The sequence below is a fragment of the Pseudopipra pipra genome, chromosome 7 (assembly GCF_036250125.1).
Source record: "Pseudopipra pipra isolate bDixPip1 chromosome 7, bDixPip1.hap1, whole genome shotgun sequence".
Taxonomy (NCBI): Eukaryota; Metazoa; Chordata; class Aves; order Passeriformes; family Pipridae; genus Pseudopipra; species Pseudopipra pipra.
The window spans coordinates 37,466,216-37,954,850 of NC_087555.1; the positions used below are offsets into that span (position 1 = coordinate 37,466,216).

Genomic DNA, 488,635 nt, shown 5'->3' on the forward strand with positions numbered 1-488,635 from the left:
CCATAAAAAGACAGAGACAAGAGGAGCGGGATAATTGTGAGGGAAAAAGCTTGTGCTGCTCCATGCAAATTCCTCTAATCATCAACAGTCAGGGAGAAAGGGTGAAATACTGTTTATAGGGGTCTGTAAATCACTGCATTATCATAAAGATTGCCTGGATCTCTCTGCAGCTCTTAAACACGGACAGATCATGATGAAGTTCACCAAGAGGCATTTTTCTTCAGCAAGAAAACCTTCTTGTGCTATTTAAGTTTAGTTTGCCATAAAACTTCCTCTCTTCACTGGCTGAGTGTCTATGGGAAACAATAACCCTGAGTAATGATGGTGGCTGGGATGGCTGGCAGCAGATCCACTACAATTACCAGAAGTTAATTAGAATTATTAAAATAACAAACACGAGGCCACCGATATTATACATCTACATTTAATAACGGAACCCAACAGTGCATCTGATTCATGAACTACATTTATTATCTCAAAGCCTTTTCTTTCTCCCCAAATTAAATATTGATGGATTGTCCTCTCCAAATCAGTTGGTGGATTGAATTCTATTTATACGGGTCCTAAAAATTAAGCTGTAGAGCAGAACTATAAAGAGCCTCTTGTCTCCCTGAACGGTAAAATAACTTGCAGTTCATTTTTGCTTGTTGCTGCCCTACCCACAGTGTTCTGTTTGGAAAACAAGATCCCAGACTGAAAACCAATTTGCCAGACAATTTCATCCAACACAGTTTCACCTCCTGTTGCTTGATTTAATCCGAATTTATTTAGGGCCAGGCTTTAAAGAAATTTCAAGTTCAGGTTGTCAACATCTTTGCACCCACGTGCACCCTAATAATTTTAACATGCTCTGTATGCACGCAGCCTCTCACAGCTTTAATTTTTAAGGGCATTTCAACACCTCTCTGCTCTCCAAAATGCTTGTCTGTGCCCCTCCTGCCCCTTTCTCCCTTCACACCACGATTATTTTAATCAGACAACCCCGAACAGATTGAACACGTGTTTGCTTCGCTCCGGCGTGTGCGCGGCGTTGTAAAGAGCCTGCCTTTATTTTTAGACCCTGGAGTGAGTTATGCAGATCAGGAGAGAGTTTTTAAGCTTTTATATTGGCAGATTTGAGGAGGAATTGCTGACACACGTAACGCTGCTTTGCACAGACGGGCATTGTCAAGGCCACGCATCATCGTATTTTCTGTTCGCTTTTTTAGCTAAATCAACACAGTTTCGGGCCACTGTTCTCCTCAATATATCAGTTTAATTGCCATAATTGAAAATATCTGGAGCTCCCTGAGCTGTTCAGGTGGTTTTCTATTGAGGGACAAGGAAAAAATGCAATTTTTTTTTTCCCTAGCCATCTACCTCAATCTTTCCAATTCCTCTGTCCTTTATGTATAAAAGGAAAAGATAAAAATGGTCTTCTTATTTTAAATAAATATTTTCCTAAAGGAAATTAGTTATAAAAGCAAAAATACAAATGTTACCTCTTAGGATAACAAAAATTACAAGCCAAGCAATGGATTTGCATCTACTACCCCTTTGGTTACTGTGGGTTTAAATGATACCAAGTAATTAGGAAAGAAAGAATATAAGATTCAAGAGAACTACTAAAAATGCTGTGAGGTCTTCAGGCTGTAAATTGCTTTTCCAAACTTCACAGGAGTAAAAGTGCTGAAGAACCAGGAGAGGCAGCTCCACTATAATCACTTAAAAGTCAAGATTTACACTTCACATAGAAGTGCCTTCTCTCCAGATTATTTTCAGTCCCTTTACACTGTAAGTCCCTCCCAACCCAAACCAGCCCAGGCTTCCATTTAAAAATTAACAGAGGAAGGAAAAAGAAAGAGGGAAGAGTTACCCTGAAACTTTGAACCAAATTTTAGTGTCAAATGTGGTGGAACCAACACATCCAGAGGGGGCTGGTACAGAAAAACCCACTGACCAGCTGAGCACCCAAAAAAGCTTCTACACGCATTCTGAGGGGAAATTTGTGTGAGTCCAGGAAACAGCTTGGTGTGAGAACAAGTCAGAGATTCTCAGTCTTAAAATAAAAGTTCAACAAGAACTTGCCACAGTGTAGAAGCCCTAATAAAGATCAGCCTCTGAACAGCAGCACTCCAGAAGGATCCACACATCAGAAAGTGATAAAATGGGAAATAATGACCTTTGAGCATATGAATAATGTAGAAATAACATGAGATACCAGGGAAGGGACATGTCAGGAAGGGCTGATGCCCAGGTCCAGTACTGGACTGTCTGTAGGTGCCCTTACAGCCCCCTGTAGGTGCCAGTTCCCCACCAAACCCACACAACAGCTCTAACACGACTCCAACTCACCAGAGAACACAATTTACCCCTTTTCTCACTCTTTTAATGACAACATGGAGCCGTGGAGACTCCCCCCCTCATCTCCTTGACCACCTCGACATTGCCTCTCTTCCAATCTGCTCCTTTCTGTTTCCCGGAATATCTGGGGAATTTTCCCTAATTAAATAATTTCACACCATATTATCTGTGGTTAACACAAACCAAGCTTTACTAATTTCACCTCCACACGTCTGGCCCCCTTTTTTCATGCTCTATCACCAGCTCTGAGCAGAGATTGCAATTTGACCCCTTGGTCTCTGTTCTAAAGCTTTCACAGCACTCTCAGGTGTCCCGAGTCAAGAGTTGAACATAACCCAGTGAAACCAGTAGAGGGACTTAGAAAATATCCAGCTGAGTTGCAGATTGAGTAGATCACTGTTGTTTTTAGTAAATTTACATAAATTTCCAAGGAAGTTTGTCCTTCAAGTGGGGCACTGGGAAAGAAGCAATTTTGGGATTCATTTTCCCACCTTTTCCCCTCCCTCTCTCTCTTTCATCCTCACCATTCCTCTCCCCTTTGTTTCCAAACTTGGTGATTAGTTCCTTTGGGGTTTATTATTGTGAAAACACCTTTCCAATTGCCATGCCATTGGGAATTTTTCCCTTTTCCCAGCTGTGTGGGCAGTGCCCCCTTCCCCTGTACAGCACGAGGATGTGCACATCCCATGTGTGCTCCCTGAACAGTCCAGTGGTTGGGACAACCCAATTTCCCAATGGGGAACAACCCAATTTCTTCAGCTTTGGCCTTGAGGGGCCATGGGTTCCCTTCCTTTCGCTTTGGAAATCTCCCTTTAGCAAATTTTCAAGTGGGATGTCAAGTTTGGTACCTGGGAAGAGAGGAAATGGCCTCAAGTTGTTCCAGGGGAGGTTTAGGAACCTTTTATTAGGAACCATTTCTTCGTGGAAAGGGTGACCAAGCCCTGGCAGTGATGGAATCACCATCCCTGGAGGGATTTAAAAGCCATCTGGATGTGGCAGTTGGGGACATGGGTCAGTGATGGCTTTGGCAGTGTTGGGGGAATGGTTGGGCTCCAAGATCTTAAAAGATCTTTTCCAACCTGAATGATTCCATGATCATCATTCCCTGGGAATACTAAACTTAATTACATTGTTTTTACTTTTCCCTAATCAAAATACCCACTCTGCCTTTCCAAGAGAGCTGTTCTCTGTTGGAAAACAATTAAATGATACTTGAAACTTGTCCAAACTCTGGGGTGGCGTGGTTTGAACAGCTGAGAAGTTTTGCAAGTTGGATCCTCATTAAAACCTCCACAAAGAGTTTGCTCAGGACCTAAAATAACAACCTTAGGGTGAGGGTGTCGCTTTGAACATTGATTTCCACTGCTGGGGCTGAGTCAAAGGGAGCCTTGTCACTGACTCAGAAGCTTTCATGAAGCCAGGCCTTTGTGCACCAGCCACTGAATCAAAATTCCACCCAAGAGAAGTGTGAAAATATTTGCAGTGTATTTATTAGCACCTCCTCTCGCTCAGAAAACAGAACCACCAGATCAGAGGAGAGTGAAAGACAGAATATTAGTCCCCTGTGCTGCCAGTGCTCCCAAATTTCTGCCAATACTTGTCACTCCTGACCTGGCCAACCTCATGCGAGCTTATTTAATCAGCCCATTTCCAAATTCTTCTCAAAAAAAACAAACCAAAAAACAAATGAAGTTAAATAACAAACAGCATAAATATTTTAATAGGCCTTCACATCACCAACTGCCAGACCAGCTGTCTAAACTGCAAGAGTTTGGGTGGCTTTTTTTTAATATATTTGATTTTTTTTTTAATAAGAGCAGAAACACATACGTCTGTGCCACAAGAGGCATCCATCCTGGAGTGATCCCTGGCCTTGGGCACGTGGCACAGGTGCTCTGTGGGGACACTTGGAGGATGCTGGGGCCCCTCTCTTCATCCATCCCATCCTCTCTATGCTCCCATGTCAAGTGGGAAGAGGACAAAACAAGTCCTGATCTCAGCATTCTTCTCTTGGAATAATTTTCAGTGGAAAACAAGATGGAAAAAGTCATTTTAAGCTCTGCTGAAAAGCCTCTGTCCCCACAGACAGAGGAAAGGTTTTGGGAAGGAGGAGATAAAGCAGAGGGAGAAGGAGGAGGCAAAGGAGAGAAAGCGACTTTAAGTTGCACCAGGGGAGGTTTGGGTTGGATATTAGGAAAAACCTCTTCACTGGAAGGGTTATCAGACATTGGGATATCCAGCCAGGGCAGCAGTGGAGTCCCCATCCCTGGGGGGATTTAAAGCCATCTGGATGTGGCACTTGGGGACATGGGTCAGTGGTGGCCTTGGCAGTGCTGGGGAGTGGTTGGACTTGATGATCTTAGAGGTGTTTTCCAACCTTAACGAATGGGATTCTGTATTTACCTGCAAACCATCAGGCAGCCAAGAAAAAAAAAAAAACAAAACAGTTTTTCTTGTGGTTCCCAGCTTCTGGAAAGTCTGCTTTTCCACAGCCATGGTCCCAAAGAGCAGACTTGACTGCATCCAGCTAATATTTTGGGAGTGTGATGCCTCTTGTGACAGATGTCCCTGGGTAACCTGGGCTCGTGGAAGGTGTCCCTGCCCATGGCAGGGGGTTGGAACAAGATGAGCTTTAAGGTCCCTTCAAACCCAAACCATTCCATGATTTTTCAATATTTTCCAACATGTTGCTGGAAATTAAGAGGAAGAGGATGCTTGGAACACCAGACCCCAAAGGGATCAGATCAGGAGGAGTTAAGTATCTACAGCTGAGTATTTAATAGGATGTTCATAGAGAGAGAAAGAGACTTTGAATCTGTAGGTGAAGTATGTCTGATATTATATATGAATATAATAAAATAAATCTTAATTGAACACTCCCAGTTCAGTCTTTTTTATGGTAAATGTAAGCTTTAAATATTTGTGCAACTAGGAGAGTGGAAATAGATATTACCTCAAAGCAGGAAAGATCTACAAGAAAAAAATAGATACAAACTCTAACTATGAAATATGAAAAAGAAACACACTCCTCTTATCACACTGAAACCATGAGATGAGGAGATTCTTTATGTCTCACCCAGGGCAACCTGCAAGAAAATTCAGGTTTTAAAGACAAGGATAATGCCCACTGAGCTCACCAGATTAATTTTAAGGAAAATCATATTTTCAAACGGAAACTGGAATTCTCCCATGTGAGAGCAGCACTGGGCACTGAGTAAATCCAAATTTCACACCACAAGGGTGCACATGGAAAACCACAGCCAAAGTTTTCATTTTGAACTGATAATACATTAAATATAGATATTATACTTATATTTGCAGATAGATTTAAAGTATTACATAGAATATATATAAAATATATATATAAAATATATGTATTTATACATATACATAAACTGTTCATATACAGTTTATATATATACATACCATATATATACACTAGATATACACTATATACTGATGTAATTTAATTAATATTCACAAAGCAACAGTAGCTGATTGCAGAATTTTGTGCTATTCTGAGGACACTGATTTTCATTAGGAATACTGATTTTCCTACACCACCATACTAATAACGTGCCTTCTCTTTTCTGCAACTTAAAATCTTATTTGGAACCTCAGGAATAGTTGATACTGAGAAAAAAAAATTAATTCTTTAAACACTTACTCTTGAAGTTCTCTAGAATTCTGTATAACACTACAACTATGGTGATTTTGGGGGTTACAATCCCAGAATGGTTTGGATCAGAAGGGTTCTCAGAGATCATCCAGTTCCAACCCAAACTATGGATGTTCACCTTGTTCCCTGTGCTTAAATAAGGATTTTAGGGCAGGTGGCACCTCTTCCTCAAGTGAGGGGGTGGGTGACACCCCAGTCCTGAGCCCACAGAGGAACAGAAGAGCTCAGAGATGTTTTTTTCCCTTTTTTCAGCCTCTCGCAGTGGAAAAGGTCCCTGCACGGCTGTAAAATCTGCTATTGTTGGTGGGAAAAAAAAAAAAAAAAAGAGAATTTCAGTTTTTTTCTGGGAAGAGATGAGGGTTGTGCGGAGCCACCACGCGAGGGAGCCCTGTCCTCAAAAATCCACAGGTTTAGGGGCGTCGAAGCCAAAGCAGGCACAAATCGCCAAGAATCACAGCCCCTGGTCCAGGGCAAGCACCACAAACCCCAAATCATCCCAGCCAAGCCCTCAGGAAAGCTGGGGAGAGAAAAAATCCTCAACACGTGAGAAAAATAAATACATATTTTGTATTATTCTCGTTTATGAGTTAACACAGAGAAAGTTTATAGTTATAACAGTGAGGTGCACTATTTCTGCCCCCAAAGCAAGATGTTTGGTAATAATATCAATCAAATTCACAGGCAAGAGTAGGACAAGTCTGACCCGGGAAATATGAGATGAGAGATATAAAACATTTCTATTTTGCCCCATAAATTGTGTTGTGTCCCCCAGTGGGTATTTTGAAGGGTTCAGTCAAAAGGGCTTTAACCACAAGCCTGTATCTCTCCCTGTCCCAAAATAACTCATTACCAATCAGGTGCTGAAGCAGCCAAGAGGGTTTTTCACTCCAAATCATGCAAAGTTTGTGTGCTTATACAAACATTTAACATAGTTAAATCACAAGTTTAAATGAGTCTAACTGAGCTTGTTTTGACATCATAATCCTCCCCTCACTGCTGCTGTCGTGTGCACTGGATAAGACTGGGTTCCTGTGGAGAAGGTGGAATTACAGCCTAGATCCTACCAAGGGCAGCAAAGGGAGCTGGATGTTCTCCCAGCCTTGAATTCAGTCATTCCTGATGTCAAAAATTTTATTTACAACATTAAATAACGGTGTTTTCCTGCAATCCTGTTCCATTTCCACTGGAGAAGACCCCACAATTAGCTCGTGGATACTCATTACCTCAGATGGTTTAAGGTTTGGCCAAAAGTCATGGAAATGAAGTGTTATATCAGCAGCACTCAAGCCTCACAGTCCTGATGGACACAACGGGGTGCAGAGACACAGCACATTCCCAGAGCCCAAAGTCTGGGAAGTCAAGAACCAGAAGAATTCCTATATTGGAGGATACTGCCACAGAATCCCAGAATCATGGAATGGTTCAGGTTGGGAGGGTCCTTAAAGGAAACCTCATTCCAATTCCCCTGCCATGAGCAGGGACACCTTCCACTAGCCCTGTCCAACCTGGCCTTGGACACTTCCAGGGATCCAGGGGCAGCCACAGCTTCTCTGCCCAACCTGTGCCAGGGCCTCCCTACCCTCCCAGGGAAGAATTTCTTCCCAATATTCCATCTAACCCTGCCCTCTGGCAGCAGGAAGCCATTTCCCCTTTTCCCATCCCTTGCCCAAAGCCCCTCTCCAGTCTCTTGGATCCCCTTTAGGTACTGAACCATGGTCCATCCTGGTTCCCCTCTAAGGCATTAAAACAAGTTATGTAGAGAAAGCAGTTTGAAAGAGAAAATCATCAGGAATTATCAAGAGTCTTCCTGAAATACTAAAATACAAGGATATTTCTCCTCTTACATTCCTTCACAGCAGCTCCTATCACATGTTTTACAAACTTTTAAGTATAAAAATTAGCTTAAAGAAAGTGTTTTCACCCAGCAAGCCAAAATATTGGGGAACATTATTATATACCTGTCCTCAGTTTCTCACTTCTTAGATCCATAAGCTTAAAGATTAACTTTTGAGGCACAGCTTCCACCTACACCCCAGTCCTCTGCTCCCCTGTTGAAATCTGTGTGTACAAACGTGTAGAGTGGAACAGGAGGGTGCCAGGATGTGAAGCACCACATCTTCTACCTACTAATTACCACAAGATGGGAGAAGATTTGACAGTGCACTGTACCCTTCTAAGAGGTCTCATTTTCTCTCTTTGCTTTTATGAACTAACTTGGTCTATAATTAAAAGAGTTTGAATCCTTGTGATAAAGTGACTCAACTGCTTCCCTCCTCACCTCTTTATGTGCATTGTGCCATCCAGGATCACACCTTTGTTTTTCTAATTAATAAACAATATTGTATTTATTTAATGTATTTTTTTATGTGCAACAATCATAGAATCCCAGAATGGTTTGAGTTGGAAGGGACCTTAAAGCTCATTTCCTTCCACCTCCTGCCATGGGCAGGGACACCTTCTACTATCCCAGGTTACTCCAAGCCCTGTCTAACCTGGCCTTGGACACTTCCAGGGATGGGACAGCAACAACTTCTGGCCTTTTCCATCATGCACACGAGGAGCAGGTTTGGCAATGGGACCTCTGTTTATCTGGCAGAGCCCAGGCAAGTCAAGGATGCCTTCACAGGAGCAATTCTGTGGGTCTCCAGACATTTAGGTGTAAAGGAAGCACTGCCTGGAGTAATGGAAAACAAAGCTTTTCTGAAATCAGCCTTGCACCCTTCCTCCTCACACACATTAAATTATAGGGGTCAGATCAGGCTGTCAGTACTTTGTGCTCCTTTTCTCCCCATCCATGACACAGAAAAAGGTAAGACTCCACAAAGCAACATCCTCGTGGCTTTTTCCTCATGTATTTTCCTAAATTAGCCATTAAACACATCGTCCTCCTCAGATCAATCTCTCCATCTCCTGTTAGCCTCAGTCCCAAGGTGAGCTCTGCAGGAAGCTGTCACAGCACTGCCCCTCCCTGACCACACTGTTTGGGAAGGGATGCTGCTCACACCATCACCCTGAATTCCTGTGGTTTCACCCCAAGTAAGAGTTATTTCCTTGGATGCAAATCAGATCCAAGCAGACTTATATGTGCCTGTAGGTACATACCCATAAATCACAGGCTATATTTTCCTCTCCTTTCATCTTCATCTCATCCCATTAATCCAGCTCCCAGGATGGCACTACCAGTGGGAGGATGGGCAACACAAGCAACCTCACCTTTGTAGGCAACGCATCCTAAATCAAAATTCCCTAACCTGGTGACAAACTGCCACTGCTACCTGAGCCTGCCTTCCAGGAGCAGGCTGAACGAGCACAGCCTTCTCTAATTCATGCACTTACATCCTGTCAGAAGCGATGCACTTGATGCTTCCATTCATCTAAATTTGCCTGGCAATAAGTCAGGCTGCCCACAGAATCTTCTCTTCGCAATTCCACGCGCTCGGCTGCGCTCACGGCTCTGCCCACGCCGCTCACCTGGGGCTGGAGAGAGCCAAAAACCCCCTGGGTGTGCCCAGAAACACCCACTTGCAAGCTCAGCTTTGAATTTCACCTCTTTGTATCAAAATCAAATGAATCAACTGAACTCAAATGTGTTGGGTCATCTACTCATCCATCTCACGCGCTTTGGTAGCACTTTCTGCTTCAGGAAGAATAAAAGTAGGTCTAACATCTCATGGACAGGGACCTGGTCTTAATTTCATCCTTTCTTAATTCCACCACATCCCAGATAATTGATAAATACCAGTGAAATCTGTCTTTCATGACAGTTACTGTCCAAGGCCAGGTTGGACAGGGTTTGGAGCAACCTGGGATAGTGGAAGGTGTCCCTGCCCATGGCAGGGGGTGGAATGAGATGGTCTTTAATGTCTCATCCAACCATTCCATGATTTTGTGATTCTATGATTCTAATTCTCTCCCACACAGACTAGACAAGTATTTCTCCAAGTACTTACTCAGTACAAGGCCTAGGAATTCACATCTGACACCTAAGAATAGGAAATCAAGGCTGGAGACCTCTCAGATAATTAATAAATACCAGTGAAATCCATCTTGCACTACCAGCTCACTGATGTAGATACTGAACAACCAATTAAAAGCCTCCAAAAATTTCATTTACACATTTATCCAGAACTCATGTTGTCTGGGAGCTATAAATAAATAGGCTTGTTGACATCTGTAAATAATGACTGCTTGAGTAAACAGAATTTCAGATCTAAAAGGTCTCAGCTTTACAGAGGGTCCCAGTACAACCACCCACACAATTTACATGGATTTATCATTTATCAGAAATTAAAATTACATTAATAAAAAAAAACCTGAAAATTACATGTAAAAAAAATTGTAATTAAAAAATTGCATTTAGTAATCTAAGTAGAAAGGGGAAAAGAACGTAGCCCGTTCTAAAGGAAACATGTAGAAAAAGCATTTTAGTTCAATTTTTAGTAAACCACAAGGGTTGTGATTGCAGCAGGTTTTGCACTGTATTTGAAGAAGCATCATTTATCTTTAGGTCAGGTTGGCTTTTTACATCTCTGACGACAACAAGAGAAAAAAACCCAGGAGTGAAACATCACAATTCATGAGCACAAAGATGAATTCCTAGATGCCTAAAATGTTCTTTTATATCATTTACTCTCCACCTACTAATGTAGTTACCAAGTCTTCCATCTCTTTATGGAAGATTGACTTCTACATGAGCAATTATTTGGCCTTGTCTTCGTTCACTTCAAGAAGAAAACAAACTACCACTAACAAAAACATTTCCTGATCCAAAATTCGTACCTTTCTGCTGAAAAGAAAGTAAATATTTGTTTTGCACCTGAAGCCACAGCGAGGAGAAAACATGAGCAACCCCAGCAATGACTCAATTGTAGAATCCCAGAATTCCAGAACTGTTGGAAGGGACCTTAAAGAACATCTTGTTCCACCCCCTGCCATGGGCAGGGACACCTTCCACCAGCCCAGGTTGCCCCAAGCCCCATCCAACTTGGCCTTGGGCACTTCCAGGGATGGGACATCCAGAATCCAGCACAATCACTGCATTGTCACAGCTCTGATTAGAAGTTGTTCCTCTTAGTCTATCAATTCAACTCCTTCCAAAGATGACCTTTAAGGAGAATATAATTTTTTTAATTTTTTATCAATTGCTGTCTGAATCTCCTGCTTTGGATACAAAAGACAAACAGCTCTCCCCTCTCCCTGTAACAATTAGCAGGGATAAAAAAGCTCAACTTTCTAACTTAGTTAATTTAGCATGTCAAAAAGCAATCTTTCCCTGGTAATTTCAATACACTGAATGTCACAGAAAGGCCAAGTGACAGATTGCTGCCTTTCAGTCAGAACACTCATCCTACTAAAAATGTAATCACTGATGTTCAGATCACATTTGATATGTGCTGCACAATGTTTGCTTTGTGGGTAGCCTTTGGCATCTTCTTTGCCCCCCCCCCCATCCAATAAAAGAAAAAAAAAATGAATTCATGTTGCATTCTGAGTTCTAACGACAGTTTTGAGAATCACATGGGCAGGTAAACCCAAACCATGACACTTTAACTGAAGTCTGAGTCCAGGTTTGACACAATTTGTCTGGAATTCACGATTATTACTCAGTAATTCTGAGTTCAGATTCAATAATGTTGGTGAGAACTGGAACTGTGTTTCCAAGCCATACTCAGGAGACTGCAAAGTCCATCAAAACCAAATTAAAACCCTTTTCCAATCATTATCATGCTCTGTGTTTAATCACATTCCTACAACTGCCTGAACTCCATTATTGCAGCATGAAGAGGCTCCAGTTGTAAACTGTATTTCAGGGCTCTGTCATCTGCATTGTGCCCCTTAACTCAACAATCTTCCCATGAATTCATTTGTTACAAATTATTTTGATGCACAGGAAATTTCTGTGCCTCCTTTCCCAAGGATGGCTCCATAACCTCCCCGTGTTCCAAAGCTAAATAGCACATATGCTCCATGTTTAACAACCTCCATTTGGTGCTTCATATGTGTTCTTTTCCTTTTTATTCCAAGGATATGGCTGCAGAGCACTGAGGATCAGGCACCAGCGTGGGTGAACACTCTCTGAATAGTTTTGCTTTTCAATTGTCAGACGGCAATTGACTGAAATCAGGGGAAAAATGATTATTCTGGCAGCCTTTGAGAAGTCATTGGCTCAAAACCTCCTTCTGTTCAAAGCCTCCTGTGTCTCTCAGATATTCAGTCAGGCATGTGGCATCTTCTGGATGTGATGCCCATTATTGGTGTGCAGTGGCACTGGTGTTGGCCACTTGAATTTGCCCTTCAGGTGGGTGGGAAGTTTGATAAAGGGTCAATTTTTGCCCAGCCTGGAGCTGCTCCAGGTGAAGCCGCTGTTGACACACAGGTGCCAGAGGTGGAAAAAGGAGCTACACCAGAGGACTAAGAGTTACAACAGTGTGAACATAAGAAAAAAACCCTTTATGCAACACCTTGTTCAAAGTATTTTCAATATTTATATTAAATTATAGGTCAGCTGGAGTGATCAAGCCCTTGGTGAAGCACTAATTGAGCATCAATACAGTACAAGAGAAATCGGCACGATCAGAGTATCTCACTTCAGGCTCTGCTTTACCCATCTGCTCCTCCCCAGCTCCCTCATGTGACCTGGAATAGCTGTACCATCTCTCCAAAAAATTGCTTAAGCACTGGGATGAGTCCTGGATGCACAGGTGTGAGGCAGGACCACTTCCAGCCTCCAGACACTGACGTAAGGAACGGCGTCGGAAACACGCGTGTTCTCATCACAGCCTAAGGAAGAGCCTGCTGCAAAGCATCTACATAAGTAGTGGTGAGCATTTTAATTACCATTATCCCACTGTCAGCAAGAAATATTTTATGTCAATCCAATATATCAGGGCTGTTTCTTCCCAGGCAGTGTCAATAACAAGCTGAAGACCAAAAACTGTGGTCTCGATCCCAAAAATGGCCTCAAGTTCCCCAAGTATAAAGATGTATCTGCATCCAAATCTTGATACCTTCCCACCTGGTTTCTTAATCCAGATCTCCTCATTTTTAGTCATTTTTTATTCATTTGTTCACAACAAAGAGTTCAAATAGAAATACTAAGAAAAAAAAGGAGAGGAATTCCCATAACACACTAAGATGGATAGAGAAAGGTTCCTTAAATAGGTTATTTTCAAGAGATGGCAGCTATAAACTCACATTATGTTTTGTATCCTTTCTGGATGGGTAAAAAGAACTGCACCTCTAAGTAATAAGAAAAAACTTTAGTTCATTAAACAAACCTTAAGGGGAAGAGTAAATGAGAAGTGTTTTATATTCAGTGTCATCAATTCAGCTGAAAACATGTTTGTACCACTCCATGAAATGGATGCTTTTTATAGTGCTGTTCCTGCCAACGTTGCCTCATGAACATAATAAAATTAAACATGTAAAACCAACTCTGGAGACGGTAGTTAGCAAATAAATTCCAGAGAAACAGTAATACACATTTCTAAACAAACAGTTGATCAAATAAAAGGAGAACAAAAATAGGTAAACTGAGGAAAGCATCATGCAGAGGGTGAATTGAATTTATGTAAAGGTCACGGAGAAGGGAAAGAGACTCTGAAGTCTTTCCAGTGTATTTCTGAAGCCCTCAAAATACAGCATTGGCAGCACCACCATAGCCCACAAAAGTGATTAATCACAGGTGTTCCTGCACTAGATTCACTGACAGAAGTTACCATGGAAGGAGGATCGAATCCACCCCCCAAATGTGGCTTCACACCACTGCTGCAGAAGTGACCCTGATGGCCACTGAATCATGGAATCACATGGAAAAGACCTTTAAGGCCATCAAGTCCAACCATTCCCCCAGCACTGCCCAGGCCAGCACTGAGCCCTGTCCCCTGTCCCCCCCACATCTACAGGGCTTTGAAATCCTTCCAAGGCTGGGGACTCCACCTCTGCCCTGGGCAGCTGTGCCAGGGCTGGACAACCTTTTCCAAGAAGAAATTTTCCCAACATCCAATCTAAACCTCCCCTGGTGCAGCTTTAGGTGATTCCCTCTCCTCCTGTCCCTTGTTCCCTGGGAGCAGAGCCCAAACCCCCCCGGTTCCCCCCTCCTGTCAGGGGATTGCAGAGCAAGAAGGTCCCCCCTGAGCCTCCTTTTCTCCAGGCTGAGCCCCCCCAGCTCCCTCAGCCCCTCCTGCTGCTCCAGCTTCTTCCCCAGCTCTGTTCCCTTCCCTGGACAGTGCCCCTTGTCCCAAGGGACCACCAAAGCAGGATCCCACTGTGCAGACACAACCACAGCCAAAGAAAGGGATCAGCTCCTGCTGCTGTTGCCCATGGACATGAAGGTGAGGACCCTTCCTGAAGCTGAGCAGCCACCCTTGATGTCTCTCAGAAACTCAAATTCTCATCCTGCTGTTTTCTATTCCTCAACAAAACAAAACAGCAAAAAAAAAAATCCAGGTAAAAAGAAGGAAAGGGGGTAGTTCAGTTTTGGGGCTTCCCATGGGAGTTTTAGGTCGTAGAAAAAGCCCATCTTTCCTCCATCACAACAAACCTTCCAAAGGCAGCAAAGCTCAAAGGACTCTGTCCCAAACTGCCACCCAGTTATCTCAAAGCAGCTGAAAGGAGGAATAGAAAGCTCACAAAAGGTCTCCAAAGTTATGCCACAGTCATCAAATACCAGAGGAGTTTGGAAACCACTGTTGTGGCCCCGAGTAGGAGCAAACCTCTCCAAATAAGGAATCAATTCTCCTCCAACGTGCAGGAATTGGCAGCTCCCCTCCTGCAGTTTATGTAAGATTTCTCAAACAGATCAGCCAACTAACAAATGTCAAAGAGCCTCCTCTCTGGCTTTGCAGGGCAATCAGTGGCTTTCATCTGCAGGAAGGGATTCTGATAAGGTTTCCAGCTGGGAAACAAGTTTCCATAATGGAGGTAAAGGAAATCTCCAAATAAGCAACTAGTGATTAATTAGTGAGGAATCCCCACGCTGCCACCCCCAAATTGTCCCCTCTCACATCCCCATAAGGATAATTCACAGAAAAATGTGGGTTCAGGATCAAATTCCAACCATGTATTTCTAAATATCAATAAAATCAAAAGCAATAAATATGAGATCCTAATGGAAAAACAGTAATATGAAGCTATTCCAGAAGGCTCCCAGACATTCCCCTCACAGGGGTCAGATAATGCTGTATTTGTAATACTTAGCTGTATGTGTTTCTCTCAGAGAACTAAATAAATTCACCTTCACTTCCCAGTAAAAGGCTGCAGGACAGTTATTTCAAACTTCCTGGAGAGGAGATCTTAAATCCAGGCTATCCTGGCTGCTGGTGAACCAAGAGATGATCTGGCAAGCGCTTAGCAACAATCTTTCCCAATTTTTTTTAACCTCCACCAGCCTCCCACGGAGAATGACAAGGAGTTATTACCTCCTGACAATGAGCTCTTTCTTCTGCTTCTTGTCCCATTAGGCCCTGATCCCTGATGCTTCTGCACAGAAGGTGCTTTGAATATCTAAATACCTAAAAGACGTGATTGTGTGCACAAAGGGCTCCTCACAGCACTGGGGATTTGGGGCTACTGAATAAAAATAAAAAAACAAAAAATAAAAATCACAGAGACCTGTCTTGGTTTGCCTCTAAAGTGCTCAGCATTTCAGAGCAATGGCACTGAAAAATATGCTTTCAGTTATTTATTGAACTGTCTGTCACAATTAGAGATGTTCATATATGAACTCACTCACATATTTTCGCTTTCTGAACAGCAAATGAAAGTAAGCAACTGGTTTAGTCCAATAAAATAAGAAGAAATTTGAGGCAAAGCCCAGTTTTGTAGGATTTGAAACCTCAAGGCGTTATCTATTGCTTTTTCTTTCAATATACAAAACATTTTTCTTACAATATACAAGTAACAGAGTCCAGGCCAGCATCTGCTTCGCTGCCAAGTCTCAATCCCAACCAGATATTCACACACAGGCAGCAAATTAAAGAGGAACCAAAGATAATCAGGTGTTTGGGGGCACTGAATGAGCCAGGCTTTGATCCACGTTCACATCAAGGCAGGATGGTCCTTTACCAGGCCTTAAAGGGACTAAACTCAGAGAGGCAAAATAGGGAAGAGAAGTTTAATTCTGCTTTCATCACTTTAAAACTTCTCCCATAAAGCCAAACGGGGGAAGGCATGGGAAAATCCATCTGGGAAGGCTCAGGGAAAGTGTTTTTCCTCACACTGTTCTCTGCAAACTCCGCTCTGGTTTGATCATCCCTTCCACCCACATGATGCCAGGCCCCAGCTCTTTTGTGTGGGCAATTAATAACTCTTATCCACCCCTTGATTTATCTGTCTTTAGCATGTGTAGATCACATGGAGATGGACTGTGTGAGTTATTACCTTGTGGAGCCAAGCAAAAAAAATCCTTGTTTTTACTGCCTTGAAGTTCTTATTTCTTAACTAGAATAAGAAATCTCATGTTTATATATTTTAAGAGGGACACTTGGCCTAAACACGTGCTTTTCTCTTGATTTATTCTTTAGATTTATAAGTGTACTATCTTCAGTGTTTGAGTTACACATTTTTTTCTCTGCTGAAAAACAAGGATTATTTGACCACAACACCTTGATTTTAGGCTTAATTTTCCCGTGCACCATTTTCTTCCTTGGTTTTCTCCCTCCTGCCATTCCAGGGTTACATGACTAAGTCCTTCCTGCTGCCACAAAGGGATTTCTCAAGCACAAGATTCCTCTTGTTTGGCTCGTGCATAAAATGCCATAAAATCCAATCATAGTGTCTGCATTGACTAAACCTTTGTTTAAAACTGGCTCTGGAGGCTCAGCACTGCCTTTTCCCCCCAGCAGCACACTGGGGAGGCAAAAACCAGGATTCCCTCAGGGACATTTCTAAACTGGGCCCAGAAAGGGGGCACTGAGCAAACATGGTTCAGAATTAAGCTTTTGAGTTGTACTTTATTAAAAAAATAAGTTCTCATCTCCATGTAGCCCAATAAATCACTGCATTGCATGGAGGAGTTCACAGGTCAAAGGTGTATTTTCTGCACAACTGGCAAAGATAAATATGAGAAACAAACTATTACCTTTCCACTTTTTTATGACCCTAAATCTTCACCTTTGCCTTCAGGTCCAGAGACAGCTGAACACAGACACAAAGCCAAGGAGATCTGAACCATAACTCTCCTCACATGGCTGTGCTAAGAATTTTTGACTCTGGTTGAGTCATTAAAAGCCATTAATGAATGTGAACTGCAAAACCAGGAAGGTTTCTGCAGCTCTACCTCCAAAATGTGCATAGGCATCTTAAAATCAAACAAAAACGCAGGAGTAGAAGCTCTACATTAAATTTATCAATGTTATTCTCTATCCAAACTACAGCAGCTGGAGCCAGCAGTAGTTTCATGGAGATTTGGATCCACAGGGTATCAGTATTTCAGAGCCACTCTGGCATCTTGGGAAGTTTTGATTGTCAGGTAAAACTCTGACAAAACTGAGAATATCACGGTGGAAAGAGCGAGGGATTTCTGAAATTCAGTATTTTTTGAAGTGAAGGAGTGACAGCCCCTCCATGAGGGTCAGTTGTCAAGATCAGAATGAATCCAAACTTCCCAAACCTTCACAGATCCAAAGCCATCCTGACTAGAAGCTCTTCATCATCCCAGACCATGTCCTCTCTCAAGCTGAGCCAGGGGAGGTTTAGATTGGATAGCAGGAAAACTTCCATCACTGAAAGAGGGGTCAGGCTTTGGCACAAACCACCCAGGGAAGTGGTGGAATCACCATCCGTGGAAGAGTCCAAAAGACAAGTGGATGTGGCAGTTTGGGATGTGGTTTAGCCACGGTGGTGTTCAGCCAAAGATTGGACTTCATGATTTTGGAAGCCTTTTCCAACCTTAATGAGTCTCTAATTCTGGAAGGGTTTGCCCAGATTCCAGAAAAAGATACCAAATTAAACCTCAGCCTGAAGGAGCCTGTAGTTCTCAAAGGAAAATTAGTCAAGTTATTGATTATACTGAGCTCAACAACCCTATTTTTTTTACCAAAGTTGGTCTGTGAGAGGATAGAAGACAACAGCTTTTAAAATACTCTCCATGATGATGAAAAACTATTCCCTCTGGACATCTGTTTAATATAAAGTTATATTTTCATAGCAGGCAACATTTAGCCTTTTCCAAACTTATGTGCCATCTGCTCAAACTGACCCACAATGATTAATAAGCAGTAAAAAAAAAAATAAGTTTGAGAACAAAGAATAAAAGTGCACTCAAACTTAAGCCCACATGTAACATTAGAGAGGGTGCTTGGATCTGTAAACTTAGAAATTAATCTGAGCTTAAAGGAAAGCCCACGGTCAGTTTAATACTTCAATTACAATTTCACAGGAGCAGAAACATCCAATTGAAGATATTCCATGGTGCCTTTTCGTTATGGACACAGCTTCCAACGTGAACCTGATCCACAAATTGGGGAATTACAGCCTGTTCAGCAAACAGGGCTTTCTTTGTGATCATTTCTCTACCAAGAGATGTTTGAAGGAGAGGGTTTGATGTTTCCCACAGACTTTTTTTTTTTTTAAGGCAATGCTCAACATTATGACAATTAAGTATTAAAAAAAATTAAAAGCTACGCTTACCAAAGGTACATAACATGTAAAGCTCTTCTTCTGTGCTACAATAACCTTGTGGCTTTATGTGGATAAACAGAACAATCCTGATAAAGTGAAGGACTGGATAGAGATTAATTAAATCAGAAAAAAAAAAAAAAAGAGGCACTAAAAAAAAGATTTTTAGAAAGAATAAATCAAATCACAAATATGTAATTGTGAAAAGTGGGGTCAGCAATCATATTATTGGAAAGGATCTTGGTATTAGTCTCTCCCTGCTTATTATCCAGGTAATGATGTGGTTCACAGCACTGAAGGATCCCAGCAGCTCCCAATCCCAGGAGGCTGGTCCCTCCTAATGCCCTCCTCCAAGGGGAAAAGGAGAATTTCCTCTTTACGGGTGGAAAAGAATCAAATGAAGGGTTAAACCCCTTGTGCAAAGTTACACAGGATCCTGAAAGAATAGGAAATCCAGGAATTAAACAGCTCTCCTGCCTCCTATTTCAGGAAGGTACCTGCTGCTCTAAACAAGTCTTATAAAATTAGCTTTGCCAAATTGGCCTTTTTTTCCCCCCAAGGTCACGTCTCTCTCTGCTTCCCCGTGCTCAGGTTCTTGTCTTGCAGTGTCCTCCTCACACAACTTCAGGGGAGCAAGAAAAAACCAGCCTGAAAGCCTCACCCTCCACACACCAGTGACATCCTGACTACATTGTCCTGGTATTTTTTCTGGAATTCAGTTGTCATGTTTCCCTTTGTCACCTCCGTGACCAAAACCACTTCACTTTCTCAGGGTCAGAAAAATAATTTCTCCAGGATTAAAAGCACACAATACCCTATAAAAAGAGACCAGAATCCTTCCTGTGAAGAGATCTCTTGTCAAGACTTTGCTCAGCAAATTCATTCAGCTTGTTTTGTTGCCTCTGTTGTTTGCTCAGTATTTATTCCCAGGTTTTGTTTTCATGTCACCTCCATACCCACTCCACTGCCCTTGTTTATCACGTGGGTTTCTACACTCTCATAATCCTTTGAGTTTCCTTTCAAGCAGTTTGGGGAGGGAAAAAAAAAAATCACAGTATGAGTTCATGAAACAATGTATGAATAAGTCATTTCCTCCTTTAAATACACCTCTGAGTAAATGATCCAGAGACTTTTCAAGAACCATTTACATAACAGTCGCTGATACAGCCTTCAAATTTTCATGTCAATCTCAGAATGGCATTTTAAATCACCCCATTTTCCTAAGTGAGGGGAGAGAATTTTAAGAGCAGGTTTTGCCAACTTCTAGAGCCCTGCCCTCGGTTCCAAACCTTTGAGTGTTGAATTCCCCTCTTCTTTCTACACCACCCCTGATGAAGAAATGTCAGGATGTGGAACCTGTAATCCTGTGCTCCTTCAAATGGTACATTTGCTTTTACAACTACAAATGCCATGAATTTCAGCAACTGTCAATCCCACTTCACAGTCTGCAGCTTGAAAATAAAATTTGGAGGCTTTGCTAGATGTGAGTAACCATCTACTGCAGTGCTACTGGGAAGACACCTCTGAATCACAAGATGCTCAACTAGTTGCAAATAAATTTAGGTAATTTCCAGGCATAATTCATAGGCAAGTAAACAAGAGAGTGGAATTTGGCTTCTTTATGAAGTGTTGTAAGAACACCTGTGATTGCTTGGGTTCAGAATCCAAGAACAGGCTCAAAGGGGAATGTCTCCCTCATATCTTGTTGGAGTTGGAACAGCAGGAAGGAAGGTGGGGGTCGGTCTCTTCTCCTGGGTAAGAAGGGAGAAGACAAGAGGAAACTTGTCTGAAGTTGTGCCAGGGGAGGTCTAGGCTGGATATTGGGGAAAATTTCTTCACTGAAGGGATGATCAAGAATGGAAGGGGCTGCCCAGGGCAGTGGGGAAGTCACCATCCCTGGAGGTGTTCAAAAAACAAGTGGATGGGGCACTTGGGGGCACGGGTCAGCGGTGGAATAGGCAGTGCTGGGGGAACAGTTGGACTCTGATCCTGGAGGGCTTTTCCAGCTTTGATGATTCTGTTGTGAAGAGAAGACTCTGGCTGTGGTTCCTCAACAGCCTCAATGCTCCAAAGGCACCAAGGGCTGCTTGTTAACCCACAGACTGGATTACCAGGAGGTCACAAGCTCCACGTGCTGCTCCACACGAGCTGCTCCAGGGCAGCACCAAGAAGTTCTCCTTTGCCTCAGGGTGGCAAGGGCTGTGCTGAAGAGCTTCCCTCTCCCTTTGATTCCACACATGGAGTCAAGGACTTCTGCTGCAGGCCTGAGAACAGAAACCAGCCTTCAAACAAGCTCCTCTGCACTCAAAGGTCTTCTCAAAGGAAAGGGCAGAGGCAGAGATTGGGATCTCTGGGAATGCCTCTGCAGACCTGCCTTTACATCTGCAACAGGCCTGATGATTTCTTTTTTTGCTGAGCCAGGAGTTTAGGAGCTGGAGGAATAAAAGAGCACATCCATAGCAGTTGGCACTTTTGTCTGACTGACCTAAAAGAGCTCATGGTTTGGGAGACATAAATTCCCAAAGTTATGGCCACATTTCTTATTTTGGCTCCGATGGCTTTGATGTGCCCCAATCCCAGAGAGCAGAGGCAGCACTTGTCACCCTGAGAGACTCAAACCCACAGAATGGCCTGTTCTGCAAGTTCACTGGAAGGGTCACAGCCTTGTAGGTGCTGAACCCAAAAATACAACGTGATTTAAAGCAGAGTTAGAGGAGAAGACAAAGCAACTGGGGGAAGGGAAGTGGCCAGAAGGCTGAGGAAGGAACAGCACAAGGAGAAGGCAATGCAAGTTCACACTGATATTAAAAGGGAAGCTGTAAAGAGTCAGAGGGTGAGGACCTGTGACCCTGACTGAGGTCACCCAAGCTTTTGGAAGGACCCCAGAAGGATAGAAGCAATCCATCATTTTTATTGCCAGCTATTCCGTGGAAAGGGATGAGGAGAAGCTCCGAGTCACCCCCACACTGGGAGGATTTCTCAGACAACCTACATTCATGAGGCTCAGGGAAAGGACAGCACTGCCAGAGGAGAGGAAATTAAGAGAGATGATGTGAAAATTGGAGAAAAGGGGGAAAAACAGCAGAAATCAGAGGGAAAACTGCTCATTGTTTTTGTCACATCTCAGAAGTGCCTTTTTCTGGTAGAAATCATGATTATATCCAATTTCAACAGGTAGTGGTGCCAACTGTGTTGCACAATAAACACTGGAGAAGAGGGTTTAGGGAACAGATCCATCACAACACATGACATGTTAGTGCTGCATGTTTGAGAGTGAGAAAAAACAGTATAATTCCACTTCTAATCAAGTCAAACAACCCAAAAAGCAGGAGAGCAAAAGGAAACACTCTGCCTTTCCCTCTCTCTCTCTCTCTCCCCCCTCAAAAAACACATTAGCAAAATGGAGTGGTCATGATTAATTCACATTCCTTTCCCAGCCTCTCTCTTGCTAAAGCAGCATAAAATTGGACTCATAGTTTCTTCTCTCTGAAGATACATGAGATGCCATGATGTCATGTCTCCTGGAACAATCAGACCAGAGAGGGTTTGAGGTCTGCACAGCAGATATTGGGGTGTCTGCAGTGATTTTGTCTGTCTGGGGAGAACAAACTGCACAAGGGAAAGGGTTTAACAGCCCCTGCTCTGTGCTGATGGCCAGAGAATTCTGTTAAATCACATTATTTTAGGGCCTGAGGCACCTAAATTAGGCCAAAAAAATGCAGAGAGCAGAGACCTTTACAACAGGGATAGACTGGGATGGGCACCTTTGCTGGATAGAAAGATAATTAAAAGTTAGTGATAATTTTCACAAACAAACAAGGAGAGAAAGATCCTTTTTCTTTTATAAAGAAGAAAGCTAAAAAGCTTCAACTACACTACACTTCTTCACAAGCTTTTTGAAGCTATTTCAATTAAGCCCAGCAAACTCTTCAAAAAAATCTTTCAGATTGTTCCAGATCTCACCTGACTCTGTTCTACATTTTCAGGCAAGGGGAAAAAAAAAAAAAAAAGAAAAGAAAAAGAAAAAGTTATTTTACTTTGAAAATCTGCATAATTAAAACCAGCACTGTCTTCTGATTGATAAAGTTTCAAGTGACAGCTTTGCAGCAAGCTGCCTCCCACACAGAAGCAATTTGTAAAATCCTTTCAGAGTTTTATGTAACTGAAAAAATCCAAGTTGCTTTCATCCAGGTCTTTCTTTCCAGCCCCAGTTTAAATGTAACTGCAAAGAACTGCAACAAATAGATGTTTGAATATAAGATTAGATAAAATTAGGGGTGTCTAAATTAATCTAAATTAATCTAAATTAACCACGAGGCACCGACCGACAGAAAAAGCTTTTTTCTTATTGTTCTTTTCAATTTGGTAAATTTTGAAGCTGTTTTACTTTTAAAGCTCAGCTTAACCCTAATTTTTCAAGCACAACTGGTCACATTTGCTACCAGCTCAAACAGGCTTAAGTTCCCACCAGAGCAAACCCGAAAGGAACTAAAGCAAGAAGAAATAAAAGATTAAAGTAATTCTTTCCCAGGGTTGGGTGAAGACAAATCTGTATTTGTTGTCTCTTTTCAGCCATGGAGCACCTTAAACACTAGAGGGAGTGCAGAAGAAAGCTGAGTATTTTCTTCATCAAAAGTTAAGTTAAATTTGAACAGAAGTTTTAAAAGTTTCATCTGAATCCACGGGACTCGAATTCCCAGCGATTTTGAAAGCTGGGAGGGAGAGGACAACTAATGAAATGTAAATTTACCTGATGGTTTCTAAGAATTCCACCCCTTAGACAATAATCTAAACCCTAAACTACTAGGCTGGATGTAGGAATTTTCTTCCCAAGCACATCATTGGTTTTTAAGATAAAAGAATACAAATTATGCACTTTTCAAGAACAATATGAAAGCAGAGCTCCTGGACTAATAGAACTCAGAAAAACACATTTTTATTAAAAGCAAACATCACTAGTGGGTTTTTGTTTGCTTGTTTAACAAACTGACCTAGTTCTTATAACCAATAACTGTGATATTTACTGCCCAACCACTGCAATGTTACACAAATACAGGAGAAACTGAGCCAGAACATTGACTTGAGCCTGGATTGAAAGAGAAAAAAGGACTCAGAGACAAAATACTGAGAAAGTTTAGAGATATTTCTATTTTAGTGCTGTTAGATGTGGTTAGTAAATTATCTCAATGCTCTAAAATTATAGTCAGTTATTTCCTAAGGTTCACAATAAGTGCATTTCCAGTCAGCATGAACATGAGTTTTCACTTACTTTGTATTTTGATTCTTCAACAGAAACAGGCTAAAATCAGTAACAGAGAATTGATACTTTAGAGGGGACTATTAAGACTAAAAGGCAGATGTATTTTGCTTTATGTTTCGCCTCTCCTTTGTGATAAAGCACTGAAACCCAAAATCAGCCATTCCCAAAAAGTCACAGCCAGAAAACAACACAAGGGAAGGGTTAGAAAACCAGCTCTACAAATCACTGAATACTGAAGCAAATCCACAGCTCAAAGATTCTGAGCTCATAAAATAAACCTCCATTAATTCCCCATTTTGGTACAGAACCGAGAAATCAGACATTCATGGAATAACCTCATCTGAAAGACCTCTGGAAGTGTCTGGTCCAAACATCTGCTCCAAACTGAGCCAACTTCAAAGCCAGATCAAGTCCCTCAAGGGCTCAGCCCCTTCTCACTTCCCACACTGGTTCAATGGTTTAAATTCCATTATCCCAAGGGCACTGGAGCCAGGGCTGCCATGGATCTGCACATCCCTGGTTCCTTCCCATCCATCACCAGCAGATCCAGCAAAGCATCTCCCCTAAACAACCCATCTCGGGGGAAAACATCTCTCAATTGTCCCTAATGCTCTCCAGGCCTCTCCTACATCCTTCTCCTCAGAGAAGCACGAAATGGTTTGTGTCTCATCCCACCCCTTGCCATGGGCAGGGACACCTTCCACTAGCCCAGATTGCTCCAAGCCCCATCCAACCTGGCCTTGGACACTTCCAGGGGCAGCCACAGCTTCTCTGGGCAGCCTCAGAGCCTTACCACCCTCCCAGCCAAGAATTCCTTCTCAATATCCCATCCAACCCTGCCCTCTGGCACTGGGAAGCCATTCCCTGTGTCCTGTCCCTCCATGCCTTGTCCCCAGTCCCTCTCCAGCTCTCCTGGAGCCCCTTTAGGCCCTGGAAAGCTCTTCATCTACAGCTTCATTCCCAAACGCTCCAACAACACCATCAACACACAAATCCATGACCAGAATGAAGGAGACAGATTTGCTTGGCACTGATTCCCTTCTCCACGAGAAGACGACAGTCATGAGCTGTTCCCTCATGTTCTTCAGACAAAAGTCTGAAGACTTTTGTCTCAACCAGACAATGACAGGAGCCTGAATGATGGTTAAAAACCCTCAAGACAGCAAACCCTCAGCACCCTTTGCCAGGCACATTTGAATGATTTGCTTTCTCAGTCAGTAGACTCCTCTCTTTTGTTCCAGCTCTGTTGTGATCTTTCAACATCCAAGTGTTACTTAATTCAGGAGTTTGTCAGACAAAAGAGATTTTTTTTCTTTTTCAGAGGAGGTTTTCATGAGAGATTTGTTCTTGCTGGGGAGCATTCTTAACAGCAAATCTATACTAATTTCATTTTCTAAACCAGGTTACTAAATACTTATTAAATCATATTTTTTGCCAGTTACTTGCAAGTAGAACTTGCTTTTCTAACCACAGAAAGCAACCACTCACCCTCCTTATCTTTGGACTGTAGAGAATCCAAATATCTTTACATGAGAAGGGGGAATTTTGACTCTCACCCTGTGCAATTTTGCTGCAAACCTTGTAGTGTGTGATCCCTTCAAAGAGTGAACATGGAAAAAGGAAAATATTTGTATGGTAGTAATGGCCTCATCTATCTGCAGCACTTGACACCACAGCTGCCAGCTGGAGGGATAAATATCATGTTGCAGATAGATTGTGTCTGCAAAGCAGCCCAAATGGAATGTTAATTTGGGCTCAGCCGTGCTAAAACCAGGCAGGGCTCGGGCCACTCTTGGGCTAAACAAGGTCTCCACAAAAACCTGTGCCTTGCTCTGAACCAAGGGACTTTGTAAAGTCATTTAAATCATTAATTTCTCTAATTTCTTGAGTCTGGTAGCTGTTAAAGAGAGAAACACACACAGACTGATCCAGAAAAAAAAAAAAATCACTCTCTGAAAATGCTTTTCATCCTTTTTTCCTTTCCTTTTTCCTTTCCTTTCCCTGTTTCCTTTTGGCACCCCCTTTCTTGCTGGCTTGTCCTTTATAGTTTCCCAGAACATATTCCCTGTCCTCTTCCATTGCCTTTATCTCCTCAGAGGTGAAGAATTCTTGGGTCCTTCTGACCCAAGTGAAGATGTTTGCCTGTTACCCACCTGTGTGATTATGGGATAGACCAAAGATAGGCTCTCCCACATCCAAAAATTATAGCTCCATCTCTGCTCCCAAAGTGCCATATATCCACAACTGTTTTTCCTGGATTCATCCATGGAAGCAAATTTCTGGGTAAATTAACCAAGTAAGTCCTTGCAGAGGTTCTTGGCCAAAGAGAAGGTCAAGTACAGTAACTGATTAAACTACAATTAGGTATCTGAGCCCTCAAAAGTCACAAAAATTATTCCAAATTAAGCCAAAAATAATTGGGAAAGATATTTATTCAAGAGCTCCAAAAAGAAACCTGGTGTCCAAATGAACTCCTGATGTCATCCTGACACCCTCTAGAGAAAAAATAAAAGAAAAACCAAAAACTCCAAGAAATAGGAAAGGAAATCTATGATTTCATCAATATATATGAAACTGCCTCTGACCTTCAACAAGAATCTCCCAGATGCTTTTCAAAACCTTGTCTACAAAAAACCTGGAAAACTCACTGACTGCCTCCACCTGAGGACACACCCATGTGGAAAGGCAACTTATTCTGGACTAAACGAGCTAATTTAAATTTTTGGGGAGTTCTTTGAGTGTAGGGACTAAATTAGGCTACGGAAACCTCAGGAATTACTCATTTGCCTGCACAGAAATCAGGATAAAACCACTCTGAACTCACATTCTCCGTAAGCGCTCCGGGCTAAACGAGATGAGCCTGGTTAGTTGGGTCAAACCAGGCTGAGGATGTTCTGCAAGGAACGAGAGGATTCGTGGAATCCACAAAAATACATTTTTTTTAATTCACTCCTGTCAAGCCAAGTAACAAAAGAGACTTTGCTCTCAGGTTATAGACAGTGAAAAACCTTGTTGTCACTCAACTGTTACAGAACTTCAGCTAAGCAGTGTTAATTATCTAATATCTAGGCACTTCTCCTACTTCAAAGTAATTTTCCATCCTATTAGTTTTTATATCAGAAGTCATGCAGAACTGACTCTATTTATCTTTGGCTCACTGGTATAGTTAGAGTTTCTTAAAATGCAGACCTGAATAAAATCTTAATATCCCCGTTAATTTGTCACCGGTCTGAAAAACCCAACTTGAAGTAGTTTGCAGAATCTCTTGCACACAGGTCTTTTGTTTTAATTGAACTTCTCTTTTTCCCACAGGAAAGCTAATTTAGTATGACTTGCCAGTGCTAAAATTAAAATTCTTGGGCTAATTAATTTTTGTACCTGAAATTGAATATGGTTGACTTTTTCTTTTTTTTTTCCTCCCAGTTTTTAATACCTCCCTCTAAAAAAAAAAAATTCAGTCCTTGGCATAAGAAACCAAAGGAGAGTCGAGAAAGTTGACAGGATTTTTGGAAAAGTTTACAGGAATTATGAGGGATTACTTGACAGGGTGATAGAAGTTTTTCATCTCTAAAAAGTCAGGAGCTAAAATACAAAGTCTGGAGGCAGAATGGGCTTCCATTGTGGGAGAATGGTGTGGTGAGACAGGAATCCATGAACTTTTCAACCTCATTTCCATCAGCAGAAAGCAGGAGACGTTAAAACTAATTTTCATGGGCAGAGATGAGATACACTGGTTACATGATGAGATAAATCCAAAAGACCTATAAGAAATGATTTTTCCATACTTATATCTTAAAGGGGTGAAGTTCGCCCCCAGAGATGGACGTGACTTCAAAATTTGGGCTTTTATTAAACTGATTTTATTGCATCAGGTTCAACCTCAGATATTGTTCTCCTGTTTGCTTTAATCTAGAAATTTCTATTTAGATGCTACCATGCCTTTAAGGCTCCAAAATCACCCAACCTTTTACACTAATTCTTCCAGATCTTTCTGACTGTTCTACACCTTTTTAGCCCCTTCCTCCCTTCAGATGTTTCCCCAGCTCATAGAACAACATCTTACTGACTTATATTTGCCCACAGCAGAGTCAAGAACAACCCCAGCAACTGCAGCAAGACCAGTAATAAATTGAAGCCACTTACATTTTGCAGACAAACATTTCTGTGCAAGGCCAGAAGATGGAAATGTGACATTTCATGCTCAGGTGTGACTTCAGCAGCTCAAAGAACCAGGCCAGGAGATCGTTCTGCTCCACACAGGGCTCCCCAGCAGAATTTGCCTCCTCACCTTCACTTTGCTTTCCTAACAAACCAACCAAGACCCTCCCAGGGCCATTTAGGGATCCTATATAGCCCAAGGAAGAAGGTAATTGGAGTCTAATGAGGAGCAGCTGAGTGTGTTTAGCTTGGACAAAAGGAGGTTTAGGGGACTTTTCCACTCCCTACAACTCCTTCAAGAGAGGTTGGAGCCGGGTGGTTGTTGGTCTCTTCTCCCAGAAAACAAGCAGCAGGACAAGAGGAAACAGCCCTAAGTTGCCCCAGGGGAGGTTTATATTGGATATTAGGGAATATTTCTTCACTGAGAAGGTGGTCAAGCATTGAAAGGGGCTGCTCAGGGCAGTGGTGGAGTCCCCATCCCTTGAGGGATTCAAGAGCCCTGCGGATGTGGCACTTGGGGACAGGGGTCAGTGCTGGGGAATGGTTGGACTCAAAGATCTCAAGGTCTTTTCCAGCCTTAGTGATCCCAGGATTGCACGTGAGGCACACAAACTTTCACCACCTCTCCAGCTGTGCCCTGTCCCTCGGCGACAGACGTGCCCCATAAGCAGCTGAACAGTTGTTTTCTTTCTCATACACAGTCCTGGAAGCAGAAAACACACTATTTTTTTCTGCTCTCATTCCCTTTTCCCTTGTCCATCTTTCTACACCAGTGAAAGCTTTCAAAGAATTCATTTGAGACCCTGGAACGGACACAGAAGCACCTGCTGAAGGCGTGACGGCAACGCTGTGCTGGGTATCAGCTCCTGTCCCTGTTCCTTGTTCCTTAGGGCTCCCTGAACCACCAAACCTTCATCCTGGAGGTTTTGAGAGTCTCTGAAAACTCAGACACTGTGAAATGTGCACGTCTAACACTGCAAGGGTCAGACACCAAAGTCACTTGTGTCCAATATCACCCAGATTTACAGGGATAAAAGTTTCAGCTGCATATTTTATAAATCATCACCAGTCATTTGAACTTTTTGAACTGTCAGAAATGAGGGCCAGCCTTCAGGTGGGCCGTTTCACAGGGAGAGACACAGAAATTCCTCCTGTAGACACTTGTCACTCTGGAGCAGACCCTCCTCTCCAACTCAAGTGCAGCAGCCTGGAAGGTGATGGGAACAAGACATGACAGCAACAGCCTTCCCAGGCTTAGCTCTCTCAAAAAGCTAAATTAAAGAAAGAGCAGGTGTCTGGTAAGTCTGGGCTTGCAGTTCCTTCAGATCTGTGGGGAAGTGTCAGCGTTACACTTGCACTGCTCCGGGTTTGTCTGGGAACACACGTTGGGAAGGAGCGCGGGGTCCTCTGTACGTGTCCCAACATCCCCCCCAGCACAGCCCCCCCTTCATCCCACCCGCCTCTGAGGGCTCCTTTCCACTGTCACACAGCCCAAGGAGAGACCCCAAACCCCTCCAGCACTCCCACAAACCAAGGCTGATTCCCAACCGCTCCCTGAACCCACTTTTTAGACGCGTTTCCCGATTTGGGAGCTCCGCTCGCGCGTTCGAACCCGTACGTGGCAAAGACACGAACCACGATATTTATGCAGCTCAGGATGTCTGAGGCAGCAACAGATAAATGTGACTTCTTCAACTCTGGTCTTCGTGTTACAAAATGAGCTTTTCACACGTTCGTATTTTAGGGAAAGAAATGCCACATTTTACAAGTGCACCCTATAGAGGAACCTACACATGAAGCACCTCATCAGTTGTACATCACAACCAATAATTGGTTGTGCTTTCATTTGAACCATAAATTATCACCTTTCCCATTCGTTCTTTCTGCACTAGAAATCTGAATTTAAGTGGCATGGTAAATACCATACTGAGTGAAATAATTAAATTTACACCTCCTAAATCCATCTGAATTCACAATACATCAATGCCCAGGCCAACAGGCAACTTTCAAGACATGACAGAAAATGCAGATATTTCATAAAAATGGGAAGGAAGGTTTGGGAGTGATTTTTTTCTTTCTTTTAATTAATGACCTCTCCAGCACCAGGAGCACCTCACAGGATCTGTGAGCTCACTCTGGTGCAGATACATTACAAAAAGTGCAGCTCCTTTCCTGGATTCTGCTGTGGAAACACACTTTTGGCAAAACCTGAATATTTTGGAATTCTGCAAGGACATTCTTTGTTGCACTTGGCTTAAATCTTACAACAAGGTGTCTTTGTCTCAGTTTAGTTTTTAAGAGACATTCATCAAGCAGGGTGTCACCTGTCAAATATAAATCAATTAACCTCCGCTGAGTAATTTTCTTGAATTACTTCAAAAGCAAAGCCTTTAGAGGTACCCCTGGGACTTTTTTTGGCTTTTTTGAATAAGTCACTATTTTGCTATTTATGTTTTTATCTTGGTCAGGAGCCTGGTGGTTTGTAAGTGTGGTTTTGGACCTTCTAAATAATCAGTAATAAATAGACACCTCTAATTGAAGGGTAGCCCAGGATCCTGTCGCTGCCTGAGCCGTGTTTTAAAATGCAGCAGAGCTGCTTCTGTTCTTTTCCAACCTGCAAGGGGAAGAAGTGACACCTAAGGCTATGTCTACATTATTTATACCACTTTGATAGATTAAATCTTTACCACGAGGATGAGCTTTTCAAACATGCCTGAGAATGTTTAAAGATTCCACAGGTGCTCTTCCTGAGTGCAAACAAAGGCTCCTCTTTGTAGTGCGAAAACAGAATTAAAAAGGAACAAAATCCTGGGAGCTACAGTTGCTGCTTGAAACAAAATCCTTGACTGGACATGTTGGATTTATTTATTTTTAACTGGCATGTTTTTGGAGCTCACCAGAGTAATATCTATGTATTTAGGGAGGTGGGTGGCCATGTGTGTGTTCCCACCGTGTCCCCAAGGGACACATCCAGATGCCTCTTGAACATCTCCAGGGATGGTGAATCCTCAGCTTATTCCAACGCCTGACAACCCTTTCAGTGATTTCTTTTTTCTAATGTTTAATCTGAACCTCTCCTGGTGCAACTTAAAGCCATTTCCCCTCATCCTTTCTTTTGAGACACGACAGAAAAGACCACTCTCCCTCCTGTCAGGGAGTTGTGGAGATCAGTGAGGTCCCCTTGAGCCTCCTCTTCTCCAGAAAACCACCAACATTGATTGTTTTCTTAATCTTGGGCTAATTAATAATTTCCAAATTTGGAGGCAAGCAAGAATTAAAAGATTAAAAGCCTCTAAACCAGATCAGAATCTGCCATTGGAGCAAGAACAGCCTTAAACAAATTATCTGCTTGCTGGCTCCACGGATTACAATGGGATTAATGGAACAGAGGTTGGTCCCTGAATTTGCAGCTGAAGATACAGAGTTCTATTAAAATCAGCAAAAGCCCAAGTGGAAGGGAGATCAGAAAATATTCTTTATTCTGATCACTGCAACCTAAGAATGATCACGGGCTTCTCTTTCCCTGTTTCTCCATGACCAGAACAAAAGGCCAGAACTTTAGGCCCCATTTCAGCATAAAATTGCCTTAAAATGTGCTTTCTGCAATAAATATCTTCCTTCTAATTCCCAAGGAGTTCATAACTGTATTTTTAGAAAGGCAATTTGGAATTTAACAAATACAGATACTTGGAAATGCGTCTGCGCTTTCTTACTTTCACAAAAAGACATTAAGGTCATATATTTTTTCCAAAAGTGGAGATGGCTTTGGAGTGGATGTAACCATGGCTACCCAACCGGGAATCAAATCAAACTGCTGAAATTGGAACCCAGTGAGATGTATATAATGCACAGGACTGGATCCACAATAACTGGGACTCAGATTCATGGAAAATCTTCTCAGTTGCTACCGTGAGTATTCCCAAATAGGGAAAAGGAGAGACCCACACTGCCACAAATTCAGTCGTGGCTTTCGTAGCCCATTTTGTAAGTCCAATGTTACCAACATCCTCCACCCTAATTTTTGTAGATTTGAGGTTTCACTGATCTGTCCTACAGGAAATGGCCTCAAGCTGTGCCAGGGGACGCTCAGGTTGGACATCAGGAGGAATTTCTCCCTGGAAATGGTAGTCAGGCCTTGGCAGGGGCTGCCCAGGGAGGTTTGGAGTCCCCACTCCTGGAGGTGTCCAAGGAAGGCCTGGCTGTGGCACTCAGTGCTCTGGGCTGGGGGACAAGGGGGGCATCGGGCACAGGGGGGACCTGATGGGCTGGGAGGGTTTTTCCAATCCAAATGATCCCAGGATTCTGTGATTCACAGACCTGTCCTCCAGTCTAAGGTCTTTGTTTTGTTCTCCCCTCAGCAGAGAGACCATAAACTTCAGGAACCAGGAATCTGGTTCTCTCCATTCAAACTAAATAAGCAGGAATGAGAAAATCAGATAACACTCAATTTATTTAGGGAAAAAAAGGCACACTGTCCTTTCCCATGCTTTGTTCAACCAGCCTCCCTCTTACTTCAGAATGATTTTACTGTTACAGAACTCAGAGCTCTTCAAAATATGAGAAAGACTGAGAGGTGAAGGAATAATGGGGTGGGTTGACAGGTATATTCACTTTTGAAGAGTGTTGACTCTGCTTTAAATATTTAATGCACCGAAAAACATATGGAAAGAAAAATAATGTGAAGTTGGCTTTTGCACAATAACACCATATTTTCTGTATCTTTCTATGTTGCAGCCACATTATACAGAACTGTAAAAAAAAAAAAGGGGAAATGGCAGATTTCAAATCAGTTATCGTGGTGCCATCAGCTTTCAAAAAATTAATCTTTTTTTTCCCCCCTTTTTTTTTTTTTTTTCATTTTTCCAGTGCAATCAATAAACAGGCCACAACCATCAATCTCCATGCTAGGGAGCAATATTTTATTTTCAAGCTGATGGCTTCCCGTGATGAATTATAGCCATTAGAGAGCATGACAGCGTGTTACAGCGGCTTCAGCACACTTGTGAGTGCTGCTGACAGAATAAAGTGGGAGGGGTTGTTTATTTTTATTATTATCTTCATTTGAAATCACAGAATCTGTTTGAGTTGAAGGGACCTTAAAGATCATCTCATTCCATGGGCAGCGATGCCACCCATCCCTACCAAGTAAAGATGTAAATATTACCCTGAGAATGCACCACTCTGGACAGAGCAGAAGAGCCAAAGTTTGATTTTTTTTCCAAACATTTGAAATGACACTTCAAGGGTTTTTTTCCCCCTCAATAAATATCTTGTATTTGCAACAGCTGAATTTGCAATATTCGAATGCCTTTTTATGGCCAAATATTTGGATAGGTAACCATTCATGTGAGCAAAATGTGAAAAAAATAAGACAAAACAAAGCATTTACCTGCTATCCAGGTACATGAAAATGTCCACAAAGACAGGATCATGACTTCAAATAGAATTGTCACTTGGCATCTGTGACTAAGAGACACAAAGAATACTTTTGGTAAATTATTACGCGCGTCGCGTAATAAAAGTCATCGCGGCAACACGGAGCTTAACGAGCTGCCAGAAGTCTGAGCTGAACTAGTTGGAGTGACTCTCTGTGCCAGTGAAGCAGAACAGCTTTGAGACCTTTCTTCTCAATCTTTTTCTACGTAAAAGCCTTTTTTGCTCCTGCACTTGCAGAGCCAACATAAAAGCGAGGCGTCTTCAGATGGATCGCGGCACTCGGAATTAAAATAGGGCTCTCCAACGCCTTTAATGTCACTAAAAACCACCCTGACAGGAGGCACAGCCGAAGGACAGACAGTGGAAATGGGTTTTGTGGCTGGAGAGTTTGTTCTCCAGAGTGGGATCAGCAGGGGGGAGAGATGAGGTGGGAGGGGGAGCAGCCCTGACCTGCAGAGAAAGGGATTAAAGCCATGGGATAAAGCTCGGGGGGAAACTCAGTGAAGACACTGGAAGTGGTGGAAATGAAGGAAGGGAGAACAGCTTCCCATCTTCCCTTTTAATTCTGAGCCATCCAAAGTGAGATTAGAGCTGCATTAGAAGAAAAAGCTTCCACAGACAAACTTAATGGACTTCAGATCCAAGACGTAGCCAGACACCGTGTTGTATTCCTGGATCTGGGAATAAATAAAGGTCCAAAGCTGCTGGAGGTGAGAGCCACAAAATCAGAGCACACATTGCTTAGATAACACTTCTGTGAACCTCCAAAAATTCCAGAAACCTCTGAAAGCAGGAGAAGTTGAGTTTTATTTTGAAAAAGGGGGAAAAAAATCCCCACAAAATGGGAGAGAAATTAATTATAAATGATAAATTTGCACCCCAAAAAAATGAGGTTAATTATTGGAATTTGGAGGAATACTTTCTTGCAGGAAAATTCCAGGATTGTGATCAAAAGATGGATTTCAGGTGAGATAAACAAACAGAAGCAGCTCCTGACAAATTACCTGGACACTGAATTGTTTCTTTCATAAAACCTTGCAGCAAACATGAGCTTTGAAATTCTCCCCTCCATGTTTTGTTAAAGTTTGTTAAATCCAGAAGAGTTGGCTTTGGGGGGAAATTCCCACAACAAGGGGGACAAGCACCACACCCAAAGGAATGGAGAGCAAAAAATACCATCTCCAGGTAAATCTCTGTGGCACCACCAACCTTTCATCCAGCATTTATCTGAAGCATTAAGAGTGTCATAAAAGAGAATTAAGAGAGTTATGGCTCAACATCAGAACTGAGATAAGCCTGGAAGTGTCCAAGGCCAGGCTGGACAGAGTTGGGAGCAACCTGGGCTAGTGGAAGGTGTCCCTGCCCATGGCAGGGGTGGAATGGGATGAGCTTTAAGATCCCTGCCAATCCAACCCACTCCACCGCTGTGATTCACTAAGTGCTTTCTACATCTACAGAACTCACTTTGCCCCATGTGTGTCTAAAACCACTTAAACCCCCGATCCCATTTGCCTTCTCTGACACCAGAAAGCCCAGCCTAGGACAGGCTGCAGGCTCAGCACAGAGCTTTGCATTTTCCTCTCTAGTTCAATAGTTAGAAAGAGAGGAACAACACAGCAGCTGCCAGTCATTGCATTCACCTCCTCTCCTTGTTTCCTTTATACTTCCCAGCTGGATGCAATGCCCACCTGGTCACTCCCGACTCCAGAATTCTGCTCTGGGCACTTGTTTTAAATCTGCAACACCCAAAGGTGAAGATTCCCAGAACAAGCAGAGCAGAGTGAACTCAGCTCCAATCCAGGCCAATATTAAGATCACTCCTGTTCCAGAACCTTCCTGCTTTTGCACAGCAACGGCTCCAAGCCTATTGCACATTTTTCTCATTCCATGCAAGCTGCCATCTTGCAAGGAAGGAGGAATAAACATATGGATTCGAAATATGTTGGAATAATCACTTTCTGCACTGCTACTTGCCTGTCTGTGTAGACATCAGAGAACACATAATAGCGAGCTCGGTGCATGTTGTGTTATTTCACACCGCCCCCCATCCCACACGGAAAAGGCATTTGACTTTGGCTAATACAGGCTGGGTTTCTCATGGATTTACCACCAGGAATCCAACTCTCTAAAGGAGTCCCGTTCATCTCAGCAAAAACTACTGTAAATGTAAGCTAGGAAGTGTTAAAAGAACATCAACATCACGACGACCAGTGAAGATAAAGGTCACAGAACGTGCCTGGGTGCACAGTTCACTATTTTTTCAAGGAATAAGGGATGAAAAAAGAATCTGGCAGAAAAGCTGTTGACCACTTATGTGCTTAAAACTTACACTGTTCAGACTTAAAATTATATAAATTTAAAAACAGCACTGACATAACTTTATTTGAAGCCAGAATAACTAAGCCCAACATTTAAGGAACTCATTTTGCTTTTCTAAAGACACCATGGAGCCAATTGTACATGAAACAACAATGCAGGGATTTATATCCTCAGTTATCCAGATATTCAGGAAGGAAAGAATTTGAGGAGAGGGAGAGAAGTAAGTGAGGAGCAGAGACATTACTCTGTCTGTTCTCCTACATGATTAATAAGCAAATTACATATCCTCTCTTCTTCTCCAACATTTCAGAAGCATATCTGGTCTTTTTGGGAATCTATCTTAGTATGCCAAGTAGCTGCCAAGACTTCCACACTCTCCATGCAGATGATTAAACTGGTCAAAATATTGTTATGTGAAAAAATGAGTAAGAGGATAATGAATCTCTGGATTTTGAGGAGTCTGAAAAACCTTAGAAGGAATTTGGCAGCAGGGAACAGGCTCAGGATGAAACGGAGAAGAGAAGACAAGACACGAGGTCTCAAAAACGAGCCCTGAACTGTAGAGTGTTCAGGGGGTTGTACCACTTTGGAGTTGAATTTATTCAGTTGTATTCCTGGTTTTTGTGTGTGTCCATTGAACAAACATGGATGTGAAGGAACAGAACAGTTTTCCTATGAAAACCCACCCCTGCACCCGAGTGAGGTGACCAGTTCCACCACATCTTGCGACCACCCAGAGTTTGCATTTCTGGAAGGGGAACACCATGAATTTCCACAATCATCCTTCCCGTTTCACGTGGCACCAGCAGGGCACATCCACTTCACTGCTCACCTCACCTTTCCTCACATGAAAAATGGGAACGATCTGCTGGCATCACAGGGACCTTGCTTTAATTAATTACATCTTCCCCCAGCAATGCTCAGTTCACTGTGCTGTTATTAATATTATGGGAGTGCAGATCCTCCACGCTAATGAGTGTCCTGAAAAAAGGTGCAACTCCATGGCTGGATATGAAAAATATAAAAGTTTTGAGCTGTCCTTCCATTAAATAGAGCAAAGTATTTCAGTACTTGACATGGCCCTTCAGGAGAACTGGAGAGGGACTTTTAAAAAGTTTTGTAGTGACAGGACAAGGGGGAATGGCTTCAAATTGGCATAGGACAGGGTTCAATTAGAGATTAGGGAGAAATTCTTCCCTCTGAGGGTGGGGAGGCCCTGGCACAGGTTGCCCAGAGAAGCTGTGGCTGCCCCTGGATCCCTGGAAGTGTACAAGGCCAGGTTGGAAGGGGCTTGGAGCAACCTGGGCTAGTGGAAGGTGTCCCTGCTCAGGGTAAGGGGTGGAACTGGATGAACTTTAAGGTCCTTTCCAACCCAAGTCATTCTGGGATTTTATGATTGTGGAAGCCATGGAGCAGGGCAGGAGGAGCTCAGCTCCCAACTGGATACTCCTCATAGCACAGGGATGGCCAAAGCCAACATCTGCAGCTCCTCCCATCAAAGAGCAAAGTTCATAATCTCAGCATTCATGGGTAACACTTTTCAAGTATTTTAATTGTTTCAAGTCTCCTCCTTCTCAAACAAATTAACCCCCTTTCCAGGGGATCAAGTCAGGCTTTGTCATTTATAACCAGCCAAAAATTCACCTGTTTCCCTACCGTGTTTGGAAGAGCATAAGTCCTGTGAGGAGGGGCTGAGGGAGCTGCGGGGGCTCAGCCTGGAGAAAAGGAGGCTCAGGGGGGACCTTCTGGTTCTGCAACTCCCTGACAGGAGGGGAGGCCAAGGGGGGTCAGGCTCTGCTCCCAGGGAACAAGAGACAGGAGGAGAGGGAATGGCCTCCAGCTGTGCCAGGGGAGGTTTGGGTTGGATAAGGGGAACATTTCTTCATGGAAATGTTGGTCAGGCCTCGGAAGGAGCTGCCCAGGGCAGAGGTGCAGTCCTCTCACCTGGAGGGATTTAAAAGCCATGTGAAGGTGGCACTTGGGGACATGGATCAGTGGTGGCCTGGGCAGTGCTGGGGAATGGTTGGACTCGATGGTCTCAGAGGGCTTTTCCAACCCAAACCATCCTGTGACTCCAAGAGCGTTCCTTGAATTTATGGGGACTTAAACCCAAGAAAACCTCCAGCAAGCAGAGCTACCAGAAACACATTTTGATCTGTAAATACTCCCCTTAAAAACCCAAACCCTGCAACCCTCCATTTACAGGCTTATTTCCATGCTGACAGTTTCTCTACATTTGTTGAATTGTAAAGCATGTAAAGCTCAGCAATAAAACGTCTGCAATCTGTAGCAGTAATGGGAGCCCTGTCTCATAAACAAGATAAGTTGCTTCTTGCCAATATTGTTACACTTCATAAATACGAGCTCGAGTCTGTTTTGCCTCTCCTAGATCAGTAGCAGACTTTTATTTTAATTAAACACAACATATAAAATATTCATTTAAAAAAACAAACATCATTGTTTTAAAGGCATTGGGCTAAATTCAATTACAGTGCTTTTGCCATGAAAGTTCTTGCACCAAAGAAAGGTTTGGAGTTCGGGGTGGGTTGAGACAGCACAAGTGTCCATCAAGAACCCGCAGGAGGAAGATGGGAGCTGCCCTATGAATAAATAAGGTATTTATGTTTCCTGATAATGTAAGTGCTCATATGAACTCCTTCCAATTCCCAAAGACTCCTCATTCCAGCTGGGGCTGTAATTAAGAAACTTTATCACCTGGCAGCAAGGAAGATGCTGCCAGTCCCATTTTCTGCAGCAGAACTACTGAGTGAGTGTTTCACTCCACACTGACATAATTTATAGTCTCATTTCATTAGACTAATGCTGGATATCTTTGATAGAGCCATCTTTAACAGTCTCTATCCCAAAAGTACTTTAGTTTTGAGACTTACCCTTGTAGCTCCACCAGGATCCCGGAATCCTATCCCAGTAGAGCCTCATTCAATAAAAATGTTATTCCCAGTTTAGCAACTCAAATGCAGCTTCTGGATTTAGCAAGGAATCCAAATTCCTCTGACATGAGCCTCAGAGATGACATAAATTAGAGAAACCAAGTTTTTAAATTGTAAGCAAAGAAGAATTTTAGGGATTGAGGAGAAACTACCCAGAAACATCTGAATATTGATTTGTGCTATAGAACCACCAACCCCCAGCTGTCTACAAATGTTTCTTTCCTGGTCAACATGGCAAATTGTATTGCTCAATTGTAAATCTACCAAAACAGAGATTCACTGTGTCACAGGAATAGGCAGGAATTTGCTTCAGAAACTCCTCAGCTGATAAGCAATATCTTGGCCACATCACATCACCCTTCTGGGCCTTGAAATAAAGTTTAAAATAACTAAAACTGCCCAGTTATGGTTTTAAGGTCATTGTTTGAAACTAGACTGCAACACAGACAAGCAGCCAGAGCTTGTTCCAAAGCTTTGTGTTGTTTAATTCCATCCTTCTACTCCAGGAAGAAACTGGAAGGAAAAAGAAAAGGCAAGAAGCAGCTGCTAAAATTTCAGGCTTCTGTGGAATTTCAGCAGAGTATAAATGGAAAATATGAAATTATTGAAGTCTTGAGGTGTGCCTCTGTCTTGGGTCACTGAAAAACAAGTTGTGTCTCAAATATTTATTCTACTCATAATTTTCCAGCAAATAAGTCCTCAATCAGACCCAGATTCAGGAAGATGAAGAAAAGATGCAACAAAGTCTCTGTCCTGTCAGGTTTAACAACCTGGCACCTCGTGAAGTCCTGGAGTCCTCCAGGAGAATTATTTATTTTATTGATGGCAAAGCATAAGAGTGGATGGGCTGAATGTGGGGCACGTTCCCAACAGGGACCTTCACAGCCTTCCTTCCTCCGGGATCCCTCTCCAGGATTTGCCACATTTCAATCCTTAAACCTTTTTTTTTTTTTTTCACAAGAAGAAAATACGAAAAAAATAGGGGTTTAAGGCTTGAAACATGTAATTCTCACCAAAACCAAAGATGAATAAAACCCTTACCATCACCTTTACATTCATTTCTCACAGCAAAAAGAGCATAAAACACCCTTTTCTTTCCCTGCCCACTTACAGCTCATTTATTTTCAGTCTGCAATTTCTAAAGTTTCAGTAACAGTTTCTAATAAGCAAGGTTACAGTTTTTCAATTTTTTTAAAAAAACCCTCAAATTCCTCTCAAATTTCCTCCTGTTTCCTGCAAATGGATTGTTTTTATTAAAAGTAGTAATTGCTGTTTGGCAACAGGCTCGATGCTTTTAGCTCATAGAGACTTTCCCTAAATTCTTAATTTGGCAAGGCATAGACTTTCATTCCAAATTAGCACCTCTGTTGATTCATTACACACAGATCTGGTGCAAAAGTGAAGTCATTTTAGCAGGTTTTATAAATATTGTAGCATTTGTATATTAAATAGTTATAAAAAAACCACAAACCACATTGGGAATATTTCGATTCCTAATCAATTTATGTTAAAATAAAACATCACATAGATGAATTGCAGGAATAAACAAGTGTCACTAATCAGACCAAGTATTGTATGGGATGGGGAGAAGGGATTAATTGGCCTTCCAGCTTGGGAAGGGATCTGTAAGTTGAATTCCTGCCTGTTTTCTATATCTAAGTTTACCAAGATGCTTCAAACTCCTCGTGGGAGACCTGAATAAGTTGGGTAGGTATTAAGGGAATTAATTTGGTCACTGTTTCCTGTAAGCCTCAGTTATCAGACCCAATGCTTTAATCACACGGCCATTTATTTTTATAAAATGGAAAATTTAAATTTACTAAATTGCACTGGTACTCAATAAATCAACCAACTGGGCAGTAATTGCTCTTCATATGGATTCCTGGTCTGGGCTGTTTCCTGATCAGTGTTTTCCTCTAATGAAAAAACTTTGAATGTTTTCAGATTTTGAGACAACGGGGCTATAAAACCTGTCGATTGAGTCCCTTCCGTAGCCCATGAGCTGTAAAATCACCAGATGGATCCTCTTTGCTTCCCCTAAAACCTGATTTATTCCAAATAAACCAGCTCTGAGAGGATGGAGACACATCAATTCCTTTTGCTCCTCAGTGGGCTGTAACCAAAGCCATGTTTTTCTCTCTCCTCCTTTCCAGGACATCCAAAGCTGGTGACAGTGATGGGGAGCGACGACGGACTCCCACTGGCTGGTGGGCAGCTGGAATTCCAAGGGACTTCTCAAAGGACCACACATCCATCAGCAAGGCAATGTTAACCTCAGATTTGGCTGAGAGACACAGAATTCCAGGCTCAGTAGCTCCAAAGAGGGACTGACACGTCTCACTGCAGAGCGGCCTGTCCAGACACCCAATCCCTCTGCACAGATTTGTCACCTCAAAGAGCTTTAGAGAGTCACCACCTTCCCCAATAAAAGCCTGAACAAGAGCTGGGCTTCTCAAAGCAAGGATTTGGGCTGGCTTTGGAGGAGGTTTTGTATCATCAAAGCCTTTCTGTTCTCCCAAGCAGACACGGTCCCTCTCAGCCTTTTCCACGCTGACCAGGAAAGTCTGGTGCTTGACCGGAGATCATATTCCTTACAGGGCATAAAGATTTGCATCATGTGAAAGAAGGGAGATATTTCATTTCAGAGCAAACTGAGAGGGTTATTACTTATATTGCCAAATACATTCATAGGCAGGTCTTTGCCACCTCAATTCCCACCTTCAGCACGGCAAGACTTTGTCCAACTCAGATCCCTTCGTGCCCTCACTGAGGAGTTTCACAGACTCACTAAGGCTGGAAAATATCTCCAAGATCATCAAGTGCAACCACTGACCAGACAAAACCATGTCCCCAAGTGCCACATCTCCTGGGTTTTTGAACACTTCCAGGGATGGCGACTCCACCGCTTTCCTGAGCAGCCTGTGCCAGCAAAGAAATTTTCCCTTATATCCAACCTGAACCTCCCTGCTGGAACTTGAGCCTGTTTCCTGTTGTCCTGTCACTTGTTTCCTGGGAGCAGAAAGACAAGAAGTTCTTTTAGGGGTGGCTGTCCCTGCAGTAAGTGCTGATAGAACCCAGGGAGAAGTTGAAACCTTTGCTGCAGTGGAAGTGCTCCAGAGCCTGCAGTTTCCCCTGTGCAGTGCAGCAATCTTTTGCTTGTGCTGATATAATCAAATTGGAATAAATGACTCCTTTTTTTTTCCCTGATTGTTATTTATCTTGAGTGGCTGAGAACTGCGTTTTTGCTCGTCTGAATAAATTGCCATTCTAAATAACAACTAAATTAACTTTGGTATTTCCATTAGCACGGCGAGAGCCTTGAGCTGTTTATTTTATAATCATTCAAATAACGTTTTTACTCAACAGCTTTACGACATTTTCATAAGCTACAGCTTGCACAGCGTTCAGCAAACTGAGAATAGTCACCAACATCAATATTAGAACACATTCAGGAGCTAGAAATAAAATCATTAAGGTTGGAAAAGACCTCCAAGATCATCATGTCCAACCTTTGATAGGATACCTTCATGTCAAGTAAACCATACCACAGAGTTCCAGATCTACTTGTGGGGGTTTTTTTTTGAATATTAACTTGTTTTTTGACCACTAACTCACTTTCTTACCCTCATTTTTTGATTACTTATTTTTTGAACACTAACTCATTTTTCAACACTTATTTTTTAAACACTAACTCATTTTTGAACCATCGTTTTTTGAATACTCATTTTTTACACTCATTTTTGAACACTAACTCATTTTTGAACACTAACTGATTTTTGAACCATCATTTTTTGAATACTCATTTTTGAACACTAACTCATTTTTGAATCTTCATTTCTTGAACATTGACTCATTTTTTGAACACTAATTCGTGTTTTGAACACTAACTCATTTTTTTCACACTTAAACATTGCCCCATTTCACGGATGGAAATCCCAGCAGGACGCTGAAAAACTTCTGTCCAGCCACAGAGAAAGTTATCAGCAGAATGTACCAAACAATTATTGCTGTAAAAGTTGTGTTTAACAGGGAATATATGAAGCCTGTACACGAAATTAAGCATGTTCCTAATTACTGTGCTGACTCATGGAATGTTCCAGCAGGTGTGTGAGCAGAGTCACACCCACTGAGCAGGAATGGGAATATGAAATAGCCTTTTATTATCACACTTGTTAGAGGAATATATACTAAAAGTACACTGAAAAAACATCTACTAAAAGTTGCTGCCAAATTAAATACTTTCTCACACGTTAACTGTTATTAAAAAGGCTCAAGCAAACCCCCAGGTCTCCTTATTTTTCCCAGATGTGTGGGATATTCCTCAAACATCCTGAATGATCCTAATAAATGTAATGAGCATTACATACCTTCTGTTATAAATATATTAAAGGACTGGGCCTGCAGGAGGTACCTGGTGTAGGATCCTGTGTAGGGATTCAGGAAAGGAAGGGCTGCTTGGAGAGATAAAAAAACCTCTCTCAGGGTTTGTCTGGGCTCCCTGGAGCTCTTAATTCTCACCATCACGGAATTAAGAAGCCCCCCTGATAATTTTCAGCCGGACCAAAGTCCAGCACCATTTTCCCCAAGTTAAAACATTTACTTCCAGCAATTCTAAATATATGTGGAGCTAAATATAGCAAACCCCAAGTTGAAAAATCACGGCTAAAGCTCACATAGACTCAGTCTCAGTCTGTGCACCAGCTGTGGGGGAAAATGTGCTGAAAAGTAGAACATTTTGTCTCTTTTCATTTATCAAACACTCAGTTGCAAACACACAGTCATCTGTTTAAGGAGAGCTGAGAATCTGTTAAAATTATTCATTTGATGGTTTTGCGAATTCGAATCGCAATTTTCCTCCAGGATTTCAATTCTCAGGTAACTTTTTATGGGTAATGCTTTCAATCAAAGAAAAAAAAAATTGGTTACTGGGGGTCTTTTTTTTAAATGTACTCATAGATTTTAGCAACAATTTTCCATTTATTTGTTAATATAAGCAACACCATTTTGCTAGACAGTTGTAAAACACATCTTTACATCATGCCTATAGATTGATAAATCTTAAATTAATTCAGACATTAATTTATTTCTTTTTTTCCAGATGTTATCACAGGTAAAGTGGATTGTTATTTTGATGTCGGATTTGACATCTCCACCTCTCACCAGGAAGGATTTACATGTTTATACAGTTCACCAAGTCTCTAAATGGATCTGTGTGATGAGGAAAAAGGCAGCACAGGACCCAGGTGGGCTCCAGATGAAAGGTTTTAAGTAGGACTTTGTCCTTTATTTCCTTTTAAAACCAGTAAGAATCACAAAAGATTGTTCGAGGGCCCATGGAACTGGTGGCTCTTTGTGAGCCAAATTAAATTTTCACTCTCTAGAGCAGTTATCTGGAGTTGAACTAACTCTGTAAAGTCTCTCTAAAGCCAAGAGAAAGAATATTTTTGCTTGTTCTCCTCAAACACTCCTATTCCCTCTCTGGTTGTGTCCCCTTTGGGCCCCAGTCCTAATCCTCCTCATGATCCCCCTTTCCTTCTTTCTTCCTTGCACATTCCCTTAGCATTTTGTCTCCTCTTCTTCCCCCTCATAGTTGGCCTCTGCCATCTTAAAAATGTCTGATGAATCTTCTCCCATTGCCCTTTCTCCTTTTTTTCCTCCTTTTTTCTCCTTTTTTTCTCCTTTTGCCTCCATTTTTTCTCATTTTATCTCCTTTTCCCTCCCTTTTTTTCAGAGTTCTCTGGTGCTGCTTTCCCACCTCTCTCTGCCATCCCTTTCCCTTAACTCTCTTCCAGTTTTCCTCCCTCCTCTTCCCTCCCCTGGGACTCCTTCAACTCTTCCACAGAACCCCCTTCCGAGAACGGGATCTCGGCAAATCTCCTTTACTTCTTAAACTCAAAAACCAGCATGACTTCATATCTTTTTAACCAACCACCTAATCTCCTTGCCAGTTTTTTTTTTTTTTTTCCCTGACCTAAGTTTCCAAGGCTCCATCCCCTTTTTCCTCCTCTCTGCTCCCCTCTAGGAGGGACGTGCCTCCAAGACACCCCTACATCCCATTTTCCGTAAGCAGCTTTGACGTCTCTTTACATTTGAGGACACCATCCCACTCAACTACCTCCTCATCCTCTCTCAACTGCTTCCTAAAGCCTCCTGGAGTTCCTGGTGACAGGAAAGGAGTTCATCAAAGTGCTGGCACTGAGTTGCTCTGAGAGTGAACCTCCTACGCCCCGGGATAAAAATAAACAACAACAGGCAGAAATATTGCTCACAAACCATATGCTTCAGATTTTTGGCTATCACCAAACAAAAAAAAGAAAAAAAAAGAGGGAATCATTGGTGCCCTGGGTCCCTAAAGCATAAAGCCACACATAAAGCAAAAATAATCGTCATAAATGCCGCAGATAAGTTGGAAGTTCAGACAATCTGATGAAGCGCATTGGCTCAGATTTGTTCATTCTCAGCGAACTATTTGAGATTGTTAAATTGTCTGTTATGTTGTTTTGCCTCCCAGCTCAGAGTCCCAGACAGCTGGAGGTGTTTAAAGAGGGGGAAAAAAAAAAAAAAAAAGTAATGTGCATTTTTTCCACAATATGGAGAATTCCTATTCTTATATTAGTTTTTATTCTTAGAAGCTCGAGCTGAAATTTGAGTTCCACTGCAATGCTTCCACTAATTGCCTTGAATAATTCAAATTTTACCACTCTCAAGGGTACAACTGGAGCCAGACTGTTATAAGCCATATTGGTTACTCTGGAGCCAATGAAATAAGTATGTTTTTAGAGCAAGCTGAGCTTAAGTTACATTATTTTGTTTGTTTCGAATTTAGATGAGTGAAAAAAAAAGCAAACCAGCAAATTGGCTTTGTCAAAGGACCCCACCAATGAACACAGAACAAATTTGACTTTTAAAGCTGCAGGAATATGTCAAAAATCACAGTGTAACCCTGAAAATTGGACTTTGTCGACCAAAATTAGGAAAGGCCTGAACTGTGGGATCTCTCTATTTTTGGCTCAAGAGAGAAATTCTGAAGCTGCTGCTGATTTGAAATGGGTCCTGAAGAGAAGGAAGGAAGGAAATTAGATTTTTTTTTTTAACTTACAAAATTGTCTTGCCTGTGTAATAACACTGAGCATGACTGTCACTCTGAAGACATATTAGCTCATTTAGGTAATTAGTGTGAGCAGCATGTTTCCCTGCTTATTCCATTCAATTATAGGGTGCTCACTTTGTCATTACTGGAGTATCTTAATGTGACTTGTAATTAGTGTAATTACAATCCAATGTTAATTATATCTGCCACTTAGACATAATTTTATATAGTAATGGTCTTATTCTCAATAACCTTATTATGTTGTTTATTCAAACAGGAATTTAGCCTTCTTTCATGCTTCAAATATGGAGATTGCACAAAGTACTGCCTGTCATTTTTGTAGTTATGACTGGGGGAGCTTGGAGTTGCAAAATCATATTTGGGGCAATCAATGGCTGGAGCAAAGCAAATTATGGAGAATTATCAGAGACATGCTGAACTAACAGAAAGGATTTGCACAGGAGGCACGTTAAGTTATCCTGTGGGTCATGAGGGCCACACAGAGAGGTCAGGGTTCATAATTTAGCTGAAGAATAAGAGATGCAACATAAAAATCCATATATAAGTCTATATAAAGTCTACGTGGGTGGTGTGTGTAAGTCTAGCGATGGTCTTACCGGTCCTCTTATTAACAGGGAAATAAAACAGCAGGAAAACGTGCCAAAAAATATCCTGGGAAAAGATTCTAGGTGGTAATGGCACTTTTAGCACAGGGCTTATGCATCTGATAAGGGGGTTTAATTTTTCACAGGTTTCCTTTCTGTGATCAACAGCATTTTTGGGGGTGCAGCCACACTGGGGGTTTGGTTCTGACAAGGAGTGGGGTTTTGTAGAGTTTTCCCTGCTTTCTGAGCTTTGTTTCACCTCATGGGGATGGACTTCTGGTTCTTCTCCTAGAAGGAAAGGCTGGGAGAGCTGGGGGGGTTCACCTGGAGAAGAAAAAGCTCTGGGGAGATCTGAGAGCCCCTTGCAGTGCTAAAGGGGCTCCAGGAGAGCTGGAGAGGGACTGGGGACAAGGGACAGAGGGATAGGACACAGGGAATGGCTTCCCACTGTCAGAGGGCAGGGTTAGATGGGATATTGGGAAGGAATTCCTGGCTGGGAGGGTGTTGAGGCTGTGGCCCAGGTTGCCCAGAGAAGCTGTGGCTGCCCCTGGATCCCTGGAAGTGTCCAAGCCCACTTTGGAGCAACCTGGGCTAGTGGAAGCTGTCCCTGCCCATGGCAGGGGGTGGCACTGGATGGACTTTAAGGTCCCTTCCAACCTAAACTGTTCTGGGATCCTATGAAGGAAAACTGAAAGGCATCCCCAGAAAAACCCCGGTGCCTGGCAAAGGGTGCTCTCCCAAGGCCCCAGACCACAACGAGTCCAAATAAAAAGCCACCAAATTCAGGCAGAAAGGTCTCAGAACCATCTTGCTCTGCAGATCACACCCTGCTGGGCCCCCCCACGTGCTGCTACAGCCATAAGATCCTGTAAAAACAGAGCCCTTCTGTAAAATAAGTGTTTCTAGGAATTAACCCCGGACTGGAATAAACTCTGGAAGCAAAGTCCTCCAGGCCCAAATCACACTCCACCCCTCACATTCTTACCTTCTATCTCTAACACACACAGTTAAATATATTCAGATTAAAGTCCCTAAAGCAGCCAGACAAGACAATGCACATATCTCTACCTCCACAGAGGCCCAAGAGGACAAGGGACACATGACAAACATTAGTCATGTTATTTAATGCACCATGTTGAAGAGTAGCACAAGAACCAGAGGAGCAGAGAGGGGAATCTGGCAGCTCTCTGGGAGATGGAAACTGAGATTCCCCCTAATCCATGGCTTTTACTGAGAGTCTGAGAGGGCTTTCAAGCTTTGAGCTCGCTCTTGGGAGGCTCATGGATCATCCAGATTTCCATGGCTCAGGGTGATGTCCCAGGACAGCTGCCAGCTTTCCTTGAGCTTAAGGAAATCAAGAAATTTCAAAAGGAAAGCAAAGAGCCAGTGAAAATAAGAGTAAATTGGGGGTATGTACACCAAGGCATGGGGTTATCCCAGACCCAGCTGGAGAACCAGGAAACATTCTCCAGTTCTGAAGGGACACTTAGGGAGAAAAATCCCATGTTGGGAGTCGAGCCCTCTGATCTGCTCTCCCTTCTCCTGGGTCCTGGTGGTTCTCCACTCCACCAAGTTCTGCCTCTGATCAGACACACAATGAAAACACAAAGGTTTGTTCTTGTTCACCTTTCCAGCTCTGGCCTTCTGGAAAACGTGAGCTCAGGCACATTCCCACATGAGCTGCTGGAAGAAAATGCTGCTCCTGCCTAAGGCCCCTTTGAATGGCAACAAAGCTCTCATTTTTCTCAGGATCACACAAAGAGTGCTTCCTCTTTTAAGAACACAGGTTGGGAGAGCTGGGGGGGTCCCCTGGAGAAGAGAAGGCTCCAGGGAGACCTGAGAGCCCCTTCCAGTGCTAAAGGGGCTCCAGGAGAGCTGGAGAGGGACTGGGGACAAGGGATGGAGGGACAGGACACAGGGAATGGCTTCCCACTGCCAGAGGGCAGGGATAGATGGGATATTGGGAAGGAATTCTTGGCTGTGAGGGTGTTGAGGCTGTGGCCCAGGTTATCCAGAGAAGCTGTGGCTGCCCAAGTGTCCAAGGCCAGGTTGGACAGGGCTTGGAGCAACCTGGGCTAGTGGAAGGTGTCCCTGCCATGGCAGGGGTTGGAACAAGATGAGCTTTAAGGTCCCTTCCAATCCAAACCATCCTGTGATTCCATGATTCTATGAACTATTTGATCAGTCTCCCATGCAAGACTTCACCTTAACCCCTTTATATTTCTTTCACATAAAATAGAATTATTTTTACTAATGAATGTTTTGCTTTTAGTGCATGTGAAAACTGCTTAGATTTTTTTTAAAACTGTGTCATGCTAGAATCCCTCTATTGAAAAAAGAAATGCCATTTAAGACATTTATTGACATTTTTCAATGGCCCAAAGGAATTTGTTGTTGTTTGAGTGGTTGCACAGAGCACATCTGGATTAACACAATCCTAAAATCTGAGGGTTATCTTAACCTTATTTAATTCATTTAAGTTCCTATCAACTTAGGGAGTAGGAAGTTGATATGTGAACGTACCTCAAATACAACAAATAACTTAGTGCACAACATTGCTCAGGTAGATATCTTGGCATGAGGTGATCCAATATATCACTTGGCTACATAATAACTATAATTTATAGTCCATGCAATATAAATCTTACTGGAACTTCTGCATAAATAGTGATATTTCCCTGGCTGCCAAGTAAATCAAATTTCTGCCAGTAACAGTAAACTGACAGAACTACCTGTTTAACTGTGGGGGTTTTTTATTTTCATTTTTGACTCCAAGTCCATCTCCTGACAGCAGGCAGTGGCTTTACAGTCCCCCAGTCATTAAAGTCACTCATCCCCATGCACTGGCACCACACAAGGACTGCTGCAATCACCAGCTGGATTTAATTGCTGAAATCCAGTCAGCACTGGCAGCCCTGGAATGTGCTTCCAAACCAAGGGTTAACCATTATCCAGCAGTTTTCCTAACTAAGCTCTACCACTTTGGTACCTGGAAGGACAGAGCAGGAAGAACAGATCTGTGTGGAAATGTCTCTTCTCTCTCACCACCTGCTAAAACAGGGCACGGCTGCATGTGAGAAGAGGTTACTCCCCACATTTTAGGATTTTTTTGGAAACAAAGCACCATTACTGGTCACTCCAGCCTGGGGAAAACTGCTTGAAAATGAATTTGAGATGATGAATCAAGGCCAGGTTGGATGGGGCTTGGAGCAACCTGGTCTAGTGGAAAGTGTTCCTGCCCATGGAATGAGATGAGCTTTAAGGTCCCTTCCAACCCAAACCATTCTGGGATTCTCACATACTGTCCTGAGGCTTACACAGAAGAACTTTTCACAGTCTCCACAGGGAATTAATTCCAGTAATTAGCTACCTTAATATTAAAAGCAGTTGCCTCATTTTTAACCAACTCTTCCCTGCTCTGATTGTTCCATTTTTCCTTGTATTCTATCACAAGGGGCACAGAGAACAGATTGTTTCTTCTCTTTTCCCAGCCCTTCCCACTGTATTGCCATCATTGAGTATCCTGAATTAGAAGAGAAAACAGTGCAAGGACTAGACCTTGGAAATACATTTGGCCTCTTCATTCTTAGGCTCTTCCCATTCCTTCCTGCAGACTCCCCTCTCAGTCACCTTCTGCACCCTGTCGTCCCTGTTTTACAGAGTCACAGAATCAGCAAGCTCAGAAAAGACCTCTAAGATCATCAAGTCCAACTGTTCCCCAGCACTGCCAAGGCCACCACTAACCCATGTCCCCAGGAGCCACATCCACACGGCTTTTACATCCTTTTAATGCCACCACTGCCCTGGGAAATCTGTTCAAGTGTTTGATAACCCTTTCAGTGAAGAAATTTTTCCTAATATCCAGCCTAAGCCTCTCCTGAAATCATTTTCTCTCCTTTCTCTCCTCCATTTCCTCTGCTTTATCTCCTCCTTCCCAGTCCCCCACCTCTGATGGGAGGACAGAGAGTTTCAGCAGAGACTGCACTGTTTTGTCTCCCACTACCATCATATCTCCTGATCCACCCACATCCCTGATCCCACAGCAGAGGATGTAAGACCAGAGATGGAGCAGCACCAGCAGGACAGCCCTGAAGGCACCAGCAAACCCCTGGAGCTCCCAGGAGCCCAAGGAAACCGGTGCAGTTGCCTGGAGCACAACTGGGACGGGCTGTGACGAAGACAAACGACAGCTCTGCCCCATCAGTGGTCACACACCCTGTCAAACATGCCCACCACATTCCTGTCTTCTCCCACAGCCTCCCAGGGCCCACAGTGTCAGGGCTGAAAGCACTGATGGATTGTGCCAATTACTGTATCTCAGACGTACAAGTCACACTAATGCACAGCCAACCCAGCCCTCCTTTAATTACAGCCACAGACACGGACATTTGTTCTCCTCAGTAATTAAAATGTTCTATTGTGCTTAATACTGTTATCTGTATTCTTTGGTTAAGTGCAATTTAATTTGCTTCCTTAAGAAAGCTGGGTATAATTTAAAATGAAAAATTCGTCTCTTCTGCTAATTTTTTCCCTAATGCTATTGTTTGCCATGGCTGCAGATCTAGAACACAACGACTTCTGAGTTTGTTCACAACGTTTCTAGAAGGTAATGCTGTTCTTAAGACCAAGAAACCATTTGCTTGTGATTGGTTCTGGAAAAATTTCTGGTTGCTAAAGCTCTTAATGAAATAAAGGAGGTTCCTGAAGCATTTGCAAGGCAAAGGGGCTTTCACAGGTATTCCCTTGAGTGCCTTGTTCATAAATGATGAGCTGTCATGAGATTTATAGAATAGAATCACAGAATGGTTTGGGTTGGATGAGACCTCACAGATTCTCTCGTTCCACCCCTTGCCATGGGCAGGGACACCTTCCACTAGTCCAGGTTGCTCCAAGCTTCATCCAACCTGGCCTTGGACACTTCCAGGGATCCAGGGGCAGCCACAGCTTCTCTGGGCAACCTGTGCCAGGGCCTCACCACCCTCACAGTAAATAATTAATTATTATTAATTATTAATTAATTCAAGGACAGCTGACAGAGCTCCCCTTAAGCTCTCTAAGGTGAAAAGTCTCCCTATGACAGGGGAAACATTTTAGGATGTTTCACATTCAAGAAATAAAATATCACAGTGGTGATGGGAGCGGCTCAGTCCCACATCCACCTGAGATCTTCTTACTCATTGTTTCTTAAATAGAGCTCACACAGGTGGGAAGGTCTGCACGTATAAATTTGGACTGTCATTAATATCATTGTTATTATTTGACTTCCCCTGCAGGGAATTATTCTATTCCTTCTCTGCACACTGTTCCCTCTGAGGCCACAACCCACCCACAACCAGATCGCCCAGAATGACCACGGATGGAAAGAAAAAGGAAGGAACAGCATTTCAGGGCTGAAATACTGCAGCCTGTGGGACTGACTGCCATCCATCCCACACAGACCAGGGACAGACCCAGACCCAGAGCTCTAAACACACTTTGGCTGAGTCACATTTTGGGAGAAGGGAGGTTTTTTGTGAACAGCACGAGTACAGAGCTCTGGGGCTCTCCAAGAACATCCTCACTCTTGTTTGCTGCACTAACAAGTTGTTTCAAAACACTCTCTCCCCATCACTGTGCCAAAAGCTGACTTTCTCCATCTCACAGCGTCACAGGAACTGGGATGTTGTGAAATCACTCACAAGAGATGACCTGCTTTAATCTCTGCTGCCATTTCCAACACTGCTTTCGTCTCTCTAGGAAGGATGGAGCAATGTTTAAACATTATCCACTCCCTTCCTGTAAATTCTTATGCTGTTTTCACTCCTTATCTCAAGCTGGAGAATCTCACACTGGATCTGAGATCCTGTTCTCCCTGTTTTGACTCATTGGCAGAGCCCAGAAATCAGGATGTTAATATTCACCTCAAACAGGTCACAGTCTGGTCCAGAGTCCCAAATTTTGGGTCTTTAGTTCAAGATCTGGGATTTCCCCAGCCCACCTGCCACACACAGGTTTGATTTTGCCAGACTGCAGAAATACTCTTCCAAAGTGGATTTTTGCTTAATATAAACTCCAATCCTATTCAACCCCTAATATCAGTATTATCTCACACTGAGCAAACCAGGTTGCACAGAGAGGTGGTGGATGTCCCATCCCTTCAACCATTCAAGGTCAGGTTGGATGTTGGTATCTGCTGGTTTTTTTTACCAAATTCAAGCAAACCCAAACCTTGCAAAATAATAATAAACAGCACAAAGCCTCATGGTATAGAAATAGAAAGTTGAGGGAGGAAGGTGGTGCTGTTAATTCAGGATAAACCTTCCTCCCACAGAAGGTATCTCAAAAACCACAGCTAATGAATTAAATCTGCATTTGTAATGAGGATAAATAAATCAAGCAAGTTTGGGTCATGGAAAAGAAGTAAGATCCCTCCTGGTCTGCATCTACCTGAACCCCTCTCTCTGTCCTAAGAGGAAGGGATAATATAATTAATATGTATACAGTTATATATAATTAATAATACAGCAAAAGCTTTCTCCTCTGAAAAGCAACACTTAGATAAACAAGCCCTCTGTCAGGGCTTTGAAAAGCAATATGTACAATTCCAATTTTGCAGCAGAGACCAAAACAAATTAGCAGCTTGTATTCCTCTGTGCTTTGCTAATAATTTGTTTCCAGCCCTGTGTCGGTGCTCAGGGTTGGTGTAATGAGGGGCAGGAAATAATAACAGCCTAATTAAACTGGGGTGGATGGGAAGCAAACCATAAATCAGCTGGTTAAGCTGGAGCTCAGTGGGCTGTAGTCCCCCGTGAGCTGAGAAGAAATGAATTCTAAGAAAATGATAATAATAATAAATTAAAGGGCTAAGCAGGAAGAGAAAGAGAACTGCTTTGACCTGGATTGCATTCGCACAAAATCTTCTCCAAGGCTTCATGATGTTGCAGATTACATATTCAAACCTACAGTATATTCATCCCCAAACTTAAAGATCTGCTTTTATATGGGGGACAAGAGCAGAGAACGAAGATGAGGCACAAGTTGCACTCTCTCTTATGAAGTTAAGCCACTTTGAATTTACAATAACCCAGGTATATTTACAGATCAAGAAATCCCTGCCCTCAGCAGCAACAGCCCAGCAAAGAGCAGCAGCATCAGCAAAACTCTACTTTCCAGCAAGTTCACCTGCAGCTTTTATAGATAAATACATTTACTATGTAAATGATGCCTCACCTGCACAAGGAGGTCTCTGGGAGCTCCTACAGCTCCATGTGCAGAGGCCCCAGAGTGGGAGCAGCAGGTGCTTATGGAAGGAGTTTTTTCTGCTGGCTTTGGGAACACAAGGGAAGCAGACAGGAGGTTTTGCACAGTGATATCATCCAGAGGCATGAATTTTTCACTGCTGGAGCAGACACAGCTATGCCAGCAAAATGTTACAAGGAGGCTTCATTCTGCTCTTCTCCCAAGGGAAAACTGTGAATGTCTGTCAATGGGAGGAGAGAGGAGCAAGCCCAAAGTGCCAACAGCCTTCAGGAGGATCAATCCCTTATATTTTGGATTTCCAGCTGCCTGGCTGGAGAAAATCTTAATCCATGGGAAAGTTATCACACAACCCCTGGATCCAGAACTTTTCGAGTGTTTGTGCAGCACTTGTGGCAAACAGGGGCACCTTCTGGAGCAGGATTCAGCATTGCCACATTCAGGCTTTTCTCATATTTCATTCAGTCATTACACTTCTTGATCCATTTGGGTATCACAGAATCAAAATCATTTGGGTTGGAAAAGCCCTCCAAGGTCAGAGTCCCCCCTGTGCCCGATGCCCCCCTTGTCCCCCAGCCCAGAGCACTGAGTGCCACGGCCAGGCCTTCCTTGGACACCTCCAGGGCACTCCAAACCTCCCTGGGCAGCCCCTGCCAGTGCCTGACCACCCTTTCCATGAGAAATTCCTCCTGATGTCCAACCCTGGTGCTGCCATTTGCCTTTGTCCTGTCACTGGTTGCCTGGGAGAAGAGCCCTGTCCTCACCTCACCACAACCTCCTTTCAGGAAATTGGAGACAAAAACCTGATTAGGGTGGTTTACATCCAAAATTTTCGATAGTATCAGTAGGAATAAAAGCAAATATCAACAGGAAAATCATATATTTTCACACTCATCCAAGAAAAAAAAAAGAATGAATATGTTTAAAACTAGACTAAAACCAGTATCTCCTCCCACAGAAAGACTTCTGGGATTCTTCAGAACATTAAGGGTTTTTTCAGCTGGACTGAATAACCCCCATTTGACCCTGAGACCTAAACAAGGGTCACTGTGCCCATTTCACAGCCATAACTGGTTTTATTTAATCAAGGAACAAAAACAGGTAAAGCTTTTGAAACTACTCGAACATGAAAAGATATCTAAATACATTTAAGTAAACACAAGAAGAGCTGAAATATTCCAAAGTCCAGAATATCTCTGCAGTGAGATTCCAGAAGCCCAATGGGGATGATTTCCCAAAAAAAAACCCCTGCTGTGCTGAATTAACACTAAACCTCCAGCAGAGGTTTGCCCTGATTTATCCAGAAGGCTGAACTTGGCCTTCATGTATCATTTATCTGATATTAAGACCTGTTTACTTGAAAACTGAATCTGTAGCATCAAGTATTCCATGGTATTTCTTCCAAATAAATAGCATTTCTGGTGCTAATAAATCCCCTGGGCTGCAGTGTGTGGAGCTGGCACAGCAGGTCTAATATCTGCTGTAAATAATAGATACAAGATGTTCTCTTAAATCAAGTGTTAGACCATGATACTGAGACTCTGCCTGAGGGCTCTAAACCCCCATGTAATATTAATTATAATTACTTCATTAACCCTGCTGCTTTAGCACCTTTACATCAAAGCAATGTCACTGAGGGGATTTGAAGGAATCACCTCGTTCCACTGAAGTAAATGGTATGATCAGGACCTCTGCTTATGAAGTATCCCAGGAAATGTCCTTCAGAGCCAGTTAAAGACAGACATCAATCCCAAAGAGCCGAAAAAGTTGGATAAATCCATAATTCCAACAGCTCTCTTGGCTCAGCCAGATACGGGGTGTATTCCCTGCATCAGAGCCAGGAGTAAATAAAGCAGTTTATTACTTCAAATGGTATTGACAGTGATTATTGTTATTTATTTTTGCTGGTTTGTCCTCAAAATTTTTATTTTTAAGCAAATATTTCCTCACAAATATCTTGGATCTGTGGCGAAGCTGACACCATCTGCCAAAATATGGTACCACTTCTAAGGTGGTAAATCTGAAAAGATCAGATAATCCATTGCCTGCTGGGAAATTCCCCAAATATCTGTTGTCTGGCAGGTGGTGGGACTCCCAAAAGTGGAATTCTCTAACAGTAGAGGTCTGACCATGGGTGGTAACTCAGCTGTAACCCAGCAGGATGAGACCTGGACATCAACATTATGCAAGTTTTGTGTCAAATGCCTAAAAAAAACACCCCAAAAATGTTGTTTCATGAAAAGTCTTTGTTACATGGTTTCTTTTCACTTGTATGTCAGTTCAGTGCCATGGAAGATCCTGCAGGGCTGTGGGGAATGTCCTGAGGATCTGGCCAGGACTTTTTCACCCCCTCCTGCCAGATACCCACCAGTACACAGAAAATAAAACACAGCTCTCATCCTTCTTCTATTCCCAATATTAAACTAGAGAGGAAAAATGTGCTGGTCAGGAGAATCTGGAGTACTACCCAAATTCTTCCATCCACAAACCACCTGAGAGCACTGGTTGGCAGGAGGCGTTGTGAGCATTCCACACTAAACAGCAGTGATGGATTTGAGCAGTGTTCAGCCTTCAGCTAAAAGCAGAGAAGTTTAAGGTGTAAAGCAAACCTTTCCATGAGAAATCATCAGGAGTTACCTGCCTAATCTGCTTCAACTCTCCATAGGAGTCCTTGTTTCCAGACAGAATTAAGGGGTGTTTTAAAACAGAGCCCTTTTTCTGCCCTGGCCCTGGTCAGGATTGGCACTTTATTTATACATTTATACATCCAGATGGGAACATTTCCCTGTGGTTGTGCCCCAAAAAGCATGTTTGGGGTGATGACCACAGCAAAAAGACACAATATAATATGGGATCTTATTTAAATTATGTAAATTGGGGGGTTATGTTTCATGCTTTGCTTTTGTCTAACCTCTTTTTCAGAAAAGCACTGCCCTGGCACGGGAGGAGGTTAAAACAAGAACCATCCGTAGCCCCAGGGTCCAAACTAAGCCACAAAACAACTCCCTGAAAAGCCACAGAGATATTTGAGAAGCCACCAGGTAAAGCCTGAACAAAAAGCTCCTCAGAATCCCCACAAAGGGGTCAGATCTGGAGGGATCTGTTCGCACACGACGACGCAAACGTTCACAAAAATACACATTTTAATTCCCTTTCAACACCAAGCTCTTCTTCACAGCTCCCTTTTTAGGGTCTTCGTGGTGTTTCTTGAGTTCTCACACACCTGTCAGAGACACACCTCTTCAGGTCTGTCACATATTCCAGCACTGACCTCAAAAACTTTTCGTATGCACACGAAAACACGCGCAGGCACGATAACCTAAATAAATCCAATTGTAAATACTATTTTGAGAGGTGGACTTTTTGTCTTCTGAGCATCTTACTGAGGGATGTTTTGAGGAAAAAAAGTGAAATACTCAGCTCTGAAGCAAGCTGTGTCAGACTTAGTGCCAGCTCTAACAAAGGACTACTGTGAAACTGCTGCAGAATATACTATAATTGTGCTTTTTGAAAGCAGTGTCAAATCATTGACATCGACTTGGTATGAGAAATGCAGCAAAGTTACAATATATATAAGCTGTAAATTAGATCCTAATCCAAACTTATCACTTTGATAGTTGTCAGACACGTTATTTGGGTGCCTGTTTAGCTCTGTGGTTTTTCTGTTTTCTCTTTTTCAAGCTGTTGTCTTTCCAAAATCAGATTTGCCAATAACCTTTACAATAAATTTCAGTACAGTTATAACACAATAAAGCTAAAATCAAGCCAAGTCACAAATATAAACTCAGCAAAGACTCGTGAAGAGAAAAATCAGGGTCTGGCAGAAATTTTGAAGAGAAAAGTCAGGGTTATGGCAGCTGAAGTCCAGGTTGTAGTAATTTGGGGCAAATATTTATGAGTTGCCAAGCATAGCCCTGAAAAACAAAATTCACATCAACTCCAAAGTGAGCAGGTTATCCCTATTTTTTATATATATATATATATATATATATAATATATATTATAGTTGTCAGACAGATTATTTGGGTGCCTGTTTAGCTCTGTGATTTTTCTATTTTCTTTTGTATTTTTCAAGCTGTTGTGTTTTCCTCAGATTTTCAAAATGAGACTTGCCAATAACCTTTACAATAAACTACATCATAGTTGCAACACAAGAAAGTTAAACTCAAGCCAAATCACAAAACTTAACTCACCAAGGATTTGTGAGGAGAAAAATCAGGGTCTGGCAGAAATTATGAGGAGAAAAATCAGGGTTATGGCAGATGAAATCCAGTTAATTAGAAAGCTAGAGAAATCCAGGAAGGACTCAGGCTGAGCAGACATTGGCATGGAATGGATTTACATGCACAAATTCTTCCACCTGATGGAGCAAGACCTTAAAAGCACCTTGTTAATCATCATCAGGTGTTTAATGTGTTCATTATCACCTGCTTTGATGTGATTTCGTGTAGCTACTACCCGGGGAATTCCCAGGAAGATTGTCCCTTCCAGATGGAAAGGGAAACACAACAACAGTTATGTGCAAATAGAGGAGAAACAAAGAAAGAAAAGCATATTTTCCAGAGGAAAACAAGTTCTTGCTTTCTTGAGGATCCTCCCTCAACTGCCAAAACTGTGACAACAAAAGCCACTTTGGAGATTGATTTAAGGGAGGTTTTAAAAAGATGTTTTGGTGGCATTTTTCTTATTTTACTATTCCTAGTAAAGTCATGTAGTTTAATTAGCATGGGCCAAACACAAACAGGTGATGAACCCCACCTTTATTCCCTGATATCCTGGAACTTCTCACATTGAGGATATATTTACAGGGATGTTTCAGGCTTGCCCTGCAAAGTTACACACCAAATCTACTGCAAACTACCCAAAGTCTGTGGCACGTATTGAGAGTGACCAGGAAGCTGGAAGCTGAAGATGTCCTTCTTCAGATATTCCAGAAAAGTTGTGGCTGTCCCATCCTTGGAAGTGTCCAAGGCCAGGTTGGACAGGGCTTGGAGCAACCTGGGCTAGTGGAAAGTGTCCCTGCTCATGGCAGGGGGTAGGACTGGATGAGCTTTAAGGTCCCTTCCAACCCAAACCATTCCAGGGTTCCAAGATTCTTGCTAGAAAACTGTTATTCCATCCTACTCCCTGGATAAAGTTCCCTCAGCACTTTTTCACCTCACATGCACGTCGGGGCATGGTTTTAAATCAAGAAACTGAAACACTTTGAGACCTGGTTTGTATTTTAATCATTGAAGTTTTGAGATTGGTGAGTGGAACGTGAAGTTGCACCAAACTCCGAATCCAGAGGGAAACAGAACCAGGGACACGAGTAAAGGTGCCCAGCAAATCCTTTTGTCACAGATCTGCAAACTCTCACGTGAATCCCTCCATAAATGACCGTGGTGGTTGATCTCTCCACATCCTTACAAACCCTTTAACTGCTCCCTGTTCCTCCCTCCACCCACCTCTCCATCCCCACCTTCCCTCCTTCCAACATATTGAACAGCTGAAAAGCCGCCAATTTTCCGAAGCAACCCATTTCCAGAAATGTTTCTCTCTCTGCCTCAAGACATGCAATTCCTCCCCAAACACTGCTCTGGAGCCCAGCCCAGGCCTGGCAATCTGTTCCCCGGGATCAGGGAGAGGTTTAGGTTTCAATACCTGTGGCACCTGTCAGGATAATACCAGGCATTTTCCACCCACGGTGCAGGAGAGAATCCAAACTTCCTGTGGGATGTGCAAAACTCGCACTCGGCCCTGGGAGTCATCCAGGCATGGTTATCAGGAAGAGAAAAGCTATTTCTGCTGGCTTGCAGGAATTGATGCCACCATTTAATGTCTTGTCTTTATATGTATAACCCAGTTTTTCCACAGCTGCTGTGACGTAAATAAATTCAGTATTATCCCCTTTTTACACTGTAGGATGGAATATAAATAGTCCTGGGCATAATTCACTGTTTAAGACATTTACCCTTTTTGAGTACAAGGCACCCCTAGAGCTGCCTAACACAAAATATTTGACTTGCTCAAGGTATAGAAAGGACAGAAATATTATATATATGTATATATATATTCTGTAGACATATCTCCTTACTTCTGGAAAAATTGTCACTGGGTGAATCATTTTTTATCATCATCAAATGAGACTTCCAGGGCTTCTTCTGAGCAGCACATCCCTACTCTAGTGATCAAGAAATATTAGTATGTATGATACAGGAGGAATCCCTAAAATATCTACACTTGCTTCACAGAATTAGCTGCACTTGAATAGCACCTATGTATAAAATCCTGAATTTTTTTGCACATCCTATTACCTAATCAGACAAAATCATTTGCTCCAGCTGAATTTACTAGAGGAAAAAATGTCTCTCTTGGTACCTATAATTTTAATTCAGGCTTTCCCTCTTAAGGTGGCAGTTTTTCAGCTGCAGGCTGCAGTGAGACCCCAGCATTCCCAGAGAATTCCAATTCACCCTTAGAAATCCCTGATAGAGAAAAGTAGACACAAACTGATAGTTTTCTTTCCCATAAATGCAGCTCTGGGCAGCAAAACACCTTCTATTTTGTTTCAGCAATAAATCACTTCTCTGACTGGAGTTAGTAATGAGATTTTTAATCATGTGGATTGAACATATCCTCAAGTTAATAAAAAAGTATGGCTTCCCCTTTATCTTTAATAAAAGATTTGTACACTGCTCGAATGATTAGTATTACATTTTTAAAGAACCTGAGATTGATGCTTTTCAATTCTCCTCCCTATTTTTCCATGCTTTTATAATTCAAAGGTAATATAGGGAAGAGTTAATAATTCATGAGGTAATTTTAAGGCTTTTATTCAGAACCCTTTTGCCTATTGACTTAAGGATGTGCCATAAAATATCCAGGTATCACTATCCCAGCAATTTGCAGATGAAATCTCTGAATTTATGCAAGTCAGGATCCGTGTTTAAGAATCAGAGCACATCATTCCAGCCTTGGAAGGGGGAGGAAGGAGCTCTACAGCACTATTTAAACGAGGATATTTCATGTCTTCACACAGTTTTTCGCCCTTGTTTGCAGGTTTATTCTTGATGGAGTTATTTTTGCAGTTGCCAAGAGACAAAGGAGCTGGGGAATATTTTAAAAAAGGTAAATTGTGCTGCACGAGGCCTGTGCTCCCCACCTGCATGAGATCCAACCCCTCCGCTCCGGGGAAGCTCAGCTGGACAAAAACCAGGGTTTTTACAAAAACCAGGTTGTTACAGCAAAAAAAAAAATGGATTTGTTTGAGGTGAAAACATTCCAACTGGTTTGCAGTTAATACAACCCAGGAATATCCCGTTTCAGGAGGAGCAGATGCAAAGTTGAAGCCATGGAGTTGAGGTAGAGCCTTTGCTGCCTCCAGGAGGGACAGTCCTGGCATTCCTGGCATGGGAGCAGCCACCTCCAAAGGGTCATTCCATGGCCTGACTGAACAGTGTCCATCCAAAAACGTCTCAGAAAAGTCTCATTTTTGATTGTGCCTGTTAATAGTTTACCCTGAGGAACACAAGTCAAAAGAGGGTTTGGAGGTGTCAGCATTTGATTCCTGTAAACTAATTTATTTTCCTTAAAACAAAAAAACCTCACTTTAATTTGTAATTTAATCTTCTCTCAGAGTGGCTCATCAGACTGAGTTTTGCTGCCTCCACAAAATACTTGATTAATAGCAGCCAGGCTTCAATATATAATTTGATTTTAGGAAGAAATTCTTGGCTGGGAGGGTGGGGAGGCCCTGGCACAGGTTGCCCAGAGAAGCTGTGGCTGCCCCTGGATCCCTGGAAGTGTCCAAGGCCAGGTTGGACAGGGCTTGGAGCAACCTGGGCTAGTGGAAGGTGTCCCTGCCCATGGCAGGGGGTGGAATGGGATGGGCTTTAAGGTCCCTTCCAACCCAAACCAGTCTGGGATTCCATGATATTTGGGTAAAGCTTTTTTACCTTAAAGAAACAAAGCTTTTTTCCCAGTGGGTTTTTTACTTCCAGGTGCACAACAGCTCCTGCAAAGGACTCACCCATCTCTCACAAGCCTTCAGGTGCTGCTAAGTAACGACTGCTGAGAGTAATGAAAATTGATGCTAATTATTAATTCCACCTGTAACAAAGAAAACGAGTTGTGCACAGAGGGAAAGTTGAAAACATCACCCTTAGAGTACAACTACGAGATCCTGCTGCCCATTCCTCTAAGTTTGCCAAATGGGACACAGGTTTTACCAGTCTGTGGTAAAAGGTGTCTTTGTGAACCAACAGTTGCTTATATTTAAATTCAGGCCAGCTCTGGGCACATTCCCTGTGCTCCACCTAATTCCCATCTCTGCTGGTCTCACTCTGAACTGCTCTTCTTGGTTTGACCTCTGAGTCCCCAAAACTCCTGACTAAACTTTGCAGCCTCCGTTCTCCAGCTCCAAAAATGCAAATTGCTGTCAGGTTCTTCAGTTCCCTCTGCAAGACAGGCAGCATATGTCATGTGCATAATTCAGAGCTTTACAAGGCTGCTTTTCCAGAGGGGTTTAAAAAGGAACAGCAAACCTTGTATCAAACTCAAAGCCTTTGCCACAGTCATGATAATCAGGGAATGACACGAAGTCTAAAATTGGACTGGCATAGGGGTTTATGTCTAATGCAATGGGGGAGAAACACAATAAATTTAATACTTTTTACACAGGACTGAAGGCACACTTTGCACAGCTGAGGGTTTTGCAGATGAAACTCCGAGTCAGGAAATGGTTCAAGAGGAACAACGTGGAAAATACAGTTTGTGTGAACTTGGAAAATATGGTTTGTGTTACCTCAAGGAGCAGGAAAATGTGGCAGTGAAGAAAGATAAAAGGAGTTCTCTTAAATGCATGTTCCCTGTAATGAGTGGTCTTCAAAATCCTGAGAGCATCTCCAGGATCCCACAGTCCAGAGAGGAACAGGGGTCAAGGGAACAGCACAGTGGGCAGACAAATCCTGGGAGCTCCTGACACTGTTCCTCCTGGTCACACAGACACATCCCTGCTCTCCTTAAAGGATTATCCCAGGAGGTCCCAGACCTACAAAAACGCACCCAAAAGACCCCTCAGGGACCTTCCCTGAAGTTTCTGTCTCCTGCATTTCCACAACAAGGAGAATTCAATAAATTGCTCAGACACAATGAAAACCCAGGGATGATAATTCAGTGCACAACACCAAACAAGCTGTGGAAGTGGAAGTACTAATGTGATCCTTGTTTGTGTTCCCAAAGATTCTGCTTCTTTGCAAGTGCTGAGCGTTATTAGAAACAGCAAATCCCAAATCCTGCCCCAACAAATGTTTAAAAAAACCCAAAAAAAAGCAAACCCCAAACCTTTGAATGACTCCTAACACTCAGCCTGGCAGTGCCTGCCAGGGAAAAGGGAATTTGGGAGATGGCATACCATCAATTTTCTTCATTTGTGTCAGAAGTTGAGCAGCTGTCTCCTTCCCAGACTGAAGTGGAGCCAAAAACCTTGTCAGGCAGCCGAAGAAAAAGCACTTCAGAGGAGCTCATCTCCAAGACCCACAAGTGTAGCACATTTTGGAGCGGGCATGTGTTAATATTACTACTCCATTATCAGCTGGCAGGGTTTTGAAGGAGTGGTGGGAAAAAAGGACTGCTTTGTTTGTTTACACTGCTTGCTCAGGGAAAACAAGATGCCACACATACTTGAACTCCCGAGTTTATTTCTTTACTTGTGGCCAGCAAAGGGATTTCAGCTTTAGCTTCCCCTAAGCTGGTGAGGAAAGTGAAATCAGATTCACCTCCCTGGAAGAAAAGCAGATGCACCTGGACCTTCTGTGGCAAAAGGAGCTCTGTTATTTCCCACATCAGCACGGGATAAATAATCCCAGTGTTTGAATCAGCTCCCAGCTCCAGCAGGATTGTGGCAGAGTGGGAAAAGCCAATCCTAACTTTGTGTCTTCTTTAGCCTGTGCTCCCCTGGCTGTGCTGGGCTGAGGATCCCTCAGGACAATCCCAAGGGAAACTTTGTACTGCCCAGCACTGAGGATGGGACGGAGGAAGCAATGGAATTCCAACAGTTCCTGCACAAGGAGCTTTGCCAAGTGGCATCAATTCTTGTAAGTCACAGTTTGATCAGACTGAGAGAACTTATTGATCTTAATTCAGCCCAGAACACGAGCCAGGGAAGGTGGTGGAATCTTCCCCTTGTCCCCATCCAAAGAATTGGAATCCCAGACATCCACAGACCATTAACCAAAAAATCACATATTTCCCCTTTTTGTGTGAGAACTCCACTCCTGAGGTTGATCCCACTTGGCACAAGGTGGGGGAAGGCTGGATGTGGGAAGGAGAGAGGAACACCATGGGATGTGCTGCTCTCTCCATGTGGGATAGGGGCTTCTTCAGGCCACATTTCACAGCAGGAAGAGTTGGCACCTGCAGCCATAGCAGGGTGTTGTTTAATTAGATTTTGATAGAATGGTTTGGGTTGGAAGGGACTTTTAAGCTCATCCCATTCCACCCCCTGCCATGGGCAGGGACACCTTCCACTAGCCCAGGTTGCTCCAAGCCCCATCCAACCTGGCCTTGGACACTTCCAGGGCTTCTGTTGGATGAACCTGTCATTTAATTCTGAGCCATTAAAAGGCTCAGAATTCAAGAGAATAAATACAGGAATAACTAGGCATTCAGGATCCTCCTTGGCCATCTTCTTTCAGGCAGCTTTTCCCTGAAATGTTTATTTACTACCCAGCCAGGCTTTTGGCAGCATTCCCACTGCAAAACGTGCTGCCCAGACATTACAAAGCAAACTCCAAATGAAAAAAAAAGACTTTTTTTTGTTCTTAGATCTCCCCTTCTTCCACACAGATATCACTTTACTTCTGTGCTGTGCCTTTAAGGCACAGCTTTGCCCACAATTCCTAGAATATTCAGTTAAAGGGAGATGAGTTTACAAACCATTGGTAAAAGAGAGCTTTCCTACGTGGTCTTCAGCAAACAACTTTAAACAGATATTTTTGCTTTCTTCATTTACCAAAAAAAAAAAAAAAAAAAAGCTTCTTTGCTTTTCAAAGGCCTAGAAATGCAAAAAAACCCACTGATGCCCATTAAAAAAAATCACTGCTGTCGTATTTTCGGGTTTTTTAAATAATAATTACAAAATTCACTTGTAGAATAGCCCAAGATTTTGGCATTCAGGTATTGCCTGGTGGGAAATAAGGATTGTTTAGAGCTAGACACAAAAAAGTAAAGAATGAAAAAATAATGATGGTGTGAGTGGACAATATTCCTCTGTTTCAGTTTGGAATTATCATAGAATTCCAGAAGGGTTTGGGTTGTAAAGGACCTTAAAGTTCACCCACTTCCACCCCTGCCACGTGCAGGGACACCTTCCACTAGACCAGGTTTTCTGGCTTTTCTGACTCTGCTCAGTTCCCTCAACTCTGCTTATGTAGAGCTGACACGGCACAGTGTTTATTCTGCAGTAACTTTCCTTTTCCTTCAATATTTCTGAGCACAAAGTGCTTTATTCCATAGATGTGTCCTGGTTTTCTCCCTCAGTTCAGAAGAGCTTGGATTTCAGTTAGAGTGACCCCCTTCATCAATAGCTGAAATGATTGTGCCTCGATTCTGTGTATTTTCAGACCACTTAGAGAGAAGGAAGGATTCCTTACTGAGGGAAAAAGGCCTCTGCATGGCCTGTGGTGACGTTCAGTTACTGCACCAAGTGCCAGCCTGGTCTGATTCCACCCAAAGCCAGATGACATGGGAGGCTGGTCAAAAAAATCTCGGGAAAAGACACCCAGAATGGTTTGGGTGGGAAAAGCTCATCCAACCCCACCCCATGCCATGGGCAGGGACACCTTCCACTAGACAAAATTGCTCCAACTTGGTCTTGGACATTCCCAGGGATGGGGCAGCCACAGTTTCTCTGAAAAATTCATTCCAGCCCCTTCCCACCCTCCCAGCCAGCAATTCCTTCCCAATCCCCCACCTAACCCTGCCCTCTGGCAGTGGGAAGCCATTCCCTGTGTCCTGTCCCTCCATCCCTTGTCCCAAATCTCTTTCCAGCTCTCCTGAATCCTTCTTTTCTCCAGGTGAATCCCCCCAGCTCTCCCAGCCTGGCTCCAGAGCAGAGGGGCTCCAGCCCTCGGAGCATCTCCGTGGCCTCCTCTGGACTCTCCAGCAGCTCCACGTCCTCCTGCTGTTGGACCCCAGAGCTGGACATAATATTCAAATAAATTTTAGATTATTCTCTATAATTTTTGTCCCCTTTGAGCCCTTTGCCACCCTCCCTGAAATATTTGGCTGAGATCTGTGACCACACTGAAATAAGGCAGGAAATCAGGGGACCAAATGGCACAAACTGGTTCTTTGTGCCTCGAAGCCACACCGATACAACAACAAAATTCCTGAAGAGCAAGGAAGATGACATAACACAAAGCTGCATCAAACTTGCTTTAAAAAGCCAAATTTTAAGCCATTTTGCGAAAGTTTCTGCACACACAGTTCCACCACGGCACACAGAGCCCTTCCTGCCTGTGAACTCGAGCACTTAACAAAATCAGCTACAGGAATTTGGGTCAAAACCCAAACCAAAGAGCACAAACATACCTGTGTGTGTGCAATTTCCAAACAAGGTGAAAGAAAACTCAGCTTTATTCCTTATGGTGGTTTTTCTGATGCTGCTCCAAAAAAATCTGAGCTTCCAGACAAAGTTCTGCACCACAGTCACTATTATTTTTCCTTTAAATATCCATGCTCAGGAATTACTGTGCAAAAATCTCCAGCCTGTAGTGATGTAGATACCTGACTTGGATTTATTAAGCCAGGAAAATATATTATATTACATTATATCATATTATATTACATTACATTACATTATATTATATTATATTACATTATATTATATTATATTATATATTATGTTTTTTAAATATGTTTTATATTATGATTATATTATATTTTATTATATTTGATATTATATATTATGTTATATTTTATATAATGCATTTATTATATATTATGTTTTTAAATATGTTTTATATTATGATTATATTATATTTTATTATATTGTATATTATATTTATATTATATTTTATATTATATTTTATATAATGCATTTATTATATTATATCTTTGTGATATATTATATTTATTATATATTATATTGTGTTATGTTATATTGCACTATATCTATTTTTATAGGCATTTTAGCAAAGGTTGATTGTGACATTAACTGGTCTCCCTGTACAGACTTTTCATGTGAGAAATGTTTCCCACATTTAAAGCTCCCTTTATTCCTCAGACCTTGGGGCCACACTTCTTATTCACAACCCAGCAGCTTCCATCAGAAAAAAAATATGGATTTTTTTTTCCTGCAAAAAAACTCTGACCCCTTATACAAAGAATAAAATATTCTTTACTCCTTGAATTCTGTGAGCTTCTACATTTTTAACAGCTGGAATCATCCACCAAAATTTTTCATGGGAAGCCTTCAGGTTGTTGCTGATGGGGAGAAATGAAGGGAAATTCTCTGGACTTCCAAAATAACCCTCTTTCTCTTGATGTCTCTGGGTTTTGAGGGGGAAAGGAAATTTCTGTGGAGGATTTCAATGAATCACCCCAGCACATCCACACAGGGAGCAGGATCAGGGGTGAATTCCAAGAGAAGACAGGCAATTGGCTCCATGGAGCCTGTGCCACGACAAATCCATGGGGAAAAACCAGGAGGTGCTTCCCCCCTGCCCTGCTCTCTGGGCCAGGAGGAAGGACAGGCCAGAAACTGCATAAAAATTGAAAAAGTTAATAATTAATTAATGCACAAAAAAAAAAAAAATCACAGCGTCTTCCTCACTCTTATTCTGGATTTTGGTGCTCTTGACTGGGATGGGAAAACTTCTCCTTGCAAGTGGGTTGAAAATATACAGGATAAGGGTTTGTTGAGCAAGAGATGATGGGCAGAACCAGGGAACAGTTCATTCCAAGCCTATTTCCCAAGACAGCAAAAATTCACAGAACCATTACTTATCCCCCTCCTTTTGTTATTATCTTCTTTTTCTGGTTGCACAACGTGCTGTTCCCCGGGATTTCAGTGAGAAACACTCGCCCCTTTTCAGCCTTGTTTTGTTATTCCCCCCAAAAGCTTTAGCTCTGGACGTCACCAAATCCCACACAGAAATGGGCATTAAGTGTTTTGTTTACTCCCAGCTTGGCAGAGCCACAACAAAGAACAGAATGTAAAGAATGAACTCCCTTTGCAAAAGTCATTCATAGGGGGAAGAAACAAAAGCCTTCCCCAAAAACAGATTTATTTTTCCAAGCGGGCCTCAGGTATTTCTGAATGGCCCCAGCGTTTACAGGGAGCTCTCAGATAACTCAAGAAATGTTTGGAAGGCGGCCTGAAAACAGGAGGGATGAGAAAATGTGAGTTTTTTTTCATTAAAAGAGCATTAAGGAAATATGGGCTCTTCAACGGGGCAACGTGAGCGAGCAACCGCTTTCCACCCAACGTGTAGAAACCTGCTGGATCCAGGCTCCTTCCAACTTCCCCTCGGCTGTGGCAGCTGGATGGATGTGTTTCCACCTGCTTTTCCCGTGTGTCATTCCTGAGGCAGGTTTCAGAAAGCCAAATTAGCTCTAAACTCGCAGCTTGGCTGCAGCCAAAACTATTCATTTTTATGATTCGATCACATCCGTCCGAGGGGCTCCTGTTCCTTTAATTCCCAGCTCCTCACAGCTCTGCACCCAAAGAGAATACTTGATTTTTGGTGGGTTTTGTTTGTTTTTTTTTAATGAAAATGCTAGTTTTTAAAGCACCCAAATGAAAAGCACACGTGGTTGATCCTTTGAAAGTGCTCCTTCCCCACCGTTTGCTCCAGGAATTGCGAAGTTCTGTGGTCACCAGAGAAGGGACCATCCAAACGTGGCTGCACGTAACAAAATGCTTCTGAAAGACACGAAAATCTCACTAAAAATGTTAAAAACCTCTCCCCTCAAAAACCTTTTTGAAGGCTGGCTGCCTCCATCTCCTCAGCTGGTGGTAGAAATAAAGCTGCCAGATTGATCTTCTCCCATTCCTCCCGAATTTCAGGGGGATAGGAGAGAGTGGGTGTGGGGAGGGAAGGTAGCTGGAGTACAAGAAAGGATGATTATGAAGTCTAAAGAGAGCACATCACAAAATGAAGGAATCTAAGGCTATTTTTAAAGCAATTATTTTGTTTTCTAGATGAAAACGTGCTGCAGTGTTCCCCCTCTCCCTGCCATTCCAGGGGAGGTGTTGCACTCAGCTGGTGAAATTAATTCCCCTGAAGAAAAGCAAATTGAAGCAGTGGAAGCAAAATAGAAAAGCAGAAGATGAGAGTTTTGTTTCCTCTGTTTTGAGCAGGGAAGAAATGATGTTTTCAAGACTTGATCAACTCCAAGGCCCAGCTCTGCAACGAGAACCCCAGAGATTCCCTCAGACAGTTCAGCCTGAAGCTCCCCCTGGTACCTCAGAAATGTGTGAGTTCAGATGAATCTCCTCACCCCTCTATCTGCATAATTTATCTGCAGATATTTTGGAAGTTTAGAAACCTCCCCAATAAGTTTTTAAGATTTAGGGACTCTTGGGAAAAAAAGAAACAAAAACAAAACAAACAAAAAATACCAAGATGTGACCTGTTATGTAAACCTGTATTTTAGGAAGTGAACTAGAGACAGGAGGAAGGATCACAGGGGTTGGACACATAACCAGCTGTCCCAATTTGGCTGAGCTGTTTTAGCTGTCAGTGTGTGAATTCTTAACGTGTGATGATTATGAAGTAGAGAGAGAGCTTAGCTCTCATTTGAATTATTTTGCTTTTGCCTCAGAGTAGCAGCACAAACAGGGGCTGCTGCCCCAAAGCTCCTGCTGGTGATTTCTCCCTCTGAGACCCACGTGTCAAATCCCCTTCCAAACCTTAAACCTCGGAATATTGACTTATTAAGATCTAAAGTGATAAAATCGTGCTTATCCCAAGCTCAAATTTTCCTGACACCTTCACTAATTACACAAGGTAATGAAATCCCAGAAGCACTGAAATAATTGTTCCAGCAGGAACTAAGCCAGAGAAACACCTATGGAAGCTTCTTTCCATTCACTCATCACTGTGGGAAGAAATCTCACAGTCCTCTCCAAAAACCCCCTCAAACAGATGTCTTGCAGCACAGCAAGACGTTATCAAATTCAGGCTTGGAGTGAGCACGTTCCAAAATCCAAAAGCCCTCCAAGGGAATGTTTTGCCAGACACACCTTATCATCCCCAGGAGAGCGGGATCCAGGGTGGGCACCTTCAGTGGGATAGGATGGCACAGGGAAAAGCAGCTCCTTGGCCTCTCCAAGGCCAGGTGTGACCAAATAACACCTTAAATATAAAAAATACCATGATCTCTATCTGGAGATAGAATCACGGATCCATGGAATTGTTAAGTTTGGAAAAGCCCTCAGAGGGCATTGAGTCCAATCCTTCCCCAGCACTGCCCAGGCCACCACTGACCCCTGTCCCCAAGTGCCACATCCACAGGGCTTTGAAATCCCTCCAGGGATGAAGATTCCACCACTGCCCTGGGCAGTCTGAGCCAAGGCTGGACAACCCTTCTCATGAAGGAATTTTCCCAATATCCAGCCTGACCCTCCCCTGGCACAGCCTGAGGCCGTTCCCTCTCCTCCTGTCCCTTGTTCCCTGGCAGCAGAGCCCGACCCCCCCCACTTCCCCCTCCTATCAGGGGGTTGCAGAGCCAGAAGGTCCCCCCTGAGCCTCCTTTTCTCCAGGCTGAGCCCCCCCAGCCCCCTCAGCCCCTCCTGCTGCTCCAGCCCCTTCCCCAGCTCGGTTCCCACCCCTGGACATGCTCTGAGGTGTCAGACATGGCACAGCTCTGGGTGACTTCTGCCTGATCTCCAAGCTGAGGTCATGGTTGCTCCATGTCACTGCTCTCATTTGGAATCCTTAGGAAACTTCCCATGCTGGAGATACCCAGGACAGACGACCCAACCCTGGCACAGGTGTCTGGTGGGGGCACAGGGGCCACCAGCACCACCCTCCTCAGTCTGGGTGCCCAGATCCCTTCCCAGGCAAAATCCTGAGACAGATCCTCAGCTTTCCCAAGGAAATATTTTCGAGTGGGATTGATTTTTTTTTTTTTTTTGACTGTTTTAAAACTCACATTAGCGAATGTGATGGCGGTGCACAGATCTGTCAGAGCTGTTCTCAGCTGCAGCCCTCAAACATGTCATTACTGTGTGCTCTGTGAGCAAAGCTGGGCTTGCTGCCGTGGGACTCAGCTCCAAGTTGGTTTATGGATAAAGTCCCTTCCATCTTTCACTCCATCTCCTCTTAATGAGGGCTTAACCTCTTAAAAATAAGTTACTGCCAGAGAGAATAAATAGAGAGTATTAAAGTCGCCAAGAAATGTCCCTGCTCAGGTAGCTCTGACCTCCTGGAACACAACTCTTGCACTGGAATGATAATTTCCACTGCTATTATTTTAAACCTCACTTGTAATTATAAGGTAATAGTATTTTTTTAGAAGTATAGGAGGAAAATAACAGTGTGAAAAATGTGCTTTTCTTCTGGAAAGCTGGGACTGCAACCTCAGCGTTTTGGGTTTGGAAATCTTTTTTTAAAATGGGCTTAGAACATTTTAACAACGAAAATGTTACTTTATGCAAAGTATCAGAGAATATCCTGTGCTGGAAGGGACCCACAGGGATCATCAAAGTCCAACACCTGATTTTGGCATGGAATCATTGACTTAATCCAAGCTGTGATCCAGACCAATCCTCTCGCTATAAATCTCCAGAAATATCATCCTGTTTGGTCTGAAGTCCTCCAGGTACCTCCCAAAATGCATCTGAGCACATTTGGAGGCATTGGGATCTGGTACCTGCTGGGATCCCACTCACCCCATGTCCCAGTAAACACATTCCAGCAGCAGCCCCTCTCCAAACTGGAATTGGAGCAGCCTCCATTTCAAAAATCAGTCACAGTTGCCCATTAGAGAAAATAATTCTCTCATTTAATCCCCTCATATCCCTGGATAAAACTCCTACTTGAGAAGCCAAGGAGCATGTTATGGACCGGAGGGTTTGTTGGATTTGTGCCATTCCAGAAACAACTTTTACAACTTTTGAGCAGAAAGACAGAAAAGATGTGGAATTCTGGACTTCCTTAGTGAGGATGCTCCAAGGGCTGGAGCCCCTCTGCTCTGGAGCCAGGCTGGGAGAGCTGGGGGTGTTCACCTGGACAAGAGGAGGCTCCAGGGGGACCTGAGAGCCCCTTCCAGGGCCTAAAGGGGCTCCAGGAGAGCTGGAGAGGGACTGGGGACAAGGGATGGAGGGACAGGACACAGGGAATGGCTTCCCACTGCCAGAGGGCAGGGAGAGATGGGATAGTGGGAAGGAATTCCTGGCTGGGAGGGTGGGGAGGCCCTGGCCCAGGTTGGGCAGAGAAGCTGTGGCTGCCCCTGGATCCCTGGAAGTGTCCAAGGTCAGGTTGGACGGGGCTTGGAGCAACCTGGGCTAGTGGAAGGTATCCTTGCCCATGGCAGGGGGTGGCACTGGATGAGCTTTAAGGTCCCTTCCCACCTAAACCATTCTGGAATTCTTTGACACCAGAACTCTCACCCTGTGTGCATTTAATGTGATTGTGTCACTGGATTATAAAAAGACATAAAAGGATATTAGAATTTCCTTTTAAAATCCCTACTTTCTCCTACTTCACAGCGGGCCTATAATTCATGTTGGGAATGGCAAGAATGAGGGGATATCCAAGCTGTCCCCCACACCCTGTCTTCTCAGGAAACTCACTGTCATGTGGAATTAATTCCTTTTTTTTTTTAAAATACATATAATTTCAAGTTCATGGTCCAACATCTCTGATTCATAGTCATAAAAGTTGCACAACAGCAGAGCTGTATAGAACAAAGGTTAATTTGAGGGTAAAATACCCTTCTAATGAAAGCCAACTGGAAACATGCTGGATTCAGGGACAAATCCCTGCAGCATTGTTGATCTTTAATTTCTGATTGCCAAGTTTAGAGATTTGGTGCCTTTAGACACCAGCAAGAGGAGGCACAGAGAGAAATCAAACCCTGCAGCTTCTGGCCTGGGATTCTCTTGAGGTGTTCCAGGTTAATCCCTCTGTGTCACAGAACAGCTTTGGGACACTTTCTTCCCTTCAACATTTGAGTTCTCAGGCAACATCAAAACCCCAGAGATCACAGCACAGATCTCTGGGCCGCCCTCAGGTATTTAGAGATCACAGCACCTGAACTCCAAAACGTTTAAAAAAACACCTCTTGACTGCTGGTTTTTATAATTTCAGATTCTCTTCCACCCCAGTGAGGGCAGGACACATCCTTCCTCCTGCAGCTCCAAACTCTGCAGCTTTAGGAAGAATCCAACATATGACAAGACTCCCAACAGCACCAGGAGATCTGGAAGCCACGAGATCATGCTCAAAAATAACAAATGAAGCAAGAAAAAAAAGCAACAAAAGAGGAGAGGAAAAGATGGGAGAGTAAAGAAATGGAATTTTCTAAGCAGGAAGAATTATTGCTGAGGTCAAAACTGAAGCTGTTCCAGGAGTTTCTGATTAAATCCTCCTTTGTTCAGGAGTGCTGACGTGCTGAAATCCAAATGATTTGGGGAAGGGATCAATCTGATAGGACTTGTTCCTGTTGGGTCATTTGCCTACTTGTTTTACTCAAAACCTTGGCTCCCAGACAGCTGCTCTGATGGGCTATTGGGAAAGCCAGATTCCCAGGCTCCCCAGAAACTCAGGATTAAAAGAAATTAATTATTGATACAAGCCTGTGCTATGCATGTTTGCCTTATCAGGCGATCTGGAGCTGTGCCTGTGGCAGGGGAGAAGCTCATCTGATAGTGCTTTAATGAGGCAAAAAGCTCAGGCAAATGGCAGCTCCTGCTCTGGGCTCCCTCTCCCTAAAAAACAGGAGAATAAGGAGTGAAATAAGAAGTTTTAAAGAGTTAAATATCCCCTGTTTCTATTAGGGAAACCATTTGAGCCCAGCACGCTGCCTGCTGGCTTTGTAGGATAAATTCCATGGTGAAATCATAAAATCCCGGGCATTTTGGGCTGGTTTAGCCTCTCAAAACCAACGTGGGCTCCCTCCAGCTCTCAGAGTTTGGGATTGAGATTTGAGCTCTGAATTGGGCAGCTTTTCCCGCTCGGAGAGGGCGGCAGCCGTGGCCCAGGGATGCAGGGATGTGGGATGTTGGGATGCGGGAACGCTCTGCACTGTGCACCGGTGCCATTAGGTGGTGCTTGAAACAGAAGATTGCAAGGCAGAAAAGCAAGAGCCTGTGGGTGCTACCCAGGCAGCCTGCTCGGGGAATACTTTAGCCTGGCAATTTAAAATTGAAAAATTTAAATTTAAAAAAAAAAAAAAAAAAAAGAAAAGAAAAAGAAAAAAATCTCACTCTAGAATTCAGTTTCCACTTTAAAAATCTGATTTCTAGGCCTTGGAAGAGCTGAGTAATTAAATAAATAAGTGGTCAACTCTTCCTCCTTCCTGGAGCATCTCTGCTGACACAGACACCACACACTCCTTTAAATAAACCTCTGTGTCAGTGCTCAGCCAAACTTCTCATCATGCCCCAGATCTCTATCTCTCAGCTAAAGCTGATAACTGCATTTCCAGTTTTGAGTCAGAGACTGAAATGCTGTTTAATGCACCAGCTCTGACACAGGTTTCCAGGAAAAACTGTCCAAGGAAAATCTCAGTAGCAACTAGGAACAAGGTATATATTTATATATTTATATATTTATATATTTACGCTTTTTCACAGCTTCCCTTTGAAACTACATTCATGGAAAATGGCCTGTGACAAGCACTAAGAGGAGCTGATCAATTAAATAGTTGAATTGGTAGCACAAATAAATTTGTCAGTCCAGTTTTATCTAATCCTTTAAACTCCTGTTGCACTGAGATCCAGGAGTCAGACTCCACGGTTCTATCCCTTCCTACTCAGGATATTCCATGATCCTGTGAATAAAAAGTCCTTTTATTTCTTTTTTTCCATCCTTGTAATTTCAATGCTTGCATTATTGAGTTATCATGAAATAATGAATAATCATGTGTTATTCATGTTCTCTGTGCCACTCTCGATTTTACAGCAACTGTATTTTAACAACTCTCACAGCAAAGGACAAAATGGCTGAAGATTGAAAAAAATACAGAATCAAAGATCAGAAAAACACAGAATCAAAGATCATGGAAACACCAAAGTTGGAAAAGACCTCCAAGATCATCGAGCCCAACCATTCCCCAGGCACAGCCAAGGCCACCAGTGACCCATGTCCCCAAATCTTCACATTCCTGGAACATTTCCAGGGATAGGGACTCCAGCCTGTTCCAATGCTTGACCACCCCTTCCAGGAATAAATTTTCCTTAATATCCAATCTATCCCTCCCCTGGTCCAGCTTAAGGCCATTTCCTCTTGTCCTATCGGTAACTGTTTATTCATCTATTTATAAACCCACAATTTCCTTCTGTGCTGCACTGGGCAATTAAAATAGAAATACTGAGAGAGATTTGAAGTGAAACACTGTGCTTAGCAAGGGAAGAACTGCTTGTCATGTTTGTATGAGATCATAAATCCCTGGAAGTGGCCTAAGCAGCGTTCTCACCTCTCCATGAGTTATCTTAAACACCAGGAGGTGGGAGGTAGTTTGGACAAAAGATAAAAATCCGGGCAGCTGATCCATTTTAAAGCCTCTCTCCTTCCTTTTAGGTTTTAGGTTTCACATAAATATTTCTTTAAATGCACACATCTATGTACCAAAACTACCATTTGAGAAGCTTCCAAAACTTGGCTTTTAATTAAACCCATGAAAGTATAATGCTCACACTGAATAAGTCTCAAAAATAGAGGCAAAACTGAGAAAATATGCAGGCATTTTTCTTGGGTTTTGTCAGGCACTGCAAAGACAATTAAGTTTCTTTTCTTCACTGTACATATAATACTCAGAAGTGAAAGCTTAATTAACTTGTCAGAAACTCTGGCATCTCTTTTCTCGAGCTGCTGAACCCACCTTCCCCAAAAGACTTGAAGGGAAAATAAAAAAAAAAAATTGAAATACCTGATCATGCATGACATTCCTGCCCCGTGCCACGGTCTGTCTGTCATTACCAGAGGGTTTTTTTATCCATCTGGGTGAGCACACTCCTTTCCCACTTGTCTGGCAGCATCTCAGAACTGGAGTTTCTCTGAGCTGATGGCCCCGATGCCACATGCAGAAGGAGTGGGACATGGTGGCATTAATTACAAACATTTCTCAGGCAAATCCTGAAGCTTTCAGCAAAACCTCCTCCATCACGAGGCTTTTCATGCCAATTTAAGGCCCTGGGAGTGGCAGCTGGGAAAGCAGAACTTCTTTTACCCCCCCGACAACACAACACCCCGTCCCTGGGAGGATTCCAAGCCGTGGGGATGTGACCCTTGTGGGTTAGAGGTGGCCTTGGCAGTGCTGAGGTTGGACCCGATCTTAGGGGGCTTTTCCAACCTTAATGATTCCACGTGAGGTGACTGAGCAGGTTTAGGATGCAGGAAAAGGCAGAGCCCAAACATTGAGACCTATTTATGCAGCAGGGCCAGAGCAGCAGCCCTGGGACTGCTCCGTTCCCCGCTGGCTGGCCCTGCTTTCTGCAGATCTTTCACATTTCTTCTGGCTCAGTCCAGAGGCAGCTGTGGCAAATAAGTCCCTGTCAGCAAGCACTGCCTGGAATTGTGCTCTCAGCAGCTGGAGGAGCCACTCCTGACCCTGCTTCCAAGAACCAGGAGGGGTTTGGATCAGAGTTCTACAAGAAACTCCAGGAGCAGAGAGAAGGACCTTCCTTTACCAAAGGTTAAGTTAACAAACCTAATGCTACCACTTAAATTTGGCAAGTGCAATAAGTGGCTTCCACATTTTCAGGGTTGGTTGCTTTTTTTTCCTTTTTTTTTTTTTTTTAATGCAGCCTTTCAACCCGAGCTTGCTTAAGTCTGAAAGATATTGTGCTTTATCCTCCTGTAATCTCCTCTCAAGATCTGCATGTTTAACCAAAGAGCAAAGGTCCAGGTGCTTCACTGCATTAGTAATGACCCAATGTCTCCTCTTCAATAATGCAAAGCAGAGCAGAGCACGGCAGCTTTGTGCTTTCTTTTAAAAACTAATTCAAACTTCTCTCTGTGGGGCCAGGTGACAGCACGAGGGAGTAGAAATTGGTGGGTTTTCTTCAAGGGATAATTTTTCACCTCCCATATAAATCATTGTCTTTACTTCTCTGCTAACTTTGCTGCTGTTTCCAGCACTAAGCCAGGTTTTAGTGAGCTCTGGGATTTGGGGCAGGGCACTGTCTGTTCAACAGACCTGAAGCCTGTGTGAGTAATTCTGAGCCCAGCAATCCTACACAAAACATCATATTGGGAAACCTTCCCCTCTGCAGATAGATATTAAAAACACACACAATTCTTAACCCCTCCATACAAATCCATGTTTTAGGTCTTTCTTTTTTTTTTTTTTTTTAATAAAATAGAAGTAAATTAAGCTTCCACACTTTGCCTGTGACAGAGCACTCCAGAGGTTCACACAGACCCAACCTCTCTGTTTGCAGAACAATCTTCATTATTTCTCTTGATACAAAAGGGAGCTTTTCTGTAATGCATCATTATATGCCCAGACCTCTTTGGGCACTCCTGGTGACTTGGAGAATACTTTATAAGCCCCTGTCTCTGTTATTTCATCTCTACAATGAATTAGAGTTCTTTGGTTTGATGTGTAGCTGCTCTGGAGACACCTGGTCCAGGTCTCCATCCACCAGCAGATCAGGAGAGCAGCAGATGATGAACATTGGCCACACACCTGTATTTATCAGCCTAAACCAAAAGCAGTCAGTGGGATGAACTTATCACTGGGAGAACCAGTGGGAATAAAACACACAGGGCAGACCCCCAGCATGTTTAAAGGAAAAGGTCCTGCAGGAACAGGGCAGCTCCTTCAGCTCCCATTCATGGGCTCCTGGTGTAAAAACCTGCACCCACACCTTTACCACGTGCACAGGAGGCCACAGCTCTCTGAACTGTCATTCATCTGTTAACTGCAAAACCCAAACTGAAAAATGAGCTGTTATCTCAGATGAACATAAACACCAAGCCCTGGATGTTAGTTGGGAATTTTCCCCCCCACTCACACCAGCCGGAGTAGGGCAATAATCCTTCCCCCCATAACAGATTTAGATTAGCAATGCCAGCAGTATTAAAAGGGGCCTTTTGAGCAGGGAAACATGTGCTGGCAGTCTGGGAAGGGTGTTTACAACATGTGTTTTGCAGGTATTAGTGCTCATGAGGCCCCGTGGCTTGTGAAGGCAGAACAGGTCCTGCCATTTCCCCGGAGCCACCACTCTGCTCCTGCCTCCCTGTCCCTTCCCTCCCTCCAGAGGCACAACTGAATCCATAATTGTTTTGCTACAGGTACAGGCACAGCCATAAAACACACCAGTTGGGACACAATTAGTGCTCTAAAAGGCAGGAAAACCACATCTGGCAAACAAGGGAGAGAGCCCAGGGAGCGTTTTATTCCAAACTGAGCTCTCCAAGGGGGAATATGTTCTGAAGCTGAGCTTTCCAGCCATGTCTGGGGCTCTCCCCCTCCCTGCCAGGCTGCTCTCATTTTTCTGATAAACCAAACCAATCTCTCCCTACCAGGGTGTTCCATAAATCCTGGTCCCACCAAGGCTGGCTCTCATCCCACAAGGACAAATGCCAGCGCCACTGAGGTGGTTGTGGTCACCACCGAGGCTTTTCCAAACAAACCTGGAGGTGTTTGCTCATCAAAGCTGGAAGCCCCAGCCAGGCCCTGCTGTGGCACTGGAAACACAGGTTTCCTGACATTTAGCACACCCAAAACATGGAAACTTAACCAAAGGAAACTTGGAAGTGGAAAGGGAAAATGTTCACGGTTTGATACTGGAATGAACTGTCCTGAAGTTGCTGCTTCATATTTTATGAAGATGTAGATTATTCTGCCTGTTGTTGACACTGCAGTTATACCACTGGTGGCCATATATATATTTCATAAAACTGTCCTGTTGCTACCTGGACCTTCCAGAGTTTGTTTTAACCTCAAAGGATATATTTGGCCTAGAAAAGCCTGCGTGTTGAGAAAAGAAGGTGGAACCAAATGGCTGAATAACAAAATGGACTGACAGACTTGTATGACAGAGTCCCTACTCACCTTGCACTTCTTTGGGCATCAAACTCCAGAAATTCAGTCCCCAAACATTAAAAATCTGGATTCTGCACTTGTTATTTTTCATTTTAATAATAATAATAATAATAATATACACACACCTAAACAGCAGCTTATTTGGGTCCAGGGTTAGAAAGGCTACAAAGATATCTGTCAGTGGAAATAATTGATACCTGGGTGCCCAGGGAATGGGTTTTGGTTGATTTTCATGACTCAGAGGAGGAACAGGAAGTTATTTATAAGAATGATGCAAAACCCAATTTCACCAATTCACCTTTTGAGTTTCCGTGCTGTTAATTTTTAAGTTCATTGGTTGTATGGATGTACCACTTATAAGCAGAGTCATAGAATCATTTGGGTTGGAAAAGCCCTCTAAATGTCTATCAAAGGGCTGTATAAAACCTGAAATCTCCCTTTGAGCATCCCACTGGGGAAACACCACATTTATGTTGCTTTCCCACATTAAACTTTCCTTTCAGAGTATTAAAATCATACAACCTGCGGGACCCACACTGTACTGGGGGGAAAAAAACCTGACAACAAACCTTTAAACCTCACAATTATCTTAAAGAATGTGTTTTCATACACAAATAAATAATGTGAGATGAAATTACCCATTTTAATTTGTCTGAGCTCTGGTTGTTTATTGATGTGAGCAGCGTGTTGGTCTCATGGGGAAGGGAGCACACAAAAAGCTGGGAGGTGATTTACAGCTTTCACTGCTGGGATTGACCTCAACAGGAAAGCCCAAAGTCTAGAAACGCCTTTTGTCTTTTTTTCCCCCCCATTCTTTAGCAAATATGTCACTGAGATTCATCCCTATTGTTCAGAAAGCTACACTTTGGTTTTCTGTGGTTAATTAGAGCAGCAGAAATGTTGCAAAACACGCTGGCAAGTATCGAAAAAATCTTGGTGACTCACGAAGTTTGACCAGTTCCTTTCATTTTACTGATTCATTAAAAATAACAGCAAACAAAAAAAAAAAAAATTAGAAAAAAAGATGGACTGGAACAGTTTCAGGCAGCAAAAAAGATAGTTTGAGGATGACTTTGACGAAATTGTTAGAAGTGATGACTGCACCTAAGAGCTCTGAAATGCTGGTGATAAGATGTTTGACATTGCCTCCCACAGAACTTGTTACAAAACACGTACCAGCCACATAGACACCGAGCTGGTGCCAGGGGAGATTTAGGATAAACAATTAATCCACAGAGTTAAGGGTGTAAAAGGACTCTCTCCTCCTTCCTTTCACTGGGAACGTGCAAGGCATCAGTGCTCAGCAGTTCTATGCTTCTTATTACCTTTATATACCTTTGTGACCTTCATATACGTCTGATTTCATATCTATTTTACATTTATTTTATATATATAAATATATATAAATATATTTTATTTATATATAAATATATTTTTATTTATATATATATATCAGTCTTGCACAGTAGCTGTACAATATTAATAACAGTATCAATGTCTACAAATTTTTACGCCCCAATATTTTTACAGCCACAATATTTACACCCCAATTCTCTGCTATTTTTCCCTCTTGTAAATAAATATATTTGAATGGAATGGTGCAAGACAACAAACATAAACAATTATCTATTTTCTGCAATGGCTGTTGTTAAAATTGTTATTAAAATTCTCTGGTTTTCCAAGGGTTTTTTTCTGAGGCAAAGACCTTTTGGTCAAAGGTTGGACTTGATGATCTGGGAGTCTTTTCCAACCTTAATGATTCTAAGGTTTGATTCCTGCTTCTATCTCTAAGTTGTTGGTGGGAATGGATTTTTCCTGGATGAGCTGTGTGAGAGGGAACTGAAATAAACTCGCAGAAATATCTCCTAGTAAAGAAATGAATCGAGAAATACATAGTAAAGAAATGCAATCAGTACATTTTCTCCGAAATCAAACCCTTTTGACCGAGTTGGTAGAAATCAGAATTCCAAAACCAGCACATGCTACAGAGACAAATAAGGATATTGCTCCCATTTGTCTAGAAAACATGTTGCAAACCGCATTTCAAATGCAATTTGGGTGTTGAAGGAACACCAGCAGTTTATGTTTGTTATTTCAGAAAATCCTCAATGAAAGTGCCAGTTCCAAGAGGAGGCTGAAGAAATCGGCTCCAGGCTCCCAGGAATGACTGAAGCAAGAGTTTTTAATTGAATCTCCAATGACTGTAGCTGTGTTTCTCTCAGTGGTGAGCTCCCCTTTCCATGTAGATCCAGTTGGTTATAGGTAATAAGATTACTCTGGGTTAGTGCCTGTAGCCTCTAAAACACTGCCAAGAGCGAATATGCAACATGTTGTAGGGTTAAGGAAGCCTAACACGGTGCCAACATCACACTGTGACATTGCCTGCGGAGTGTGAAAGGATTATATCCTGTCTTAACATACCATTTCACCCATGCCAGAAAATGGAAAAGACTCTAATCACTCAGTAAGTATGCGAGTCACTAAATATAAATCCAAACCGGTTTCTGCCGCGAGAATATCAAGTTTCCCTTAAGAGCAGCTCTTCTCTGAACGGTGCCTCTGAAATTTTGGGGCTGGAGGTTCTCATATTTATGGCATCTTGGTAATTTCCAGACGAAATGAAACCAGAGCAGAAGGAAAGAAGCAGAGGGTTGGTGTTGGGTTTGTTGTTTTTTTTTTTTAATACGAGCCGTGCAAACTTACTCCGGGTCTGGATTCTTTCCAAGTCACGCATTACTAAACAACAAAGATTTGGCAGCCAGATTTTACAGCTAATTTTTTTTTTTTTTTTCATTCTGGCTGCTTGAGTCAGAACTGAATCCTAACTCCACTCTGGGTCTGCAGCAGGAAAAGTAGGTCAGGAGAGATAAAACCAAGGGAAACCAGGACAAAACTGTGGCTTTACCAAAGTTAATGGCAAAGCACAAACTTCATGGGGGCAAGGGTCACACTGGAGGCACAAAAACAGCTCAAGTGAGCTACAATGAGGACATTTTTATATATTTTGTATGTTTTAACATGGAATCATAGAGGTATTTAGGTTGGGAAACACCTCTAAGATCATCGAGTCCAACCAATAAACCATTGCTGCCAAGGCCACCAACAACCCACGTCCCCAAGTGCCACATCCACACGGATTTTAAATCCCTCCAGGGATGGGGAGACCATAACCAGGGCTGGATAACCTTTCCTGGGAAGAAATATTCCCTAATTTCCAATCTAAACTTCCCCTGGTAGAACCTTGTTTCCTCCCGTGCTGTCCCTCGTTCCCTGGGAGCTGAGCCCGAGCCCCACCCGGCTCCAGGCTCTCCTGAGGGAGCTGTGGAGAGCAAGAAGGTCCCCCCTGAGCCTCCTCAGTGTTGTCCTTACTATTAACATTTTCAATTTGGCATCCTGAGCCAGGCAGAGCTGCCTTTTCCCACCCCTGGGGGGGTGATTCCCGGCACAGAGACCTCCTGACAAACCGTGTCTAATTGTGCCAGGCTCCAGCAGACCCTGAGCCCTGTCCCAAGCAGCCTGGTGGCTGCCCAGCCCCAGGCTAAGGAGATAAGGCAGGATCACTCCAGACCTTCCCATGGAAGTGCAGGATATGGCACCACGGGTTCACCACACCAAAGGACAGAGAAGTGGAAGCATCACGTGGAAAAGCAGAACTGAGCAGAAGAAAACATCTCTTCATGCTGTTGAGTCTTTCCAACCTCTCATCATGACAAAAAAAAAAAAAAAAGCCTTTATTAAAATAAGAGACCAAAAAAAAAAAATCATTAATATAAGAGACAAAAAAAGGAGATTTTTTTTTTTAATGCCTTTTATACTGGGCAAAATATTTGGCCAGAGTACGTCATTCCCTGCATCTTGACTTACTTAAAGTGTAAATGTGGTGACCTTTAAAAACTGGAACAAAATGTGCCAGAGAGGTTTCATTGTTTTATTACAAAATGATCAAAAATACCACTGGGAAGGAGAAAAAAGGTGCCTTTTTTCCTAAGTAACCACTAATGCTCGTGCCCTTTAATTATAGTTATAATCTAAATCTAGTTATAATTAAAGTCTTTAATTTTCTCCTTAAACCCACCTAATCAATGTTACATTTTCTTCTCCATTTTTTGTTTTCAAGAATTAATCAAGTTAATGTTCCTCCTGAACGTGCACATTTGTACTCAGTTGTGCTGTAGCTGCTTTTGATAACAGCATTTCATTTTCATCTGACCTCTGATCAGGAAAACAACTTTAAACAACGCCAAGGAACATATATTATAGCACAAAAAAAAGCCCTGAAACTAAAAACAATCATAATTAGAAACTAAAGATTTAAGACCTCCAAAATTGCATCAGACATTTTCCCATTTGACAGTAAATCAAAACAGTGTTTCCAAATCTGGCTTTATAGTCAAGCTGAAATGTCTTCAATAATTTCACTTCTTCCCAGAAAGACTTTAGTCACCCACAAAAAAAAAAAGTCAAAAAATCAAGAGCTGAAGGAGAAATCAAGGCCTGAAAAAGGAACCAGAAGATTGTGTTTGAATGGAAGTGGAAAAGACAAATTAATGAATAGACAGAATGAACAGAATGAGGATTGTTGGGAATCTGAAAAGGCAAATATACAGATCAGATCTCTCTGATATCTTTGATATTCTGCTGATGAAGGTTGCTGTAAATAAAGATGCTGCTATATAAAGATGTCTCAGTAAAGGTGTTTTCAATCTTCTCAAGGTTTTTGAGGAGACTGCAGATATTTCTTCCAGGTTTTCCATGCACAACACTTGCAATCCAAATTCCCTTCTGATAATCAGAGTGAGGGACTTACACACACGAAGAAAAGGCTGCAGTTGTTAATTTGGTTCAGACTAAGCAAGATGGTGTCATATGGACCAGATCCAAGATGGATTTCGGTACCAATCTTTTGGTACTAACCCAAAAGGTTGCTGTTTCTTGCTTCAGAAAATGTTTTCTGGATGTCTGAGCTGATCTTTGAGCAAGTCCACCAGAAATGGACAGTCCTGGTCCCCTCCTCTTTCTCCCCTGCGTGTCCCACACCCCACTTTCCCCATGGCTCTAGAAGATGCTCAGACACAGCAGAACTGTAATTTATGGGGGATTTCACATTACATTTTCAGCAATAGGTGTTTTATCTCTGCATTGTAACAAATCTGCTTGATATCTGGCAATTTTTGGTTTCTGTTTACTTTCTTTAGCAGCCTAAAAATAGAGTTGTTGGACCAGCTCTTTCCACCCAAGTGAAACTTCCTCTCTGAAGCCAGCCCTGAAACAAAGCCCTTCTCTCTTCAGAGACAGAGGCAGCTATTCTTTGATCTGAGTGAAACCAATGACTCAGGCACTGAAATACAAGCCAAACATAAACAATAAATTCAGTAGTAATTAAAATATCAATAGTAATAAGAGCAACTTGCAGCAACATTTACCATTTTCACGCTCTTTTTGCATCTAAAGTTCCACAGTTCTTTGGAGTAACTCAAGACTCTGAAGAACAGCCAGATCCTTGTGCAAACTTTGGGAGCTCACAAACACACAGGATGCTTCAAAACTTCAAATCTAATTTCAGATATGAGCTGTGAGTGACTTTGGAAGGAGTTAAGAGACATGAGAAACGACAGGGCTTGGAACTCAACGAGTCGTGCCAACAAGAGCAATAAGAACTACACGTTGCTTAAGCTGCTTCCCTTTATGGCCACTATTGCCACTGGCAGGTAGTCCTTGGATCTGGATTTTCTTTCCAGGTGAGGGGAGAAAGAGCAAGGAAATGTGGCAGGAGTTATGGATCCAGGAAATAGCAGGTGTTTGATCGGGGACAGCTTTGAGGTGGAAAAGGCAGACAGGGGGGGTGAGGGGAAGGAGTCATTCCCAGGAGCAGGTGGTCCCTGGGGCCTGTCAAGTGACTGGAGGGATGTGGCCGTGATTGACAGCTTCTGTGCTGGCTGTCAGGGGGGTTGCTTCAGCTCCAGGGAGTTGCCAGGGACATATGGCAGGAAAGGGATAGCCAAATTTTAGGAGCATGTCGACAATGTAGGCTATAAAAATACCTTCTCCGGAACTTCTGGTGCCTGGAGGAGCCACAGGAGGGGAGTGGAGAGGGCAGAATTCCTGCCACCCCAGCACCCTGGATGTAGTGTGAGGCTCAGGTGAGCTCCCAGGAGAGGAAAAACAAGCTGTGGGTTCCCAGAGTCTCAGCAGTGACAACCTGATCTCAGGGCAGCGCACACACACCTACACTCCACCAGTGCTCCAGGTCTGAGAGAGCCTCATCTCCTCATCAAAAGCCATCTGAGATAAGCCTGTTGCTGCAGGAAGACAGACACAGCTGAGGGTTTCCTGCACTGGGGGAGCCTGGAGAAACCAGTGTCAGGGCTGGAAACCTCCATCCTAGAGGGAAGGTGACTCCGGGAGGGCCACAGAAAGTCTGGTGGGGCAGAGAACACGTGTAGGACACAGCTCCTGGGAAGGACACAGCACCTTTGTGGGTCACAGCACCTGTGGAGGCCACAGACCCACCATCCCTCTGACTCACATGGCCAAGCAGGAAGGCAGGACACACCACCCAGCCCTGAGCCGAGGCCGTGCTGTGCTTGGAAGCTGGTGTAGGGAAGCCAAAGGAGTCCTGGCCCGTGGCCAACCCCAGAGCAGCCCTGCAAACAGCCCAGCACCCCTTCACATCTGCCCCACACACACTGAAACCCCCACGCAAGGGCAGACCCACAGACCTTCCTATTTCTTTTAATGAATGGGATTTGCCCCCGGGCCTTTTGGAAACGTTCAGCCAGCCATTGTTGCTCCTGTTCCCACACTTTCCCTTCCTCAGCTGGTTCTCTGCTGTTGCAAAACTCAGAGGCAATGACACAAAACGCTGGAAGTTCAAAAAACCTTAAGGAATGTCATTGTTTGTCCCAGAAGCTGCTCAGGCCCTGCACGGGCGGCACCTCAAAGCTTGCAAAGGTCTCCACCCAACTGGCTGCTGGCACATTCAAATACCTGATATTTCAATTTATATTCTGCATGGGGTTTGAATGCTTTATCAATCACACAGGAGATAACATCCAAACAAACAAGGAACAGGTTTAATGATAATCCCTATCAGGAGTCATCATCTTTCAGCTGTTAAATGTCTCGATGTTTGGCCAAAGCAAACGCAGGCAGACCCAAGATGTCCATTTTGAAAAGAAGAGAAATCCTGAGAGCAGCCTGATTACAGTGATCTCAGTGGATGACTTGCTGGATATCCTGGGAATACAGAGATTATCTTGCAGGGATGGATTATATATTATTACAGCCCATTAGGTCCATCTTCTGAGTCTCACTGATTCAATGGCACATTTAACAACACGCAAATATTGGGGGAAAATACCAGTTTTCTCGCTCCTTTTTCAACATTGTGGACCCCCAGACTGAATTTATCCAAGATCAGTGTCAGAAAATTTATCTTTGAGCTAAATGAGACTCAACAATTCATTCCAGCAGTGCACAGAAAGCTGTCACGTGCCCCCACCAACCAAACCTCTCCACACACATAGCGGGATGTTTCACTACCAGAAGCTTATGGAGGAGCAGTGGCTCAGCCTGACGGATTTATTACAGTCCTGCTGTTGAGGAACTGAAGGGTCTTTTCACCCATAAATTCGTGAGTGATGGTTAAAATATTAACTGCAAATAAATGGGGGGGAGAGGCTCTGCAGAGCCGAGCACCACGACAGAGCTGCTGGCAGACAACGGGGAGCAAACCACCCCGACAGGGTGTTGGAAAAATATTTCCTCCAGCTTCTCTCCATGAGAAAGTTGGTTAAGTCCCCAAGTCTCTCCTGGTTTGCTGCCAAAGCCGTGTGAAAACACAATTGTTGCCTGATTTCAACATATAATATGACACAGACTTGATAAATACCAGGCTCAAGTTCACAGGCTTTACAAAGCTCTTTCATTGCATGTTTAAAGGGCTTGATCCTGGTCCAGCTGAAGTCAATGGACATTCTCTCATTTACCACAGGATGAGGTCCCGAAGCCTTGAAGGAATCCAGCCTTGCAGTTATAAAACACTGTCTCTCGTGGACAGAAATGTTGGAGGCTCTTGTAAAAACCAGACTGACAAAATGCAAATCAGTTATTTGGTGCAAAAGATCTAATTCCTTTTTGATCTGGTTTGGGTTTGTCTCTCCTCTTGGACTGAGCATTCCAACCATTTTCACGACATTGTTTTTTAGGATCTGCTGGAAAGGACTGTCCAACCCTTGCACACAAGCCTAAGGTGGGAAAAGCTGCTTCTGAACACAGGCTTAGGTACTGAGCAGAGCAACCTCAGTGGTTTGGATTTGGTTGCTGAAGGGACAGTTTTAATGTTTAAAAAACCAGCTGCAATCTTGAACTGAAGCCAGTTTGAGCTCATTAAAGGTTTTATCCTGTAATATAAACCCATTGCTTGAAAAAAAACAGTTTTAGGCTAATATTTGCTATGGAATTCCATGTGAAGGTTCCATGTAAATGAAATAAAACTTCTGTTGGGCCTGAATTTTTACGACATCGATGTCAAATTACTTCCAGTTCATCAAAGGTTACTGTGCTGTGTTCTTATAACCAAGAAATAGAAAAACTGGGGTTATTGCTGACACACAGTGAGTTCCTGAGTGATGCATTGCAAATGCAGTTCTTCAGGTGCCATGGAGGCAAGAGCAGCCTTTGCAAATGAAGGAGCAGGGGCAGAACTTTCTCCCATGGCTGCTGAAATAACAGACAGGAAATTCAGTCGACCTCGTTGATTAGAATATTTTGTCAATAATGGATCACACTAAAAATAAACATTTACATTCCAAACTCCGCCATCTCACTTCTACCTTCTGTTGGAAATGACCCCAGGGAAATGTAGAACTGCTTTTCCAGTAACAGAGGCATAGTCTGGTGCTCAAAGGGTAAAAGTGCAGCATCCAGATGTTGAAAGGTCAGCACATCGTCACTTGGAAGTTACTCAGCAGCTCTCCCAACCTCTGGCCTTCTTTAATCAGAAGTCCAACAAACCCCAAAATTCCAATAACAAACGTCATCACCTGGGATAAATCTCTTCCTCCTGCCACTGTACAATCCATAAATTTGACAGGAAATCAATCACCACCACTGCAAGAATATTTGAGAGAAAATCCCTTTTGAATTCTCGGAGGAGCTAAAGAGAACACCGAAAGAATCAAAAATCCCTCTCCTGAATTCCTTTGAAATGTGCTATCTCCCAATGGTTTCTCTCCAGAATCAGAAGCAGATTTGCTAATGAATCAAATATTTCTCACACTTAGCACTGCCTTCCCCCACTACCAACAAGGACATGCAGTGTTATGGGGATAAACTTTGCTTTTTTAAAACCCTGCAGATCCTCAGAGACCTGAAAGATGATGGCAGGGACACAACTTCTGCCCCCATCCTTTAGGGAAGTAGCAATAGGAAAAATCAACACTTTTAAAATAATAATCAGGTCATCAGATCCTCTGCATATGATGTAGATGTTGATGTCCTTCAAAGTCTTGTCCTTCTTGGCCTTCCAAAAAGGCTGAGAGAATTGGGATTGTTCAGCCTGGAGAAGACAAGGCTTTGGGGTGCCTTAATTGTGGCCTTCCAGGACCTGAAGGAGCTACAAGAAAGATGGAGAGAGACTGTTTGCAAGGGTCTGGAGTGACAGGGTAAAGGAGAATGGCTTCAAATTAAAAGAGAGAAGATTTAGATTGGATACTAGGAAGAAATTCTTGGCTGTGAGGGTGGGCAGGCCCTGGCACGGGTTGCCAAGAGAAGCTGTGGCTGCCCCTGGATCCCTGGAAGTGTCCAAGGTCAAGTTGGAGCAACCTGGGCTAGTGGAAGCTGTCCCTGCCCAAGGCAGAGGGTGGAACAAGATGATCCTTAATGTTCCTTCCAACCCAAACCGTTCTGGGGTTCTATGGCAGTCAGAGGGAGCTCAAAGCCCCCCTCACAATGGGGTGCCCAAATCCCTGTACCACCAACCCTGTGGTGAGAGGACTTTGCTTTTCCTTGCCCCTTGTGCTGCCACTCGACAAAACCAGAGGAGTCATGGGACTGAAAAGAGAAAGGTTCCAAGGAAAACTGACTCTTCAGCATCACATCTTATAGCAAGTCCTGGAGTCTGACCTTGCTGCCAAGACTTGATGCATTTAATAGCAAACACTGAATGTGGAAATCAGTCTGTCCCACACGTGGTGCAGATTAATCTCTGGTGAAATACATCCCCACCCAGTGGCAAAAATCCCAACCAAAGCTTTAGGGGCTGAAGCCACCCCACCTGATCTAGAACCCGCTGCTCTGACCTCTCCTCCTGGGAGGGGCGATGTGGTGGTGATGAAGATGAGAACGAGCTGCTTCTCGGCCAAATCCCTCTAAAATGCCGGATGTGGAGAAGGGGCCATCACAACCAGTTCCACCAGCAACATTTGGGAAAAAAAAGGGAGCGATGGGAAGCGAGTTCTGCATGTGGGAGGATTCACTCGCAGGATCTTCGTGCCGTTCCTCTTCCTTTCTGGCTCCCAGGGAGAGCCAGACATCTCCTGTCAGGCTGAGGCAGCTGGGCACACAGGGAAGCTGAAAACCAGCACAGGGGGGATGGCCAGGACATTTTCCTTCCTTCCCCAGCGGAGCTGAGGATATTTTGGTCGTGCAGTTTTGGATTTAGGCACTGGAGTCTGCCTCACTCACTGAATCCTTTTTTGGATTTGGCCTTAAAACCTTATGTTCAGCAGCATTTGTTTTATCTCCGAGACTTAGAACACAAGGAGAATTTGGCTTGGCTGTTTTCTTTCTTCATTCACACCAGGAATCCTGTGAATTCATGTGGATGGAAGTATGATAATAATCTCTCCTTTAAATTCATCCCCATAATAGGACACCGAGGCTGCACAGCCACGCAGAGCACAAAGGGAGTGATTTGCAGTTCAGGATGTCAAATGTATCTCCAGATTTCTTAAGTTTTCACTGTAATACTGAACTAGACTTTTGGTAGCAGACTGTGAGCTCTTTTAAAAATAGTTTAGACAAGACATTTGGGAGAAAATGTTAAAGCATATTAACTAGTGAATAAAAACTAACACAGAAAATCGTATTTTCCAAGCTGTGGAGCTGCTGAAGTCAAGGCTGTGAGACCTGTAACTCTGTCTCAAAAGACTTCAGAAAATTATACATAGTGGGCCGGCAAATTTTACATAATGGGGACATTTCTGTTCTATTTTATACTTTTTAATTCATTGCATAAATGTAGCAGAGCAGAAATCAATGTTATGTGCTTATTTTATTTAAGTGTCTATCAGAGAATAAGAAAAAACAGACAAAAAAATACATTTCTAGAAGTAATTTGATCGTCAATATTTACTGGCAGGGCTTTATTTAGTCTGCTGAAAAAAAAACAGACATGAAATTAAGACCACCTTGCTGATTAGAAGACTTTTGTTCCGAGCCTTGGAGTAAAATAAGTAATTCTAAATGTGCAAGTGTTTGCATTTAGTCACTGTATATAAAAACACACAGTTTGCTCCAGCAGGGAGCTGCAATCGGAGCAGGCATCCAATTGGGACTGTTATTCTGCAGGAATCTTTGCATTCTACAAGGATGGGCAGAATATACATTTTGAGTGAATTTAAATGATTCTTGCTTTTAGAAAAGCTGTCAGAGATTTCCACCGAAGCAGAGCGGGACAAAATAGGCACGGAGCGTTCAGCACTTCCACAAAATACAGCAATTCAGGGTCCTCCAGGCACGGAAAGAGGAGGGTAAAAAGGTAATTCAGAGATTAGTGGACAAATCCTGGAAGGGATGGGTAAAGATAAAACAAGTTTCTGAAGTGCCGTGGAAAGTCTCTTCAGGGAAGTGATGTCGTACGAGAAGAGAGGACCAGATGGCAAACTGGCAGAGTGTGCTCCTCTGCCAAAACCAGCGTGTCAGGAGAAGGAGAAAAGTGGAATTAGACGAACGGAAGGAGATAAGAAGTGATTTGATTTGGAAGCACAAGAGCTGTCAGAAGATGAGGAGGAGTTTGGCTGAACTTTGTGGAAGTGAGAAGCTTCCTGCAAAGCAGGGCAACGAGTTTATGCTCCCTCAGTGAAATCTAGTGCTCTGTGTGCTCCCAAGGTGGTGTGAATGCGCTCAGCTCCCGGAATTGTGTCTGTTATAGGGTGTGAGAGAGGGAGTTCTGCTTCCTAACGTGGAGAATTAACTCTGTGTGCTCTGAGGGAACGTGGCTTTAACTCAGCTCGTCACAGGTACTGCCACCCAAACCTTTCCTGTGCTGCCAAGCTGGGAAAGCCAGCGAGGAAATAAATGTTTCCCTGAATTCAGCAGGAGATGGGGATTTGTTTTAACAAAATGTCAGTGAGGTGAAGGTGACACAGGGGTGGACAGCTCTGGGAGAAGTGACCCTCCACTTCAGTTGTGAGGTGAGATCCTCACACCAATCAATTAAATATAACTTAATATAAATATGAACCAGACCTGTCAGTGTGAGGTGAGATCCTCACACCAATCAATTAAATATAACTTAATATAAATATGAACCAGACCTGTCAGTGTGAGGTGAGATTCTCACACCAATCAATTAAATATAACTTAATATAAATATGAACCAGACCTGTCATTGCCCTTGTGGCTGTTTTAAGTTTGTAGGTTAAATCTGGTACAGACAACAAAATCATGCAGTTCAATACCATTTTTTTTAGTGTTCTGCATCAACTCAACTCGACAAATGTGATGCCCCTAAGTCAGTTCTCCCCAAGAGTCACCACCAACACACCCTGTCATCCCCAATTCTCAGCATCAACGGCCTGTGATGGACATGGGTGTTCACCCAGCCACTTTATCTCACATAACAACCTCTTTCCAACATTAGATGGCATTTAATAGACATATTAATAGACATAAAGGATATTTATAGACACGAGAAGACGTCAATAGACATTCATGAACTATGTATACATACATGAAGTCAAACCACAGAAAGATCCTGATGAGCTTTACTTGGAGAAAGGACAGACTAAAGATGTCAAACATCAAAAAAATAATTAAATTACTGTCCTAAATTCCCAAACTGCTTCAAATAAGAAAAAATGCAAGGTTAGGAATCTATCTCCTGTTTATATTTAGAACCATAGAATCACAGAACTGTTTAGGTTGGAAAAGATCATCTAGTCCAAGCATTCCCCCAGCACTGCCAAGCCATTAATCATGTCCTTAAGTGCCACAGAATTCATGTTTTCTTGTAGTTCTAAATGTTGATTATTTATTCTAATGAAAAGGTAATTCAAAGTGCTTTTTTAAAGAAATAGAAAATTCCTTTTTGGAGAATGTGATGAGATGAGCAAACTGCCTTGTAATAGCAATTTGATGAAAAAGTCTGCTTAGAAAGGGAGTGAGAACAATGGTGAAATGTAATAAATAAGATTTAAAACAAATTTAATTAGATGTTAAGAGAAATTACGTTTGGAAGACAAAAAATTTCCTTCCTGTTGTATGTTTCTAGATATGCCTGATCTTACCAAAACTGTAACTTCTACCAAAAAATTCCACCTTTCTCTGATGACCCTGTTTATTTTGGCTTGGCTTACACTCTGTTCTCTCTCCAGCCAGTCTTCCCTGTGACATTCTGGCCTTTGCCAATGGCCTTTATTTTTGCAGCAGCCCCACTGGAGGAGCTCATCTCTCAAGCACCTCCTCAATGTTTAAGCAATTAGAAATGGTTTGGTACAGCAGCATCAAATCCTCACTTGAAACCATCCCATTTTCATGCTTAAAGAACTAACAAACTCTCTAGTATGTAAGCAATAAAAAATGCCTTATTTTTAGTTATTACAGGACTAAAGTATGTGCATGGCATAATAACTCCTGATTTACGAGCCAACAGCCCTTGGTTCCCTTAATATATGTTACCAATGTAATGTTCCAAATTTCTTTTCATGTGGAAAACAGCCCTGTGAGGCAACAAGGATCTTTGGGATAAATACCAGCATGTGCATCACTGTGGCTCCTGCTTCCCTGAGCCATTGAAGTCGCCAGGTTTGAAGGTGGATCTCAGCTCAGGGCAACTTTTAAAAGGTGAAAAATATACCTTCTCTCCCCTCAGAAAAACCCCAGGTCTTTTCCTCAGCTCTATTTTGGACCGTGCAAGTTCATACACAGAGTGTATCTGAAAGATCTAGAAGGGAAAACCTTTAATCAGGATTATTACAGATGACAGAGTAAAGATTTCTTTAATTAATGGTCCTTTCTGGCAACCGGTGCCACCGTAAAATTAGCTCCAAATTTGTTCTGCCATGTTTATGGGCTCCAGTTCAAAAATCCACGAAGTGTGGAGTGTTTTACAAGCTCCTACAGCAACACAGAAAAGCAGGTGGTTGGACACAGTATGAGAAGAAAATAAATGCAGCCATTTATCTAGAACAATTTGCAACCCACCGGGAGAGCTCAGATAGCAGAGCAGTGACAACTTCAGGATATCCATGGAGCAGCTCAGCTATGGAGTGATTGGATTTCCACCCAAAATCTGCACAACAATTCGGCTGCCAAGGAGAAAGAAACGTGCAGTGCACACCCTGTCCTGCATCCAGCACTCCCAGGGCTGCATCCACGTGGATTTACGCCTCTCACAACCTCAGTTTTCCTGCCAGGTTTTTATCAAGCTCTCTGCTTTCGCCATCATTAACCAAGTCTGTCAGGATCTCTGCGATAGTTAATTAACTAATTAATTGCTTTGCACGCCTGAGCGGCAAGGAAAGCACCTCCAAGGCTGACTTTGTTTATCACAGAAACCCAGGATGGTTTGGGTTGGAAGGGACCTTAAAGATCATCCAATTCCACCCCCTGTCATGGGCAGGGACACCTTCCACTGTCCCAAACCCCGTCCAACCTGGCCTTGAACACTTTCCAGGATGGGGCAGCCACAGCTTCTCTGGGCAACCTGTTTCTAGATCTCCACAGTTGTAGGGTGAAATGGGAATTATTCTCCTGTTCCCCAGCTCTTGGACTGACAACAGGTGCTGCCAGTCTTCCCATCACAGCCTGAATTTTTGTGGATTTAGGTTTTTCTGTTGTGAACAGCGCAGCTGCCTGGAGCTTGTTCTGCTCTTTTCCTCCAATATTACATTTCTCCCCGTGAAATAAAGCCATTTTTCCTGCTTAAAACAGTGCTTTGAAAAGCTAAATTTAAGCCACCCCCCAACACAGGTTCACACATCCCTGTGATTCCTCTGCCTGCCTATATGTATCCCAAGGATATTATTCACCGGGATGGGACCCCGGAGCAGCAGTTGGAGACTCATGACACCATTCTGCAGGAGTCACTGGGTAGAGATGCAGGTGCAGATGCAAAACCATCAGGCACAACTGAAAAGTCCTTCAAGGCTTATAAAACATGCAGTGCATCTGTTCCTACCTCAGCTCCGGGGCTTTGCCTCTGCATCTGTGTCAAACCACACAACAAGGAGGCACAGATCTGTTGGGTTTCTCCAGGCACAGATCTGTTGGGTTTCTCCAGGCACACATCTTCTTTTTTGTTGTTGGGTTGGAACCTTTTTCCTCCTTTCCTCTCTCTGTTTTTTTTGGTTTTTTTAGAAGTGCTTCTGAACTCAACATCGATTTACACTGATCTGCTGTTTGGTCTTCTAAGCACCTTGGCTTGACAATTTGATGCAATTTGTAAGTGCTCCAGGGCAGATTGTTCTCAGACTACTTAGAATTCAGTCCATGAGGAAGGGGGTCTACTCCACGATTTTTCCAGGGTGAAGCACCACATGGAAGTTGTGCTACTGGGCTTATATATTTTCTTCTAACACTGGAGCATTGCAGGTGAAATTGGGGCAGAATTATGAGGTATTTGCAGCCCCTTGGCAAGGCTGGCCACCCCTGCTTTGCTCTTCTTCTGTGTCTTATGAGGAAAGGCTGGGAGAATTGGGATTGTTGAGCCTGAAGAAGAGAAGGCTCTGGGGTGACCTAATTGTGGCCTTCCAGGACCTGAAGGAGCTACAAGAAAGATGGAGAGAGACCATTTGCAAGGGCCTGGAGTGACAGGACAAGGGGGAATGGATTCCCACTGCCAGAGGGCAGGGTTAGATGGGATATTGGGAAGGAATTCCTGACTGGGAGGGTGAGGAGACCCTGGCCAAGGTTGCCCAGAGAAGCTGTGGCTGCCCCTGAATCCCTGGAAGTGTCCAAGGCCAGGTTGGATGGGGCTTGGAGGAACCTGGGCTAGTGGAAGCTGTCCTTGCCTGTGAAAAGTGGGTGGAACTGGATAATTCCTAATGCTTCTTCCCACCCAAACCATTCTGGGATTCTTATTAGACTCCTAAGAGCTGTCACCTCTCTGTTGTGCTGGTTTTTGCTTTAATTCTGGGCACATTTCTTTGTTTCTGGGCACATAATGAAATCAGGGACTCACAACACCGGGTTTTGACCTCACCATTTACAAGATCCTCCTTGAACATGTCGTTTCACCTCCCTATTCCTCATTTAATGCATCCATAATAATACAAGGGACAACTCTCACACTGCTTTGCAAGCACAGCCAAAAGCAGCACGTGGGACATAAAGGTTATTTCTGTGAGTTTCTGCCCTGAGCAGAGAACAATATTTCTCTGTCACTCCAAAGCCCTCCCCACACTGGCTCTCAGCAGCAGGGACAGCAAATTTCTTGTGTTCTGGGACACGTTCCCTGAAGGATATCATGGAAAAGCTCAGCGAGCACAAACTCCAACAGGTTCATTAATATTTAGTCGGTTTAATGTCCTTAACATACTAAATGAACAAGTGGGTCATTGATCCAGCCTCGAGTGACTGACTTGGCATAAGCAAACAACATTCACTGCAGCACAATGCAATTTGGGGTGTGCTTCTAGGAACAAAGAACACAGCCCATATTTATAGGACGGGGGATTCCTTGGAAACAGGGACTCTGGGAACAGTCTGTGGGCGTAAAGCTGAATAGGAGCTCCCAGCTCAGTGCTCTCTCTGAAAAGACCATCCCTCCGTCTCTGAATGCATAAGAAGAGAACGTCCTTTGTGAGCCAGGACTCTTTCCCACCATCAGGTCTGACCTGGCCGTGTCTCCTGGAGAAATTATACACAATTGGCACAATAAAGGAGGCAAGAGCAAGACTTGTCTGTGTTTGAGGTTTTTTAAACCACCTTCTAGAGGCTATTCTTATCACAGCTTTAAAAAAAAAAAAGTGCTTTCCTAATATAAAACCAGCTTATAAAATGAGACCAGCAGACAAGAAATCGTGCAAAGCAAGTAATGATACAATTTATCTATAATTAGAAAGACTTAGGCTCACACTTTTTTTTTTATGTATCTGGAGGAATAACAGAGATTTTAATCAACAATCTGTTTAAATGAAGATGGCCTTGTGCTGTCTGCAATTTTTCCTACTCCGTGAGATGAACTTCACTTCTCCCTATTCAAAACTTGGAGGTAATTTCTTTACTTCAGCAAAATCAGTTCTTTTTTCACTCAGGATTCCCATTCAACTCTCATCTTTTCTTACTCCATATCAGAGGATGAAAAAGCATCCTGATCATACTCTGTGATTATTAATGTTTAGAAATCTGGATATACATCCTTTGAGTTGATGGACAAGGGGTTTTTTCTGCATTGGGAAACAGACCAAGACCTCAGTCATTAAAGCATAAGAAACCAAGGATTAAATATGTTCTCTATCCAGATCTATCTATCAAACCCATCTCCAAACATATGCACACACTGACAATAAAATTCAGACTCTTACTAGTGCAAACAAGTTTTGTAGCCAAGCCACATTCCATTTAAAAGAGTTAATTTTCTAGATCCCCACTCAGTGTCCCCTCTTAGGAATTTGGTTTCCAGTGAAATCCAAGTACTTTCAGCCTCCTCAGGTTTGGGGTTTTTTTTAAAAAACATCCTTTTTCAAAGAGTGCTGCCAGCCTTCTTTACATGGCTCACATGAAATGGCACACTGGGGACTCCTGGCCTGGTGCTCTAAAACAAAATACGCTGTTCTTTAAGGCCTTGGGTGGGGAAAGGAGGGACTGAGAGCCAGAGTTATGTACTGGGGGAATTTGGCAGGATACAGAGATGCAGGAAAAATGAAGGAGATGCAGAGGCTGCAGGATAACACTGGACACAGGGTCTGGTTTTTAAACTTGATGCTGTTTGCAAACCAAGTTTGCCATCAGCTTTAAGGGCCCAGGATGTGAGTCCTGGGCAGAGTCCTTTGGAGTCAACATGCCAGTGAAAAAGAAGGGGAAAGAGAAAAGCACAATATTCAGTGCTTAGAAAAGCTCCAGTTATTAATTATGTTCAGCACTTAAAGAGAAAAGGCACTTGGACCATTTCCTTGGTTCTGGTAATACTCCAGTTATTATATTCTTATGTATTTATGTTTCATTGCAGGAGGGAAAAAAGTTGTTATAATACTAAAGAGATCACTTCAAAGCCTTGCAACGATCTCTAACTTGGACTCACATGAGAGCACATCATTTTTTTCCAGTCCCCTATTAAAAAATATTTTTAATACGAACCAAAACTAAAATTAAAAAAAATAAAATAAAAAATTCCCTTAAGACAACTCATTGTTCAGAAAATGAACCAAATGAAAAATCTTTACTTGTGCTCTCTGTTCCTCAGAACAAACCAATCTAAAACACAGCAAATGTGGGGCAAAAATATCAAATAAACTCCCACTCATTTTCAACTTTTGGAGCTTTTCCGGCGGGTCCAAAGAAAAATACTCTGATTTTCTTGGAGGGAATTGCACGGGTGAAACGGCTCCCCTTTTTCCCCCTGGAAGTGCTCCCCCATCCCAGCTCTTCCAGAGCTCTGGAATGAAATCCCTGCCCCAGCTGCTGTGCAGACACAGAATGTGTGCCGTCTACCCCGGGGTGAAAACAAATCGCAGCCAGTTTGCTGGTCACACACGTTCCAACTGGGCTTGTGCCATCTGTCATTGTGTTTGTGGAGCTATTTAGATTTCCAGCCCATACCAAACAAATTCCACCAGGAGGACTTCAAAAGGGATCATGTGGACGAGGGAACGTGCCCGGGGGTCGAGGGACCTGCATCTGTTCACGGCCTCAAATATTGTGTGGCAGAACCATATTAAAGGGGTTGGATCGGCATTCCCAGATCCTACAGGGCCATAAAAGCCAAAAAAAAACCCCTCACTCCATAATTTCCTGCACCGTTAGCACCCAACTCACTGTTTGGGTGTGTTAAACTGTGCCAGACCACGGCTGGGGAAAAGTCTCATAAAACCAGAAATACCATTAGTTAAAAGTATTTTTAGTTAATTACGGCTGAATCTCCAAACATTTTTCAGGCATCTGAATTCTCTAAGGGTTTTAGGGAGAATGAGATTTAAAAAGTGGGTGTTTTCCTCTTTCCTGGGGCTCTCTCAACAGTATTTCCTTTTTCAGGTGCTGCCTGTGGACCTGGGCAGAGCAGAATTCAGCTTTTTTATTTTTTTATAAAAAGCAAACCAGGGGCTGATTTGACCATTTTTAATCTCACTGAAGGGAGAACTTCAGCCCTTGATTGTTCCTCCTCCTCCCCCAAAAGCAAAGCCTGTGCAGAGCTGCCAACTCTCATTCTTTGGGAATGAGACACTCTCATTTATTGTCTCAATTTCAATCTGCCCGAGGCCCAAAATAAAGGCAGCCACCATTGATTTCAGGAGGATATTTAGAAACATTCCAATTCTTTCTAAGTCAATTAGATGCCTGTAAATTGGCAACTCAATAAATTTCCTGCTGGGGATTCGGGTCTTGCACCAAAACCTCCTGCTCCCTTCACCCAAATTTTCAGGTATTTGACAAAATAATATGTAAAAGTGGGTGGCAGTGAGTGGCAAATAGGAAAAAAAAGCTCTCTGCCCTTCAGCCAAATCAAAAATGCCCCACTGTGTAATGGGAATGACCCAAAAAACATAAAATATTCCTAATTATGTTTTTGGACCTACTTTCCCTGCAAAGAGCTTGGCCTTGCAACTTGTTAGGAAGAAAAAAAAGCAGAACAAAACAATAAATTCAGATACACCAGAGACAGAACTTCTGACCATTTAAGCACTTTGATGTGTACACAAACAAGTGGGATGCAGATGCTTGGCTTTTCCACTCGCCAGCAACTCGGAGCAGATGGGCTTGAAGGAGCATTCCAAAACTGCTGCACATAAGGACAGAGCTCCCCAGAGGTGCTAATAATACTAATTTCCCTCCAGAAGATGCTGTTCTTCAGCCCCAACCACCTCTCCCGAGGCTGTTTGATCAATAACTTCACATCTGAGGAACATTCACGATGCAGGATGCAAAGCAGCTTCTGCTGCTGGCTCGTGTTTAAAATACACCACGAATAAATGCACTGGCACAACAGGACTGAGGAGATCTGTGCTGTCAAAGCAAACCTTGAGATACCAGCACTTGGGTAAACAAAGTCAAAAAAAGACAAGAAAATGAAGAGGGAAAAAAAAAAAAGGTGTTTTGAAAAACGGCACAAAACCACCAGATTTTTTCCATCTATTAAGAGTGCACAGGTTTGCAGGCACATTTCTCTTTATAAAGTGCTGCTGATTAGAGGGAAGGGCTGAAAATTAGCACCTTGGAAATCCAGAATGGTTTGGATTGGAAGGGACATTAAACCCATCCAGTGCCACCCCCTGCCATGGGCAGGGACACCTTCCACTAGCCCAGCTTGCTCCAAGCCCTGTCCAACCTGGCCTTGGACACTCCCAGGGATCCAGGGGCAACCTGTTCCAATTCATGGACTCACAGAATCCTTAAGGTCAGAAAAGACCTCTGAGACCATCCAGTCTGACCTGACAATGCCATGGTCACCTCCAAACCACGTCCCCAGGTGCCACGTTTAGATGTTTTTTGGACACTTCCAGGCAGTTTGCAAGGCAGTGTCTCCCCAGTCCCTCCCCAAAACCCAGGATGGGGAAGGGAATTAAAGGATGAGCAGGTTTCACAACCAGCCAATATCCCACTGCTCTCTGGGGCACTCAGGAACGTTAAGTTCCCCGAAGTGCTCCAGCTGTGCTCCCATTCCAGAGGACACAAATCATGTGGTCACTTCACACATCCCATGCAAAAGCAAGGAAATAAAAGAGCTATTTCAGATGTTGTTCAAGCCCCACCAGCACTTTCTCTGCTATTTTAATCATGTTTACTACAGCAGTGCCTAAACAGCCAACCACGGAGAGACTCTTGATTATATCAAGGCTTAGATAGTCCCTGCTTATTTCCTAAGCAGATGCTGCTCATGATTTCCCTGCTCGTATTTGATCATTTCTTCCAATAACAGCTCTAACTGAGAAAAGAATTGAGAAAACATTCTGTGACAGATTTTCGTGTTCTGGATTAACTGAAAAGCGTAATCTGATATTCGAGTTGAGCTGTCGAGGAGTGGTTTGACACATCACTTGCAGCTGAGTGGTTTATTTCCTGCCTGGATGGGTGAGCAAACATTTCTAAGTGGACATAACCACATATGAATGTGACCCACTGCTGGGCAAGGGCTAAATTGCATTTTGCTGCTCGTGGCACTGCTGGTTCTCACCCAAGGACGCGCTTAAAACGCAGCACAGCTAAAGAGGTGCAAGTTAATTTTCCACCAACACTTCTGGCTGCACGTTTTGAAAGGATCAGGGCACGTGGAAAGTGGTCAGGGAGGTGCTCAGAGCTCCAGAGAGCACCAAGTTATGCATCAGATCTTATTCCAACAAAGCTCTGCCGATGACAGTGGCAGAGAAGATGTGATTCCAACAGATGACAAACCCTATCCACCAAAACAAATAAGCACATTCCTCGAAATAAATAAATTAACTTTTTTTAAAGCCCCAAACCGAAAATTAGCCTAAGATTTATGTTCCATCTCCCTCTGAGCTTTCTCCCTCGGTGCATTAATCAAGCCAAAAGCAGGGCAGGGATGGTTGTTTGCATAAGCCCAGTCAAATATGTTCGAGCCGTTGCCGTTGAAAGCAAAAAGAATTATTTTGCAGGAGGCTAAAACATTATAATACATGCAAAATAAAAAAAAAAAACCAACAACCCAACCCCAATTAGATTCCTTTATCCTGAGCATATGGCACAGAGGTACATGCTATGCACTAATGTCTTTTCAGAGCTATTTTGGGATCGTATGAGGCTGCAATCCGAGCGGAGCGGTGACAGATCCACAGGCACAACTGGGTTACATTCATCATGTATGCGGCTCCAGAGCTCCTCACAGCCAGCAACTTCACAGGAAGGATCACAAACTGCCCTCCCCAGCCCTAATAACTCCATTCCCAATGTTTTCTGGAGAAATGTTCACTGGACAGAGAGTTTCACAGTGACCAGTCTGTTGTCACTTCACTGGGATGTGGCATCAGTGATAAAAAGTGTTGTGAGACGCCTCTTAATCTCTTTACAGACTTTTTCCTGCACTGCCTTTATGTATTCAGGTTTAAATATTCAACCTTTTTCATGCATTAATGTATCTGCTTTAGTCTAAACTTAGTTGAAACTTTAATCAGGAGAGAGAACACGTTGAACCCTCTTCCCATCAGTGCTGCTTCCAACTGCTCATATCTCACACCAGTCTGACAGTGCAGGAGTGTAAATATCTGAGCCATGGATGTTCCTTTTACACAAGAGTAAACAGGTTTCTTTGGAGAAGCAGCTTCAAAGCCTGCTAAAGAACTGCAAAAATATCCAAGTTCTTCTGAAAGCAACGGCAAAATTCCCAGTGATTTCTACAGGGACAGGATTTCGTTGTGGGGGTTGGAAACAGATGATCTTTGAGGTTCCTTCCAACCCAAACCATTCTGTGACTTTATGATTTTAGTTAATGAGCTCTGAGGCTGATAGATGTATTCTGTTGGCCAATAACCTGTTGGATAGACCTAATTTAGTCATGGCAAATTTACTTTGGATGGGGAGAAGGAAGGGTCAGGCTCCCAGGGATTGGAAGTAGTAACGGGATCGATGGTATCTCCTATGATGGACATCACAAAGAACCTTGTATATTGTTCTTTTTTATATTCTGCAGCACCTTTACAGAACCTTGTTCTATATTATTCCTTTTCCTGACCCTGGCAAAGCCAGAGCTTTTTCCTCCTCCCTCATGACCTTTTCCAGGAAGGGAAGTCCCACCCCATCAGAGGTGAGGAACACATTAGAAAGTAAAATAACTCTGTATTATTTCATCCTTAAATGTTTGGGTTCAAATATATTTAGACCTTAGAGCACTGGAATGTCATCCAGCTTCCAAGGGCATCCACCACCTGAGTGCAGCAAGGGATGGGGAACCAAATCCCAACCTTCCCAAGGTCTGGAAGCACGGATCGTTTATGGAACAGATTCTGTTCCCTCCCAGAGCAGCAGCTGCACTCAAACACATTCCAGTGGGATTGTACAGCCCATGGACAAGGTTATGGAAGGGAGAAGGAGGAAGGGCTGTCATGGCACCACCTGCTCCTGTTGGGTTCAGGATGAGATGGGAATGTCAGAGTGTTTAAAGGAGTAATAACATTCACGGATAAAACTGTGTAATAGGTCATAAACAACACGAACACAGAAATCCCATTTGCCTCTATTAAATAACTTGATAATTATCCCCTCTGATACCAGGCTGACAACACTATCCCTGGGGAACAGCCACCATCAGCCACGTGGCACCACGAGCCTTTTCCAGATTTGTAAGCAAATATTAAAAAATGTTAAAATGTGACTTGATAGTTTCTGTGTGAGCCCAGAGAAACAGAATTGCTCTTTTAATTGTAAACCCAACTTTATCTGTTATTGATACCAGCGAGTCGCTCTCCGCTCATCCATTCGGTAAAAACATCACAACTTTAATTGCAAAATAATCTTTTACAAGGCAGGGTTATTCTGAGTGCTCAGTTATCTCTCTCACTTCAGCTCCTCAGAGGGGACTTTCTGGAAGGATTTGCATGGCAGTCAAAGCATGCAAAAATTTATAAATACCAACACAGATGCCAACATGTCGGGAGAAATGTAGTTATAACATTTGAAAGCTGGGAAGAAATTAATGTTGATCCTGATTGGAACAGTCACTGTATTTGCACTGTCTAGTGATTTTTTTTTTTTAAAGAAAAACAACAACATAAATTCAGTTTGTAGAAAACACTCCATGTCCCAGACTCCATTTCTTGGCCCAAACGTGCCAGTGTTACACAAAGAGAAGGACAGTTTATTTAAAACAGGTCCAAGATTTAAGGCTGAGCTGACACAACTAATTTTTCCGTGCAAACATTGCCAGCTCCAAGATGGGCATCAGCTCCAAATGAGAGATCCTGGAAGCTGGGCCCTGTCTGAGAGCAGGCAGCACTTATGTTGGCTCTGGTGGGATTTTAGTCCTCTCCCCAGGACTAAGTGGTGTGGCTGCCTTGGTTGTTCCAGACTTTAAACAAGACCTGGAGCACCTGAGGCTACGGAAACTCCCGGGAGGATAAACAAAAGTCTGGCTGAGTGTGCAGGTGGAAGGAAAGGGAAGTTTTCTGTACAGCAATTCTCTCAAAAGATTTAAAATACTTCATATGTATTACTTAATTAATTTCCTAACAGAGCACTTAGTGGGTGGAAGAGAGATGAAGGGATGAAGGGATGAAGTTACAGGATTTACTCACAGAGCCCAAGGCAAACTTCTGTGAAGAGTCCCCTCCATGGTCCAGGGAAATCCAGCACCATGCCAAAACAAGCTTCTGCCCTAAAATAAGTGAAGACATTCCTATTCAGCACTTTAGATTGGATATTGGGAAGGAATTCTTGGCTCAAGGTGAGGCCCTGGCACAGGTTGCCCAGAGAAACTGTGGCTGCCCCATCCCTGGAAGTGTCCAAGGCCAGGTTGGAGCAACCTGGGATAGTGGGAGGTGTCCCTGCCCATGGCAGGAGAGTTGGACTAAATGACTTTTAAAGGTCCCTTCCAACCCAAACCATTCAAGGATTCTACAAACTTTTATTTCAGCATTTCTAAAATCTTCCACATGTCACGAGAGAACAGCTCACATTGTTGCTATGCTAAAAAAAATGTGTGTGTAGAGTAACAGAGTCACATATCTGGGAAAAGAAATGGGAATCTCAACCCCCAGTTCACACAAAGTGCTCCCCACTGGCAGTGGGAACATCCCTGTTAGTGCTGCAGCCCCAAAGACCCCTCACACACTGCTCTGCCAGGAACTCACCACCATATGGTGGGGACAGTCAGCCAGATCATCCCCCCTGAACATCAAAAGCACGATGGTTTGCCTTTTTTCATTAGTTCAGTCTCATTGTCTGCAAGAAGAGCCAAGGACAGCTGAGCCAGGGCAGTGTCAGGACACATTAGGACTCATCAGGACTGCTCAGACTAAAGCCTTCAGGACTTTGTTGAGCTGAGTTGGACGGCAAAGGTGAAAACTTAGTTTGGCTTCTAATTACTTCTTACCCATCCAGTAGAAGTCCTCTTGTTAAGTAGAAATGCCAAACACAAAAATGTAGAATTTTCTTTCCTTTATCCATTTCATCTTTTCTACCAACACAGCCCCTCTACAACCTCAACCCAGCTTTCAGAACACGTGCTAAGAGGTGACTCTGATTTATTGTATTGAAATAAAAAAGCATCACCACCTCTCTGCTTTGAGTAATAGTTTCATGGGTTTGGAAAAAAAAACCTGTGAGTTTAGGTGTAAATACTTTAAAACCATCCTGATGAGTAGATTTAGGTAACACATCCTTCTGCAGAGCAGGCTGACATAGTTTCTATTTTCTCTCTTGTGTCTGTGAGAACTGCTAAAAAGTTAAATTAAAAAAAAAAAACCATTAAATTAGAAGTCATTTAAATTAAAGTTAAATTAAAAACAAACAAACAAAAAAACAAAACTCTGACATCTTAAATAAAAAGCCATTTCTATAGTTATTCCCAGACTTCGGGCACAAGGGGCTCTGGGCAGTTTTAGTCCCTCATCCCAGAGTCAGGCCACCAAAGAGTTTGTTCAGCAGCTCAGTTTGTCCAAAAAACATGAAAACCTACAGACTCTTTCCTAAATCAAACAAGCAAATAAACCCTGAGGTTTCTGATAAATGAGTTCCAAGAGGCATTCATACAGATTATGACTTGCACGTTTTCATCAACACATAAATTGCTGTGCTTAAATGTAAAAAGCATGTGAATTAATGGACTCTATATCTTACTTTGAAGATGTGTCAAAACAGCAATGAACTTTGGGATGCAATAGCAAGGGTTTATATATTGATTTTGGAAGCCAGTCTGCACATACCTTTCTCCAAACATCACATATTTCACAAAGCAGCTGCTTAAAGCTATTTACGTTGCATTAGAGATGGACAAATGGGGCTGGACAACATGTGCCAAAGTTGAAACCATTTCAATTGATGAAAAAAATTCAGTTATTTTTCACCACACACGTTTCTTGCCTATCTCTGGTGCCAGGACTAACCCAGGGCAGTGAAATACCTGCGTGTCCCTCACGTTCGATGACCAGAAGGAAGAAGAAAGACAGAGCTCAGGCTCTGGTCCCGAGCCTGAGCTCCAGACAGTGTTTGGGTCTAGATCCATTTTTGGGTGACAGCTCTGTAAACATCTTGAGAAAACACATCTCAGGAAAAGCTCAGCCCCTCCTGGCCGCCCTGAGAAGTTTCAGTGACTTTGAAAAGGCAGCCAAACTTTCAGGATCTTGTCCATGTCACAGAAGTTCTCAACGATCCGCTGGATGAAGTCCATCCTTATGATCACACAGTGCTTCCCTTTAAAGAGCACCATCACACCCCGAAGCCACTGAACATTTTCTTGCTGCCAGATAGTCAAAGGCACAGGCTCAAACCCTAAAAAGGAATCAGAAAATCTCGCCACCCCCCCCTTTGCTTCAGTTTTCCAAATGGCTTTTTTTTTTTTTTGATAAAACTCTTTGAAGTTCAGCTTTTCCTTCAGAACTCCTCTGGTGCTCGGGGGGACGGAGGCCTGTCAGAACAGCACATCCACACATCTGACTGTCAGCTCTCGGCTCCGAGCTCAGAACAGGGTTTAACATGACCAGGAATTCCCTGCTACCCTCCACAGAAAGTTTTCATCTCCACAGTTCAAACCCATGGTGCCATATGCTCAACGACACGAATATCTTGCTCATCTTTATAATTAACTTCAACTCCCTTCCCTGCCTGGCTGTTTTTGGCTGCTCCTCTCCAGCCTGGTGGGATCTGAACTGAGCAAACCCATTTGGAAACTTCACCTTCACCAAGGTCGTTTATATGGAGGATTGAGCAGGAGAAAGGCCCACAGCACTGACCCCACTTGTTTCCCCTTGTCACTCCGAGTTTTCCCTTTCACTCACACCCCGGGTTTCATCTCCACAAGTCAGTTCATAATCCATGTCAATGGCTCTTCTCCTAAGCTATTTTTAAATCCCCAAAAGCCCCATCAGGCTGTTGTGTCCCGGGGTTTCTACTGCTGCTTTGAAACGAGGACTGAAACAAGGCAGCTCTTCCCTTCTTATCTAGGCAGTTGTTGGTATTTTTAAAGATGTTTGGGGGAGATTCATTAATTATTTATGCTCTTTTTATTTTCCCTTCCCTTTCACTCCACTGAAGCCCCACATAAATACCTCATTTATGATTTTTACTCTTTCAAAGAATCCTAAAATGGTTTGGGTTGGAAGGGATCTCAAAGCCCATCCAGTCCCAATCCCTGCCATGGGCAGGGACACCTTCCACTAGCCCAGGTTGCTCCAACCTGGCCTTGGACACTTCCAGAGATCCAGGGGCAGCCACAACTCATCTGGGAATTCCATCCCATCCCCTAACCACCCTCACAGCCAGGAATTTCTCCCCAATATCCAGCATAACCCTTCCCTCTTGTCTTCTTTTTCTCTCTCCCTCTGCTTTCCCTCAGGTCCTCTCATTCCCTGAACTTTCTCCTCTTCTCAACAGCAAAAAAAAAAAAAAAAAAAAGGAGAAGAACAGGTGAAGTAGCAGCAAAACCAAATGTTTGGAATATTTTCCCTTTAAATACCCAAATGTAAAGGCATTCTCCCCATTCAGCAAGAACAACAGGAGGAAAAGCAATTGGCAATATTCAAGAATTGTCACAATTTCCTCATTTTTAGCCATCCCTAGAAAATAAACGGGAGCTATTCAACCGTGAGCACATTTCACTGAAGTGACACTTAACAATCCAAAAATATGGCTTTTAGTTCTGCATTTCTGTCTGAGCAGGAGATGATTTTCTGGGTGGCTGCTGCAGCAGCTGCACTGGTCCACAAAAATTCATTGTTTGAGAGGAAAAAGAGGGTTAATTGTGCCGGATTGATATTTTTGGGGTGTTTTTTTTCTGTTCTGTTAAGGCAGACTTGCACATTTAAAAATGAATTTTCACAATATCAAGATCTGAATGCCACTTTCTTTCTACATCTGAGAGTGGAGATGGATTATATTGACACAGAACTGGAATGTGTTGCCTCCCAGGGCTGGGAAATGGCTCGGGAAGAGCTGGACACTGATAATTTCTGCTGACTCTGCATTCGGAGGTTCAGATCCAAATTTAATTAATCTGCTGAACACAAGCACTGGATCCAAGTTGAGCTGCTGTTCTGCCAAGGGATGAATCATTTCACCTGTTCCACATAAGGTTTCACATCATATTAAATCCTCTTTTGTTTCAGAGACTTTTGTGGGCAAAGAAGGGAAAGCCAGGGAGAATCTCAAAGCAGACACAGCATTTTGCTGGCACAGGGAAAGGTGGATTTGTGGGCTGAATCATAGAATTATTTGGATTGGAAAAGACCTTTTAGATCATTTAATTCAATTATCAGAAAAACATTCATCCATTTGAACCTTTAAAAGGGCCTGAATAACATGGTTATTCTCAAGGTCTTTTACAGATGAAAAAAAAATCTTTGTCTATAAGTTTAAAAAAAAAAAAAAACAAACACAAAAGCAAAAAACCCAAATATTTTCCTTATTTTTAAAGCTTAATTAATTGCATGTTGTAGAAACACCAATCTCAGTGCCACAAGAAGCAAGGTAGGACAGAATCTGTAGCCTGCAAGTTCCTTTTGTGCTAAAAAATATCCCCCTTTATCTCCTGAAAACATTATCTTTTAATAGCACAAGAAATCAGCCATAAAGTCGAGTTTTAACCTTGTCCCCTTACATATGATTTTTTGTTTAGTTAGATAATATTAAATATTTGATGTCATAAAATGTGTGCTTGACCTGACAGATCTTTAAATATCTCCCTTTTCTGACCAAGAGATGTATCCCAGTGTATTGGCCACATTCAAAGACAGTCTAAACAACTTCCTGGCTTCACTGTGCAATAAAACAGCTGCCAACCCACTTCTTTTTTGCTCTATTTCACAGCTCCAACTGCTTCAAAAGCATTAAATTTCCTCTTATATGTGGAATGTGGGATGTAAAGAGTAAAATATTCCGTAATATGGAGACATCTATGGGGGGGTTTTGTCCCTTATTGTTTATATACTTTGCTAAACAGAGCAATACATTGAATTTCCAGGAGGAGATGGTAGGAATGGGCATTATTTTGAGATGAGGGTATAGCTTTATGAGATATTTAAGCAAAGATGGCTGCATGGAGATTATTTCCTGGAAATATTCCACCAGGGAAATCTGGTGGTCTGACATACACGGGAGAGTCTGTGACTCCAGCTGCAGGTGATGCAGAAAATAGTCCATGTGGAGGCTGTTGGGGACAGAAATAAAAGTCTGGGAATATGGATTTTTAGATGCAATATGGAGTTCACAATTGTAATACATTCCAGGAGATAATACCAGGAATTAATGTCCTGCAAATTACTCACATTACTCCAAGAGAATCACAGAATCACTGAGGTTGGAAAAGCCTCAGTGCCCGATGCCCCCCTTGTCCCCCAGCCCAGAGCACTGAGTGCCACGGCCAGACCTTCCTGGGACACCTCCAGGGCTGGGGACTCCAAACCTCCCTGGGCAGCCCCTGCCAGTGCCTGACCACCCTTTCCAGGGAGAAATTCCTCCTGATGTCCAACCTGAGCCTCCCCTGGCACAACCTGAGGCCGTTCCCTCTCCTCCTGTCCCTTGTTCCCTGGGAACTCCTCCTGTCAGGGAGTTGCAGAGCCAGAAGGTCCCCCCTGAGCCTCCTTTTCTCCAGGCTGAGCCCCCCCAGCTCCCTCAGCCCCTCCTGCTGCTCCAGCCCCTTCCCCAGCTCCGTTCCCTTCCCTGCACACGCTCCAGCCCCTCCGTGTCCTGTCTGAGATCCCAGAACTGTCCCAGAGCTGGAGGTGCCCCAGCAGTGCCAGCACAGGGACACACCAGGGCTGGGGGTAGTTCTGGGGCCATTGACCTCTTGCCCCCCTGGGTACACCTGGGCTCATGTCCAACCTCTCTCATCAGCACCCCCAGGGCCTTTTCCAGCTTTCCAGCCCCTCTGCCCCGGGCTGGAGTTGCAGGGGGTTGTTGTGACCCGAGAGCAGGACCTTGTTGTCCCTCACACCACCGGCCTCATTCCACGGATCCAGCCTGTCCAGATCCCCCTGCAGAGCCTTCCTGCCCTCCAGCAGACCAACATTCCCACCCAACTCGGCGTCAGCCATGAATTTACTGAGGGTGCCAGTAAATCCACATCCTCAACAAGGTGGTGACTGGACACCACCCGGATGCAGCTCCATTCCCACCCCTCTGGGCCCGGCCATCAGCCAGTTCCCAATCCAGCCAAGGTGCCCCTGTCCTACGTGTGGGCTCCAGCTTTCCCGGGAGAATGCCATGGGAGATGGTGGGAAAGGCTTTGCTGAAGTCCAGGCAGACACATTCCCAGCATTTTCCTCCTCAGGACCACATGGGCCGTGGCTCAATCCGTTGTATTTCCACAAGATACCAGTAACATTTACCAATATTAATTCCATGAGACGAGAGCCTAAAATAGAGCAGTAGGTGTAAGCAAATGCCAGGTCATGGTGCTCTGTGCCACTTGCATCACACCTTGAAAGAGTGGCTGAGGCAGTGCCCGGGTCCCAGAGCCAGGAATTTCACGGAACAGCCCGAGGCCAACACTAAATTACACACTAATTTTTTTTTTCTTTTTGTTAATTACCAATGTTTCTGTATTGGGAAAGTGGGACACAGCACGTGTAATTAACTCGTTTGGGCAAGTTATAGACCTTAGCTACAAACTCCACCTCCTTTTATCTGATGTGTCCACACCCCTGAGTGCCTGCAACGCTCCGTGGGATGCGTGGGATTGCTCCCATGGCACATTCCCAACTTTACATAATGTAAACAAAACAGCTGCATTCAGCAACTCTTTGCCTCCCCTGTAAAATTGCTCGAAGACCCAGGAGTGCACCAAAAAAAAAAAAAATCAAGCTGTGGCCTATAAGGCAGAGAAAAAGAAATTAAATCCCTTTTAAAAGAAAAAACATCTCTGGGGTGAGGGCAACACCTAAGCAGAGAAAATTCCAAGAATTTTATGTTCAAAAAGAACACCAAAGTTCAACCAGCTGAACCCAAAGCTCCACAGTGCCATGGGCAGTGCTGGGAAGTCAGAACCCACAACTGGTTTACCACCAGTGGAAATAACATTAATCCCTGGCTCTCCAGCCAAGCAGGAAATTACACTTGGGATATCACTGGGGAATCTGAAAGTTTTTCAAACTGTAATTAGGTATTTGGAATCCCTGCTGCCAGCAAGGACCCTCCATGCACAGAAATGGAGATTTGCAAAGGCAGGAGTCCAGAAATCCCGGGCACAGAGCTCATTTAATATCTGCACTCGGCAGCTCCGAAGCCGGGACAGCAAAGGTAATAACGAAATTCCAGGGAGGATCCGTGATGCTGAAGGGCTGAAAATGAGGGCCTTTGCAGGGATACTCCCTGTGCAAAGCCAGGCTGGGTTTAATTAGGGAGGTGTGAAGGCACCTGAGTAGGAAACACAGTCACATCTCCTGGTTATTCCCGGAAGCACAACTGAGGGGCTTCCATTCCTTCCCTCCACTCCCAGACTAAGGAGGTAAAGTGGCTCCTTCCTCATTAAACCAGCCAGGAGCAGATGGCTTGGCACCTGGCTGGAGCTGGGTTTGGGGACCTTCTGAGTGACAGCAGGTTGATATATTTGAAGGGAAAGGCCTTTGGGGGGATGCAGGAGGACACAAAGGATTTCGTGCAGCAGTTGGAGATGGTTTGGTGGGACAGACACGTCGTCTCCTGCAAACAGGAGTTGACTTGCTCTGCTGAATCCCTCAAATCCAGTGTGTGCCCGCTCCTGCTGCTCCAATCTTCACAGAAACATTGCTAGGAACTATGAGGAATCTACAAACAACAAGAGGAAATGTCCACACTGCTCCCTTATCCCACAGAATGGATCCCCTGGTACAGCTTCCATGTTTTCATGTCACCCCTTTGGCACCCTTAACATTTGTCTTTGGCACCTCAGATATTTCTGACTGCTTTCTCAGCCTCTAGTGCTGGAAGAATCTTACCTAAAAAGTGGAGAGAAATTCATTTTTTCTTTCCTTTTTTAACTTCCCATAGTCTTGGCAGCAAACTGTGTCATGATGATGTTGGCAACAACATATTTGTGGCAGAAGGAAGAAAGAGAATCATAAAATATATGAAAGAAAAAGTTGACATTTTAATGAAATAGCTTGTAACTTCTTGGAAAAAAGGTTATTAAAATGCACTCAGTTTATGGCTGTTTGTACAAATAGGAGGAGGAGAAGAGTTGCTCCTCAAGCCTTTAATAAAAATCACTTGTTAACGAATAATAATAGCAGTTAGAAACGATTTTCTAAATCCATTGCTGGAGAGAATTTTAGATTTGGGACATTCTGGGCTTTTCTGAGAACTTGGAGACTGCTGGCACATGCCTGAGGTTCTGGGAGAGCAGCATGACTTGTTCCTCAGAATGATGGAGCATCCAGTGTTCCTTTCCAACGGTTACCAAAGCTGGCACTGACTTCTCACGCAGCTACAAATGAATTAGTTTGTCTTAAATGCTTCTCTGCCAGATTATGGAATGAGAGAATATCCCACACAGAGTCCAGCTCCAACAGTGGCCAACATTCCCAGGCCCTGCCTTTGAAGAAGAAGGATGGTTGCAGCTCTGCAGACCCTCAAGCCCAGGGACTCCTCCTGTTTTTCTTCCTGCCATTGCATTCAACCTCTGGAGTCACACATCTCATTTTAATATGTCAGAAATCCAAGGAAAAGCCTCTTCCTGCAAAGCACAGCAAAGCCAGTGGCCAGCAGCCACTCCTGGGTGTTCCCCACAGAACAAGGGAGAACACAAGAATAAGAGGGAGAACATTCCCAGCCAGCCACGGATTTTTCAGGGATGAAAAGAAAGAGTTTAGGACCATAGGAGCTTTTCTCCTGTCTTTTTCCCCCCAGACTGGGCTGCATATAAAAATAAAGGGGAAAGAATGATGGAATACATTGGACAGTCACTAATGATCAAAGCAGGACCTCAAGACTCTCCTGTTTGATAAAGTGATTTCCAGCCTCAAACAAACCTGCCTGGTTTGGTGCCCCCTGTCTCACCTTTTCAAAATGTAAATTCAAATTACAGGTAAATCTTAGGGAAATTACACTTCCCCTTGGTTTCAGCTGCAGCTGGAGCAAGGGCATTGCATTCCTGGAAGGATTCTGACATTTTGATTTAGTTCCAAAGCAAATGAAGTCCCCTCTGTGTTTAACCAGACTCCATGATGGAAAAAAGAACCTTCTTTTTAGGAAGAGCTGAGACATTTCTTACACAAATGGAAGAGTTATTTCATGAGACAACAGCAGGCACTAGTGTGAAAAAAATTGTAGAAATACAGTTAACCCCCAGGAAGAGGAATAGGATGGGAATCATGGTCGTTGCATTTTTGGAAGGATTATGGTCATTCCAAAATCTATCCTGAAAGATTTCTGGGATAGGGCTTCTCCTCCAATGACTGCAATGGAACATGACAGACATATATATCCAGTACACTAGAATAATGTGTGCTTTACCCCAGAGCTCCACAGTGGACCCCCAGCCCAGGAGCACTTACGGGATCCTGTGGATCGTGTTCCTGGTTGGAGTCATAAAAGCAGAGCAGAAATAGAGCGTTAAAAAGCACAAGACAGCTCTGATCAATTATTGGCCCTGCAGAACAGGGACTGCTTTGGCAGATCATCTGACACTCTCAGCCTGGAAAAAAGCCTTGGTAACCAAATAAATTTTCTTTTATTGGCAGCTACTGATAAAGATTCCCAACACTGGCCTGGATTGAAATGCATATGGACAATTAAAACTCGGGGTCACCACCACAGTGTGATGGTGCCAGTTTGGGAAGCCTTATGTTATTTTATTTTATTTATGTTCTGTTCAAGAACTTTGTTGTTAATTACCGTAAAAACTTCAGTTAATAATCAATCCCTGCCACAATTACAGTATCAGTTAGATTGTCTAATTAAGAAGTGGTGAGTGACTGGAATTCCAACACAGTGATCCAGGCCCAGGCTGCAATCCTAAACAAACAGGAGTGGGAAGCTGCTGAACAAAAGATTATCTAAGCTTTAATATCGACTGGCAAAACTCTTTCTCTCTGGATCATCAGCTTCCAGCCCTGTTATTACAATACAAATGCCCAATTTCTGCTAACTCCCAAGGCTAATTCCTTCCAATCATTATTTTGTATACATTGTGTTAAGGCTTTTCACTTGTTTAAATTTGCATAATTACAGCAATTGTCTTCTAAGCTTTGCTCTACTGAAATCACTCTAATTTGGGATTTAGCCCATTTTGAAAGAGCAGGAAACTTCTGGAGAGCAACATATCTGGAACTGGCATTGCCTGGATCTTCTGTAATTCATCCCAGGGAATCTGCCTGGCTTGCCTTTCACTTTTAAACGGAGATAGGGAATTTTTTCCCTCTAAAAAAAAAAAAACCCAACCCCAAACCAAACTTAATAACTCCTTTGTGTGTCACTTTGTATGTTCTTGTTGGTGGATCTTCACAAGAATGATTATGTTGTGCATATTTGTGTTGAGGAGTAAAAGAAGTTGTTGCCCTTAAAGCATCTAAACCACCTACAAACATATTCCCCTCTTAGCTGCTCCTTTAATTGCCTTTTAATTACCTTCCTCACTATTAGGCAGTTCCTCTGAAGGTGCATTGATTTTTTCAATGTATTTTTTTCCCCTCCCACAACGGTCCTCAGTGTTAGGACTATTCTGGACTGGCTTTTTCACACGCTGGTTGGATCAGATGAGGAACTGCAGTCCTCAGAAATAACTGAACAATTATTCTTCCTCCTGCCAACGAGTTTTATTGTCACCAAGTGTTTCTGGAAGGAGGGACCTGGCTGTGGCACCATCAACCAACTTGTTTTTCCTGGGATTTTTATTAATCCTGAGGTTGTTTTATCACCAGAGCCACGTATTCTCCCATTGCTGGGGAACTGATGTCCTGTATTTTGGCCATTTCTTTCTACTATTATTTTATTTCTATTATTCTACTATTATTGCTGTTATTGGACTTCCTGATCCTTGTGGGTCCCTTCCATCTCAGGATGCTCTGTGATTCATGGATTCTGTCCCCTGAGCTTTCAGACTTGTGCTATCCATGTAAAATCACTCCCAGGGGAGTGATCTCTCCTAAATCAGGGAGTGATCTCTCCCTGGGTTTGATCTCTTTGTCACACACATTTCACATCCTTAACGATTCCCACCCTGAGCTTCATCTGACTTTCCTCCAGAATAAGATTTCCGTGGCTTCATCCCTCCAGGATGGTTTCTGCTGAACCTTGTCCATATCTCCTGGCTTCCTTTCCCTCTCCCCTCTTATCTGCCTAATTATTAGTGCTGGGAGAGCAGAGCTCATCTCTGCTGTAGGTTATCTATGTTTCAAAAGCTTCTCATCCCAATACCTACAGCCCCTGTTCTCTGCCTTCTGCCTCTGTCTGCCCTTTGAAGCATCCCAGCTCCCTTTTATCTGCTGCCAGGACAACTTACCCCTTCCATACCTCTGCTCTGAAATATGCTCTGTACACACACACAGATGAGATAATCTGCTGCTTATTAAAAGCAGGGCTATCAAAAGGCAATCAGCAGCTCGGTAACACAAGGCAGAGTCCCTCAGGTTGGATGCAAAGGAGATATTAAGGAGTTGTTCCTCTGAGAAAAAGGATGAACTGGTGTTTGGGTTGGGATCTGTTCTTGTGTACGAGGCAAGTTAAAATAAAAACTCAAAACAGAGTCATCTATTAAGTATGAAAATCCATCTTGTTGCCTAAAAATTCAGAGCCATGTAAACAGCAAGTTCTTCATCATCACTACTAGAAATAAGCATCATCTTCCCTTCACAGGCTGTAACAAATTGGAGCATTAAATTGTGTTGTAATGGTGTCCTGACTGTTTTCTTTCCTGATTTATTCCTTTTCAAAACAAATAAATATTAAAAGCAAAGCCATCAAAAGACAATCAGCAGCTCAGTAACACAAGGCAGAGTCCCTCAAGTTTGATGCAAAGGAGATATTAATAAGTTCTTTCTCTGAGAAAAAGGTGTTTGGGTCGGGATCTGTTCTGTATACGAGGTAAATTTAAATAAAAACCCAAAACAGAGGCAATTTAAAATAAAAACCCAAACAGAGTCATAGATTAAGTATGAAAACCTATCTTGTTGCCTAAAAATTCACAACCATGTAAACAGCCATTTTCTTCATGATCACTACTAGAAATAAGTATCATTTTCCCTTCACATGCTGTAACAAATTGTTAAACTGTGTAGTGTTGGTGTCCTGACTGTGTTTTCTTTCCTAATTTCTTCTTTTTCAAAAGAAATGAAAAGTTATTATTGCCCATTTCATCACCTGTTTCTTACCAAAACATCTGCCAGATTTTTAGCTTCCCAGAAATAGGTTAAAAAAATAGTCTATATATGCACTCAAAGTTTATTTTATTTCAGGAGGAGAAGTAAAACAGGGGATTTAACTCTTTGCTGTCCATATCTACAGTGAATAAATCAAAATAGTGGCTTTTCACAGCACAGATAAACCCTCCCATGTTTGCTCCATGTTCTCTCCGTGTGTCACATCACCTTCTGAACCAACTTTACAATATCTAAGTGTAGCACCCCAGATGAGCATAATTTCAGTTATCTGGGACTCAGAGGCAAAGAAAAAAAAAAAAAAGGAAAGTGAACTCTTTTTTTGCATACAAAACAGTCCTCAATAATTTTTTTTTCCCAAACAAAACATCAAATAAGTCTGTTCCTTCAGGTGCTGCAGATGAATGGAGCCTGTCACACTGCCAGGGTGGGAGGATCTGCTCCCCAAGCCTTGCACAGGCAGAACAAGGGAATTCTCCCTCTGCAGCCACCTGAAAACAGCTCTGCTGTGTTTATGTTGTACCCAGTTGGCTGATCAGAGGATCTGTCCCCTTTCTTCTATCCCTGCAGGGCCACAGGATATCAGGCTTTCAAAGCCAGGATATTTGTCATTCATCCAGCATTTTTTTGCTCCTCTCCAGCTTCAGGCACTGGCAATTTGTGTAGGTGAGGGAGGAACAAAAAAAAAAACAAAAAACACCCTCTAATGGATTTCTGCAGTGGGTTAATTTTTTTAAATGAGTGTCTTCTGAAAGTAAAGTGGCTGGGGGAGATGATAAGGACAAGGAAGTGCTCCAAGGAACATGACAGGACATGTCCCAGGCAGCCCCAGAGTCTGAGATCGTTTCCATATGAAAAAAAAATAATGAGCCAAATAATTTGTTCTTTTTGATTTTTTTCCCACTTGAATTTGCAAAAGCAAAAGTCACTGGCCCAGGTTGCCCAGAGAAGCTGTGGCTGCCCCTGGATCCCTGGAAGTGTCCAAGGCCAGGTTGGATGGGGCTTGGAGCAACCTGGGCTGGTGGAAGGTGTCCCTGCCCATGGCAGGGGGTGGCACTAAATGACTTTTAAAGGTCTCTTCCAACCCAAACTATTCAAGGATTCTATAAACTGAGTTTTATTTCACCATTTCTAAACCCTTCCATGTCCCTGCCCAGGGCAGTGGTTGGAATGGGATGAGCTTTAAGGTCCCTTCCAACCCAAACCATGATTCTGTGAACATTTTCTACTAAATACTCTCTGTCAAAAAATGACAAAAATGAGATTAAATAAAATAAAAAAAAATTAATAACTTATTTTTTTTCTCTTTTAGTTTCCTCAGCTCTAAGGCTGAACCCTAGGAATCAGCTCCATGATTCCGCCAGAAGTCTATTCCTCAGGATCAGAAAATTATTTCTGAAAGATATGTAATGATGCAAATGATCCAATTTGCAAAAGGTCTGCTCTGATACAGAACATACATCAAATATACATGAGGTACCCTGAATAGTAACTGTGCAGTTAGCAGAGCAATAAGTGTAATTATCATCTTGGATTACTTAAAACACAAATTGGCATCAAATTCCAGTAGCCAATACAAGTGCAATGACAATTTGAGTTAGACACAATACTTTTTTTGCCTTTGAATGGAAGATAAATAATTGCAAAATGCAAACTATCCTGGTATGAAATAAATTCTAATGCAAATATTATATATGGGACTCCAGCTCTTTTTGCTTTTAGACTTAGGAGAACTGTTCACTGTCCTGTTGCTTTTGGGGAAGAAGAGGAAGGGAACTAAACTCAGAATTAATTTGTATTGATTTTTTTAGACCTCTGCTTTGACATTTATTTAGTATAAAACATCTTAAAACAGTTACAATCATTTCCAGGACGAGCAATTAAATAGAATCCCAGAATGGTTTGGGTTGGAAGGGATCTTAAAGCCCATCCAGTGCCACCCCCTGCCATGGGCAGGGACACCTTCCACTAGCCCAGGTTGCTCCAAGCCCCATCCAACCTGGCCTGGAACACTTCCAGGGATCCAGGGGCAGCCACAGCTTCTCTGGGCAACCTGGGCCAGGGCCTCCCCACCCTCATAGCCAGGAATTCCTTCCCAATTTTCCATCTAAATCCTTCAGGTCCTGCAAACCTGAAAGGACAGAGGAGGCACAGCCTGGAGGCACAACTCCCACACAGTCTGGACATTCCTATTCCCAGCTCCACTCTGTTGCCCCTTTTCCTTCCACCCCACACTGCAGTGACTGAAGAGGGATAACTGTGTCCCTCCACCTCCTGGCCATGGCCCTCTTCCCACAGCCAGGGATGCTGCTGGCTCCAGCAGCTCCACCCTTTCCCCAGGGCTGTTCCCAAACCAGCTCTACATCCCTAAGACCCACTCCTGGAGCAGCCAAACCCCACGTGCTGCCCGTGGCCACCCGAGCCCCGAGGGCTGAGCTGCCTCCAGGGGCTCCTGCCCTGCCTGGCGGTGCCACGTGGGGCCCTGGGACGGGCAAAAATGCTGATAATGATCCTCATCAAGCTCCTCACTCACTTCCCAGGGCAGTACAGGTTCAGCTGTTATTAAATGAAGTTGTGTTCCTCATTTATGGGTAGATTTGGGAGTTTTGCTGGTGTGGGATGACAAACACAAGCAGCGTAGACCGAGATGAGAAGGAGGAGCTGTGCTGGGACTGTGATTGAGGGAATGCTGAGGAGAGCAGTTGCTGACACCTTCAAAATTCCAGCCCCAGAAAGGAATGCTCTGGCTGCCATCAATAATTAACAGATAATGGAAGCATGTTCAAATGGCACAATAAAGCAGGATTTGCTCTGCAACAGCCGTGTTTTCAGATTCCAAATGCAAAAGCTGTACCCTGGGGATGGCTGTTAGTGGAGAGAAATATTATGATCTGTAATTATTATTTGTTGTACACCTCCACAGTTGTAACATCTGCATGGTTTGTGCTTCCATGTGATTGCTCTGAGCTGGGGAGGAAATATTGCTGTGACAATAATTACTTGCAAATTGCACCGAGAAAACACTTTACCTTCCAAACACAAATCAAATCTAATGCCAGTGCTGGCTGTCCCAGGAACAGGGGGAGATTTGTAACCAGAACCATGAGCAGGCTGTATGAAACAAAGCTGGAGAGTTTCTGTCAGCTCAAAAAAAAAAAAAAAAGAACATGAAGAATTTCTGATCCTGGAGGAATTTCTCCCGAGTTGCACTTTAAATGATGATCCTTTGTACTGCACACTGAGGCTGGAACAGTTGCACAGATTTGAAGCCATCAGGCTGATCTCAATTTAGGAAAGTTCTGCCCCTCCCACCTCAGAGTAAAATATGAGGAATGGCAGACTGTGAAAATGGGAAGGATTTGAAATGGGAACTGCAAGTCTTGAATTTCTGAAATGAAGCAGCACAAGATGGTATGAACTGAGGCTTTTTGAAGACATGGGGAAATCACCCCTCTTTACAGAGCTGCAACTTTAATATATTAACCTTTGGAATGATGGACACTTTGGGTTGTTGGCTTTAACCTGCTCACAGGTCACTCAGGAATCCCAGGTACAGCACACTGGGAATGTGCACAGAGATGTTCCAAAATCCCAGATACCTCAAACTAGACCCACTCAAGTAACTAAATGTCCCACCCACACAAAGTTTATGTTCAGGATCCACAGCAACTTCAACCAAGACATGATTTTAGGTTCAGGATCCACAGTAACTCCAACCAAGACATGACTTTAGGTTCAGGATCCACAGTAACTCCAACCAAGACAAGAGTTTTGAGAGGATTAAATCCCAGCGCCGGGCTGGGAGGTGCCAATCAGCTCAGCAGTGAACATTCCTCAAAGGGACATTTTTGTCCTAGAAAGCAAATCCCTTCTTGGCACCAAGGGCCTCAAGTTGTTTTAATTATCCCTGTTCAGTTTAGGTTTCTAACAGCAAAGCAGTAGTTCAGCCCTTACACACACAAACAGAACAATTCCGGGACGCAGGATGATTGTTTCTTTGGGATTTCTGCTGTTGTTCTTTCTCCCTGTTCCCATGTCTCAGCAGCGCTGAACCTCCGATGGGAAAAGGATGAAATTCATTAAATGCCTTGTATAAATCATGTATTGTTTTGCTCCCTGGCTGACTGTGCTAGAGAAGTTAAAAAATAAATGAGTGTACTTTGGCAGCGCCACACGTGGGTATCACCTACTTCTGAATAATATTTACATGGTCGAAGAATAGGCCATTCCTTGAACTGAAAATGGGAGTTTATTGTTGAAATAATTAATGCAGACATCCTGGAACAACGGGATGAGGGGCTAATCCTGCCATATTTGGAATTATAAAACACTAAATCACTTTGTGTAGCTGCCAAAGTAGTTTACTCAGGAGACTGAAAGAAATGCTGATTTTTTTTTCTGTCAGTTCTGTGCTTTTCATTTGAACATAGATCAGAGGTTTGAGTGCTTAATATGAGGTGATCAGCAAAGTGGTTGTTTTCTAAGGCAAAATTCAGGCAGTAGGAAAGGTTAGAAAACTTCATTGTCTCTTCTGACCTTCAAAACCTGAATAGAAAAGCACTAAATCACAGAATTTGGATTCCTTTTTTTTATGCTGCTCCTCTTCTCAACATTAACTCAAATATTATTTGGGTTCTTACTTTTTGCCAGGACTTCCCAGATGACTCTGGGAATATATGGAGAATATTCCCTGCTCTTCTGTCAGCAACTCCCAAGTTCCCACTGACCTCTGGGCCCCTGTGCAGCCCCTGTTGATGCTGACATTGCAAGTTCAGGCCTGGGGATGATTGTTGCACTTAGAAGAAATATTTTCTACCACCTATATGATGGTTTGGGTCATGATGCTCCATCCTGGAAGTGTCCAAGGCCAGATTGGATGGGGCTTGGAGCAACCTGGGACAGTGGAAGGTGTCCCTGCCCATGGCAGGGGGGGAAGGAGATGAGCTTTAAGATCCTTCCCAACCCAAACCATTCTGGGATTCTATGATTTTACAACGGGCCTGAATGGGAATAACCTATTAAATATATTTTTGGTTAAGAAAAAGAAGAAAAAAAATAGGAAATTGAAAGAAAATCTTTCATTTTGAAAGAAAATCTTTCATTTTGCAAGAAATGGAGATTTTTCTGTTTGGGCAGAAAACTCCAATTTCCAACTTGTTTTATCTTAGGGGAAAAAAACAAAACAGTTTCAGCCACCACAAAGAGACAATGTTTTGTTCTCAGTTAAGTTCTCTGCAGGCTGCTGCTCTCCCAAGTCACCCTGACACCCTCACACTTGCACTCTTCACCCAAATTCTTCCCCCTCCATCCTGTGAGGTGGGTCCCGGAATGACACGCCGGGCACAAAGCCAAAGCTCTGCAGAGGACAATGGATTGTTCTGGATGAAACATCGAACGCCACAACCGAGTGGGACCTTTTTTCATCCAGAAACATAAAATGCAAACTTCTTCTGTGTCTCTGTGTGTGTGTGTGTGTGTGTGTGTTGTGCCATCTGGCACCGGAGTCACGCACGGCACAGCTGGGGAACGCGGGGAGGGAGCCAGTTGTCACCACCTGAGCTGCCAACTGCCAGAGACACCCAGCCGCGCTCCTTCCAGCCAGCACAGGCATTTGTACACCACCAGGAAGGGAAAACCTAACGAGAAATCTCCGAGGAAAGCCTAAAACAGGAAATTAAGAGCCCCCTTTAACGACGCACGTGCGGCGAAAAGCGGGGAACGCGACACTCGGCGCATAAAACTCTTTACAAACGAACGTGTGCACGTGATGTAAAGAATAAATACGTGTCTGGTGTGGGTAATATAACGGGGACTATAAGCCAAAGTCTCACCACACAACAGTTCAGGTGTTGCAGCTGCAGTTTGCCTTAAAAAAAGTCAATTTTTTTTGGCAATTACTGTCTGGAGGGGTGCGAGGTTTCAGATTCCCCGGCGATACCTGAGCTGCTTTGTCAGGGCTCTGTCGCAACCACAGAGACGAGCACCTGTTGCCTGAGGAAACACAACCCATTTCTTCACACAAGGACATTCCACACTTATTGAAACGAGCAGCAAAGGAGAGAAAGGTAAATGAGAAATGAAAAACGAACGTGGGAGCTCGGGGCTGGTAAAAAAACTGGGAAACACCACATTATTTTTCGTGTGAATGAGGAAACTCAGACAAACACGGAAAACAATCCTTACTTCAACACCGTAAAACTCACCAAGAGGAAGAGGTAAGGAGATCTCTAAAAGATACATTTTTTTTAAGATGCTGTTTATGTTTCTGCCCATCTAAAACGATCCCCCTTGATTTATTGGCCCAGAATATATTGCTGCAGCAGCTGAAGGGATGATAATAGCCCTGGAAAAATGGGGATGCTGTTCTTTGGTGATGGATTGAAGCACCGCTGAACCAGCGGGGGGATTTATCAACGTGCCTCCGAACTTGGTAAACGAGGCTTCTGGAAGTCTGGAAACTAAACTGGAGGAGAACTGCCAGCACCTCCCACTGCTGGGAGTGTTGTTTTAATTAGGGGTGATTAATTACAGCGACAATCAGGGCTTTGCTAGGTGGAGGCAGATGGGGCTGGTCACCACAACCAGCCTGGCCCTAAACACCGTGGGATCCCAACACCACCATTCCAGTCCTTCATTTACCAATCAGTCACGGGATTTTTCTAGTTGTTTATTCTCCCAGTTTACTTGATCTCCTAAAAATATTTGGCACCTTTGCATCTCCCAATGAAAATTCCTCGATCTGCCTAGTTACTAATTTTTTGTGTCCTAAACGTTGCGTAAACAAGGAAAAGCTTCACAAAAATTAGTAAAAGAAGACTGTTATTAAAGAAAGACCATTGTCTTGCCAGTACCTGGAGTGGGAGCTGTGATTTTACCCAGAATCCCCAGAAATCTCAAACAATTATAAAGCCCTTTCCTAGAGGTCCAGAAATGACAAAACAAATGACAAAACATCATGTTTGCCAGGAGAAAAGTAAAAAACTGTGGCCATGTGACAATCCTTGAGGACTCAGAAGCCGAGGCACTTGTCAATCTGCATTTCTGGAATTTTTTTGCCCTTTCTTCTCAATTATGGAGCAAGGATTGAAACTCCAGAGCCCGTGTCTGTGCTGGTGGTGATCACTCCACTGAGCACCACGACAGAGGGAGGGACAACTCCCAGCTCCCACACTCCTGTCACAATGTGTGAATCTCAGCTTTTGTTTTTATTGACACTGGCAGACAAAAGGATAAAAATAATCATCAGAAGTGTCAGAACAAGACAACAAATAAAAGATTCCCAGAGATTTTATAATTGTGGGTCGAGCTGTCGGATGGATGTTTGAGCTGACAACAGATTAATGTTGTGTTTTGATACACAGAGACCCTTCTTGTGTTGTCAAACCTCCCAACAATGCACATTAAATTACATTAATGAAGCAACTGAGTTTCTAACTGCTCCTGTGTTAAACTTCTGTGTTCCAGGAAGACAAACTGGGGCTTTGGGGTATTTTCTGGGTGCCACCACTGAGCTGTGCAAATGACTCTGCATCAGAAGGCAGCAAAATGTTTGGACACAGGTCCCAGGTCCCAGGAGCAACAAGCAGCAATTGCACCTTCCTCAGCTGATGGGTCCTGCTGGGATGTAAGAGCAGAGCTGATCCAGCAGGTTTGGGATGCTGAAGCACAGATCTGCCCAGTCCTCCTCTTCCCTCCCTCCCCTGCAGCCTCCTGGACGTGTCCCATGAACCAGGTCAACCAGGAGAACTAAAAAGGGAAGAGTTCTCTGCCAGGTTAAAACCACAAGGGAAGGATCTGACAGGGCTGGAGCAGGGAAGGTGAAAAAGAGAGAGGAAGAGAAGGGGAAGGAAACAGGACCTTTTCTTCCTGCAGGGGCAAGCTGGAGGATTCACATTCCTTTAGCCCGGGCAGACCACGGGGCTGACCTGACCTGCTCTAACACAGCTCATCCAAGACTTGCCTGTTTCTTGCTGCTCAGGTGTCTCTGAATAGTGTTCAGTGCACAGCAAAGCACATCATCTGATGGGGAAAAATTCAAGTGACCCATCTTCACCCACGCCCTTGCCACGGGCAAGGACACCCCGGGTGTCCCTACCCACAGCAGGGGGTGGAACAAGATGATCTTTAAGGTCCCTTCTGACTCAAATCAGCCTGTTGTTCTGGGATTCTGGGATTCTGGGATTCTGGGATGTGTATCTCAGCTTAGGAGACAGACAAACACATTTCATCTCCTCAAAAGGAGCAATCTTTGCAGTACCAGTAGTTTTCTAAGCAATGACAAATGGATTAGCAGAATGAAGAGCAGAAAGCCCCAAGATGGGTTTTCTGGGATGGAAAGGAGAACAGGAGAATCAGCAGAAATCAAACCAAAATTTGATATTCAGATAACTGAAACAGAGCAACCGAGTGACGCCGTAAAAACTCGGGAAGGCAGCGCAGAGGAGCTCTGTCTGTCAGACCCAAGTGGGATGGCAAACAACCTGCTCCGCGATTTTTTTTTTTTGCTCCCCAAATGTTTGTTCTCCCATTAGCACAGGGAAAAAAAAAAAAAGCATTCCAGCTTGGCACAAAGTGTTCTGTCGGGTCACATCGTGCCGCTCGGGAACACGTCGGATGGGACGTGACAGGACAAGTGCCGGGACATAACACGACCCAACAACGCCGGCACTCCGGGGATCCGGCTCCGCTTCCCTGCCCACCCAGGATGTCACTCCGGGTAGGGAACAGCTCACCTGGAGCTCAAAGTGCTGTTGACTAGAAAGTGCTGGGAGCTTGGTCGGTGTCAGAACGCCCAGTTCACTTCCAGCACCTAAAGATCCCCAGGGAGAAGGGCAAACTCGGGCTGTTGACCCCAAAAAAATAAAAACCTATTTGCAGGCTTAAACTGCTCCAGAGCTACTCCAAGATTTTCCTAGGCACTGATAGCAATCTTTTGCTTCTATTTTAGAATGAAAATAAAGATGGATTAATTTGAAAGGAAAAGCAGGCACCATTTCCATATTACCTGATATTCAGGAAATGGCTGTTTTTACTGCAGGGAGCTGAGAGAGCCCGAGGACGAATAAACAAATAGGCACAAGGAAAGAGAGGAGATTAAACACTGTATAAACATACAAATTATTTAAAGGAGGCGCCATGGGAGAGCTCTGCCTGGGAGTTTGGGTGCACAATTAGCCCAGATGACTGGCACCCCAATCCCTGCACCGGGGTTACCCAGGGCGGGCACGAGGATCCTCCCTGCTCCCAATTTTCCAAATCCACCCCGCAGCATCTCAGAGGCATCTGCACTCCCCTTCTGTGCCAAAATGCCTTGGCATTCCCCTGCAAGTCAATGGCAAGAAAAGGCTGGAAGAGAGAGATGAGGGGGTGGGAGGAACCTGAGGTGAAGTGTAGGAGATGAAAGAAAAAATGGGATTGAAGCACGGCTCAGATAGGAAAAAGTCCAGGAAAGAAACAAAGGAGGCTTTCCAGGTGTCTTATGAGGCTTCTCCCACTGGCAGAAATCTCTCTGCTGGCTTCTCCCTGGAGGTTTTTTTGTTGGTTCATTTTAAGGTTCAGGATTTTTAAGATTTTTGTGTTCTTTTTGGCCAGAGCTCACGGGACAGAAGGCAGCAGGAAGGAAGACAGTGTTTTTTAAGCTGTCCACAAAGAAAAGGGGGATCTGTGGGCTCAGCTCCATGGGTGATGGGAATAGAGGTGGCCTAAGCCACTCCCTGTACCTGGCACTTATAGAATCATGGAATATCCTGACTGGAAAGGACCCACAGGGATCATCAAAGTCCAATTCCATCACTTTCCTCCTTTGCCCCTAACAAATCCCAGGCTTTTTATCTTCAAAACTAAGGCTGGCTCCCTGATGCTATTTAGGTTCCTTACAGGCCATGTTATCTGCAAAGTAACAAAAGTGTTTGGTTCTTTAAATGTGTTCTAGCACTGAAAAATGTTGCATTTCTGAATGCACTGAACTAACTTTTAGATTTCGTGCCTAGAAGTGAAAAGTCTTTGCCATCTGGAGGTCAAGTGTTAACAAACATGTTCATACTTTGCAACAGCCTTGCATGAGAATTAAGAAGTTAGGCCTTGATACACATGAGAGTAAAGCATCTAAGATTTTTTAAGGATATGCCCTAATTTCTTTGGAATGTGAATTTTCAGAGTCTACTCAGGCAGAACTTTAACTGTAGATTCATGGAATCACAGAATGATTTGGCTGAGAAGGCCCTTAAAGATCATCCAGTGCCACCCTCTGCCATGGGCAGGGACACCTTCCACCAGCCCAGGTTGCTCCAAGCCCCGTCCAACCTGGCCTGGGACACTTCCAGGGATCCAGGGGCAGCCACAGCTTCTCTGCCCAACCTGTACCAGGGCCTCCCCACCCTCACAGCCAGCAATTCCTTCCCAATATCCCATCTACACCTTCCCTCTGTCAATGGGAAGCCATTCCCCCTTGTCCTGCCACTCCAAGACCTCCATATGTCACAGAGAACAAAACATTACAGCAATTTCAGTGGAAAAACAGGAGCTATTTACTGCTGAATAAGGCAATTAATTGAAGTAAACGCATTAAGTGAATAGATTAAACTCAGTTCTCCAGATTTTTGTACAATTTCAGATTGAGAACGCTAAAAGCCTCGAGCAAACTCAAAATAATTGTGGGAAATCTCCCACACTTCCCCTTCCCTGACAACCCAGGAGCCGAGTTGAGAAGTGGTGCGATTTCGCCGAGCGACTTTTCCCAAGTGCCCAAGTTCCAGAGCATATGTTCCAAAGCTGGCACCTCCCAGGCACTCCAGGCTGTGCCTTTCCCCTGCTGCACTGCGGCAGAGCCCACGGAGGCTCCGTGCCCTCCGTGCCAGGGCTCCCAAGGGGTTAAAGCCACGCGGCTCCACTTGTCAGGATATTTTTGCCTCCTCGTCTGGCGAAGTTGTTTGTTGTGGCTCGTTGTCGGTGCTGCAGGGGATCAGTCACTCTGAAGGAGAGGATGGCCAAGCAGTCCCACAGTCAGACAGTGACTGGCACTGCCAGTAAATCATTTTGTCAAGGATTCGTTTCGCAGCGACGCAGAGGGAATTGTGTGCTTGTTTGGAATGAACTGGAGCGTTTGGTGTTGATCGGCTGCTGGGCCCACAATAAATGATCAATTAGGGCTTGTTAATACCATTCAATAGGGGTTTGGACATGACTTGCTTCACTCTGGGTAGTTCCTTAGTCCAGCAGATCCTCTCACAGTTTTATGTGGAGCACTGGTATCATTTCTGCCCTGTGTTATTTTTGGTGCAAAGCAGGGAAGTAAAATGGTTTTCCACGTACTGAGCCAGGCTGAGAGAATTGGGATTGTTCAGCCTGGAGAAGAGAAGGTTTCAGGGAGACCTGAGAGCCCCTTCCAGGGCCCAAAGGGGCTCCAGGAGAGCTGGAGAGGGACTTGGGACAAGGGATGGAGGGACAGGACACGGGGAATGGCTTCCCACTGCCAATGGGCAGGGTTAGATGGGATAGTGGGAAGGAATTGCTGACTGGGAGGGTGGGGAGGCCCTGGCACAGGTTGGGTAGAGAAGCTGTGGCTGCCCCTGGATCCCTGGAAGTGTCCAAGGCCGGGTTGGACGGGGCTTGGAGCAACCTGAGCTAGTGGAAGGTCTCCCTGTCTCCCTGGAATGAGATGATCCTTAAGGACCCTTCCAATGTAAACCATTCCATGACTCCACAACAACTGCCTTCCTTCAGGCCAAGCCTGAGTCTCCTGTCACTCAGTGCACCAGTGTGAGCCATTCATGAGAACAGCAGAGTGGAGTTGCACTGGTTGTGGTTCTGTGATCCTGGCCAGGTCTTGCCCAAAACACCCAGGGGTAACAGGATTTTAAAGCTGTTACAGACTGTTGGGAGCTTTGAATGCCAGTCTGTTAGAGAAGGTAATTTTTTGGTGCAAGAGAAAGCTGCTCAGAGGCTGCACTTTGAAACTGTCACAGACATCCCTGTCCAACCAAAGGTGTCAAAGCAGAAATACAAACCAGGTGAGTTTGCAGAGCAGTCAGTCCTTAATTATTATTTCTCTCTCAGTATTGGTAATTTTCTTTTTATATTGCCTATCCACTTCTAATTTATTGACTCTGGAACTGTGGGAGAAGTTGTGCTGCGTCCCACAAGCCTTGATCCCAGCTCTCCCCTCTGACAAGGATTGGTAAAACCAATGGAAGATACAGAGTGGGTGAACAGGGACAACAAAACAAGCCTTCTGCTAATTGGCTTTAGACAGCAGCAGGGAAACCTTTCTAGATCTCCCTCTAGGCAAAGAGGAAAAAGAGGAATATTAGATCAAAAACCAGCTTAACATGTAGAAGCTGGTGCTGTGGCTAATGCTGCAGGATGGCAGTCGTTCAAACTGCATTAGAAAGAGATTTCAACCCACGTTGAAATCTTTCAGTGAAAGCCTTTAGTTTTAGCCCATAAACACTCCAAATGACAACCCACAGACAAGCCAGAAGATTAGGAAAACAGAAGTAGGATAATTATTTCAGATAGACACCAAAGCTCTGCAAATTAACGATTAGTTCATGTTGATGTGGCCTCCTCCCCTTGCTCTGGTCTTCCCAAAACTTGGGCATGGAAAACACTCTCAGAAATAATTTTAACCAACAAATTGCTGCTGCAAACCAGGCACAGAAAAAGGAAAAGAAAAGAAAAACGTAGCAGGGGCCACAGAGGTGGATATGGGAGGAATAATTAGAAGCATTTCAATTAAATAGACATTGTGAAGCCAAGCAATACCTGTGGGCAATATATCTGTCAACACACACATGAAGGATGTAAACAGAAAGAATGGAAAGGGAAGATTTAGTGCAAGTCATTGGGCATAGCTGGGAGTGATGTGATTAAATTAAGAAAGATAATTCAGGTTGAATCTGAAGAACAACTTCCTGACGGTGAAATGCTTCAAACAATCTCCCAGGTAAGCAGTTAATCCCCACTCTTTAAAACATGACTGGGCAAGAGCCCCTGTGCCTGCACAATGGGAACAGGGCTGCTTCTCCCAAGGATGGATTGGAAAATGAAGCAAGCCTTTAATTTCTTTAATGTTTGGGAACCTACTGTCCCAGCAGGGATGAGAAAACTGAGAGAAAAAGGGAGAGATGGGAGGCAAACCCATCCTAAAGTCATGGTTAACCAGATTTCTTGGAGCAAATGGTTTAATATTAATATAGAAGAAATAAAAGTCGATGCCGGGGAAAAGGGGGGAAAGTCCTGGGTTGGAGCTCAGCACAACCCTGGCATTTTATTATCATAGAATCATGGAATTGTTTTGGTTGGAAAAGCTCTCTGAGATCATCAAGTCCAATCATTCCCTGGCACTGCCAAGGCCACCACTAACCCATGTCCCCAAGTGCCACATCCACGTGTTTTTTGAACAATTCCAGGGATGGTCACCCCACCCCTGGGCAGTGTGTGCCAATGCCTGAGCCCCCTTCAGCAAAGAAATGTTTCCCAATATCTAATCCAAACCTCCCATGGCACAACTTGAGGCCATTTCCTCTTGTCCTGAGAACCACAGAATCCCAGAATCTGCTGAGTTGGAAGGGACCCAGAAGGATCATCGAGTCCAACTCCTGGCCCTGCACAGGCCCATCCCCATCCCTGTGCCCCAGAGGATCATCCAAACCCTCCTGGAGCTCTGGCAGCCTTGGGGCTGTGCCCACTGCCCTGGGGAGCCTGGTCAGTGCCCAACCACCCTCTGGGGGAAGAACCTTTTCTAATATCCAACCTAAATGTCCCTGACACAACTTCAGGTTATTCCCTGGGGTCCTGTCCCTGGTCACAGAGAGCAGAGATGGAGCTGCCCCTGCACTTCCCCTCATGAGGATGTTGAAGACACAACAAGGTCTCCCCTCAGCCTCCCCTTCTCCAGCTGGACAAGTTCCCTCAGCTGCTCCTCATAAGGCCCCTCCAGACCCTTCTCCACCCCCATGGCCTCCTCTGGGTGCTCTCTAGTGGCTTAATCAAGGTTTCCAAAAAGCTGTGCCCATTCCATGGCAGCACATGGATCATGCTCTACTGGCTACCAGTGCTTCACAGATTTTTCTCTCCAAGCCACCCTCAAACACGAGGTCAAGCAGCATAACCTGGAGAAGACACAGTCTCCATAGTGCATCTCTCCAGAGTCAACACAGCAGCAAGGTGTGGAGCCCTTCTCCTGCCCTGCTCCCCTCCAGCACGGTCCCCTCTCCATCCTCCAGCCACCTTCTCCAAGTCCCCTCCACCCTCCCTCCACCACCATCCCAGCTAATCACAAGAAAAAAAGGAATGAGCCTATCTAAGTCTCATTATCCTGCTATACAAATTAAATCAACTAAGGAGAGGCAAACTTAAGAGCTTTGCCCAAGGTTACAATCATATTCAGAGGCAAAGCCAAGACTAGATCTGGAATCCTGCTTTCTCCTGTAATGTTTAGACTACAGCTCCTGCAGCAAATGCTTTCACACTTTATAGTGTTTACTAACTTCATAATGTCTGCTCACATACTGCTCTGCCTGAAGGAGCTGCACGAGAGGGAATTTTGTCAATGGCAAATAAATGTGGTTATTAGGAACTGGGCGAGAGATAGTCGGGCAATTCCTGTCGTTTCAGGGGAAAGCCAACAGTTTGGGCATTGCTGTAAGGAAAAAAAAAAACAACCCAGGGATTATTCAGGCTTTCAGGCTTCACTTGGAAGGTCCTGGAAGTGCAAAGCACCATCCATCATCTTTATGATGCATCACATCACCTGAGGCATGAAGTAATCATCTAAAAACGCACTGCCCGACGTGCCCATCGTTACAATCAATACCCTCCACCAGCGGAGAATATTCAGGGAAATCTTTTATTCCACCCAAGGCTTGTTTTTATACAAAGAGCTCCATTATCAGAGTGGCACAAATGGAGAACTCACCTGACGTGTGTTGAAAAGTGGTCATTTTGGAAATAAAAGTGCACGGCTCAATAAATCTGGAAATCAGCGCCCAGGAGCTCGGATTGGCTCGGGATTAACTCTTGGAATATAAAAGAGCTTCAAAAATCAGCCCTCTCTGTGTCTGCATGTAATGATTGCCAGGTTCATGTTTATAGATATGCATTTAAAAATACATAGAAAGAGGAAAATCAGTGCTGCATTCCTGCACTCCAAACCCAGAGATCTCAGGTGCCCATTTGGAGATGATTCCAGCCAGCCTGGAAAGGACAGGGAACTGCACGGGCTGGAACAACGACCAATGCTGAAACTTAAGGATGTTTTTATCTCTGTAATTCAGCTCACACACACACACACAAAAAAAAAGAAGCTGTTTCTCAAACAGGGTCTCAGAAACTGATAGTTCTGAAGGACCCAAACCACCACTTCCACAACCCACTCAATGCAGGCCTTTGGGAACACCATGTGCGAACATCCAGCATTCCTCAGGATCATGAATTGCCACAGACTGGGATTTGAGGAGAAAAATGATGGATTTTGGAACATATAGAAAAAAATATTCTCTGCACAGGACTAACAGACATGCAACTCAGGCCCTACATGTAAGTTGAAACCACATCTCTTCTATCTAAATCACACGTTGTATATTACATTATAAACTATATTTTATATCATATTTATGTGTATATATGTATGGGGTGTATATGTGAGTGCTGATTTTTTAGAGGAAGGGGCTTCACTGCTGCTCTTTGAAAAATGGGGCAGGAGGAGGGGAGATGAGATGGGCTGGGGATGTGCTACAGGACTATACAGAGTATGAAAACATGGACTGGGGCCAGGATGGGAGGCTGTGGATCTCCTCTGACCTGTTTGTGGTTTCTAAAGGTAAGAGTCTCTCATAGAATAATGGAATTATAGAATCATGGGATATCTTGAGTTCAAAGGCACCCACAAGGATCACCCAGTCCACCTCCTGGCCCTGCACAGACACCCCAAGAATCCCACCCTGTCCCTCAGAGCGTTGCCCTCCTGGAGCTCTGGCAGCCTTGGGGCTGTGCCCACTGCCCTGGGGAGCCTGGGCAGTGCCCAACCACCCTCTGGGGGAAGAACCTTTCCTTCATATCCAATCCAAACTGGAGCCCTTTGCAGGAGTAACTGGGAACACAGCGTTTCTCCGTGACAATTCTGCGTGGGCAAGAGCAGAGCCCGTCAGGGTGTGAAGGCCAAGGGAGGAAAACCTGCTTGTTCTCCCACACTGATCCCTCAGAACTCAAATTAGCAGGATGTCATAATAGAAAATTCCCACTTTTAAGCACCAGCAGCTGAAGGTGCTGTCACCTGACCAGCAGGCTGATGTCCAAGCTCATGTGTGATGCAGGTTGACAAGAAAAGTTTCCTGAGCAGGACCATTCCATGGTCTTTTCTGCTGGTAAAAATGTGATAGCAGCCATTCCAAGGCTCATCCAATCTTGGAAACTCTTTGTCCCTCTTTACATACTACTGCAGCTCCTCACAGAGTGTCCAAATGCAGGTGACCTGGATCCAGGCTGCATAAAATCACATAAAGTCAGAATCATAGAATGGTTTGGGTTGGGAGGCACCTTAAAGCTCATCTTATTCCACCCTCTGACATGGGTAGGGACACCTTCCACTATCTCAGTTGCTCCAAGCCCCATCCAGCTTTGGAATCACCAGCCCAGGAATCTCATGTCATCCAACCCTGAGCATCCCAGGCTGGTGTTTCCCTCCTGTAACTTTTCCACACGTGATCAGACTCTCTCACTCTCATTCTTTTTTCCCCTCTTGCAAAATACTCCCAGCTTAAATTGCAGACTTTGGAGCCAACACGTCTGGCTGGAGCTGCTCTGTCATTCATAGGCTTATTATGCAAATAAAACATAGACAAGCTGTAAGTTCCAATTGAATCCAAACACCCCGGAGCATCCAATAAATGGAGACGTCTCAAAAACACAACTCCATGGATGACACACATTTGTCATCCAGCTGAGAAATCTTAGATAGAGAGATGAATAAGAGCGAATTTACAAATGTCAAGAAGCTCCAGGAGCCTTTCCCCCATTTCTATTGCTCCAGGGAAGAGTTGAGACCCAGGAATTAACAAAGAAAAAAATCCCCTCACGGAATGGCAAGCTGTGTTTGCACTCCTTTCTTTCCCTGAAAGTTAAGCTGGGGAATAACAGGCTTCACTTGGGAGTCATTGTTTTTGCAAATCTTTCTGATATTCCTGAATCAGAGATGAAGAACTTCGACAGACCTATTTCAAACCACGCTTCAGTTGCTTTACAAACAGAACCAAAAAAAATTTACCAAGAAAATGTTACAAATATTAAATATTAAAATATGACAAATTTTAAATATTTTCTTAATGTTTGAAATGTTTTTATACTAACCCAAGAGTATCATTAGATCATGGACTGAGACCTGTGCAAGAATAATTAGTAATTTAAGCAAGGCACTTTGCTGACCACAAGTAAAATGGGAAAGAACATGACCCACAAAATATCAATTAAATTTAACGGACAATGCAAGAGATTTCAATTATTATTTTTAATTTAGCAATAACCTATTGTTAATATTGAGAATATTGACAAGGTAATCCCCAGTTTATAACTGGTAATATTAATGAGGTCCCAAGGCCTGCAGACAACAAAAGACACAGACAATATGTCGATATTCCTGCCAGCTTACGGAAAATCCATGCTGAATTTCTAGATTTCTGTTATCATAACAGGGGTGAAATGAATATCAGAAGCCCAGTGAAACAATTTAAGGTTTGATATGCAGCCTTTTCCTATTGCAACACGTTTGAAAGCTGCTGGGATGTGTTACTGGTCCAGACCGGTCCCTGAATCCCATCGGTTGCGATCAGTCGGATGTGATTCCAAAGGCTGCTGCAGGTAACCAGGAGGCTCTGGAGTGGGTAAGGATGTGGTGCTGAGAAGTGATAGGGATGATGTCTGCCATGGAATGAGTGTTTGTAGAGGTTTGCAGTTGCTTTTGGATCTACGGATGGAACATACTCCTACAGAGACTAAACAGCAGTGGAGATGAGCAAGGCAGGACTAACCCCAGAGTATGGAAAGATTTCATGGAAATTCAGGGACTTAGGATGTATTCACTGCAGTGTTGGGATCTGGGTGTGAGTAGCCACTTCCACAGGTCTGTCCAGCTGCCCTGTCCCAGGAGGGTGGAACTGGAAGAGCCCCCCAGGATCCCGGAACACTGGAGTTCCTCAGGAACCTCCCTTACGCTCCCCCAGAGATCAGAGCACCTCACTAAGAAACTCATCTATAGGAGTGTGTTCCTGCTGGTCAGAATAATGTTCTAAATTACTAAAAACATTAAGAATTCCAAGTTCCAGCTCCTCAGCTGCTCCAATAAATCAGCAGAGCTCCAAGCTCTTTAGTCCCCCCCGGATCAGTTTACACCAGATGATGGCCCAGCTTTGTCTCCCGTTCCTTCAGCGCCTGGAAGGCTCTGACACTGGAAAAGTCCAGGGGCAGCAATTAGCTGAGGGAATTTTTTGACACATTTGTTGTCAGTGTATACTGTCACAGCTCCCAAGTTGTCCTTATTGCTGCTTCCCACAACTACAGGATGAGGGCTAAAATATAAATAACAGAGGTGAGATAAAATCAGATGATGAGATTATTTCCTCTCTCCAGTGGCTTGCAGTGGCTTTACCCCTGGGACAAGTCTGCTGATCTCCACTCCCCAGGGCTGGGGTGCATTTCCCTGGCAGCAGTGACCCCAGAACAAGTGCTTAGAACAAGTATCCATAATAACCATTTCAAAACAAGATCCTTTTCCCAAGCATATTCCCCCGTGTCAAGAGGCAGGAAGGGAAGTCTCTTGTATTTACTTTTACTGGAAAAGCATGACAGACTGGTCCTGACATCACTTTGTTTTGCAAAGGCTCAGCTTAGATATAATTACAGTGACAAAGAGAGTTACCCTCCCTCAGCCAGGGAGCAGTGCCAGGGAATTCAGGGATGCCTTCACTCAGCCAAAAGGTTTTTATGGATTACAGAGCCTGCATCCAGAGCAGGGGATAACACCACTACTCTACCCACCTAAAGGGCTGATGAGATCCCTTGGTGAGATCCCTTGATGAGATCCTTTGATGAGATCCCTGAAGGAGTCAGTGCTGGGAAGTCCTGCTGCTTTGGAAGAGACCCAGGGAATTGCATTCAGCAGGACATCCTGGGAATGGGATGTTAATCACAGTCACTTATTCCTGAAAATGTCACTTTAAACAGTCAGTGACTGAGGAATAATCTGTAGTGAAACCCTGCAAGTGGCACTGCAATGAGTATAAATTGGTGCTTTTAATAACAGCAATTATAAGTAAATTTAACCAATTCCATCACTTCAAAGAAGGGAGAGATGGAAGGACAGGATTAAAACAGGCATGTCCTGGAGCATCACAGAGAAGACCACTCATATCCCCCTCAAGAGAGGAGAAGACCCTCCCTTTCCTTCCCTTCCTGTACATTCAGCCTCTTCTCCCAAGTAAGAGACAGGACAAGAGGAAATGGACTCAGGTTGTGCCAGAGGAGGTTTAGGTTGGATATCAGGAAAAATTTCTTCAAGGAAAGGATGACCAGGCATTGGAACATTGGAACAGGCTGCTCAGGGCAGTGGTGGAGTCTCCATCGCTGGGGGGGTTTCAGAGCCACGTAGATGTGGCACTTGGGGACAAGGATCAGTGGTGGCCTTGGCAGTGCTGGTTGGACTCAGCGACCTTAGAGGGCTTTTCCAACCTAAACAATTCCATGATTAGTTAACAGGGAAGGGACTCCAGATGATGTTGTGTCCTATGGCAGCACCAGAAGGGGCCTTTTCCTTCTTCTTCCCTTCATCTTTTCCATCCACATAACCAACACCGTCAGTGACGCGTCGGGACCTTCTGTGCCCCAAGCACACAAAAAGCATCTCACAGTTCCTCTCTCACTCTCTGCTGCCTCTTCCCCATGAGCCACATGCTCTCCATGGCAGGGAACAGCTATTACTCTGTGTTTGCACAGTCCCCAGCAAGCAGGGGCCTCCTTCTGGACAACCTGTAGGATGTTGTAATAAAAGGGACACGAAGGATTTATGGCATCGTTAGGACTCAGCCGAGTGCTCACTGAGATGTGGCTTCACGCTGTCACCGTTTTGTTCACTATCAGATTATCCCATTATCTCCACAGAATGTCAAACAGTGTCCTTGCAGCAAAAATGAACCAAAAAGCTTAAGAAAAATGTGCAAAATGCTGAACAAAAATCGTAAAAAATGCGGGGCTTAAAAATCTTTTGATTTCGCCACCATCTCGTTTAACACACTCCAAGCATTTCTCAAAGCACCCAGTGAGTTTTAACTTCCTGAGATTCCTTCAGCCACAAAAAAACCCTCTGCCTGGGATTGACAAACCCTGAACTTCAGTGTATCACAAATGGGCTCCTTGAAGGCTTCTGCTATTGTGTAGAGCCCTGAGTTTTTCAGCGCTCTCTCTCTCTCTAATTTATTTTATTTTTTCCCCAAGAATGCTGACTGTCATGAATATTAAATCACATTTCCCAAAAGCAGCTATTTATTGAGCCTGTTTGCCCTTTATTACACAGAAAAATAGAAAGCTTGTATTTTCCTCTGCTGGGTAAAGATGCTTCCTAAGTAATCTGAGACGCTACTTTCATGTTTGCTCAATAAGTATTTCAAGATGCTGCTATTTTGATAATGTGCTGACTGATACATAATTCACAGCGATGCAAAGTTTAATAATATCTCCCAACTCCAATATCAAATGAGCTCTCAATCCTGACATGCTAAATCTTGCTGGGGAGTAGAACTGTTTCTCATTTGTTTTGTAAAATGATCCAGAACCTCTATTACTCAACGTAAACGTGGCGGTTTTACACCGACGCATTAGAAAAATAAATCACTTAATTCCTGAACACACACACACACAAACATCCCTCCAGGAGGGAGGCGGATGAAATGATGATCCCTTATGGAGAAGATCCCTGCCCATCACACTCGCTGAAGGATGAGTTGCTCAAGACACCGTCCCTTCCCACGAATCCCGGCACCAATTAATTCTCCCGTGGGGAAGGATTTCGACGAGGAAGCCTGACCTGACCTCCACGAGGAAAGGACAAGAATCACAAGTGGCAACGTAATTCCCTGGGTTTCTTGGAGGCTGCGAGCCCAGGAGATGTTTGTCTTTCACCACCGGTTCAGGTTCTTAAACCTGATGGAAATTTCCATAAAATCACAGAGTTGGAAGGGACCTTAAAGGGACCTCGAAGCTCAGCTCATTCCACTCCCTGCTATGGGCAGGGACACCTTCCATTATCCCAGATTGCTCCAAGCCCCATCCAATGTGGCCTTGGGACTCTTCCAGGAGTCCACAACCTCTTTTTGTTTGCTAAGGAAAGGTAGAAGTGATTTATCTGCCTTTAAACTCGGCCATTAGACGGACGCTAATTAATTATCTGAGGTGTTCCTCCCCCCTCCCCTATCACATCAGTTTCTGGGATTTTCAGAGCCCTTCCTGAATTTTTCCCCCAGTGTGGTGGGCAGGCATCAATCCCCCCACCCCCCTTTAAAAGACAAAAAGCAGAAATCTGAGAAATTTGTCACTTCCACAAAACCTGAAAATTCGACAGGCAAAGCTCAATTTTTGCCAAGTTACAACCAGAACCCAGGAGGATTTCTGAAGGAAACCTCCCTCATTCCCAACTATCTCCTCCTGGAGACTCGATAGCTGTCAGGCAGGATGAGGGAACTCTGTGGGAGAATAAAACACATCCCAGCATCCGATGCTCTCCCACAAGAGGAGCAAAATTCTCTCAGAAAAAAAGGCAAAAACTTGTGTGATGCCGACGATTCCCTGTCAGCCCCTCGGCCCCGCCGCCCCCTCCCTTCCTGGGGAGCCACACACTTCCCAGTGGAAATCACACCATGGATCAGCAACAGCACAAGCATTACTTCATCATTCCTTGACTGAGCTTCTCCCTGACACGTGTTGGGAGCGTTGGATCGGGAAGGATCTGGGAGAGACGAGATGTTCCCGGTTCGGTGACACCGGGGCTTTCGGAGCCCCATCTGTGCCTCGGATCCCATCTGTCGGGTGGGGATGATTCCTCACGCAGATCCTGGTGACTTTATACCCGGATCCATGGGAAAGGCAGCACTGGGAAGCAGAAGGCTTTAAATGCAGTGATGTTTCCACTTGGGAGATTTATTTTCTGACAAGCATTTGTAAAAATATATATTTGCCTAAAAGGTGAAGGTGAGGGAAGAAATAAAGAAGTAAAAGTGGAGTTTCATTGCTTGCCTGTTTCCTGTCCATAAATTCATGTCATCCTGCTTTCAGGGGACTGGGGTGTCTTGTCATCTACCCTCAGATTAAATGTTTTTATTTGTGTGCAGATGAATAAATGAGAATGGGGTTTACCTGCTGCTCCAGCACTTTCCTCCTCATTCCACTCGCCTCCTTTCCAATCCTCCAACTGCCTTTTATCCCTCTTATTCTAACAGAGCTTCAATAAAACAGAATTTGGACAAATTCAGAGCAGGAATCCCTTCCTTGACCCAGTCATGTATTTTACCTTACTAGTGCTCTGTACTGGGGCATTTGCAGGGCTGCAAATCCAAGTTCAACACGTCCCAGTGAGTTGGCAGCCAGTACAAATGCTGCAGTGGGGAAATCTGGATTGAATACGAGGAAAAATGTCTTCACTGAAAGGGTGGTCAGGCATTGGAACGGGCTGCCCAGGGAAGTGGTGCAATCACCACCTCTGGCAGTGTTCAAAAAACATGTAAATGTGGCACTTGGGGACAGGGGTGAGTGTTGGGCCTGGCAGTGGTTGGACTCGATGATCTTAAAGGTTTTTTTCCAGCCTAAACACTTCTCTGATTCTGATTTACACGAGCAAAAAAGCTGCTCCATCGAACACAATTTTTTCCCCATTTTAAACTCATGTCATGTAATGGACCCTCTGTAAACTCCCCGTTGTTCCATAACAACCAGAACATTCCAGCCTCTAACACTCCTCACCCCTGAGCCTTCAGAAACCACTCCTATGGCCCCAATCTCTCCCCAGCTGCACTTTATGAGTGAGCAAGATGTGACAAATTACAGAGGGGTTTAAGAACATTAAAATGCCAAACATATTGAGAAATGCTAAACAAAAAATCTGGGGCTTCTGCCTCTCTGCATGTATCACTGCCAACAACTACAACCTGATCTGTAACACCCAAAAATTACAAACAGGAGACAGAAAAACAACAAAACCTGCCTTGAATGAGTGAGACCAGCTCTCACTCTGCTGCTACACCAACAAGCACATTAAAAATGTAAGTGGGACTAAGCATAAGGATGGGGTTATGAGGAAAACAAATGGTGACAGAGACTTCAATCATTCACAGAACAAATACTGCAAGTGCCACAGCTCAATGAAATCGAGTTTTCCAGCCATTCCAGTGATTGTCTACACCAAACAAACCACACTTTATACCCCAAACTGGGTGAAATTACCTAATTCTCCTGTTTTAGGCAGGACCTATGTATAGCACGGAAGGAATCAGCGAGCCCTGGGTGCCCTCACCAGACTGTGCTCCGTTGGCAGTGTTGTGTGGGATAAATCTCTCCTCCTCAGAGCTCTCTCTCTGCTTCCTGTGCTTGTCTTATGCAATGAACACTAAAATAAGAGACTTTGCTTGCCCTTTCCCAGCTGTCTTTTCCCAAAGAACTATTGGGTAATGGCATAAACCTTATTAAAAGCAAAGAAATGGGAATGGAGAAGGGTTTCAGCCCTCTGTGAGGATCAGAGGGGGGTGTGCCCGGTCAGGTGCCGCTCACCTGACTCCGCACGCTCCATCTGCCGGCACAGATGGAGGGATGGGACCAGGAAATGGCAGAGATGGAGCTGCTGCTGGGTGGCAAACAAAAAAATAAATGCCCCAGGGAGAGGGTTTTCAGAACCTGAAGCTTTCATTGGAAACCTAAAATGGTTTGAATAAAGGGAAGGAAATCTATGGGAATCAACAGCAGAGCTGAACCAGACGGATCCAGATCTTTGGCCAACATGTGACACTTCTCAACTTCTGTGAAGGAAATGTTGATGTCTGGGGAAGAGAAGGTTCCAGGGAGACCTGAGAGCCCCTTCCAGTGCCTAAAGGGGCTCCAAAAAAGCTGGAGAGACACTTTGGACAAGGGATGGAGGGACAGGATGAGGGGAAAAGGCCTTAAGCTGAAGGAGAGTAGGATTGGGTTGGACATTAGGAAGCAATCCTTCCCTGTGAGGGTGGGGAGGCCCTGGCACAGGTTGCCCAGAGAAGCTGTGGCTGCCTCTGGATCCCTGGAAGTGTCCAAGGCCAGGTTGGACAGTGCTTGGAGCAATCTGGGCTAGTGGAAGGTGTCCCTGCCCATGGCAGGGGGTGGCACTGGATGGGCTTTAAGCTCCTTCCAACCCAAACCATTCTGTGATTTTATGATTCTCTGTTAATTTTTCTATTTGCATTTAACTTCAATGTATGCACAGGGCCTTGTGCCTCCTCCACATGTTCCTGGAACAGGTAGGAACCTCTGGAAGCTGCTGACCCTCATGGCCATGGAGCTGAAGTTCACTGAAGGCACCTCGATCACCAGACACAGCCAGTCCAGACATCCCAGCTGAGCCAGCCACCCTTAATATTCCTGCATGGCTCTCTCAGGCTGATCCCTTCCTCCAAGCCAAGGGATATCTCTCCTTATCCTCATGAAATATATAAACCCAACCTGGAAACCAATGCTGAGGAAAATAAAGGAAACCAATTGGTTCATCAGCTCTTGAAAAAAATCCCGAAATCACATTGTTATTTTAAATAATAATTTTTTTTCTTTAGGATGTTTCCCCTCTCTTTAGGTCTCTCCATAGTTTCTACTGCCTAAATAAAGCCCAGATTCTTCTTCCCCTTGTTACTACAGATGAATTTGCATTTCCAACATGTACAACATGAAGGATTTGCTGCTTCACTTACTGAAACAAAATGAAAACCTCTTGAGGCAGCGAGAGCAGCAACCACCCTGGGTAACAGCTACTGATGCTCAGCTCCATAGGTGAAGAGTCTGACCTGTCCCCAGCACCAGCACTGCCCAGAGCCTTCCCCAGCCTGTTCCAGCAGATCCTTGGGAGCATCCAGCTTCCTGCAGAACAGCCTCTTCTGCTCCAACATGGGATCTCTTTCTAAAATACTCCCTGAAGGGATGGTAGAGGCACTGTGTGACTAAAGCCCTGTTTCTCAGAGGTAAAGGATATGGGGAATCTACAACTCACCACACAACCCTCCAGCAGCTTATCCTGGAATCCCAAACTGGTTTAGGTTGGAAGGGACATTCTAGACCATTCAGTTCCATGTGGACCATCCATGGGCAGGGACACCTTCCACGAGCCCAGGTTGCTCCAAGCCCCGTCCAACCTGGCCTTGGACACTTCCAGGGATCCAGGGGCAGCCACAGCTTCTCTGCACAACCTGTGCCAGGGTCTCACCACCCTCCCAGCCAACAATTCTTTCCCAATATCTCATTTAAACCTCTTCTCCTCAAGTTTGAAGCCTTTTCCCCTTGTCCTGTCCCTTCATGCCCTTCCCAACAGCTCCCTTTGCCTTTGCCAAACCCAAATGCTCTCACACCACACAGCACCACGTGGTTATGATTGTCCAAAGAAAGGGACTGTAAATGTGCTCCTTTTGGCCCTTAATAACATCAGGGAGAACAATTCTTGGCTCATTTAGCAGGGAAGCACTTTAGGTGCCGAGCAGCACCGGGTGTCTCCAGGACAGAGCTGTCACCACACAAGGACAGAATGAACAGACAGCAAACTGATAATGATGGACTTTGAGGTGCTTCAGCCATAAATTCTCTTTATGTTCTGAAGGGTGGAACAATTGGGCAATACTGCTGCTGAGAACAGGGCTCACTGCACATTGGGGTTCCCTGGGGTTAGTGCTGCATCCTGGGGCTCAGCTCCTGCCCCCGGGATCAGGGACACCCGAGCCCCTGATAGATCCCTTCTGCACGACTGAATGGCTCCAACCAGCCTGTTCTGCAAAGATCAGCCCTGGATCGAAATCCCTTTGGGGGCACAGTGAGTCACGACAAAAATGTGCTCCCCAGAGACCTGTGATTGCTTCAAATGAGATGAGGGGGAGCAGAAAACGTTCCACTTAGGAAAAAAATTCACTTTGTGTAGTGAATTTTCTGTCTTGTTTTCCTTTCCCATTTTTATTACTCAGTAAGCACTCAGGAAAAAGGGGATCTTTGCTTTTGAGATACTCTGCACCTGCTGTCTAGCCTATAAAAATGCTGTTTTCAATTCAAAGCAATAAAACACTGCAATTAATCTAAATCACATCATTACGGTTGGAGCCGAGACTCACAAAATTGGCTCCCTCCACCTCCGTGTGCACCACTTATCTCAGTTCCCAAAATATTTCCCAAGCCCATTTTGCCGTTCTTACCCCTTTTTAAAATGATGGAATTACTCTTTATTTCATTGTTTGTCTAACGACCTTTTTTGGCCATTTCCTCTTGGTAATTCCACCCTAAAATCAAAACGGAGGCGGCTTTCGCTTATGTTTAGTAACTCTGGAATTTCATGGGTAAAAGTTTTGGGTTTTTTCAATAAATTAGTTTATTGACTGACACTTTCTCCATTCATCCAGCCATGAAACAATATTTGCAAATTCTGGTTCCTCCTGTTATTAAGATACAAAAGTGTGGACAAACTCCCCAAGGACAGAAAAGAAACACGAAAAGAATTTCACAGGAACTTCCATTTTTCTTCCCAGTGACATGACACCTGAGGTGACACAAATGAATAGGGAACAAAGATGCTACTTGTGGCCACAGCAGAGGGTGAATCATTCCTTTTACCAGATTTCCAATCCTTACTTTGAATAAACTTTGCCAGGTTGTCTGGGCTCAAACCCACGGCCAAATTTTAATTCTGACATTAGCAATGGAGAAGCTGGAAATCTGTATGAATAAGTTTGAAAGCAGAACAAAGAGAGAGACTGTTCAGTGGGAGGTCAATTTGAGTGATGCCCAAGGAAAATAATTCAATTCCTGTTGTTCTCAGGCCATGCAGGACCAGCTGTGCCCCAAAAGATGGCTTTTATTAATTACTTTGCAAGCTGAACATTAGATTTGCTCTGTGGCAAAGACCTCCCTGTCTTCACAAATAGGGATTATTTTTCAGATTTTAGCTTTTAGATATCGGTAAAAGCTTCTGAATTCTGCCTATATCTCCCAAAAGTCCTCAGGTGGGAGCACCCTGTGTCCCAAGGCAGTTTTGCCATGGTTTTGGATCCCAGACCTTTGCTAAGGGATTTAGAGAGGCTGTTACACTTCTCCCATCAGTGTGACAATTGTGATACTTGTTATTTCCAGTCTCTTTTCTGGGCCTGGTACCTCCTTGCACCGTGTTTCCCATAATGAACAAGGATGATTTCCCATTTGCGTATAAAAAGCTCTCACTCCCAAGGAAATTGCTGCCCATCCATAGCCAGGAGGGGGGATAAATAAAGGGCTGAAGTGACAGAGAGGAGACACCTCTCAGTGACACAGAGGAAATGAGCTCCTCTCAGCTGCCCATATTTTGTCCCATAGCCTGTGCTGACATCTCGTCCTGAGAACACCACACTGGCCATAAGTGATTATTCCCTCATTTTGTCTCCACTTCCCTCCTTTAATGGCATCAAGACTCTTCCATTTCCTCTGTTTTCCAAATTAACCTCTTTTCCCTGCTCCCTCAGGTCTCTGAACTGAGCCTCTCCTGCTCCAAGGAGGTCCCAGGAGAGTTCATACCCAGCCCAGACTCAGCTGCCCAGACTCTGGGAACACCTATATTGTGACATCTGCAAATATTAGGGGCGAGTTTCCCTGGTCCAGGAGCTGCAGAAGGAATTTGGTAGGAGGAAATTCATTGTGCTTGGAAGGGGAAGGCTGGACTCCTGCCTGGGAGTCAACTTTCCTGAGGTAAAAAATTTAACTTGCAGGACATTCAAACCATCAAGGTGAAATCAAGGCCCTTTGATGCCAAAAATCTGGATTTCAGCCAGTCCACCTGAGCTGGGATCAGAGCAGTTCCTCGAGGCAGTCAGGAAAGAATAGATCCCTCAAACCCCAACTTTCCATCTTTCCATTTAAACCCCAAATTTATTGGTCCCCTGGTTGCAATAACAAACAGTTTGTGGTCTTATTTTGGGGGGAAATGCATTGTAAAAGTCAAAACTTTAAAAAGAAGCCTTAAGTTGCAATTTTTATGGAGTTTGCAGGTTTTTTGGAGCGAAGTGATATGAAAGTGTAATCCAGGGATATTTTAGGAAATGTCCTACTACTATTTAATTTTTCCTGAGGTCTTTACATCATCAAAAACAAGGAATCATAGAATTCCAGACTGGTTTGGGTTGGAAGGGAATGTAAGGATCAGCCAGTGCCACTCCCTGCCATGAGCAGGGACACCTTCCACTAGCCCAGGTTCCTCCAACCTGGCCTTGGACACTTCCAGGGATCCAGGGGCAGCCACAGCTTCTCTGCCCAACCTGTGCCAGGGCCTCCCCACCCTCCCAGCCAGCAATTCCTTCCCAATATCCCATCTATCCCTGCCCTCTGGCACTGGGAACCCATTCCCTGTGTCCTGTCCCTCCATGCCTTGTCCCCAGTCCCTCTCCAGCTCTCCTGGAGCCCCTTCAGGCCCTGGAAGGGGCTCTCAGCTCTCCCTGGAGCCTTCTCTTGTCCAGGTGAACCCCCCCCAGCTCTCCCAGCCTGGCTCCAGAGCAGAGGGGCTCCAGCCCTTGGAGCATCTCCATGGCCTCCTCTGGACTTTATTTTGGATTATTTCCAAAATAATCAAGTTTCTCTTTACTATGAACTAAGAAATCAGAAGTTATTATAAAAATAAATCCACCTGAAGCCCAAAGTCTAAAGCTTTTCTTTCCCATCAGACTTGCATGTTCAGGCCCAACTCAGGGCATTCCCAAATGGATTTTATACACTTGCTTCTGATTCCTGGAATTTTTTCTGTCTGAACTCTCCCTGGCAGAAGATCAGAGGATGGAAAAGTCAGAGCAGGTGGCTTTAAAGTCCCCCTTTCTCTGCAGTCCCAGGAGCACTAATATGGAACAATACGGACTCCAGATTCCAGGGAATTGGGGACAGAAGGGATTAAACTGCTGTGCTGGATGTCAGGGACAATAAAACAATCAAACCACAAGTTCTCCCTCGAGCCTGAGCTCAACTCAGAAGACATAAAAGAAGACAAGAACAGAGGCAAACTGGAATCAAGTACTGTGATATTAATGTCCCTTTTTTTGGTTAAAATGGAGATCAGGAGCAGAAATTGGGAGTGTGAGAAACTGGAAGATTTTAGAAAGAATAAAAACAACCAACCATTAAAAAAACCACAACCAAAAATAAAACAAAACAAACAAACAAAGGAAGGGGGGGGAATTATTCCCATATTCAAATTATAAAACCCTGAGTGATGCTCTGATGAAGGATGGGTTATTTTTTTCCTCTCTGTTAAACCCCAGTGCTGCCAAAGGGCTTTCCAGAAAGCCAAACTCTCCCGAACGGAGCGATGCCAGCTTGAGTTTCTTGGCATTCAGCAACACTAATTGTCCCTTTTTTTCCTCGCTGCTCTTTGCCACATTTCTTGGAAAACAACAGCTGTGTTTATTCCAATAGCACTATCCTGATGACTTGATGATAGGCTAATCTGCTGGAATTTCAAGCCTGGCTGTCCCTTAGGAATCTCTGCAGAGCACCACACAATTGCCTTTGGATGACAGAAATCCTTGGAAAGGTTTCCATACTTCTGGCCCGTCTGGGAGGTCACCCTTATCCCACTTAGGTCACTGGATTTCTTGCAGCCAGCACAATGTTTTTCAGGGGTTTTGGGAATAATTTCCTGATGTATCAATGTCAGGAGGTAATTCCACGACATACAGAGTTCCCCAAGCAGAGGGATGGAGGAGGAGGTGGAATTACAATGGAAACAAGCTCAGCATCCACCTGGAAATCAGGGCTGGGAATTCAGGGACTGGCAGAGTTCTCCATGAAACGACACAACTACAGAGCACACGATATTATAGTGAGCAATTTATATAATATATCAAATTATTCAGGAGAAAAAAAGCAGCCATATGGAGCTGAATGAATCCCATGGATTCCAGGAGGAAGCTTTCAGAAAACACACACCCAGACAGAGCTGTGTCAGCTCCATCCCAGAGGGGGTGCCCAGGAATCACTGCTCACAAAATGTTGGTTACTCAACAGTAAAAAAGGTTACAAAAAGGAGGGGAAACTAGGATTAAACAACATTTTCTCCCCACCTGAATTTCTAATTAAAAAAATAAACTCTTAAAAGTGTCCAAGGCCAGGTTGGACAAGGCTTGGAGCAACCCGGCACAGTGGAAGGTGTCCCTGCCCATGGCAGGGGGTGGAATGGGATGAGTTTTACACATCTCAAAACCCAAGCAGAGCCTTTGGAAAAGCCAGAGCACATCCAGACCCACTCCCAGGCCAAAGGCATCTCAGTCTCATCAGCTGTGTTTGAGGTAATTTGGGAAAATGTTCATTTATTCCTCATTTGTTGCAGAGTTGGTCCCTCATCTTTCCACCTGGTTCCTGCAAAAATGCACCTCCCCAGCTGACACACTGAAAACACTTTGGGGATCTCCAAGGACTCTCTAAATGCAGGAAGAACATGATTTTTGCAGCCCAGTGAAGGAGGGAGGTTTTACAGGTGTGCTCTGTCCTCCTTCAGCATCCCTTCCAGTGTCACTTGGAGCAAAGCTTCCTGTCATTATTTAATTTGATATATCCACACCCAGCCACCAAGAGGTCTGGGAACACGAGCAGATTTCCTGCTTTAAAACCAGACAGAGTTAGATAAACACCCCAAGTCCTATGGCCCTGCACCCACAGCCCATGGGAACAAGGATTAATCACACCTGCACCTCAGCTTTGCTCAGTCTCAGCTTCTGGTCCTGGACTGCACTGCACCTTTATCTGCTAAATAATGTCTTATCTCCACAGAATTCCTTATAGATGAGGCCACTGCATGATTTTGATCAGACCAATGCATCATATTCTCCACATAAAGACAATATTCACTCCCTCTATAAAGCCACTTCCCAACATTTTAGTGATGCTCAGTAATGATTTCTTTGCTCCCTTCTGGATCATGGACAGAAACATCTAGAACCAGCCTAAAAGTCTCTCTCCTTGGAATTTACTCCTCAGTTATTCTCTGCTGAAGCTCCCTTTGAAGCCACTTGGCCAGCTCAGCTTATTTAATATGTGCCAGATAATGATTTGTATTCCTTAATCAACATTTCAAATAAGACCCACTTCAAATGTTTTATTTAAGTTCAGGTTTATTGCAGCATCTTTTGCAGCCCAACCTGCAGCCTCAGAAAATCCAAAAATAGAATAAAAGATCGGGTTGGCTTGACCTCCTCTAATTCCAAACCACCCTATTGACTGGCCATTTATTGCTCCCATTTATTTCTGTATTCACACCATTTTATGTCCCTTCCTATTATTTTTCTCTGAACTGAGGAAGCAATTTCATCTCTGCTTTTGTCTGTAAGTACATATTTAATTATGTGGCCCTGATCTGCATAGAAATAGAGTCACTTCATCATTTCCTTGCCCATCTTCAGGACATAATTGAATTGTTTTCACACTGAGTCCCCACCCAACAAAGAGCTTTAAAACAAAGCTGTTGTACTTTACTTGTTTTCCAGTGTTACACACCAGGCCTTGTCTTATCTCTCCTGAAACAACAGCAAAATTAATCCTAAATACCCTTAAAAAGCACAAATCTTCCCCAAAAAAGTGTCCTGTTTTCCATGTAGTTGTACATAAATACAATTCCTCAGTGCAGATGGTTCTCTACAAGTGCATTATCAGGGCTCGTGGACTGAATAAAATCAGTGTCATTTCCCTTCACATGACTGAGCTTCCCTTTGCTGGAAAATTAACTCCAAGGAACATCTTTGAGATTTTCAGACTGAAAAACAGGTAAGAGATTTCTTCTGCCTTTAGAAAAAGAAGCCAAAAAGAACTGAAGTGTAAAACACCTCAGCTCTTAAAAATAACTATATCAACTAGAACATTTCTATGCTCATGGTGCAACATGTGTCTACCTTAAGTATTTATTTCAAGAAAGTTATTAGTTTAATATTTGTATCATACATTGCCTTAAATTAAATATAACCAGGACTGGTTTGGTTAAAATTTAAAAAAAATTAGAAGCACTTTTTTTGCTCGGGTATTTTCCATCAGGTAAGAAGGAACTGTCAGTAAATTAAACTGGTCTTAAGGACAGGATAAGTACTTAATTATTATTAGATCACTTAAAATAGTTCTCAGAACTAAAGCAAAGTTAACATAGGTATTATCATGCATCCATTCCTTTCTTATACTTATTTTTCCATAGCAAACTTACCACGATTTGAGCATCAGAGCTCCCCCTCAAGAGCACAAGGTATCCCTGTATCACCAAAGCACAATCCCAGTGTATTCCCTTTTCTGGAGAATCTGTTTTCATTCAAATGGCTTTAAACTGAGCTGCTCTTTGGCTTTGCAGGATGAATTATCCCGTGAGAGCATCAGATCCCATGCAGAGAGCAAATGCTCTGGACTGGCCTCTGCTTTCAGGGCACGGCTCCCCTGCCAGCCACGGGGTTTGGCTTTAGCTCACCCAGGGTAAAGGACAGTTTGGAGCCCTCCAGGTATATAAATCAACTGAAAAGTTTCAATCTAAGCCCAGAAAGGGAACAGTTATGAATTTACAGTGCAAGCAGGGCCCCCAGAACATGCACAGAGAGGAGCAGGGCTCCCACAGCTCCGACCCCACAGCCCTTCACTGCAAATCCTGTGCTGCTCTCTGGAATGGCTCCAGGCATCTCCTGCATCCCAGTGTCCCCTACACTGGTCATGTCTACATGTGCCTTATTTTATAGAATCACAGGATCATTAAGATTGGAAAAGCCCTCCAAGGTCACAGAGTCCCCCCTGTGCCCGATGCCCCACTTGTCCCCCAGCCCAGAGCACTGAGTGCCACAGCCAGGCCTTCCTTGGGCACCTCCAGGGTGGGCACTCCAAACCTCTCTGGGCAGCCCCTGCCAGTGCCTGACCACCCTTTCCATGAGAAATTCCTCCTGATGTCCAACCCAACTGTCCCCTGGCACAGCCTGAGGCCGTTCCCTCTCCTCCTGTCCCTTGTTCCCTGGGAGCAGAGCCCGACCCCCCCCGGCTCCCCACTCCTGTCAGGGGGTTACAGAGCCAGAAGGTCCCCCCTGAGCCTCCTTTTCTCCAGGCTGAGCCCCCCCAGCTCCCTCTGCTGCTCCTCACAGGACTGACTCTCCAGACCCTCAGAAATCTGATGATTTCTGAAGTCTTTTTTTTTTCTTTCTGAACTCACCAAACACAACTTTCCAGGGGAACAGGGGATTTCAGAAGCCCCACCAACTCCCACCTCCTGCACCAGCCAAGGTCAGCACCTCCACATGCAGAAGGTTGCTCACTCTCTCTAAAACAGTGAATGCAGATAATTACATAATTTACCATCCACTCTATAATTAAAATACAGAACGACCTCAATGCCACAGTGCATGTTCACAGCTCATTATTCACCAGGAGTCACCCAAACCACGACACCCATCTATTTTTTATGTTGCCAGTCTATTCAGGAGCTCACTCCAGGCACTCTGTGGGGTCCAAGGCCTCTGAAATGCTGTTTCTTCTGAACTGAGATCTTTTCCTGCTCTTCTCCAGATCCCTTCCTGAGCAGGAAACACTACAGCTGGTCCAGGCACATTTTTGCCAAGGGAATTAACTGTTGCACAATTCCCGTGCGTTTGCCATCATTAACTAACCCAAGGCTCAGGGCTGGAGGAGCTGCCCCAGTAGTTTTGCCTGTGGTGGAGTTTGCAACAGCTTCATAAGCTAAAGAGGTTGGTGGAGAAGCCACACCAAACCACAGCCTCTCTCCTCACTGGCAGGAGTGTGAGCAAGACTTTCATGGAGTCATAGAATGGTTTTGGTTGGAAGGGAAATTAAGGATCATTTTCTTCCACCCCCTTTCTGTTGGTATTCAATATCAAGGTGAAAAAACATGTTTTAGGAGTTGAGAATCATAGAATCTCAGAATGGTTTGGGTTGGAAGGGATTACAAAGATCAGCCAGTGCCACCCCCTACCCTGGGCAGGGACATCTTCCACTATTCCAGGTTGCTCCAAGCCCCGTCCAACCTGGCCTTGGACACTTCCAGGGATCCAGAGGCAGCCACAGCTTCCCTGGGCAACCTGTGCCAGGGCCTCCCCACCCTCCCAGCCAGGAATTCCTTCCCAATATCCCATCTCACTCTGCCCTCTGGCAGTCCTGTCCCTCCATGCCTTGTCCAAAGTCCTCCTCCAGCTCTCTGTGTAGAGATCCAGGAGTTCTACAACCCAGTGACTGTGCCAGCCTTTTGGCTCAATGGAGGACATCAGATGGATGTCAGAAATGTCCCTGGACAGCATCTACAAGGCCAGGAGGGGAAATCCTTAAATAACTTGGATATCTGCTCTCCAATGGATCCATTCAATTGTATATGATTATTTTTTGCTTCTGAGATATTGTTTTTCCTTCCAAATTTAACACTAATTAACACTCCAGTTCTTCAAGAGGGCTTATAAAAAAGACAGTCAGTGATATTTTACATGGGCAGGGACTGATAGGACAGGGGGAATGGCTTTAAAATAAAGGAGGAGAGATCTAGGTTAGAGGTTAGGAAGTTCTTTACTCACAGGGTGGGGAGGCCCTGGCCCAGGTTGCCCAGAGAAGCTGTGGCTGCCCCTGGATCCCTGGAAGTGTCCAAGGCCAGGTTGGATGGGACTTGGAGCAACTTGGGCTGGTGGAAGGTGTCCCTGCCCATGGCAGGGGGTGGCACTGGCTGATCTTTACAGTCCCTTCCAACCCAAACCATCCTGATTCTACGATTCTACAACTCCTAAAACATTTTTTTTTCACCTTGATATTAAATACCAACAGAGAGTCACCCCGAGTGAGCAGCAGAACAGTATGAGGGGGTTCAAAAAACAGATATAAAGCTCTGCCAGCAGCAATTTCTGAAAGTCAGTTGGTGTTTCTTAATGTCATCAAGGTCTGGGCTTCTCCCTGCTGCTGGACTAAGCCTGGGTGGTTCAACTGCCACCTCTGCAGCATTGTAACCCAAATGAGAATAACCAGTAATACAATGTAGATTTATGCTCTAATTTAAGCATTAAATCAAAAGTCACTGTGTACACACAGCTGCTTTTTGGAGAGCAACAGCAATTTCCTGCTTTTCGACAGCTCAAACAAATGTGGGGAGTTTTATTGAAAAGCCTTTTTTTTGCTTGTTTCTTAATTGGTGAATTCTTGTGGCAAAAGCACCCAAACAATTCCGAAGAATTGCGAGAAAAACTGAGTTAAATTTCAAATGCTCAGTGGCACAATGTGGCTGGAAAAATTGGAAAACAACAAATACATGGAGTTATCTCCTGGTTTACTTGCTGTCAGTAATCCTGGGCTGGGCTGGAGAGGGTTCTTACACTTCCAGTGGAGCAGCTGGAAGAGCACAATTCCCTATAAGGTGGTGGAAGCCAATTGCCAATGTCAGAATGGCCTTTCCCTCATAGTTACATTTTTATAGTCCTGAAATACCTGTTTTCTTTGCAAAAGGGAAAAAAAAAATAACATTTTACTGAAAAGAACAAACATTTCTCAGTGAAACCTTGTAGTCCTGGCCCAGGATGGATCCCCCAGGGATTTAGCAGAGGTCAAAACTGTTGTGACTATATCACGTCTCAGGCCTTCACAGTCACTTGAAATTTATAAAAATCACAAGTTTTCAAATAAGACATGAATATCTATTAGTGATCAAACAAGGAACATTCATAACTAAATTATTATCCTTACTTTCCTTGCCTACTCCCTATTTCCCTGGTTCAGCTCCAGGTTAATATCCAGAATAGGTGACTTTTCTTCTCTGTAGAGATTTACATGTGATCACCAAAAAAGTACAAAGGATTTCACAAAAATCCCCCTGATTTGCTGTGGATAAATCACTGCCACAAAGCTACTATTTCACCTGCTATTTCCAGTACTCCTTAGATAACACACACACACATTTATATATGTATAGATATGTATGTTAAATATGTGGAGTTCCTCACCAGCCTCCTAAAAATAAAGCTCATTCAAACAAAGCTGGTCCTGTGAAAAACATGCAGATATTCAGAAGACATGGATAGAAAGGAATATTTGGTGTCATTCTTATTTATCAAGGTAAAATTTGGACATTTGGGAACTGTTGTCTGGTGCTGGTCACAACTGGTCGTGGACATGGCTGGATTTTGTTTGTTGGCTTTGAGATTCCAAAATGCAACATTTCAGATTCTGAAAGATTTCACAGGCTTTGGGACTGGATTCCTTCCTGGGCCAGCCAATGAAATCTGGGTTTGAGTATAAACTAATCCTGGTGAATACTGACAGGAATGTCAGCAAGGAGACCAAGGACTGGGACAGAAAATGTGAGTGTGAGAAGACCTACACTACTGATTCAATAAAATATTTTGTTAGTGAGGTCACTGGCAACGAAAAATAGTTAATTAATTATAGCCTGGTGCGTGTGCTGAAACTGTAGGTTGGAGTCATCACAAAATACATCTAAGCAGGAAAATGAGGATCAAATGAAGGAAGAATTTGAGCCCTTTCCTCTGTGACCCCAAATTCTCGTTGTCATTACTTGTGCCCATCGGACTCCTAATTCTGACTCCTCAGCCATGAATGAAATACCCTGAATAAAATAAATAACCTTATTAATTACGTACAGACAGTTTTTGTTGTTTCATTAATATGTGTTGAACCTTGTGTCTCCACATAAAGTCAAACTGAAGAAAGGAGTTTATTATTATTATTAATATGATGATTATTATTATTATTTCCATTCTAGGAGTTTGCCACGGTGAGTCAGGGAGGGGATATGCCCTGGGGAAAGGAGTGTGATCCCTTTCTGAGCCAAGACTGGAATGTAGCACTCAGCCAAATGCATGTTAATGAAACCAACCCCAAACATGACCTAGTGGGGACATTTGGGAACTAAGATGGAATTGGATGATCTTCAAGGTCCCTTCCAACCCAACCCATTCTGGGATTCTGCGATCCCATGAATATACCGATAGAAGCAACAAGAACTGCCTTTAATTGATATTTTCAAACTACCTTTAACTGGTATTTTCAATCATACAAAACAGAGGTAAGACCCTATCCCTGAAAAGCTGCCAAAGTCCGTGACTTCACCAGGATTTGACTCAAAGATGTCCCAGGACAGAGTCTGCAGCAACAGTCCAGGTGGTTACGGGGACACTTCCAAAATAACCACACATACCTGTGTACTTGGGGCACAACTGCTGCTTGGGGAAAAGATGCTTTCTAGCCACACACCTACAGACCTTCCCATGCTCAAGTCTTGGGCAGCTTGATTGGGAAATAATGTTGGAATTTTTGCCACAGTGAATTTATGTGGAACTCACAGCACGAGTTTCCTTTCGGGTGGGGAATTTCTTCCCTCTCGGGTACCTTTGTGCAGAGGAGAGAAGAGAAGGAGAGGAGCCCTTTGGTACCATCAGGTGTTTCTCACTCACAGCAACCACTTCTCCAGCCTGGGAAAACATTGCTCTTTCCTCTCACTGTGGTTTGGAGGAGAGGGAGAGGTGGGAGAAGGAGAGGAGGGGAGGAAAGAGGAAAGCAAAGGGACGACCCACCCCTCTGAATTTCTGTTCTATTTATTGCCTTCAGACAGCCATAATTTATTAAGTAAACTACCTGGCACCAGCAGACAAACTCCAAGTCTCTGCTTTCCATTACCAGGGCGAGGAGAAGGTCTCCAGGATATATTCCAAATGCCCGTAGGTGACGGGATCGATCCAGGGAGGAGGAGAGCAGATTAATCACCAGCTGGGTGATGCTCTGCCCCCAGACCTGCTCCATTTAATCTCCACCTCCCGGGGCTCAGCCTAACCCAGTCCCATACAGGTGTTCCCAGGCAGTTTTGTGCTTGCCTTGGATGACCCAGGCCTGGGTTTAATTGCTTAACAAACATAATTTTATTAGGGAGATAAAGATATAGCTCCCACTAATAAGCTGGCTTCAAAATATAAAGAGCCTTTCAAGATTGGATTTTTAGCTGGCTTGCTGCTCTTTCTTTAGTATCTAATTGATTTTCTTGACATCTCTTTAGCCTGGCATCCTGCCTGCCTAAGTACTTTATCTGACCTTCAGGCTCTGTGCCAGGTATTGATCCAACCCTTCCAATGGCTGTGTTGTAGCTGCTCTCCCAACTTTGATAAGGGATAATGTACCAGCTCCAGCCAGGCAGGAAGTCAATGGCCACCAAATTTCCATCATCCTGCTCTCCCTATCTGCTTATGGGAGTATTCTGAGCAGGGCTGAAATCAGATCCTAAACGAGGCCATATGTGCTTGTATTCCAAATTTCTCTTCCAGGAAATATTTTACCAAAAAAAAATAAAATATATATATATATATATATATATATATATATATCCTTGAATGAAAGTGTTTTGATTGAATTTTCAAGGCAGAGCTAAAATAAAGCTTTTCTGAAGTAGAAGCAAACTTGAGCTGTTAAATAAAATATCAAAACAAAAAGAAGGGGACAAAAGGAAGTCGGATCTTCTCAGTGCACCCAAGTCAGTGAAAATATTTTAAAGGGAAGCTAAAGGAAGTTATTTGTATCTTTAATAACACTTCCAAGGCAGCAATTTATTATAAATTACTCACAGAGAAACACAGCACAGAAATAAAATGGGAACGAAAGAATGAACATAAAACTTGCTAAATTGTTGCAGTCGAGGTTAAGTTTTCCCAAATCCCACTTCTCTCATGCAAGGCCTTGTGGCCACATTATTAGAGTCATTGAGCAACATGAAGAGAAAAACTGATACAAACTGTTTCCAGCAGATGTTAGAACATGTAAAGGGTACAACACAGGGAAGGGAGCACATGGATCATCTCCTGGAGGCAGCTGAATTAACTGGCAGCACACAATGCAAGATTTTGGGGCTTAAACCTCCACCAGAGCAGCAGCCAAAGCCCTGAGATGGACAAGGGGGTTTGAAGACACTCCAAAGAATTGTTCTAATTTCTCCAGTGGAGTCTTCTAAATGTTTTTTGGTTGATTGGCTGGTTTTATACCCCCACAAAGATGCAGTGAAGGGCCGTGGTTTTGGGATAAAACTCAAGGCTTGGGAGGCACTGGTTGAACCCTAACACTGTTCAAAACTGCTCTTCACAACTACCTAACCTTCCAGCCTCCCTAAAACGTTGGGAATGGATGCACAAGGAACACTGCCAGATAAATACATTAAAAATTGTATTCAAGAGCAGACAAATACCACAGACAGACAAGAGCCATGCTTAGAAGGCACTGCTGCCCTGAGGCTCCTGCTGCTCCAGAGCCAAGTCCAGCCCAGACATAACTGTCAGTACTTAGATGTAAAACATGCACTAAAATATTCTGCATTTATATGCTCCTTATATTTGCTCCAAACAGTTAAAATAGACCCCATTTCAACAGTTATGCTTGTCAGCCCCCCATGGAAAGGTAGGGATTAGCAGGAGAGTAAAGCGAGCACTTAAATCACAAATTTCTGTAAAGAAGAGGGTTTTTTTCTTCTTTAAGGAGATAATAAACCCATCTGAGGGAAAACTTCAGCAGGGAAAATTAGGGATTTTTCAAGTGACAGGGAAAATGTTACAAATAGACCATCACATCAAGGGCCTTTTTCAGCCTACAGGGAAATCCCCAGGGTCACATCCTGCCTGCAGATATCTAGGAAACATCCCACCCTTCACCTGCTCCGCGAAGTCTTGTGCCTCCCCACCAACTTAAAAAGTCCCATCATTCTGTCAAGGACCTTTCTGTTCCCCTCCAAAAGAAAGAAGTGAAGTTACAAATGGAGATTTTTGTGGATTGATCCACTCTTTAAACTCCCCTGGCCTCCCCTAAGTGCTTCCTATAGAGGCAGGACAGGAAGACGCCTCGCAGACGCCTTGGCACGGCCCCAGCAGCCCATCGGATCTGCTCCTGCAAAGAGCTCGTGGAAGCTTTGACTAAGACTGGCTCAAGTCCTGGGTCATAAAACAAATGCCTCTGACAGGGAAGTCAGCACTGAAGGGAAGGGAATCAGCACAACTGGGGCTCTGGTTCTGGTGCTGGAACAAAGGGACTGAGATAAAGGGTCTCCTCTCCACCTGCGCTTCCCAGTTCGCTTGTGCTGCGCAAACTTCCCGCTGTGGTTCCTCACTTTCTGCTCAGATGAACGAGTGGAAAACAAGGAAAGTGAGGAACGATCCCACTGCAGCTCTAAGGGCTGCTGGAGTGCCCACTGCTCTGCCTGGAAGGCAAAAATCCCACAGGAACTGCCATGGGAATGGTCCCCAAGCAGGAGCTCAGCTGGCTGTGACCCCTCAGCCTCCCCACGGGGCTGTTGAAGTGCCCATTCTCCACCTGGAAGGGGGAAATCCCCCAGGAACTGCCATGGGAATGGTCCCCAGGCAGAAGCCTCTGCCAGCTCTGACTCCCTCAGCTTCCCTGTGGGAGCAGCCAAGGAACTGGGGGGTGGAGAGGGATGAATGAAAATTTACAGGGTGTTCTGAAAAGTGGGCAAATGGTGGAAGTAACTCAGGAGAAACCTGGATGAGGGAACATAATTACGTGGGATGTGGGGCCAGGGATGAGAGTGATACACAGGGTCTGGTTTCCTTATCTTCAGGGGAAGGACTAATTTGCTTTATAGTTGCAATTAGCCCTTTTTCCCTTCCAAGTGCTGACATTTTAGCCCAGATTTATAAGTTTCTGGGCCTATATCTGGGACCAGTCTGTGCATTTGGAGCCAGTGGGGTTTTTTTATTATTATTATTGCTAAAGACACAAGCCTGGGAACCACTAAATCCTACAGAAACCTGGATAGGGCTGGAAAACTTCTGTACCATCAATGACCAGGATATTCAGTGCCAAACCTTCAGCTACTTCAGAGGTGTGGGTGGACAAGCTCCTGCTTTTCTTTTCCTTTCAAGAAAGGAACAATCCTGTTCAGTACAATTCCAAATGACTGATCATCAGGAAAATGTCACAAGATGTAAGTTTTTCCACGCTTTTTTGCTGAATTATTTCATTGAGAGGTTTGAGAACTTACTGACTGTTTTTCATTGGCAAATTCCTATTTCATAATCATGTTCTTTAAAAAGGCTTTTTCCTCTCTCTGATAATTTTTTACCTTTGCTTTAGTGAATTTTTCGGTTTAGGCTGAACATGCTTTTTAACAAAGATATTACTTAAGGGAGCTTAAAATAATAGAACTGAAAATTTGGTTAATAGCTGTACATCAGTCAAACGTGGAGTAAATTTTCAAACTGGGACATCAGTTCTATTCTGCTCTTGGACAATCTGCTCCTATTTCCAATTATTCCCTGAGCAATTCCTGACTTTGGGGGGTTTCTTTTTTTTTTTGTGATCCCATCCTGTCTCAACTCCATGTTCTCACCAGCCCTATTACACTATTTCCTGACCTCTTATTAATTATATGAATATATAAATATAATATGTAGTATATAATACACCATATATTATATATACAAATGCGTGCTTTTCCTTATTCATCATTCCTTAATTCCTGATCTCCTTTATTTCTCTTTATGATCTTCTTTTACACAACTTGCTCTGCTGAGGTTACCCATAACCTGGAGTTTTCTACACATTTTATTTTCAGTAAAGACCACAACTCACAGAGAAACTCCCCAGTATATGACTTAAAACACAAGTATCTCACATTTCAGCTTAGCTTTGAGATCTAACAACACAAACCCAAGCAAAATTCCTTATTTATTTTAAGGAGAGCAGAAGTTTACTGCACAGAAAATTAAGCAGCTTAATATCACCATGAGAATACACTTAATAAGTTGATCAAATCCTCCCTTCTCAAGAATCTGGCTCAAACTGGGCTGAAACCACCTGGGTGAAACAAGTCCCTCCTTCCCAAGTGGGATGTGAAATCACAACAGAATTTTTCCACACTATCCAGTGTTGACTCTTGATTTGGCCTTGGATTAACTGGAAGGTCCAGATTAGATGCAAAAGCAGATATTTATTGCAAAGCCTATTCAGCCCCTGCTTCTGCTGCAGCATCTTCAAAACCCATGCCTGTATCTCTTTCAGGATGACTAAATTTCTCCCCAAAGAGACTTTGATCCAGAAAAGTGCTGCTTTAATCATCATTGACTTAATGATTCTTTTGCAATGTCAATTAAACGGGATGAAAAATTAAACCATTTGCAGAACACGAGGACCTTTTAAATTACACTTTTCAAAAATATTATTTAAAATCCCGGTTATATAATCCTTTTAGAACTGTCAAAGAATAATACTGCTCTAACATTTGACTCATTACTCATGCCAGTGCTTGTTGGAACGCGGAGAGTTGGCAGATATTTAAATACCAAACTCACTGGAAATGGAGAAATCAGAGAAATCGGGAGGGGAGGGGGGCACACGCCCCATTCAGGTGCTAAAGCCTGTTAAACATGAAGTTTTACACTGCTGATGTCCCAGTTAGGTAACAATTCCAGATTTCTATAAATTAAACCATATATCCACCCCGGGTTTCTACTTTTGTTCGTTGAAAACACGTCGAGCTGTTTTTGCTGGGAACAAAACAGTTTTACCCTTTTCCATCCGTCCCTCCCCACTCCCACACACAGAGCACCCCTGAAGAGGTGTTTTACTCTTGAATCCTTCATTTCATTCCCTCAGAAAGTCACCTCCAAACTGATAACTACCTTTAAAATGCCACGTTTTCCACTGGAATAGGCCGTGAGTGTTTATATCAGCACTGACACCAACTCTCTCTTTGAGGACTCTCTGATGAGAAACGGGATGAGAGGTTTAATCTGGGTCCTGTGGGATTTCCCCTGAGGGGGGAACACATCCAAATAAGCCCAAACAACACACAAGAAAGGCTCCTTTGGCTTCTCCTGCCCCCGCTGCAGGTCACGGTGTTGGTCATGTGGAGATCAGGGGTGAGGGTTATCTTTAGGAACTAAATAAAATCTGGCAGTTCCACTGGGGATAAAAGGCACCATTCATGGAGCCTCTCTCTTCCCAACAGCCCTCATGCAATCCCAACACAAACCAGGAGAAGCCAGGATCATGTCCAGCCTCGCCGTCTCCTGTGAGCTTTATCGGCGTGTAAAACCTCGTGGTGGTTGTGGAACATTCACTACCAAACATGTCAAACCTCGTGGGGGTTGTGGAACATTCACTACCAACCATGTCAAACCTCGTGGGGGTTGTGGAACACTCACTACCAAACATGTCAAACCTCGTGGGGGTTGTGGAACATTCACTACCAAACATGTCAAACCTCGTGGGGGTTGTGGAACATTCACTACCAAACATGTAAAAACCTCGTGGTGGTTGTGGAACATTCACTACCAAACATGTAAAACCTCATGATGGTTGTGGAACATTCACTACCAAACATGTAAAAACCTCGTGGGGGTTGTGGAACATTCACTACCAACCATGTCAAACCTCGTGGGGGTTGTGGAACACTCACTACCAAACATGTCAAACCTCGTGGGGGTTGTGGAACATTCACTATCAACCATGTCAAACCTCGTGGGGGTTGTGGGACATTCACTACCAAACCCCACTGCTCTGACAGCCCTGCTAAATCAGGAATATACTCTGGAAATGAGTCTGTCCCTCCCTCACTCCACCTTTTATATGCATGGGTTCATTTAAAATTATAAAAAATAAAATAGAAAAGCAAAGAGGCTCAAGAAACATTAAAAAACGCAAACCAACTAGTCCTAAAACACTTTCAAGGGAAGAACTTCCCTCTTAATGGACATATTCCTTCAAAGCCCCTCACTGACAGGATTCTTGTAGCCAGTCTGTCACCACGGGCTCACTGGTTGTCATGACTTTTAGGAAGTGCCAGGATTTAACAGGACTGGCACACAACCATGGAATACCCTGAGCTGGAAGGGACCCACAAGGATCATCCAGTCCAATCCCTGGCCCTGCACAGACACCCCAACAATCCCCCCCTGTCCCTCAGAGCGTTGCCCAAACACTCCTTGAGCCCTGGCAGCCTTGGGGCCGCGACCATTTCCCTGTTCCAGTGCTCAACCAACCTCTGGGGGAAGAACCTTTTCCAGGTATCCAGCCTAACCCTCCCCTGGCACAGCTCCAGCTGTTATATCCCGAAGATATTCAGGCCAATTAGGTTACAAACCTTTGCACAAATTACAAACTCCAAGTCAACCTACTTGTACACTTATTAATCACCACTGGCACGAGCAAACAGGTTCTTGGCATTCCTCCACGTGGATTCCCACATGGAGGAATATGGTTAACCTTGTTCACACCTGCCCCACAGCCTTCACTGTTCTTCATGGATAAAGAGTTCCCATCACCCCATCTCCTCCAGGGAGGAGGAACAAGGCTGGTGTGACCAGTCCTACAGCACACAGGGTCAGAGATCCCAGTGCCCGAGCTGAGATGGAACTGCCTGAAATAAAACCAGACTCAACTTCACACTCCAAACCACAACACTCCCTCTCCCAGTGAATAATTCCCTAATGGCCATTTATCCCAGTCCTTACACAGCTGATAATCTGGCCATTGATATCACTCATAATGGCAGGAATATTCTGGAAACACCATTTTTAAAGGTCCCTCCCTGGCACTGAAGACCTTTAAATGACATTTTGAAGGCATGGGACTTTTGTTTCTGTGGGCAGGGAGTTATTCCACGGCTGTGCTCCATGTTCCCTTGATCACCTGCAGCTCAGGTGTGTAAATGGGGAGTACCTGTCCTGCCCAGCACTCATCAACATTTTATGGCTGAAAGGTTATTCTCCAAATGACCCTGGTTTGATTTTTGAAACAGAATCTGTTATGCTTTTTCCTGCAAGGGCAGCTGAAGGAAGAAAGCAGGAGCTGGGAAGCTTGGAGTTCTACACCACTTTTAGTGTCCTTTTGTGATCCCTCACCTGAATTTCCACACTTTCCACATCAGTACCACTCAGTTTGAGTAAGTAAACTACAACATCACTGAAATGCTGCAAAGCACAGAGGGATACAGAGAGAATTCCTCTTTTCTAGTTATAACCTAACACTCTGTGGATGCCCACTAATAAAAACAAAAGGAATCTGTCCTCTGTGATAAATCATCATCATTGATTCACTTGCAGCAAGATCTGAGTGAGAACACAGCTTCTTGTGTCTTCATGGTATGGAAAATACTGGCTGTGGGGTGGCCCTGGAATTTTTCTTCAGGTTTCTAATAATGCAGGACCTGATTCCCTGAGTTGTCATATCCTAAGGACATAGGCAGGAGCAACAGAAATACTTTTGGAATTTGTTTTCAGCTTCATCTTCCCCAAACTACACTTTCTTACCTTCTGAACACACTGTGAAACATCAGCAAGGACCAGTGTTTCAAAGCTCTCAAGATGGAGAAACATTTTAGTTGCTGCTGGGGGAACACTGGATATTTTGGGGCTCCTGGGACCAGAGGACCCGCAGGTACCTCTGAGGTGGGATTCATTTTCACAGGGAATTCCACTAAGGGAGACCAACTCTTCTTTACTCAGACACAAGGAGGATAACAAATCAGTTTTGCCCAGTTTGATATCAGTTTGATAATCCAACATTCAAAAGCAACAACTACAGAATGCACTGATGGTGACAGAGGATGAAAGAAAGGGATGAGATGCATTTTTAAGGTTATTTCTTATTAGCCATTAACACCTTTTTTCCCTGCACATTTTACAAACCAAGGTACTGGATCTTTACAAGACACTAAAAAAGATAAAATAAAACCTGCTCCACATCACACATGGCTGGAAAGCACTGGGAAGATGTACAAAGGCAGCTCAGCACGGGGAAGGTAGAACCAAGAATTTCCCACACATGCACACAAAGCTTTTTATTTTTATAACTAGAATCTGGAAGGTTAAATGAGGGGAAGTCTCCAAACAGTCCTGGAAATAATTTCAGAGCTATCACAGCCATATTTAAACAAGAGGATGGTAACAAGTAATTTCTCAGCAAGGAGTGATAGTGATTTCTGATGTTATCACAATTATTGAGCCATTAGCACCAGATAACCCAACACATGACTCAGTGTTGCAGATCAGCTCTGGGTATAACCCTGCTGTGGAAAAAAGGGAGTTATATATCCTAAACAAACAGTGCTGCTGTTTTGTAACTCATTTCTTTCAAAGTGTTCTCAAACCCTTTACCTGCTGAGCTCCCATCTGAGTAGAAACAACCAAAGACCATTTTCTCCAAAAATTATTTTGGAACTCTGGGACAATATTCTCCACTGTAATTATCGCTTTTTAAGGAGAGAAATAACAGAAAGAAAGAAATATCACCCCACTTATTTACTAGCCTGACTAGATTTTGCAGATGATGGGTACTGGAAACCAGGCACCTGGGACATCTTGCAGCAGCAGTTTCCTGTTCTGAGTTCTGACCATTCCCCCTGGGAGGGAAAACACCTCCAGGAGAGGTTAGAAACCAGGGGGGGTGTGATGGCACAGCTGATCCTGTTCACAGTGGCCTCTTGGTTTAAATTGCTGCTGAGAGTGGGTTTGGGTCACAATTCCAGTTCTGGCTGAAGCACATTTTCCTGCCTGCCTGTCCTGGCTGGTGAGCTCTGGCAGCAGCCCAGAGCAGACTCCTGGGGCCAGGAGATCCAACCACCTCAAAGCAAGATCAGCTGGGATGGATTAGTCAAAGCTCTTGGGCACCACAAGCTTGAAAGGGTTTATTCTGATGCCCCACTGTATGAAACAAAGCCAGTTCAGAGGGAATTGAACTCTTATGTGGTATTGAAAATACATCCCAAGGGAGCTCCACCCCCCATTCAGAATCATCCTCCGTTCATCCTCCTAAATTTCTGGCCAGGTTTCCACAGCAGTTTGGAAGGTTATCATCCTCTTCCAATGGCTGATGTGCATCTGCATTTCCATGGTGCACTCCAGGCTTTGGAGTAGTCGTGGAAGGAAAAGTAGGTTCCAAGAAATAATTTCTTTCAGCCACAGTTTGACAGGTGGGAATAGGCAGGAGCTGCCACCCAGCAAAGAACCAAAGGGATCCTGCCCCTCTGCTCAGCCCTGGGAGGCACACCCATGGTGCTGTGTCCAGGTCTGTGCTCCTCAGGACAGGAGGGACATGGAGCTCCTGGGAGATGATTCTCCTGCGAAGGTGCTGAAGGGTCTGGAGCATCTCTGGGACAGGAAAGGCTGAGGGAGCTGGGGCTGTTCAGCCTCCAGAGGAGACATTGAGTGTAGGGAGGGGGCAGCCCCAGTGTGTGTAGGGAGGGGGCAGAGGATGGACCAGGCTCTGCTGGGGGGGTCCAGCACTGGCACAAGAGGAACGGGCAGGAACTGATGCCCAGGAAGTTCCACCTGGACATAAGGAAGAAAAACTTCTTCCCTGTGTGGGTGACAGGCTGCCTAGAGAGGGTGTGGAGTGTCCCTCACTGGGGATATCCCAGAACCATCTGGACACAATCCTGTGCCCTGTGCTCTGGGTGAGGACACCAGAACAGCCCCAGCACGGAGCAGGAGGCAACACGGGAAGCTCCAGGCTGGGAGCAGAGCAGGTCCAGCAGCACCTGGGAGCTGCCAGGATGGACTTTGCTCTGCTGATGCTCCTCCATGTGCAGGTTATTCCATGTAACACTAACCCAGATAACGGGATAAGGAGACAGAGCTGCTTTCCAGGTCACTCCTGATTAAAGGGGTACTTGGTACCAAACTGTTGCTCTGCTCCATAAATGATGATCAGCACCCAGGGATGACTAAACTGAGCCCATCATCTCCCCTGCACATGAAACACTGGAGGTTTTTTCCCATCTGTTTTAATTAATCTCATTATCTATGAATTAACAGAATATTGCTTAAGGAAATCACGTCTTGCTTGGTCGAATTAATGTTTCAGTTACAATGAAACCTTTCTATTCTCTAGAAGAAGTGTTAAATGTCTCCAAAGCCAATATTTGGCAGGTGAAAACACACAACCCACCCCAGTCAGATACAGAGATTCCTCCTGAGCAGAGTTAATGGCATTAGTGCCCCTCGGTCAGTGCAAAGCCGGGGTCTTATCTCTGACGTGGGCAGATAAACAGATTTCCAAGGCCAGAGCTCACGTGGCACCTTGGCTTTCAAGGTCACAGGTTACACTGCACAGAAGCCAATTCCAAGCCACCCTTACACATGTTCCTAAATAAAAAGTAAGAGGATGTTTTGATCTGTGTATTCACAGAGCCCATGGATGTGCTCAAAATATCAGTTATATACTTATATATTAAATTGCACTTGCTATAAATCCTGCCTGGCTTACCCCACCTCTGTCTGCTGGGGAGCACATAAACAATCCCAACAGATATTCCAGTATTTTCTCTTGCCTAAAGTTATCATCACTCCTTTTTCTCCAAGAATTCAAATGAAAACCCAAGCAGGACGAAATTAAACCCACTACTCATTCTGTTGGTTAAATTAGGCTTAATAATTAAATAAAGCATCTAAAGGATGTTTTATGGGAAAGCACCACTTCAGATATCTGATTTCTTCGTGGGTTGAACAAAAGTTATTTCTTTCAGGTAACAGGATCCTATATAAGAAATATATCCTGTATATGAAACCTAACACATGGACACAACCACTGTCAGACTCTGTTCTGCTTCAGAATCCCTTGGCCTTCAAAAAAAAAAAGGCACAAAACCTGAGATTACCAAATAACTGTGAGATAATGTGAGTCCTGCAGGACTTTTCCAGCATTTGTATGATAATGAACACCTGCCCATAGAGCTGGATTCCTCTTGGACATTTGCAGCAACTCAAACTAAGAGAAGGGAAAAGAAACTAATTTTTGGGCCCTCTTTTAGGCTGAGGAGCTACAACTCAGTTCCCCAAACCAGCTTAAAAACTCCATCACGGCGAATTTCCTTGTTAAAAGTAAATAAATAACGTGGGATGTACAAGCTGAAGAAGCCCTTTTACAAGCTCTTAAAAACTGTGCTATGGGCTAGATCTTAGATTAATGCTGGTGATGCACACACTGGAAACCTGTAAAGCATTTCTGTAATTGCTAAGCATTATTATTTTTATTACTGCACCAGATGGAACCAATCCATCTTCGCAGATAATATCTCATAAATGATTCATTACTATTCCTTTAACCTAAAGTCTTTTCTATTTTGCAGATCCACCAGAAGTAACTATTAGGAGGCTCCATGCATAAAAGAGTACATAAAACTACCTAATGTCTTCCAAATGTAGGAGCCTTGCTAATGTTCACCCTTAGGATGGTCACACTGCTCCTGCTCCTCTCAGAAGCTGTTGCTTCTGGAAGATCCTCCTCATTTTCCAACACTGATTTCCAGGTAAAATATCACTTTAAACCAGAGGTAAAGTTTATAGTTTATATTCCTGCTATTGGTGGCAAATGTGGACCAGGAAAAGGCTTTATAAGAGACATAAATATCTCAAAAAACGCACAATATACTTTTGTAATCCAATAATTCTTGGCTTCTCCCTCCAGTTAAACAGAGCCCCGTGACCACACTGCCCATCTCTCCTTTGCCCAGTAACTTTTGGACCAATTTCAATCAGATCCCAAAGCCAGGTGGACATCTCAGAGATATCATTTTCTATCAGCTTAATGAAAACTGATGGCTGGGAGAGAGGAGAAGGACACAAATTAGTGCTGCCACTGGCAAAAGGGCTCAAATGGGAGCTCATCCATCTCCCCCCAGGCCTGGGCTGCCTCTGGCCATGCAGACACTCTTAGGCCAAGCTCAGACATCCCCTGCCCACTTTAGACACAGGCACTGATGATACTTTTAGTGAAGTAAAGCTTGTCTACAAATGTATTAAAGGTTGGCACAAGCAAAGGAATCATAGTGGTATCACTGACTGGTGACCCCAACACTTAAAACGGGAAAAAATGCTGAATTGCACCTCAAAAAAACCCACCATTTCTTGGATTAGAAGAAAACACAGAGAGAGAAGCTAAACCCACCACAATTAAGTTAATATTTCGATGAATATTTTGAATATTTGATGGATATTCTGATGACCTCGGGAGCATCAATAGGTAAAAAATAATTCCCAGAGTCCCATGTGTGAACCCCCGGGCTTGCAGGTCTGCACTGCTTCCAGGGGATTGTTTGGGTTGCCTGAGCTGCTCTTTACACCCAGAACAATTAGTCAATGGAATGGTAAAAGCTTGTTGCAAGTGAGGAGCCCCGGTACGATGCCTGAAATATTGATGGGGTTTAGCAATGAGAAAACAAGTTACATTCTCCATGTAACACAGACATAAAGGTTTGGATTTGAGCTAAGGGTTCTGCTGCTTCTATTTGGCACAATGGGATAAATTAAGGCTTCTTTGGTTTTTTGGCTGAGTGGTTTCAGACTCAGCTTTAATATCACTTTTTATTAGCTGAGGATTTGGGGTGTTCGGGTAAGGATGTCACACACAGCTCAGTTTTCTGTTGTCACCCCTCAGACAACAGAATTCAAGCATGTCTGAATACACTGGAAATATTGATTTAAATACACCATTTAAACCTCAGCAGCAGCAAATACCAGGGGACCAGAAATTAAAGCTGTTGTGAATTTTTATGTCGTTTTCTTTAAAAAAACGACAAACCACAAAAGTAAAAAATTAAGGAAACCCTCCAAGACAAACTGAAATCCAACTGTCAGGATAATGATCTGTGCTATGAAAAGCCCAACATGCAGAGAACAAGACATGAACAGCTTCGTATTTCCCTCTGGAACTCCAAACTCTGGGGCCTGCTGCAAGCAGAGAAGGGTTTGAGCATCTTGGGAGAGCAGCAGCTCCATGAAGAATCCCGATCTTGGAGGGCTTTTCCAACCTAAATGATTCTGTGACCCCACAGCCCAGCTCTCCCCTCCTCCTTGGCTCAACCCATCACCCCTAAAGCTGCAGCACGAGGAGTTTTCAAAGGTTCCTGGTACTTTACCTGCTAATTCTTCCCACCTTCACTAAACTGCAGCAGAGGAGGGTTTGGGGATCTAATTTGTCAAGGATATTAAACTCCTGCTCAACCTCCTCCTTCCAAAGGTGTTTTATTCACCACCAACACGTGTTTCATTTAGCTGAAAAACATGTTTGAGGCTGAAATAGCAGAACTTTGCCACCAGGCACTTGGACACTGGGTCTCTTCTAAACATTTTATAAGAAGTCACTATTTCCCTTGGAAACCACATGAAAGCATCTCTTGAGCAAGTGGAGCTATCTTTGATTTGAAAGGTATCATGTGATCTCAGCCATTCCACTTCCAACCAGTTTTCCAGCTCAATTCTGACTCACAAAATAGTAAACTGCCTCGAAAGCTTGCCCTCAAAAATCTAAATCCATCTAAACTTTTCATGAAAATTCATGCAACAACGCAGTTTTTCAGCACCCAAAAAAAAAGGAAAGTCAAATGCAGAATAAAATGTTTTCTGAGCAGCTTCGAATTCCATGTGGAAAGGAGAGTGTGGAGCCAGGTCCTCCTTTGGTGGAGGGTGACACAGTGAGGGGCAGGCAGAGGGTGATGGTACCCTCCTAAAAATCTTTCTCAAAGGGGAACCCTACAAAGTGCAGGGTTGAGGCATCACCATGAAAAAACAAAACCTCAAATCCTTCATCTTTGACTGAGCTGTTTGATATTCCACTAGAAAGACTGGAATTTATAGACTGACCATTTAAAAACAATATCTTTTCCACTCCTCTTGTCACATAAAATAAATATTCCTTATAAAACCAGCCACAGATTTTTTTTTTCCCTTTTGCTGATACCTCAGTAAAATGTGAGGAGCTGCATTTCACTGCATTCCCTCGACTGACATGACATTGCTGTGAGCAGGAGAACCAAACCAGCCCTAATTCAAGAAAATCCCTCTAATGCAGGTAATTTTTAAAAATCTCTCACGACTGGGACCGTCTGACTTTTCACAAGGTAGGTTTGGCAAGTTCTTACAGTAAGTCATGCCCAGGAGAACAATGTGCAAGCAGAGCTCACTTCCTTCCCAGACATGTTTTCCCTTGTGCTCAGCTGTTCCTGCTAAGACTGGGATGACTCTGATACCACTTTGGCCTCTCAGTGTGCAGGTTTTAACTTTGTTACTTAGTTAATTCACTTGCCTTAACGGGAGGTTTTTAAATACAACTCCCAGCTGTTCAGCACAACCAGGTTTCATTTACACAGCTCTAAACACCACGAGACAGAGAAGAGAAATCCCAGCCTTAAAACACACATTATTTTATCCCAAGGGAGAGAACAGCAAGAATTCAGCTGCAGGGACCGGGTAGGATGACAGTTCTGCAGAGAAATATGTTTTCATTTCAGGATCCCCACAGCTATTTTGAATTTAATTGCGTGGAAGACCACCAGGGTTTCTGCCTCAAACACAAACCAATCGCCAAAGAAACAGCTGTGACGTGCAGGAAACCAATTCTAACGTGTTGAAATGGTTTCAAAGGAACCAAAAGGCAAAAAAAATGGCAGGAAGTGTGACTTTGAAGCGTGCACCAAACTGGGGTTTGGGGCTCTGGTAAAAGGAGAAGTTTGCAAATGAAGTTATTGGCAGGGAGGGAGCTGTGCAGGAATGATGTGGCCTAATCCAGATGGAAAGGGACAGGTGGGAACAACAGGAAAACAGGTGTCATCCCTTCTTTTGGGGTGCCTGGGGAGCAGAACTGAGATTTGAAAGCTCACAACACACCTCTGAAGGTGTCCAGCACTGCCTTACCTTTCTGGAGGTGGGCACATGGCTGGGGGAGGTCACCAGGCTCAAAGGAACTCTGCCAAGAGAGAGGGAAAGAAGATTAAACACACTTTGCAGGTAAACTGGGGCCTGTTTTGACACAAGAAAATACTCTGTGTGTAAAAAAAGACGTGAGATTTTAAATCAGTTCTGCAGCATTTAGTCCAGAAAATGCTCCCCCTGCTCGGTCTCGTTGCAGGACACAGAATATTTTGTATTCAGGTGGGAGAGGAAGGTTGGAAAAACGGGAAAGAGTCAGATATAGGCAGGTAATAACAGGGTGGGTCTGGAGATCAACTGATCCCCCGTTAAATTAGAATTGCTGAAGCAGGGGGAAGTAAACACAAGTTACTAAATTGTGCTACTCTGACACTTCCCATTCGGAGAGAACACATGAATCACGGAGAGGGCTGAATATTTGTCACAGCTGTGATTTCAGCATCAAAGAGAAATTAATTTTAGCTCAGATTCGAGGGGAGTTTCCAGCAAACTTGTCGGTTCAGCCAACCGGATACTGGACTGCAAGGGGAGCTTTCCCTGGGCTTGGAGCCACCCAGGAACGAGCCCTCAAAACGCCACGGGATGAAGAACGTGGTCAAGGGCCTTGGTGGCTCCTTGGCTGAAGGTGAAGCTCTCGGCACACTGAGACATCAGAAGCTGCATTTTGATGGGGTTTGGTGCTTTTCAATCGATGTGTGCGCTGAACATTTTGGATTTCAAAGACGAGGGATCGTCAGCAATACAAAAATACCCAAATGCTGAAGCGCAGCTTTTCGGGTTTTCATGAGGGAAATAAAAAATGATGCCCTGAAGTTTTTCTGCTCTCCAAAGCAGTGGGGTTTTTTTTTATTCTTGGCAGCGACAGAGCTCCAGTTCCACCCGCAGTCCTGACTCACTGGGAGTGCTGGGGAGGGGAAGTGGCCCAACTCCATGAGCCTGCACAGGAGGGAGAGCTGGCAGCAAAAAGGAATCATTTACATTCCAAAAAAAAAACAACCAAACACCGTGATTCTGGAGTAAACAAACTATTTGCAAGTTCAGATTGGATTTTACAGCAGAGCAGAGGAGACCTGAAACTTGGAGAGTGTCTAAAAGCTCAAAGCAAAACATTTGATGTGAAACAAAATGGTGCATTCAATTCCAAGTTAATGGTTTCTGCTGAGAAAAACGTAGACAATTCTGGATTTGTTTTTAAAAGCGAATTTCTGTATGTTGCTGTTCTTACAAACCCTGCCAAACACAGGCACGCACAGAAGAAAATCCAAATTTTAACCCCCAGGAGTCCAGACTTTCCACACTTATTTGAAGCAGTAGCTGATGAAGACACTTGTATTTCCCAGATTCGTGCTACCGCCCAAAACTTAAAAACGGCTCTAAATCACTCTAAAATGTTAAGAAGGATATTTTAGATGGGGGTTAAATCCATCTAAAGGTGATGTGAAATTAGGAGGAGGTGTCCTGGCTGCTCTGCCGTCCTGCCCACTCCTGCCTTCAGAGTTTGGCTCACTTTGGGGTGAATCAGTGCAGAAAATGAGGCAGCCAAGAACCGACTCCACAAAAACTCTTTTCTGCCAGCTGAGCTCCCTGAGCCAGCTCTGCACGGGGCAAACCAGCATCACAGGGGTTGGGGAAAGAGGAGAAAAAAAGATGCCTCTACACAGGTATGCAATTTTTTTCCAGCAGCTCATTTTTCAATTCCTTATCTCCAACATAAGACCCTCAGCATATTCCAGCAGCCCTCTGTTTCCTACCCCTGGGCTCAGCTCTCTCCTTTCAGGTGCAAATAATCTGATTTTTAGCCCACTGACAGAAGCTAGAAACAAAAAAACCTACTTACAATTTTAACATTTCTCTAAAGAATAAAAAGCAGTTACGAGGCAATTTATGCAGTTGTTGTTTCTGAAACATAAAGGAGGCTCAGATTATTCTCAAATGTATTTTTTTTCAGCAGCTCAGAGTTTTTTCTCTGCCAACCTTTTATTATTGCACCTCCACTTCTCAGGCCCTGTGCATGCAGCGTTTTATGGGTGAAGCCCATCGGATATTGCTGCAGGATTGGGCTCCAGTGCCACTGGAAGCTCAGAAACACATCTCCAGCTCTCACCCTCAGAGCAAACTGCTCAGGGAACAGGATTTAAACTTCCAATATCCCACAGGATGACTTGCAGGCAAATCACTGGGGATTGATCCGTCAGCTGCTTCACAGCTTGTGTTTAGCAAATACATTTTTTCCTGTGGAAATCCTGCCTAACGGGTTAAAAGGGGATTTTCCACTAGAAAACCCACAGCAAAAACTGAAGTGGAATTGCAGAAATAGCTCAAGCTGACCCGAGAGCCCTCTTTGCATCTCCAGCTGCACATCCCCACCACCTCCCCTGGCTCAGAGCTCGGGAAAGCTCAGCCTGAAGGACAGGGAGAAAATCAGTGCTCGCTCCATCCCTGAGCCGATCCAGGGTCCGGCTGCGGGATCCCTGATCCCAGGGGAGGTGTGGGAGCGTGGGAGGAGGTGGGAGGACAGGTCTGGCCCCTTCCACACTTCGGGGCTGTAGCTGCAGGGAACGTTCACAGGAAATCTTCCTCCCAAAATAGGCGTTGTTCTTCTACACCTCCCACTGAACAGTGGGTACGATCCAGGAATACAGACTTTGGAAACGGTTTCAGAGGAGCTCTGAGGAATGTATCAAAAAGTCCATATGGTTTTGCCAAATCAAGTGTGCAGAACTGGGTAAATTTAGCCCTGTGCTGAAGATCTAAAATTTGTCTTGTTTGACCCAAGTGGAAGGAACAGAGTCAGAGGGGACTCAGACACACATGGATCTGATAATTCCTCATCTTGGGAGGGGGGGAAATTGGTGAGTAACACATGATTTAATGTGTGGAAACAAAAGGACACCTCGGATCCCAAAGAAGGACCATGGAACATGAAAGCACTCCCCAGACAGGTCTAAATAATGCTACTTTCTCTCACATATTTAGGTGGTGAAATCACAAGTGACAAGCGGTTGGCGCTGTGACAGCTGGGCCCATGTTTCCAAGTTTTTCCTCCTGTAACTCAGAAGAGTGAAAGCTTTGTTTTAAAGGAAGGTGGAAATTCTTTACAATGAGACAGGAGGTGACGGCTCCAAGAAAAAAATGACACCTTGTTCATTGTAAAAATCACAGGTGTTCCCAAGAGTGAGGTGTCAGTAAATAAGGAAAGGCTTCCCAAGCCTCCCTATTTCCATGTTCGCTGGGATGGCTTAGCCCAGTGCTGTTCATGCCATGCACCTGGAGCACCCTGGAGTTATTACCTTTCTAATTTCCCTTCCATATCCAAAGGCCTCTGGAGCCTCTGGAAGCTCAAGGTCAGGCTCAATTCTCCAAGCTCAAGTGGCTGAGCTTTCCCATGCAGATACTTGCAGGAGCAAATCTTGAACACAAACTCCTCAGACCCTGGGGCAGTTCTGGGACCCCAGACCTGGACATGGAGGGGCTGGAGCATGTCCAGGGAAGAGAATGGAGTTGGGGAAGGGCCTGGAGCAGCTGAGGGAGCTGGGGGGGCTCAGCCTGGAGAAAAGGAGGCTCAGGGGGGACCTTCTGGCTCTGCAGCTCCCTGACAGGAGGGGGGAGCCGGGGGGGGGTCGGGCTCTGCTCCCAGGGAACAAGGGACAGGAGGAGAGGGAGCAGCCTCCAGCTGTGCCAGGTAAAATTCAGGTTGGATATGAGGGAAAATTCCTTCATGGGAAGGGTTGTCCAGCCCAGGGCAGTGGCGGAGTCCCCAACCCTGGAGGGATTTCAAAGCCCTGTGGATGTGGCACTTGGGGACAGGGGTCAGTGGTGGCCTGGGCCGTGCTGGGGGATGGTTGGACCTGATGATCTTAAAGGTCTTTTCCAACCAAAATGATTCTGTGTTTCTGGAACACCTTCTGCCTCCCTCCTCTTGTCCCCTCAGTGATCAGAGGCTTTGGCAACAGTTCCCTGAATTCCCCTTAAGAAAGAAGAGGATCAGGATGCCTTCCAAAATCCCCTATTTTCTGGCATTCTTGCCACGTCAAAAGAGTGGGGAGTTATCAAGCAGCACATGCAACAAAGCCCCCCAAAATCACACAGTGACACGAGGTGCCACTAGAAAAAGAAGGGTGTTTAAGCACCACTACTAATTTCAATATAAGAATGCAAAAGGTTTATAAAACTGGGTATGAAACATTGAAAGGCAACATCTGTGTGATGGGAAATACAGGAACTAATATATCAGTATGAAAGGAACAAAGGAAAGCCTTTTGCTGATTGAACTTGTAGATTTATCCAGAAAAAAAATTAAGATTTGCAGCTCATTTTTAGTCACATTAAATGTATCTCCAGCCTTGTGGATGAAACATTCAGGATGTTGTCCTGAGAACAGTGAAATCTCAGATTCCAGGAACTTCAGGTGAATCCTGGCGATTTTACCTTCCAAACCTGCACTTTTGCACACTAAAAAAACATGATTATGCTTTTCAAAAATATCAGCCTATGGTTTTAAAACTCTCCCCATCCTCTTTTCTGCCTCTAAACTTTAATTAAGTCCCCCCTCTGCTCCCAGGCAGCAGCAGCAGCCTAATGGCTTCAGAATATTTTCTTACAAACTTCAAAACACACAGACTCGCTGTGAGATGCAGCCTTTGAACTCGAGCTGCTTAAATAATCCCTTTTATTTTTATTTATTTTCGAAAATATCAGATTCTAATCCTCTCTAACCAAGTAATAATAATAAAAAAAAAAAAAGAAAAAAGCACAGCTCTTTGGAATTTTTTTTCTTATTCTTTTTTGTGATGTTCGGTGATGGATCTACAGATTTCTCACATGAAAAGTGTTCACAGCTGCAAAAAAAAAAAAAAAAAAAGAAAAAAAGAAAAAGAAAAAAAGGCATAAAAATGGTTCTCCTCAGCAGATTTTGGAGAACTTTTGCAAAGCACTTTTCTTGACAGATGTAAAGCAAAGTAACCTGCCCAAAGTCACCCAATAGTTTGGGTGTCTGATGTGATTCTTTATGAATATCTGGAATAAACTGTGTTAGACCTTCACTTGTGAATCCCAAACTGGTTTGGGTTGGAAAGGACCTTAAAGCCCTCCAGTTCCACCCACCTTCCACTACCCCAGGTTGCTCCAAGCCCCCTCCAATGTGACCTTGAGCATTCCAGGGCTGGGGCAGCCACACACAGCTGAGTGTTTTCATCACATCCCATGTAAAATGTGAATTTCTACCCCGGAATTGTCCCATATTTTTCTGCTAAACAAACAGCAGCAGGAGAAGTGTGTTTGTATGAGTGTCTTTCCCACCAACACGAGCAAACATCACCTTCCACTTTGAACTGGTTTTTGAGCAGCTGAAGATTGATACATAAAAGTTGTGCTTTTATTTACTGTTGCAGAACAACAACATTTGTGGCAGTTTTCGAAAAACCTGCACTTATCCTGCCTGCACTGCCTGCTCCTTTCACATTCCCACGATGGATTAATAGAGCAGAGCCTGCTGTGAATGCAAGACACATTTCCTCACAGATTTGTTTGAAATATAAACTCAGTGCTTAGTTTGCTAAACATTTGTTTTCTTCCCATTCTGATATTTGGAAGGAAAATAGACGGCTCATAATTAGTAAAACATTCATTGCAGCACGAAATAACCACCAGTGCCTTTAATCTGTTGTTCAGAGGCTGCAGGATCTGGAGCTCTATAAATAATTCCTCCTTGCTCTTTTTTTTAATTTTTTTTTTTTTTATTTGTACGAGTGGCAAGAAATTCTCGACTAATTTGATGAGGGAGGCTCGAGCACTGAATTCTTGAGGTGTGAACCAGGGAGGGAAGTTATTAGTTTTTATTGCTTGAAACAAAAGGAGGCAAATCTTAGACATCCAACATCAAAGGCAAAGCATTTAAGGCATTAAATATCAGCTCCTTGGCAGATATTTAATGGAGTCTCACAAGCCATGGGTGGCAAACATGAGGACTGAGCTGCTGCAAACATTCCTCCTGTTTGCTGGGGGTTTGAGGGCCCAGTTTCCCGTTTCAAAAGCTGTGAATGGACACAGCTTTGCAGCTGCACGTGTGTCCTGGGCTGAAAAAGCTCTTTAATAACCCTGAGAGTGGGAACTTCAATGTCCCTCCCACCTCATCGTAGCAGGGACTCACCAGGAACATTTGGGGTGGTGTTTCAGTGGGAATAACCAAATATTTCCAGTCTGAACATTCACATCTCTAGAGCTGCCTGATTCTTTTTATATATCTCAGTGGGTTTGTTCAGCCAGAATGTGCAGAGTATATATTCTGAATTACATGTAATTGTTAATTTGCAGCAGTGAAAATGAAAGGTTTGGAATAATTGTCCACTTTCCCTCGGCACAAAGCTGTTCCCACTGTCCAGATGTTTTCAGGCAAAGCCCTGGTGACAGGCTGGAGTGTGACACTTTAAAATTGCTCTTTCAGCAAGTGGAAACCCATTTTAATAAAAGTTAGGGAACGATCGTGGAAAACACAAAACCCTTCGGCTCTGAGAGTTCAACACAAAAATCTGCTGCTCAAGACCTGCTTGGACACCTGGGATGGAGAACTGAACCAGCAGGTGTGGGACTGACTTGCCAATGGTGTTTTGGAGGATGGGAGAGCTCGATGTTATTCACGTTTCAGTTCTGTCCCTGATCCAAACACACCGAAGTAAAATTCTTTAAGCTGAATGAAGGGGAGTTTTTTCAGCTTCTGTCGAGTTTGTGACTCGTGTTGGCCAAAGCAAGGGGATTGTGTGGTGAAGGGCATGTGGTTTATGGGTTAGATATTCGTGGCAGGTGTGGGAGCTCAGGGTGACCATGTCACACACCCACAGCTCTACATCAGTTATCAGGGAATCATGGAGTGGTTTGGGTTGGAAGGGACCTAAAGATTATCCAGTGCCACCCCCTGCCATGGGCAGGGACACCTTCCACCAGCCCAGGTTGCTCCAAGCCCCGTCCAACCTGGCCTTGGACACTTCCAGGGATCCAGGGGCAGCCACAGCTTCTCTGCCCAACCTGTGCCAGGCCCTCCCCACCCTCCCAGGGAAGAATTTCATCCCACCATCTAATCTAAATCTCTCCTCTGAGCACTTTCAGAACCTTGCTAGAAAATTCCCAGCCATTTTCCCAGGACTCTGGTGCTCCAGCAGCAGCAGCTGCTGTGTGTGCTCATTTTGAGGAGTGTTGAACATCCCGAGCAGGGAGGGAAGGCAACAGCAGCTGTACACACTCAGCACCTCTGAAAATAGCAGCTCCACAGCCTTGAGGGTCTCATAGGTGTGAGGAGCTCAATTAGAGGGAAATTAAAGCAGTTCCATCACTAAACTACCTTAAAAGCTGTTTAGACAAAGGATTTTTGAGTTCAAACCTGCATGTTTTTAAATTCTTTAAATGACTTAGAGGTAAACACCAGGTAGCATTTCCTGAAGTTAAAATTTTGCACAATCTCAATAATATGAACAATATTACGGCAAATATTTATGCACAAAATGTGTATTTTTCTTTCAAAAAGGTGGTTTTAGGGGTCAATAAACTCCTAACAAGCCTAATCACCCAAGTCACTAATTGAGAGATGATTTCTGGTCTGTAATAAGCAGTAGAAATTAAACCCATTCATAACTTTGCATAAAGAATTCAAGCCAATTCATATTATTTATGTAAAATTATAACACTAAGGGTGTAAAGAGTCTTTAGACTTGAGATTTTGGCTGAGGTCTCACTAAATAATTTGCTATTTGGATTAACGATTCATTAATGATTCAGCTCAGGTGAAGGTCAGGGCACTTCTGGCCTTCAAAAATAGGTATTTTAGAACCAGGATCACGAGAGAACTGGCAGTGCTGGGACCTTCTCACAAGTTCTGAGCTGCAGGAAGGGGCTGAGAAGCCTTGCAGAGATTTTCATCAGCTGATAAACTTTCTAGAAACATCATTCCCACAGGACAAAGACCTGACTCCCAAGCAATTTGGTTATATGTGACACAATAGAAAGTGTCACACGTCATAGATTCCAGAGAAACAACTTCAAATCTTGGGGTTTTGAAAGACTAGGGGAAAAAATGGGGAAGCCACCTTTCTCTTGCACTTTGATGCACCTGATGATGAGCTGAAGTCATGAGGGGCCAGCACGTGGGAACCAACACCAGGATGTGGAGAGTGGAGAACAAGATTAAACATCACTGTATTCTCAATATCTCCACTTGTACACAAAATATACTTCCAGGGCAACCTGAATGGTTGCCAAATCAGTTTGACACAGAGAGATAAACTGGAAAACACACACACTGTGACACCTCCACCCCCTCTGTGCACCCTGACCTCAGGCCCCGCTGCTGAGACCCACAGGAACCCTGAGCCAGGTTTACTCTCTGGCTTAGGGAAGGCTTGCAAAGCCCCCTGCCAGGACTAAAGCATTGTGCCAAAGATTTCCCTGTGCTGAACCGACATTTATCACCCTAAAAGGTATATTTATCACCTGGAGAAGCACTGGGTCTGGCCAGCCACGAAGCTTTGGGCAGGCTGGGACACAGAGGAATTTTCAATGGAGTAACATGGGGACACTTCACAAACCAGTCAGTTCTGGGGTGTTCATTCACAAACCAGTCAGTTCTGGGGTGTTCATCTGCATCACCAGGCAAGGAGGTGACAGCAAACATCCCAGCTGGTGGCCAAAAGCAAAGCCAACAGCTGCAAGACACGGCACAGGGTGAGGGTGGCTCAGCTCACACCGCTGGAGCCCATTTTTGGTGTCACTCCATCCTCTGCTACCAGGGGAAAAGCTGCATCTTTGCTCCACCAATTTCCACTGCACTTTAACTCTGCCTTTCAGGAGAAAACTTCAGTGGGAGTAGCAGTAGTTTCACACATACAAAAGGAGCCCTATTTTAAAAAAAAAAAAAAAAAAAAAAAAAAAAAGAAAAAAAAAAGGAATAAAAAAGAAAAGGCTAAAGAAGCAGGAAGCGGAGGAGTAAATGACAGTGGTGGAGAGAAGAGATGTCTCCTTCCATTTAGACAGGCAGACATACTCTTGCAATTTAATGGATTATAAGGACTCAAAGATATTTACTGTCTCGCCACGTAAGTACATTCCAGCTCTTGATTTGCTTTTAGCTTTGAGACCAGTCATATATTACATCAGTGTGCTTCTTGTTTGTTGAAATAAGTGAATAATTTGGGGAGGATATTCAATTCACTGTTTTTGCATTCCCTTGGTTCATCTGGTCTCAATTTCCACGAGATGCCAGTTGGGAAAACTGCAGCTGGAAGCACGTGGCCAGTGGGACAGACCGGTCAAGAGCTGACATTTTAGCTAATTTGCTGGGCTGGATGTTAAATTAATAACACACAGGCTGAGTGGTAACAAACTTGACGTGGTTTGGTGTGCAGAGTTCAGGGACACAGCTCAGCTGAGCCATTTCATGGCTCAAAAGGTGCCATTTCATCCCCTCTGTCCTCAGCCACGTGTCCCCATCCCATTCCTGGTACTTCAAGGCTTCAAGATGAGCCAGCTTTGGGGACTAAATTGGCCCAAACCATCCTCCTTTTTGGTAGTGTTGATTTTCTGCTGTTTTGGGGCTCTCAGCTGGCTCCCAGAAAGGTCAAGAAGTCAGCCCAGAAAATAAAGCACGAGCAGGAGCCAGGGAAGAGAGGAAGGAACAGATTGCTGCACCACAAACCCACCATCAGAGTACCTGGCAACGGCTTCACACTTGTCCTTCTCATGTAAAAGGAAATTTAACAGCTCTGAAATAGGTAGAAATCTTGTTCCTGCTGCTAAAGCCTGTGAGCTCTGAAGTGCCAACCTTCTGAAGTGCTGTGGAATAACGACTGTGGCAATTCCCCACAGAAATCTCTTCACCCATAATCTTTGCCTTCTATTACAAGGCTTAAAATCGGGCCAGTCAGAGGTAGCCAGTGAAAACAGAAACATCAGCCCTCTAAATTCCCATAATATCGACAAGAAACAAAACACACCAGTGTTTACTCCACTGCTTTGGCGTGGGTTGGTTTGTTTGCAGTCAGACCGTAATTTAAACTGGCTCCTCACATATTGATATGCTGAGGAAATAAACAGTAAATACTATTTCCAATCCATCTGTTTGACTTGTTACAAAAAGCAACAGTCAGAGGCTTTTCAGAGCTGGAGGTTTTTCTGTACAGAACCGAAGAGGGAACTGGGGGGTTGTTACACTCCGAGAGCTCTGTATGTTTGGGTGCAGTGTGGTTCCAGTCTGACTTCCCAGCTGGTTTAGTGATCCCAGGTTGGACAGGGCTTGCAGCAATCTGGGAGAGTGGAAAGTGTCCCTGCCCATGGCAGGGGGGTGGAACTGGGTGATCCTTGAGGTCCCTTCCCACCCAAACCATTTTAGGATTCTGTGATTCTCTGACAGAGTATAAAAGGCATAAATTAGGTGTTTGGGGGGGGGCTTCACTGGAGTGAAAGAGAAGGGGAAAAGAAGCAAAAATAATTAATGAATCTTCCCCAAATGTCTTTAAAAATACCAAAAACTGCCTAGATGAGAAGGGAAGAGCTGCCTTGTTTCAGTCCTTGTTTCAAAGGAGCAGTAAACACCCTGTGGCACAACGGCCTGGTGGGGCTTTTTGGGTTTGAAAGTAGCTTGGATGGGGCTTGGAGCAGCCTGGGCTAGTGGAAGGTGTCCCTGCCCATGGCAGGGGGTGGAACTGGAGGAGCTTTAAGGTGCCTTCCAAACCAAACTGTTCTGGGATTCCATGATTCCATGAAAACTGAAGCAAAGTGCCTTTCCTTGCCACGTTTTTCTGGCACTCAGCAACTTTGTCTTACAGCAGGGACTATGCACAGGACTCCAAGAAGAATTATGTTTAAACAGTTTTGGCAAGTGGTCTGGCAGGGCACAGACACCAGAGAAGGGCATGGGGCTCTTTTGTTCCAGTTAATCCATTCTCTAAGCCCAAAGAAAACCCTATTAGAAATAAATAAAGAAATAAATAATTAAATAAACTAATAAATAAATAAGAGGGGGAAAAAGGAAGAAAAAAAGAAAGAAGAAACAGAAGCAGAAGAAGAGGAAGAAAAATATGAAGAAGAAAAATATGAAGAAGAAGGAGAAAAGGAGGAGGAGGAGAAGGAGAAGGAGAAGGAGAAGGAGAAGGAGAAGGAGAAGGAGAAGGAGAAGGAGAAGGAGAAGGAGAAGGAGAAGGAGAAGGAGAAGGAGAAGGAGAAGGAGAAGGAGAAGGAGGAAGAGAACAATAAAAAGGGAAAAAAGAAGCAAACAGCAGAGCTGGTTGGAAGTAGCACCTGGTTACCAGGTAAGTGAAAGTGGGATGGAGAGGAAAGAACAGGATACAAGGAAGAAGTTTTTTACAATGGGAGTAACAAAACACTGGCCCAGGTTGCCCAGAGAAGCTGTGGTTGCCCCTGGATCCCTGGAAGTGTCCAAGGCCAGGTTGGACAGGGCTTGGAGCACCCTGGGCTGGTGGAAGGTGTCCCTGCCCATGGCAGGGGGTGGCACTGGATGGGCTTTAAGGTCTTTTCCCACCCAAACCACTGTTTTGACCTGAGCCACCACACAGACAAGGCAGTGGAGTCCAACTGCATCCATTAGGATTCATGTTCTGCTGAAAGATGGCACAGTCTGGGGAAAAAGAAAAAATCCCTCCTCATCTGAGTGTGAGTAATGCCCTGCCAATGAACAGGGGAAAAGTGTTTGTTGACTCCTGCAAAACAAGACACAACTACCAGCTTTTAAAGGCTCAATTAAGCTGCTTTCAAGATCCAGGCCAGCAAGTTAGTACCTCCCTTTAAATATTAAAACTGTGGAGATGGATCTGAGCTTTACACTGGAACCCTGAGGTAGGTAATTTAAACCATCTGCACTGCAGAGCCGCTGCTGAGGCCAATAAAAATATTTCATAATTACTTTTTTTGCTTCCTTTTTCACAAGCATCAAATGCCAGCATTGTTAAAGGTCAGAACCATGTCACTTTGCAACACTTTGAGGAAAAGGGCTTACCCAGGCAGCCAGATTGGGATTGAAACACTTGGCACAGCAGGAATATTCTCAGATGGAGGTTATGAGCTTTGGAAGGGCAGGTTTCAGGCACTCACCAGCTCTCTGACACCATGAGATATCTGAATTATTTGTTCTCATTCTGTGATTTTGAGTTTTCCTTGCAACACCCACTCAGAAGAACCTTTCAGTGTGTTTTAGGCTCTTTCCATATAAGCCTAAAACTATTGACAAATCTCGCATTTCTTTCTGTAGCCTTGGTCAACTGCAGATCTTTTTGAAAAAGGGATTTAATATGCTCTTGGCCTTGGCCTTTTGTTTAATTTCCAGTTCTCTAACAATGGAATAAAACACATAAACAGGCTACAGCTGTTCAGCCTTCTAAATTCTGACACCTCCTTCCTCCAGTTGGGACTACAGGCTCTATTTCTTTTTGTCTTTGGCTTTTTGTAGACTGAAATCCAATACTTTTGTCTGCATCTGCTGCTAAAAGCCATTTCTCCCCAGCCACAGAGCAGTCCCCTCGTGTCTCATTAAGCACATTTACATTTGGCTCATAAAATCCCAGCCAGAGCATTTCATGCCCAGCCCCAGAGCCCTGAGGAAAGGAGCTCCCTGCTCCTGGCTCCTGGAATGACACATGTCATCCCCCCCCCCCCATTGTTTGGGGAGGACTCAAACAGAATCTTATTAAAAATAAGTGCCTGCCCTTTTGGAGATTTTTCTTTTTTAAATAAGTAAATAAATAATAGTTTTCTGCAGTAGGAAATAGCTAAATTGAATTACAAGGCATGGAAAATGTAAAATTCTGTGTTGTGTGTTAATTCAGTGGGGTGGGGATTTTTGTGAAGCTCCTGAAGTCAATCAGGAGGATTTTAACCACAATAAGAACCCCAAGGTTTGCAAGACATTTGGTGCCATCAGCCTTCCTGAGGTGACACAATTCCATCAGGAACAGCAGGATCACCCCAGTGTGATTAAATGCAACCAACCAACTTCGAACCAATCCCTTCCAGAAGTGCCACTGAACCTGTTCAGGTGACAGGAATGTCAGGAATTCATGACTCTGGCACACAGCAGTAGGAAGTCATTCCAGACTGGCTCCTACAAGTCCTTTTGGCTCCAGTTCAAGGCTTCCATTGATCATTCCTGTGGCAGCATAACATGAACGAGGAAAAACAGCCAAAGAAGAGGGAAGCAAACATTGAGGAACACAACCCTGGGATTCAACCTGGACAAATGGGATCCTGCCTCCTTCCAAGCCAACAAGTGGAATGACCTGCAGGCCACGGGTGCAGGATTCCCAGCCCAAGGAGCAGCTTTGACCACCTGGCTCTGCTGCCTGAACTAACTGGACATTCCATGCAGCTCCTCCAGGAGGAAAATGAGCAGCATCAGACTCATCCAAAGCTGATGAAGGAAGCCAGGCCTGTCCCAGAGTGAGTTGCCACATTTGCCTTCCCAGGAGCAGATGGGAAAAGCAGGGGTTTGGATGCCCCTGTAGGAGTTTCCAGCCAGCAGCTCAAGGTCTAGTAGGCTGGAGCTTTCAAAGAAGGGACAGCTCTTGGTGTCTCCAACTGATGTCACTAAAGAAGGCTCTGATTCCTTCACCAAACCTGCCAGCAGTGTTAGCTGGATTGAGCCTGTCAGCACCAGGAGACACTGTGTCAGCCACCCCAGGGATCCCAAAGCACAGTGGAGACCCCTCCACTCTAAAATGGATGGGATCAGAAGGGGCTCACAGTCTTTTTCCACACTTTGGGGAATATCTCCAACCCAAGAGCATTAATGCTGGTTCAGCTTCTCAGGCAGAATAAAAGGAACTATTCACAAAATCCTAGAATAGACTGGGTGGGAAGGGACCTTTAAAGGTCATCTAGATCATGGGCAGGGACACCTTCCACTCCAGCATTGCCTTGGACACTTCCAGGGATCCAGGGGCAGCCACAGCTTCTCTGGGCAACCAGGGCCTTCCCACCCTCTTTGTCAAAAGCTTCTTCCTTATGTCTAACCTAAATCAACCTAAATTCTTCAGCTGAAAGGAATGCCCACATGTCCTGCTCAAAAGCCTGTCCCCCTGCTTCTTACAGGCCCCCTTTCAGAACTGGAAGTTCTCCCAGAACCTTCTCTCCTCCTCTTAGTGTTGCTCAGACAAAACCAACCGTCCAACAAACATGATCCATCCTGTAAGAAATGTGAGACTATTAAAAACCAGAAGCCTTCAATTAACATGATCCCAAGCAAATCTGGCTCAGGAACATCAACTCCCTCCCCTGATGCTGGTCCTTCCAAGCCAGCAGACATAGTGAGACCATGACACAAGCCCAAACCTGGCCTGCCCTCCTTCCTTTCCGACTCCCCAGCCAGAAGAAGGCTCAGTCTGGCCCTTTGAGACATTCTTCTCCACCCACAGCAGCTGTGAATTTTATCCAAGACATTCTGCCTGTGGTACAGGCAGCAAAATTCCTCAGCTGGAGACAAAGGAGCGTTGGTGTCACCCAGCAGGGGTGGGCTGAGAACTTCCTGCCCCCAGGAGCAGAGGAGCTCCCCTGGCAGTGCTGCCACCAGCACCCACCAGCTTCCTTCCCATTCCCCATTCTGTGGCCAAACCTGCCTCTGGACAGCAGGAAAACCAGGCATTCTCTTCCCTGAGTTTCCTCTTTCCCATCCTTACACACACCCAGAAGATAATCAGAAAGGATAAAGACTCAGATGTAAAAGGTAAGAGCCACGTGACTTCTGTGTCTTTTGAATCCTTATTCCAAATCCATTTGTTGGTGTTGTCCCCACTCCCCATCATCTCTGCAGAATCCCTGGTTTGGATAATATTCTCTATCACAGAATCACCCACAAAACCCTCTGGGACCTCTTTTCCTGCCTTTTTTTTTTTTTTTTCTGAAAGACATGAGTTTGAAACATCAGTGCTGGAGATCTTTAGAATCTCCTGTTCTGAAAACAAACCCATAACTCTCAGGTAAAAGCAATTATTGTGTTCACACAAATTAATGCAAACACCACAACAGAGTATTTTCAGCAGCAGAAGGAAAACTCTTCCTTCCTTCTCTGCCCCAGCCAGACCTGGAACTGAAATAGGTCTTTGAGCCTGAGTTAAACTCCCTGAGCAGGTACTCCCAGCTGGGCCCAAGTGATGTGAGCAGCAGGGTCTGGGGGACTGTTTGAGCCATTTTCCCTTCAAATGGCTTTATTTCTGACCTGCAAAATTGAAAGAAGGAGAGAAGTGCTCTCAGGTCTCACTCACTGCAGAGAACTGAACAGCTCCAAGCTCAGAACTCAGTCCCAGCTTTACTCAAATCCCTTCTTCAAATATGATTCTTGTGCTCGTACAGTTGGACATCAAGTTGTGCTCAGGAAAAGGCAAAAGACCAAAATATTCAAAGTATTAAGTTGTGTTTTACCCTGAGTGGTGCAAATGAGGCTCAGTAGTTCTGATCTGAAATAGAGAGTGGAGATTCAAAGTAAATTCACTTCTGTGGAGTCTTGAAAGTTCTCTTGGATAACCAAAAATATCAAAAATAATTTATAAACTTGCTCAGTTATTCCAGATTTTTCAATGTTCACAGAAGTGTCAAATATTCAGACCCCACAGAAATTGATATAATTTAATTATTTCAATTTAATACCCAATTATCCTCTGGTATCTGTAGGTGCTTTATTTCAGAGACAGAACTCTTTCAGAACGTGCAGAGGAAGAAAAACTAAAGCTACATATCTAAGGTAGAACTAAATATATTGAAATCACTTTTCATGCATTTTTTAAATGTTAATTTTGTGTGAAGTATTTACACCATTTCCTCACACCTATGAATAAATAATCCCACTCCTGTGAGTGCATTATTTGTGTGCACAGGGAAAAGCAGAGCCATGAATCCTAATTCTCTTCTGCATCATCCAGCAGGCTCCAAACACCCAGCAGGCAGGAGAAGTGGAATAAATATTCCACAGAAGTGGAATAAAGTTTATTTCTGAGGGAGGGCATTTTGGAAAATCCAGGTGGTAGCTGATTCCACCACACTGTGTTTTACTGTTAAATTGTTCTCTCCTGGGTGGGTTGATTAGTCTTGTGAGGAATTACTCAAGTTTTCATTTTAGGGACCTTCAGAACAAGAAGCAAAAAAGCTTCTTATGGCAAGAAGTCGATGGGAACGATGGTAAAAGTCACTGCTTGGGCAGTGCAAGGAAAAACAGGAATTCTGTGGTCCCAATGTTATGGAGAAATGAGGAAAAGGGGCAGGGAACACTTTCCATGCTGGTCATGGTGATCAGAGAAGATTGGAAGGGTTGAGCTGTTTAAGAAACCATGAAGGGCTGTGTGTGATGGGGCTGCTTTTGGCCAAAGCCAAGCACTGAAAGGTAAAGTCCAGTTTTCAAGGCCCTGCAAGATGAAAGAGGAAGAAATTGGGAGAGAAAACAAATTACAAGAGCCATTGTGAGTGCCCTGGCCTGGTGGAAGGTGTCCCTGCCCATGGCAGGGGGTGGAATGGGGTGAGATTTAAGATTCCTTCCAACCCAAACCATCCTGTGATTCCATAAATCCATGACCCTGTGAATTCTCCTACATACAGGAGGCATCAAACAAGAGCTCTGTGTTCTTTCACCTTGCCAGAAAGGTGTGTGAGCACAACTTCTCCTGCTGTTTCCTTTCTCTGTCCCCTTTTCCCCTCAAGTTCGTGCCCAGGGTCTCTGTGACAATTGTTGTCTGGGTAAGAGGTTAAATGACAAAAAAACCATCTCCTGGATGCACATCCTCCCTTCTTTCTAAAAGCTGCATTTTAAAATATGTGTTTAAAGCACATACATTGAGTTTGGGGTGCAGTTGGTGGCCCTGCAGTGGGATGCAAAGGTTGTGTGAGGTGAGATTAATCTTTCTGGCCCTCAAGTGACATATTTCAGGAATAGAACAAATATTCAACTGCCTGTATCCAACTGCTGCATCCTCAGACTCCTGTTCTTCCAGAGAATAAAATGGCTCAGCCACTCGTGGTGCTGATGTTCTGCTAAGGGCAGTGGGGACCCCTCTCCCAGTTTTAATGGGCCCAAGGTATCCCCTCGTGTCTCATCACTCTGTCCCTGTGCCACACAGCCTGGGCACAGGTAAGGAGCACTCAGGGAACAGCCTGAATGAAAACAGAACAGGGGGAAAAAATAGCTTCTGAGCTGTCTGGGGGCCAGATTAAATTTAGCACAAGAGCCCAGCAAAGAAACTGTACCAGTAGGGCTGCTGATGGCTCTGCTTAATCTGCCTCGTGCTGACCATTCCTGCCTCCTTCTTCCTGCAGGAATTGTTGGGAAAAAGAGGAATGAGGGACAATATTTATGTAAGAGTGAGGGGGAGGAGGAGGGAAGCACCAAGTGTTGATTTGCTGGGGGTGGAAGAGGCAGCCCTAACTCAGCACTGGTTGCAAACTGAGAGAGAGGAGGTTTGGAAGAGATATTAGAAAAAAATTCTGCCCTGGGAGGGTGGGAAGGCCCTGGCACAGGTTGCCCAGAGAAGCTGTGGCTGCCCCTGGATCCCTGGAAGTGTCCAAGGCCAGGTTGGACAGGGTTTGGAGCAACCTGGAATAGTGGAAGGTGTCCCTGCTCATGGCAGGGGGTGGAACAGGATAATATTTAATGCCCCTTCCAACCCAAACCACTCTGGGTTTTTTGATTTTATTACCATCTCCTGATGTCTCCTGTGTGCCAGGATGCAGTCCCAGGTCCTACCACCTTTCAAACTATGGCATCAGCTAAAAAATATCCTGAACATGTAGCAAAGACTGGCTTGAAATGTAAAAGTCAGGCTGTCATCAAGGACATGTTACTACTGTTTCCAGCCCAGGAAGCCAGGTCATTTTGGGTTCCCATAAATAGAAAGTGGTGAGCCAGTTTAAAAAAAAATAAAAAAAATTAAAAAAAAGCTCAGATTCTTGTTGCACAATTTTTCTCCTCCTGCTCTTGATTTAATGCCAATGTAACCAAAAGATTGACCTACAAGAGCTCAGATTTCCTTCCTGTTTCTTCCCTCCCATCTCCCAGTTTCAAGCCAATAACTTTGTGTTATCTGCAAACCCTGCTCTCGTTCTCTTCACCACAGCTAAACACACTGTCAGATGAATCAGCACTTCAGCATGAGCCAACCCCATCCCAACACCAGCAGAGGTTATATCAACACAGCCATGGCTTTTTAGCCTGGTTTCCTAAGAAAACAAGGCTTATGTAAACACAGCAGCTCCCAGTCTGCCTCTGCCCCTCTTCAGAAATGGTAATTTTTTTGAACCATGAGCCAGTTGCAACCATATTTAATGAAAGGATGGAAATCTCGGTGCCATTGAGGGAAGGTGGAAGGGAAAGCAGAGATTCCCAAAGCAGTGCTCCTGCTGTGGGCATCAGACTCAGGTGTGAGGTGCTGGGATTCCTAAATCTCGTCTCTAATTAGCTCTTACCCCATTCGTTTTGGTCTCAAGTTTGACTTGATCCTGAAAAGGACCAAAAGGATCCAAAAGGCCTTTGTTTGGTTTCTCTCTGAAAGAGGGTGGATTTAGTTTGGATATTTGGGAGAAATTGTTGGTTGTGAAGGTGGTGAGGCCCTGGCACAGGTTGCCCAGAGAAGCTGTGGCTGCCCCTGGATCCCTGGAAGTGTCCAAGGCCAGGTTGGATGGGGCTTGGAGCAACCTGGGCTAGTGGAAGGTGTCCCTGCCCATGGCAGGGGGTGGCACTGGATGGGCTTTAAGGTCCCTTCCCACCCAAACCATTCCATGATTCTGTGGTTCTGTAATTTGATGATTGGCTCCCCTTGAGCTCCACAATATCTTGTCCCAGAACATTTACCATCAATAAGACACAAATCCTCAAGCAAAGAGTCAAGAGTGGCCCTGCTGTGCTCACACAGACACGTCCTGAGGCCAGGACTGCCCCACACCGAGGTTCTTGACCAACTTTGAGTTCCAAATTCCAGAGGAACAGCCTCACACACTGGTACAATCAAACCCTCAGCCTGGGAGAGCTCCCTTTACCCTGACACCACAAAGACTCCTCCTCATTTAGTCCCTGACAAAACAGAACCTTTGAATCTTTCCCAGGCAGGACAATCTCTCCCTTCCCTGTAATCACACCCAGCTCACCAAAGGTGACAGAGCCCACCTTGTCACCTCCTCAGTGCTGCCTTTTGGCTTCTTTCTGCACCATGGGGAGATATTATATTATATTGTATTGTATTAATTACATTATATTATATTATTATATTTATTATATTATGAACTGCTAATGGCAAACCCTCACTGCATCTGAACCAGCCAGTGAACAGCATGTCCTTTATTATTCCCTATTAGAGCTGCCACAACAGGCTGAGGTGACAGACAAGGACTGAAAAAAAAAAATAGCTAAAAGGCATCAAAAAACATACACATGCTCCAAGTTGCTGAAAAAAAAAACCAACATGTTATAGCCAGGGAGGTATTTTTAGGCTCCCATAAACCGACAGGTGCCTACATTATGCTGCAAGTCTTTAATCTATAAAATTGGATTTACAGCCAGTGCTTCCACAAGAATGAATGTGCCTGAGAGCCACAAAGCCCCACATTCTCTGTACATTTAACTGGCACAAATTTAGGGCTTAGGAAAGAAATGTGCACGTGCTCTTTATAAATTTTCTTCAGGTTTTAGTGGCCACAGAGCAGAAGAGGGAGGGGAGGGGTGTTTTGGGTTTTTTGTACCGTTGTTTTGGGTGAGCTTTCACTTAATCAAAGCTCTAACAGCATGGAAGTTTTTCCTTGGAAAGCTGGCCTGGAATCAGCGTGTTTAAACAGCAAACAGTTTAGAATCCAACAGCTAATGACTCCAGCAGGGTTAAAGCAAACCATCCCCAGTGGCTTCCCTCCCCAGTGCATCTGTTTTGACTGTAAAAACAAAAACTCACCAGCTGTACAGAAAGGATTTCTCCTCCAGTCTGCAAACAGAGCAGATTATTTCACCACAAATGCTGTCAGGTCTTTGTCTGGCAGGCAGAAATCCAACCCTGGGCAGATCCCTCCACCCTGTTAGCAGAAACATCGGGGAGGGTTTAGTTGTTGCAGACAACAGATATGTGGTATTAAACCACTTGAAGCAATTATTGAGTTTGTACAACAAGGAGCACTCGATTGTTGCAGCAGGTGATCCCCAAAACCAAGCCTGGAATTCAAAACTCGGTGTTTCACACCCAGTTTCCTCTGTATTCCAAACCACCCCATATCCTTCATCACATGGATTTGTTTTCCCACGTGTATAATGCCCATCTACATCCTCTTCAGACCATAAAACACACTCATGGTGACTGGTTTTCAACAGAGTGATGAGCTTGGTTACTGGCTGCTTACTTATTTCTAAATAATTTAAAGCCCAAAAAAGAGATTCCTTGTAAAACAGAAGTAACTACAAGGACTGGGTGTTTTGAACACCTCAGAAGCAGTTCTGAACCTCAGGACTAAATCCTTCTGTTCCCATGGCTCTGCCAAGGAAAGCAACATTGAGTTATTTAACAGTTATCAGGGAGTTTCTTCCACTCAAAATTAAATCATGACCTTCCAACTCTAACTGGTGCTTCTGCACATGAGATGAAAACACTACAGGAGAGCACCTTATTCCCTTTCCTCTCCTGTAGAAACACCTCAGCAGGCCCTGGAATGGCAGCTGGTCAGATCCCTGAGGATCCTGAGAGATCCTGAATTGACCAGTTTTCCTGTTTTCCTGACATTCTGTCATTCTTATTTTCTTTAAGCACTGCTTTGCCCTTTATCAATTCCACTCAAGTCGTCGCCAAGGCCATTTTTCTGGCCTCAGAAGTTATTGGAAGTGAGAAAAAGGGTCTATTAAAGCAGGATATGGGCGATTTTTTGATACCTTCAGCAATGTAACTTGATTTCTCATTAATAGCCTCCAGTTTTAATGTCTTGCTGGTAACTCTGCTTCAAAACAGGGAAGTTGAGTCACTGAAAAGCTGAAGAACTTGCCCAGATAAATTCAGCAAACAACATTCCCAGCCCAGATTCCAACCACTACAATGTTCTGTACTCCAACTGCTTCTCTAGGAAGATTCTCTCACAATTATTGATCATTAAGCTCTACAGGTCTGTCCTGCACAACTGCCAAGAAGAAATCACAGGTTCCATAACAAACACTTGACAAACCTCTCCATGGAATCTGTGTCTCCTGTCTGACCTTATTATCCCTGAACTAGAAGGAGAGTAGGATTTAGCAATGAAAAAAATGAGTATTTGTGCTTTAAAGTTATTCCTGCAAAAGCACCAATCCTTTCTGTCCTTTTAAGAACTGGTTACTTATTCTCTCCGAGGAACTGAGCAATTGTGCAATTCCAAGCAGTGAAAAGAAAGTGTTGGCTTGGTTTTAGTAGGATTTAGGAGTTCCCATTAGAGCAAATCATTAAGACAGAACAGTTCCTTATTCCACAAATATGGAATTAAAGGGGTGCACCCTCCAGCAGATTCATTTGAACATTAAAAAAGGGGGGGGGGGGGGGGGAACAGAGAAAAACCCACACAGGGAAAGAGATCTTAAATGTTTGGATGAGAAAGAGATTCCAGAGGGAGCAGGAACTGCAAGGGAGAACCAAGATCCAAATAAATGTATCCAGCATTCTCAGCATGTTTGTCTTGAAACTCTAAAGGACAACAAATGGCAAATGGCTGAGGAATCCCTGAAATCAAAGGAGTCTTGTGCCTCCGTGGCTCCTTCCGGGAACAGGAGCCAGTGAATCCCTGAATCCTAGAAGGCAGCACTCCATGTGGTGGCCGAGGTCAGCCCCTGAGGAGCAGGAAAGCTCTGAGGGAGAGGGTGATGTCAGCTCCAAACACGGGATGGAAAGGATCCAGGAAACTTGTCAGTTCTGCAGCCACTCAGGAACAAACATTTAACTTGGGAATTAGCGAGGAGACCAACCGGGAACGGGCAGGGGAGCTCTGGAGAGAGGCAAAGCAGGAGTTGGATCAGAAAAGCAGGTCCTGTCCTGCTCGTTCCTCCGGCTGCTCTGCCCAGCCCGGAGCGTTTGCATCCAGCAGGCCCCTGGATTTGCATCCCCTTTGGAGCCTGGGAACACCCACAGGACCTCATGGAGTGGCTGGAATGCTTTAACATAGAGAACTCCTGCCTGGTGGGGAAACAGCAACTTCAGTGAAACTGCTGTCCCTTGGAATGAAAAAAATACCCCGGGTTTGAACCTGCCGTGCTCTGATACTTCCCCCCACATCAACCCCAGCCTGGCAGAACCGGTTTTATACACCCACTAATTCCACCTTCTGCTCTTGGAATGTTTTCTGCCCATGTGAGCCAGGCTGAAGAGCCCTTCTGTGAGCAGGTAATGGCTGATACACAGTTCATAAAACCACAGCTCCAGCTTCCTTCACACAAAGAAAATGTCTGATGTCTCTCCCATGCAATAATTTCACAGCTGCCTCAGTAATTTTTTTTCCTGGAATTTCTGCATCAACAACTATAAATCTCTTTTTTTCTTCAAACATGGAAGTGCTTATGAAATATTTCTGCCTTTCCTGCAGTGAAAAAGTGAAAAATCTGACATTTTGGAGGCCACAAGCACAAGTCCATGGCTGGCCCAAGGAACCATCCCAAGGGGTTTGGAGGGAATGAGCTTAAGGAAAGCAAAGAATCATGGAATCACAGGATGATTTGGGTTGGAAGAGAACTTAAAGCTCATCTCATTCCACCCCCTGCCATGGGCAGGGACACCTTCCACCAGCCCAGGTTGCTCCAAGCCTCATCCAACCTGGCCTTGGACACTTCCAGGGATCCAGGGACAGCCACAGCTTCTCTGGGCAACCTGTGCCAGGGTCTCCCCACCCTCACAGGGAAGGATTTCTCCCTAAGAAATGTCTCCCCATGCATTACAATTCCAAGGATGGAGAGAGAGAGATTTGAGCCCTGATTTACAGAGCTGAAAACCAGAACAGGAAGGGGAGCCCAGAACTGCTGCTGCACCACAGCCATAAAACCTGGGAACTCACAGGATGCCACCAACTTTCCCTACAAACGCTCCCATCTGCTCTTCCCTGCCAGTCACTTCCTCTTCCCTCTTCTTTATTCAGTGCTTTGCTGTTTGTTCTGCTGCCAATTATTTCCATATTTTCCCCAAGTGGGTTAACTTCTCCACCAGATTTTTTTGATGTCTCTGGAGCCGCGAGGTCTTGATATCCCAGATGATCCTTTCAGATAATTCCCAGTCTCCAGCAGTATTCCCCCCAAGGAGTTCCATTCCCAAACACATTCTGGGTGCACCAGAATAAATCCAGAAGATAATTCTCATGGATGTGGTGCTGATATCCATGTGCAAGCACAGGGGTGCACGTGCACATCCCTCCCGGATAAATCACTGGAGCCGTGTCCTATTTACAGGAGGAAAGTGCAACCAGATTGTGGTTGGAACACAGGGATCCATGAGTTTTTCAGGGATAAAGAAGGACTCTTCTTAGCCCCTCAGAACTAGATCAGTCTGTGGGGCAGCTTTCTGTGTTAAGAAAAAACATTTATATGTATTTTAGATGATTGGCCTTCGGTGGTGCTTTGCAACCATTGCCTAAGCAGAAAACCTTTGCAGAGTTACAACAAAGCACATTCAGGAGCAAATCAGCCCCAAATTCACTGAACAATGAACACCAATCTCGAATTTGGGGGGGGGGGGGGGAAGAACCTGCTAACAAGTTCTATTATGCTCAGGAGAAAACGGAATATAAAACTCATGTCTTAGCAATTTCAGGGAAAAGTGTTGCCCTTGTGCAGGGCTCAAACTTCACACTGTGCTGAGAATAAACTTGCAGACAGCCCTGACAGCTGTGGGAATGGTGCCACGTATTAAAATGTTCCAACCTTCCTGGGGGATGCCAACAGGAGGAGTGACCCAGCAGAGCATCCTGTGCTCAGGTACAGGGCAGCTGAGACAGGGAGCAACACCTCGGGAAGGGAAACAAAGCCTAAATAAGTTCCTGAGGAGAAGCCGAAGGAAGAACACTTAAAAAAAAAATAGGTTAAGAGTAAGAGATTATTAAATTCCACATCAATTCATTGAATCCGTAGGTGGGCACACATCTTGCCAGAGAAAAATGGGAAAGATTCAAACTATGATGGAGAAAAGCAGGAGTAGGTAAATAAATGTGTTTTATTTATAAATAAAATATTTCAGGTGTCTCCTGCCTCCACCACTGATAAAAGGTAAATGTCTACACTGAGCCACATCCATTGGAACTAAAAAAAATATAAATTAGCATAAGGAATACATAATTGTTGGAGCTGTTGGTCACCCATCCCTGGAAGTGTTCCAGGCCAGGTTGGATGGGATTTGGAGCAATCTGGGCTAGTGGAAGGTGTCCCTGCCCATGGCAGGGGGTGGAACTGGATGGGCTTTAAGGTCCCTTCCAACACAAACCATTCCATGATTCCATGATAATCTTTTCACTAATTTGCTTAAAATGATGTGAAAGTCAGTGCATTGTGGCAGCCCCTGGATTCCTCCTCGCCACCATACCTGGAAATTGTGTTTTTAATCAGATTAGGGGCAGAAAGGGAAGAAGCCACCGTTTGGAATTCCTGATCTGCACAGGAATTCCCTCCTTGTGCCTCAGTGCTCGGAGTCTGCACCAGGCACAGAACCAGGGAACACACCCAGGGGGTGTCTCAGAACTCTGGGGCAGGAGAAAGTTACTTATCCAAACCTGACTCTTTGCAGATTCCCAGGAAAAAGCATGAAAGTCCAAGGCACCATCCATGAGAACAGGAGTTCTGCGTGGTGGGAGGCACAGCCATGGAGTCCAGGCAATATTTAGGTAGCTATGAAGTGAAACCACCCAACTTGGGGAGCACCTTCCCCTCTTCCCTGGCTCTGTGATCCCCTGGGTTCCTACAGGATCTCGTTCTTTCCATGAAAATCAACCCAAGGGCATGGATAAGTCTGCTTTATCCCAGACTTATTGCAGCCCCTCTGCCTACGTCACCTCAGCCAAGAGCAGAACGATGTTTGCACTCGGAGCAAGGAACTCCTTCCCTCATCCCGGTGTGGGCCAGCACTGCAGCCCTTCCAGGCCTGGAGGCTGCTCCAGAGGCTCCTTTGGGAATTGAGGACAAACATCCCGAGCCTTGCAGACCCACCCAAAGTGCACATTTCACAGTGCTCTGGGTGCCTTTGCTTATTTTCCACGGCAGGAGTGGCCGCGCTGGAGTGATGTCAGATTCCCTGATGGAAGACTCCCTGATGTAACATTCCCTGGCACTTTCCCTTCCCGTGCCTTCCCTCAACTCCCGGGCAGGAGCGTGGTGGGCGAAGGAATGGCTGGAATGTGTTTGTTGCAGCCCAGTTTGCTGCTCTGCAGTCACTTGCTGCTTCCTGTCAAGACTGCAGGGGGGGGGGAAAAAAACAAACAGGGTTTTTTTTTTAATATCTCCCGTTCAAATTGCAGCTGAGGCTCCATTTTCTCGGCATAAAAGAATGTTTTATTAATGGGAATTATGCAAATAAAAATACTCTTAATTCCTTTTTTTTTTCCATTCGTTTGCTCCTGTTTATGAGGGCTCAGGCATGTAGGTCTGGATATCTCACCCATTATCTATTCTGATGGGCTTGTTTTGCAGAACAAAGACATGGAAATTGGGAATCCAGTTCTCCAATCTCCTCGTGCTGTCAGGGCCACAGGAGGAGGCACCAGGGGAGCCAGCAGAACAAGATTCACAAGGAATAACCTCGGGATGAGGGAGTTTCCCAGCTGTCACTGAGCCAACGGAGTAACTCTGCAAAGCTTCTCCCCGAGCCCTCGGAACCAGGGCAAGAAGTGCTCAGGGATAATTCTGCAGGAACAAACCTTCCTGGCTTTCACAGCTCTGCACAAGGACCAGAAGCTCATGGAATCATGGAATACTTTGAGTTAGAAGGGTCCTTTAAAGGTCTGAACCCCCATCATGGGCAGGAACATCTTCCACTAGACCGGGATAAAGATGTTTCTTCTCCTTCCTGGACGGGTTGCAAAAAGCAGACAAACCCACCAAAACCCTCACAAAAAAGCAGGTTTGTGTCAAAGTTGGGATGTTGTTTCTCAAAAGGGGGAAAAAAAGAAAAAAGCTACAATTTTATTGATTATTCCCCACAGAACTCCCCGGATGCTCCGAGCTCCATGAGAGCCATTGGAACTTGCTCTCACCTTGAAATCTTTTTAGGGAAAATAAAAAATTTAAAAAAAAAAAAAAAAGCTACAATTAATACAAGATTTTTTCATCGTGGTAATAATGAAATCTTTCTATCTGGTACCATCTGAGAGCAGCTGCCCTCAGCTGTCGAGCTCCAAGCCCCAGTTTCTCATCGCAGGCCCTCACAGTTGCCTCGCACGCAGCATTTTCATCCGTCCCATGACATCTGAAATTCGAGGCATTTTTAGATGTGTTCCTTAAATGTCGTTTACAGAGGTTACTGCCTCGGAATATCTAAATCCAACTGCAGCTGTATCTCCCTAAAAAAAGCAAACGAGTTCCATTTATATGGCGCTCACGGCGTTAGAACCAAAAGCGTCCATGGATTCCAAATTATTGGAGGATGTGTCTATTTTTTGCTTCCGCTAGAACTGGGAGGAAAATAACCACCAAAAAAAAAAAAAAGGGAAGAAAAATGAAAAAAAAAAGCAATAGTGACATATTTCATAACAAGCAGGAGGGTTTTAAAAGCCCGTCCTGCTTCTTGTTGATGTTTCATCTGGATTTTTCGAAGCACGAAGACGTCACGGGATCATTGAGGTTGGAAAAGACCTCCAGGGTCAACCTGTGCCCGATCCCCACCTTGTCAACCAGACCAGAGCACTCAGTGCCACGTCCAGGTGTTCCTTGGATGCCTCCAGGGATGGTGATTCCATGAGCAATCCATTCCACTGCTCCCTGAGCAATCTGTAGGGTTTTATGCTTTAATTTACCCCATAAATTAAAAGTCACAAGACACCCCGAGCGCTGCCCTCAATATTCATCCCCAAATTGAGAGTGGGTTGAGGCTTAGCACGTGTCTTTGTCCCTGCTGGAAACTTTCTCCTCAGAGTATTTCCCCTAAATCACAAGGGAGACATCCACTCTTACATTTATCCTGGATATTTCCATACTGGCTTTTCCCTAGGGCACAATCCCCTTTTTTGTGTGTTTTATATGGTTTTATTATAAATTGTAGCTTAACACAAATGAAGTGCCACCTTTTCTCACCCCTCCAACATCCCTCAGGGTGTTTTTCCATGTCCTGCTACCTCAGATCCTCCCTGCTCTTTATTTTTTGAAATATTTGCGACTAGAAGGAGGGATCTGCCCGGATTCTGGAGAGAAAAAAGTGTTAAACAACGGCACTTTAAAGCTACAAACAGCAACACGAGCCACGTTCCCTTTCACAAGTACATTTCCCAAAGCAATAACGCAGAGTGTGAGTTAAACAAAGATGTTGGCACCAAAAGGGGCTGCAAAATTATTCAGGATGAGCGTTTTCCTAAAGATAATGCACGGAGAGCACTCAGCGGGGAGTTGGGGTTGGTTTAAAAAGTTCAACATCTTTAAGCTACACCCTCCTTGTAGTGGCTGAACTTAATAAATGGCCTCGTCAGAGCAGCTGCAGCAACATTGTGTCGTCGTAATTTGAGATCTGGTGCTCAAAAAAGACCATTTATAGACAAACATAAAAAAGAAATTTAAGATACTCTTCATTAATAAAATATGAAAGCAAATATCTTTTAAAGCATCTATGAATTAATGTATTTTCAACTGAAGAAAGGCAGTGCAGGTGACTTTAGATTGGAATCCCACCACAAGGTTTAGGAAAAAAAAATCTTATTCATCTGGTCATCTATAGACAGAAAATCACTTTTTCCTAAGATCATGCCTGATTTTGGCATCCAAGGATTTTTCTCATGCCAGGGCTTGTCCAGTCAAGGGTTGTAATTTAAATTTTAATCCCCCATTCCCACAATATTTGTGACAAACACTCTGCTGTTTGGCCCAGGAAAGCAGCACAAAGGGGAGACTTCCCCACTGCAAATAAGGGGTTGAGGGAGAATTCCTGGGAGGAGAGGGGAGCAAAAGCATTTACAGTGAGTCCTCAAGGCTCTGGGAGCACCCAGGGAAGCAGGTGCACAGGGATACAGGGCAAAAGGAAGGGAATGTTGAGTCCTGCTGGGAGCAGGGTGAGGATTCCAGCAGGTCTGTGATGGTCCCAGAGGCAGAACCCACACAGGGACTGCTTTGCCTTGGCACAGGGTGTGCCCTGACTGTGGGATGGAGGGACAATATTCCCACTACACAGCAGGGAGGAAATTTGTGGGATCCACAGACCTGCTCATCAGCCTCGGAAGGAAGAATAAGCTCTAAGTGGAGCTAATTCTGAGCTGAGGCAGAGGGTAAAGTCCTATCTCCTCGGGAATTCTACTGCAGACAGGGATGGGGAATCAGGAAAGGGAGAAGGAAGAGGAGAATAAGGAATTAACAATCTACCTAAAACTCCACCTACAATGCACAGGAAGGCTTGGCATCTCCTCACAGGATCCACTGGCTGTGTCAGGATCAGGGGACAACCCGAGCTGGGAGGACCCTAATTCCAAGAGTCCACTCCAACCTCCTCGGAGTTAAAACCGCTCAGGGCCTGGAACCCTCCAAGACATGTTTCTGGGCAATCTATTCCCCAGCCTGGCTGCCTAATGAGGCAAAAGGATATTTTTAACTATCCATTACACCATTAGCCAAGTTTGGCTGGGCTTTTGTAAATAAACAGAACAACTAAATGCTTTTCTGTTACATTAGTTAATAGACAGATCCCTGAATGTAGGAGAAAACCACCTACGGACGCAGACAGCATATGGAACTTGTTGAGAGAGAGCTGCATCTCCATCCTCCACAACAACAGAGTCAATAACAGCTATAAATACACTTCTGTCACGTATTTGGGGGTTTGCTTTTTTGTAATTCAGAAGGTGGGAGAATCTAAAGCAGGGTGGCACCGTCGGGGAGCCGCCGGACACGTCACGGGACTGCATTTCCATGCAAAGTTATGCAGCTTTTCCACACTGCCAAGCCTGCACAGATTTCTCAGCGTTGCCCATGACCCCAGCACTGATGTATTTTAGTATTATAAACCAGGCTGTGAACATTCTCCTGCTGACTCTGCTCGAAATGCAGCTCCCAGGCTGCTCACAAATCCCTTCACAAACACGGGCACGGATCCTTTCTGTAAGGACAACGACCAAGAAATCAGCCTTCTGTGGAAAGGAAAAGGTGCAAATTTCTCCATTTGACACTTCAATAGTACAATAATGATGGTAAGAAACTGCCAGGAACTACAAACTAGCTAAATATAGAGGCTTTTGTTTTCCCCTTTCAACTCAAGCTCCTGGTGGCAGCTCTGCAGCTGAGCAGCTCTTAGTCACAGCTCCGTGCTCAGGTGAGCAGTTCCTCAAGGATCCAGCCTCCCATGAAATTCTCTTTACACTGTCCTTTAATGTTCTTTATATACCTGCACCTGCTGGCACTGCACACTTCTTAAAATCTTACTCCTTTTTATATATATATATTTTTTTTTATATAGTTTCTCACTTAGGCTTAGGCAGAGCAGGTCCCATGCTCTGTTTAATAGGAGATAGGTTTACAAACAGCTCTTTTTGCTATAGATGTATTTAACAACCAGAAAAACAGGTATATTTCGTGGGAATAATATTATTGCCAGTGCTCCTGCAGGGATGATATTCCACAAACCTGGCTCCCACAGCACCGGCACGGAACCCAGCATGGAAGTGCTAATGGGTATTTTCCTCCATAAATCCAATTAGTATTAATTGGAGCTGCATCCACGTTTGGAAAGAGAAACACACACTAAGAAGTGACTTATCATAGTAGGATTACTCACCTATATCAACTATCAAAATGGTGACAAACCCCAATCACTCAGTGCCACGCCGAGATTATTCCCTACAGAGCTCCCTGGGCATTCCAGGAGCCACTGGAAGTTGTTCTTTCCTTGGAATCTCTTTGTGGAAAAACTTTCTTCAGTCAGCATCAGGTTTTCCTGTCGTTTCTCTAATCAGCACGTGCTGCCTCCAAATGAATTTGGGGGCAAATACCTCTAAATGCACACCCATTGAAATCCACCTGCTCCCCATTTATAAAGAGATATTTAACATTTCAAAGGAAAGCAGCCACACACAACAATCCCTCCGTGCATTTCCTACCCTTTTTGCTATGAAATCACTTATTCTGAGACTTTATTCATGGAAAACAGAAGGGGAAAGCAAATGAGCCTGGTTTATTTTAGGAAATTTAAAGGGAAGTGTGGAACAATGGCTATGGAATGACTCCCTGGCTTTCCAGAAGGATGTGTTTCAGGGTTTGTTGAAAAATGTACCAACACAGCTTGGAACAGTTGGCTGTGCTTTGTGGCAGTGTCTGGTATGAACTAATATTAAATTTTGACATTTTTTTATGTCAATAGTTATTATCAATATTAAAATATTAAATTATTAATATAAAACTATTAATAGGGCAAGCAAATGTTCGACCAAGCCACCAGAACATTGGCTGCTTTGCTTTGAAACACTGACAGCACAGAATTAAAAAGAGAAATAATAAAAATATCTACATTAATATTCCTTCTTAAAACTGAGATCCAGAACTTAGTCCCCAGACCTTAAGTGAGGTTAAAAAGCAAAAGATCACAGGTGAGAGCAGGTCATAACTTCAGTTAATAGTGATTATTTTAATGTAGGGTGATGCACCCACAGAGTGAAATAAGGCACTGAAAATAAACTATTCATCCTGAAAGAATATATTTATATTCTGTGTATATATTTATGTCTCTATATATGTGCATTTATATATAATATATATGTTATATATATGTTATATATAATATATAACACAGGCTATACATTTTATATTTGTATATATTACATATATATACATATTATAAAGATGGGACACAAAAACTTTGCATGAACCATAAAATAAGAACAAAAAGTCCACAAAGAAAACCTGGAATGATCAATTCAAACTACAACCTATTGATGGGCAATTCCTGAGCAGAACAGAAAGCTAAAGATGGCAAATGCAGATCCTTTAGGGATTTCTTGCTCATCCCTCCTGGAGACAACCCCAAAAGACCATAAATGTAATTTCTAAGTTTACCAGGTACTGGAATTTCAGTGCAATAAATACATTTTCACCCCTGTTTTGAACCCCACGGCCAAAGGTTCAGTGATAATGATGAAACCCCATAAAATTCCCCTTCCTTCCCTGCAGGGCCATAAAACAGAAAGGATACAAATTCTGGAAAGCAGCATTTTTATTTATCAAATCTAACTACAAACCCATTTTAACTGAATTTTCCAAGGCACAGAGCCCTTCCCAAAGCTTTTTGTCCAGCAGCAGAATCAGCAACTACTTCTAGAGAAGAAATAATTACCCAACCAGAAATAATTTCTCAAGAAATGTTCAGGGGGAACGGGAAAAGAAAAAGAGAGACCCTTATTTTTTGAACTTAAAACACAGGGTGTGTTTCACATCCAGGACAGATTTTAGAGCAGAGTTAAATTAAAAACTCTTGGAGTTTTCTAATGGAAATGCTGACAGACCCTAAAATACAGCGACACCCGTGGGTGTCACTGGAATAAAGTGGCATTTAAGGCTTTTTTTTCTTTCCTGCTAGACTTTGATTTCTGCAAAGGTCACATTTGAATAAAACTATCAGTAAACCTCATTATCAGCTTTGCCAGAAAGGCACCTCTTTTTTTATTTTTTCAGCCTGACTTGCAGAGTTTTAAAGAACAAATTATTGTCCCTGTCAAATCTTTCCTCCCGTGTCGTCGTCGACGGAAATCCAGGAGGGCAAAGGGAGGATGAAGGACTTCCCTGGAGCAGAATTCCCTGTGACACAGCACAAGGCAAACCCTCTTGGCTCTCTCCCAAGCCTCTTTTCTCTTTGATTAGATCCCCATGGGGTGCTTAGGAAGCTTAAATACTACACAGGATTTTACAGCAAAAGGAAGCACTGCCAGGGGCTCCACAACCAAAATTCACAACTGGCTTTGCACAAAAACAAACCAGATTCAGGTGGGACCTGCCCTTGTTACTGTGTCACTGCCTGGACATCACTATTTGCTAATTTATCGTGGAAAAGTTATTAAAAGTTTGGTTGAATTATAGGAAAGACCGAGACTTCTGCCTACAATTCAGTTTTGAGTTATGCTCTCAGCTGGAAAAATCAGAGGAATTCAGAATTCAGAATTTAGAATTCAGAACCCAGAATACAGAATTTAGAACCCAGAATTTAGAATTCAGAATGTAGAATTTAGAATTCAGAACCCAGAATATAGAATTTAGAACCCAGAATTCAGAATTTAGAATTCAGAATTTAGAATTCAGAATGTAGAATTTAGAATTCAGAACCCAGGCAATTAGGACCCTGAGTTTCTTCTCCCAGCACGTTTTCAACACTTTGGGGAACCACAAAGAGATTTAACTGTGGTGATGTGGGACTGCTAAAATGGATCTGTCCCTGGATGCCTTATTCCAGGGATATAATCCACAGTCCTCAGCTTCCATGACAGCTAAAGAGGGAGAGAAATATCAGGGAATGATGTCTGGGAGCTGCTGTGCTGGACAGGGAGGATCACAGGGCTTTGGAGGTGTTTAAAAAACAAAACCAAACCAAAAAAACCCCCCACAAAACCCCACCATATAAAATTACAACATAAATTCTGGTCAGACTCTTTGACTTCTCCTTCTAAGGAATTTAGTAGCTTATACCTGTTTAAAATATCCTAATTTCATACTGGAAATTCCTGATAAACTGCAGTGAGGGAAGGCAGAAAAAGAGAAATGAGGAATCACAAGATTCCAAGATGAGCCCGAGGTCATGACATTCCCTGTTTGATTATTAAAGGAATCCATGGAAGTGATTCTTCCTCCCACATCAGTGACTCCTGAGGGTCCTGCAGGTTTTGCAGGGCACACATCCCTTCCTGCTGTCCTAGAGCAGGGATTCCATGCTCTGTGTCCTCACACATCCCTCCTGGGGTTTGATCCTCTTCCCTGGCAAAAGGGAGCTGCTCTTCTCACACATCCCATGGGAATTCTGCTGACCAGATCACAGGGGTCAGCTCCCTCCTCCTCCTCCCTCTGCCCTCACACACACACACAGATGGAAGGTGGAGCCCACTAAGGACCAGTGGTCCCTGATGGTGCCAAGAACAGCTCCAGACCAGTGGCCTGAGAGCCAGGAGAGCTCTGTCATAATTAAGGAATCAGCATCTCACTGCATGAGACTCAGAATCTTCTAAAATAAGGATGAGAACCCACCAACAGTCCAGAAATCACATCTAGAAGAATCCCTCTCCACTATGGATATAACTGCCAAAAGAGGTGGCTGCCCCTGGATCCCTGGAAGTGTCCAAGGCCAGGCTGGACAGGGCTTGGAGTGACCTGGGCTAGTGGAAGGTGTCCCTGCCCATGGCAGGGGGTGGAAGCAGGTTTTTTAAAGTCCCTCCCAACCCATTCATTCAGGAATTCGATGATCTCCTCCTTGTCTCACCCCCTTCCATTAGCTATGGTCCAGTTATTATTGGTGGGGGAGTTTTAAGCCCTCACCCCTATGTTTAAGTTCAACACTGTTTCTATATTTCCTCTGCACGACATAAAAGTAATTTCAAGACAAAAATAATTAACTGTGCTCCTGGAACACACATCCTTTGCTTCACATATGAAATTTTCTGTGCCTATTTTTTCCTCTGATATCTTTGCTTAAAGGTTCCCCTTTGCAGAGAGGTTCCATCTGCATTAGGCTATTTTTTCCCTTAATTTTTTCTTAATTAACAAATATTCATCTACAATGGCTGCACGTCCTCATTTTCCTATTTCTTGCTTTGCTTTTAATCTGTACCATTTCCTACTTCCTTGCCTGTCCTGGGCTAATTACTGGCTAATGAAGAGCTTGGAACCAACTTTGGAATGGGTTGTAGTCAGGAGAGGGTCAGCCAGGTCAGCTCCCACCATTCCAGGGCTGGAATCACTAATTCCTGGGTGGAGGCAGCTGATAGAACTCCTGTGGGTTCCAGATAAGATGTTCCACGTTGCACTGGGACCACGAGGGGATGGAGAAATCCCACAACGACCCATCCCACAAAGAACTGCTTGGATAGTGCACGATGGAGATCTGGGACATACACAGGCCGTGACAGGAGAGAGGGCTCCTCACAGGAATCATGGAATGCTTTGGGTGGGAAGGGATTCTAAAGGTCATCTATTCCACCACCTTCCACTAGCCCAGCTTGCTCCAACCTGGCCTTGGACACTCCAGGGATGGAGCAGCCACAGCTTCTCTGGGCAATCCGTGCCAGGGCCTCCCCACCCTCACAGCCAAAAATTCCTTCCCACTATCCCAACTAACCCTCCTCTCTTCCAGTTTGGATCCATTCCCCCTGGTCCTGTCACAGCACGTGACACACATGCCCCGGATTTCCCTGTTTTCTGAGAGCCCAAGTGCAGCTGATCACTGGCATTCCATGATCCCTCCCCCTTCCCTGAGTGAAGCTCAGCCATTCCATTAAAAGTGCACATCCCTGGGAATGTTTCCTGATTGCTGCTGCAATGGAGCTTTTAATAAATCGCCTCCCAATAGCTGTGAATGTTAATAAAAATATTCAATTCGGCACTTAACACTTCAATCACAGGCCTATTTTTGGCCTATCACTGAGAGCCATGTTATAAACACACAAGTCTGTTGTGTTTGATGCTTTTCTCCTGAAACTGGTGCAGCAGCACCAGAAACAAGCAAATAGTTTAATTTTGCTGTTATTTACTTACTGTACCTCAGACAAAAATAATAACAGAGAATCTCAGTTAGCTTTGCCTCCACTGGGTGGGTGTTCAGATATTTAGTGATTACTCGGTTTCTCTTCAGCAGTGATATCCCCTGAATTTCATTTTTTAGGGGATATTTGGAACTATTCATGTGCCTCCAAACCCAGACTGAAGTTTTATTTTATCCTGTCTCACTGTGATTTTTTTTTTGTCCAGTTTTCCTCCTTGGAAAAAAATCAAACTGATGTGAGAAAGCCACGAGCTTTTGTTTTCTGGAGGTTTCTCAACTTCTTTGTGCACACATAAATACATATGTGGCTGTGTCATTTTAATTAGCAGAGTTTAATATTCAGGAAAGCTCAATTGCCTTGTGCAAGGAAATGACTCTTGCAGCAACCATTTATTGTCTCTACATCTTGATTCCAACCAGGAGGTTAATTAGAAACATGTGACTTGTTGCACTGGAGACAGGGAGATCTGGACAATCCACAGTTTGTCCAACTGGAGTTCAAGCCAATGTGGGGCTTTTAAGCTTCATGTAAGAATTTAAAACACATTCTCTTCCTCAAGAAGCAGCAAATTCTACGCTCAGAACTGTGATTCTGACCAAGCCCTGCAAAGAGCCTTTTGGTCAAAGGCAAATCACACTTTTGGTTTGAAGTTTGTCACGAAAAAAATACAAAACAATCACGTGGATTTAAATTTGGTCTTTCAGGACTTATAAAAAAAGATGGAGAGTGACTTTTTGAGTGGGCAGACAGCAATAGGACAAAGGGGATGGTTTAAAACTGAAAGAGGGGAGATTTAGATCAGGGTTTAAAAATGAAAGAGAGGATATTTAGATCAGGTGTTGGGAAGAATTCCTGGCTGGGAGGGTGGGGAGGCCCTGGCATGGGTTGGGCAGAGAAGCTGTGGCTGCCCCTGGATCCCTGGAAGTGTCCAAGGCCAGGTTGGAGCAACCTGGAATAGTGGAAGATGTCCCTGCCCATGGCAGGGAGTGGAATGAGATGATCCCTAATGTCCCTTCCCATCCAAACATTTTGGGATTCTGTGAATTGATCAGAAGCTTGAGGCACTGCTTTGTGCCCCTGATTTACCACGTTCTCTTTGCATAATGGACCTGGTCCCTTCTGGCTGCTACAGCAGAGACACTCTCCCTGTACACCAGGACTGAGGCCAAAATCCAGAGAGTCTCTGGAGAAAGAAGCAAGATTAATTATTCCAGGGATAGTGCCCTCCTCATCTCTGATAAATTTTTGTTGATTACCATAAGTGAACAGCTAAAAACAATTGATACTGATATTTTAACCACCAATGAATAAAACTGCAAGGGAAATAAATTCCAATAACCTTATGCTAGGAAAAAAAAAAAAAAAAAAAAAAAGCCCTTTTTTTGCTCTTAAGCTTGTTCTTGAATGTGCTGAAGCAATGCCTGAAATAACTTTGAGTGCAGCAGAAGGCCCAGAGATTGTGAGCAGTGCAAACCTTCCCAAATTACACACACAGATGTACAAATGCATTCCCACTCTCCCCGTGCCTCGTGGCGTCAGGAGTCTGACTCAGAGCCCTTAAGTGCAGCAAGGTCAAAGCCAAGGCTCACTGGTGTGCTCAGCCTCCCTCCCAGACACTTTAATGTATCTATTAAATTTCTGCTTTATTAACCTGAGCCACGAGGCATAGCAATGACCCTCCAGCAATTAAAGCAGCCTGGTTCCAGCATTCCTAGACAAAACTAGGAAAGATAAAAGAAGGAGGAAAAAAAAAAAATACCCAATGCATTCACTTATTTTCCAATCTGTTCAGAGCAAGGAATGAGTCTGGCTAAGGATATATCTTACACAGGATTTCTGAAGTTTTAGGAATGCAGGAATTCCAGCTCCAAGCCTGCAGTTTGATGTTTGCTGCATCCTGGCCACAGCAAATGTCCTGTGAGGAAAAAGGGCCCAGGGGATAATGTCTTTTCTTTCTGTTGTAGTTGGTCCCACTGAATTGTTGGAATAAACTCCCCTGGCTGGCACACACGAGGGCAATGCTCAGTAGGATCAGGTCATGGAGTGAGGGATGTTTTCTGTGAGCAAACTCTCGGCCTCAGATTAAAAAGTACCAGGAAAGGAGAACTGAGGAGGATCAAAACTGACAGGAAAATTGGGGGATGTGTTTCTTCTTCTCTCCACTTTTTTTTTCCTGTGGAAATATCACCTTTGGCAGTTGCTAGTTTGGCTAAAATACGAGTTGGACTCGAAAATTCTTTGTCCAAAGACCAGGATTGTAAAGAATTTATAATGCAAATTGTGATAATCATCCTTTGGGCATGAGATTTAAAAAAAATCCCTCTGTGTTCCTGAATCCTTCCTTTCCAGAATTATAGAATCACAGAATCCCAGCATAGTTTGGGTTGGAAGGGACCTTAAAGCTCCTCTCATTCCAACCCCTTGCCATGGAGTGAAGGGAAAAAGGAATGAAAGGACAACAGAGAACAGAAGACAAGAGTTTGTCATGGACAATATTCTCTCTATAAACCTGCACATAGGCCTTGGGAAGTTGAAATGTTGCCCTTTCAAATAAAACCAGCAGTATAACAATATCTGTAACATCTGGAATTATTTATTTATGCATCGTATCTGTTGCTGTTCCTATTTAAAGAACCTCTCTGTAAGTTCAGGAAATGTTGTACATAGGCAAAGGTCCCCTGAAAAATGTAAGAAAATCGCTTTCCAAGTTATTGGGAAGCTTTCCTGCTGATTTTCCAGCCCCAGGGGTGCATTAGATTTCTGTTTCCCCCAATTCCTTTGCCAACAGTCAATATTCCATCCTCTGCAACTGGTCCAGTGATCCCATTATGGTTTCATAACCTATTTCTGCAAGAGGCACTGCAAGGAGGAGCTGGTTTCCCTCAGAATTATTGCATAAGCAACTGGGAAAAATCAACAGTTGTTCATTCTTTTCATGTAGAGGAGCTACTTCCAAGAATTAGCATGGAAAACTAGAAACTTGGTAGGTAAAGGTAAGGTTGGCACCTCTTGCAGCTCTGAAAGGGACTTTATGGAGCACTGAAATGCATGTGGAAAATCCCTGAAGCAAATGTAAGAAATGAATGATGCCTTTATGACAAGACAACTTGGCTGAAACATTTCTCAATAGTCCTGTGGTCAAACTGCTTCTCCCTCTCACACGTTGAATTTAATCATGGTTTAAAAATAAGATCTGGAGAATCTCAAGCTACAATTTATTTTTTTTTTTTTTAACTTAAAATCCTGGAAAAACCATTTTCACAGGCAACAGAGCTTTTGTGTTGCACTTCATGACCAGCAGGAACTCGTGCCCTGAGCAACAGAAAACAATTCCTGACCCTCAGAGAGATGCATTAAGACCACAGTCCCCTCCAGATGATGACAAAACCCTCATTTTAGTAGTTATTAAAAAGAAAATAATACAAAATAATTTTTAAAAATCCAGTGTTATCACCATATACCTGAACCAAAACTACAGATGGCAAAAAAAACCACTGCTTTTTTTTTTTTTTTAATTTAACAAGTGAATCAGAAACAGTCAGACTCAGCACTCTAATTTCCTCATTTCCTATAATTAACTGAGCTTTCAACACCTCTTCTAATTTACTGATGATTATCTTTTTATTCACCAATCTAGATTAGAACATAACTGACATTCTTTGCTACCCACTGGCTCAGAAGTTCCCATCTTTCTGCCTCGAAAGATAACAAGCAGTTGTTCTCTGGTGGGTTTGTTTTCCTTCCCCTCACCCAGTTCAGGCTGTCACATGTGTTATGGAAACCAGGAATCCTCCAAAACCACCCCAGGTTTGCTTTTCTCCCATCCCTATTTTTCATTTTAATCTAAATTATGGTTCATTTGGCTGTTTTATCAACCTGTTGCTTCTCCCTCTCCTGCAGAGACGGAGAGAATTTTTCGTGCTTTGATAAAGTGCTGACCAAAAAATAAGAATTCATGGCACCAGAGCAGGAATTATCCAAGTAATCTCCACAGCTCTTGATGGTGAGAATCGTAAGAATGCAAGAAGAACAGAAGAAATTCATGTTAAAAATAGAAAACAAAGCATTTCTTAGAATTATTCAGGTGTTTTGCTTTGCTTTTCAAACGCGACAGATTTTATCAGAGTTTCTTTTCTCTGCTTTCAGAAACACACAAAAAAGGATCTCCTTTGTCACCATTTTTTCAGTGGCAGTCTCTGGGTGACTGTTCACAGGGACCCCCCAAAGCGGGAGAGGTTTTCTGGGCAGGATTTCTGCACCATCAGCTCTTTCAGTGCCTTTTAATCTCACGGGATCATCGACTGCAAACCAAGAAGATCTTGTCTCTCCCCTTCCAAAACTGAGCATTCCCACCTCTGCTTTTCCAGCTTCTCTTGGCTGTTTTCACACCTCTGTTCTCCCAGTGATGTTTCCCCAAATGTTTTTTAGGCAACAGAAACCATCTAGGAGCACTGGGGGATCTGTACCCTTCTGTACCACAGAATTCCCCGTGGATTAAATCCTGAAGAACTACAACCTGTTCTAACAGGAAACTCCTGAGAAGCAAAAAGCAGATCATTCTCCAAGTTTTTCACGGATAATCTTCCAAGGAACCTTCATCCACTTTGTCAAAACTGAAGGATGGATTTATGGGCACACATGACATTCCTGGAGAACAGACACTCGGTGCTTTTTTTATTTTTCTGACAAGTATCAGATTTCCACTCCCCGGCCCCAGAACAGGTACCAGATGGATTGACTCCTGCAGTGGGAACCTCCCCAAACTCCATTTCCCCCAAGAAATATCTGCAGGAGTGATCACAGCTCTATCTCCAACCCCAGCTCCACACACTCAGCTGACTCCTTCTGAGTCAGATCACTCACTGTTATTTCTCACCTGATTTAACCTGTTCTGCTCCACGTTCCATAATTCCTGTGTTGTTACCACACACATTCCCTGAACAATTCAAATGCTTTGTGAGAATTCCTGGCAATCAGGGGCAGTGGGGCTGTGGACCCCTCTCTTCCCTCTCTGCTTTAGTTGATCTGTCCCAGGCAGAAACTGGTGTATTAACAACCCATTAATGTATTAATGATTTATTTATTTCCCAGCTGCCTGATCTGGAATTCAGTTCAGCCTCTCCCAAATCTCCCTGTGAATGGATAGGAAGAAACTTCAGGTGCTTTAAGGAAGGAATTAACACTCCACGTGGCTCTGCCCTCTCTGCCACAGCCAATACCAACAGTTGCAATGGATATCATCATTAATACCAAATTTTCTTAAAGCCTTCAAACCCAATCAGTGTCTGAGCTGAGTAACTATTTCTGTATAAAATCCCTGCCCTGCAGCCATTCCAGTTGTGTTTTCCTGGGGCTTTGCTCCCCACCTTCCCTGATCCATCCTCACTCCCCACCTCCACTGCCAGCTCCTGTCCACACAAACAGGACAGAATTACCCTCAGAGTTATTCAGCATCACTCTCTCTCCCCAAATCTCTCTCTTACCCCCTATTTCCAAGCCTGACTTCCACCTCCAAGCCAGAATTTATCTTCCTTTCCCTTTTTTTCCAATACATATTTTATGCTCCCTCTGCTGCTGTTCCTCACGTGTGGAAATGATTTCCTGCAGAACTTACCCCGGTTCCCTCTTTCAAAGCCCACTTGGAGAGTGTCCTTTGGGTGCTGCCTATTCCTAAAACCATTTTAAAATCATTTTAGTGGTTTTGCTTAAAGCACTGCCTTCCAAATGGATCCATTTCATCCCAGTGCTGCCAAGGGCTTCCCTTTTTTTTTACTGGCTTCAGACTTAAATGGTCTCTTAAAACTGAATTGCCGTATCTGGGGGACACTTTTAACTCAAAATGGGAACAAAACGTTGCAGAGCAGGCCATGTTCTGTAACTTCACTCCCCAGGCACTGGAGCTACACAAACACCAGAGAACAGTGAAAAAAACATGGGTTTGAGGGGGTTTGTTGGCAGTTTTCTAAGTAGAAATAAAAATTCAACAAGAAGTTAAATGATTTTCAGCACCAGAAAGAGATTAAAAGTAAAGCCACACAATGGGCCAGAGAATTCAATTTATGGTTCTTGATATTCATGGAATCCCAAAATGGATTCTGTTGGAATCCACCCTCCCAGCCAGCAATTCCTTCCCAATATCCCATCTCTCCCTGCCCTCTGGCAGTGGGAAGCCATTCCCTGTGTCCTGTCCCTCCATCCCCTGTCCCCAGTCCCTCTCCAGCTCTCCTGGAGCCCCTTTAGGTCCTGCAAGGGGCTCTCAGCTCTCCCTGGAGCCTTCTCTTCTCCAGGTGACCCCCCCAGCTCTCCCAGCCTGGCTCCAGAGCAGAGGGACTCCAGCCCTTGGAGCATCTCCATGACCTCCTCTGGACTGGAATCAACAGCTCCACATCCTTCTTATGTTTTTCTACTTGTGCTTCTCCAGCTTTTAATAAAATTATTCCTAGGATAGTCCAGCATCCCCTAACTCAGGAGTAAACCAGGAGCTGGTTGGGAGCCTCCCTCTCCACCAACCTCTGGGGTCACTCCCTCCAGTGTGTCAATGAAATGCATAAAGGAGGGGGTGTAAAGCCCAACTTCCCATTGTCCAACTGGGCAAATACCAAAAGGAATCATGGCCTGGATGGGAAAACCAGACCCCCCTTCCAGTGATGAGTTTACCAGAGCCCTGTGTGTCCACTGGGAATGTTCTCAGCTTTTTGGGGGGGTGGGATGTTCCACGTGGAGCGTTTCTGCTCCAGGTAATTGCTAATCCCAGTCCCAGGAGGGGTGTAACTCCAGGAACAATAACCCAACAATGCCTCCCGTTTATGACTCAAGGAAATCCTTGGCACTGGCAGCACTCTGCTGTATTTACTGATCTGCCAGTGTAAACACATATGTTGCAAGACAGATGGACCTTTCCCCCCAGCTTTCAGCAATGGGTGTCTCATCAGGGAAGGGATTAAAGGGAGATCTTCAAATCTTTAAACAAGGTTTGCCGGCCCCGGGGCCGAGATTATGGGACACAAAGGGCTGTGCTTCCCGGAGCAGCCAGGCCACACTCAACAGATCATTCAGCAGTGTTTTAATTACATTACAGAAAAGGGGTTAACAATAGATTTGGCTATCAACTGCAGCCAGGTGGCTTTGCCAGACAAAATTTGGGCGTCCCAGGCCGCAGAGTGCAGGTCCTGAGTTCTCCATGTTCTGAACAACAGTGGGGTTGGGATTTTGAGAACTATTTTTTGCCAAACAACGCCAAAATCAAGTTATTTTTGACACATTTTCTAGGAAAATTGAGGGGGTTTTATAGAATGATAGAGTGAGTTTTATAAAACAGAATCCATGAGATCAGAGGTAAAATAAAATCCACAACAAGGCACTTAGAAATTTGACAGAGAATAAACTTTTTACCTTAGCCTTTGCTTGATCCATTTAATATTTGTGCAATAAAAGTCCATGTTACAATAATCAACTTCCTTTTTTTAAGTGGAGAGAAAACTCTGATGGGGCAGAACAAACCTGATCTATAAATAAAAAAAACCAAAAACAGATACACCCCCTGCAACCTTTTCTGGGATCAGATTTTCTTCCAAAGAATTGCAGGAGCCACCATAATTCATATTTGTACTTAAAATCCTTTAACCAGAAAGAACAAAATTCTCCCTGTTTAGCTAAGGAAGGCTCCACACAAACCTCACCATCACCATCTCTGCTGTAGGACACTGGGAACAACATTCCCAGGCTCCTGTTTTCATCACTGTCTCCCAGAGGGAACAACATCCAGAATTTTTATTGCTGTTTTTTTATCTTATTTTAAGGAGGTTTTTTTTGTTGTGAGCAGACTATATAGCTAGTTTTAGAGACCAAATTTAAAGCTGCATATGGGAGAACCAAAAAACCTCTGTCTTTTTATGGAGTTACAAAAGATTTGCCTCGAGAAGACTGAAATCTGGCAAAGGGTAAAAACCCACAAACAGCAAAGTAAAGGTGGAGAGAGGATGAACATAAGAATTTTGTCTCATATTTGAGAATTTATTAATTCATTTTCTTCTGCAAGATTGGCTAAGGGAAGGTGGTGTGTAAATATGTGTGAGAGAAGAGGGAAGAGGAGGCAAGGAGGGGGGGGAAAGACATGAAAGGCAACATGAGAAATCCCTATTTACGAGTAGTAAAATCTGACAAGAGGAAGAAATCACTTATTTCCTGGAGGAAAACAAGCTGCTCTGTTCGATTGAAGGCTCTGGGTTCAGATGAAGGCTCTCTCAGCAAAGATGCTGCACATCCACCCTGCGACCTTGTAACAACAACGTGCCCAAGGATCACTCCGGGGGTGTCCCCCCGGGAACCCTCAGAGTTGTTGGGAGATGCTGTTTGTGACCCGACAGGCTCAGAAGCCTCTCCCTCCCGAATTTTTGCTGTCAGGAGCATTTTGAACATTCGTTTTCCTCCAGTCCCAACAACTTTTGCCCCACGGGCTCAAATCTCAGTTTTTCAGACTCCCAGAACAGCAAACCTGGGAAAGGTTGGGATAAGGACTGACTGGCTCCTCGTATGTTATGGATGAACACACACCCCTAATGCTACTTAAAAGATTTAACGTCTGATATTCCCCTAATGAGATTAAGGGGACAAAGAATTGAAAACAAGGGATGTTTACAATTACCGGCACCTGAAGAGCGGTGATGTCACATGGAAAAATAAACTTTCCACCAGAGCTGCATCTCCTGGGCGGTGTAAACGCATCCAAGCTCTCGGTTGGCTGCTTGTGGATGTTTCAACACGGGAGTTGAGGACAGAAATTAAGACAACAAAGGGTGATGGTCAATCAGCAGCAATTAGGAGACGGGCACACTTAAATGACAATAAAGCTCCACTTTTAACTGATAACTGAAAGAAAGGAAGGATCAGTGGAAGCATCCCACGCACAGGGCAGCAGGTCACCACTCCAACGCCTCCCAGGCCGCAGGATGATGTTTTCTTTGCCTTTGGAACGAGCCACTTTTACCTGACACACCAAACCCTCCTGTCCCCACTCCAGCCAAAAAATTTCCCAATCCGTAGTGTCCCCATCATCCTCCTCCTTCAAACCTCCACTTTCCTCTCGCCGTCTTATTTTCAAAAGGCAGATTTCGAAAAGGGACAAAACATCACATTTTTAAAGTGACAGGAAAAGGAGCAATAAAGTTTTTTGTTTTTTTTAAATAGCCATTTGCCTAAATAAACATTATAAAACTCAACAGAAAATTGGATCACTGTTTTTTCTGCTATTTCTGTTTCCTCAGTCGTGTTGTACAAATGTGTTTCACCCAGAGACACAGCCCTGCCAGCTTTCTGAGAGCATGAAAGCAGGTCCTTGATCTGAGAGCTCTAAATGTATTTATTTGCTCGGTTTAACATTTTGAGGGCTGGACATGGATATTATTAATTGGAGCTTGGATCCCAAATGTGAGTATCCCAGAGGATGCAAAACAGAATCATGGAATCATGGAGTGGTTTGGGTTGGAAGGGACCTTAAAGCCCATCTCATTCCACCCCCTGCCATGGGCAGGGAGACATTCCCAGGTTGGGAATTTTGGGATGAGCTTCCTGGCTGGCACAGGGCCTTCAGCACTTTAACACATCCAATCCTCGTGGCTCTTGGCCCAGGAGCTCTGCCCAGGGGTTGTTTTTGAGATCCCTCAGGTTTTTAAGGAGGGATGAACACCCCAAAATACCCCTTACTGAATTCCTGCCACATTTTTATAAAGAAGGAGAAGGTCACAGCCTTCAGTTATGAGTCTGCTGATGATCTCAAGGGATGGAGCCTGAGACAATCCCAGGTATTTGAGGGGTCTGTGTCAGTTCAACACAGAGATTTGTTCCTGTTTATGGCCACTGAAGGCTCAGACCTCCAATTACTGAGTATTAAAAACAAATAAATAAATAAAAACAACGACCCACCCCCTTATTTATTTCTGGAGCTTCGATCCGGGCAGTGCTTATTCTGGAAAACCTCTTATCAGCTTCCAGGAGGTAAAATACTATGATAAAATATGCAGATCTCATTAAGCTAATTTTTATCTAATGCTATCTATGTTTTTAAAAGAGAATGTAGTAAAAATATTGAAGGGGAGGAATCTCCTTTACTTTTTTATAGATTTTTTTTTTTAAGTTGAGGAGCTCTGACGTCGTATTTGGAGGCTTCTCCAGGGTTCTGTTTGCACAGCAAACACCACTGTTTTATTCTTCAGAGGTTAAGTTTGACTGCCAAAGTAAAATTTACTTTTAAACCTCGTTTTTAATAAAAATATTGAACTGGAGTGTTTGGCAAGCATGTGAAACTAAAAAACCAGCACATGAGAAAATGGCACCTTTCCCAAAGGGACAAACTCAAATCTGATCTCCAGAAAACACAAAAACTGCTCTCAAAAGCAGTTTTAAACTACTCCCAAACCAGACAGTCTTCCAGCTCTTCAATACACATTTTAGCTGCTGTATTTAAAATGTTGGTTCACTGATTGTATGGAAATGAAACAGCTCAAACCTTTAAATTAGTCATACTGAGCTTCTACCTGTTAGTGATGTGTCACAGCACTGATATGTCACAATTCCCTCAAATGAAAATCATGGAATTGTTTGGGTGGGAAGGGACCTTAAAGATCATCTCATCCCACCCCCTGCCATGGGCAGGGACACCTTCCACTAGCTCAGCTTGCTCCAACCTGGCCTTGGACACTTCCAGGGATCCAGGGGCAGCCACAGCTTCTCTGGGCAACCTGTGCCAGGGCCTCCCCACCCTCCCAGCCAGCAATTCCTTCCCAATATCCCATCTCTCCCTGCCCTCTGGCAGTGGGAAGCCATTCCCTGGGTCCTGTCCCTCCATCCCTTGTCCCCAGTCCCTCTCCAGCTCTCCTGGAGCCCCTTTAGGCCCTGCAAGGGGCTCTCAGCTCTCCCTGGATCCTTCCCTTCTCCAGCTGAACCCCCCCAGCTCTCCCAGCCTGGCTCCAGAGCAGAGGGACTCCAGCCCTGGGAGCATCTCCATGGTCTCCCCTGGACTGAATGTGCTCCAGCAGCTCCACATCCTTGTGCTGCTGTTCCCAGGGCTGGAGGCAGCTCTGCAGGGGGGTCTCGCCTGAGAGGGTAGAGGGGCAGAATCCCCCCTCCCCTGCCGCCCACGATCCCTGTGGGATCAGCTCAGGGCACAGGGTACACCAACACCCCCAGGTCCTCCTCCCCAGGGCTACTCTGCACATCCCTCTGGATCCACACCTTCCCTCTGGATCCACACCTTCCCTCTGGATCCACACCTTCCCTCTGGATCCACACCTTCCCTCTGGATCCACACCTTCCCTCTGGATCCCTGCCTTCCCTCTGGATCCACACCTTCCCTCTGGATCCACACCTTCCCTCTGGATCCACACCTTCCCTCTGGATCCACACCTTCCCTCTGGATCCACACCTTCCCTCTGGATCCACACCTTCCCTCCAGTGTGTGTGACCTCACACCCAGGGAGATTTTGGGTGCCTGGCCACGGGTTGTGGGTTTCCAGCCCCTCCTGAGCCTCCCCAGCGTTGTCCGCAGCAGCAGGTCCCACCTTTTGCAGGCAGCTCTGCCCTTCCCTGCCCTGGGAGAAAAGTCTGGGCATAAAAACGTCCTCCCAAAAGGCAGAGAGAGCTCTGGAATGCAAACAGAAAACGGCAGATGTGCTTCAAAGTTCAGAGCTGCCATCCTGCCACTTGCCCTTTCCCTAATCCAGTGCAGTCAGGACCTCTCACTGTGTTAATGTTTCCTTCCCAGAATCATTATAATGAACAACCTTTATAAATAATACATTTCCTCTGCTTCCTTTTGTTCTGCAGGGACAATTCCTTCTCATAAAACATCACACATGACAGAAGAGAACCATGATTTTAAAAGATTTGGAAATGTTGGAGCATAGAATGGAGGTTTTTTTCATACAACAATGTGGGGGTTTTTGTATTTAATTTAAATACTTAGCACAGTGCCCTTTTGTTCTAAAGTACCCCTGCTGTACACATTAAAAAATTACTGGTCTCAAGCTCGTGTCTTTTATATTCTTTCTGTCAACAAGGAGTCACATTTTGCCTCTTCTTTCATGGAGCCATTGCAGGAAATGTCATTATTCTCTAGTCATAGCCCACAACTTCATCATCATTGTCAGCCTTAAATATTTATCTCTAGAATTTTCCTTCACTCTGGTGGTACAGAAGGACCTGGAGGGGTGAAGATGAAACACAGACCTTTTTTCCCACTTTGTGTTTCATATTGTGAGGGCTCCATTTAGGAATATAGGCCTCATTTAAACAGTAAGTTTAATTCTAAACACACAGAACACACAAAAGCAGAAATAGTCCTACTGGCTTGAAAGGTTTAAAATTATGTAAGTACATATTTACTTAAGTTTATGAATCATTATTTCTGCCCCAGTTACTTGAAAAGACACTGTGTATGTTTACTACTTGTTCAAAACATACTGATCTATATTCAAGATTTTTTTTTTACCTCGAAACGAAAAGCCAGGGCTGCCTATAAATTCCAGCAGCAGGGATGGAGCTGTGTTTGTTGGGAATAAATACACAGGCACAGAGGGCTCTGGGCCTTGCAAGCAGGACCATCGTGGTCACCATCCCAAATAAGGACAGTGGCCAGAGAAAAGAAGCATTTACAGATGGAAATACCAGCAGGAAAAATATTAAAAAAATGTAGATTTCCAGTCAGGAGATCAAAGTGTGAGGTGTCCTAAAGGAATGGTGGATATTTAAGTTACACCACACCAAATGGCTCCTTTCAGCCCCTCACTGGTCTCGTCTGATAGATCCAAACCACCCCCCTGTTCCCACTTGGGGTGGGACAGAATTAAAGAAGATAAAAGGGCGTCGAAAAGCACAAAAATAATAATTGATGAGGGAAATCACGCCCAGAGAAGTTGTGGCTGCCCCTGGATCCCTGGAAGTGTCCAAGACTAGATTGGATGGGGCTTGGAGCAACCTGGGATAGTGGAAAGTGTTCCTGCCCATGGCAGGGGGTGGGACTGGAGGGGCTTTAAGGTCCCTTCCAGCCCAAACCATTCCATGGTTCTGGGATTCCATGAACTGCACTAAATACAGATATTCCCACACTGGCTTCATTCCACTCCCTCAGGTTCACAACTGCACACCAGGCCTCAACAAAGAGACTTTAATGAGATATTTGGTAATTGGTAACAAATGAAAATAATTCCTCCATAAAGTTCCGTGTAGCTCCCAGAGCCATCTGCTCTATATAAAGAGCTGGGTGTGTTTGAAGCAGTTTCCCAGAGAAATCTCATCTGCCTTGTTGTCTGAGGAGTTAAAGAGCTGGATGACTAAAATCCAAATCTATAAATAAAGATTTTGTATAGTTTTTAAATTTATACTCTGGAGCTTTTCATATAATACAGCTTTTCTGTATTCTGCAGCTTCCTACATTCTGCTTTCATATTACACATGAATTCTATTGCTGCAGCTTCCCTGGAATCTGAATCCCTTTCTGAGAGAAAACAGAAGGGGAGAATCAGAGAATCAGAGAATCATAGAACCCCAGACTGGTTGGAGTTGGGAGGGACCTTGAAGATCATCTCATCCACCCCCTGCCATGGGCAGGGACACCTTCCACCAGCCCAGGTTGCTCCAAGCCCTGTCCAGCCTGGCCTTGGACACTTCCAGGGATCCAGGGGCAGCCACAGCTTCTCTGGGAAACCTGTGCTAGGACCTCCCCACCCTCCCAGCCAAGAATTCCTTCCCAATATCCATCTAACCCTGCCCTCTGGCAGTGGGAAGCCATTCCCTGTGTCCTGTCCCTCCATCCCTTGTCCCCAGTCCCTTTCCAGCTCTCCTGGAGCCCCTTTAGGCCCTGCAAGGGGCTCTCAGGTCTCCCTGGAGCCTCCTCTTCTCCAGGTTGAATCACTGTATCCACCATTATTGTTCTGTTTGGATCCCAGTGCAGCTCCTGGATCAAGTTTGCTGGAACACTGACTTAGGGTAAAGTTCCTGATGCTGAGAGAGGAGAGGAGCACCCACCTCCCCTGGCACCCACCTCTCCTGGCACCAGCTCTAACACCCAGTGCTTGCACTGCCAAGTCTCCCCACAGGACACACCGAGCTGGATCCTTCCCCACAAAGATCCTGCATGGATTGGAGCGAGCTGATAACCTCGTCCTCAGCACTGGGAATGACTCCAGTGAAGAGCCCAAGTTAAAATTATGTGGAATAAATCCTGTGGAAAACACGTTTGTTTTCAAAAGCCCGGGTGTGAGTCCGTCCCAGATGCACCCAGGGAGTCTGTCCTGGCGAGCTCACAGGAGGTGGGTTTGGTGCTCCTGAGTGTGGAATGACTTAAGCTCAGCTGACAGAGGGAATGACCAAAGGGAAACTCTGGAGTGCTGTACTTTCCCTGGCTAAACAGATTATCCTGCCAATCCTGCCCTCCGGAGCAGGACGAGGCAGCGTTTGCTCCATGGAATCCATTGATGAGAGCCCAGCCCTGCTCCTGAGGGGCTTTGTCCTGTCCTCCCTTATTTCCACAGCAGCAGGAGCTGCTCCAGTGGCTTCATCCCTCTATGCTCTGAGGTTCTGGGAGAAACTCCTCTGGAATGCCTGAGGAGCACAGGAATTGCTGCTTTGGCAACACCCAGAAGGAATGATATCCCAAAACAAGAGCAGGAGCAGCAGGAGGAGGCAGCACACCCCCAAGTGCAGCTCCTGGACAGCACAGCTTCCAATCCTCTGGAGCAAAGAGCCACGGGGGGGAAAAGGAATCCATCCTTTGGGGCACGGAGGCAGTTCCACGGCGAAGGATCAATATCCCAACCCAGAGGAGCACACATGGAAGTCACTCCTACCCTTCCAGTTGCCATGGCTAAGTTAGATTTGGGAGCCCTCAGTTTTCCTTGGAGGCAGCTAACTTGGAAACAATTTAGCCTGGATTGTTTACAACAACCCAGGAACGACTTCATCCCTGAGCACAGAAGGAATTCCACATCAGAGCTGCTTTCTCTGCTGGCAGCTCCCTTCCCAGGCTGCAGCTCCTCTGGGATTCCCCCTGGAATAACCTTCCCAACACTCTGCTCTGACCAGCAGTACCTGCCAGACTCCTTCACTCCCACATCCCAATTATCCCTGCCTGGCTGTGCAGCAGTGACTGGGTGTTCCACCCTCTATCTAATATATAAATTAGGGGTTTTTCAACCAGATTAAGATGCAGGACCCACTAATTGGCTTTTATTCAAACTGGTGTCAGAGGTGATTGCAGAAAAACCAATCAAAGTTATTAAGAGCATATTGATACTATTAATTGTAGAGAATTAATTGTATAGAATCCACGTGTGGAACCAGCACAGAAAGACACAGATGTATCATCCCCAGCAAAACTGGAGTGCTCACAGTTCCCTCTAGTTATTTATTTATTCCTTCTTTGAATAACATGTATTTTGGGAACACCTCTAGAGTTAATATGCTATAAAAGAAAGGAGTTTTCCTCTCAGATTCCTCACACACATTCAACCTACTTCCATAATAACTCTAAGAGCTTGTCTCCTCACTTCTTGTTAGATCAAAGCATAAGGACAGAATTCAAACACGAGGTTTTGTCATTTTTTTTTTCAAGAGCTCCATCAAAATTGCCAGAGACACAACACCCAATAACAAACAACCAAACGCCAAAAAGAAATCACAAATAACATCCTTTTTTCCCCTTCATTTCATTCTGAAGTGAATCCATAATTAAGGAAATATGTCAGAACAAATGCACAGTGGTTTTGTTTTTACATTATATTCAGAGTGTGTTTCCATTCTGTCCCTTCAAACTTTGGCTGCAACGGGAGCTCATGTAGAGGGTTTTTATTTTGGAATGGTGTGAAAACTTCATTCCCATCTCCACAGTGGCTGTTGTGTGAATGCCAAAGCACTAATATATCAATATATTTTTATTATTATCATGTTCCTGTAACGTACCCTGAATACAACCTGCTCATACAGAATAACTGGGATACAATATTTGCTTTTAAAGAAGGCGAGTCCCAAGAAAATAAACAACTTGCACTGTTTAGAAAGTGAAAGCAGCACCACTGCCAGGAGTGAAATAAAACATAAGACTGAAAACACCACAAACAATCTCTTGAAGCACCAGCTTCTCATCAATGCACAGCAACAGTTTTACTGAGCTTAAAAAATCCTCTCTCTCCAATATGAGCCTGACCCAGCAGCTCATTAAAAAAAAACCACTTAACACCTTGGAGATGTTTTCTGATAACAGCAAAATTCAGGCTGGGTCCCTGCCCCATCCCTGTTTTATTAAACCTTTCCAAGGTACAGCAACAGAAAAGCAACAAATTAAAATTTTGCATGGGGAATTCCAGGAGGGAATTTTTCAACCTGACAGCTTAAAGTTTATATCTCACAGAAATGTCCAAAAAGAAATTATCATCAATTACTTTCCTAAAAATCAGTCTCTGATGTTTGGAAAACTTTCCCATGGATTACAGTCTTAAATGTTCCCTGGCAGGGAAACTCTGCTAGAGAAATATTCAGGGTTTTTCCTAATAAAAGGGAAATTAGGAGATGCCAGCAACAAATTTTAGTTTGAACAAACTTCCCGTATTTCCTGGAAGCAAATATAACTAAAATCTTAATATGCACCACCAGTAAAAGTATCCAACATTTGAATCAGGTCTGGTTTTAACATGAAAAAAGAAAAATTGTTAATTGCCAGTTGCAAACCAAATATCCCAAATTCCATCTCAGGTTTCTGAAACAGCCTTCAAAAATAAACGTCAAAATCACGACTGAGACGTTTTAGTCAATAAATGTTTGTAGTAAGGATGTCAATTTGTAACTTTCTCTTACCAAAGAATGGGAAATTCAGCAGTAAACTGGGCTTAGCTGAGAAAAGAAAATATTCCAGGTGTTAATGGGATGTTCATAAGAAACTTACTGAAAGAAACTTAAATAACTGTTTAATTTGGGGGTTGTTTATCATTATTATTGTTGGTATTGTTAATATTGTTGCTGTTGTTAATATTGTTATTATTATCAATATACTGGTTCTATTCAAAAGCCTCCTAAAGTCCTTGCAGCAAAATGCTTTGTATGTTCAACTCTGGCTGCTCAAATAATAATTTCTGGCCAAACTGATGCTCTTCCTGGGCTCTTCTAAAATAAATTGAGATTACTCAACTATGATAAATATGTTGAGTTTAAAGCCACATGAATGTCCTGAGATTCACCCTGATATTTTTAATTTTAGCCACAAAAGGGAGGCAGTTTTAAGGCATATTCTCATTAACAGGGTATTTAGTGAACTCTCAAATGTCACCGGGAGTTTGTGCTGGTTTTATTTGGGCTCCCCAGGGAATCCACTGGGCTGAAATAATAATAATAATAATAATAAATATATATATATATACACATTCAACACTACTAAACTAACATAACCAAAAGATGCTGAAAGCAAGAAAAATATATAAATGTCCAACTAGACCCACGGGGCTGGGTTTGTCTTTGGAAGGCCGAGGGAGTTTTTCACATGGAAAAGTTTCCTTTTGAAACCCAGAGTGAAAATATCGAAACACTTCTCCTTTTGGAACCCAAACCAGCCCCAGTAAATTGGGGGTCGATGTTTGAAAGGCTTAGGAGTGTTTATTTCACCAAATCTGGTGACCAACACGCTCTAATTTCATAAGTTTCAAGCAGTTTTAAGGAGCCAAATTCTCCTTTTTAACGTTTCAACACAAACCCACCCTCACGTTTGTATCTTGTTAACGAGTTTATAGGATTTTAGGGTCTTGGAGCCTCCTCCTCCTCCCGACTTCAGGGGCAAAACTTCAGCTGAGTTCAGTGAAAGCAAATCAACCCACTGGCAAGAAAACTCGTCCTCCTTCTGAGGCCCCGATTTTTCTCTGATTATTGGAAGAAGCAGAGAAATGAGGCTAAGAAAAGTTGTTCCCCCCGCTGTCAGCTGGTGCTCCTTTTATAAATATTCACAAATGCCCTTTAAATGTTTGGTTTGCTGCTGGATTGGCCACTGTGGAGGGTGGCCCAGTGGAGGCCTCCCCAGTGGGGAGCTGGCCTTGCTGTTTAATCCCAACTGTCCACCTTTAGGCTCAACCCCCCTGTTAAACTGCTGTGCCCGACTTACAGGCCAGACAAACTGTCTGAACGGGGCCTAAGAGGATTCTGCTCTAATACTCGGGAGGAATAAGGCTCTTTAATGCACAAAAACCCCCCTAATGGGGTCTGTATCTGTCTCCACTGCTCCTCCACACCACAGAGGTACCTGGGCACGTTTCCCCCGCTGCTGGCCGTGACTTTAAATGTTAAAATGAGCCACTTTAATGTGATTTTCTCCCAGTGAGTGATGCTTTCTTGCCACACCAAGTGCTAGACAGCAACAGGAAAATTGAACTGCTGCTTTCCAGCTTCCCAGCATCCCCCACAACAAGTGGTGTCCTGGAAAGTTTGTGTTCCAAGGGGAAGGGTGGAAGGCCCCGGTGTTTGATCACACAAAGAAACCTTCTGTGCTGCAGGTTCCCAAAATCACCCATTTTATTTAATGCCTTAACTGTTTGGTAATTGCTCCTATTCAGTCTCACACCAGCTTGAATGATTTGAGCTTTTAATGTGCCTCATCTCATTCTGAGGCACATCAATCCAGGATTAGATCCAGCAGCACCTTGAAATACTAATGCTTGTCACACACTTTAATCTGCTCTAAAAGGTCTTGTTCGTTGTGTCTTTAAATCTCTTAATAGCTTTTCCCTCTCCTCAGGTTTTTACTTTTGTGGCAACCGATTCTAGTTAGGCTGAAGTTTGTTTAATTTCCATTTTAGTGAAGAGCAGGAGCAATAATCTAAAAGCCTGAATTATCACCGTATTAGTCAAAAGGGAAAATCGCTTTTTCTAAAAAAATTGACTTTTTTTTTCCTTCCCCAAGCAGGAAACTCTCTCACAAATGTATCTCTAGGAATAAAATAAACTTCTCAGAGTGTAAGAAGACACACCATGTATGAGGATCACCCGGCTCTGCACAGTTGGATATCACAGCCACATTTTTACCATTATTCTGTAGCACAAAGTCTGGGAGTGATTGACACTGTTCTGCCAAACACCTCTCACAATAATGAGATTATTCTTTTTATTCCAGGCTCGTTTTTATTCTATTGTCTAACTAGAAATCAGTACTTGGTGTTGGTCTGTCTGCTTGCACCATCCCAGCCCTGGTCATGCTGCTGAGTCCCTCCCACACCATTCCTGCTGTTTTTCTTCCAATATTCCACCAAAAATCTAATGAGAAAGAATTGCTCCACGGAGCAAACCTGCAGGACTTTCCCAAACCCCTTGGAGGTGAGCCACACCCCTTGGAACAGCTTCTTAAGACTAATTTGGAGGATAAAATTCCTTGTCTCATTACTCAGCCCACAGTCTCAGGCTCATCAGTGTTTCCTCAGGCTTCAACTATCTTCAGAATATACATAAAAAACTGTGCTATTCAGTATCAGGGACCTGCTCTGTGATAAATAAAAAAACCTCCAAAATTAATAAATAAATAAATAAATAAATTTTATCCCCTTTATGGAAATCTTAAGCAATATTTGACGTTCAGGGCTTTTTTTTTCCCCACTCATTTTTATCCAATATTAAATTAAAACCAATTGTCCCCATCTTGAAGACAGCTTTACTTCAGTCTTCTATATTTTTAAATGAATGATGCTGTGGTTTTATTTGTTATGACATGAAGTGCTTCAGATCCTACTTGAAAAGGATTTTAGCAGTGACAGTACCAGGGATGGGGCAAGGCTAAAATATTGTCTCGGCTTAGTCTGTCAAAATACTCCTGAAAACCAACATATCTGGTGCCTGACAATAGTGATGTGGGATCTGTCTGTTCAGCTCTCAGGCACAGAAGTGACAAATGCAGTGAAATCCTTCCTGGATGTCAATCAGCTCAGGAATGAATGGAGCCACTCAGTGATCCAGGAGCATTCCCACCCTGCTATCCAGGAAATGCTGCCCATTTTCCCTTCAATATGTAGGATAGTGTTGTCCCTACACTTCTCCACTCTTCTTCCCATTTTCTTTCACAGCTCTGAGGCAAAGGAGGTGAAAATCAATACCTGGGTTGCTTTTGAAATGTCACTTGGGCAGTCTGGGAATCTCACTCTATTCATCAAAGATGAGACTTAATTTCTCTGTCAAGAAGTTACTCAAGAAAGGGTCACGTGCCAAAGGTGTTGGCAGAGTTTTCAGGCTTTACTCCCATTTTGGGATCATTTCCAGGCAGTTTTTCAACTGGGGCAGAGGGTTTTCTTTAAAGAATCCCAGAATGGCTTGGGTGGGAAGGAACATCAAGGGTTATCTCATTCCACCCCCTGCCACAGGCAGGGACACCTTCCACCAGCCCAGGTTGCTCCAAGCCCTGTCCAGCCTGGCCTTGGACACTTCCAGGGATCCAGGGGCAGCCACAGCTTCTCTGGGCAACCTGGGCCAGGGCCTCCCACCCTCCCAGCCAGGAATTCCTTCCCAATATCCCACCTAACCTTGCCCTCTTTTGAGTTGAAAATCATCCCGCCTTGTCCCATCACTGTCTGCCCCCGTAAAAATTTGCTCTCCCACCTTTTTCTAAGCCCCCTTTAAGTCCTAAACCAAGCTCTTCTCAGAGCCCTGTCTTTGTGTGACCTCCATCCGAGCTGTATAATTAAGGAAGACCTCACCAAACAACCAAGTGCAGCTCAACAGGGCTGAGTTCAGGTAACACCTGAACTTCCACATTCTTCCTCCAAACCCAAAGACATTCAGTTCTGGAGCAAAACCTTCACTCTCTCTCAATATTTCTCACGTTTTGTGTGAGGGGAGGGAAGCTCAGCGTGTCCCAAAATGCATGTTGCCCACAGTTTAAAAGCCTGGTGTTTCTCTTCTCCTCCCTCTCACTGTTTGGAGGAGCAGGGGCAATTCCAGGCTTTGGGAAGTAGCTGGCCATGTCCATCCCCTGGCAGGGGGTGACACTGTTTGTTCAGCCCCCTGAGTGTGAGATCTGAGCAGAGCAGCACCCTGGGGACCAGGGCAGTGTCACGTGTGCCCCAGAGCAGGGCTGGCTGCCAGGCCCTGGACCTGTGGTTCCAGAGAGTCTACATGTTAGTCTGGGGAATCCAACCTGCTGCTTGGAGGGTGAAACCATCCCCAATTTAAAACCTGCAGCCTTATCCCTCTGGAATGTCCCTGCAGATGAATGGAATATCCAACCGTGCTGGATAAGCACATTAACTGGATGCTTTTACTAAAACGATCAGAAGTAAAATAACTCTGGTGACATTTAAATCACCATAATCTGTCCCTGCAAAGCCAACCCTGAAAGGAGAGGGACAGGAACGTTTATTCATTCCATTTGTACCCACAAACAGCATCCACTCACGTTCCACAGGTCACCTCTGCAGTGGGAGGGCAGTCAAATTAAAATGTTGAAGGAGAACTTCATCACGTGGACACACGGTCAAGATAAACATGGATATGATTCCACATATTCTTTAACAATGGATGGGGAATGTTGCACCCACAATGAACAGGTCTGAGCAGAAAATGAACCATTCAAACATTTTTAAAAAATTGCTGCCTTGATTTTGAATTGATTTTTATGAAGACCACTGAAGATTGCAGTGAATTGTCAATGAAAATATATGATTCATTTTCCAAGCTCCTAAAAGCCTTCCTTGAAATGACAGGTGATTAAGAGCTGCCATAAGTATAATTGGGTCACTCCAGCTTTAATCCCCACTTTCACACTTTAAAATCTAAACAGCTGAAAATAAAATCAGAAATGAAGCAGCAAAACCCACCCTAAATCTGTGAGGCAGTAGCACTGTTCCAACACTGCAGAGGTAATTATTACCCTTAATAACACCAGAATGATTGAGGCTTTTAACAAAAGCTGCCTTGGAACCCTCTGCTAACACTCAGAGTTTGAGTGCTACGAAAAATTGTCAGCAGAGGAATAAATGTGCTTAACCAGTGACAGGTATGGGATGGGATGTGCAAACCCTCTGCCCAGAAAGGGTTGGGAAAGGTTAAATTCCTTTACTGGCAGGAGGAGGAAGTTGCACAACAGCCCTCAGCCAAGGCTGAAGGGAAAACCTTCTAACCATGACCTCGAAAACAACAGGTTTGACAGAAGAGGGTTTAGGTCAGGATGTGTTTGTGGGTAGGAGTGGATTTCCTAAATATTGAGCACCACTGTTCCTAAACATTATTGTTTTCACGGCGGCTCCTCCCACGCACTGAGGCGTTGGACACTGCAACCAACAATCCAAGTGTTAACCCAGAGTTTTGGGACTGAAATGAGTCAGATCAGGCCCACTTTGTCAGGTGAGGGAATCCCATTTTTCACACAATATCAGTTCTAATATTTCCTGTTGTGTAACCACGTGCAGATTTATTCCAGCGGTGACACTTGGTTTGAAAAAATGAGGGATGTCAATATAAGCCTGAAATAATGGAGCAGTTCTTTGTGAGTTCTCCCCAGAGGATTTTGTGTGACTCAGGACCAGGCTGCTCTGCTGTGTTTAAGACGTGGAACAAACCAAAACCACGCACAAAACCACCTCCTGCAGCTCAGGATGGAAATAGTGCCACAAAAGTTACTCCAAATGATGTCGCCTGCACACAGCAGCTCGTGCAAGCACAGTGTGTTTGTAAGTGTGGGATCAAAAATCAGGAATGTTCCTGGTATATTCAGCCCCAAAGAGAAAATACACCTGTATCACACCTTTAATCTGTGTAATTATATTTAGAATTTCTAATGCAAGTCCCAAATCAGTGTTTGGGATCCTGTTAATGACTTTACCACGTGCTCTTTGTCTAAGAATCAAGAGGTGAAAGTTTGAGCAGAAACATCAGTTGGACTGGGATGCTTTCACTTTGAATTCTTAAAGACACCTTTTTTGGGAGGAGGATACTGGGGAATAACAAAGACTCTGCAAATTAACCTTGCAAAAGGATTCTGTTGCAAATGAGCCTGTGCCAAGAGCAACCCTGGGGAACAATCAGCTGCAAGGGCTGGAACTGGACAAGCTGCCCTTCCACTGGGATGGTTCAGAGGTGTGGAACACACCAGGAAAACACAGAGGGATTTATGGAGGCTGAAGGAATATTGTGCTGTGCTGTTATTTATTTCCACTTGCCTGTAATAATCCTGACCAGTGCTGTAAGCTGGATTGAGGACAAAGCCACAGTTTCTACCCATCACTGCCTTCCTTACATTTACTGTTTTTCAATAATTATTCCTAAATATTACAACAGGTACCATGGAAAACACCTTTATATTTCTCTCTGTAAGATACTGAAATATAGAGAGGCTTTTCTGAAATTATAAAGGAAGTGTGTGACAAACTGGGAAGGGAAAAATAGGTATTTCCTGAATCTGTCAAGCACCAATGGCTTCCAGAATTTGTCCCAAATGCACCTTTTCTGTCTTAAAAAGCAACAAGAATAAAGGAAAACTGTTTGACACAGAAAACAGCAGGATCACAGAATCCTGGAATGGTTTGGGTGGGAAGGGACCCTAAAGATCATCTCGTTCCACCCCCTGCCATGGGGCAGGGACACCTTCCACTAGCCCAGGTTGCTCCAGTATGGTCTGGAACACTTCCAGGGATGGGGTAAATATTAAAAATGTCAGGTGGATCAATATCAGAAAGCAATGATTTGTGAGAAAAAGGGATGATAAGAGTGTGAGGACAGAAGGAAATCCCAGAAGATGGGGCAGAACTCGCAGGAACAGAGGCAAAGTCGTGCAAGAAGAGAAAAGGAGGGACCAAAAGCCTCAAGGAAGCTTTGATGAAGGGGAGAATTCCTCTGGGAATTGGTCATCACATTATCTGGAAAGGCAATCCTGACAGTTGCTCACCAAAGGAATTGGGTAAAACTCCATTAAACAAAATCTATTTTTACATGAAAGCCCACAAAGCCCAGTAACTGCTGCTGCCTGACAGTTTGAACGAGTGGTCAGTGTGAATTCTCAGTAATTCTCCCGTTCTCACTCTTCCAGAGCTCTCAGGCTCCGCTGCAAATCGTGTGATTATAAAAAAAAAAGGCCTCAGAAGCTTTCTGTCGAGGGTTTGGTTTTGGTTTTGGGTTTGTTTTTGTTTTTTTCCAGCAGGAAAACAGCAGCAATCACCAGGCTTTTACACAAAGAATTCAGCTCCAGCCCGAGATGGATTTCAACTTTGACACAAAAAGCAGGGGAACAGATTAGCTGGCAGCTTTTTAAGCAGTTGGCAGGGAATAACTATAAATTCACTTCTCCCACTGGCTTGTAAAGAAATTTGCTTTCCTGATTACTGGAAAGAGCCTCAGAGGGGAGGTTGGTGCAATCAGAACAGTCTGTGGTGCAGCAGTGCTCGAGTTCAGAGTTTCAGAAGTATCCAAGCCATGTGAACACCACCTTCATTTCTAACTATCCCTTTGAAACCGAGCAGGGGGCTGTTTCAAAAGACATAAACTTAATTCCCCACGTTGGGTCTCACCTTTCTGTCTCTCTCTCCCTAAAATATCTCCCCCCAAAGACACAGCCCTGCCTGATACTCGGCCACACGGGTGTGATTTGCTGCAAGACACGAGGGCAAAGGGTTTAATTTGAACCTCCCAGCTCGTGAGGTGTGTGGAGATACAACAGAGATACCTCTGGGGGAATAAACATGGCCAGGGAGACGCTCCAAACTCCTAATCCTGGCTGTGCCAAGGCCAGGGAGGGAACTCCAGGTCAGTGCATTAAGCCCTGAGTGCCAGTAATAGCTGCTCCTGCTCTGAGATGTCACTTTGCATTTGTCTGGAGAGGCCAAGAGAGGAGTTAAATAGGCCCTGATGGAGGGGATGGGCAGAGGGTGCCATTTTTAATCAGTAAATTGGTTTACAGAGGCAAACTTTCTGTTCAATTGGCTTTCAGCATTAGAGCAATAGGCAATAAAGAGAATTTGACCACTGAATTATTCTGCTCACAAAGAACTCCCCTTATGGAGAACTGTCTGTTTGTTTGGGGTTTTTTTTTCCTCCTGAATTCAGGTGATTCATGGTCTGGCTTCATCTCAGGTATAAAATGATAAAAACCCACTACAACTGCAGTTCAACAGGGAAGGTAAGAGCCAGGCCAACCCGAACTGTCCCATCCACATGTCCAGACCAGGCAGCCCACAATCCCTGCTCTAATTTTCCAAAGGCCAGGAGAGTGCTTATGCCTCTTTTCCCTGTTAACATTCCCTACAATTCCATGATTTAAATCCCTCTGGGCTCCTTTAAATCTCACTCTTGAGGACGGGCCTGTGCAAGGCCAAGGGTTGGACTCCGTGAGCCTTGTGGGTCCCTTCCAGCTCAGCATATCCTGGGATTCCACGATTCCATGAACATTATCACAAAATAGATCTTAATAAAGTAAATTTTTTTTTTTTTTTGTCTGTTTGGGTTTGGTTTTTTTTATTTTAATCCCCGTCGTTGTGGAACGTGGCGAAACGCCGGAATTCCCAGCATTTCTTTCGGAGCGTCTCCTTCCCGGGAACGTGGCAAGAGGTGAAAGAATGGAAAGAACTGCAGGATCTCTGGTCATTGTACACCCTGAAGGCCTCAGGATGGACACTTTGACTATAACCAGATGGCTGCAGGCCGCCCAACTATTCCCATCTTCTGCATGAATAATAGTGGAGTGACTCTCGTTTTCCTCAGCGCTTCACACAGTCTGTGCCCCCGACTTCTGTCCAACCAGGCAGCACAGAGGTTTCCAGCCTTTCCTAAGGGAACCTTCCACCCCTCACACCTCATTCCCAGACTCCCACCTCGTCGCTGCTTCAAGCTTTTTCCCCCACTTGGTTCCAAACCTCAGAATAATCCCAATAAAACGCTTAATTAAGCCGTCGTTCCAGCCTGTTTGTCAGGAAGCAGCACAGCAACGTGAGGTCTGAGAAAAGATCTGCACAACTTCAAACCACAGAGTCTCTGATAGCTCAGACCACAGTTGTAACAGATACATTTAATAAGTTGACTAACATGTGGATTTAATAAACAACACTGTGAGATGGGAAGGGTTTGTGGTGTGCACGATGTCCCAGTGCCCCATCCTGCTCCACTGCTCCCAAATCAGCCCATTCCAACACTTACTTGAGGGGGACTGAATGATTTTGCTGATTGCCCACAGAAAATACTGGGCAGGAAAGGTGATTAGCATTCCAGTTAATGGAGCCCAAAGCTATTAATAATAGATCCATTAGTACTTTTAATTAAAACCCCGAAACTAGTCAGACAAAAATCCACCCCATGCAATGAAATAAATTTATAAGATCGGGAATAATTAGCAAGGCATCCTGCAGGATTAAAAATAATTAAAATAATTACATTTTGAAGTATTTTTAAATAGGTAATAGACGGCTTCAAAGACATTAATAAAATTATATTCAGGACCTGTAGGCTACTGTCCTGGCAGGATAGACTGTGAGCAGAGCCTAAAATAATGAATTTACAAGTAATTAAGAAGGAGCAGGCACTGGGGAATTCTTTTTAATGATCTTGCCTTCCTTCTTGAAGATAACAAAGATTTGGGGCCCCCTCCAGCAAAATTTGGTGACAGTCACACTCGGTGTGTTGCCCCCTGTCCACGGCACCCAAGGACAACAGATCTCTAAGAATTCCAAGATTCCAGCAGCACAAAGAGTATCTGGAAGGATGGAGCCCAAAATTCCTATTTAGGCATCAAAATAGGTTGTCTGGGGTGATTGATAAGAACTGGCTCTACCAGCAGCTTCCAAAAGTCACGTTGTGTTATAGAAAAGCTCAGGGATTTATGGAGTTCAGGGAGGGAGGAAAAGAAAGCTCTATCCTAAAAATCCTCCAGGAGGAAATATCTTCCTGGAAAAACTATCAGATGCAGAGGAGTGTAAGGAGCTTATCAAAATTAAAGATTATTTGAAATTAAAATATGAAGAACAGACCAGCATCACATGGACAAACTGAGGTCCTTTAGTATGAGCTCACATGAAATTATCCCACTCATAAAACAACACCTTTTACAGCACAAAATCTCTCAAAGACCAGAAGCAATGCATTACTTTGCCCAAAATAAAGATTTGTTTCAAAATTGATTGGTTTAAAGGAGGCCCAGAACCAGTAATTTCTAAATTCCAATTCAAATTTACAGAATGACATAAAAGCACTGCCAAAGCAAGCCAAACAGAAGAGGTGATGGAATAAATTTCATGTGGTTCTACACGTTGGAGACTCAAAATCTAAATATCCCAACACACACACCTGATGGAACAATTCCTCCTTGAACTGCAAAATGAATTTTCAACCTTGGTTTCTACCTCCTTCTGGTGCTATTATCAATATTATCAATATTATCAATATTATCAATATTATCAATACCTGCTTCAGAGAAGGGAGATAATTAATGCCTGGGTTTGGAGCTGGGTGGGTTTTTTTAAGCTGTCAGATCTCACCATCACTAAACTTTATTTAGTCTGGCAGCTGCAGCCAGAGGTGTGAGTTCTGGGACACCTTTGGAAATAAAACTGTGAGAAGCATCCTCATGTGTTCATCCAAACAGCTCCATTCCCTTTCCCCTTTGGATTGTCCAGGACCAGAACACGGGAATGTCAGATGTTCTGGACTGATGTGCTGACAACGTGGCAGAAATGCACAGCCAAAATTGCCCTCAACAAGAAGAATTCAGGTAACCAAGCACCTGAAAGACATAAGCAGGTGGCTCCTACTCACCTGGAAAGAGCAGGAAGGAGTGTGACCACAGGATCCCAGAATCTGCTGAGTGGGAAGGGACCCACCAGGATCAGCCAGTCCAACTCCTGGCCCTGCACAGGCCCATCATCAAGTCACCCCCTGTGCCCCTGAGGATCCAAACCCTCCTGGAGCTCTGGCAGCCTTGGGGCTGTGCCCACTGCCCTGGGGAGCCTGGGCAGTGCCCAACTACTGAATAAAATAATAAAGGATAAATTTAGGGAATTGCCTGTTCCTGATCCTGAGGATATTTGTCTCAGGGCATTGAGCAGGCCTGGAAAGGTCCTCAATACCATCTTTGCTTGTTATCATGGAATCCCAGGATGGATTGGGTGGGAAGGGACCTTAAAGCTCATCCAGTGCCACCCCTTGCCATGGGCAGGGACACCTTCCACTAGCCCAGGTTGCTCCAACCTGGCCTTGGACACTTCCAGGGATTCAGAGGCAGCCACAGCTTCTCTGGGCAACCTCCTCACCCTCCCAGCCAACAATCCCTTCCCAATATCCAATCTATATTCAATCAGCTGTGCCAAGAATCCATATTTTCCACACTGTCCTACTGGTGTTTCCTGGAAATCCATCCAATCCCAAGTTCATTTCTGCACGTCCTTATAAAGTCCCCAGGTACACACACACACAGACTGAAAATAAATACAGGGTGTTGATAAACAGAATGCAAATCACAGGCATTAAAGGCAAATGTAATGAACTGTTTCATCCAGACTATCCCACAAAGACAGGCAATAAGCTGGATTGTTACCTCTTGTATTGTGTATCCTGGAATAAAAAGTAACCAACGTGAAAATGAGCATTAAGAAAAAAATATCCCTCAGAAGATGTTGTAGTTTTAAGGAAGAATGATAGAAGTGTTGTAGAAAGGAATCAGAGAATCAAACTGACAGAACAGGTTGAAAAAAAAACCCTTCAGCTCAGAAAATCTGCAAAAAGTCAAGAGCAGAGAAAACGATCTGAGATGCTTCTGCACCAGAAAAGTGAAATAAATAAAAACTATTCAGCAAGGTAATGGTGAATGGCAGCTCTAGGAGTGAGCAACTGAGCTTGGCAGGAAAAATAAAAGCTGAAGTGCTACACACTTGCATATGCTGAGACTCCAACTGAGGGCTTTCATTACCAGGAAGATTTAAATTAATGACAGGAAATTCATGGAAGAATAATAAAAAATTTAAGTGAACGGGGACAAATGAAAAATCGTTAGAACTTTGAAAAAAAATCTCAGATACAGACACCAGAGTTTAAGAGAGCTATGAAACACTGGGGGGGGATGAGAGCTGCCTACACATTTTTAAATGGCAGAAATATTAGTGCTCAAATTGCTGAATTTGTCATTGGTTTTATGGGCAATGAGTTGGGTTAGAAGTAGGAAGGGAGAGATTTAAGATACAACCAAAAACTAGCTTTAAGTTAGACCTGTTAAATTTGTTGACAGGGGGGTATTTTGAACTGAGAAGGCTACAGGAAAGAGCTTCAGCACATGTGGGATTTCAAACAGCCTGGGAAACAGCCTGGAAAACACCCAGCAGGTACAGCCCCATCCTCACAACTGAGTTCAGTGTTCTCAGCAAAGCTCTGGGGCTTGAAAGTTCACCAATTCTGCTGCAATAAATTAGAAGTTTAATAGGGAGAGACTGTCCAGGGACAGAGAAAGTTGGTGTCCACCAGCACTAACTCTAAAATTCATCATAATCCCATAGTAGGGGCTGTGTGCTTGTGTCTGTCCCTATTCCATGTTCCTCTGACTCTGGTTCTACCTGCTCCTGCTTGATTTGGGTGGAGTGTTTGTGAGCTGGTGTTGGACAGCAACACACAGCAACTGCTCTTAAATGCTTGTCAGTTCTGCAGCAGAGTTCTGTAGGATCTCAGCCTTTTGCTGGGACGTGTCTTCACATCACAACAGAGAATCCCAGGATCTCTGAGCCTGGAAAAGCCCTCCAAGACCATCGAGTCCTGCCCCGGCTGCAGCACGGGAGGTAACTCGGGTGGGATCCAGCCCTCACCATCAGCTCCTCAGAACAGATGTGCTCTAATTACTCATTTATCAACAGAAAAACAAATCATAGAATCTGAGATGTCTGAGATGATGTTTGGAATTGGTGGCTTTCACCCCAAAATGAGCACCAAACCCCTCACAAACCAGCATCTCCAGGCAAGCGACTGCCAAGTGTCCCCCTCCCACCCGAAGAGGACGTGGCGGTGTGAGCAGGAAAACAGCATTTGCAGAGGAAAACTTGGGAAAAGTGGGAGGTTTGGAGGAGTCTCAGGCACTTCCCACAACTGAGAACCAGAGCTGGAATAATTACAGTGACAAACACAGAGAAATCACAGGGAGTTCAACATATAGGTGCAGGATGTCTGTGTCCTTTCTACCACACAACAGTTTGTGTTCCGTGTCGCTCCTGTCTCTGGATCAAGTCTGGATGCTCCAGGGACTGGAGGAAAACAGCCAGTCCTTGGGCTCAGTGTGGGATTTTTATCCTTAAAGCAGAATTATATGGACTTACATCACCTCTGCACCTGAACCGGGCTCGTGTTCCCGACGCTGGTGTGAAAAGACACTCGGCCATCTGGGATTTTTCTTGAAAGAAAACACCAAGCCCTAAGAAGCAGCTAATACTGAACTGAGCAGCTGTGCACTGTCTCCAGGGAGAATTATGGGACATGCATGGGATGCATGGCATTGCTTTGGAAGGGTTTGATTAGATACAGTTTGGGAAGGAAAAAAAAAAAAACAACAAAAAAAGGTTATCCATCAAATAAACAGCCTGTTGTTGCAGAAGTTCTTTGGGATGCACGGCCTAACATGCTTCCTTATATCTGAAATACAGAGCAATTCCAAAAACTCCTTTGCTGGTTGTTGCAGGGGTAATTAATTCTGGCTATGGAAGCTAATTACAGGCAAAAAGCATTATAAAATGAATTAAAATGCACAAGAAAACATTACTAAAGGCAGTTTTGACCATTTATTTTTAATGCTTTTAGGAGCATCTACACCCGAAATGAGGAGCATAACAGCAGCTAGCAAAAACTTCTCTTTTGAAGAATATAATCTTTAAAAGTGAAGTACACAGTGTGACTGCATTTAAGATGTTATTTTACAAGTTCTCAAGCTACTCCTGACACATATGGTACAAATTCTGTTGTCTTTGAAGTCATAAGCTGCCTGTAACAGTGGAAATATACTGAGGATTTAGTTAAAATCGAGCTCTGCCTAAATAAAATACTAGGAAATACTGACTTTTGTTAATTATTTATATCCAGCTAAGGTGTCTGAAGAGAGAATAAATAAATTGTGCTGCTGGAATAAAACAAACTCCTGCAAGCAGCACACTTAACTCCTGTACAACCACTGTAACTGTAAATCAGGGAAAAAAACCTTTTTTGATGAAATATATATTTATATATATATATATGAAATGATGTTTTATACACCTGTAAAAGTTAATGGATGAACCCAAAATAGTGTGAATGTTTTCACTGCTTCTGTTGATTTTTACCATCCTCATTCCCTTCTGTGAACAAAGGGAGAAGATGATTCCGTGGGGTTGATTCCACAGGTTTTTGGGAGCTGTTCAAACAGACAGATCCCAACGTGTGGGAATCCAGGATGCAGAGCTTTGGTTTGTGTTTAATCACAATATAGGAGGGAGGAATAATTGCAATTCTCATTTCCCTAAGCAAACATCATTTTGGTTTTGCCCCGTCTGGCGCTCACAAAACATCTTGAACGGCAATTTTGGTTCGCAACTTTTCTAAACTTTGAGGGTAAACAGAAGTGAGAACACAACAAAACAAGTGGTTGTTCTTTTCTTACAAACATTTTATACACCAGTGGCTTGAAATAATGTGGGTGCTATTTCCAGCCACTTAAAAATAACTCCTAGTGCAGGATTTTCTTGTTACTATTGGGGGTGGGAGCAAGAATAGCTTCCCAAAGGAATATTTGGCATAGGAACAGTGTGATATATATTTTTTTTAATAAAAGATCTCATGACACACAGGCACTTGCAACTCAAGGGCATGAAAATTCAGCTGGAGCCCTCACACCAGTGAACACAGCAAAATGCACCTTATATGCCCCAAAATTCCTGATATGCAAGGATGTGACACTCTGTATGTGATAAGGATATGGGATTAGAAATCTTAAATGTACAAGTTGATTTCTAGTAGCAAATAAAAACATACTATTAGGCTACTAACATGCTGCTGAGGGTGATGTTTACTATCAATCAGTGTAAATAAATTTATTCCATTAGGACTTTATTGGGACCTGCCAATCTGCTCCTACTTGAGGCTCAACCTTTTAGATCCTGAGCTGGTGCAAAATAAAAGAACTGCCCCCCAGGATTTCTCTGTGGAACTAGAAGGAAAACAAAGTGTTCTGGTATCAGTTCCTAAGTTGATGGTTAATTAAGAAGAGCTTTCTGCCACTGGTTTGTCCCCAGGAATGTGAGCAAACCCCCTCTGGTCCCCCATAAAGCTCCAAGTGCTGTCTGGGGCTGTCCCAGTGCCCCCGAGGAGCACAAACAGCCTGGGCACACTCAGCACCAGGAGGGCACCCCGGGAGGACAGAGGGGCTTAAAAAAGAGCCACCAAGAAATAGGAAACTGAACCAAACCCCAAAACGCTTCTATGACCTCACCCTTCATTTTAAGAGCTACTGTAGTAGCAGTAAGGAGAATATTGGGGCTATTTTGGCTGCAGCTATGCAGGGGGGGTTGGTTTGCTGTCTGCAGGGAGCTCCTGGGCTGCAGAAGTGGTGTAGTGTCATGGGAAGAGATATCAGCACTCAGGCAGGAGCCTCATTGCAGAGGGTTTTCATGTCCACCTCCCAACAGCCTGACCTGGGAATCACTGGATGCAACCACTGGGAGAGTGTAAAAGCTCTAAAAAAGCAGCTGTGTTTGCAGTTTCCCCCATACAGTCACACACATGGTACTTACATATCTCACCAGGCCGAGTTTTGCACCACAGTGGTGAATTCTGCAGCTGCACTTTATTGCAAGAACTGGGAACTATTTAATTGGCACCTCTGCTGGGAACGTGGTTAAGCTGGATTGGAGCCAGGAAAGGAACTCACACCTTCAGTACTGCATCTCCCTCACTCTGTCCAGGTGAATCCCACCCTAACACCCACTCAGGCAGACTCTGATGTAAAATCCTGCAGTCATTAAGGTTGGAAAAGACCTTTAGGGTCATCAAGTCCAACCATCAACCAGCACCACCACAATCCATGTCCCCAAGTGCCACCTCCAGGGATGGTGACTCCACCACTGCCCTGGCAGCCCCTTCCTTTACAACCCTTTCCATGAAGAAATTATTCCAAATATCCAATCTGAGCCTTCCCTGCCACAACTCGAGGCCGTTTCCTCTTCTCCTGTCACTTGTTACCTTTGGAAAAAATTTACTTTGAAAGGAATTGCTTTGGAAACACAAGAATGATGCTGTGGACTTCAGTTTTCTTACACAGGAAATCCTGTGATTTCCTATTTTATTTTCAGCCCTTATCTAGTAACTCAAAGTACTTATATTATTAAATAATAATTCATAATATGTTAACTCTCAACAATTCAAAGACATCTTCTTATTTAACTATTTGCAACCTGTATCTAGTAATGATTGATTTTAGTGATTGATTTTAAATTCCTTATTAAAAAAAGCTGGAGAGAATTTGCCCAGAAGAGACTTTTTGTTACATCAACTGATACAATAATTCCAAACTGTATTAATGGAACTTGTATTAATTAATTACACACAGTAGCCAAAAAACACTTAGCAGGAAACAGCAAAACCTACTGCAGTTCTGTTTATAGCAGCATTCCTGGAGCAGCTCTTGGAATCTCTTCTCCATGGACCAACAAACCCTCCCATTTCCAGACCTCATGAGAAAGACAGTGGGCCACTATTCTATTTCCTTCGTGGTTTTAGAACAATAAAACTTAATTTCTTGCCTGGAAGAAAAGAAGGGGCATTTTTATGTCTAATGATTTGATGCAATTCTGCATGAAAAAGCAGGTTATTCATTTAATTCGGATCGGCAGCAAAAGCCTTAAGATATATCAGAAACTCAGCCCAAAAGCAGGATTTAAATCCTGATTTACAGGATTTCTCGAGGCACAAGGCCTTGATCATTTTTTAATATCACAACAAATTGAGAAGCCTCGTGAAATACATGTGATGGATTCTATAAATCCACACAAGTTCAGCCACCACTTCTCACCTACAAGGCTCGGGCACGAGGAAGAAATCAGCCAGGATAAAACCACTATGAAAATGTTTCCATTCATCCATCACTATCCTGAAGGATTCAATCTCAACAGAGGCAAATAAACCAACAGGAAAATACTGAATTTTCCACTGAATTTCAGTCAAAAACTGAAAAACTTTCTATAATTATTACTAATGGGGGGCTCCAGAGGGGTTGTGGGTTACTAAACTCTCCCCAACTAAGCAGTGGCAGATTCCAGCGTTTAAAAGCTGTATGGAATAAGTATCCCAAATAATTTCCACAGCAAACCCTCTGTTTGAACTGTCACAGAGGTGATGCTCTCGATGCCAAACCGAACTCCAGCAACCAGAGTGAGTCAGAGAAACCCTTGGGCTGAAAAACACTGCACGAGTCATTCCCAGCATTCCGGGCCTGGAATTGGCTCCGTGCAGGAGAACACTCCCACTTGCTGAGGAAACAAAGGATGGCTGTGGAGCCTTTGGCTTCTCATCCCAGATCCACTTCCACCTGTTATCCCTGTTATTTTTGGCAGGGGTGGCGGGGCAGTCCCATGTGAAGTGTGGATTTCGCTGCCCAACCCGCTGGCAAATTCCATCCAGGGGGTTTCTCCAGGCTTGGAGTCACGGGCAGGGAAGTGCAATACAAAAGGAACACGAAAAATGGAGGTGTGAACCCCTGTCATGACATGATGCAAAGGAAGGGAACAACGGGATGAATTCTGCAGTGCATCCATGATATTTGTGTTCTGTTTGCTACTCTGGAGTCATTTCCCCTTGGATACTGTGAAGCAGGCAAAGAACAGCTGAAAATAAGGATAAAACCCCAGAGCTGAAGACCAGGGTGGAATTTTTTTGCAATATGGACCAATATCAATGAAATTAATTTTTTTTAATGGTTCTAGTGATGCCAGCAAAGACAAACCACGAAGTGAAGGTGCCCCTGACAAAAAATCACTAATTGGGTGTGAATAACGTTCATCAACACATTCTCCTGGCTCTGGATGCCACCAAGGCCTGTAACACCTCCACCTCCTGCAATCAGCCCTTCAGGATCTTCCCGAGCAGGAGTGTGTGCCCTGAGCAGTGGCTTTGTGTGCGTTTGTAGGGTTTTTGTTTCCCTTCAATAGCCGCTGATGGTGATTTAAAAACCTATTCACGCTTTTGGCCTCCGCAATCTCCCGCGGCAGCGGCGCATTCCAACATCTCATTCCCCCCGCTATTTAAGAACACTTCACGTTTGTGCACTGCCTGCTTCTTGGGGGATGAGGAAAGGATGAAAAATGATGTTCTGTGCACCTTTCCCACACTATTCACGAATTCACAGCCCTGCCCTCCACAACTCTGCATTGAATGTTCTCACTGCAGAGTGGAAAACTCCCGAAGAATTCAATCTCTCTTCACGAGGCAGTTGCTTCATAATTTTGATCACTGTGTTTGCTTCTCGAGTTACCGTCTAATCTTTGCAAGATCACGGTGCTGGTTTAAATAAGCCACAGTTTTGCCAGTCCCAGTTTAAGATCTAAGTTGCAGTTAAAAAGCAGATCACAGCCACGGTGAAAAACACGGTTAAAAGTTGTCTCTTTCATAAAGAAAGTAAAAAAGGAGCATCACAAGTGACTAACAGCACTTATAACGTGATATTCTGGTCCAAAGGGCTCTCATGGAAAAGTCTGACACCTATATTGTAAAAAGTTATTAAAAGGTTCTGTCTCTCACACAGAGAGGGCATGAGATTGTCTGAAATGAGAGAAAAGCAGCAGCTAAATACAGGTAAACTCTGAGCAGTGCAAGGTTGTCACTGCGGGTGCAGAAATGCCACAGAGAGCATATGGGGCAGTAAATCAGCCCCTGGGCCTAAGAAGATCTCAGACAGGCAAAAACCAGCAAGCTGGAACAGCTGTGCCCCAGGAACCAGCAGAACAAATGGATTTACCACCTCCTGACTCCGGGGATACTGATACCTCTGGAGGGAACAGCAGGGCCAGCCAGGGAAACTGGAAACTACATTAACTGGTTTGATAACCAAAGCTAGAAACACCCAAAGTGCTGCCCTGTTCCAGTGGTTAATGTGTTTTGCTCAGAAACCGAGCAAATGAACTATTTTTTTTTTAATTAACTGATTTTTCAGTTTAATAATTAACATTTACTAATGTTATCAGGATAACTCTGACATGAGACACTGAAAACCTGAGGGTTGTGTTTCACACAAGGTCTGTGTGACACCTGGGGACTGACTGGTCACAGCCAAGCCCAAAGGATCTGCCTTTGCACAGTTTTTATTTCCAAACAAACAATAAACCTACAGAGAGAGACTCTGTATTTTTGTGTGGCAAAGAGCATTGCTGTGCTGGCACAGCTGCTCCTGGAACCCAAGCCAGGGCGTGAGGATAATCCCACTGCAGCCATGGGAAGGGTGCTCAGGTGCTGGAAGGGGCTGCCCAGGGAGGTTTGGAGGTATCCAAGGAAGGACTGGACGTGGCACTGGGTGCTCTGGGCTGGGGGACAAGGTAGGGATCAGGCACAGGGGGGATTGATGGGCTGGGAGGGCTTTTCCAACCTGGATGATTCTCTCATTTTGTTGCTGTCAGGGATGGAGAGGATTTGAATGAAAGGATCACAGAACGTGCTGAGTTGGAAGGGACCCACCAGGATCATCCAGTCCAACCCTCAGCCCTGCACAGGCCCATTCCCAAGAGTCACACCCTGTCCCTGAGAGCATCATCCAAACCCTCCTTGAGCTCTGGCAGCCTTGGTGCTGTGCCCACTGCCCTGGGGAACCTGTTCCAACACGGATCTGGGCAGCTCAGCTTGGCACTGCCCTGCTCAGTGTGAGCCCACCACGAGAGGTTCTCTGATCCTGGTGATTTCTGTACTGCAAAATAGAGAAGATCATCCTAGTCCATGGAATTTGAGGTGCTGAGGCAGAAGGAGGGCAATGAGGATGGGGAAGGGCCTTGGTTTGAAGCCATGTGAGGACCTTGAGGGCACTTGGTGTGTTCAGTTGGAAATGAGGAGACTGAGGGGAGATCTCACTGCAGTTCCAACTTCCTCGGGAGGGGAAGACCTGAAAGACTCCAAAAACCCTGAACAAACCACTTGAATTCCTAAACTGAATTCCTAAATTTTGAAAGTGCTCATAGGGATTTATTCCAGGTTGGCACACACAGTACAGGAAATTAAGATTTATTTATGATAATGAAACCGATACAAGCATTTATTAGGGAAAAATAAGGTGGGGGGGGGAGAAAGAAAGAAGGAAATTAGTACTAAGTTTACTGACATTTGAGAGTTCCATGGCAATAAAAAGGAAATTGCATCTCCCATGCAATTTGTTCCCAGAATTGCTTATTAACAACAAACAGAGAAACTCAAGTTAGGGAGGAACAGCATCTTCTCCACCACCACCTGCAGTGGGAAACCTTCCACCAGAAATATTCCCCTGAAAAATATCTGTATCAGTCTCAGAAAATTCCCAGTCCTGCTGGACACCATCAAATGGATTGGGATGTGATTGAGCAACATGAGAGTGGAACCAGGAAAGAGCAGGAACACATGGAGACACTGATGGCATCAATGTTAATGTGCTTTGAGAATTAAAGGGTTGGTTTTACCCTCAAAAGAATGAACTGTCACCTATTTTGTCCACCCACATCTAGAAAGGACACAGTATTCCTTTGTCAAGCATTATCTTGATATTTATGGGAAGAAGTAGCCATTATTTCATGTATTTCATATATTCTCAAAGACCATCAAGTTTCAAAAAACTGATCACATGGAAGATGTTTGATGAGTGTAACTACAGTTAGACACCAAAATTAATCTCCATATTTATTAAAAAAAATATTAAGGATTTAACAAGTCTCCAAGATAGTGTGTATTAAATATTAAATATTAAAATTGATCATATTTTTTTTTAAAGTTTCATCATTTGCAGTTATGAAATGGGATTCAAAGGAACCAGCTCAAACCCGTCGCGAAATCTTAAACCATTAAAAATGTTCTAATGTGGCTAAAAGATTCTAAGTGTTAAGATGTGGCAAAAAAGAAAAAAATATAAAAATCCAACTGAGTATTTCTGTACACCAGCAGTACACATTTCAGAATATTTCCTTTTTTTGTGAAATATGGTTTTCCTCTACAGCTCCATTAACCCGTTTGAAGCCAAAGGCAGAGCTGGAAACAGCAAAGCCAAATAAATGATTTTTTTTTTCCCATGTATATTTTCTTTGGTCTGTAATGAGTGGGTTTGAATGCTCCACTGGCTGCTCATACTAAAGTGTAATTAAACTCCCAAATTTTGAGTTGGTTTTTCACTATCTGGGTGAATCACATGATTTTTCTCTTTTCCATCAGGTGCCAACCGTGGAATTTGGCTGAGAGGGAGAAGAGCACAGCAGGTTCCTTGTTGCTGTGCCTTTTGAATTCAGGTGAGGTGCAACCCTTGAGCCTTATCAAAGCACTCCCAGCTTACTTTGAAATCGAAGCAACCTAAAAATAGGCTGGAAAATAGTTTCTGTAAGGAGAGAAGTGCATAGTAAACTTAGTTCAAAACAGAATCTTCGCAGCAGAACAAATAATCTCCCAGGCAGGAGATGATGGATGTGCAAAAGGATGATGTGCCATTAGAAAAGCTGCCTTTTGTAATAAACTGTGTGTCTTGGAAAAGTATCTTTTCTCTCAGAGAAAAGAAACAGGGATTAAAAATAATCAGCTCTGCCAATGGTAACCTATTTTTAAACTAAATTCTATTCACTTGCTGTGTATGCTTTGTTTACTCCATGGTGGGTTTATAAAGATACATAACAAAAAATTGCATTCTAATATGAAATTAGTAATTGTTCAGCAGGTGCTGGATTTTCTTTTCCTCAGCTTACCATTGACTTGGAATTAGAACAGTTGTGCTGCTGGATTTGTTACAGGAAAGGTTGTGGGAACTTTGATGTCCCAGGAGCCTCGGGTGGGAGAGGAGGAAAACACCGAGTTCTGTGTCACCACATCCCAGAAATTATTGGGTGGAGAAGAGGAAGTATTTTGTGTTTCTGAAGGATCCATCCCCCTCCATGACAATCCAGGCACCATCCCATGAAATGCACCTGCTCTTCCTCCTTTTTAGGGTGAGGATTCTTGCTGTGCTTCCCAGGCAGGGCTAATTGTCCCTTCCTAAACCATCCCAGGGAGAAGAGAAGCAGCATTACTGAGAGTGAGTTGAAACGAGTGGAATTAGCCCAAAATAGTCCAAAATAGAAAAGCTCTAGACCACAAGATGAGACTTGTTTCATTAGCTATAAGTAGCACGATGTGTAGGAGCACATAAAGTGTGGCTACATTTCAAATATAAAAATATTACCATGAGGCTTCTCCCTCCCACTCTATTATACTCTCCAAGAGAAAAGAGAGTAGGTAGACAATGAAATTCTTAGTTCACTGCCAAGAATTCCAGTGCAAACAAATTATCAAGAGAATCAGGTAAGAATAATGATGTGATATTGATAGAGAAAGCAGGAGCTCCGTATAAATTAAAGTTTAAAATAAACTGTAGGAGTGACAGGAGGAAAAGGTATAAAGGCAGGCAGGGAAAAAGATGTGTATTTTGGTAGAGGAAAGGGTCTGGACATCAGGGACACACACTCCAGGCTGTCTCCTCCTTGGAGAACAGGAGATCCCCAAGGCAGGACTCTGCTCATGCAAAAGAAATCAGGAATTTCAGCAGAAAACAGCTCCTAATTGCCAAAATTAGTCACTTGGAAAATAACCTGCACTAGACTCAACTGTTATCTTCACTAAACAATGGAAAGCAAAGAGGTTTATTCTATTATTTCAAAGTTTAGGGGTTTAGGAGCTCAGTTGTTTTCCTCAGCTCCTGGAATATTCCCGTGGTGTCCTGAAGCGCAGCCACACAAATCCAGGTATTTTTATTTTCCAAGTGGGAAGTGATCAGGTGTGAAATCAGAATCCTGCTTTCCCAGGCCCTCCTGAGCAGTCTCAGGGATCATTTCAGCTGACCTAGTTTCCCTCCTTCCACCTCCTCCCGCTTCCCGGCGTCTCGCTGCGATGGATTTGCTACAAATCCACAGGGAATTCCCTGGGAGACACAGCCCCACAGGGATTCATTGAGTAAGTAGCACAGGGAAAAGGGCAAAATTATAAATTATAAGATGATCTGCTTGGGTTGCAAGTCAAATTTCAGCAGCTGCAAAGAGCCACAGAGTCAGGATTAAGTTGATGTTTCATCAGCAGATCCAAGGGAATCCCAAGGAATGATTGTTGAAAGGGGGAGTAATTATAAGAAAATTTTAAAAAATTAAGGAAGAAAAATTAAGGATCCTCCAAGATGAAAAGTCAAGGATTTGAATAAAAAAAATCTCACCCAAACTCCTCGAGGTACAGAGAGAACTGATTCGAACACTTCATATTCTTTTTCCACACAAAATTCTGCCTGTAGGAAGTTTGTGCTTTCCAGCTTTCCAGCTGCTTTCTCACAGGGAGAAAAGTAAAAGTGCAGCAAAGCCTTCATTCTCATCAAGGGTGGAATTGAAATTAAGCCATTAATGTGGATACTTTTGAAGGTTTCTTTAAAGCAAAAATGGGATTTTTTTAAAAAAATTATTGCTTTGTGTCTATTTCTATGTAATGTGTGTGTGTATTTGTGTACAAAATGAATCACATGTGACCTAAAGGAAAAAACCACGTTCTAATAAGTGGAAAACAGTATTTTAAAATGTTGATGGACTTCCACATTTTACACACCTTAACACAGAAGAGAATATTAGGTAGAAACTGGTAACTCACAAACCCAAAATTTCTGGTGTTCAAAGACCTGAACTTGATTTCATAAAAGCCTTTGCTAACAGTTCTTTCCCTCTGGTTTATTTTAGAGATATTATTTTATGGTATATCAGGGGCAGCAGAATTTTATCAAAGCAACAAAACAAATAAAGGACTAAAATGTCTGAATTCCCTGTGCCATCAGTCAACCAAAATCAAAGTTTGATACAAATCCCTTAGAACTCATGGAAATTAATGCTCTGACCAGTCTTACTAAGAAGAGCTATAGAAGCTGCATAACATTATGTTATATATATATTTGCCAGAAGGAAGTGACTTTTTAGTATTTCAAGCCTAAAAGCACTTTAAAAAATAAAAATGTAACATATTACTAATGGTTTACACGTTAGGTAGAAATTGGATAACTCACAAGACCAAAATTTCTGGTGTTCAAAGAAGTCCTGGACTAGATTTCAGAAAGGTCCTTGCTAACATTTCTTTCCCTCTATTTTATTTTAGAGATATTATTTTATGGTATATCAGGGGCAGCAGAATTTTATCAAAGCAACAAAACAAATAAAGGACTAAAATGTCTGAATTCCCTGTGCCATCAGTCAACCAAAATCAAAGTTTGATACAAATCCCTCAGAACTCATGGAAATTAATGTCTTACTAGAAGAGCTATAGAGGCTGCATAACATTATGTTATATATATATTTGCCAGAATGAAGTGAGTTTTTAGTATTTCAAGCCTAAAAGCACTTTAAAAAATAAAAATGTAACATTATTAATGGTTTACACCTCCATATTGCTGTACAATTAGAGAGCAGTAGCACAGGTGGTAACACAAACCCTCCAAGGCTTGGACTGGCTCTGTTTGACACCCCCAAAACCTGCATTGAAAACAATTAAAATCAGGTTTATTACCTGGTTTGCTCTGGAGGAGTTACACTTTTGTGATTCTTTAAGCTCTTTAGAACTCCCTCATCCCATTTGCTCTGCTGGAGATCTTTAAACCCACTCTCTTCATAGTTCAAAACAACATAACAAGATTAGGCCACGAGCCAAGGAAATCAACCCCGTGCCAATTCCAGGCCTTGGAATTCTAATTAGAACCTCATTTGTATTAACCTCCATTTCTAACATCAGGACAATATTATCACTCCTGTGATTATAGCACTGCAGGAATTATCCTTTCCAGGAAGGTATTGCAAAGATGGGAACAGCGCAGGGTGATCCTAACCCGTGTGAGGTTATTAATAGGTGAGCATTCCAGAAAAATATATATTAATGTAAAGATGTTTAATAGAAAATGTGATAAGGAGATAGTCATTCATTAGCAAGAATTGATAAACAATATGTCCTAATCTAGTGAAAAGTCTCTCAGTGGGTTTGGAACAGAATAATTTGGCCTTTGATAAAATTTTAGGGTTTTTCATATTATCATGTGAGCCAGAATAGTGAGATGGGAAGTAAAGCATTGTCAGTAAAAGGTCAGTTTTGTAAAAGGGATCTCTCCAAAGTCCAACAGAACACCAGCCAGAACACTTTTTCATATAAAGGAGTAAATTTTAAAACCAAAACACATATTTTAATGCACCACCTTAATAAACTTACAAGAAAACCCTGTGGTTTAAATCAAAGGTTATTTCTCCCTTGTGCTGAAGAGAGCTTGGAAAGCACACACAGAAATAAATACTGAAAATACACTTGCAGCACTAATTCACTGAGCTACTACCACTGAAATTCAAATAACAGTCATATTTTCAGCAGAAAATTGCCTAAATATGAGTATTATCAGTGGTGTGTGCAAGTTAAATTTAGCCCAATCCCAACAAAACCTGGGGATCTATGGAATGCTTGTGTTTGGGACAATGTGTTTAGCACAGCAGGATCATATATGAATACAAATCTCAAAGTGTGAGAGCACTTCTGCTGCATGTTTGAGCTGTTGTTTTGCCATGAAGATGCTATTTTTGTTTCCATAGAAAGACACATAAAAAATGAAAGCATAAATGTCCTTTTGGGGTTCACTGCCTCAGAACAAGTCAGCTAAACTTCAGAACCTTCAGGAGATTATTAATTGTGCCCTAAGTGATGGGTTCAGATTGTATTTCCACATGGTAATGATCAATACCACCTGAAAAAATAATTCAGATATTCACAGGACATCTTAAGCTGAGCACCAAAATTATTTCTCATCTCTGAGAATTTGAGTAGAAATCTTCTTTGTGGACAAAAGTATTTTGTGCAAGGAAGAAAACTCCTCTAAAAACAGCCCTGAAAATATGTTTGAGTGTTATCCTGGCCTAGGGGAAGGTGTCCCTGGAACAGGATGATCTTTAAGCTCTGTCCCACATTTCCATGCAGAACCTCCCAGGTTCTGGCAGCCAAGTGGGAAATGCAGATGGGAACCTGTTGCTTGGGGTTTTAATCAAGCTCAGCTGCAACCAAACCTCTCTCCAATATTTTGAAAGCCTTTCAGAGTTTATGATGCTCTGGTTGGTGTTTTACAAGCCACTGGGCTCCATTTCACTGAAGAAGTTTGTTTTGGAATATCATGAGAGACAACCATATGAGCAGAACTTTCAGTTGGTTCTCCCCAGAAGTTTATTGCCTGTGCAGCTCCTCTGAACACAGAGCAGAGAAATCCTACATTTTAATGCACTCAAAACTAGGCAAAGCTCCTTCCACCAGAAAATATGATTGATTGTTCCAGTGACAGTAATTGCATTTTAGTAAAAGTAACCATTATGGTAATTTTTCCTCCAGGAAGAGACATTTAACTAACTTAAGTAACTTGTTACTTTTCAACACATTAACTTTGGCAAATTTCACATTACAAACGTACAGAGTTCACAGCCACAACAACGTGCATCACTCAGGGAGTGTGCACACTTTTTTCATTCTATATATCAAGCAGTGTTTCCAAATAGTATCTGTTAAAAAAAAAAAAAACAAAAACCAAACCAAAAAACTGTGCATACATAACACAGCATTAATTAAACTGTTAAGAGCAGCTCTAACACGTCCCCTGCCAAGTTTCCTGTGGAAAAATTCTGCCTTTCCAAGTAGCAAAGTTGGTACCATTGGGAGGTATTAATTCCAGGGATGAAATGCCAGCTCTGGGAACACAGAATAAAGGCTCCTTTTGGGGGAAGCAAAGCAGATCAACAGCAACTCACGACACAGCAGCCAGAGAGGTGGGTGGGGAATGACAGACACAGAAAAGCTCAGGGTGCAAAAAAAAGGGTGCAGAACTCTGGAGCTCCAGATCACAACATGTCAGAGAGCAATTCCTGTGACAGACCACCTGTTACATCACTGGGACAGCCAGAATGTTCTAAAAAAACCCAATATTAGCATTTAATTTCACCTATGGCTTCCAAGCAGCGCTGGAATCCCAGGCTGACCCCTGCACTGTGAAAGGGGGGCATCATTTTGAACACCCTGCTATTTTATAAGCATTCAGTGCCTCTCAGGTTGTAGGAACTTCTCATTAAAGTGTAGCTTCTGATAATTAAGAGCTACAGCACGAAATAATTTAAGCAGCCAGGGTTTGTCTCACACAACTTCAGGAATTCAAATAAAAACGCTCTGGCTTTGCTTTAAAGATAAAAATCACTCCTCGTGCTTTGAAGGGATTCTCGTGGCATTGCCATCCTCCTGAGCATTTCTACACTGGAAAAGGACTGAAATCAATCTGGATTTAAATGTTGGGGTTTTAAGACATTTCCTTTAAATGGAAATACCAGGGAAAAAAAATTAATCTGAATTTCAACGGATCAGATTTTAAATTTTCTCTTCATTTTTCCCCCTGGTCCAAGGAGCACCATTCTGGAGGAGGTTGTGCTTCCACACTCAGGAGCTGGGTTGGCAGGTCCAGACTAACAGGTTCTGTCCCATCTCACTCCTCCCTTCAGAGAATCAGAGACCTTTCAGCTCTGTTCACTCAACTCTGTCAGTGGGAAATACTCTGTTCTGGAATTTAAGTGGATTTTTTTGAATGGATTCAGATCAGGGAGCTTCAGTTTTAAATAGTGTGTTAAGTATTTAGCTGGGACAGTCAATGGTTTTACTCTACTCTTATTTAAAGATCTCACTTTTAAGGACAGCAATAAATGCTATAAAGGTGGAGGAGAGTCTAGACAAAGACACAAAGGGCTAAGAAATAAAAAGTTGGGATAATAATCTGTAGTATCTCAAAGTCTGCTGAACTGCTTTTTCAGCAGCAGCCTTCCAGATAATTTTAGAGAAACCCTTAATTATCCTTTTCTTATTTTTTCTTTTTTTTTTCTTTGGTTGGTTGGTTGTATTTTTGGTTTGGGGTTGTTTTTTCTTTTTAATTTTAAGAACTTGCACCTGCAAATTCATCCATGAATTGTTTGACTTTTATAACCAAAAAGCAACTATTGGGTTGCAAGCTCTTAGTGAAGCAAAGCCAGAATTCTTGAGCAGTCAGAAAGGGTTGGAAATCCACACAGTCCAAGAGAACTTTCTTTCCAACATTTTCAGGACAGGGCTGGATTCTCCTCCCTGGAGGGATTTCAAAGCCCTGTGGAGGTGGCACCTGGGGACAAGGGGCAGTGCTGGGGGATGGTTGGACTTGGAGATCTCAGAGGAACTTTTCCAACCTAAAGGATCCTGTGGTTCTTTAAGACTAAAAAAATCTCTCCACTGCTGTTGATCTTCCACACAGAATATTTAAGAAAACATCAGAATTAGTTTGGCTTCTCAAAGCTGAAGTGAAATCAGAAATAAACCAGTGACTGACACACAAACAGCAGTAACCTGGGGCACACCTTAAGAGCTTACTAACATTCCACCGTGGAATTTTGTAAGATTATTTTTATAACACAGTGTCCTAGTTACTGTGGAGGAGAAAACTCACAGTTGAAACAGAACTGGCAGTAACCTCTTTAATTAGTCCTTGATCTTCCCCGTGTCTCCTAAATGACACAAAGCAAACCACATACCTGAATTTTGCTTTGCAGGGTGCAGGAGTTAATTCTTCAATTAGTTCCTCAATTAATTCTTCAATTAATTCTTCAATATCAGCTGAAGGAATTGGTGGTTTGGTGGAGGCTTCCCAGGCACTGGAAGCAACTCAGAGTAACGTCCTGTCCTCAGCTTTGAGCAGGTGTGAGCTGTTAAAAAATCACCCAAGCAAAGCCCCCAATCAGGGGGTGATGCACTTTTTCATGCCCACACCCACAAAAGGGTTAATTGTGCTCACCTGGCAGGAACTCCAAAGACAGGACACACCTGGAAGAGATTGAGACTTAAATTAAGAACTCCTGTACATAATGCATTAAATTTGGCAGGAGAGACAAGGGGAAAAAAACCCCACCATAACTACTGTTTGCATTGTGCTACAAGATTACTTAAATTAAGGGGAATTTGTCTCAAAAAAGGCATTTAATTTTATTGAAGTAGCTGAAATTGTCTCAAAAATTCCAAGCAGCACAGTGCTCTGTAAGGCCTGGAAATCTAACAAAAGGAGATAATGCAACCAACCACCATCTGTGACTTTATCCTGATGTCCAACAACACAATAAATGTAATTTGGGGTGAGTGAAACTCTGCAATTCTTTGTAATCCAAAGAAAAACCACTCATGGATTATTTTAGCAAAGTTTTGGAGGAAAGGACTGAGTGACTCAGAGTGTCAGACTGTAACAGTGACAAGCACAATTCACCCAGGTCCTGTATTTTCCTCTGACTGTTTTGTTGCACAAATGCTGAGTGGAACCGCCTGATACAGAAAATATCTGCTGTGAGAGGAGAGAGAACTGTTCCAGTGGGTGTGGAAACGTGTTTTGCTTAGTTTGGATCCCAGAAGATACAACTTGAGGTTTATTCAGAGCAAACTGGTTAAAGGCAGGCAGGTGGAGAGACAGAATGAGTCCAAGCCCACACCCTGGGCCCTGTCCAAGGTGTGCCTTGGGAGTCAGGGCTTAAAATTATGACTATTAATCCTCTTTTAGAATATCTGGCTGTTTAGCAATGAGCCACAGTTTGAACTGCAGCTCCACAAGCCCTTTAAACCAGCCCTTGAACACCAAAAAAAAGCAGCTCCTGGTTTCCTTCACACACTTGTTGTGGTCTTAAACCCCAGGAAGGTGCTGAGCTTTGAGCCAGCATAAATCTTGGTGAGGCTGGGGAGGAGGAGAGCTCAGAAAGGGATTTAAAGCTCCTGTTTTGGTTTGGGTTGTTCTCTGGGCTGGTTTGAACCCAAATCAGCTCCCCAATGAGTTCAATGTGCAGCTGCAGGAACATTTGTGCAGGGCAGGGCAGCATCTCTGGCTTAGGGTGGCTTAAAGTGTTTGTGGAAGTGCAGCAGGAGTGTAACTGAAGATCTGCTCTAGCCTAACACTGCCAATAATCCACAGATGCCATTCCAGAACACAGGAATAGTTAACTATATAAATGGCCTGGCCATGTGCTCTGCAGAGGGGCCTGACAGAGGAGAGCTGAGGAACTGCAGCAACAGCTTGAAAAATAGGTGAGTTTTGAGGTAATTGTGTGTTCCAACAAAGCAATGAAGGAGAAGAATAATCACCTGTTAACATATGACAGACATATGTTATATATTGTGCTCAGCCCACTAAGTTTTGATCAGGTGGGAACCAGCTGAGAGGTTTTAAAGATAACAGGACGCTGTGATTTTAAAAATAACGGTCAAATAGTTTAAAAAAAATAATTTTTAAAAATGTTTCTTTCAATATTTCGAAGCTCGTTCGCTAAATATTTGACAATAAACCTTCAGGATTCAATATTTGACAATAAACCTTCAGGATTCAATATTTGACAGTAAACCTTCAGGATTCTTCCATGCTAGTTAATATGGATGAAACATCCAGCCCTCCTGTAAGACAAAACACACGTGACTCAGTGAATTCCTGATATTTTAATGGCAATAAAACTTGGAAATCAATCTAGATTGGGGCTGTTAGTTGAATGAAACAAGAAAAAACCTGCCCTTTTCCCTTCTTCCCTGGCCTCAGCCTGAGAACTTCCATGGCAATGCCCATTAAACCTGGCAAGGGGGGTGGTTTCTGAGCATCCAAACTCTGAGATTTAACAAAAAAAGGCAAAATTAGGCACTGCTGTGCACAATTCCAGGAGGAAAAACCCTCTGCTTTCCACCCAAATGGCAGCCAAGCAACTGCTGCAGTGGAATGAGCCTTCCAAGCCATGGGAATGTCTCTCCTGGGAGCTGGTTAAGCTGCCTTAACACTCTTAATCCACCTGGATCTGGAGCTGGCAGACATGCTGGCACCCACCTTCCTGCTGCCACAGGGCTGCCCAGGGGGCTCAGGGTTTCTTTTCCCTCCCTGGGGATCCTCACAGGCTCTGGGCCACAAAAGAATTCAGTTTTCCATCATTTTTCCTGTGTCCTTCAAGTACTTTAATGGAAGTGAAAGCCTCTCAGGAACTTTGAGGAAAAGCAAAGTGATAATGGGGAAATAAATTCTAAGTTTCTCTGGTAAAAGAAGATATTATTTAGGGAATGGCACAGAAGGAGGGACCTCTAAAGTAGCTCTCCTGGCTGTGCCATTAATTAGTTCATCAAATATTCATGGGAAAAAGAGGAATGGCTTCAAGGTGGTGGTGCTCCAATGGAATAATCCCAATGTTTTGGGGCAAATATGGGGGAAAATCCACCATCCATGTGTGTGTGTTCCACCTTCCCTGATGCTCTGTGTGAAACAAAACCACTTTTCCCTCTGCAGCTCCACTAAAGTTGATGACTTGGTGTTCCTAAAACCAGGTGTGTGCACTGTGGATCACTAAAAACAACTTTTGTTCTCATTGCCTAAAAATTTCAAGGTAAAAAAAAATAATTTAGGAAGGTTGATGCTATGTAGAAAACTTTCTAGTTAAATGGAGGAAAAGAAAAAAAAAAAAGGTTAAATTTTATCCATTTTGAAACAGCCTGAACTGAAAAAAAACTTCTCATTATAGGGAGCAAAAGGAATTTTGCCATCTCAGATATTAACATGTTATCTGTTCAATGTCTGAATTGTAATTATTGTAAATTATTATTAATTAATTAATTAATTAATTAATTCCAACCATTTGCCTTTGCAGAAAGGTTTTATTGGCCTGAAACTTCTACCTCTAGAAGCAGGAGGATTTCTTCTTTCACATGAACATTTGGAAGGGTTAATTCTACATTCTCCAATCACAAGAAACCATTGGATTATTAGCAATAATAAACAATTAAATCATTACCATGGATCTTCACATTTCCCTCCTGCAATTCCAAATGACCAGTTTTCAAATTTGGGGTTCTTTGGGATAATTTGATGAATTATTTGGGGTTGTTTGATAAATCCTTGACTCCCAGGAATGTTATCCTGACTGAGGTTTTAAATGATAACTCTGCAAAAAAAACCTCTCAAATCCACAGTTTTCCTCTATTTCCTGAAAAATTTCCCTGCTACTTGTAACCTGGCTGAAAATAATATATATAAATAATATAGGAGTTACATCTGTTCAAGTATTTTAAGGGTTTCAAAAGAGCCAAAAGTCACATTGACACAATAATTCTGAAGAAGCACACAGTCAAATATTCCAAATATCTGCCAGTCTCACCCCTTTGGTTGCTTTGCTCTCCTATTTCTTTACATTTGCAATTTAATTGCAAAATGTATAAAAAAAAAAAGTCTGGAAAGCAGGTCAAAAAGGCAAAACAATCATGAGTATGAATGTAGCCTTGAACAACAATTTCTTGGTGGAGATTGCATCTAAAATTTTGCATTTAAAATTTTGCATTTAAAATTTAGCATTTATAATTTTGCATTTAAAATTCTGTATTTAAAATTTTGCATTTAAAATTTTGCATTTAAAATTCTGTATTTAAAATTTTGCATTTAAAATTCTGCATTTAAAATTTTGCATTTAAAATTCTGCATTTAAAATTTTGCATTTAAAGTTTTGGTGTTTAAAATTTCGTGTTTACAGTTTTGTATTCCTGTGTTTGTTTTTAAACTTGAGGCAGGAAAAGAGTTGTGGTAATGAGGGTCTACAGGCTCCAGCTTTTTCCATTGAAAAGGAATTTTTCACACACACACACAAACTCCCTCCATGAACAGATTTACAGAACATGAGAGAGGGAAATTCTGCCCATTTGTAATTTTTGGTAATGGTCAAAACAGGGTTCTGAGTTCAGCAGGTATTTCACTGTGCAAGCTTTGGGTTTCAGTTCCTCAGCATTCCAAAGGTTGAATTAATTCCACATTTTCTCATGGTTTAAAGCTGTGCTATCCATATAACTGGAAAGCACCTCAATAGTTTTGGGACAGAGTACAAAAGCACAAAATAATGAATAATTTGTAGCAATTTTATTATCTGTCCACTGCAATAAAACTGGAAATTTGTATTAAAACTCTTTTGGAATATTATGAGTTCCACATAAGTTATGTATATGAAACTAAAAATACTTTAAAGCAGTTGCTTTTAATTATTTATTTTTATTTTTAATTTAGGCTGTCCTCCAGTATCTGCACTTCTTCCCAGTGGCAGGTCAAGCTGGCTGGTGAGGAGAGAGATGAATTCCTTGCCATTTTGGTCCTTTTTGGTTTGGTTGTGTAAGAATTTTTTATACCATGAGGGAAGATTAAGGAGAAAACACCAAGGGTTCTACTCCTGATATGACAAACCCCACTTCAAAATGCTTTTGTAGGTGCTGTGAATGAGTCCTGCACAAAAAGTTTCTTACCTTCTTGGCTGTTGATTCAGTGCTGAGTGTGGGGACAGCTGAAATCCTCAAATCCTCAATTTCTGAGGGGAAAAAAAATGAGACATTGCTGGGTTTTAATTCTCCTCATTATTCCCTGAAAGGAAAGTTATATTTGTGCTGCCTCTAGGCAAAGAACCATCCCACATGAGCAAAAGACTGGAGCTAAGATCACATTCATTTCATCTCTCTGCTGCTCCTCCTGCTCTCCACAGATGCTTGAGTCCCTGACACTGTGTCTTCAGTGCTCATATGTCACAGCAAATGATTCATTAAAAATGCAGAGACAGATTGATCTTGGAAGAGGGGGAAAGGGAAAAAAAAAAAAATAAAAATTAAATCTGGAGTTTTAAGGCGAAAGGAAAATAAAAAATGAAGAGCCAAAAGGTGAAAAAGGGAAACACCCCCAAAAATTCACATGAGAAAGACATTTAAAAATAAAGAGCAGACAGCAACTGTGCTGACATTTAATGTGTCTACTTGGGATGAAACTCATCCTTTTACGAGCAATAAAACAACAGCCTTGCCCAAAGCCCTTGGAGCATTTTGCTTCAAGTATCTCATAAAAAGGGTTGGCACTTTCCCTACAATATTTGCACCAAACCGCCCTTTTTTTAAAAAAAATGCAATTAAATGGGAGCAAATCCCTAATGCAGGTGATCATCCTGATTCACAGAGCACCGGTTCCCACTCAGCCTCAAAACTCAGAAGGAAAAGGGAGAATTAAGCTTCACTGGTGATTCCCATGGTCCTGATAAACAGGTGATTGACAAGATTAACCCCACACTGTTATTGGGTTTGTAATATTTCCTGGATGGCCAGAAGGATTTGCTCTGCTAAAGGAATCCTGCCAGCAAAAAAAACCCACCCCTGCCCAAGGATAAGAAGCTGCTTGAGTAAGAGACACCTCCTCACCGTGACACCCATGCAAATGGTGTTACACAGGTGACATATTTCTTCTATTTTTATCAGAAATAATCGGTAAAATACGAGTATGGACCATAATTTACATTCTGTGGGTAAAAAAAAAAACAAACCCTAAGCCAAATACCTGCAGTGGGAAGTACATACATATATAAATATATATATCTATGTATTCACACACACACACAATAGCAATATTTTTAGCTATAATTTCCTGCTCATGTGGCAACATGACCGGTGTTTGGAAGCAGCTGAGCCATGTGAAAACCCAACCTGCAGAACAGGTCACGTTTAAATATTCTGCTATTGAAGAATATTAAAAACCTCCAGATTAAGCAGGAGTGTTGTAACGCTTAACGTTAATTAACGCCTGTAAATCACTCTGAAATACCTGGAGAAAGGGTGGCATAAAAGGTGTTGCCACATGTCTTGATGCTTCGAGATGTGCACAAGCCCTGACATCTTGTTTTGTGCTCGGGATGTTTCAGATCATAAAAAAGAAATACGGTGGCTGGACGAATTTAGCAGTTGGGAAGTGTCGGGACACGCCAAGGATGCCCTGATTAAGACCTCAAGCAGACACCTCGATGTGAATAGACTGAAGGAGGTGCCTTTCTTGGTGTCTGAAGCCTGGTGGATCACCAGGTCTGGTTGCTGAACTCTGATCTGTGAATTAGCACGGCCTGGCAACGTTACTCGGCCTTGACTCAGCTGGATATTCAAATATGGGAAATATAGGTAATATTCCTTCCAGTTTAGTACCACTTAGTGTTCATATCCCTAAAAAAAAAACTTAGGATGTGCCATGGGGCAGTTTGAAAAGGAATCTGGAATCACTCAATACCTGTCTGGGGTTAGTGAACAGCATACCCAGTTCTCAGAGAACTTGGTGCTCATTGCTTATGCAATTACAGGCCTTTATAGGATACAGAAATTAAAGGCCAGTGCCAAGGCCCTTGTGCTTTCCCACCTGGATCTCCGGATCTAAGGGCCATGTCTTCCTTTTTATCCAGAGGCAAGTCATTTTTATGACATCCATTTAAAAAAAGCGTAGGGAGTGACACCAAGCTCATGAAGGCACAGACCCACCGTCCTCAAGGGGGATGATTTAGTGCAAAGTGCTCTGTGTAGAGGGGTACAAAGTGTTTACAAACGATTTACAGAAGGAAATCATCCATCCATCCTGCTCTGCCCCTCCTCTATCCCAAATCCAACTGCTTTATGCCCACTGGAGAACAAACCCCTTTGTTTTGCCCTCCTCTGTCACACAGTGCAGTGCTGTGCTTGTCTTGGGAACATCCAAAAGCTCTCTCAGCCCAAATAAATCCTGGGAACTGCTGGCCCAAGGGACAAATAACGATAGGAAACAGGAGTTTGTTGTGATCTGGGGGGAGGCTGAGCAAGGTGCCGGTGCCAGGGAGCTCGGCCACCACGCCAGGGGAGCACCCTGTCCTTCAGGGAGGGCAGCACGGAGCAATTAATTAATTAATGGCCTGCACGTGACACGAAGGGGAGAAACAACCACCTTTTAATGTGGGCTCGTGGTGTGACAGTGTCATAACACACGGTCCAGGTGCCCTCCAGTATCTGGGGGGAGAGACTGCCAGAGACATGGAGAAGGGCTTTGGATAAGGGATGGAGTGACAGGATACAGGGAATAGAGGGCAGGGTTAGATGGGATATTGGGAAGGAATTGCTGGCTGGGAGGGTGGGGAGGCCCTGGCCCAGGTTGCCCAGAGAAGCTGTGGCTGCCCCTGGATCCCTGGAAGTGTCCAAGGCCAGGCTGGACGGGGCTTGGAGCAACCTGGGCTGGTGGAAGGTGTCCCCCTGCCCATGGCATAAAGATTGGAATGAAATGATCTTTCATGTCCCTTCCAACCCGTTCCGTGAGCCTCATTCTACACTGTGACACCACCAACGCCCCCGAGGAACGCGCCCACAGCCGCGGCTCCCGCCAGGGCCACCTGTGGGGCATTTCCATGGCCCCTTCCAGGCTGGGGTGTGGGTGAGACGCAGAACCAGGACACCATTAGCCCCCACTGGCGTTTTCCCTCCATCACCTGCGGACGGGAGCACCAAACAGCCCCCCGACCCCTCGCAGGAGGCGAACCCCCGACACGGGGCGAGGGTCGGGGCGGAGCGGGGCGAGGGCGCCCGAGGGGCCGCGCCCTGAGGGGCGGGCGGGGCGGGCCGGGAGCGCGCCCGTGAGGCGGCGCGCGCGGGCCGCGAGGGGCGGGGCGCGCTCCCGCACGCCGGCCCCGCCCCGCCGCCGATAGGCGGAGCGAGCGGGGCTGGGCGGGGCTAGGCGTGGAGAGCCGCGCTGCGATTGGGCGGGGCCGCTGTCAATCGGCGGCGGCCGCCGCGGCCGCGGGGAAGGAGGGGGAGGCGGAGAGGAAACAAAAACAATCGCCCGGGCGCCGCCATCTTGGGCCGGTTCTCCGCACGCCACTCGGGTGAATGGGTAGATATGAGATTACCACGGCGGAGCAGCGGCAGCGGGGCACCCACGGCTGTTCTGCGCTGCCAGCCACGCTCGGCGGGCTCTAGGCACGGCCGGCGCCGCCCGGAGAGAACCCCCCGGCTCGGCCTTTCCGCCCCTAAGCTGCACTGCTGGAGGGACAAAGTTGGGCTGAGCCGCGCTGCCTCCGCCGCCCGGGAGACCGGGGAGCTGAGCCGGGGTCAGAGTTAGGGGAGAGGGCGAGCAGGGCAGCGCGCCCCGCTCCGCCGTGTGGGAGGCGCGGGGGGAAGGCGCTGCCTCCCCGCCCCTGCCGTGTCCTGCTGCTCCTCGCTCCGCGCAGGAAAAGGAAAAAGAGGAGGAAAAAAACGAGGCGACAACCGGATCGAGCTCGGAGGGGTGGGTTTGGTGGAGGGTCCGTGTGAGCAGCGGCGGGGCGGCCGGGAGGAGATGTGTCCGTGAGGAGCGTGGATCCATTCAGGACCCGTGAATCTTGGATCCAGCCCGGACCCTTGAGGAGCCTGGATCCAGCCCGGCCCCGTGAGGAACGTGGATCCAGCCCGGCCCCGTGAATCCCGGATCCATTCATCCTGTGAGGCACAGCCCCGCTCGCCTCCTCCCTTCCAAAGAAGCCCAGCTCTCCTGGAAGGAAGCTCGGCGCTCCAGCAAGGATTTGCCACAAAGAATATACCACCCTCCTCCTCCTCCCCCAGCGCCTGGATACTGCATTTCTTTTATTTTATTTTTTTTTTCTCCTACCCCCCTCCCCAGTCGCTCCCGTGTGTTTAAAAAACCAAATATAGCCTCTTTGCGGGGGGAGGGGATGGAAATCTCCTAGAAGGATTGGAAATCTTGCCGGGATTCGGGAGCGCTGGAGAAGGACGGCGGAGCCGGGGGGATGCGCTGCTCTCGCCGCCTGGCCAAGGACTAGAGCTTTGCCCCTTCCCAAAGGTTGGTTTGGTACCAAACTGTTGGTTTTTTCCTCGGCTGGGCTGCGCGAAATCCCTCAGCGGTATTAAAGAGAAAACCCACGTGTGGCTGGTTTTTAAGGTAGTTTTTTTATTTTCTCGTCGAGGAACTGACAGAACTTCCTCCCTTCGCCCCGAGGTTTGGAACTGGAATGGAGCTGCTTTTCTCCCAAACACTACAAGGTGTGTGAGGAGGGGGAGGCAGGACGAAAACATCGTGTGGACTCATCCCGGCCCGACCCCCCGACATCCACGAGGGATGATCCTGCACGGCGCTTGATGTGGAAAACACTTGGAGACTCAGAGACTTCGTCGTGTCCAGCAGCTTAATTCTTGACTTATTTTCTTCTTGTTTTGGTTTTTTTTTTTTCTTTTTTTTTTTTTTTTAAGTGGATTCGTAGCATTACTTTTGCGAATTGAATTTTGCCACCGTTTGTACAGAAGCCAAATGACACGTGTGTTTTGAAACACGGTTCCAAATATATTTATCCCTCCCTCGACCCGGATTCTCTCTAGAAAGAGCCGCGGGGAGGTCGTCAGTGTCTAAACAAACCTGATTTTAGTGTTTTCTGAACACTACCTGCTGCAGAGATGTTGCTATAAATTGCTTTATAACGGTTCAGCAAGAAGGGAGATTTTTTTTTTTCCAGCTTGCAGGACCCAGGAAACTGGATACTTAAAAGTCACTTAAATGTTTTAACAGCGTTGGAAAATGGGAGCTGCTACTAAGTTGGCGTTCGCTGTTTTTCTTATCTCTTGTTCATCAGGTAAGTGAATGTTCTTGGATCTGTTGCTTTAAACGGAAGGGGTTTGGGGTCAGCCCTTGGAAGCTTGGGCTGAGGAGAAATGCGTTTTCTTCAGGTGACAAACGTTTGGCTGCAAAGGCAGAAGCTGCTTTTATGTTTATTCTTGAAAATATAATAGCGTGAAGCACTGCAAACGCGCGCAGCGCTTGGATTTCAGATCAATTGTGTGGAATAAATGTGGAGACATAACCACCTAGTGTCACATCAGTAATCTGGCAGCGCAGTCACTGGTGTTGGATGGCGTGTTTTTAAATAAGAATTACCCAGCCGAAATGCTCTTTTTGCTTCGGTTTGATCTCTTACTCCGGGACTATTCACTGGTGAACGTCGACCTTCGTTAATGGTTCATTAATTTAGAATAGGTGCTGCTGCGAAAGCCCGGGCTCGTCCTTTGGTGACAGCCAGGGGTGAGATGTACGAACAGAATTGGGGTGAAAAGCCAGGCTTTCGGTTTCCAAACAATAATTTGTATCCCTTTATGTTTCGCTGTGCGAAAACCACTAATTCCCTCTTGAAACCGGCACAACTGGAGTTCCAAGGGCCAGCTCCGAGTGCTGGGAAGGGAGCTGGGAAGGGAGCGGGGTGCGAGGACTTTCCCCACGCTGCTCCAGGAGGAAAACGATGGCAGCAACCAGTGGTTGGGCAACTGTTGGTCCTGTTTTGCTCGGAACCCCATCAGTCTCACCAAAAAAAACCCCGATTAGGAGCCGTTAAGGACCTAATACTGTTTCACAAGCACTCCCTGCTTGCTCTTGGAGTGGATATTTAGTTTATTTCGGTGTAATTTAGCGCTCTGTGGAGGTTTTCAGCCTGGCGGGGCGCGCAGAAATCCACTTGTTTATCACCCTCAGAGCCAGCAGGCGAGCTCAGCTCCCCGCCACGCCGCCCTTTAGGATTTCAGGGTGCTGAGGGCGGGGGGGTTTTTTGCTGAACAGGACGGTTTGTTGGTTGTTTTTTTTTTTTTTGCTGCGGTCGGTAAATGGATCGTCTAGTCTTGTGTCTGGAGCGCCATCGATCCGTTCCGTGCGCGCTCGATGCGCTGCGAGAGGAGGGGGCAGCGCCGCCAGGAATAAACCCCCCAAAAAAACCCCCGAGGAACAGCAGGGCAGGGTAAGGACACCCGCAAGGCTGGCGGGGTTTCGTGGGTTTTATTCCCCTTTTGGAAACGAAACGTTTTGTCTTGCGGTAAAATACGTGTCTTTGGCCTTTTCCTGCTGTGATTAAGTCAAGCAGCGTTCCTCTTCATTCGGGGATATGTTCTGTAGGGAAACTTTCCCCCCTCCCTCCCTATTTCTCGAAGACTTGGTGCCATCTGCTCTCCCTGCCTGTCTTTCTTCCCCCTCTAAGATCCTTTTGCCCAGAGCACAGAACAGCGATTTTTGTTGACATTACCCATCACGCATATTAAAAAGAAAGGCTGAGCAACGAAAAAAACCCGACTTTTCTTCAGCGTTTCTTGCTCGGGTTGTCCTTGGTGAGGTAGAAAGAATGTTTGTCTTGCTCGTGAAGAATTAATCTTGGCTAAATGAGCAGGAAACTGCACTCCGGACTGCTCCTCGTGTTAATGACACTGTTTTGGTGGTTATTCTAGTATTACACATTAAGTGTTCCGGTACTTAACAATTACTAAACTACTTTCTGCTCGCCTAAAATTTTAGAGTGTCTGCGGTCCTGCTGCGGGTCTGAAAGTAAACGAGTTCAACAGCAAGCTGTTGGTTTTATGACCAAAATTAGAAGGTTATTTAAGATTTTAGGCATGAAGTGCAGGCGTTTTTATGAGTAGTGTCAGAACCGATTCGTCAGGTGGAGTTTTAAACTGAAATAAGTCGCATCATCATCACCAGAAGTTTCTTTTCCAGTCTTTAGGCTGACAATGAGCCTGCCCAGGCTCTATATTTTAGAATATTGGCAGTGGTTGAGGAAATCCTGGAGTTCAGGTGTGGATGTACCTGGTTTTCCTCTCCCCCGGTGTCTCCAGCTCCTCACGGCCTGTTTGGGTGTCGGTTTTGCTGTTATTTCTTACTTTATTTTTATATACAGCTATTTTCTGCGGATGTTTACAGAGCCAATTAGTACCCCTGTTCTTTAAATAGGTGAAAACGTTGTGAGATTGTTGTGGGGTTTTTTTTGCAGCCTGGTGGGTGTGGAAGCCTCTTCAGGTTCAAAGAGATTTTATTTTACTATCTGCAAAGTGCTGTGTGAAACCCTGCAAATGGACAGGAATTTCCAGTGGCTCTGATCATCTTTGCTAAGGGAGTGAAAACATTTCCCCCTTCTGACTAAGATATTTGAAAAAGAGCATCTGTGTTGTTATTAGGCTTTAAAATATTTGTAGATGCTCGGCTGGAAGTGGGTGTAGGTTTGTAGTAATCCTGGAGGATGAGATGAATGCACATTAACTCAACGTGAAAACAAAGTGCCCGGGTCAAGGTTCTCCTTGTGCCCTCTAATACACTTCTGAGATAAACCTGCGTGTGGTTTTGATTTAATAGGGAACAGAAGGTCCTGAAGGAATAATAAAATACTTCTGAACGAGCTTCCTGTGCTATAGGCGAGGCAACATTGGGGGTGAGCTTAGCCAGGAAAACAGTAACTAAAACAGCTCGTTCACCAGAGAAGGTTCTCTCCAGATATTTATCTGTGTCCTCCCCTCCCCAAGGAAGGGTGTTTGTGCTCTCCGGTGTTTGTGGTGGTTGCTCAGCTGGGCTTTGTGACATTTCGGGAGCAGAGAATGTGTGCTTTCATCATCTGCTCCCATTTTTTGGAGCATACACCCCGTGCAGCTGAAAGTGGGGGAGATGTTGAAGCAGTGGATTGTTTTCAACCCTGATCTTCTATGGGTGCTACAGTTCAACACCTCCCGTTTCCTTTTGTTACTCTTAAGCTCCTTATTTCCCTAAACATCCTTTCTTTCCTTCTACCTGCTCCGCCTTTGGTGCCTGGGTGGTCCATCCTCAAAGTACTTCTGCAGCTCTGAGCTTTGCAAGGGGCAAGACTTATATTTTTTACAGCTCATTTAAGCTAAAATCGTGCTAAAAATCACCTGTGAGCAAAAGAATCCACATCAGACAAGCCTTGGTCCTCTCTGTCTCTCCTGATGCCACATCACTCTCAAGCCACTCACAAGGTCTTGAGGGATTTTGCTGAAGGAAAAGGCCTGGCAAAGGTACCTTTGTAGTTGAAGCAGCATTTTCTGTTTTGTTCTCTGGTTTTTAATTTATTCTTCTCCTGTCTCACACTGTTTATTATCAGGGAAATTACTTTTTTAAAATTTATCTTCCCCCTCCCCAAACAAAAAAATAATAACTAGAACTGTAAATCCCGAGATCCTGCTGTGACTTCAGAACCTGGATTGGTTGGGTGTTCTAAGGGAATCTGGGGGGGGGAAAGTGAGACTTCTTCCTTTAATTTTACTGGTGTAACTTTCTTTTTAGTCATTATTAATTTCATAATTAGCTTGGTAGCCCTTGAAAACCCTGCTGAAGGTTTGGGAGTGTCTGTGGGTTTGTCTCTGCTGTGTGTTCCTGTGGTTGGACCCTCCTCACTTTATTGCACAGGCAGGGCAATAAACCACTTCAGATTAGTGGGGCTTTGGCAGTAAAATCCTGCTCAAAATTCCTTTTTTTTTTTATGAGAGTGTACACTTTTTTATATTGATTTCATATTATTTTTATGTTAAACGTGTTATCACTGGGCAATACCCCAGCACTGGTGAGAGCAGGACTTGTAAACCTACTTAATTCTGTTTTCAAACATAGATACCTTTATGTAGAGTTTGATATTCTACCTGATTACAGGGCAAGAAGCTGTTAACTATTTCTGACTGTTAATACTTAACATTTACAAGCCCTGAATCCTTCTGGGTGATGGGCAAGAGCTGTGCTTGTGCCAGTGCAATATAAGAGCATCATTTAGTGATGCTCTGCTTTACAAATGTTCCCAGAGATGCTGCTGTCAGGAGTTTATTTGCTTTATCTACCCTTCAGACACAAGTCCTTGCTCATAAATAAAGCTTAAATAAGTTTATCTTCCTAATTCTGGATGCTCTGAGTTGGTGGGCAGGTGTTCTGTGTGTAGGGAAAAGCTGCTTTGTGCTCTCTGGGGGTGCAGGAGATAATTACTGAAGAATAGTTTTCAGCTGGTTTTAGTGGAGAGCATTTGAATACCTTTTTTTTCCACCACCTTTCTGGAATTAGGGGGCAAAATTCCTTAGGTGATGGGCTCAAAATTCCTTAGGTGATGGGTTTGGCTGATGTGTAAATAAGGACAAATAAATAACTTTTTTTTTCTTCTGTGTTTAACCACAGACATTATTTTTTGTCGTATCATTAGTTCTAGGTAGGTGGGGAAAAATAACAGTAACTCCAGTGTTTTTCATTCCTACTTTTTTTCCTTCTAGCCTTCTACACTTGTAGTTTTTTCCAGGCTGGAAAAAAAGAGGGAGGTTTTGACAGGGAAGTCTGAGCGTGGAAGAGATTTCTGGGTGAGGGGGGAGATGCTTTTCCACCACTTAATTAACCAAAAGCAGATTAATGCAAATGCCTGCTGGAGCTGGATGGGAGCATCCATGGGCTGTTGGCTCTCTGATGTTGCTGCAAATGAGAACTCCTTCAAAAGATCAGGAAAATTACGGATTTTACAGCCGAGTTTTCTCGGGAGATGGAATCTTAATGTGGGTTTTGTTGCCTGGGTGCTCGAAATTGGGCACATCTTCTTATTTCCATATGGAAATGGGAGTGTTATGGGGTGGCAGTGGCTTTGTGGCATCTCTTGTCTTCTTTCCCCACAGTGTCTGTGTGGTGGTGGAGGTTTTTCCTTGGAAAAAGCGGAGCATGTTTAGGTTTAATCCCACAGAAAATGAATATTTACTACCCTGTTGTTTACATGACATCTCTCTGTGGCTAAAAGTCCTAAATGTGCATTAGATGCATCAAATCCTTCAGCTGCTGGTGGAAAGGGAGCAGAGAAGGGTTTATCCATGGCAGGAATTATTGTCATGGATTCACAGCCAAGGGAGCCTCGGTGAGAAAGATCCACATTCCTGGGTTTCCTCTGGATTTCCTGGCTAAGGCTGTGTGACTGGAAACAAGAAAAATAGACAGTTCAGTTCCTAACTGGAGGCATAAATCTCTGGTTATGTGGTCAGAGGGATTAGAAAAACCCTTGGAAATGAGGGGAGCATTTGTGGGAATCCCACCTGTTCCTGCGGGCGGGAGCAGCTGGAGGGGAGTTGGGATGGGATCATCTCAGGCTGGGTGTGGAGGTCCTGCTTTGGGACAGCACCTGACCAGAGGTGGGTACAAACCCCTCAGTTATTCCCCAAGTAGTTCAGTGACAGAATGTACCTTCTCTTCCTTCTGGTTGGGAGCTCTCCCAGATTAATTAATCCCGTTTTCCGCTCGCGGTCCGAGAGGGATGAGCGGGGCCGGGGGGGCTTTTACCTCTCTGCTTCCTTTGTTAGGGTTCTCCTAATGAACTGGGCTGGGATTCCTCTCAGGGAGAAAATGAGCAAGGGACACACTTCCAATTGTGTTGGTGCCAGGGAAGGTCCGAGTGACGCTGGAAACCCCAAATCCCGGTGACTTTGGAGCCTGGCAGGGGAAAACAGGAGCCCTGGGCTGGGATGCCAACTCAGTGTTCCAGGGTAAATTAAGTATTACCCAATCCTAAAAACCCCCTGTGGTAGTGCTGGTGTTTCTGCTTAAATTGGTGCAGGATAACCTGTTTCAGATTAAAAATAAATTAATTAATCACCAGGATGCAGAGTCAGTCCAAAATTGTGATTAATTTCACCAAGCAGCTTGTTGGTAACTATTAAGCTGCACTGGCACGGCCTTCCTGTGATGTTTGGGCACCATTAGTTGGCAACAGTTTCGACAGCAACATGTTGTTGAAATCATTTAAATGGCTGGATACCACCTCCTGACATTCCTTAATTTGTTAGGATAAAACTTGTGTTTCTGAGGATTTATCTGGAGCTGTAATTAGGTGGTAATTCCGTTCGAAATGCTGCAACCCCAGTGCAATTAAAAGCAAACTCCTGCATATTCCTGACTGTGATGGGCATGTGAGAAATGCCAGGATGCTTTGCCCTGCTCTTATAATTCTTTAATTACAGGAGGGAAACGTTGCCTACAGTCAGTGAGTCGGACTGAGGGAGTAGATAATGAACTAAAACGCTGGATCTCGGCTTTAAAAAACCCAGTATTTCTCAAATCCTTCAGTTTTCTGAGCTTCCTGAAGTCGTCCACAGAGCTGAAACTAAGAAAATGAACAGTGTGTTGCATTTACAACAAAGTTGTATGTGGGAATTACAATGCAATTTGGGTTTTGCTGTCTGCTCTCCTTTTGGTTTGTGCCTAAATGAGGCTGTTCTCCCAGTTGGGAAGGTTCCACTGTCTCTGCAACGCTGGCAGCAAATGAGTGAAGTTTTGCTGCTTTAATTCTGCCCACTGACACCATTAAAAGCTGATACCTGATAAGTTGCTTAAGACAATTTAACCTGAAGGTTTTGTTTGCAGAAAGTGGCTGCACAGTTATTTTGAAAACTGTGAGAGTCTGTATAGCTCAGAATCGTGTTGCTTTTTCTAGAGCTTTAACTCCTCCTGTGTTTTCCATTCCAGTCAATGATTTCCTGCCATTTCACCAGAAAAAGGATTAATTTTTCTAACTTGCAAAGGTGGCAGATTGACTTTTAAAACTGAGTGCTACAACGAAATGCAGGAGGGAGAAAGTGGTCAAAAAAACCACTTTAGAGTGGTGTTTGTGTGTTTTCTGACAGATGCCAAACTCTTTATGAGGGCGAGTCAACACACAAGGGGTTGGTTTGTTTGTTCTGGAAATTTTGGTTGGTTGATTTTCTAGGGGGGAAAAAAATGGGAAGGGGTAAAGCAGCTGAGGGATTGAGTTTGATTTTTTTTTTTTTAATAGGCTTGAGTTTAGCTCTGAAGGATGTTTTAGAGCTGATCCGTGGCTCCTCTGTGTGAGTGTGTCTGGATTGCCAGGGAAAGGAGCTGCAGAGGGAACACAAATCCCTCTCTGCTCCCAGGGCAGCCCTGGCAGCGCTGGAGCTTGTGCCAAGTGGTGTCTAATGAGCTGCCACCCAGCACTGAGGGGTGGTGCAGGCAGGGGGGCAGTGCCAGGAGGACTGAACCAGCATTCCCTCAGCTTCAGCTCTCCAGCATTCCCTCCTCTCCTGCCTGGGAGCCTGGAGTGGGTGCCGGGAAAACACCAGCGTGGTTTGCACCGGGTGCAGCTCGGAGCTTGTGTCAGGCTGTCCCACTTACAAAAGAGCAACCTGAAATCCAAACCCAAACCAACCCATAACCTGCTCTGGGAGCAGGGGGCCATCATCCCATGGAGCCCTGAGGAGCAGCTCCGTGGCCAGGTGTTCCAGGTGCTCTGGGGAAGGGATGTGCTCAGTGTGTGACCGTGGCCCGAGGGCCAGGGAACAGTTTGATCTACAGTGTAGAGACAGAATTGGGAGAAAAAAGTTCCCTACTTCCTGTTTAAAGCTGAATTTTTATTTTAGATGAGTACTGGAAGTTTGGATGCAGCACCAAACTTTCATCTCTGTCTGCCTGGTTTTAATGTCACCTCAGGGCTCTGAATGGAAACGGGGCTGTCCTGTTTGGAATTCCTGTCCAGTGCAGTGCCCACCAAAGCTCCAGGTCCTTCCCAGCAGAGCTGTGCCCAGTCTGCAGCCACCACTGCTCCTGGTGCAGAGGCTGCTCTGTCCCCAAGGCCCAGGACATCATGGGTGACTTCCATGACATTCCTGTTGGCCTCTGGTCTGCCTGGAATGACATCCCTACCCCTGAGCTCCCCCACCTCTGGCATTGCCTGCAGATCCCTGGGATGTTCCCACCTCCTCCAGGCACCCAGGAAGGTCTGACCCTGGCTGGGTCCTGGGGGAGCCCTTGAGGGACATCCTGTCCCTTAGGGAGCAGTTGTGTTCCCACCCCAGCTCTATCAGCAGATCTCTTTGCTCTCCCAGCTGATTTCACTGTGTTCCAGCACCTTCCTGCCTTTTGGTGCCTCACCAACTTGGGATTTAAAGGGGTTTTCTTTTCCTAAGTGAAGCCTGACCTTATTTTTTCAGATCCAGAGTTCTTATCTCACCTAGATAACACTAATCTCCAGCCTTCAAATGCTGCCTAAATCATCACAGTGGTCTTTATTCCCTCAGCTGTGTTTGGAATACCTGGATTTCAGTAATTCAATCTGGTTTTAAATCTAACCAATCATTTCATCAAGCCTTCTAACATGAAAAACATGTTTCCTTCTAGGAATTGCCACACAAACAGGGAAGTGGTTTAATTTTGTTGTTGAGGTGCAGTGTTAAGTGTAGGAGACAAAATTAAACTTTGCAGTAACTGTTAATTTTAGACTTTTTTTGCTGGTGTTTGTCAGCAGAGGGTACAGATAGTTCTCTTCAGCTCACAGCAATTACATGATGGAAGTGTTTTCTTTAAATATTTCTGCGTTTCAGGGTTGAAAAATATTTAGGCTGTGAAAGTTGCAGGGTGGCACACAATTGTTTCAGTTACTGTACTTTTTATAAGGAATTAGTTTACTTATTTTTTCATTTGTTTATGAAGCTGCTTTAAAAGTAACATAGAAAAGACCACTGGTTAAATATTTTTCATTTTTCATTTGGATTCTCTGATCTTTAATTTTACAAAGGGTCTGTTTTGCAAGCTGTCCCCGGGGATAATTGAATTTCATTAAATTTAACACAAAGCCTGTCAAAAAGATTATCTTAAATGGCTTTTAAAAACGTTAATGGCTCGATTGTGTTTTATTTAACTTAAGGTTGTGGCTCTGGGTGGGGACAGACCCCAGCAAATGAAGCCTCATCTAACTTTGCCCATTTAGAATAATCCAGGTGAGTTGTGAGCTCCTGACTGCTTTCCATGTGCCATAAATGTATTAAAACCAAGGTGTGGAACCAGGAATAACTTGTGAGAAGGGGATTTTTTTCTTTTTTTTCATTCCACTGGCCATGGAGTGAATCCCCCATGAAAAATCCCGGTGCTCCAACGGGGCTGTACTTTTCCAGGGCCTTAAAAACATCGGGATGGATGATGAATAAAGGCCAATTAATTTTCTAAAATACTGTTTGCCAAAATATTTCTCGGAAATTTAATAATCCCAGGGCTGTTTCTCTCAGTGTTATTATAAATATGACGGTGTTGGAAGCTCTTCCATTCCCAGGGAAGACGTGAGGGAAGAGGTAAATGACCCGTTCCCTTTTCTTAATGTGCCAGAGTCCAGAAAATGCCTGGTGGAATTTGGTGGGACTTGCTAAACTTTTGGGATATTTGTATGCTGACAAAGGATATTCTGGAGGGGGAGCTCCAGTTGACCTGAGCTCTTCTTCATCTGAACTCATCTTCCCACTGTCCTCCTCCTATCCAAAGTCAGTCCAACGCTGTTCCCTTCTGTTCATTGTTCAGGCAGCTTCAAACCCCACTTAATTACCTTCTGCTTGTCCAGAGGGCTTGTTTCACTTGTAGGATTTTGAGAAAAGCTGATCAGGGAACAGGGAGACAGTTCCTCTTCCTCACCCCCTCACTCTGGGTTCAGACTTTGGGCTAGGCTCCTCCAGCTTGCTAAAGCAGCAAAAGGGACTTGGAAAAAAGGGCCAGTAGCTTTCTGCAGTCAGTTTAAAATGAGGGCAAGAGTTGGGTTAAAAGGGGATGGAGCAAGGGAAGAGATGGGTGGGATTCAGGGCTGGCAGGAATTGTCCTGGGAAGAGAATTACCCAGGGAAAAGGACACAGTGTTGGTGAGTGGAGCTGTTCTCTGTGTTGGGTGAGAACAGGAACATGACACAGTTAACTATCATTTTTAAACCCTGCATCTTTAAAAAGAACTTGGTTGTCTTTTCCAGAGTTTTTCCAAGGTTCTCAGTGCACTCCTGTTCTCACAGGATTTTGTTCTCTTCCCTTGCTTTTTAAATACCTTCGTGTCGTTGCCCAGAGAAGCTGTGGCTGCCCCTGGATCCCTGGAAGTGTCCAAGGCCGGGTTGGATGGGGCTTGGAGCAACCTGGGCTGGTGGAATGAGATGATCTTTTAAGTCTCTTCAACCCAGATCATTCTGTGATTCCATGATCCAAAGGAACAGGTGACCAAATTCCCTTTTATCTCGCTGGGAACAGTGAGGTGGGAACCAAACAGAAGGTTGGGACTGACACAGTCACAGAGTGGCTGATACAATACAAGTTGCATCCCAAACTTAGGAAAACATTTTGGAAAGGCTGTTTGCAACATAGTCTTAGCGATGTCCAACTTGTGTTACATTTTAACTGCAAGTGCTCCTGGAAACTTACACTGAGCAGGTCAGCAGGAGACTTTGTGCAAAGACTCTGGCAAAATTCTGATCCAGGGGGATCAGAATCACTCAAGGGGCTGGAAATGATGAGGGGAGAACGTAGGTGAGGTCCTTCAAATACTGATAATATTTGATAATGCCTGACCATACTGAATCAAAACACAGCATCAAGAGTCATGTTTACAAGCAAAGGCTGATCTGGGGGTTTTACATCTCAGTTGAACAGCCTGGAGCAGTTCTGGATCTGTGTCCCTGGGCTGAGAAATCTCAATCTCAGCAGCATCTTCCAGTTGCCAGGGGAGTGTGAAAGGACCAGGACACTTGTCAGGAGTTCTCATGTTGGTGCCATTTCAGTTATAAACTGACAAAAGCCATAAACCAGGAATATCTTCCAAACATCAGGGCACGGTCTGGAAAGAAGAGATCAGGATGAGATTGTGGTACTTGGAGTTCAGCTGCTGACCAGGTCCTTGGGCCACCACCTGAACTCCTCAGCCTTTGGTGGCACTGCAGTGTGAAATCAGCCTCGGGGTTGCTTTGAACCTTCCCTCAAATGCTGCTTGAGGATTTCTGGTGTGTTCAAATCCAGGCATGGGCAGCAAAAGAGAGATAAATTGATCTCCAGTAGCAGTATTGTGACATTTCTGCATAAAGCACGGCCAGAAGTCTAGAGCAGGTTCCAAAAAATGGACAAATCTCACTTTATATGTTGGATGAAACATGTCATTGATGTGTTTCTTCCCTGCCATGGTCAGCTCAGCTCAGCCCAAAACTGCCTCCCTTTTAGGGAAGAGACAAGCAAATATTCCAAGGCCCAGACTGCAATTCCCAGCATCCTGTTCCTTTGGCTGCTTCCAGTTAACTGGGATATTTAAGTTGCTTTGTCTTAATCTTTAAACCCTTCCTTCCTTGAGGGGCTGGATTCTGCTGAGGGCATCAACAGTGACCTGCCACCACTGGAGAACAGAGGCCCAAATGTTTTCTTCTTTCCCCCCACCTTTCCTCTAGCAAGGCTGTTTATTCCTGGGATCCATAACATTCCTTTCTTACTTACCTTTGCCAGCTCACCTTTTTATTCAGCTCAACAGAATCTCCACCCCACCTGCCAGTCCCCAAAAAGGACTTTGGTTATTTGTTGCTGGAGGAGTCTTTCTGGAATTTTAGGAACTAAAGTACCTTGTCTGGAAAATTCTGGAGGAAAGATGGAGATAATGGCAGTGGAAGCAGAGAGAGAAGTTTGGTCCCACACTCTTCCTATCCCCTTCCAAGCAAATCCAGAACATTATATGCAGGAAGTGGGTTACTTCTTGTTGTTCAACTAGTTCTCAGCCAGGCTGGCACTTGGGAACAGCTGATTTGTACAGGAAAAGGAGGAAGAGCCCTTGGATTGATGTGGGCTGCCATGGGCTTGTAGACTGAGGCAAAGGGAAGGGAATGACTGACCTTCCCTGGTCAGATGATCCTCAGCACTGGGAGATCAAACCACTCTGGGGCCGACGAGGTCCCTGAAGCCTGGGCCCGCTTTGGGAACTGCTGAGCTTCCACACAAAAAGCTTTTGTATGGAGTTGCCAGTAGCTGCCTTGTACTGGAGAGCTCTTCTCTGGGAAGTGGAATCCTTAAAAAAACTCTTGGTAGTTGAAGGAGGTGGCCCCGAGCCTGGGAAGGACGGGCTGGGCTGGAGACACCACTGTAGAAATGTAACTTCTGTGTGTGCTCCCTGTTCCCTCCTGAGGTGCTGAGGGCAATTCCAGCCTCTGTGGGCACCAGGCCTGAATTTCTCCTCTGACCCAGCAGGGAACCGGGATCCTGGGAGTTCAGGGCATTGCCAATCTTGGAATCTCTGTGTAAACAGCCATTGGTTAAACAAACATTGTAAGAGAGGACTAAGGCAGCTGGAATGTTGCAGCCACCTTGGCTGGGGGAAGGGAGGTGTCAGGATCCTGCTTGCCTTGGTTTTCAAGGAAGTTTTTATTACAAGGTGGCTCAGAAAAGCCTGGGATTCCATGTGTGGTCTCCATAACACCAGTCCTGCTGCTCCTGGTAGGACAGAATTAACCACTCCTGAGGCTGCTGCACTGGAAAGTTGAGTCACTGTTGCTGTTTGGCCACTGATTTACCAAATGTGTTGGTGTGTTGGCTGTCAGGAGGTAATCATTGTCCTGAGGGAAAAAAAATCAAAATAAAAACACAACAAAAAAGCCCCCAAACAAATAAAAAACCCAAAACCAAACAGAAACCCCAAAACCAAACAAAAACCCCGAAACAAAGCAAAAAACCCCAAAGCAAACCAAAACCCCAAAATTAAAAGCAGACAATTTGTTTTCTCATTTTTAAAAGCTGTTCTCCTGTCGATGCTCCAGCTTTTTGCATTCCCATCTAAATACTCATGGACTGCTGCAGGAAAAACACCTGGAACAGGCAAAAGACACGAGAGTTTTGTCCCATAACATTTTTTTGGTGCAGTTGTGGAGCTCTGGTGTTCTGGGCTGCCAGGAGGATTTACTGCTGAGTGGATTCCTCAGCTGTGACAAGGGGAACACCTGTTTGTGTGTGAGCAGCAAAGACATCTGGCAGCAGAAGCCCTTAAACTCGTGTTTATGATTTCTGTGTAAAACACTCCAAGTACAACTTTGGAATTCTCTTGAGAAGGGAAGAGTCGGTCTCGTGGAGATGGGTGATTATTTTAAAGAAAACAAAGCCTTAGAAATACATCATCATTCTGTCCTTAACACCTGAAAAGTCTTATTTTACTAATGAAAAAATGCATGGTTTGGGCTGTTAATAACTAAGAATAAAAGTCCCATATGAGCACATATATAACTTTACCAAATGTCAACAACTTGAAATCTGCTGAGTTCTTTTAAAGTATCCTAAGAATTCCAAGCATCACACTTGGATGATGTGGCTTTTAAGCATCATTCCTTTTTAGATCAGGTTGGGAATTTGAAGTGAGTAACCCACATACTGCTGAGTACCTGTAATTTCTCCATCCCAATCCACTCCAACATCCTACCTCGGGCTGATAACCATGGCAATATATTTTAGGGTTGCTTTTTGGGGCTGAGGACCTTGATAACTTGTCTTTTCTTCCTGCTCAGCCCGGCCAGCTGCTTCACATCAAACCCCCTGAAATGATTGATGAAGGTACTTTAAACAGAAAAAAAGTACATTTACTAATGATGGATAATGAAAGGGTGGAACTCAGTGTTTCAGAACATGTGGAGATAAAAAATGATCTCGCAGATGGACAAATTCAGGGAGGATGGTTTGTTCAGAGGTGATTAAACTTGCTCTGGGTGGACCTTCCAGATCAAATCCTCCCTGATTGCCCAATGCTCCTGCCAAAAGCCTCGAGTCCAACCTGCAGCTCCCGATGCCTCTGAGACATTCTCCTCAAAAGGGTATTTGGGATGAAAATTAGGCTGACCTGTGTTTATGCTGAGCTGGCAGCTTAATTCCAGACTGCTTCCCAAGCCTTGGATGTGTTTGGACACATTTGTTTCCTCGTCCTTTCCAAACAGGACAACAGTTGTAGCCCCAGTGTTTGCACTTAGCAATTGGGGGGGTGTTGAGGGGGCAGCATTGAAGTGTTCCTTGCTCTGGAGATTCCCTTTCCCTCCTGTGATTCCTGCTGAAGGGAGTGGTCCTCCCCCTCCCCGGGCTGGGTTTCCACAGCTGGGCCTGGCAGGAGGGAGGGAGTTGACTCAGCACTTGGTGTCCTGTGCAAAGTCCACTCTGAGCTCTGCTTCCCCCTGGGTTTGGGAAGTTAAATTGTAGCTCCCGCCGGGATTCCCTCCCGGAGCCCTCCAGGGTTCTGTGGGGGGCAGGGGGTGTGGGTGAGGCAGGGGCTGAGCAGTGAAGGCTCTGGGGGGATCCCACAAGTGCTGGGGGGTGAATCTGCCCCGCTGGCTTGGTCTCCTCCATCCCAGGCAGGGTCAAAGTCTGGCTTCTCCTCACACCCTGTCAGCACATTCTGTGTCACGTGCTGGCTCCAAACCTGCTCCTTCCAGGTGACTTTGGTCCCAGTGGCAATGAGGACATGGCACATGGCATGGGCTGAGCCACACTGGCTGTCCTGGGCTCCCTCAAGTTGCTTTGCTGTCTGGAGTCCTTTGTCACCAACGTTGCTTGAGCAAAACAGATCCCAACTGGTTGATGTGTGGTTTGTACTCCTGTACTCGAGTCCAGATTTCTTTTCCCTGGTATTAAGAGTCAGGCACTGATAACCTGTGGGTTAAAATTCTGGCTCTCTAATTCCCTCACCCAGATAATTGAATGGTCTGAAAAGTTCCTTCATCTTTTGCACCTTGTGCTGGCACAGGACTCCTTGAGTAGCTGCTTTCATTGACACAGGGTTAGTCTGATTTTCCAAAATGCTGTGAAATCCAGAACTCAGCATAATTATTGAGTGTTATCCCATGGTACAGTCCATGAAGAGATATTCCTTGCCTCTTCCTCAGGGGGTGGAATGCTGTTTCTGAGGGATCCTGCATTACTGTGACCAGCCACATCACTTCTGTCCTGGCTTAAGGCAGAGTTGGGAAGGTCTGGTGAATTTGTGTGAATTTAATAGAATTGCAGCTTAAATTTCTTTTTTTGGAATCTTTTGGCTGATAGAATTGTCCTTTTCCTCTCCTGCTGACAGTGTCTGATATTTGGTAATTTCTTAGGGGTGTTTTTGGGCCTGTCTGGCAGGTCTGTCCCAAATAAACCAGTGGACTATTATGGTCATCTTTGTCCTCTTCCTGAGGGAGAGGAGGGATTCACACCCTGGGATTCACACCCTCTGGGCAGGGAGTACCTATGGAAAACATGTTTTGGGAACACCATTTTACTACCATGCATCTTGGGCTTTTAATCACCAAATTTAAGGCTGTTACTTTGTCAAGGTGTCAAGAGGCTTTTTCATGTAGCACCAACATTCACCTTCTGGCTTTAAATGTGTTCTTGAAGAAGAAGAAGAAAAAGGGCAAAATCATATCCTAAAGTGCCTGCTGGATTTCAGATCACCTGATGTCATTTCCTTAATTGGGAGCTAAATTTAGAAGGCAAATTAACTTGTGGTGGCAAGTGCAGAACTCCCACCTGAAAGCTTTTGTTTGTGGTGGTGTTTCCTCCTGAATCCCTGAGTCATCCCTGGTCTTTATAGGTGTTTTCCACTGGAAGTTGAGTGAGAACTGTCAGGATTTATTCAGCCACAGCCTCATTTCTTCTCTTATTAAAGAATAGAATATATAAAATTAATTCCATGAGGTGTCATAATAAAAATTGAACTTTATGTGGCTGCAGTTATGATAGAAACTTAATTTTATTTGCTGGGTACAAACCAAGCAGAGTGTCCAGTTCTAGTTATTCTGTCAAATTTACCTAATTAAAATTAAACACAATAAAACCTTCTGCAGTCCAAACCAATCCCACGGGTTTGGATAAATAGCCAAGGTCTGAGGGAGCCTCTGCATGGTCTTCCAGCACTTCAAAATTTCCTTCTCTACCCAAATACTTGGAATTGTTGCTTTTTTTTTAACTTATCATGGTGGAATGAGGTAAGAAAATTGAAAAACTGCCCAGGAAATAGATTTCCTTGCTGTGGCACCCAGAAATGAACTTAAACCATAATATAGGAGGGTATTTCTCTGAGCACTCCAAATTTCCACGAGTGTGGGAGTCACAAAAAGTGTGCAGAGTCTCCCTTTGTTAAACTGCTTTTTGTAGGAGGTTAAAGTTACATTAAAAAAAAAAAAATTAAAGAAAAAAAAGTGTTGCCAGTAGGACTAAAGATAGGAAATGCTTAAAATAGCTCAGGCAAATGAACTCCAGCACTCCAGGAACACTGCAGAGCTTGTGCAGGGAGAATAAAACAGGTGCTCCAGTGAAATATTGACTTTTCAGGGGGAGCTGATGGTACTGGGGCACTGCTGGGGAACTGTCTGTGCATTTGACAAGAGGAGGCCACAAATTGGGAAGGATTGGGGGGGAAAAAGGACTTCCAAGAATAAACCTTTTTGTCTGCAAATGCTGTGTCAGTGAGGGAGTGAGGAATCAGAGCAGGGAGCAGCGTGGTGACCGACCCAGAGGAGGGATTGCTGACCTCCAGGTATGATAGAAATATTAAAAATCAGTATTTTCAGTGATTCCTGGGGAAGGGAGGGATTTACTCACAGGGGGCTTTTAGAACTGAGAGATTTAACGCTGAGATTTGGAATCAAACTCCCCAATTTGGGCTCATTTTCACAGCTGCTGCCTCGGGGTTATGAGACAATGGGGTTTTTTTTGGTGGATGTGTCTCTCCCGTGTGTGATCCTGGGGCAGATCCTGTGGAAACCTTGGCAGGAGGGAAAACTTCAATGGAAGACACTTCTATTAAAATAAATGCCATGATTGCTGGTGAGTCTGCAAAGTTGTTATTAAAAGAAATGAAATGATTGCTGGGGAGTGATGCAAGAGAGGATGGACCAGAACATAAGCACGATAGACAAGGAATGGATTATTTTTGTATCAAAGGACATGTATTAAATCACACAAATATTCTGTATCACCACCTCTCCAGTTTTTAATTCCTCTATAAAACAGAGGAGCAGCATAAAAAATGTAGAAAATATAGGAAGAAAATTGAAAGGAAGCTGAATATTCATGTTTATTGTTTCTATTTTTGAGTCATATCCCAAAGCTATCTCCCACTTTATTGCTGCCTGCTGAGCAGGCAATAAATACTCCTTGAATACAGGAGAGCAAATCAGAACTTAATTCACTATTTAGGGAATTCCCACTTTATCCCAGCAGTGCCAAATAATTGTTGCTGCTCACTGGGCTTCCTCACCAATACTTCATCCCATCCCTGAGCCCACATCCTTTATCCAGGGAACTCCACAGGTGCTTTTAAAATTCCACGAGCTGGTTTTTCAACGGGAGCAGGACAAGCCCTGTAATCACTGATGGATCTCTGATTTAACAGATCATTAAAACTACTTGCCACACATATACATATAATTTTGATTTTGGAGGAAAAGTTGTTTCTGCTTGCTCAGGAGGTGATAAGATTGTGGACTAAATGTGATTAATGTTCTTTGCAGATGTTGCTTTATGTGCTTAGGCTTTCAAAGTAAAGCAGTCTAGACTGTCTGTCTGCATTCTCCTGCAGCTTTGATCTTGATTAAAACTGGTTGTGTTGCATTTATCATCTCCCTTTCTCCGCTGCCAGAAAGCATCTGAGATGTTCCTCTGTGGCTTTTATTTGTTGGGATAGAAAGAAACTACTCAATCCACCTTTGGCTCCCTGATTTCCACCCTCCCAGCTCCGGGAGGATGGAGCTGCATCCTCCAAGCTCTGGGAAAAGGGTCAAAACCACAGCCAAACACCCAAATAAATACAATTTCTCAGGGGCTGGTACAGTCTGGGAGAGCAAAACAGAAAAAAAAAGTGATTTTCTCCACTCTTTGCTCTGGAATTAAACCTCTGGTTGCTTTGGGAGATGAACATTCGTGTGCACCAAGCACAACTCCAGGGGTTCTTTCCAGATTTGAAATGTTTATTGCCTTAATTATCATTATTTAGGGCTGATGTGAGGACTGGGTATGTTTTCTGGGGAGGTCTGAAGCGGAGAAATAATTTTTAACGCCGAAATAATTTTACTGGTTGGTCAGAGAAACATTTTTGGGCGTTTCCATTAAATATTCAAGGTTTATTTGCTCTTCCAGGCTCTTCTGGTTTTGTTGTGTCTTGGCAACAAAAGAGACACAAACATTTTGTGATTTTTCTTTTATTATTATTATTATTATTTTAATTCATTTTTCTTTAGTTCTGTAGCAAAAATTGCCATTTCAAGGCAATTTTTAGCATTGATTTGCAAGCTATAAACCCACATATTTTGGGATTATTGTGCTGTAGAATCAGGGTGTGTCATATCACAATTCAGCTTGGCCCTGTGCTGTCAAAAAAAACAAAATCCAGCAGCAGTAAATAAGTTTTTTAGTGTTGTTTTGAATACTTTTCATAACAAGCAGACAGTTGACTTTCATTTTTCTGAGTGCCTGCACATGGCTCCTAAATGAGAGTTTAATTTGATGTCTTAATTATTAAATTAATTAAATATTAAATTAATTAAACCACTCGAATAATAATAAATTTAATCTTCATAAATAATAATAAATAAGTTATTAAATAAACTCAGAAATTAAATACACAACTTTTAAGCCTTTAAAACGTGCCTTCAGTGTCTTCACACTTAGAGATAATCCCAACAATAACCTTGAGTTTCTAAAAAGTGGTTTTGTGCTTTGTTTTGTTGATCAACACCAAATTTATTGTTCCTCAGACATAACCATAAATAAGAATATTTTGGTCTTTTTTTTTTTTTTTCTTAGGTTATTTTTTTTCCCCTAAATTTTACTGGATGTTGGGAGATTAGAAATACAACCCTCCAAATAGTTTTATTTTGGGGAGATCACTCGTAAATTACTAAAATGGAACATTTTAACATTCCTTCTAATGAGGGAAAAGAGAGGTAATTTCATCCCATTCCCCTAAATTTCCAGGTTGAGTTAGAGAATTTCAGAAGCATTTTTCTGGTGGGAAAATAACAGGAGCTTTCATCCACTTCAGAATTTCTTTTGAGAAGACTTTCTGGGCGGATTAATATTTCTTTGGCCATTTTTGGGGGGCCAAAAAGCTCTTGCAGGATTTATTTGGATTTATTCCCCTCACCCTGACCAACAAACCCCCTTAAAAAAGGCTTTTTTCTCCTTTTTTTGCCTCGAGAAAAACATGGAAACTTTGTTTTTAAGTGCTTGTGGGCAGGTAAAAGAAATAAAACCCCCTTTTTTTGAGGGTTGTTTTTGTATTGACTCGATTCTCATGTTCCATCAGAGCTGATTTATTTATCATCTTCTTAAAGTCACTGCTACAAAATTACAGTTAAGAGTGGTCCAAATGCAATTTTAAGTTCCTTTTTCCAGTCAGTTCTTAAACCCCTGATAACAAACACAAGCAGAGTTAAGTTTTAATATGAATTATCCTGACTTTAATCCTGTTTTGCTTTTGAAATGCTTCCTTTTGGGATTTATTCTTTCTTCTAATTGTCAATATCTGGATATAATTAATAATAATATTTTTTTAAAAAGGCCACTGGAAAGCAAAATCTGCTTCATTAGGAACCACAAAGATCAGGAAAAAAAAACAGAGCAGAAAATCAGTTTAATATTGAGGCGCAGGAGGAAGTTGCTTTGTTGTTCCATTGTTTTCATCTTAAATATGTGATGGTTTTAACAGCTTACCAGTCACTTATAGCAGAGTTTTTTCTCCATAAAACCTGACATAATGATGATAAATAAATAGTAATAATGATAAATAATGATAATGATAAATAAAGCTCACTTGGAGCACCTTTAGTGCACAGAAAGGTGATGCTGGGGCTGAAAATAATAAGAATATTTAAATGACTTATGGTGTAAATGTTTCCTGAGGGAAGAAGAGGGGTGAGTGGGGAGCTGGGCAGCCTGGCCAGGGTGTGCCTGCCTTGGGAGCAGAGGGTTGGGCTGGAAACAGGGGGCTTTCCAGCCCCAGAAATGGGATTTTTTACCCTAATCTTCAGATTACAGTCTGGGCAGCAAAATCAGGACTGACCAAATCCACTTCAGGGCACTGCCAGGTTTACTGGAGGGGAAAAGGCAGTTTTGCTGGGGTTTTAAATGTGATCAATACTGATTCCAGACAGGGAGTTGGGAACTGGGTGTAGGAAAGGTTTGGAATTCGATGCCCGCCCGGGAGAAATGGAGTTAAACGGGCACAAAGGTGGAGGCTGTGGAGATGTTTTGCTTCAGCAGCCACAAACACAGCAGGATTTCTGTGCTGACAGGTGTCTCCTCAGGTGTGTGATGCTGCAGCCTGACATTTGGTCCACTTTAGGAATAACTTCCACTTTAGGAATAACTTCCACTTTAGGAATAACTTCCACTCCTCTGGGCCGGTTTCAGCTCTTTTTGGTGGAGCTGCAGCTCAAAAACGTGTCTCAGACCCCGCTCTTGCATCACAACACACCCCTGATATGGGCTGGAAGTGAGGCATCCCATCCTAAAGTGCTTCTGAAGGAGCATTTCCCAGCCAGCAAACCCAGGATTGATGCCACAGAGGTCTTTGGGAATGTCTGACTGGAGTTCCGGCCAACCCCGTGCGAGCGGGAGGAGCTCGGAAGGTCCTGTTGGGATGAGGTGGGGAAGTGAAAAGGAAAATATAAAACCCCCCAGGATCACTGCATGTGAGGATTCAAGATTGAAGCTCACCAGAAATAAGTTGGAGAGCTGGAAGAGGGAGGAGTAGGGAAGGGTTTCCAAGTGAACACCGAAAGGCTGGAATTTTTCAGCGCCCCCTCCGCCCCACCCCGTGTTATCCTGTTTGCCTGCAGCTCCAAGGTAATCCCTGTGTGTGTGTTTACACAAATCTGGAACCTGTCTTTCCCACTGGGGAGCTGCCATCTGGACTGGGGCAGCTGGAGCTTGTCTGGATGTGCTGGGCAGGGATGTGCATCCCCATCCCGGCGCCCGGACAAACCCTCGGCATTCCGGGACTCATCCCGGCGGGTTTGGAGCGAAACAACAGGGCTGATGTAAAAAAAAAGTAAAGAAAAATGTAAAAAACAAGTGAGAAGTAGTTGTAAATATGTTTATGCTGAGAGTAAGCCCAGAAAAAAAGGGCAGCAAAAGGATTTTGCTGTGAAGCAGGAGCTGGCTCGGCACCCGCGGGAGGAGCGGGGAGTGTTTTCGCTCGGCGGTGGCACCGAGTGGGACACGACACCCACGGAGGGATTTGTTGGAGAGCTGAGCTGGAGGCAGCACCACACTGGGCCTGTTGTCTTTTCAACACTTACATAAGGTCCTGGAAGACAGCAAAAGGATGTGTGGTGTGGGGGAAACGTGGAATGCGGAGTTGGATCCCTGCCTCGGAGATGTCTTGCCTGAGTTTGTGTCTCTCCGGGGGTGTGGTTCTGTTTGCTCCTCTGTCAAACTGCTCAACAAAATTTGCATTGGGCCTGAGTGATTTGGAAGGCAAAAGGTGGAATGATTTCTTCTTATTAGCCCGACTGAAATCTTCTGTGAGTGTTTTTGGGGGTCAGGAGGGAATTCCTGATTTCTCCTTATTTATAATAGTGGAATATTGACACTCATCATGTCCAACAGGATTCTGGAGGATGCAGGAGACAAACAGTACAGGAGAAGAGTTGGAAAAAATGTCATTTACTGATCTTGTCTTACTTATAAGGAAATTTGAAAGCAGCTAAAATTCCTATGAAGCTTTTCTGACTTTTTCATTGAATGATTAATATGTTCGAGTTTCCCACCTTCCAGGAGGCTGCAGGAACGTCACACCTTCATTTTAGGGAATTTTAAGTGTTTCATAGTTCGTGGCTGGGGAGTCCCTGCAAAGTTTCACAGTTCCCAACCCCGAGAAAGGATCGTTTCGATCCCAAATACCATCAAAATTCCCAACTGGGTGTCCCTGGGAGCCACTTCCCACGTGTGGGGAGCCGGAGCACCGCAGGATTCCAGTTGTTCTGGGACTCAGATCAGAGGAACAGCAGTGACAGGTATCTGAGATCATTCCTGGGAAACTCCCTGCCAGGCCTCAAAATAGAAACTGTGTTGGTTGCCACCACCAGCCTGAGAGTCATCCCTGGAAAGGATTCACTCTTCCCATGGAGACCCTCAGGTCGTTTGGTTGGGCTCTAATTGGGTGCCTTGAATGCTCTTTTTTAGTTCAGTGACAGCATTCCAAGGTTCCCTGTGGGAATGGTGTCATTCAGTGTGCCATGGGAAAGCATCCCTGGCTCCCAGAGCAGGTGGAGGTGGATGGAGGGAGAAGGACAAACACCATTCAGACACTTTGACACTCAAAATTCTGCTTTATTTTTGGCTCTATTAACCAGCCTATGGAAATCAGCTGGAAAATGCCAAAATGGCAAAATAGCTCCTGAAGAATTAACTGGGTCTCTGGTGTTTTATCCTCCTGGACACTCAGGGTGCAGCAGAACCCCAGTTTGACACTTTTCATATCAAAAACTGAGTCGTTTTGATTCTTTTTGTTCCGGGAAAAGCAGGATGATCCCAACTGGGAACTGTCTGTTGTAGCTTTAATGCCTCTTTGGCCCTGTTCTCTTTTTTCCCCAACATCTGAGTGTGTGGGATTTAAACCTTTCTGGTGACTTTGTGTTCCTAATTGTGATCATTTTAATCACTTTGACCCCTTCTCTGTCGTGCTGGGGGGGGACATTTGCCCAGCACATACAAGGCAAGTGCAGCCCCAAGGCTGGGCTCCAAAACACACCATTTTTAGGGGCTTCCAAGCTTTTTCCCCCCCCTGCAGGAGTCCCCAGGCAGCAGCTGAGAGGGTTTTTTGTGCTCTGTGCTGCTCACACCTTGCAGTGACAGCAGGGGCAGGTTTGAACTTGAAAACATCAGCCCCTGTTCTGGTGTGTCCCCTTGAAGCTGGGAAGTGTGAAAAATAACACTTCACTCCAAGCTTCTGGAGATTCCCAGAGGATGACAAGCTTTATCTTGCCATTCCTGGCACCTTCATTTCTCCCCAAATATCACCCTGACCCTCTTTCTCCCGTTTTCTGCCACGTTGTTGCTTTGCTCTTGAAGTGGTTCTGGAAAACTCGGGCACCGGAGCTCGGGGGTTTTCCCACTTCCTTAAATCCAGGCTTAAATAAGACACTCGGAAGCACAAGGCAGAAAATGGAATTTCTCTACAAAATCCTGTTAGAACATTATTAATTTGTGCCAGCAACAGGACAGACTGGGAGGGACTGTGAGGGGGGAACACATGGCAACAGTAATTCCAGCTTTTTTTTGCCTTCAACAAGAGGACCAGGCACTGGCAGGACAAGGGGAACACTCACTGTATTTTTTTTAAATAAAACCAAGATATATCCTTATATGTAAAATAACATAATCAAGAGTTTAGACTCTAAACATCATTTAAAGTCAGAGCAGCTGACTCTAAAAATCCTTTTCCACACTGTGAGTCCAGAAGACCCATTCAGAGTAGAAAAAAGTGGATTTTCAAGTTACTGTCCATCCAGCAAACCAGGGGCTGCTGGTTTTTAACAATCCAAGTATTCTTCTCTCTTTCCTCCCTCTTCCCTCTGTCTTATTTCCTGTTGTAGTTCCCATCTCCCTCCATGGTTCCCACTCTTATTTAGGAACCTTTGCTCTTAAGACTTGGGGTGGTGCCTTTAGGCACCTCATCCTTCAGTTTTCCAGCTCTGGATTCTTCCTCTGGAAAGCTCTTTTTCCACAAGTGTTATCTCAGCTCCAGGGTTTCATCCTCCCATGGGCAGGCACATCCAGGCACGTTTTGGCAACGTGTGAACTGCAAGAAAATTGAAATATTTTCTAATTATATGATGAGATACCTAAGCAAATATGGATTTCCTGGTGTCCCCCCACTGTAATCCTGGAGAATAATGTATATTCTGTGCTCTACAGAACTCTGCACTAAAGCTTCCAAGTTCCCTGTAGGATGCATGTTGAGGTGCAAAACTCATTGATTTTTAAATCCTATTTTTAGGAAAAGAAATCAGGTTAATCTTTACATTTTGCAGTGTGGCAGCAGTGCAGGTGATTTGTTACTTCACTGCTTTGTTTCTCTTTTTTTCCCCCATTCTTGCCTCTCCTGAGTTATTTGCTGCTGGGCTGGGATTTAATGAATGTCCTTTGGCTCAGCTCATGGGAAGTGCAGTCCTTGGGTGACCTGGGAGCTTTGAGAGTGGTGAGAATAGCACTAATATTAACCTAAAAAAATCAACAAAATAAGTTTGGGGACGTGGAAAACCAGGACAGAAAAGTGCTTTCTGTTGGAGCCTTTATTAGCTTGGAAATAACTCCTTTATTTTCCCTCTGAGGAACATTCCCCCTGGGGGTTATCAGAAAAAAATAGGGAATGCTAAAATCTTTCTTCCTGCTCGTGGAAACATCAAAGCTGGGCCTTTTTAGTCTGTATTTGTATCTGTCTTCAGATGGATTTGTGGGGTTAGAAAGTGTTTGAGATCAGCGTGGAAACAACCAGAAAAACACAGATGGACAACTTGCCAAAGGTACCTGTGCTGCTGCAGCTGAAGGGGTTTTTTTTCCTAGGTGTTATTTCTATTTATGCTGCTTTTCCTGCTCTTTCTGTTCCTCCAGAACAGCCTGTAACAACTCAGATATTTTAGAGCGTGGCCTGTGTTAAATAACTCCCAGTGTCCAGGCCCTGTGGTGCTTCAGGCCACTCACAGACTGCTCCACTCCTTGGATTTGGGTGCAAAATCAACCTCAAACATAACACAGTTCCAGCAACCAGACTGAACTTCACCCTTTAATTCTTTTATGGAGAGTAAATTTTCTAGGGAATAGCAAAAAGAAAATAAAAATGTCCCTTAGTGTCACACGAGTATTTCTGCATCAGTGCTTAGGATAGAATGAAGTTCAAGTGCAAAGTGCTGGGCTTGTCTGGGTGGGTTGTGCAGCCCTGAAATACAGATTATTATTATTATTGTCATTATTATTATTATTGTTGTACAGTGATGACTCCTCCTAGATGGAAAAAATGTTTCTGGTTCTGTCCAGACGAGCTGCCAGAGCAGTGTTTGGGGGAGTGGGAGTGCGACGTGGGGGAAAGGGAGGATGTGTTTGTGTTGAAGTTTCCTCTGGAAATCAGGGAGTTTGGTGTTATCAGGTCTCAGACATTTTATTTCCAGCCTGAGGAAAACCATCCCTGCATCACAGACCCCAGTGCTTGTGTTGCTCAGTGTCAGGTTTACCAAAGAAAGTAAATGGAGATGATAAACTCCCAGAAGTTTCTGCTTTCCTTTTTTTCCCCCCTCTGGGTGTAACGTAGAGGTGTCTTAACAGACGATTCCTGTTCCATCCAGTGCCTTTTCCCAGCAATCCCTCCCTCAATGGAGGCCGTGTTAGTCCTCAGGAGCAACAGAGGTGTGCAGATATTCCAGGGTTTGTCCCTTTTTAATTAAAAGAACTGCCTGGATTATTGTCCAGCCATTCCCATAGTCCTTCTGCTTGGCAAATGGGAGCCAGTCCTTGCAGTTGCTCCTGAGGTGAGGTTTTCCAGGCTGCCCATGTGCCCTGTGTTGGGATTGCTGCCTGCCCTGCTCCCGATTCCGGGGGATCCCCAATGCCAGTTCAGGAGTTCAGCTGATTTGCTTCCCTGCTTTTCTTCCCTGCTGCAGCTGTCCTGGATGGACAAGTGTGAGGGATAGAGCAGCCCTGGATAACACACAGATCAACTGGGATCTAAACTCCCTGATGTGCTCCAATGTCCTTTGCTTTCCCAGTTTGTTTCCTCCCAGGCTTTTCCATCCATGGACACTCCGGAGCTTCGCTCGTGGCTTCTTTGAGCAGCAACACTCTGCCTTTAGGGATCCAGGAATTGGTTTCCTGAGGACCTGACGATTCCATGGGCACTCAGGATGGGTGCAGGAGTTTCCTTATGGACCTGCTATGCCCAATAAATTTCCTGTGTTGGAAGTGCCAGCTGCCCTTCTCCCCTGGGAGCTCTGGCCCTGTGCAGGGGGTGGCAGAGCTGGTTGGAGCAGATGGGCTCAGGGCTTCTTTGTGTGCTTCCCCTTCTCCTCTTCCCTTCCTTCCCCCACATTCCTGCTTTTCCTCTCTGAGTGATTAATCCAGGATTGTGCAGTTTAGCCTGGCCAGACCTACTGCAAATGCCTGTCCAGGTGGGAAACTGCAGACAGATCCAAGGTCACTAAACCAACAGTTGGAACAGTGGGATGGGCTGAAGTGATTCAGAGCATTCATGGATAAAAAAAATCATGGATAGGAAGACCTGGCTATAAAAATAACACAGATAAGGAGAATATTTGGGCAAAGCTAATTCTACTGGAGTTTCTGCATTTCCTAAAACTCAGCTTGTCCGTGGCCCTCTTGGCAGCGGGAGAGAGGGAATAATGGCACGTGTGAGAGAAATCCAGGACTTCTGCTTTATTGCACTGACAGACCCAAATTGGGCAATCTGGTGCCTCAGCTGTTCCTTGCCAGGGCTGGGAGTTGTAAAGGTCAGACCATGGCAATGCAGGGAATGGGCTGGGGAATGGGATGGGGCACATGCAGTGGCACCAGCTGGCTGGGCCCCGCTCCCGGGGCACATCCAGGATCCTGCCACTGCCTATTTTGGGAATGCCTCAGTGCCAGGTTTGGGGAGGATGCTCAGCTGACATCCCAGGCTGCAGCAGCTCTCAGGTGGGAATCATTCCCGTTCTCCTCAGAGAGAGTGGGGCTGGTTTTCCGTGCTTTTAATACAGGTGGAGCTCCCGTGGGTGTTCCCAACGCGCTCTTGGCAGCATCTGACAGACAAAAACAGGAATACAAGGCACTTCTTCCTCCCTTCTGCTGCTTTGTGACACTTCTGCCTCCTAACAGCCTTTGCAGAAACCAGGCTGGTGCTTCAGATCACACTGGGAAGTTCTCCCCACTTGGGGGGGGCCTCACACAGAATCCCAAAATAGTTTGGGATGGAATGGACCTTAAAGCCCGTCCCATTCCATCCACCCTCCACGGTGCTCCTGTTTGCTGTAATTTGTCAGTGAATCAATTGAATTTGTCATTTAAAAGGCAAAACTAAGTTCCCAGTTTCACAAACCTTTATTTTGAAGCATCCTGGGATGTGGGCTGACCCCATCTTTGGGTTTCCAAGACGTGCTCGCCACCTTTTTGGCTCGTGCACCAAAACTGCCTTTTGGTAAATTCTCCTGGCCAAAGCACCTGCTTTTGGCTGATATTTTAATTAAACCTTCGCTGTTCAGTGTTTTAAATTTCCTCTGCTGCTGCTGCTGCTCAGGGAGAAGCATTGTGCCACGACTCATCCTTCATTTTATTCCAAACTTGCAGAGAAAGTTGTGCAAGGTTTGACTCGACAGAAGCTCTTTGTCCCTTGGGGTGGTTGTTAACTTGACATTAAAAACAGGGAGAACTTGGATTTTTGTGCACCCTGGGTTGGTTTTATCCCTCAAACCCCAGTTCACAGTGGTTCACTTCCCATTCCAGGTGCCATCCTCGGCAGGTCAGAGACCCAGGAGTGCATCTACTACAACGCCAACTGGGAGAAGGATAAAACCAACCGGAGCGGGATCGAGCCTTGTTACGGGGACAAAGATAAGAGGAGACACTGCTTTGCCACGTGGAAGAACATTTCTGGCTCCATTGAGATCGTGAAGCAGGGCTGCTGGCTGGATGACATCAACTGCTATGACAGGTGAGGCAGTTTCCCTCGGAATTGGGAATTTATTTGGGATTTTCAACCTTTCTGCCCCATTTCTGCATCGTCCCCCCTGCAAACGGTGCTTGAGACAGGAGATAACACACAGTCTGTGAATAATTGTCTTTTATAGAGCTTATAATTATCTTATATATGAATAATTATATGTGAATAATTATGTTATATATGGATGATTATGTTATATCTGAATGATATAACTTAGCTGCCCTTTGTTTTTACACATTTGCATTTAGGGACCAGATTTCACCTCAGTACTTTATCTTGTTTGCTGACTACTGTGTTTTACCTTCTTTTATTTCCTTACTGTCTATTAGAAACCCCCAGGTATTTAATTTATGCTTCTTTAGGCCATTAATAATAGATTTGCTAATGCCTTGCTATTGCCCAAATCATGGAAACACAGTTATTGCACCCAGAATGCAAAATTCTAGAGGTTCTTTTTTTTTTACCAGACTTTTCCAAACAATTTGGAGTAGGAAAACCAGCACTTTGTGGCTGCAGTTCACCAAATCATGGAAGTGTTTTGCCACTTCATTAAAAAGCTCAGGAGACACTGAATATTCTAAATTTTCCAGTCATTCTTTTAATAACAGATGGTCCTGCAAGTCCCCACGAGCAGGAACAGCAGGACTTGGGGTTTGTTGGATCCTGGCTGAATAAAGGTCATGACTCTCTTAAGAAATGGCATTTACAGTTTTTAAACTACAATAGTGGGTTTATTGGGCCAGAACCACTCATTGTTTGGAAAGGGAGAGAATTAAGAAATAAATGCACTGTGGATCTTCATTAAAAAATATTTAGAAATTATTGCAGCAATATTTTAGGGACGTTTTCCTTTGGGTTTCCTGAGTTGTTGAGTTGTTAGAAGAAATCCTTGCAGTCATTTCTCCCAAATCCAGTTGCCCCCCACCCCAGGATGTTTTTTTTTAAAAAATCCTGAGATTAAATTGTCCCTTGAGCCAAGAAAAGGAAATGGAAGAAGAAATAAAATGCGGGAAAGATGGTGAGGAAATAGTTGGGAACTGAGTAAGAGTCTGTGTGTGCTCATTAATTAAGCTGTGCTAATAACACACACTGACTGCTGTGTTTGTCCAGAACATCCCAAATCTTATCTCTGCAGTGGTTTCACTGGACAGGGAGTCGTGGAATGATGAACTCCAAACAGCAGCACATGGAGAACATCAAAGAGAAAATGTTCCCTGCAATCACAGCACACTGAAGCTGCAGGGGCTGGTGCTGTGAAACAACCCTAAGTTTTGAAGATGAGCCCAAAACTTCCTTGACAGTCTTCAGCTGTATTTAAAATCCTCAGCTGTATCTGGATTTTCAGATTCCCTTCCTGCTCTGAGGTTGGGTCCTGCCTGGTCCTTATTTCTCCTCCCAAACTTGAATAGTTTCACCTTATTTGTTACTAAAACTCCTTTCCTGCAGTTAATCCATGGAGTGGAACAAGTCCTGTCTCTGAGCAGGGGGGATTGTACAAATTTTTCTCTTTTTTTTGCTAAAAATACAATAAAATTCCAAAGTTCTCCTTCCCACTTATCCCCAACCCTACAACCCTGTGCTGGGGTTAAAGCACCCCTTTAAATCCAGATTTCTGCTCTTCAGCCTCCTGTGCTGGTTTGCTTTAACTCTGCCCCAAAACCAGCAAACCCACGCTGCTTCTGTTCTAACAACATTTCACTGCAACCTCAAACACCAACCTTTAAACTGATTTAAATCACCCAGCTGCTTTTTGGGGGCTGTGTCATCCCGGACCATTCGACACCGAAGTTTTAAAGACGAGAACACAGATTTTTTTTTTTTTTTTCCTTAAACAACCTCCTCCCCCAGATGGAACTGGATCAATGTTTCCCTGTTCCCTTTCCCAGGAATGATTGCATCGAGAAGAAGGACAGCCCTGAGGTGTTTTTCTGTTGCTGTGAGGGCAACATGTGCAACGAGCGCTTCTTCTACTTCCCGGAGATGGAGGTGACCCAGCGTAAGTTCCTGGGATACTCTGGGGGAGGGATGTTCCATACTGTGCCTGGGCGGGGGGATGAGGCTTTTCCCAGCATCCTGGGATGGTTTTCCTGCAGGAATAAAGGGTTTCCTGCAGCGGTAAAGCTCTGTGTGCTCACAGAAAGATTCTTCCACTTTGAAAAAGGTTCTTCCCCTGAAGCGATTAAAAGATACTCCAGCTCTTTTCCAAGGGTGAGAAGGAAGGATAATCTGAAATAATTGTCTGTTTTAGATAGAGGAGTTGCTGTCAAATCTTACCTTAATTGTATAGTTAAGCTGCTGTAAGTGTCTATAAATTGTTGGGCTAAAAGCTGTATCATCCCTGCTCCTTCCCTTCAAACAATCCTTTTTAAACTACTTGGAACTCTGCAAATTAACACATTAACCTCTAAAAAGGGGGACAGAATTTCCTCCCGGGTCACAAATCAAATCCAACAGCCAGGCTTAACACACAATTGTTAAAAAAACCCATAAGCAAGAGATGATTTTTCTTGCCTGTCTTCTTCCAGTGGGGAATCTAATCTTTGCTGGAGAAGTGAGTAATGTCACCGACTGAGCCGAAAGCAGCAAATGTCTCGTGCACCAAATAGCCAGAGGAAGTTGTTTATGAAATGAAACAACGTTTTCTGGGAGATTAAAATAGCCTTTGTGGAGCCAGGAGATATTGTTGTCATGTCTGTCAGTGATCCTGCCAAGGCAAGGGCTGACATTCTCCTTCCCTCCCGTGAAACCCCCTTCGCCCGGGGGGCTGCGTTTCCACGCTTTCCAAAAAATGCTGCCTTTATCAGGAGGTGTTAGTTGAATATTTTATGGTCTGCTGGGTGATCAGGGGTTGTCAGGAAACCAGGCTGATGGGTGTTTGAGCTCTAGGGGGGTTTGTTTATTAAAAGCTGTGTCCTCTTTTCCCCGCAGCCACTTCCAACCCCGTGACCCCGAAGCCCCCTCTGTTCAACACCCTGCTGTATTCCTTGGTGCCTATCATGGGAATTGCAGTGATTGTGCTCTTTTCCTTCTGGATGTACAGACACCACAAGCTGGCCTATCCCCCAGTGCTGGTGCCCACCCAGGTAAGGCCCTGCTTCAGGATTTTGGGGTTTTTTTTAATGGCAAAACCGTTCCCTGAGGAGGATCTGTCGTGGCTGAGTCTCCACCTCCCTGGTTCAGAGCTGCCAGCGCTTGCTCTCCCCAAAAGCAGAAAATTAAGCTTTACTTCAACAGCCTTCTCCCATTAATTACTTTTTTATGGACATATAAGTAACTTCTTCGTGTTTTTTGGGATGGAGGGAACTGAAAACAAGGCTTTAGGTGACCAAGACACCGTGAGGGGCTGCTCAGGTGCTCAAGGCTGAGCTTAAAGCTGAGGTTAAAACTGGAGCTGCTAATTCATCTTGGCAACTTGAGGGGAATAGAAGACAGTACCTAGCACATGATGAGCTGTTTTTGAGGAATTGTGGAACTGGGAAACAGGTGCAGTTGAAGGGAATGGTAAGAAAACCTTCAGTTCAGTAATTGCAGGGTTCAGCTCAGCTCGTGGCCTTACTGCCATTCCCCTCTTCTTCTCCTCTTGCTTCTTTATGTATTTTCTGTTTGGCCTTGAAACATTTCACTTTTAGCGGTGTTTGCCTTTTATTTTGTCTCAGGGTGTTTCAGTTTTAGTGGTGTTTGTGTTTTATTTAAAACACTGTGAGATTGTGGGCTCCAGATTTGGGTGTGAACTGGCCGTGCTGCACCCAAACCCAGGCCTTTTTGGGGGAGTTCCTGCTGCTGGGAGGTGGAATCCAGCTGATTCTGGAGGTGGAATTACTGTTAGTACTGGAATTCCTCTTCCTTCAGTTACATCTGGAGATTCAGCTGAGATCAGGAGGCTTTTATGGAAAGAGTTAACACAGGAAATCATTGAGAGCAGAGCAGGAAAAATGAAGGAAAAGTGGAAATGGAGAAAGAAATGACTTGGATTTTTGCAGTGGGAATCACCTCGAGCCTCCTAACTCAGTGCAGCGACCAGAATACACATCCTCTCATAACTGCTGATGCTATTTATGATCAAATCAAGTGAAAACACGTGTTATTTTGGGCAGGGTTGCATTTAGAAGGGCCGGGTGTCCGTGCTCCGTGTTTCCAGTGCTGCCGCTCTTCTGGAGGCTTTTCCAGGAGCCAGGATTGGCTGTGCCTGCTCAATCAGTTGTTTTGGTTTCACTTGCACGGTAATAGATCAGACAAATTTGGGGACAGGCAGTGGCCATATGTTGTTGCCAAGTGACAAGCACATAATTTCGGGAGGGAAGTCTGTTTGCTGTCCGTGAGGAGCCGAGCGCAGCTCCTCGCTCTCCCCGCAAGCTGTCGGCAGAATTACCTCAGCCCGCCCAGATTTTGATGGATTTGGGACTTTCCATCTCCCCTGTAGGATCAGCTCCCTGAGTGCTAATTGTGGGGATAGTTTCAGCCTGGGATTTCCTCCCTGAGGGAATCAAGTCGTGGGGGAAGGGGCGGGAAAGCGAGCGAGGGTTAAATACGGGATCGCGAGAACTGTGAGATTCTCCCTCCTTTTCCTGCAGTTCTCTTGGTACAGGATGGACACCCAAATTTTTAATAAGCAGGGTAATCACCTGCTCTGTCCATGCCCAGACTGTGCCTGTTGGGATCAGTGTGTGTTGGTGCCCGGGCTGGTTGTGGTGTGGCAGCATTTGCTGCTCCTGCGGTGAACAGACATTAAGGGCTGATGTGGAAAGGCAGGAAAAGCTCCTCCTGCCTGAAGAACTAAATGAAATCATTATGTAAATCAAAGGTATAAAGCATCCCCCACTTTCCATCTGATTACAGCTGGTTGGAGCAGGAGACACAGGAAGTGGGAAGAGAGGGAAAAGTATTAGTAACTTTATAACCACTGCAGATTCATGCAATTAATAGATTAACTATTAATATTACATTTAATAACTAGGGCAGGAGCAGAGTTTGGAGGCAAATGGATTGGGTTTGTAGTGTTTGTGTAGCAGTGGATGGGTCAGATGTACAGCAGACATTCCCTGGAAAACAGGGATTGGAGTGAAAGATAAAGGGCATTTAGTCTTGGCTTTACCTCCTCCTGTGCTCCCACTGTGCTGTGTGGGGAACTGTCCACTTAAAGCTGAATAATTCCCTAAAACCTGTCACTTTTTACCTTCTCCAAAGAGTTATTAACAAATCCATCTGTAAAACACTTTGAAAGAACTGTTTTATCTTCTTATTTACGTTTGATTTAATCACACAGCAAGCACACGTTCATTGTCTGATAAAATTCCCCCCTCCCCCCAAAAAAAAGGATTAGGAATGTCTTGCTGGATCACACAGTTGCTTTTTAGTTTGCTTTGGGTTGTTTTTAAAATTGGAGTCATCTGTTGAGAGGGTTGCAAAGGGGCTTTACAGGTTCACAGAACCTTCATAACATGTCTTAGTGATTTTTGTGAAACATTTGAACTCACTTGGGTCATCTCCTGGAGACACCCAGCTTTTTATTCCCTAAATTAACTCTAGATCCACCAGATGCACTTAAAATTTCTGGGATGATCTTTATCCCTCTGCCTCACTGGGAAAACCACAGGAGAAAGAAAGAAGTTAAATCAGATGTTCAGGTTTTCCCCATTTTGGTCTCCCAGCCACGGTTTTTTCTTGTTCTTGTTCCAGGTATTTTATTAGATAAAACCATATCAGATAAAAACATTTTAACCCTGGAGAAGTGCAAGGGAAGAGGGGTTTTTACAAGGATTTAGTCCTGGATGTGCAGTGGGTGAACAGCTTAAAACTTGAGTCCTTTTTTTTCCCTGATAGAATCCGAGGGCTGTTCCAAGCAGTAAAAACAAATCCAGACTTCAAACGGTCTTCCCCTGAATGGGAACCTGAAGGGAACTTCTTAATTAAAGCACAATTAAAATTAAAAACCAGTTTTAAAAGTGTTTCTGTGGTGAACTTCAGGTCACTCCGGGCTTTTGCATTGATTCAAGCAGAGCATTGTTGTTGCAAACTCCGTGTTTGCCTCAGTCCTGGCTTAGTGAAAGGTTTAATTTTGGGATTGGGCCTGTCAGAGTGGAGGGAGGAGGTGTGGATCCACCTGAGAAATCTGGATTTGGGACAGAAGGTTTAAATGAGCATAAATTTATCCTTTAAAAACACCCCTCTGTGTGTCTGATTTCCCAGTGTCTGGGGGGAGCTGCTCCAGTGGGAAGTTTAGGAGGGGACTCACTTCCCAGAGCTTCATTTTTGCAGTTTGTTCTTCTGCTCAGAGCAAAATGTTAGAATTCAGACTTTTCTTTTTGCTTATTCCTGAGGGATCCACATCTTCCTCAGGAGCTGGAGAACTTCCATAGTGGATAGGAATGAAAAAGGGGCTCCACCCTCGGCGTGGGTGTTGTGCTGACTGACAGCAGGAGGGGGGATCCTGGTGGATCCCACTGCTCCCAGAATCTGGGAATGGTTTGGGTTGGAAGGGACCTTAAAGATCGTTTAGTTCCAGGGAGACAGGGACACCTCCCACTAGCCCAGGTTGCTCCAAGGCCCATCCAGACTGGCCTGGGACACTTCCAGGGATCCAGGGGCAGCCACAGCTTCTCTGGGCAACCTGGGCCAGGGCCTCTCCAGGACAAAACTGAGGAGCAGGATCAGAGGTGTCTCTGCTGAGGTGACACTGAGGTGACACTGAGGTTATTCAGTCAAAATAAATTAAATTAAAATGGTCTTTAATTTTCAGTGCTCTGGGAGGTGAGTTTGGGATGAGTTTTGTTGCACAGTCTGTAAATTCCTGTTGGAAAGGACCTTTCACGTCGGGCTGTGTGTTGGGATGAGTGTTGGGATGTGTGTTGGGATGAGTGTTGGGATGTGTTGGGATGAGTGTTGGGATGTCTGTTGGACTGTGTGTTCCCCTTCCCGACTCCCAGTTGAGTAGAGTTCTCTACAACACTCAGCGATGGAGCCCAAATCTGAGAGTTCTAAAATTCCCGATTGACTCCGACATTCCCAGCAAAGTGCCGGGAATTCCGGTGGTGCGGCGCTGCCCCCTCGTGGGCACTGGGGGCATTGCAGGGAACGCCTTCCCATCCCTTTGGAAGTTTAATTCCCGGCGTATTTGAGTCCACTTTGTAACACCTGGAATGGACATTTCGGGCTCTAATTATCGACTAACTCAGCTAATTGTCCGTGTAACAACCCTGCTCTCCCCGTTTTCTTTGCTCACATATCACTGCTGGATTCTTTTAATTCTAATTTTGAACGATATTACTGCTACAAGACAATTCCCCCCCCCACGAATCCTGTTGTTAATTCACCACTAACCGACTTTATCTCCTATAATCTGCTTTTTCCTGCCGTTCTGGGTGCAAACAGTAACTTCTCTTGCCTTGTTCTCTCCTCTCTCCAAGCATGCCTTTCATATAATGATCGAGGTAAGAGCCTCTCTTTGTGTTTGGGGACGTTTTGTGTTCATAAATGTCACTTAGGAGAAAGTGGAGTGGTTTAGGTTGGAGTAATATTTAAATAAATATTTTCCTGGAAGGAATTGTCAGAGTTCCTTCAGTCTCCACTCACTGTTTGGCTTCAGATTATCCCAGTCAGGGAAGTGCTTTTGATGGATTTGTGTTCCGTGTTCCTTAAGCTCCTCTCTGACCTCCAGACCCATTTTTGAGGGTGCTTTAGGAAACCTTATTCCTGGAAGTCATTCCTTCTTTCAGGAATATTCTCCCCGTGTGACTCATTCCAAGGGAAAGGGCGGGAAGGGGAAATTGGGCCCTGGCTTTTGGACAGCTGGGGAAAACTGTGATCCCAATTTATCCCCAGCAGGGCTTTGCTGACATTCCAGCCTCATCCTTGGCGCCATGGGATTATCCCAGAAAGCCTCCCAGGGATAATGGTGCCTGTGGCACGTGGGACATCCTTGCTTTGGAGCTGGGAATGTTTCTGTGTAAAAATAGTCCCTGGAGCTGTGGAGTTGGATTTTAACCAAGAAGAAAAATCAAGGAAAAAAAACAAGGCAAACTTTCCTTTCTGGTTCTGTAAGAGCAGGAATTCTGCTTTCCACTCAATCCCAGGGTTTGTTTGGATTGGGGGGGGTGGGAAGGGTGTTGCTGCCTGGGAAAGTCCGGAAGTTTTGACTCCGTGGAAACGTCTCCCCAGGAAAGGGAAACCCCGGGAGGGGCTGGGTCAGGGCCTGGGAACAGCCTGTGCAGTGCCAGGGCTTTCTAGGAAACAGGAATTTGGGAGGTGGGAAGGGCTGTGGTCCAGTGGGACATTAGGGAGCAGCAGATTCCGCTGCCACTTTCACTTTCAGCTCTCGGGGAGGGATTTTTTCTCCATCAAATCCCGGAGGAGGGTTCTTTTCCTGCTGGTTCCAAAAGAATCCAGGCACTGTGCCCTCCAGAATCCCAGCAGGGTTTGGGGGTGGAGTCATGGAAAGGAAGGGGAATCCAAGGCACTGAAGCAAAAGGAGATTTGAGCTTATTTCCCACAAATTTGGGCAAAGCAGGAGGGTCAAAATTTTAAATAATTAATTACAGCTCTTAAATCCCAAGGGCTGCTCAGGGCACTGGGAACAACGGGATTTTACACCTCAGAGTTGGCTCTGGGCAGTAAATTTGGGAATCTTGCTGCCAGTTGCACTTAGAACAATTCCCAGCATTTGTATTTCCAAACTCAGGGCAGTGCTTCCCCTGGAATATTCCAGGAGGGAATGAAAGGCACCAAGGGAGGGAAAACTTCCCTCTGAGACCTCCTTTGCTGTGTTTGTTGTCCACCCAAAGGCAGCAGTTCTGAGGGAACAGCTGTAAACATCCATCACTGACCTCTGGGAAAGGATTCCCTGCTTTTTTTTGGAGTATTTCAACGTGTCTCCAGTCAGAATTTCAGTTCTTTTTTGCAGTTACTAATCTGTGGAATTAGGGTTTGGAAAACTTCAGGGTTGGAGGGCAAAGGAGGAAGGAAGAAAATTGAGAATGTCTTTGTTCTGTTCCCATGGGGATACAGGATAAAATGGGATATACAGGATGTGCCATTCCCTGACACATTCCCTTTGCCAGGAAGGGAAGTTGTCCCAATCCATGGTAAAATGGATACAGGGATGTGGGTCCATGGAGAGCCCTGTGGGAGCTCCATCTCACTCCCAGGGTACAAACCCTCTGGGACAGGCCGGGATAATCCCTGGGATTTCATTCCAGCTCTGTTCCTGAGGGCTCAGATTTCAGTTGGGAGCCATGGAAGTGGTTGGGGAGGAGCTGATCCCCAAACCTGGATGTGAAGGGTTCAACAGGTCACACAAAGTCCCAGAAACACAAAAAAAACCCCAAATGCACAAAAATCCTTGAAAGCATCCAAGGTGCTCATTCCAATTCCAGCTCTTTCCAAAGCAACAAGTAAAGCTTGATTATCTTTAGTCCTGAATTTCTGCTCTGCTTTCCCTCCTGGTAAAAAATTCCTTAATTTCTGCTGTGCTTTTCCTCCTGGTTAAAAAATTCCTTAATTTCTGCTCTGCTTTCCCTCCTGGTTAAAAAATTCCTTAATTTCTGCTGTGCTTTCCCTCCTGGTTAAAAAATTCCTTAATTTCTGCTCTGCTTTCCCTCCTGGTTAAAAAATTCCTTAATTTCTGCTCTGCTTTCCCTCCTGGTCAGCCAATTCCTTAGTTTCTGCTGTGCTGTCCCTCCTGGTTATCCAGGTGTGTTCCATGCCCCCTTGCCCATCCATGAGCATGTTTTCCCATCCCACTCCAGTTCCCTTTGTGTCTGTTTTTTGGGGAATCCCTTGCAGTGGGGGTTTGGCTCCGTGATCCCGGTGTCTCCCGAGATCCCAGCCTTTCTTTGTGGTGCTGTCCTGGATATCCCATTCCCAGCAGAGTTCATTAATTCCTGTTTTCCCCCAATTCCAGGATCCTGGGCCTCCCCCACCGTCCCCACTGATGGGTCTGAAGCCTCTGCAGCTCCTGGAGATCAAAGCCAGGGGCAGGTTTGGGTGTGTGTGGAAAGCTCAGCTCCTCAATGAATACGTGGCAGTGAAAATATTCCCCATCCAGGTGAGCAGGAATTCTTGGGATCCTGGATTCTTTCTAATACCATCCCATTAAACCAGCTTTTCTTGCCCCAGTGAGAGATTTTACTTAATTTTCTAAACCCAAACCGAAATGTCTTTGAGGTGTGAAAGATGCAGGAAGGGTTTCACTGAACTAAAATAAATATTTTTTAATGCCTGTTATTGAAATTTAAATTAATGGGAAACAAAAACACAGAATTGAGATGTTGAAATATAAACTTTGTGTCTCCACTCATAAAAACACACATGGAGCACCAACAGCTTGAAGCCCACAGGAAAACACACCCCCTGGCCAGTCAATAATCAAATTAAATTGTGCTCAGCAGGAAAGGCCTGGAATTCAAACCTGGAATTCCAATGAAGGGACTGGGCCAGTGAAATGGGCCTCAGCTGAGGGAGACAACACTCAGTTCCCAAAAAGTGCCCTGGGAAAGCCTGGCTTTAAGCTGGGCCCAGAACTGTGAGATCCACTCAAGCTAAAGAATATGAATGTTCCTACGTGGTGCTGTTGGGATGGATTAATTAATGGCATTAATAATTAATGGCATTAATAATTAACCCAACCCCACCCACTGCTACCCGAGTGCAGAAACACGGCCGGTCCTCGTTCTCCGGGAGAAATCCCACGGATTCTTGGCCAGGTGCACCTGAAATGCTGGGAGGGGGTTTCCTGGTGGAGAGACTCCCCTTTCCCTGGCATTGAGCAGGGTTTCTGTGCTCGTGTCCCAGGACAAGCAGTCGTGGCAGAACGAGTACGAGATCTACAGCCTGCCGGGCATGAAGCACGAGAACATCCTGCAGTTCATCGGCGCCGAGAAGAGGGGCAGCAGCATCGATGTGGACCTCTGGCTCATCACGGCCTTCCACGAGAAGGTGGGCACGGAGCCCAGGGCACCTGGGGCTCCTGGGGCTCGGGCAGAGCAGGAGCAGCCCCGGGAACGTTGCACAGCCGTGGAATCCGGGCAGTCGAGACACAAAAGCTAAAGCAGTTCTCGCTCGCTGGGTGGGAAATGACTTCGGTTTGTTTTCAGACAGCTGAGAAAGTTGTCAGGTTTGATTTAACAAAAAACAAACAAACAAAAATTAATTGTGCCTTTTTTCCTTCCTTTTTAGAATATTTTTTAGAATAATTTTTAGGATATTTTGTAGGATGTTTGGGGATGTCCCCCACAAAGCTGTGAGTTAAACAAAGCCCACCTCGCAGAGCTCGTGGGGGTTTATTTTTGTTCTCCTGTAAAATCAAAGCCACCCCGATGAATTCTGTTGTGCCAAGAGTTGATAGTCTATAAAATCTATAACATCTATAAAATCAAAATCGATTTTATTGGGAGAACCACAGTGAGAAACACCAATGGGATGGATTAAGCAAAGAGGGGCAGCAGCACTGACGTGGAGCTCTGGCCCATCACAGCCTTCCACGAGAAGATGGGCACGGAGCCCAGGGCACCAGGGCACCTGCAGAGCAGGAGCAGCCCCGGGAACATTCCACAAATGTGGAATCTGGGCAGTTAAGACACAAAATCTAAAGCAGTTCTCGCTGGCTGGTCGCTTTGGTTGGGTGTGAAATGACTTCAGTTTATTTTCAGACAGCTGAGAAAGCTGTCAGGTTTGATTTACCAGAAAACAAACAAACAAACAAAAATTAATTCCGCCTTTTTTCCTTGCTCTTCAGGATATTTGTTAGGGTATTTGTGGATATGCCCCACAAACCTGTGAGTTAAACAAACCCCACCTTGCAGAGCTCGTGGGGGTTTGTTTTTGTTCTCCTCGGGTTAGTCGATGATCTCTAAAATCAAAGCCACCCAGATGAATTCTATGGTGACAAACAGTGAGGAACACAAACAGGATTATCTAAAAATACATCCAGTGTTTTGTGTTGAACCATTTTGACTCCACATTTCTTCAGAGTGTGTTTCCCTGTGACAGTGCTGCTGTCCATAAGGAAGGCCGGGCTGTCAGCCAGAGGCCCTACAGCTGTTCCCCCCGGCTCCCCAAGATTCCAGGGTGTTCCCAGAGTGAACCAGCCCTGACCCGGCCCCGTGGCCGCTCTCCCTGTCCCCCCAGGGCTCCCTGACGGATTTCCTGAAGGCCAACGTGGTGTCGTGGACGGAGCTGTGCCACATCGCGCAGACCATGGCGCGGGGCCTGGCCTACCTGCACGAGGACATCCCGGGGCTCAAGGACGGCCACAAACCCGCCATCTCCCACAGGTACTCCTGATCCCCAGGGACGGGCTCTGCATCCCCAGGGACAGGCTCTGCATCCCCAGGGATGGGCTCTGGATCTCCAGGGACGGGCTCTGCATCCCCAGGGATGGGCTCTGCATCCCCAGGGATGGAATATGGATCCCCAGGGACGGGCTCTGCATCCCCAGGGACGGGCTCTGCATCCCCAGGGACGGGCTCTGCATCCCCAGGGACGGGCTCTGCATCCCCAGGGACGGGCTCTGCATCCCCAGGGATGGGCTCTGGATCTCCAGGGATGGGCTCTGGATCTCCAGGGATGGGCTCTGGATCTCCAGGGATGGGCTCTGCATCCCCAGGGATGGGCTCTGCATCCCCAGGGATGGGCTCTGCATCCCCAGGGACGGGCTCTGGATCTCCAGGGATGGGCTCTGGATCTCCAGGGATGGGCTCTGCATCCCCAGGGATGGGCTCTGCATCCCCAGGGACGGGCTCTGCATCCCCAGGGACGGGCTCTGCATCCCCAGGGACGGGCTCTGCATCCCCAGGGACGGGCTCTGCATCCCCAGGGACGGGCTCTGCATCCCCAGGGATGGGCTCTGGATCTCCAGGGATGGGCTCTGGATCTCCAGGGATGGGCTCTGGATCTCCAGGGATGGGCTCTGCATCCCCAGGGATGGGCTCTGCATCCCCAGGGATGGGCTCTGCATCCCCAGGGACGGGCTCTGGATCTCCAGGGATGGGCTCTGGATCTCCAGGGATGGGCTCTGCATCCCCAGGGATGGGCTCTGCATCCCCAGGGACGGGCTCTGCATCCCCAGGGATGGGCTCTGCATCCCCAGGGATGGGCTCTGGATCTCCAGGGACAGGCTCTGCATCCCCAGGGATGGGCTCTGCATCCCCAGGGACGGGCTCTGCATCCCCAGGGAGGGCCCAGCCCGGTGCCCCTTGCCAAGGGGTTGTTCCCTGCTGGCCCAGCAGGCACAGACCAGGCCCTAATTAATTCCCAACATGGAATTCCAGCTGCCTTGGCACTGCCCTGGCCCCTGCTATCCATGCATCCATGGATCCAGGTATCCACAGAGCCATCACCCAGCCAGGTTTATTCCAAAAGCAGGCACAACATTGGCCCCAGCTGCTGAATTATTTGTTCCCATAAGAATGAAGATGTGCAAGGGTGATCCAAGGGTTTTATTTGTATTAATTTTTTATTTTATATTATTTTATTTGTATTAATTTTTATTTATAATAAAATTATATCAATTTATATATGGTATATACATATACATATTTATATACAATAATTATATATTTGTATATAAATATATATTTATGTATATTTATATGTTGTATAATATATATTATATATTATATATTCACACATTATATATTACATATTATATATTTATATATACTATATATATTTTATATAATATATATTATATATTCACACATTATCTATTACATAATATATTGTATATTTATATATACTATATATATTTTATATGTATATATTTATATATATACATATATATTTTTATATATTTTTAAATATATAGATAGATTTTTATATATACATATTTTTATATATACATATTTTTATATATAATATTTATAGACATATTTTATAGATCTATTTATATACATAGTTATATATATATATCATATATACATATACCCTATTATATATAGTATAAATTTTATATTATTTCTATTAATATTTTATTATTTTATATATTTGTTCTATATTGAACTTATATATATTTATAAATTTATATATAAATTAATATTACGTGAATATAATATATATTACATGTTGCATATATTATATTGTAAGTAATATTTGTGTCCTCATTTAAATTATCTATTTCTTAATCATTCTTTGTTTTATTATATTATTACATGAAATATTTTATGTATTTGTTATATAAATTTATATATAAATTGATATAAATTATATATAATGTATAGTAATGTATTGATATTATATATCAATATATAATTGATAAATATTATATATAATGTATAGTGCTGATATATAGTATATATAATATAATAATATATATTACATATAATGTAATATATATTATATTACAAATATTTGTATTCATTGTTTAAATTACCTATTTCATTATAATTTTCTTACCTTTCACATAATGTTCTTTGTTTTATTATATTAATATCATATCAATTCTTTATATATTATATTTGTTATATATTTCTATCTATATATAAATTATATATAAATCAATGTTATATAATTTGTAATATATATTATAAATTTATATTGTTATATTATAAATATATATTATAAATTTATATTATTATATTATAAATATATATTATAAATTTATATTATTATAAGTATATATTATATGTGTATATTGTTATATTGTAAATAATAGCATTTATATTGATTGTTGTTTAAATTATCTCTCTCTTTATCATTTTCTTACCTCCCACACCATAATGCCGGGTTATGATGTTCCTTTTTCCTTGGAATTCCATCAGTATTCCCTGTTCTAGATCCCTAATTTCGGGGTCTTCCCTTTCCCTTGGCAGGGACATCAAAAGCAAGAACGTGCTGCTGAAGAACAACCTCACTGCCTGCATTGCTGATTTCGGGCTGGCTCTGAAGTTCGAGGCTGGAAAATCTGCAGGAGACACCCACGGGCAGGTAAATCCCAGGAATTTATTCCCAGGGATCTCCAGCATCCAGAAAATTCCCCCTCAGACTCACTGCGTGGCCTCTCTCCCTTCTTTTATCCCGCTGGAGAAGGATTCGGATAAGAATATTACGATGTTTTATTCGTTAACGTGGAGAAACTTAAGGGATGAAACTTCCAAGGTTTAGTCCTGGGCCCGGGAATGTTTCATCCCGGCCCTTCCCGCCCCTCCAGGTGGGCACCCGGCGGTACATGGCCCCGGAGGTGCTGGAAGGCGCCATCAACTTCCAGAGGGACGCGTTCCTGAGGATCGACATGTACGCCATGGGACTGGTGCTCTGGGAACTGGCCTCGCGCTGCACGGCCTCCGACGGTACGGCACGGGCTGGGAGGGGGCATCCTGCCCTGGCATCCTGCCCTGGCATCCTGCCCTGGGATCCTGCCCTGGCATCCTGCCCTGGGATCCTGCCCTGGCATCCTGCCCTGGGATTCGGGAGGGCTGCAGAGAGGCTGGGTGTGTGTCAGCAAACGGGATCAGGTGGTGGGCAGAACTCACTGGCCTTCAGTGTCTCCAGGGTTTGGCATCCCAGGAAAAGTGTTCTGACACGTGGAATCCTCCTGCCTTCCCTGGTAAGGAAGAGAGACAATTCCTGTGGAACTCCTGGAGTTAATACACCTGGTTTGTTCTGAGTTCAGCCCCAGGTTCAGTTTGAAGCACGAATTACAAGTGTTTTGAAAGAGAAATCTTGTGTGGGCGCCAGGACAAGTCAGGATTAGCCAAGGGTAAGGGAAAAGGCTCTAAATGTTTTTGGAAAAGTTGCATTTGGAGTCAGTCTTTCAAGCAGTAAATTCCACTGAGTGAATGTGAGTGTTTTCCCTGGGCTGGGAATGTTGTGTGTCCCAGCAACCTCTCCAGGAGAGTGTCCCTGCCCCAGGTGGCTCTGAGGTCCCTTCTGAGCCATTCCAGGATGCTGATGAGCCCCTTTTCCCCGTGCAGGCCCTGTGGATGAGTACATGCTGCCCTTTGAGGAGGAGATTGGCCAGCACCCCTCCCTGGAGGACATGCAGGAGGTGGTGGTCCATAAAAAGAAGAGGCCTGTCCTGAGGGAGTGTTGGCAGAAACATTCTGTAAGTGTTACCAACCAACCGCCCCAAATCCTGCCCAAATCCTGCCCAGCCCGTGGGGTGTCCTGGGGAGAATTTAATAATTCTAGCAGGAATTAAATGGGCTGCAGATCAGTGTGTTCTTCATCTTAGAATACTCTTTGAGTGTTAGAAAAGGATTCTGTCAGGTTTTGGGGGAAAGAAGAGATTCCTGAGTCACTTTTCACTGAAGTGACACTTGATGGCTGAGGAATTTCACCTCTAGAATGCTGTGATGATACTGCAGCACTGCAGGGGAAGGGTCTGCTCACTGCTGTGATATTGTTTAAATATCAGAAAGAATAATGTAATACATAATAATATAACACATCATAATATAATAATAATAATAACATAATAATGATAATAAATAATAGTATAGCAAAGCAGACCCGAGGCCCCATCAAACCCCAGTCCAACGCCGTGTCCTGTCCCATCAAACCCAAATCCAGCACCACGTCCTGTTGGACACCAGGGTTCACGTTTGGCAGGTGGACCTTAAATGCCTTGTTCTTAGCTGGGTGCCCCCTCCCTGACTCGGCGTGTGCCCGTTTCCCCCCGGCTCCGCAGGGGATGGCGATGCTGTGCGAGACCATCGAGGAGTGCTGGGATCACGACGCCGAGGCGCGGCTCTCGGCCGGCTGCGTGGAGGAGAGGATCATCCAGATGCAAAAACTGACTAACATTATAACCACAGAGGACATCGTGACTGTGGTCACAATGGTGACGAACGTGGACTTTCCTCCCAAAGAATCCAGTCTATGATAGTTGCACTGGTCATGGAAGTGACCGCGGGACTCTTCGGCGGAGCTGCTCCGGCGCGCGGGCCGCCGGCGTCGCCGCCGTGCCGGCGGGAAGAGCGGATGGTAAGTCTCTCTGGAACATCACCAAGAGGTGTTTCTCCTTTGTTTGCCCCTTCCTCCTCCCCGGCGTGGATCCATGAGACTTCCTGCATTCCCTGCTCACACCTGAAGGACGTGACCGGACCCCTCACGCGCCGACGAGGGACTCACATGAAGAATATGGACCTGTCGGGGCTTAACGAGCGTTTTAAACACTGACACCCGACTTCTTAATCCCTGGCAGAAGAGACTAATTCCTTAAACGAACTGCTGTTATTTTTTTTAAATTCAAGAAAAAACAAAAACAAAAAACCATTTCATTTCAGATTTAAAAAAAAAAAAAACGACAGAAGAAGAAAAACAAACCGACAAAAAAAAAGGGTAACTTTGTTTTTATTGCATTCGTCGTCGTTTCTATCAAAATGACTCGTTGTGACGCGACTACGACACAGCTTGTGAATGTTCCGTGTGCTGCTGTTCCGTGTACAGAAACGAGAGGAATCAATGGGATAGAGCAAAGAGGCTTCCAAGTATTACTTAACCTCCCTCAAAACCAGGTATACCTCAGTTCCACCTCCTAAATTATCGTCGACAACACTAATTGGGATAATGAACCGCTCCGTGTTTTGTAAATGATGTTATTCCCCGTCCCTGTGTTATTTAAGAAGGGGAAGGTGCCCCCAGGAATGGCCATTCCCAGAGCCGTGTTTTTTAGCCTTTTCTTGTACTCGCTTGTTGTGTATAAAAAAAAAAAAAAGTGCTGTTTATTGAGAGAAAAATTTTCCTTCCTCTTTTAGTTGAAAGCTTTTCCCTCCGTTTCCCAGAGTATCTCATCCATTTATTTAACTGATACTATTTAGGTTTGCTGTGTCTGAGGAATATTTGAAAACTTAAGCATGACTTTTATTTTTTTTTTTTAATTTTCTGTGAGCTGTGACACTGGAAAGCTCTGAATTCTTGTTCTTTTTTTTTTTTTTTAAAAAAAAAAGTCTTTTTTTTCCTATTTATGTTCGTGCCGAGGTCGCCGCGTGTTCCCTGTCCCAGCAAACAGTGGGGGCTGTGTCCCTGTTCCAGGATCACCTCAGGAAGCTCAGTTCCCCCCCAGTTCCTCACTCTCTGCTTGGAATATTTGCAATTCCCTCCACTCAAAGCTTGTGCCATCCCACAGGAGTGCAGCTCACGCTCCCTGTGATCCACAGGTTTATCCTGGAGTCACACAAAGAGTTCTGGCTCCAGATTCCAGGTGTGAAATTTCAGGGATAATTAGTTGTGCTCACGATATGCAACGACCATTCCGAGGTAACAAATATCCACAGCACAGACTCGCCAAAAATGAGGAAAAACGTGGAAGTGGCTTTCCCAGCTCCAACACCGGAGTGCAGGATGTCACACCTCGGGTTGGAATTAGGGTGACTGGGAGCTGGGTGCCGCAGTGCTGCTCCCAGTGCTGGCTCACCACGTTTATGGGATCCTTCCCCCAAAATTCCAAGTCCAATAAATGTTGGGATTGGAGCACAGACCCGGCAGCGGCCCCCGGTGTGCTGAGTGTGTGTCCGTGTTCTCCCTGTCTGTCCAGTCCGTGTCTTTGGCAAACAGCTTTAACAGTGCAGCTGGGAGCTCACGGCAGGGGGGCTGGAGCGTGGATCTGTGCAGCCCTGAGAGGGGACTTCTTCCCTGGGAACAGTGGGATGGGATGGATACAGGGAGGGAGGGAAGGGCTGATGTTCCACCCCGGGCTGTGTCGCTGTTGGTCACGTCTGTGCCTGAGGGACCTGCTCCGAGGGGACTTCGGGAAGGGGGAGAATTCCACTTTGTGACACTTCCCTTTTTAATCCAGTTTTAATTTAACTTCCCCCATACACAGGACAGGAATGGAGTTCTGAACAAATCCCAACCCACTTGTACTCCCTGAGACCTCTGGGCTCCCAAGGAGCAAAACTGGAGCAAACGGAGTTTAATTCTGTGCTCCCTGAGATCTGATGCAAACCCCGAGCACGTGTAAAATGTCCATCATTTGTGTCTCCCTCAAACTCGGGTTCTCACAGCACTTGTACCTCTGCCTTTTCACTCTGCCTTTGGCTGTCCCAGCTCAGTTCTTGTCCTGCTCCCATTTCCTGGGATTTAACAGCGTGATGTAGCGTCCCTGAGAACAGGCTGCTCCTTGGAAATGCTTTTGAACTGGTCAGACTGGTCTCCCCTGGGCTGTCCTGTCCAGCTGCTCCCACAGGGGTTGGGACATGAATTCTGCTTTCGCTTCTGGAGCATTGACTGAGTTGAGCTGCCAGGGCAGGATCCAGGGAGCCTGGTGCTAGGGAATACCGTGGCACTGGCCCTGCCTGTCCCCTGGCTCCAAGTGCAGGGATGGCCCTGGAGCGGCCCCTGAGCCCCCGGGGTTGTTTCTGTGTGAGAGGCTGAGAAGTTCCTGTTCCTGTCCCCGTCCTGCACGACTCTGCTCACGCTCCCCCTCAGCCCAGGCCCAGGGGGGTGTTCAACCAGCACTGCCATTCCTGGGCTGTTCCCAAACCCCCCCAGAAACATGGAAATACCCAAGGCAGGCGGGTGCAGTGCTCCAAGGCCAGCTCTGGGTGTGACCAGCCATGTCCTGCTCACCTCAGCACTGACACCACCCGTAGGGCCCCCCCTCTGCTCCTCCTCCAGGCTTTTGAACCTCTTGTAAGACATTTCTGGTACAAAACACAGGAAGCTGCAATACACATCCATGGGCAACAGGACTCCAGTAGCATCCTTGATGGAACATCTGTTACCTCAGATACTCAACCAGCAGGAACTGCTTTTGTTCTCCCTCCTCCTTTCATTTTGTTTCAGTCCATCTCCTCTTCGTTCCCTCTCGAGTTTGGGGAGCGATTTCTTTACCTTTCCTCTCTGTATTTGTCAGTGTTTTGGGCACAGGTTGTTGTACTACTGTCAAAAGGTACTTGCTGGGTTTCTGCAAGTGCTAAAAAAACCAACCAACCCCCCCCCCCAACCCTCAATAAAGTGATTGTTAAATATTGTACAAATACAAATGTATACTCTGCCCTATTCCCCCAACGGGAAAATAAAAAATGTGACTACTCTGACTTGCAAATGCCTCCTTTTAAACTGGTTTGCAACAGGTGGGGCTGTTCTCCAGCCAAACTGGGAGTTTTGTGGCAAAAAAAAGAGAAAGGGAAAATGTTACAGGTCAAATATGGTGAGAAGCAAAGGGAGAATCTGCCTCAACTCCAGCACGTCTGAGGGAAAACTCACCTCTTCTGTGTCAGGATACTCCAGCATTCCCTATATTTTGTCCCTTGTTTTTTATCCCTATTTGCAGTGCACTGAGGAGGGTGAGACACTGTTCCAGGGCAGTGCCAGCTGCTGCCAAGGGCAGGGAGAAGCCATGTGTTGGGAATTGCACACACTGCCACTGATACTCCCACTGCTGCAGCCCGAGGTCAGGGCTTGGCTGCCTCTTCCTTCTCCAGGGATGGGCAAAGCAACCACTTCCCTGAGAGCTGCCTGTCCCCCAGCTCCCCAGGAAGCAGTGGATAACCCCTCCCATTTCACAAGGCCAGCTGGAATTACATGAGCTCCACTCAAACAGGGAGACTGGGGTTGGCTGAATCCACACTTTCCTTCCTGGAGAAGAGCTGCTGCAGGAAAATCTCATACCAAGTGTGCAGCAGTGGCACCACCTAAAGGACCTGGATCATGAAGATCTCAGTCCCTTCCAGCCCTCACCATTCCAGGATTCCTTCCCTGCTCTGCCCTCGGGATGTCCAGGTGTGCAGACAGCACCTCTGTGAAGCAAAGAGGAAAATCAAAAACCCTTTGACTGCAAAGAGCTGACAGCAGAGTCCAGGGCAGCGCTCCCAGCCGGCTCCATTGGCATTCCCAAACCATCCTGGTGCCGGGATACACCGGTCACGTCACACTTCGGTTGGAAACGGCAGAAGGTGGCACAAACCACCAGTTGCAGCTGAAGCTTATTGGGATTAAAAGGTTTAATTAGGTAAATTTTGCTGTGATTACAGATTTAATGGAGTAAATTTTCCAGGTCAGGTCAGATTTGAGGAGGAGAAGTACAGGTGGGCTGGTGTGGCCGTGCTGCAGGACTGCCAGGGCCACACTGGGGAGGGCAGCGTGTCCTGAGCCAGGATCCAGAGGGAGAAACTCCAAGGAGTTGGATTTCTCCAAGTGCAGACTGTGTGCAATGAGGAGAAGTTGGCACCGAGCTGAGCTAAACCACCCGAGCCTTGGAGTCAGTCACAGTTCCGGCCGCTGGGAGACAACATCAGCGTGGTTCTCCTTCAAATCCATCCCAGATGGATCAGCACAGGAGGCTTCTTCCAAGAATTCATTAATCCAAACGCGCTCCTGTGGGTAACGTTCCCTCTCCTGGCACTGGCACTTCCCTGCTGGAGCTCTGCTGTGCCAGGAGCTCAGAGCCAGCTGAGGGAGGAGGCTGCCCACTGCTTCACGTCCGTGGGGCAGTTGGGATACACCTGCAGGGCATCCATGATCTGGGTGTTGTCCAGCAGCAGCCTCATCAGGAGATATTCCCGCTGCGCTCGCGCCGACGGCCTTTCCAGGGGCTTCACCAACTCCAGCTGCAGCAAGTGTTCAAAGGCCTGAGGTACAGAGGAAGGGGAGGTGAAGTCATTCCTGCCAGGAGCCAGACATTCCCAAACCCCCTGCCGGGAGCAGGGCGTCCTTCCAGCCCCAAAACACCCCAATTCCCTTCCGGGATTGCATCTGACCCCTCAGATCTGTGCTCTAGAAAATAAAACCACTTTCTAAATGCTTTACAATTAAAAAAAAATATCATTTCAGGCTCACCTTCATGACAACCGGCTTCTCGAAGTTGTACATGGAGTGTGCTTTCCTCTGGATGAACTTCTGGAATTCTGCGTCAGTAACAGATTTTAAAAGAAGGATTAGTGAGGGGACAGGGAGTGATTTGGTGTGTGTGAAGCTCAGGGTTCCTCTCACCATTGTAAACCATCTGGAAGTTAAAGGGTTCTCCATCATACACATCATTCAGGTGTTTCATGGCTATGATGAGGCAGATTTCCAGCACGGACAAACCTGCAGGGAAGGACGAGAGCCCTCAGGGTTCCCCTTAAGCACATAAGAAGCACAAGCAGTTCACTCACTGGATCTGTTCCTCTATTTTTTTATGCTCCAGGCCTCACCCATTTGTGTTATTTACCTTCATTACGGAAAAAAAAAAAATCCAGAATTAGAGAGAACATTTGTTTTCCATGTGTCTGAAGCAAGAATGTTAAGAAATGGGTCGTTTCCATTAAAAAGCAAGAAATTTAAGTATATAATTTGGCAGTTCTATCCCTAGATGTATAAGCTCAAGTGAGCTCAGGTTATCCCTGTCTCTTGCACCAGGGGGATCTCAGGGAGGGACCTGCCACTTCCCTGTCTCCTGGGAGGCGTTTTTTGGGAAGCGGCTGAGCTTTACCGTGCACGATGTTGGCCTTGGAGTCGGAGCTGTGCTGCCTGCTGGCCTCCTGCAGGTCTGCTGCCGTGAGCAGGGGGTGGTGCACAGTCACTGCACTGACAGCCAGCATCTGCAAACAAGCAGGACACTGCTCATCCCATTCCTGAGGAACAGACCATTCCTGCCCAGAGACAGGATGCACAGCAACGCGTTCCTCCCACGGTCACCCACTAGAAACATTAAGGAACAGAGTTCCCACATACACGTATTGAAAACCTCACTAAGAGCTGGAGTTACAACCCCCCTTTGCCAGGAAGGTTTTCCAAGCTTAAAACTTCAAAGCTTCCCCAGTGGAGGAGATAACCCCTGAGGAACCTGCTTGGATCCATTCCCATGGATCAGCACTTCAGCAGCTGCTGCGAGAAGGACTGACAAGTGTTTTACACCTGCTTTTGTACACAGGGACACCTCCCACCAGCCCAGGCTGCTCCAACCTGCCCTTGGACACTTCCAGGGATCCAGGGGCAGCCACAGCTTCTCTGCCTTGGGGGCCTCCCCACCCTCAATTTCTTCCCCAAATCCCACCTCAAACCACTCTCTTTCAGTTTAAAGCCATTCCCTGGGTCCTGTCCCTCCATCCCTTGTCCCCAGTCCCTCTCCAGCTCTCCTGGAGCCCCTTTAGGCCCTGGAAGGGGCTCTGAGGTCTGCCCAGAGCCTTCTCTTCTCCAGAGTTTGTCCAGGAACTCCTCATTCATCCCTGCTCCTATCTGTATCCTATGCTTTTATTGGAAAACCCCTTTCCAAAGGGAAAGTTCAGAACAAGCTGCAGAGAACAATTGGGAAGTTGACTCTCAGCCTCCACTGAGGCCACGGGGACAGACTGGGGTGCCCCTGGACTAGGAACAATCTGGAATTGTGGGGATGGGGGAAGTTCCCTGCCAGCATTCCCTCCTACTTACTGAACATGGAAGTCTTCCCAGGGCTATTTTTCCCCCACACAGTGAGGAGCCCTTCCTTCTCTCCCCCCTAAATAACTGGGAACATTCCAAACTACCAGTAAAACTTCTGGAAGCTTCCTCAGGCCCTTGATGTTGGATAACATTTGGGAGATCAGAGTTAACTTCCAGCTCAGCATTTCTATAGATTAGTTGCCTCCAGCACCTCAAGATTTGGGATGAATATCCCATTTTTTGGACTATTGTCAGAGTAGTGGATGAATTAGGGATGGCAGGTGGGCTCCCTGGATTGCTCCAGACAGGAAACCAGCTCTGGTGCCTCATCATGAAGAGATTTTATCTGATCCTGGAAGTGGTAAAAGGAAGCAAAAGCATTTCCTCCATGTGAAGAACAAGGCTGCAGGTTTAGCAGGAAGAAAAGGAAGGTTTAGTACAGGAACAGATTCAGTGAAAGAGGAGGAATATTTGGATGCAACAGCTGATTAATGGCAGAAAAAGTAGGTTTTGACATGAGCAGCTTTTAGGATTGACCAGAAACCAAAAAGAGTATCAGAAAGGGAAAAGCAGTTTGAAAGTATTTCACCTACATTTTTGCTTTATAAATGGAAAGCCTTGGAAAGAGTCAAACACCCAAAGGCCTGAATTAAACAGGACACCCTTACAAGGCACCTGGAACACAGGAGCTGGAATTACCCACGGCCACTGACACAGAATGGACTGATGGAGCTGCAAGAAACCAAAACCCTGCTGGAAAAACCACCAGAGCTGTTTATTGGTTGTTGTAGATAAAGAAGGTGTTTTATATATAAATATATCTATCTCTATCTCCAAACACATACCAAGAGGAAATAGAGCGAGCGCAGGTCCTTGGTGTGGTGGAAAAGGTTCTGCAGCACGTCCTGCACAATTTTATCCTCTGAGAGGTGCTAAAAAATAAAAATAAAGTGATATTTAAATCATCTCAATTTTATACTCACCTGGAAAAATAAGAGTTAACTGATTCTTTGAAAGAGCTCAGCTTAGGGGTGACAATACAATTCCTCAGGTCTAACCTCAACTTTCTGTGACCATTCTACCTCCAAACTTCAATAAGCAATGATTCTCCATCCTAATTTAATTTATTCCATAAACTCAAACAGTGAAGGGAAATACCAATTTAAGGTAAAAGCTTTACACTTACAAACTGGTCCTACTGTAGGATTTTTACTGAAGCCAAGTACAAAAAGCTTTAAATACCTGAATATTGTCATTCCATTTCTGTGCAAAAGGCTCATCAGGAAATTCAGCAGGAAGGGAAAGTTGCTCCTTAAATATCTTAATGTACTGTTTAAAATCAAAGGAATTCATCAAATATATCTGTCTGTGAGAGAACCTTGATTTTACTCTCTTCTCCAGGAGCTCCAGGATATCCTTGATTTAAAAAAAAAGGAAGAACACTAATTAAAAAAGGATATTAATTTAGTGCCTTCTTTGCTACAGTGCAGACAAATTACCCGAGTAAAAGGTGCTGAAAAAAAAGAAAGAATTATTAAATTCTCAGGCTTCACATGTTCCAGCAAGAGCTTTGCTGCCTGTTTGAATTGCTGTGCCTGGAGATGCCTGCCAGCCCTCTCCCCAGCCCACGTGATGCCCCACATCACACAGGATCAGCAGTTGCTAGGAAACCCTGCAACGTTCCTCCCCAGATTATGGAAATGCTTCAGCTCCCTAAGCCTGCAATCCTGACATTTCATCCAAAACTCCAGGCAAGTTGTCTGTGTGCTCACACCACGGGCCTGTTGTCAGGCTGAGAGAATACAGCTTTAAAAAAAAAACCAAAAAAAAACACTTAAGAGCAAAAAAAGCCCCTCAGAAACAACTATCACCGTGACTGTGGGGCAGCTCTGAAGAATTCCTTAATTACACTCAAAAAGTATCACCTAAACCCAGACAAACCCCAGATTCAGCAGTGATGAAATATTGATGAACCCAGTTCATTCAGAAAACAGTTTAATCTTTATAAAGTTTCCACAGTGCTGCAAATTGATTAGATACATAATCACATAACACAAATATCACAGGGAATTTAACGGGGATCCTAAACCCATTCTGAACGTGCCAATGTTCCAGGAAAAGTGCCCTGTTCAAGTGCTGAAATCGTTGGCCTGAGGACAAGGAATCTTTTTTAAGTACTGCAGGGTTTAAAAAGGGCAAGAACAAGTCTGTTCAAGTGAAATGCCCAGGAGCTCCTCCAAAGAGTAAAATATAATATAATATAAAACTGTAATAGGAGACAAGTCTCCTTAGAAATGGAAACCTGCTCCTCTAGCAGTAAAACTGAAGGCTCTGCAGGGTTTTTTTTTCTGGTCATTTGATGCTTGCTCTCAGCACAAATTATTATTATTGCCATATCCTTCCCGATCCCAAAGTGAGAAAAACTCTTATTTTAGAAAAGTCTCTTAGGGAATAATAAAATACCATTCCAGGAGAGGAGAAAACATTCCAGGCAAGGCCAAAGGCACTTTACAAAGGAAGGAGGAGGTGCAGTTTCTTACCTGCCTGCAGGTGAGCCCAATGATGGTGACTGGGGTCTGTGCTGACTGGGAGATGTCAAAGAGGTTGTAGAGCAGGGTCTGGTTCTTGTGATGGACAAACAGGTCGAACTCATCCAGGACAAACAGCACTGGGCAGCTGCTGGTTCGGTCTCCTGCAGAGCAGCTGGAAAGTCAGCAGGTAACTCCACCACCAGAGCTCCCCCTCTACAGCTTTCACTAATTACAGCTTGAATAATTGGCATATTTACATCTTTAACTCTTAACTAAGCCCTCCTTTCACGGGGCAGAAAGAAGAACACACTGAAGAACTGGGCAGGTTTTGACTTTGTTCTGCCCAGCAGCAGTTCTGGCCACAGGGGAGGGCACAACAATTCCCACCAAAGATTTTATTTTTATTTTTCTTTACCTTTCCTCAAAGCTTCCAGGAGGAACGCGAGGGTTTCAGCAAAACTGCCCTGCACGGAGAAGGAAAAGAGATTTTTGATGGGATTCTCTGAATTGTTTGAAGTTCAGGCAGGGACTGAAGGCCATCCCCTTCCAAAACCTTCTGTCACTTCAGGTTGTATAATCACAACCTCTTCAGAGCAAGAAAAATAAGGGCTAATTCTACATCCATCCACCTTTTTTTTTTTCCAGCCTGAAATCCCCAAAGTGCCTCAGACAGGCAAAAATTACTGATCAGAAGAAACTCTGCAATAGCCTAAATTTACAAGTAGCTTCATCTTCCCTTAAATAGCTGCTGCATCCTCATTTTCCAGCTACACACGTGGAAAAAGTGCCACCTATTGTGTTCCACTGAGAGTGAGCAGGAGGCAGGTTTTGTTTTAATTTGCAGCTTTATTAAAGAGATGAAAGGACAAAACACTCCTGACAGAAAACAAGGACTGACTGTGACCATCCTGCTCCAGTTACACATAAATTCACACACATGCACTGCACTTCTCACCTCACACACCAGTTGGGAGATGGGAAATAAGGATAACCCAACAGCACAGGCCCTGTCAAGGGTGGCAGAAAAGCCAATTTACTCCCTGAATGCGAGTTCCAGAAGAAAAGGGAATGTTTCTGTGGAGAGAAGGACGTTCCTGCAAATCCAGAACACTCCCTGAGTAAGGGGCAGCAAGCTCTGGTAGCTCTGATCAGTGTGGCCCAAGTTATTTCACACTCAAATAAATGAGATTTAATCTTTATGATTGAATTCAGCACCTATGTAAATGAGTTTATCTTTGGGAAAAGGTCAACAGAAGCAAATATTTTAATGGAAATTCCATGCAAAATGAGAGCTTGAGGAAGCCTGGGCAGATTTCCCTATGAAATAGAGAAGGTTGCATATGTATTTACACACTAAAAATACCAATGCACCCACCCCACCCCTCTGAATAAAGTCTCTTTGGAGTGCTTCACTTTGGTCCATTTAGGGGCTTGTTGAGAGAGCCTGTCCTTTCTTCTTCCTCCTCCAAGGAGCAAGCATTCCACAGAGCCAGTTTTCCAGACAAGGGGTTTGGAGGGAATTGAGTGAAGATACTCACAAAGACTTTATCCCCAACCACGTTCTCCAGCTGCAGCTGCCTGGTGATCTCCTTCAGGGCCACTTTATCACTCGTCTGCAGGAGCCCTGAAATGAAGAACTGGCAGTTCTCCTTCTCTCCCACTAGAAACTCACCCAGAAGCTTCTCTCTCCCTCCTTTTCCAGCCTTCCAAAGCTTTGCCTTTTTTTAAAAAAATTTGGGCTAGACAGGAACTTTCCATATTGAACAAGTTACTTCATTTGGTCACTCAAAGCACAAAAGTTGTCTCTGAACAGAGAAACACAAAGAGAGGCATTTTGGAGCTCACAGACAAACTGAGGCCACACTCAATTGCTGAAACCAAACTGCATAAATATTCAGGATATACAGGATTAGAACTGGATATAACATAACACTGGATCCATGCTGAGTTACTTGCCATTCAGGTGAACTTCCAAGAGGTTCCCTCTAACTTGTTTCATTTCCCTGAGGTCTTTTAAGACGTGATTTAATAACTGGGAAGAAAAAAAAAAACACAGAAGTTCATTATGAGAAGATTAATTGCCACTGGTTTATCAACTCCTTCCCCACCACCACTCCATGGTATTTTGGGGGTTATCCTTCCTCTGGAGCACCTTGGGTAGCAGGAAAAGGTGCCAACACTGGTTTGGAAATGCAAAACAAGTGACCAACAAAGTGCCAGGGTGACTGGTGTCAGCCTGGATAGGTTTAACATTTATCAACTTATTTCTATTCAACTTCTTTAAAAGCCTGAAGGCCACTTGGGAAGACTTCCAGTGGAATTTTTCTAATTGTTCCATCTTGAATACCTCCTGCAGTAAGAGCCAATCTATTTAGCACATTATATATTGATGCAAACATAAAAGACTTGAGTGATAATATTGAAGGATAAAACACTTCAGTTCCCTTCACATGCTTCAAATAAAAGGGAGTTCCTTTAAAATACAAACCTACAAGTTATAAACCACAACCACCACCATGATATCTCCTGGCCATTTAGGAAACAACATTCCCTGACACGTTTTAAACAGGACTGAGACACCTGATCATTTTTTATAGAGACTTTTACAGCTTTTGGATGCCTTTCCAGTCATTTTTACAGTGGGGGCCCAACAGAAAGAGCAGGTTAATTACAGAGTGATCAAAAGGTGGGTTTAATTGCAAAGACAACTGTAAGGAGCCCATTTCTCCACGCTGTTGCTCCACAGAATTAGCTCACGAGAAGTCCTGGAATGTTTTGAATTTATATGTGAACCATTCCTTTAAAAAGAAGCAGAGATGAAAATGCAGCTCCCAAAGCTCCCAGGACTTGAGTGGGGTCGTGCAGCTCGTGTTTAATTGGATTTGCTTCATTTGATGAACTTGGAATGGGTGTTCCTACCGTGGTCTTCCCTGATCCTCTGGGCCCAACGATGAGGGCAGAATTACTCTCTCCATGCAAGGTGGTTCTTTTCAGCAGCTCCAGCAAATGTCTGGGATGGAAACAGCAACAGGATGAAAACCTCAAAGCAGAAAACATTCACTGAAACTCGGGAAAATTCAGAGAATAAGAGAAAACCTGCTGCCTTTTCAGCTTCCTCTCAGGCCATGCAAAATGTAACACAATAAAGCACAGAGAGCAAACTACAGTCAAGAGCCCTGATCCATCTTGGGAAAGGAAAAGCAAGAGCTGGGAAGGATATAAACATGAATAAATACCTGCATGCAGGTAACACTACACTTTTTATTCAATGTTAACTTACTCTCTTGTAAAAGAAACCAGAGCTCACATCAGGTGACTCCACTTGCACAAAGTTACTCTTGGGAAAAAGCTGATGGTTTAAAACAAGTTCTTTGGATACACAGTTGCTGTTTTTCAGACTCTGACCCACATCTGGGAGATGTTTGGGATTGGGACAGTGTTGCTGTCACAGTAAGTCACTTCTTCCTAACTCTGCCCTTCACATCTGGGTGACCCCAAGAAGCAGGTTTGTTTTAAATATGGGTTTCTACTTCAAAACCCATGAGGTTTAAATTTAAATTCTATAATCCATCCAAAGTTTAAATTTAGTTTCTACACAGCTTACCAACAAACAGGAGGAAACGTGAGGTGAAAATGAAGATTTACAGCAAGAGAACTTCACTTTTTGCTTGGCCAGGCCAGTAAACAAAGGCTCAGAACGTGCATGAAAAGTATTTTTCAGGCTCAAATAAATAAATAAATAAATAAAGTTGTTCCAGGAATTACAGGTGTGAAACAAGGACAAGAAATCCAAAACTCAGAGGAATAGTTGCACAAAACCTCTTAAAATCTGAGGCAAAGAATTTTTAGAAGCACTGTGCTGCAGGTCATTTAAGCCAGGATAATTCTGAAAAACAGATGCAGCAGAAGATTCTGCCTTCACCTGATTTTTTTTTCTCCTGTAGTTCAACTAGAACTGACTCAGTATTTGAGGCTGCTGACTCACCTGTACTGGAATTCAATCCCAAACAGTTTTCCAGTAGCACTGGGACGGTGACAGAACCTTTCACGGAGAACCTTTTGCACCTACAAAGATAAGAATTTATCTCCTTTTACCCAAGAAGAATTTCTGGTGCTTCAAACACCACAATGTTCCAACAGTGTAAATACAGCAACAGAATAATTGTGAAATGTGCACGTTTGTGGGGTTGCAAAGATGCAGCACAGGTTTAAGCAGCCACTTTCAGAAAACAGAAGAATAAAAGGGTTAAACAAACAAACAAACAAACTGAAAACTCATTTGGCAGCCGCTAAAAAAAGTCACCTGGGTTCTCATTTGCCCTACAAACTAGAAAATAAAGAATCTAATTAGATAAAAAATAGATTTATGCAAATCTGTTGCCACAAACAGCTGTAGAAGCACAAGGACACCCCTTAACATTTTTTATCTAGGATCCAAGAAGTAGATTGTTACTGTAACACTTGAAGGAAACAATCAGGGGAGAAGCTGAAAGAAATACAAAACCCATTTACAGCCCCAGAAATTACATCCAGTGTCTGTACAAGTCTTTTTAACTGGTCCAATACAAAAAAAAACAGGGAATTCTGTGGGTAGCAGAGGATGGAAAATTCCCTAACTCCAAACCAGAGTCAGGAATGAAGCTGTTCCTGACCTGTGAAATGCACTCAGCACTTGCTCCACAGGTGTCCTTCAGCTTACGTTTACTCATTGCAGATTTCATCTTGAAAGAAGGCAGAAAACATAAAGGTTATACTAAATATTACTTGCCAAATAACATTCACCAGAAACTGTACTCAGATGTTGGCTGTTTTTAAAGACTTAGAGCTGTAAAGAACATTTTTTTTCTTAACAAATAACAATGCAGCAGTTTGCCTTGCTAGACCCAAAACACTGAAAGCATTTTGAATTCATTTGTGCTTAATTTTAATTAATGTTTAGGGTGTTTTGGATAACAATAACCCCAGCATCTCTCTGGATAAGCTGGCTCTGAAGGGGACTTGGAGGGCTCCTGAGGGGACTGGGGGGCTCTGAATGACCCCAGAGGGGCGTTTGGGGAGATCTTCAAGGGATCAGGGGGCCTTGGAGAGGTCATGAGTGGATTGGGGAGTTTGGAGTGGGCTCTGAGGGGGATTTTGGGGGCACTGAGGGAATCAGGGGTGCCAGGGAATGCTCTCAGGGGGATTTTGGGGGCGCTGAGGGAATTAGGGATGCCAGAGGGTGCTAGGAAGGGGATTTGGGGGGGTCCTCAGGGGATTATGGAGGGGGCTGAGGGGAATGGGGGTCTTGAGTGGGACCTGAGGGTGGTTTCTGACCAGAGAAGGGAGGGACTGGGAGGGCTCTGAGGGGCTTCATTGGACTGGGGGGTCCTGAGGGGTTTGGGGGGCCATGGGAGTGCTGTGAGAGTGAGGGGGGCTCTGAATGGGGGGTTCTTGGAGAGTTTGTGAGGACCCTGAGAGGGCCCATGAAGGGCTGGGAGGGGGGGCAGTAGGAATGGAGGGTGCAGCTCTAAGGGAGGGGATTTTGGGGGGCTGGGAGGGTCTGTGAGGACCCTGATGAGGGAATGTGGGGGACCCAAGGGGCTTGGAGGTCCATGAGGAGCTTTGGGGGGGCTGGGGAGTGGGAGAGGCTCTGAGAGGAGGATTTGAGGGGGTGGACTGAGAGGACCCATTAGGGAATGGGGGTCCCTAAAGGGCTTGCAGGGATCCATGGGGGGCTTGGGCGGGGTAGGAGCTCTGAGGGGGGGATTTTGGAGGGCCAGGAGGGTCTGTGAGGACCCTGATGAGGGGCTGGGTGGGGGCAGAGGGGGAGGTTCTGAGAGGGGGGGATTTTAGGGGGCTGGGAGGGTCTGTGAGGACCATGAGGGAATGGGAGGGTGTTCCCTGAGGGGCTGGGGAGGGCGGCCCGGGGGATGCTGCCCGCCTTACCTGTCCCGGCCTCACCATTCCCCCCTTTTCCCCTCGCGGCGTTTTCCCGCCTCTCCTCCCTCCCCTGAGGGCAGGAACCACCGCACACCCTCCCCTCAGCCCCCGCCTCGCCCCCCACACCCCAGCGACCCCCGGACACCCGAACCCCCCTCAGCACCCGAGCCCCCTCCCCGCCAGCCCTTGGGCCCCCAAAACCTTCAGAGCTCCCTTCCCTCAGAGCCGGCGCCCTCAGCGCTGCCGGAGCCCGCGGGGATGGAGCGGGGGGTGGACGATGGGCGGGGGGCGCATCCCCGGCTCCCCGGCATTCCCGCCCGGGCTGAGGGGGGGCTGTGCTCACCTACCCTGTGCTCATCCGCACACCCTTGCCCGATCCTCCCCGCTGTCCCCTCACGCCGCTTTCCCGCCTCTCCTCCCTCCCTCCCCTGAGGGCGGTTTCCCCTCGCGCTCCCATCGCCCCGCGCGCGCCGCCCCCTCACGTCACCCCCCCTCCCTCCCTCCCTCCCCGCTCACCCGTCACTTCCTCCCCCGTCCATTCCCCCCCTTTCCCCCCCCCCCCCAAATCCTTTTTCCCTCCTCCCCCATCATCCACTTCCTTCCTCCCTGTCCCGGATCCGATTCCGGGAGCGGCGCGCGCGGCGCTGTGGGAAGTTTCTCCCCCCACCACCACCCCCCGTTCTCTCCCCCCCCCCTCCCTCCCATTCCCTCCCCGCGGCCTCCCGAGCTCCCCCGGGGCGCATGCGCGGTGGCGGCCGCCGCTGCTGCCTGCCCTCCTCTTCCTCCTCCTTCTGCTCCTTCTCCTCCTCCTCCTCCTCCTTCCCGACAGCGGCGGCGGCGATGAGGAGGAGCGCGGGGGGGGGGCGGCGGCGGGACGGCCGGTGGTTCGCGCCGCTGAAGAAGGGACACGCACACACACACACACACACACGCACGCACACACTCACACACACACACACACGAAGAAGCAGCGCCGCGCCGAGGCGGGGGCGGGGGGCCCCGAGTCGCTGCCCCCCCCCCGCGGCCCCGCCGGGGAGTTTCTTCCACATCCCCCCCCTCCCCGCTCCTCACACACACACACGCACACACAGACACACACACACACACGAACGCACCGAGACACCCCCCCCACCCCCGTCCCTCGGGGGCGGCCCCGCGGAGCGCCGCTCCCTCCTCCTCCTCCCCCTTTATTACCCTTTGTGTGCGTCTCCGCCTTCCTCCCCGCGCCCGGGGGGCCCTGAGGTGAGTGCGGGGGGAGCGGCGGCGCGGGGGGGGGCGTTTGTTTACCCGCTGCTCACCCCCCTGTTTCCCCGCTGTTTGCCCCGGGGGGGGCCCGGCCTGTCACCCTCGGCCCCTTCTCGGCGCCCCCCGGCCCAGCTTTGTTGTCGGGGGATGCTCCGGGGATGCCCCTCTGGGGGCGGGAGGGGAGGAGGGGGGGGGCGACGGTGGCAAAGTTCGGGGCGGTGCTGAGTGTCCCCAAAGTGGGGTTTTCCCGGGATAACACCGAGCCCCCCCCCCGGGCTGCTCCCCCTTTCCCCCCCCGCCCCCCTCCGCCCCGGGCCTCAGGCCGTTGTTTGACTTATTGTTTGAGTTATTAAGGTACAAAGACCACTTGTACAAAGACCCTCTCCCGCAGCTGAACTTCCAGGGATAGGCAGCCCGGGGGCTGGGCTCGGTGTTTGCGGGGTCGGGGGGTGGTTGGTGGCAGCCCCTGGTTTGCCTCTGGTGCCCGGCTATATTTGGGCAATGATTTGTTCAAATATATATGTCGGGATCTTGTTTTGCCGTGGCTTTTCTGGCTGGGAAGGCCAAATGTCTCCATCAGGTACCACCGGTGGTCTGACCTGCCCATGTTTTCTGCTGGTTGCGTGTCAAAATGTCTGAAATAGGTTAAAAATGCGGTGGGTTTAAATGTCAAACTGAGTTCTGGGCTCGAGGAAATGTTGGGAGAGGCCTTTGCAAGGATCCAGGAGTAAGAGTTGGGACATTAAGGCCAAGTTGGAATCGGAGTCCTCTCCACAAGTAGGATGTTTATATTAAAATTGCTGTTGTCTGCTTATTCCTGGGGCTTAATTACGTCCTCTGTAATTTCAGAAGGGCGGTTTGAGTGCTTTGGTTTGTTTTTGGTCAATTAAGTGCTGGATGCTGGGCCATGGAGTAGGCCATGGGTGTGTATTCCAGAGGGGCATCCCGGTTCGGTGGTGGTCAGCAGGGAGTGTGTGTCATCCCTGGAGGATGCCCACAAGAAAGAGCTCTCCTGACGTGCTGGTGTGTCTCCCATTTCTAATTTGTACGCTCCTGTCTCGTGTGAAGCAGCAGTTTTGTGATCGGGGCGAGGAGAGTTTGCGAAATCCTTGATTTGGCGGGGTGGGAAGGATGGGAGGAAAACGGAGTTGGGTTGATATTTGTGGTGGAGAACTGAAGGCAGCAGCCAGGGCTGTAGCTCTTTCTAATAGTTTGCCATGAGTTTTCTTTCTGCTCCTACTAATTTTGGGTTTAAACGTGAAAAGAACATGGATAATGGTCGTTAAACTGCACAGACCCGTGTATAAAACCCTGTCATCGGAACGTGGGGCTCCCTTTTCAGTTTGCTGCGGGCAGGACTTGGGCAGCAAAAGCCTGTCCAAGAGTAAAGGGATGTAATGTCCTTTTTTATTTCGTGACAGTGCTGCTTTTCTCAACCTGAGATCCCATTGATCTCCTTTCATCTGCCCATGGAATCCTGGAGCAACTCTGGGATTGTGCTCCCCGTGAACGTGGAGCTGCAGCTCTGCCCCCAACTCCCATGGCCTCCAGTGCTGAGATACCTTAATTCTTACAGGGCTTTAACAACCTCTCTGTGTTTCAGAGTCTCAGATAGGTATGGTTTGGTTTAGTATGGTTGCACAGTAAAATTCCCAGAATTCCAGCAGAATTCCGAAGCCGGGCAGGATAATTCAGGGGCTTCCCTTACTTTAAATCCTAGAGATAAAATTCCTGATAAACCTTTGCTTCCATAGGCCTCCAGCTCCTGCAGCCAAGTTTGTGCTGGAAGGACAGAGGTGGATTTGGGAGGATTGGGGAGTGAAGGTCCCTCTGAAGGGGCCACTGGGTGGGACTGGGGTTCTGGGTGGGGTTGGAGGCAATTCCTGCATTTCTGCAGGACCCACAAAGGGGTCTCAGGCTAACTTGGGGCTTCTGGCTGCTGTCACAGCCTTCCAAGAACTGAAGGAATTGAATCCCTCAACCTGTGCTAAGACAGACTGTGAATCATCAACAGCTACCACTCAAAGGCAACAGTTTCCTTTTATTTGGGTTTTTAAGCTCTTTTTGCTGCTGTTATCAGTAGGGATTTCGAACTGGTAACTGCTTGTAGGAAAACTTCGGGTGGATTTTCCAGTTCTTTACCTTTTGAGAGAAAATTAATCATTATTTTCCTGTATTCCTGGTTGGACTCTGGGGCAGATTGTTTGGAATTAGCAAGGACCTCTAAAAATGCTGTTTAGGCCTGATTTATGTTTGTCTTTTAGCAGTGTTTCCTCAGAGTTTGCTGCCTCACCTTCCTCCCTTTTGGGGGTGAATGTGTTGGTGTTATTTGGACTGGGCAGGAGGATGTTTGAGGAGAATCTTTATGATGCAATACCTGGAATAATGGAACTTTTCTTGCAGTCCTGGGGTTCTTTGGTTGTGGAGGGATCAGTCTTTCTCCCTTGTTAAAAAGCCCCGGAGATCTTGGCCTAAGCCACGGTCCAAGTGGAATGCCTTGGTTTTCAGTGGGTTATTTAATTCCCTTTTGTCAGGAGATTTATTTTTGGTTTTCCTCCTGTTAGTCCTCGCATGTGGCAGAGGAGTGGCTGGAATACAGTCCCTAACTCCAGCGTTGCTTTCTGGATCAGCAGCCAGTGCTTATCCTGGATGTTCCTCCTGGGAAGCAGCAGCCAGGTGGGAGGCCCCTCGTGCCCATCTGGAGCCCCACTAATGTCCCACTGTCTCCATGGGCTTAAGGGGCCACGTGCACAAAGCACTTGAATCTCAGCCCTTAATGGCCAGGGACTCAAATTTGGAAAGGGGCTGAGCTTCCTTTGCAAAAATCCTGGTAAAACTTCAGGAAAAGCAGGGAATTCTGTTTGTTCTTTCGGGCTCCTTGGCAGGTTTAATTTTGTGGTGTTGGTGTGGGTTCCTATCCTGCCCCAGTGGAAGTGGAAATCACTTTGTGATCGTGGAAATCACCCTTGATTTCAACAATAAAAAGGCACAGGATCCCTTTCTTTCTTTTTTTAATGCCATTAAGGACCTGCTTATTCTTTTAAAGAGTTCCTTCAACGTGTGAAAGGCTCTCCTTGGCTTTTCTTTGCATTTCTTTTTGGAACTATGAGGTGCAATAATCAGTCTCCAACAGGCCTGCCCAGGAACCAAGGCTGAAATTTTGGACACAGCTTTCAAGAGGCCTTAATTTGATCCCTGTAGCTGGAGCTAAACAAAGTGGGAATAAAACAAGAAGCAGCAGTTAAGAAATGAAGAAGTGCTGACTCCTTTCCTCTCTCCAACTCCCAGTTCTTTATTACAGCAATACCAATTTTTTTTTTTGATTATTTTTTTCTTGATGAATCGTCTGGAAAGGAGTTCAGGCTTTTGCACTGGTTTTAAATAGAGGTAAAAATTTGTCAAAACCTCCTAAATTATGATGTTATGAAGCCTGTGAGCACATATGCAAATGAGGTTAGCTGCATACACAAATGCACGTGTGTGTGTGTGTGTGTGTATATATATATATATAAAAATAAGGCATAAAAGAGGTGTAAAAAATAGATAATTTCAACTTCTAAGCCCTGTTTTAAACTCTTTGGCTGCCAGGCTCTGTGTTTTGAGCCCTTCCACCTCCCTGTTGTTGTTTGGATCTGGCACAGGGAGCAGGAATCAGGGGCTATTCATAGACCTTTGTGAGCTGAGTTGCTCAGCTCGGTTTCTCTGCAGCTTGACAGGTGCTCCCATCCCCAAAAATCTCCTCTGCCTCCTCTCCTTCCCCTGGGAATGGCTGAGGGACAAAGTGTGGAGCAGTTTCCATCATTGCTTCGTTGGGTTGGAGCTGAGGGACATGGCATTTGTTGGTTGTTTAAATGGGTTTTACCTGAAAAATTTCAGGAGCATTAAATGGACTCGAAAACCAAATGGTGAAACACTTGAAAATTCCTTTTTAGGTTTCTGAGAAAGAATAAAAGAATTTCATTTATTGCTCAGGTTAAATTCAGTAGGCAATTTTTCTTTTCCATAGATATTTTTTGTTCTCCAGAGAATATTTTAAAGTAAGCAAGCAGTATTCTAAAAACCCTTATCATGCAACAACATCTGGTATCTAAGACCTATATTAAGGAGTATATTAATTCATTATCGTGATATGAGGCAAAATTGAAGCCTGGGATTAAAAATATATATATTGTCATAATTTTTGCTTAGCCTGCATTTTCAGTGGCGTTAAAAACACAATTATTTTGGTGTCTTGCTGAAGGAGGAGCGGCCTGAAATGTAAATAAAAGCTGAAATATTGGGGCCCTTGGTTTGCCTGGCTCAGGAAAATCCCCAAGTGAGGGAAGCGGCACAGTTGACAATTGTTTGCACAACAAATCCTGCCGGATCAAATGGTGATATTCCCAAGGTTTGGATCCAGGGAGCCAGAAGATAATGTTGCCTTGTATCCTCCCCCCTCCTCTGCCAAAGGAAACAAACCCAGCCTAAGTCGGGAGAAAAATGTGGCCAAACAGAACCTGGGCCCTCATATCAGAAATACAGATAGCCAGGTTTTTCCATTCATGCTGCCTGAGGTTTGAAAAACATGGAAATTCAGTTGGAGTTGGCCCCTTCCAGGGCTTTATTTTTAAGCTCTGGTAGGTTGTTGCCAGCGTGTTATTTGGGATTATCTGTTGTGGTAAATTAGAGACTTCTTAAAAATATGTGAACTATTTGGGGCTTGTCTTCATCCTTCATGTGTGTATATATATATATATATATATATATATGAGTGTATGTATATATATGTATTCTCATGTATATATATTATATATGTATATATATATGTATTCTCATGTATATATATGACATATATATGTGTGTGTATATATATTTATGTATTCTCATCTATATATGTGTATATATATGTATTCTCATCTACATATATGCTATATATATGTGTATATATATATGTATTCTCGTCTACATATATGCTATATCTGTATATATATATGTATTCTCATCTATATATATATAGATGCAATATATATATATGCTATATATATATACTATATATATACACTATATATATATGCATATATATTCTATATATATGTGATTGGCCCCCCTAGAATGAGTACAGATATCATGGTTTGGGGTAGATCTGAAGCTGTAGCATTGAAAACAATAAGTAGCTGGCACTGGCCTTATATTTGGACTGTGTTTGCCCCCCCTAATCTATTTAATTTAATTCAATTTTTGACTTTTAAGACTGAGGCAGCGAAGCTTTATGCATCTCTTTAGTGTTTTTTTTTTTTTAATATATATATAAGCATGCTGTCAATTTAAGGAGGGAAATTTTATTTATTTCATCTGTATGTAGAAGAAAAGCACAAAAAAATATAAATATAAAATCTGCTGGATCCTCTCTCATCCAACCACCAGATAAGAGGAAGAAATTATTTTTTTATTTTATTTTATTTTTTTTTAGTATCTGCTATTTTTGGAGGAAAACACTGCGAAAAAGTGAACAAATGAGATCATTGATTAAAGAAACAAAGTAGCCAGGAATCTGTAGGAGCTGGTTTTTTTTAAGAACAGAACTTCCTTTTGTCTTTTAGGGGCTGGGGGCAGGAGGGGGGGATCCCTTGTTCCCTCGGAATCTTTCTGGGGAAGCAGCTTGGATCAGGTTTCAGGGGAGATGTGTCAGGACAGCCTGGTGATGCAACGGTGTTGTTGTTCTTGAGCCTGGAATGTGGGATATTAGCAGCTTGCTGGCTTTTCCCCCTCTTTTTTAAGGGGTTTTTTTAAGGTGTTTTTTAAGGGAAAGCCCCTTTTGGAAACTTTGGGAGCCTCCACGTTGCTCCTGTGTCGGGAAAGCTTTTTAAAGGTGCTGTTTCAAACTGCTCCTCCTTTTACCAGGAAGGGATTCCTGGATTTTGGGGGTTGTTTCTGCTCCAGTTTCCTAAATACCAGTATATTCAATAACTGCAGGGGCATCAAAGTGGAGCTTTGGACGATGATTTTCTTTGTCTCAGGGAATCCTTTTCCCTGGTTCTTTCCAGGTTCACGCTTGGCACTTGGAAAGTCTGGGGGACACCCAGATCTATATTTGGGGCTGTGTTTTCCAGGCAAAACATCCATGGTTTTCAGTGGCAGTTTTGCCTTAAATAAGGGCTAAATATCTATCAGAGCAGGTATCCAAATCCTTGTGCCCCAACCCAAACTCCAAGTCTAATCGACTTTTCCAAACTAAGATCATTTAAACGCCATCCCATCTCCTCAGGGCACAGGAATGTGCTATATTTAGTGGACAATAACTCAAAAATCCCTGTGTTTAAAACAACAAAAAAAAAAACCAAACCACAACCCCAACCCCCCAGATCTCCCAGAAGGCTCCAAACTCGGGGGGTGACGTTGGAGCCGAAGGATTCCACGCTCCCAAATCTGTGACTGGTCGGAGCCTCTCAAAGCCCACGTGCCTCCCCTCGGAGCGTGCCCGGGCTTAGGGAGCAATAAAGTGGTGTCTGTGGGCCAGCTCAACCCAGGGCTCCAACCATATCTGGGCTGGAGGCTCTTTAGCTCCTCACTCACCTCTGTTTTAAAATTAGGCAAATCATTTGCAGCGTGATTCAGTTCTAAAAATGACCCGTCCATCTGCCCCGGCTCTGACGTGTCGCAGCTCCCCGGCCGGCCTTCCCAAAGTCCTCTTGCTCCTGGAACATCCTGGGGCTTCTGTATCCCACTTTTTCTCTTCTTAGATGTGCTTGGGTCAGGCTTTAAATTCATATAAACCTGCAGTGTGGCTGATTTTAATTGATTTTAATTTTTTTTAATTATCAATCGATTCTTCTCTTGATATTTTGTCATTCAAAATCTCTTTGTGAAATCTTTAATTAAAAAAAATAGGGTCTTCTGTTGTGTTTCTGTTTCTGATGCCAGTGCTGAAATATTTACCAGCTTTTTGGGTGCTGGATCAAGCCCTAAATCAGGAATTTTTCCTGAATTGTGACTTCCCAAAGTTCCTGGGCAATGAGCACTTGTAACCCATTAAAGCTCCCCAAAGCTGGTCCCATGTCAGTGGGTTTCTGAGAGTTGTGTTACTCCTGGAACATCCTGGGGCTTTTGTATCCCACTTTTTGCTTGGATAAACATATTTGTTTCAGGCATTAAGTTCATATAAAACTGCAGTGGGAGTGATTTTAATATTTTTAAATATCAACCAAGTGTTTCTACTCTTGGTATTTTTTTAAATGAAGTGTTTCTGCTCTTGATATTTTGTTATTAAAAATCTGTATATGATTTTAAAGAAAGGGGGTTTATTCTGTTTACCCTGATGTCAGCACTAGAGTATTTCTCAGCTTTTTGGGTGTTGAATCAAACCCTAAATCAGGAATTTTTCCCGAGTTCTGACTTCCCAAAGGTCTCGGGTTCTAACCAGGACAAGCTCCCCAAAGCTGCTCCTTAGGCAGCTCCTTAATCAGTGGATTCCTGCTGGATCCCCTTCCTCCAGCTTTTCCTGGCCTTGTGGTTTTTCCTGGGCTTTCTCCCGTGCTGCTTTCCCTAAAAACTTCCCAGTTCTGGCTCAGGCTTAATCATCTTTTGTAACTCAAACCCTCCTCTGATGTAAGAGTTCTCCTCAGGCACGTGGTGAGGTGGAGCTCAGGAGCACAGCCCTGCAACTAAAACATTACCAGCAAATTAAAAGAGAATATTCTTAATTTTCATTTCTATTTCTAGCAAGTTACATGCCAGTAAAGTATTCCTGTAGGTGGGAGCTACATTGTTTTTCTTGAATAATAATTATCAGAGCAATAGCAGTTGTTTTGTCAGAGAAGGAATAACATGAACTTTGTGGAACCCGCTGTTGCAATTTTTTTTTGTATTACGTTCATTTTTAATGTAAAACAAAAAAAGTGTTAATATTCAGCTCTTGCTAATTATTGCAGATAATTGTAATACTTTGTGTGGAGTTTATTTGTAGTGTCTGAATGTTTCTGAGCTGTTAGAGGGAAAATGAGGTGCTTTTTACTTTTGATAGACAGTAGTCAAATAGATATGTAACATAGGAAAATATTGATTATAATGGTGGTGAATGTCAATTTATTAATCCCTGATGGTGAACCTTAAACTGAGGATATTTCAAGACATCTCCAGTTGTTGTCTTGAGAGAAAGCTCTTTATAGAGACTTATTTAAAGTCCTGATATGGGCCTGGAGTTGGTTGTCGTGTCCTAAAGGTCTTCCTGGGCGGGTGAGATTTCAGGATTAGCTTCTAGGAATCTGTGTGTCCATCAAAAATTGGCAAATAATTACTCCTTTTTTTTTTGTTTTAATCTCTGCCTTAATCCCACCCAGCATAATCCGTAATTATTCCATGCCCAGTTTGCATGGACTCTCCCCTTGTTTACTTTTCCTTGTCGTGCCCCGGCAGAAATTCCCGCCACCTTTCTGACTCCTGGTTGCTCAGAGAAGAATTGTTTGGTGGCCTGGCACGGATAAACATCAAACTGCAGTTACTGGGTGGAAATATTGTGATTTTTGTGCCCAGGACGGGGAGGGAGTTCCCCGGAGCTGCAAGGTGCAGCCTGCGGATAAACCCTTCCTGCTGCTTCCCGTGGCTTTCAGGGTGAGGGAACGGGGGTTTTGGTCTCTCTGGGGGGGGAAGGGGCTGTAACTGAAAGTGCTGGAGGGGCCTCCAGGGCTGGGAGTAGGAAGGAAACGGGTGGTGAGACGTTAGGAAGAGGCAGAGTTTGGGGAGAGGGGTGGTGGATGGGAGAGGAGCAGTGTGGGGGGATGGGAACGGGAGAGAGGCAAAGCAGGATTTGGGGAAGAGTTTAAGACTGAGCTGGTGTGGAGGTGCTCAGGGCTTTAATGGAAATTGGGGGGATTTGGGGAGCAAGGGCCATTTGGGTGTGTAAAGTATTTGCTGGGATGGAAGGGAGGAGGTCACAGAATCATGGAATGGTTTGGGTTGGAAGGGACCTTAAAGATCATCTCATCCCACCCCCTGCCGTGGGCAGGGACACCTTCCACCAGCCCAGGTTGCTCCAACCTGGTCTTGGACATTTCCAAGGATCCAGGGGCAGCCACAGCTTCTCTGCCCAACCTGTGCCAGGGCCTCCCCACCCTCCCAGCCAGGAATTCCTTCCCAATATCCCATCTTGGGATAGCCATGGGAAACCATTCTGCCTCATCCTGTCCCTCCATGCCTTCCTTGTCCCCGGTCCCTCTCCAGCTCTCCTGGAGCCCCTTTAGGCCCTGCAAGGGGCTCTCAGCTCTCCCTGGAGCCTTCTCTTGTCCAGGTGAACCCCCCAGCTCTCCCAGCCTGGCTCCAGAGCAGAGGGACTCCCTGGGATAACAACATGATGGGAAGGAGAGCTGGTGGCTGTTGTGGAAATCCCTCCTGGTGACCTTCCTGAACACCCAGGTGTGAAGTGTATTTTCACACACAATATCAGCCAGGCAGTGCTGCTTAATCACAGTCTGTGCACACCACAGTCTCAGGATGGTTTGGAAAGGGAAGTAAACGGGCCTCCAAGTGTGTGAATAATTCCATAATATTGTCACTGTGGCTGCCTGGCCGTGGAAGAGCTGGAAGCTGTGGCAGTGCCGATCCCCAGGCCCGGCTGGGCACCGAGCCCCGCTGCCCTCGCCGGTAACTCCTGTCAGTGCAAGAGAACAGCTTCAACATCCTGCAGGAGTTTGGCCTGGATGTTCAGCTTTCCACGAGGGAAACTTTAGGAACTGAACCCCTGGGTTGGGCTCAGCTTTTCTCCTTATCCTTAGTCCTGCTTTGTCTCTGGCTGTGGCTCCCCGTCCCGGTCTGGGATCGGGCACAAACAGCTCCATGGACAGACCCCTCCATGTTTAGGTTTTCCCTAGGAAAGCATCCCATGGTTATCCCCTGGAAAGGGGGGCTGGAATGCTGTGCATGCCTTCCCTGCCTTGCCTGGGTGGTGTTTACTTTGAGTGTATCCTGAGTAAACAATCCCAATCCAGCACCACACATCCCAGGCAGCCCCGGCCGCTCTTCCCTGGCTTTTTTCATCCATCCCTTTGACATCATCTGACCAGGGCTAAACACACCATTCCTGGGCAGGGAAAACCACTGATTTATGTGGATCCTTCTGATCCAACGTCATGCAAGCAAAATCAAAAAATAGTTGGGACTACCTAATGATTCAGAAATGCAGCCACGGTGCCAAAAAAGTTTAGCATTTGTTGGCTTTACACTTGAGCAAATGCATTCTGGTAGGGAATTGAACTCCTTTGTTTTAACTCTCATCTTCAGGGTTCTGAGGCTTAGGAATTTATCCCACAAAAAATAAAAAAACCACCCTGGTTTACAATTATTAGAAATATGAAAATTAATCTTTAAATTTCTCGTATCTCCCTTTTTTTTTTGGTAAATAAATATTTCTAGACTTACATATACAGGGACAAAGATTCTTCTTTTAAGTAGAGCCAAGAAAGTTTCTTTTTTCTTTTTTTTCCTTTTTTTTTTTAATGGAACAGGAGCTTTAATATGATTTAGCATTTTCTAGTTTAAGGTAATGGTCTGAAATAGGGCTTGTGCCATAGGAAATAAATTCAGTGTACCTTGGTGAAGAAAGGTGTTTCTCTGGAATAACCTCAGTTTCTGTGTCTTTGAGTGCTGAATTATTTCAGTAAAATAGGAACAAACTTTTTTTCCCCCTTGTCAGGTGAGAAACTTGATTTCTAAATTTAATTTATCTTGGATGGTTCAAACTCAGATTTATTCTCTGTTAGTTTCTGGTTAGCTGGAGCTCACTAGAAATTATCTGAATTTTTGAATTTCTTGGCTTTTCCTGTTCAAAACTTTAAAGAACCAAACCTACCCCAAAATACTGTGTTTTTCTCCCCACTACAACATTGTTTTTAATAAATATTCTCCTCCAGTGCTGCCAAAAGCAAGAAAAAAGGGATTTGTTCAATCAGCTGAAATAAAATTATCCTCAGACTAGCAATGAGATGCTTATGCATTTTCCCCATGATTCACTGTTTGATGAAAAATATGTTAATATTTGCTATAATTTAGGAAACCAGATTTGAGAGGATTTGGGGGTTTTTATTTAGGTTTTTCTGTAGTGACACACAAGTCAGTTGAGTCTTTGACTTCAGCCAGGCTGGGAGGGACAAGAGCAAAGTAAAGTTACCTGTCCTGCCTCAAATATCAGTCCTCTGACAATCTCTCTTGTTGGATGTTTTTCTCATTATTGTAAAACACAAAATTATAAAATCAAACTTAATCATAGTGGATAAAAGTGAGGAAAACAATAAATTCCTGCAACAGTCCAAGATAAGGCAGGAAATGGGAAATACAGGGAGATATTCAACGTTTAAAAGTGCTGGCTTCATTTTCATTGATAACCAGGGAGCTTTACATGACTTTTACTTTATTCTGAAGTAGAATTCCTGTTCCTTTTTTTTTTTTTTCTGTGTAGAAAAGTCATATCCTGGCATCTAATAAATTTTTTAATTATTTTTTTTAAGTATTTTTTAGTATTATTCATTTTGCTGCGACTCGGCGCTGCCATAATAATATTAAATGTTAATAACGTGGTTTGGGTAAGAAAACTTTTAAAATCAATGTCTGGACAGAGCACTGTGTGTCTCTGCAGAGAAATTAATTGCTATTCAGATTCAAGAGCAATTCTTTATTCTGTGTATAAATGTGGCTTTTTTTGGGGGAGTGACTTTTTGATGTAATTATCCCATAGGCTCCACTTCCCTCTGGGATGGATGGGACTGGTCTCTTTTCCAGAGCTCAGCTGATGTGTCCCAGTGAAGTGCAGCCCATTTTTCTCTGGGCAGTGGGAAATGAAGGAGTTTTATGACTCGGGCAAAACCCTTTTCCCCCCATTTGTGTTCCAAACCCTTTTCCTAAACACAGCTCCGAGGCCACTCACTCCATCTTCTCAAGGGCGAAGGATTTTTCTTTTCCTTTCCTTTCTGATTCAATTTTTTTGAGAAAGGAAGCTGTCAGGAGGCACTTTATGGTTTTCCCTCCGTCGAGTTGACACCCCATAAAATTTTATTTCGGCCGATCCGGTACCAGAAGGGAGAAAACGAGGGACTCCAAGCAGGGCACGGGAGAAACTTGGGGGTTGTTAAATCTTTTTCAAGGAGGAAAGGAAGTGGCTCAGTGCCCTCACAGAGGTTCCTGTGTCAGCGTTTGGGAAGCCTGGGAGGGATTATCTCCAGCCAGCAGCAGGTTAAGAAGGACAGGGTGGGAAGGGAAGGCTCAACTCCCACCAGGAGGGAACTTGGAGATGTTAGCCTGGTTCCCAACTGGTTTGGCTTTAGGTGTCTGGCACTGTCTGAGAGAGTTTTGAGCCCACAGATTAAAAAGTGAGTGCTAATGTCTTAAAATAGACATTTTAATAAGCTTTTGGATGTTTTTGGGGTGAATTTGTCGTTGAGGAGAAAGGAGAACGCGACAGATGAACTGGAGTAACGTCACGCTTCACACACCTCTTTGGGGCTGGGGGGGGGTGTTTTTCCCCTCCATGCTGCTCTCCACAGCCATGGAAGTTTTCCTGGGACTGGCCCCTCTCTTGAGGGCTCGGGCAGCGTTAATGGAATTAGTTCAGGGTCGCTTGGCCACGGGGTTCGTGTCACGGTGCGTCAGCTCAGGGTTTGTGGCAGGTGAGTCGGGTGGCTGCTCCCCTCAGTGGGCTTGGTTGGGCTCCAGCAGCAGCTTTTCCAAAGGCACAGCAGCGTTCCTGACACACTCCAGGGGCTGGTAATGCCTGTGGAACGTGGGAGTGGGGCAGGTGGGGCCAGGTGAGCTGTGTCAGGGCAGTCCTGTCGCTGCCGGTCGAGACTTGCAGGGACCATCAGCACAATCCCTCACTCCCGGGGTGTTCTCCCAGGAAACCGCTCCTGATTTCAGGGGACTCTGATTTTAGCCTGGCTGGTGCTTGAGACTGACCCTGGTAGGGACATGGAATCCTGGAGATACAAACCCTGGAGATCCAAATCCTGGAGAACTTCCTTTAAAAAAGTCATACATGGGACTTTGAGAATTCCACTTGTCCTGTGCCTGGCCAGGGGAAGGAGAAATCCTCCAGCAGCCTGACAGCAGGTGAACGTTATCCAGGCTGCAGCAGTTTGGGAATCAGCCCTTCTGTTTTGGGAAGTTGTCATTCCTGCAATCATGGAGACTCCCAGTAGATACATCACACTCAAGATACAGTTTATCCAGCAGTTTGCTGGGAAATGAGGAACAGAACAAATGGATCTTCAGCAAAAGCTGGGTTTGGAGAGGATGGTCTTCCTGGGTTAATCATTTATTGTGTAATTGTTTTAATTTTTGTAATTAATCTGAAGATGCTGCAGGGACATTCCAGGCAGGGTGGGATAGGTCCAGGGGAGCAGGGAATGCTGCTTTAAGGGCCTGCCTTTGCCTGGTGTGAAGATGTGGAAGGAGAAAACCTCACCTCAGTAATGAGATGAGATGGCTGCACTTCCCCGATTCCTCTTCCAAAACTTAAAATGTCATTGTATAAAAAAAAATAAATAAATAACAAAGCTTTAAACTAACCAAAAGCACAGGGAATAATATTCTGGTTCCTTGTCCACCTGTAAGTTCAGAGTTAAAACAGTGCAGTAAAGCAAAAATTGATGTAAAATTGTGCCCTTGGAGAAATTCCACAAAGGATCCAGAATAGTGATTTATTTTTTTTTTGCACTGAGTCTTCCACTGGATTTATATATTCTACAGCTTTTCTAGCACAGATAAAAGGAATCAGATCAATGATATAATTTGCCAGTTTGGACCTTGGTTTCTATTTTTAAGTCAGTGATATGTAATATTTGGTAGGGGTGTGGGAGCGTCTTCTGAAGGAACATTTGTCCTCTGACCACTTGGGATTATAAGGCTGGAATAAATCCGGGAGAGCAGACAGAATTTATAAAATACCAATCTGAGCAGAACAAAAGGATTGGGAGTTCTTTTCTTTGGCCTTTTTTTTTTTTTGTTCTTTTTTTTATCTCCTAGCTTGAAAAATACTCCCCAGTTCTTCCCCACCCCCCAAGAATTCGACTGAACTCAGACACCAAGAGAAGCAGAAAAGGTGAAAAGCCACAGGCAGTGAGGGAAGAGGAGAAGGAGGGTCATAAAGGATTTGTTGTATGGTGCCCAGGTTGTTAATGCTGTTAATGATTGAACTGTTTATGGGGGATTACAAAGCCTTAGGAAATGACTCTGCTCAGGAATTCCACTGAATCCCAGAGACAGGGACAAAACGTTTCGCAGGATGCTGGACTGGGACTGGGATTTGCCAGTAGAAGTTGTGGAAGATCCCCAGAGCTGGTGAGGAGCCCAAACACAAGTGGCTCCAGGCTCCTGCTCCTCTTAACTCAGCCCAGCAGAGCTCCTGGGACACCAATAATTGTCTGGAACTATTAAGTTACACCAGCAGTGGCAGAGTTACAAGGAGTGTGGAAGTTTACAGAAATATGCAGCAATACTTGCTAGACCTGCAGATCGAGTTTGGGGGTTGGGCACTTTTGGGTTCTCTTTTCTATAGGGGGTTTTAATAAATGCAAACTTCCTAAAATCAACTCGATAGGTGCACGTTTGTTGTTTGTGCTTTGCTGTGAGTCCACCTGGGTTGTCCCAGGGATCAGGGAAGTGGTTTTACTGAGAGTTTTACCAATACCTTTGCAGTTAAAGGGCATCTTAACTTGTTACTTCTGAGATCCCACAGAAGGGTAATGTCATGGTTTATAAGCTGCAAGTCACTTCCCCTGTTTTACCGCGTCGTAATCGAGTTTACAGCAGCTCTGGTTGTGTTTTGGACTCGCTGAGGGATTTCTGGGTGGGGACCTCAGGGACGACTCACAGGGGTGCTGTGACTGAAGTCTGTTCACAAACCTTTCAGGCACAATCTGATCACAGGCTCTATATTTAGAAATCGAGGAGGAACCTTTCAAACTCCCTGTAGTGGAGATGGGAAGGGGAGGAAGAGCCACACTTGTCATTTCCCTCTGGAAGAGGCTTCTCCCTTGCTAGAAACGTTCCTGGTGTTGTTCAGCGGTTTGATCGGCCTGTAATCGTGTTTTAAGTACAAAAAATGCACATTTTTGATGTTTCTCCCAAAGTCAGAGACTTATTTTTACTCTTAATAGTTCTGCTGCTCTTAATAGTTCTTGGGCAGCTTATTGTGGTTGTTACAGATCCCGTGAAGTGGCACGTGTAGAGGTGGTGAAAAACGGTGAAAACGCTCATTTAAGCAGTGCCAGTTTTCAGCACTGGAAGATCCAGGGGATATTGAGCAGATAGAAAAGCTGGAGCATCTTGGCCATTGTGCTGTAAGATCTCAAATTCCACCCCTGTTTGTGCAGAAATCATTAATCCGAACCACGTGTCCGGCGGACGCGGTTTTGTTTCACCTCCTCATGACACAAAGTCTGGGGCAAAACCATTGGCATATTCCAGATGGGAATTTCGACTGTATCAAGTGAGCACCGTTGGCATTAATTAGCAGAATCCACCAGCTGCCAGTCAGGCTGGTTTTGGCTGTGGGTTTGTGCTCAGTGGGGCTGACCTGGGTACAGTAACTCAAGTGTTGGCCGCTCTCTGGTGCAGCAATTTGAGCTCACTCTTGCTGTGAAGGGGAGCAGCCACTTCCAGGGAAGCTCCCGATCCTTGGAAGTCGTTCCTGCAGCGAAGTGTGACAGTATTTGGTGTGCAGGCTCCCTGCTCTTGGAGTGTTACCCGCTGGCTCCTTCATAATGTAACGTGAAATACAATAAATACAGGGTGTGAGGAGACAGGGATGAATCCATCAGTTCAGGATAAATGTCATTTTTTTGTTGTTTTTCTCATCAGTTGTTCGAAAATTGATGTAAAATGTTGCTTTAAACCTCGGCAGGGATCAATGTGCCACTCTGCTGTGTAAGTTTAGGTTCACCTGTGAACAGGATTTTGGACAAATATCCTTGATTATCTTCCCTCAGAAACCCCAGAAATCTGCTTCTAAAAACTTGTGACTCTTTGCAGCTGTTGTGGACTGTGGGCAAAAGGGGCTGTGGCCGTGTCTGAGTTCTCTCTTGAGCAGTTCAGGGGATCATTTAGGAATATTTCATGGTGCAGTTGTGTTCTGCAATAGTCACAGTATCCATCCTCATGAATAATTTGTGCTCTTTCTGAAGTGCCCTCCTTCAGAGCCTGCTCTGTCAGCACCGAGTGCAGGGAAACCTCACGTGGCAAACGTGGCTTTAGGAGGATGAGCAGCTAATTAGGAGGCTCTGGACCTGGGAGAACGTGCTGGAGTCGTGCATGTCCTGGATAACACTCCTTGGGTCACCTGGAACACCTCCTGGACTCCAGTGCTGGAGCTGCTGAGTGTCTGGATTTGTCCCAGGGTGGGGGAGACGAGCGATAGTATCACGTTTTCTGCTTTATGTGGATATTTACAGACAGCAATTATTCATCTCTGCCTTTTTTCTCTTACATTGCAGGAAGTTTTTCTGGCATTTAAGTAGCTTGTCTCAATTTGGATTTATTCCTTCTAAAGCCAGAGTCAAAAGAAACCTGAGGGAGAAGTTTTCTTAAACCAGGCTGTACATACAAAATGATGGTTGGGTTTAAAAAGCAGTTTAAAAAATTCTTACAGTTTAAAAAATTCCTACACTTTCAAAAATTCCTGCCAAGGGTAGTGCTGTTCAGATCCAGCAAAATAGTCATGTAGGGGTTGTAACTGGTAGAAAGTTGCTGTTGCTTGTTTAAGAAACTAGAGAAGAGAATGAAAATCTGCCTTCAGATTAGAACCTGGATTCCAAGAAGCAGGATGGAGGTTCTCCAGCCTTCACTGGGGTTTGTTTGCCCAGGATGCAGATTTGTGTTGTTCCTTTTAAGAGGCTCTGAAAGGCTGTTGGTGTCTGAAGTTCAGGTGCCTGTGAAAGGTTTGGGATGTCCCTGTTAGAGGATGAAGTGGGTTCTTCTGAGTCGTGCTGGGGGTAAATTCAGAGGTAAAGCAGGATTAGCTTTCCTGTGGCAGTCAGGCCTGGCAGAGGTGTTGGAAAAGAGCTCCTTAGGAGTCCTGGCATTGCAGACATTGCTGTTCCAGCAAAGTGAGGAACAGGGATGTGTTACCCCACCAGGGATTGTCCCTCTCTGCTCTGCTCAGGTGAGACCCCCCTGCAGAGCTGCCTCCAGCTCTGGGGAACAACATCAGGAGGACGTGGAGCTGCTGGAGCAAGGCCAGAGGAGGCCATGGAGATGCTCCAAGGACTGGAGCCCCTCTGCTCTGGAGCCAGGCTGGGAGAGCTGGGGGGGTTCACCTGGAGAAGAGAAGGCTCCAGGGAGACCTGAGAACCCCTTGCAGGGCCTAAAGGGGCTCCAGGAGAGCTGGAGAGGGACTGGGGACAAGGGATGGAGGGACAGGACACAGGGAATGGCTTCCCACTGCCAGAGGGCAGAGTTAGGTGGGATACTGGGAAGGAATTCCTGGCTGGGAGGGTGGGGAGGCCCTGGCCCAGGTTGCCCAGAGAAGCTGTGGCTGCCCCTGGATCCCTGGAAGTGTCCAAGCCCAGGCTGGACAGGGCTTGGAGCAACCTGGGCTGGTGGAAGGTGTCCCTGCCCAGGGCAGGGGGTGGCACTGGATGAGCTTTAAGGTCCCTCTCAGTCCAAACTATTCCATGACTCTGTGCTGTGGGTGCTGCACAGAATCCTGTGGGATGGCTGTGACCTGTACAGGTGTCCCAGGCTGTGATCCAGCCACCTCCTCCCTCCCTTTCCCCAGGAAAGCCTGGATGCAAACGTGGCACAGAGTTGTTGAGGATGGTGCAGAACTTCACTTGTAACACCTCCAGTCACAAATCCAACAAATCCATGGAGTTGCCTGACAAGATACATTTGGATCCTACCAGAATTTTCAGTTCCCAGTCGTGTGTTCAGTGCTCTGTTACACACAAACAGGAATTTGTTATGGAACTCCAGCTGTTTGGGAAGGAAGCAGGCATTGTGGATGTATCTGGGAGATGAGTTTGTAAACCCAGGGAAGTTTTGTGCCAGAACCTTTCTGAAAATGAAGGTGTGGCAGCAGGTTTTTATTACCTGGTGTGTCTGGTCCTTAACCACAGCCATGCTATTAATTAAAAGGCTAAAAAGGAGTTCCTTGGTATCGTTCTGTGGGCCCTCAGTGAGCTGGAGACATGGATACAGACTTTTGTAAATACAGCTGAGGTGGAGACACCTGAGCAGGGTTCTCTTGGCTCTGTAATGACATCTCTGATGGACCCATGAGCCCATTTTGGGGTTTTCTGTGGCAGTAATAAGACGACAGAACAAGTCAACAGTTGTTGTCCCAAACAACTGACAGTGTCTTCAGCAGCAGGGAAGTTTGCATTGTAATTTTCCCTGTATAAACTCACCAGACTTCAGAGGGAGAAGAGTCCTTCATCCTGCCTTGGTTTCTTTCCCTCTCTTTGCTGCTTGGCTTTCCTGGCCCACACTTTAAGTTGGTACTAATCCTTTAAGGAAAGGGCTGAAGCATTTTGGCATTCCTTGGGGTTTGTCAGGACACGATCCCGATCCCTCCGTGGGAGAGGGCGGCTACGGGATCATTGCTGGGAACGGGAGAGAAGAGCAGGAAAGAGCTGCCAGTTACTTCCTGCTTGTCCATGAGGAGCAGGGACACGTCTCCAAAGGAAGTGGGAAGAGAAAGCTCTGCCACGAGCCTTTGGGAGAAGGATCTCTTCTCCCCTGAGAGCTCAGGTGGCTCTGGGAGAAACCTGCTGGAAATGTGTGTCTGCACAAACCCACCTCAGCTCCCATTCCGAGGGGACTCCATGTCTTTCCTGGGCATCCCCTGGGAGAGGAGACACCAGCAGGGACCCAGCTGAGGGCCTGGGAGGTGGGACTGCAGCAGATTTTGGGAGACTGGGAGTCACTGGGGTACAAAAAGCACGGGAGCTGCAGCGGGACAGGCTGGGACACGCTGGAGACGCTCGCTCCGCGCTGCCTCTTCACGGGGTGCGTGCCCAGAGAGGGAAACTGGGTCACCTCTGCCTGCCTGGCTGTCAGAATTCCAGCCTGGAACACCTCAGGGGGGGGTTTCCTCGCCCCTCCTCCTCCTCCCCACCCACCCCAAAGGAAGGAGGGGAATCCTGTGTTTGAGCAGAGGAAAAGGCTTTTTGCTGCTCTGGGACCGGGAGGAGTTTGGTGCTGTGATTGTGCCTGGGCTCAGCAAATCCAAGGAACAGCAACTTCCCTGTGTTTGGGACCCGGGAAAGGAGCGTGGATGGGTTTGTTCGTTAAATATTTAATTGCAGCACGTCAGTGATGCCATTACCTGAGCACAGGTGGATGTGGCTGAAAGCCTGAGCTGTCCTGCTTTATATGGGCAGGATCCTTGTATCCCTCATATCCCTGCCTGGACTTCTCCTCCCTGCAATTCCCAAGCCTGGGAATGCGTCTCTCGTGTCTAATCCACAGTAATTCCAAGCTATGGTCGTTCTGTCCTAAAAAGAAAAAACATTTCTAGTCCAAAATAACTCCAGTTTGCTGAAGTCCATTCAGATTCACAGTGGCAAATATCCAAACATCCTTCTTTTTGCCTACTTCCTTTCCCACCCTCCAGGCTTCTCCTGAAGGAAAATAAACTTTCAGTTCCAGTCAAAATGCATTTTATTACTGGGAATCTCAAAAGGAGGCGAATGGGAAGGGAAGACCTGCAGGTGAAAATCAGAATTTCACAGCTGGTTCTGTCCCGTGTGGGGACATTCAACCCCCTTATTTGTATTTTTGGTTTCAAATCTACAAATGGATGGTTTTATCCTGCTGAAGCTGCTTCCCAGGGGCAGTGTGAGAGCAGGGGGGGTTGATACCTGTGTAGGGGTTTTTGTGGGTGAAATCCCTGTAAGCTGTAAGGTATGATTTAATCAGGTAGGAATTTGGGAAATGTTGGCCATCATTTTTCAGCCCCACCACCATCCCGAACTTTGCTTTTGAGCTAATGCAGTCCAGGTGGGTTATTGCTATTTTGCACACTAATATTGCTATTTAGGGGTTTTTAATGATCCCTGCTAATACTGAGGCAGTGGGAATTATATAATAATGATTAAGGAATTTTTTTTTTTTCCCTTCAGTTGCTTTGTTTTCTTTTACGGATCAGGTGTTACAGAAATGGGATTTATTTTTGTGTTTCACTAGGGGAGGGAAAAAAAAAAAAACATCTCTTAAAAATGAGTTTCTGGTAGAAGAAAGAGAAAAAAAAGTGGTTTATACAAATGCAATAAATAAATAAATAACTCTGGGAGAGGGAAAAAAAAAAAAAAAGAAATGCATGTGAGTCCAATACTGCAGGAAACATGAGACAGCAGAAAACAGCCTTGGCAGAAATACTTGACAGAGCTTCCTCCTCCCCTGAAGTGAAATTCCGATTAAAAACGGGCACACTTGGCAACTTCAGGCCACTGATGAGCTGGGTTACAATTTATTTGCTTTGCAGATAATAATTTCAGATAAATATCACTGAAAGGCAGCTCCGAGCTGAGGAGGCAAGGCAATTAAATCCTGCTTTAAATTTGTTTACAGGCATCACGTGGGAGAAGTTTTCCTGGGTTTTCTGGGTGTGCTGGGAGAGGAATCTCTTTGGGGAATGTTGGGAAGGGGGAATATTATATATTATATAATAGTCTAAATAAATGAGTTATGTGGTGATGCCAGGGCTGGAAAGGGAAAAGAATGGGAGGAGGGGGAGCAGAGATGAGCAGAATTCCAACACCTCCTTATTCCCTCTTTTTAAGCACAACCCCATCCATGCAAGGGCACATATTGGCTGGAGAAGCTCGATTTTGAACTCTTTTGGTTTCAAAGATAACCTTTAAAACGTGGGCCAGTGTTTCCAGGAATACAGGCAGAGTATTCAAATGGAAAAGCAACAGCTGGAAAAAAACCTGTAATGTTGTTTTTTGGGGTTTTTTTATCTTCAAGGAACGTGAAAATTAAGACAGACATCTCCATTTTTATCCTGTTTGGAAAAAATCTGTGAGCAGGAATAAGAGCTTCACTTCTGAGTATCCTCAGCTTGTTATCCTTTGTGATTATTTTATTACACCTTCAGAGCAGCTCATTTGGGTTTTGTCTTTTGTGATATTTCGGGGGGGTTGTTGTGTTTTTTAATGATTTCAAAGCTGTATCTATTTCTGTGACTTAAGTTGGGGAAAAATATGTCATTTTCCAAGTGGCAGCTGAGAGAGATTAAATAACTTGCTCAAGTCAGAGTTGGGATTAGAAATGCAGAGTCCCTGAAAACCAGATTATGTTATTTCTGGCCTGAATTAGAGACCAACAAAAGAGATTTTAGAAGGTGCTGTGGTGCATCCTCCTGGATTTATCGTGCCTGGATAATAAATAGGAACTCGTGGATTAATGTAGTGGGAATTTTGAGATGGATTTAGGAGGCAGAAGGGTTATATCCCTGTTGGTTTGGGGTTTGTCACGTGTTCCATTCATGGCTAAAGTGAATTCAGCACTTGAAATTTGTGGGAGCTGAAAGGACAGACATGGATTGGGGCTGATAAAGGGGAAGGGGAATTTTTGGTGCTGTTCTTTAGGTAGAACCTGGACTTTAAATTAAGGTATCTGGCAGTAATTAAGCACCATAATTATGGACATCACTGGATTCATGAGAGGAATTAACAGCAAAAAAATCATAATGCAAACTTCTGCTGCTCTTTGGCATTTCTATACCACAAGTAGAGCAAGGAAAGACAGTTCAGGAGAGTTTCTTAATTAGTGGTATCTAAATATAAGGAAAATACTTCTTCCTTATATATATAAAACATATATTCTCTATGTTATATATAACATATTTTTCATGGTTGTCACTGTGTAAATAATCTCAGATTAAAAATACTCTTAAAAAATACTCTCAAAACAAGGTTATTTAGCATCTCTGGGAATTAATGCTTTAATGGATCCTGTTGTTTTGGTGCTCAGGCTGCTGAATTACTGATGGTTTTCTTTGTAACATCTTTTAGATGCTGGTCTTTGCTGAGTAAAAGTAAGTTTGTACAGAAGTAGAACTCGGCTAAAAAGGTGAAAATGTGAAATCAGCAGTCTCAAAATACAGGTTGGTCCAGAAAATCCCCCCCCAAATCCCATTACTTTTGGAATGGGTAGAGAATTTGGTGATTTTTATAGTGGACTTTTGTCAGGAGGGTGAAGGGGGAGCAGATGAGGAGGTTTGGTGTGCACAGGTCTGTGCCTGCCTTTGGGAGCAGTGCCAGTTGTTACCTTACAGAGATAATAAAACACATCTGTTCTTTAAAAAGGAAAAAAAAAACCCACATTTTTCTGCCCTTTCTTCAAGTCTTCACTGTCAACTCATCCCTTACAAATACTTTTTATTTTGTGTTTCCTCTTCTGTCCAGGTAACTATTCTGCATTCTTATCCTGACCTAAGAACCTTAATTTTAAGAATTAAAAGTTTGCCATCACAGTGTCTGCTCCTCACCTGGAGGGCAGTGAATCCCTGACACATCTCCAGGACTTTTTAGGAATAGTGGAGCCTTCATTCATCCTTTGGAGAAGGACAGAAGTTCTTTCTCTTTGGTTCTTTCTTGGCTGGAGACAGTTTTGGGGGGAGTTTGGGGTGTTTTCTGGTGTCCCAGTGGGCAAGAGGAGCAGGGTTTGGTGATGTGGGAGGCTTTTTGAAAATTCCTTCTGGACTTTTTCTTCCGTATTAGAATCACAGAATCGGGAGAATTTTGGAAAAACCCTCCAAGATCATCGAGTCCAGCACTGCCCAGGCCACCTCTGACCCCTGTCCCCACGTGCCACATCCACAGGGCTTTGAAATCCCTCCAGAAATGGGGACTCCACCACTGTGCCAGGGCTGGACAACCCTTTCCAGGAAGGAATTGTCCCCAATATCCAATTAAGCCTCCCCTGGCACAGCCTGAGGCCGTTCCCTCTCCTCCTGTCCCTTGTTCCCTGGGAGCAGAGCCCGACCCCACCTGGCTCCATCCTCCTGTCAGGGAATTGCAGAGAGCCAGAAGGTCCCACACAGCTTTTAAATCCCTCCAGGGATGTGACTCCACGCAGGAAACCTGCTCAGTGAAGATATTTTTCCCTAATTCCCAGTCTGAAGCTCCCTGGTGTTGCCACAACCAGTGACTCTTGGAGTGGATCCTGCTGAAGGATGGGATGTTTTTTGGCCCTTTCCCTCAGTGCATCATTAACAGGGAATGGGGGTCTGGGACCATGTTCCCATATTTCTGTGGCCAGCTGAAAAAGGGAGGTGTGCTGGGAGCAGTCTGGGCAAACCAAAGCAGTGTGGGAAAGGGTTGGGTGGTTGTTAGGGCCATGTTGGGATGCCAGGGGAGCATATGGGGAAAGGTCCAGGGCTCAGCCCTGTTCCCAGCGCTGGCACTTCCTTCCCTGTGCTCCTGGATCGATCCCACTCTCCTGCATCTGTGCCTGGAAAAGTGACTGATGGCAGCCCTGCATCACTCTGGATTTAATGGGAAATTTATTCCTGCTGGGAGAGGGCTCGGCCTTGCAGCCCCTGCAAACAAGGAGTCCTGACAGGCTTTGGGGGGGATCATTCCAGGGAAGCCTGAGCCCTGTCAGTGATGTCTGCTTTGCTTTTAGGTGGCCTTTCCATGATATCTTTCCTTTTCCCAATTTATAATGAGTGAAGGGTGGAAAACCTGGCTGCTCTCGGAGCCGAAATGTGGCAGAAGGGGTGGTAGCTTGTCCCGGGTGAAGCGGCGGAACGATTTCCTGTCATAATTCCGTGTCTGCCGCGGGAGTTCATCATTGCAGGCCTCGGAAATGCCACGGGAGAAATCTCAGGTTTGATTTTCTAATTAGAGAAGTGACAATGTGATTTGTTTGGGGTTTGTCAGGGTGGGTTGTTTTAGGATAAAGGAGGACGAGGCTCAGGGAAAGGGGCCGTGCTTTGCTTGGAGGTGAACGGTTGGGATTTGGCCTCCAGCTCTGGAGGGCTTTACAGATACTGGATTGCCTGAATCATGGAATCATTGCAGAATCATTGGATGGTTTGGGTTGGAAGGGGTATTGAGGATTATCCTGTTCCACCCCCTGCCATGGGCAGGGACACCTTCCAGTAGCCCAGGTTGCTCCAAGCCCCGTCCAGCCTGGCCTTGGACACTTCCAGGGATCCAGGAGCAGCCACAGCTTCTCTGGGCAACCTGGGCCAGGGCCTCCCCACCCTCCCAGCCAGGAATTCCTTCCCAATATCCCATCTCTCCCTGCCCTCTGGCAGTGGGAAGCCATTCCCTGTGTCCTGTCCCTCCATCCCTTGTCCCCAGTCCCTCTCCAGCTCTCCTGGAGCCCCTTTAGGCCCTGGAAGGAGCTCTCAGGTCTCCCTGGAGCCTTTTTTTCTCCAGGGGAACCCCCCCAGTTCTCCCAGCCTGGCTCCAGAGCAGAGGGGCTCCAGCCCCTGGAGCATCTCCATGGCCTCCTCTGGCCTCGCTCCAGCAGCTCCACGTCCTCCTGCTGTTGGTTATCCCAGGAAGAGCTGGGAGAAGGAAGCAGCAGTGTCCCTACATTCAGGCCGTTCCTCCCATCCCGGGAAAGCTCCGTGCCCCCCATTCCCTGTTTCCCGTGGCAGGTGGCCCTGGCTGTGGTGATCCCAGCGTGTGCCGGGCTCTCCCTGCCTTCTGGCCCCGGGGCGGGAGCAGATGGAGCAGCAAAGGCCGGGGCTGCTCCATTCAGGGAACAGCTGGTTCCTGGGGATGCCCGGGGTGCAGCCGGGCCGCAGGGAGGGCAGGGCAGGGATCAGAGGCAGGACTGAGCTTCCCTCAAATCCCTGCAGAGGGGCAGCAGCCACAACAGGGCTGGGCCCCAACAGGGACTGACCCCCCTGACAGCGCTGGGGGCCAACAGAGAGGGAAATGTCACTGAAACTGGGATTTATTAAATGTACTGATATGGCATACAGAAATCTGTAACATTTGTGTTTAATTTTGGTGAATTTTATTGAATTCTTACATTCTTAATATAATATAAATATAATATGTGATGTACATAACATATCTGTAGTATATAAAATATATTATTGTAGTATATAATATATGCAATATATATGATATATATATAGTATATAGTATATATACTATATATTATATATTATAATATAGATTATTTTATATTATATTATTGTAGTATATAATATATGTAATGTACATAATATATATATTGCATATAGTATATATAGTATATATATAGTATATATTATATATTATAATATAGATTATTTTATATTATTGTAGCATATAATATATTTTATATATATTATATATTGTAGCATGTAATATATATTATATATATTGCATATAGTATATATAGTATATATTACATATTATAATATAGATTATTTTATATTATAGTCTATACTATATATTATATGCCATATATATAATATATAATATGTATAAGTATATATTTTTAAAATGTTTCAATTATATTAAGAGTTTTAAGAATTAAATAAAGTTAAATAAAAGTGACTGACCCGCCCAGACATCTGTGTTTGAGAATATAGAGGTAAATGTCCATTTAAACTTAGTTTAATTTATTAAATATACTTCTATTTAAATATATATTTCTATTAATACTTCTAGATATTCTTTATATATATATACTTGTTTTATATATATATAAACACATATATATAATATATTTCTAATATCTATAATATATATAATATATTTTAATATTTAAATATATACTTATATATATTTAAAGTATATATACACTATATGTAATATAAAATATAGATATTATATAGTGTATATATAACATATATATAAGTATATATTATATATAAATTTCAATATATTCATACTAAGAATTTAAGAATTAAATAAGATTAAATAAAAGTGACTAACCTGCCCAGACATCTGTGTTTGAGAATATAGGGGTAAATGTCCATTTAAACTTACTTTAATTTATTAAATATACTTCTATTTTTTATATATATATATATTTAAAAGTATATATTTTTATATTGAAATATATATGTATATATTTAAAGTGTATATATAGGTAATATATATGCTATATATAAAATAGAGATGCTATATAATGTATATCTAATATATATATCTAGATATATATAAGAATATAAATCTATATAATATAAATCTATTTAAATATATTTATATTAAGAATTTAAGAATTAAATAAGATTAAATAAAAATGATTGACCTGCCCAGACATCTATGCTTGAGAGTATAGAAGTAAATGTCCATTTAAACTTACTTTAATTTATTAAATGTACTTACATATATATAATATACATATCATATATTTTTATATCTTTAAATATATAAATATACCTTATACATTACTATATATTTATATATTTAAATTTATTTTTCTATATTTATATTATATATTTATATAAAAAATATAATATGTTATAAATATATAAAATTATAATGTTATAATTATAAATAAATATATTATATATATTATATATATAAATATATTTTAAAAATATATCTTTATATTATATTAAGAATTAAAGAACATTTAAGAATATATTTAAGAACTTTAACCCTATATTTAAGTTTTTCCACTGCCCAACTTTTCTTGAATGACTTTAACTTTGCCTAAGACGTCTCTGTTATCACTGTATATTTTAATTTTAAGGAATACTTTAAAAAGTATTCCTTTAAATTAAAAAAAGTAAATTTAAAATTTTTAAAAAAATTAAAATTTAAAAAAAAGCAATGGAAGGAAAGTATGAATATACAGGATTATATGGCTTTTCCAACCTCCAGGATTTATATGATTATATAGTAAACTCCAGAATTCCCTGTATTGGGACATTCCTGGGGTTGGGCTGTGGATATCCTGATAAAATCAGTGTATTCTGATGTTTGCAAGTGTGAGAGGTTGTGTTTCAATGAGTGCATTTAAGTGAAGTATTTACTGCTTTGACTATAGATTGGCCTCCTCTCTCCTTTTATATTTCCCTCCACAAATAAATGTGTGAGATTCCTGGTGGGAGATCCTTCAGGAATTCTCCTGCAAATAAGGGAGAGCTGCTAATTATTCCCATTGCTGATTTTTTTTTTGTGGGAATCCTGAGATTTTTCCAACCAGCTCTGGACTCTTTAAGTGGTTGGGAAGTCCTCAGATTGGCCCTTCTTGCCCGAAACTGTGGTGCTGAATAGTGGGAAAGGCCGATGAGTGGAATGCTCCGCTCTCCGGGCTGGGATATATCCGTTCTGCCCTCGGGAACGGCCTCGGATGTGCCGTTGGGGAGCTTCCAGCAGCCTGGTTGGGGCTAGAATTTATTGAAATGCTACAAAAACCTTGTTCTGCTCCTCCTGCCAGTCTGCAGGGACTGATGTCCCCGTGGGATCTCGGGATCCGTGGCTCCGGCTGGAATTGCAGCCACCGGGATCCGCTGGCGCCGCCGGAAGGTTTCCAGGTGGGAGGTGCAAATCCAGGCCCGTCCAGCAAAATTTTCCCATCCCATGTGCCGTTCCTGGGGCAGCAGCACGTCAGCAAAAGGCTTTGCTGCACAGTTCTGGGGTTCTCTGAGGTAATTTTCATGGAATGCTCCTTCAGGGATGCGACTCCCTTTGAACAGCGCTGGGAACGCGGCGGAAGTTGTGCTTTGTCACCTCTTCAAGTTGTTCTTAAAAGACTCTCCCGGCCCTTCATGTGGGATTTTTTTTTTCCATGGGGGTTTGTCCCTGAAATGTTCCCGGTTCCTCCGAAGAACAATTCCATTTTTAAGGTTTCAGCAGCTTTTGAGCAGCTGATGAGCGACCGCTCCGTTCCCTGGATTTTGGGAACGTTTGCCTTTTTCCTGGTGTTCCTCTCCTGTCACACCTATTCCCACATCCCTTTAGGAAACTCCTTCAGTCATCTTGGTGCTGCAGCTTCTTCTCCTTGAAAAGCCCATTTTTAAGGCTCTAATACCGATAAATAATACCAATAAATAGATATTGTCTTGATTTCCGTTCATCTGCTTCCTTAGTTACTTCCTATTTATTTCTTATTTAAGTTCAAGCCCAGTCTTACAGTGTTTATGTATTTTAAACAACTCTGAGTTACATCATCCCCCCAAATCCTAAAGAATGCACTTCTCAGTCCACCCAATCACCCTCAAAGTTGTAACAAACAATTTCTCTGTCACCTCTCTATTTTGTGAATAGTAAAGACTGACCTTCCCTCAGCCTTTGCTATTCACATGGATTTTAAATGCTCAGGAAAATGGGAGTTTCTCCTCCCAAATGCAGCAGCACTTTGTGACTTCTTAACCAAATTGTCAGACATTCCCAAAAGGGGGGGATCCTGGAAGTATTAATCAAGTCAGTACCTTTAGTGAGAGCCCAGGGTTTGATCCGGGTTTGATCCGGGCTTGCCCACGATCCCATGGAAGGAGATAAATAATGGATGTGCTCCCTGGAAGAGCAGAGGAGGGAGCACAGCTCAGCTTTCCCACCTGTGGCACAGCTGGCTCAGCGCAGGGAAGATGAAAAGCAGGAGATCAAATCGTCTTGGGCAGGAGAACTGGAAGTGCAGAGGGGCAGGAGGGTCCCAAATGTGAGGAATTATTGCTGGGCTAAAATGTGGGAGTCCTATTTTTGGTTTATTGATGTAAAATAAGGAAATGATGAGGAGAACTGGCATTAGTAGAGAGGATACACAATGGTCAATATGGATGGGATTTAATTTTGGGCATGAGAGGGTGAAGACATTTCAGGAGCCCAAGAAACTGTGGACAGAGAGGAGAGATCCACTTGGGGCTGCAGTGGCAGGAGAAAAAAGCTTGAAGAAGGGGGAGAAAAGCCACAAAAATTAATGAATAAGGCTTCTGGTTTTTAATCTGAGCAAAAATGTGTCTCATGAGAGTCTGAGCCCAGGTTTGGGGGGATTGTCCTGAGCTCTCAGGGGTCTGTCCCTCCCTCCAGGTCAGGGCTGTGGCCTCTCCATCCCTCTCCATATCCCATCCATGCCAATGGATAGAAGGCTCAGGGACTTACCCAAGTGGATGTATAAACTTCATTGATCAGCAGGAACCTCAGAACCCATCAGGCACCTGGACATGAAACCTGACCTTGCACCACGTGTTCTAATAGCTCCTGATGGAGCTGTATTCCAGAACTCCTGCTGCCTTTCCAAGGGAATTCATCTGCCTGCCCTCCACAGCACCAGGGATGCTCTAATCCCTCAGGAACAGCTTCTTCTTCATATTCCTTGGATCACACATGTTTTCAGAGTTCAGACCTGCGTGTCAGGAATCCCAGAATGATTTGGGAAAGGATCTTAAAGCTCATCCAGTGCCACCCCCTGCCGTGGGCAGAGACACCTTCCACCAGCCCAGGTTGCTCCAACCTGGCCTTGGACACTTCCAGGGATCCAGGGGCAGCCACAGCTTCTCTGGGCAACCTGGGCCAGGGCCTCCCCACCCTCCCAGCCAGGATTCCTTCCCAATATCCCACCTGAGACCTCCTATTTGTTATTTTGGTTGATGAAACTCTTAAGGTGGACGAGACCAAGTCTGGGAACTGCAGATTCTTTTGGTCACAACCAAAAGACAGGATGGGCTAGGGCAGGATTGGGTAGGACAGGACAAGTCACCGTCCTCGAGATGGTCAGGAAGTTCCTGATGGAAAGGGTTGGGGAAGAAGCTGAAGGGAGGGATTCAGGGAGCCTGGAATGGGATCAGTGCGTGCTGGTGGAGCAGGAGGAGGCAGGTGAGAGCACCCAGGGATTCACATCTTGCAGCTATTTTAGGCTCTGTTCTTCTCCGGGGGGAATTCCCATTCAGCTCAGGATTCATTCTTGTAAAAGAGCTCAGGGAAGCTTTGTGATACAGTTTTATATTAGAAACCAGGGAAACTGTAGAAAATACTACAAGAGTGATCCATCTCATCAAGGCTTTTAAAAATAAATGAGTGTATTGCAGAAAGGGGAACGTCAAGGTAGAATGAAGTGAGCACAGGAGCAGCTTTACCTTCTAAGCACATAAACCCAAAGATTATGATGATTAAATTATAACATTAATTACAGCAAGTGCTAGAAAAGAAATCCATAGAATCTGTGCCTTTTCCTCCCAGAAAACAGTGACTCAACAACAAACTGTAACCTCAGCTGCCTAAAAGGACCCGACTCACTTGGAAACATATTTCCTCCTGTTTCAAAGGGAAAAGCAAATCTTGCTGAGGTATTAACATTTTGTTGGCAGCATCTCTTGCTCCTGCAGAATTCAGAATATCTCGGGCCTTGACAAGCAAGAAATGAAAAGTTATGGGACGAGAAAATCCAGATTTCAATCTTCCCCCCGCTGAGCTGGCAGATTGTTTGCAGTGAAACATCTCCGTGGAGCTGCTGGTTGGGTTTTATTCAAAAAAGGAGATTTATTCAACTTTTCCCCCTCATGTACAGTCCTTTTGCGTGTCTCTGTTTCATTCCTGCAGTAAATGGGGCTTATTTTCTCTCTGAAAGATGAACAGGAGATGGAGGTGTGGGTTACATTCACTCCCTGTAAATTATCTGTCCTCAACCTGAAACATTGGATTTCTTGGGTTTGAGTGGCCAGGATTGTCTGTAAACACAGAGACACACTCAGATAAGTTGATTCCCTATAAAACCATGTCATTCAATATTTACTTTGCACAGCAAAAACATGAAGAATTATGTAAGAACAGTAGGAGTTTTGGGTTGGGGTTTTTGTCCCGCCGATATTATTAGTGGATAATTTCATATTTGATTAATTAGTGTGTATTTTCCTGGTTGATTATGTTCTGGGTATTTTTGCATGTGTTTGCTGTACACAGGTTACCAAAATCAGAGGATTCTCAGGAAATCCCTGCTCTCTCCAAATTTTAGAACTAAAGGGCTCGTGATATACACCACAAATATCAGATTTTAGGAGCTCTGAAAGGGATGGAACTGGCTGGATGACTTATGGCTGTGTCTGCATGGACACTCCAAGGGATTCCAGCCACATGATTTAATATTCCTACTGAAATTGGGCCCTGCCTTATTTATCAAAGACACCTGAATGTGCCTTTGTCTGGTCTCTTAAGGAACAACGAGAGGGAAAGAGCGAGGGAAGGGAAGTTGCAAGATGAGCTTTAACAGCCCCCCTGTGCCTAAAATTGTAAACAAGGCAGAAATGCTCGGGCTTGGAGTGAGAAAGAAAGAGGGAAATGGAGAAGGAGAAGGTTCAGGCTGAATGTCATGGAATGTCATGGGGTTTTAGGTGACTCTTCCAAGGAAAGCAAAGAAAAAATTGTCTCAGGGCAAAGGCCCTTTTTGGGTTTTTTTTTCTGTTTCTTTCCTTCAGCTTCACCACTCAATGGAAAAAAAAATCTCATCTGGGGGTATAAAAGAATGGGTTAAATTTTTGAGGCGTGGGATCATCAGAAAATCATCCAGTTTGAACCTCTTCCCACTATCCCAGATTGTTCCAACCTGGCCTTGGGCACTCCCAGGGATCCAGGGGCAGCCACAGCTTCTCTGCCCAACCTGTGCCAGGGCCTCCCCACCCTCCCAGCCAGGAATTCCTTATCCATAGTAAAGAATTCCACTGTATCATTTTCTATGGTAAAGAATTCTACTTTCAGCAAGGAATTCCTTTTTTTTTTCCTCTTTCCTTGACTTCAGTGGGACTCTGTAGGAATGGAGCCATCAGGGGAGCTCAGGATTTAGTTTTAGAGAAGCTGAAAAAAAATGAGGGTAAAAACTGGGCTGAAGTGGGTTGAGACAGAGAGAGGAGGATGGAAAGAAATTAAGCTTTCATACAATTATTTTGCTTTGTTTGTTTGTTTGTTTTAGTCCAGCAGCGCTGTGGACTGTTTAATTTGAGATTAGAACCTTCTAAAAGAGCAGGACTGGGCTGTGTATTTGTGGTCTCTTCTTCCCCACCGAGAGGAACAACCCAAATTTCAGCTCCTAAATGGGTTAAAGAGCTGACAGTTTGGAACAATATCATTATTTTGACGTGGGTGCTCCTCAGCTAAGCTTCTGAAAGCTTTTGATGTCTTCCCTTGAAAATTTTCTGTATTATTTCCAGTGGCAGAACATTCTTGCAGGTCAGAATTGCTTTGGTGGGGATTTAAACTGGTGATTTAAACTGGCCACAAAAAGGATACTTTGCTTTTTTTTCCCCCCAAACTGGTTGGAGAGATTCCTGCCCTCTTCCTCTCTCCCAATTCATCCCTTCTCCACGTGGTTTTCTCCCTTTTTTTTTTTTTGCTTGCACCAGTGGTGGATCTTTGGGGTGAAGAAACAGTGGGGATAAAACAGATTTCTGTGTGTTTTTATTGCTAGGGGAGAAGGTGGTTTAGCTGGAATCTGGAGAATCTCCTCTGATAGGTTCAGTTTGGGGAGGATTTTGGTTGTTTTATTTGTGCCTTGGCATTTTTCTTTTTCCCACACACAGATTTCCTCTCCCAAATAACCACTAGAAACTCAGGATAATCTGAAGTACTTCTAAGAAACTTTGAAGCTCTATAGCTGAAGATGAAAATTGTTTCTAAGATAGTTTGAATTTATCATTCACCATTCTCATTTTCACTGACTTGAGAGTAAACTTGGGTGGTTTTCCTGCCCTTTTGTGTCCTGGATTTGAGATCTGTCCCTTCCAGCCTGGCAATGGAGTGTTTGTCACCTGTGGGAATCCAGTTGGGCTCCTGAGCTCTGGAAAAGAAAAAAAAAATAGGAAGTTCTTACATTTTTCCTTATTTAATAAAAATTCAAAAGGCAAAAACCTCCTAAGAATTTTTTTCTAATGTGCCCAAACCCCCTGCTTTTCCAGGAGGCAGCACAGTGAACCCTGAGGAAACGGGATTTTATTATTATTTTATTATTTTATTATTTTCCTTTTGTTCACCCAGGAAGGAATGCAGACACAGCTTCAAATAAATCTGCTGTTAAGGAAAAAAAAAAAGTCCATTATTACGTTTTAAGGAGCGCTCAGAAGTTTCTGGGAGTGATTTGGGGCTGATCTGTATGTGCTGCACATGCAGCTGGAAAGGGAGATAAATTCCTTCTGTTAGTAACACAATCATCTCACAAGGTATTTTTGTATTAAATTAGATTTGTGTAACCAGAGTGCTCCTGTGGATGCTCCTGAATCGTCACTAAAGAGCAGCTGATCCAAGTTTGGCCCGAGGAAGAAAGGAAGTTTGGGGGGATTATATTCCCTGCTCCTGATGGCAATCCATCAGAATTTGATATTTGTGCCCAGGCTTGTTTTAAAAGCACTGTAATTACGGCAGGGCTGTAAATCTTATGTTAATGGAGATATAAATATTAAATATGAGCCATACTTTGAGCTTAAACATTCCTTGGAAAATGAGGATGAAGGAAAAGGAGGTAGAGGATAAGTGTGTGTGAATGTGAGCCTGGAGAAGTGGGATGCAGGCATTAAAAACACCTTAATCTTCCCTAAAATCTTTGCCTGGATTTCAGTGTGGTGGTGAACATGCACTGCTATATAAAGAAATATTCCTCCCTTAAATCTTGTGGGATTTGGGAGCACTTATGAATTAATTTGTTTCCAGGAGTTCCATCAGAAGAGAAATCCTTTGTAAAACTGCAGGTGTTAAACTAGAGACCAAAAAAAAAAAAAACCACCCTTCTTGGGCTGGGAAATTAGACACAGTTATTAGTTGGATGTTGAAATTAAAATGCAGAAAAGGCCCCTGAAACCTCTTGGTTATCATTCCAAGATTGCAGGGAAACGCTTTTCCCAGACTTTTTCTGCTTGCTTTCCTTAAAAAACAAATAAGACCTTTGTGATTTGATGGAAATATCCATACAGTTTTGCTTCCAGTGACACCATTCCTTAAACATTAATAAAGTTCAATAAATTCCGGTGACCAGGAGAACAGGGAATGGTGCAGGCCCAGGGCAGCTCCAAAACCAGGCAGAAACTGCTGGAAACCTGCTCTAAAACTGTGCTCAATAATTATCATTCAGCTCAAAGAAAGGAAAAATACTCTTGAATGGCAATTGCCATAAGATCAGCCAATTAATGCAGTTTTTCTGTTGCATTTGATTGCCTTTTCTGCTCTTTGGAGGCAGAAAATAAACCAAGAGATGTATGTGAAGAGATGCATTTTTTTTCCCTTTGGCTGCGTAACCAGGGATTGATACTTCCATAAATTCCCTGCACTTTGGGCTTCAGAATGTTTCTAATGGAATTTTGGAGGAGAAGAACGTTTCCTCAGACAACTGGGGCATTTTCTCTGCTTTAAAAGGAAGACTCTGAAGAGGTGTCAGTGTTTTATCTGCCCCTGGGTTGGATTCAGTGTTGTGATTTTTGCTTTTGAAAGCACCAAAAAAAGAAACCCAAACCCTAATTATTTTATAATAGCAAATGTCAGCCCCAAAATCGACCCAAAATAGAATTTCAGCCCAACTTGCGACACCTTTGCACGTTCTAGATGGGAGTGTTGACAGGGAATTGCCTCCCAGAAATGAAAGCACCAGTTCTGCAGTTCAGCTCCTTGAGTTTTTAGGTGTGTGCTTGGAAAAATTGAACTGCTGGGACACGAGTTCCCCCCGTGCAGATTTGCTCCAGACACCGACTGCCCCGGAGGCACAAAATGCACAGGGTGGGAGCGACTGCCACAAACCAGAGGGGAATATTTTTGGAACCACCTCAACAGCAGAGAAATACAAAATACATACATATATAATATATAATTATAAAGCACAGTTGATGCTCGTTACAAAAATATTCCCCTCTTTTCTTCCTCCAACCCCAAAATAACCATGGGGAGGATTCCCGAGCCTCCCGTTGGTTTCCGCGTTTTTGGCGGAGTTTGGGCTCTCCCCGAGCTGAAAGTTGACAGGGATCCTGTGTTTCCTTTCCAACTGTGTCACCACCACGGCGAGGATTCCAGGAGGTCACCCAGAATCCCTCTGTGATCGTGTTCTGTGTGAGCAGAGTAAGAACTCTGTCGTCTCCGCACGGGAATCGCGGCAGGAAGTGTATTTTTGGCTGCGCTGGATGTTTGGGCGAGCGGCGGAGTTGTGGCTCAAAGCATTTTCTTTCACGTCTAAGAATTTAAAAGAGGTCAACATCATTGTTTTTTTTCTTTCTAAACTTGCTGCTGCATCCCTGAAAGGTGAGGGGCGTGTGAGTGGTCACTCGGTGGTTGTTTTTAATTAGCCTGGATTCAAAGAGGGCCGGGGTGAAATGTGAGTAAATCTCATTACTCCGGCAGCGGTTGCTTGACTACAAAGAAAGTTTATATTTAGTAAACTCACTTCCCTGACCTACTTTGTGGGGATGGGGATGATTTTCTCAGCGTGGCTCCGGGTTTGCTGTTCCCCTGCTCCCTTCCCATGAATGGAGGATCCTTCCTGGCTCTTCTCCTTGGCTGCTCACGCCGAGGCTCTTCCTGTTGGTGGTTAACTCAGTGCATGGAATTCCTTCCCAAAATCTTTACAAATAACGAGTTGTCTAAATCACAGACTCACTGTAGAATCCCAGGATGGTTTGGGTTGGGAAGGGACATTAAGGATTATCCAGTTCCACCCCCTGCCACGGGCAGGGACACCTTCCACTAGCCCAGCTTGCTCCAACCTGGCCTTGGACATTTCCAGGGATCCAGGGACAGCCACAGCTTCTTTGGGAATTCCATCCTGTTCCCTCCCCACCCTCCCAGCCAGGAATTCCTTCCCAATATCCCATCTCTCCCTGCCCTCTGGCAGTGGGAAGCCATTCCCTGTGTCCTGTCCCTCCATGCCTTGTCCCCAGTCCCTCTCCAGCTCTCCTGGAGCCCCTTTAGGCCCTGCAAGGGGCTCTCAGCTCTCCCTGGAGAAGAGAATATATATATATATAATTTAGACTTTAATATTTATACAGGGGCAAGTGTCTGGTACAGCAGTGCCCCACACCACTGTCTTCAAAAACTGCCCTTCCTCAGCAAACCATTCTATCAGTAAAATCAGTGAGGCTTTCATGGTTTAATTTAAAATACCATCTTTTTTTCTGGTGTTAATTAGGAAACTCGGCTATATTGATGTCAATAAGTGGCAAATACCAGCTAAAAGCAGGATGAAATTCCTGCTCAGGACAGTCTTGGAGGAGCGTCATCTGTCAGGAGATCTCATTAGTTCTTGCTCGCTCATCTCTGACAAAAACAGCCCAGACCTGCTTTATTTATTTCTCACTTAAAACTATTAATTTAAAAGAAATATCGAGGCTGCCTTTTCTGCCTTATTGTGGAACAAAACAAAAAAAAGGGAAAACACGTGTTTGGGTTGTTTTTTTTTCCCCTCATGATTCTTTCCCAGTGGTGGCCTTTGCAGCTGAGCTGAATCATCCTCTGAAACCAGGGAATTCAGCCTTGGCTGGGGGCGGCTCGTGCAGGGATCGTTCCTGGTTTTCCACACCTCAGGTGTGAAAGGGAAACCTGGAAAACAAAGCCCTCAGTGGTGTTTGTCAAACCTCCTGGTCCTTTACATTTGCCACTAAAAAAGAAAACCGAGGAGCTCCTCTCCGAAATTTCTGCTGCTTTCCCCGTGCGTTTTTATCTTGCTCTGAGAGGATCTTGGTGTGACTGAAAGGATTTTTTTCCTCAAAAACAAGAAAAAACACCTCCCAGAGGCAACAACTGACGGAGTTGGTTTAAAGACTTAGCACCCACAAGCACAAAAAATAATGTCTAAAACCAATTTATTGTCTTTCCTTTTTTGAGGGTTCACTTTGAATAATTGTTGTCGTGTGACAACAACAACTCTGATCTTCAGAGTTCTAGAGAATATATAGAAAGTTTTGTGTCTCAGAAGGTGCTGAGTGGTATCTAAAGAAATGTTTTGTCCCCAGTCCAGGAAGGAATTTGAAAAATAAGAAAAGGAATCCAAACAGATTCTTCCATTTGAGCGGGGACATATGTTTGGTGGGCTGGCACCAGACTGGGATGCAGAATCCTGTAGAACCAACTCCTCGGGCTGTGGGATATTTAGAGGATCAACATCCAGAATAAGGGGCTGGAGAATATGAGGGGGGGGAAAAAAAGGAAGGAAAAGGAAGAACTGAGCACCTGAGGAGCAGCCCCAGGGAATTGTGGACAGGGTGGGGTGAGGTCAAAGGTGGGACTCGGTGATCTCAGAGGGCTTTTCCAACCTCGCTGAGTCTGTGGTTCCGGGAATTCCAGCCACTCTGGGCAGTGTGTTGGATTCCCTGGGAGCACCCAGGGAGTGGGGAATGCAGGAGCTGGAGGTGGCTGCAGGGATATGATCCTACTGGCATCACCGAGACTCCTCTGGCTGGAGGGTTGGAGTGGAAAGGTCCAGGCTCTTCAGGAAGGACAGGCAGGGGGATGAGGATGGAGCATCATCCTGTGTGTCCAGGAGCAGCTGGAGCACATGGAGCTGCTCCTGGGGAGGGACCAAGAGCTGAGCAGGAGCTCAATCCAGGAAGCCCCTGGAATGTGCTGGTGATAATTTCCTTCCCCAAGGAGAGGGGCTGTGCTGGAATGGCTTTCCACAGCTATCCCAAGATGGGATATTGGGAAGGAATTCCTGGCTGGGAGGGTGGGGAGGCCCTGGCCCAGGTTGCCCAGAGAAGCTGTGGCTGCCCCTGGATCCCTGGAAGTGTCCAAGGCCAGGTTGGAGCAAGCTGGGCCGGTGGAAGGTGTCCCTGCCCATGGCAGGGGCTGGAATGGGATGATCTTTAAGTTCCCCTCCAACCCAAACCATTCTGGGATTCCATGTAATTGTGTCTTTTTTTGCATCCGTGTTAAATGACATCCAGGAATCTCTGAATAAGATGATGTGTTTTTAAACAACAGACATTTTAATTTCCTTGGTAAATTCCCATGAACTGAAGATGAGATCACAGTGACTCCTCCTGGTTGTTGGGATGATGGGCAGGAAATCATATGAAGCACAACTAACGTAACACTGGGGGGCCATTCATCAAAATGAACAGGTCCCATAAAATTCCTAAGATCCCCTTGGAACATGTGGTGGTTTAACACAGAAGGAACTTCTTCCCAAAGCCCTTTGAGAAGGCTTAGAGGTTTTGAGAACAAAATTAATGATACCCTTACAATTATTGCAGTTGTCGTGTGTGAGAGAGAGCAGTGATTAAACCCCATCACAAATAACATCTGCAGTGGGAGCAGAGTTGAAATATCTGCATTTTGGTCGTGCAGTTCACAGAGGGAAAGAAAATATCATCTCTCAACACAAAAGGCAACGTGAGAGTGATTTACTTGCGAGGCAAAAAAAAAAGAAAAAAAAGAAAAAAAAGAAAATGAAGATGTTTTCAGTGGCGCTTAAAAAATCTGGGGAGAATTGGGTCTGATTCGACTTGTTAAGAAAATCCAATGTTAGGTTCGAAGGGCAGCTGATAGGAAACCTCAGCACTGAATTACGTGTGCAAAGGTGCTTTTGAGGAAAACTGGTCACAGATTTGGACCACCTTGGAGACTCTGGATGTGCTGAGGAAGAGCTGTTTGAAAAGGCCTCGTGAAATGTTTCGTTCCTTCCCCTGCGATTGCTCCGTGGGCTGTTTTCCCTTTAAAATGACATTTTTTTGACTCCAGTTCTCATTGAACCTTCTGTGCTGAACTTATTAAAGAAACCAGGTGTTGGCTCCTGCTCTGGCTTCTGCCCCAGTTCATTGAGAGATCAAAGGAGGGGCAACCAAAGCCAAGCAGGGCCAGCAGAAGGTGGGGCTGGTCGGCCCTGACGTTCCAAAGGGTCCTTCCCAACCTCAGTGATTCTGTGATTCCAAGGAATCGCGGGGCGGGGCTGCCCAGACCTGTGGCTTTCAAGGCAATCATTTGGAGCTGGTGTTCCCACAGGATTCTTTGGGTTGGGAAAGCCCTCCAGGATGAGGGAGGGACTGCTGCCCACCTTGGCAGGATATCATATGAAGCCCAGAGCACCGAGTGCCACGTCCAGTCGTGTCCTGGACCTTAATTCACCGACTTCTGTCTCGGCTGGGGTTTAGTGATTTCCAGCACCAGCAGAACTTGTTCACCTCCTGTTTCACAGAGACTCCTGGGAATTCCAGCTGTTCCATGAGCCTTCCATTGTTACAAACTCTTTAGTCAGTTCCTCTCCTGCCCCTCAGCCCCGCCTTGAACCTCACCTGAAAATTCCTCATCGCTCCCAGTTCCTCCACAGCAGCTTTTTGGTGCTTTAATTGGCTCATTTTGTATCTGGAATTTTCCCCCCCCTGCCAATCCATCAACTCTCAGCTTGGCAAAGCCCAGGGTACAGTGGACATCCAATTTCTCTTTGGATTTTCATTAGGGAAAGAGAGGGAACATAAGCCTGGCATACCCTGGGTAATTTTATTTCAGAGACTGATTGGACAGTTATTTATCCTACAAGTCTTTTAAATTTTTGGAAGCACTAGGAAGAGCAGAGAGCATCCATTTAGCTGTTCCAGAACTTGCTGCTTTGAGGAAGAAGTTGATCAGAGAGGTGTTTATTCTCCTGTGACAGGAGTTGGGGGGCATGGATTGACTTCAGAAGAGACAAACGTGGACAATTCAGATAAAACTTTATCCTAAACTGAGTTGAAATCACTTTTTGCATTGATGTGGGCAAACTGCTAAAAACTTGGGGGTTCTGCTGTTACAAATATTTAACTTTTATGGCTTTAAATAGTAAATTGAGAAGCAATAAATTGTCCCCAGGGCCTGTGATCCCATCACCTTCCCACCTGTGTCCTGACTGTTGGCAGTGGGGTGTCCCAGGCCTGCAGACAAATACATGAGTACTTGTGAAATGACAGTTTAAATATATATATATATCTTCAGGCTGAATAATTTCATTTTTTATTGTATTTTTTGCTTTATAAAAGCACCATAACTTGCTCTTATGGTGACATTGTCCTAAAGTTTCACTTGGCTTTTCCAAGCTTAAGGAGGTGCTTTAACTTTCTGTAATCTATTAGTGCTCGTAACACACTTCAACCCTAATTTGTAATTTTATTTAAATTTTAACTGGTGGGGTGATTACTGCTGTGGTTATTTGGGTATAATAACAGTGAAATCCCCAAGTTTTGTATATTTATTAAACATACTAGTGCAGAGTAATTATTGAAGGCCTCCAAGAGTTAAATACCTGTGTTATGGCTCTGGTCCTTGTCTGTTTATTTTTAACAGCAGCTCCTAAATCCACGTGTTGCTCGAAATGCACGATTTTCCTTTGTGCCTTTTTAATAAGTAAATAAATAAAATAAGTAAATGAATATTTTAAACCCCAGTCTGGTCACATTAAACCCGGGTTAAGTCCTGCTTTTGGTGTTGCTCTGCAGATCCTTGCTGACGATGGTGGTCGCTGGAGGCATCAATATTGAAGATTATCTCATTTACAGACAAGATCTTTGAAATCCGGTCCCTCCAGGCAGCAAAGGTAAGGGAAATAATCGAGATTATGCCTTTTTCTTGAAGGAATACGTTAGTTTTTGGCCTCAAAAATAACCAGACTTGAACAGCAGCTGAAGGTTGGGAGCCAATGTTTAACCTCTTTTTTAATAAGTTTATTTATTCTGCTAATGTGAAAAATAAGCTGCGTGGAGGGAGCTCAGTTTCTTTTCCTCCTTTTAGTTACCAGAATATGAGTCATTAACTTCTTATTTTTTTTTCTTTTTTGCCTGCATTTAATGGCTTTTCCTTATTCTTCCTTTCTCCCAAGTTCTTTGCCCTGCAGATGAGTTGCAATATCTGTGTGTGTGTGATGCAGACCCTTGTATGTTAAAACCTGGAGAGTGGCTGAGGAAAAAAGCCCAAAAATTGGGTGGAAAAGAAATAAAATAGGGGTCAATCTCCTGAAAATTCCCATAGAATTGGAGAAAACTGGCTTTTAAATTAAAAATTAAGGCGTGAATCTGATGTATCTTGTGCTGTTTGTTATCCACACGTGGACTTCTGATCCAAATAAACGTGGGAGGTTCAGGAGAGCTTTGTTTAATTATCATTTTTTCTCATTTTGAAACTTTCTGTGAACGCTCTGGGCAGTCTGGGAAGAGGTTTTTCCCTTCAGCTGTGGCAGTGGAGCTCATTTCCCCCCTCGTTACCCGCCGTTCGTTTGACGCGTGGCAATATCTGATATTTAGTTTTTGGTGCAGCTCATCCCTCAGCAAACCAATTAAGGCATCAGTTCAGGAGCTAATTGAGCTCCTAATGGGGGTCTTGAATTCGGGAAAAATTCCCATATTTGCTTTTCCCTGCTTTAACAACCAGGCCCAACGTGAGGGTCCAGCTGCAGGTTGGAGCTTCCGGAGGCACCAACTCGAGCCGAGGCTTTTCCGAGCGAAGGGTGTGAGATGCTGTTGGATCCCAGGGTGTGGAAATTCAGGAATAAGCTCCTTAATTCCCAAAGCTGGGCTCTGAATGGCTCTTGGCAGTTGGGTATTTGAAGGATACAACTTGTACTCTTGTGGCCCAAGTGCTGCTCTTTTCACCTGCAACACAAGGCGGTGAAAACCGATTTAAGGAGCAGGTTTGGTCCGTGTTGGGAACTCAGCTGGATCTGCAGGGAAGGGGCTTGTTCTGCTCAGCTTTATCATGTATAGCTTTAGAATATATATATATTATATAGAATCTTTATTTTACTTGTTCTGCAGATCTGACTAATATGTATATATATTTATAATACATATATTATATATATTATATAGAATCTTTATTTTGCTTGTTCTGCATATATTTCTGATATATATCTTTATAATACATATATAATGCATATGTTATATAGAATCTTTATTTTGCTAGTTCTACAGATCTGACAAATATATATGTAACTTTATAATACATTTATTATATATATATAATCTTTATTTTGCTTGTTCTGCAGATCTTTCTAATATATATCTTTATAATACACATATAATACATATATATAATCTTCATTTTGCTAGTTCTGCAGATCTTACTGATATATATAACTTTATAATACATTTATTATATATATATTATCTCTATTTTGCTTGTTCTGTAGATCTTTCTAATATATATCTTTATAATACATATGTAATACATATATATAATACATATATAGAATCTTTATTCTGCTAGTTCTGCAGTTCTTTCCAATATATATATCTTTATAATATGTATATAATACATGTATTTAATATATATATATAACCTTTATTTTGCTTGTCCTGTAGATCTTTCTAATATATATCTTTATAATACATATATAATACATACATAAAGAATCTTTATTTTGCTTGTTCTACAGATCTGACAAATATATATGTATCTTTATAATACATATATAATGCATATGTTATATAGAATCTTTGTTTTGCTAGTTCTGCAGATCTTTCTAATATATATCTTGATAATACATATATAATACATACATTTAATACATATATATATAATCTTTATTTTGCTTGTTCTGCAGATCTTACTGATATATTTAACTTTATAATACATTTATAATATATATAATCTTTATTTTGCTTGTTCTGCAGATCTTTCTAATATATATCTTTATAATAAATATATAATACATATATAGAATCTTTATTTTCTTATCCTGCAGATCTTGCTAATATATATATATCTTTATAATAAATATACACTACATATATTGTATATAATTTTTATTTTACTTGTCCTGCAGATCTTTCTAATATATCTTTATAATAAATATATAATATATATATATACTTTATTTTGCTTGTCCTGCAGATCTTACTGATATATATATATCTTTATAATGCATGTATAATACATATATTATATAGAATCTTTATTTTGCTTCTTCTGCAGATCTTTCTAATAGATATTTTTATAACACATATATAATACATATATTATATATAATCTTTATTTTGCTTCTTCTGCAGATCTTTCTGTTCTATATCTTTATAACACATACATAACACACATATTCTTCATTTTTCAAGCAGTATGACTAGAGGGTTCTTGGAAGTGCTTTGTTAGCCCAGGCAAATTAAGTGTCTCATTTATGTAATGTTTATAAATTAGAGAAAAAAAAATTAGGGCAGTTCTCTCGTCATTTCATTTTCTCTTTGTTTTGGGGAGTTTTTTCCACCTCCAGAAGGGAGATTTTTACATTTAAAAGACAAACACCTCCGAGCTGAGAGAGGTTATTTCTCCTTCTGCCACACTGAGGGCTTTGGGTTTGTTTTGTTGTTACAGCTCCCTTCAAGGACAGACCTTTCCATATGTTTTTATTTGTTCTAAAATGGGAATCTACCACATTTGGGGAAGGAAAACCAAATGCTTTTGGGGAATAATCATAAAAAAAATCATTTTTTACACGTGAAAAAAAAAAACAAATGGGGCAGGGAAAGTATTTCTCTCTGTGAGGTTTGTGTTTTACTGGTTATTTCCTCAAAGTTTTAATATGTAAGTGTGGATGAACCTCAGGGAATCCAAGAAAGCATTTAGTTCACGTTCTGGCCGTCTCAGCTTGGGTTTTTTCCTCTTTTTTACCACCACTAAAACACTCCCAGCTGGGCAGTGTGGTACTTCCAAACCTGGCTGACCTTGAGTCACCCACGTGGCCCTTGTACCTCACCTTTAATTAGAGGATGACATCCTGTTTTCCTCCTTGCATTAAATAAGTGGCATTTCATCTGTGATCTCCTGTTCAGTTTGTGGTTCCAGGTCTTCTGGGCTGCAAAATATCTGGACCTTGCTCTGCAGATGGAATTAAGAATTTGCCTTTTTGCTTTGTTGGACCTTTTAGCAACGGGTTTTATGGAATCACAGAATGGTTTGGGTTGGAAAGGACCTTAAGGATCATCTGATTCCATCTCAGGGGCAGGGACACCATCCGCTATTCCAGGTTGCTCCAAGCCCCGTCCAGCCTGGCCTTGGACACTTCCAGGGATCCAGGGGCAGCCCCAGCTTCTCTGCCCAACCTGGGCCAGGGCCTCCCCACCCTCCCAGGGAGGAATTTTTCCTCATATCCAATCTAAATCTACTCTCTGGCAGTGGGAAGCCATTCCCTGTGTCCTGTCACTCCACACCCCTGTTTGCTCCATGACTTTCTGAAGTCCCCGTTGTTTTGGAGGAACACTTCCAGTTCTGGGAGCTTTCCTTGCCAGCTCCTTGGCTGGGCTGCTGAGCTTTGTGTCCTTCCTACAGCAGAGCCAGAACTGGGGTACTCACCCCTTGGAGATTCCTTCCAGCCAGGGAAAGAGAGCAGTGATCCTACAGGAATCACAAGGATTGTTGGCTTAGGCATCTTTTTTTTTGAAGGCCTGGTTTCATTCCTGATCCTCCTTCAACCATTCTTCCTTAATTCCTTGTTCCTTCAGTGTCATGGAATCATAGAATCATGGAATCATGGAATCAGCTGGGTTGGAAAGGACCTCTGGGCAACCTGTGCCAGGGCCTCCCCACTCTCACAGCCAGGAATTCCTTCCCAATATCTATCCCTGCCCTCTGGCAGTGGGAAGCCATTCCCTGGGTCCTGTCCCTCCACCCCTTGTCCCCAGTCCCACTCCAGCTCCCCTGGAGCCCCTTTAGGCCCTGCAAGGGGCTCTCAGCTCTCCCTGGAGCCTTCTCTTCTCCAGGGGAACCCCCCCAGCTCTCCCAGCCTGGCTCCAGAGCAGAGGGGCTCCAGCCCTTGGAGCATCTCCATGGCCTCCTCTGGCCTCATTCCAACATGTCCATATCCTCGTGTTGGGGACAAATCCAGCATTACCAGAGAAAACTGATTATTCCGACGCATAATCTCAGAAATTCCCACATAGCATAATTCCAGGATGTGGGATGTGTCTCTGCTCAAAGTTGGACCCCTCACTGTCCAAACTCCAGAATTTATAGGGCTGTTTAGTTCTCCTGAATCCATAGCCCAGGCCTGGGCTCTGCACACTCTGTGCTCTACGTGGTTTGTCTCACAACTGTGGCATTCCCAAGATTTTGGCTTTAGTTATTCCAAGGCAGACAAGGAGCAGGGCCTGTTCCATCATTTTTCCCCCATTTTTCCATCTCCAGGCTGGATCCACAGACTATTTTTCCTGAATTATCATTAAACCCAAGGAGCCTTTTGTAATGTTTTCCTGAGAAGAGTCAATTTTCTGTCTCTCTCTGTCTCCTTTTCATGTGAAAGGGTTGGGGTTGTGTGAAATCCCAAGGGAATTTCTCTAAAGCAGGAGATAAATGAATTCTACCTTCAGAAATTTAATGAAAGGAAACCTACTTAATTCCAAAGTTTCTTCCACAGAAATTATTTAAAGGATTTGGGGGAGAAAAAAAAGAAATATTCCTATAAAGATTCTCACATCTTCCCATAAGATATATCCTATAAGACATTCCTATTATCCCTATAAGATATTCCTTGCTCTTCAATATCACTATTTTTAGGTGCATTTCCGTGCCAAATTTTGGGATTATGTATTAAATATCCTAGATTTGATAGGTCTGAGCAGAAAACCTTGTGCCACTCTGCCAAGTTTTTGCACAGAGCAAGAAGTTTGTTTTCCATAGGCCTCGTTTCTCTTCCTTCTGAAACTCTTAATTCCTGTCCTGTCAAAGGAATTAGAGAAGGAAACCTGGCCACAGGTGCCCCTTCAATAAAAGGCACCAGAGGAAAACCAGTATCATATTTATATTAGGTATTATAATGTATATTTTAACCTCCCCCAGATGATCCAGCAGCATTTTTTGCTTATGCTCCCAATCCTTGCTTGGAAGTTTGATCCATTTCCCAATGTGAACATTTCTGTTGCTTCAGGTACATATCTCTTTTTTTTTTTTTCCCCCTTTTAATTTTCTTTTTATCTCCAGCCCAATTTAAGCACTTGAGTGGCAGCCAGTGACATTTGCAGGGGACAGATTCTGCAGGGAAACGAGCAGGTGACAGGGGAATAATGGCACTCTGGAACAGTCTGACACGTGGGTGTTCCGACTGGAGGATCCTCTTTGTGCTCCAGGAAGTTCTCATGGAGCAGCTTTGGGTTTATATTGTATTCTCAGAGCACGGAATTAAATCTATACCCATCACACGTGTGGTTCTTTACACCATTTCAAACACCAGCCTAACTCATCATTCCATTTCAAGTGTCAAAAAAAAAGCTCAGGGAACCGTCTCTGGCTGTTCTGTCAAAAATTATGTGCATATTAAACACCTTTAATATTTATTACGTTGATTGTGATCCTTGGAAAACAATTATTGGGAGCTGGTGATGGGAGAGAAAAGCACTTTGTTCCTACAGAGGGACACTTAAAGCACATTGCAAAGTCATTCTTGTTATAAAACTGCAGAACTCGTGTCTTCCACTGACAGAGCCCTGATTTGGGTGATGCAGCTTAAAAAAAAAAAAAGCCATATTGCCACTTTTGAGATAATTTTGCCTCCTGCCATGGATGATATGAAGGCTGTGGCACCCTGGTACCTTACCTGTAAAAAAACAACTGTTTTTTCAGTGTGTTCTGAAGGATTGAGAAGATTTAACACCGAGCCAGGCACGAGGGTGTAGAATTTGGGGGTTGCTCCCAGGGGTGTTCCCATAACTCAGTTGGTTTTGTGTCTCTTAGTCCCTAAAATGCTCCTTTCCGACCCATTTTCGGTGGGAATTATTGTTACAAAGGCATAAGAAATTACTTCTCTGATTTTTCCTGAGTTGGAACACATTTCAAGCCTTCAAAAGCAGAGTCCAGGGAGAGGAGGAGGCCCTGCTGGGACACAGATGTTTTGGGATGCCCTGGGATCGTCACGGCCATCCCGTCTAAACACCTGGAATTGCAGCTTCTCTGGGAATAGTTTTGATTTGGGGCTGAAATCCTTTTGCAAAGAGGGAAGTGCAGCTGATGAGGGAGAAAATGCTCCCAGAGCAGGGACACTGGTTTGTAAAAGCCTGTCTTGGAGTGAAGGTGGGCATGGATTGGGGGGTTGTGTCTGACATCTCGAGAGCTGCTCCACAGATTTGGATTTCCTGCCCATGGCAGAGCCTTTTTTTTTTCCCAGGCATCTAAGGGAGAGGAAGGAAAGGCTCCAGGGTGATCTTATTGTGGCCTTCCAGGGCCTGAAGGGGCTCCAGGAGAGCTGGAGAGAGGGACTGGGGACAAGGGATGGAGGGACAGGACACAGGGAATGGCTTCCCACTGCCAGAGGGCAGGGTTAGCTGGGATAGTGGGAAGGAATTCCTGGCTGTGAGGGTGGGAGGGGACTGGAACGGATTTCCCAGAGAAGCTGTGGCTGCCCCTGGATCCCTGGGGGTGTCCAAGGCCAGGCTGGAGCAACCTGGGCTAGTGGAAGGTGTCCCTGCCCGTGGCAGGGGGTGGGACAGGATGAGCTTTAAGGTCTTTTCCAACCCAAACCATCCTGGGATTCCATGAAGATCTCCCTGAGTGTTTTGTGTCTCCCTGCATCACTCATCCCTTTCCACAGCCCCTGGATCAGAGCTCTCCTACTCAGTAGCTCCCTACTCTTGTTCCAAAGCCTGGCAGTGACTGAGATCTCCCCGTTTCACCCAGAAAACAATTTCCAGATTTAATTACCTGTAATAGTAACAAACTGCATTTTATATAAAGTTAATACTCCTCTACCTTTCATCTTGGAGCTCTTTTCCAACTTTAACCATTTTATGATCTGCAAGGACTTGAATATTTTCCTTTTGTTTATCCATATTAAATCCTTCATAACTGCATTTTTGCTTGTTATTACAGTGCAATTCTCTTTCTTCCCCTCCTGTTGCTGCACAGGTGCTTTACCATTTTCTTGCACTACCTGCAAAAATGAAAAATGATGCCAGTTGGGAAAAGTTTGTGGAAGGCATTTGTGTGGAAATAACCTCCCAGAGAGGTCCTGTCCAGCATAAAATTGATGTATAATGTGCTAAGTTTGTGGCTGTACCAGGGATGGGCCTCAGTGCTTCGTCCCTAAATTACTGAGGGAAGCAGTGCTGGGTGTTAAATAGAGATTTTTTGGAGGCTGAAACATTTATTCAAGCTTGTGCTGTCCCAAATAAATGGTTAAACACAGAATTCTGAGGCAGGGAAAAGTGGGATTGGTGTGTGCACTCCAGGCAGGATCCCTCGGTGTCCTTTCCCAAATCTGGAGGAACAGCCCAATCCACGAGGGATTTTGGGGTTCAGGTCAGGGGGATTACATTTGGGACTGGAAGGAAAGAAGGGTCTGACTTCCTCCTCCACCATCAATCCCTAAATCCAGAAGTAAGGATATAAGAAACTGAGTTTAGCCCCTCAGCTTGGGAAGGGAACTGGCTGGAAGTGGGATGAAGGGAAGGAGGCAAGGAAAGGTTGCAAGGACTGCTCTGTACTCCTACTCCTCTCTTCTTTATGTGTTGGAATAGCTCCTTAAATTTTTGCTTGGATTCAAATTCATGTAGTATGTACTATAATGGGATGTATCCACGGAAAAAGGGGGAGAAAAAAGCCCAAACTGCATCCTAAAAAAAACCCTCCTGGACTTGACACAACAGTTTGTTTGGGTGGAAGTTTGTGAAACACGAAGGTGGGGCTGAGCCCTGTTTTAGCAACGAACTAAATGTGATTTGGTGATGATAAAAGGTGATTTTAAAGCAGGCAGGTTGAGGGTGCAGCCCTGTGCAGCTGCACTTGCTGAATCCCCACATCCTGGCTCCATGGGAATGGATGGAAAAAGCTTTTCAGTTCCACTCCCAAAGCAGGGAATCGCCGGAGTGATTGAAGTGTGTTCCATCCCTGCATTCCTGGACAGGCACCTCATTCCAGACACCTGACCTTTCTGCTGCTCCTGACACATCTAGGTAATTTTGCAGCGTGTTTTGCAATATGAGCTCCGGGCTGGAGATTCCATATCACTTAAAATTCCTTCGGATCTGCCCTTGAACTGATCAAGGATTTTGTCCCATCTAAAACCTGCTCATTATAGACACAAAGAACACTGTGAGAATTCTGAAACCATCCCTGTTGTTCATTCCCTTGATTCTTTTGCTCTGGTAAAAGGTAAAAAAATACAGATTTTGGAGTATTGAAGATGTTTCTAACAAGGTTTTCGTGGTGAGGTGTCCTTGAGAAAATAAACAGGGGTTATTTTGTAATAGATTCTTCCCCTCACGTCTGAAAATTAAGTTGCACAAATGGCTAAATTTAGGGTTTGGCCAACAAATGTAAGTGATGTGACAACCTGTGACACATCTGGATTTGTCCAAACCCGTGTTGAGCTTGTCCTTGTCCACAGCAGCTCAAGGCCTGACAGTGGAACAGAACACAGAACTATTTCTGGGAGCTCCAAGAACACTGAGTGAAGGCTTTCAAGCCTGAGAAGCAAAACAGCACAATAAACCCACAAACCTAATCTGTGCTTCTAAAGAAAATGGGCTAAAATAGCTCCAAACTCCGCTGCACCTTCAAGGCACTCTCTGAACATCAGAAGAACTTGGATTTTATCTCGTTTGCACTCCATGCCATGGGCTGGGTGTGGTTTCAGATGCAAATGTTGGTGATCTCCAGCCCCCCCTGACATTCCCTCCCTCTGTAATAAGGCATGGGAGGGCTCACTGGCTGCCTAATTAGGGGGATTTAATTTTGGAACAGCTTCCAATGGATTTCCCATCCGGTACCTCGGGATGGATTTGGACAGGAGTACGGGATTCAAGGCCTCTGGACAGTCCTTTGCAGGAATCAAACTGTCTCCTCAGCTGTTGTTGTTTCGGTGGTTCCCAAGTCCAGCAATGGCTTTGGAAGGTTTGGGAAGCAGGAGGAGATCTTTCCTGCGTGTCCCTTAATTGGCTCTGCTAATTACTGCGAGCTGTGTTGGTGCTGGTGGCTCACCAGGAGAAGGTTTGCATCCCGTGGGAGGTCCTGTCTGGATGTGTCACTGCCAGAGTGGACACTGGCATGGTGAGGGCAGTGATTCCCAATGCTCCAAGTCCCAGATGATCACAGAATCATGGAATGGTTTGGGTTGGAAGAGGCCCTAAACCTCGTTCAGTCCTTCTACTAAACCAGGTTGTTCCAACCCGGCCTTGGGCACTTCCAGGGATGGGGCAGCCACAGCTTGTCTGGGAATTCCATCCCAGCCCCTCCCCACCCTCACAGGGAAGGTGCCAAGGCTTCTGCCAGGTGTGATTCCAGGAGATCACCCCGAGGAATCACTTTGGGAAAACTTGTACTCATTGGATGTTGAAAAATAACGATTTTTTCAGTATTCAAAAGCACTTCCAGAAAGGAGCTTGGGAGCTGAAAACTTCACCCCTTACAGGTAGTTCAGCAGCTGGGTATCCATGGGTGATCCCATGGGATGAGGGAGAGTCACCCCTGGGCTCAGGACTCGGAGCAGGACCTGCCCAGCCGTGTAAGATTTGCATAATAAATGTGATGCTAAAGCCAGGTAATTAGTGATGACTAAGTGAGAAGTGATGGACTTAATGGACTTCCAACTCCTCTTCCACAGTTGGAGGGATTGTTTCCTATGCAGGAGGAGATGGAGTGAGAAATGGGATGTATTTTGCCTTAACATCATGTGCTGTCAGTTGTGGTTGCTTCATAATTCCACCCTCCTTTCTCATTTTGTATTCACAAAATTCACTATTTACTATTCACTATTTACCCTTACCATGTTTCTGTTGCCATACAATTAACATTCCAAAAAGCTCTCTTGGAATGCACCTGAACAGCAACATCCCTTTTGTTGGCTTAAAATAATATGAAAAAAATCTGATGCTGTTGCAAATCCCGCTCAGTTAAAGGGAACATGGCACATGGAAATGGTGTGTCCTGGGAAATCAGCACTGGTTTGAAATGTGTACAAGCTGCAAACAGGCTCTGCCAGAACTGCTTGTGCCAGTGCCAGCTAAAAAGAAGAAAAGAAAGGAAAAAAAACCCACCCAAATTGCTGAGTTTCAAAGCTGATAATTGTGCTTGAGAGCCGGGGCTGGAAATCAGGAGAGGCTTTCCCGTGGGCACAACAATTCCTGCCTGTAATGATACAAAATACCTGCAATCCTCCATTCCTCAGTCACTAAAATACAACCTGATGCAACAGCTTTGCATTTGGCTTAACCTGAGGTGATTCCCTGAATGTCAAACAAGGGGAGGATCCAAATCCATGCGAAACGTGACGTCAGGATGTGTGACCTCGACTTCAGAGCAGCACAACGTGTTAAATGATCTTGCTGTGGCTCCAAAATTATCTTGCTAGAGCTCCAAAAACCTTCAGGGATTAAGTGTTTTTTTTTTTCTTAAAGTGTTACTCTTGAACAGTGGGAAATTAAAAGGGATTCAAATAAGCTTTTATTCCTTTCTCTTGGTTTTGGGACATGGCTGTAACAATTCTTGGTCCTGTGAGGAATGGGAGGGTACAGTAATATTTCTGTGCAGGTGAATCCATATTTTCTCTATTTAGTGTTTGAAAAAACACTTGTTTTAAACTGATCTTTTTTTATCTGCTGCCTAAAATCCTTTTAGGTAACTTTTTTTACCCTCCTGTGTTCACCATCACGTGCTGAGTTGGGCTGACCCCCAGCAGTTCCAGCCCAATTATTTGGCTGTCTCCATTTGTTAACATTTTCCTGGGTGTTTTGGGATAAATTCTACCTGGAGTAAATTTACACTGCTTTGTAGCAAGGCCCCAGGATGCAAAATGAGGAGATTCTAAATTTTGAGGAGATTCTAAATGTTGGTACTTCAGCAGAGGACATGTTGAAAGTTCAAAAAAGAAATAATTCAGGAGACTGAATGTGGTTTGTGTTGACTCTTTGGAACCCTCCTCAGGAATTACTAATCCTGCCATTCCACTTAGGAACAATTAACTACTCTTTGCATGAACTTTTAGAGCATCACCACTTAGGCAGGAATGTTCCTATCCTGTATCATGGCTTGATCAGGCATTTTTAATATTTATTTATTTATTTATTTATTTATATTTATTTTTATATATTTATATATTTTATATTTATATATATTATAGATATATTATTAGATATATTATATATTGGTTTGTATATATTATATATATATTATTATATATTTTATATGTGCCAGCACGTTTGGAGGCACATTTTAGTAGGGTTTGTGTTGGGTTTTTTGGAAGAAGCACATTGGGCTTTCTTCCTGTATCTTATTTTGTGTCTAAAGTGAGTCAATTTTCTCAAGCATCACATTTTGAGGAGTCACATGTCAGTTCAAGAACATAACCCTCCAAAAGGTTGTCCTGCTGGAGCTGAGGGACAACCTGGACAGTGGGACTTGCAGCTGCCAAAGCAGAATGTCAAGGGTGTATATTGTATAAAGTCTATTTTATGAGGCTACTAAAAACTTGGGAGTGGGAAACTCAGCTGTTTAAAATCTCATCACTTTTATAAGGAATTCCATTCAGCCTTGAACTTTTGGAAGGTGGTGGGACCATTCAAGTTCCTTTAAATTCAACATCTCCCTGCTTGGTTTGGGTCAGTCTTTAGCAGTTGGAGCCCCAAAATATTGATTAGTAGCTCCCAGGGGATCCCAATAATTTCTCTCTCCCATACTTCAGTAGGAATTTGCAGGTTTTCTCCTTGTGCTCTCTTTGGGAAGTGAATTTTGTCACCTGGAAGCTCCCAGTAACTCCTTCCTGCCAGGCCTTTGAATTAGGGAAGTTTGTGAGTACAAAAGAGGAAACAAAAGCTTCAGGGGTCAGAAACTTTTATCTTTTCTTGTGCCTAAATCCAGAAAGGGTAAAAAAACAGGCTAAGAATGAAGGAACTGGGACATTTAAACTGTGGTTTCTGTGAAGAAGGAGAAAATTCAGTCATTAAATTAGACCAGTTGACATTTTGCAATTCCCTGTTCTTAAAACCACACAAAATTCTAGGGCTGTGATGTTAATACACTTAGATTTTAATTATGAAATAAATATAATTATGTCATTATTAAATTAAGATCACTTGCAGAGCAATTAAAAGTGTTTAACTTCTGGTATATTAGGAGTTTCTTTGGCTTGAAAGGGTGGGGTTTTTTTGGTTACAGAGCAAATTTTATGTAAAATCATGTAACAAAAAAGCAAATTTAGGTTTAAAATTTGCCCAGTTGTGTGGTGAGTGTGACTAAAAGTCTTGCTCTCAGATCCTTTCCCTCTGCTGATGTGAAAATCCTTCAACTTCTATTTTCTTTAACTCTGAAAATCTGGGGTTTGCCTGTTTTTATTATTGATTCACTCTCAAACAGCCTGACACCTTTAAATCCTTGTTTTCACTGTCACCTCTTCTTCCTGTCTGATTGTAGAGAAGATGTGGGATACAAAAATCACATCCACGTTCCACTTGGTGGAAGTGTTAAGGAGGGATTGTGTTTTCCTGGAGTTTTGGGTTTGTCCCCTTCCCCCTGGATCTCTTTGGTTATCTCAATAAACCAAACCCCCAGTAAGTTTATGATGCTTTCCAGGCCCGAACTACCAGCTCAGGTTTTGTCTGGTTTTAGTTTTTTTAACTGAAAAAGTCTTGTATAACTATAAATACTTTCACACCTGGGCTGAGGGACTACACTGGGACAGGTTTGCCCCTCGTGAGACCCCACAGGGAGATCCTGAAGAAATTCAGAGTCATATCCAAGGGATGAGGAGCAGGAGAGTGAGCTCAGGGAGTGTCAGGGGAGATGTGGGTGAGGAAGAGTCCCAGGACTGTGCTAAGTGCAGGTTCCCTGCTTGAGGAATTAGGTCCAAGAGGAAAAGAGGTGGGGAGGAGAGGAAAAGATGGAGGAGCAGGAGTTGTTGGGGAGAGAGTCCAGGAGCCAGATTCCCAACATCACTCAGAGCAGGGGAAGAGGAGCCAGGCAAGAGGATATGTGCTTTACCCAAATGCCAGGGACAGTCTGGAGGAATTGCATCTTGAAATTAGGATTTCAGGGGGAAAAAAATAATCATCTCTGCCCAATTGTGCAGCAAAATGAATTATTTTTATGATCAGCGTGGCCAGAACAACACACGAGGTGGGGATCGATAACTGCCCGAGGGCACCATGGAGCTCCCAAATCTGGGAATTCCTTAAGGCATCAGGAGGGCTTGGATTTGGTTATACATTAAATAAATATTATCTGCAGCGTTTTTCTCAGCTCTGGACTTTTCACAGACTCAGAAAACCTTGAAACAAAGTGAGTTTTATTGACTTTTTAAGAGGATGGGCACTTTTTTCCCCAATGACATTCGGTACATTTGTCATAAATAATATTTAATATTTCTGTTAGGCCTCAGTGCTGTTGCAGCAGGTGATACCTATTCCTAAAAATCAGAGGAATGTTTGAGTATTTAGTCCCATGGTACTTGGAAACACCTGAAAAACAGACTTTTATAAAAACATAAAACCTTTTTGTAAGAACATAAAATCCATGGAAGCTTTCTGAAAACTCCTTCAATCCTGGGCTAATTTTTTTTTAGAATTTTGATCTCTATCTATGAATAAATAAGGTGGATAATTTTGAAATGATCAAACAGATTCGAATAGTAGGGCATTTTATATAAATATAGACTCAGGAGTGATCCAATGTGAATTATATTAAACTCAGTGGGAAACCATCTATTAACCTTAGCAAGAATAGAATCAGAATTCCAGAAATTCTGATTCGGGAGTCCTGTGCCAGGGGATTGTTAAAACACCATCCTGATCCTTCTATCAATGAATTGGACAATTAGTTGGATTAATTAGTAGCAGCATCACTTTGAAAGAACTACTTGGAGGGAATATTCCTCGCTGGGAACTGGGGTGAAATTCCTCCTCTGTGGAAATTTATTTTCAATTTGCTCAACCTTTCCAGTTCCAGGCAGGATAATTTCTCTTCCATGATTCCAGACCAGTAGGAAATGGATACAAAAGGTCTGTGCTGGGTGCTGGGCACTGAGAAGAGAGTTTAAAATAATCAGGATTTGCCAGAGATGGAGATTTTGTGCCAAGAAGCACCACAGTTTGGAGAAGTTTATGTTATTTTCTTTGGGGAGGATTGAAGTTTAAACAATGGCATAATGTCATGTCTCAAAGCAGACACTTTATTATGTGATGATAAAGTGTCACAAGGCAAAAATATAAACTGTTCATGTGCTTGCTGCATTAAATGTCCTCTTTCCTAATGAGTTTGGGGCTTTGGGATAAGGGATTCAGCTGCAAGTCCAGGTATCCTTTTCTTCTGGTGCTGGTTTCTATTTATTCAAGTGTTTGCAGAGTTGTTTACAAGGAATGGAAAAAGTTGTGATCCTGGGGTCAACACAGCTATGTTTGTGTAAGATAATCTGGAATATATTTATATGAAATGATCTGAAATATATTTGTATGAAATAATCTGAGTCAGGATATAGAAATGAAGGTTTTCTGGTGGGCTGAGGTGGCTCTTGGCTATAAAGAGGTGTCTGAGCACAGTGGGGGAGCTGCTGGAGGAGAGATGGACCCTGGGGTGGGGAGATGATTCTTTCTGTCTCCTCTTTGGGTTATTTTACCAAATGTCTTCACTTTTTTGGGGGGATATTTATATTTTGTATGATGAGGCTTTGTGTTAACCAGAGAAATCTAGAAAGGGCTGTATTAACATTGTCCTCTCCTCATTCCACTTTTGGAATAGTGATGTATGGAGAGACAACAACACAGAGAGGTGTCATACAGACCTGAAATTCTTTGTTCATCATCTCAGTTCTCAGCAGTTTCCCAGCTATCTCTGTATTAAATTAAAGGAGAAAAGTTGATTCCATTCCCGTTGTGAGGCAGTGCTGGGAAAACAGGTGGGCAAAGGAGCCCAGGGAAACACAGCAAGGGGTTAAAATTTCTAAATTATTCATTCATTCTTAATTCTAAACCAAAATAAATCAGGATGTGTGATTGTTGAAGAGACCTTCAGTTTGCAGGCTTTAAATCTTGAGTATTAACTTCATCAGGATATGAAGGATACAGAGAATGTATTATTCTTTAAAGTGCAAAAAGCAGGCAGGGCCTTCCCATAGCATTAAGTATTAGACTTATATATATATATCACACACATAAGGAAGCAAGTTAGTATGGTAGACTTATATATATATATATATCAGTATGTTAGACTTGTAATAATATATCACGTAATTAAAAATTAAAAATGTGATAGTAATTAAGCCTTAGATCTAATTTTTGAATTAATTTCTCTGCAAAACCTGCCTGTTTTAATTGTATTGCTTTCAGCTTTTGTGTTTGCCACTTGGCACCTCGTGTTGTCAGGGGGTCATAATTCACTTTGGAAGTCGTGCTCATCTGGCCAACTTGTTGTCCCACAAAAGCCCAGGCAAAGGCCATATGTTCCTGCAAAGGTAGCCTGGGAAGGCAGGAGAGTCCCTTCTCTTTTCTTCTGCCATCTGTTCTGCTTTAACTTCATTTTCTCCAGCCCCCGTGTCTAGCAAATATTGGGATAATAGATGGGAATTCTAATCAGGAGCGTTGTTTCCAAGAGCTTTGTGGTGACTTCACTCGAGTATTCCAAACATTCCTCCTGCTCTTTGGCATTGGAACAGTTAAAGTTTAGAACTGGGATCCTAAAGTTTGAATATACAGGCAGATGAATATAAATTCTGTTTAAACAGTGAATATCTTGAGGTCCTGCTATGAAAACAGGAGGAAAAAAGCGTTTCCAGGACTCTGAAATAAAGGAGCAAATCCTTGGATTGCTCCAAGTGGCCTGAGCCAAACTCACCGCTGCGCTTTCCCCTCGGAGTTCCTCATTTCTGCCCACGTGCCACTCCTTCCCAGCCCAGCCCAGGCATTCCTGCAGCCCCAGGGATTAGGGAAGTGATCTGGGTTAAGACTAATCCAGCAGAAATACCCAAATCGGCTCCCTTGGCTGATCCACTGGGGAGCAGAGGGAGCAGCCTTGGAGCAGGGGCCCAGTTGTGCCCTCTGACACGAGGAAGGGGCTCCACCTTGGGGATTTCCTCCTCACATTCCAGGGAAATGAAGGGGTGAGGGAAAAAACCTGGTGTCCCCACAGTGGTCAAGCTTTGAGGAGCCAACAGAGCCCTGGTTTAAGCCAGGCCTAGATTGGTTGAGGTTCCAGCTCTGCTTTGGGGAAACCTGAAAATCCTGCGAGCCCTGGAGTTGGTCCAAGCTTAATCCTGCACAGATATTTCCCCCCACTCTTAATGCTGGTTCTAAGAATAAAATTAAACACAAGGCTCTGCTTAGGCCGAGCTCATGACTCACCATCACATGTTCAAGTCACAGAATTCCTCGGAGCTGTGTTTGTTTTGGGAAAAAATCTACAAGGCATTTTGGGAAAAGAAAGTCTACAAGTCTATAATCTACTTTCAATGGGGGTTTTTATGTTAATTTTTTCTAATGTTAATTTTATTACTTCTTTTTATGTTAATTTATGTATATATGTGTATGTGTGAGTGTATATAGAGAGGAAGTGTGGATATAAATCAGATATAAATAAGCAAAACCGGGCATCTTTTGTACCATTTCAGTTCCCTGAAGTTTTCTGGTGGCTCATCTCAGGAATATCTCCTTTAAGAGCCCTGTTATCCCTTCTCCAGCTGTGTGGGCTCTGTTCCTACAGCCTTAAATCCTGTACAAATGTAAAGCAGAGGAGGATAAGGCCAGGCCTGGCCCCTGCCTTGGACTGTAGGGAATTCTCCTGATCCTGTGTTCATGGTCAATGAAAAAAAGGGATCCTTCCATTGGGAACTTCAGGATGATTTGCCTTTCTGCAGCCCTTTCAGTCCAGGATGTGTTCCCTTGCAGGAAGAAGAGGCTTTACCACAACAAAACGGGCAAAGAAACACAAACACTTGAAGAAACAGCACTTCTCCAATTCTTCCCAAAAGTCCAGAGCCCCACCAGATCCTGGTGGATTCCAGCCACCAGTCTTCCTGCTTGGAGGTAGGTGAGTTCTCTCTTTGCCTCTCCTGCTGGTGGCCCAGAGAAGGTGAGGATTCCCCATCCCTGGAAGTGTCCAAGGCCAGGCTGGAGCAACCTGGGCTGGTGGAAGGTGTCACTGCCCCATGGCAGGGGGTGGGATTGGGTGGGTTTTAATGTCCCTTCCCACCCAAACCATCCTGGGATTTCTCTCCTTGTCACACATTTAGGTAATAAACACAGTGATTTCAAATTTTAACGTGATTTTTTTCTATTTTCTTTGATGTGTCAGAAGTGTTTGATGGGCTTGTTTATCCCCTGGTATTGTAGTGCCACCACTAGAAATGAAAGATAATATATTTATTTTTAGGACTATGAAACACAGTGCAGTGACTGAATATAATTTTGTGTGAGTTTGGCACTTAACAAAACAATTATTGAAAATAAAAATCAGACCTGGATGCTCCTAAACTGGTGTCCAAACCTTTGCTGATATTTCCCAGCGTGGAGCCTGTGGCTATGGTTAGAATTACCTGCTTTGGAGGGATGTTTTTCATTGATGCCACGGGGCAAATGGGAAAAATAACCTGAGAACCAGCCAATAATCAAGTTGATTGGTTCAGAAGAAATGCATTTTAAACCCCCCTGAAGTGAAGAGGTTACCATCCCCTCTTTACACTCATCTCTGACAGCTCACAGTTGAAAAGTTGAGTTTGTCTCTCACGGTTTTGTTTATTTTTCCTTTTTTTTTCTTCAGTATCTTTCATTTTAGATGCACCAAATAATACCAGAGTTGTAAGAATATTGTATCTGCAGAGATTAGAGGGGCACAGGATTTTTTTAATCTGTTGGCACAGCCTCGTTATGTAAATAGAAAGCTGGCAAAGGGAACCTCACAGCAAAAGGCTCTGGAAAAAACAGATGTTTCTTCCCCAAAAATACAGGCACCGTGAGATTCCTGCAGCTTTGGAGGACTCTGGGAAGTTTAATGTTATGGATGTGTGTTCAATCAAAAAATAAAAATATTATAGTCCTTAAGTCCATTTTTGTATCAACAGTACAGACAATTTTTGCTGTTATTTTATTGACACTGTTTAATTTTGATAAGGTGAGAAATCAGGTTATTTATGTAAATTAATTTTTTTAATGCTTTCCTGTAGATTTCTTGAGGCCTTTAACAGAAGCTTCTTTCCCTGATGCTGCTCCAGTCCTTGCACTGTCCATGTGACCCATTTTTTTTTTCTAAGCCCTGCTCTGACTAAGGTTTTATTCTTGGGCTGTTTCATCCATCTATTGGAATTGTTTCCAGTAAATTAGTTTTGCAGTGTTTGCTGTGATCAGCATTACATGCTCCAGGGGAACCCTTCATAAAAATGCCTCTTATCAATACCTTTCAATGTGTTGAAACATTAATAAAGAATTTGAGATGAAGATTGTTTTGTCCATAGGGAAATTATGATCTAAAATATCTTTTTATGCAAATTCTTTAATGGGGGATTATCCCACCTTTCTATTTGATTTCTTACCATAAAGATAAGCTACATTGTGAAGCCATGGATTCTTATTTATCTATAATTATATGTTTTGAAATAATTCAATAATATCTATGTGTTAGAATGGTCATGTTTTGAAATCTATCATTATATAATAATACCATGATATGATGATGGTCATATTTTGAAATAATTCAATAATACCTATATAATATATCATAATGGTCATGTTTTGAATGATGTTATTATATAATAATGGTCACATTGTGAAATAATTCAGGAATATCTATATGTTACATGATAATATCTCTGGACTGAATGTACATAATATTCAGTATAAAGAGCAGGTAAACCCTGTGACTTGTGTGCTCACACCCTGTTTATGTGGCTTATCTGAAATTTTTTATTCCTATTTTTGTATCAATGGGTTTCCTGTGACAGGAGGAGGATTTAACAACAACCAAGAGCTTTATTGTGGTGACAAATGGCTTTGGAAGAGGCTCCAAATACGAAAATCACACCAAATTCATGACGTTGTCTGTAGGATTCGAAACCCAGGGATGCTGCAGCTGTTTTAATTGAAGATTTCTTTTGTAAAAGCTGTGAAATCCCCAATAATTCTGAATTTGATGCCTGTGCTGAGTCCTCAGACTCTCAGATCTGAGGTTTTAACCCCTCAGTTCTTTGGATGTGCCTTTAACCCGATGAGTTCCAAATCCATGTCACCCCTAAAAGAGTCTAATTAATTGATTTAAAGGACTGTTGACTCCTCTTGGTGTCAGAGACATTCAAACACATCAATCATAACTCTTTAAAACCCAACTTTTTCCTCCTTAGTGGGAGATTTTCAGTGTGGATTAGCACTGCCTGAGGTGGCTGAAGACATGACCTTTTACTTTGCCTACTAAGGATCCATACACTCATTTTTATAGGAATTTCCTCACTCTTCTGGCCAGTGAAACACCATCAAGTAATAAAAGGCATCTTTGTCTCTGCTCAGTTCCAATCAGAGCCGTCCTACCCTTGAAAATCAAATATTCTTATGGTTTATATCAAGTAGTTGCACTGGGACTTACAAAGTGACCAAGAAAAGTGAAATAAAGACATTTGGCTCATTTTTTTTTAATTGAAACACTCTGATTATCTCCCCAGATGTAACATAGGGAGCAGGAATTCCTCAGATGAGGGGTGGGGGAAGCCCAGGAGCCACCTCGATGGACATAGGCCACTGTCGAGAGCACAACAGGAGACTGTCTAAAGCCAAGCTCAAAGTGCACCAAGAGTTTTAAGGAGCCTAAAGATCCCCAAGATAACCCCAAGCAAGACCATGAGAAGCAATGTAGGTGAGTATTCCAAAGTAAATCTCTGCATTTATCCAGCTGAGAAACTTCTGGGGTTTGGTTTTGGTGGTTTTATGACAGAGCAGCAAAGTTCCAAGGCAAAATATTTGGGCCAATATTAACAAAAATTAAAGAGAAGAACGGGCATCTTCAACATTTGATGGTGCTCAAGTAGAGAAAGGAACAATTTAGCAATTTATACCTTTGTAGAGGATGGGCAGTGCACCCATAGGTGGAGTTTTGATAAGAGAACAAAGAACAAAGATTTAAAGGATTGTGCAGAACCAGCATCTGAAGAACAGCATTTGAAAGGTGAGAAAATTCCCAATTTTGTGTCAGGTGGAGTATTAGTCATATTTGGGAGCAATATATTTTGCCATGATTGGACAACAGAGCTCCAGTTATCCAGGCTGGAAAATATGCAGCACCACTCCTGCCCTGGATTGTGTTGGAGCAGCAAAGTGGAGCTGCCTTGCCCTGGGATCCAGCCAGAATTCCACGATATCAAATGAAATGCTCTTATTCTTATAGATTTTCATCATCAGAATGCAAGGTTAGGGCCACGTCAACAACCAGCAGATGGGGAGAAAGAAGGGCCCGGGAAGCTCAAAGACCACGGGAAGCAGAGCTATAAATACCAGGCTAATGCCAGAGCTTGGAGATTTCTCCAAAGCTTTTTTAAATCCCTCCAGAAAGGACTGAAGGGAGTCTTCAGATCACTCCCCTGATCTGAAGTGCCCCAGTTGAAGGAATGTGTGTGGTTTTAGTTTTTAAATAAAATTATGGCCATCTACAATGGGATGTTGGGGCACCTCAGTGAGTCGGTGCAGGGTCTGTGCTGTGTTTGCTGCCTCAAAATAAGGTTTTTAAAACACATTGGTACGTTTTCATTCTTACCTTATTCATTTCTTCTTCGGAGAAAATACATAATTTTACCTGCCTGATCACCTTGGAACCAATAAGTACAATATTCCCACAGAATACTGGATGTTCACAACTCATTTTGAATTTTTTTTTTTTAGAGAGCTGTCCCTTCCAGCCAACACAAATCAGTCTTCTTTGGGGGAAGTTTATGAAAATAGGAAAGATATTTTGATTTTTTTTCTTTTTTTTAACTTTGCATTTAGAAATGTTACCAGTGGAACCTGAAATTGAGGCTGCATTTAGAAATATTTACTAAATGTTTTTAATACTGAATATTTTTAACTCTTGAAAGCAAATATCAGATTCAATGGCACTCCAAGGAAGGTTTTATTTTCATGTTTTAATTGAATTTGGTGAATCTGTGATGTTGACAGGTCCTAAGACATCTGTCAGTAGAAAACCTGGATTATGAGATAAGGGAATTGTTGAGTGTATAAGCAAAGGAATTCTTTATCATTATTTATTTATTATTTGAAATAATATTTTAAAATATTTATTATCAAAATACTATTTAAATATTTATTATCAAAATACTATTTAAAAATGTTTCTCTATTATTAAAATTTAAAACAAACCAATTTTATTAAAACTGGTGTTAGCCAGAAGAAGCCAAAGGGGAGAAAAGCAGGACTGATAAAAGAACAGCTGAAAGGATTGGGTTTGTTTATTTTATTTATTGTAGGAGAAAAAGGAACACTGTAGGATGGGCAGAAAAAAAGAGATAAGAGGTTTTTATCAAAGCAACAGTGGGGGTTGCTCTGTAGATTTAAAAAAAAGTATTAAAAACCAAGTTAATTTTGCACAAAGGGTAATTTGGGATAGATGAGGGGAAAAAAACAGACCGAATTTTGTTTTGGTTTGCCTTGTATCTGACTGGAAATGTAGATGAAAAACTGGGATATTTTTCTTAGGGAACTTTTAAAAATGCATAAAAAGGGAGATTTCAGACAATTTCTGTAGTTTTGACCTTGCCCAGTGGCCATTTTGCTCTCCTGAGATCCCTCTTCCCACCCTCAGTTTCTCTGATTCTGTCAACCTAAATTTTGGGATTAACTTTCCCTTGTTTTCCCTGCGAACTTTTCCTGTTCCTGACAATACCCTCCAGTTGAAAATGAGTAAAATCAGTAAGAGGAGTAAAAATGAGTATACTGCAGTAAAAATGAACCAAAGGACCTTTTTTAATCTTAAATAAAATGCTTTGAAAAAGGCTCCGATTTGAAATGGGAGTGAAATCCGGGTCGAGCAACATTTCTGGAAGTTTGCCACAGCTTTCCTTGAATTCAGGTGAAGTATAACATAAAGAAATTAACACCTGCAGAACAAAATGAGGCCTGTTTTCCCTCTGTATGTGTCTGGAATTCTGATTTCCCAGATTTTCCTGCCAGGATTTTACGGCATTTATGGCACCGATGGCTTTGTTTATGGTTGGGGTTTTTTTGTGACAGGGTATATCTTTTTTACTGGGTTCATTTCTTTTGATCAAGTGTTAAATACATTGTGATGAAGAGGTGACTAAGTGGTTCTTTGCCCACGTTTTTCCCCAATAACTCACTTCTTTTTGGAGCAGGGACCAGAAAATTCTCACTCTCTGTGTCAGGCCTGAATTTCCAGAGCCGTTTTTGGGGCCTACTCAGAGAATAAAGGACCGGTGGAGCTGTAATCAGGATCTGGCACAATCCAGCCCTTAGATTGGGATGAAAAAGTGCATTTTCAAGGTTCTTATCTTCTTTGGAGCTTTGTTCTTGAACTCTTGGATGTGCTGAACCCTTGAAGGCCCACATGGTTTTAATTTCTGGGTGCCTGTGGGCCTTACTCTCATTTTTCTCTTCCCTGCTTTGATGAGCTGGTGGAATTCTCTTGTGCTTGTCGAGCTTGAATATGATTCACCCTTTTGTTTCCTTCCTTCTGAAGAGAATCAAGCCTTTTTTTGTCTGGTTTAGTGCATTTTCAGCCTATTTCACATGCACTAAAACTGGGTTTACAGTGGGTCAGGTGAGCTAAGCCAGGGACACAGAGCTGAGGGTCCTCCCCAGGTCCCGCCTTGCTCTGCTTTAAACATAAATACATCGTGTTTGGGGGGCAAAACACATCCAAGGAATGTTTGCCCCTGAATAGAGAATAAAATATTCTATCATAAAATCAACTGTTTCGTTTTCCAGGAGCCAGACTGGAGCCTTCCCCCTTTATGGGACAGTGAAATCCGTCCTTATCGAGGTGTCGGCGTGAGCACATCTGATAATTGTCATGGAAAAATTCATCCCCAAAATACACAGACGAGAACATTTGGGCACTTTGCTCTTTTTTTTTTTTTTTTTTAGGCTAAAAACACCTTGACTTGCTCAAAACTAAATCTCAGAGTGAAGGGGATGGGGCAGCCAGACACTCGTGAAGCACAAAAATCTGATTTGAAACTAGTGGGGTGTGTACAGTCAAGAATTTTGATCATCTGTGTTGCCAGAATACAGATTAAACTCTAGTAAAGCTGATTTTTTTTAAAAAAGAGAACTTTAGCATTTTCTAAATATATTTTTTTCCCCCCTGTGTCCGTGATGTTTTAGGAAATTAAATATGTACAAAATAGAAAGTGGAAGCAGAAATTTTAAAGGAGAAATTTTAAAGAAGAAATAATAATCTAAAAAACTCAAAGTATTTATAAATATGAATAAAAATTAATATTAATTAACAAATAAATTATATTTAATAATAAATACTAATTAATATCTTAACATCATAAGTGGAATATATTCCTCGCTGTTGCTTCTCTTTTAACTGTTTCAACTGATTCTTTTTCAGCTTGGAAAGAACAAGATGAACAGACCCACCTTCAATCTGATGCTTGATGAGGAAAAAGGTCAGGCTTTTCCGAGTTTTATTTGAATCCTGTGCCCTGCTGGCAATTAGTGCATTGGAAAATACTTTATATGGGCATTACTTGTTTCACAGCTCTTAAATAACAAAGCAAACGTGATGTTTTAGTGGCAGAATATTTTGAAATAAATGGTATATTCATGAACCAGCTGACTCAGAGCAGGGGAAGGAGGAGAAGGAGCTGGAGAAGGAAAGGTCATGTATACAAATCTTCATAAATCCATTTAAAAATGATTACACTTATAACTAATAGAGCTGGTGTAGCAAGGAAGGACTATTTGGCATTTAAAAGGATTAAAACACACTTTTTTTTTTTTTAATGTCTTTGAATCTCTGAGTCCTCTTTTAGAAAGTAGAGAACTGCCTCTCAAATAAAACAAAATAGTGGGGCCAAATTCTCCAAATACGTTCAATTAGTAAGTAATTACCCATCATATTACACAGATTTGTAGCACCCCAGGGTTCAGAGGCAGCAAAAACTCAACTATTATTCCATTAATGGCAGCTGAAGCTGTAGGTTTTGCACTGAGGTGTCTGAAGAGCTGGTTTTTATTGATACCATATTTTTTTTAATACCTTAAGTGGATTTTCATTAGGGAAATTGCTGAGCAGAGCTACGTAATTCAGTAAACAGCGTAAAAAAATAGCACTTGGGGAGGGAAAAAAATTCCCTGTGTCTAAAAATAGCCCAGTCATGTGATTGTTACTTTGGCACAAAAGCATAATTTATGGGTTTAATTTGCAGTCCTGCCACAGTTCTGACGTTCCCCTGCACAGAAACTGGGGCTGAATTATTCCAATTATTCCACTCCTGCTCTGCCCTGACCGTCAGGTGTCTCCCACAGAGGAGGGTTATTTGGTTTATTGTGATCTCTGCTTTTTAGATGTGGGAGGGTGGGTTTCATTCTTCCCCTTTCTTGCTTGATTGTTGCTCTCACAGTGCCCAGTTAATGGAGATCTGGGGTTATTCTCATAACTCTGCCCCGGAGCCTTTCGCCAGGATTTCCAGGAATCCGATTTTATTCCTGGTTTTTAGTTGCTCCTCTAAAATCTGGTTGAATTTTCAGGTTGAGATTGTGAAAGTTACACTTAAATGCTGTTTTCTTTTAAAATAAAATCTTTATTTTCCCAAATTTCCATTGCCCCAGTAACCTCTAAGTCAATAATGTCCAGCAAAAGCAAACAATTACAAATAGTTTTACCTCTTTATTTCCTGCATCTGTTTATTAGATACTTTAGGAACACTCTGTATCAAACATCCCTGAAATTCATATAATCTTCATTACAAAAGCATTCTAGGACTGTGTTTAATAATATCAGATTCCAGGTTGCTGAGGAGGGACACCAAGTTCCTCTTTCTTTCTACAATTTCCCCTGAAATAAAGTTGATTTAATAACATTTCCTCACTTCTTATTGACTTCTAGCTCAGTAATATTCTTTATAATAATATTCCCTAAGAAAGGTGTTGCTAATGGTGACATCACTCTCAGTTTATTTCCCTTACATACCAAATATTAGTCTTAATTTTTAATAAATCTGGGGGCTGTCACTGTGTTGACACAAAGTAGGTCTGTCTCGTGTTTTTTGACCTATTTCCCTTTGTAAAGAATAAAATTAATGTGGTGGAAGGGCTGGAAAAGCATCAGAACTCCTGTGTATTCTTCCATTTAATAAATTCTTACTGAAGAGCCAGGGCTGAGGGTTAAAAAGAAAATCCTTTTGTTTCCTGCCTTTTTTTTTTTATTATCATTGATGTGGGGCTTTTTTTTCTTTTTGTGAAAACCCTTTCAGAGATGCCCTGTGTGTTTTGTGCACGTGGAAGGTCTCGAAAGGGTGGATTTAATCCATTCTTTCATTGCCAAGTGACAACCACAGTTGCTCCTAACTCTGGGAATTACCCAGAAAAGTGTGTTAAAAGTCACGTTTAGAGAAAGTTTGGGCTGAAAAGTCATAGTTAGAGAAAGTTTCGGGGTTTGGTGCTAAACATACAGGAAATAAAGTGCTAAAAAAATCCTACTCCTTCCCAGTTCCATTGGACAACTGTCATGGCACAGTTAAATCTCCTAAATTAAGGATACTTTGCAGCTCAGTGAACTCTGATTTTTCCCTGGACATCGATAGGAAGGATATCAGATGTATTTCTGATTAATTAACAGCAGAATTAATCAGGAATACAATGATCCACAATGCTCCAAGAGAAGGGATTTATATTATATATAAATCTAATATAATGTATCAGCTGGATTCCATGGACATAAATCAGTGTTTTCTCCATGAAAATCTTTTCCTTATTGTTTTAATGGTGTAGATTCCTGAATGGTAGGTCTGAAGGGGCTGCTTTGCCATCTAATCTTGGATGTTTGGGAATTTCAATGCCAGAGGGTTCTGTCCATCCTGGTCCAGGTGAGCCAGGCTGGGAACTGGGGCGTGTCCACTGGGATACTGGGAAAACTCCCGGGCTGTGGATGGAGAGACAGGCACAGTGGCCTGGAATCTTGATGGGGGTTTGCCATTTATGAATGAATTATCCAAACAGCTCCCATGGGATCATCCAGGTTGGAAAAGACCTCCCAGATCATCGAGTCCAACATGTGACCAAACACCACTGGGTCAACTCACCCAGAGCACTGAGCCACATCCAGAGTGCCTTGAGCAATTCCAGGGAATCATTTCACAGAGTGGGGGCTTCCAATCCTAAAAAAATCCCCCAGCATCCAAAGTGGTATCAATTAGGAAAACATAAGCCTGGTTATAAAAGTCCTTTATTCAGTTGGAAATAACTCGGTGTCGGAGGAGGTCGGACTGGTATGAACTGGTCTGGCACTGGGGTGGTTTCAAATGGGTTATTTTAATGCAGTTATCCAGTGCTGGCAATGTATTCTTAATAATCAGGATTTAGGAGTAAGATAAGGATGTCTTTTCCCCCCAAAAGCTGGATTCTGTCACGTGAAAATCGCGTGTAAATCACATGTACGGCCGTGTCGTGGTCCTGGAGACCAACACAGTGAGAGAAGATTGAAGGAAGGAAGGTTTCCTTTACACTTTTTGTTTGTTGAATCATCTCCTAAAAATAGGCCTTCATCAAATATTCACCACTGGTCTAATTAGTCAGGAGAAAGCTGCTTTTCAGAGTGGGGAAGCATTCCCAAAAAGTGATGCAACGTTTGTGTGGGATGAGATGATACGGGAGAATCCCAGCTGATTGCTTGGATAAACTTAAACAGATTAATAATGTGCAAGCCATGACCAAACAAAAACTCCTTTTTAACTCTGAGGGGAGGGACAATGATGCTTTTTAAGAAGCTAACTTGTCTCATTAGTTCTAAAACCCCAATAATTAGATTTGAGGGCATTTCCCATTCCTAATGTATTCTGTAGGTTTTTCTTTGCCACAAAAGGAAGCCTCGAAAATTAGGGTGTGATTTGTGTCTCCAAGCAGTGTTTGGTGTGTGTTCCAAGGGTTTGCAGAGCTTTATTCCCAAAATGTGGTCATTCCATAGGTGACCACTGGGATTTGTGCATCCTTTGTGATCTGTGGAATTGTTGGGCACCGTTAAAAGTTCATGGAGAAAAAAAGTAACGGAGCATCAAAAGTGATTGGAGGACAAGGGGCAATGGATTTAAACTGAAAGAGGAGAGATTTAGATTGTATTTTAGTGGGAATAAATTCTTTACTCAAAAGGTTGGACAGGGCTTGGGGCAACGTGGGCTAGTGGAAGGTGTCCCTGCCCGTGGCAGGGATGGAATGGGATGAGCTTTAAGGTCCCTTCCAGCCCAAACCATCCTGGGATTCCATGGTGATTCCATATTTTTGCAATATCAGACTGTCAAAATTTGTCTCAATAATTCCATTTATTAATAAAATAAATATCAATCATATCATATGGGGATAGATCAGAATCCAGACAATTAGCATCTTCTTTAACTTTTATATTTTAACACCAAGTTTTCTCTTTCCCTGCTTGACTGAAGAAGTTGTTAAAGCAAACACGAACGGCTGAGCGTGCAGAGAGGCCCTAAAATGCAACATTTCAAAAAAAAAAGTGAGAGAGCCACATTAAAAATTGAAAACATACCTTTCAGCATCTGAAAATTAGGGGAGAAATTTTCCGTGGGGGGAAGGGGTCCAGGGGGAAGAATTCGGTGTAGTTTTGCATAGTTCTCCAGTGAAATATTCCGAAGGATATTGTAATGGAACTGGATTGCAAAACAAATCTAAAAGGCATGTCCTGGCTCACGGGGAGAAGGAGTAATTGGGTTAGATGTGGAAAGTTGTGTTTGCTCGTGGTGAGATAACAGGAGTTGTCTGGAGCTGCGAGGAGGTTGTGGAGGAGAGGGATTTATTGCATGGGCTGATGGGAGTCAGGCCTTTGGGTGGGATCCAGTGTCCAGAATACCTTGGATTTGCTCCAGCTCCTTTCTCTCCCGATCCAAGGTGTGGAACACTTCAGATGGAGCGTTCGGATGGGGAAGGGGCAAACAATGCAGCAAGAAATGGGATTGTTCTGCAGTCATGGAATTCACAGGATCACAGAATCCCAGGATCACTGAGGTTGGAAAAGCCCTCCAAGATCAGAGTCCCCCCTGTGCCCGATGCCCCCCTTGTCACTGAGTGCCACGGCCAGGCCTTCCTGGGACACCTCCAGGGTGGGCACTCCAAACCTCCCTGGGCAGCCCCTGCCAAGGCCTCACCACCCTTTCCATGAGGAAATTCCTCCTGATGTCCAACCTGAGCCTCCCCTGGCACAGCTTGAGGCCGTTCCCTCTCGTCCTGTGGGGTTCTAAGTCTCTGGACCAGTAAGAAATGTAAAGGTTTGAGCAGTCTGGTGTTATGGAGTTAAATGAAATAACACACAGGAACTTTCTGTGGGGATTAGGGATGGATTTCTGTACCAGAACATGGATGGGCACCTCTTCCCTGTGCCACTGCAGTGGTTACTGTAAGGACTGGGGGCTTTACTGCCTGCACTTTGTGGAAATCCATGTGGAATTTGCTCCTTAGCCATTAATACCCGAAACATTTAAGAGCTGAGAACAAATAAATGTTATAAATTCCGCTTTAGCAATTCTTTACTTTCCACAGAATCCCAGAAGGGCTTGGGTTGAAAGGACTTTCTGGATCATCCCATTCCAACTCCCTGACACCTTCCACTAGCCCAGGTTGCTCCAACCTGGCCTTGGACACTTCCAGGGATCCAGGGGCAGCCACAGCTTCTCTGGGCAAGCTGTGCCAGGGCCTCCCCACCCTCCCAGGCAGGAATTTCTCCCTAATCTCTCATCTAAACCTGCCCTCTTTCATAAAAACATTTAAATACTTTCCACAGAAGAAGCAATTAAGGACTTTTTTTTTTGCTCCTTTTTGTGCTGTTTCACACCCTGAAGAAGGTTTGATGTGATCAGTTGTGGTGGAGGTGGAATGAGATGTTAACTGAGACAGGACACTGCAGACCCAGCAGAAATGCAAGGTTTCTTCCAAGTATTTCTTGCAAAAAAAAAAAGCAGTTGTTGGATATTATTTGCTCATAATGGATCCAGGGAAACTGCCCTAAACAGCAGTGTGAGCCACATGTTACCACACAAGGCTGGGTTGAGATGAGCAGCTTTCCCTTCACCCTGTGCTCCCAGGATTTTAAATATGTATTTCCTGGTGTTGTCACGTCACAGCAGGTTAACTCTCATTCAGAGTAACAGGAAAATTATTCCCCTATTTTAGCCTTCCACGGGACCTGCAGGAAATTCAGCAGGAAGGTAAATTCTGCCTTGGGTTGGATGGAACATCATCTGCTCCCTCCTTAAGCAGGATAAAGCCAATCCAACACCAGGATTCCTGAACTGTTGCCAAGAGCTTCCAAATCCTATTCCTGTGTCCCAGAGTGAGGATTGTTTTGACAAGGTGTCCCTGTGACATTCCCTGGGAGCTTTGCTGGGCAGGAGCTCCTCAGTCTCCTGGTCCCTTCCCCAGTCTTGTCCAGCCAAGGATTACATCCTGTTGGAGTGCTCCAGAGTCTTGGGAAGTGGAAGCAGATCCCTGCAGAGCAGCACCAGGCTATTCCAGAAGGCTTCATCCCACAGCAAATCTGAAATCTCGGAATCTTTAAGGCTGGAAAAGGCCTCCAGGTCCAACCTTTGCCCAAATCCCCCCCGTGTTCTTCAGATCTCAGCCCTTCAGTCCAGGGCTCTGCCCAACCTGCTCCTCTCTGCTCCTCAGCCTTGGAAATACTCCAAGGATTTTTCCTTCCCCACGGAGCGTTTGGAGCTTTACATTTGTAAGTGGCACATCTGAAGAGAATGTTCTGTGTTAGGGGACTTGAGGGAACACTCCCAGGACTGTGGTTATGCCTCTCCAGTCTTCCTTTAGGAAGGAGCTGTTATTCCTGTTAAATGTAGATTTAATGTGGTGCTCTTGCAGAAATGTGGGATCCTGAGTCCTCATGTTCCATTTCTAGCTCAAAAAAACCCCCGTTTTTTTATTAAAATCAGTCAGGTCTGTAAGGTTTACTGTGTTTTAGCATGTTGGCATAACAGGAGTGTCAGGAATGAGGCAGAATTGACAGGGGATCCCAAATAAAACCTGTTCATGTTGTTACTCCAACAGTCATCGGTGCCTTTTGTGTTTGATTTTTAGGATTGCTGTTTATTCTGAGGGATTTACTGTTTCAGTCCCACACTCCCACGTTTGTCTCACCTTAACAAACCACCCAAACTCGAGAGCTCAGTCTCACCTGGTCACCTTGGAAAGCTGTTTTGGGGAAATAACAGAATTTTGGGGGAATAACATCATTGTGAACTTCTGTCATGAAGAGTTAAATCATGGAGAGGGGGGGGAATTATTCCTGAAGACATTCAGATTGTTTCCCAGGTATTCAGAGATCAGTGCCTTGATGCTGCATTTTCCCCTTTTTACGACACAATTTTTGGAAAGATGATTATTTAAATTTAATCCGAATGCAGCGGTTTTCCATTTTTATGGATATTACCGAGCCCGGAAGCAGCTTCCTCCACATTAAATTCATTCAGGTTTATAAACAATTTTTAAAGGGCATTAATTTAGTCATCTGCTGATGGTTCTGAACAGAAGAATACGTGAAAATATTCAGTGAAAAGATGCATCCCTTAATTCACCCAAACTGTACATTAACTGTGCAATGGCAGCTTCACTCTCGTTGCTTTTAAGATGTAGTTGCATCCACGTATAAATAGAATTTGCTGGCAGGTTTATATTTACTCAAAGCCTTGTTTTAATGGTTCCACTGACATTGAAAATCTTGGTTTTGAGCTCTTGAAATGGCTGCAGCTGTAAACACCTCCCTGGGCTGAAAAACTCAGGGAAAACGCCTCACGTCTTTCCCGCATCCTTGTTTTTCAGGCTGTTTTATTGGAGCCAAGGAGTCATGAAAGAAAGCCAAGAAGACAACTTGGACAGCGAGCAGGAGATAAAAAGCAAGCAGAAAGAATGTGGCATACAAAGGGTGTAATACCTGGAGGTATCGGAGCTGACTCATATTTATAAAAAAAAAAATGAGACGAGCTTTCACCAAGTACAAGTTCTCTTAAGCCAGTCCTGGAGCTGGGAGCCATGCTGGGGAACTAGGAATTCTCCTTTTCCCCCCCTCCTCCTTTCTGACAGGGAACGAAAGGATTGGCGAATTATGATTTGCCCAAGTCGGAAGCACTAATTTTTTTTGCCTCTCTAGAGTTCGTCCTTATGAATAGATAAGGAGTTTAAACCTTGCATATTTAATGTGGACTGTGGTGGGAGAGTGACTCGTTGAACCAAAATGGCCACTGGGAAGGACTTGGTTTCAAACTGAGCTCGGAGCCTCCCGATGCACTTTGCCCGATTCGGGATCAGCCGTGCTGCAGGGCCCGCTCTGGGAGGCCAGGATGACATGTAGGAGAAGGAGATCCCCCTCCTGTTGATATCTCTGGAGAACTCACGAGCAGAAACGGGAAAATGAATGGTGGGAAGGAGTGTGACGGAGGGGACACGGACGGAGGGCCACCAGCAGTGCAAGTTCCCGTGGGGTGGCAGCGGCGGGTGGACCAAAGTGGAGTTCTCTACATCAGGTAAGGTCACCCCAGGGGCTCCTGCTTTCACTGCTCTGGGGGTTCTGTCATTAAATTAATTCACTCTGCCAGCTGGGGCAGGAAATGAGGGACTCGGCTCCTTCCTCGCGCTCAAAAACGTCACGGGAAACTTGTTGTTTTCCAAGTGGATTTTTGAAGCAGGGTGAGATGGGATATTGGGAAGGAATTCTTGGCTGGGAGAATGGGGAGGCCCTGGCCCAGGTTGCCCAGAGAAGCTGTGGCTGCCCCTGGATCCCTGGGAGTGTCCAAGGGCAGGTTGGAGCAACCTGGAATAGTGGGGGGTGTCCCTGCCCATGGCGGGGGATGGAATGAGATGATCTTTAGGTCCCTTCCATCCCAAATTATTCCAGGATTCTGTGATTCTTTCGAAAGGGAATTTAGGTTATGTAACTACTTAATACCTGTAGAACTTTTGTGGCTACTCAGTACCTCCAAAAACCATCACTTTTGTTATGCCCATGAAAGTTCTCTGTTCACTATCACTGCTGTTCTCCAGCAAGATTTATTCCTATGGATTCCTCACATCTCTCCTGTAGGAAAAGAAACAGGAACATAAGCCTAAATCCGAAGTTTTAGGTACTTTATTTGTTTATTTTCATAGCTTATTTGGATTTTTTTTGGGTTTTTTTTTGCTTCACCCCGGAACGGTCACGAAGAAATGCGTTGAAATTGGTATTAAATCAATGTGTTCAGACAAACAGACTGTAAATTAAATGTTATTGGAAAAAAAAAGATCAAAGTGAGCTTTAACAAAATTTGGAGAGGGCAGGTTTACATCACACAGGTCCAGCCTGTTATTTGCTTAATCTCATTCCACTGTTCTGTCATTAAAATAACCGGTCCCTCACAACATTTTATGTATTAGCAAGACAAAACCCTTTAATGAGTCAAAGCCTGCTCCAATTTTACACTAAACTACCATAAAAGATCAGATGCATTCCGGGATTTCTTGTTGATGTTCCCAATTAGCAGAATCCAACCAAATCCGTGTCAGTGATACCCATGTCAGGAGAGAAATCGCCTTCCCTTGCACTTCTCATTACAGCTCTAATTTACTGGGCCTCTGCCTGAGTTAAAAATCAATGAGAAAGGAAAAGTTCTGGGTTGGTTGAGGGGTTTTTTTCCCCAATAATCTTTATATCCAGACACCAGGACATCGAATGCTTTGGTATTTTTACGTGATCCCACCTGCTTTTAAACTTGGTTTTCTACAGCTCTGAGAAGCTTCATACATTTCCTACAGCCTTGGGAGTGATTGTGTTATTTCTGCCCTCTTGCCATGTGTTTTTTTTATTCTTTAATTCAGTGGTTAAAGGGTAGAAGTCAAATAGTCCCATCTCCTGCTTGACATGGAGCATCCACAGGGCTCAGCCAGGGCAGCTGGATCTCCAAGGATTGAATCCTGCTCTGCCCTGAAGTGTGCACAGCATTTATGGAGACAAGGAAAGGTCAAGCAATATTGACTCCACAGCTATCCTAGGGAAAATTAGTGGATATATTAAGATCTGACATGATTTAACCAGGGTAGATGATCCCAGCTGAATACAGCCCCTGTGTTTGTGCTCCCCTGTAAAGCACACAGGCTTTGCTGGCAGCTGGCAGCACTTGCTTTGGATTAAATCAAGATTAAATCCATTAATTAACTAGTTTTTATTACCTGGTAAAAGCACTGAGTTGTTTCTCAGGGCTTTGCTTGGTAAAACTGTGCTGCTGCCTTAAAGTAGGGCCTAAACCATCCCTGGAAGTGTCCAAGGCCGGGTTGGACAGGGCTTGGAGCAACCTGGGCTAGTGGAAGGTGTCCCTGCCCATGGCAGGGGGTGGAATGAGATGATCTTAAGGTCCCTTCCAACCCAAACCATTCTGGGATCCCATGGATTCTTACAAAGGAAGCGTGAGGAGATCTGTGCACACAAAAGAGATTTTGCAGCTATAGCTCTGCTATAGGAACAGGAAAAAAAATGGGCCTTTTTAAAATGTGGTGGGTTCTCGTGGACAAATAACCCTGGCTGTATGTGCAGGAGGGATGGTGGATCCCACATCCCACAGATTCACTGGACTGACCTTCCCTCACACCCTCTGATCATGAGCACAGTGTGGGGTTTTTTCCAGGCTCCAGGATCTCCTTGATCCTGAACTGGTCACGTGTGTCCAGGCAAAGTGCACAAAAGGGTTATTTAAGATTGATTTATTCCAGAAATATTCCAGAAAAAGGAGCATTTTTTTGGTTTACTCAGTCCTGACTCCAGAGCATATTTAACATGAATTTTTAAGCATCCCAGAAAGTGTCTGTGGAGATCTTTGGTGCAGATGGGATGGTCCAGAGCAAATCCCATGGGAAGCTGTTCCATCGTCAAGTGTGGAGCTGAGCATAGTTCAGGACAGGTTGGCAAAGTCCAAAGGGATCATGGTTTAACCAGCTGAAATTAAAATAAATTGAAATCAAGAGTAGTTTTCCCCCTCCTCCCCAAGGATTGCAGACAGGGAAGGTTTGACTTCCTGACCTGTCACTTCAGCCCTATTTTTAGTTTGCTCTTTCATCTTCCTCACCCTCAAAACTGTCACTGTTACACAGATTCAGCCTGAGCACTTCTCCCAAAAATAACTATTCCAGGGCAAGTCTGGCAAATAAATCCCTGATTTAAAGTGTCAGCAGAGCTGGAAATGTCACTTGCAGATGTTGCTTTAGATGTCACTTGGTTCTTGTGCGAGAGGAGACGTTTCCACCTTGGCTTTTAAGCGCCAAAGTTTGTCACGGTTTGTTTGGAATTTGTTTTCCTGATCCAAGCTATTCCACTTGGTGAAATGGGGCTATTTACAACTCCTGGCTCCTGGGTGGGCTGTTCCTCACTTCCACTGGGAGGGTCCAAGTCTTAGCTGGATGAAACCAAACTTTGTGCAACTAAGAGACCTGAATGCAGCAGTTTCATTTCCTTTAAAATATGTTTGAGAGGGGGTTTTTTTGGTGTTTTTTTAATAAGTCTCGTTGCAATTCTTGACAAAAAGCAAGAAATAATATGAAAAAAATAGTAAATATCAACTCTCCTTGTGAGTTTTTAGACTGGCAGGTGCAAGTCATGACCTATCAAATAGCTTTTATTGATCATTTCTGTTCCTTTACAGTCCCAGTGGGTCTTTATTATCCTGCTTGGAGCAGGTGAAGACTTACTTGCTGACTGATGGAACGTGCAAGTGTGGCCTAGAATGTCCTCTTGTTCTTCCCAAGGTAAAGCAAAGCAGCATTTTGGGTCTTTACTGGAATATTTGTGATGCCAGCTGATGTGCTGTGCCATGGCTTGACCTCTGTTCACATCATGTATGTGTATATCAAATAAGTAGAGTGCACCCAAAGTTCTACCCTAAAATCCAAAAGTTAATCTCCCCTCTGCCTCCTCCCCTCTTGGAAAGGATTTGACTCAGTTATTATAAATATATTTATCATTTCCAAACTTCCTGTCAATGTAGGAGCAGTCAAAGAGCTCTGAGGAACAGAGGAAAATTCCTGTATATTCTGCATAAAATCGAGGGGTGTTTGGTGAGTTTTCTGCCCATAATCATTGCTTAAGCACTGGAATTTTCACTCCCAGGTGTTTAATTTCGATCCTGGAGCTGCTGTGAAGCAGAGAACTGCTGAAGATGTCAAAGCAGATGAAGATGTCACCAAACTATGCATCCACAAGAGGAAGATCATTGCTGTGGCTACACTGCACAAAAGCATGGAAGCACCTCATCCTTCCCTGGTTCTCACCAGTCCTGGGGGTGGAACAAGTGAGTAAAACTTAAATCCTGCAGGATCACTTAATAATCTTAATTTTGTATGTGTAATTACTATGCAAAACCACCCCCGAACGTCTGATGTGTCTGTGAGTGCAAAAATAAACAGATTTAAGGAATAAATGGAGTGATCAGAGATGTAGGGAGATAGAAAATGAGTCTAAATCAGGTCATTCCCAGCCTAAGAGCATGATTTTCTTGGGAAAGGTATCAGATTGTTCTAGAACAAAGAAAATACATTAACTCTCATCTTTGGGAACTGTGGCAGTATGTCTGATATTCTGTCACATGGGAAATTAGAGGAGCAGAATAAAGTGATTATGAAGGGATTAGGACGTGGCTAAATGGGAAATTGTGTTGTAAAGGAGAAGATACAGCAAAAGAGATCTCCACTGTAATTTCTCAAGGATTATATTTAGGTGCCAACCTGGATTAGCATTTTAATTATCCGTGTCAACATAAAAAAAAAAAAGAAAAGAGGTAATTTGTTGGTGGCTGGGAGTTGACAGGTGTTACCAAAACAAGAGAAGGTCAAAACCACATTGTAAAACTGGGGGTGTAACAACAAATCCTGATGATTCTGAAGTTGTTCACCTGGAAAAAACAACTTTTAGCTGTAAATTATTGAGAAATAAGACCCAGATATTGAGAAATAAGACCCATAAGATCAGATGGCAGGATGGTGCTGACCAGTGTGAAGTTTAACCCACGCTGTTCATAGGACTGATTTTTACATTGAAATTTCGGATTTTAAACCTGTTTACATTTTTTTTTTTCAATGTCATTTCATTTTTAACTAGCAGTGCAACTTCCCAAGGTTCTACACATTTTCCTCCGTAATTTTTTGATGAGTAGTACTTAAATTACATTCTTGTTTTCAAAAAATTAGCAGGATGAAGGAGGTGAAACCAGGTGAGTATTCAAGACATGAGTGACATTCAGGTGATTTTCCCTTCTCTGTTGATCAGAATTTTGTGCCCTAAGCAAAGAAGAAGATTTCCCAATAAATGACCTTTGTAAGCAAAATATCTTTTCATTTTCACACCCTTGCATGTGACCATTTGCTTAGTTCCAGCATTCAAGGTGAGGCCTCTCATACTCATTTTATTTTGCAGCTCAGCCTTGAGTTTTGTCCCCTAAATTGACACTTTGGTTGTATTTTGGGACAGGTGAAATGTTTGTTTCTGTGGCTGGCCTTGCAAATAGGATGAAGGCAGGAATGTCAGTCTGCCCAGGCTGAAGGAGAGATGGGAATGGGATTCTTGAGAGCAGGAGAATTTCAAGGCACCTCTGAGTTCCTCTGAACGTGGAATTTGCAGCTCCCAAGTGGAGTTTGCACATTCGGGGGCTCCGCGCCAAGCGCTCCGAGCTGAATTGCAAATTCCCAGAGCAGCACAACTGGCAGAAAGTCCCCCAGACTTTGGAGCTGCTTGTGATGATATTCTGAAAGTAAAACATTGGGGGAAAAAAATTTTGAAATAAAGATGGGAAGTGGCCTCGTGCTTGTAGGAAGGCCTGGGCTCAAAAGTGGGAATTTTTCCGTCTTAGAGGGGTTCCTGTGTCAGCATGTGCAAATATCCCCAAGGCTTTTAGCCTGAAAACAACCCCCTAAAGCATCCAGAATCCCTCATCAGGGACAGCGTTTGGGACAGCACCTGGAAGTGAGTCTCAGTCCTGGCTGGGCTTTGTTCCTCCTGTCCTCAATAGATGGTGCCAGAGGCTCCTTTTCCCTGCGACAGCGGCTCCCTGCTCCTGCCAGAGGGCTGCTGCTGGAAATCCGGGAGTGGGACGCTGGAGGTGATGCTTAGAAAAGACAGAAGGGCAGGAGAAAGATTTCCAGTTGTCCATATTTATGTAGGATTTAAATTAAGATCTGTACAGGGCGACAGGCGCCGTTCCAGCAGCTCCTCAGTGCCCGGGGTTTCATTCCTGTGGAAGCCCAAGTTTAGCCAAAGGCTTCCTTGCTTTTAGGAATATTTTCACACCCTGTAGTTCTGCACTGAAAAACCTGTGATGCTGCGTTTCCAAACAGTGACTGTTGTGTGTTTTTAACACCAGGTGCGACTCCAGTAGTTCCCACTCGAGCAGCAACTCCGAGATCCGCGAGGAATAAACCGCATGAAGGAATTACAAATTCCGTGATGCCGGAATGTAAGACTCCTTTCAAGCTGATGATTGGGGCATCCAATGCCATGGGGAGGCTGTACGTGCAAGAGATGGCCGGGAGCCAGCAGCCAGAGCTCCATCCTGTGTATCCCAGGCAGAGGTTGGGGAGCAGTGAGCTGGGACAGAAGTCTCCGTACCGGGGCAGCCACGGCGGGATGCCCAGCCCGGCTTCCTCGGGGTCGCAGATCTACGGCGACGGCTCCATCTCTCCCAGGACTGACCCGCTGGGGAGCCCCGACGTTTTCACCAGGAACAATCCCGGTTTCCACGGAGCTCCCAACTCCAGCCCCATCCACGTGAGCAGGACGCCGCTGTCGCCGCCGTCGGTGATGCTGCACGGCTCCCCCATCCAGTCCTCCTGCGCCATGGCCGGCAGGACTAACATACCTCTGTCCCCCACCCTGACCACCAAAAGCCCCGTCATGAAAAAGCCCCTGTGTAGCTTCCCCGCGGGGATGGAGATCCCGCGGGCCATGTTCCACCACAAGCCCCCCCCGCAGGGCCCTCCCCCGCCCCCGCCCCCCCCTCCGCCGCCATCGTGCGCCCTGCAGAAAAAGCCATTGCCATCCGAGAAGGATCCCCTGGGCATCCTGGACCCCATTCCCAGCAAGCCGGCGAGCCAGAACCCCGTGATCGTGCCCCCGTCCCCGTTCCACGCGAGCGCCCACTCTCAGGTACCCGTGATGAATGTAAGCATGCCCCCCGCCGTCGTGCCCCTGCCCAGCAACCTGCCCCTGCCCACCGTCAAACCCGCCCACGCCAACCACGCGCCCCACGGCCAGAGGGTCCAGCACTCCGCCTCCACCTCCCTGTCCCCGTCGCCCGTGACCTCCCCGGTGCACATGATGGGCCCCGGGATGGGGAGGATCGAGGCCTCTCCCCAAAGGTCGCGCTCTTCCTCCACGTCGTCGGATCACGGGAATTTCCTGCTGCCCCCGGTCGGGCCGCAGTCGGCCTGCGGCGGCATCAAGGTCCCCCCCAGGTCCCCGAGGTCGACCATAGGCTCGCCGAGGCCGTCCATGCCATCCAGCCCTTCCACCAAGCACGATGGACTCGGCCAGTACAAGGACATCCCCAACCCGTTAATCGCTGGAATGAGCAATGTACTGAATCCTCCCAACAATGCAGTTTTTCCCGCTGCATCGGCTGGAAGCGGTTCCTTGAAGAGTCAGCCCGGTTTGCTGGGAATGCCTTTAAACCAGATCTTGAACCAGCACAACGCTGCCTCTTTCCCAGCCAGCAGTTTACTGTCAGCAGCAGCCAAAGCACAGCTAGCAAATCAAAACAAACTCGCTGGTACCAACAACAGCAGCAGTAGCAACTCTGGACCTGTTGCCGGCGGCGGCAACTCCGAAGGACACAGCACTTTAAATTCCATGTTCCCTCCTGCTGCCAACGTGCTCCTCCCCACCACGGAAGGGCAGAGCGGCCGAGCAGCACTGAGAGACAAACTGATGTCTCAGCAAAAGGATCCTCTGAGGAAAAGGAAGCAGCCCCCCACCACGGTGCTGAGCCTGCTGAGACAGTCCCAGTTGGACAGTTCTGGGGTTTCCAAAGCCGGATCCGATTTGATAAGAAAGCAGAGTCAAAGCTCCTTCCCCATCAGCTCCATGTCGCAGCTCCTGCAGTCCATGAGCTGCCAGAACTCCCACGTGAGCAGCAATAGTTCCACGGGCTGTGGGAGCTCCGGCTCTGCCCTGCCCTGCTCCGGGAACCAGATGCATTTCCCGGAGCCTGCCCTGAGCTCGGGCGGGCTCCAGGCCCCTCTGGCGCCGGGGCTGCCCCTGCGAGGGGAGGGGCTGCACTGCCACGGCCCCAACCCTGCCTTCGGGCACGGGGCCAGCCCGGGCAGCACCAACCACCTGGCAGGGCTCATCAGCCAGATGCAGGCCGGCGGGAGCTGCGGGATGCTCCCGCAGTCGGGAATGGCTTTAGGAAACTCCTTGCACCAGAACCCACCTCAGGCGCGACTCCAGGCACCCTCGGCCCCGGTGATCCCCAACAGCATCGGCAGCAGCTGTAACCAGAGCAGCCCTGAAGCAGGTACGTGGCCTCCTGGGGGGATTCCCCTGGGCTTGAGCTCTTAGAAATATGGGATGACTGGTTTTAAAGGGGTTCCTTCCCCGTGTCTGTGTTTTAAACTCGAGTTTGGCCGTGTCAGAAGTTGGTGCTCACACCCTGGTACTGAGGTAAGAAGAGAGAAGACTCACAGCGGCTTTCCAGGGGCTGCAGGGGCTGCAGGGAAGCCACAGAGGGAATCTTCTTCAGGAACTGTAGTGGCAGGACACAGGGAATGGCTTCTCACTGCCAGAAGGCAGAGTTAGATGGGATATTGGGAAGGAATTTCTGGCTGGGAGGGTGAGGAGGCCCTGGCACAGGTTGCCCAGATGGGCTGTGGCTGCTCCATCCCTGGAAGTGTCCAAGGCCAGGTTGGATGGGGCTTGGAGCATCCTGGGCTAGTGGAAGGTGTCCCTGCCCCTGTCCCTGAGCTCTAAGGTCCCTTCCAACCCAAACCCTTCTGGGGTTTTAATCCAAACCAGTGGTAAACAAGAATATATCTCCCTTGTCCTGGACAAAATCATCCTTCCTGTGCCAACTCCCGCTCCTCTGAACTTCCACACGCACTGCATAAATAAAATCCATGCACTTTTGAACATTCCCACACCTCTTTTGTCACTTCCCCAAATAAACTGGTGGGTTTTTTCCAGCATGCCCTGCCAGTCCAGCCCCAGGTTGGAGTGTCTGGGTGATACACATGTTCCTCACCGCTGCCCTTAAAGAGTTGGTGTTGTCAGAGATACGAGGAGTCCCAAAATTTACAAAACAACCCTTTCCAGGGCCAGCACAAGGAAATACCAAGTCTGGGTTTGCCTTAATCATGATAATTTTACTGAGGTGGTAGTGCAATGGTTGGATAAACTGGATATTAACTTGGAGGAGTGGAGAGAGACATTTCCTGGTTTGTTCACCACTGAAGACCTGGAGAGGAAACGGGTTTGCTGCTGTTCCTGTCTCTGGGCTGTTCAAACATAGAAGGGGAACAGCTCAAAAATGGGACTTTCATTGGCCTGTTTCTGTTTGAGCAAAGCATGGAAAGGTGGCACCTGTGTGAGTGAAAACCCAGCTCACACCAAAGTGACCTTAAGGTGCAACTGGCCTCTCAATAACCCAAGAACCTGATCTGAATTTCCTGAGCTTCCTCCTTTAAAATGCAGAGTGGAATCCTGTAAAAGCTGAATCACAGAGAAATAACTGTCTAATATTATGCTGCTTGTGGTTTCTGATGAATTCTAAGGGTTCCTCTCCATTCCTGGGATAAAAAGGCCTGGTTTTCCCTGGGCTGGGGGGTGGGGGGTGTTGCAATCAGGCAGCTCTCAGTCCTTGTGTGGCTCTTTTGCCTTGTCATGGTGACACAGAGGAGATTTCCCGAGGCATTTTCCCTCTGGAGAGACTTTGTCCTGCCTTCTGCACGGAGCAAAGGTCTGGCTTTGCACCAGGAGTTTGCTTCCCTGTGCTTGTATTCCCTGGGATCCTCAGGAAAGCTGGATAAGGCAAATGCACCCAAACCAATCCGAGTCAATCCCCACAAGAAAAGGTTTCAACACCAACACCCCCTTTGGTTCTCATCCATGTAGGAGCAGCAAGAGGTTAAAACCCCACCTGGGAGCTCCTGCTCTGCTGTGGAATTCCCAATCCCCTGGGAATGGCTGCTGGAATTACAGCAATATAAAGCCTTCAGTGGCATTATCTAAATGATAAGTAGCAGTTCCATGTAGGCAGAAAGTTGGGAATATGTTTCATTCCTCACTGCCCAAGAGGTTGTTCCTTTAGTTTCCGTGCCTAAAAAACACACACAACCTGCATTTCATTATTTTATTGAATATTCTTGAAGAAGAGACCCCTTTTCTTCTCTGAGATGGAGCCTCACGTTGTCTTATCCTTGTGTTAGTCCCTAAAATTACACATAAACCTTCCCCCAACCTCCTGCCTGAGTCCCCACAGGGCTCAGGTGTGGGATTTATGTCTCATCCGCAGGCTGTGGAATTCCAGATGGGGGCATTCTGTTGTGTTTTCATGTTCTTTCCATCAACAACGTGGGAAATGTTGAGTATTTTGTGTTAATAACAACTTGTGTTAAAAATAAAAGCGAGTCTCCAGTCAGCACTCAGCTCTGGGACAAAGCTGGGAAGAGGAATGTTGGGAATTATCCTGTCCTGGGGTGTTAGTTTTGGTGCTGGAGCTGGTGAAAGCCCATTAAATTCAGTTTTCCAGAGCTGAGTCAGATGTTTTCAGGAAACTCCTGTTCATATTTCAGCTTGTGGCTTCTTTTTTTTTTTTCTTCCCCTTTGTTTTGAAGTCTTTTAATTGCTAAATCTGTGTCTGTGCCAACACTCAGAACAGCTCCTGCTCCAAAATAGTTCCTGGGAGAAAAAATACTGTGAATCCCCACAATTAGCTGAGCTTTTAATTCTGTTTTAACCACATGGACCAAGCTTTGTTATTCTGGCTCTTGTTTTCTCCTTCCAGAGATAATATCTGCAGTTCCCAGGTAATTTTCTGTGGGAGTGTGATGGGATTTTCTCTTTATTGGGATGGGGCTGTGTCACTGGGTGATGGATTTTATTGCAGGTTGGTTTATTTAGGTTTTTCTTGCTGATAGGGAAGTGAAGGGAACCACAATAACCACAGCAAATAATAATAAAGATGATAAGTTGTCTCGAAGATCAGAAACATGAGAAGTTTATTGGGGCAGATTTGGCAAATAAAGGCTTTATCCTTTTCCCTGGAACTGGTGAAATGTGCAGAATAGAAATAGTAAAATCTAATTCAACAGGGAGGAGCTTCTGTCCCTCTCCAGAGGGGTTTATTTTAATGCAGCCAGGATAATTGGGAATGGAACAAGGCCTTGGAAAACCAGAAGTGGTTTAGGAGACTTGGATTTAATCCACTCAATGCAAAGGGTCAGCTCAGTTGGGTTAAAAACCAGAACAAAACAAAACAAACTCCACAAAACACATTAAAAAAAAATAAAATAAATAAATAAAAAGAGAAGCTGAGTGAATTCCTGACAACATAAAAATGGGAATTCTCAGTGGAACTGGGGATGCTCCTGGCAGGATTGTATCCCAAAATCCCCTGGAAACACTTTGGTTGGAAAGGGATGATGATGCTGTCCAATCCCTAAATTATGAATTAAAGGTCAAATGTACTGGTGGATTAAGTGGAAAATCAACTGAATTTAGGCCCTTTGCTTCCCTGAAAACTGTCTTTTCTGTTCATCAAAGGTGGAATATTTTCAAATATATCACATTAAGTGGTGTATTTGAACACGTGAGTCTATGGATTTGCTTCCCAAAATTCCTCCAGATCTCCTGGAATTACAAAATCAGTGGAACTTCTTGACTCCCGAGGTCAGAAGAGCATCTGGCACCTCTGGGGGACTCGTTGTGCCTGAGAAAAATTCCTTATTAAACTGGCCTAACCCCTGGCCAGGATGCCAAGCAGCTCCTCTCCTAATTACAAAGCCAGTTGAAATGTCCTGTTGATTTTGGGGTTCCAGAAACTTCCAGAGGGACTTTTCCCTGCTTGGGAGGGAATCTGCTGAAAAGGGATCACTGGTGTTTGAATCTGCACCTTATCTTCCTCTGTTATTATTTTTGGGGAGAGAAAAGTGATCATTTTTCTCTTCAAATGAGGACTGGAAAGAACAGGGAAAATGTTCTCTGCTTTTTTAGATGCACTTTGTGGTTTTCTTGCATTGTTTTATCTCTCAAAATTTGAATTTCCTAATAACTCACGGCCTTTGATTTAACCAGACCCTTCCCTGGTTGGTGCTTTAACTGCCATGCAGTTTTTTTAGGAATTTACAGTGATAAAAGTTAAAGGATTTGTGAAAAACAGTAATAAAATAGCACAGAAAGATGAACCTTATTGTGGAGAAAAGCTGAATTAATTAACTGGGATTTCTTGTACATATTTAGCTCTCACCATCCCAAAATATCCTTAAGTGGAACCAGTGGGCAAATCCAACCCTTTCCAGGGGGAGGAGTGGGGATTATTGGAAGAAATAATGCTTTTTATGGAATTTTTACCTTCCCAATGTTTTGCAGCCACAGCTGAGCACAGCACAACAGTTTTCCCAAAATCATGTTAAAAAAACAGCAGTGAGGGTAAAATTCAGAATTCAGAGGAGAAGAGCCAAGGGTGACAATCAGTCAGCTGTTAAATATTAAAAAAAAAGCCCAATTTTAAGGATTTCTGTTGTCCTAAAAACAGTCTGGGGCTTTTTTGCCCTCCCCAGAAAATTTTGGGGCCAACATTCCAGTTTTTTTGTTGTAAGTGTAAAAACTCTGTGATGATTGTAGGCACAGTAACGTGGATATCATGGACAGGGAGGGAAATATTTCCCAGCAGAGCACATTCCACGAGGATGGGGAGTTGCACAGGAGGGAATTTCAGGTTTTTAACTGCTCCTGCTGGAGGATGTTTTATTTATTAGTCCATTTTTTGCAGTTCTCCTGTGCAGGATCTCGATAAGGACTGACAGCACTTGGTGCTTAAATGCTGAATTATGGCTCCTTGAGTATTGGAATTGGAATTAGCCCCTGTAATCAAGGGGATGCCAGATAAACATCTGAAATGTTTTCCATTCCAAACAGAAAAGGGAGAATATAATGGTTAAAGTGCATAGCTCCTGGTTCCCAGTGTACAGGGAAGGGCTGGAATAGCTAAAGCAGGAATATGTCTGGGATTTTGAGTGCCTGTGAGGTGTGTTTTCCATCAGTGGTGACACTGGGAAAGGGAAGGCTCTGAAAATCCCTGATTTAACAATATTACCCTGCTGCAAACTCCGTGTTTGTGTCTCTGAAGTTGTTATGAATTCCTGTTCCATGTGGTGCTGCAGCAGCTCCTGGAGCGGGGCCGGGTGACCCTGGTGGGTGGAGGAGTCACAAACCACGGGAGCTGTGGGAATGATTGCAACATCTGAGTGATCCTTTTGTGCTTTCACACCTCCCTGATCCCGGGGTCAGGCCTGCAGGGAAACTCTCCCCACTCCCATGGATCTTTTGGGAAGGGCTGTGCCGATCTCTCCTGTGTGAGCTGCGGGATTTAACCTCAGGAGAGGGTGGGAGCAAGTTACAGGACCAAGGAGTTAAATGTGAGCTCTGACAAGGGTTTCCCAAACTTGGAATGTTCTGAATTAAACAAGCAGCAAAGAACATGCCCAGTGTAAAACAAAGGGAGCTGTGGTTTTATTGGATATGGAGAGAGACCCTTTACAAGGCATGGAGGGACAGGACACAGGGAGTGGTTAGATAGGATATTGGGAAGGAATTCCTGGCTTCGAGGGTGGGGAGGCCCTGGCACAGGTTGCCCAGAGAAGCTGTGGCTGTCCCTGGATCCCTGGAAGTGTCCAAGGCCAGGTTGGAGCAACCTGGGCTAGTGGAAGGTGTCCCTGCCCATGGCAGGGGGTGGGACTGGATGGGATTTAAAGTCTCTTCCCAGCCAAACCATCCTGGGATTCTCTGATTCTGTGAAAAGTAAGAATTGAGAAAGTGGAATCCATAGCATTTCTTTGTCCTCAACCCTAGAAACGTTTCAGGTGTTAATGGCTAATGAACAAGTTCTGCACTTTTACTTTTCTAAGTCCTTCACACACCTATTTTAGGGATTATTTTTATTCCACAAATTCCAGCAATGTGTTCTTGGCTACTGAAATACTAAAATACATAATGGGGAGTTTCTGACAGAGAAATTAATTGTATAATATTATTTACATTATTGTTTTCTCGTTGGCATGCTTTAACTGCAGTCTTTTAGGAAAATATATATGTAGTTATAATCAGGGAATCATGGAATGGTTGGGGTTGGGAAGGATCTTAAAGACCACCTGGTTCCACTGCTGCCATGGGCAGGGACACCTTCCATGACTCCTGTAGGACCCAAACCAAGGCAGACTATGGATTGTATCCCACCATTCCAACAGCACAGGTGTGTTCCTGCCTTTCCATGGAAGGACAGTGCTGAGAAGTTAATGACAAATATCTTCCACTCTGATTCCTTTATTTGAAGTGAACGAGGATGATGAATCTTCTGGAACACGTAACACCCCTTATTTCATTGTCTCTGCTGAAGAAAACCTGTCAAGGAATAGTTTGAGAAATGCACACAGATAAAATGCACACAGGAAAATGATCCTGCTGTCAAAAGAGAACACAACAAAAAACGCTCTTAAATACAATAAGTAATGATGTTAAAAATATAGATCTTATTCAATTTCCATTTATTTCCTTTGGCCCTCTTAGGGAACAACAGAGCTGCTTTTCCTGCATTCTGGATGTTTCTCCTTTTGTTATTTTTCCCAGCACAGCTGGCAGGAGCACCTTTGGCAGAGCTCTGTGTCTGCAGGAGCTGCGAGCCAGGCTCTGTCCTGGGCTTTTATGGCTTTTGGTCTCACTCCTCCATCCTTTTTCCCATTCCACCTTTACCCTTCAGACCCTCTGGTCATTAAGGACCATTGTTTCCAGGGCTCCCAATGCCATGGTTTTGTGGGACTTGGAATCCCAGTGGTGATTTCCTGTTGGTGTTCAACTCCTGTCTGTGTTTCTCATCCAAACCCTGCTAATTGTCCTCTTGCAGCCTGGATATGGTGACAATGAACCACTTCAGGGTGGGGTTTTGGGGGTGGTGGGGTTTTGTGTGAGTTGGTGCCCTGCCAAAACTCTGCCTTTTCTTCCAGCTGTTGTCCTTCTCCAGGCTCTAGGGAAAGGCAGGTGGTCACAGCTGTGATCCTGTTCTCCTTAGGGAGTTCCATTAAATACAACATGTGGGTCTGGAAATCCCTTTGAATAAAGTTCAGACCCAAAGCACATCCAGAGTCATTCCCATGCTTTGGTGCTCCTGTTTTTGTGCTCTTTCAGGGAACTACATATCTCAGAGTCAGGGAATTGTTAGGGTTGGAAAAGACCTTTAGGATCATCAAGTCCATCATCCACCTGCTGATCCTGGGCATCCTTTCCTTCTCCTTGCACCTCCAAAAGCCAAAATCTCAGAGAGTTCCCGTGGAGCTGGGGAAGGACAGTTCCCATGGGATCCCAGAGGGAAGGACTGTCCATGTCACATAATGGGCACTGTACTTCTTCTATAAGGGGGAAAATGCAACTCAGATTTTATCTCCTGGCCTGGGGCCAGACATGGAGAAGCTCTGGCAGCTTCTGTATTCCAGTGGGAATGGCTGTGCCTGCACATCTTCATCTGGAACACTGACTTGTCGGAGGTGGTACTTGGGAAGAGATCCAGAACTCATATTTTGGCAGTTCAGTCATGAAGCTGTCCCAGAATGGAGCTGTAAATATTGTCTTTGCTGCTACCCAATTTGGGACTTTTCTCCCCCAATTCCTGCTGTGCCTTCCTATCAAATATCCCTCCGGGGGGATGTTTGTCTGTGTTTTATTTCCTGCTGAAGTCTGGCTGCTCATCACCTCTTCCACTCCCAGACTTCTCCAGCCTGGATTGAAATAAGGACACATTTTGTTCCTCCTACTCAGGATCCATCAGGATTTTTTTTTTTCCCTCAGTAGCAATTAATTAGTTGTTTAATTAATCTGGAGAAAGGGCAGGTGTTGAAGATGCTCTGCTGGAGTCTCCAGGAGTGGTGGGTGATGGGTCAGAGAACAGAGCCCTGTTTGCCAAAAAAAACAGCAGCAATTTTCCAACTCTTGAGATGTGCTTCCCAGCAAACACTTTTCCATGTGCTCCTTCACCTGAATGGAAAACAGCATCATGAATAAATTACAAACATCCATCTCCCATCCCTTGGGAGGTACAGCTGCTTCTTCCATTAAAACCAGGGATGACTTTGGGAATGGTATCTCTTAAATCCGTAGGTCGGTCTTTGGGACTTCTCCTGCTTTTTAAAAATGAATAAACAGATGAATAAATAGAATTAAAGTCTTTTCTCAGTGATTCCACAGTGACCCATCACAAGCCTGGCATGGTCCTATACCTCTTCATGTGTGCACATGGGCTTGAGAAAACCATTTTTTTTCCTGTTTTATTTATTTTGGAGATGGTGCCAAAGGCTCCAGAACCAGGTGACAGCAGGATGGGTGCGTTGGGAGGTGACAACCTCCACTTGTAGTTGGTTTTCATGGATCTGCACTGATAGATTTGTCAGTGGCTTGAATAATTTCTGGGCAGTTTGTCCAATTAGCAGCTTTTTATTTGCTCTTCCTGCCCAATCTGAGGCGTTGAACGTGAAGCCATGAGTGGAAATCCAGTGGGATGTGTATTTTGGGGTTTTCCTTCCTTGTTCCAGACTGAGTTCAGTGCAGTGCCCCGTGCTCTGTGTTAATTTTGGACCTTTTTTTGAGTTGTCAGAACGTCACAGTGCTTGAAAAGTGGCGGTTTAAGTTGCAAGTGATGTAAAGAGTTGGTTCAGCTCTTACCAGCTGAGTGTGTGGTTGAATATCCCTTTTCAAATGGTATTTGTGGAGAAAAATTATAATTGATTATTTGGGACCTTCTGATCTCTGGTATTTGCAGGGCAGTTGAGGATGGAAAGTTATTTCACTGCATGAAACCATCGTTAAATCCATTTATAATGACACAGTTTTAGATATAAATCTAATACTCCAGTGTTCTCCAGTGAGCTGCAGTAAATAAAGTAGAAGGACATATTTCAAGGCAATTCCCTTTGCTTTAATTCTCCCAGGTGCTTTTTGGGCCAGTTCAAGACTCTGCCTTAAGGAAAAAAATAACAATATTTTATGCTTCAGCTTTGCTGAAGGGGTGTAAAGATACCCAGATAAACTTTATTACTCTTTCTTTGTAACTTTTTCATAGTAAATTTACCCAGTTGCTCTTTGTTTTCATGCCAAGTGATGGGTTTGATTTTACCACCCCAATCCACATTTTTTTCTGTATAAATCACTGGGGGCTGTGAATGCCAACAGAGCTGGATCAAAATGTATTTTACTCATTAGATTCACCATGTGTTTTAATTCGGGAGTCCAAAATAATGCTTTCAATAATAATTTAAAATCTGGAAGCCCGTGAATTAAATAGAAATGGAAATAGATTGTGCTCTCACACTCTCACCCCCAACATCATCCGTGATCCTTCTCCCAAGTGGTTCATCCCAAACTGGGATTAACTGGGACCATAACTGGTCCACAACTGGCTCTGTTATGTTCTGGTTGCCTTGGGGTTTGTGCTGATGGGTGAAATCCTGTTCTATCCCCATCGAAGAACTTCAGGGGACACACGAGTTCAATAATTCCCGATGGGTGTCTGCGGTAGCTGGTGGCAGATCCATCCATATTGTAAAAGGACTCGAGTCTGGATGCTCCAAACATCCTTTTTCCCGTGTGTGGGTGTCAGACACGGCTGGTTTGGGTTATTGCATGACTTGGATGTGTCTCCACCAGGCAGAACCCCGTTAACAGCTGCATTTGTTTGCGTTCCAGGCGGGTCGGGGCCGTCATCGTCCATCGCCATCGCCGGCACCAGCCAACCTGCCATCACCAAGACAACCTCCGTGCTGCAGGACGGTGTCATTGTCACCACGGCAGCCGGGACCCCCCTCCAGCAGGGCCAGCTGCCCGTGGGCACCGACTTCCCCTTCTCCGGCCCCGAGGCGCCGCTGCCCTTCCCTCAGAACAGCGCCGGGAGCGGCAGCCTGCCGCCCGCCCTGCACCCCAACCTCCTCAGCTCCCTGCCTCTCTCCTTGCCCGTCAGTCAGCAGCAGCTCCTAAACCAGAACCTATTAAATATCCTGCAGCCTTCAGCGGGAGAAGGCAAGTCCGAGGTCAACCTCAACCCTTTAGGTTTTCTCAACCCGAATGTAAACGCCGCTTTAGCTTTTCTCTCCGGCGACGTGGACGGGCAGGTTCTGCAGCCCGTGCACTTCCAGCTCCTGGCAGCCCTGCTCCAGAACCAAGCCCAAGCCGCTGCCATGCTCCCCGTGCCATCCTTCAATGTGACCATCTCAGATTTGCTGCAGCAGCAGAACCCCCCCGTGCCCTCGGTCGCGCAGCCGCCGGCCCCCCCCGAGCCCCTGCCCGACGGCTCCAGGGTGGAGACCCTCCTGTCCAACCCCATTCCCAGCTTTCCAGGCGCCGACACGGCCTCCAACCCCCTGCTCCTGCCCGCCGGCTCGGGGCCCTCGGCGCTCATGGCCCTGAATCCCCAGCTGGTGGGGGGTGTCCTGAACTCCGCCGGCCACCCGGAGGTTTCCATTGCCACCTCCTCCCAGGCCACCACCACCACCACCACCACGTCCTCGGCGGTGGCAGCTCTGTCTGTCTCGGCGCTGGGCGGTGGCACGGCCGTGGTGTCCATGGCAGAAACCTTGCTGAACATATCTAATAGTGCTGGGAGTGCTCCTGGGCCAGCCAAACTCAACAGTAACTCTGTGGTGCCACAGCTCCTTAACCCTCTCCTGGGGACGGGCCTGCTTGGTAAGTCCTGTTTTCTTCCCAGGTATAAAAGGAAACTTAAAAAAATAAAGAAAGGAATCAAATGAAGAGGGGAGGGGAGGGGGAGCTTTGGATTTTCGTTTCTATTTGCAAAAACTCCGCTTTGCCACCCTTTTTTTTTTATGTGTGTGTGTGTGACAGCTTGTTTGTGGAGAATAACTCTTCTGGCAGGAGATTTAAAGCAAATTCTGCTTGGATTCCTCAGTGTTTAATACTGATTTGGGAAATTATTAATTCTGCCACCTAGACCTTCTATAAACACCCAAAAATTGTGTCAGCACTTGTTTCACTGCTCAAGGAGCAGCAGCTCAGGAGCCTCCCTGGGTGCAGAGTGTGGCAGCACAGGGTTAGTGGGAGTAGCTGTGCAGGACCAACACCTACATCCCAAAAAAAAGTGATTAAAAACCTCTTGAATACAAAATTTCTTTATCCTGGGTGATGATTTTTTTGATTATTTTTACCCAAAATATGTAATAGAGTTAGTGCTTCTCTGTTTGGTCTGTGCATCTAATTAAATGTGAGGAATTAAATAGTGGCAAAGAGCTGATAAAGTATTTTAACTTAAATATTTAACTTAATACCTCATACTGCCCTACTAATGGCTGCAGTGGACTCAACCCTACCTGACGTTTTCCATGTAAAATACAACTAACCAGTGATTCTGCAAATGGAAATTTTAAGGAAAACCGGAGCTTTTAATTAAAAAAAAAAAGAAACCAAGTAAAAAATGGATATATTTTAAGCTTTACTGTTTCATATTTATTTTACTGGAACTAGAATTTCCACATTGAGATTTTCATATAATACAAACTATTACTACAATTTTTACTCTTGAATGTACAAAAATAATTGTTTGGTGTTCCATGTCTGGGGCAAAAAAGCCTTTTCTCGTTCACAGCTGGCTCGTGTCATAATTATTAAAAAAACAGTTTTGTTGGGGTTTTGAATTATTTTCACTTTTCTCTGTGTCTGCTCCTCCTCCCTCTCCCCACCCCAGTGCTGTTTGAAGGAGATTCCAAGACATCACAGAGGCTCCTTCTGCCAAACTTGGCTGTTCCCAGAGCCCTGTCAGGGCCCTTCAGGCAGATCCAGGTGGATGTGACACAAGAAAGGAGGAACAAAGAGCAGGAGAGACATCCCTTGAGGACCTCTGGGAGGCTGGAGGGGAGCAGGGTTGTTTCACAGAGGCATTTTCAGCAGTCAGTTAAAATTGGAGTCAAGGAAATCCCTGCTGAAGGCTGGGAACGGCTGTGACTCGTGTTTGCCTGTGTTTGGGTTGCAGGTGACATGTCATCCCTGAACACTACTCTGAACAACCATCAGCTGAGTCATCTCCAGTCGCTCCTGAACAACAATCAGATGTTTCCTCCCAATCAGCAGCAGCAGCAGCAGCAGCAGCAGCAGCAGCAGCACCTTCTCCAGGGCTACCAGAACGTGCAGGGCTTTCAGGGCCAGCCCCAAATCCCTGGCCCAGCCAACAACCCAAACCCCATGGCCTGTCTGTTCCAGAATTTCCAGGTAGGAAGCAAGAGGGAAGCAATATTCCAACAAATGTGCAGCTCTCAGGAGGTAAAATTACATCCCCCAGGGTCTGGGTTTCTTTGCTGATTAAGGCAATATGATCCATATAAATTATATATATGCACTGTCTACATTTTGCTCTTTCACTCTGGGTTTTGCAAATCAGTGACATTTTTATGGAAATTTTATACCTTTCTCTGCAGGAATTGGGTCCAGTTTCTTTGGAAGGAGTTATGCTGCATGTATTGAAAAAAATATGCTATTTACGTGCTGACAATACTATGAATTTTTAGCAAAACTCTTTTCCATTGTGCAGAAAGGATCATAAATTCCCATTCAGCCCATTCTGATAATGCAACAGTGAGAAATAAATGCTGGAACCACTTCACAATAATTAGAAGCTTAATGAGTTATTGTAGGTGACTGTGTGTGCCAGTCCTCTTGTATTCCCACTGCAACTGCATGGAAGAGCTGCTGGATTCTGCAGCCTGAAGAAAACAGGGATTAAAGTGAATGTACAGTGACAAACTGTGCAAAAATGATCCTTTGCTGCTCTCACCTAAATAGCCAGTTCTTCACAGTGCAACTTGAATATCCAACCAACACACTGACATGGCAAAAGTAGGGAATAAACCCGGAGGGAAATACGGATTTATTGTTACTCGGGGTTGCTGTGGTTGCTGCAGAATTCCAGATGTGAGGATGGGACATGGAGATAGAGCCAGGCAGTGCTTTTACCCTGGAAGGAGGGAAAAGGAGATGTGTCATTTCTCAGTGTAGATGTTCCACTGCAAAATCTCAGTTTTCTACCTGCCTGTTCCCTCTCTGGTGTGAATTTTGGGAGCTTTAGCTCAGTGGTTTTTTGCACCAGATTCCCAGTTCTATAAATAATGGTCATGGTAAGCAGTTTAAAGGGGCTTTGGGAATATTTTCATGTTGTTCTTTGCAGTGTTTTGTTACAATGCTCTCATTGCCACTGTCATCCCCGCCTGTGGATGTGACAAGGACTTCAAAAACCTCAGTTGATTTAGTCTGGAGGTGCCAAGAAGGGAGGAGAGAATAGCTGAGAACAGAACTGTTCAGCTGAGAACAGGCTGTGGAATCTCCTTCTCTGGAAATACATAAAACCCACCTGGATGTGATCCTGTGCAACCTCCTGTAGCTGGAGCTTGGACTGGATCATCTCAGCTGGAGGAGCCTGGAGAAGAGAAGGTTGTGGGATTTAGATGGGATATTAGGAAAAAAATCCTTGGCTGTAAGGGTGGGGAGGCCCTGGCCCAGGTTGCCCAGAGAAGATGTGGCTGTCCCTGGATCCCTGGAAGTGTCCAAGGCCAGGTTGGAGCAACCTGGGCTGGTGGAAGGTGTCCCTGCCCATGGCAGGGGTGGCACTGGATGGGCTTTAAGGTTCTTCCAAGCCAGACCATCCTGGGATTCTGTAACAAAAGTACTGACCTTGGTGGAGTTGTTTAGGACTTGAGAGAAGAAAAGGAAAGAGCTGAGCTTCAATCAGACGAGGAAATTCCTGAAAGGCTCTGAAAGGGATGATGGTGAAGTCTCAGCAGTGCATGGGGGGCTGGATCATGTCAAGATGTCCAGTTTGATCCACGAGGCAAAGTCTGAGAGCCAGTGGGTCTGATTTCCTCTAAATTAGGGTTTTTTGTTTTCTCTCTACCTTGTTCTGCATTTAACTTCATAACTGGAATTTAATCAAAATGGTGTCCTGTGAGGAACAGTCACCCTGGCCACCACCTCGGGGTTTAATTAAAATGAGACCAAGTTTGTCTGTTGAAATAGTTGTGGAGTCTCCCTCTCTGGGGACATTCCAAACCCACCCAGACAAGTTCCTGTGTCACCTGCTCCAGGTGACCCTGCTTTGGCAGGGGGGTTGGACTGGGTGATCTCCAGAGGCCCCTCCCAACCCCAACACCTCTGCAATTCCATGAAACATTAATCCAGAATATGAACTCCCATCTTCTCCTGTCCTTCCCCAGGTGAGGATGCAGGAGGACGCCGCGGTCCTGAACAAGCGGATGATCACCCAGATGGGAATGGCGCCGGTTCCCGACAGCTCCAACGCGATGCTCCCTCCCTTCCCAGAACCCTCCTGTGAGCTGCAGCCCCGGGCCGAGCCCCCCCTGGGGCAGCAGCCCAAGGATTCCCTGCCCGTGGGCGGCCCGGGGGACCCGTCGGTGGACGCCATCTACAAGGCGGTGGTGGACGCGGCCAGCAAGGGGATGCAGGTGGTGATCACCACGGCCGTGAGCAGCACCACCCAGATGAGCCCCATCCCCGCCCTGAGTGCCATGAGTGCCTTCACAGCCTCCATCGGGGACCCCCTGAACCTCTCCAGCGCCGTCAGCGCCGTCATCCACGGCCGCGGCGTGGCCGTGCCCGAGCACGAGGGCAGGGCCAGGGGCGCCCGCGGCGCGCGCGGCCCCAAGGGCGCCGAGCACGGCAAGAACCCCGGGGAGGGCGAGGGCTACGAGTATTACAAGGCGGCCAGCTGTAACACCCCCAAAAAACAGTGGGAAGGGGAGCAGAGCCCGGTGGGTGAGCTAAACAGGTGGAAGTGCGAGGAGTTCCTGGAGCACTCCCACCTGCACGGCAGCCCCTGCCACGAGAGGCCCAACAACGCCTCGGCCCTGCCCCTGCTGCCGGGGGAGCAGCACCAGGCCCTGCTGCCGCAGAGGAACTGCCAGAGCGAGAAGGCGCTGGAGGAGAATTTCAGGTATAACAATTACAAAAGAACTATGCTGAGCTTCAAGGACAGACTGGAGAACACTGTGGAACGCTGTGCACACATCAACGGGAACAGGCCGCAGCAGGGCAGGGCCTTCGGGGACCTGCTGAGCGCTTCCAAACAAGACCTGGGTCTGGAAGAGCAATCCCCGAGCTCCTCCAATAGCTTGGAGAGCTCCTTGGTGAAAGACTACATCCATTACAATGGAGATTTTAATGCCAAAAGCATTAATGGGTGTGTGCCCAGCCCCTCGGATGCTAAAAGCATCAGCAGCGAGGAGGACCTGAGGAACCCCGACTCGCCTTCCTCCCACGAGCTCCTCCACTACAGGCCAAGGACGTTCAACGTGGGCGACTTGGTCTGGGGCCAGATCAAAGGACTCACTTCATGGCCTGGGAAACTGGTGAGGGAGGAAGAAGTTCACAATTCATGTCAACAGAACGCTGAGGAGGGGAAGGTATATTTATATATCTATGCACATCTCTCTCTCTCTCCACGTGCCCACCAAAGCGTCGTCATTTTGGTCTTTGTCTCCTATTTTAGCAGCATGGTTTGGTTTTTTTCCTTACCTGTAGCTCATAGGACTGAATTTCCCCGTGGTTTCCCGTAAGAAACTTGTGCCAGTTGCCTTCAGAGAGGTTAGGTTTGGGCTTTACTAAATCAGTTGTGCATGGAAAAGTGGTGTCACCCAAAAAAGGCTTTCGCTGCCATTGTGTGTTCGGTCAAATTTCTGGCTGTGTCAAAACCTGGTGTGAAAATACCTAAAAGTGTTGAAACTGCAAAAAAAGGAGAAGTGATCGAATCAGCAGGAGGAGTGTGTAATAAGGGGAATCTTGCTGATTGCCACAGAGGAAATGCACACACATTTTCAGCATAAAAGGAGGTTTGGATCGTCTTTTAGTAGGGAGGAAATTTGCTCTCTCATGCTGAAATCCTTTCTTTTGTGTCCACAAATCGTGTGCTTGTGGGGGAATATACAGGCAATACAGTTATCAAGGAGTTATTGGTTACTTTATTACAGTAAATATTTCCAAGTCTGGTCTCTACTACTTGTATAACATTTTATCTTTGTAGTTCTTATAAAATAACTGGGGTTGTTGCACCCTCATTCAGGAGAACTTCAGTCTCTCTTTGCAGGTGACAATATTCCAGAGCTTGTCCTGGTGTAACTCTGTCCCAGCCCAAACCAGGACAAGGCTGCAGAGCTCAGTCCTTGGGATGGTCACATCCCCAAATTTCCAGTCAGTTTACGAAGTGCAGGCACAGGAGAAGACCCCAAACTATTAAAGATTAAAGAAAACTGGAAAAATCAGATGTACAATATCCCTGTCCCGTGTGAATCAGGAACACAGTTATGGCTCTCACATGTTCCCAGTATGGATTTATGTATTAACTTCCAAAATTGTGTATCCACATCTCTGTGACTGGTATAATTGTGTTGGATATAACTGAAGAGTTTTGGGTTTAGAACTCCTGTAAAGAGGTGAATTTATTTTGCTTTCCATTCCTTGGTGATTCCGTGTTTCCTCCCCGGTTTGGGGGCACCAGAATGTGTTGTTGCTTTGTGCAAACCTGCCTCCTTTGTTTTTGTGGGGTTTGTGTGCATTCCATGAATATTGTGTGAGAGAAATCCAGTGGCACCCATTTCATTGGGTGCTGAAGCCCAAAAACCAGGGAAGCAAAGCCTGGGAATGCTCCTGTCAAGGTACCACTTCAAGTCCCTCATCAGGAAGTCATGGATCACCTCTGGCATCAGAAGATCTTTAATTTAATCAGTTTAAATTTAAAAAAAATTTTTAAAAGTGTGTCTGATTGTCTCCATCAAGAAGCACAGAGTGAACAGCCATTCCAAAGGGCAGGAGTTGGGGGTGAAAGGTGGGATACAGGGAAAAAAAAAAAACCACACCAAACCAAGAGAAATAACCTGGAAAACCAAAAAGAAATTGCCTTTAAAACCAAATGGGCTTCAGGAGTTCTGCCCTTCAGTCACATTCATGGTGGGAGTGACCTGCAGCACTTCTGGAAATCCTCTTTTCTGTGGAGCTTCCCTGAAACATCTCTGGAAGTGTTTGTGTACCAAACGTGCCCCTCCTGCGTTGTGACAATTATTTGCTGTTGGGATTTGTGCTTCTCCCTGGTCTCTGGCTTAGACATCGTTTGATTTTGGTTTCCATGGGGGTGTTCAGAGCAATAATGGGTGTGTTGGAGAGCAGCCAGGCTGGGGTTTCCCCAGCAGGAGAAAGGAGGAATCTTGCACCTTCCTTTCCTTGTTCTCTTGGCTGTTGGATGTCAGAGGAGCCCAAGGGAGGTGCAGCAGCAGGAGCAGAGATGTCTGGGAAGGAGAGGAGCGAGTCTGAATCCACACATCCTAAACCAGAGGATGTGCAATTAAATCAATGAGTTTGTTATCCACCTCAAATCACCAGAGCAGGACCAAGGGTTTGAGGGCAACAAGGGGAAGGTCCAAGGCTTTGTTGAGCTTTCCTTGGTCAGTCTGCTCAGGGCAAACACTGCTCTTAATGGGTTAAACTGGGCTGGTTAAACTGGGCTGGTTAAACTGGGCTGGTTAAACTGGGCTTTTCTAGTCTGACAGGTGTGACTTATCCACGTGCTGGAAACCCCATCTGTGTGTATGATTTAGTGTTCCTACTGATTCTGTTATTAACTGCTGTTATTATTGATACTGATAATTATTATTAATCTGGTAGACTTGCTTTGGATGCCCTGTTTTGTAGTAGTTTGACACTTCTTTTAAAAAAGTGGGTTTTAATGTCTAGGCATCACAAAATGCCAGTAATGAAGACATTGAGTCCTTTCTGTTGCTGAACACAAGTCCTTTGTCACCCAAACATGATATTAATTCTTTATATTCTTATTTACCCTTGAACCTTCTCATTTATCTCATGGCAGGTGGTTATAGCCCCTGCAGGTTGTTCCTTAGATACACATGGAAAGGGATAATTCCCAGCCTTGGAAAAGCTCCCCAGGTTTCCAATGGGTTCTGTTTCTTCCCTGTGCATTTGTGTTCTTCCAAAATCCCACGAGGAGAGGAATTGTTGGAAGTATTTGCATTACAAGTGAGCACAGTTTTAAGGGGGAAAACGCTCCAATTTGTGGCATAATTGAATTGAATTCCTGGAAATTGAATTCCCACCTCCCCACGTGCAGATTCCTCCATTAGTGACTCCTGGAATTATTCCCCAATTTCATTAGCACAGGCCCGAGTCAAGACTTGGGGAATTGGATGTAAACTTGTATTTTTAGAGATTTTGACAACCTGCTCACTCATTAACTTCCCCCTTGTCACATCCAAACATCAGTTCCGTGGGGAATATAAATTATTTAGTAATTGAAAAGGCTGAGTTCGAAGGGAATTTGCATTTCAATCTCATTTTTGGGTCGTACAAACTTAATAAATTTGTGTTTATAGAATTCATTTTCCCTGTGTCAGAACACAAAAACTGGTTCTTGTTCAGTTAAAAAATACCAATCAAGATGTAGCAAAGTAAAAAAGAATTCAGATTTTCTTTAGGTTGGTGTGTCATAAATCCTGATTTGGTTGTTTTCACAAGCAGAAGTTGCTTGAGCCAGATGAAAATAATCGAGTTAAGTGGACTCATGTTTGGAGAATGCAAATGCTAAAATTACAGAGATGATATAATTAATGAATTATCTTCTTGCTTTTATTGTTTGTGCTGGGATGAACTGGTACCCCTTGCTTAAAATATCCACAGCTTGAATTTCCAGTTCAAACACTCTCAGATACCAATATTGGCCCTTGCCCAAATCCATCCCTGACTCAGCAGGTTGGTAAAGGATCTTCTTAAATTAAAAAAAAATTGAAATAACTGATTTTAGGACTCCTTTAGTGAGGAGTCTTGGATTCCTAAAGCACAAATAAAGCTTTTCCTCTGGAACAGGAAGGAATTTGGCCTTCAATTTTCCATCCAGAAACTGGAGGTGATGGGAACACTTTGATGTTGGGGGCACCTGTAAGGACTGTATTATGTGTCCCAGTGTTTTAATGCTTTCCAGGGTGGAGGCTGCTGTGCCTGCCTGGTTTTTTGGGATGAGATTCCAGGGGGGGTGGGAGCGATGTGTGGGGATTGCAGCTCCGGGTAACGTGGTTTGGTGTTCATCCCTTCCCTCAGGTGGAGCCAGAGAAGCTGAAGACACTAACAGAGGGGCTGGAGGCCTACAGCCGAGCCAGGAAAAGGAACAGGAAGTGAGTAAATCCTCCTTCTTTACCAGGGAAATACAATCATCCCAGTTTTTTTTTGCTTCCCTTGTGGGGAAGGCAAACTTAGGAGTTGGTTCTCTGATTCCTCCCGTTGGTTCTGAGAGTCACAGACTCACCCAAGAGCTTGGATATCTGAATTTTTAGTGCCTCTCCTGGTAGTTCCAGTAGCCCCTGTGAAATGTCATCCTGCTTGTGTGAGCTTTCCTGAGGGGGGATTCCTGATTTTCTAGTTTTTACCAAAAAAAAAAAGTCATTACATCAAAACTATTGTGACCAAATAATGCTTTTTAACCAGCTCTGTCCTTCTCTCCTCCCTCTCCCTCTGGCAGAGGTTTGTTCAGAGAAATTCCCTTTTTATTCAGGTTTTTTGTACAGGCTTATTCAGAGACATTCCCATTATTTCCTCTTCCTTGGAAGTGTTTTAGGATTTGTGGGGCCTGGCTGTGTTTAACCAACCCAGTGCAGAGCTCTGGGTCAGACCTGGGGGAGCTGGTGGGGTTTATCCTCCTTTTTAGCTTTTAGTGAAAACACAAGGATAGAGGCAGCAAATACTGGGATATGAAGCATCAGGATAGACAAAACCAGGAAAATTATTGAGTTTGGGGATGAAAAAAAACCCTTTGGACGTTTCTAAAAGGATGACAAAGTAGAAATTGGGATTGGGTTTGTTCTGTGATGATGCTGCTTATTTGCTGTGGCAGGGAAAATATATTCCTTAAATCTGTGTTAGAATTCCAAGTCAGTTCTCAATAAGGGAGATTAAATAATTCTCCCTCTTCCCCTCCTTTTAAGTTGTGAGCTTTACTTTTATTTACATGTCACTTATATACTTAAGAGAAGTAATTTTTTATGCCAGATAGACAGTTTTGGTGCTTGTTTTTTCCAAGATCATCCCTATTTCAGTTTATCTGATGGATCAAATCCTTTGGTATCTCCTCATGGACCCTTCCTCATTTTCCCATGTACTCTTCCAGATCTGTGTGGCAAAGTCATTAATCCCCCAAGGAAGAACATCCCAGCTGAGCTCATGAGCTTGATTTCCTGGTTAAAGAGAGAGGGAATGGCCTTAAGCTGAAAGAGGGGAGATTTAGGTGGGATATTGGGAAGGAATTCCTGGCTGGGAGGGTGGGGAGGCCCTGGCACAGGTTGCCCAGAGAAGCTGTGGCTGCCCCTGGATCCCTGGAAGTGTCCAAGGCCAGGTTGGAGCAAGCTGGGATACTGGAAGGTGTCCCTGCCCATGGCAGGGGGTGGCACTGGATGAGATTTAAGGTCCCTTCCAACCCATCCTGTGATTCTGTGATTAGAGGGAAGGGTTTTTATAGGAAGTGTCTCCTGTGCCAGCTGGGGACAAGGTGTTCCCTTCCCTCCCCTGTCTGTGCCACCACCTCCCCTCAGGATAAAGATGGTTAAGCTGGTTCTCTTCCTCCTCCTCCTCCTCTTTCTCTCCTTCCTGCCTCTCCAAGGCAGGATAACAAGGATGACAGCACTTCCTTGCTTCCTGAGGATATGGGGCTGGATGCCCATAGTAGTGTCTCTCAGTGCCTTGGGGTAATTTGGGGTTGGAAGAACAAAGTCCTGCCCCCAGCTGTCCCACAGCCCTTGGGGTGCCTCATTCCAGGGTCAAACCAGGAATATTTGAGGTAATTAATGCAACACCTGTTTAAAGTTAGAAGGGTATTTAACTTTTCTTCAGCAATTCCAACACAAGCTTCACTTCCCATAATACTATCCAGAGGTCTGATCTTCCTGCCTGTGCTCCAACAGCCCGGGAGGCTCCCCAGTTACAACATTCCCAGGGAGTTCCTGTGTTTATCATTCATTTTTAAGGGTTTTTTGCTGTTATCCAGAATGACTGATGCATTATTTTTTTCCTCCTAGAAGTGGAAAGCTAAATAACCATTTAGAAGCTGCTATACACGAGGCCATGAGTGAACTAGACAAAATGTCTGGGAATGTAAGTTCCTTTTCCTGTATCCCTGCTCGTGTCCCTGAGGGAGGGTTGGCTTGGGTTGCTTCCTACCCAGTTTTGTTTCTGTTTCCTTCAATAATGTGGAATTTTCAATGTTTCTCCTGCGTTAAAAGACAGTTTGCAAATGTCAGGTAGTTCTGAAAAATGGGAAAAGTCGTAGAATTTTAGTTGCATTGCCAGTTTTGTTGCTTTTGACAAGAGATTTCCACCCGGAGCCACTCGTATTCCAGGGGGTTTCTCTGACTAATGACACAAAATCAGGCTCATTTGTTTCTCAGTTTGAGTAGAAACCACATTTGAAAGGATCATTCTTTGCATGTAAAACTCTTGGAATAAAGTTTTCCTCATGAGAAATGAAAGATATTGCCCTGAAAGGTAAGTTTTAAAAAAGAGTATTTCTAATATCACATCCAACAGTGGTTTTCCTACCATGATTCACTGTTATTATCTCAGTCCAGAATCTTCCTGATATAAAATTTAGTTTATATAATGTTCTCATCTTCATATTTAGTTGTAATTTCATTGGAGCCCACTGGAAAATTTTAAAAAAAAAAAAAAATCTACCACAGCACGTGCAAACTCCCAGATCTTATAATTAGTAATTAATTATTCAAGTAATTAATTATAACATGTTTGGAAGTGCGAGTAACACTTCAGGGGAGCTTCTGGAGTGTAAAAAAGGAAATATATATATAAGAATATTCTTTTGTCTTTATATGTATTTATATATAATCTATATATTATATTAATTATATATGTGCATATATAAGAATATAGATATTTTTCTTTGTATATATTTATATATAATGTATATTATATATATAAATGTATATTATATATATATATTCTTTATAGATATAATGATAACTGCAGAACAGAGCTGATTTCAGAGCCACCAAGGAATGTTAAATAAGTTTTTCAGTAACTTTTAATGGCTGCTCTGGGTAATAACAAAATCAAATATTTTGCTTAAACTTCTGAATTTTACAAACTGGGATTTGAGCTTTGGTTTGAAACAAGAGGCATTTCCCTGCTGTCTTGGGAAGGAGCAGGAAAGCAGGGTCTGACTGTGGGTCTGTTACAATGAAATCAGGGATGTGGGGTCGGGCTGGACCATCCTGCTGACACCTTTTCCATGTCTAAATCCAGGAATACTGAAAGCTGCTGTGCTGGAAGTGGATTTGCTGAGCTGGTGGCTCTGTCACACCAAACTGATGCACCTGAGTGTCAGTGCAGCATCTTGATTTATATTTTAATTATCCGGGCGCGGAACTCGTGCTCAGGGTTCATTTCCATAAAGATTACCATTCCTAGAAACACTCCCAGGAATCAGCACTTCTCTTTTTAGTGACTTGCATTTTTTTTCAGCTACTACAGCTCAGGCATCAGTCAGTTGGAGCTGGAAAACGTGTGGGATCCTCAGCTGCAGGAGGGAGAGCCAGTGCAGAGGCAGGGAATGTCAGGGGGCTGGAGGAGCTGGGAAGGGCCCAGGAAGTGCCAGAGGATCCATTCCTGCTCTTGGGAAGCTGCAGCTGCCGCCAACAGATGGTGGTGGAATTCCACACCAGGCCCCAGCCTTCCTCCTCCTCCTCCTCCTCCTCTCCCACTTGGTTTCTCCTGATGGAAAACTGTTTTGCTCTCAGCTCAGCCCAGCCCTTGGCTCAGAATTGTTTCCTTTGAAGCACAGGCTGAGGAGTTTGCTGATGATTCCTGAATAACCCCACAGCCCTGGGCTGGACTGCCCTGGCTTTCCCTGGCAGCAGCATTTTCTCACCACCTGCTTCCCACCTCCTGGCTCTTGTCCTGACAGGGTCTCCAGCTTTGCCACTGACCATCTGACAGAACTGCAGTTTGGACATCAGGTCCTGGTTATGTGGTTTCCCAAGCACTGCAGCTGGTTTGGGATGTGTCATCAACCCTTTCCTCCCAGCTCCTCAAAATTCCCGAAGTTCCTTTAGTTCAGGCTTCTGTGCAGCTGTGGAATACTGAGCCCTGTTTCCTAACAGCCCTTTAATCAACCCTGTAGCTCATTGACCCCCCTGCCCACTGTCCTTTGCTAACCTGTGAATATACTTATTTTTAGGTCCACCCAATCCCGCAGGGAGACAGACAAGTGAAGCCTCCAAAACTCAAGAGGAGGAAGATCTCTAGATAACATTGAATGTCTTTGTTACTGGTCCAGTACTTGTGAACACTGAGTCCATCTGTAGGTATTGCTCTAGGCTGGTACATCACTATTTATGTGGGGACAGCTCGATGCCAGCGGGGCACACGCCGGGCAGTGGGACAAGATTTGGGATGATCAGGAGGGATAGAAGTTGCTGGAGAAGCCAATCAGAAATCTGGAATGGTTGCAGTAACAATGTCAGATGATTACTGATTTTTTTTTTTTTCTATGATACTAAAAATTGTGATTATAAGAAATAGTCCAAATGTTTCTGAGAAATTTTCCTTGTGTATATAGATAATACAGAATTTCCTGGTGATATCTGAACTGTAAATATTGTACAATATTGTCATGTACAAGCGTACCTAATGCACACTTTATCTTTTATTGTACAAAAAATAGTGTACAAAATTCTTTGGTTTCTATTGAGTACACATACAAGAGACTACCAGTGTAAAGTGATAAATAAAAATACAGCCTAAATGCTTTTATATGATAATGTAAAAGATGCTGTTTTTGTATTTAACAGCAGAGAGAAGGCATGATTATGTAATACCTTAATTATGACATCCCCTTCACGCCACTGAGTGTTCATGGATCCTGTCTGTTTGGAATGAACCTTGCCTGGAAGTGCTGTGCTCCACTCAGGTCCCTGCAGGAGAGTGCAGATTCCTCATGGGATGTGGGATCGCAGCTCTGATGGAGAATTCCAAGGCCGCAGCCATCGGTTGCTTTTGGTTTCCGTAGCTTTTCCAGTAGGATGCTGTAGGTTGGACTGAAGAGGACAAAGGAGCAGTAGGAGGCCTGTTTTAGTCAAGCATTTCTGTAGGTGAGGTTTCAGAGCCCCCTGAGGAACTAACCAGTCGATACCCCCCCGTAACATTGACCCCCTGGATTAATTAGCTGAGATTCTCTAACTTCATTAACCCTGCAGGGGGGCAGAGGCCCTGCTTTGAGAAGGGATCAGTGTTGGTTCCAGTTGGTTTGGCAGTAGAATGGAAGGGCAATGCTCTGGAAAAGGTAATCCCGCTATCCATCCCTCGGTATTGAAACACAAAAAGGAGTTAAGGGTGGCTTACAAAACTTATTAGCAGCAGTGATTTTTATCAGTATTATGTAACATATCAGATTTATTTTATTTAAAAAGAATTATTTATACCATTAACAGATTCTTATATATATTAATGTGGCTGAAATGCGCAGGTTAAATCTATTAACCAAATTATTTATGTTATATTAAGTGAGAAATGTGAAACATATGTAGAAAAAAGAAGAAATTAATACACTACAGATTTAAAAGTCTAAAGCTATGAGCCATTATAAACTTAACCAACGGGAGTGTAGCACAACATTCTTTCCATTGGATTTCATTTTTCTTTTTCCCCACGGACGGTGGGGATGGCGAGGGGAGCCGTGGCATCCTCGAGGCTTCCTGGGATAGTTCTGCTCACCATTCCCAGTCCCGGGGTGGAGTCCTTCATCCGGGATCACCACTTACCTCAGATTCCTTCCCCCCGCATTCCCGGTGTCGCTCTCTAGCGAGGACTGGCAGCGATCAGCTCCCTGGGGTCTCCAGGGCGCCAGGATCCCAACTCCTTGCTCCTGTCCCAGGTCCCACGGTGCGTGTCCGAAGGAATGACCCCGAGGATGACGATTCCCTGGGCTGGGCTCCCGCGTTCCCGGGCACGCAGCACCTACCTCTGGGCTCCTCCGGGCTCGTCCCCTCCGGCCCGGCTGGGACCCCACGGCTCCGTGGGGCAGCTCCATGGCCCTGCTCCGCTGGGTTCCCATTCCCGCTCTTTTGGGGTGCGGTGGCTCCCGTTTTTCCGTCCCACGTCGCTCCGCTCGCCGGTGTCCCTCGGGCGTGTCCGTGGCTCCCCGAGCCCCCGCTGCCTCCCACCCCATCCCAGAGCTGTGTCCAAGCTCCTGGGAGCGTTTAGGTGTTGTACTTCCCGGTGTTTCCATGGCCCTCCCTTCCCTCGGTGGATGGCGGCACTGCTGGGGGGGCAGGAGTAGTTTGCTTTCAGTCCAGACCGATTTTTTTCTCCTCTCTTGCCGAGTTTTCCTGGTTTGGTGTAAGCAGTTCCTGTAAATATTGTGAGCGTTACAGGTCGTGCAGTGTTGTAACATTTTCAAAAAATGTTGCACCGACTTTACAATTAAAAAAACTGGTCACTCATACTTGAATTTTGCCCATAGAGCCATTTCTTTCTCTTTGCATTAAAGCATAATCTACTTTTTTGATGGAGGCCCAACCCTTCTCTTTCTACCTTATTATTTTTTTGTTTAAGAAATCTCTATTTTTTCTAATAGAAGACTTAAAAAAAAAGGAAAATTTAAAAAAAAAAAAGTACTTTTTGCCTACTTTCTAATTTAAGAGAGAATTCCTATATTTAAAAGGTGGAGGGGGGAAAAAAAAAGAAAAAAAAAGAAAAAAAAAAAAAGAAAAAAATACTCCATTGTGGCAAGTGGAACACCACTTTATTTGTCATTAATATGGCACAATCACCCCAAAGTGAAGTGGCTGAGTACAGCGAGCCCACGGCGTCGATCAGGACCTCGGTAGATTTTAGGGAACGACGTGATTCCTTGAGGATGTAAAAGTGTTACGTATTCTTGTCTATTTATTTATTTATTTATTATGCTTTCTTTTTGCTGAGTGGGTGACAATGTGGTTGAGTCATTCAGATGACGTTCAAATTAAAGGAAATGATTCCTCTTTCTGTTATGGTGCGTTTTGTGAACACCATAAACGGAACAACAGCGAAAATCTTTTCATTCATTCCGATGGATTTTCTTCGTGTTCTGACAGAAAACCTTTGGCTGGTGTCAGCTGCAAAACTAAAATTCACATAGTTGGAAAATTAAAGAAAAAAAAGGCAAAAAAAACCAAAAACCAAACCCACCCCACCTCTGATGTCCCAGGTCTGTTTTCCTCACAGTCTAAGGTCTTAGGGGTTAAAAGGAACTTAAAATTTAAAGGTCTTTCCTCAATCAGCTTTGCAGAAGGTTTCTAAGTGATGTGATATCCTTTTGGAGTCCCTGAGTTTGATGGTCTAGAGATATTAGAGGGCTCGTGGTGGACTGAATTACCTTAGGACTGGTACCTTTCTTAGCTACAATTTGTATTTTGCTATGTAGGGTTGTAATGTGAGAATTCCAGAAGAGCCGTAGCATAAAAAGTGCTTTTCTATTTTTAAAAAGAAAGAAAGAAAAAAAAAAAAAAAACAAACCCATTCTAGTCTTACTAAGAATTAGAGGATTTTTTTAATATCAGTTTTGTAATTTTTTGATAAAGTTGTCAATATTATGATTAAATCACCAGAAAAAACAGTTCCTGTGCTGTTCTCTTCGGGGCAGGGACTCCGTGTTCCGATGGCTTTGCACGGTGCCACCGTGGGATGCCCGGCCTTAAACAGGGCACCTGTGCCAGGTTAAATAGCAACCAGCAGTGCTGAGGGCTATTTAGGGCCGTGAAGGCCGAGAGAATGCACAGCTGACCCTGCAAATCCCATAGCTGGGCATTGCCATGGAGGTCCTGGCGGCGGCGGCGGCGTCCGACGGGTAAGTTGAGGGAGCCGGTGGCTGTGGGAGCTCATCCCAGCTCACAGGGCACATCCCAGGAACACCCAAAACGCCCCCCATCCCACCCCTCACTCCGCTGTTCCCACCAGGCTGAGCTCAACATCCGCATTTCAGCATCCCCCCCCAAAATCCCCAAGATTTCCAGGAATCCCAAACACACCAACAGGTCGTTCAGTTCAATATTCCCTGCGAGGAATTCCCCCTCGGTTCGCTCCAGGGGCAAATCCATGCTGCAGAAACACTTTGAGGCTTTAAAAAAGTCCTACCCAAAAATAAATTTCTCAGTTCACGAGCTGAGGGGCTTCCATGGACACCCCAGACCAGCCCACCAAGCACTCCTGCCCCGCTCCTGGTGTCTCTGGTTATCCTTGTGCTCCCCAGAAATTCCCACCGGCCACCTCCGGTTTAACCTGGACTGGTGATCCCTTATATTTGTATTTGAAAGCCCAGCAGTGGGAAATCGGACCCCCACGGCTCATTTCTCTGTGCCAGGTTTTACAATTGATCCCTTGGCTGCCAACACTTGAAAGCAATTTTTGTTGTTGCTTTAAAAAAAAAAAAAAAGGAAAAAAAAAAACCCAAACTTTAAAATGGAAGATTTGATTTGAAATATCCCCTGCAAAAGATTCCATCTGTCAGGAAAAGTGTTTGGAATTGTCATCCCAACAGAAGGTGAGGAGTTAGGATTTAGAACAGGAAACAAATTATATATATATATATATATTTAGAATAGTTCTTTCTGGAAATGCCTATTTTGGAAAAGGTCTGGGAGATGGGAAGGGGTTTGATGTACTCACACGGGACGAAGCGGGGTGGAGAAGGAAGAGCATCCTCACCTATTCCTGTGTCCAAATCCCAGGAAAGCACTGGCACAGGTTGACACAAGTCCAGGAGAACCACTGTCACTGGTGTTTCAGAATTCCAGGCAGGAATGGATCCCGATGAGGGAATGATCCAGCTGAGCCGTGGGTTGGGCCCGGCTGGGAATGGAGCTAAACCAGGTACAGAGTGGGATGGGGAACAGGCTTTTCCAGCCACATCCACATCCAGGTCCACGCTGCAGGTGAGTCCTTTGGGCACTAATAATTCCCTAAATGGAAGAATAAATGGAATAAATAGGGAAGAATAAATACTTTGGGTTCAAAAATACACCCAGTTCCTGCTCAGCTGGGTTCTGCTTCGCACGTACCCACAGAACCTGCACGGGGGTCTTGCAGAGTTTGCTGTGAGGACCCAACTTTTCAGACAGAAAACAGGTTTATGGGATGGACATGTTCTTAATCCAACTTCACAAGTTCCCATCTCATCAAATCACAATCATTTCAAGCCTCTTTCAAAGAGAAGCAATTCCAAACTCTTGATAGAAACACCGCTCGTTTGCAGTTCCAGGAAAATCATTTCTTGCTCCTCTCGCTGATTTTTCTCCAGGGACAGAAAATGTCTCAAAAATAACACAAAAATTATTGGGGTTTGTCATTATCTTTCTCAATTGTGGGATTGAGCTCTCTGCTGCTGAGGAAAAAGGGAAGATTCACCCCTGAAAAATCAGGGGAAACTTTTTTCTTATCCTATCCTATCCTCTCCTGTCTTATATCCTATCCTATCCTTTCCTCTATCCTATCCTATCCTATCCTATCCTATCCTATCCTATCCTATCCTATCCTATCCTGTCCTATATCCTCTCTTCTCTATCCTATCCTATCCTATCCTATATCCTGTCCTATCCTATATCCTATCCTATCCTATCCTATATCCTGTCCTATCCTATCCTGTCCTGTCCCATCCTGTCCTGTCCTATCCTACCCAATCCCATCCTATCCCATCCTGTCTTTCATTTGTTTGATTGTGACCAAAAGGAGAATCTGCAGTTCCCAGACTTGGTCTCATCCACCTTAAGAGTTTCATCAACCAAAATAACAAATAGGAGATCACAGGTGGGATGTTGGGAAGGAATTCCTGGCTGGGAGGGTGGGGAGGCCCTGGCCCAGGTTGCCCAGAGAAGCTGTGGCTGCCCCTGGATCCCTGGGAGTGTCCAAGGCCAGGTTGGACAGGGCTTGGAGCAACCTGGGCTGGTGGAAGGTGTCCCTGCCCATGGCAGGAGGTGGAATGGGATGAGCTTTAAAGTCCCTTCCAACCCAAACCAGTCTGGGATTTAATAAAGAAACCTCTCTGAGATTTTTCTCAGAGGAAAGTGGGAGATGGAGCAGAGCCCACAGGCCCACACAGGCAGCAACTGCTTCCCAAGGTGTCACAGTAAGTGCCAGGAAAAACCTGGTACTGCCTAAACCTTTGTAATGAACAACTTGGTTATGACAGAATGAAAAAAAAAATAGAATAAAGTGCTAGAAATCAACTAAATAAGTACAACAATTTTTTTTAAATACTTTTTAAAAATGAGAACAAACTTAGGACATTTATGGAAGTACAAGTTTGGTATTTGCAACCCTAAAATAAATAAAATTAAAATAAAATAGGACGATAACTTTTATAAAACTGCTTATAAAGTCCTGCTTTAGCACCCACTGGGACCAGTTTTTGGGCAGCTGCTGGATCCAGATGTAGCTTCCAACACCTTTTATCTGCAGGATGGGAATGTCCTGCCAGCACCTCGTTTGCATCCGTACAAGGAGCGAGGTGGAATGAGTTTGTCCTGAAGTGGGACACACGTAGGCATGGAAACACATGTCCAACATGTGATCCTTGTTAAAATACTTGGAATAGTTGTGGGGGAATTAGGCTGAAGCCCAGTAATGGTGCAAATTAAATCTGTGACAGGCAAAGAGTCCTCGAGGGGGCAGTTTTAAGCTGGGTTTAGCAGAACACAGAACCGAGCTTTGCGGAGTAACAACAAACTATCTGCATGTGTTAGAAGGGATGGGCTTTGCTAAGAGCAGAACTAACACCACTGAGGGGTGTAAGAAAGGCAACAAAGCCCAGCAAGCAGCAAATTCTGAATTATTCCACGCAAATGTCAAGCTTTAGGAGCGACTGTGGATGTAAATCTCCTTTTGGAAGGCTGAGCGTTGCCATTAAGCGACTCCATATGACACTGCATCTGCCGGAGTTCTTTTATATCCTTTTATTTTTATGTGTGCCAGGGAAAAGGATTGGGAATTTCCACCTTCAGATCTTAATAGCATCATTTCCCCGGCTTCTGTTGTCTGTTGATTGAGAGTTTGGCGAAGGGATGATTATTTCTGGCAGAGGTTAAATCCGTACCCGACTTCTCACACCGTGAGTCTTCAAATGGAAATAGGATTTTGAGGAGAACTTTTCCGTGTGTTGACCCCAAGTTGAATTCCTTGGGAAGATGGGAAGGGGGAGGAGGTGCCCTGTGCCGGAGGACTCCCATCCCCTCCATATAATCAATCTATCCAAGTATTTCCCCGGCTCTCATTATCCCCAGTGCCTCCAGGATAAGAAGCCGAGAACAATCACCCATTGTCACTTTATGAAGGAACTTTTTCATCTTCCTTCCCCAAAGACTGAATTGTTAATTAAGTAAATTAAAATTAATTACGGCGTGTGTACGACAAGATGTTATCGCGTCTGTCCCCCGAACTGAGCTCCCTCTGCTGCGCCTGCACGCTCGTCCTCCGTGGAATCATGGAATGCTAGGACAGGAGGGAATGGCTTTAAACTAAAAGATGGTAGGATTAGATGGGATATTGGGAAGGAATTCCTGGCTGGGAGGGTGGGGAGGCCCTGGCCCAGGTTGCCCAGAGAAGCTGTGGCTGCCCCTGGATCCCTGGAAGTGTCCAAGGCTTCATTAGCAAGATATTCCAACAGAGCCACATTCCAGAGGACATGGATGCTGCATTTCTATTAATTAGTTTTCAGAGGAAGATGTTGCCATTAATTATCAACAACGATCCTCTTATTAACTGCCTGATAAGGGTGACTTAAGTATCCAATAAAATAATGGATCAGGAGGGAATGAAGTGTATCAGGAGGATCGTTGGACCTGCAGCAAAATGAGTGCAGTTACTAAATGAAAGCAAAGGGTAATGGCTTCCTGATTTTGATCTGAAAACTGGTAGGAGATGAACATCTCAGATGTGTCAAATGCTTTCAGAAGAGCAAATGTTCCACAGGCTGGTCAGAGCCAGGAGACTTCTCAGCATGAGCTGGGCCAGGCCAGGGAGGGACCATTCCCATCCTTCAGCCCTCCTGTTCCCACTTACAGGGAAGGCAGATTTATCCCTGTGTCTCATCCCTGAATCCAGCTGTTGGGGCACCATCCAGCTAATCTCAGGATGTTCCCCAAGCAGGATTAATAATGTGTGTTACAGAGCTGTCACTGATTATCTGGCCTTTACTATCAGGCCCATGGTGTTGTTTGTGGGCTTTTTTAATGATTCTTAAAAGAAGGAATGAGATTTCTCCTTGAAAACATGCATGAGTTAGGGGCCTCCTAAGTTCTAAATCTTAACTCTCAAAGAAGTTTATTTCAGCTTCATTCTCCAATAAAACCAAGCCCGGGTAAAGGCACAACTCCTGGTCAGAAGTTCATGTTCTCTCCTGCTCGTTTCTGGAACCAAAGAATAAGTAAAACAGCTCAAAGTTTACATTTCTCAGAAAAATAAGTTATAAAGCAAGGTTTCTTTTAAACCATCTGCTGCAGAAAGTCATCAGGACCCGCTGTATCAGGTAAATAACCATGAAACCAAAGTTGTCTTGTCTCGAAATAGCTGCTTTTAACTCAAGTTGCACATTATCTTTTTGTGTTTGAAATCTGAGAGAACTCTTCCTTCAGACAATTGCTTCTATTCAGTGTTTCAGGGAATTCAGAAACACGGGGGTGTTTGGAATCTTTTCTAGAGCATCCTCTAAGCACAGTGTTATGAGCACAGTCTGATCTCCAAAGCAAACCCAGCTAAATTTGTTCCTGCTCCCACCCACCCTGCTGAGGACTCTTGCCAGAGTTACCTGCTCACACGTCTGGGTCAGGCCTTCAGTGTTCCATGGAAATTGGATTGCTGTTCCACAAAGGCTTCCAAAGGCATTTGGAAATTTATTTCTCCCTTCGGTCTCGCTGATTTTCTTTTCCCAGCTGCTCCACAGCTCCGGTTCCCCGTGCCAGGAGGTGACCTTGCACATTTTGTGCATCACCAAGGCTAAAAGGTTATGCTTAAAAGCAAAACTTCTAGTCCCAAAGTGGTGGTGGAAGGGCTGTGCCTGTGGGGAAGCACCAGCCAGTGCCACCAAATCGAGCTTTGCGCATTCCTGGGCAGTTTTTAAGCTCCATCAGACCATATTTGACTTTTTCCCCTTTGCTCTGATTGGGACATCATCCCATGGTAGCAATCACCTCCTGATTTCCAACCTCAGAGTTGTTTTTCATCCACATGTCCTCGTTCTGACGGTTGTTCAGCTTCTCTGCCTGGATGTGTTGTCACTGATACCTCCACAGCCAGCAATCACATCCCTCTCCAGCTCTCACTCTGGGAGCAAACAAGGCACACACCTCTCATCCCTTCCCATTTGATCATTTCTCCAATCCCTTGCTTGTTTTGGCAGCTGTTTGTGGCCAAAACAGGGGATTTGTTGTACCTGGGATTTGGTACTTCCCAGTGGTCTTGGTGGTACGTGGCTGTTTCTCTCCTAAATCCCCTCAGATCATCGGAGCCACACTTGGAGCTTGTGCTCCCATTGGAGTCAACTGGTGTCTAGAACTGGTTGTTGGTTGTTTCCAGTTAATCAGACCTGATTTTAAAAGCCCAGCTTTTCTTGTTTAGGACTAGAATTAGTATGAGGCACCGGATTGCAGAATGCAAGACATTAATATAAAAAAATTAAGATGAAATTTAACCTTGCTATACAAGAAGACACTTAACCTAGAGCTTGTGCCACACAGTTTGTGCATTAATGCCCATAATTAAGGCAATGGCCTTAATTAAATTAAATTAAAGGTGGTTGACTTGCTTGTGCCATTCTTACTGCCAGTCCTGGTGCAGTGGCAGGCACCTGGCAGCTCCATGCAGGAATGTGCCCCTTGTTGAGATGTGGATTTGCCCATGGTAGAGAGAGGGATGTATTTTCCAAACAGCAGCTCCAGCTGCTTCCTAAACAACCTGCATGGAACAGTGTGGTTTGCCCTGGAATAACATGGCACGGGTATTTCCTCACTCACATTTCCCATCTTTGGAAGCTTTGACTCTGTTTTTGTTCTGAAAAGCATCTTTTATACACTATGGAGTCCTGATCCATAACTTAGAGAAGCTGTGGCTGCCCCTGGATCCCTGGAAGTGTCCAAGGCCAGGTTGGATGGGACTTGGAGCAACCTGGGCTAGTGAAAGGTGTCCCTGCCCATGGCAGGGGGTGGAATGGGATGATCTTTAAGGTCCCTCCCAACCCAAACCATTCCATGATTCCATGATCACTAGGTCTGCCCCACACCAAACATTATTTCTCAACTAAAGCCAAATGGACTTGAATTATTTCCTCAACCTTTTGTGGAGATGTTGTTGTGTGACCTTGTGCAAGTAAATGCATAATCACAGAACAAGGAGCTGCTAATGGGCTGATTTTTGGTGCTGTTTATGTTGCTGGAGGTATTGACTCTGCCACATCCCTGTCCTGTCATCCAGCACTTTCCCAGTCGGAGTTTTCCTGCATCGCTTTCCCTAAAGCACCAATTTCTCCTGGTGTTTGATTGTTTCCTGATCACCAGCTCTGGTTAGTCTGGCTCCCAGCACAAGCTTAAGGGAGAATCAGAGAATCCCAGAATCATTAGGGTTGGAAAAGACCTCCAGGATCATCGAGGTCAACCACTGACCGACCACCACATTATGGACTCACGAGACAACCCGGTGTCCTTTTCCTCTTCTCCTCTTCATTTGCTTGTTAATCCACAGCTAAATCCTCTTTGCAGTGGGGAGATCCTAATAATCTTGAGTTATAGGGGTTTATAACCTATAGGAGAAGAGCAGGGTGTCCTAAGATGGTAGGACTTACAAATCTATTGGTGAATGAAAGAAATAAAAGTCCAAAACAATGTGTTTTTTCATCTTCCAGCATTGCCATTCTGAGTATCACATTAAACTATTGCCTAAATCCTTCTTTTAATTTCCTTTTACATCTGGCAGCAACTTGCAAAACATTTCAGAATATTCTGGAAAAAAAAAAGAGAAAGTCTGTCAAAGCTTCATCTTCTCCTAGGATGGGATTCTGACAAAATATTCTGCAACAGATTGAGTTATGTTTTCTTCTCCAGCACCGGAATTGGCTTCATGTTTCATGATATGAACGACTCCAGATGATGTTCCTCCCGTGGATCCAGAGGTATCTCATATTTATATCCCAATAAGCTTCTAATATTGGAGAAATACATTGGGTTTCAGGCCCTGTGTGACAGCTGTAGCTCTTTCAATCGTTGTTATTAAGGAATATTTGCACGAGGTGCAAATATTTGCCCATATTTGCCCATATCTGTCCACCTAGACAATTTTTTTGGGCAGTTTTGACACACAGTTTTCCTCCCTGGGTCTCTGCAGAGAGTGAAGACTCCACTTACTCTGCTCAGCAAGTGGCACTTTTTGACTGCCTGTTCCTTCTTGGTTCGGCTGCAGATCAGCAGAGGCAGGAGCTGCACAGAAAATTAGAGGCTTTGTTTTAAGAAAGTTCATTGTTGCTGTAGCTCTGATCCCTCTGGCTTTTATTTCAGCCAGATAGACGTTCCCTGGCTTTTGGGATCGATGAGTGAGGGGATATATTGGGAAGTGGTGTGGGTTTGAAGTGGGATTTGCTTTGATATTTCTGTGCAGATCCATGTGATGGCTCCCTGACTCATACAGCTGAAAATAGGTAGTGATATCAACCACAGAATTCTTCACAGATTCCCCCCCCCCTTTTCTTGCTTAGTTAGCTGCTCTTCCAAAAATCCAGGTCATTATTCAAATCTGTGCTTAGATCAAAACTCCAGATAGCATCACTCTTACTCATTGATGATTCACTCTGGAGCAAATTTTGGTCCCACTGAACAAACTCGGTGTTGCCTTAGTCATAAGTTTGTTTAGCAAATCACATGTCAGGCTTAAATTAAGCCCTTGCTTAAAGCAGATATTTTTTGGAATATATTCTGGAAAGGTTGCACGTAAGATTTACATAGATAAGATTTATACTGAAAACTTGTCAAAGCAAAACCAGAGAATGAAAAATTCTGTTAATTCTGGGGGAAAATACGAACTTACGTTGTCAGCAGCAGACCTAAAGGAGCTACCTGACATTAAACTTGTTTTGTCAAGTCTATTTATAAATTAATTTTAAATCCTGACTTTTGGGAGTCTTTGGAGTAACAAAACCCCTGCCCACCACCACCCACAGGTCTCAGCATCACCACAGCCTCTGCTCTGCCACTGCTGACACCAAATCCCCATTTCCCGAGGATTTTTTGATATTTTTGATCCTCATGCCAATATCAAATTTGCACTGAATCTTTTCAGCTGCCACCATATGGCTCTTTACATTAACGGGGCCATTCTGCCCTGAGCAAGAACAGGAATGTAGCTGAAATTAGAATTTTAAAGCCAAACACAAAATAGGTAATGCAAATAAAAGCATTTCCAAAAATAGTTAGAACAGAACACCTGTGGAATTATGCTGAGAGGAAGGGCAGGAACGGAGGTGGAGGATCGGGTTATAAATCCCATGGCAGATGGAAACGGGGTTTGGTTGGATCCATCCAGAGCTCCAGCTCCTACACCATTGCAGTGAAATGACTCTGGAGGTGCATTTGCTGACAGACCACAGGTATGGTTAAAGAAAGAGAAAAATCCATTCTATTTAATATATTCAGAGCACATCCTGGACAATGATGTGCCCATGGGAATAGGCCAAATGCAGGAATGAGACTGGCAAACCACAGCCAAACCACAGCAGGATCCATTGGGAAAATTATCATCCCGTCTCCTGATGCCATAGAGACAACGGCTCCACTCTCATTCCCAGCTGGAGAAAAGGAAAAGCTTTAGAGGTGCTGGTTAAGCCTGACCAAGGCTCTGCCCTCAGTGGGATGGAGGAGCTGTTCCTCAGCAAATTAATAACCCCAACCCTGTGCCAAGACCTACAGCTCCTTGTTGTGGTTGCCCTGTCAGAGGGAGAACCTGTTCCCTTTCCAACTGGCAATGGAGCAGAACAAAACCTGTCATTAAAGAGGTGCCAGCAGGAAAGGGAAGCTGGGGATGGAACCATAACTACCCAAGTTGGAATATTTTCATATGTCCCAGGTGACACGAGGGCAGTGTTTTCTTAAGCTTGGCACCTTGCAAATGTAGTTTGGATAATCCAGGCAGGTTGGGATTACAACTCCTTGACACTCCTAGGATTTGTGGATCATTTTCCTCCGAAGGATTAACCTGTGACTTCAGGAAAAGCTCACAAAATGTCTGTGTGTTTAAAATCAAGAGAGAATTGTGCAAAAGAAATTCCTTAACCAACCACCGAATTCTTGGGGGAAAACGGGAATGGATTAATTTGGGCTCCTTGAAAAAAAAACTATTGTATTTCTTCAATTGAAGTTTTATACTGAAACTCTGATGTAATTTTCCTATTATATAACGGCATTATTTTCCACTCCTTTATTTCTCCTTTGTTTCCAAGAATGATTAATTGGTGACACTGCTCGGGTACTTGCAGGAACATTCCCAAACCCGGCCGCTCTTTTGTCTGAGAGCATTTTTGCCACACCTGGAGCAGCCAGAAGCACCAGTGTCCTGATTTGTAATCTCGTGGGCATTATTTAGGATTTCAGGGTTAGAAACTCCCGTCATGCCCCCGTCATTCCCTGATTTTCCCACGAGCAGGCGTGGGATGTCTTGCACAAAGGTTGCTGGAGCCTCCAAAGGCTCAGTGGTGAGGAGTAAAGCAGGCCAGGAGTTGGTCTTGCATTGGCTCATCGTGGGGTGACCTGGACAGAAAGGGAAATGGTGACAACTGCTTTTCTATGAGGTTTAACTACACTTGTGCAGGTGCTTCAGAAACGGTCCCCCGTGGTTTGGTCACCTCTTATGTTCTCTTAGACTTCCAAGTTGTTTTCAGCTGATGCTGCTCCTCTCTGCACTGGCTTTCTGGTAAATCCAGCCTCTTCCCTGATCACCTGGGATCACTGGAAGTTGGGTGTTTGCATGCCCTGAGAAAGCTTCTACCCAGGAACCACAAATATTCCACAAATATTACAGAGTTATAGAAGCACAGAATCAATTTGGTTGGAAAAGACCTCTGAGATCATCGAGTCCCCCCTGTGCCCCATCCCCACCTTGTCCCCCAGCCCAGAGCACTGAGGGCCACATCCAGTCCTTCCTTGGACACCTCCAGGGGTGAAGACTCTACCACCTCCCTGGATCCATTCCAATATTTAATCACCCTTGCTGTGAAGAAATTCCTCCTGATGTCCAACCTGAACCTCCCCTGGTGCAGCTTAAGACTCTGACCTCTCATCCTATTGCTACCCTGAGTTATCCATAATTTTAATTTCCAAGCGTCCAAGGCTCACGTGTGAACACTCAAGAGTTTGAAGGCATCACCTTTCCCTCACTTCCAGCAGTGTCCTCTTTCCCTGCCTGCTCTATCCCGTGCCCACAAATCAGTTCCCACTTTTCACTCTTTTCTTCCTTTTTTTTTTTAGTGAACTTCAGAGAAATGTTGTGAGAGGGTCCTGCTCTGTCTGTGCTCCAGACCTGAGTCTGGGACACACAGAGGAGGCTCCTACATATCCAGCCTCAAGTTCAGCCTTAGAGGAAGACACAGTTAGACTCAGCTGTGTGAAAATATCCTCTAAGACCAATCTGAGGTGAGACAGAGGCTCCCCAAGGCGTGCCTGGCTCCATTCACACAGTGAGGGAGCCTGAGGGGCTGTGCAGGCCCCAAACTTCCCTTTTCCTGATGACTCAGCTCTCTGGGCACTGGGCTGGCGTGTGCTCCAAACTGGCCTTTCCTCAACTCCATGTCCCATCCAGCCTGGCCTTGGACACTTCCAGGGATCCAGGGGCAGCCACAGCTTCTCTGGGCAACCTGGGCCAGGGCCTCCCCACCCTCTCAGCCAGGAATTCCTTCCCAATATCCAACCTAACCCTGCCCTCTGGCAGTGGGAAGCCATTCCCCCTTGTCCTGTCACTCCGTGCCTTTGCCAAAAGCCCATCTCCAGCTTCCAGAAGAAACTCACTGCTCTTCCTTCCACAGAGTTTGACTGTGAACCAAAAGCACAAGAGTGAAATAGCTGCATGGGATAACAGGCAAACCTCTCCCATCTTTTCAGGGAGCAATGTGGAATCATCGGTCTCTTATTTAAGAATCCAGAATCCCTGAGGTTGGAAAAGCCCTCCCAGCCCATGGAATCCCCCCTGTGCCCGATGCCCCCCTTGTCACTGAGTGCCATGGCCAGGCCTTCCTGGGACACCTCCAGGGCTGGGCACTCCAAACCTCCCTGGGCAGCCCCTGCCAGGGCCTGACCACCCTTTCCAGGGAGAAATTCCTTCTGATGTCCAACCTAAAAGAAACCAAGAAAGAAGCAAGAAGCAACCTCTGGATCCCAATCACTTTCTTGAGGACTGACTGTTCACACTTTTTAATGGTATGAAAGTGGCCACCAGGTCTGGAAAATAAAAATAGGCTTCTCATGCTCAAAACCCCAGCCCAGGATGAGATTCTCACTCAGCACCACTCAGCAGTCCCCCCATAGGGCCCCATGTCCAGCTGCCACGATCCCAGGATGTGTTTGGTGCTGGTGCAGCAGAAGAGATTCCTGAGCTGAGCACTGTTGTCCCTGAGGAAGCAAGAGCTGGTGTAAAGGTGTGACCTTGCTGGAGCAGCTCTTGTAAAGCACTTGTGTATTTATGGAGATCTGATTGCATGTGGAGCAGGAGATTTCAATGAACAGGCAATTTGGAAGTGGGAATACGGTATCAGCTTTGCTGTGACTGATGTCTGCATAATGAAAGTGTCTTTTTTTGTACTGTTTTCTTTAAAAAAGCCTATTTGACAAGGAAGTACAGGAATGTGAAGCTTGAATACATCTTTAAATCTGCATGTTGATTGCATAACTTACAACCAGGACTAAAAACTTCCTTTTGTTATTACAAACGTGTGCCCTGAGTACTACAAAAACAGGATCACCACTGTTTGTTTCCAACGTAACACTTTCATTTTCCTTTTGACTCCTCTTGCAAGTGAGGTAATATTTCTGTTTCTTGGTGCCCGGCAACGTTGCTGAGAGACTCTTGTTTTTCTGTGATGGCTTTCAGCCCCATTTTGCAGAAAAATGTCACAGGATGACACTGCTCCCGTACAAGTGACAATAAACTTCCCTCTGATTTGCATCAGAGAGATAAAAGTAAAATCTTTCCCTCCTGGGGAAACACCTCCTGGCTGACACCAGGGGAACTGCTTTGAGGAGACCTGGGTCGTTTCTGCAGCGGGAAATGGTTCTGCCCTGGTTGGAGAGAAGCACTGGGGACATATTTGGGTTTTAAGGGGTTGTGGGAGGACTTCAGAGATTAAAAAGGAAAAAAAAAGACTGAGATGTGATGATAAAGGTCTGGTATTTGCAGATAGAGGAACAAACCCTGCTAGAGAAGGTCAAGTTTTGTTGGTAGAAAAGCATTTGCCTGGACACCTTGGGAAGCCTTGGGCTATGCCCATGCAAGGTTTGGATTTTCTTGGAATCTCCACTGAATATTCCTGCTCCAGTGAGTGCTGCTACTCCAGATCAGCCCATGGTATCAACCTCAGAGAAAGGTGGGCAGGGAAAACGTTGCCATTACTAAACAGTAAGAAAAACTGTTCTATCCAGGGCACTAACTCAGAAGACAGCAATTATCAAGGTGGGTTTGTTGGGTTTTCAGGTAAGAATGTGGCTTTAGAGTATTTTAAAAAGTGACACTTGGCATATTTCCTGATTTCTTGCTTTTATCTAGTGGAAGGTGTCCCTGCCCGTGGAATTAAATGATCTTTAACGTCCCTTCCAACCCAAACCAGTCTGTGATTCTATGATTTTAAACCCACTATTCTGACTTTATCGATATATTAAGTGGCAGGATGGGGTTTGATTTTTAATTTTTTAATACAAGCCGGGGGAGCTCCCAGCTCCTCAAAATTCCAATAAATAAATAAATTAATGTCTCGGGTTTGCCTCCTGAAGTGTGAGATTTTGGGATAAATTCGTATACCTTTGTGAAATTGGTTATCGTGATTTTTCTCTGCTAGGACTTTCTAAATGACAGCTGATAAATCTCTCTCTCTTTAAGGCCTATTTTCCAAAACTTAAGGCCATAAATACAATCCTTATTATGTACTGCTTTTAACAGTATATTTCTGGTTCCAGGCACAAGCATGTTTTTCCTCTTCACTGGTCACTGCACTGTGAAGTCACATTTTTCCTGTGGTAAACCCCCAGATTTATGTGGTTTTGGGCTGCACTCGTACAGGTGCTTAATGGCTTTACTTGATAATTCCAAAGCAAATGAATCTGGTTTCACAATTGCATTGTTGGTAACACAGTTAGAGTCAAGAGCAGGTTTATTTTTTGAGTGGGAATCCGAGATTTTCCAGCACAGGAAGCAGCTGCAGCAGGTTCCTTTAGAGAGCTGCCGGCCCTCCCGTGCCTGTGGTAACCCTCACACAGAAAGCACAATTCCCTTTCATTTTAAACCTATTTCTTGACACAAATAGTCCTGACACAGAACTTTCAAATCAGGAGCTTCCTGCTGCTTTTCATCACGTTACCTTCCTGCTATAACATGGGGAATCAGCCATTTCCAGAGCTGCCCTTTTATTTCGTTTTATTTGGTGTCTGTTGCCGTCGGGCTCGAGATTTTAACTCCATTTTCAACTTTTTATCATTTCCATTCAGAGCTTTCCATCTCCCAGGAAGCTATTCCACTCTAGATTGCAGGTTTTGGCTGATAGGTTTTTTTTTTGGTGACCTTAAAGAGGAAAATGTGCAGGCTGCCAGTTCCCTCAACTCTTGGAATAATTGGAAATAGAAATGGTTTGGAATGATACATTAACTGTGAGCATTAGCCACTAAGCATGCTTACTAGCTACTTTGATCAAGCTCTTTTTTCCTGACAAAACCCCCTTTGAAATGAATAGGACAGAGGTTCCTTTCACTTCAATCAGAGTTCTCAGACACGAGGAGAAAGAAGGACTTCATAACCTTTAAAAAGACTCCCCTAGTCCATTCATGGATCTCCTGGAAAGCTCAGCACTTTCTCTTGTGCTGGAGTTACTAAGCCAGCCTCCTGGACACTTTTAGGCTCCCTTCTAGTGAAGATTTCCTTAAACATGAGATCAAATCCCTCAATAATAAGGCTGGAATCTGGGATGTACAATGGCAGCAACACCAGGAATATTTGAGAGCGTGGATTCATCAGCATCACTTCCCTAATTGCATCCTCTGAGTCTGGAGCTGGCATGGAGCAGAAGACAATTCTTCTGAACACTTACTATCTTGATTATTTTTGTGTATTTACAGTCAAATCATTAGCACCCTAAAAATTCCAGTTTATCTTTTAACACCCTACAGTCAATCAAGGTGTCGAACACCCCACAAGGCTCAACAACCCTGTGCATTGTCAGGGGCCAAAAACACTTCTGGACTCTCTGTTTCTGTATTTTCTGTGCCCTTTTTGTTTTTTAATACTTCTTGTACTTATAAGGTAACAATACAGAACATAGGACTGCCCATGCCATGTCATATTGCAATAATGTACACAGAGATAATTGTCTCTAAGTGATGCTCGTGCTTGGAGAAGATTAATGCAGTGAGAGGGAAAAACACCCAAAAAACAAACAACAGAAACAACAACAATGAAACAGGAGACATTTGCAGAAAAGACCACCAGGCTTCAGGCAGCTACAGTGAGAACAAGGATTCCTTGTGCTAAATGTCACTGTGGAGAAGCAGAACCAAAAGCCCCCGAGCCTATGTGACTCTGACATTTCCACTGATACAGGTGCTCAAGTGAAATCTGGGGGGTTTCACTCTATCCAGTGCTCAAATGTGCATATTCAACTCCATTATCTCTACAGAAAACACAAAGACAAGTCAGAATTCAACTGCTGAACAAACAATTTCGTTTGAGACGTGGTTTCCTTGATTTGTGCATCAAAAATAACTTATTTTGTCTACAGGTGAGGTACAGCTCATGATTTTTTCACAGCTAAAACTCTTCAGAAAACCTGTAATATTTTACCAGAGGAAAAGATCAGATTATGCACTTAAAAGATTGATGGTTCTGGCTTAAAGCTAAACTAATGTAAGCTGAAACTTTAGTTTTGCCCATGTTCAGCTCTGTGCAATGGCTTTTTTGACTGCATAAAAAACCCCCTCTTTATCCTACAGGGCACCATTTTAAAAAAATTGCATTGCTTGTAGAAATAAAATAATGGGATGAGTTTAGGACTAAGAGCCACCTTGAGGGTAAATATGTTTCATTTTTGTTCTTTTTTTTTTTTATTTTATTTTTTAAGCAGTGAAAAAGAACAGAACATGCACACAAAGGGAGAAGGCTATTATTATCTATTGTTCAGCTGTGCTGACTGAAAGGGGAAACAAATCTTAAAGCAGTGTGTAAAATGCCTCTTTCTTGCAGAGAAGCAGAAAGAGGAAAGTTCTTTCTGTCTTTCAACTTCTCAAGGAAGTACTTCAGGAGGAACTGCCTGTTCCACTCAGCTGCCTCACCTTTCCACATGTATGTCACCTGTGTAGCGGGGCTGTAACACACTCCAGGTAATGGAATTTTTATGGAAAATACAGCTCATGCAGAAAGGCATCACAATGGCTCTTTGAAAATGCCAACCCTCTGCTGCTACCAATTAATCATGAGTCACTTTAGGGGTATCAGACCCATTCTGGCTGCTTCTAAAAGGGTGCTGAGCTATAAATTCTAGGCTAGAAACCATACAACTGTTAAACATTTATGTCTTCATCCTAATCCAATCAAGAACTGTATGAATAGAAAATTTTAAAGGGAGTTATAAATGAGCTAAGTATCACTCTTTTGTTCTCTGTTGGTTTTCTCATCACCTTTTCTCGTCACCATTTGCTCACATGACTGTTACTGAACATTTACCTGATGTTTTCATAGGAGTTAATCCAATTTCCACATCTCTTTCCCAAGCTAATTTGGGTCCGTGGCTGATGAACGTAATGTTCTTGCTCTTTCTTTTTGCCTCCTGTGTATTACTGTGCTTGTTTCATCTTCCTTCTCTCTCTCTCTAGCTGGCATAATTCTTTATTCCTCATTTTGTAAATCATGTGTTTGTCAAGAACAGTAGTTGCATTTGCTGTATAAACCCATGTAAATAAAAAAATGCAACAGGTAAGTAAAAATGAATGGCAATTTAGAGACTAAACCTATTTTTCCTAATTAAAATCACAGCTGGCACTGTGATCCAAATGGTTAAGCTTTGACTAAGAGTTTTGGTTTGATTCAGAGGCAGAAGGTTGCACTGACGACTCCTGTGAGAGCTCTGAGGTGAAGGTGAGTTTAGTAAACTAAAACATGACAAGTTCCACTTCAAAATGAGGAAGAACTTCTTTATATTTAGGGCAGCCAAGCACTGGAATAGGTGCCCAGGGAAGGTGTGGAATCTCCCTCTCCAGACACATTCCAAACCCACCTGGATGCTTTCCTGTGTCACCTGCTCTGGGTGCCTCTGGTTAAACTGGATGATCTCCAGAGGTCCCTTCCAAACCTAAATATTGTGTGATTCTGTGGAGAAAATAAATAAATAATTGAAATGTGCAGGCACGAGTTTGTTTCTAAGTCACTCAACTCTTCTGACAAGCTCTTTTTATTGCTGGAACACTTGAGGTTCACACCAGCTGACGAGCTGAGGAGAGGAACCAGATGGTTTGTCCAGAGAGCAGGGGACACTGTGGGGACACTGTGGGGACACTTTAGGGACAGGGTGGGGAGACAGTGGGGATACTGTAGGGCTATGGAGACACGGAGGGGACACTGTGGGGAAAATGTGGGGACACAGAGGGGACACTGTGGGCCATGCCATGGACACCATGAAGGCACTGTGTGGACACTGTGGGGACACAGCAGGGAGACAGCGGGGACACTGTGGGGACATGGAGAGAATACTGCGGGGATACTCTGGGGACAGTGTGGGGGGACAGTGGGGACACTGTGGAGGTACTATGGGGACACTGTGGGGACATGGAGAGGACGGCAGGGACGCTATAGGGACACTGTAGGGGCATTGTAGGGACATTGTGTGGATGCTTTGGGGACAGTGTGGGGAGACTGCGGGGACACTGTGGGGACACGGTGGGGATATTGTGGGGACAATGTGGGGACACGGCGTGGACACAGTGGAGAAACTGTGAGGACATTGTGGGGAGACAGTGGGGACGATGTGGGGACACCGTGGGGACACTGTAGGGATACGGCAAGGACACCGTGGAGACACTGTGGGCACTCTGTGGGAAGACAGCGGGGATACTGTGCGGACACTGTGCAGACCCAGCGGTGGCACTCCCGGGACACTGTGGGGCCCCGGCGGTGACAGTTTCGGGACACTGTCCGGACACTCCGCTCTCCTCTCGCTCCCGGTCCCGCCGCCCCCCTCAGGCTCCCCGAGGCTCCCTCAGCCTCCCGCCCTCGGCTGCGCGCGCAGCGCCGCTCCCGCCGCGCGGGCTGCCGGGACGGCTGGCGGCCGTGGTTAATGTCCGCCATGTTTGCCATGGCGCAGGGAGCGGACCGAGCGAGCCCGGCGCGGATCTAGGGCTGCGGGGCGTGCGCGGCGAGCTACGGGCGGCCCCGCCGGGAGCTGCGCCGGGGCGGCGGGACCCTCCATGGTGGCGCGGGCGCGGCGCGGGAGCGGCTGGGAGGCGGCGGCGAGGCCGCACTGAAGGCCCCCCCCCCCCCGCCCGCCCGGCCCCGGGGTGTTATTGTGAGGGGGAGACAATGAGCAAACTCTCCTTCCGCGCCCGGGCGCTAGACGCCGCCAAACCGCTGCCCATCTACCGCGGCAAGGACATGCCCGACCTCAACGACTGCGTCTCCATCAACCGGGCCGTGCCGCAGATGCCCACAGGGATGGAGAAGGAGGAGGAATCGGTAAGGGAGCGCGGCGCAGGGGGGGCACCATTGTTTACAGGCACCCCCCGCGCGGGCGCCGCCGGCCCGTATTCACCAAGCGCGCTACGCCCGGCCCGCCGCGCCGCGCGCGGGGCGCTGCGCAAACGGCGCAGCCTCGGCCGCGCTCCGCGCCGCGAGCGGGGCCCGCGCCGCCGGCCGCCATCTTCTGTGCGCGTCCCGGCCGCCGCAGCGGGGCGAGCCGCCGCCGGGAGAGCGGCCGTGCGGGACAGCGGGGGCACGGGCGGCACGGCGGGAGTCGGAGCTGCGGGGCGGCGCGGGATGCCGGGGCGGCGCGGCGTTGTGCCGGAGCGGCTCGGGATGCCGGAGCGGTGGAGCTGCAGAGCGGGGTGCCGGAGCAGGGAGCTGAGGTGCCGGGACAGCTCGGGGTGCTGGAGCGGGCGCGGAGTGCCGGGGCGGCTCGGGGTGTCTGTCGCTTCGGGGTGTCACTTCGGGGTGTCGGGGCGGCACAGCGGCTCGGGGTGCCGGGGGTGCCGGAGCCGCTGCTCGGAGGTGCCGGCTCGGGGTGCTCGGGTGTCGGAACAGCCCGAGGTGCCGGAGCGGTGGAGGGGCTCGGGCTGTCGGAGCCGCTTGGGATGCGGGATGTCGGAGCGGGTCGGGGTTGTCGGAGCGGCTCCGAGCGCTCGTGGTGTTGTGGACTAACGCTGATACTACTCTCGGCCGATCCTGTTGTGAGTGGCTGTCAACTCGCTCGGGCTGGGGAGGAGGCGGCGGCGTGGAAGTGCTGGGAGCAGCGTGCTCTGCTGTGGCACCGCACGGGGAGCGAGCGGATCCCTGCCGGCGGATCCCTGTCGGAGGGGCAGCGGGATGTGTCCCGGTCCTCCAGCCGAGCCCGGCGGCCGTGCCGCGTGTTGGGCTGTCAGTCCCTGCGCTTGGAAAAACACTGTGACTGGTCAGGGGATGGAGGGGACAGCCCGGCACTCACACACTGTGACCGGTCAGGGGATGGAGGGGACAGCCCGGCACTCACACACTGTGACCGGTCAGGGGATGGAGGGGACAGCCCGGCACTCACACACTGTGACCGGTCAGGGGATGGAGGGGACAGGGACAGCCCGGCACACACACCCCGCACATGTGGGGCTGGAGGACACGGCAGCTTTGGCTCCCTGCGTGAGGCAGTGTCTCCGCACTTGTAGCCACCCCCGGAGTTATTTAACACCGATGTTCTGTGCTGCTCGCTGTGCACGCCGTGTCAGAGGCGTCAGCTGGACCCTTCGCGTGAAGTGCTGGACCTTTAAGTGTTATTTCTAAGTCAGCCGGCGCGTGTTCGGGTTCGATGTGTGATGTGTGTTCTTCCCGTAGTGTTATGGGAGGGAAAAGCTTTTGTGCAGTTAGGTAAATGTGAGTTTCCGGGGTTTTTGGTGAGCGGCAGGACAGCTTTGAGAACGCTTGCTTGCTTTCCGGTGTCCTCCCAGTGTGCTGGGTCTCTGAACATCTTTTCTGCCCGAACGAGGTTTATTTCCTCGGGGTTGTATAAGCTCGGAGCCTGTCGCCTGATGTGTCTGTACTTGCAGGCAGAGCCGATAGTAAAGGCACCCTCCCGAATTTCCTCAATGAATCCGTGTCTCCGCCTCAGCCCAACCTCTGTGCCTGTGGATTGGCTTTTCCGAGGTTACAGCTGTCAGAGGAGGCTCCGTGCTTCCCTCCTTGGTTTTACTCACCTGACTGGTGATACTAAAAGCGATCTGTTTTATCATCGTGGAGTTTTGTTTTCTTTTCCTGTTTACTATGTCTAATACACTGGGATCAAAGCTTCCAGTAATTCCCAAGGAGTAACTCTGCTAGGATCTGGGATTGGAGTTAAAAGGAACAGCATTGTGGTACTAATGAAGCAATATTGGAGACTAATTTGGTTTTCTCGGTCTTGAAGGTCTACCTTGCAGTGCCGTGTTTGCATTTAATATCAATGCTAATTTTTAAGTCTTATTGTTACTTTGATAAATCATGTTTTCTTTTAAACCTGTCAGTGGAAAATTGCTGTAAGAGTTCAGGCAAACCAGCTGCTCGTGGGCTGCTTAAATAACCGAGGAGATTAGATTTAGACTTCAGTAAAACCGAAGGAGCATTGTCCTAAAAAGTTGCTTTTCTGTGAGAGTGAGGTTTGTTTCCTCTGCACTGACATGTGGCTCTATTTAATATATTATGTAATAGTTCCAAAATGAAACGATGGGAGCAATACATAAGCATAGTGCTTGATGCATCAGCCAGGCAAGATTATAAATTCTGCTATTCATAGATTATTCAGATTATTGCCATGGAGTGATGGTGTCAGTCATGGGGTTGCCCTTCTTCCAGCATTGCAGAGATAATTCTTTAATGTAGTTTTTTTGGGGGGGTGATATATAAAGCCCTCCTAGGCAAGGCTGTTGTAGATGACAGTAAATTAAATATTGGAGAAATAGCTAAACAGCTTTAATTCACAGCAGATACTGCTGTGATCAGTTTGATGTATTTTGAAAGGGACTTTTCAGGGGGGAGGGGTCTCTACATCCTCACTTCTGACATCTCAGTTGCTCGAGTGTCTCAGGGCCTTTTCCTAGCTCAGGTTTTTGCTGGGGTGCATCTCATGAAAGGTGTTTGAACCCTCAGGGGGAGCTGCTGTTTTACACTTGCTGGGTGGAATCACACAGGTCTTATGACACACTGTGCTCCGGGGTCACACAGCACCTTCTGGGCTCTGTTCCACTGGAAATAACGATTATTTACACATTTGCAGGATTTCAGATGGTTCAGAGCAACGTGCCTGTCTGTTCTTTACAACCAAGTTTCGCTAGGACAGGCACGTGATTTAATTACTTTGTGATTGATCTTTTTTCCTGTACAGAGGTGCAGATTTTGATGCATTTATTCGTGATGAATATTCTGGAACTATTTCTATGTAAGCATCTGAGAGATTTACATCCACTTGCAGCGTTTCACAAACGAGCAGCTCATTTCTCTCACTCGGGGGTTCCAGCTGTGAAAGAATTAGGTTTCTCTTCTGCGGCGTGTTTATATTACCAGTGTTTATAATTTACTCCAGATTAAGCCCGGGGAAGAAAATCGCGTGGGTTTGTTTTTAAACTCAGGTGAGACGGGGATCACTGTTAAACAGAAGCAGGAAAATGTCCTTTTGTGAGCTTGGGCTTGGTTTTTCTGATGAGTAAGACTTGTGTTTCTTAATGCTAATGAATTGTTTTGGTGAGAAGGGGGGTGGAAGTTGCAGAATAGATAAGCCCTGGTTTTGTTTCTTATCACATCACTGTGTTTTTTATTTGAGTACATATTACTGGAGATTGCTGAGTTGCACATTGTGGGGGGGAAAATGATGTTTAGAAATGAGGCAAATCCAGGCTGAAGGCGCTGGGAAATGAATTTTCCCGGGTTGGGAGAAGCTGACAGCGTGGTGGGAATTGATGATCCCGGGATTGCTTGGGCAGAGCTGGCTGAACCTTCCTCCCAATCCGTGTTTGAGCATCCATTCACTTACAGTTTGGCATTAAGTTAGAGAGGGAAAGTGCCTGAGTTGCAAGTTAAGGATGTGATGTGATGCTTCTAAAATTTTGACAGTTCCAGCGAGAAGAGACTTCCTTAGTGATCACCTCGGGATGGTCTGTCTCTGACCGTTAAATATAACATCAATTCTGATTATTTTGACAGGCTGGAATCAGTTAACTTGCATTTTTTTCTTGCTTTCCCCTCAGTTTGTTTTCCCCTCTCCACCCCTTGGTTCGTTCGGTTTCTGCCGTAACACTGGAAACATAAAATGTTCATCCTCTGGTTTGAGGCATCCTGGAGCTGGTGGTGCTCCTGAAGCAGCATATTCGTTGTCCCTTCAAAGCAGGGAGCTTTTAGCTTTGCACAAGGCATAGTTTTCTTGTTTGTCAAACAATCCATAATGAATATTTTCTTTTTATACACTAGGAAAGCTCAGTCAGGAGGACTTTGAAATATATGTGCACACACACACAAGATCATTAATATAATGGCAGTGCTTATTTGATATTAAAAAGAAAGGTTGAACCCTCACAGTTGCTTACCAACAAGAACAAAGCAGCAGCCCGGACACCGGGGTGTAAAACAGGAGGTCAGCAGAGGATAACTCTGCTTCAAACCCATGCAAATGTTCTGTAAAACAGAAATCCCTCAGAAAGACTTCACGGAAATCTAAGTAAGAAACTCAAAAGATTTATTTCCACACAAAACCAGGTGAAATCGAGACAGCAGACTTCGCTTAGGAGAGGAATGTTTGTTGTTTTTTTTTTTATTAGAATCAACTGGCTTTTGTATTGGGGAAGTGCAGTTTCCAGGTTAAGTTGTTTCTCAGTTCGGGTTCAGCCCCTGTATTTATTTACTCACTCTGGGTGTGTTTGGAGGCTGCTGGGATTACTGGAGTACATTTGGCAGTAGGGAGAGGGTTGTGACCTCTGCTCACGGAATTCTGAGCTTCAGTTTTATTTGAGTTCCCTTTCCCTGCCTTCAGGTCCTGTATTTTCCTCTCTCCCTTTGAGACCCACTGTGCTGTGCAGCGATGGTCCTCTCCACGTGCACATTTGGACACGTTATTTCAGTTTTCAGCTCCGATCCTCGGTGCTTTCACTCGCAGCGTATTTTTGTGGCAAACCCAAACTTCCTCCCGGTCCGGGGCTGGTACTTTAACATCCTTTTGGATGACGGTGTATCGGGATTAACACCGAGCACCGCCGAGCTGTTAAACCGAGGAGCTTTGGCTTTAATTTGTTGTGGCTGAAGTTAAACGGCGCAAAGATTTGCTTCTTAAATCTCCCATCTCCCGAGCAGTTTATTAGGGCTTATCACATTAACACCTATCAGCAAACCTGCAACAACTGCTCGGGAGCAGCGGCTTAGCCCGGGACAAATGTCACTGATCTCCGAGGTGCTTTTGAGCTGCAGCAGCAGCAGGGGTGTTCTGCCTTTTGGGGTCTGAGCCATAAAGTGGGGGGGCAGAGGATCATCCCCTGCTTTCCCCAGGAGCGCGTGGGAATGGTTAGAAAGCTTCGGTGGCATCCCGAGGTTAGATGGGTTCAGCCCTATCTTAACACCACAATCCTAATTTAGATAAAGGGGCAGTTTTGCTGCGGGTCAGAGGCTGCTCGGGGTCAGTCGGGCTGGGAGATCTGTCCCGACTCCTCCGAGTCCCTGCGGGAGCACAGTGGGATGTGCCCGCCGTTAATTAATTGAGTCACACCTCGAGTCGTTCTGCAGGAACTTTCCCTTGTAGGTAGGTTTCCTGGGATGAGGTGTCATTCCACGACAAAAGCTCAGGGGAGCACTTTGGAATCTGCCTCTCTGCCCTGTTTGGCTCAGCTCTGGGACACCTCAAACGCAGGGAGCAGTTGTTCCTTTCCCTCGAAATTAAAGAAGAAATCCCTCGGGTTCCCTTGGATGTCGCTCCTGCTTGGCCAAGCTGAGCAGCAGAAATTGGTACGATTTCTGTTTTGACTGAAATCAGGTGAAATGTTTGAATAATTCACATCAACAGACCTTAAATCTGCTTACAGTAACCTCTGTTTTTAATTATTTTTCCTAAGAAAGATCATTTTGGCTGGTGCTGGACGTTCAAAAGGTTATTTGTAATTTATTTTGCCAGCAAGGTTAATAAACTTTGTTTATACTGGTGAACAGTTACGTGCCTTAATATATTTATCATTCTAACAGAAAAAGACAAATAACACATTTAATATTTACATAAACCATGGGTGTCTTAAAAGCCATTGGTGGTGAAGATCAGTTGTAGAACTGAAATTTCTCTAATAAGTAGAGAAGAACTGGACCAGAATATGGAAAGGTGTAAGAAATAAAGAAAATAATGTTATGAAACTGAAAGTAACATCAGTATAGAGTGTCATAATTTTATATTTAATTTCATCAGTTCAACAAAATAAAGTATTTGGGAATATACTACTTAAAAGATCTGATTTTTCATCCAGTTTGCAAATTCCTACTTGTTTGGATAAATAATCACTATGTAGTTATCATTACACTGAAGGTGTTGGGTTGAAGTACTGACAGTAAATTCCTGTCTCATCCCATCCCCCCGGGACGCCCGAAGCAGTTGATGCAGAAACGCTTCCTCCCCCTTCTCCCCGGCTCTTTTCTCCTGTTTACACTGGAATTTCTAATTTGTTTGTCTCAGCTTTGTGCCGCTTTTCTGGCTGCACCTCACACTTTGGGTATCTTTGGCCGGTGGGAGTTGCATAACAAAAACCTGTGCCTGCTTTGGAGCATCCTGGTAATTGTGATTCCTTGGATATAAACAAAGCACTGGGAGTTTCACTGGGATCCAGTGACTGGATAAGGGACAGAGACACTGGTTGAAAAAGTAATAATATATATGGTTTTTTTCAGTTAAAGGTGTTTACTTTAAAATGGAATTTTGTAGTTGATTTTTAATAATTTTAATTTCTCTATATGTGTTTTAATTTTTGTAACCTTTTCCTAAGTTGTCCAAACTTTAAAGCCAATCTGATATTCTTTTTTTAAATTATATCGGAGTGGATTTCTGTGTGATTTGTCAGATCTTCAGCCCTCCATTTGTTTAAAAACCCTAAAATACAAATTCCCTGCTGTTGGTGTGTGTGTGCCTTAAATCATAAGAACTTTGGATGTTGCTCCTGGAAGGAAAATGTTCCATGTAATCCGGGGTTAAATGCAGCGAGGGAGAGGTGCCCTAATCACCTGTCCCAGCTCCTGCTGGACACTTTCCAGTTTTCCCTCCTGGTGATTCTTCCTCCCTCGTCTCCAGGGAGTTTTGTGACTCACAGTCACACGGAGGTTTGGATGTGTGGAGCCAGGAATAAACTGAATTCAGAGTCTGTGTTTGAGATTGTGTTTACAGGGGAAAGCCAGATCTCACTTCTCAGTAAACATACATTGCTCATAAACTACCAGAAGCAGCTTTTCCAGAAGGATTTTTTTAATAATTGAGGTTTCGTTCGTTGTTACAACAACAATTTTATTTTTAATGATTAGTTTATATTCATGTTTTTGTTGACTGGGAACTGGTGCAATTAAATGTAGCTTTAAAATACAGTGTTCTGGTTGGTGTGGGGTTTTGACAGTTCATAGACAGCAACAGTTTTGTTTCAATATGTTCATCAGTAGTGAAAAATCATTATTTGTAGGGCTCAGAGATTGCTCATCTTCTCATCCATTACTGCTGTCCCACTCAGGGTGGTATTTGGGATGTCTCACAGTTGTTTCCCGGGGTGATTGAAATGGCATTGTTTCCTTTTTGTGAATTAAAGTTATGCAGGGGATTTGGTTTTGGTTTGGTGCTACAGGGGTGACTAAAGGAAATGGTTGTGATCTGTGCTCATCTCACTCCCCCTGTACCTTCACCAGTGCCTCTAATTTCCACTCTTCTTTCCCAGATTACTTTAAAGGGCTTAAATGGCTTTAGGCCGACTGCCAGAGGGGAAAGGAAGGCATTCCTGGGAATTGTTTGGGTCCAAAGTGGATTTTAAGTCATTTAGATCCACATCTCCTCTGCAGACCTGTCTTATCTGGGCACTGAGCTCCTGCAGGGCCGTTTGAGCCTCATCAGCTCAACCACTGAGATAACAGCGAGGTGATGGGGCTGTAATCAGGTCATTGGTATGTAAAGTGGGCCCAGAATGGCTTGGCTTTGGTTTGCCCATTGCACTGGCATTGCTGTGGGGAGTTGCAGTTGGTTAATAATTGGGAGAGGGAAGAAAGTGATGGAAAAGTCATTGAATTGTGGAATGGTTTGGCTTGGAAGGGTCCTTAAAGCCCATCCAGTCCCACCCTTGCCACGGGCAGGGACACCTCCCACTAGCCCGGGGTGCTCCAACCTGGCCTTGGACACTCCCAGGGATCCAGGGGCAGCCACAGCTTCTCTGGGCAACCTGGGCCAGGCCCTCCCAGGGAAGAATTCCTTCCCAATACCCAGTCCAAACCTTCTGTCTTTCAGTTTAAAACCATTCCCCCTTACTTTGTTGATTTTTTTTTTCTGTTGACATATTAGTTCACTCACTTCTGAAATAATAAAAGTACTTTAGAGTAGCTAAATAATACCAATCTCACCCATTCCAGGGACCTGTGGGAATTTTTAGGATGGAGTGGGACAATTTGATTCCCTTTTCCCTGCCTGCCCTCACTGAGTCAGTAACAGCATCCCCCCCTTAGTCCATTTTTTGGCCTGGAGTCAGAATTCACCACTCTGGAAGGCAAGAGTGTGGCAGGTGGTTCTTGTGATTATATTTTTTTTTACTTTTATCGTGGTGGAAAAACCTGATACAGCCAAAAGTTATTTCATGAGCACTTTCCACTTGTGGGCCTTGTGCTTCTTGGGGGTTTTCTTCAGCTTCCTTCCACTGGGTGTTGGAAGCTCCTCAGGGAAGCTGAGAGGAGTTTGTCCTATAAATGGTTTGGGTGCATTGGTTGCAGCTCAATATATGGATTTTTATGGTTTGCCCAGTGCCCTGAATTAATTGATAACTAACACAGCCTTTTGAGGGGGACACCCTGTGCAAGAGGAGACAGCTCTGATTCCTGACTAGATTAATTTCCACTGGATCAGCAGGAGAATATCTATTATCAACTTTGCCAGTCACTGAAATACTCGTGTTTCAAAATAAATTGGAAATGAAATGTGTTTCAGCCCTCAGGGGTAGAAATTTTCGTGGGGCCCAGACCACAGGAAGCAGAGGTTTCCTGCTCTAAATGTGTGTCCTTATTTCCATTGACTGTTTTCCATCTCAGGGCAGAGGGAGGGGAAAGAGAGGAAAACAAGGATTGTGTGGGATTGGAGGGGTTAACTGCAGAAGAAAGCAAAAATTGCTGCTTGAGTTGACACTTTTGAATATCTTTTATATAAAAAAGTGTGTGTGCAGAGAGGGAATAGATGGGGCTGAGGGGGGGGGAGAGGCTTCTGACCAAATTAGCTTTGGAGCTTCCTGACACTTCCCTCCGAAAGTGTTGTCAGGAGGTGTTACTCGCCGTGCCTGAGAGCTCTGCAAGATGAGTCTGCACATTTCCAACCCAAATACTCTGCTTTTTGTCTCTGCATCTCTGCGTTAAATATAAAAATGGCAGATGATTTATATTTCCTAATTTGAATACGATGTTAAGCAAATAGTCTTTAGTACATTTTGCTTTGCTTTGATCCTGGTCTTGATGCAGGTGTGTTGGAAGGCTGACTTGGCCTAGAAATGGCTTATTTTGGGTGGGTAAAGCTGTTGATAAATTCACTTTTCCACTGTGCTTGCATGGAGTTAAAGCCAAGTGAAGGTGGTGAAATAACTTTCTAAGTTGTAGCATCCCTTGTATGGTGTGGTTTAAAGGAACAAAGAAGGGAACAGGTCCATTTAATCCTAAAGGTTTGTCTTCTAGGGATCTGTATCCAATGTGGAATTGCTCGTTGGAGTTGGATGATCAAGGCAGATCAGCTTTGCAGTGTGAGGATGGTGCTCAGCCCGGGGCGTCTCCAGCCAGGCTCATCCCAAAATCTGGCACAGTTATTTGAAGCACCATGATCTCTGTTTCTAAGAGAGAACTTGGGGGTGGCCACAGGGAACTTAAAGATTGAGGAAAAACCAGACTGGTCCACAGGATTCAAGTGCTCTGGAGTAGCAGTGGAATAAAAGGAAGCAGTTCTAGTGGGTTTGGAATGAGATGATCTTCAAGGTCCCTTCCAACCCAAACCATCTGGGATTCTGTAATATTGGTAAATACAGTTCTGATGGGTAAAAATAACATTCAGTGTTGATCACTGTCTCCCTTAAAGCTTAGCAAAAATAATATTTAGGACCTTTTGATTTATTACCGTTGCCGAACTTTTTGTTCTAGTGAAGAAACTCCCAGAGAGAAAGTTCAGGAAGAGCATGAAGTCTGTGGTGTTCAGGGATGAAAGGACATGGCAGGGAAGGTACCTCACCCTGAGTTGAATTTTAAGCCTGGTTCTAAACGTCTGGTTCTAAAAGCTGAGTATTTTTAGGTACCAGTGTTGTAGGATTTGTTGTTGTTGTTGTTGTTTTCCCTCTGAAGAAAACTGGAAGCAAGGATTGCAGCATCCCAGAGCTGTGGCTATTCCTGGCTAAAGCTGGAGTGCCTCCCTGCCAGCCCTGTGGGGAGTCTGTCAGGTCTCTGTGCCCGAGCTGGGAGGTGGAGGTGTGACCCTGCTGGGAGCAGCTGCTCTGCTGCCTCTCCCCAGGGAATGATCCCTGCAGGCAGGACAGCCTGGCTGCCCCAAGGAAAACAGGCTGGCATGGAGGGATTTGCTGGGAAGGGCTCTCAGGGTGGGTGTTGCACAGGGAGGGAGCTGTGCCCAGAGTGTTGGGAGAGAGCTTTGGGATGGAGCTTTTCCCTTGGAGAACGCTCTGGTTTAATATATAAATATGCTAAAGCAGCAGCATTACCTACACTAAACATTTAGATATTTCTAATGCTGTTGTTGAAGAAATAGTCCAGTCTGAGCTGTGTTTGTTTGGAATCTTTTGGTCAAACTGATGAGAAGGGTCTGGATGTGCTTTTCAAGGAATTAGTGGGCAATAACTCTTTGACAGGTGCTCCTTTTTATCCCCATGGCAGCACATTCTGTTTGCTGTCAGCACTGGTTCCTCTAAAGCTCCTTTATTTCGTGTGAGACCTCTGGAGCTGCCCTGCTGCAGAACAGAGTACAAGTTTAAAATATGGTTTGTATTTCAAAACCATGAGAAAAGATGAAAACTGGACCAAAAGGTGTATTGGTATAGCAGGGAATAAATCTGTCTGTGAAAACATTTTGCCATGTTAATAAAGCCATTTAAGTAGATGGACTTTCATATAAAAATCTTCTGGGTTTAAACAGAATTGTTTCAGGAGTTAAATTTTATATTTTCTTTAACTTCAGGTTCAGCACAAAGATTTGAGGGTTCTCCCCAAATTTTAGAATTTACATAGTTTATCTGTCTCTTCTGGAGCTGTGCTGTTTTGAGCAGTGACAGCAGCACTGCTGAAAGCTGGAATTTCTGTTTGAAAGCTGTGTTATGCTTGAAAGCTTTTTATAGTAAAGCCAGTACTAACACCTATTGTCACATTTGCCTTGGGAGCTCTTTGTGTTCTTACTACAGTGCTACAACAACTGAGAAAATCTGAATTACTCATCGGGTTGTGGAGCCAGAAGGTGTTTTGAGTTTTGGTTTCTGTGTCTTTCACTGCTTTTTTCTGAAAGTTGAACCTTATTTACCTTATTTTATAACGCTCTTCCCTCTTACTCTGCTGTCCCAAAACTTCTCAGAGTTATTGAGGAACCCTAAATCTGTCAGTGTGTTGCCAGAGTGGCTGGAAGCTCTGGTTGTGAAGGAGAGGGAACTGCCCGTGGTGCTTCTGGCAAACTGGAGTTAGTCCATCGTGGGAACAGGTTACTGGGGAAACTGGAAGTTTTCAGGACATGGACATGGAAAACAGCAGCTCTGTGGTGTTGACTGTTGAAAGGCAGCTCTGGGGACATCAGCTGAAAGCAGCCCAGTAATGAAACAAATGTTCTTTAGCTGAATTACTCAGCACTGCAGAGCTCTCCAAGGCACACTGTAGTGGTGGAGTGACAGATTTACTCGGTGTGTAGTAACTCCAGCAGATCACAGCAGCTCTTGGATTGCATGCTTGTCTTAATTCTAGCAGCATTCCCTTGGGAGCCTGATGGATTGATTTCGTGTTGCCTCATCTGCTGCAGGAGATTCCCCAAGCTGCTCTTCCACTCGCTGGTTGTTACGTTCCAACTCTGCAGAAATCCCATTATTTGGGTTTCTGCAAATCTTAATATTTAAGAGGGGATGGTTTGTTAAATATCACGTACATATTTTCAAGGATCTGTTTCCCTTCACTACCCTTTTTTTAAATACAGTTCTGTGGAATTACAGGGGAAGAAATCCTGGTTTGGGGAGAATTTCCCAAGTGTGTAGCACAGTGCCTGAGTGCCAGACTGCACTGGAGTGTGGTGTCAGTCCTGGCCTCTTGGAGTGTTAAATTGTGCCAGAGCAGGATATAGACTGGCAAACCCTTTTTTTCCCCCTTTTTTGTTTTTTTTTTCCCAGCACTTAGGGGGTGGGAATGGCTAGAGGATAACCTGCAGCCCCTGGAATAGGCAGGGTAAAGTTGCACAGGGCTGAGCTTCTATTTCAAGTTGATGTTCTGCTGTGCCATCCTCCCTCTCCTCAAATTTTGGGGAGGAACAGTGAAAGTCTCATTCTCCTGTCAGGCTCCTCCTTCCACTAGTAGTTCATGTGCTGGGACGCTGCAGTTTGCTTTGGTTTATATTTGATTTACACGCGTGGAAAACTTGGTACTTAACTTTTCCAAAGGGCTGTGTGGATTTAAGGTCTTGTCCTTTGAGGAATTCCACTCTTCCTCTTCCCTGTACACACAAAAGCCTTTTGGAGCCTTGGCAGGAGGTGCTTTTGTAATGGTTTGAAGTTTAACATGAATATTCATGAAAAGCTCTTTAGGAGAGGAGTTACAGGTTGGCTCTGACTTGCAGCAGTAGATGGGTTTCTCTGAGTTAACTGATAAAATTATGTGTGAAAAAAATCTTTGTGGAACACTACATTTATTGTGATCTTGATTTGACTTCAAGTGACTCTGTGGAACTTTGTGATTTCTGTCCCATAAGAATAAAATGAGGTGATACCTGTTCAGGGAGTCCCTGCTTTAAAGGTGTTATTCTGTGAGAACTGTTAAAGAAAACAGGCCAGTAAGGATTGCTGGGCAGACAGGAATGATGAAATTTGCTGTTCTTTTGACTTTATAATCCTTTAAAGGCCTGATCTTGCATATGTTTTCTTTCTGAGAGGTTTGGGTGGGTTTGGCTTTTACCAGCCCTAATTTTCTACCGCTGTGTCGTTTGAGTGCCTTTTCCCAGCCTGGTGGAAGGTGTTGTCTGAACAAAGGGTTCTCTTTATGCATTTGCAGTTCTGCTCCTGCACTCATTGCACCTCAGAGTCCCATCAGTCAGGAACCCCAGGGAATGCTAAATGATGGAGAGAAGCCCTGGGAGGTGCTGCTGTCCTGTAAAATCCAGCAAAGCCTCAGCTCCGTGATCTGGGTGTCCCGACGCCGTAGGAGGAAGGACGACTATCTTTGTATGGACTTCACCCCCCTGGTACCTAAATAAACAAACCCTTGTGTTTCCCTCTCGCAGGAACATCATTTGCAACGGGCTATCTCAGCACAGCAGGTCTTCAGAGAAAAGAAGGAGAGCATGGTTATCCCAGTCCCCGAGGCCGAGAGCAACGTCAACTACTACAACCGGCTGTACAAAGGAGAGTTCAAACAACCAAAGCAGTTCATTCACATCCAGCGTAAGTCACCAAACACTGGCCTTGTTGTGTCTGCCTGTCCCCCCTCATTTAACTCCAGGAACCTTCAGGCAGGCCGAGCACAGAGTTGCTGTAAAATTAAGACTCACAAATCCCAGGGGGATTTGTGGATGTAAATTCCGGTATCTTCTCAAGTTCTGGAAGGGTTTCAGGTGAATGTGAGGGTTTTCTTGCTGTGTTTGTTTTGGGCTCTGTGCTGATACTGTGTGTCCATGTACAGCCTTATCCTGTCTGTTGGGTTTCCAGATGTGTTGATCCAGCCTTTTTTCTTGTGTTGTTTTCCTTCCTAATCCTGAGAAGGAATAGCTGGACCAGCCTGGCTGCCTCCTAAATGCTTACACTGATGCAGGCAGTGGAAGAGAGGTTGTTTTGCTCGAGTCTGGAATTCCTGTCAGCTCCAAAGTTCTATATAAATGGAGATGAATAAAACAGAAGAGTTTTTATAATGAAACCACCCTTCATTCTGCTGCTCCTCACAGAGTTCCTGCAGGTCAGGGCAGCTGTGCCAGCTCTGGAGTTGAAGCTGTTCCCTATAGCTTGGATCTGTTCTGGGCTGTGGGGGACAGTTATTTTTCCCTGAGGTTGGATAAAAGTGAAGAATTACCTTTAAGCAGGGAACTCTGAGCTTATTTTACAGCTGAAACCAAGTATCATTCTGTATGAGTTTAGCTTGCTGTGTCTTAAAAGATCTAATTAATGTAAACTTGTGGTGGCTGGATTAATGTAACACTTTTTTGGTTGATGTTCTGCTGACAAGTGACACACTCTCATAGTTAATTTGTTCCTTGGCACACAAACCATGTTTGTACTTTGCAGCATGTGGTTTAGGAGGTTGTTTTGTGCCTTGGACTCCTCCCAGGAGTTATCTTTGTAGCAAAACTTTGGATTCAATTATTGCATCCTTGCATCATTTCCCACCAACACAGTGAAGTGTCCAATTTATTCCACGTATTTACGAAATAGGAGATTTTTGGAAATAACATACTCAGGGTCCTCTGTGATACAGCAGAGACCACAGTGGTGATGTGAGAAATGAGGTAAAGGCATTTAATTATTTCTCTCCTTAACAGGAGAAGCAAACCTGCAAGAAAGGCAGGGTGAATTAACTGCATGAAGCTGCTGATTGAGGAATGTGTTTTATTCTGTTCTTTGTTGCACATTGCCAGAAACACTGTGAATACTGTTAATAAACATGTCTAAAAGTGTTAAATGTATTACACCAAAATGTTCTTTGTCTTGTTGAGACTCACAGTCTTTCTGGACAGAATTACAGGAGGTATTTGAGCTGTAGATAAATATCAGAGGCTGCTCCAAGATAATTTTTCCCACAGATGCTGGTTGGAGTAGGTGTGATACAAGGCAGCTTTAGGCTACATAAACTGCTTAGAAATTCTGCTTTAATGCTAAAAGCACAAAAAGCCACAATACCCACTTTGGCCAGGGGAATTACATAAACTGATGTCAAATGCCAAGAGGCCACATACTCTAATCCATCCCTACTGGTGGTTATTTCTGGCAAGTTATGTTTTGCTGTTCATCTGGTAGCCCAAGATTTGAATATTTCTTTGCATTCTTTCATTTAGATCAGTGGTTCAAAGCAGAGAAAAACCAATTTCTTTGTAAAGCCTGGGATTTGTGATTTGTGATTAAGCCTGGTTGGCCTCAGTAGCTCAGCTCAGTTGAGCTGAATGTAAAGCAGAAGCCTTTGAACTATTCTAATTATTCCAGCATGCTTAATAATTTTCCAAGAATGTTTGTAAGTGCAGTAACATGGAGATGGATTGTAAGTTATTGACATGTAGGGTAAGTTAGAACACTTGTACCTTGCTGGAATTACAGCTAAGGGGGTGTAAGAAAATAAGTGTCACTCATGGAAACAATAAAACAATCTTCAGTGAGTTGTGTGGGTTAAGGGTGACTCTAGTCACCTTTAAAAAGGTGAACTTTGTGGCAGAAAGCTTATCTTTCATTTTTTGGTGAGGTGAACCTCTGTATTTATCAGTTTCCAGGGCATCAGTGCTGGGGTTGGCACAGGCAGGGCGGAAGGAACGTGGTTTGCTGGGGAGGGAATAAGGAAACTGCTTCTTCCAGTGGTAACTCGTGCCTGTGGCAGCTTCAAATGAGTGTGGAACCACAGCCTTAATTTAGTTAGCTAAATGAAATTAGTTCATTTAGTTGAGCTAAACCCAATTCAGTGTAACTTAACTGGAAAACAAATTGCATTTGTGTAAGTTGGTATAAACTCAGCTCCTGAGGGAGCTCCAGTAAACAAAAGCAAGTCCCTGTGGCAGGTCCTGCTGTCAGGAGTGGCTGGAGGGGCAGAGGGTGGGAACTGGGAGGTTGGGTTTGCAACAACAGTCAGCAAACCAGCACGTCCTGGGCATTCCTAGAGGGAACTCTGTCCCTGGAAGAAGCTCTAGGCATTCCTAGAGGAAGCTCTGTGCCTTGTGGAAACGTGGAGTGTGGAGAAATGCAGATGTTCTGGAGGAGGAAGGCTGGATTCATCAGTCAGCCACGGGAATCTCCCAGGAGTTAGCAGGGCTTGTCTTTAAACTGGCAGACTGGTTGTGGGACTGCCAGGAGCAGCTCACCTGGAACAGGGGCTGGTCCTTCACCAGGTCTTGCAGCTCCAGCTGTTCCCATGGCACAGGCAGGAACAAGGGGGTGATGGATGATCCCATAAACCACCCGAGTCTTGTGTTGGCTTTTGAAGCCAGTGAGCAGCCACAGCTCCAGGGTGAAAAATGGCTTTTCCTGGAAGAGTTACAGGTCACTCAGTGCTTGGGGAAAGAAGAAAACATGATTAAGGATATCACTGGAAGTGTGTTTTGAGGAGCAGTGGTAGATGAACTCCAGGGAAGGAGGACACTTCCATGGGTGTCCAGAGCTGTGACAAGCCACCTTGGGGCTGATTAACTCCAGAGGAGGAGTGGTATCCATGCATTTCCTGAGGGTCTGACACCTCCAGAGGCTGCTGAGGCTTTGTGCCCATCCTGTCTGCACGGGAACAGGTGGGATCAGGTACTGCTTCCATCCCTTCAGTGCCATGAACCTGCAGCCTCCCTGTAAACCCCCTCTCTTTGAAAGGGAATCACACTGATAGCTACAGGTCATGACAAACAGCAAGAGAACACTGCTGCCAACAGGAAAACATTGCTGCAAGGCTGGAAAAGTGGGCTGTGTGACAAGGGCTACTGCTGTTCTCACAGTAAGGAGGGGGTTTTGTTTCTGGAAATGAGACTGGATTTATTTGATGTGTGGTGATCCTGGCAAGTGCATGTTGGATACCTTTTATCTTGTCCTCTTGGTTATTTGTCAAAATACTGAGCAGAGAGAGGGAGGGACCTTCCTGCTTCCAGCTGAGGTGCACATGGTGTCCCTGGAGGTGCTGGCAGTGCAGGAACCTGCCTTCCCTCTTGGAGATGGAGATCTCACCTTCCCACCACTCATGCTCATAAATGTGTTCCTGGGGGTGGTTGGTCTTTTAAGGTGCTTGTTGATGGAATAGTGGGGCTTTTGCTGTTCTTTTACCTGGTCTTAGTGTCTCCTGGTTGCCTCCCACCTGAGCCTGGTCTGATTTTGTTCAGGAAGGTGGTTCAGGAAAATGGATGGTTCAAGACCTCTCAGTGACTTTTCTTTTTCCATTATGGGAATGAGGGCGAGTTCACTGGGACTGCTCACAATTTATGGGTGAGCAGCATCACATCCTCTCTGCCACAGGGATCCTCCTGCTCACTGATCCTCTGGCTTAGAAAAATTCATTTGAAACTTTTTGCACACAGGGGATTATTGAACTATCTACTGTGGAATTGCTGTTGGGTTGACATCTGTCTGAGGGCAAACAAGCAGTGCCTTTTCTGGACTTTAGTGGGTTTCTGTGCTTTCTCACATCATCTCTGAGAATAAAACACCTGATTTTTGGAGTAGAGATACCTGCTGTGTTTTAGGAGAGCTCTCCTAAAATAATGGGAATTATTTTGATAATGGGTCGCTTCCCTCGAGCAGAGTTGTTTGGATGTGATTTCCCAGTGCACATGAGGGCTGTAGGAGTTTTGTAGGCTCTGGGGGATGGTTTTGGGGCAGAAAAAACTTCTGCAGTTTTCTTCCTGGTGAAAGTGGCAGTTTATGTTCTAAGAGGTCGTGGAATTACAAATTGTGGGACAGTGGAAGTTGGTACCAGCCCTCATTCCCTGGGAGAAGTGTGAGCTGCCAAGGCTGGACTTGCCAGGGAGGGCTCTGAGGAGCTTTGCAATTCCAGTAACAGGTGGAGTCATGTCCTCAGCCCACATTTAAAAAGGACCCCACAGCAGAGCCTGGAGCAAAGCTCCCAGGAGCTGAAGATGATCCATAAAACCTGGTTTTGTTGAGCCCAGCACTGATTTTTGGCAGGCACCTCAGTGCTATTTGGCTGTTGAGCTCCCTGAGCAGGGTGGTGTGGCAGTCACCCAGGTACCATAACAATCCCTCTTCTCTCAAGTGCATAATCCTGCCTGCTGATGTGTTTAGTGCTGTTTTACAGAACTAACAATTAAAAAAAAAAAATCTGGGTCAGTCTTCTCTCCAAGTTTTTGATTCTTGCCACTGGAGAGAGAGGTGGGATCTGATGTTCTGAGCTGCAGTTTAAATCTAATATCCAGTTAATTGTTGCAGAGCTGTGGGTGCCCAGTGACCGTGTCTTAAATAAACTTGCCATGCAACTTGTATTATTGAATTAATAATATTAATAATTCTACTTAATTCATGGTTACAGCCCGTTATTATTAAATTATTCTCAGATAAACTCTTACAGTGTGTGTTAAACCAGAGAACACTCTGACCAAGTGATGTCAGAGTTGGTACAGTTGGGCAGTGTCTCCTCTGAGGTACCAGGTTGAGCTGAAGATGGTGAGGAGCTGCTTTTTGTCTGCATCTGGCTGAGTTTCCATGCACAACCAAACAGATAAATACTGGTTTAGCTCATTTACTGCACTGTGTTACAGAGAGGGTGGTCTTGGGCTGGGCTGAGGTGTGGGAAGAATATGCTGCTTATCACCTGACTCTGGGAGAGAAAATGCTGTCATTTGCTTTAAAGATGTTTTTTAGCAGTCTTCTTTTGCTCCTGGTCTTCCAGGTTTTTGTTTTAAGGTTCAGCTCAGTAGCAGAGGTTTTGTGAAGTCAGCACTTTGGTATAGCCACGAGTTCAAAGCATAAAGATAGTGCTGTTTGTCTAATAAGAATAGAATATATTTCAACAAACATTCCCTGTAGAGTGCTGATTGAATTATTGGGAGAGTTGGAGCTGGGGTGTCACCTCCTCAAGATTTTATTAGGTGCAGTTAATGTTTCCTATTAAGAATTCTTACTGTTCTATGCACTTTGTATTTATTGTAAAATTTCATTTCTGCTGTGTTATGTGAATGGTAACTTCCTTCTGCTTTTAGTAGGACCAGGAATGTTAAATGTTGTTCAGTATGGAAAATCATTAGCACAGTTTGTAATAAGGAGATAAGTTTTGCTGAAAAGTTGGGAACAATGTTTGGAGAGTGGGGGAATACTCAGGCCCTACATCTAGAGCTGACTTTAGTCTGTTAAATATTTTGAGGCTCTGGGGTTGTTGAACACCTCAAAAATGGGCAGCTGAAATGATACTGGAACTTCCAAGTCTGGAATTTGATTGAAAATCATCTTAATCTTATTCTGAAGGAGTTGTATTATAACAGCATTAAGAAGCATCTTTGCTTTTGTTTTGCAAGGATAAATTAAAGTTTCTCTGCCTCTGGTGATTTTTCAAACTAAAGGTTTTTCCTGGCACCCCTTCAAGCCATTTAAAATGAAACTCCTTGGATTCCCTTCATACTGGAAGTCAGAGACAACTTCTGAGTGCTCTTTGTTACATGGGCAAACTTTTTAGCCTAAAGAAAAGAGTGTTCTGGCAGAGATGTGCAAGCCTGGAATTTTATCAGTCACTTTTGATGCACATTTCTGTGTCTCCAGAGCGTGTGATTTCCCAAACATTTCAATTCTTGCCGTGTGTATTTTGATTTCAGCCTTTAATCTGGACAATGAGCAGCCAGATTACGATATGGACTCCGAGGATGAGACCCTACTGAACAGGCTGAACAGGAAGATGGAAATCAAGCCACTGCAGTTCGAAATAATGGTTGACAGACTCGAAAAGGCCAGTTCCAGTCAGGTATTGTGGGAAGAAACCCCTGAGTTTTGTTGGTTGTTCTGGTAGGAGGGTTCTGGGTGGGGGTTTGGTTTGGTGTCCCACTCCCAGCATGAGTGTGTGGGAGTCTGCACATGCACAGAGATCACACTGCTGCCTTATTGTCACACTGTCAGTATTAGTGATTTAGAAAAACAAGGTGGGGAGGGAGCTTTTAGGGGGCTGGCTGGGGAGAGTTGGTTTTCAATTTGAATTCCTGACCCCAGCATGTTAGAGAGGACAGCTCCCAACTCGTTTGACTCGTGGTGGTGTGGAAGAAGCTCGTGGTGATCAGGGGGTGAATAGATGTGTGTGAGATCTAAATTCTTTGTTTCACTTGTTTCTGTGGACGTTGGCTGCAGGTGATGTTGGAAGATTTAGAAACTCCAAAAGCACAGAGAGCAAACCAACCACTTGTTCAGGTTGGGCCCTTGCAGTTCCTGCTGCCCAGAAGGGCACCAGTGTCTAAGTCAGATCCTGAGGGGTGCCAGGAGAGCAGTATCTCTCTTAAACCCCAAAATATTACTCAAAATCTACAGCTGAGGGAACAGTTTCTGAAAGGCAAGTTTGAAACAGGTGGAGTTCTTTCTCCCCAGCTCTGCCTCAGTTCCTCAACCTGATTTAGTTCAGTGCTGTGTGTCAAGAGGCCAAAATGTCATTTTCTTACACCTTAGAGCAGCTTTAGAAAGGTAAATCTTTACCTTTAATAAGGTGAACATTTCTTACTATGCTAAGAAAATGGGATGTGAAGGAAAAAATCAGGGAGTAGATTAGATGATACCTGTTGAACATGCACTTGGATCTCTTAGGGCTCTGATAGAAACACCCCTGTTTTGGCTTTCAGTTCAAGCCACTCTGCTTATCACTTCTCAAGACTTAATACTCATCCTCCTTATGCTGCTTTCACTTTGCATTGCTGGAATAATAAAGTTAAATTTAAGAACTGGAAGATGCTTTTCAAAGTTAAAATATTACCAGAATATAGAATTTTCTCTGTAGATAAAAGCAGCTCTTGCTGCTTTTTAATTTCAAAACTGAAATTATTTTTAAGCAATATTTTTCTCTTTTAAAAGCAGTTCAGTGTTGCTCTAATTCTCCTGTAGATTGCCAAGGTTTTATTCTACTCTGGCAGGAATTAACACATAAGAGCAGTGGTTGGACTTAAGATATCTTTATTTTGCTGAAATTTATTTTTTTTCTGGTTATTCTCAGATTTAAGCTTGACATGTTGCAAAAGTGCAAATTTAAGTTGTTCAGTTGATAGTTTTCAAATTCTGGGGAAGTCATACTAGAACAACTATTCTTTTTATTTAATGAATGGGTTTAATGATATGAGCATGTCAGACTAATGTGCTAGTTAGTCAGTGATGGGGTTTGCATTTATTTCGAGTCTAATTTCCATATAAAAAGCTGAACATAAAAATAAAAGTTATCTTCAAATTTTCTGTGTACAGCTGCCTCCTACTGAAATAACTTGCCCAAGAACTGAACCAACTTTGTGCTGTAATGAACAGGGATATTCATTATCCTTTTCCATCACCAAATAAAATATTTTTGGGGGGGGATATTAAGAAATAAGTTCACTTCAGAGTATATTCTCTCCACAGTAAATCATCTTGTAGGGGAACCAACATTAAACTGCATTAAGCATTAATAATGGCTAACCAAGCAACTTTTTTTTTTTAAAGAAAAACTAGTCAGATTAAAGTAGTTCCTAAATCATGATCTGCAAACTGTAGTAAGTTATTTATATCCTGTGCTCCTAGCTTTCAGATTTCATGAAAGATGGATGAAGTTCTGGAGTATTGTAGGGAGGATGTGATGATGCTGGCTCAGGAAATTTGGGAACTCTGTAACTTAGGAAGAACAGCTGGTGGCTTAAGTACTTCAGTGCACATGAATATTTTTTACTCTCGTGCTAGAAAATAATGAAGTTTACTCAGAAAACGTCCAAGAGGTGTGGGTGTGTGGTGGCTTTCCCTACACCCCCATCCCAATTGCACCTTTCCCATGTTCTCCTGCAGCTTGTGACACTTCAGGAGGCCAAATTGCTGCTAAATGAGGACGACTACCTGATCAAGGCTGTCTATGACTACTGGGTGAGGAAGAGGAAGAACTGCCGGGGGCCTTCCCTCATCCCCCAGATCAAGCAGGAGAAGAGGGACGGCTCCACCAACAACGACCCCTACGTGGCCTTCAGGAGGAGGACTGAGAAGATGCAGACCAGAAAGGTGACTTGGATTTGTCCCTTGGAATCCTGCAGGGATAGGGAATCGTTTGGATCCCTGTCCAGGGGATGGTTTGTGTCCGTTTTCTGGAGAGCTGAAACTCAGAGCGGTGTCTGTAGCGGTTGTGGGACTTGCTGGGTTACAAACTTCCCTTTCTGGGGAAAAAAAGGGGAAACAACCTTCCACTTGCCATGGAGTGAATAGTTCAGGTTTCATTTTTTTTGTAGCACGAAGTGATTTGAACCAGGAAGTCTGAAATTAGTCAGCATTTCGCATCAACTCTGCGTGGAATCAAGGCGGGAAAAGTGTTTTAGGAGCCAAGCCATGAATTCCTTGTTCTGCCAAACTTCCACTGGGTTTATGTGGGATCTGAGCAGACAGAGCAGGGGGGGAAATGGCTGAGAAGTTGGGGTTTGTTTGCAGGTTGGATGTGCTTTAGGAAAAGCTGCTTTGGATTGTGCTCCAGAGCCTCACTTGCAGCAGCATTCATGTAACTTTATTTGTGCAGTTTAAGCCTCGTGGGTTTTGGGCTTGACTTAAAATGTGTCTGATCTCTGGACAGAACCGAAAGAACGATGAAGCTTCTTATGAGAAGATGTTGAAGTTGAGGAGGGAGTTCAGCAGAGCCATAACCATTCTGGAGATGATTAAGAGGAGAGAGAAGACAAAACGGGAGCTGTTGCATTTAACATTAGAGGTTGTTGAGAAAAGGTAAAATTGCAGGTTACACCTGTAAGAGGTTATTTATATAACACCAAGGTTTTAAATTTCATTGAATGGGTTTGAAAGCATCTCTTGTAATTTATTTCTGTGTGGGGATGTGTCTTCTGCACACGTGGCTGAAGACTTGTATACCACTTAAATATGTACTTACATGTAACTTTAGAAGGTGAAATAAAAGAGGTTTATGCAGACTATTGGCCTTTCAAACATTTCCCAGTGGAATGCCATATTATAGTTTTAATCCTGTTTTTCGAGGTACCACTTGGGTGATTATGGAGGTGAAATCCTCAATGAAGTGAAGCTCAACAGACCTGAAAAAGAGATGGGCACAACTCCATCGTCTCTCCACAACGGAAATCATCACAAAGTTCAAGAATGTAAAGTGAAGGTAAGGTCATTTCCTGCTGGGAATCTTTTGTTCTTGAGTTCACCATTCCTTTGCATATGCCCAGGTTGGAGTTCAGATGTGTTTTTGAGGCAATAACCTGAAATATCAGTAGTTTCAAGGTGCTTGGAGGTGTGGGCTGAGAGTTGAAGGCCCGTGGAAGTTTGTATTTAGCACCCGCGACACCTAGTGGTGCTGGAATTCCACACAAACCCTGGCTGCTTCTCCAGGAATTCTGCCATTCCTTCTGCTTCTCCTCTGGCTCTGAAGCTTGAGCTCCTTTCCTGGAGTTACTTTCAGTCAGTCATTGATAAGTGGTAATTTGGGGTAAACTTAAACTGCACTGGCTTCTCCTTCAAAGTGAGAGTTTTCCAAGTGAAATAATCTTTTTTAAAGGAAAGCTTTGAAGTTTAATAACATTTGTGTTCAAGGGAACAGTTTAATATCAATGGGAGTTGCTCACCACAGAGGGTTTGTGTTAGAAACATCTTAAACAGCCAAACCAAATACCATCACATCTGTACAAAAGTACAAACACGAAGCAAATTAGATGGTTTCTTTTGAACATATCTGAGCAGTTCAGAAAATGGAAAGCGCTGTAGAAAAATGAGGTTTCAGAAAATAACTGGAATAGGAATTCCAATTACAATATACCTAGTGTACTGCAAAGCAAGGAGCCTCTTAGGCTGTCTTATGGCTTGAGAGCTTTCAGTTTGTCTTTATTAATAAACAATCAGAGGTTTAAGTTCTGTTTTTTCGTGTTTTGAATAAATTTTGCACGACGTGTCTCAGATGTCTGCTTTGGGAGATAAGCAGTCATGTCTTGGTAATTCACCTTTCCTCTTCTCATGCCTAATTTATTTTACACACATTGTTTTCCCCCCTTCCCCCCAGCATCCTCATCACTCCTCCCTGAAGGAGGAGGTGTCCGATGTTGTCCGTCAGAAGAAGAAGTACCTGAAGAAGCCTAAGCTGGAGTGTGTGGTGACTCCTCAGCCCTCAGCTGAGCCCCTGCCTGTGCTCAGCAAGAGTGACATCAAACAGTACGACTTCCACAGCTCAGATGAAGATGAGTTCCCACAGGTAACAAACACCCTGCTGCAAAATCTCGGTGTACTCACAACAGAGGTTTCAGCTGCTTGTAATTTTGCCACTCTGGCTATATTTAAAAGATCCCTGTATAAACTATGAGGGTTTTTTCTTCCAAGTTATGCTTTGAGAAGCTGCATTTAAAATATAAGTGTGGCAGTCTGTGTTACATAGATACAAACTTGTCTAAAATAAACTGTGGGAGTGTGGCTGTGGGGAGAATGACGTTGTTTCTGGTCCAGGTCCCCTCACCAGTGTCAGAAGCAGAAGAAGAGAACGATCCCGACGGCCCCTGTGCTTTCAGGAGGAGAGCAGGATGCCAGTATTATGCTGTAAGGCCATGCTGTTGGATTTAGGGTGGTGGTTTGGTTATGGTGGTGGGGTTTTCCTTAAATTTAGGCTGGCACAGTGTTCTTGTCACAAGTCTTCTGTTCCCACTCTCACCACTGAAACTTTGATGAATCCAGAGACAGTTTTCAGTCTTTGAGAATGACTCTCACTGTACTATTACTCTGTGGTTACCTGAAGGTGATAGAACATGTTTCCTGCACACCAATTCAGCCACTGCTAAGAAGGGAGAAGATCTTTTTTGTCTCCTCACTTCCCTTAGCACATCCTTTCTTCCCAGCTCATAGAGCTCATTAGAGTTAGATCCCAGTTGTCCCAGTTCTGAGACCTGCTGAGGGATCCTGCCAGGACATTGAGTCTGCCAATGTATCAGAGGGGTTTCATCTGTTGCAGATATTTGCCATATTTAAGTCAAAATTTTGTTTTGAAATCAATGCAAACTGTAAATACATTGAAAACCATGAGGTTACAATTGCAAGAACATCTTCATTTCTGGTTCCAGAGGGTCAGCTGGAGCTTCCCTCTTAGAATTTATCCTGCTTTCTCTTTTCCCTTAGCCTTAACTCCTTTGCCAAAAGGAGTTGAGGTGACTGAAAACTTATATTTTCATTCTTTTCTGTTGGTTTTCCATTGCTGTTAGAAGCAGGTTATTTAACAGCCCAAATGTTAGTTTTTTTAGTTAGTTTGTCCTTTTAAACTACCAAAGCCATTTGAGTTTGGGTTCACTCAACCTAAATTGATTGACTCTACAGCCCTGCATTTAAGCTGATCACAAAAATTGATAATGTGTATTATTAACCTGTCATTTGAGACAGCACAGAGCATTTCTGCTTGTAAAGGTGGAATCAGAGAATCCCACAATGGTTTGGGCTGGAAGGGACATTAAAACTCATCTCATCCCACCCCTGCCATGGGCAGGGACACCTCCCACTAGCCCAGGTTGCTCCAAGCCCCGTCCAACCTGGCCTTGGACACTTCCAGGGATCCAGGGGCAGCCACAGCTTCTCTGGGCAACCTGGGCCAGGGCCTGTGCTGAATTCCCAAAGGAGCCAGTGTCAGACTGGAGGTGCTGGGCCAGTGGGATGGGTTTATGTGCTGCTTGGCAGAATGAATTAATTTGGGCTCCTTCTGTATTTTGTTTGTGGTGTCTAATTTTATGGCCGGTGAAGGCTTAATGAGTTCATGATTTTAAAAAGAAATCTTCTGATGATCTGAGCATATTAATCAAGTGATAGTTCCCTGGGCATCTTCAACCAGGAGTGCCCCACCCAAACCACACTCTCTGAGTGAGTGTAAAATTGCCTTTTCTGTTTTTTTTTCTTTGCAGCCTCGTTTGGACCAAACTAATTCTTCGTCCGAAACCCCCGAATTGGCCGAATTGGACAAACTGAGGTTCAGGCATTGCCTTACAACCCTGACAATTCCAAGGAGATGCATAGGATTTGCAAGGAGAAGGATTGGCAGGGGTGGAAGGTACAGCTGTGTTGCTTTAACTCTTCATGCCCCTTCAGAGCATTAAAAAGAGCCAATCAAACTGATGGTTTTTCCCACCCTCTTCCCTCAGGGTTATAATGGACCGAATATCCACAGAGCACGATCCTGTCTTGAGGCAGATTGACCCCGAAATGCTGAACAGTTTTTCAAGCTCTTCCCAGACTTTAGACTTTTCTTCTAATTTCTCACGGACCAATGCTTCCAATAAACCTTGTGAAAACAGACTGTCCCTTCCTGAAATCCTAAGCAATATCAGATCATGTCGACTGCAGTGTTTCCAGCCCAGGCTACTCAATCTCCAGGACAGCGATAGCGAAGAATGTACCTCAAGGAAACCAGGGCAGACTGTGAATAACAAAAGAGTCTCTGCAGCATCTGTAGCTTTACTGAACACCAGCAAGAATGGCATATCAGGTAGGCAAGGATTTGAATTCTTCTGGAGCCTAAAATACTGAATTTGGGTGGTTTTACGTGTGACTGGACTGATAACGTGAGCACCGGTGTGTATCTGAATCACAGATTAAAAGAACTAATTATTTTGTGTTTCTTGGAATATACAGAAATTTCCCTCTTCCTCCTGCTTTTGTTTCATCAGTTCCAGTAGATTTTGGTGAAGTGCTGGATTCAAACACGTTATTCAGAGGGATTCTGCTTGTATCAAGAATTGCTGAGGTGTAATTGAGTCTTCATGACTCTAATTGGTCTGACTGTGTTTAAAGACAGAAGAATTTTCTTTATGAGTGCTAAAGAAAAGCCCTTGGTCTGAAAACAGCAAAAATGCTGACACTGGAAGCATCCAGTGATGCACCTTCTCTGATTTTCAGCTAATCATCAGCCACTGATTAAGTTTGGGAAATTGTCTTTTCCCTTAAATGTCATGTCCAGCTCTCCCAGCCAATGCAGACTTTGTGACCTGGCAGCTCCAGAAGAGCAAGACACCTTCTCATGTTAAAAAAAAAAATGATAAAAAAGTTTCTCGTTGTGTCTTCACAAGAATATAAAATATACACAACATTTGCAAATGCTTGTAGACCCGTTGTTGGTGATCTGGGTGTGGCAGCACTGAAGCTGGAATAAAAGTTTCCAAAGGAATAAATTGTTTTAAGTTTAAATTAAATAGCCTTTGCATCACTTGCTCTATATGCTAGAGTTGTAATTGCTCAAGTTTTAACATTGTCACTTCTTTATAATCATAAAAGACTCATAATCAGATGATTCTTTAAAAAGCTGAACAACTGGAGATAAGCCAAAAGAGATCTCCTACCAAGCATCAGCAAGCACCTGAGTATTTCCCTGCTCTGATCATATACAGAATTAGGTGTTGTAAACCAGGATAATTAAACAATATAATAGGCTGACTCTGAATTCCATAATTAACTCCCTGTGGTTATGGAATGGTCCATCTCTTTCACACTCAGTTGCAGGAATGGGTTTTTAATCATCAATAACATACCTCTAGAATTCCTGTGTGCAAATTGAAACCCAAGCAGAGAATATTTATTCCAGCCTGATACTTTTATGTCTTTTCAGGTTAGTCCTTGTAACCTTCATGTTGTGAAAAGATTTGCACAGGAATATTTCTGCTGCATGAAAAGAACACATACAATGTGCTATGGCTTTATTTGATATAATTATTCTTTTTGAAACAACATGAAGGGCTGGAGAATTCCACCAGTAGCAGAAGGAGGCAGTTGTGTGTGATGGGATTAATAATTATCAAGAGATGTCTGGTTAAAACAAGTGCAGAAAATAAGAGTTAAGGTTGTGAAACATGGACTGCAAGGAACAACAAGGGTTTAGCTCCTTATGTAACAAGAATGAGCAATGCTGCAAGATTCCTGTTTGCAGGAATAAAGTGGGACAGGACCAAGGTATGGGAAGGTGCTTGGAAAGATCCAGGTTAAGATCCTGTAGTAACAGGGGGAATCATTAAGCTGATTAATTTTTTTTCTGGGTTTTTTTTTTTTTTTGGTGATATTATAATAAATATCAGTCAACTACTGAAGGATTAGCTGGAGGTAACACTTTGAATTCTGCTCTGGGTGGAGTCTGCCCAAAAATGAGGAGAATGTTTTGGGATGGAAGGTGATCTGTGAAGGAAAAAGGTTGAAGAGATGTGTGAAATGATACACTCATGTGGGCCAGCACTTGTGTGCTGCAGGAATGGCACTGCTTGGGAAAGAGAACTCAAGGAAAGGATGGAGAAATGCACATTGGAATGGTGGGAGAGGCTGCAGAGAAACAGCTCAGAAATGGCTAAAGCCAAAATCTGAGGAGTCTGAGCCACTTTGGGCAGGAATAGTAATAAACTTGTGTTATAATTTTAAAAATCATTGGGGAATACATTGAGAACAGAGGTCCCTCAGCAGCTGAAGTACATTATGCAGGGAAATTTATGGCTGTGGAAGACCTTTTTCATCCCAGATTTAAGTCACAAACCAGATCCTGTAATTCTGGTGCAGGATCAGACACAGCAGACAACAGAATTGTTCCCCAAATGACTGAACCAGCAAGAGGCACAGTGTTGGATTTTCTCACTAGTAAATAGTGAATACATTTGAAAAGGGCTGCTCAGAGTCTGGTTGTGCATTAAATGAGCACAGCACTGTCACTGCATCTATTGAAGTCATTCTCTTTGCTGAAATCAGTTGATTTTATAGCACATTTACCTGTGAGCATAAAGCTGCCTCCAGAGGAAACAGTGGCAGTACTAAAACTGATTACTTTTATTTTTTTTTATGTTTTTATTTTAGAGAAGACTTAAGAGTTGCTTTGGCTTTTGCTGCACAAGAATATTTAAAATCACCTCTGCATTTTATTTTTCCCTGTATTAATTAAGCAGCTCTTCCTCTGGTATTTCCTCCAATGCACTGCAGAAACAGAGACTAATATTAAAAATGTGTGACCAGTCTTTTCTTCCAAGTGCCTGATCAGTGCATGAATAAAAAACCAATTTTTTGAGCTAATTAACTCTTGCTCATGTCATAAGAACTGCAAGTGGGAAAACCACGTCCCTGGATACAGAGGACAGCTATTCCCAGCTGAAGGATTTTGCTTATGGAACAAACTTTTACCTTTTAGAGGTATTTTTTTTTCCCCCAGCATTAAACACCATGTAGAAGTAATTAATAAAATGCCACTTTCGGGGCAGCCTGTAAGATGATCTTTGATTAAAGGCTTCAAATCCTGAGAGAAGTGACATAAAAATGCAACCCAGAGCTGTCAAGGAGGAAGACTTAATTTGCCAGTGCCTTTTTTTTACCCTGTGGTGGTGCAGTATTTCCATCCTGTGGTAAAATAGATGCTCAGCAGAGCCCTTGCACTTCACTCTGACCTTAAAGGCTGCCTTGGGATGGGGAAAAGTTTGCTTTTTTTTACTCTCTAGGACCCTTCAGTTGTTTGATTTGGCAGAAGCCAAATGATATTAAATGTGCTAATGAACATCTGCTGGTTTCTAAGAAGGGGAACAGCTGAGTTCAGTGTGACCACTGAGGAAATACCTGGGGGAGGGAGCAAAATCCAAACATGTAAAGGCAGAGTAAGGGATTATTGCATGGCTGGAGTCACCTCCCCTGCACCTTGGAGCAGAGTGTTTAATGACTTCATGGCCTCTGTCAAACTGGGAAGGAAGGGAGATTATAAACATAGAATATAACTTTGTTCTGAAATGGTTTTTTTTTAATAAAACAAAAGGCATCATCTGGAATTTGTTACCTCAGAGCTTTAAAATAGAAATATATATATATGTAATGTTCCATAATGCTGTTCTTGGCCCTGTTGCCTTCAGTAATACCACACATTTTAGGAGGCTGGGGTAAGGGAACTTAGCAGGGTGAGCTGACTGAACTTTGAGTTAAATGCTTGTAGTCATAGAATCTGCAGGAGGAACAAAGTAAAGCTAAATGCAAAATAAATTTGGGTTCAGATTAGGTTGGAATTTGTAATATCCCTGCAGTCCAAGAGGAGTAACTCTAGGTCTTTCTAAGTAACATGGTTGAGAGCTGGTTTAATAATGCAGCAGTAGAGGAGAAGTTTCAATACCAATTTCTAAGCAGTCACAGTCCTGATTCTGGTACTTTTTCTGAATGGAATTTCAGGACAACTGCAAATACTAAAAGTAGTAAATGGTAGAGCCAGGCCCTGAAAGGTGGAGCACTCCATATTTTAATGTTAACCCAATGTCTCTTGATAAGAGGATATTGCACAATCCAGGTGTTTGAGTGCAGGAAAAACAAGGTTCAGGATAAACTCTTGAAATGTATTCATGAGAATCTCTGAGAGGTGAATTCTCTCTTTGCTTCCTCCTGAGAGAGCTCAGTTCTTAGGTTGGCATCACTTGCACAAAACTCAGGTTTTAACCTGAAACACTCAGCAGTATTTTCATTTTACCAAGTCTGCAATTCTTAGGGGGAGAATGTTAAAAACAGCTTTTCCAACTTCATTCCCTTCATGTGTTGGGAGCATGAGACTTACTGGGGTGGCATTAACCTGCTTTTCATCAGAACTAACTTATGTCACGCCTAAACTCTTACTCCATTTAAAAAAATCATTGGCAGAGGAAATCCTGTTCAGGTGAAACAGGAGCAGATCCTTCAGGAAAGGTGGGAAAGAGGAAGGTCAGACTGGAATTGCCAGATGGGTGAATAGTCCTTTCAGGTGAGGGCTGGTCTAGAACTGCCCAGACTGTTTAAATCTCAGAATTTTGGTGTTCTCCAGTGCCAGGCTTGTGTTTCCCTGCAAGTGCACTCTGGTGTCAGAGGAAGGGACAGTAAGGGACTGTAGGAGAGGAATTTGGACAGGAATAAACTCCAGTGCTGCCTGGGAGAGCAGATGCCCAGCTCAGCCCTGGATACTTCATCCTCAGCCCTGATTTTTAGGCCAGTGCTTGTTATCTGAAAGGCAGGAAAATATTTTCTCTAAGCTTTTGCCTAAAGCTACTGGAGAGAAAACCACCAAAGATAAAAACTGCTTAAAAGCAACAAAAGCTCCGAGTTCTTTTGTTCTAGATTGATTCACTGTAGGAACACAACAAACAAACAAATGTAGCTTGACCTCTCTTTTACATAAGAATATAGGAAGATCTTTGGAAGCATCTGACACAATGTATGTTGTCTTTGAGCACTTGTTGTCCAAAATAGCTGCACTGCTGCCTTTCAGATGTGTTTGCTTTGTGCAGGGCTGTGTAACTCTGCTCCCCTTTCTTTCCTGTAGTAACAGGGGGTATCACGGAGGAGCAGTTCCAGACACACCAACAGCAGTTGGTGCAAATGCAGAGGCAACAGCTGGCTCAGCTGCAGCAGAAACAGCAGTCCCAGCATTCCTCCCAGCAGGCACATCCAAAAGCACAGGTACTGCTCCCAAAATGTCCTCACATACTGCTAATTCCTGTTTGCTTACTGTGTTCATCTCTCTTTAAAACTAAATGTAACAGCCCAGTAAAGGTATTACATTTTAGAGTGAATGTTGAATATTTTTAGCCAGGTTTTTTTTTTTTTATAACTTGTATATCATGGTTGCATTTTAGAAGTTGAGACTTCATAGTTTCTTATGTTCCCTGCATCCCCAAGTGTAGAAACACCAGTGTGCTTTTAAGTTTTACTACTTTCACTGGTTTTACCTCCCTTTGTGTAACAGCTCTGAAGAGACTCCTTTAATAAAATTACCTGATGAGGTAATGTTCTATTATGGTAAGGTTCTATTATGAGCAGATGTTCAGTGAGTCCTCCAAATTGGTACCTCTGAGAGGAAAAACAGAGCTTTGCATATTTGCATATTCTGTCTTCTAAAAGAATCCCATTTTTCCTCTGTAATACCTTGCAAGGGAGGAAAGATTTTCAGGTGTGCTTAGTTCTCTGTTACTTCCTTACCAAAAAAATACAAAAGCTGTTGCTGTTGTCTATTACTTTTACTTTGAGCATTTAATATCTTAATTGCTTGTGCTGTTTGTTCCTTCCCCTCAGTGTTTTCTACTTCAGTTAATCAGGGATTCTGTGTTGGCAGGGGACATTTTTTAAGTGTAAGGAGATGATGCCAGAATATTTAAACAAAAGGAATGAATTTTGGATCTTTAAAACACTCTAATCTTCTGTGCAAAGTCATTTCTTAAGTTAATATAAATTGCAATTGGAGAATTAACCTTCTTTCCAGTAAGAATGGTAAGGCTTTCCAGTACTTAGTATTGTTTCAGAGAAACTGGGCTGATGGATAATGTGTGATTGCAGAATGAGCAGGGCACAAACTGCTGTGGTACAGAATCACTCCATGAGAGTGGATGGACCAGAAATACTAAACATCCTTTAGGTTTGCACTTGCAGAGTGTTTGCTGCCTGGAGACAGGAGAGAAAGGAGATTTGAGAAGCTTAAGGCATAGTCATCATCTTAAAGGAAACTTCTCAAAGACTCCCATGGAATCCCACAATGGTTTGGGTTGGAAGAGACCTGAAAGATTATCTCTTTCCACCCCCTGCCATGGGCAGGGACACCTCCCACTAGCCCAGGTTGCTCCAAGCCCTGTCTAGCCTGGCCTTGGACACTTCCAGGGATCCAGGGGCAGCCACAGCTTCTCTGCCCAACCTGGGCCAGGGCCTCCCCACCCTCCCAGCCAGGAATTCCTTCCCAATATCCCATCTCTCCCTGCCCTCTGGCAGTGGGAAGCCATTCCCTGTGTCGTGTCCCTCCATCCCTTGTCCCCAGTCCCTCTCCAGCTCTCCTGGAGCCCCTTTAGGCCCTGGAAGGGGCTCTCAGGTCTCCCCAGAACCTTCTCTCCTCCAGGCTGAACAGCACATGACAAGTGCTCTGTTGTGCTGAGAACTGCTCTTGCCATTGAGTGGCTGGATTGGGCAGGACTTGCCCAGCACTCCTTTGGACACTGATGTTCAGCTCCCCCTCAGTCTTGTGACACAGAAATATTCCATGTTTCAGTGCAGTAGGTTACATGTAGAACAAGTCTGTATTTACATGGTGGTATTTGTGCACTGGAGCAATCCTAACACTGTTTCATTTTGTACTTAGATAATTATGAAAACCACTTTTTTCCCCTCTTTTTTTTCCTCCCAGGGCTCCAGCACCTCTGACTGTATGTCCAAAACCCTGGATTCAGCCAGTGCCCACTTTGCTGCCTCTGCAGTGGTCAGTGCTCCTGCCCCCGGCCGCAGTGAGGGCACCAAGGAACCCAGCACCAGCCACAACAATATCAATGGTGTTGTCCAGCCTTCAGGTGATGATGCTTAAAACTCCTGTCTAGTATGAGCCAAGAATGTCAGCTTATCAATGTTCTTACTTATCAGCTGATCTTATTTCTGATTTAATAAATAAAAAATCAAATATATTAATTGGATAGTTTTAAATAGCATTCTCTGAAATACTCTTGGGCAATGACATGTGTCACAGAATCACAGAGTATCCTGAGCTGGGAGGGACTCACAAAGGTCATCCAAGTCCAACTCCTTGCCCTGCACAGGACCACCCCAAGAATCCCACCAATCCTGAGAGCCTTGTCCAACATCTGCTGTTAATATGGATATAAAGCTACCAAATGCTCTTTTACATTGGAGGAGCATTGTGTATTTTTTCCTTGGTTTGTCTTTTAATAATCTGTTACCATCAAAAGTGTGACAGCACCTTAAAACCAGTGTGAGTGTGTAATGAAAAAATAAATCAGTTGCTTAAACATGAAGCACTTTGAGAAGGAAATGGCCAAGTTGATAAATTATTTGGTCATTATCTCAAATGTTCAGCAGCTGCTACTGGTAATTCTTTTGACTTCACTGTAAGTTTTGGGTTTCACTGCATTTAGGATTCTTCCCAAATTCAGGGGCAAAAGTGTAGGCATTGGCATTCAGTGCCTTCCTCTCACCCCTCCTCCTGGTTGTGCTGGTGCCGTGGCCATGTAGCCAAGAGGCAAATGTGATTCGACACTGGGCTGCCAGCACAAAGAAAAGGCTTTTAGAGTAATTTGTTGTTTTAGCAGCTAATGAAGTGATTAGTTTTATAGACCTTCTGCCAGGCTGGGTTAATGATAATATGAAATGAATAGAGGGAGAAAAAACACGACTGAATAAAATCAATATACTGGAACAGCTCCAGGAAAGGGGGGAGAGAGAGAGACATCTGTGTGTAATTCTCTGAGATTGTATCCAAGAGGGCAGTGCTTTGAGGGCTGTAAGATTAGGCACCAGTGCTAAATTTTGTGACTGTGAAATAAGGATTCTTGCACTATCCCAGGGACAGACAATACTCACAGCATCACCTGGTTTAATAAACAACATTTCTGTCGTAACAGGAACCTCCAGAACCTTGTACTCCACCAACATGGCTTTATCATCCAGCCCAGGGATCTCCACCGTGCAGCTGGTAAGGACAGTTGGCCACAGCACCACAAACCACTTAATCCCAGCGCTGTGCACGAGCAGCCCCCAGGCTGTGCCCATGAACAATTCGTGCCTGCCCAGCACGGTGCACCTCAACAACGTCAGCGTCGTGTCCCCCGTCAACGTGCACATCAACACGCGGACGTCGGCGCCGTCCCCCACCGCCTTAAAACTCGCCACAGTCGCTGCCAGCATGGACAGAGTGCCAAAGGTGACCCCCAGCAGTGCCATCAGCAGTATAGCAAGGTGAGCAGGGGCACGTGGGCGGTGTGGTTGTGCTGCTTGAGTCACGTTGAGGTTGGAAAAGGCCTCCCAGTCCACCCTGTGCCACGTCCTGTCGTTCCTTGGACACCTCCAGGGATGGTGATTTCACCACCTCCCTGGGCAGTTTCAGTGCTTGACAACCCTTTCCGTGGAGAAATTCCTCCTGCTGTCCAACCTGAACTTCCCCTGGTGCAGCTTTGAGGCTGTGTCCTCTCTTTCAGCCCATGGAGTCCATCCTGTACTCAGTCCCACCTTGTCCCCCAGCCCAGAGCACTGAGTGCCACATCCAGTCCTTCCCTGCACACCTTCAGGGATGGGGACTCCAACCCTCCCTGGATTTCAATGCCTGACAACCCTTTCCATGAATAAATTGCTCCTGCTGTCCAACCTGAACCTCCCCTGGGGCAGCTTGAGGCCGTGTCCTCTCTGCAAGATCAGAGTCCCCCCTGTGCCCGATGCCCCCCTTGTCCCCCAGCCCAGAGCACTGAGTGCCACAGCCAGTCCTTCCTTGGACACCTCCAGGGATGGGGACTCCAAACCTCCCTGGGTTCCAACGCCTGACAACCCTTTCCACGAAGAAATTCCTCCTGATGTCCCACCTGAACTGCCCCTGGTACAGCTTGAGATTGTGTTCTCTCCATGCCCAACTCTGCACTAGAGAACATTGTTGCCCCCCCAAGAGACTTCCCAGAACACCCTCAGCACCTCCAGTGTGGCCAAACCAACAAGAGCTCATTAGGCAGATTAACCCCCCAAATAATTTGCACTGGTTTTAGGCACCAGTAGTTTTGGTTACTTTTTACTGTGTCTGAAATGGCCACTTTAATGGCAGTTTTAGCCATTTTAATTTGTGCCTTCTCGTGCAGCACTTCCATGTAGATTCTGTCAAACTCTGCACACATTCTCTCCATAACTTTGGGAACCCATTCTGTAAGATACAGGCTGGCACATACCTTTTTTATATAAATATATAGATATGTGTGTTATGTATTTATGTAACATACAAACCAGAAAACTGCATCTTACATAGATAGATAAAATCAAAGAATCATAGAATTGTTTAGGTTGGAAAAGACCTTCAAGAGATGTTTATTCTCATTGAACAGCAGCACTGTTATTTTAGGATACTCAGAAGATGTTTCATAGCTTGCAGTTGGCCAAGTTGTCTGAAAATGGGAGTACTTGGGGTTTGTTTTAAGTCTCTGCTATTTAAAGAAACAAAGCCACGTTTGTCTATGAACTGGAAAAGGAAAAAATGGGTCTTAGTAAATGATCAGAAAAAAATTAAGATTTCCTGCACTCGAGGGGGAATTATAACACTTTGTTCACTGACAGAAAAACTGATGCTGAGTTATCCTGGTGTATCTTGACTTTGTTCCTTCAGGAGACTTTTTAGTACTATTTAGTGCTCTTATCCATCATTTGGGCTGGTAGTTGGCAATTAAATGCACTGATCTTGTAGAAGGGGTGCACTGTCAGTGGGGTAACAGCAGCTGTGTTGAAATCCAATATTTCCTTTTAAATCACGTTTGCAGTGCGTGTGTTAAAGCTTCTCCCTGCTCCAGGGAGAAACACACAGCAGAGGAAAGGGATGATTCAAACTGAGGGAATCCTCATTTTCTGGCTGTAACCCTGGAATTCTGTTGCCTTGCAGGGAGAACCACGAGCCAGAACGCCTGGGCTTGAACGGCATAGCAGAGACCACAGTAGCCATGGAAGTGACATAACCTCCCCCCAGTGTCTCCACCTGTGCCCCTGGGGTGCTCATTGAATTCCACCTGAATGCAAACCACAGCACTCTGTGGATCACAGAGAACTCAGACAGACCTAAATGGACTCCAATTATATCGTGTATTAAGTCGATATATAATGTAAATTTTGTAAAATTTGGGAAAATCACTACCTTGTAAAATAGTTTATTTGTATCATCAATATTATTTCTGTTACTTGAATAGTAGATATTCATCATCATGCTTTTGCACTTGAATTTGCAACTGAATGGATTAAAAAAATAATTCTTTAATGGGATCATGAGCATGACATGGGATCCTGCATCACTTGTTTAAACTATTTATTTTGCCATGTTTACATTTTGTATCTTGTACAAATAAATGCAACTTTGTGTCTAAAAAAAAAAAGTTAAAGATTCATAGCTAGGAAACAAAATTCTTGTAATTTTTTTCTAAAGGAAATGTAAAGTTTTCACTTGGTTCATTTTGTTTCACAATTTGACTAGATGGACTTTTTGGTAAATACTTTAGTGGCATTTCACTGTCAAATATGAAGTTCAAGGCAAAATAGTATTTTCTATTACTGTGCAGGGGAAAGGGATGGATCGATACATGCAAATTTAATGTAGTAACTCACTTTTCCATATATTTTGAATGTATATTTCTATTTATAATACCAGTTTATAAAAAATAATTACACAGGAGAGAGAGGGAGGGAGAGAGAGAGAGAGAGAGGAAAAAAAAAAAAAACCACAGAGAACTGAGTAGGAAAATTATGCATCTGGCACAGGTGAAACTGTGCAGATCTGAGCAAAATTTTCACCTTGATGACATTTTATCCGAAGACTCTGCGTATTTTAACCGGCTTTCCAACTGTACCACACCCCACATTAAAGGATATTTTACCAGGTATGTATTGCATTATATATCATTGCAATAATTTCATTATTGGATGTCTAGATATCGAGCCATCCCAGGTGGTGGGTGGGGCGGGGAGGGGGGGGGGTGGGAGTGGAAAGGGGAGGGGGAGGGTCGTGGCAAGATTGTCTTTTCAATTTTGGAGAGTTTTCCTGTGGCTACAAGGCAAGTAACGGGTTGGAAAAAGTCTGACTGTAAGCGTTGGACACCTTCGTAGTGTAGTGTTTTAGTGACTTTTTTTATACGGTTCTTGTAAATTAGATACGTGTAGTGGTGTTTCCGAATGTTTGTTTATGCACTAGTTCAGACAACTTTCCCTGTTACTTGTTCTTGATAAGTGAAAACTGCAGGGAAATAAAAAATACATATCAAAACCTGGCCATGGTGCACATGTGGTTCTTTCACAGGGTGCAGGCAGTGACACCTGGAAGTTCTTAGGGGTTTGTTAAAGGGGCTCTTGGTGTGGTTTGCAGCACTGCATAGGCACTGGTTTCCAGAAGGTTCCAGGTTATTCCCTGTCTGTGGAAGGGGAGGGATGGGGCTGGAGGTTGGGATCTGAGACCTGGGAATGGAGTGAATGAGGGTTTCTTGTTCTTCCAGAGAAACTTGGGGTGAATCGTTTGACTGTTGGATTCTCCACATTTGGATAATGTTTCTGATATTTCTTACAAATCACAGAATCTTTTTGAGGTTGTCTAGGCCAGACCCACCCTCCTGAGAAACTCGAGATATGCTTTGCCTTGATGTCATGCAGTCAGTGTGTTTTTCTTCTCAGCTACATATAAAGAGCTATTTTTAACCCAAGTTGTGTTTCAGCCTGCTTTGTCTTGCGTTGTGGAAGTTGAAATTTCTGGCAGCTGAAAACACTTTGCAGAGCTTTAAATACCAGGAGCTCGTCAGAAACTCAGATGTCTAAAATTAACTGGTTTTTTGCTTCACTGAGCCTTTATTTTTTTTATTCAGTCTGATGTCTCCAAGGAGAGGTGAGAACAGATTAAACCTGTTGAGAGCAGTCAGAAGGACCCATGACCTGCCTTGGTCAGGTGAGGTGTGGTGGCAGCATTTGGGGTGTCAGCACAAGGGGGGCACCTGTGCAAAGGTGTTTATTCACTGCTCTGGGCTTTCCCTAAAAAACTGCTCTGTGGTCTTTCCAGGTGTGTCTGAGCCTTCCTGCAGAGCTGGGCTCATTCCTGGGAATGACTGACCCACATGGTCTAAAGTATAAATGAATTTTCTCTGAAAGAATTACTGAAAATCTAAGCCTGACAAAGAAATAAGTTATTCTCCTCGATTATATAGAAATAACCTTGCTTCACACCATCCCCAAAACCCTTTGGAGGCTTAATGAAAATGGGAAGTAATTTCTTCTGCAGATTGAAAGCTGTGGACTCTCACTACAGACATGGATCATTTTCAGGGAAAATTGGACTGAAGATGTCTCAGATTGCTGCCTGTCTCAGACTTGGGGTAGTCTAATCCTCATCTAATTACTTTAAAAAACCTTTAGCTGGAGCTTCGAACTTTTAATGGATTCTGAGAAAATGGGAGGTGGAGAGAAGGATCCCACGAGCTCCCAAGGCTCTGATGGTAAGTGCCAGATGTGGAATGGGGTTCATTTAAAGGATTAGTAAAGCAGAACTGGAAAAGTCATCCTTAGAATTTCTGGCAGTTAATTGTGTGCCTCAAGTGCAAGAGAAGGGGAGTGATGGATAATGCTGTAGCTCATGGAAATCTTGCTTAAAAAGAAGAAAAAGAGAAAAGAAAGGGAGTATGGCTAGAAACTCTGCTTTGTCCTGATCCCACTAAACAGCAGGGAATGCCACTGAGTTGGTTTTGTGCTGTTTTACTCTGTGTGTTGAGGATAACACTCATTTTTAATTCTTATTTGAAGAGGATTTGAATAGTGATTTTTGTTCTGTCATTTGAATGTCATTCAGGTAAGATTGTTAATTCTTACTTAGTTTGTCTACAGCAGTTTATACTGGAGTCCATGTTCATGTGCACAGTTTCCCTTAAATATCAGGTACCAGGAAATGATGGTTCTGTTTCTAATTAGGTTTATCAATTTAATTACAGACCGACTGGAGTTTTGGTGTGTGTTCAGTTGTCATCCCAACAGGCTTCCTGGGTTTGACTTCAGAGAAACAGTTTCAAATCTCACTTCCATGTTTGTTCTACTTTTAGATTTTGCAATATTCAGACTTACTCTTAGGAAGGTGGAGAATGACCTTCATGAAGTGCACCCACTGTATCTCTAAATGCATCTGCACGTGCTTCTCATTTTTTAATGATGTAATCTCATAAAATTAAGGAAGAGCACCCATGCAAGTTCTATTTAACCCCATTTAATCAGTCTGGATTGTCACCCAGGAAAAAAAGGAAAAGTAATGTAGATGGAATAGGAAACCTGAAAACTGAAAGGGAGTCACAGTGAAGTCCTTCCTGGGCTGTGGCCACTCCTCAGCAGCTTTGTCCACCCTGTGGATGTGTCAAGAACCTCTCCTTGTGCCTGTCACAGGGATTGTTTGGGAATCACTGAATCCCAGAAGGGTTTGGGTTGGAAGGGACTTTAAAACTCATCTTGTCCCACCCCCTGCCATGGGCAGGGACACCTCCCACCAGCCCAGGTTGCTCCAAGCCCCATCCAGCCTGGCCTTGGACACTTCAGGGATCCAGGGGCAGCCACAGCTTCTCTGGGCAACCTGGGCCAGGGCCTCCCCACTCTAACAGCCTCATAACTTTGTGAAGTTATGATTATTTCTGTGACTAAGAATAGTAAAATCTCTTTAGTCCAGTTTGGCTTCAGTCCATTGCACCCTGGTTTAACTCCAAGTGGAATTGCCCAGGGAGGATGATGTAGAAGGATCAGAGCAAGGAGCAAAGGAAGGAGGGAGGCAATAATTCAGGCAGATACGTGGCAGATAACAGAAAACCTGCAACACAACAGCCATCTCAGCCTGAAACTTTCTGTCTGGTGGGAGTACAGGACTGACCATCCGTGTGGGATCATACCCTGACAAGGTCTCATCCACTCAGGAATGTCAGGAGGAATGAGCTGTGCCTGTCAGCTGTGGGCTCTCCCCAGGCCAGCAGAGCTAATGGAGCAGAAGACGATCCAGTGACCAAGGCACATCTCACAGCTGCACTCCCCAAACCTCGGCAGCACTCGGGGCTGATTTTTAACAGAGCAGAAGCTGCCAAGGATCCCCACGTGCCCAAATCCCCCCCCGGGGGCCGGGCTGGTGGCAGCTGGCTGGGAATTGGTGGCAGCCTGGTGCTCACTTCCCACCGCGGCTCTTAACGCTTGGCTGCCCCTGCCCCAATTAATGTCACTTCACTGAGCCCTGCCCTGGGGATAAACTGCTCCTTAAAATAGCATCGTGTCCCCCCTCCCTTCCTGATGATGATCTGACTGGACTGGTCCTGGTGGGTTTAAATCCCCGGCGCTGTAAGTGACACCAGAAGATGGCATCAGCTGCCTGCGATGCTCTTTAACTCTTTCTGCAGCTCCGGGGACGCTTTGTGGCTCGGGATTGTGGATTTTTTTTAGTGGCTTTTAGTGCTTTTTTTTTCAGCTGGCGTTTTTATGGTTGCTTCATAACTTCCTATAATTTAAATATATAATTTATAATATATAATATATAAATTTATAATCCCCCCCCCCGAGTTCCCATCCTTTGATTCGGGTGATTTATCGAGTAACCCAAATAAAAAGATGGCAACTTGGACAAATGTTTTGAGTGTTGAATATAAGCAACTAAAAGGCTTTGCTGTTTTACAAAGCAGTAAAAAAAAAAATAATCTATTTATTTATTTTTAGTAAACGCATTTTTATAGGTAGGTTTACATGATATAGATGACTGTATAACGTGAATAATTTATATGAAGAACTGAGATTTATGTGTGTACTTACGAAACTTATATATATTTTACAGGAAGTGCTTTGCAAATCAGAAGCAATTCTGCTCTTAAACTCCCTGCCAAACACTTTTCTCCTGGAGTATCTTTGGAGTGCCAGTGCTCCCTTCCCACCCCTGACCTTCCGTGGAGGTGTGAGAAAGGAACCCTCACAGCCCCAATCCCCAAAGAAATCCTTCCCTGTGGGATCAAAGGGATGTTGTGTGTGGATAACCATCCTGGGTGACTGAGAGGGTCAGTTGTGCAACGTTTTGCTGTTGCATTTTGCCCTTTGCCCAAATGTTCTTGTCCCCCAGTGTCCCTCCTGAGCTGTGGATGTGCCTCTGTGCCTTTGGCCATCCCTGGGGATGCACACTGGATGTTCCTGTACCTCACTGCCTCCTAACTGCCTTCTCAGCACTTTTTAGCTCGTTTTGTTGCCTGTTTTATTTATTTGCTTATTTATTTTTCTTCCTGCTAAACCCTTTCATGTCCTGGCTTAGCAAACATATTCCCTGGTGCACTCTAAGGTGTCTTCTGGTGTCTGGGGGGCATTAACTACTTGAGACACTTAAAAGTGCTTTTTGTCGTGGGGATCCCAACCCTCTGGGGAGAAATGCTTTCCTGCCCCTTTACCCACAGACATCTCAGCACTGCTGGCACAGGCATTTCATCAGATTTCCTCTCTCAGGCCACTGCTGAGGCTCCAGGATCAATGGGATCTGCATTAAAGCCGCTTTCCCTGCTGACAAATTACACCCCTGGCCAGCACTGAACTGTTAAACACAGCAGAAATTCAACCTTGGTGTTCTTTTTTTCTCCTGAAGCTCCTTCCCAACTCCAAAGCCCGTTCCTGGAGCCCAGAAGCAATGAAAGGAAACAAAGTTCTTTGAGCTCTGCACATGGGAAATTGTTTTTTCCCCTTTCTGAAATGCCCAGTTCCTTTATTTCTGTGGAATCACCTCACAATCCACCTTCTGGTGTCCTTCAGGACTGTCACCTGTCCCCCCCTTGGTTTTCCTGCAGCTTTAACACCTTGTTATCCTGGTATCTTGTTCTCTTATGATCCCATTGAATTCGTTGTTCCTTTTGGGAAGCTCTGACATCTTGTGCTGTTTGAACTGTCCCAGCTGAGGTTGGCTCAGCCTGAGAATTTCTTCAGGAAAAAAATCAGAGCTCGCTCTCAAACCATATCTGGTCTGCCAGGGTGAGCTAAACTGTGGAATTACAGCTGGAGGACTTGCTGGGAAAGCAGGAAAATGAGGTGACATCGAGGTTCTCTGGCTTTTGCTTTTGTGGTACTGGTAGGAAGAAAATCCTCTTGTGTTCTGGTGTAAGAAAGCTCAATGAAGCACAGCCACAGTGGTGTTTCTTGTAAAGTGAACGACTGAAAAATGACATGGGTTCAGAAGTGAAGGGGAGTAATTAAGGTGACAGCAGTGACATCTGACCGGTTTTGTGTCTCTTCATGCTTTATGTAAAGCAGTTTCCAAAAAAACTCCACATCACACCTTCAGGCACCCAGCCCAGCCTGGAAGGAGCTCCCAAACCCCAGGAGGAGCTGATCACTCCCGAGCCTGGCTGAAAACTCCTGTTCCTACTAGGCTGCTTAACCTAAGCTGGTAATAAGTAGTAAAAATAGCAGCTCAGTGACAATGAGGTATTGTCTGCACCACAGACAATGTCACATTGTTTGTGCCAAAACTGCTCAGAAAAGATGGCCCTTTGAATTCTGATTGCAGATTATACCTGCTCGAACAGGAAAATAGATTTTTTGCCTATCTTGCTCCAAAATGAGCTCTGGATAATGGAGGAAAATAAGGATTAATTCATCCAAAGGGTTGTCTTTTATGACTAAGCCCCTGCTTGTCATGACTAACAGAATTTGCTATTCAGGGTAAAAGCTTGAAACATAAGAGAAATAAAAGGGATAATTGGTAATCCACGGGAATAAATCTCATTATATAATAATGTCTTATCACATGCTGCACATTGCTAACTCTCCTCGATGTAATTGCTTTCAAGAGGGGTGTGAGAGCCTCTGGAACAAGCCTGCTCCTCACCTCTACCTCAGGTAATGAGGACAACCACTGGAGCTGGAAAAAAAGGGAGATTTCCATCAAAATGCTGGAGGACTGTCCACCATCACCTTAATTGTAGGGCTGAGGCTAATTGAGTTAAACTGGGACTCGGGAAGAAACCCGAGTTTTAGGAATTGCTGAAGCCTGGGTCATGTTCAGACTTGTGGACATGTACAGTGGTGGTTGGAATCTTGTTTAGTGGTCCAGCTTCTTCTAGGGAGAAAATGATGGAGGAGGAGGAGATGTCCTGTGGTCCAGACCCTTCAAATCACATGAATGCAGTGAAATAAAGGAGTCTGGGCACAGGGGTGGGGACAGGAGGGCAAAGTGTTGCAGGTGCTTTTAGCAGGTAAAGAAGGAGCATTGTTGGAGGAGGAGCAGAAGGACAGCACCCCTGATGTGTAGGAACAGCCTCCAGCCCCTCCATCTGTTTTTCCCAGATGCTGATTCACCGACTGCGTCGTGACCAAACTTCCTGTCACTTGAACGAGGTCCAAGCGTCACCCCGAGGTACCATTGCTTCTGCTTCTTCTCACAGCAGTGATGTAATGTGTGTACATAATGTATTCCAGGAATAAATAACCTGGTTAGAGATCCAGCTTGTGCCAGAGGCGAAGCACAGCTCTGTCCTCCCTCCTTGTCCCTTTAAGATTTTCCCCCAGAGAGCAGATTTGTAATCCAAGTGTAATCCAAGATTTGAGCCCCTCAAGATTTGAGTCAAACTCTGCA

The 488,635-nt window shown here is 44.3% G+C and overlaps 4 protein-coding genes and 3 long non-coding RNA genes across 13 annotated transcripts; 4 read left to right on the top strand and 3 right to left on the bottom strand.

Annotated features, from left to right (window-relative positions):
- Nucleotides 1-103,454: 103,454 nt before the first annotated feature.
- Nucleotides 103,455-249,699, bottom strand: LOC135417468 (uncharacterized). The gene is made up of 5 exons (XR_010432053.1): nt 249,496-249,699; nt 249,236-249,406; nt 188,549-188,666; nt 168,627-168,678; nt 103,455-103,607 (listed from the first exon to the last, which is right to left on the bottom strand). It is a non-coding gene; the product is annotated as an uncharacterized LOC135417468 (long non-coding RNA).
- Nucleotides 196,950-197,575, top strand: LOC135417639 (uncharacterized). The gene is made up of 2 exons (XR_010432163.1): nt 196,950-197,036; nt 197,437-197,575. It is a non-coding gene; the product is annotated as an uncharacterized LOC135417639 (long non-coding RNA).
- A 7,603-nt stretch (nt 249,700-257,302) lies between the features above and the next one.
- On the top strand, nt 257,303-306,728 carry ACVR2A (activin A receptor type 2A). Of its 2 annotated transcripts, XM_064661664.1 has the most exons (12): nt 257,303-259,117; nt 286,542-286,749; nt 288,645-288,754; nt 289,687-289,841; nt 294,162-294,185; nt 296,654-296,797; nt 297,544-297,687; nt 298,879-299,024; nt 301,560-301,674; nt 301,898-302,036; nt 302,661-302,791; nt 303,377-306,728. In XM_064661664.1, exons 1-12 carry the CDS (start codon nt 259,063-259,065, stop codon nt 303,569-303,571), a joined length of 1,566 nt encoding a protein of 521 aa, XP_064517734.1. In that variant the 5' UTR covers nt 257,303-259,062; the 3' UTR covers nt 303,572-306,728. The 2 variants fall into 2 exon arrangements, with proteins under 2 accessions (XP_064517734.1, XP_064517735.1); XM_064661665.1 differs by lacking the exon at nt 294,162-294,185 and having other exon boundaries at nt 257,304-259,117.
- ORC4 (origin recognition complex subunit 4) lies at nt 304,603-318,929 on the bottom strand. 2 transcript variants are annotated; one of them, XM_064661668.1, is made up of 14 exons: nt 318,830-318,929; nt 317,216-317,284; nt 316,549-316,628; nt 315,483-315,573; nt 314,520-314,595; nt 314,102-314,187; nt 312,979-313,027; nt 312,573-312,724; nt 311,275-311,448; nt 310,878-310,964; nt 309,104-309,212; nt 308,623-308,718; nt 308,470-308,537; nt 304,603-308,261 (listed from the first exon to the last, which is right to left on the bottom strand). In XM_064661668.1, the coding sequence occupies exons 2-14, from the start codon at nt 317,282-317,284 to the stop codon at nt 308,073-308,075; spliced, it is 1,326 nt and encodes a 441-aa protein (XP_064517738.1). In that variant the 5' UTR covers nt 318,830-318,929; the 3' UTR covers nt 304,603-308,072. The 2 variants fall into 2 exon arrangements, with proteins under 2 accessions (XP_064517738.1, XP_064517736.1); XM_064661666.1 differs by lacking the exon at nt 318,830-318,929 and having other exon boundaries at nt 311,275-311,361; nt 317,216-318,539.
- Nucleotides 318,930-319,065: 136 nt separating this feature from the next.
- Nucleotides 319,066-425,902, top strand: MBD5 (methyl-CpG binding domain protein 5). Of its 3 annotated transcripts, none has more exons than XM_064661660.1 (15): nt 319,069-319,724; nt 359,959-360,056; nt 377,299-377,440; nt 380,058-380,248; nt 383,963-384,020; nt 391,405-392,105; nt 395,247-395,349; nt 395,711-395,891; nt 397,956-400,106; nt 409,532-410,524; nt 411,825-412,060; nt 414,055-415,260; nt 418,955-419,028; nt 420,922-420,997; nt 423,096-425,902. In XM_064661660.1, exons 6-15 carry the CDS (start codon nt 391,993-391,995, stop codon nt 423,165-423,167), a joined length of 5,205 nt encoding a protein of 1,734 aa, XP_064517730.1. In that variant the 5' UTR covers nt 319,069-319,724; nt 359,959-360,056; nt 377,299-377,440; nt 380,058-380,248; nt 383,963-384,020; nt 391,405-391,992; the 3' UTR covers nt 423,168-425,902. The 3 variants fall into 3 exon arrangements, with proteins under 3 accessions (XP_064517731.1, XP_064517730.1, XP_064517729.1); XM_064661659.1 differs by having other exon boundaries at nt 377,299-377,436; XM_064661661.1 differs by lacking the exons at nt 420,922-420,997; nt 423,096-425,902 and having other exon boundaries at nt 319,066-319,724; nt 377,299-377,436; nt 418,955-419,032.
- LOC135417467 (uncharacterized) lies at nt 412,056-444,880 on the bottom strand. 2 transcript variants are annotated; one of them, XR_010432052.1, is made up of 8 exons: nt 444,764-444,880; nt 443,385-443,476; nt 442,835-443,048; nt 427,562-427,854; nt 424,878-425,265; nt 423,736-423,954; nt 413,196-415,579; nt 412,056-412,802 (listed from the first exon to the last, which is right to left on the bottom strand). It is a non-coding gene; the product is annotated as an uncharacterized LOC135417467 (long non-coding RNA). The 2 variants fall into 2 exon arrangements; XR_010432051.1 differs by lacking the exons at nt 412,056-412,802; nt 413,196-415,579 and having other exon boundaries at nt 423,546-425,265.
- EPC2 (enhancer of polycomb homolog 2) lies at nt 444,559-482,306 on the top strand. Of its 2 annotated transcripts, none has more exons than XM_064661662.1 (14): nt 444,559-444,835; nt 458,016-458,175; nt 464,220-464,365; nt 466,405-466,611; nt 467,171-467,319; nt 467,587-467,719; nt 468,611-468,799; nt 469,048-469,137; nt 470,481-470,626; nt 470,718-471,061; nt 475,859-475,995; nt 477,704-477,863; nt 478,929-479,262; nt 480,935-482,306. In XM_064661662.1, the coding sequence occupies exons 1-14, from the start codon at nt 444,683-444,685 to the stop codon at nt 481,005-481,007; spliced, it is 2,421 nt and encodes an 806-aa protein (XP_064517732.1). In that variant the 5' UTR covers nt 444,559-444,682; the 3' UTR covers nt 481,008-482,306. The 2 variants fall into 2 exon arrangements, with proteins under 2 accessions (XP_064517732.1, XP_064517733.1); XM_064661663.1 differs by lacking the exon at nt 444,559-444,835 and adding an exon at nt 445,147-445,224.
- Nucleotides 482,307-488,635: the final 6,329 nt, after the last annotated feature.

Bases quoted from the DNA above. Each gene is read 5' to 3' on its own strand.
- ACVR2A (XM_064661664.1), top strand. From the start codon at position 259,063: ATGGGAGCTGCTACTAAGTTGGCGTTCGCTGTTTTTCTTATCTCTTGT. The intron at 286,750-288,644 runs GTGAGGCAGTTT...TCCCTTTCCCAG, and splicing joins GACATCAACTGCTATGACAG to GAATGATTGCATCGAGAAGA. The intron at 302,037-302,660 runs GTACGGCACGGG...TTCCCCGTGCAG, and splicing joins GCGCTGCACGGCCTCCGACG to GCCCTGTGGATGAGTACATG.
- ORC4 (XM_064661668.1), bottom strand. From the start codon at position 317,284: ATGAAATCTGCAATGAGTAAACGTAAGCTGAAGGACACCTGTGGAGCA. The intron at 310,965-311,274 runs GTATTTAAAGCT...TTTATTTTTTAG, and splicing joins AATGGAATGACAATATTCAG to CACCTCTCAGAGGATAAAAT. The intron at 308,719-309,103 runs GTAAAGCTCAGC...CCTTCCCTGCAG, and splicing joins CAAGGCCAACATCGTGCACG to GTTTGTCCGTGCTGGAAATC.
- MBD5 (XM_064661660.1), top strand. From the start codon at position 391,993: ATGAATGGTGGGAAGGAGTGTGACGGAGGGGACACGGACGGAGGGCCA. The intron at 392,106-395,246 runs GTAAGGTCACCC...GTTCCTTTACAG, and splicing joins AGTGGAGTTCTCTACATCAG to TCCCAGTGGGTCTTTATTAT. The intron at 400,107-409,531 runs GTACGTGGCCTC...TTTGCGTTCCAG, and splicing joins CCAGAGCAGCCCTGAAGCAG to GCGGGTCGGGGCCGTCATCG.
- EPC2 (XM_064661662.1), top strand. From the start codon at position 444,683: ATGAGCAAACTCTCCTTCCGCGCCCGGGCGCTAGACGCCGCCAAACCG. The intron at 469,138-470,480 runs GTAAGGCCATGC...TTTTCTTTGCAG, and splicing joins CAGGATGCCAGTATTATGCT to CCTCGTTTGGACCAAACTAA. The intron at 475,996-477,703 runs GTACTGCTCCCA...TTTTCCTCCCAG, and splicing joins AGGCACATCCAAAAGCACAG to GGCTCCAGCACCTCTGACTG.